Source organism: Anomalospiza imberbis, chromosome 1 (assembly GCF_031753505.1).
Source record: "Anomalospiza imberbis isolate Cuckoo-Finch-1a 21T00152 chromosome 1, ASM3175350v1, whole genome shotgun sequence".
Lineage (NCBI taxonomy): Eukaryota > Metazoa > Chordata > Aves > Passeriformes > Viduidae > Anomalospiza > Anomalospiza imberbis.
In genome coordinates, this window is record NC_089681.1 from 97,752,833 (window position 1) to 98,188,708 (window position 435,876).

The following is a 435,876-nucleotide window of genomic DNA, read 5'->3' on the forward strand; positions in this document are numbered from 1 at the left end:
ACGTCCAACTCCCGGCCCTACATGGGACCATCCTTGAGAATCACACCATATGCCTGAGAGCAATGGCCAAAAGCTTCTTGAACTCAGACAGGTGTGATGCTGTAACCACTCCCTGAAGAGACTCTTCCAGTGCCCAGCCATCCTCTGCTTCAAAACCTTTTTCCTGCTATCCCACCTAAACCTCCCCTGACTCAGCTGCATGCCATTTCTTCCAGTCCTGTCCTTGTAGACCTCATTTGAATACTTTCTAATACCTTCATGTCTTTTTTCATTGTGGCACCCAAAACTGCCCCCAGCACTCAAGGTGAGGCTGCCCCAGAGCAGAGCAGAGCAGAGCAGAGCAGAGCAGAGCAGAACATCGCCCCCCTTGCCGAGCTGGCAATGCTGTGCCTGATGCACTCCAGGAGAGGATTGGCCCTCCTGACTGCTGACTCACATTCAGCTTGCCATTGGCCAGAAGCCTGGGTCCCTTTCTGCGGTGCTTCTCTCCAGCCTCTTGCTCCCTAGTCTATACACAGCCCAGGATTGGCCAGTCCCAGGTGCTGAATCCAGCACTTGCCCTTGTTCAACTTCATCTGCTTGGTGATTGTCCATCTCTCTTCTTTGTCAAGATCTCTCTGCAGGGCTTCTCTGCCCTCAAGGCAATTAGTTCCCAGCTCCTCCTGATTTAGTGTCTTTGGCAAACTCACTTAATAGTCCTTCAAGTCCCATGTCCAGCTTGTTAGAAAGATGTTGAAGAGAAATGGCCCAAGGATGATACTATCTAGCTGTGGCCACGCGGCAGATGTGGCCAGGGTGGCCGCCTTCCAAGAGCATCTCCCTTGACCAAGGCGGATAGCCCAAACGAGCAGCAGATGCTTGCATAGGCAGATGGTGTATAGCAGGCTGACCAGAGAAGACAGGAAAGGCTCTCTGTGTAGGCTTCCAACCACTGTTTATTAACAGGAGGGCTGAAGGGACAGCGAGGAGCAGGGGTCAGAGCCCAGAAGTCAGAGCCTCCAACAGGGGAGGGTCCAAGGTATTGAACTGACCAGGGCTAGGTGGGGTGAAACAACTCGAGGGCCAGTGGGAGGAGGGATAAGGGCAGGCACAAAAGTGGGCTAAAGGAAAAATAACCAATGGCTAGACAGAGGGGGAGCAACATATAACAAGGACCAATGGGAAAGTATGAAACTGTGAACATTCTGGAACTGGGGAAGGGACTAGAAGTGATGTCACAACATCAAGAACAAAGAACCATGGAAAAAAAACGCCTAGTTGTCTCTCTAACCTAAAGTCTTGTATCCTCCCAAGGCATTCCTGCCCCTCCTTCCTCCGTATGAGATACTACATCTAGCCACTGAAATGAGGGCTCCATACTTCTTCTTGTTCCTCAGTGCAGAAATCAAAACAAATGTCTTCTTATTTCTTTCTTTTACAGCTATGCAGACATCTCTGCTTATGTTCATGCTTTTAATCCCAACAGCAGCTACATGACATTTACACACACATCAGCAGCACACTTTCCCTACTGTTACTAGACTTAACAATTTTGCAATCTGTGAATCAGTAACCTTTGCAACTAAATTCAGACCTTCAACATTTCTCAAAGAAAGAAGAAAATGTCCACAGAAGAAAACTTTGCTGCATACTCTGTAAGACTACAGAATACATGATCATGAGTTAGCATCACAATCATTGAAGAACAGACCCTATACATTAGCAGGGAAAAAATTCAAAGAAGAGCTATTTTATGCAGCAACATAGCTGACAAACAAAAAATCTAGCTTCTTCCAAACTGTTCCCTGCAGTATACAGGTGTCGCTACCGAGTATGAAAGTGTCACGGACTCCAAGAAGGCTGCTTTGCACAACTGCAACTTCAATGCGAGAGTCTTCTCTTTATAGACTGTTCTGACACATTCTACCTGATTGGCTAATTAGCAAAAACACTTTTCTCACACACAATCCTTGAGAAGAACAGAAAAACAAAGCATAGAAAAACACCAGCTGCAGGTTGTTTACAATAACAAGCTATCATCCTTTCTCTACAACTCCCTAAAAGACTCCCGAGTCCGCTGTGAGAAAACTTACCGTGTTTTCTCGCTCTCTGACCAGGCTGTCATCTCCACATAAATGTACTTGTAAAAATAGAGAAGATAGAAGATGTGGTTTTGAAAGGCTCTATCCTTGCTAGGCCAAATTGGATCTCATCCTGTAGATGAAAGATCAAGGAGCTCAAAGTGGAGATAGGGAGACATGTCCAGATAACAAGATATAGCAAAGCATTTCTAAAGATAATGAGGGATTCTGGTGGACTGGGCAGTTAGGTTAAATCTGCCACACTCATTCACTTTCGGGGACTGAATTGTGGAGTGCTAAACCATATCTGCTGCTGTTTAAAGTAAAAGAGACCCATCCAAATTGTATGGTTAGTGTGAACACTCATTCTCTATTGTGAAACACTTCATAAGATATTACACAGTCATAGGAACAAAATTAAATAAAGCCATTAAACCCTCTTGGGATGGGAAAATATGTTCCAAATTTTTTTCCTCAGTTTTCTTTATTTTTTTTTTTTTTTCCTCCCACAGCATCTAAATCGTCATTTCGACCATTCTGGAATGCTTCCAACAGATGAACCCAGCATAGTATTTTTATTACAGGCTCTTGCCCCTTACATGCTTCTTTACAGTTTTGTAATATACTTCACAGTCATTAGAGTTTTTTTATCTCTTTTCCCAGAGACAATTTTAAAGGACTACTTAACCCCTAAAAATCATAATTTCTCTGGTGTCTCAAAGCTTTTTAAGAAAGTTGTTTTGGTTTGTTTGTTTGGTTTTGTTTTGTTTTTTAATACTGCAGCACTCCTAATGGCTTCAGACCCACTACAAGTAGAAGTTCCAAATCAATCTTATCATAAAGAGACTGTTAAAGCTAATGAACTGCCAGTTTTGGTATTTGTATGTTTCTAAATCCTTTTAATGTCAAGGTTGCCTTCCTGAATCCTCAGCTGAATTAGAAAATATTGTGTGTATAAAACAGACCCAGTTCAATTGCTTCTGCAAATTCACCTTGCTTGTTATACAGGATTGTACTTCATGAAATCTTGTTTCATTCAAACATTAAAAGTATAGATTTGACATCATATGTGACCCTTTCATCTGTCTGAACTGTATTTCCTTGTGTGAGTTTCTCAGTTGCTTCAAATAAGGACAGATTCTTTTCAATTCACATAGCATGTTGTCTGAAGATCTCCTGTCTGCTTTCTTCACTGGCTTGAATGGGAAGACGTGAATGTTATCTTTTATAGTCTGAATATCTGAAGGTTCTCTTTTCTAGTCTACTTTTACCTACCAGTGTGCTTATATCTACTAGGACCAATTTCAGCTTGAAAGAACATATCAGAAAATCTCATGACTAAAATGGCCAAAAAGAATTCATAAGACTAAGATTTAGTGTTGCTGAAGCTAGAGGCAGAAATATTGAAATCCTCCAGCCTCCTTTTTAGTACCTCATTTGTATTCCAAAATCAGTGCAAAATCTTGTCCTTTAAGATCCAGCTGTCAGCCAGCTGAACTAGCTGAGTTTATAGCAACAGGGTGACATTAGTACGGCTCACGTGATGCTGCACACAGAAGTCCTCAGTGTGCAGCTCTAGCATACAGTAATGCCATGCAGTTGGACAATGCCAGTGCTGACTTTGGATCACCAGAAGAGTAGTACTATAGAGATTTGATGGAGAGGTCTCTGGAGGAAGTGGCCTGAAGAAGACAGCAGAAATCCCATCTGTGTGTTTGTACAAAGAATTGAAATGCCATTTCCAGAAAAAGATCTTCAAATGGATCTAGCTTTTTCTGCAGATGATTTCTAAATGATATGCATTCCATGGAGAGTTTCACTGAGCATCTGAAATACAGCTGCATTGAAGTGGATTGAATCAAGGTTGGGCAGCAGTGAAATTAAGGTTTTCAGGAATACCTGACATCCAAGTCCTGCAGAAATTTATACCTTTTGATGACCAGATGCTTTTTAAAATAATGGCTGACCATTTAGCTACCTAATATTTTTAATCTGAAATACAAAGGAAATCTTAAACTGTGAGAGAAAACTCACATCTTTTATGGCTTGAATATTTTTCTTAGTTTATTTCCTGTTTTCCAATTCATTTCTACAAATCATATTATTAGGTAATGAGAACTCATGCTGTATAAAAATATTGAATGCTATACTTCCAAGTTAGGACTATTTTTTTCCTGGAACTGTTTAAAAAAAAAAAAGCAAAATCTGGATTCTTTCTTCCCCACACTCATCCTTCTATGAAAAGAATTGAAATCTTCTATTTTGACCTTACATGGTGCAATTCTATTCAGAAATTCAAGGCTCTATTATAAGATCGTTTCCATTGTTTTCTGGCTATTCTAACTTCCCGGAACCACTCTTTGCAGTTCCATATTTTTTACAGTAAGGCATCACAGGGGTCTGTGAGAAGTTTGAATGTGAAGGAGAACTAACATGCAAAATACATGTGACATACTTGACATATTTCACTTCAGAAAGTTACAGTATGCTTCAACGGGACGAAATATGAAAAAAATCAACTTAACACAAGATTTCTAAATATTGAAAATCTATGACCTGAACTGTGAGTCAGTTTGCAGGACTCTGTGGAACTGCAAAGGTGAAGTCCAAGGAATAGAGCAGAAGGTGTATTGGGCAGGGGTACAGAAGATAGCTTTGAAGGGTGCTGTAAGCAAGATTGCATCCTATAAAGATAGCAGCTGCTTCTGCTGGTGCCAACATAGAAAATTTGTGCCACCAGCCTAGTTTTCTGGAGACATTTGACCTGTACATTCTTGAGGGTTTGCAGATGTGAATGACTCTGTCCTTGGATCCTTTTTTTCTTTTGAATGTGTATGACCTGATCTGCTATTGTGTACTGTACCATATTGTTTTCTAAACAGACATGTCTCAACTCTTTGAAAGCAGTAGTTGGAAGTTAGGTTGCAATCATGAGTTGGCTGTCAAAATAATTAATTTTCTGGCTGAAGCAAAAGAGCAATAGAAAAATTCAATCCACTTCTATGATAGAGATTCATTTTGAATGGACAAGGTCATTTGCATTAGTGGTTGTACTGCATGTGCAAGAAATATGACTTGCTTGGTTTCTAATGATGACAATAGTCCTCTTTGTATTACTACAAGAATTGAATCTATCATCATTATTTTCCTATTATTATTGTGCTGTAAAGGAAAAATAGTTTTGCATGAAGCAAGGAGTAAAATGCACGTATTTAACATCATTCTTGCAGGTAGTCCTCAATTCTGAAAATACCTCCCAGAAGCTGCATCAAATGGGAAAGCTAGACAGATGGCAGAATGCAGAACCTGCATTGCATTTAGGATTGAGTACAAAATAAAACCCAAGAAATTCTTAATGGATGCTTCCTAAGTACAAAGGCGCCATAAATTCAAGTTGAAAAATAGTCAATGTGAAACTTGTTCGATGAATCAAAAAATGCTGCTAATCAAGAGACTACCGTGCCAAGTGTGCTACAAGGCATTTTTGTAGTTAACATAATTTCCAGCATGAAAAAATACTCTTTTTCTTGTCGATTGTTTAAGAGTGCACAACAGTTTGAAAAAAAGCGCTTTTCTTTTTCTACTGGTAAGAACTGTGTATCATTAGAAGAGATACTGTCAACAGGTTTTTGAAAACAATGCTATTTTCAAGGTTAATTCTATTCATAAATACTTCACATGAAAAAATTGGATCTGCTGTTAATCCTGAAGACTCTTAAAGGATGTCTTTGTTGCAGTCTCTTCTCATTACTAGAGGAGTTCAGTCTTACCTGCAATCAAATGCTTTTTGATGTTCCTGATGCATGGCCTAGACATCCTTCTCCATGACCATCATGATTTCCATAGCAAGTGATGAGAATTTCTGTTCATGATTGGTGAAATTAAGTATAACATTGATGTAAAGTCAGTTGGAAGTTTTTTTCTCCAAAGAAATCTCTTCCTTCCTAATGAAAACCATTGCCAATAGCACACCTACTCCGTTTTTCAGGAGGTGAAATAATACACCTGCACTGTACAATTGCCGCCTTTTTTTTCACCAGAAGAAGAAAACTGTTGTTTTCTTCTTCTTCTATCACTTTAGACTTACTTGATTCCAATTAGCTTTCAACCTTTGAATTTCTATTTCTAGCTAATTACTTTCACAGTGTGCTATAGCATATGTATTCCAAAAGGCCATTTGCACATCTTCAAATGGCTTACTTCTATGATATTAAGAAATGGTTGTACTTCTATTAAGAAACCATCAAGATGCAGTCATATTTTATCTTATACCAAATTAAAAAGAACCCCAAGGATGAAAAATGATACCAGCAGAAGATGGCTGTAAGACTGTTGCAGGAGTTTTTTTCCAGAACCATGTGCAGTTCTTCCCAATTTTATTTTTCCCACTGATTGCTTCATACAGGAATATTTTTACACAGTCTTCTAATAGTGGCATGTTACTACTGGGGTAGGGTATTGCCCTGCCAGCATTGAAATTGACTCTATTGTAGTTGTGTTCAAATTTGCTGATGGGACAAGGATATTTTGCTCAACACACTTTAGCAAGCAAGAGAGCCTCTTAGTCTTTAGATGCTAGGAGTCCCAGAAAAAGATGAATGAGGTGATGATGTGCCTTGTGTTCTGAAGAGAGATCAAAAATGTCTTTCTGGGGTCACCCCCGTCTTGGTACAGAAAGTGCACAGAAGGGTTGGAAGCAGCACTTTAACCCTCATTGCATTCACTAGTAAATGTGAGACAGAACTTGCCCCAAGGTTTGTGCAAGAAGACTCTTTTGCTGCAACTGTTAACCAGACAATATCTATGGGAAAATTGGCAGTGGCAGCAAGCAAGCCCTTCCTGGGAAATGGACTGAAATTGTGCCGAAGTTATTCCCATTCCCTGTTGCTAAGCTCTGCTCTCTAGCTGTCAGATATGGTTGGGACCATGTTGAAATCATTTGAAACAATGGACTGATGCTGCAATATTGAGTCAACATAGGTGGTCTTTTCCATAGGTGTCATGGAAAACTATTTCTATTGGTAAAAATGAGTTGAATATCAAAAAAGAACAGCATGGTAGAAAAAAAATGACATCAATAGAATGAAGATGCCCAGAGTTCTTCTTTTTAAGTTACACAGAGTGAATATTTTCTAAAGAAGGTTATGAAACTTATGAAGAAGTAGGAGTACATTCCATATGACTGGTGCACAAGTTCATCTTTCCAACTTAGAAAAAACATATAATTAAAAGACAAATTTTCTTCCTTGTGGAAAAGTAGCCCATTAGTAATTTGATCAAAGGTAGGATTCTATTAAGTATTCCTACAAGACAGTAGTAGTACTAGGAAAAGCCTTTTGGCGTGTATTTAACTCCAGGAAACTGGAGAAAGCAGAAGAGTGTCTTTCCCTGCTGCAAGCTGTACTTCCTATTTGCTATTGCTGCTTGAACATTGTCGAAAGAAAACTTGTCCAAAGAAGACTACTGTATAGAAGCAACTGTAAATATCCATTCAGTTTCTGCCAATTTTAACTAGAAAGTATGAGACACACACCCTAGTTGAATAGTCTAGTGCATAGATGGAGTATACCATCACTAATAAAGGGGCACTCTGGATAAAGGAGCAAATGCAGATTAATTTCAGGGAATGAAGTGATTGGAGAGCTAAGTGCAGACACTCAACTTGACAAGAAATGACATCCAGTAATCCCAACCAGAACCATATAGAACTTCATTTTGAAATGGGTGGCATTTATGGTCCTCTCTTCCTCCTATATGAAGGATCTGTGTTCTGAATTAATATTCAAAATAGTATGGCTAAAAACCTTAGATGTCTTTTTAATTTTTTTTCTCCAGAAACAAGTCTTAAAACCTCTTTAAAACTGACCTTTTCCCTTAAGATGACATTTTTTAAAATAGCATCTTGTCATTTAACAGTGTATTCCAAACATCATTTACAAATTTAGACTATAAGTAACACTCTTCCTAGTCATCTTTCTTTTTTTACAGCTCATTGCTAACATTGGCAGCAAAGAAGAGAACAGACCACAGCCCTTTCTGGACCATCTTTGTCTTCAGGGGCCTGTGGCCCTGAGTGGGCGGCCGCCTCCAAAAAATCCCAACAACCAAGGATGTGTCCCAGACCCAACCTGCCCCCACCTCAAACTTGTGCTGCCCTGACAGTCCCAAGCGCACTTTGCAAACTGACAAACCCCTATCTTACCAAGAAATTGGATTTGCTGCACATTTCAAGGACACAGCTCTTTCCTGGGCAACCTGCAAACTGCTGTCAGATGGAAGTGCTCTCTGCCCTCTCCTGCCCAGCTCTTCGTAGCAGAGGGCATATTCCAGCCTGGCGAAGGCAAAAAAACCTCGAGAGATGTCACAGTGCATAAGTGGAGCACAGATGCTGACGAGCAGCAAAGCTGAAAAGCCTGGATCAGCTTCAGTAGTGTGCAATTCACAGAAGGCGAAAAATTTAGCAGCAAAGCAGCGGGCTTCTGTGTGCAGTGAAGGCAATTGCAAAAATCAGGCAGCTGCTCCTTCCCAAGCGCAGTCAGCTGCCTATGTTCTTGTTTCTTTACAAACTCACCGCTGCCCTTCTTTTCTGCATCTGCCATCTTGTTCTCTGTATCTCAGAGCCTCAGGGGATGAGCAAGAATTTACAAGGAGGGACGCATCAGGACTAAGTAAAAACCCAGGAAACTTGTCCTGGAACGCTTTCCATTCACATGCTAAGAGTGAATTCAACAGGCAGGAGAGTGGCAGCCACCGTCCTCAAGCAGTCTGCAAGCTTCGCACACAAGCCCGCTTCTTTGCAGCTTCGTTCTTCATCATTTGTTTTCTCTAAACTACCCAAAGGTTACCTGCCTTCCCCCCCACCACACCGACATTCTGGGACTAAGATGCAAATAAGAAAACCCCCTGGGATCATGGGAGTATTTTTTGGGGATAAAGACACCCCTAAATAAAGAACTAAACACAGTAGAGGGGGATAGACAAATGCCCTAGCCGAGGAAGAGGGAAACACAACCCGTGATTGACTTTTGTCTGTCACCACCACCTTAAAGCAACTAGACTAGAGTGGGCTGGGGCAAGTGGAGACAGAAGAGCCAGAGCCCCCTGGGGCTGCCAGCAGGGAAGGAGTGGGGACAGCTGTTGTTCTGGACTTCAGCAACAGACTCTGCATGCCACACCTCCTCACCCTTTGGCCACTGGTTGTGCCACAGGGAAGAAGAAGGGACAGCTGCTGCTCTGGACTTCAGTGACAGACCCTGCATGCCTCCTTCCTTTCGGCCACCTGGGAGAGCTACAACAACAGGGGCAAGCTCCATTTGGGACCCCTGCCCAGCTGATCTTTTTAATAAAGAGCTGAACAATAATAAAGGCATTAGCCCGGTTCATTTCAATTGCTATGGATCAATATCCATGAGTCTTATTTTGAAAGACAGGTGTCTGCCAAGGAAGGTGGGAATCTCCCTTGGAATAGAAAATGTGACCCTTTTGTTATAAACGGGAACACACTCCCAGTATTTAACTGATTTCAGCATTTTTTATAAGGTCTAAGGCTTAGGAGGCCCACAGGTCAAGCAGGGACGTTCCCATCGAGGATGCTGCAGAGCCTGCGCTGGATCTTCTTCCTTTTTTGAGCAGTGATGTTCCCAATGTTGCAGGTGGAGCGGCACAGTCTCACTGGCTCAGATGCCCCCTTTTTATACTGTTTTTTGTTCCTTTGGATTGGTGGGGGGGAACGCAGGTTACCTTTGGGTAGTTTAGAGAAAACAAACAGAGAAATTAACTAATTAACATTTCAATATCGGTAGCCAGCAGTCATTCCAGTGTTGCCATGGGAACTAGGAAGGCCCTGCCCACCTCTCTGGGGAACACCTGGAAACTTTGTTCATTACAGCAATTTAAAAAAAATCTTCCTATAACATTTTCTAAACATAAATCACATTATTCTAGTGCTTACCTTGTTTCTGAAAGACTTAAAAATACCCCAAATGCAGAAATAAACCAACACACACACAAAAAAAATTACCAAAACACTGAAAATCTAGAATATCGATAACATTCTGTTTTCAAATGTTTGGTCAATTAAATAATCTGTGTTAAAATGGAAGTTTTCTAAAAAAGGTTGAATTTACTTTGTTGTCTAGATTTTTTTGGAAAACATTGGAATACAAATTTTTTAGTTAGCTCTAGCTCTACCCACAGCTATTCAACAGGCAGCCTAGTTCTTTTCCTGCTGAGGATGCAATGGATTGGAACTGAATGGAAACTCATGCAGTTCTACTGCTAGAGAGCACCAATCCCCACCAAAATGCATATATAATGTAAATAATTCCTACTGTATCCTACAGATTTTTCCAGTGCTAAAGTAAATGAGGTAAAAGGAAAAACTAAATCTCACTCATTCTGCAGTACCTACCGCTACTTGCAACTTTGTAGTCTATAAGCAGCTGTGAAATGTGCATATGCCCACAAAAAACAGCCAAGAATTTTGAATGCCTGTTTTTGTCCACAACTTGGTGAATGTTATAAGTATGCAAAAACTGTACATGGAAAGTCTGACAATAGACCCTCTACACTCCAATAAATTTTATGGAAGATTCAAAAGATTTTGTAGAGATATTCTAATAATTTCTGAGTTAAAAAACTGGTGGAGAGAAGATCACATACAAAAGGTCACCTAAAAAAATTCATCTTTTGTGCTTCTTTTCTTCTTGAAATTTTAAAAACCATATCAATGCTGGGATTGAAAACTTATTTAATATGTATTTGTGGCTTTATCTGATAAAGAATGTATCTTTAGTAGAAATTAAACTCTTAATAAAAGGTGATGGAGGACAAGACTGAAAGTGTAATAGGTAAGAGAAGCCTCTTTGTTCATCATTAAACAGGAACTCAAACAAAGGAGGGGGCTTTTGTGAATAGAAGGAAACCACAACGTAGAAACTAGAGGGTATGCCGACTCCTTACGTTGATTGTACAACTAGCGTCGGGAGGTGTGTAACCATATATGGAAAGATGGTTACAGGGTCATAAACCCCCCCGCAAGGAAGGGGAGGAGAGCCTTCATCCAGATGACCACCAGAGAGCAGAAGGCGACCCCCTAGCAACTGGAGGCGCACGCACAGAGTACTCCCGGAAAAGCCACAAACGCAGAAGAAGAGAGAGAATAAAAGACCGTGGGAAAAGGGAAATAGTGTGAGCTGTTGGCAGAGCACTGACTCCGCGGCTACACCCAGCGCTGTTTGCTTGTCATTGCTTGCTGTAATCAATAAATTTCCTAGTGAACCTCTAAAGGATCGGACAAATTATTTACCCTAACTTATAACAATTTTGATACCGTGACTTGGATAAGGACCATCTGCTGGAAACTCCTTACAGGGAGGCGCCCTCGCTGCTGCTTTAGCAATGAGCCCCCCGTAGGAATTTTTCTTCCAAAACCCTTACCGACGAACCCAAATTCAATGGCAAGCAAAGAATAGCCAGCAACCCCTTAATCTTTGTGCACGAAGTTCCAGGCAAAGACACAGGATTGTGTAAGTATATCTCGGAAGTCCCAAGGGACTTCCGGGGCCCCTGCTTAAAAGAAGCAGGGGACCGCTCAGTCGGGGTTGGGATCCTGGAGTGTGACGAGTGAGATGTCTCTGTGAGACGAGGCGAGTGTAGACCTCATAGTAGTGCGATTCACACACCCAGCAATGGGCTGGGCCACGAATTGGGGGAAACGTTGAGATGGGTGTGTGAGGACACTCTGGAAGATGGGACAGAGGAAAAGCAAGCCCTCTGGTCCCATGGGTGGGGGAACCCCTGTAAAGCTTCCCCAAATCCCTCCAGATAGCCCCTTAGGATTAATGATCAAACACTGGGATGCCTTCCCTTCTTGGAAAGGAAAAGATAAGGTAAAAATGATACATTACTGTATGGAAGTTTGGGGGGGGGAAGCAAATAAGGGGACATCACCTGTACTGGCCAGTTTTTGGTTCGTTCAAAGACTGGATATGCCAGGCTTTAAATATTTGTATAAATTCTAAAGAACCCTTTAACCTAGAAGAGAGTGAATATGCCTCCCTTTGGATAGTCGGAGAGACCCGCACTAGACTATTTGCACTCAGTACTAGGGAGAAGACGAAAAGATCAAAAGAGGATCCAGACCTACCCGACTCCACTCCTCTGCCCTACATACCGCCACCCCCTCCACCACCTCCCTCACCTCCTTCTCCCTCTCACTCCCCTCCCCGAAACCTTTACCCACCCTTACCCATTCCTGAATCATCCGTCCCGATACCAGATGACTCGGAGGGAGAGGCCCAGAATATCGAGCTCAAAGGAGACAACCGGCGGATAACCAGAAGTCAGGTCAGAAAGAGGCGGGAGGAGATGGGATTATTCCCACTTCAGGAGGCAGGGATGGGCATGGTTCCTAATCCTAACGCAGGCCAACCGGGACAACCCGCCCAGATTCTAGGGGTCGGATATGTGTCTGTACCCTTAAACTTGGGAGATGTAAGAGAATTCAAGAAGGAGATGGGGCACCTTTTAGAGGACCCCCTTGGGGTTGCTGAGAGGCTGGATCAATTCTTAGGCCCCAATATTTATACATGGGATGAGATACAATCCATTTTAGGTATCTTATTTACTTCAGAAGAGAGGAGAATGATCAGGGAAGTGGGAACGAGAATATGGGATGATGAGCATCAACAAGGCCCCCTTGCTGACATCAAGTGGCCCATGCAACGTCCTGACTGGAATAATCAGGACCCTCAACACAGAGCTCACATGGCAGATTTACAAAACATCATTGTACAGGGGATACAGAGAGCTGTCCCTCGAGGACAGAATATCCAAAAGGCTTTCTGTGAACAACAGAAAAAAGATGAGGACCCCACAGAGTGTTTAGAAAGACTGAGGAAGACCTTTCAATTATACTCAGGAGTAGATCCCGACACTCTGGTGGGGGAAGCCCTACTAAAGACCCAGTTCGTGGCAAACTTGTGGGCAGACATTAGAAAAAAGCTGGAAAAGTTGGAGGACTGGCAAGGAAGAGGCCTGGACGAATTATTGCGAGAGGCACAAAAGGTTTATGTAAGGAGAGAGGATGAGACCCATAAGAAACAAGTCAGGATGATGGTAGCTGCGGTCCGAAAAGGACAGAAAACTGCCCCATTCCCGACCCAAAGGAGGGCGGCTACGTGAGGAGACAGACAAATCCCGAGACGGAATGAGAATATTGAAGGAAAGAAGGAAGGGAGGGGAGTAACTTGTTTTTACTGTGGGAGGAGAGGTCATATGAAACGGGAATGTCAACAAAGGATAGCTGATGAGAAATAATTCCATGAGGACTAGGGGTGTCAGGGGCTCTATTTGCTAGGGACAAAGGAAAGAACGGAGCCCCTGGTAAAAATTAAGTTAGGTCCCCAGCAACAAGAATATGAGTTCCTTGTGGACTCGAGGGCAGAGAGATCAACTGTCCAAACCCTCCCCCAAGGGTGCAGAATATCATCTGACACGGTGCAGGTAGCTGGGGTTAAGGGAGAGCCCTTTGGAGTACCTGTAATAAAAGATGTTTTTCTTGAAACTCATTCTAAGGTAGGAATTGGCTCATTTCTATTGGTTCCAGAAGCAGATTACAACCTTTTGGGACGGGATTTAATGATAGAATTAGGAACTGGGGTAGACATAATAGAAAATATATTGAGTGTCAAGTTGTGTCCCTTAAGGGCTACTGATGAAGCAAAAATAAATCCTGAAGTTTGGTATACCCCTGACACAGTGGGAAGGTTGGATATTGAACCTTTTGAGGTAACCATTAGGAATCCCGAGATCCCCGTGAGGATCAAACAGTATCCCTTGTCTAACGAAGGGAGACGGGGATTAAAACCGGAGATAGATCGGCTTTTAAAGCAGGGGTTGCTCGAACCTTGTATGTCCCCCTTTAACACCCCCATTTTACCAGTAAAGAAACCCAATGGCAGTTACCAATTGGTGCATGATCTGAGAGAAATAAATAAGAGAACTATCGAAAGATTCCCTGTGGTTGCCAACCCCTATACACTTTTAAGCCAACTGGGCCCTGAAAATCAGTGGTATAGCGTAATAGATCTGAAGGATGCCTTTTGGGCTTGCCCCCTTAAGGAAAATTGTAGAGATTATTTTACCTTTGAATGGGAAAATTGTAGAGATTATTTTGCCTTTGAATGGGAAGATCCGGACACCTATAGGAAACAACAACTGAGGTGGACCGTGCTCCCTCAGGGATTTACTGAGTCCCCTAATTTGGACAAGCCTTAGAACAAATCCTGAAGGACTATACATTGGGGGAAAGAACAACTCTAGTACAGTATGTAGATGATTTGCTAATTGCAGGGACAGAAGAAGAAGCAGTAAGACAGGAGAGTATCAAGTTGCTAAACTTTCTTAGTTTGAAGGGGTTGAAAGTATCAAAATCTAAACTACAATTTGTAGAAGAAGAGGTAAAGTATTTAGGACACAGACTGACTAAAGGAACCAAGAAACTGGACCCCAAAAGAGTCCAGGGGATCCTTTCCCTTCAGCCTCCAAAAACCAAAAGACAAGTAAGACAATTATTGGGACTTCTAGGATATTGCAGGCAATGGATAGAAAATTTTCGTAGGAAAGTCAAATTCCTTTATGATAAGCTGACTAAAGATGGGTTGTTGAAATGGTCCCCAGAGGATGAAGAGCGATTGAAAGCCCTCAAAACCAAATTAGCAAATACCCCTGTCCTCAGCCTCTCAGACCTCAAAAGACCCTTTTTCTTATTTGTTGATGTAGGTGAGGGTACGGCACACGGAGTCCTGGCCCAAGACTGGGCTGGAAGTAAAAAACCTGTAGCTTACTTATCCAAACTTTTAGATCCAGTCAGTCGAGGATGGCTTACCTGTCTACAGGTAATAGTGGCAGCAGCTCTCTTAGTGGAGGAAACAGCTAAAATCACCTTTGGGGGAGAACTGAGAGTCATGTCCCCCAATAATATAAGGGGGGTGTTACAACAAAAAGCAGAAAAATGGATTACTAGAGGCTAGACTCCTAAAGTATGAGGGTATCTTGATATCATCTCCTAAATTAAAAATAGAGACTACTAACTTACAGAATCCTGCTCAATTTCTATATGGGGAACCTGCCCCTGAACTTGTTCACGATTGCATTCAACAAATAGAAGAACAGACTAAGATTTGATTAGATCTAGAAGAAGAAGAATTGGAGCTCGGAGATCGGTTATTTGTGGACGGATCATCTCGAGTTGTAGAAGGGAAAAGAAAATCTGGATATGCCATAGTAAACGAGAAAACCTTGGAGGTGTTAGAATCAGGTCCCTTGAGTCCTAGTTGGTCCGCCCAGGCATGCGAGCTGTATGCAGTACTCAGAGCATTAAACTTACTAAAAGGGAAAGAAGGAACTATTTATACAGAATCTAAGTATGCCTGTGGAATAGTGCATACCTTTGGGAAAATTTAGGAAGAAAGGGGGTTAATGAATTCACAAGGGAAAGGGTTGATTCACGTGGAGCTAATAAAAGAGATCCTGCAGGCCCTGCGGTATCCAAAGAGAATAGCAGTGGTGCATGTACGAGGACATCAGACAGGGATGGGAATTACAATAAGGGGAAACAACTTAGCAGACCAAGAAGAAAAAAGGGCAGCACTGTTGACACTGACATACAAACCAGTACATACGAAAAGGGAAGACTGCCCCACCTGTGGGCAAGACCTAGAAACAGCACCTTGTTGGGCATGCTGGAAGATGCATGGAGTAGACTCCATATGATGTGCTTGTGAAAATTCTAAGAAAAAGCATTGCTGGTTTCATGGTGCAAAATATATTTTAACATTTACCACACAAGAAAAAGAAAGGTTAGACCAAATGGGGGTGCGGGAAAAAGAGGAAGGTAAATGGATACTACCAGATGGCCAAGAAGTGCTTCCAAAGGCAACGGCTTTAAGAATATTGCAAGTAATACATAATAAAACCCATTAGGGAACTCAGGCACTAACTGATCATTTTGCCATCAAGTACATGTGCATTGGGGTATATAATTTGGCTAAACAAGTGACACAGCAATGTTTAACCTGCCAGAGGGTAAATAAACAACAGCACAGGGAGAGAGTAATGGGAGGGAGAGAATTAGCTCGAAGATCCTTTTCACATGTACAAGTGGACTTCACCAAATTACCGAAGGTAGGAAGGTATAAACACCTATTAATAACGGTAGACCACTTGAACCATTATGTAGACGGATTAATAGAAGTAATAGACTCAGACCATGGTCTTCACTTTGCCTCTAAGGTAGCAAAGGAAGTCTTTGCTGCCTTAGGTACTCAATGGAAGTACCACACTCCCTGGCACCCACAGAGTTCTGGAAGAGTAGAGCGAATGAATGGAGAAATTAAGAAACAATTAACTAAGCTAATGATAGAAACTAAGATGTCATGGTGAAATGTTTACCCCTAGCTCTATTAAATTCACACTCAACCTCGGATGGATGTAGGAATTTCTCCTTTTGAAATGTTTTATGGCATGCCTTATGATCTGGAAGCCCCTGTGGATCATCCCTGTATAGAAAATTCACAAATTAATAATTACCTTACACAAATTATGAACAGAAGAAAAGAATTAAGAGAAAAGGGACTCCTGGTCCAATGACCACCATTAGACTTGGCAATACATAAAATTAAGCCAGGAGACAAGGTATTTATAAGATCATGGAAAGAGAACTCCTTGACACCCCGTTGGGAAGGTCTGTATGCTGTTTTGCTTACCACAGAGACTGCAATACGAACTGCGGAAAAAGGGTGGACCCATGCAAGTTGTGTGAAAGGACCGGTTGCTCCAGATAATTGGAGGATAACCAGCCAGCCGGGGGACACCAAGGTGACTCTGAGGAAAGACTGATGGACTCAATACCAGTAATACAGATTAACCACGCAGGAAATCATACAGGATATACTTATCCTCTCATTAAAGATTATATAGTTATTTGTGAGAAACCAGGTTGTAAATGTTATAATTTTGTATGCTTCATCTGTAAAGTTTGCCAAGAACGGTGGTGGGTCCACTGCCAGAAGGGAAGACCCCTACTGGAGTCTGTAAAGAGTGCTATCAGGCAGAGAGGAAACTGACAGAGGTAACGCTTGAGCTAGGGGAATTGGCCGGGGAGTGGATACGATTTCAAACCGAGATGTGGTGGGAGATATACTCAAAAGGGGTGCATCCAGAAAACTTCTGCTTTCACCCCAACGAGCCCACTCCCTTTGTTGCCCAAATCATAAAAGGTGCTGTCGGATAGAAGTGAAAAGGATTCCGTGCAATCCAATACAAGTAAGAGATAAAAATTGGGAACAGTATAAAATCAGGCTGGAGCACGAGGCTGGGTGTATTGGAGAGTACCGTTGCTGCCGAGAAGATGGTCTATCCCGCGGCTCGAAGCACCCGAGTCGGCGGGCGAGGCAGAAGGGAAAGAACCAGACCCCCTCTGAGTGGAATAATGCTAAAATGCTCCAATTATTGCCAGCTGAATACTGATCCCCCTTTACAAAGGAGCTTAACCGATATTAAGGCACCCAGAGGGCAACAACCCCAAAAGGGAAGGATAGGATGTTACTGATTCGATCCAATATGGCCAGGACTCCACCCTCATTGGCAAATTATGGGAATAATCATGCTCTGTATTTTGAAACCAGGGGAGGGTTCCCAAACCTCACACCAACCTTTTAGATGGACACTGACTTGAATAGATGGTGTAGAAATTCAAGAGAGAATAACCTCCGGACCCTCCAGCTTCAACCCAAGACTATGTGAACTAGCCCCCATAGAACCCTGTTTAGACAAGAAGGGATTTTACATGTGTCCAGCCTTGAACCCCGGCAGGGGATACTGTAATTACCCTGGAGAATTTTTCTGTGGATACTGGGGTTGCAAAACGATAGCCCTAGCTTGGCATGTAATCAGAGAGGATAAATTTCTTAGAGTATCCTGGGGACCCTACACCTGCAAACCCCCTAGACGAGATTCAAGCGGAGGAATAGTTGAACCAGGGAACTGTCAATATATATATATATCTAAACATAACCTACCCATCAGATTCTGGATGGATCATGGGCCGAACATGGGGAATTAGGTATTGGGAACCCGGTAAAGATAGAGGCAACATGTTTGTAGTAAAGAAAGGGGTAGTACCCCAGGATCCACAACCTGTAGGCCCGAACCCCGTGGTAGCTGAGGAGGGAAAAGGAATCTACACCGAAGAAAATAGAAATCTGACTGATTTAGAGGATGGGGAAGATAATCACACCATGAGTAACCCAACATGGGTGTCACCAACAGGAAACCCTCAAATGAGCACCCTCTGGAAGTTGATAGAGGGAGCCTATCAAGTTCTTAACAAATCAAACCCCTCCCTTACGGAACACTGTTGGCTCTGTTTTGATGTCCGACCTCCATATTATGAAGCTATAGGAATATTCAAAAAAGCTAGGCGAATGAATGGTAGCAACCTCCCTCAATGTAATTGGAAGGAAAGCCAGACACAAGGAATAACTGTCTCTGGTCACAGGGAAGGGACAATGTATAGGGAGAGTTCCTACAAACATCAATACCTCTGTGCCACAATTGCTAAAGCTAAATGGGAAGAATGCTCCAGCTAAATGGTTAATCCCAGCAAAACACACAAAATGGATATGTTCAAAAGGAGGGCTAAGCCTGTGCATTTCCTTAGAAATATTTAATGAGACCTTGGACTACTGTATTCAAGTGGCAATAATTCCCAAAATCATATACCGTTCTAATGACGATGTATATGATTACCAAACCACCTCAGTGCACCACCTACAAAAACGGGAACCACTAACAGCATTTACAGTAGCCACACTAATGCTTTAGGGAGGTACTGGTATAGGCATCAGGGTAGCTTCACTGGTAAAGCAGACCAAGGAATTCAATGACTTAAGAATTGCTGTAGATGAAGACCTCACTAAAACTGAACAGTCAATTTCGGCGTTAGAAAAATCTGTAAGGTCCTTATCTGAAGTTGTTCTACAAAACAGACGGGGGTTGGATTTATTATTTTTGCAACAAGGAGGCCTATGTGCCGCCCTCAGAGAGGAATGTTGTGTTTATGCTGACCGTACGGGAGTAGTCAGAGATTCAATGGCAAAACTAAGAGAAGGCCTGGAGAAACGAAAAAGGGAAAGGGGAGCCCAACAAAGCTGGTATGAAACTTGTTTTTACAGTTCTCCATGGCTGACTACTCTATTATCCACCATTGCAGGCCCCCTGATTTTATTAATATTAGGAATCATCTTTGGCCCCTCTATCTTTAATAAAATCCTCAATATAGTGAAGGGAAGATTAGAAGCTGCACACCTAATGCTGATTAGAGCTAAATATGAACCCATACCTGAGGATCTTGAGGCTAATGAAACCTTAGCCCTCAACCTATAGGAATTAAAATGATTTGATGAACAAAATAAAGAAAAAGAAAAGGGGGGACTGTAATAGGTAAGAGAAGCCTCTTTGTTCATCATTAAACAGGAACTCAAACAAAGGAGGGGGCTTTTGTGAAGAGAAGGAAACCGCAACGTAGAAACTAGAGGGTATGCCGACTCCTTACGTTGATTGTGCAACTAGGGTCAGGAGGTGTGTAACCATATATGGAAAGATTTTTACAGGGTCATAAACCCCCAAGAAGGAAGAGGAGGAGAGCCTTCATCCAGATGTCCACCAGAGAGCAGAAGGCAACCCCCTAGCAACTGGAGGTGCACGCGCAGAGTACTCCTGGAAAAGCCACAAACGTGGAAGAAGAGAGAGAATAAAAGACTGTGGGAAAAGGGAAATAGTGTGAGCCATTGGCAGAGCACTGACTCCACGGCTACACCCAGCGCTGTTTGCTTGTCATTGCTTGCTGTAATCAATAAATTTCCTAGTGAACCACTAAAGGATCGGACAAATTATTTACCCTAACTTATAACAAAAGGGCTTTGCAGAAGGTCCTGTATGCACATCTAATAATTGTTTTGAAAAGCAAAACAAATTAAAAAAGCAAGATTTGCTCCCTACATTACAAAAGCGGTTTACACTTATTTTCCAGTGTAGACACAAAAAGTTGATTTTCCACCTGTCACAGGGGAGTATTATAATGTAGCAATGGGGAACAAAGACACATGGACCTCCTTGTGCATACAAGGAAATCACTTTATTTTAGAAAATACCTCCCTTATCTACCTTTAGCTTCCACCGGACATAACTACAACTTAACAGAAGAGGGGCATCTATTGGCTGCTCAACTGCAATGCTGCTGTCCATGCGTCTCACCACCCAATCAGCTTCCCACTCGCATGCTGTCCATGTGTCTCTCCCCACAACTGCCTCTCACCGTCCAACTGACTTCTAACTGCCCAGCCTGCTGCTGTGCCCTCATACAGGGCTTTCTGGTAAACAGAACCATTATCACCTTTTAACAAACACAACCCCGTATCCCACATTATAACACCCTTTTTGTGGGGAAGGGTGAACAAGCAATTGGTAACAATACAGAGAATCTCCAAAAGAGGATCTACTACAGCTGTGGAGGAAAAATTAAAAATAAAGTATGTTCAATTGTGTCAAATGAATTGCTGAGTGATGGTATCTGAACTGAGGAGATGGAAACTACTGGAAAGGAAGGACACAAAATGGGAACGACAGAAACAATTTGATGAGGTTGTCAGAATTTCTTAAAATGCTCTTAAATAAAGGAGTCTTCATCAGTAAACCAAACTATCAGTTAGATTAGCACCTGGAAGTTATTCCTTCCACAAAGGGAGGGTGGCAGGGATGAGAGAGAGAGAGAGAGAGAGAAGAATAGGGAAGACACAGAAGGGAAAATACAGATTGACATCAGGAATTAAGTTACGCAATGATCCTAAATGTGTGCCAACACTATTACATTCTTAATCAGAAAGTGCAATAATCATGAAACAGAAGATTCATGGGGAAATTAGAAATGCTAAAGTGTGGGACCAAAAAAACAGATATTCAGAACTGCACAAATAGAAAACATTGCAGAGGTAAATATATTTTTTCTCTCATAGAAGTTGTTACAGTGACAAAATCTTTTAAAACTGTACACATATTATTGTAGGAAGTTGACATTGTTCAAAGTATTCCATTTAACTGATTTACAGATTCATCCTAGAAATAATTTCTTAGGTGACAATCTGAAAAGGACTAAGTAAGAGTCCATGCATGGAACACATTAATTGTGCTAAATAGTTTAGAGAGAGATTTCCAGAGAAATGGGAGACAGTAAATCAGCAAGTTCAATTACATATGATAAGGGATCTGTATTAACCTACTGTATAAAACAACAATAGAAAAAGAAGAAAAAAAATTCAAAGGCAGATCCAGTGATATTTCATTCACTTAATTTTTGCTGAAAGTCATTATTAATAGAGCAAGCTTCATACTAGCTTCAGTAATAATTTAATCAAGGCATATCCATAACTAATTGATTATTTTGTAACTGCAGCCATTTCATAGCAAAAGTTCAAACCTAACTTTCATTTTCTGGCTTCTAACTGAAGATTTACTGAAATGAAACTGCATATAACATGTTTAGCAATTCATTAAAAATGCTGAACTCAGAATTGCTACTGTGCCATCCTGTACCACTGCCTGTTTTAACGACGCTATACACTGCTATTCAGTCAAGTAAACAATTGCTCTTTCAATTGACAAAAATGCATGCCTGCTCTCAAGGAGATATGCATTTTACTGCATCATTAAAGAAAAATGTGCAGTCTGTGATAACAAAAGACTAGCAGTATGAAAAGATCAACATTTCTTTGTAGAAGAAAGTACAAATGATCTGAAAAAATTTCTCTTTAACAGCAATACATTAATAGAGATCCCATAAAGACCTGGGACATGCCACATTTCAGAAAGCTCTACACAAACCCTCTACTCAAGAATGAATAAAAGACTCCTCCCACCAGCTAGGGCAAACCAAAACAGCCCAAGATGTTTTTAATGATGATTCTCCACAAAGCCCAGAAAATCAGCAGGTGAGTCCTTCTGCAAGAAAAAATTTCAAATAAAAATGAAGGTCTTAAGCCAGTACTTATTTTGGGCTTTTCCATAGATGGTCCATGAGAAACTTTTTACTTCACCTTCCTCCAGTGAGATCTATTACTACAGAAATAAATGTGATGTTAAAAATAAGGATGGTGAGGCTATACTGTATAATCAGATGAGGAAAAAGACTGAGTGCAGATTTTCTCACACAGATAATTATAAAATACTAATGAAACACAAGAAATATGTTATACACCTGCTTTAGTAGAATTAATTCACTTGCATATTCTTTTTTCTTTACTTTGTGTACATCCACTCGAGCTTATTTTAGTAAGACATTTGAACTCTGTCTGGTGGATGTTTTTGAGTCTTACCACTATGCTTGTCATTTTAACAGTACCTTTTCATTTCCATGTGATTTCCAACATACAAAATGCCATCTCCTCTAATTATCTCTACACTCTTAAGACACCCTGCACTTAACTACAGAGGTGTTGGAAAGCAAATTACTACCAGTGTGATCCCAAGTCTATCTCACAGCAGAATCTCACCAATTTTCATGACTGTTTGTGTTTAAATCGCAATATATGTGATGGCACAGTAATTTCTTTTTTACTTGTATTTTATCCTTAGGGATTATGCTGGCTACTTGTATTTAAATTTTGATATTACAGAAGTCTGGTCGTGTTTAGGCCAGTCTAAGCGAAGATGACAATGTCTGCAAACGATTTTTACTCATAAACCGTGTCTGGCACCCTGGCACCCATCCAGTAAGTCTTCCGAAACGCTCTTGCGCCATGGGCAAGCAGTGGGAGCTGGGCACACAAACGAGCACGGCGACTCCCCGCGGCCCGGCCGCGGCTGATGCAGGCGAGGCGCGCTGCTCTTCTTTAGCGACGGCCACGGTCTCCTGGAGCTCTCTCATGGCCTTCCCCTGGGGAAGGCCGATCCATAAAAACAAGCCCTAGCTAAACCCGGGAACGAAGCACAAAGCAGGCGGTGTCAGACCTACCTCTACCCACCACAGCACTGAGTAAGCCAGCCTGCCCGATGATAAGGGGGGCGAGGCGGAGAGCGTGCACTGCAGTACGACACACTACAGAGAACGACCACCCCCCTCCCTTCGCTGCCTGCTGAGGAAAAGAGAAGCGGGGCGATAGGAGGGCGCTGCTCCTTCGGATCGCTCCCTCGTCTTCCTTAGGCTGAAAGACCGCCACAGGGAGCAGTCACGCACCGTGGCCCGGAACTCGCGGAGCCCATCAGCAAGGGCGGCAGCCAGGACCACGGCAGTGGAACGGGGCGGGGCGCGGCACCGCCCACCACCGTTCACCGCGGGCTCCGCAGCCGAGCCTGCTCTGCGCACGCGGGTGTACCGCCCTCTCGCCCTTTCCTCCGCAGCGCCTGCGCACTTCGCCCCCTGGCCTGTGTGGGGCCGGGCAAGTGCGGTGGCTGCTGTGCTTTGGCTGTCGGGCGGGCGCTCGCTCTCTCTCCCTCTGCTCAGCCTCGGCCCCTTCTTCCTTCCGCAGGGCCCTGCAGGCGGTTTGAAATTTACCGCAGTCTCTCACTCGAGTTCTCGATGAGGCCGTAAGCGCCTGGCGCTGAAGGGGAGGAGGCAAGAGTGCGGGGCGGGGAAGAGAAGGGCGGCTTGGAGCGGAGCAGCTTGTCTGCCTGCAGCTCTGGTTCCCCCAGCCCCTCACGGGGAACGGGTGGTAGGGGACGGTGGAGAGGGTTAAGTGATGTAGCAGTTCCCTTGTCGCGGCCCGTGGATGGTCCGTGTCTGACGGGCACTGTGGTTGCCCTGGGGCGGCTTTTGCCAGTGTTCCCCTATCTTTGGGCGTAGAGAGTGAGGCAAGGAAGTAGCCTGAAGTGATTCCGGGATCTACGAGCCCCTCACACCCCTGGAAGCGGTGGAGGGAAGAGTGAAACAATTCCCCCCTCCCTCCTGAAGCGTCCCGATTCTGCGGCAGGCTGGCCCGCAGGTAAGGCTCTCTGGGGCCCAGGCAGGGTAAGGGCGAGGGCCGGGAGGAGGAAGAGTGTCATAGACACAAAACTCGGGCGACGAAACGGGGCGGGAACCCGGTTCTTCAGGTTTGGAGGAGCGGCTCAGCCGGAACTCGTTGGTCAGGTCGGCGAGCAGAAGGAGAAGCTTGGGGCGGCAGTGTGCGGCCCCTTCCGTGTGGCCGCGGTTGGCTTGGTGTGTGTGGGCGGACCAGGGGAAGCCGAGCCCGGCCTGGCCCGAGCCCTTCCGGCGGGCTGCTGCTGCTCGCCGGGCGCGATCCCTCCTCCTGATCCTTGGGAAGCTGCCGTGTGCCCCTTGGGGGCTGAGTGGAAACGGCGGAATGAGGGAAAAAGGAATATGTGGTGAAATCACAGCTGTGTGTATTTCGGTGCCTTTCTCTCTCCTGCTTCCTCGGATCACGTTACAACGGCTTCGCTGTTCCCGGAACAGTAGGGCGTGCCTCCTATGCAGCGAGCTGCGCTGGGAGTCGGTCACTCTTGCTGATACTTAGTCGTTTGGTTTTTTAAAATTTATTTTGGAGCACACTGTTTTATTTTTGGTATACCCTATTGCGATAATTGTAAAGATGTTGTTGAGGATGTGAAAGGAGCCTGAAAACAGCTCCGGACTGGGATCTGCTCAATGTATTTTAGGTGATTTTCAGTTTGAATCCTAGCGTGACTCTTTGAAGGGCAGTGTTATGTATTTCACTGATAATAAAAATATTTTGTAGATGAAATAGTGCTGTGTTGACTTTATGTTATATACTCAGTGATTTTCTCATTTTAGAGAGACCTACAGGCATTCTTTGCTTGAAATGAGGAAGGTTTAGGATCAATTTTCTCCCTTCAAAATGTCATTATTAGGGTGAAACATCTTTAGAGATGTGGGGCGGGAGGTTTGCTACAAAGTGTAATATTAAATCAATATTTAATCAATTATTAAATCAATCTGAGCTCTTTAAACGTTTATTGTGTCTTGATTGTGGAATGATGTAATTAAATGTATTGTGGCCCAGAAACAGTTACCCTCTTAAGATACATCTGCTTCCTCGGTTAATGTAATTGCTTAGTGATGATGTAAGAATACATAAAAGATTCTTTAGCAGTACAAAATTGTTTGCTGAACATGACATAATTTTCCTATTGTTTACTTTTACTTGGGTTTGGAGGTATTTAGCTTATTGTGAAGTCAGTCTTACCTGAACTGAATTCTTGGCTGTAAGTGGAAACCTGTGAATAGAAGATGGCTAGAAGATGGCTGTGTGAAACGTGTCAGGTGTAGCTTGTTGACCTAAACACCAGTATTTCTTGTGAATTGACTCCAGAGAAGCTTTTTTTGTTTTTTAAGACTCATTCTCTCAGAAGTTGGCATAGTACTTTAATACATGTAAACTTTCAGAAAGTGCTGGTTAGACTCTGTGTAGTGGGGATCTGTAGAGCTTATTAAGGTCTAGATTTCACATAGCACACAAGTTGGCATGTGCATATACAAAAAAACCACCTAGATCAGTATCATACACAATTGAATAGCTTTGGTATATAATGTAAGCAGAGGATAAAAAAATAACTAATAGATTTGATACTGTGTTGTTTTTTGTAAGATCCTAATGTGAAGATGTATGGTGATAGTAATGTATCAGTCCAGTAGCATTACAAAAAATGCTATAACTACTTTCTGAGAAAGTAATTCAACTTTATTGTCTTAATATCTGGAAACTAGACAACATGTAATTGTAGGAAAAGGACAGTTTGTGTTAATGCATTACATGCCCTGCAAGATAGTTTATGTAAGTAACACTGTCTGCTTGTGAAGGTGATATTAAAGTTCACATTTCCTTGAGCTAAGCTAGCAGTATTTAGATCTGCTTTAAGGGAAGAGGTGAAGGGGTATTTACAAAAGACAGGTCAGGTGGACATAGGTGTTTCTAAGCCTACCAACTTCACTACCATAGCAGAGAACTAGTCAGCAGGAATGATGTCAGCTGATAGTTTCCTTCAACTGCTGTTTCTTCTAAGGGGTACCCAGGACAATTTTTTTCCCTTGCTGCAGTAGCTTTTCTTCATAGTACTGTAACTGTAGCACGAGTAGGAAAGAGTGTAGGAGTGTATTAAATTGGTGGGGGAAAAATATTTTAAATAGTTGCAGCTTGTTACAGAATATGGGTTGTTACCGTGGGGCACTCAATTTAATTAAAAAAAAAGTGGAGCTTCAATATAGCAGCAGTATTTGGTTTTTTAATGAGCAATGAATCATTCTTTTGCAAAATGACAGAAAGAGTACTAATTTTGAAAAAGCTGACAGTATAAAAATGATGGTTGCTTCATTTTAGAGTAAACATTTCTGGAAGATCCTTGTGGGTTTTTTATTATGCATTTTCATATTTTTTTGTAGTGCTCAGTTTAGTACTGTCATCCCCTTATGTTTTCAAGTTCCATTTGAATACTTAGTTTGTTCCTGGATCTTCAGCATTTATAGTAGCACTGATTTTAGAAAAGTCAATCTGTGTTAGGCTGCTTTTCTGAAAGTTATATATACTTTATATTGTGCCCTGAGAGATCCTCTGGTGAGTCACCATTATAAGAGCTTTCCAGATGCTGCCTGTAACTGATGATAATATTGTGTATGTAATGTACTTTTTGCAGTAATGGTATCTCCAGTTGCAGCTGTTGGCAACTTACTGGCGGAGAACTCAAACTTCATAAAACAAGTTGCCACAACTTGAAATTGCAAGACGTTGTTTTGGAATTTTGGTGATTTGTCAAGACTGGTGAAGGTCACCAAAGATAGCTTGGTAGGTCTGGAGGTGTCTCGTAGTTCTGCAGGGCTGTAGGGTGCCTTTAGTGCATTGACTTGTCTTGCAATGTTTTATGTGTGCCAATGCTAGTCAGGCACTGTTAGACTTTAGGGATTCATCAAGCACTTGTAGACTCTTGCAAGCTCCATAATGGCTTTTTGATTGTTTTAACTGGGGACTTTCTCTTGGTCTCTGACTTCATAACACCAACAAACTGAGGGATTTCAACTCCGTCTAAAGAATTGTAATTCTATTGCTAAATACCATGAACTCATAAGAAATTGTATTTCTCAGATTTTAAAACAGCAAGTAAACTGCAAATATACTGCATTAAGGGGGTGAATTGTGCAGTTGTCTAAAGAGTAAGTTTTTTTCCTGAAAAGGCTGATATAAGCTTGTCCACTCAGAGCAGAGACTTTGTGCTAACAGTCTTTGAAGTGGGCCATGATCAGAAATTAACAAGTTCTTAAAACAGAAGTGCTTCATGAGCTGGAATAACTTTGCCTCCAATATAGTGGTAAGCACTGTAATCATTTGGCAGATTGCAGTTATGTGCTTTTCTCAGTCTTTGCATTTTCCCTTTAATGTTAGCCTCTTTCATTCATAGTAGCAACTCTATTTTGGTAATAGTTCTTGTTTCGGTTAATATTCTGGACACGGTTATTCTGAATGAACATTCCAAATGAATCCTTAAAATTATTGCTTTAAAACTCAGTCTAATTCTTTTTCAGTGCATTAAAACCTAATGTATTTTTCTGTCTTCCTACATGCCCCTTTGTTGGGACATGGTCACTCTGTGATCATGCAGCCCTTTTTCTTGCATGGGTGGTTTTGGACCTATGAGCAAACATTAATTGCAAAGAGTACCCTTGTATGGAGTCTTTCTTCTGAAGAAGACTCTTGTATCTGTCTTGCATAATTTAAAATTTTTCTATGTCTATTTGCTTTGTCTCCTTTAAAGTTTACTTGTACAAAGACTGAAGATCGAGCAGACAAGATTGTGGTTGCTAATATGATTATGCTCCTTCTCAGTTATGAATGCAACCGTCGTAGTACTAATACTTTTGCATTCACATTCTGTTTCTAAAATACATTAGTTCTAGAGCAGTGCCATTCTTTGTTGTTGAATCAGTTATACAGAGATGGTGTCTACACAGGTGAATTTTACTGATCTTGTAGTCTTGCTTGAAAGAAAAACGGGGAGTTTTGGTCTGTTATTTATAGCCTGTTCGCACTAAGGTATCTGGATCCTATGTATGTAATGTCAAGTATGCTGGCGTACACCCAGGCATTTAAAACAGGTGGTGCCATTTAAGGTAGTGAGTGATAGGCGCTGAACTTGTAGCTTATTTTTGTTCTCTAAGACAAGGCAGACTTTTTTCAAGGAAGCAAAAAACAAAAAAGAAGAACCCTTAGTCAGAAGGTAATATGAAGAAGACTTGCAAATATGAAGAAGACAGCAAAGACTTGTGGAAGAGCTAAAATGTATATATGCCTGAAATGAAGACAAATGAGAGGGCATTTGAAGGATTTTGTCACAGGTCTTCTGTTTTGTTTGGGGACTTCAGACACTTCTGTGTTTTGGAATGAAATGCAATAGGATGTGGATGTCACTTCATCAGTTGTGTAATACAATGTGTTACCGTGCCTATAGAATTAGGCATGAAATAGACGTGTCTCAAGAATTTTTAACTGTAAATGCAGCAGATATTATAGTGTTCTTTCCTTTTGTATCTGTCTTTCTAAACCATAAAAGACAATAGCAAACTCTTCTTTGTCTGGTTTTGTTTTGCTGTTCTTTTTAGTTATTTTTTATGAAAATTCTAGTGTGACAGCATGTATTAAATTCTTTATCCCATACTGCAGCAAAATTCTTTATCCCATTGAATCATTAAAACAGAAAATCACGGATAAAGACTCTCTAACTAGTTAAAGTTAGAAAGTGATATGTTTATTATGCCGGCGGGTGGCACAGGGGGGATCGTTCCTGAAATGTGTGACCGCATCGCACAAGGATTATTTATTGCCTTCTGTTTATTTCCCAAAATAATACATATGCATAACCCCAGCACCTCCCATCCTCACTTTTTGTTAAAATGAGGTTATTAGTCCTTCGCACATGGCAGTTCTTCTCTTGAATTGGGTCGGTGGTCTTGAATTGGGTCAGTAGTCCCAGGGATGAAGTCAGGAAGGTCTTTGCCAGGTCTCTGTGACCCTCTGGCACGATCCAAGGCCCCCTGCTTCATGATGGATTAACATAGAGTCCAGGTGCTGGGCATTGTTCTACTGATTTCAGTATGTTCCTATAATGGTTCACTTGCTCCACTTCCTTATATAAATGAGTTCATAATATAACAATTAGCTTTAGCTTAAGCATCTAATAATCATTAACCTATTGTTGGTGTATCTGACTTCAATATGAATTGGTTCTAACTCTCAGCTAAAATCTTAAATTTTTAAAATCATGATTCACCATGCAGGAAAATAATTTTTGTGTAATCAGAAAGTTATTGAAGAGAAACATCTGAAAAGTATTTCTACATTTATGTGAAGTATTGATATCTTATATTTTCCTGAGAAGTAACATAATGATATTTATAGTATTAGACTAATGAGCATATTAGCAATATGTTTAGGTTTCTGTAGTACTGAACTTTATAACAAGAAATTAAATATTCTGACATACATGAGCCTAATTAAAAGTTAAATGGAATGGAAGGAATTGTGACAAGACCCTTGAAGAAATATTAAAACATCTAATTAAAGAAAGCTTATATTGAGGTTTAGTTTCAAAATTGAGAACAATAATAAGTGTAGAACCATATATTTTCTTTTAGGAAGATTCTTTGGAGGTCACCATTTGTCCAAAGTATTGTCAATTAGAAAAGGTTTTTCAGAGCCTTGTCTAGTTAATTTTTTAAATGTCCATCTTCAGGGATGGACATTTCACAGCCTCTCTAGGCTGGTGTTTAACTGTTCTGTTCTTCAACTCCAGGGTCCCCTAGTTGCACATGATTTCTGCGGGAGATGTGGACACCCTAGAGTTGTGTGCATCTGTACTGTTAATCTAATACGTGCTGTGCTATGTCCTAATGCATATGCCAGTGAGACAATACCTAACAAGCTCACATTCACACACTTAAGGTGTATACTGACCCTCCCTGTACTGACCACCTGCTAGCTGGAGTGCAGGATCTTTCATTCACTAGGAGGGATGCTGTATTGGTTTAGCCTGGACAGATATCATGCAGTCAGTGAGATGACTTCTGACATCATCAAACTGGGGTTTGACGGATGCTGTTATCCCTCCAAAGTTACTACTACTGTCACTGTTGATTTTGGTCTTATTTTCAAGAAGATTCCTTTACTTCAAACAAGTTCTTCTGTCTAATTTCCTAGTTTCTGTTTAATGTAACTGACAAGCCTCTTGCTCTGTAACATGACCAGGCTTGGGCCTGTACCCTGTCAGACAGTTTTGCTTGATTCATGCACACAGATTCCCATCTTCACATTTGTTATTATCCAGACCATTCTGCCAAGGGTGGGCCTGGGCAAGCACCCATCACTCTCACCTGTGTCACTAAACAGTAGCCCTAAAGTTTTCTTAGTCTTTCTTCTGTTCCTGATGTCCTTAGAATGGCCTTTCTCTTTGTCCTTATCAGCCTTTGCTAGTTTTGGCTTCAGTTGAGCTTTGATGTTCTTAATTCCTCCTTGTAGGCGAAAGCAACATCTCTGTGTACCTTCTGGGTAATCTGTCCTGTTCCCTCTTGTGTTTGGGCTCAGTCAGGAGTTCTGTGCTTGTTCTAGGTGAGAAGCGTGGTAGATTGCTGGTAGGGATGCCACACTTGCCTTCCTCCACAGTGACTGAGACGAAGTGTATTTTCCTCATTTAAATCATCAGCATCTAATTTTTATGAAATTACTACTCTGTAAATTAGTACTTCCTGTAAACTGAACATAACTATACTAAAATTAGCTATATTTTAGCTATAAACCACTACATTCCCCAAATCAGTCTGCCAGCTAAGAGCATTTCACTGAGTTAACAAACCAGAGTTTGTTGTCTATTAGAAATGATGTGTTGTTTAAAGGATGTCAACAAATGCAGTTCAAGTCCATGGTATGTGCAGTTATGCTGCAGTTTTTACTTATGTGGTAAATACGTTTTAAAGAAATATGGCCTTTAATTTGTCAATTAAAATAATTTCATGCTTTGTGACTTTTAGTAGATAGATTGTATTTCTGTTCTTATAAGAACCTATTTATTGTAACAAACATTTAATGATTTTTCTTGTGGCTAGTGTATAACGTTGTTAAAGCCTTCTGTAGTAGGGGTAGTATTATTTTGTGTTCATGTAACTTCTAGTTTGGGCCCTGTCTGCTTTTAATATTTGAAGTCAGCCAATAAGAATTACTGAAAAAAGATGCAGATTTTTTGAGACATTCAGAATGTGGACAGCAACTTGTAGTTCTGAGCTTAAACCTTTGCCAAGGAGATCTCCAAACTGTTTGTGCATATATTTGTCTAAATTTTCTTGAGTACAAGACGTAAGTTTACTTGCTTGTTTTCAAGACTAAAAATACAGACTCTTACCAAATGGATTAACAGTGGCAATATTGAGCAGATGAAGAGTAGTAAAATTTGAAGCAGAGTAAAAAAAAAAAAATTGCTTGCAAGGAAAAGAAAGGAGTAATAGTATAAAGTTATTAAAGGAAGGGTGATGAAAAGGTGTAGAAGCTAAAATATAAGAGAAAAAAAAAGTCTCATGATGCTACTTGGTGTCTTTCAGTGGCAGAAAATATTTTGGCTTTGTGATTGCTGTGTAAAAGTAATAAAGTAAATACTCCGCTTGTACAAAAATAGCTGTCACTTTGGGGTTTTTTCCTCCTTCCCTTTTGACTAAACTATAATCAATTCCTGAGTCTTTGCTAGTTAGATCCAGTAAGAAAGGTAGTTCTTGTACCAGTTCAGTTTCAAAAGGATAGCCAATACTAGTTACCTTTTAGATCTCTTCTTCCTATAGTAAAAATAGAAATTTTTATTATAACTAAGATGTTTTCTCAAACCATATGTAGGTTACTTACCTTGTCAAATAGCTGGACTACCACCAAATTCTAGTCTGATATTTGAGAGGACCAGGATGTCTGGAAGTAGGTTTCTTTAGGATATTTGAAAAAAACTTATGTAGTTGTGTTTTTTGAGGGTTTTTTTTTTGTGTGTGTGTGTGCAACATTTTTTAGATTTTGTCTACATGGGCTGTGTTTTGTTTTGTTGGTCATTTTTATATACTTGCCATTTATAAGAGATTTCTGGAGGAAAAGTAAGGGTATCTTATGTATTCTGGGTATATGATGGTAGTATGTTTCTCTGTTCACTTCCCAGTTTGAGAATCTTGTTAGGCAAAAGAGTGGGGCTTTTTGCATAAAGGTATCTATTTCTGCTATAGTAAAACTTCTGCTTTTGATGGCAGTAGTTCAGTTGCATGAGAACTGCTGCGTTAAAATGTAAGTAAGTCACATCTACCTACTTGGATGCTTAGTAAAGTTTGTCTGCTGAGTCTCTCCTGTGTTGAGGAGAACTCTAATGATCATGTAAATTTAATTCTTGAGCACTTTGTTGTCCATAGGGTTTTTTTTTTTTCACATCTGTAGCTTAAATGGATATATCTTTTTAGGAGTTACATAAATTGACAGAGAACCAAGGTATCCTTTTTGAGCCAGGAGCAGTTTCCAGTTGTGCCTGACTTTGAAGCTGTAGGTAAATTGATGGGTTCTGTTCAGTAGAAAAATTCTGTATGTGCACCTTGAAGGATGCAGTGATGTTCTGTAGTGCTGCCACAAGCTTTTTTGATAAAGTTTTACGATTACATGCCAATTGCATGTAGATGTCTTGAGTATTATGTAGCTAAAGATTGGAAAACTTAGGGCATTTTGGTGTGTAGATTGGTTAATTGTTTTTAATTCCAGATCTTAATTAAAATTGAGCTTTGTCCTGTCTGTGTTTTCAAGTACAGATTCAGAGAATAAAAATGGGAACTCCTGGATCAGGACGGAAGAGAACTCCAGTGAAAGACAGATTTTCTGCAGAAGATGAAGCTCTAAGCAACATTGCCAGAGAGGTTTGCTAATTTTAAAGTGTCTTGAATTCCGAAATAGGGATGAAAGTAATCTCATTATCCAATAAAAGTTAATTTTTTGTAGATGTGCATAAAAAAGTGTAATTAGCCAAAAATATGACAATTAATATAAGCTAAGAGAATTATTGATCAAAAAAATCACATTAACTGAAATGTCAACATAGTGAGATATTGACTGTATGACTAGTGTAACCTCATAGATTTACACTTAAGCCTAGCAGCTATTTCTACAGATACTTACATGCTTAAAGATAAATGAAAAATCCAGGTGCTATCTCAAGTGTAAAACTAAAAACCATACACATTTATCCTATTACAGTGTGTCATATTCTTAAGATGGTAAGTATACTGTATTAATATTGAATCGGTAGTAGTCGCTATTAAAATATATTTGTAATAGAATCTGTTTTAAATGTGAGAAGTCACATTTCTTTCCAAATAAGCCTAATATGAACACTGTACCAGGAATTCCACCACCTAAAAAACAGACAGGTGGAGATAACCAGCAAAAAGTACAATTAACAAGAAGTTGATACAAAGGGGAATTTTGTCCCATGGGATTTAGGCAGTTGGAATTTAAAGTCTAAGAGATGTCTGTTTGGACCAGAGTTTCTCTAGGTGGAAATGCTGTGACTAGGGAACAAAAGCCTTAATACTGTTTATATACAAGTGAATCCAGGTTCTTTGGGGCTACATTATCTATAAAGCTGCTTGCCCTAGTTGATAAATGAGTGCAAAACGCAGATGCTATTTGGCCTTGTAATGTAAATAGTTGTCTGTATATGTGTATGTAAGACAAAGTAGGTAGGCGATAGGTCTCTGAAGAGAAAGCTTATTTATGTGCTTTCAAGTGTATCCATCATAGACTGTAGGCAAAAGATATGCCTTGTCAATAAAAAAAAAAAAAATGGTTGGTAACATGAGAAAGTCATGTTCTCAGTCACGTTCTACTTCTAATGGAAGGTCTCACTTTGTCAGCCAAGTCCTGTGTGGGACTTTGGATCATGTATGCTCTCACTCATCAAGTTCCATCTCTCATTTTTTAGCAAAAACAGTGAGTAAAAAAGAAAGAATATGGCCTTAAATTTCTTTGAGTATATGCATGCTTCCATTACATCAACTTGTCATTTAACCTAGAAAAGGATCTCAATAGTAACATGTAATGCATATTATCTTGCTTAAAATTACTGTTGGGCTTAGTTCTCTTACATCCCCTCTTTTTAGAAGACATTACTTGCTAGAATGGAATTGAATCACATAATCCATGTGTCTTCTGTGGAAAATCTTTCTAAAGGTGTTCTAGGTATTAAGAGATGGTAAACAGAATATGCAGAAACAAAAGACTGCACTCAGGATGATCTGTGTGGTGAAACTGCATAGAAGTGCTTTGGGATTGAAAGCAGTCACAAAATGGCACTGGGAAGTATTGGAATTTGTAATACAAAGAACTATAGTAAAGTGACTCTAATGTAGTGTATGAGATTTCAAGGTGTTTTTTCTCTAAAAGTTCAGATTTCAGAAAGTGCTATTCTTATTCTTTGTTACCATTTTTAATTTGAAAAAATTGTCATTTCCTTGTTGTATGGCATGTGGGGAAAAAAAGAATATCTTCCTTTTAGTGCCAATAAACATTGCTTTCTAGGAAATTTGGGTTAAGAATTCTTTGGCACTGATCCAATAAGTTCATTTCCGTATAGTCATTTTTCTGCACTGGTTGAATGTGATCTCATTTTATATGAAAATACTTAATGGAAGATAAGGGCACTGTTGTAAGCATCTAAGGTGCCTGGTCAGATTGCTTCCTCTTTGATATTTCTTCAATTTTTTTCCATCTTTCCTTTGCATAAGAAAACTTTTTTGTTCTGTTGGCTGTCCCCTCCCCTTTATTTTTTGTATTTAACTTCTGTTATGTAGAGAGCTCTTCCATATCATTTTCTTGGTGTGGGACTATGCATTGAGACAAGCATTTTTACAGTGTCTCTATGTTACACACAAATATGCTAAAACATCAACAGTAGAGTGAATTTCTGCCTTATTCCAAGAACTTTTGAGTTGCTAAACCTCTTTCTAAGGGACCTACTTTTTATACTATGATGTATTATTTTTCCTGGCATTGAATTTCCTTGCTCACTGGAACTAAGGAAGAGTAAAGGTGATGTACATATCCAGGGACAGGGATCTATCTGTGCATCCTTTCCTGGAAGCAATGCACTCTCCCTATTTCACCATGTCTGAAGTGAGATTATTTGCAGTTGATCAGTTTGGCAGTCTTAACCTGGTACAACAGTTTATCATGCTGTGGCAGTTTTAGTTTGAACACCAATTTTGTGGGGGGGTTTTGGTTCGCCAATTTGACATTTCTCGGCCAACACGCTAATTAATGTGGTGGATTTAATGCTCGGTAAACGCCAGTGCACTTACTAGAATATACTTATTTCCTTGTGAGATAGGATTAGGAGGAAGGCAAAGCAGGCTCAAAACTTTAGAAGGGTATAAAAAACACTTATATTAACAGAAACTAAAACAATAATAATAAAACCTTTGGAACACTTCTTCTCCCCTCCCTAACGCTTTCTTTTTCTTTCCTACTGATAATGTAAAGAGACAAAACTTAAAACACACATGCTTTTTTAAAAGCTGCAGGAGCAGGTGTAGATATATTGTCCATGTGTTCCCTGCAAGGAAATAACGGAACTGTGGGTGTAAAAGCACCTAACTTCATTAAAAAGGAGTAGTGGCAACTGTATTCGAAGTATAGCAAGATTAATTAGAAGTCAGCTTATCTCTTAAAAAAAAAAAAAGCCTATCTCCTGAAAATATAGAGTTCCTTTATATGACCTTTTGGTTCTTTCTTTAGCTTTTTCAATGGATTCTGAAATTGTTAGCTTTCTAAGATTGACAAAGAATAAGTCACCTGGTGTAGAAGACAGTTTCATGTATCTTGTGCAAAGTTTGAGCTTCCCAAAGTACAGGTAATGATTGTCTAGTGTAATTTCAGGCTCCTGGCAACATTATATTCTCATTTGTTAAACAAAAAGATTTAACTGCTTGAAAATTCCCACATAACTATATAAATGAAAATTGAGGTTCATATTCTCAAGGTTATGTTCACAATCTACACAGTTGATACGATCTCAAGATGTTTTCCCTGTGTGTTTGTTGTGGGGATTCTCTCCTTATTAAATTCTTTTGCGGGCAGAATATCATTGGCTGAGTTGTGCATCCCTGCTTTACTTGTCTTTGTATTTGCAGACAAATTATTAATTTTAAATATTTAGCAGTAGCCTGTCATCACCATCTTTTGGGGTTACATGAGACCTCTTTCTCCAAAACCAGTTTGATTATGTGAGAACAGAGGTTTCAGTGACTTCTGTGTTCTTGCATTGCCTGTGGTTCATGCTCAGATCAATAAATATCATGGCAGCAAGTGATAAGAGTCTGACACATGTTATCTTACTATCCTCAACCTGCTAAACATGAGTTTGAAGGGACAATCAGGATTTACCATTCATAGCCTTGTTTTGGATGTTACCATCAGCAGCTCTTCCATTCTTCAGGGCTGTGTAACTAGGTGACAGAGAACTAGAGGTTGTGGACAAGCAGCATTGCAACAGTGTTCACTGGGTTTCTGCCTTGTAGAATATTCTCTCTGTGTTTTGGTTTGATGGATTTTTTCTCAGGAGCTGTTCTCATGACTATTTTCACTATATAGCAAGAGCATGAAAAACTCTTTAGGTGTTTTCTCATGGGAAAGAATAAAGATTCATTTTGATTTAAAATTCACTCTGTAGTAGCTCAACTGTGAGTAGAGTGCAGTTGTTCTTACTTTAATAGAGATGTAATGTTACTGAATTGCCATGATAGAAAAAGATGAATATTTTTAAATGTTTGAGGGATATGTCATGAATTTAGAAACAGTTAAGAACAGTCTTTTTCATATGAATTTCTTTAAAGTTTAGTATGTGTTTTTCTCTTCATGTAGGTTCAGCTTCTTTTAAGAAAACAAGCAAAGTCCCAAAGAATTCCATCCTCATGGATATTATCTTTGTAGATGCTAGGTGATTTATTATTTTGTTGTGGTAAGATGTCACTAAATATTTTTCAGTTGGCTGTTTCTACCTTAGTATTAATTCAATGCCTTGTTTGCTTTTGTTTTAATAGTGGTTAAGGATATTTTATAGGATATAAGATATTCTAGAGATTTAATAATATATATGTGAGTCTGTAAAATAAATGGAAAAAATGAGACATCAGAAATAAAGACTCTTAAATGTTTAAGTCATGTTAAAACGTAGAATTCTATTGTTTGTAGGCAACTGGGGCAGAGACATGAGAAATAAGTGGAGAAGAGATTTCTGAGGAGCCATAAGAAATACTTCTGGCACATTAGTGATGGTGTTGCCTTGATTTCATGAGACAGTATGGAGATTTTGGCAAAAAGCATGGGAATGAGAATACAGAAGAATTGAGCAGCAGAAGGAATCATAAAATGGTTTGAATTGAGAGGGACCTTAGAGATCATCCAATTCCAAACCCCTGCCATTGGGGGTTGGAACTGGGCACAGAATCCTTTGTTTGCTTGATGAAAGGTGAAATTAAGTTGCTATATGTAGTTATCTATTAACAGTTATGGTGAACATTATTTAAATGTTTGCCTTGATGCTTAGCCAGAGCTGGCAGGGTGTCCTAGTGCCGTTCCATGTACCTGTGGCAGACAGGGATCAGCGGTTCCTGCAGGGGCAGTCTGTGCCCTTACCTCTGCCATCTGATGGAAGAATTCAATGCTCTTTGATTGGGCCTCCTGCATTGGAAACTGCAGGACTGCATATCCCTTGGCAGAGAGAGAAACGAGTTCTGTGTTATATGTATACATCAGCACATGATGACAAAATAATTCTAATTTTTTCAGAGGTGAATAACGTTTTAGGATAGCCTATATCTTAACCTTATGAAGCTTTTATGCTGAATCCAAGCTAATTAAAAAATCACCTTCTCCAGGGTATAAAAATGAAAAATAAAATACTGTTGCTTTCTAGTGAATTCCTTCTTGCAGGCAAGGGAAGGAAAAAGATGCCTATCTGCATTATGGAGATAGATGTTATGCTTCTCCTTGCTCAACATGGAGGGAAGCCTCTATCATATAAATTCAATGTTATATATAAATACTGCTTACCTAGGAAAAAACATGGTTGTTGCTTTGAAGAGACTAAGAAAAATACATCAGAAAGGAGAGACTCCAGACTCAATCTTTACAAAGGCATTCAAGTTAAAGTCTCATCTTTCTTTGCTTCTTTCTTTCTTTCCAAAAATATTTTTGATTTAACTGAAGAACTACATGTTATCCCTGAAAGTTGAGCTAAAAGTTTTCAAAAGATTGCGGTAGAATAAATATTTAAAAGATGAAAAAATTGAAGAAGTAGAGATGGCTTTCTAAATGACTATAAATAGCTTACAATAATTGTTTTTTAGGTGAAAATCAGGCAACTGACTGTGTCACCTCCTGGAAGAAGAACATTGTCTTGCTACCTCTGTATATGCATATACCTCTGTATATGCAATAAAATAAACCAAAGTGAATACTGCTGTAAGGTACTGCTTAACTGTTGGAAACAGCCAGGATAATAATCTTCTAGAATGAAATGCTTTTTATGTAGGTACAAGGAAACACTGGGCATTTTTTTGTTCATGTAATGGTTTTTGGTATCTGTTTTGAAATGAGGAATTCCAGAACTCAGTGGTAAACAGATTGCTTTGTTTTGTTACTTAGACCAGAGCTAATACCCAAAGAAATACAGGATTGGTTTAAAAACACAAATTTGTCCCAGAGTAGAAGGTAAATATGAATAGTATGAGTGTGTTCATACACAAAAGAGAATTTAGAGATTTAGTTATAAATCAATAATTTATTAATTAGCCTTTTTTTCTTACCCAAGTAAATTCTCAAGGACCTCTTCCTTGTTTTCCTACCCAATATTTTTTGTTACAAAGACCTCCTCTGTAGTCTTCTATGTCCTTTTTTGATCAATTCTCTGAATAAATTCCATGCTGAATTATTGTGTCTTTACCTTATGGCTGTTTGCCCTCCAGATTTTATAACATTCTTTCCATTTAAGCCACTAGTGTAATTGTACCAGGTTTAAATACCTCATATCTTCTTTGCAGTTAAAGTCTTCAAGAAAATTCAGCTATCCCATTTCTTTTTATAAGTTGAAAGTTCCCTTAGGAAGCTTCTGAAATAGTGTCAGAGTTGCTAGATCTTGGACAATACACAGTTGAATTTTTACTTCAGAAAAATAGAAACTTGGTATATCACTTTATAATAAGCTGTACTTCAGTTAGATAATATTGCAGTGGATATTTATCAGAATATATTTTATTAATGTGTGTCTGGTCTAAAGACTGTATAGAGAATAATGACCAGTGAAACTGAAATCAAGACTGTAGTGGCCAGTCTCTCCTTTTCTAAGACTGGACTTCATTTAATGCAGGCTGTAGAAAGCAATCTGTATTGGCTCCCAAGCTACTATAAGCAATGAATAGGGATGTATTTGGTATGCTCTCTCATGTAAAATACTAGTTGTATTGAAAAGCATGATAACATTACTGCCTCTACTTTTGCCGGTTTATTAAAAAAAAAAAAAACCCAAAACGAGTAGTCTAGTGTTTCTGTTCTGCTCCAATAGTCCAAACTTTATCCAAAGCTATTGTGGCTCTACATTTTCCTTAGCAGACATTTAAAGATTTTATTTCAATGCAGCTGATGAAGTTTTTGTTAAGGATTTGTTGGTGGTAATTTGTTTCACAACTTTTATGGGCTTTTTCAGTAAGGCAGCAGAGTGAATAGCAGCACCCAGGAAGAAAACAATGTCCTTTTGAATTATGGTTTTTTCTCTATTATTGTTAATTTTGAATTTCAATAACATAGCTATGAAGACTTGTGTGACTGTTACATCAATGGCATGAGGCCTGTGCTCTAACAGATCTGATGAGAATTAAGAATTACTTGGTATTATGGCCTTATGGCCTTTCTAATGGTACTGCAACTTGTCTCTTGCTCTGAAGTGTGGTGAAGGAAGCCTGAGAGCTGTCCTTTTAATTAACTTGCCAAGACTTTTGTCTTTTTTTAGATTGTGTCCTTTTTACAGGAATCAAGTTGCTCGGGTTAAAAATTAATGTAATATTCAGCCATTTAAAAAAAATCTGAAAAGATAAGATTTTTTTCTGGAACCCATTTTATGACAAATGTTTGTAAATTCACTTGTGTTTTATCAAGGGTTTAGTAAATGATAAGAAATGGAGCTTCCCTTTTACTGTAGGAATTTAAAGTTAGATCTCTAGGTGTACGACTAGGAGAGAGTGGTGAAATGTGAATTGATTTTTACCATGAATCAGTAAACCAATGAACTTTGAATCTTAACAGTATTATCTTTGTATTAAATTTGTAACTTAACAGTAAAGCTTTGCCAGAGCATAAAGGCCAAATGCATATATCTGCTATTTTATAGACAAAGCTAAACCCAAATTTATCAGCTCTTTGAGTCCTTTTTCTTTCTGTGCTGCATACCTGTCGTGTGACAGTTTATATGCAACAGTGCAATAATGGGCTACAAATGGAAGTACTTCCTCTTGCATGACAATTTCCTTGCTTTTCTTGTGTGTTATCATCAGGTAGAAAGAAGAGTAGTTTTATGCTGCTTTGAAAAAAGATTTCATTATGGCAGTCAAGAGTGTTGACACAGCCTTGAAATTTTTTTATCTGCATATGCAAAATTCAGAAAAAATAAGTCTCCATTAGTCATTTGGAGTTAAGACAAACTATTTTGAATAATAAAGCTATAGTAAGTCTGCCTTCTGTCCTGTCATTGTTTGATATTTTTGTGCCTGTAGTTTAATCATAATTTGAAGTTAAACTCCCAAGTTATATACCTGTTTCATTTTTCTGAAGCACAGTATAACAGTTTTATAGGTTTTTAATGTCTTACATAAACATTTGCTGTGACAGTGGCAAAAGCAAGGAACACGCTGTCCTTAATCCAAAGTAAAAATCCACTGGGTTTTTACATTTTAAGTACTTCTATAATTGATTGGTTGTTAGGAGTTCTGAGTTTTTAGCTGCTGCGTATTCTCAAAAAGCTTTTAATTAACATTACAGAGACAACTGGAATCTTTGGTGGAAAACCTGTCTTCAGTGGTTTAATATTTAAAGAATTTGAGAGAATTTTTGTCAACTCATGATTCAAACATGAAAAAACAGAGCTTGTGCTTTCTTCAAACTTCAGCTATATGGCAAAATGTATTCCCTCATATTCCCAGGGCTGTTTAATACTTTTATCAATGACACTGTCAGTGGGATTGAGTGTACCCTCAGCAAGTTTGCAGATCTGTGAAGCAGAGTGGTGCAGTTGGCACAGCGGAAAGATGGGATGCCATCCAGGGCCACCTGGACAAATTTGGGCCCATGAGAACCTCTTGAAGTTCAACAAGTCCAAGTACAACATACTGCATGTCAGTCAGGGCAATCTAAGATGTGAGTCCAGACTGGGAGAAGAAGTTGTTGATGGCCACAAAGATGCTCAGAGGCTGGAGCACCTCACCTATGAAGACAGGCTGAGAGAGCTGGAGAAGAGATGTGTTTGGGGAGACCTCACTGTGACCTTCCAGTACCTGAAACAGGCTTACAAAAAATGGGGAGAGTGAGTTTTTTTACACAGGCAGATAGCATTAGGACATAGGGGAATGTATGGTTTTAAACTAAAAGAGAGTAGGTTTAAATTAGATGTTAGGAGGAAAGTTTTACGAGGGGAGTGTTGAGTTCCTGGCCATTGGAACAGGTTGGCCAGAGAAGTTGTGGATGTCCCATCCCTGGAACTGTTCAAGGCTAGGTTGGATGGAGAGCTGAGCAGCCTGGTTTCATTGATGGCACCTGATCTGGGCATTGGAACTAGATGATCTTTATGGTCCCTACACACCCAAGCTATTCTATGACTTTTTAAATTATCATCTAATTCCTTTGGCTAGCAACACTATCTTTAAAGAGTTAGGTGCATATTATTTTTGAAATTTCATTCTTTATTACTTCCATATTATGATGTTAAAATACTAATGTGTGCTTGTGAAGAGATTTGATAACTCAAACAATTATTCAAAAAACTTTTTTTAAACTTTAATTATTTTCTATCTACTTGCAGGCAGAAGCCAGACTTGCAGCAAAACGGGCAGCTCGAGCAGAAGCAAGAGATATACGTATGAGAGAGCTGGAGCGACAGCAAAAAGAGGTAGTGTAACTCACCAGGAATTACTGCAAACCTTTGCAAAAATTCGTAATGTGTCTTATTTCTGCATTTCCATAAGATTTTGCCTTTTAGTGTAATTCAGTTTTGTAACTATTTTCAGCATTAGAATTGGATTATACTGAAAGATTCACAGTAAATACCTGTTGTCAAGATCTTTCTTTTTTAAAAAAATCATTTAAATGGGGTAATATTTACACATACAGTTGTGTGTTGCTCCACACATTTCTCCTAAAAAAAGTTTGCATTTCTTGAGAAAAAAAAATCCTAGAAACTAGGTTTTCAGCAGTCCGGTTAGCAATCTGGTTATTGCATGGTTATTGCATTTAATTCAGGTTTTGACATTGCATGTAAAACATTGATAATTTATTATTTATCATGATTGCATTCAAATCCATGTAATGCTCATACTTGGTTGTTGTGGGGCTTTTTCCTGTGGTAATAAGCAAAATATGCAGAACATTTTTTGCCTCAATTTTATATGGTACTCATTGTACCACAGTTTGAGTTTTTGAATTGCTATAGATATCTGCTATTATTTTGAAGATTACATGGTAATTAATGTAGATCTTTCTGTGTTTCCAATTTGGGAATCCAGTCTTGTGTGGTAACTATAATTTATATTTTAAATGTTTTGTTTGGTTTTCTTTTTACATTCTGTAGTTTTCTCAGCATTCATATGATAGAAAATGGGCTCATATCCAGAAATGGATGGTAGGCTAAAATCACCTGTTGTGCATGTTTTTGCCACTCAGAGAACTAACACAGGATTTTGGATGAAGTAATTTACTAATGGTTTGCTGTGTGTTATTTCAAAGTGTCTAATTATGTATAAGATATATATATATATATATATATATACACACTCAGACATATAAATGATATATGTATGTGGTTCAATTATGTATGTACATAGTCCAACCCTCCCCTGACTGACTGTTCCCTTGGGTCCTGTCAGTGGTCACCACAGCAGTTCCTGCCTCTACTTCCCCTTGTGAGGATGTTAAGTACTGCAATGAGAACTCCCCTCCATCTCCTCCAGGCTGAACTGACAGGGTGACCTCAGCTGCTCCTTGTTCAGCTTCCCCTCCAGCCCCTTCACTATCTTGGTGGTCCTTTTCAGGGGGTTCTGTAATAGTTTTGTATCTTTCTTGTATTGTGCACCCAAAACTGCACACAGGACTCGAGGTGAGGCTGCAGCAGTGCAGAGCAGAGCGGGACAACCTGCTGAGTTGCATTCAACTTGCCATCAACCAGGACCCCGTGGTGCTGCTCTCCAGTGTCTTGTTCCCCAGTCTGTATGTCCTAGGTTGACCCGTCCCAAGTGCAGAATCCAGCACTTGCCGTTGTTAAACTTCATATGTGTTGGAGATTAGGATTTTTTCAATTTTTTTCTTTCCTAGGGAATTTCTCTCCCATTTGTTGCCTAAGAGAATGGAACAATGGATACTTGAGAGAAACAAAGGATGTGGCCAAGATGGGGGGAAGGGGGGCGCAGCTGGCTGCAGTCTCTTAGCTTGGGGGCTTTCTCTTAGGAAGTGCAGAGATACTGTAAGAGTTTGGCTGGGGGGTGAGGGGCTGGGTTTGTCCCTTGCTGTCTCTCACTCTCGGGGGTGGAGGGGGGAGACGGGCTGCTGCTGCAAGGAGAATTCATTGTCAACGCAGAGTTCTGTCGTGTGCTGTTTTTCCTTACCATGGGCGAGCCTTTGCTAGTAAGAGCAGCTGTTGAACTGAGACCTTTTCAACACCCAATCTCACTGGATTTTCCCTGCAGCACCATCTACTGGGGTGCTGCAGGGGAAAACCCGGGACCCTGACCCCCTCTCCCTTCTGGAGGGAGTGTCTCCTGGGTGCTTGTGGCAGCTGCTTGCAGAAAGCTGTCTGCTGCTGCCCAGTGCTGCTGTTTTCTGCTGCTGCTTCTTGCTTTTTGCTACACTTTAACCCGATATCCCCTGCCTCTGCCTGCCGGGATCCCCTGTGGCTCCTGGCATGGCTCTGGAGTTTTGCTACACTTTTTACCACCCCAGGTGTGCCTGCCTTCCAGCCTGCTGCTCCAAGGTTCCTGCTACAGTCTGTTTCATCATCCAGAGGGGCACTAGGACCAGCTGCCTCCCATGAGTTTGTAAAGGAAGCTCCTTTCTATCTCCTCCTGGCTGTGCCACCATTACCCATCTGGAGAGAGGCAGCTGGGCTCACGCCACAGCACTGCCTCCAGGTGCAGGGGACTCATTGCGCTTGCCCTGCCCAGCCAGGCGCCAACAGCGCCCCTGCTGGCTGTGACTGTAACTGCACCAGAGGCAAAAGTGCCTGCAGCTGAGAGGAGGCTGTTACTGGGTTTCTGGTTCTGTTTGTTATCGCTCCCACTATTATTGTTTGTTTGCCTTGTTTTATGGCAACGCTATGGTTGGTGCTTGCCCATCTCTCTGGTTTACCAAGGTCTTGCTGTGGGGCCTCCCTGCCCTCGAGCTCCTCCCATTTGATGTCATTGGCAAACTTAACTATTCCTTGAGTTCTGCATCCAAGTAATTTATGAGGAGACCTGGGCCTAAGATGAGCCTGTGTAACCCTACCAATGATCTGATGCCAGTTTGATGTCACTGCATTAACTACAACCCTTTGTGCCTGATTGGGAGCCAGTTGCTCATTCATCACATAACAAACATGGTTATTCAGCTCTGTGCAGGCCACTTTGTCTAGAAGGATTGTGTGTGAGACAGTATCAAAAGCTTTGCTGAAGTCAAAGATACAAAGATACAAAGAAAAAAGATACAATCTACCAACTCTCCTAGGTCACTTAGGTAGATTACCCTGTTGTATAACGAGATGAGGTTTGGCAAGCAGGAGTTTCCCCTCATGAGGCCATACTGGCTGTGACCAATGACTGAATTTCCCCCAGGTGTCTTTCAGTATCTCCCAGAAGAGAATTTTTCATGATTTTACCCAGCACTGGAGTGAGACTGACTTAATTGCAAAGTTTATTTAGACATTTCTTTAGAATTTTTTTCAGGGGTTCCTTTCACAAAATTCATGTGCTTCTTAAAAGGTTATATGGGAGATGTCAGGGGTTTTTCTGGCTTTTGGGAAAGTGTTCACTGTGGGAATGTTTTGAATCACCAAGATTTAAGTAATACATGCTGTGACTAGCCATCATTTCAAATAGTTAAAACTACAATGGCAGTTAATATCTGTTGAGAAATCCTAGGACTGTCATTAGAATTTTATTTGCAAAACGGTATTCACTTGTTATTGTCTCTTTGCCTATCTGAAAATTGTTTGTACCTTAGTTGTCATGTTCTCAAGATCAGCATAGTTTCTGTATTTCTCGGTAGAATGTACCTTTGAAGATTTTTTTGCTTGAGATCAAGGGTTTCCAAAACACAGTATTTGCGAGGAATCTCACTCAAAATGAATGCCACTCAACTGAATGCCACCTTCCTTTTGCAGTCCTAAGGGGTACATCTGCTGCAGGAGATTTCTAAACAGATGTGCATTCCTTTCCTGGACTGGGAGATGTAACCTCTGTATTGGATAATATGCATAATTCAAACTTGAACTTTTAGAAATCAAGCTTGAGAGATACCAGCAGCACCTGTTTGCAATACGTACTGTAGTACATAATCCTTTGACCTAAATATGCTGAACATTTAGCACAGACTTTCTATTTACTGATGGAATGTCAGGAAGAGACTTGTTACCCACTAAATAAGAGGAATAAGTAGCAAATTTTCTTCTTGCCTGCTGCAGATGTTACTAAGAGGTACTTGTCCATTTAGACTAGAGATACAAAGAATATTTAAAATTGGCAGTGATTTAACAATATTGTGTTGAAAAGTTAAATAGCACGAACATTCATTTTAAACCTCAAAACAAATAGTATAGAGCGGAGAACTAAAATGTCATTATGAAATGAACCTACATTCCCAACCCCATGGCAATTTTCTGGCAGAGTTTTAAATAGGGCTATTGAATACTGAATAGTTGTGAAATAGTTTTAAATATGCAGTGAAAATGCAGATGATAACCATGTGACCATAAGCAATAAGAAATCTAATCTTTATATATCCATCTGTAATCTGGAGGCAAAGCCTTTAATTGCATAAATAACTGGCTTACAATCTTTAGAATAGTTAAATATATTGAAAATTGTAGGAAACAAGTAACTTAAGGAAGAATTCCTACTTTTAGAACTGTGTTGTAGCCTCCAAATGGGACAGTTTTAAAATTAAGGCTATTCTTAACATGTTTTCATACTGTAACAATTTGAGATGCTTATGGCATGTGAAATATGTTTTGGTTTTAAATTAGTTGTGGTTTTTGTCTTGTTTCTTTCACATATTCTCTTGTGTGAACCAAAATTAATATTCTCTCATCTTTAAACAGAATAAAAGATACTAAGGTGCCTTAGCTAGTTGTCATAGTTGTCATCACTCAGATTTTATGAGTTTGGTTTTTTATTTTCACTGTCACTGTATAGCAAAACTAGCTGTAGAACTTAAAACTGGTCAATTTGCTTAAGAAGCTTTGTTTTTCTAATAGAGAAGAAAACGCAAAATATATATGAGGCAACTGAGAATAATAATTTCTCTTAGGACTCAAATAACTTTGTAAATTACTTAAAATCTGAATACAGTAATTATATGGTATATTTCTTATTAGTGTACTTGTAATTTTCTTGCGGCTTTTACCCACTATGGCCTCAAGCAGCTGGAAAGCCCAGCTAGAGCTGACCTTGCAGAGACCGTAACTGCCACGTGGACGGGCACTCCAGGGCTATGGCGTTTGCCTCCCTGCTAGTGCTGAGCTCTCTGGCGTGGTACGCAGCTTTGGTAGCTTCACGCTGAGAGGAAACGAAGAGATGAGAGAGGCACATTTTGCCTGTGAACCTGAGAACATTTATTTCCTGCATGGTCACAGCGGTGGTCGGAGCAGCCGTTCCCAGCACAGTGCAAGGCAAAATGGCGCCGGGACAAAGAAAGCATTGGGTTAAATAGAGGGCGGGGGGATGGGGGTGGAAAACCCCCTCGCCCAATGGGGACAGACAACAGGGGAGTGACATAGAACATAACAACCTATGGGAACATAACAGAGGTGGGTACAGGGTTCTGGGACAAATAGCATTGCAAAGACTGATACAGAACCTTCAAGAAGAATCAGGGAGTGGCTACAAGATTGACATGTAAGAGCTCCTGTGGTAGACAGCTTGGAGTAAACCACTGTGAGGGAAAATAGGGGTACAGAGAACCAACCTAACTAATATTTATTAAAAGCCCTAACTAAACCAACCCAACCTACAACACTCTATTTTTCCTTTTATTTCTTAATTTAAATAGTTTTGTGTTTTTTTTTTCCTGCATTAATATATTAATCATAAGAAAAGCTAACTGACTACTGAACACTAATTATTAATTGTATGAACCTGCTTTACTTATATTCCCTAATGTGATATCTTGCCATACTTACTCAAATCTGGTGAAATGAGCTCTTCTGACTTGAATGAGTTTACTTGCCACCATGGATTATTCAAAATGACACATAGCATTAAAAGTCCTCCCTTTGACTTTCTGGTATTGTGTCAGGGGTTTTTTCCCTTCCTTATGAAATAACTCTGCATTTCTTCTTTCTCAGGAAGATGCAGAGAGGGCCAGATACTCCCACCAGTCCAGTCGACATTCACATTTGGTTTGTGTTCAAACTGTATAGTTTTTCTTTTTGATCATAGCCTTCAGAAACCAAACCAAAGGAAAAAATGGTTTGGATTCTGGTTTCTTTTTCTAATGGAGAGGATGAAGCTTCAAGTCTCATAAGTATTTGCAGTTTTAGTAATTTTAATTCACATATAATGTTTAAGTTCATCTGGTGTTTTATTTCCGTCAATGTTAAAAAGGTAGCTTATTTTTATGTTTCAATCTTCCAGTCTTTTCTTGCACTTAGAGCATTACTGTGTGTCTGTAGTATTTGTGAAAGAAAAGGTATCAGTACCTTAAGATACAATGTGAAGAAGAGTTTGGTATGATGCAAGATTCTCTTTCTTGGAAAAGCTGAAAATATATTATTCATTAATGGCAGAATATTTAGTCGAATGATGTAAGGTATCCCAAAGACTGCTAACAGAAATATTTTTTGTATAAGCTCTTTTATATCATCTTTAGGCCATATATGTATTGCTGAAGAACAATTTTATTTAGGGTATTGTGGCATCTCTCTGTGTTTTCCCGGTCCCCGGGCAGCTCCGGCACCTAGAGCAGTGCCACCTCCCTCCGGGACCTGGGATCACTGCGTGTTTCTGGACTCGGCTCCGTGCCGCAGTCTGGGTGGGGGTGCCAGCGGATTCTCGCCACTGCGAGCGAGAGACACCAGTAAAGAGTGAAGGAACATCCGTATTTCCCCAAGTGTGGAAGGCTGAAAGTTTTATTGCTGTGGGGAGCTGTGCAGAGGCACCGTGACCTGCTCTCAGCTTGCGCGTGAGGAAACGGCCTCGGGCACTCCGAGATGCGGAATTATATCGGGGAGAGAGCGAGGAGAGCAGGGACCCTCCTGCCCAATGGGGGCAGGCGCTGTGGCGATGATATGGACCATGGCACCCAACACGGACAAGACTGGGGCGGACCCCGGGCTCTGGGGCAGATGGGGGATGGGAATTTGGAGTGACTCTAACAGCCAGGGACCCGGAGTGAACAGCCACAGGGGGGAACATACACAGGGGGTGCGTGGGGGTACACAGAACATGGCTAGCTAACAGATCAGAACCCCTAACCTAAACCCCAAACTGCGATGCAACAGGGTATGTTAACATTTTCCTGGTCTTGGATCTGCCTAGAAATCAGTTGGTCATTGATCTGGGTATAGAGGCCTGGAAAGGGACAAATTACTGAAATAAAAGGGCTGGTTTCATGTATTTTGGAAGTTGGAATGAGCTGTTTCTTTGGGTGACTTTAAAAAACGGTGATTGTCACTTGTTAAGAGGTCTTTGCAATTAAATGTAGTTTTTGATTACCTGAATTTTGTGTAATGTCATGCAAGTCCTAATGTTAAGTACTTCTGCAATTTTCCATACAGGTAATTTTACCAAATAATTTTGAACAGTAAATGCTTTATCAAGAAAACATGTAAAATATGCTATGTGCATAAAACTTGTGAGCTGGTATAGATTTGCTCAGATCTGCTTTTGTCTTGGCTGACATAGCAAATATGCTAAGATGGAGATTAAGTAATTGGCTGTTGTCTAAACAAGAGGGTTTGAATTGGGCAGATAACTAAGCTCATTTTTGGAGGGCTTACTTAGAATTTCTTTGACTGCCTTGGTTATTTTCTGTCATTCAGTGAAGAGTAATAGAATTAAATTTTAAAAATTATTTCATATCTTGATATATTTTTATAATTTCATTCTCAAGTCTTCTTCAGATGTCAGCGCATCGCACAGGAGCAGAGCAAGTACCTCCAAAAGAAGAGCTCTTGTGGTGTGTAACTTGGAATGAGCACACTTTTTACTTAGTGTAATGTGTTCACATTGTAGTGTTTTTTGTGTCTACTTACTAAAGCAGTAGTTTGGTGAAAGCATACTTGCAGAAGATGGTATTAATGGGACTGCTGCAATGATTGATGTAATCAAGTACTTTGTGATGTCAAATGTGAGAGCTGAAAGAAAGAACACTTCCAGATGTGAAGGGAATTAATCTCTTCAGTCACTCTCTCACAGTGTCCCCAAGAGAGAAGTAAAATAAAATGGAAAAGGTTGTCCATCAGCCTTGATAGGTGCAAACATGTTCTTGAAAGTTACAACAAAAAACATTTTCTCTTTTATGTTGTGATTTTAGAACAACAGACAAGGCTGAAATACAGAAATTTTGCCTTTTTAGTAATGCGTATTTCTTTGTATTTGTGGTATTCCTAGTTTAGAAAGTTAAAGCTTTTTTAGTAAACTGTTAAGCTGTTAATAGTTATAAAAAGTATAAGTTAAGTATAAGTGAGTGATCTGTCTTCATTCTCTGATAACGTTGCTTATTGGAGGTAGTAATTAGAGACAGAAATTGTTTAAAAAAAATAAATAGTTAAGTTGATTAAAACTGATCCAGTGACTTATGGGTCCTGTAGGTAATACTATTAGTAAAACAAAAAGGGACCATAGTCTGTAAATTATATCTACAATATTAAAATGTCATTTAATATATTGTTAATACTGGATGTATCGGAACTATTGAGATAATATGAATACAGTATGAAATAATATTAGCTAAATTGGGGCTATGTTAACATATAAACAAATATAAAATCTAAATCTGGGGAATTTCTGGTGTTAATTTGATGTCTAGAAGAAATTTTCAGATGTAACAATAGACAAAAATATTTTTCCTTGAAATCCTCTCATTACTCCTTATTTTGAAAATTATACTGGACAATACTCCAGCGTGTTACTACTATATAATGTAATATTTTCAAACTACCTTCAGTTTCTTTTTTCTGTTGTGTTACAAGTAGGCTTAGGTTGACATTAAATTAAATTTTGTATTATGCATTGCCTACAGTCAAAATGCCGATGAAATTTCTAAAAACTGGAAAAAAACAAGCTTGCTGTGAAAATTTAAGTTTTCTAAGTTGAAAAAAAAGAAGTATAAACTTCACAAATTTTGCTGTTACTGAGTGACAAGAAACAGGACGCTTGCTAAACTATTATTACGAAGCTGTTTTTGTTTGTATTCTTAAGAGTTGCCAACTCTGGTAGACTCCTATTCTCTTTACACATAGCCGGCTCTTTCATCACACTGTTCCTTCTTTTTCACCCATTTGCTCCGCCCAGAAACACTTAATTCCTCTGTTCCCACCTTTAATTCCTCCAGCATCACAAAATACTATTTCCCCTTCCTCCTGTAAAGTCCTTCATGCCCTGTACCCCATAGGAAGTGACCTTCCTGAGCCTAAGGTGCCATGGAAGGTCATTGCATCATGGTGAGTTGCACAGCTCAACAATGGGGCTGATGTTCCATTAGAGTGTTTTGCCTGTGTGGAGATAAGCCTTTTGTTACATAACCTTGTAAATACTGTCCCAGTTTAATGAAATCTACCATGTAAGAGTTGGCTTAATTATTTAAAATTCTATTACTAAAATCACATTAAATATTTCACATAGCATAGTGCTGTCCAAAATTATCTCACTTTTCATAAATTGGGATGCTGTTGGGGAAACAGATTAATTTTTATTAAGTGGTCCAGCCTCAGGAAGCACTTCAGATCGGGATAAATGGATATTCCTTCATGTTTAAATTTTCATTATTAGTAGAATTTGTTTTCTTGTAAGTCTTTTTAGTCAATCTTTGAAATAAATGCAATTTAGTTTTTTTTAACATTGTGATTTTACTTCATTAAATTTTCTTTTACTTTAATATGACGACACTAAGGATAGATCTGCAAGATATTTGGTCCCTGTATGTTAATACTTTGCATGTCTTTGAGGGAAGACTGTTTTTGTGCTTTGTATCTAAGATGTAATGGTACTAAATAGTCACTTTAAATTCTTGACTTTAAAAAGTATATAAATTTGTACTATCACATGTTCAGATCTAGAATAGTTTTATAATTATAACACTTTCTGTAGCCTACATGTATACTTTTTTTTCAGGGAGACAAGGCACCTGTCTTACAGCAAGCACTTTCTAGTATTTAGTTGTTATTTCTAAACTTTGTAGCAAAGTGTCATACAGATTAGACTTGGAGGACATCCTTGGGGGGAAAAAGTGTGTACGCATCTATTTGTATTCTCCATTACTACATAGAAATTTTAATTTAATCTAATGGAAAGTTATTTCAGTCTGGAGAATAAGCGGCTGGTTTGTATATATTTACTTAAAAGACAGGTATCATATTTTTATGAAGTGATAGTAGATGGCATCACATTCTCAGTGGTATTATGCCACATAAAATCTGTGTTTCTTAAGAAGAGGCAAGAATCAAGTACCACCAAAAGGAATATTTAAGCAGCTTAAAAAGCTGTATTTGTTTAAATAGCAGTGTTATCTGAATTAGCTAGCAGATACGCAAGCACAATATAGTGCTTAAATTAGTCTGTATTGTTAAGCTTTTTTAGTTTGTTTATTGGTTTAAATTCTTCTGTAAAATGTGAGCACTAGCATTAAGCCAAGCCTATATTAATAAGAATAGGGTTGATTATAGTATCACTTGCCAGATCTTTTTAACACAGTGATAGAAGCGTGGCCTATTTTTTTCTAATTAGGTAGTTAGAATTTCCTGTGTTGTTTCTGTTTTAGGTGATAAAACCCTTAAGTCCTTATGTCTGTCTTCTTTATATTTTAAGATTGAAGATGCTGTTATATAGTGATATTATTTCTCTAAATTTCATTCTTAGAGTCATGCTTACAATTAATCTCAAAGTTCAAAGGAGAAAGCTCTTTATTCCCATAAAGGTTTATCGGGTAGTTTTCTAGTATAATATTCCTTATAAATGTACTAAGTGTGTAGCATCATGGATAAATTTGTTAGCTTCCTCACATTTGCATTCTGTCCTTCTCACTCCCCAAAATGCTTTGATTCATAATGTTATCCAATGTAAAAAATATAAAGTAAATAATTGTACTAATTATTAGCAAGTCTTGTCACTTATCTTTTTCATGTATTTCTTGTTGCACTTGTCAAGCTTTTGGAATTTTTATTTTATTATGGAGGAAAAATACCAAAATTATTTACTATTTTGTTTGAGCATGACATTAGAAATACAGTTAATGCTGATATACAAAGTACATAGTAGTTTTGAGGCTTTTATTATTTACTTGGTTAAGAAAGTTACATGGATTTGGGGTCAACATTAGGGAAAACTTTACAGCATTCTGCACAAGGTGTAAGCTTGGGAACACTTGGGTAATGTTAAGATAAAACTTTCATTTGCAAGATCTACAGATGCAACCTTTGTTTTCTCTCTTCTTTCCTTCCTCACCCCTCAGAGTGGAATTTACTATGATCAAAGAAACTATAGCAGCCTTGGATATAGTAAACCAGTTCCTTCCTACCATGTTTGGGTCTGTCTCCTCTTTCTCTATTAATTTAATTATTTATATAAAATACATATATGTGGTTTTGCTTACTTATGCCATATGACACTAACTTATCTCTCTATGACACTTGAAATTATTACATTTAAAAGTGGTAACAGTTGTATTTTTTGCTTGTAAGGGTTGTGTTTGATAAAATTAATGTGTAACATGCAGATTACTCTGTTCTGCATGTGAGGTTTTAAATTTAAAGTAACTTGTTTCATGATTCTGTATGATATACAGCAAGCAAGTGGCAGCTGTGATAGTTGCTGTTTCAAATTCTTGTCTTTTAAAAACAACAAAAAAAAGTCTTACATGTTTAGCACCATTGCAGTACTTTTTTCCATCTTAATATAAATTATAAAATACTGATAAATTATTAGATGAGTAATGTCTTCCAGCACTTGCAGCTGTGGTCATGGCCAGGTTTAAATAACTAGCTAGAGAAAACTGACATGTTATTTGAGAACTACTTAATTTCTTCACTCTCTTCTACAAATCTACTTGAAAAAATACTAGATTGGTTTAATAATGTTTAAATTGATTTCAAAGATAACAAGTTTTTCTGGAGGCTTTTCCACCCTTCCTGAAAGTTTCTGCCTACTATAGATAGATTAAAATTTAGTATTTAAATTTTTAGGACTTCTGTGGAATATAGAACATAAATTAAAAAATTTATGTATGCATAAAAAGTATTTCTGACTTGTTCTGTTTTTCACATTATAGTCATCTTCTCTATACAGTGATCCAGTGGCACCAGCTAGGAGTTACAGGGTTAGTACCATGTAAAACAATATCTTACTTATCTTTAGATGTTTGAATGGCCCAATATAAATGTAAAATTACACTTTTCTTCTTAGGTGTCTCCTTTAAACACTGGTTTGATAAGAAGTCTCAGTTTATTTTGTAAGCACCATATGCATGGTTGCCTTAAATGTGTATTATATGGCCATGAGGCTCAACAGTATTACATGTGCATTTCTGGGATATTTTTAGAGTTGCATTTTCTGTGTATGATTTTCTGGAGGCATTCAGTTTAATTTTTTAATGTTGTTAAATTGCCTCTTAAAAGTATTTTAGTAGTTGCTGTTTCACTGCTCTTTTTACAGACAAGCATAAAGCTGGTGAATGCAACAATGATGTTGAAAAACACTGGGTTTATTAAGTTAATTCAAGCATACTAAATAACAGTTGCATGTATAATACTAAAAACTGTATTTTAAAAAAAGCATTTGGATGGAAATCAGGAGATTACAAGGTAAATACACCTTGAATACTTAAATAGGATGCCATATTAAAATTTAATAAACATTAAAAAATGCAGTAGCATGAAAACCTAATCTGCATCTTTACGAAATCAAGAATATCTAGTAGTGCCACAAGAATGGCTGAGGTAGCTCTGCAAAAAGTTATCTTTAAAAACTGGCATGAACATCTGAAACTTTATGCCTTTTGCTGCTGTAGTATTTCAAATCCATCTTACACTGCCATTTAGAGACATGCTAAACCTATGTAAAAAATCATCAAATATTATATAGTATTTTTAATTAGTTAGTGAGATCTTCTTTTGCACTTGGATTACAAATAGATGATTTACCTTTTTTGGCTTTGTGTATGTTCTCAAGAAAATGTTAGATTCCGTGGGAGAACAATACAGTAAAGACTGTTATTACGTATAACTCTGATACGTATATAATTCTAATTTCTGCTGGAGGTTTCTTCACAGGGAGGGACAAAGCAGCATAAAACAGTAATTTTTTTTCTTTTAAAGTTGAGTTTCTCAGAGCTGCTTTTATTATCCACTGCATAAATAGATTTCAACTTTGCACCTTTAAACATAACTTTTTCTGGAGAATGAGCATGAGTGACTGTAAAATAAAACCACTAAGTGTACAGCATAGCTTCAGTTCCCAGGGTGTGTTAAAATTTCTGCAGGCCTTAGAGCAGTTAAAACCAAATTGCAATTTAATTGTTTAATTTAATTATGCAACTAGTTAAGATTTGATTTTTTTTAAACTATTTGACTGTTTTTTAAGGGAATTCTTAAAGACACATGGAAATAGATGTGCCTTGTAGTAACAGTAAATGCTGCTCAGAATCTTAAATAATTTTTTACACAAAAAGTATGCTACTAAGTGGAAACACATAGATTGGATAAGAAAGTATGTGACTTCATAGGAATTGCAGCATATGAGTGTGGCATGATAATGGCTAAGACTGGCTATATGTGGTGCTTCATTCCTTCTTTCTCAGGCCTCATTGTGTGGTGATGGATGACATAACTCAAATAGTTCTTGCACTCTAGTGTAATAGGCCTCTGGTTGTTTCTTTCATTATCTTTGTTTTCTGCAGACAAAAATCTATGAAAGTTGTGAAAGTGTCCTTCATAACTTTTCTTTAGCCATCTGAATACAGTTATTCTTCAAGAGCAAGCTCACTCCAAAGTAGTCCTGTGGTGAGCATTCCTATGCATGATTTGATGAATGCTTTGATATTAACACATCAGCAGTTATGAGTATGACCACTTGGGATTGTTTCACTGACCAACACACAGATTTGATTTTTCCATTCTGCATAAGAAGTTTTGATTTGTCAGAGATGTGATTTTTAGCAAGATGTAAATTTTTAGCAGTAAGACAGTAAACTGTAGAAGGAATTTGTTTTTCTAAATATCTTTTTAAGGTTTGTAATAAACAACTAGTTTAGTTGTACTTTAGTTGAAGTATAGCACATTGTTGGGTTTCCACCCTATGTCATTGCGGGAGCAAGCACATGAAACACACTAAAGTACATGTGGAAAAGTCTTTCTTTTGGGGAAGAGGATTAATGGAAACTGTTATATCATGCATTAAAGTTTGCTTATTTTTATGATAACCAGTATCCAAAATGAGAGAAATTGGTTTCTGGGTCTGTACTGTATTAAAAGTGTCATTCTAAACTTGACTCTTTGTACTGCAAAGTGGTTTTATTTTGCTTCTGCTGCAGAACAATTGTCTTAAGTTTCATTTGTATAGCTGCTCATTTGTCATGCCACACAAAACAAAACAAGATATTGGTGTTCTGGTATGGGCTAAATTGAAACATTCAGTCCTTTTTTAAATTTCTCACATATTAACAGTGTTATATGTATTAAACAAATAAAACCACATTTGTCAGAAACTAATGTTTTTCGCTACAAGAGATATCAGAGTGAATTTTTGAGGGTGTAGGAAAAAGGTAATTTTGCTGTTGCTTTATGAAGTTCTAAAATGTAACAGGTATTGACATATATATGTAGTCTCTTGCATTGTGAAAATGCTACTTGTCTCCTTAGATTTTCTTAACACTGAGATAATTTTTTAAAAGTATATACTTTAAGATATATAGGAATATATATGTATATCAGATCTCACTATGTATATGTTATACCAATAATCCCAAGGTATATTTACTCACACTAGTGAATGCTTAATAGAGTTCAAAGCATTTGTTTAATAAAATAATCCTGAAAAGTTGATGATGTAAAAATCTTATTAATAATTTAACATTCATTTCCTACTGTTTCTGTGGCTTGTATTTTGGTTTTACTCTGGATAAGTCAGCTTAATTCTCCCTGAAAATCAGAAGAGCCAAGTAGGAGAGATCTAAACGGTAGAAAACACTTTGAGAAACTATATGATGCTTCTCCATCTTAAAGTGTATCAGTGTTGATGAACCCATTGGGAAAGATACTAGGACTACAAAAAGTATAGAAGGAGGGACAGCAAGGTTTATTAGGTATATGGACTTCTCAGCAGCAAAGAGAAGTGGATTTTGAATGGTAGACCAGTACTGTCATAGATTATAGACTGAGTTGTTCTTTTGCTGCAATCATAATAAATAAGAAGAATTCTCTTCAGTATCTCTATACTTTGTGAAATGCAAGTGCAATAGGAAAGTTTAGCCAAATTTCCAACTATCAAAATTTACCTAGCTAGCTACATTTAATGAAAATTAAGATACTAGTTTGAATATAGATGTAGGTGAAAAATAGCTGGAAAATTTCTTGTCAGAGAAATAGAACATAACATAGCAGTGGCAACAAATACAAATTCTGTAGTCCTAAAATAGCATAGTCTGAGATAGGTGTTCATCAGTAAACTGGTTTTTGTATACCAGTTATATATGTAACTTTTAGACATCTTACTAGCTTTTAATCACATACATCAAATATAAAGAATTTTTTTTAATGGTGAGAATTGGGTAATGACAATATATTTTCAAACTGTTCATAGAAGGATTTTTTATCCTATAATCACTTTCACCATGAACATTGTATTTAGTTTTAACTTTCTGCCTTTTGAAGTAGAATGTTATCAATAAACTTATGATAAACCCACTATTCCCATTTAATATTGTGTTTTACATGCATAATGTTTCTCAGTTGAATATTTCACTTGAATTCCCATGGCAGATGTAATTGCATTTAGATCTATTTTGCCTTTTTTAACAAGAAATGTGTAGCACTAGCATTTTTCCCCACCTTTTTAGGTGCCCGACTGATATATATCTTTGGGAAGGAACTTTGCCTTCTAGTGTAAGATGTCTTAAACTTAGGAATGAGGAGATGCCCAAATTATAGCTGGCACTATGGGGTTTGTGTTGATTTGAAAAAAGACAACACTTGTAGAGAAAAATATTTTTTATTGATCAGTTTATATAATCTTTTATGATCTGCAAACTTTGTAAAATTTTTGTAGTTTGTTTTTGACCCTAAATTAATACTAAACCCTTTGGTATCTGCTTTTATGGTTTTTTTATATTACTCTAATTGAGGATGATAAATCAATAAAAAATGTTCATTGTTTTTAGTGCAATAATGGAGATTTAAGGTAGGAGTTTTTGGTTTTTAATAAACTTTTATTCATTCAGTGGTGTCATCTTCAGTTCTCTTTCACATTCTCCTTATCTTTTGAAGTCCTCTGATTTTTCTGATCAAAGTGAAACTACTGCTGATTATTTCAGTCGTTCGAGCCACAGGGGAAGCATTGTTTCGAATGCAGATTATGGCCAAGTTTTGAATAGTGTGAGTGTAATGCTTTTATTTACACTGTGGTGAATACAGCAAAACTATGGATTTTCTTTTCATACTCTGAAAGAGTAAATACTGTTAAAGCATTCTAAATTACTTGAATGGAAATGGGTTTGTTGTGGAGTTGGGGCTTGTTTTCATATAAAAATGTACTGAGTGAATTTTTAAAAAGCATGCTCTGTATTTTAAAGGAGATTTTCCCTGTTGCTAGAAGCATGTGACAAGTGTAACACTTCACAATTTTGTGTGTGTGTGTGATAAGCTTAACAATCTTTTAAAGACCCAAATATTTTACATTTTTTTCTTATGGAAATTAACCGTGCTAGGGAGATTTTTGTGTACTTTTGGAACACTATTACTTCTCGTGACCAAAATACTTAGAACTGTGCCTGCATTAGTGCATTTTAGTGTTTCTTCATCCCATATGAGATTTTTTCAGAATCCATTACTGAAGCACTCCTTGCTGGCTGTGCACTTGTACAGAATCCCATGTGAATCAACAGATCACGTTACAGGAAAATTATCGTGATGGTTTTCCTGTGCAGCTCCCTTTAGGCTGAATATTGTTTATACCAAACCTAGCCACCTTCTCTTTCTTGCTGCTGTAACTTCCAAAAATTCTTGTTACTTGCAGGCAAAACTTTTGTGTTTAATAGCATGGAGTAAAAGGCAAATTTCTGTTCTTAGGTATATCTTTTGAAATAGCATTTAGGGTTTGCACATGTAGTAGGTAGGCAGAGAGGCTGAAAGCACTGTGTTTATTTAATTGAGCAAAAGGAATGGTATGTGGTGATCAGCAGTGTGTAATTGCTTGTGTAAGTGAGAGCCGAAGTCTTTGTACCCTTGCCAAGCAGTGCAACAAGGGCCAGCAACCTCACACTGTGGTGGTTTAGGAGTTCAGACCACACACTCCAAGAAGCTCCACAAGAACATTATTGTTGCAGTCTGTCAGGTTACAGCAAGGCTGCAGAGCCTCTGTGTTGACAGGAGCTGGTGACACTTTGCTAGATCAAACCACAGCTGTTGGCCTGTGGTTCTCCTTTGAATGGGAGACTGAGAGCTAGACTACTCTTGCAACCACTTTCTGTGACTTTGCATTTAGGTGATAATTTAATACAGTGCTGTATAAGTTTAATGCTTTAACGTTACAGTGCTGTATAAGTTGGAATAATTCATGTTATTTATCATTTATACATTCTCAAATGATGAGAGACTAATTATTTCTCCAGCTTAAGCTTTAGCGCTTTTTTCCCCATAATAAAGCTGACTTTCTGAAATTAATGCTCTGCTAAAAGAAATGTGGAGGCTGAGACTGAGTTATGTTGCCTTCTCAGTTGCTTGTGTTATCATCATTATTTATTATTAGATTTGAAATTTATAATTTTATTTAGGTTAGTCTAAATGTATCCTTCAGACCAATTGGATTCTTCATATCATTCTATCATCATGCTGGTGACAAATATTTGCAATCTGTAATTTCAGTACATCATTGGAGGTGGTGAATTTGTCATGAAGGAGCAATATTGCTTTTATAGAAACCACAATAGGAGGAAAAAGAAAAGTCTTATAAAGTAGTGTTTGTTTCTTCTGTGATTGCAATAGACTTCCAAAACTATTTTCCTTGGCATAGAGAAAAACAAGCGTTCTTTGAGAAGCAAGATATGTAAGATACCATACTAAATACATGTCTAATCCCACCTATTTTGATTCATAGAAATGTAGAAAATGTGGATATCTACAATACAATTTTGCAATAGCAGTTTCCTAAGTAAGAAGGGAGTGTGGTAGTTCTTTTCTTTAGTCTTCAGTAGATAAAATATGAATTGAAATTATTTTGTAGATTGCTTTACTTAGTACACTTCAGTTATAGGCTTTTACCTGAACCAGTTTTATTGTGATGTAATGACAGGTGACACTAAAGAGATTGAATGTACAGATGTGTTTTCTATTAACTAGGGCATTCACCCTGCTGTCACTGACTGCCTTAAGTGTACCTGCATGAAGCTTTGCATCTGTTATGCCATCTAGTATTGTAGTGATTACTCTTGAAATTTAAATATTACTTGAAATATGTATTTAAATATACTTGAAATTTAAAAGAATAAACATGTTTTGTTGCTCAGTACTGGTAATGACATTTTTAAAAAGTAAGGTTTCTGGCTTTTTTCTTTACAAGCTTTTTTCTTTACATTTATTTTGCAATTGAGGTAAAAACTATTTTTTAAGCTAAATATTATTTTTCCTGTGTGGATCTATGCTAACACCTGGAAATTTTAAAATGGTTTCATTTAAAAAATATTTCTTTGTCTCTTTGAACAAAAGATGCTCATTTGGTAGTTCCTTATTACAAAAGGTAATCATGTTCCCTATTCTCTTTCAGCTGGAAGAAAAGAGTGAAAAATCACATTCAGAAATATTTTCAAGGGTAAGAGTTTTTAATTTTATAAACTCTTCTAGAATTACTTACAGTCAGTGTTCATTCACAAATTCGCAAGTGTTGAAATAATTCAAAAAGTATACATTCTGTGTATTCTTTGTATTTGTCAGGGTTAGCTTGCAAAAATATTTTTAGATACACTCTTTTATTTTCCAGAATTAATGGTTTATGCCTTTTATTTCTTGAGGGAAAAAATTTAGACTTTAGTTTACTTTTGGCCAGTAATAATTTTCTATGCAATTTATTTTTCATGTGAGAAATACTTACCAGGAAAGGCTAAAATTTAGGAGGCTAAGGCTATAAAAATCTGTATGATAGATTCTCATTGTAGGCTTTCTTCTGAATCCTGAAAGACCGAAATTGTAATAGTTAGTAATATTGTAAATGTCTACAGTATTTCAGCACTGTTATCCATCTTATGAATATCTTCTGGATAGATGACTCAAAATTCTTATGTTCTGATACACTAAGTCATCAACAAGAAACCAACATTTTATCAAGAAGAAGCACAGGTGCTGGAAAATACTCAATGGAAAATACTGTCTGTAAGCTAATACTAAGAAAAACAAGAGAGAAAACCATGCTGTGACTTTGAAGAAATTTATAAAGAGTATTATCAAGTATACCAGAAATATGATTCCTGACACAATGTTTTTCCCTTTTTTAAGCCCTCATCTCGCAATTCAGTAAGTGCAGCTCCTCAGAGTGGCAACTCATCTAGGAGAGGAAGTGGAGATGCAAATAGTTTGGTGGATCCTGATGCCTCCCTCAGTGAATTACGGGTGAACTGCATTTTTAGAGAATTTGGAGCTAGTTTAAATAGGAAGATTGTTTTTTAATACAGAATTTCTATTATAATAAGAAAATGCTATGAGGATGTAATTTTCAATCATTAAGTATTTTTTCACTTTCTTGGTATTTTATCTTGGTTTGTGTTCATAATTATGGTTTAAGAGTTTAGCTTATTAAGATAAGATTTTGTTTATGTTGAATTTCAAACAATTCTGTGCTATCTGTGATGTCTTGGAGTTAGGGTTTTAAACAAAACCTTAATTTCCATCAAGTTGGTGTGAATTAATTTTAATTTCTGGGAATTATTGCAGGCTTTGTCATTTGACAGAAGTGCATGTAAACATTTTAATGCTTTTTCAACTTTAAATTATTTCCCCATACTTCTTATGCAATGGTTCCTTCCTATGTCCTGCAGGATATCTATGATCTTAAGGACCAGATACATGATGTAGAAGGGAGATACATGCAGGGACTTAAAGAATTAAAGGTATCAGGGCTCCTCCCAAGCATGTATTCTGAATGGGTGTTTTGCATAATGGAGTTATCACCAGTTTCACTAACGTATAGTGGCTTTGCTAACAATTTTTAAAATTTCTTTAAAGTATGTATCTAACTTTTAATGCATGAAGAGCATCAGCTTAAAACGTATATGAGATTGCATGTTTATTATTTGATTACAGTTAGAAGAGTTGATACTTTTTGATGTTTTTATATGTATAGGTGTTTTCTGATAAGATAATGAGGTGTTCAGTTTATATTTTTAGAGGTTTGTTAGCAAATAAACAGATATATAAAATAATTACTAGGTATTAAATGAGGAACAAAGAAATGGGAGATAATTATGGCAAAGAACTTAAGAATTAGTCCTCCAGGTTTCAGCAAATACTTAATATTATGAAGCAAAACCAAAATAATAATTTTGAAGGATGTGCTGCAATTAATTTTGGCAGGCATATTGCTTGCAGGAGAAAATGAATTTTGTTTTAATTTTTTGCCATTAAAAAAAATCATTTATGCTGGTTTATATTCCCATTATTTTCTCTAAATCACAGATTGGTTTTTTCAGCACTAGGCTAATGAGTGCTAAGGAAACTTTCCTGTCTGGCAATCCTGCATCCACTGTGGTAGTCACATTCCTACCACCTCAGACTTTCACTGCTGGGAGCAAAACCCTCTAGTGAGTCACCAAGTGAGTCAGTGGGTGCTGCACTAGACTGGCTACACACACCATTCTTACACTGTCAGTCAAGGTTTCCTTACAGGCTCAGCCACAGGTTTCCCATAACAGAGTCTCAGATATCTGATTTCTCTAAGTAGTTTAATCATGGAAGAGTCACGCAAAACTAGATTGAGATCAAGCTGGGTTCTGCCAATGAGGGACCCCGAACCAAGGAATACGTGGGCTTTTGTATGTACAGTCCATGCACACGGGGGTGTGGGGTCTTCCTGCTGAGCCATTGGCTCCCCTTGTATCTCTGAGTGGCCACTTACCTGGCTGGTGCCAAAGGTTCCCATGCACATTGTTGTGCAAAGGGTCAGTGCCCGATCACTGCTCTTGCTGGAAACTCCAGCCATTTCCACCTACCAAGGGTGCAATCTGCAGTTTGTACTGCAGCAGCACACTGACCTAACTACCTGTACTAGGTGTAGTCTTCTACAGGAGATTTGTCTGTATTTTTACTTGTTAAAATTAGTATATATGCCTTTCTTTTATACATTTTCACACAATTAGCAGTGCAGTAAATTTAAAATAATCATCCTTTTCACTGTTTTGTATTGAAGGGATACAGAATTCAAAAAATTATGGGGCTTACAAATCTTTTCCAGAACATTTGTTCTGTTCTCTTTTCTATTGTCTAATTGTGAATGGTTTCATGTAAAAATAAAGAGAACTTTTCATATGTTTTATATCCATATAAATGAATGCTTCTTGTATTAGAGCATGTAACAGTGATTTATTTATCAGCGTACTTGAATTTCTTCAATTTAACAATATATTAGATTATATAGTAAGGGGAAAATATGTAATACGAGCTGTTTAGTGTTGCAAAAGTTATTTCCTCTTTGAAGTATAACTTTACCTTTAAAGGAAATGTTAAACCTGATAGCAATATGTTCAGATGAAGGATGTTTTGGTTTAGTTACATTGGCATATGAATATTAAAAGCATTTCAAAGAGTAGTAGATTACAAGATTATTAGACATAGACATATGAGACATAAATCAAGGGTAATGTGAGACTGCTTCATATTTTCAGAATGGATCTAACGCTCGCTCTTTATGTGTTTGCCAGCATCTCATGATTACTCTTCTGACTCGTGGTTAATGGATTATTATTTAATGTAATCCATTACAGTTACCAAAGAGCACAGTGTGCAATAGTAAGATGTTCATCTATGCTTGGCTTTCAGAATTGAACTGCATTTTATGTTGTTGCTAATACTGAATAATATGTTCAGAGATTCTTTTGGGAAGTTTTTTTTTTTTTTTTTTTTAATTAGGAAGGTACTGCCTTTTTCTTAACTTGTACTTGATCAGTTTAATCTTGTGTATGTTATAGAAGAGTTACCAGGATAATTGCTTTACACTGCATTTAAATGTTGGGGTTTTTGGTTGGTTGGTTGGGTTTTTTTCCAGTGTTGGACTAATACGATTTGTAATCACACTACCTTCTGACCTCCCTGGTTGCCCTTATGCTTCTAAAAGTGTGGGTTTTACCTGACTACAAATATACTGGGTGTCAGGATAAATTCTAATGTTGCTAGTTCTGGTTTAGTTAGGTCTTCAAATCTTTTTGCTGTCTCAGTTTGATTCAGTTTTGTTGCTTCTTTATGTATTTCTTTGCAGCAGCTGGAAAGGAATTCTGTTTCTTTCCTCAAAATTTTTCTTTTATGCTGTTAACAGTGCACTCTCTTGATGTCTGTTGGCTTGAATCATCTTGTTCTAGCTGAGCAAGCTAATTTTTATAGCACTTTACTGATAAAGTTGTGGGTGGTATTTCTTCACAGCTTTAGGTTATATGCAGAGCCTTATGTGTTTTCATTACATCCCATTCCCACTGCTTCATCCTTAAAAATCCTACAGCCTCCTTCAAGTGTTTCAGAAATTATTTCAAATCAAACTGGAAGACTCCCTGAAGCTGCATGGAATTCTTGAACCGTGCGGAACATGTGTAATACTTGAAAAGAAGACAGTTGCAAAGAAGCCATTGCAATGTTTCCGTTTTTTTAACCCAACAGAGACTTAGACATAATTTAGCTTCTCTCTCAGAAGCAGTTTTCACTCTTTAGCATCCAAATCAATCTATTCTGCTTTTGTAACTGCAGATTCATTCTCTCCTGCCATTATTTTTTTAATTAATGACATTCTAATACAATGTTTTAAACCCCAACCTTGTCTTTTAAGCCCTCCAGTCTTGTCTTTTAAGATTGGAGTCCTGGAACACGTGGCATACAGTAAGAGGCTGAGACAATGGGCTTTGATAAATCTTGGAGTAGTGGTTGGCAATATTGTTGCTGTTTTTTAGCATGTCTGAGAGGAGGCAGTGGAGAGTAGAGGACAGACTTCTTTGCAAGGGAAAGACAAAACAGACAAAAGTTGAGTTGTAAGAGCAGAAAATCCAATTAGAACTCAAGAAAAAAGAGTTTTCACTAGGAAAGCAAACACTGGTGTAGGTCATCCAGCAAGTTTGACCATCTGCAGTCTAGATTTCTGGAGATACTTAAAATGGAGATGAGCTGTGAGCAGCCTGATCTCAGTTGACCCTCTTTAGTTAGGAGACTGGACCAGCTGGATATCTGCCGAACTAAATTACTACATGACCCCAGTCACAACATTCACAAAAATAATCAAATTGGACTTCTTCCCTAGCCGCTTTTTTTTTTGTTAAATTTCATAATTCCCTGTAAAATTACTATAGCATTCATTATAATCCTAATACTTCTTTTTTTCTACTCTAAACTGGATTATTCTTTGAAAGTCTTTAGGTTTGCTAGCTCTAGCATTTTGTTTTGCCAATCTTTACAAGATTTGTTGTATTTACAGCATCACGAAAAGACATGCTTTCTCTGGTTTTAATCTTCAGAATTACTTGCATGCACTTATGTTTATATTTTTTCTTTTTTTTCTTCTTATCCTGAGTCATCTTTGCTGTTTGCTTCTACTTCCTAGACTATAATGGCACTTGTCTTATATTTTCACTTGTCTTACTGTCTCTTCTGATTTGTAATTATTTTTTCTGGGGTTTCAAAAAATTGTATTTCTCCAGCAAAAATTTCTGGAATTCAGTGAAATAAATACATGTGATTATGATAAAATTATAAAAGATAAAATACATACTCTGAGGACAGCTTTTCCAAACTGGAGATATACAACATGGAATAGTGCGTGGAATAGTGTTTGGAGATAGGGAATTTTTTAACTTTCTTATAGCAGAATATTGAACTGTGACTTGGTCCTTCTAAAGAGAAGACATGATGATAATTCCAAAACAAAAATGATTGCATAATTTTCCTGTTTAATAGATAGCGATCTTAAGTATTTTCTTAGAAAACTTAGATTGCTGCCACCTTCTCTCTTAATATATTTAGTTTTAGTGTTCTATTTTCGGGAAACCCAAGCTTCATGCCCTTCCTGTGCTAGTGGTTCTACTATCGAAATATAAATATTTAAAAATGGAGATAGTGCTACTTATGCCTTCAAGGAACAGGTTACATGAAGTACAAGGAGATTTGTAGTAGGGCAGAGATCTACTTTGTCCAGGGATTGGCTTAATAGTTCTTTTTCAATTCTAAAATTAGGACTCAGAAAATCAGTCGTTATTATTTTTAAATCATAGAATGTTAAAGGGTTGGAATGGACTTTAAAGATCTTGTAGTCTCAACCCCTATATAATGCATATTGAAATAAAGGCATGCTTAAAAGTGCCTGGAGTTATAGTTTTTTAAGTATTTAAATGGTTGACATTTGTTACAACTCTGACAAAAAACCCAAATATAGCCAAAATCAGGGTAAAATGGTAAATGGGGGAGATTTGTCTAAGAGGCATGTACGCCTTTAGGCAGAGAACCAAGTTACATGCTTTTTTAAAAGAAAATTTAGTAAGTTAACCAAAGATAAAATACCTGTTTAAATAGCAAATCCTTTTTACTGGAATAATATGGCTATCTTAAAGTCTTGAATCGAAGGTCATAGGGCACTACTTAAATAACGAGCATCAAGTTAAAGCTACTCTTGGAATTATTTTTGTGGTCTCTTTTGCTGATTTAATTGTCCGCATTCTCTCTGTTAGATTTGTTGCCTCATTCTGTTTTGTCATGCATGCCTTGAGAACAATGATATTACTACTAGATGCATGGTATTCACTAGAATGTGAAGCTGTGATATTACTACTGTATCCCTGTGAGTTGCTGTGAATATAGCAGAGTAGAAAATGCAAGTGGAATATTATCTTCTATTTTTCACGCTTTTGTAATGATAACTTTTCATTGTTGTGTGTGACCGAAGTTGAATAATGGAACTAAACTGTTACTTGGTATCTCTAAAGAATATATTTCAGCTGCATAATTTTAATGTCTAACATCTCATACTTTAACATTATGGTGGTATTTTAACATTATAACAGTGTATCAAAAAGTTAAACTAATGTGGACTTTTCTGCTATCTGTAGGATTCGCTAGCTGAAGTTGAAGAGAAGTACAAGAAAGCTATGGTTTCCAATGCTCAACTAGACAACGAGAAAAACAACTTGATTTACCAAGTGGATACTCTAAAGGATGTTATTGAGGAGAAAGAGGAACAGATAGCAGAGTTCTGTAGGGAGAATGAAGAGAAGTCAAAGGTATTTTTTTTCTATTTATAAAGTACAGAAGTCTGGACTACTTAGTAAGAACAGTTGAAAATACTCAGAGTAGCTTTACTTGTTAGTATGGGGCTTAAGTCTTTATGGCATTTTTTCTCACTACAGTTTATTAAATAAAATCTGTGTAGTAAGTGTCTGGACAACTTATTTAGACCACTTCAGTGGTTTTTTAACTGCTTGGTAGGTATAATTTCTCAAATCCTTGCAGTAATTTCTTACATAACTCAAAATAAATATAAATAATTGTTTTATTTAATACAGGAATTGGAAAGACAGAAACACAACTGCAGTGTTTTGCAGCATAAGTTGGATGAACTTAAAGAGGGCCTTCGACAGAGAGATGAATTGATAGAGGTATGCTCGTATGACTGTAGGATAGAACCTGTGCAAGTAAATATGGTGCGAGATTTGAATGGGAATCATACACAAAACAGGATTAAATACTGTCTTGCATTTTTAAGAAATAATTTATCTTGTTTTAGTGGCTAGAATTTAAGCTACTGATCCTCCTAAATTTATGAAGCTGAAGATGTCTCTGCAAGGGTTTCAAATGTATTACATATTGTAAAGCCTTTAATTCTTGTGAGAATTGTGGTTCTCTTATGAATGTTCCTAGTACCTTTTCTTTGTTGTGAGGGTGGAATTAATATTTGTGTGGCCAAAATAATTTTCCATAGCTAAAAGTTCTGATGCATGGATAATACTAAATGTTAATCTGTGCCTTTCCAAAAAGTTTCCATTTCAGTTATTTCAGATTTTTATGAGTATCAACAATTGAAGTTTGCCATACTGAATATTTGTTTGCTTACCAGTCAAGCATAATACACAGCAACACTGGTCAGCATGTTATTGGGCCACAGTCATGTTGCTGGGTGTGCAGTGTGTTCTTTTCCCCTCTCACCCAGTTATTTTTCTCCTTTTTGTTTTTGTTTCTGGAAATAAACCCACCCACCGTGAAATCCCAGAGCTATTATCAGTCTACATTTTAAAATAGTCCACAAAGATATATATATATATGAATGTATATTGTCATCAGTATATGGATGTCCATTTCCCAATTATTTTAGTTGGACATTGCAGTTCAATTATTGCATAATTTTCCCACTGTCTCTTATTGCAGTAAAAATTGATTATCTTCAAGTGTATAGGCCATAGTCCCCTACTGTCATTTTCAAAAGCTGTGTAATAGTTCATTGATGCTTTATTTCTTCACTATATTCTTGTGCTCTCTAAGTGGTAGTACTGTAATTTGAAATGGTTTCTGAAAAGTCCCAGTTCTGTTTTAGAAGTATTATGCTTCATGAACTGCAGTTGATATGATTTAATAGCAGAAGAAAAGGATTAAGATTATCCTATTATTATCCAGCATTTTGAGTTAGCGTAAATGCTGACAAGCAAAAGCCCTAAAAAGTTCCCTTGTGGCTCTGTTGCTTGCTCTAAATTATCTTTGACTTCACTGAGAATTAAAAAACAGCTTTGCACATTCTTGTTTGGGGTTTTGGTAGGGTTTAAGTATATGAACCAAGAATATACAGTAGATTTTTCTGGAGTGTTTACTTTGGTAGAATGTAGCCTGTGTCAAATAGTCACTAATACATCCAGTCCCTTTGAAGATTTGACCCATATTTACCACCTATTGTGTCTTTTCTCCATCTTTTAACACTAATAGAAAATCTAGCTGAAGCCACGTAGCTTTTTGCAGAAAGGCATTGTTTTCTGTTCCCAGATGTAAAATCAAGTTCACTCCTTAAGAAGGAAAAGAGTTGTCTCTAGCCCTTAAAATTCTTATGTCATCTTCATAGCTAAGCATTTAATTATATTTGCAGGGGAAGCAACAAAATATAGTGATAGTCAGCTAAAAAAGTAGGACTACACTTGATACATATTCAAATAGTATCAGAAAGCAGTCAGCAGTTGTCTTTTGCTTCCTGGATGTTTGATTCAAATTCCCTTCTTTATACTTTCAAGAAGATTATTTTATTTTGTAAAAAATTAATAAAACCAATTGTTAACATTAATATTCACTTACAAAGGGGACTTGAAGGTATCTGGAAAGTACAGGAGGGTAATTGTTTCTATCCACAGATTGCAGTGGGAACAGTCACTAAAGAAAAGTAACTCTAGCTGCAGTAAGTTTTCCAAACAGCAGTGATTGAATAGAATTAAATACCATTCTCTTGCATGAATTAATGAGAAATATAATACATTAAACTGCACACTTTCTGTAACTTCATACTCATAAACTCTTCGGTTGACTTTTATTACTTAGTTTCCTTTATCTATTTTAATGTTTGGGATTTTTTTTCCATTTCCTTACTTCTCTTTCCTCTTTTATTCTTCCCTCATCCTATTTACCACAGGCGAATCAACGTATGCAGGAGACTATAGACTCCATAACCAAAGAAGTGTTTGATCTCCAGGAGACAAATAATTGGAAAGATAAAAAAATAGGGGTATGAATGAAATATGGGAGGAAAGCTATTTTTTTAAATTTAGAAGTAGATGGATGCCCTCTGCACCCCAGGGAATTCTGTGTACTCCAAAGAAATTAAAGCCACTCCCAATTTAAATAAATAAAATGTTTTCCCGTCTTTCTCTTCTTCAGAAAATGAGCCACACTTTACTTGCAGAATGATAAGTAGTTCTAATTAAATCTGTAATATGAACTGTTACACATAAAAATTTACAATTTTTTTTGCAAATTTTTTGATGGTATGCCTAGTGGTAAAATATATGATCTTGAATTGACTTCTACAACCAATTTGTGCATTCCTGCACTTCTGATTCTTGAATAATTGGTTAGCTCGGATGCAACACTGAGCCAAGCCAGTTTTGTGATATGACACATGAAATACTTCAGGTATTGAGGGTCATAATTGAAACAATAGTTGTAGGTGACCTTTGGAGGAGCATCCCTAAGGTTCCTGTATACGAAGGAGGTTGGTACAGAAAGAACTGTGCTGATACTGTGCAGCTAATGTAGGTCAATACAGGGTTTGTCATTTTTGCTTCTGAGCAGGCAGAAGTCATAGAACTGAGTCAGCCTGACCATCAGTGATGAGTACATGTCTCTGAACTTGTAGCTGTTCTGGGACACAAGTAAATTGCCTGGTGGCAATAGGGAGTTAATTGGAAAATCTTTAAACAGGAATTGTCTGCCTCTTGACAGCTCAAGGGTCATTTCTCTCTACCTGAATTTTATACCATATTTCACTATATGCAGATTTCTTTGAAAATTGTTTTATTTACTGGAGTTCCAGTCACCTTGAAAAGTTGCCTTGTAACTGGTGGTGGCCAGTTCAGAAACAATGCTGTCTTACTTTTTTCATGTTTCAGTCTTTCTCTTTCATCATAAAAAAAAAATCAACATCCTAAAGTTTTCTGAACATTCTTCTGAAAGCTTTTTATCTTTAATTTACCCTATCCTTTCCATACTTATTTCTCACATTTGTATATTGGACTGTCTCAATTTGTGCAATATTTTTGTGCTCTTTCAAATACATTGCCAGAATCAGTACAAGTATATCCTATATTCAAATATACCTACCAGCCAGCAGACAAGAAAGAGATATATTTTCCTTTAGCCAAAATTGTCCTGATAGTTTGTGTTCTTGTAAACACCATAACTGGTTATTTTTCTAGTTAGGTTTTTTTTTTTTAAATTCTGAGAATTGACCGCTCTTAGAGAATAAAATGTAAAAATGCTGCTATTTTCTTTCTCATAACTATAAATACTTACATACTTTTCTTAGCTCACAATTTTTGAGCCTTTCTCCCTCGTACTGCTAATTTTTACTCTATTCCAGCTTTGGAAGTCTCTGCAAAGCTTCACAATGTAGTTTATAACTAAAATCGTAACCAAATTTTACATTTTATATGAGACATTTTAGCTGTTTCAGACAAAGAAAGGGAGGCAAACAGAACAAAATAGCAAAAGTTTGTTTTACACCAGCCTTCTTATGTTGTCTCATTTCTACAGTTCTTGAAATTTTTGGTTATATTTGATCTTAAATTCTATCACTTTGAGGACGCTGAGTTACAGCGTTGGGTTATATTCCTAAAATACACAGTTACTCTACTGTTTAGTGGCTCCAAATTTTCATTTAGTAATGGCAACTCTGAGTTTGGTATAAAAGTTACAAAGGCTTTTGGAATATTTAGAAAATAGGATTCCAAACATCTCTGGATTCTGGCATATTATCAGATTTTACTCATATAAGTATGGTAAAATCTGTCTGCAGAATTTTGTTGTCCTGATTTCTGTTTTCTGCCCCAACAGAAGAATTGCAGAGGTAGATTATGTGCAAAATCCATGTCATATTAAATTAAACCCTGAGTGTACAAACAGTAGGATTTTTACTGGTTTTGAATAATGATTACTTAGATCTACATAGGTAGAAATAGTTATATCAGGTTCACTTCCTCCCCCATCAGAATTTTCTGATTTCTAACACTTGTGTTATTAGGGGGTAAGGATAGAAAATATGTTTGGGGAAGGTCAGCATCATCACAGGACACTTTCAAGTACACACAATCGGTGTCTGTGATTCTGGGCCGCTGTGTCAATTCTCTCAAGTGGTGAGCTTACTTCCCCTTCCATCTCTTCCACTGTTCTTTAAAAATTAAAAATATATATGTGTCTATTGAGTAGAGCACAAAATTATGTAATGATTAAGGTTCTTCATTCTATTTATCATGTAGTTAGAGATCTAGTGTGTGCTAGGAAATAAAAGGACATCTTATAAATTTTAAGATTAAGATGTCAGCTACTGTTTTCACACATGTTGAATTGCCTTCATTTTATATGTTACATTTACATGTGAATAAATCAAATGCAACAGCACTTGTCAACATTTTCTGTTGAAACTGAGTAATGCTTTAAAATATTGCTCTAGTATAAAGATTCTAGATTATTATTAGATTTTAGCATGCTGAAGTTATGTGAGGCAAGTACAGTACAAACGTATACACCTTCATTTTTTTCATTATATCAGTCCATTCCTACACATTCATGCATAGCATAAGGTTTAGTTGGATCATTTTCTTGGCCAAAATGTGTGTATACTTTTGCACTTGCTGTATGGTGAGGATTATTTTTAATGCATGCAGTATTGTATGCTGCCCAGTCAAGTAAAAGTGTCCAACTAACTGCCAGGTAGCCTCTCCAGCTTAGCTAGGCAAACCTATCTGCACCCATATTGCCCTTCTAGCCGACATACTTTTTTGTGCTAAAACAGTGCTACTAGTGTTTGTTGCTTTTTTTCCCTCTAAAACTGATTGCTTTGGGTTTAGTAAATGGTGTTGTAACCCTTAAGCAACTAGTAAGTAAACTAGTATTCGTGAGTGGATACATTCAAGGTCTTCCATGACGTATGATTTCCTACTTCTGTACCTTAAAAAAAAAACCAGAGAAATTAGTTCAATAGATGTAATGTTCCAGGATCTTTGCCATTTGAATTTCAGCAGATTTTACTTCTTGCTGCAGAGTGCCTGTATGAAGAAGAATCACTTACTCTTTTGGTACTCAATTTAGTTTATCAGAATTTACCAAAGGATAGAATTCACTGAATAAAAAAACCTCTCAAAAAATCTAAGACTTGTCTGGAAAAAACATCATGACAAATGTAACATGAAGTTAGATATGCAACTTGTAGAAGGCAGTTATCAGAGATGTATGTTACTACATATTTAAAAAGCACTTTTAATTTCTTTACTTGTATTGAGTTATTTGTATTTACTTGTAGAAAATTCTTCTTCTGTCATATGCTTTTTCTCTGTGCCATTCTTTTTCTTGCTATCTGCCTGAGCCCAGGCCCTAGAAAGACAGAAAGATTACTTTGACTGCATTAAGAATGAGCGAGATGAGCTCAGAGAGGAATTGGCTGACCTGAAGGAAACAATGAAGAGAGGACAGGTATGTTGGTAGTAGTTACTTTACAGTAACAAATCCAGGAATGGGGCATGAAATCAAGGTCAGTAAAAAGGAGGAAGAATGGTTACTGTTCTTGTGCACTCTGAAAACCTGACCTTAGGGTAGGATAAATGGTCCATATCATTGTAACTGTTTCAATGAACCTAAAAGGCTCTTTAAAGATTTATCTGTTGAGTTATATTTTAGCACTTCTGTTGTATGACCAGTTTATTTTTTGTTTTGCATTTTTAGAAACATGGATTAGTTATAATTCCAGATGGCACACCAAATGGTGATCTAAACCATGAATCAGTGGTTGGTACAATAACAGTTGTATCACAGGAAGCTGCTCAGGTCTTGGAATCTGCAGGAGAAGGACCACTAGGTAAAAGTATCCTAGCATACTTTATAGAGTTTTTGAGGGCTTTGTTTCCTCTCATTCACAGTGGGTGTGACTTACATTTGCATATGCAAACACCTGTGATGTTTCTGGAATATATGCTTACACAACTTTCATGATTGATTTTAATTTTTTGTTTGTTCTGAGTGAAAAGGCAGATGTATCTTTTGAGTAAGAAAAAATAATATGTGCTTAGATGTTTGAAACTGATTAGTTCTCTTGGTCCAGTTCCTGTTTTAATACTAACAGAAAACATCTTGCTTAAAAGCGTTGTCTTTTGGATTAGTATGTTTTCCATTGTGTTTCATGAAAATAATTCTTTAGAAGTATACATAATCAGTGAAAGAACATCAAGTGCAGTGTTCCATCACATTCATTAGAAAAAGAAGTTTTAAAAGTATTCAAAAAATGACAGGGACAACAGAGACACTAATTGGGGGTTTTGAGGTTAAGTTACTTTAACTTGCTTTTATCCTTAGGTTGAGCAAATTATTGTATTCAAGGTCAATCCACTGTAAAACTGTTAACATGTAGAAAAAAAAATCTCTATATAATTGAATTATACTTGTACATAATATATGTTACATATATTTGTATTGACAGAAATTAGACTTGATACATATTTCTGCTGTGGCTCCCTCACAGGGGAATACAAATGTTATTATGCTTAATTTCTGTCAAAGTTACAATTTCTAAGGGAGCTGCTCTAGTCTTAGCACAGTGTTGCTTGATTGTAGTAATGGCTTGTAGTCATTGCTGATCTTGTGACTTAGTAGAGATATTGCTGCATTCCTGTGGGTCCCTTTCCAGGTTCTTTTTTTGTCATTTGGGAATGCTTTTTGCAAACTTTCTAAACATATGGGGAAGGTTAGTGGCTTCCCTGAAGAGATGACATACTTCAAATAAGACAGGGAAAAGTATACACAATCAGAAGAAACTTTTGTTGGAAATGGCTGTTCTAGATATTGGGACAAAACTGTTTTAGTATTAAGAAAAATTCATCAGTTGTTAATTTGCTTTAAAGATTTACTAAACTCTGAGGTCTTGCTTTTAGAATTGTTATACTAATAAACAGTGTGAATTAAGTATTTTTCCCTTTTTTCTGCTATTAACTGAAGGTTATTGTGTTATTAGTGAAATATCAAGGTTTTGTGGTGCCAATACTATTAGCTTTGATGAATATTTCATTTGGAATGGAACAAAAAGTTATGAAAAACATATTCTTAGTTACAGATTTCTCTGATTTTTAATTGGGTTCTTTGGTTTTAGATATCAGGCTACGAAAACTGGCTGGAGAAAAGGAGGAATTACTGTCCCAGGTAAAATAAGTTAATCATTTCAGAAGTAGACCTTTGTGTATCATTTTGCAGCCTATTTATATATAAGTAATAAACGTTAAGCACAAAGGTGCTTAATCAGATATATAAGCAATTAAGCAAACTAAAATACTCAAGTTTTTACCTCACTGACTATCAGGAATTGGCAGTTCCTCTTGCTAGTGTCCTTATCCATGGGATTTTGATCTTGGTTGGTAAAGAAACTTCATTTCACTAACTGGTTAGCTGAAATCTAACTTGTTCCTGACTTTACTATTAGTGCATATCCTTAAAGCTCTTTCTTTTATTTTGTCTTATGCAGAAATATTAAAGTCAGTACAATTACACTGTCATAAGCTCAAGTGGCATTTTCTTCAAAATTGCTGAGTGATACTATTTCATTGATCATTTTGGTAACTCAGAGAGAAAATTAATATTATTAAAATAATTGTGTTTAAATAGAGCTGTTTTTAGAAGAAAGGACTCAAGCAAACATATAGCCATTGAGCAATTGTTAAGAATACAATTCTTGACTTTTTAGTTGAAGACATTGCAAATTTAAACCATTGTTGTCAACATTTGGGTTTGCTGTGAATGAACCTTAATTATAGTACAGATACTTTTTTGGACTGCCAATAATTTACAATATTAGATATATATAAATGCGTAAGTACATATTTATCACTGTATAATTTTAAAATTACTGATCATATATTTGATTTGTATCATGAATGGGGGTTTTGCAGGTTAACTCACATACTGCTAATCTGTAGAACAATATTTTTATAAGAGTGTCCAAAAAGTAGCTCCTACTTCTTTCATAATGTCCATACGCAGGGCACATAGCTGAGAAATCTATGTTCCCTGAGTACTGGAAAAACCGAGAGACACTGCTGTAGCATGAAGTGGAACTACTAAAGACTAATGTGCACTACAGACTTGCCTAGGACCATTGTTTCCAGGTGGAGTATGAGAGAGGACCCTTTAAAAAAGCCGTGGATTATTGTCTGTAAACCCACTAGGATAGTGTTCGATATCTTTGTGTGTGTTTGGAGTGGGAAAGATACACAGTAGAAGAAATCCATAAACGGAGTTTAATGCGGTCTCCTCTTCCGAAAAGTGAGCTGTGTTAGTTACAAGGTGCTCCTGCACTGTGCAGATATCCCTGCAGTACTGGCCAAACCGGTGGGCTTGGGTTGTGCGTTGACATGCAGAGGGCACTTGCCCAGTGATGGGGATGGGAGCCTACAGTCACTCAGGGAGTGGCTCCCCTGCATCACTCTGTTATTCTTGCTTACAGAACCTTCTCAGCCAGTGGCATCTCAGGACTACTCTGCCTTTTTACCATTGAACATTTAGGTACAGAACTACTGGACTTCTGGGAGTCTTTCTTTCATAAAGAAACACTTCCTTTTTCAGGTTAGAAAACTGAAGATGCAGTTAGAAGAAGAACGACAGAAATACTCTAAAAGTGATAGCACAAATCCAGATACAATAGACTTGGAGAATGGCTCTGACTTGCAGCTAATTGAAATGCAAAGTAGGTATATGGTTACTGTTCAGATTTTTTCTTCTTGCAGAGAGGACTTCCAATTCTTGTTGTGCACTAGTAGTATTGTGAGTGACTATTTTGTTGAACAGATAGGTTTTTGTTGGTATATGTCTTTGCATGGACTTCTCACTGTAGAATACCTTAAAAATCTGCCTCTTTCGATGTTGAAGAACAACATTCTGGGAAGTTAGTTTTCAGTTGATAATCTTGCCTAGAGTGGGTGCCACTATTTTGATACAATTTTTAGACAATAGAATTTCAGATAAGATTTTTTTTAAATACATATTCTATGGGATGATTTTGTTCAGTCTTTGATATAGAAACCTAATCTAGAAGACTACTGTCCCAAAGCAAAACATGAAAATGTATTTAACTTAATATTTAGTGTTGCCTCATAGAAGCATAAGATGCTTTTCATTTCAAGCAAGCTATTCAGCTGAAAACTTATTTGTTTGACAGACTGCCATTTAATATGTTTATGTTAATGAACATGAACAAAGCACTGGCAATGTGAGGGCTCAAATGTAACACCAAAGTAATTTGCAAAACTCTTTAGAGTTTGTCAGTCAGGTTCAAGCCTTGTGATCCTTATTCAAATTTTATTACAGATGTCTAAGCTGAATGCTGCTGGTATTATGTTTATTGTGGTCTGGCATTTTGCAGTGTGTGTTGATTATTATATTGATTCTGTTCTCTAAGGAATTAGTTTGCTGATCTAAATTTATGTTTTAAAAGGTGTGTATCTCATTGGTGCACCTGAGATTTAATGCACATTTTATAGAGACAGTAGTTGTGTTCTCTAAATAAAATAAAATTATTTCCGTTCCATACTCTTGTAGATTGCTGAAAGAACATTTACTTCTTTGTGATCCTGGGTATGGGCTTCTCAATAAAATGGTATTTTTAATGAATTCTAATTAAAAGGGAAACTGCTACTTTAGAGGGTTGCTTTGACTAACATATTCATGTCAATTTTTGTCTAGGAGATGCCAACAGACAAATTAGTGAATACAAATTTAAGCTTTCAAAAGCTGAACAAGATATCACTACTTTGGAACAAAATGTAAGTGTCTTTTTTCATGTTTCTTATTACACTGCACACTTTTGCAATACTTTTTTCAACAAAAACTATGAAAGCATATTTTGTAATTTGATTTACTGTTTGATATTTAGTTTGCATAGAATGACACCACATTTTTCATATTTCCTGCAATTAAATACCTGTGCCCTGCAATTAAATACCTGTGCACAGCCTAACAGTAAGAGAAAACCTTATGGTGATGAGCTATAAAACCATGTTATTGACTTAAAAAGTGTGATTGTTTTCATAGATGTATAACTCTCAACTTCAGAGAGTACCTTTGTACCTTCCACAATACAACTTTCTTATGAGTAATTAGGTTACATAAATTGGTTTTCTTGAACTAGTAACTTCAGTTCTTCTTTACAATCTGCCATACTTTTGTATTTTAGGAACTTAATTACAGCTTATTACCTAAAAAATTAAATGAAATATTGTAATTTAAATCACAGATGCATATCTTATGACAAAATTCAGTCTACTACCCTATCATGTGGATTTAGGGTTAGCAGGGAGCTGTACACAGAACAATCCATCCAGTGGTTTTTAACGTCTGCAGGTTGCAGTCAGGATTTGTCTCAAGTCCTCTCCTTACTTCTGAACTCTGTGCTTGGGCTCAAGACCTCTTTCATCATGTCCTGATAACAGTTACAGTCTGCTTTCTACTTTGCATCTTTTCATGCAGTTTATGCTTTTCAACTTTCCACTTTCATTTTTAAACTCATGTGTTTCCAATTCTTGATTTTTTTCTATCCCAGCTCTTCTCTCTGCTTAGTTCTTTAACTTTCTGTGTCTCCTCAGCTGTGTCCTTGGAAGAGCAGCTGGTGGCAGGTGAACTCCAGGTGGACCACCTGAGTATGTTCCTTTTGTCTTGTTTGGGTTTACAGATTGGACGACTTGAGGGACAGGTTGCAAGGTATAAAAATGCAGCAGAAAATGCAGAAAAAGTAGAAGATGAACTCAAAGCTGAAAAAAGGAAGCTTCAGCGAGAGGTAACTGACTTGTTTTTTTTTTCCAGCTGAATGTTCCTTTCTGTCTTGAGCTGCTCTGTCTTTTGCCTCCAAGCTCTGATTTTTTGTAATCTTCGATTACATCTTTTAATTGTTTTTTAAGATGACTTTCAAGTCTCAATATGACATTCAGAAGACATCTAGCACGTTAAAGTAATGTTAACTACTATTCAGTGCTGTACTTCCTTGAAAGGAAGCATCTAAGTGGTATTTTTTTTCTAAATGTGATAACTTGTAATATTTTAGAGTAATCTTTCTACAAAATATTGCTAGAGAAATGAATGGTCCCTATGCCAAGTGACAGCCTGGGAGTTTTCCAACTTGGATCTCACAGGATTCTGGGAAGAAGCTGTATTTAACTGAGCTGTTGATCATTCTTGCTTAAGAGCTGCTGCATCCACTAATGTGATGCCTGCTACCTGTGATGGGAATACTCTGTATCTGTATGCAAGTAATAATGGTGGAGAGTACTTTACCTTGTTCTAGGTAAATTGCTTTAATGTAATGGGGGGTTGCAGGCACCTAGTTCTTTTAGAAGGAATACACTTCATGTGTCAGTTGCTTCGTAATTATTTTAAAGAGTTTAATTCTGTTTCATCTGCCTGCAATAATGGAAGTTTTATCTTAACTTCTGTGGCACTCTTACGAAACATAATACTTTTATTCCTCTTACCAAGCTTGAGAGCAGCACAAAGTCCAAATAAACTAAAGTGATAATAACTTTTTTCCATTTTATAGTTAAGAACAGCACTGGATAAGATAGAAGAAATGGAGATGACCAATAGCCATTTAATGAAAAGGCTGGAGAAGATGAAGGCAAATAGGACTGCGCTTTTATCTCAACAGTGAAATGGAAATTGAAAATACAATGCACTGCTCCTTGAATAACTAGTCCCTAGCTTGTTTATAAATACAGACTTTCAGTGGCGCAAACTATTTGAACACTGAGCTGTTCACTGGTGGTTTAGTTGCATAATTAAATGACATACTTTTTGTAATTTATGAGAGGATGAAATGTAATTTGAATTCTGATGTGAATGGCAGCAATTTTTCAATAGTGTTTGATTCTAGAGTCAAAGATGGAGCACAATGCTGTATGTTTTTACAACTGTGGAATCAAGTTTACTCACAATCTCTTTTGGCTGCTTTAATGATGCTTGATGCTCAGAGACAGCTGCATGAATTCAAGACACTGTTATGAAACTAACATATACTTGCCTAAGACATCACAAAACACAAGTGCCTTTTATCTGGTGCAATTTAGTCTTCATTGTTGAAATAACCTTTGAAACCAGAAAGCATTTTATTTTAAGATACATTTGGGGTATTCCCCAAACTTTATACATTTTGAAAATACATTTTTTAAAATATTCAAATTTATAAGAAAAAATAGGGACTGTATATAAAGATCGGCTTCTTTTGCATGGGCACATATGACTTCTATGTAATTTTGTCAAATACTAGCCCCTGATACTCTTAGCATTAGGAGTGCAAATTTAAAAACTGAAGTTGTACGCCATCAAATTGTGGCATCTGCTTAAGTGTGAATTGAAATTTTATGGGGGGAAGAAGGGAGTGAGAAATGTGGCTAAGGAGTTTATTAAATGGACACTTTACTGACCAAAACTGGATGTTTTGTGTTTTGCTTTGAATACGGAGATGCTAACAGGACAGAGCAAAATCTGTAGAATAGCAAGATCTGATCTTCATATTCTTAACAAGTATTTTTCTGCCTTTGAAAGAGTGAGTTTGAATTGTTTTTTCTTAACCTAGTCTGCTACTCTTTGACAGTACTGCCTTGGAGCGGAAGAGCTGCACAAGGAAGAAAGTTTTTTCTGGAATGGTGCGGTTTTTTTGTCTGTAGCATACTCCCTGTAGACAGTGAATACTGTTAAGAACTTTGACTCTGAGCTGGCACATCACAATTAGGAGATCAGTAGCACCTGCAGTGGCAATACTGAAGTGTTTGAAGTGGCACTGCCTCTGTGTTGAACTTTTCATGAGGCCAGTGGGAGCCTTGGTCTGAGAGGAATCATACTTTTGGACTTGTAGCAGGTATTTTCTGCTTTGAAATTGCTACTCTTCTGGGAGTATTTCTCAAAGCAAGGCAGGTTTCAGGACCTTTGCAATCCTGAGAGTACCTCTGCTTCACCAGAACTATTTTCAAACAACAGCCATCTTGACAGTGCAAAACTAAAGCTTTCTGTCTCTGGATGTCTCCTGAACTTGGAAAATAAAATTCCTTCCCTGTTGAGATACCTTGTAAGTAGCAGGTCTGCTTAGGCCTGTTTATTAAATAGGAGACACACTTTGGTGATCACATAGATCATTGTCTGTGCTGTTAACTCTTCGCTTTTTGTTGTGTACTTATGCAGTAGAAACTCTTAAGTCTTGGTTAGTTCTTAATCATAGGTATTCTGAAGATAAACTGATAATTTGGAGGTTTCAGTATGTACAAAACTCTGCTAAAACCTATTTAGGATGTGGTAGGGAACCTTTCTTTTTCTTGACTTCCTCTAAACCACCCCATTGAAGCTGGACATTTTATGGCACAGGGAAAACTGCAGCTTCAATATGAAACCATGAGAGTCAGGTAAGGACTTTTTCTGGGGATGAGGTAAAGCATCAGTACATTCTTTCTTAAAATTAAGATTTCTAGTTGTTGCATCTTGGTTTGGGGTTTAGGTTGGGGGTTCTGATCTGTTAGCTAGCCGTGTTCTGTGTACCCCTGCGCACCCCTCGTGTTTCTTTCCCCCCCCACCCCCCGTGGCTGTTCAGTCCGGGTCCCTGACTGTTGGAGCTTCCGCTGTCAACTCCTGTGACCACTCCCCATCCTGACAGGAGGGTTCGGTGCCCGTCACTCAGATCTCCCAGCCCCCGACCGCCCCAGAGCCCGGGGTCTGCCCTGGTCACGTCCCCGTTGGGCACCGTGGTCCACGTCATCGCCACGGCACCTGCCCCCATTGGGTGGGAGGGCCCCTGCTCTCCTCACCCCGTCCCTGATATAATCACACACCTCAGAGTGCTCGCGGCTGTTTTTCTCACGTGCCAGCTGGGAGCGGGTTGTGGCGCCTCTGCGCAGCTCCCTGTGACAATAAAGGACTTTCAGCCTTCCACACTTGGGGAATCCGGACGTCCTCATCCGTCTTGAAGGAGGTGTACCTGCCAGAGTGGCACTGGCAGTGAATCCATTCTGCAGACAGTCACAAAACCTCCTGATGCAGTCCAGGCCCCAGCTAGAATCTTCCTTCAGAAAACAAATAACAAATGCATGAAAGTAAATTAAAACTGAAAACCTGGAAACATGATACAAGGTAAAATGTTATCACTGTATCACAGGACTGAGGAAGACTGAACCATTTTCTTCAAGGAATAAATCTCCCCACAGCTGGGGAAAAAACTTGCCTTTGCCTTTCCCAGCCCTTCTGCAAGGGCCTGCAAAGCAAACCTGCTGGCACATGGATTCAGAACTCCTGCCTCTGCTACCCCCAGGGGTAGAGGTTTTTGTCAGGCTCCCTCCAGCTCATGCTGGGTGGGTGGTGAAAGCTGTCAGTATGGCCAGGAACTAGCTCCCCTTCCACAACATTCATGCCCTCCCCTACAAAAAAAAAAAAAAAAAAAAAAAAACAAAAAAAAAACAAACCTGAAACCTGGCAACTGGCTGAAAAAATAATCCCGCCACACCATAGCAAAGCTGGGAACCACCAGTGCCCAACCAGGCTGGACTATGCAACGCCTGGGACCAGGAGCATTCCCTCTCTCACTAGATGTAGACTCAACCTTGATTTTAACTGGGTGTAGACTGTCCTCAAGGAAGGTGCTGTAACCACCATCAGCTTTGCTCCACAGGTGACCAAGCCAAGGGTGGTTGTGCCACAGGATGCCAGAGTTTTACTCCAGGTTGCAGGAAGACCATGAAGTCAGGGATCTGCAGTGGGGATGCTTCCCCTTTTCTGATCCATGGAAACTTTACTGGACTGCCATGGCTTCTCAAATACCATGGAGAGTGCTTAGCCACTTCTGCAGTTTCCCCCAGGACTAGCAGAAGCATCTTCTCAGCTGTGAAGCCTACACTGTGCTGTGCTTGCAGAGAAAGAGTCTGATTTTCTTGGCTTCTTAATGCCATGAGATGTGTAGAGCTGTTACTTGCTGGATCCTGCTGTGCAGAGGGGTGGATCTTTGCCATCTCTTGGAGAAGGTGTATGTCCTGCAGCCAAGAATAGCTGAAAACATCTTCCAGTGATGGCCTGTCCAAGGGACAAATGGATAAACACCATTTGACAAGGTGCTGGCACTCTGGGGAGGGAAATCAAAAAGCTGCTGGACAATGGTCTCCTCTTTTCAACAGTCTGCAGTGCCCAGACTGTGCCCAAACCTTCCAATCTGTTTTGGAGAGCAGGAGGGTAGAACATGTGCCAGCTCCTCCAGCTAACCATGAGAAATCAATCTCCTCTGTAGCTGCAAGAACAGGATGCTCATATACCACCTGTAATCTCCCAACAGTGTCATTCCTCCTGTGATTCAAACCAGGTACCAGCTCAAGACACCTATGGCAGGAAGAAGATAATGGCCGAGAATAATGTCCTTATCTCTGTTTAAGGGATGGAACCTGCAGACCATGTCATAGAGCAGAATGCCCAGGGACCAGATCATCACTGGATGTCCATGGTAGCAGAGGAAGATTATCCTCCCCTCAGGTGGGCTGTACACCTGCTTTCCTGTGAGATACAGATGGAACTCATCAGGTGCACACTGCCCTTGCCTGGCATCCCTGAGGATGCAGGGACTGCACTGGTGGAATACAGTGTCACCTGCTGCCTTCTTGCTGGCACCCAACTCTTGTTAACAAACTTCAGGTTGTAAAAGAAAGCCCCTGATGCTGAAAGAGGGCAGAGTGAGCCCCAAGAAGAAGGGGCTCACGTTATGCAAGGAAAACACCCATGCAGGAGTAGGGAAAACACTTTTATCTGCCCCCACTCCTGCACTGGTCAAGAAAAATATCATAGGCCAAGGCAGAAGAAGGGGGTAGAGCATCACAAGCCCTTCCATGCTTGCAAATGAAAGTTGCCAGAACAAAGGTTTTGCAAACAGGCCTCTGCTACCCTCCACGGGTTGTTTTTGTTGGGCTGGTTCCCCCCACATCAGTTCCAGAGGGCTCCCATTCTACAAAATCCATCCTCACCCCCCCCTCCATGAAAAAAAAAAAAAAACTTGAAGAATTACTCTCACCCCAGAAAAAGCTGCCCTTTTGTGCCCAACCAGGCCCTGGCTGGGGTGTGGGCTCACCTGAAAACTAGGTGCATAGCATATCCTTTAGATTTGTTTTGCAACTGAAGTCGATCAGCTTCACCTCACTGGTAGCCAGGTGGAGGATGATGTTCTCATCCTTGATGTTGAAGTGCAGGCCTCCATGGCTGGTGTGGGGAGAGCCATTAGGGTTACAGGCTTGTAGTTTCCAGGATTGTCCTTCCAGCCCTTGTTGTAGATAGGCGTCATATTTGCCAGCTTCTTGTCACCTGGGACCTCCCTAGTTATCCAGGACTTCTATAAATGATTGACATTGGCTTGGTGAGGTCTTCCACCAGCTCCCTCAGTGTCATGGTGGGCAGTTGTCCAGAGTGCCATGACCTTCCCAAAGAAGCATCTTGAAAAAGACACCTCAGTGGCACAGGCACATCTATACTCATGCCAAGTGATTTTAGCTCTTCTGTGATCCAGGCAACACAGAAGAAGAGACAGGATCTTTGTGTGGGGTTCCAAGGAGAGCTTTATTCAGCCTCTTCCTCAAAGGGATCCAGGGACAAAGACCCAGTCAGGCAGGGAAAGCAAGGGTTTGTATATGGATTTTGAGAGGTGAGGCATAACACCAGGGCCAATGGGATGAGGGCACAGCAACGGAGAAGGCCAATGGGATACATTGAATCTGCATGTTGCAGCAAGGCATGCTGGGAGAAGCCTTTTTCCTCACCCTAACAACAGTGGTTATTGCTTGAGGGGTTTTCCCTCCAGGGGAGTGTGGTGGACTCTTTCCTTGTTGGCCCACCAGCCTCCGCAGTACCCTTGAGTGAATCTCATCCAGCTCCATAGACTCACAAATGCCTAAGTGGCATAGCAGGTCACTGACCATTACCTCCTGAATTACAAGAGATTTATTCTGCTCCTGCCCTGCTTCTGTTCCTGTCTTCCACCTTGAAGGGCAGGGTACCTGGAGAACAATGGATCTTGCTATTAAAGACTGAGAGAAAAAAGGTATTAAGTATCTCATCCTTTTTAACTATGTTTCCTCCTACATCCAATAAGGGAGGGAGATTCTCCTTAGCCCTTCTTTGTTGCTGGTGTATTTGTGAAAACATCTTTTGTAGTCTTTTATGACAAGCCAGATAAAGTTCTACTTGGGCTTTGACCCTTCTAATTTTCTTCCTGTATCCTTGTACTCTTCATGAGTTGTTGAGCCATCTTCATGAGTTCCAGCCAATGCTCTTTTTTAAGCCAGGCCAGTATTTTTTTTCATGGCTTATCTTTCAGTACATGGGGAATAGCCTGGTCTTGTGCCTTTAAGGTTCCCCTCTGGAAAAATGCTCAGCCTTTCTGGACCCCTTTGCTTTCTCAGGAGTGCCTTCCAATAGACTATGGCTACCAGTGTCCCAAACTGGCTGAAGTCTGCCCTCCAGAAGTCCAAAGTAGCATTTCTGCTGATCCCTTTCCTTACTTCTCCAAGTAAGAAAAACTGTATATAATTTTATGATCACTGTGCACAAGGTGGTCTCCAGCTGTCACATCACCCACCAGTCCTTCACTGTTTTCAAACAGCAGGACCAGCAGAGACTTATCCAGTTGGCTCACTTATCATCTTCTTGTAGAAAGAATGTTTGTTATTTTTCATTTTAGAAATGTCTCATATAATGATGATTGACCAATAGAGATGGACTTTCCTATCATGTTTGAAGTGGTACTTTCATTGCTTTTAAGGGATTTGGAGTGTCTAGGACCAGTTGATTCTGAATTTTTTTGTGTCTCTCAGGTCTACTTTATATCAGGATTGGTGTTTTCTGTTGAAGCTGGTAGTAAATGCATTAGGAAGTACAATGGAGAGCTGATGGTGAATCGTATATAGTTTCAGGAGTTGCTTTAAGTGTACTCTGCCAGGCTCTATAGTCCAGTCTGGGCATAGGGCAGCCAGTGCACTCTTTTCCTCCTCTGTTGTATCTGTGTAAGCACCTGTGTGTAAGGCTCTAATAAAAGGATTATACAGTGGTTCGTGTACCCTGGGTTAAGTGCATGGGAGAAACACCAACCAGATATTCTCAAAAGGTCAAAACAAGACATAAGTTTACTGGCAAACTGTAAAAAGTCAGGGAATTTTGGCAAAAGATTTAGTACAACATCCAATCAACATTAAACACTGCTCAAAGCATTAATTTGGCCCATTCAATTTAGCAGATTTTAAACCCGTTCAATGTTAAGTTACTGAAAATATTTCAAGAAGAGGGAATTAGAAAGAACAAAGACAGGAAATATATAGAAAAGCACACATATGAAAGATACAGAAAAGCCAACTCCTGCGTTCCAGCAGCATTCAGATACAAATTCCAAGAGGAAGGTAGGATCAAAGGGTGCACTAGCCTCATTTTAAACCTTAAATACCCCTTGGCCTTCCTGGTCCTTTCCCACAGGTGGAACTTCTGGTCATTTGACCACTCAGAAGCTGGGTTAAGCAAGAGTGGAGCAGTGCCTCCTGTGTGCTGATGACTGGCAGACACTGTGGAGCTAGGATACAGGCTCTAGGGGTGGGTGGTGGGGGTTAGTTCACTATCTTACCAGGGCAAGGTCTAACCTACCCTGCCTTCCCCTGCCATGCATCCCGAAATACCTTGAGTCATCAATCTTTTAGGTGTATTAGCTAGCCTGTCAGCTCTGATTTGGCTATCCGGCAGGAGCAGAAAATCAGTTGTCACAGTGACAAATGTGGTTTGAGAAACAATCTGGATTCTGCCTTGATTTGGTGCTGGTATGGCTTGCTGTGAAGACTGGAAGAGATGCTCTGCTTTGAGGCATGGACAAGGGGGTATTTTAAGGGTAGAGCCTTGCAGCAGAGAGCTTCCCTGCTTTGTTCTAATGAGCTTGATGCAGTTGTCCCTGATAAAATGTAACTTCAAAACACCAAGGAAGTACCCTCTATTTGTAATTTGACACTGTTAATACTGCAGTAGGTGATGTGTTAGAGGAATATCTATTAAACTGTTTTAAGGATGTGTAGCACTGCCTGGTTTTTATTTGACTGCTACTTTTTGAAGTGGCTTCTTCCATTGTGAGGACATGAAGAGACAAGTGCATCCCAGGGTTATGGTGGCAGAGGAAAGATTCACAGCCTTACCTGTCCCATGTGAAGAAGCATGAGACTACTTCCTTTCTGCAGTTTGTAAACAGAAGTCACTCTTATGCTTGGTTTGTTCATGTTAGACTCTGCAGTGCAGTGCTTGCTGAATGTTTTCTTATGTTCCTCCACAATACAACATTAGGACTATTGACCTAAAACTTACAGGCTTACCCTGAGAATCAGTAATTCCAGTGGGGGGTGTAAACCTGTCTGTAGTATCAAAAGGATGTAAACAGGGTGAGCTCTTTCCTGTTAGTGGGTAAAATACACATTTAGCAAAGAGCACTGTACTCATAGAAAATAATGATTTAAAAAATATTGTTGTGGGTTTTTGTCTATGGCAGGAGGTCATTGGTGGTTTCGGAGAGAATATTGATAACCTTGCAGAAGATATTTCATTTAAGGAGCTAGTGATCTTGAACAGACCATGTCTACTCTATTGCACCTTTTACTTGAAGCCTGAGGAGCACATAGTATTCTTCATACAGTCTCTAATGTCTTAGGGAAAGGTAAGCTCCATGTGGATTGTGAAAAACGCCAATCACTTGGATTTTTAAAATTTTAAAAGTTTAATAATAATAAAATAGTTATAAAAATAGTAATACAATTAGAGTAATACAAATTTAGAGTTAGGAGAATTACAAGACAATAAAAATCAAAGAATTATGGACGTCCGGATGCTCTCGGGCACTTAAGCCCGATAAGCATGCTTTGTGAACAAAGGAATAACCTTTAAAAGCAATAGCCTGTTGCATATTCATATATCTCATACATGATGCATAAATTCCTTGCAAATTAAGAACTTTTCTGTTTTTTGTTAACTTCTTCCCCTTAATCCTGGTGGTTCCATAAAGACGGAGAGAAGGTGGAAGAATGTTTGTCTTTTCCGATAAGGAGGCAGTAATTCTTTATGGGCTCCATCACTGCCATCTCTGTGCGAAGAGTTTCTTGATTATCTCATCTCTTGCTTGAGCTAGTAAAAAACCCCCACATACATAGTTTCTATTTTAACTACAAAACTACATTTACCATACTATTAAAATGTTAATACAGCACTTCTAATCAGTATAACATAATACATATAGTATTCAATTTAATATTTACAAGAAGTCAATCATAAAATATGCATTTTTCACAATCCCTCCTCTTATTCTTTATAAATCATTTGGCTTGAGCAATATTTCTTATCCAATTGCATTCTTTGGACTGTGTTGGTAATCAAATAAAACATGGGATTAAACAAAGAAGAAACATCAGAACAGTTGTAAAACATCAAAGGAAGAATCCTAATTTCTTCCACTATCCCATCCTCAATACATTACCCCATCAGTTAGTTTTTAACATTGTTTTCCCACTTTCGGACCGGTATCTGGGTTATTTCTTTCTCATATTCTTTGTTTTTTTCCAGGATGACTTTCCCATTGTCATATATTTTCAACAATTTGATATATTAAACTTTCCACAAACACCCCCTTCTTTAGCCAATAAATAGTCTAAAGCCAACCTATTCTGATACACTAGAGTTTTTGTTGGGCTTTGCTGATTTGATATTAATTCCAATGCCTGAGCGGCTTTGTTTGTTATCTTCTCTATGACTGCTTTTTTGGTGAAAGCACTGTTTCCACCAGGAGGCCTTATTAAACTGGCAATCAAAACCAGATCACTGATTATGTTTTACTAAAATACATATTTCTCCTTTTGAGTCATAAGCTTTTTAGTCTACAGTATTCCCAGGGATCATGCCACTGCATAAAATTTCAAGAATCTCCACGCAGGAAAGACTGACTGTACCTGGAGCTTCAGCATCCTGACCAGTAAGTAGGTTATTTAATTAATGACCTGTACTACGGTAACCCAAGTTTTTCCCCTTCCATTTTCTGTGTCAAAAACAGACCTTAATTTGCAGTACACTGGTTCTGCACAGCATTATACTCTTCATTGTCCTGATGCCTTGTCACCCCAAGGCAGAGCTTTAATATCCTTACACCAAGACACTGCACGGTTTCTTGATATTTTATCAAGTTCTAACTCCTCTTGAGGAAGCTTTTAACATCTATCTTGCTGGTATCTCGAAAGGTAAAAGACAATTGAGAGAAAGAAACAGGAATAACAGAGGTCTGGTATGGCTTATACCCCCACCTCGACTGAGATTGGGTGGTAACAGTTTAGAAAAACCCAAATGAACCAAGGAAGGTACAAAGAATAACATCTAACTGATAAATAAGGCAAAGCATACATCACTGGTTTTAAGCACTGCCTGAATAAGCCCTGAGATGCCGGCAATGTCATGTCACAAATGCTACAGAAAATATTACATGGAAAGAAACTGCAGGACATAAGCTGTTCACATTTTTAAGATGAGGTGCAGCCTTTTGCTGTGGGTGTAGCAGTCAAACTTGAAGATTCAGAAAGTTTTGAAAAACTGTATGTTAATTTTGAAAATGTTCTCCTTTTGTTCCTATATATGTGACTGTACTTGAAGGTAGGAATGTTTCCGATTCTCCCTCCTTCTACTTCTTTTCTTACCTATCCACACACATGAGTTGAACAAACTGTTGTCCATTGCAGCTGAACCAGGTTAATCTTCTATGTGAATTCAGGTATTATGCCTCATATTCCATGTGGTGGCGAGGGGCCTGTGACCACAATTGTTCTGACTTTGAGAAGCTGCTGCTTGGGCCTCAGTAACAGCTTGAGCACTTTCTTTCTGCTAGTCTGCTGTAGCTGTGAAGTAAAAAGTGCTGGTCCATTCACCCTTTATGGGTATGAGAAATGAAATTACATTAAAGTATATGAAAGGTTAGAGACTTAGAGACTTCATATTAAATGTGAAGGGATGAGGTATGTAATCTTGGTTGCTGAGTAATCATTCTCCTAGTAGCAAGTTCAAAATTGTTCTGGAAGAAGTTCATTCTTACTGTTATTTTACAATTTGAGCCTCAAAATGATTGCTAGTTATGCTATTATAGAAGGGGAAAGGAAAAATCTCCCTAAAGTTACTAATTCATCAAGCTATGTTCCTGCAAGGCAGCGCCTCATGCAGGAGCTGTCTCTGGACACATAGTCCTGTGACCGTCTAAGCTTTTTTGGGGGAGGCCTCTGAGCACTTTATCACAGCAGAGACCTGTATCTTTTTGTAGTGAGTTTTGGTTCTGTGTAGAGATAATTTCCTCATTTTGGGAAATGCTTCATTTATTTCAGGATTATCTTGCCTAATGCGTTCACTTTTCCACAAATGGCAAAGCTCCAACTGGCAAAAGAATGAAATTTTATTTAGAAGCTGAAGCTTCTGATTTGAAATCTTCTGGTGCTCATTTGGAACAGTGGGTCACCTTTCCTTTTGAGCCCCCCTATTTTCACATATTTGAGCCCCCCACCACGTATTTGTTGGTTTGAATGTAATTTTTATTCATTTACACTTCTGTAAAAGAAAATATTTGGGAGAAGTTTTTGGGATTTGCTAGTGGAGCTGCTAGGAGAGTTTATTAATTAGAAAACAGACAGAATGATTCCCATATGCTGTAGTATCTCACAACGAGGCATCTTCTTGACATATGTGTATTAGGTTGCCTCCCTGGTGGTATGAAAATACTTGTCTGAAATGTATTCTGTGGTTCCTGAGATTAATCTCAGGAACGAGGGTGGTACTGGACATTGTGTTCTCATGTACCTTATGAGGAAACTGGTAATGCAAAGAAGTAAAAGTTATCTGTTGTAAAACTATATTTAATGACAGTTTGGACTCATTAGTTAAAACTTGACAAGTACTTGTTAATTGTCATTTGATTTATTTCCCTCTAACTATCTACAGGTGCAGAGATACAATTGCTTAGACTATTTCTCAGAGGTTTTTTGTTTTCTCATCACTTTCTAAGTGTATGTTGCTTCTCTAGCAGTTTCAGAAATCCCAAACTGAATAGTCTACAATTTGAATCTCTCTTAAAATTTATTAGTGTTGGTACCTAGTATCAACAGATATTAGCTGTTGGCAGACTGCAATCATCCTTATGTAGATCTTTCTCTTTTACATGTGAGAAGAATGCATGAGAGGGTTTCTGTATCACCTGTTGTAGGTTGTTTTGATTGTTGGGAATTCATTATTCTCAAGCATGTGTAAGTAATTGTACCACATAGGACACAAAATTACTCTAACATGATAAAGAATATGCAAATACCTTTGCACAAATAAATTAATTTGTGCTGATGACTTCTGTGTACTCTCATGGCAAAAGTTGATTGTGTTCTATTTTTTCTTCTTTTTTGGAAGCACCAGATTGCCTGTAACCGTTTTTGTAGTATTTGCTTTAATTCTGCAACTCTATAACAGTAGAGCAGCTGTAGTAGTGCTCATACTTGTAGAAGCTTGAAATCGCTGAGAATCAGTTGTGTTAGATAAGTACTTGAGAAGTCATGTCTTTCAAGTTTTAGCAAAGTCCCAACAAGGGAAGTTTACATTTAATAGATAACATCTAACTCTGTCCTGCACTTAGGATTGCAAGTTCTGCAGACATCCTGCAGCACCCGAGTTAGTGGGGTAGCAATAGTCCCTATGTATCACAAGCATGCAGTTCGATCAGGATGTATCAAACAGTGAGTTTCACTGTGGTATTCACAAGTAACTTAGTCATGTGGTTTTTTGTAACTCTTTATTTGTATAAAAAGGAAATGGTTTAGAAGCCTACTGTGTTAAAAGGCTGTGGTCTAACTGTCCTCAGCTAATCACCATTCTCATCACAGCCCACCTCCTCTGAACCAGTTGTGACTGGTTCAGTTTATAGGGTTTTTCCACTACATAACCAAACCTTCCTGTAAACAAATGCCCCAGCACCCAAAAGCCTTAAAAATCGACTTTTCCTCTAATTTGAGCTAAATAAATAAGAATTAAAATCTTAGTAGGAGCAGTTTATGTTTGTATAAACAAACTTAAAGGACATGTGAGCTGTTGGAAGGTGTAAAACCTGCAAGCAAGCATTTGAAAAACCCCTGAAACTGAGAAGTGATAGTTTAGGGTTCCATGTAGGCGAGGGGTTTGCTGTGTTTTCTCTGTTTTTCTGAACTGCATGGACAGCATCTTTCAGTTTTGTGTAGGAGACACAAAGAGTGGATTCGGGGATTATATAGTGAGAGATCTTGGTTCCTTAATGCAGTCAAATATTTGTCTAGCAGAGACAGGGGAGATCTATGTAATATCCAGGTAAAATCTGTGATGCTACTGAAATCTACAGTTACTGCATTCCAAAAATACCTTTGTAGCTGTTTTTTTTTTCATTTTGATTGGAACCAAACCTTAATAAATAATAGCATGAGATCCCAGGTATTTCTCAGAGTTTAACTGAAGACTACAAATCACAACTTTCTTCATATTGAAGAGCAACATGACATTGAAGGCCGTAATTAGTTGCTTTGGCGTCAATATTCAGATTTTAACATAGCTTGTAAGGTATGCCATTAGTAAAATAGCTGTGGTTGTTAGAACTCAGCCTCGTATGTTTTCTTTCCCTTACAGTTGCATGAGCCCTGGAAGGTAGTCCTGTTGTAACAACATTTTCCCTTGGTATGGCTTAGCTGTTTTACAAAGATTAGCTTTCTGTTTTATAACAGAAAAGATGTAGCAAACTAGTATTTATTGTTCCATGTAAAAGTGTTCCTATTAACACATTGAAATGCAGAAAAGTGATGTTTTAAGGACCTTTGATTTCCTGAGAAATTTATATGAACACAGAAATTAATCAGGTTTTCTAGACATCTTTGTACAGGCTGTGGAAATGCTGGAGAACAAACACAGGCCTCATAAAGACAGCTGGAGGAAAGCTTTTATTGCCATCATCATTACAGACACAGTGAATGTAAATGCTGCAGGGTATATCTCCAAAACCTAGGGCAGTGTTTAGCCCAAAACCAAGCAAGTGATTTATCCCAATATGTCTACTTCCTATTGTTCCATATAAATTTGAAAGGAATTGATGTGTGGAACTGGGAGATTAAGAGTTTGAAGTCTCTGAGGATTTTTCTTCCTTTGTGAAAATTAGAGTTTCATATTTGCAGTTTTGCTCAGTTTTAAAAAGGTGCATTTACACAAGATGATGCTCGTGATCATTGTGATATTTTTCTTTTTTTTTTAATAACAATGTGCAGATTTTCAGACTGTGTCGCTGGTGGATTTCTTAAATTTCTGCACGTGTGCTCCTTAGAATTGCTTTTATTCTCATCTGACATCATTCAAAATTCTTTTGTTCACTTTTTAAAGTTTTGTTTAATTGTCTCTTACAGTATACCACTTCAGAATAACTAATTCCTGATTTGTTGGATACATGAGAGTTGCAACAAGTCACTGAAAGTAAAAATTAACCGAACTGTGAATTTACTGCACAGGAATGCTCCTAATTAAGCCTTAAATACAGTGACAAAACACATCTCTGCTTTATATGTCAAAAGCCCTGTTATACCCCAAGCTTCTGGATGCATAGCTTTTTCTGACATGGCTACCTTCCTCATTTTGCAATATGGATTTGGATTAAAATGCATTATTCCTATTGCCTATTCAATATTCAGAAAAAAAATGAGAAAACCAAACTGATATAGAAACACTAGCAGTAAAGAAAAATAAGCCTTTATGCATTAATACCAGAAAATTATTTTGGAATTTTTTTTTTTTTTTTGCTGTTACATCTAACACCGAGAGCAGGAGATTCTATATGGATAAGCATATGGCAAAGTAAATTGAAGATCAATTTGTAGCCCTTTCTTAAAACAGTATTTATGCTTTCTTTCCTTGGTGCTTGGTTAAAACCCACATTCTGTAGATGAAGAAGAGTATGATAATATTGTACATGGAGCTCTTCAGAAGGAGGATGATATATATTAAATATGCTGTCCTGTGCATTAACTGATCTGTAACAAATAGAAGACAGAAAAGTCTTGTTTAATGTCAACATTGTATAGCATCCTAAAAAATGGATAGAAATGGAACAATGCAGTCAGTTTACTGCTGCAATTACATTGACACCAGTGCACAGCATAAACACATACAAAATCTGTTCTGTTCTTTAAATGAGTCTGCACTGCTAATGAGTTCCAGACCTAGTGGTCTTCTTAGCACTAAACCGACTATCAGTGTCACTGGGTTATTCTTCCTTGTAAAGACAAGAGCACACCTGTAGTGCTTCCAGCACTTAGTACGATGTTTGATTAAATCTTTTTATCTTGTATTTAATGAAGATGACTGTTTATGATTCTTCCTAAATACCATTCAAGACAAAAAAAAAATATTTGTCTGAAGTTCTGGGCAATTGCTCGGCTGATGTAGCATCAGCTGAAGTGTTTAACTACTCCAAGTGTTTAAAAACTTGGTGGTGCTTAATGCAGGCTAATAATCTAGTAGCCCAAACAGCATCTGTAGCATCTTAATAAAGCTACCTGATAAAGGTAAGAGAGCCCCATATAAGAAGTTAGTTCAGAGTAGTGGTGAAAGGTTTTTGAGTTGCTGACCCCAGACTTGAAAGATTTCCTGCATACTACTAAGAAAGATAATTTTTGTGATATTCAGATCATATGTAGCAATATCTAACTCTTGCATGACATGAGTCACTTTTCCATCTTTTAACACATTAAATTACCTCTATTAAAAACTGTTCTGCAGTCCTCTTCCTGAGGAGCAGTCTTCACAGAATCTAGTGGAAAGAGAGTTTAAATGCCTCAGTTAAGCTTTTCTTTAATTTTAACAAACATTAATTGAGAAATAAGGGAAAAAAGAGGCTGTACAGGAACAAGTAATGGGAAAATGGGAAATAAATATTAAATAAAAAAACAGAGCCTTAAGATAAGTCTGCAAAGCAGATATTCACAAGATATTCATTTGCAGAGAAAATTTGAAGAGGAGAAATGCTTGAGAAAGTGGCTGGATATTTGTTGCCATAAGTGGGAGAAGTGTCTTTGCCCTTTCAGAAATGTGTTCATTAAGCTGTTCCTTGGCAAAGTCTCTTTTATTTGGAACAGGAGTCAGTTTGACTACCTGACCTTGTCAGCAAAGAAGCTGAAGTCCATTTGCCTTCACAACTTACTGCTACCAGAAATGCAGAATAATTTACGTTGGAAGAGACTTCAGTTAATATGTTAATATGTTAGTGGTTGTTCAACAGAAAAGAATAATATTGAGGAGTGTATGATGTTAACTTTCCCTACTGGGAATCTTGGTGCTGGTTGTTTCCTCTAAAATACATCCTTTTTGTTCTTGAAGTAGCAAATTGGAGTTTGTTCTTGGTTATGTTGATTGTATGCATTAACAGAAACATTAAAGACATTTATATTGCATCTCTAAATACATCCTCCATCTAGATAAGCTTGAAGTATATTTTTGTCAGTATATATTTTGAAGGTTGAAATGTAATTGTTGTTTATGGCCATGCTCTCATTGAAGTTAGGTTAATTTATAGTAAGTTAAACAGAGATGGGTATGGAGAGAAGATTAATCTAAACCAATTTAGACCACTTTTCTTATAGATTATTTAAACAATTTTCATTGAGTATAAGTTAATTTTTCTTTAGAGTTGCATTGTCTTTCAGATTTGGCTTTGCATAATCAATCTTCCCACAATTAAAAACAAAATCTTATTTTTATACATGGCTATTAGCTTACTGTTTTTGGATTTTGGGTAAGTAATATTTTTAAACTTGTTCTCAGTAACCTCATTTTTAACTTCTTAGTTTTTTTATAATAGTGACTAATGTCAGGGGATGTCAGAGGGACTTAGACCTGTAAGCTATGAGAGGTAATACTGTTTTCAGAAACTTCAGTAATATGGAAAGTAACATATATGTTTCAGTGCAGATCTGTTGGACCTGTGCTAGTTTATACCTGATGAGGTTCACTACTTTAAAATTATTATTTTTCTGTTGCAATGGAATACTTACTTGGGGACCATAACACAGGCAGAGTGTTTACTTTTCCTGGGAAAGCTTTTGGTAGTTTCTCCAGCTGTGTACTTTAGCTAATGTGCCTAGGAGCACAGATGTCTTCATCAATAATAAAAAGCATTATTACTCTAATTTTATTGTAAAGAAAAATGATGTTTGTAATAGAACACCAAATTACATTTTTAACATACGGAATATACCTGGTGTTGCCAGTAAAATATTTTTCTCTTCATGCTCGTATTTGCAGTAGTATTTCTTGTCTTCACTCTCTGCTGGCACAGTTAACCAACTGGCAATTGAATATTCATCCTCTTGTGTGGACTGCCAAGTGTCACCTTTTACTACGTTGTCTGTTACTTCCTTTCCATCTTTAGTCCACGTCACCCTAATAACTTCTGGGTAGAATTTCTCAATAAGGCAAACATACACTATCTGATTTTCATGGTTTTTCTTCAGGATTTCAGAGTTTGCTGGAGGAGAACTTCCTTTTTCTGGATGGGTTATTGATGAAGAAAATTAACAAAACAGAGAGTTGGAAGATCAGTAGTGTACAGATAATAAATACACTGCCAAAAATACAAATTCTGAAGAGCAACAAAATAAATGCCTTATTAATAAATATTAATACGCTTGTAACAAATGTAAATGCTCTTTTGAGAAACATTAAGAAACTGAAATACTGTTGAATATGTCAATAGCTGTTAATGTCACTTGAAACTGAGTTAGAAATCTTCAGGTGGCTACACAAGTGCCTATATCCCACAACCTTCCAAGCAGTACTGCTGTCAGAAAGTGTATTTGACTGTTCAAGTCTCTGACAATTATTAAATAATAGTAATATTTCATGAACAAGCTTCATGTATTCAATAAGAGGAATTTATTACTGCTTTACAATATTTATGCAAAAACAAGTACATAAAAATTTTGTCCACAGAATATTAAACATAGACCACCTACCTTTAAAATCTTAGCACTCTTAGGACCCCAGCATAAGTCCCCACTGCTATATAATGAACATCTGCTATATCTATTAATTTTTTAAAAGCCAATATTAATTTTGTGATATTTCTTAGGGCGTGAGGGAAGGGAAGAAGACAATGACTGCTTTGTTTTTAAGGCATTCCATGTATTTGCCTGGTGAAGATTTTTATCAAGACGGGAAAATGGAATCACAAAATGCCCTAGACACCAAAGGTTGACAATGCTATTCTGCCATACTAGATCTGTTTAAATGATTGAATTAACACATGTGAAAATGAAAAACCAAAACTAAACTGAAGCAGAAGAACATGCTATAGCAGGATAACATTGTCACATCTAAACAGCATATCTAGCCAGAGTTGTCTGCATAGATGTTGTGCTTTGGGAAACATGCTCAGTATGAATATAGATTAATATATTTTAAAATAAAAGTGAGCTGTTTCCCCAAGCTTTTTTGACATAATCTCCATTTTATTTGCCTCTCTGGATTAAGCCTGGATGCTCTCTGGATTAGGAGGAGACAAAATCATCCAGATTTTGTCCACACTGAGATGACGTTTTAATATTATTTCAGTGGATAGTAAATCTAAGGGTCTGATGTAGATAAACGTAAACTTCTGCAGTGAATGCATAGGCAGTGCTCACAGCCAATCATTTCTGCCTATGCTTTAACTGCAATTGAAGGCTGAATACAGTTTTCAAAACTGACTTTTGTTGCATAGAAAGTACTGCTTAAGACTATTTTTTAAAGCAGCAGAGACATTTTAGGTGTTCCCTTATCCCACTTTTTCTCTTGAATTCCTATGTAAGTCTCTGCCACTGAATTTGAGCAAGTAGATGCATGGGATTTAAGTTGTGGTCTGACTTATTGGTGCAGTTTTAATGCATTAGGAGAAAATACATTACTATAAAATGAATTTTTGCCAAAAAGCTTTCACTTTTCTTTGAATGATCTGCTGTTCTAGAGAAATCTTCTATATTGCATTCTCCCTGAAACACCTTACTGATTCTTTGAAGTATTTCAATCTTGGTGTTTAAAGAGAAAGATTACCTGTCTACCTTCAAAAGGGTGTCTACCTTCCGTATATTAAGAATTTCCTTCATTTTAGAGCTGTCATTAAAATGACAATGTGGACTGAGTTATCTTGTACCAGAAATAAAGTTGCTGTCAACTTTATAGTTCTAACATTAATTTAGGAGTTAATTTTATCTTCTTTATGCATCAGTCCTCCCAAGGATGAAAAATTAAAGTAATTTCCAAAGTTATCTATTTGTTCCAGAGTCATATATATGTTCACAAGATCATGAAGTAGCTCTTGTCTGAGTGATATGGCACTCTTCAAAGCTTCATGAATTTTTAGAGGTTTCTTTTAGATTTTCAGTTTAGTAAGTTGTTCTAGATAATTTCAGTACATATAATAGCTTAGTTTGACATTATTTTCTTAGGATATCAAGTCTAAATGGAGAGGCAAGAGTGATTCTTCCAACTGCTACTTCATCCTGCTCATTTTAGAGACTTCTGTTATGATGGAATAATTTCCACCTCTGGAATTGCCAATGTCATTCCATTTACTGTAAAAACACCCTAGGTGTGTAGCTTACATGAAGCACCTAAATCATACCACAATACTGAGGAAACACATTGCTTGAATAATTGCAGCTGTGTGCATGCATTGAAGTGTTGCATGTACATATACGGGTAAATGGATGGCAGTGGAGAACTGAAAGAGTTAAGTTTTGCATCTATCTGTCTATCTATCTATTTTTTTTTTATGTGAGAAAAAAAAATTGTATGCATGTTTCTGAAAAAAAAAGGGTGAAAACTTGTAGAATTTGCTGTAGGTTTTTATGTATTTTCAGGCTGATCTACAAAGTCTTTGAAGTCAGCAAGATAGTTTACACTGGCTTTTCTAGGCAAATTATCTGATTCTTTCTGAAGAATTTTCAAGTATTGAACTTGCACTCCTCTGTCAGTTTTGATTCAGCTAAACATTGAAAAATGTTGTGGTTTACCTTGTTAAACAGTTTTCTAAGGCAGGTTTTAAAAGATATAAAGATCTTACTTTTACATATAAAATATAGGTATGACCAGATATTTCTTAAGCTAACTTTTGTCTTTTCTCTCATGTAACAATGCAGCAAGGCTGTAAAACATTGTTCAAATGAAATCCTGGAGTTAGGTTCATAACCAATGAGCTATTAAAAAAATAAGTTAAAAATATATGTTTATATAGATTAGCTGTCAAAAGTTTTCTTAATGAAACTCCTCTACAGTTTCTTTATCAGTGTCTATAAGTGAGATTTATAAATAAAGTCACTGTGTTCTTAAACTGAAATTTTAATTTGCGCTACTTGGATGAGTCTACAAAATGGAGTAATTTTGTACTGACATTCAAAGCTCCTCTGTTCTACTCCAAGGCAGTGGGACCTGAGGGCACTCAGCACACTCAGCTCATAAACTGCATTCTTGTCCTACTTGACAGTGACTTCAGGGATTATAACTGGTAACAATATAGTATAGTCCTGACCTATGGTGAGCCTTTCCTGATACCTTAAAGAGCTGTCAGCCTTCTTTCCAAAGCTTTCCCACTGCAAAACTTTCAAAAACATAAGACTGTGAAAAAATTTACTGGAGACAATGAGTTTTGTGCCAGAACCAAATACCAAATTCCCTCCCACACTGGTATATTCCTTTACAGAAACTGCCGTCTGAAGGATGGGATGACATACAAAGGGACCTGGCCAAGCTCAAGAAGTGGGTCCATGGGAATTCCATGACGTTTAACAAAACCAAGTGCTCCACCTGGGTTGGGGCAACCCCTGGTATCAACACAGGCTGAGGGATGAACAGATTGAGAGCAGCCCTGCTGAGAAGGACCTGGGGGAGTTGGTGGAAGCGAGGCTGGACATGACCCAGCCATGTACACTTGCAGTCCAGAAAGCCAAATGTGTCCTGGGCTGCACCAAAAACAACATGATCAGCAGGGCAAGGGAGGGGATTCTGCTCCTATACTTTGCTCTGATGAGACCCCTCCTGGAGTGCTGAGTCCAGCTCTGGGGTCCCCAGCACAGGACAGATATTGACCTGTTGGAGCAAGTCCAGAGGAGGCCAATACATTGATCAGACCTCTCCTATGAGGAAAGGCTGAGAGAACTGGTATTGTTCAGCCTGGAGAAGATAAGGCTTTGTGTCGCCTAATTGCTCCCTTCCAGTACCTGGAGGGAGCCTACAAGAAAGATGGAGAGAGAGTTTTTTACAACGCCATGTAGCGACAGGACAAGGGGGAATGGCTTCACACTCAAAGAGAGTAGTGTAAGATTAGATCTTAGGAAGAAATTCTTTACTGTGAGGGTGGTGAGGCACTGTAACAGAGAATCCAGAAAAGTTGTGGATGCCCCATCCCTGGAGCTCTGAGCAACCTCATCTAGTGGAAACTGCCTGGCCACAGCACTGGGGTTTAAACTAAATGATCTTTACAGTCTCTTTCAACCCAAGCCATTCTATGATTCTATGATTTTGGCCAGAAAAGTACCAGATTTAACAACTATAATATGAACAAAAAGATTCTCTCAATTTGGCTTTGTGAATGCAGAATATTTGGATTCAATCTTAGTTAATGCTGCTATTCACAAAGACCCTTATCTTAAATTCTGGTTTCCTCCATTGCTTAATGATTTTAAGTTCTTAAATGTGAAGTAACTACAACCATTTTACTCTATTAATGAGTCAAAACCTTGGGCTCATAAAGACAAAATCCTACAGAATTACAGTGATGATTGAAAATAATTTACTTTAAACTGTATATACGAAAAGCATGGCAACTGCCTGATTAGGTAGGTAAGGATTTCCACTAAAAACAACACGCTTATCATGCCACAGATATTTCCAGTGAATTATAGGTATGATTTACTTAGTCCTTCTGGCATAAATCATTAAACCAATCTTTGCTTGATATGTTAATATAGGTTTATGTATTAACCAGGCTTAAAACACTTGGTAGCAGTAATTCCTCTGCCTTGTGTTTGTTTAGTTGTTCACTTCAGGATTATGGCATTTAAAGCACATGTGGGAAATGGGAAAAAATATTTTTGTCTGCTACTTTCCAATAATATAAATGTCTCTGCAAGAAAGGCAAAAAAAGGATCACTTCTTCATTAAGCAATTATTACACAGTAATTCACCATAATTAATACTGAATAATTAATTAATTTGTTAAGCAGTTATTAAGTAATGAGAAGAACACTTGGAGGTACTAATTTATTTCTAATGCCAAAGTGTTGTGTATGTGACAAAATACTTATGAACAAGTTATTTAATTTTTTCTAGCCTAATCCAAAAAGATTTTTTGCAATGTCCATTGCATACTGCTCTTTGTATCTGTATTAGAAAGAGGTTTTCTTTTTTCATGCTTAATTCTCAGCTGCTTGATTCCCTGCTCATTCCTTCAGTACAGCTGGAGGAAAGAATGTGGTCTCTGAAAATTATTACAGACCATTTTGCACCAGATTTCTAGGAGAACTATGATCAAAAGTGGCTTGAAATAGGTTCTTTCTAGGCATGTTTGTGATCCTAAACCACTGCATTACAAATACCACAAGGATGAATGTAGGAATGGTGAGCTGGGAAAGAAAATCCTGTACAAGGAATGGTGCTGACTGAGGCTCTAAGTGGGCTGAGTGACCTCTGAGATAGTATAATACTCATCTATAATACTACTGCTGCAAGCTCCTATAGCTTATTCTATGAACAATATACATACAACTTACCTGAGACAATGAGTCTTGTACCTGAGCCAAACACCTTGTTGTAATAACCAATCACAGTGAATAAAGCCTTTACAATATCAGTGCGACTCAGTTGTGTTTGCATGGGTACATAGTATTCATTAAAGAAAATCAGATTTGCTGTATAATCAATTTTTGGACACTAGGGAAGTAAAAAAGGAGCAGTCACCTAAAATAAACTAAAGTTTAAAAAAATGGAAAAAATGTGGAATTTTTGGAGGGCATATAAGTTGTTAAATGAACAGAGTTCATCTCAACTAATTTGAGTTTTCTGAAAGTTTAGGTGGACCGCACAGATGGAGCACCTTGGCACCATCTCTGCTTTCTGGAAACAGGCAGCATCACCCTCAGATTTATTTGATGAGATGTTGATAATGTAATTTGCTCCTTATACACCCCCATAAGATCAGACCCAGAGCTGGTGAACATTATGTAGAGATCTGAGGAGCATGAGACTATTGACCAATATTTTTATTACCAGTAACATAAAGCAAAACTGAACTGATTGGAATTAAAATTCCCACTAACAAGATACACCATTTTCAGCTGGTCAAAATTAGACAAACTATTTTCATCTCAGATGCTTACCTGAGCCAAATTACAGGCAAGTATCACAGCACCTAGGGTTTACTTGAAGCAAAATATTTTGAATAGTACTAATAACTGATAATAAGCAGTTTCTGCAAAAGCTAGGAAGAGAGAGCAGCCGTTCAACTCTGCCTATCTTAAAACATGCAACTTACTGTTCTGGGCATATCTCAGATAACTCTCATTTTCATTCATAGTCAGATACAGTCCGAAAGAAAAATGTTTAGCTTTTCAAAGATCATGTATAACACAGAGGTTGGACATAGTATTTTTAGAATGCATTAGGAACATCACTAAGGTCAAATGTGCATACTTAGGGATAAAAACATTTTTCTGTTCTCCAAATGCTGTCTTTGCCATATTTAAATTCATTTTTACATAGAAAATCATAATGGGATAAGTTATAGGTCTCTTCTGCAATAGCTGTTGTTTCCCCCATTTCATGCATAAATACAGAACAATTACATCGGTTTCTGCAAATGCAAATGGAAGTGCTGTTTAAGGGGGAAATCCTGCAAAGTATTCAGAACAGTTAGAATTAGAGAGAATCAAAATAGCAGAGCACTTCATGGCAGCCAATATCTAGCTGTATTAAAAAGCATCTCAGAAGTAACCAGGTTTTATACATTTTGTACTTACTTGAAACTTGAAACTTACTTGAAACTTGAAAAGTTCAGTTCCACTTCCAAATATTTTGATGTCAGGATCCCATAGTCTGATAATGCTTATCAGTATCTCCTGCACTGCACTTTTCTTGCATAGGCTACAGAAAAAGTCTCTCTGGCTTAGAGGCTGATGATAAATCTGACTGAGTGCTATAGCCGAATTTTCAACATTGACTAGAGTGCTATTTTTAGAAATACCTTAATTTTTGTAGAAAGTAAAAAGTTCTGAAAATTTTTTTGTCAGAGGCATGGATAGAAAACATTTTAAATTTCTCTGTAATTCTCCCCAGCAGTTTGCAATTTGAGTTAATTATAGCTACCTTGATAATGTCATGTAGTTTCTGAGTAACATACTGTAGGCACTGCTATATGCTTTATACTGAAAACAGCATTCATCCTTTTGATTGCATAGCTTTACCACAATTAAAAATAATACAAATACAAAAGTAAACCAGTTGCTTTCAGTAGGGTCAGGAACTAGAAATATATTACACTCAGAGAATTTTTCTTCCCAATCAATTTAGACAAGACCACTTCTGTCAATAAGGAACATTTTCATTTCTCACATGCTGTTCTGGGAGTTAACTTTCAAGCAGTTCACTTTTGTTTCCTAGAACAGGATGAAACCATCCCAATATTTAAATCTACCTACCCAATTGGGGCACCATGCACTGTTCACAAACAAAATATGATTTATCAGGGAGAAAATAATTTTCCTCACAGTCTTTCATTCCTGATTGTCTGAGAACTTGAATGATTATTTGAAAATCTGTTCAATTATAATGGTACTTACCAGAGACAATTAGCTTTGTTCCCATGCCAAAGTACTTGATCCAGGTGCTCCACACTATGTTTTGACTTTACAACAAGCCAGCATGCTTTCTTGATATACCATTGATGAAGAAAATCCCAATTTTTCCCAATCATTCATGGGAGTCTGCATGAAGACCTGGTCCTTGGCTGCTGGGAGGTCATCAGGAATTTCAGATGTGCATCTGGATATTCAGCTGATAGCTAATGTCCTTCAGAGAAAATATCTTTCCTGAAGTGTTACAAATTTGTTAGATAACCCCTCCACTTAATGTCTTAGAACTGGATTATGGATTTTCTTTGATTTTAGACAGTAAATAAGAACACAGAGTTTTGCATGTAAAAAAAACACGTACCTTCAGGTGAAAATCTTGCTCTTTACCAAAGGTGTACACCTGCAATTACATGATATCAAGTTCTACTAGCATGGAGTCAATTTTTCATTGTCAGAACACAGAAGAGAGAAAGGAGGGAGAACCAGCACCAAAAGCATTGTGAAAGTGTCTGTGTGCTGCATGTTCCCCCAAGTTAGTGGTTATTGTCTGCCCATCTCTTGGAGTCATTCCAGGCTTTGCTACAGCAACTCACTGGCAGCTTTTTATCTAATAACTGGTGGGAAAAGAAGGCTTTTCCTCGCACAGGTTTTTTAATAAACCAGCCCAAGATAACATCAGAGGAGTCATTACTACTGTCAATCAAGCAGCCTGCATGCTTAGTTTGGCCTTTAAAATAAACTGAATTAGAATACTTCTGGGATCTCTTGTAGCATACTGACTGCAAAATTATGTTGAGAATTATTATTTGTGGTGAGAGAGAGGAACTAGAAAGTGAAGGTCTTTCAGCTGAAGTAGCTGTAAAAAACCCCAGTGGTCTACTTTGAAGTCTTCTGAACAGAAACATCCTAATCACAACCACAAATCAAGGGCAGGAGTGATGTAGACAGAATGATGCTGACTGGTGTTTTTCCTGCCATGCCCTTAGACATGCAGTGAAGGAAACCACCTATCTCGGTTCTGGCCAGACAGGGTTAATTTTTGCAGTAGACAGGAGAGTGCATGGCTAGGACACAGAAGTTACTCTACATCACCTCACCTTATTGCTAGATGTGGGGGAAGGAAGTATCTTCTGAGGGAAAAGGGGTTCCTTCTGGTCAAGTGCATGTGACAGAGTGAGCAGTTGGGTAATGCTGGTTCTGGGCTGGAGGGAGCAGTCAGCTAATGCCAGTTTCAAGCAACCATGTGGGAATGGTATTGTATGCTGCACACTTAATTGTTAGCATTGTTGCTGCTATTGTTTGGTTTTTATCTCATTGCTGTTTCCGGTAAATAGTTCTTATCTCAACCCATGATTTTTGCCTTCTGTGCCTTCAATTCTACCCTCAAGCCCTCCACAATAGAGTAGGGGAAGCAAGCAAGCATAACATGATTTGAAGAGTTTCAGTGGGAGCACTACACTGGAAAATACCATTCCTAAACCATGAAAGCCTTGCTTGGTGTCCAAACTGAGTATGAAATGTTGAGATAACAACAGGTCTGTCCAGAGATGGTTAAAAACAAATTTGATCCAGGCATTTATTATATAAAGCATGGAGCCACTGGTTATAATTTTGCTTGATCTGATTACATGGCTGTAGTACCTAACCATGTATATATTCCTTTGTGTGCTCCTTGCATAGCTCTTTTTCAGAGCAGGGAGAAGGATCAGGGTTGCTTTGTTGATGTATTAGGGGATATTAGCTAATGACATTACAACATCAAAGTCAGTGAGGAACATTTGGGATGTGTATTCAGTGTTGCTCTCCTACCCTTACCTTGGCCACAGCCTTTGGGGTTCTATTAATAATCATAGCTGTGGGAATCCTTAAAATCAGAGGGTTTTGGGAAAGCTGCAAAAGGCAGGCCTCAGACATAGCAGAACTGCGATCAGAGCTAAGCAGTAGCCATAAGATTTGTCAGCAGGAAAATTATATAAGAAGTAGAAAAGTAAGGACAAATAGAACAATGGTCTGTGTATTAACACTTGTCTAGAATAACTCCCTAAGCTACAGAAAAGTATATCTATAGCAAGATATTGGGAAGTTCTAAGCTTAATAATGGAGCTCTGTGCATTGTAACTTAAGACTTCCAAGCAGATATTGTATTTGAAATAAGCAAGCATTGTTTTAACAAGGTAGGTAGGTGTGCTCATAGTGGTTGGATAGAACTACTGTCAATATGCTTTTGCATTGTGTGATTGGTCAAAAAACTTTTAAAGTAAGTTGTAACATTAAGTTCTTGGTCCGCTGCCAGGGATGTGAGCTTTTGCCATCTTCCCATTGTCATAACCATGTAATGAGAGTGATGCTGGAAAATAAACAGCTTGAGACGCGTTCCTCAGGAGTCCCGTCCTGTTTGTGATTTGTACATAGACCCCCGGCTGGCAATAATAGCCAGTCTGTGGAAGGAACAGGAGAGGACGATTTTCCCAAGATTTTCACCCCCTTTTCCTGCTTCAGGCCTGTTACAACAGCTTTTGAGAATTTTGAATTTCTTTTGGATGTTAAAAAAAGTGTATTCTTGTTGCAAAGTCTGCCAGATCTCAATGTGTCCCACACCATGTTTAGAGTCAGGACAGAGATATATAGGGGGGTTATTCAGAGATCTAACTTGAGAGTGAATAGTCATGAGTGCCGTGAAAGGTAGGAGATAATGGGCCAGATTCGAAGGATTACTCTGCTAAAATGTTCTGGAAGTTCACCCCTGAACAGCTACAGTTTTGGGGTTGAGCGAGATGAAGGTTTTGCTCTTAGATTGTGGGAGAAATCCCCTTAGTTATGGTGAGCAAAAACTCACCCCCATTGTCCCCTGGGAGTTAATATATAAAATGATTGGTAGAAAGTTCTTTGTTCCTCTTGTTGTTATTGGTTGCTATTTGCTGCATTGATTTTAATATTCCTAACCCTAGTTTGTGATTGGTACCCTGTCCCTCAGATTCCACCCCTAACCTATCCCATATATATATCACTGATCCTACCCCGACCCTCGCCTTTTTAGCGCACCCTATACCCTGTTTGCGGTCTCTGCTCCTTGTTTATTTTGCTGATTAAAACTATGTTTGATTTTTAGGTCTAAAACTAAATCATTCCCGTCTCTATTTATTTGCCATGTGGACTTTCTCTGAATAGTCCTGAGGTGACACTCGCACATACTGTCTGGGTCTGGTGTGTCACAATGCAGGACACTGGCAGAGGTGTAACTTACTGCAATGTGCCCTGCCTACTCTTTACCGGACACAGTTCAATACCAGACAGCACCCTCATGGAGAAGAGGAGGAAAACAGACCACAGGCACTGTGACCACTCAAACTGCAGCTGAATGAGAGGAACAAGCCATGCTAGTACAGAAGAAGAAATCCAAGACAAAATCAGTTTGTTTAGTTAGAGATGAAGAATAGGGCCCTGTAGTTGTTTGTTAATTTTAGATTTTGCTATTTTTGAGATTTTCAGGTTTATACACTAAGGAGTGTGGTGGGTTTAGTGTTGGCTAATCACTAATGCACTCACTTGTGAGATAGGATTCAGAGAAAAGCAAAGCAGGCTGAAAACTTTAAAAGGGTATAAAGAAAAATTTAGTAATTAAAAGAAAGAGTAATAAGAGTCAGAACAAAACATTCAGAACACCTCTCTTCCTCTCACAACATCTTTTTTCTTGCTGACAGCGCAAAGAAACAAAATTTAAAATTTCAGTCAGTTTACTACCTCTAGAATAGTCTTTCTTTAGTTTACTTAGGGAGAGAAGTCCCTCTTGTTAATGCTATGGAGACTTCTCTACAAGAAAAACAGTTCTCTCGTGGCTGTCATGAATAGCAGCCACTCAGGGAAATTTGTAATTGTGAACTCTCTCTCATCTTTTATAAGCTTTTTTCACAGTTGTGTTTATGGCTATGTTAATTTATGGGGTATTGTTTTAAAGTGTTTAAAGGTAAAATGTCTCATTATCTATCTCTAAAATCATCTTTATCTTTAGAAACAGAGATCTTCTTTTCTTCTTCAGGGCACAGGACTACTCTTCTCTCCTTCTCTGTTCAAACTTCTCATGGGATCATAGCTATTTTAACATCTGTTTACTTTAGTATGGAAGCTTTTGCTTAATATCTACAATTTGAACACTTTCATCTCTATATACATTTATGTGTTATAGGGGAAAAGGGTCTTTCTCTATAGCTTTATAGGAGGATTTCAGCCCCAAGATTAAGGCATCTTCTCATCCCTCCCATCTGGGACTTGATTTCCTCTTCATTAACTTTAGTGTTTTTATGTTGCTCTTTTACATACTTGCATCTTATTCTTTGTTTTTACTTGAGAGAGGATTAAAGCACTGAAAGAATTAATATCTCACTTCAAGTTTGTATATAGTCACCTAAACTACGACTTGAAGGTGTCTTCGTTTGAAAAGACAAGTGTCTGCTAAGGAAGGCAGGAGCCTTCTCTGAAATGGAAAATGTAAACCCCCTCCCTCCAAATTGTTATAATTTTGAAATTAAGGGGGCTCTCAGGCAAAAGTATGGGAGTAGGAATAACAGTTCTTTATTAGGTGTTATAAGTTAGGGTAAATAATTTGTCCAATCTTTAGAGATTGATTAGAAAATTTATTGATTACAGCAAGCAATGACAAGCAAACAGCACTGGGTGTAGCCGGGGAGTCAGTGCTCCACCAACGGCTCACACTGTTTCCCTTTTCCCATGGTCCTTTATTCTCTCTCTTCTTCCACATTTGTGGCTTTTCCGGGAGTATTCTGCATGTGCGCCTCCAGTTGCTGGGGGTTGCCTTCTGCTCTCTGGTGGTCATCTGGATGAAGGCTCTCCTCTTCTTCCTCGTTGGGGGTTTATGACCCTGTAACGATCTTTCCATACATGTTTACACACCTCCTGACCCTAGTTGTACAATCAACTTAAGGGTCTGCATATCCTCCGGTTTCCTGTTATTCACAAAAGCCTCCTCCTTTCTTTGAGTTCCTGTTTAATGATGAACAAAGAGGCTTCTCTTACCTATTAATTTAGGGATGAAAATAAAAATAAAGTAAACAATGCAGTAATACAAAACAACACTGAGAGAGTCAGAATACAACCTGACACCTTGTTGGTCAGGGTGTTGGTAGCAGTCCAATTGAAATGGTGGCTGCAGTCTTCCCACAGTGACAGGTGTGGTTCTGTTGAAGCAGTGAGCCTGTAGAAGGGTATAGTCTTCCTTTGAAGATCCAGTGGTGGTGTAGATGGGCCTGGTCTTCCCCTGGGAATCCAGTGGAGAAGACAGCTGCTCCTCTGGGAATCCAGTGGAAAAGCCTGACTGTGGTCTTCCAGAGCTCTGATTATAACCAGTAAGGAGTGCTTGGCTCTTCCCTCTGGGCAGAGCTTCTCACATTGGGATGATGTAATTTTATCAGTCATGCTGTGGCACTCAATGGCCCATTAACAGAAGATATCTCCCTGGAGGGAAGATGGGTTGTGGAAGAGATAAAGAAAACTGCCCAAGTAACAGAAGATAACTGCCCCATCACATAGGAATAGACTACACCCTCCATTTCCAACCTAAGACAGAAGGGCAGCTAAAATTTAATCAGTCAGTCTAAAACTCAGCAGCAACACGTTAAAAAGGGAGGGAGTGGGTATATAGTTTCTCTTTCCCCCTGCCCAATAGTTATAGTAGTAGAATCTTATCTGAGCTGTCTTGGCCTGGGCTGCTCCTGAAAGTTAACAGACTCAGCTCAGCTCCAGGCTAGTAGCAAGATGTTAGAAATCTCAACCATCGCCTGACCCCAGCACTCCCTCCCCTGCTCAGCAGCCGATAAAAACCCAGCGAGTGCCCTGGGGGGAGGCCAGGGCTGCCTGGCCTGGCCTAGCTAAGACAGGGGCCAGGGCATGTTACCTCTTTACTGACCAGAAGAGAAAGAAAGTTTTTCCAAATTTTTTTGTCTTTAACATGTGTTTTTCACAGAGGTGTGTACAGCTTCCCAGTAGTTCTGTAGACTGCCAGTTACACAAAAGCTTTTACATCACATCTGTAGATGCTTCTCATGCAAAACCACTACAGGCCCTCACAACAGGAGGAAGAGGCAAGGCCAGACATAAACACCTAATCCCTACCCCAGGTGAGCTGTGAGATATGTGAAAAGATTTCAGCTCCCAGTCAGAAGAGCCCCATGTGACCTGCCTGCTCTGATGCTGGGAAATCGTGGTCCACAGCCTAAAAGTAGATGGTAGCGAAGCCAAGCAGCTGAGATCCTTGTTCTGGGATCTGAGCATTGGCAAGGAGATTGGGAAGAGGACAGAAACTTTCAGCCTCTGGAAGTGACTCCTGTCAAGTGGAAGGGAAAGGATTCTTTCATTCTCTCAAAGATGATCCAATAGGGTACCCAAGTCAGTGGAATACCATGGGAAAAGGTATCCTGTACCTGAGCGAATTAGCTGTGCTGAAAGTAATCTTTAGGGATTCAAATAACAAGCAGTCCCTTGTCCAGTGTATACAATGTATGTGGCAGAAGTTTGTACAGAGCTTGCCATCATCATACACTAATCCTTTGAAATCCTTTTCATTGATGTCAATGAAAGAAGAAGAAACTGCTTCAGGTGATCACCCAACTCTGACAATGTGTTCATCTTTTTTCCTCCCTACCAACCTAACCCTTGGCTGTTGAAACATTGTCCAAGACTCCGGACAGACTCAAAAGATTCAAGCATGTTAGAGAGGATATGTCTGATGTTCTGCCAGTATGGACCAGTCTCTTCTACTGGGATCATGCACCCCCCTGCTCGAGAGAGAGGTATATACCATGAGATAACCTAGAGGTGGTTTTACTTGTATGACTACAGAGAGAACATGAGGAAGCACCTCTGCCCTAGCAGCACAAGTATATGAGTGTGCTGGTTTAAAAACACAGCTGGAAAATTAAACCCCATTTAAGCTTCTCTTTCCCCCCCAACCCCCTCTTAGTGAGAGACTAAAAGCAGAGATTCTGAGTAGAGAACCATTTACTTGAGAAAAAAACATGAATTAAATAAGAAAAATGAACAGTAACTATATTAAAGTACACAAAACAAAGGTGATTTGCATACAGAAGGTTATTCACCAGCCAAGACCTTGCACAACCTGAGACAAGAAAGTGAGACCTGGCCCCTCCTCCTGTGCGCTGGACCATACAGCACCTGGGAAGCTAGCTAGGTAGTCTGAATGGGAGCTATGCTGCTGAAAACTGCTGGCTCCATCAGTTGCAGCAGTGGTCCCAATGCAGGGGTCCCTTTCCCCAGGGCAGTAGTTATTCCAGTAGTGGTCGTGGTGGACACTGCAGCTTGCATTGAGGTTCTTGGCAGCTGCAGAATTAACAGCAACAGTAGCAGCAGCTCTGGCAGTAGCAGCATTTACCCCTTTTGAGTTTCCGATGGCCATATGTTTAAGGGAACAGTTTATTCTTTCCCATGGCTGAGGTGAGACTGACTGCTTCCACCTTCTGATGGCTCAGCCTTTTCTGCTGCAACCAAACTCCAGCCATGATGTGAATGGTATAGAATTAAATAGTGTTAGAAACTCCACCCCTCTTTTTTAGCTCTGTACCCAGGACAGCCTATGCAGGAAATTCTTCAAGGATAAATGCCCCTCCACTTTACACTGGGCAAATCCTCATACAAAATAGGAGGGCTGATGTTACTTCTGGTCTTCTTGAAGGGACCTCCAGCTCATGTTTACAAGAACTGAGAAATGAATACTATGACCAGAACTCTAGAGGGGACTCCAGCCAGGTGGAGAAAAGGGACAATCAGATCTATTGGACTGTATGAATCTGATGGCCTGGCGCAAGAGTGTAAGGCTTTAGTTGGCACTGGCACACAATGTACCCTGATGCCATCGAGATCTATCTTTATTACTGGGGTGATAGGGGGATCCCAACAGCTGACAGTACTGGAAGATGAGCTGAGCCTGACTGGGAACAAAATGCAAAAAGACCCCATTCTAATTGGCCCAGAGGCCCTGTGTGTCCTTGGCATAGATTACCTTGGGAGAGGGTATTTCGAGGACCCAAGAGGGCATTGTTGGGCTTTTGGGATAGCTGCTGTGGAGACAGAGGAAATTAGACAGCTGAACACCTTGCCTGGTCTCTCAAAGGACCGTTCTGCTGTGGGACTGATGAAGGTCAAAGAACAACAGGTACCGATCACTGCCACAACAGTTCATCATCAACAATAGTGCACCAACCAGGACTCCGTGACCCTCATCCATGAGATGATACATGAACTGGAGAGCCAGGGAGTGGTCAGTGAGACTTGATCACCCTTTAATAGCCCCATATGGCCAGTGTGTAAGTCCAGTGGAGAATGGAGACTGACAGTGGACTATCATGGCCTGGATGAAGTCACACCACCACTGAGTGCTGCTGTGAAGGACATGCTGGACCTTCAGTGAAAACTGGAGTCCAAGGCAGCAAAGTGGTGCCACCATGGACATTGCTAATATGTTTTGTAGCAGTCAGAGGCCCTGCAAGGCCTCCCTGGCGGTCACTTGCCTAAGATAAGAAATGCCTGCTCATGCCCCTCTTCCGCCCTCGGACCCTTGTTATCTCTCTGTAAGACTATAGGTCATATTCACCTCAACCCTGGCCACTGGACAATTTCCAACACCCCTGTACCCTATATAAACCCCCATTTCTGTTCAGTTCAGCAGAAGAGCTGTCACTGTACTCTTCACAGGAGCTGCCAATTAAAAGACTCCGCTGTGGAACTGCATACAGCCTTCTCTCTCTCTCTCTAATCCCTGCATCTGCTGAGGCACTTGTGAGCAAAGAGCCGAAACCACTAAGAGCTGAATTCACCAAAGAGCTGAAATCACTTCAGAGCTGCATGCTAAGCTTGCCCGCGGCTGGGGAGCTAGCCTGAGGGACCTGGACAGTCTGTGCCTATCAGCCCAGTGCTATCCGGGACACCTACAGCAGAGGTAGCCGGGGGTCGGACGGACCCCTGAGCCACAGGCTGCATTAATGTTTTTCTCCATTCCTTTAGCAGCAAAGTGAAGGCCACTGTTTGCTTTCACCTGGAGGGGTGTCCAGTACACATGGAATGGACTGCCTCAGGTGTGGAAACAGTCCCACTATTTGCCATGGACTGATCCAGACTGTATTGGAAAAGAATGAGGCTACAGAATACTTGCAATACATTGGTGACATTATTGTGTGGGGCAACACAGCAAAGGAAGTTTAAACCAAAGAGGAGGAAGAGGCCCTACCATATAATCAAGCTACCAGAAAATGAAAAGTGATACCTTCTCTTTACTGGTGGCTCCTGCTGTATTGTAGGGATACAATGAAAATGGAAAGCCAGTATATATGGAGTCCTACATGATGAGTCACAGAAGCTATTGAGGCACAAGGTGGAGCAAGTCTATTGCACAGCTGAAAGCTGTCTAGCTGGGTTTTGAAATGGCCTGTGCTCTACCTCTACACTGAATCATGGATGATAGCAAATGCTCTGCAGAGGTGGATGGAGAGATGCAAAAAGAACAACTGGCAGTGCAGAGGTAAATGCAAGGCATCACTGGCCAGGTACAGAAGCTGGTTGGAGAAGTACATCATGTAGATGCACAAGTGCCCAAGAGTTGGCCACAACAGCAAACAGGTGGAATGGGCTGCCAAAATTAAAGTGTCTGAGACGGATCTTGACTGGCAATGATGAATTGCTAACTGGGCCCATGGCACCTCAGGTCATCAGGGAAGAGATACAACAAACAGATGTGTTCTTGATCAAGGGGTGGACCTAATAATGGACATTGTCTTCCAGATTATCCACAACTGGGAACTGTGTGCTGCAATCAAGCAGGCTAAGAGGGTAAAGCCTCTGTAGTATGGGGAACCATGACTGAAATATAAATATGGAGAAGTCTGGCAAATTGCTTGCATCACACTCCTGCAAACCCACCAAGGCAATTGCTACATTCAAGCAACCACTGGATGGCTGGAGACTTACCCTGTGCCTCACAGCACTGACAAGACCACCATCTTGGGCCTTGAAAAGCAAGTTTTATGGCAACGTGGCATCCCAAAAAGAAATGAGTCAGACAATGGGACTCATTCTAAAATTGGCCTCATAGACAGCTGGGCCAGAGAACACAGTATTATTGAGTGGGTGTATCATATTGTCTTTCATGCACCAGCCTCTGGGAATATCAAAGCCTCCACATATCAGAGAAGGGGATACAGTCTCCATGGTGCATATAAGGAATATATGTTAGAGTAGACAGTTCGGATTAGTCCTGCCTCAAGCAAAGGGAAAGCCATCCATGGGATTGTTTTTGGTGAAGGACCTGGGTGCATGTGGTGGGTAAATCAGAGGGATGGGGAAATGCAATTTGTTCCTCAAGGGGATTTGATTTTTTGGTAATAAGTCTGTAATGTTGAATTGTATAGTATCAGTTGCTGAATGACACTGCCACTGTATGCCATAAACCACCATGGACGATGAGCATGGACTGCCCCAGATTCACCAGTCGTGATCTCTTGATGCAGCTTGCAACCACCCAACAGCACACCAGCCCTCCTGCCCTGGAAGACACCTAGGACAGATAGAACCCACAGTCATGGACTAAATGAACTCAACAGATATCTTGGAGGGATGGCCATTGACTATAGAAATTATATTCATGCTTTTTTGTTTATATAGATATGTGTATATATACATAGCTGGAAGGTGTAGGATCTGAGTATGATGTACATAGTATAGAATCAGGAACGGATAATGTCCTGGTTTCGGCCAAGACAGAGTTAATTTTTGCAGCAGCAGGGACACCTGTATTCTACAACACCTTGTGTCACTGCTGGGGGCAGGGGAAAAGGGGGTCTCTTTTGGTTGGGGTAGCATGGCAGTTGGTTCATGTTTTACATGGCTCTCTGTGGTGAGTTTATGTGCATGAATCATTTGCCCCTTTCTTGTACACTGTTGTTAGTATTGTTGCTGTTACTGTTCCTTTTCTTACCGCATTGCTGTTTCCAGTAAATTGTTCTCATGTCAAATACCTCTTACTTTTGTGCCTTCAGTTCTCCTCTCTAGCTCACTGCAGGTGGTAGGGGGAAGGCGAAGTGGGAGGGAGGGAGCAACACAAGGTTTGGAGTGATTCAGTGGGAACACTAAATTGGGAAATACCATTCCTAAACCATGACAATCCTATTTGTTTTAACATGAAATGGACAAAGAAGATGGTTATAGGCAGCGTATCATCAGCTCTGGTAGGTAAGAGATTGCAAATCTCTAATTTGAACTGGTCTGTGTGGAATTTTGTGGTAACTGAATTAGGGTAGACATGGCTTACAGTTTTTCCAACAGCTTACAGTTGCTTACATGTACAGCAGGGAATATTACATGTGAAACTTTTTCTCAAAAGTGCTAGGCAGTGGCAAGCATATAATTCCCATCACCAAGGTACTTCATTCAGCACACTGTATTTCTTTTCTGCCTACTCTTTCCTATGGGAGAAAAGTGGCCAGACTAGAAGATTACTGCTTCTCTGTTTGCTCCCCTAAAGACCATCAGAATTATGTCATGGCTGTGTAAAAGCACCAAAGGAGCAGGTAAGTATCCAGTATTTATGTGTTAAGTTTTAATGCAGTGAAGACTTCCTTTGCCCTTAAAATAGTAGATGTATGTTGAAGACAGAACTGCTAATGATAAACCAGACTTTGAGAAGGACATTTGTGCGGGATTACTCACTATTTTGGGGTAGCAGGAAAAGGTTGGGCCTTTCAGCAGTTCACTCAGATGCAGTGAGAAGACTGGTGGAGTGGCCCAGTTACAACCTTGTGGTTCAGATGTTGCAGGTGGGTTTTTTTGCCTTGATGATCTTTACATTTCTATCACAGTGAGGATGCCAGTAGGCACAGTAGTAAGTAGCAGCATCATCTGGAATTACATCTTTTATTGTAAGAACACACCGCTTCTGGGTAGAACTTCTTTCAACCATGTATCTGTTTGCTTGAAAGCCACTTTCAACGGTAACCTTGCCTCCTGAAACAAACAGAAACCTCTCTGGAGCTTCACCCTCCTTTTGCTTGTACCAGTGTATGACGATGCCATCAAAATTTGCCTCTAATGTTTGAATTTCACATGTCATCCGTGCACTTTTTTGGAACTTGATGATGGATATAGGACTCTGCATGGGAATTTCCTGTGCAAATCCATCTAGGAAAGAGAAAAGGACAAATTATGTAATTAGCTGGAATTCAGGGATTTGGAAAGATGTCTGTTATGGATGCAAAGCCATGGGTGCCTGTGAGGAAAGGTAGGAAAAGAAGGAAGTACTTACAAGACCAGGAGGCTGTGGCCACAAGCACTACCAGCAGCAGCATGTTTGCTTGTCACGCTTTGCACTCATTGAGATTCAAAGGAGGATGAAAGGGACTCCAAATGGGAACCGTGTTGTATGAAAGGAGGAAGTGGCTCTCTTGAATGGTCTTCAGTGATGAACCTTCTGTGTGCAAGCAGATGGGGTGTTTTTGCAGAAAACCCTCTCCGGGCTGCCAAATATTAAAATTGGTAAAAAGGCTGTAGTCCTGTCTGCTTTTCAAGTAAATATGGAAAATACTGATAAAATCCAAGGATTATGGCCCTATAAAATTCAGTCAAAGTGACTGAGAAAAGGTTGCAACCAAGAGCATGTCCAGATATGTATGGTGGAGTGAAGGTTTCAGCCTGGAGGTTACCCTGGAGGGCAGTGAGTGCATACCTTACCTGAGGGGTGCAGAGCGGGGCACAGTGTCAGAGCAGGTGAGGACTGCCTTTTACTGCTTCAGCTTAGTTACCTAGATGCAAGGTGCAGAAGTGCCCAGGGTGGCCCCGTGCTGGTACTGCCCTCCACCAAAGGTGAAGACCATCAACCTACAGTGACTTCAGTGACTGCAGAAGCTCGACTGATGGGACTTGCCTTTGCTTTGCTGTGGTTTAGGCTGTGGGAGGAAATGCACAGCCACAGGATTTCAGTTTCATAGCTTAGCTGAGATGCAAACACTTCTTGGAAAAAAGGCTGGAAAATAAAAGAGAACAGCTGTTGTCAACAGCCATTGCAGAGAGACATCTTGATGAGTGGGTTTGATGCTTTGGGGTCTCCCCTGTGACTGGTAAGCCCAGGCTGTTGGTCGATGGGAGTGAAGATGAGTTGCTTCATTCTCCCTCCTGCTGGCAGTTGACCACATGCAGCACGCTGGTGGCAATCGTTACTACGTGGTTTGGAAAGGTGCATGTGAATGCAGAGCTCTGAGGAGGGTCAGGTAAGGAGAGACAACTGCCTCTGTGTGGTGACAATGGAAATAATCCCCCTCTTCCCGATAAATAAATGTGGGAAGGCCTGTTTAATTTTCCATCAGGTCACCCTGAGGTGAAGGGAGGGAGAGTCAAGGAAGAGATCACATATCCCAGTAGTATCCTGCATGGGCAACTATAATCAGAGTGAAAACTGCATTGCCTATGTTGAGGACCTGAAATCAGGCTGCTGTTGCCAAAAAGTACCATATATGAAACAGTAGCAGTACATTGCTATTCTTCTGATCACAAAGCAGAAATCTGTCAGGCACCTGATTCCAGAGGAAGAGTAAAGGAATATGTCAGTGACTGGATCGCACATGATTAAATGTCTAATTTGCAGACACTGTCTAGGTTTTGTACTGTAAGCTTTCTAACACAGTAAGTCTCCAAGTAGGAATAATTACTGGCCAAATATGACAGTGTCTATGCCGAGAAGACACATGCAGTGGCTGGAATATTGTTTTACAAAAGACCTTTCCAGGTTCAAATTATTACTAGATAGACTTGTCACTGATGAAATAGCCAAAATCTATTCTGCAAAGAGCTTTGTTATCTAAAGTTATCTAAATAACTTCCTCCTTGTACATCAATACTGACTAATCCTGATCACCTTCTTCACCTTCCTGTCTGTAAATGGTTTCCAGGATGAGTGGCTCCATCACCTCCTCTAACCTGACTGTAGTTCCCTAGGTCTTCCTTTTTCTCTTTCTTGAAAATAAGAGTGACTTATAGTAAGAGTGACTTCTTGAAAATAAGAGTGATTTGATTTCTTCTAGTCTTCAGGAACTTGTGCAGATTGTGCACAAGTTGTGCACAAGGTTGTGACCTTCCAAATGTAAGTAAGTGTCTTTGCAAAGACATTGGCCAGACCCTCAGCAGTTGGGGGTACGTTGCATCCGGCACCATGGACTTAGGTGTGTGCAGTTTAAGTGCTCACTAGCCTGATCCTCCTCCACCAAAAGCTACATCTTTCTTGCTCCAAACTTTCCATCTGGTCTCAGGGGCCTGGGATACCTGAAGGCCATTTTATGGGTAAATGCTGAGGCAAAGGAAATACTGAGTACCTCAGGTTTTTCCATGTCATACATCACCAGTTTCCCTGCCCCATCCAGCAGCTTTCCCTAGTGTTTTGCTGCTGCTGTATTTGTAGAATCCTTTCTTGTTCCCCTTTACCTCATTTGCCAAATTCAATTCTAGCTGGTTTATTGCTTTCTTAAACCCATTCCTGCATGGTTGAACAGCAGCTCCATACTCTTCCTAGATCATCTACCCCTGATTCTACCTCTTTTATACTTCATTTTAATGCCTGATTAAAGTCAGCAGCTTTTTGCTCACTCTTGATATACTCCTGCTGCCTCTACTTGGTTTTCTAGGTGTCAGACTGGACCTTTCTTGAACTTGGAGAAAATTCTGGGGGCTCAAGTAGCATTCCTGGACACTTCTCTCCAGGGCTGTATTCAATGTGATGCTTCCAAGCAGATCTCTGAAGAACCTTAAAGTCTGCTCTCTTGAAGTCCAGGGCTGAGGTCCTGCCTTTTGCCCTTCTGCCTTCTCTCAGGAGTCTGAACACCACTGGCTCATAGACACTGCAGCCACGGCTGCCCTTACCTTTCCATCCCCAACAAGGTACCTATTGGCTGCCCAAACACCCATTTCAGGAAGTTGCTGCCAACTTACTCTTGAAACCTCCTAGACCGGTTGTGAGAAATTCTCAGATCCCACAATACAACAACAAAAGGCAGGCTGACTGAAGTTAACATCGGAAGTCACATGTACTACAACCTATTTTTCAAATAGCTGAGGAAGACAGAAACATCCATAGTAAGATATTATATACTCAAATCACATAGAAACTTTAGCGAAAAATGTTCAGAGTCTGTAGAACTATAAATCCATCACTGTGGAGGTATTTGTGCTCATTTTTAAAAGATACTGAACACATGCACTCCAATTCAGAAAATGTAAGATATAAGAATATCTCAGTGTTTTGACACTTTTGAGCTTTCAGGAAAATGCCAGCTTTCCTGGGACCAGTCTTTGATTGTAGAATCTGATTTCTAAAACTCAGTACACTTAACCCAAAGGCACTGAGAGTCTTTGCTTCTCTGCGGCATAGCTTGTGACTGAGGATTTCAATTTATGTCTTGGACATATCAAATGAGGAACTGCAATGATAAAATTAGGTTTTCTGTGCTGTTGTAGGACTTTTTAGTGACTGAGACGCAAAGGAAGGCAAAAGAAAAATATGAAGGAGGATGTGCAAGATCAGCTGGTCTTCCCCCCTTCTTTCCTATTCCTGTTTTTTTTTTTTTCCAAGAGAAAATACTGAGGGATGAAGAAATGTTGCTTTGCTTGCTAGAATTCTAACAGAGAAGAGAAATCTATAACTCACACACAGAGACTGTGTTTACTGTCAGGTGTGTGCTTTCAGTAAAATCTAGCCTTCATTTTAGGAGCAATGTTTCATATATTTATCTTAAAGTGACAGGAAGGCTTCACTTTCTGGATGTTGCAGATAAATCTGAGCACTGAAATGATATACTCATTGTCAAGATCCGATATTTAACACTTGTCATAAGACGTTGTTTTTCCTCTCCTGCTACAGAAACTCATGAAAGGGGTGGAATAAGGAACTATTTGAATTTTTAGCAGAGTTCACAACTTGCAGTTCAGAGCAAAAAAAGCCTTTTTGTAAGGCTTATCTTTGCCAAACTAATGCTGTGGTAAAGCCAGTATGCACAATAATAAATGCCAGAATCCCTTGGGGTTAAAGAATTTATCACGAGATTATATACAAATGGAGTAGGATCATTCTGAACTTGAAATCTATTTCTATCATTGTTGTCCTCAAAAGCAGGTGCCCCTGCAGACTCATACAGTATCCTCTTTGGCGGCTCTCCGGGAAGCTGCCTGTACCAGTGTACAATGTTTTTGTCCCCCAGTTGACATGACATTCTGGCAGACGTGCCCTTCATCTGCTTCTGCATCTCTGGGGTTTGCACTGGCACTGACTGCATGTCTACACCTGGAAATGAAAGCAGAGAAATTGCATGAGGGGAGAAACTCCTGGAGTTTTCAACAAGGCTTATGTTCACTGTAGACAGGAAGGAGAGAGAAGAGGAAAAAGGTCTTACAGGACAAAAATGAAGTTGCAAGAATGATTGGAAACAGCAACATATTGCCGTGCAGATTAGACCTGAAAATGAAATAAACAGAAATGTTATAAAGCCCTTCAGGTGGACAAAGCATCAAATGACTGGGAGGAGGAAATTACTCATTCAGCACATCCAATGGTTGTTCTTCAACACACTACCACAGAGGGTGTTAAATTTACTGACAAGCTAAACCATGGGCAGGAACGGCATAGAAAAGACAAAAAATACTCGATCTGAAAAACTTCTTCATCTATCTACTACTCGACTTATATCAGACTTACCTACTGAGCACACTCAAGTTGTTCAGCCTAGCCCTTCCCAAGGATGTTGTCCTCAGAGACCTCAAAGCTGCCCCAGAAGAATGTTCCACCTTTCCTTAGAACTTTGGAGAATCATAGAATAATAGAATGCTTTGGGTTGTGAGGAACTTTAAAGATCGTTGCACTTACACTTCCACCCCATGTGCAGGGATGTCACCCTCTAGGTCAGGTTGCTTAGGGCCCCATCCATCCTCGCCTTGAACACATCACAAGGGATGGAGCATCTAGATCTTCTCTGGGTAGTCTGTTCTAGTGCCTCACGACTCTCAGAGTAAAGAATTTCTCCCTAACATCTATACGAAAGCTCTTGCAGTTTAAAATTCTTCCCCCTTCTTCTATCACCATCTACCCATGTAAAGGTTTGTTTTTAGTAAGTGTCCTTTAGATACTGGATGGCTTCAATAACATTTCCCCTAAGCATTTTTGTGTCCAGGCAGAACAGCCCCAACTAAGCCTTAACTAGGCTTAAGTCTTAACTAACCTCAGCCAAGGTCCAATACTGGGTCCAGTATTGTTTAACTTGTTCATCAATGACTTGGGGGAAGGGGCAGATGCCTCCTCAGGTCACTGATAGCATGAAGCTGGGAGGAGTGGCTGATACCCCAGAGGGCTGTGCAGCCCCTCAGGGGGATCTTGACAATATGGAGAGATGGTCAGGCTACTTCCCACCTGAGGGCATCTGCCTACAACAGCGCGGCAAATGGTCATAATTGTACAATGTTGCTTTAAGTAGGCGTGGAATTTATGAGGCTGGTGGAGGATAACATAAGCTGTGCTCTGTGCTGCCCTTACATCTGGCTCGAGCAAGGTCTTACAACCAAAGGATGCCTGGGGCGAAGTGGAGGGTCTCACAACCCTGTGTTATTTCAGTAAGGCACAGAGAAGCACCTGTGCCTATGTACCACCCCTTGTCCTCACCCTCCCTTCACCCTGAAAGGTGAGCCATGTTGTAAATCTGGTCTGATGAGAAAAAAAGGCACACAAAAACTCTCTGGAAAAGATCAGAAAACAAAGGCTGCCTCAGACATTGGAGAGGGACCAAACTGTTTATTTTACCTTTTATGTTAATAAATTCTAACCAAAAGTAAGTAAAACTCTAATTGACACATTTAACTTTCATGCTTCTTGGAATGCAAATGAGGAAGAAAATGTAATATATGTATGACCAAAGTTACCAGACCCCATCTACAGCATGTGATTTTTCCATCTCATTGGAAAGGGCCAAATATTTATAGTATAAAAGGGGACTTTTGGAGCAGTGTTGGGGGTTGGGATTTTCTTTCCTTTTCTTTCCTTGTTATTTGTGGATTTTTTTTCCCCCATTGAGTTGCTAAGAAGCATTGATGGCTGGGTGCTTGAGAGGTGGGGAGGGGGAACTTCTCTGTTTTTTTGGTGAGTTTCTCTCGGCGGGACAGAAATACCAAAAGAAAATAGGCAGGTAAAAGGACAGGTAAAGGGACAGGGGTGGGGGCAGCTGGGAACTCTCTGTCGCTCTGAGTTTTGGAGGAGAATAGTTGGACCTGCAGCTTGGGAGACGGAATTTGCTGCCATAACCCAGCTAGGAGACGCCTTTCTTCTGCTGCTGGGCCCACACCCCCTGCCCTGCTGGGATATCCCGCAGTTTCCAGCTACCACAGCAACAGAGCTCCTGATACGTCTCATCCACTACCCCAGGATTTCTAATCATTGCTGCCGTCCCAGCTTGCTGCTTCCAAGAGTCCTGCTGGGGCACCGGGATCAACTTCCCCAGGGGGTTTTGTGAAGCAAAGCCTCTCTTCCATCCAGCCGCGGGGGAATCATCGCGCCTGCCCTGCCCACCGGGAGCCAACAGCGCCCCCTGCCGGCTGTGACCGTAACTACACCAAAGGGGAAAGTGCCGCAGCCAAAAGGCTGTCACTGGGTTCTGGGTTCTGTTTGTTATTAATGCTGTAGTTGTTGTTGTTTTGTTTGCCTTGTTATACATACTAGTAAAGAACTGTTATTCCTATTCCCATATCTTTGCCTCAGAGTCCCTTAAATTCAAAATTATAATAATTTGGAGGGAGGGGGTTTCCATTCTCCATTCCAAGGGAGGCTCCTGCCTTCCCTAGCAGACACCTGTCTTTCAAATCATGACAGGCAGAAAGAGGTGGAGGGGCAGAAAAAAGTTTTGTCTGCTTCAGATTGGTCGATGGACTGTGTCTCTCCTCTCTCCCCTCTCCTGAGGGGAAGGATTTTGGTTAGCTTTGCACCTCCAACTGCATAGGAATAGGCCTAGGAATACTTAATTACATTTTTCTATCTATGTATCTTAGAAAAAACAGGCAGCTGTTAATTTCACTGTGTGTCAAGAATTACAGATACAGAAAATGCTGTGTAAACATTTGACTGCACTGACTAGCCATGACACATTTCTTTTGAGGATCTTTGCATTTCTGTTGCATGAAATAAGGAGCTCCTCTGGCAGAAGTGTCTTGCCAGCAGCGAGGTTGTTGGACCTCTGTGCAAGTGCCTGCCTTCCTTGATAAAGGGCTTGTAGCACCAAATAGGAAAAATACAGCTGGTGGCTCTATTACAAGACAGCCTCAGTGGCTGTGGCAAAACCAGAGTGAAGCATGCATTTCTACCAGACAATTATTTGCTGCCCCTCGCTTTTTCTTGTACTTTCCATTATTTCAAAGGCTGAAAATGTGTCCCACAAAGACTTTATAGCAAATGGTCCCCTGGGCAGCAGCCATCATACATCATGCTCTTCCCTGAGAAAAAATTCACATTTTCTGACCCAAAAGAGAGACTCGTCTGGATCTTTTTTTAGGCCTTTGTCAATAGCACTGTACACAGATAAATCTCATGTTACAACTCGTACAGAAAGTTAATATTCTTCTGTTGTCCTTGTGATAAATACATGAGTTTGTGTCAGGTCCTGTAGTGCAGATATATTTACAATGAAATAGCAAAAAAATAACTCACATGGACAGGGGGTTCTGAATACCCTTGCCACATGAATTTCACTGCAGCTCTCCTCAGAACAGTGCTGTATCATCATTTTTATATGTTCCCAGGTTTAATCTGCAGCTTGTCCTTGTAAATAGTCTTCAAAATTCTTTCTTGGAATATTCTTTTCAGGTGTTGCCCAGTGTAATATCCTTGCCTATGAAAGTCATTGTCATCATAATCATTAAGCTGGAAGTTACTACTGATAAGTATCTTCACCATCACCTGTATTTGAAGCCTCTCAGGCTAGATCTTAAGTGCAAATATCCTTCTCCCATGCTCCTTCCCCAATATTTCTTCATTTTTGCTTTCTCAGACTGTATTTGGGAAAGTACTTATATTGTTCAGAGATTATCTATGTTACTATATAATTTAGCTGCAATGCCATCACCCACAGGAGTGCTCATTTTCTCCAGCACAGAGCAGTATGCCACCTAAGTTGTAGCACATCTTTGTTTTTCTCCTTGTCTGATATTCATGTAAACATACTCAGCATAAACATGTTGGGGTGTTTTAGAGGTAGGAAAGTACAATTATAATTCTCTGTGTTTGACAGAAAGCCTGCCCCTCAGGGCACAGGCAGCTTTCTACACCAGGCTGCCTGTCACCTGTTAGTTCTGTGGAAATGCCGGTAGGCACAGTAGTAAGTACCTACATCATTGGAGTTAATGTCATTGATTGTGAAAGTGTGGATGTTTGTACCTTTCTTTGAAGAAGAATACTTGTTGCTATAGGAATTATCATCATAAGAAACTGCACTGGGTCCAACATACAGAATCCATTCTGGAGCTTTGGTGGGTACGTACGTGGTGGTACCAATGTATATATACATTCTGGAAGTCAGAAATATCCTCGGCTATACAGTCCATTGATGTAGTTGTCTTGTGCCCTCTGGTAATGGATACTTCTCTCTGCTTCAGAAGCACTTGTGCTTGTCCATCTAGAAAGAAAGAGAGAAAACAGAATAAATACTCTTAGCTTGCTATTCATTCACACACATAAACATGGGATGCTTCCTTCCACTGCCCTGCGTCATGGTGACAAATGGAACCTACAAGACCGGGCTGCAGCCAGGCCCAGGAGAGGAAGCAGCAGCATCCTGAGTGCATTTTCTTCTGTCTGCCCTCAGGAGGAAGTTTACAGCACTCCCAGCAGGGGCGGAGCGCAGCAACTGAGGAAAGGAAATTACTCACTTGGGCCTTTGGAGGGGTTGTCCTGGCAGGTGTTGTCTGAGATAAAGCAGCCTGATTGAACCCTGATAAATTAAGTCAGATTATAGCTTTACACAAGCGGCCCAAACCTCTCCCTCCCTCCCTCCCTCCCTCCCTCTCCAATTTCCTTAACTCATGTACAAAGTCATTTTGTAGTCTGAAGCAAATTTTACCACTGCTTTTAGACTAGTTGAAAGTTTCTAAACAATGCCTGGACATTTCCTTGGTCTTTTGGACCAAGGAAATAAGACTTTTCCTCAGGTTGGCTGCCAATAAAACATAAAACTCAAATAATGGACCTAAATGAATTGGAGTGATGTGAAATTACTGCTCATGACACAGATCGAATATTGAAGACTAGGAGAATACACAGCAGACATTTGGGAACTCAAAATCAGGATTGTTGAGTTTGTGACTGTTTCTTGTCACAGGTAAGGTGAGATGCTACACCTCAGAGTAGGTTCTCCAAATGCTGGAAAGAATCACAATGCAAATAAATGCAAATGCTCTATAGCCCCCATAGGCCTAGTTTAAAATACAGACAATTAGGTAAAGCAAAATACAGAAATTATTTTGTGCAATTCAAAGTAAATTTTCAGACAGAAGGTCACTCAGTGGAAAGAAAATTAAATCAATTCCCCTTTTCCTGTTATTGTCATGTCATTTTACTTATGTGAGCCAGCTTTTAATTTTTTTTCAAGCATTTTTACATAGATCCATTTACTGTTGTCCTACAGTTGTCCCAGGAATCTGATCTTTCAATCTCTTGTGAAATGCAACTGGTGCCCCAGTGCTCAGTGTGCTCTGAAGACCCCATACTGGAGATTGGCAATACTGGGTCCTTTGGGATAGGAACACAGTGGTCCTGTGACTTATCTATATGTTGTTTGTCCATAAACAGAAAGAGCTGAAATAACTCGAAGGAATGTCTTTCTGTTTGCAAAAATAAGGACATCTATTCTATAGCTGCAATCTTGCTTTGTACGATGAGAAGCCCCACTGAAGTAAATTAGGACACTTGTGTTTTAACATAAATGAAAATTTGAGCAGTTCCAAGAAGAAAACAAAGAAAAAATAAAACCAGATTCTCAAGTGACAAAGAAGTATAAAATGGGTATATTGCATCTGCAGTCTTGACTGATGCTTCAAGTTTATTTTCACTTATAACCTTCTATTCTGCCACACAATTGACATCTATTCTAAAGATGTAGCTTGAAGGGTAGTGAAAATAGAAAGATTTTGCCTGCTTTTAGCAGGACCCCGCTTTTAGCCAAACCTGTCATCTTATAAACCTACTCAGAGGCAATCCATTTTGACCCAAAAAATGCCCTTTTTGTTGGCAAAGTGTAATAACAGGTCTGCTGGTACTGGCTGTAGTGTACGTCTGCAAAGTTCAGCAGCATCTTTTGTGTCTGGTTGTCTGTGCAATCTGATTCAAAGCTTTTGGGAAAAGTAGGGTGGCAGTGTTCCATTGTGTTGTCAAACACTTTAGGTTCTTGGAAAGTAGAGCATGTCTTTGTGCAGGTCCCTTGTGGCTTTCTACTACTGTGCATCCCAACTAGCACAATAGTAGGTGGCAGAGTCTTGCAGTGTTACTTTGCTGACTGTCAGGGTGCAGACAGATTTGCTGGGATCCTTCTCAACAGTAATCTTCCCCTCATCAGACTGGTTTTCAAGGAAAAACCTGGAGAACATGTAGGCAAAACGTTTGGGAGCTGCTTCTTTTGGTACCAGTGAATAAAAACGTTGCTAACATCAGGACTGGAGACACGGCAATTGATTAGCACTGTTTTGCCTTCTGGCTTGGTGATGGATGTAGGAGTTTGCTGCAAGTCTTGTGCAGAGCCACCTGTGGCAATAAAAGAGAAAAAAATAGAGAAGCTATGAGAACATGCCCTTTTCCACTGGTGACTGTGCAGGCAGCAGGATGAGCAGGGCACATACAAGTACACGAAAAAACAGTTGCCAGGAAGAAAGTTCTCAGCAACCACATTATCACTGCTCTTCTTAGGGCTTCCTTACAGGGTCAGCCTCAAGAGGGGATGAAGCAGATCTGAATGGCCGAAAACTATCCAATGAGGTTGTGCCACCTACAGGTTAAATAATGATGCATGAGCAATTTCCTTTTGGTTAACTCTCAAACAGAAGGGAAAAAACCCAAACAAACAGACAACCTCTCCCTCTGCCCCAAACCCAAACATCACTCATCTCCAAAACCTGCCCTTGTAAGAAAAGAGCTCACTACTGAGAAAAACTTTTTTTTTTTCCTTCTTTTTTATTTCCACAGGGAATTTGCCTGGAAATTCCCTGAGAAATTCCTGAGTTGAGTCACGTTTTTTTTCTTTGCTTGTTGTACTGTGAGCCCTGCTCTCCAAGATATATTTGCCAGATAAGGTACTAGACAGAGATCAGCTTAATTTCTTACCTCTCCTACAGACCGAGGCTCTGTAGGATGATTTTTCACCCCATGACGATACCTCCAAAATGTTTCTTTTAACAATTTGTCCTATTTATTTATTTTGAACATTGAACATAAAATAGGATCCTGTAATACAGCTTCTACCAGAAATCCCTCTTCCTACAGTCATCATTTGGAATTATCCAGTACAGCAAAATAATCCCAGTGTTTTCAAACTTTTATTGATGACTCCAATAATTAAAATATTACAAATATGCATCAAAAGTATGCCCGACCAGCAAACATCTTCCATTACCTGGCCTTACAGCTGCTGATTTTGACATTACTCAGTAGGTGGGATTTCTCTCTGCCTATCAAGGCCACTGTCTTCATAGTCAGGCTTTTCCCATGGTCTTGTTACCCTTACAAATTTTAGCAGGCTGAAATATAAGTTTAGCTCTCTAGCTTAAATGGAGATATTTTGTCCTATAAACTTGTATGACATTTCATCAGTAGTAAAATACTCATTTTCATGTTCTTATGTCTTGAAATCAGCAAGAGACCCCTTTTTAAAACATGCTTTTTATGCATCTAGTGTAGTTTACTATCTGATTGTTTAATCAAAATAGTGATTAAAACTATTCAACAGTGATTGGTCCTTGCGAAGCCAAATCCTGCACATGGGTCTAAGTATTTTTGTATCAGCTGGCATTAATCAAACAGACCAGAAAAAAAAAAAAAAAAGTCTGTACTGAGATCTGAAAACCTGCTGATGAACAGCTGTCTTACATGGCTATCTCCCATCTCCACTGCTTCCTCATCCAGATTTTTTTATTTGATAAATATACCACAGCTTAGCATCTTCTCCCAGCTGCTTATTAATTGTGTGGCTTACCTCACATAATTTAACAGCCTCAGAGGGAGAAGTCAACAACCTAGGGAGGGACAGACAGCATACTTGTATAGTAGTTAATGAGATACCTCTTATTAACTCTCGTAAAGACTGCACTTGTATTGAATTGCTGTGGAGTAGCAAAAGGGGGCTGCAGCAGACAGTGTTATGTGGCTCCTAGAATGGCCCCTTGGAAATCACAGGTATATGCAGTCCCTTCTGTCTCCTGTCCAGGTCTTCAACTGAAGATAGTTTGGGAAAGACTCTCAGTTAGAGGTGGGTTTCTCTCATAAGGATTCCCCAGCATTTACTTTGCCCTTCCCAATTCACAACTGGACATAATTTTATTTTTCTATTTCTCTGGGTTTTGCATCTTAAAGTTGCTTATCCTGGGGTAAAAATTGGAAGCTACAATGGGACATGTAAACTCAGCAATTTCATCCAGAATTCCCTCTTTCCTCTCTGTCATCTAGGATTGCTTTTCTCCCTTCTTCCTTTCCCCCATCTTGGATGTCCCCAGTTCCCTATCAAGCCCTTCCTGACATTTCTGGCTGCTGTTTTCCCATGTTTAGAGAAAGAATGTCTCCATGCAAAAAGTTCATATCATTTTTTGATCATTCTTCTGTGAACACATTGCAGCTGTAGTAAATGACAGAGGTTGAGGGAATGGTTGTGGGTGCAGTCCCACATCATGCAGTGAGTGATAACACTTGCTGAGCTGGTTGTCCAACTCATGCACCAGCAGCATGCAGGCATCTGTGTGGGTAGATACTTCTTTTAGAGGAAATATATGATTCCAATTAATATCAGACCCAGAAAGGGTGATACAGACCAATCTCTGTGTATATAGAGAGGGTACCAGGTGACACTTGGTACCAGTGGATGTAGGTGAACTCTGACCACCAGTTACTTTGCAGATAAACTTGACAGTGTCCTCTGGGAGTGGCTGGGCTCTGTGATGGAGACTGGCTCCTAGTAAAGGGCTGGTAAAGGGCCCAGAACACACCTGAAGGGAAAGCATAGAGAATGCAGCAGTGATGAGGTTGCATTAAGAAATCCCCATCACTAGCTTCAAGGAGGTATCCTCAAATAACAGGGAGCCTGTCCATGAGGAAGAGAGTCTGACAGAGAGTGCAGCACAATATAAGGAGGAAGAGAAATGCAAAAGCTATTCTCCACCTTTTGGCTTATATTGCACACGTGTCTCAACCATCACACAGGGTAATCGAAGTATTTGTGCACAAGTTATCTGCCAAGTGTAATCTGAACTTGAGACTTGGGAAATAGGACATTGCTGATATTAAAATGTACAAGTAGGCTGGGTGACAATGGAAGTGTGATATAAAACCGAGAAGAAATATATTCTGACACCCTTAAGAACAGCTAATAAATACCATATACTTACAAGACCAGAGACAAGATTGGAAGGTTTTAAAGAAGCCAGTAAATTTTATCTACTTCTGCAGTGGCTCCTCAGAAAAGGAAGTTCAGAGATACTGGGATCAACATCTCTGGTTTGAACTGTGATGAGATAAAAACCCCCCAGATATATACCTTCCCCATTCAAAAAAATCAAATTAATTGGTGAAGAGACAAGTGATTTTTTAATCATGGTAGCCTATTTTCCTGTTAAAAAAGAGGCACAGAGGCGTATGTTGATGTGAAAGCTTGATGTCATTCACAAGTGCTGCCTGTGCCTGGAAGACTCTAACCAGAACAAATCACTATGCTGCTGTTCTGCCTGTTAGGCACCTGCATCTTTCTCTGCTTTGCCTCTCTGTGCCAGGGTATGGCTGTTTCTGAGCCCCATCATGCTCCTCTGGGTAATAACAGAGAATTGACTGAGGGACAAGTTTTTGAAAGCTGCAGAGCACCCACAGAGGTCTTACTGGGCAGACATGTTCTTTATTCTCCTGGCATCCAGCCAGAAAACTTCCCCAGATCCAAACCGGCTACATGTACCTTTGTATGAGCACCTCCTCCTCCCTGTCCTCTGCTTGTTGTGCTGCCCGAGATTGAGTGCTCAGACATCCATGTGTTTAGACAGCCAGCCTAGGCATTTTCTAACATACTTAACATAGTTAACATGCTTGCAGGTTAGTCTGATATTGTGTGATGACATAACAGTGGTAAGGCGTTCAGTGTGTCAGGAGGTGAGTAGGAGATCACAAATAAATTAGGAACAATGTCCTTATATCCTGGGAGCAATACTTTGTGCCCAGGGTCTTCTCTTTTTCCACAATACCATTTCACTTCTTCCTCCGCATACTTCCCCTCATCATGGGCAGGGAGAGAACAGCTCCAGGTGGCTAATACTGACATCTTAAGTTTTGGCTTTCATATTTTTCAGACTCTGTGCTGCCTAGGGGTGTAGCTCTGAGCATCATATTAAGTGTTAGTAGGTTCTCTTCACAGGGTAGTTAGACAAAACAATCCTTTTTCAGCTTGAGACCAAGGACAACCGTTACAAGCTTCAGGCCAAAAGGTATAAACAACAGGGAACTGAAGAAGAGGCAAACAAGGAGGATGGGACTTTGTAAAGCAAAGCTATAACTGGACAATTAGCTCCAATATGCAAATGGACCAAAGCTTATAAAAGTGTGAGACCTTGTGACTGGTCGTCCGTTTTGTGACCATTTTGGATCCATCTTGGGTATAGCCCTCACCAGGCTCTTGTACTAGCCAAGGTGTAAGGACATAATCAGTGAACATATCTGTTGTGTTTTAGTGTGCAGTGATACAGTTTTGACAAATCAGGGGGTTTTTACAATTTCACAGTAAAACAATGGTAGAGGAGGGTCATACACACTATGTAGCTGTGGTCTTATGAGACCATGTATAGAATAGGGATGTTTCTCCAGACATCTCCCTCTTTCTGAGGAAGGGCTTAATGATCTGGCTCTTTCCTCCCTGATCCTGCTGGACACACCATTCCTGACACAGGCCAGGATGCTGTTGGCCTTCTTGGCCACCTGGGCACACTGCTGGCTCATGTTCAGCCGGCTGTCGACCAGTACCCCCAGGTCCCTTTCTGCCTGTACACTGTCCAGCCACACCATCCCCAGCCTATATAATGTTACAGGGGGTTATTGTGGCCAAAATGCAGGACTTGGCACTTGGACTTATTAAACTTCATCCTGTTAGACTCTGCCCATCCATCCAACTGTTCCATCTCTCTCTGCAGAGCCATCCTACCTTCCAAAAGATCGACACATGCTCCCAGCTTAGTGTCATCTGCAAATTTACCAATGGAAGACTCAATCCCTTCATCCATGTCATCAATAAAAATATTGAACAGAACTGGCCCCAGCACAGACCCCTGAGGGACAGCACTGGTGACTGGCCACCAGCTGGATGCAGCACCGTTCACCACCATTCTCTGGGCCTGGCCATCCAGCCAGTTCCTAACCTATCAAAGAGTGCTCTTGTCCAAGCCGTGGGCTGCCAGCTTTTCCAGGAGTATGCTGTGGGAGACAGTGTCAAAGGCCTTGCTGAAGTCCAGGTACACAACATCCTGGCAGGTCACCTGGTCATAAAACGAGATCAAATTGGTGAACATGTCCATGAAAAACCTGGTGAAAGAGCCCTGCTGGAACTTGACCTCAGTCCCCTCTCCCTCTCTGCCTACTCTCAGGTCAGTAGCAAAATCTTGGACTTGCAGCGGCAGAGAAGGCTGCAGTGAGCTCATCTGGGCTTGATGATGCCCAGCCTGAAACTTCTCTTCAAAGTGCCACACTTGAAAAAAAGAGTAATTCTGCACCCTTTCCCTAGTCTTCATCTGTTTTGCTTATTGACTGGGAGCATAACTCCCTAGAGGTAGGGATGGTTTCACAGAGATTACTTCTGAAGCACCAAACAGAGACAGATATAACCATGACAGCAAACACAATAACTGAATTAACTTTCTCCTAAATGTTCCTTTTATGACATGGGGGATTTTGTTTAAGATAGTTGGTCCTGTTTTGTTTGGAGAGCAGTGTGGTTCCTGCCTGGAGTACTACTAATGAGATTGTATCTAGTAGGCTAATGAGAAAGGGTCAGATTGAACACTAAGAAAACCCTATTTTCATTGAATGATAAAATCAATAGCAGAGCAAAGTTTGGACCTTTTCAGGACTAAAGCAAAATATCTGATATATCTGATTAATGCAGGCACTACTTACTCAGTTGGATGTAGGAAAAATATTATTACACCTTAAAGCATATGAAAAGGTGTACCAAAAGCGTATGCACATATCTCTAGCCACATTCATACTTACAGGGAAAGATATCCTGTGTTAACCTGGGCACATTAACAGCCATAAGCAATCATGACTATAGTATGACTGCCAGCTTCTCCATCAGCACTGAAATAAAAGATATTTAATTCTATCCTCTTCAAAGAGAGCACAAACCTCTGCAGTCTTCAAACATTCAAACTGGATGAAAGAAAATACTCAGTTTGGAAATCTGTCATGTTTCATGTTAATACACTATCAGAGCATTTGCTAAGGTGTCAACCCCTGCATCTACCGCCAGAGTCATTGTATTTTGTGACCATTTGGTAATGGACTCAAAGCAACTGACCACAAAAATAAATCTTTCAGTAGTTTCACAGGGTGTGAGGGTCTACTCAAAAGGTCATTTCTAAAGAGTAAAATCTTTGAATAGATTAAGAAAAATTATGTAAAGCAGATGTTGTTTTCATCCGATTATTCCTGATGATAACATAATTACATTAAAATTCAAACTCATTCCCTTGCCATTTTATTAGGGAGAGTTTGAAGTCTGTCAAAAAATGTTACGAAGCTGCAAATCACTAAACCTGCTAAGCTCTGCTCCAAGTGTTTAACACTGGAAACCAAGTTACTTCATCTGTCCATTCTGTCCATTCTTTACTATGCTGATAGAACTTGCTGCCTACTGCCTACCAATATTTCCATGGTTGATGCAGACCAAAGAGAACTCCTGCCAGACCTGACAACCTTAAGGGAAGCCATCTGGAAATAAGTTTCTAGAATTTCATCTTCCCACCAGTCTCAGCATCACTGCTGTTCTTAGCTTGGAGAGGCCAGGATGGCTGTCAGGACAGCAGGACTGAGGCTCCAGCATGGAGGTTGTGAGCTAGAAGGAAATAGGGGTACATGGTCATGGAGCTGCCACAATGAGACTGCTGATAATAGGATGATGATAGCCTTTGCTGAGCAGAAGACTTGCACAGGCATCCAGAGAGGCATCCCTTTGGGAACAAGCCCCTAAGGATATTTTTGGGGGGGTCTCTGCTGGTTTGTTTGCCCCCTCTTGACCTTTCCATCTGTTGTACAAAATGCATCCTTTGTATAAAGTGCCCTTGGGCACTTAAGCATATTTTAAATATTCCTAGGACCTTCTGCAATGGTAGGACATGTTACATAATCCTGAAGGATATCTTTTCTTGGTTGTTTAAAAATACTTTCCTGCAATTAATAATTTAGCTATTTACTTAACCACAGGCAGATTATAAAATTATTGTAAGCAGAAGTAGCATGTAAAATTATTTTTCCTCTTAAATCAACATTATCACTTTGAATTGAACCAGCTGAACAACTTATTATTTGGTGCAGATTTACCATGTTTGGTATACAACATGTTTTAACATGTATGAAATTCAAAGATATGTTGCTCTAATGACTTGAGCTGCAGCTTGATAAAGAAGTTTTCTGTCTTTGTTTGCCTGCAGATTGAAGTAGCCAGTTAGCATGCATAAAACTGATTTTTTTTCTGGTATGGCCCTGAATTTTCTGTGTGTGGCTGCAGACATTAGCCAACTTTAGATAATGAGAGATATTAATGAAACAAACTCATAGTTGAAGACTGAGCCAAATGACAGTTTATTTGGCCAATGCAAATTCTAGCATCTACTACCCTCTGTTGGGTATAAAAGAGTAAAACTCTCAGAAGCTCTTTGTGAGCAGCTGTGCAATCCACAGGCATGGATGGATGCCAAGAATTCCTACTCTGAGATTTTTAAGCAAAACTATTCAACATCTATCTTTTAAATATGCTTGAGTTCTTTTTAGGTGAACAGTAGTGTGATATTCTTTCTTGGGCTAGGAGATACCTAAAGATCCTCAGCATTTGCACAGCCTGTCAGGTGAAACATCTTACATGCCCTTCAAATGCAGGGCTCTGAATCTCTGCCAAAGACTATGGACAACCTCCACTTTTGTGTGTATCTCTATGACACCGTGGGAGTTACAGAACCATGACAGGTCTGTCAGATTCTAGCCACTCAGAGAATTTTGCATAACCTTGTGTAGTGGAGGCTGGCTGGATGCCAGGTACTCACCAAATCTCGTCTCCCACTCCCCTCCACAAACTGGACAGGGGAGAAAAAATTTAACAAAATTTATCAAATTTATCTCATGGCTTGAGATAACAACCAGGAGAAATCACTCACTAAACAGGGCAATGGACAAAACAGACTCAACATAAAAATTTGGATTAAATTTATTACAAAATAAAATCAGATCAGGATAATGAGAAGTAAAATAAAACCTTAAAATCATCTTTCCCCTACACTCCCTCCTTTCCCACTCTACCTCCTTCCCCAGCAGGACAGTAAGACAGAGAATAGGGATTACGGTCAGTTCATCACCTGTGGTTTCATCCACTGCTCAGGGAGAGGAGTCCTTCCTGTGCTCTGCAGTGGGGTCCCTCCCACAGGAGACAGTTCTCTAAGAACTTCTCCAGCATGAATCCATCTCATGAGCAGCAGCTCCCTGTGAACTGCTGCAATTTGAGCCCATCCCACAGACAACAGTCCTTGGCAAGTTTCTGGAGCATGGGTCACTCTTCCACAGGGTGCAGTTCTTGAAGGACAGGCTACTCCAGAGTGGGCTTCTCTTTCCATGGGTCTCCCACAGGGTCACAGCCTCCTCTCAGGCATCCACCTGCTCTGGCAAGGGTTCCTCCACAGGCTGCAGGTGGATTTCTCCTTCCCCTTGGTCCTCCATGAGCTGCAGGGGCACAGCTGCTTCACCATGGTCTTCACCACAGTATGCAGTAGAATCCCAGTTTTGGTGCCTGGAGCATCTCCTCCCCCTCATTCTCCACTGACATTCTCCACTTGGTGTCTGCAGAGTTCTTCCTTTCCCATATTGTCACCCCACTCTTCTCTGGCCACAATTACACCTGTGCAATAACTTTTCTTCTTTCTTCTTAAATCAGTTATTACAGAGGCATTACCACCATTTCCAACTGCCCCAGCCTTGACCAGCAGCATGTCCCTCTTTGGAGCCATCAGGGATTGGTTCTACTGAACAAGAAGGAAGCTTCCAGCAGCTTCTCACAGAAGCCTAAAGGCCCCACTACCAAAAACCAGGCCAAGCAACCCCAGTACACCTAATCATCTGGCAATTATATGTTAACCTGCAGTTAATTCTTCAAAATTACCTATTTGTTCTTTTTTCATTCACTGACATGATTCACACAGCCAGATTCTTCCTTTCATTGCAGGTCAATATGTTTAATTTAAAAAACTTTAATGCAGAAATGTTGACTTTCTTATGAATTAAGTTTGGAAATCTGTACTATCTTAACCTTCTCCTTTGCATCATGTACCTTGGAAATGTAATAATATAACTACTTACCTTTCCAGTGCTTTGATGTTCTTGGTCCAATTATACCTTGTACCTCAAGCAGGCTGTCTAGGCAAATATAAAGGCACTATTAGTGACCGGGGGTTTATCTGGTTCACACCAATGCTCATGCTCTGGTAGCACCAAAAGAAACCCCAGCCTCTTTTCTCCTCTGAAACCAGGCTGAGGACATAGAGGACTTTGCATTTGTGGACTGTTTTCAGCAGATATGAGTACCATCAGCTCCTGAATACTCAAGTTTTGGTGGCTACATAGTAATTTGTTGTTAACTGTGTTGCATTTAGTGCCTGTGGCTGGATAAAAAGCTTGCATACACACAGTGGTACTTCTGCTACTATCTGGGTATTTTCTTTCACAAAAGTTTCCTTTAACTGCTATTAAGCATCTGAATATGCAGCACAACCCTCTTATGGATAATTTCAGCTTTTGCAAATTAATGCTAATTAAGAGGTCTTCCTGTTGGTTACAGGAGAAACCATTTGGAAAGTGCTGCATTTTTCCCTGTGTGATGCTTCTGTGCTGATTAAACAGGCCAGACTGAAAAGAGGGAAAGATATGGTTGAGATGCTGGCAGAGACAAGGTGCACAAAGCATCAGAACTGAAATCACATGGATGAAGACTGTTGGGACAAAAGGGTTAAAAGTCAAAGAATGGTGAATATGGTAGATTTGCTCAAGTGAACTTGCAGCTGGGAAAAGATAGATCTTTTAAATCTGCTTTAAAAACTGACAATAAAATATGATTTTGTACTTCAAACAGCAAATTGTGGTGGTTTTGAGGCTACTGTAGTACTTATGCTTGCTACTTGCTTATGCTCTGCCTGCACATAGCAGAGGGAACAACCTTGTAAAGTGTTCTTTCAGCCAAAGGTTGCTCCTTCCCAACCCCATCCATCTAAACTACCCATCACAGTGGCTTTCTTTTGATGCCTTTCTTTCTGTGTCAGCAAGACACTACAAAATTTTTCTTAAGAATGAGCTTAATGAGACTTTGATTTATTTGACATCTCTCTGACATTAGGGCATCAGTAATCAGAGCATCCTGGAATTGAACACCATGCTATTTCAGTAGGACTGTACTCCTCAGCCTCCCCTCCTTCTTCTGTGGCAGGGACAGATGCACCTAGTGGAAGAGATGAAGCAAGATAGGGAGAGGAGGAGGAGAGAAAGAACAGAAGTGTTGCTCAGCTTATACAGTTTTCATTATTCATGAAAGGTTAGAAACCAGATAGATGAGCTGCAAATACACAATTTATTTGTTCACTCACACAACATATTCCTCTATCTTCAGTTACTTTGTCTTTCTTTAAAGACCACACCATGAATAATCAGTCTGTGGGATCAAGAGATTGGATCCTTAAATCTTTCAAGTGTTTATTTTATGTAGAATTATAAATTACACCTGCTCAAAAAGGTTAGCAGTATATGTTCCCTTAGGCATAAATAAGCCTTTAGAGAAACCAAGAAACAATTTTGTGCTTTACAGTCACTCTGAAAGCACAAAAATCAGTAATTTGCCAAATGCAACACTGTTTGTAAAAAAAAAAAAAAAAATCCAAGAAAAGGGAGAAATCATTTTGGGCTAATATAATTTCAGATGGAGTGTAACTCCAGTTAATGCAGTGTAACACAAGTTTATCATGCATGTAACAGCAGTACATAGTGGAAAGTATTTCACTTGCTTGTCCTAGAATAAAGTTTTATAGATCACAGAGAAATACACTTACTGCACAGGACTCACCTCATGAGCTGCAGACATAAGAGTGTATCATCCTAGTATACGGAATTTTGCAAACAGTAATTTTCCCCATCCTTTCTGCAAGACACTTGTGGCTTCGGGTTGTGTATGTGAGATGTGAAGACATATTCAATGTCAGAATGATATGCCATATACCCAGTAACCTGCAGCATTTAAATGACACATCATGAGCAATACCACGGCTTTTGGAACTTTACCGGTACATCTTGTTGCCAGCAAATAAGGACAGTACCATGAAAGCTCTTTCCTGTAGGCCAGAGACCTTTCCTATCTATGTACAACCTTAAGTGTACTTGAAAACCCTCTGTTAATCTGTCACATTGTGCTGTACCAAAGAGATTAGAAGAGTCAAGACCAAGGGTGTTTGACTCTGATGTCAATACTTCTAAAACCAAGAGGGCCCCTAATAATAGTAACTGCATACTATGGACACCTGGTAAAAGAATACATTTGGCTGATCATACTAATGCTTTGGGCTAATCATAATGACCTTAGGGTTAGGACTGTCACACATAACGATCTCACTTGATAGTAAGTCCCTTTCAAAGAGGTGGTGACGTGGTGTCCACAGGGAAACTGAAGTTCCATTCGACAGTGCTGGGCTTTTCCAGTGATATGTAGAGCAGCCATTACTGAAATGCAAGTGTTGAGGTGCAGTCAAGCAAGAAACTAGCCTGGAGTTTATCACAAGTATCACTGTAAACCAAGTGTGATAGGTTATTATGACCACCTCAAAATGGCGTGCTGAAGTCTGGAATTTATCGTAACAAGAAAACCAAAAGTAAGTTTTGTCCTTGGAGAGATTCTTGGCCCTAGATCAAACTTGTTGAAGGAATGAACAGAAAACCAGAGTGCTTTCCTGTATGCTCCTTAGACTCACTGGATATTTCAAATCCAAAATCCTAGCTATCACAACAGAGCCATCCAGGTTCTTCAAAAAACACAGCTGTCATTGAACTTACCTTTGAAACCTACTGAGAGAGACCCTGAAAAACAGAAAAATCAACTCTCCTCTTCTTCAAGAGGCACAAACCCCCTATTTCATCAACTGAGATTTAGCAAATTAGGAATGGAGTGGAAACAGATATTGTTTGCATACGAGATGACAAATGTTTAATGAAAAATAACTGCATTCCTAGGAAAATATAGATGTTCCTAAATATTTTCAGCTTCCATGCCTCGGCAAACACAATGGAGCAGATTTATAGAAAACTTACATTCCACATGAAAAAAAGTGGACAATTAATAAGAGACAGAGATCTTCAGCTGAGTGATGGTTAAATACAGATAAGCTCCCTTGCTCACTGGACAGGTATTAGCTGGTGGTCAGAGTCAGGAACTTGAAGAGCAGCAGAGAGACATGCTAAGCTGGGGTTCAGACCTTTTGGAACTCTGGCCACAACTCAGGTTGAGAACAAGAATTTAGAGTTGCACCTGTTATGCTGTATTCCTTTGGAAAAATTAAGATTAGATTATATAATACAGTGTATAAATTATATGGACTTCTTACAAAACTTAAAAAGCACCACAGAAAAAACAACTTCTTTGGACCAAAGGTTTATTTTTAATGACACAGCACTGGAAAACATAAGTTACAGATGACTTTCTGATACAGGATATATATATCTTACTTTAAAAGGTTCTGTGAAGGTATGCTGCATAAATACATATAGTGAAAATATATTGTGTTTATTTATTCTCAGAGATTAGTTCAGTTTCTTTTTGAAAATGTATTCAGCCAATTAAATAAAAAAGTATAGATCAGCATCATAGCAACTCCCCCCTCAAGGTTATCTCATTGTAACTACGGCAGCTGGAAGAGGAGACCGAGCCATGCCTTCTCAAAGGTTAGCGGCTTTGAACATGATGTTATTCATCATCTAAGAATGAAAATTTCACATTACAAACACAGATATTGTATCATGTTTTGGCAATGGAGTTTTGCTTTGAACAAAACTGTTACCTGTAATGCCAGACAATGAAAAAGCAATGCATGTACTGGATGATACTACACAGCCAAAGAGCTACAATGAAGTTGTGAAAATGCATATAGCCATATGCACTTATATATACACATATAAGTTCTTGTGTATATATATTATGCATGTCCAAAAATAACACTGAAAAATGTTGCAGTAGTTAACTATCTTTTTAACACATGGAACTTGTAATAGTTTGACCTTATAACTACAGGATAATTAATTAAATTTTCTGCAGTGCAACAGAATACAATACACTTAGTGCAGAGAAGTTAAGGTTTTGGTATTGAGGAAGCTAATTTCAGATTTCATGGGAAAGGATCAAATACAGGATCACCATAGCTCTGACGAAGCACAAACAAACCTGTCGCCACATACTCGTGAACAAATAAGGACATTTCATTTATATCTGATTTTTTTCCCCACGTACCGCTTCAGAAATTACAGCGTAACTGTTTGCATTCATGCTCATTTGATACGTTTCAACTAGCTTTGTCTGGCACCAGTCTGTAAACCATTAACAGCTTAAACAAAAAGGTGGGCTCCTGTGTTTCAAAGAGGTTAAAAACCTAGTGACTGAGTTTCATACTACATTTGTCTGCCTGGGAGAACTACTCCAGATGGCGTGTGAAGTTCTCTGGGAAAAGTCCTTTATAACTATTTGCATCTCTGTACTGAAGCCACTCGGATTCCTTAATGCCAGTCAACCAGCCAGCCTCCTGCAAAGAAAAGGACAGAGTCTCTTAAATTTCAGGTCTCCTCCCATTCCTCACTATGAGCTTCAGACCTGAAGATGTTTCATAATAACATGGCTAAAGGATTTGGTGTTTTGGTTAAAAAGCTGCCTCTAATTTTGCACAGACCATTTTCTCTGTTCTACCAGACTACAATTTTGTGAGACCATGTGACTGCAAGCACAACGACACAGCCTTTAGCCCATCTAACTCCTGGCTGAACTTAATATTCTAGGTGGGGGAAGAATAGTTCTGAATCCTAATTTTTTTTCCTCTGAGATATTTTTTCTCTCATTCATGTATCAACAGTCAGAAGAAAGAACAGTTCTTGCAGTCTCAGGAGTTACTATCTCTAGAAAATATGTAATTCTTTTTCAAAAAACTCCCGGAAACCTAAGCCAGGGCTTGACAAGCAAAATATCAACAAATCACCAGCTGTCCAAGCAAACAAAGGAGAGATTTCTTATTGGAAAGTACTGGATTCTCTCAAGTGTGATAAATTCTACCTAGAATAAAATCATTTGGTATTTTTAAAAATGACCAATCTACTCTCATCTCACTAAGAAACTCTGTATCTTTTTCCTTTATAGAAAAGGAACTGAAGCAAAGCCATGGCAAACAGAACTTCTAATGTTGCCATATTATTACTGTACAGACAGTACATATTCAGATAGAACAGCCTGAACAGATAATCACATACACCATCAAGTCATGATTGTGGGTGGCTGTGTGTGCTAGTGGGGGCTCTCTGCCCCCAAATAAGCATCATTAAAGCAGATCCATCTTATCTGTGACATTGACAGGGTACGTTTAAGTGAGGCATGTGGAATATCTAAGAGATAGACGAACTGCAGCTCCTTAGCATAGGCAGTATAGACTGTAGAAAGGAATACACAGTTTTGCTGGATAATAACTTCAACACAAGTCTAATGGAAAAAGCCACTGGGTGGAACCAGTTTGCTTCATATGGAGGTTGATGTTACCAGGTGTATTGGAATTACATCTTTAGACAGGTCATTTTTGAAGGAGAATAAAGAATAACAAAGATAAGCCTCTATAGAAATCAACAAAGTACCTGGCAAAAGGCAAAAGTATTGAGCTTTATGGTGATGTTAAACATGAAGGGGAAATATGTAATGTGCAATAAATATATGAAAAGAATGGCTTCAGAAACATGAATACATAAAGGTTTATTTTCTCCATCATTGCACACAATTTACTACAATTAATGCTATTGGGAATTTCAGTGCACACCAGAAGAGTAATTACACTTCATGGACTCACCAAGCATTATCATGTATTTAATACCTAATATCCCAGAAAAAACAGACTACAGTCAGAGAGCATATTTTGCTAACCTTAGAGTAGTGTCCTATTCTGCAAACACTGACAGTGAAATCAATTGAATTGCCCATGAGGTAAGACAGCATAATTTGAGTAGGGATAATAGATTTCATTCCAATAAAAAGAGTTATGTACCTGCTGTAGTGTAAATATTTTTTCTGAAATAAGTAAAAAAACACCACTCACAAAAGCCAAGAATTCATATCTTGAATTAAAGAAAGCACAGCTAAGAGGACTGATAACTACTTAGAACAGCATCAACCAGCAAAACCATTTCAAACACAGTTCTCAGGACTCATATGTGCTTAGGGCATTAGTATTTAGGTCTATTTTAAGATATATTCTTCTTTCAGAGCAGTGCTCTTAGCTACCTGATCAGGCAGGATCCAATCCCCCACTTCTCTACCCCCCAAAAAATTGCGAGACTTCTTACCAACACTAGAGGCAGTAAAAGATGCCCATGGGGTGGCTGATGCTAATACTGTATAGTACAGTCTTCTCTCTTAAAGCAGTGGCCAAAATCAAAATACTTCACTGCAATTCAATTTAACATATAGAATGCATTTATTAAAAAATTCACCTGAAATGCAGTGTTAGAACAAGATTAGATGCCTTCAATTAAATTAAAATATTGTTTAATTCAGATTCAGGCTTCTAAGGGGCAAAGTTATCTTTATCAGAGGCACCTAACACAGAGCAGCATCTCTATACCTTTCAGCTATAGGACACCACAATTTGTCTGCATTCTCAGTGCTCTCTGTGGCTGAATCTGCATTATTTCTATAAATCACACAAAAAACCGGATCATTTAGGGAGCATGTAATCAATTCTATTGGAATGTTGACAACATGATATAGAACAATGTAACAGAGTTTGTAGGTCATCCTTTGCATGAAATCTTTGTGTACCTGTGTGTCAGTATAAAATACAATGTAGCACAAATAAGCCCTACAAAATATGCAGAGGTCAGATCCTGCTAATTACATGTATCTGTGACTTCAGGTATAGTCAACTGTGCCATTTAGTCTCAAATGAAACTACATACAAAGGCATAAGTAAAATCTTTGTGTTTTCTTATAGTAACATAATTTTGAATACACATTCCCATCAACTATAATCAGTAAGAAAAAATGTTGAGATAAAGAAAAATGTCAACAAAAGCAAGAACCACATTTTTACCTGATCAGCTGTGGTCTCAGAAGGAATCACTAGTACAATATCTCCTCGTTTTAAATTAAGCTCATCACTGTTAGCTGCCTCGAAATCATGCAGAACTTCAACCTAAAGAAAAAAACACCACAGATATAGATGTGACCTAAATGAAGACATTTTCTCAACAAAATTACTTGTTAAATCTGGACTGAAAAATAATTAGTCTTTATGCAAACATATGCTATAGACAAGTATATTCAAATTATCATAGAATCATGGAATGCTAACAGGTTGTAATGGATCTTAAAGATCATCTAGTCCCAACCTCCCCTGCCATGGGCAGGAACACTTTCCCCTACACCAGGTTGTTCAAGGCCTTATCCAACCTGGCTTTGAACACTGCCGGGGCTGGGGCATCCACAACTTCCCTGGGCAACCTGTTCCACTGTCTCTCCACCCTCACAGTAAAAATTTCTTCCTAATATCTAATCCAAATTTTCCCTCTTTCAATTTGTACCCATTACTCCTTGTCCTACAAGGAACTACAGTTCCTGATGAAGAGTCCATCTCCAGCTTCCCTATAGGTCCCCTTCAGATACTGGAAGGTTGCCATGAGGTCTGCATGGAACCATTTCTTCTCCAGGCTGAACAGCCCCAATTTTCTCAGCCTGTGGCGCTGTTCCAGTCCTCTTATCAACCTTGGCCCTCCTCTGAATTTGTTTCAAAAAATCCATGTCCTTCTTATGCTGGGGACACCAGAACTGTATGCAGCAGTCCAGGTGGGATCTCACAAGAATAGAACCACCTCCTTTGATCTGGCATAAATTGATAATAAAGGCATTGATTCATGTCAGTTTTTCATGCATTTCCTTAGAAGCAGGGACAACTTAAGGATAGTTTCCTTTTTCTGAGACTATCAGAAGAAACTTAAGATCCTTCCCCAAGATTACAAGATCTCAAGGACAGATGATAATGCAACATTCCACAAGTCCTGCCTGTTGGACAGACCTGCCACTCTCATTTTTCCCATGTAAGGAACTTCCTTCCATTCCCCATTATCATGAGATCTGCGAGAGGGGTGGCAGGATTTTACAAATAAAATTGAGAAATACTCTCAGGAACTTTATATTCTCTCATTCCCTTGTTGTGGCCACTGTTGTATTACTCTTCTTGTGAATATCTATAAAAATTTGAGTCAGATATATAGTACCCATTGCAACAGATGATCAAATAGGTGAGTAATGGGAACCCTAATTAATGATTGCCTTGGAAGGAACTCCCACTTACCAGCAGATGGGTATGCCAAAGATATCTGCCTTTCAAAGTGGTGAGCATTCAAACATTGGCAAGATCAGCATGTCATTGTAAACAGATCATTTTAAGTGAATGGTTTTAACTCCTTAAAAGATAGCTAGTCTAATTTTCTCAAAGCACAGACAGCTCCACAATAAGTCTGCAATTATGAAAGAAAGAGGCATTGGGAACCAGATTGCAAGCATATATTCTGCTTCTCCTTCTCTATGTCTGACCCTAGAGAGTGGGATGAAAAGCAAAAGATGAACTATGTCAGCATGTTTGAGTTGCATGATAGCATTTACCTTTACCCTATTGTTATCCACAAAGTTTGCAGAAAATATTGAGCAATGAGAATAGACCAAAAAGAACGGCATACTTAGAGGATGCTATGGGATTAATTAGTCTGAACTACGCAAATTATAGTAGGAAGTATGTAAAGTTCATCCATCCTCAAGGAGCTTTTTTGCTGCTCAGTGATTCTAAATGAAAAGTATTTTCAAAGAACCTTGTGAACCAGGAAACCCTGGTGGTTTTGCCAGCCAAGGAAAGAATTTTTCTTATGCCTCATTAAATTTTTCTGTTTGATTACCCTAATAGTTTATATTATTACTAAAGTTACTGAATGACATTTTGGCTTCATTACCATTAATTGTAGCCATGTGTTTCAATAGAATTAGTACTTCCACTACATATTTTCAGGCCAGAAAAAAAGCCATTTTTTAATGATCATAGAATGGTTCGGGTTTGCAAGGGACCTTAGAGATCAAATATATTGTTAGCATATCAGATATATAATTAGCATATATCAATAATATTACTGATTACCTCTGTGGCAGTGCAGTTTTATTCAATATACTAATTTTCAGCAGTCATTTGGTGAGATTCAAGGGTTCTTGTACTTCAATGAATCTTATAGTTACATAAAGATATGCACAGCAACAAGCATGCAGAAAACATATCTTCTCAGACTTTATTTATGAAGCAACAACACAATATTACACTTGTAGTTTCACATATTTGTGCATGCATGTGGCTGATAAACTAAGAATACTTTGCCCTCAACAAATCATGACACTACCTTTGCAGACAAGACACATCCACAGAAGCTAGGGATATCTAAAAGAAGAATGCAGAAGCAGACCTTATAGAGAAAACCAGGTGGCAGTGCTGAAGCTGCATCTTCTGCTGGAACAGGCTGATCCTGAGAAAGTATAGCCTGGATTTCTTCAGCAGGCTTCTGATCATTTCCAGATTGGGAAGTTTCACTGAGAGAAGTATCAGTGACCTGAGCGCCCATCTCTGTTGTGGCATCTCTGGACTCATTCATGATGACTTCATGTTCTCCCTCCCCCTCGTTGTTTGATGCTGGATCTATTACTACAGAAGGGATGCTGCTGACCTTTTCCTGGGGAAGAAAAAAACAAAAAACAAACCCAGCACAGAAAAGAAATAGAAAACTATTTAGTACTTTATTTCAATTAGGAAAACACTATTGTTTGTTTATTGCATAGGGCATATATGGGGATGAGAATTAATTTTTTTCTCAACCATGAATTCTTAAGACAGAAAACAGTATTTGTGCAAGAATGTCACGGAATAATCCCCCCCCGTTATCACTGCCCCCCTTAGTCCTCCTAAACCTACTTTACACGTTATTGCACTAAATAATAAAAATTCCTTGTAGGTAGCTTGGGCTTAATTTTCAGTGCTCCTGGAAATTACTAGACCTTTTTCCTTCACTCCACTCTCTAGTTTCAGTAGGTTTGAGTGAAGCCAGTAGTTTCAGTAGTCACTGTATTGTTTTTATTTGGAAATTGCAGTCAGCAGGATAATAGTGATAGAAGGTGATGAAAGGAGGAAATATGACCTATTTATTTGACTGAAGGGATCTCTCCTCATTTACAACAATGTAACTGGGAACAGAGAAAGCAAAAAAATCTAAGTAGCATCTGAACAGTCATAGATCCCAGTAAAAAAAGCATTTAACAAAACTTGTTGTAGCACCCAACCTGAAAAAAACATGCTCACTGATCCTCTTCCAGACCATCTTATCCTGGAGCACAGATGAAATAGAATATGCAATGAAATCAGGTGGCAACTGGCTGCCTAGCTACAGGGTCTGCTCTAGCAGGTATTTGCCAGCTCCTCAGAGGTTGCAGAGGAAAAGGCAGCACGCCAGATATGGATACATGGCTTGACTGCCATGACTTACAGGAAACAAAGTAATGCTATTGATAGGATGTGGTGCCAGGATATAAGAGAAATCCAATTGTTTCTCTGCCTATTTCTCCAGAAAGCCCTGTTATGTGATAAATGTTATCTCCACAGAGGAGCACAAAGAGACAATAGTGGGGGATAGCCCAAACAACATACTGTCCATGCTGCTCATAGGGCCATGAGAGGGCCATCAAGTCCCATCTCCACAAGCCTAGGGGAGTACAGAGACACAAAGGCAGGCACAACCCAAAGTAAGAACTTAGAAGAAAGGATAACCTGTGTGAGACTTTCCTAGGGCCATCCCAAGAGAACATCAATCTTGCTACTGGTTGAACCTAGGAGCACAGAACTGCAGTAGCCTTGCCTCTCTCGGGCTGCTTAATCTGTCCTGATTCCCCTAACATACTCTCTCATGCACTGACATGAGTTACCTGAGACATATCAGCCTCTTTTTCTTCTCCCTGAGGTTTGTCACTTTCAGCAACATCCTCCTGCTCAGTGGTGGCAGCTCCTGCTGCCACAGCTGCACTGTCTTCTGATGCTGCAGTCCTCTCACCAACAGGTACCAGCTAAAAACAACAGAAGAGAGGGACCTTTCAGAATATGAGTTACAGATACTTGCTGGAGAGAACATGGGCCAGCCTCTGCACTGTGACCTCCCTGTGTGATGCTGACCTATGGTCTTGAGTTCACTAGTGTTCCTCTTAATTTATGGAGAAGAGCAGTGCTGGGGACAAGCTTGCTCAGAAAAACTGATTAAAAGGTGGGAGAGAGACATTTATGAAACCTCACCAGGCAACATTTAGCAGAGTCCTCAGGTGTTATGAGTAACTGTTTGTCAAAGCTGTTTTCCTTCCCTTGTGTTCCAGCTGTATTGAGGAAGAAATTTACCACTGGTTTCTGCAGAGGAGGAGGAACTTGCAAACTGTCTAGAGGCCCCCAGGACCCTGCTAATGGAATCTGCTCTTGGGAAGAGCCTTCAAGTCTTCTCTAGCTAGTTACCTACCTCACCACAGACCTTGCCTGGCTTCAAGAATCTTGTAATCTTAGTTACACATTCCTTTCTAACAGAGAGACTTACAAATCAGGTCATGTCAGAAGTAAATATATTCTATGTCTGGGAAAGTATAAGAAAAAAATTAACCACAAAGATCTATAGTTATGTCACTATAAAAGATACATAAAAACCTATTCAGTCTGTCTGTGACTGAATAATTTCTGATTAGTCTGTGTTGAAATGTTAATGCATTATTTATTCTGACTCATGAAAAGTGCATAGAAAAGTACCTGCCTACTACTAGATCAATGTTTAATCCTTCATCAGCAGAAAGTGTTACTTGTTATTGTGGGTAACTCAAAAGGTTATTGTATTCCCTATCTATCTGCTCCCCAAATTGTTACTGTCTCTTTAAGACCCTGCAGTTGGAAAAACTGGGGCAGGATGCTATCATGGGTATTATTACAGTCTGCTCTAGCAGGCAGTTTGTCCCCTCTTGCTGTGTGGTTTTTGCTTTGCTAGCTGCTAGATCTTTGCTTAAGCAGAGGCATCTCCCTTTTTGGGTTCTTTTCTCATATTTTTGTCTTCTCCCTTGTCTTGGAGAGACTGAAGCTGGAGGCTTTAAACTGCCTTGGGATGAATTCTGCAGGTGCGCATCTTGCAGTCGAGGTATCTTGCTGACAGTAGCAGAGCAGCCCCGGCTCTGGCCCAGGCTGTTGTCAGCCATGAGTGGCCCCGGCCCAACTGCTCTGCCTGGCCCTGCCTGCCCTGCTGTCTCCTGCTGTGATGAGGGCACTGACCCCAGAGGGGCTGTCAGGTCTTCATCTACCACTGGAATTGCTCCATGAGCTCCTGCCTTCCTGGGAGGGATCAGACACCATCTTGTCCCTTTGTCTTTGCCATGCAGTTGCCCCTGTTGGGTGCTATCTCAGGAAAGGGTGTTTGTTGGCATTCTGGATCTTTCTTTGTTCTCGCGGGTTCTTAAGATTTAGCTATTTTGTATCTAGCAGTTATTTACTGTTAGCTTTTGCCTGTTGCTGTTTCATTTATTAGTAAACTCTTATTTTGTACTTGTATCTACTGGTATTTGTTCCTTAGTGGTGGAAAGGCATTGGTTGAATCTGTAAAGGGAGGTAACTCATTCCAGAGTGTTCTCCTTTTAAACTGTCTTAAACCAAGGCACTTGTAATTTATGCATCCCCCTAACACTTGCATTTCTATATACTGCTTATGGTAGCATATTGCAATGAATATTGCAATATGTTTGCATATGTTTGCAAACCTTAAGGTTTGGACTGTTGAAGGTAAATGACAAAACTCATTGTTTCAATCTACTTAACTTCAAGACAGAATTTTTACCTTTCAGAAGATGGCTCAAGGATAAAGAAAAAACACTGAAGGAAAACTCTTCGAGGTACCAATGTCAAGCCACAGTTAGCAGTAATCTCTCTGATCTCCAGTGAACAGTCTGATGCTATTTATTTCCTCAGTTTGATCTTTCCCCTCTGGATGAAGCTAACTTCACTACCTGAACTCAGCACTGGATGAAGCTAACTTCACTACCTCAACTCAGCAACTGTTCAAGGGCACTGTTCAGGCATTGTTTTTTAGCAACATTAAATATTCACCACTATTCCTATTTACTGCTATTAATTGATATGATAAAGAAATCCTCCCTGAATCCATGAAGACAGAAAATATTGTATGGATTTCTAGAAATCACTGGGGAACTTTAATTTAAACTGAAACTGCTGCTGCTGAAGCACTCTCTATTGTAAGAGGAAATAACATCAACAGACAAGGTCAGATGTTGACATTTTCTCCTATAAAGCATGCAAGTCTGCCACTCATATAGTATTACCAATTTTAGCAGTCTTGATCCAAGAAGATACATAAATAAATGATGAATGTTACCTGGAAGAGGCTAGTAGGAAAGAGTGGGTGCATATCAGATTGATATGACACCATGCATTTCTAAGAGCACGCTGCAGAAATTGGTCTTGCTGTCTATTCTGATTCTTTTCTGCTTATTGGATTTGTATAGATCATTCTATTTTACTAAGGAGGAGAATACTAATTAACATGAATTGGCTCACAAATGCCCCACAGTAAAAGGGTGACACCCTCAGAGCATGCAGTCAGGAGTCACTAAATGTATACCACAGTTCACAATCACAATCATTTTTCTTGTGTCTTAAGAGTACAAAACCAATAAAAGCTAAATGATTAAAAAAAGCTTTTAAAAAAAGGCATATGAGGTAGCACAGAATGAACCTCATTATCAGCCTCAAATATCTGATTAGTACAGAAAAGAAAAAAAAAAGGGCAGGAGGTTGAATTTATAACCAGCTGTGTTGAACCACATCCTTACAGATACAGATACTTGTATTACCTTACTTCACATGGAAAACCAATCCTACACATCTCTTTTATATAGGCAATTAATAATATTAGACAGTGTAATAGTATTCCAAATTAGCTATCTCTAGCAATATTATTGAAATCTGGACAGCTGTCCCATTACATCAAGCACACAGGGACAAAAGAAAGGATCATCCAGTATCATGAGGGGTGTGATAGAACCACTCAACTATTTTAATTGCACAGATGTGAATTTTTCTTTAGCCAGGACGCAGCTTATCCATTCAGTTATACTCTCATTAACATTACTGCCAGCTTAACACAATGCCAGAGATTCAGCAATAGCAATAATGAGCCTAGGAAGAGGAAAAGGGGTATCAAGCCTGTTGCTGGGGTCTGCCAGAGGTGCTCCCTCTGATACACTCATTGTCTAGAGGTGAAGTTCTTGCCCCATGGCTGGATTTAGAACAGGAATAGGTAATTTTTATGACAGTGGGTTATAATCACAGCTAAGCTATCTAATGTCAAGAGCGACCAATCATCAAGCTTTAGGGAATGTATCAGTTGCAAAGTCTTGGAAAATTCTGAAGTACTATTGAATAATTTGTTATGCAAATTACAGAGTATCTAAGGGACCACACTCCATTAGCAGTCAAATACTGGCTTAGGAAATAACTTAATCTCTTATGGCAGCTCTTCTGCATACTGTTTTAGACAGCTGTTTTAAACAGAATACGGGCAAATTCACTCTCAGATAGGAGAGTGAACAAGTAGTATTAGAATAAAGGGGGAAGATTTCAAAGACTTAGCCTTGGTGCTAGCACAACCGTGAGGCATTTCTTGCGTATTTCTTCTTGAACCAGACTTGTTGGGAGTGACAAGACAATGCTCGAGGAACAACACAACACTCTCTTGCACTGAGTCCACACCAAGCTGGGTTTGATCTACCACTCCCACTCTGCACTTTCTTTCAATGCAATTCCACTGGCTTCCATGTGGATGTGGCAGTGGCATGTGTGGTGAGGAATACAGCACCAGTGAGTCCCAAATTCACTTTCAAGTGACACTGGTATGCCCTACAGCCACAGATATATCCTTGGCTCTAGCAGGCCTAATGCAGTTTTACAGCAGGACAATGAACCTAAGCCTGGACAGCTGAATTTAGCAAGTTCTGAAACCAGTTCATTACCTTTTTGTATATATCATGGCACCAAAATGAGTAACAAAAAAAGCAGGTTGCTAGCACCTTGTGATACAAATCCTCAGTGATTATTAACGAGAAGTTATTTCCCAGTCCCTATTTCTATTCCTGAGTTTAATATGCAGCCAATCCTCTTGTGCTGCCTTCTGTGCATGTTTGAACACATTGCAGTTTCACTTCAGAATACAAGGATTCAGAGTAAGTACTTTTATCACTCCTAAAGAAATATAAGCAATATGCAATCATTCAAGTTCACATATGCACGGCCTGAAGTATGTCACTGAGGATTTAATTTGCTTTGTAATTTGATTTTAACAGTATCTAATAATGCCAGACTATGCTTTAGCAAACCAACTCATAACATGATTATTTACAAGTATCTGTTATAGCTCAGGGCATATTGTGCTAGGAAAAATAAATGATTAATCATGGGGTTTTTTATAAAGAAATTTACAGAAAGGCTAGGCAAACAAATATACAGAAATTTGTAAAAGCTACTGGGAATCTATGCAGCGTATTTCCAAATGTCAATAGAAACAGCATTATACCTCCTTTAGCCAGGGAGCTGCTTTGTTTGCTGCCCTGAAATATTTATCACTCTATACTGCTGCAACAGGCAGTTTCTGAGATAAATCCCGCATTGAATGAGAGGTGATATGTTAGAATATATGCCATGGGTGCAGATATATCTGTGCAGTGTTAGACTTAGATACCACAGCTAGGTCACAGTTGCATGGTATTGGCCTGCCAATTGATGACATGCATATGACAAATTTTTTGCAATGGTTGAAAATATTAAAGCACAACCATACTCAAGTCTATTCATATGTACCTCGCTTTCCTTCTCAGCAACTCCAGTTGTCTCCTTATCTCCTGCCTCAACATTCTCCTGTATAAAAAGGAAATATGGTCATCACCTTACACATGCTGAAGCAATGGCTGCAGAGAAATTGGTATTAATAAAGCTAATGGAAGCATGCCATGTATGGGATGCAATGGCTAAATGAGCTAGTATATACTATTGAGCAGTATATACTATTGCCCCATATAATCTGAAATAGAATTACTTATGTGCTAAAACAAACCCTTTACATATGTTATCATCATCACATTGGAATTATTAAGGACAATTTGACTTACTTTTACTACTAGCATTCTTGTAACAGCACCAGCTTTGAAGAATTGTTTAGTAAGCAACCTTGCAGTTTCCACCAAGCTCAAATTTCTCCCACCGGGTGACTCAAACTGTTTCCATTATCACCTGCTGCTGCTCCTGTAATTCACCAGGGCCTCAGTGTAAACTTCATAAATTACTACTTCCACTCATGTTGGACCGCAGCTCATTTAAAGATCACCCCCAAAAGATGTGGGTCACAAAGTTTGGGTTTTTTTTTTTTTTGTTGTTGTTTGTTTGGTTTTTTTTTCCAAATCACCTTACTTTGGGTCCATATTCAGTGGTACATGCAGCAGGTGCCTGACATTAAAAAAGTCAGACATCAGTGGTTTTCCAAATCTGACACCCATTTAGGTGTTCAAAGAATTGAATGCACTGACCAGTACCAAGCTCCTCCCAAACAGTACTTGTTACTTGTTACCAGCACCAGGTCCTTTAATACAAAAGGTCAACAGTCAAAACCACTAAAATTCAGGTTTGGTATGGAATAGTTGGAAGTGCTTTTTGAGCTGTTAAGGTTTGACTCTCTGCAGACATGGCTGTTTCTGAAGACACTCTGCTAAGCAAAACCAAGTCAAAGCCCCGTTATGGAAATAAATTTTGCTAATAAATTTTGACACAGCTAGGTCAGATTTTTCTACAGAGATGTAAGGGTGAAGAGAAGTTACGCAAGGATACTTGGGGGTATGGTATATTGGAGTACCTTCTTTGGCAGTCAGAAGCCAGGAAACCTCACATACTCTGGCTCCAGCTACCTGCCTTCACACACACAACTGTCACACCAAAATTCCTTAAAGTTTCAGCTGAAATGGTTGCATATTTCTTTTTTAATAAAAGAATGGTGAGTTACATGCAAACTTCATATCACTCTTTTTTTTTTCTACTCTAACCTAGCACTGCTTGCAGTCAGTTGTAAGTCCTAAACATGCCCAGACGTCAGGACAGGGCAGCTGCTGACAGTAATGTTGCCAAAGAAACCTCTTACTGCCCTATCCTGGTTAAAACTGCAATGTTATATAACCTTTTAAAAAATGATCAATTCATTTTTTTTAAGTTGCCAATCATCTGCTATGTGGTCTTCAATTTTATAGTAAGTTTGAGGAGGCTGTAGAGAGTCTTAAATAGAAAAAAACAAATATCAGCAGCAAAATATAAGTATTTCACACTCTAGTAATGTATGTATGCACAGAGCCATCCAGAGTAATTTTTTTTGTAGAGCAGAGCAAATTGTTGCCCATAAAAGCATTATGTCCAACTTCAAGTCAGTACACATATGACTTCCCTACTTGTGCTATTAAATAGTGCTGAATTTCTGCCAGCAGCTGTATTTACAATTTGCCTTCAGAAATTAGTATAATCTTGCACTTCAAAGTTGGGAACGTATCGGCTTTTTTCATTTTCTTAGTAATTCCCTGGCAATATTCTCTGGTAAGAATCCCATCAGTCTAGCTTTGGGTATCTTTGCAGAATGATTTAATATATACATATGCATATTTTTAAATAAGAACTGTTTTTTTATTAACTTGTCGTGGTTTGACATGGAAGTGATTTTTTCAGGAAGCTGGGTCAAACCAATCAGTGGTCAAGTTTGGATATTGGCACCTGAAGTGACCACTGAAGATAGGGATATGCCTCTGAGAACACAGGGGGTTAAAAGCAAGAACTCCCAAGAGCTCGCTCTCTTTGGTTCCGGTCAAGGTGCTGTGCAGACCTCCCCTGCCCAGCCATGGGGCTGGGTGGGGGAGGGGGAGCCATGAGGCCTGGTCGAGGTGAGCTGAGGGGTAGAAGGACTGGAACCGAGCCAGCTCCTGTGGACGGAAGGGTGGAGAGAAGCGGAGATGTCTTTGTCATCCCCCCCACAGAGGGAAGAGACAGAAAGTCCGGACGGCACCTGTAACTTTGCTGGCGCGGAGGAGAAGGAGGGGGGGGGAAGGCGCCCAGCCTTGGCCTTGGGAATTGGCTGCTGGGCAGAGATATCAGCCGTCCAGGGAGTCTGAGCTTTTAACCCTTTCCTGAGAAATGAGGGCTTTGTAAAATATTACTCCTCCTTGATTTGAAGTAGAAGAGAGACAGTCTGGGATCCAAGATGATGGAAGAAGAAATTCTTGAGTTGGAAGGAGATGATGGAGTGGCTTGTGGCTGGACTTTTCTTGTTAGCCATAGACTGAACCAAATTCTCCTAACAGAAGATGCACTTAGGGGGGTGCGTTGGTGGGTCAAGAGACTTGTTTCAGTGATTACCAGCAGAGGAGTGGAGAGAACAGAGGAGAGTTGGAGAAGGTGTGGAGAAGCCCTCTATCTTCAAGGAAGAAGAAGAGAAGAAGAAGACCTCTGTTCTTGAACCCTCAGCCCCAGGGGAAAATGGGGGGGACTGTAGTCCCAAAATGAGAAACTGAACTGTTGTCTCTTTTGGTCCACGGCAAAGCATCCTTAAAGGAGCCCTATGAGCAGTCTGTCCATGCACGGTGGTGAGAGCACTGTGACATGGAAAGGAGAGTGTCACCATGGCAGATTTTCTCCGGGCGGTTGCCATGTGTGACATGGAAACACAAGGGTAGCAATTGTGTTTCCTGGGGGGTCTGTGGCACAGGAGAGACTCCTGTCTCCCTTGAAGGACTGCGTATTTGAATATCTGAAGGGTAGCAACTTGATCAGGATCCTGGGTGTTGTCTCACTGTTGAGTTTGTTTAGAAATTAGGTGGGAGGAGGGGGGGGTGTTTTGGAAAGTCTTCATCCAGGATATAGTGTTCGTAGTTTTTATAGTAGTAGTAGTTAAATAAAATTTTCTTTGTTACTAAGTTTGGGCCTGCTCTGCTCTGTTCCTGATCACATCTCACAGCAATTATTTAGAAAAGTATATTTTCATGGGGGCGCTGGCATCGCGCCAGTGTCAAACCATGACATAACTAAAAGCATAATTTTGGTTGGAAAGGTGAAAGTAAGGAAAGCTTCTTTTATTTCACAAAGCTTGAGCTTTCCTGTAGCTGATTTGACTATTGTGTACTAGTCAATTTAGTAGCATTTTGCTTTTCTGATTAGCTGGAAGTTGGGATTTTGTGGATAATGGAGTTTGAGAAGAGAGGCATGATAAACTGTATCACTTTTAAAGCAAGAAACCATTGTAAAAAGGATGACTGGAATAACATTAGGAAAATTACACCCTGGTTCCAGAGAGAAAAATCTTCTTCTGGAGACTTCAACAGAAAGACACTACTCTCCAACAGTTCTCTCCTGTAAAAGAGAGCCATATATTTTCAATGGCTTTATGCTCCCATTCTTCACCTGCACTTAGCTTCACACTCAGAATCTGGGCACAGCTGACTGTCTGTATCTAATCATTGTATTGTTCTCCCAAACTACACATTCCACCATTTGGGCACTGCGAATAGTACCTAAAATAGGACTGAACCCTAATTAGATACACTTGGTTGCAGGCTGTTCCCTGGCCTCTGCTGTACTCACTCTGTCTGCAAAGAGCTTATCAGGAGGCAGCTTCATGTATGCTTATATACTACTCTGAAAAACACAGTATTTAGCTGAGCTCTGACTGCTTTAATGGGAGAACAGCAGAGTCCAGGCAGGCATCAGACCCAAAGTACTGAGAAGCTCTTTCCAAACTAATAAGTGCAGTGGAAGTAGAAAAGTTGATCTTCAAGTACTATGTCTCACAAGCAGGAAAAGAAGAAAGGGAAATAGCAACATTTCATAAGCATTCATTCTATTATGATGTCCTCATGACATCTTTGCTTGAATGTGAAAAAACCAATGTGGTTAGAGGGGCAGTATTACTTGAAAAAGAAATAAGCCAGTGGTTAAGGCATTATATCCTTCAGACTATCCTTTAGATTTATAACTGCCTTTGGGGATGTTTTAGAAACAGAAAAACAACTCTTTCTGTGTGGAGAATTCCATGCATAAACTGTTTACCATGGTTAAATTCTTTTCTGATGGCACACTGGTCATCCTGTCCCTTTAATTACTATTTTATCCCCCCCCCAAAAAAAAAAGATCAACTGTTGAGAGCCCCTAATAAAAACTTAATTTGTTCTATGGCACTGGAGATCTGAAGGACCAAGACAAAGATATGTAGAGATCCTAGGCAACAATTCTGATGAGCTCTTCTAATGAAGTTTTGCCAATCTTGATCAGACAGACTATGAAACAGCAAGTAATTGAATCCAAAATGCCCATATGGGCAAGTAGTATCATATCCCCTGGACCACTCTATGCATAATTTAAATGAACACCCTACCAGAAAATTTACTGTCAAGTTCCTATAAGAAGGGTTGCCATAAATTTTCTGGGTTAATGGGATGTGACTGGAAACTTACCACAGAAAAACTCAACTGAGGACTGGCTATCACTCAAAACTGGAAGCAACTAAACTCGATAAAAGATTCCCAATTAAGTACTATCTATTAATATTTTACAATTCTACTTTTAAAGGAAACTGTCACTCATAAAGCAAATGAATGTAGAAGTGCTGCTGGGAAATGACATGTTATCATCTTTTGCAATTCAGTGTACTTTTCCTTAGCTTTGAACATATTTGTCATTAATCCTTATCTTCAAAACTCCTCTTTGCAAGTCTTGGAAAACTCTCTCTGAAATAAAAACCTTTCAAAAACAAATGCACTCACTCCATTTCAGGCAGTTTTAAAATCAACACTTTGCTTTTTTCCCCAAATTAGTAAGGATAACATAATTTTGAATTAGCAACAAAACACCAAGAACAAGCCTAATGTTTAACTTCTATTTAATGCCTACCCTCCTCCTCTTGGATTGCTCTTAAAATGTCTGTCTCTTGCATTGTTTATCTCTGCTTCTCTTCCAATAGCTCTGCACTTCTGTGACTCAGCCAGAGCAACTGACAACACACCATGGGCCCACAACTCCTCAGCAGCAAAATGGATCAACTGAAAAAAGGTCATGCTAGCCAGCAAGCAAATGCATGGTGCTGTTTAATTAGTGCTTAAGATGTGCAACAGGCTTCAGAGCATTGCTTTGTCTTAGTGTAGGACAAAAATGTTTCCTTTTGGAAAAATGGGGAACTTCTTTTTTTTTTCAAAATCAAACCACTTTTCTGGCTTCATTAATATCTGTTCTTCCACATTATTGCCTGCCATGCACTCATGGGAAGAGAAGAGCTCCAGATCAATGAGCAATTTTCCATTCCTTCTCTCTCCACCTTCCCTCCCACTTTCTTTATTCCAAACCATCACATTTACATGAGGTATTTTTATCAACAGTCTGACAAAACAATGTGCCTCAGATAGGTAATTTCATTTTTTGCCTTCCTAAAGAGCTGATAATATGAACTGAAAACACACAGAAGGGGAGAGCCTGGTCTACACAGACCACGAAGCTTTCTTCATCTAGTTATGTTAGAAAGGGGTGATCCTGAAATAATTTCCTCCAGTGTGAACCATGGAACCAAGCAAAAGTAAACTAAAATATGAAACAAATAGTAAAAGTTCATGCAAGTGCAATCAGAACTGAACCTAAATGTAGTTCTGGGGAAGACATTGTGACCGCTTCCCTCCTTAAGTCCAATGCTGCTAGGCATCCCCAGAGAATGGGTAAGGTTGGACAGAGCCAGGTACTATCTGCCCTTTCCCCCATAGTCCTGCAGAACAGCCCATCTAGTCCTGCCCAACTTTCCTCACACAATAAATAATTTTTCCTCTGTTAGGAAGAGCTCAGTAGCTTGGTAACTGATAATTAGATATCTATCCATGCTCTCTGCTGCTATATTTATAGGTGCATCTACAGATACTTCCACTTTCTTCAGCTAATTTGCATCTCATTAGCTTAATATTGATATCCATATGGCAGTGTATCAAGCACTTACTGAAAACCACCTAATTTTATGGTTATTTGGGTATCATCATCCCTGCTTAGCAGCAGAAGACACACAGGGTCTCCCCCAAATCCAAATGCAGCTCAGCAAGCTTAAACCTTCTCTTCTAAGAACACTTACAACACCAAACTATGCTTGATAGACAAAAAGCAGAGTTTTATATCTTCCACCAGCTTCTGTGGCAAAGGAACTGACACACAAAACAACCCCTTTTTTCCATCCAGTTTTTCAGTAGTAATCTTCATATTCTACTAGCAACTCATTAGAGCCTTTGAACATGTTACTGTCTTCAGGAAAGCATGAAAGATGTCAGACTACAAAAACAGATGTAGTTTTCCTCCAGGGTTTCTTAGCCTGTGGGTATCATCCACCACCAAGACATTCTGATACTAGTGTGTACGAGAGGAACTTCAGTTGGATAAAAAGAATATACACTGAGATACCTGTATAAAAAGGGATGATAGTCAGCAGGAAAACTCCACGCCTACTGTCTCATACCACCTCTTAATTTGCAGTGATATTGGATGCTTTGCATTGTTCCTCATGCAGATCTGTAATTTCTTCTTCATTTCCTGAATTCTGACATGTAAAAAGTCTCTCAGCTGGTGTTCGGTGTCCTGTCTTTGGATCACAACTGGCTTCTAAAACTGTGAGCCTTGTAGACCTACTACAGTAACTTTTTAATGGAATTTTCCTGCTCTAGTAAGGACCATACAAGATGTACATTAGCTTAATGCTTGAAATGAAATGAGAAACTTGCTAATAACGTCATTTAAAAATGGCATCAATTCTTTCCCATTCTGAAGTTCATCTGGCATCAAACAACTTGTGAAACCACAACCACTCAGCCAAACTTGAGTCTAAGATGCCCAAAGTAAGAGGAATGACATTTTAGGGCTGAAAGGGGCACATGCTGGAGAGGCATGCTGTGACACAGCGGGCAGCAGAGAAACTAGCCATAGAGGATGACAGTGGAAAGGATGGCTGAAATGCAGCAAGCACATTCACCATAACAAAAAGTGGTTCTGATGAGGCCCGGGAGGTGGCATGGAGGACAGATCACTCACCACAGCCTGCTCTGCTGGCTCAGCAGGGACGTCCTCCTTTTCCACAACAGCAGCAGCAACAGGGGTTTCCTCAACCTTAGGTTCCCCAGGTGGAGTTTCTTCAGCCTCAGTCTTTTGTTATTGATTTTTAAGCAGATAGTGGAAAAATTGTTGAGGAGCATATGATGTTGGGGAGGAAGAGGGAGAAAGGGAACTGTGCCTGGCACAGTGTTGCTTCAGGCTCAGTCTTGACAGGCTTTGTCCCCAGTAAAAGACAGCATGTAAAGGGCATTTTCATCATCAATGTTCTCTATGTAAAATGAGTCAGTCCTACATGCCTCCCTCACAAGGAAAGCTTCCTGAGTTACAGTGAGAGGTAATGGAAGTGGGGGAGAAAGCACTCAGTTTGCTCAAAAATGCTCCAGAAACTGCTGGCAAGGCCAGAAATTGAAACACTCACCCATGTGTACCAAACCCTGGTCTTCAAACATGAGACGTAAAAATTACCTCCTCCTCCCTGGTTCTGTCTGCTCTCAGACAATATACCCTCCTCCAGTGAGGGTAAGAAGCAATGTCATTTTAAAAGGAACTAAAAGCCACAACTTACCAAAGGCTCTTCCACATTCTCATTTGATTGCACTGTAAATGCAGAGATATCCTAGACACAGAAATAAAAAACAATAATGTAAAAATATTTGAGACAGTTTATTTGCAGGTGTCCATCAAAGACCTGACTTTTTAATGGTTTATTCAGGTACAATCACTAAGTACATTTACATAGAATAAGATGGCAAATAAACTTAACTAAAAATTATTTTTCTATTATTTAATTATTTAATTATCTAACTATTAATATTAAAACTTTTTTTTCAGTTTTATAGTCAATGTTTCTTAACCAACATTTTTTATCTCACTAAAGGTAGCAAATACATGTGATTCACATCCTTCATTAAATACGTGTGATTCACAAGGACTTCATTTAAGGTGCAATGCACTTCTAAGTTGTGGAACTTTGAATCCTTTTTGTAGATTACACATGGCTGTGCTTGGAGAGTACACCAGCTCTAAGGTACTTTCCTCTTGATCATGGGCTTTTATTTTAATAATAAATATAGCAATTACAAATATAAAATTTGACCTATATTAAGTAAAAAAATAGAGGTGTTTCCCAACATCTCACTCACTCAAACCAATTAATTTGCAAAATATTGCTGGGCCAAATTATTTTCCTACCACAGAGAAGAGAGAAAATATGTATTTTCTCCAGATAAACATTTTGCCTTAATTATTAGATCCTTGTGCTTTTCCCCTTCTGTCTGGATCCTTTACTACACTAAATGTCCTGGAACAGAACAGGTAATCATTGGGAGACTCACTTTCATCTTTGTATAAGCTGAGCCTTTTTGAGTACTTTTAAAATTTGGTGTACAGGGTGTGCTGTGGTTGAGCCAGTCTCTAAGAGAATGCTGGAAAATAAGGCCCCAGGTAATTCACCTGAAATTTGGGATCTTTGACACAGCCCTGGAATCTGAAAGCTGGACACGGTGTTTTTATGTGCTGTATCTCTGTGATGCATACCACACACTCACCATCAGCACCAAAGCAGATAAATAACTTAGGTCAAACTTTGAGAGTAAAATGTATCTTAACGGAAAATTAAGAAAAAAAATAAAACTCACTACGCATTTACACACAGAGTTACTGAAAATAGGTGAAACTGAAAATGTGCTTTACAGGACTTTGCGATTGTGAGAAAAATAATCCACAAAAGAGCACAATAAAAAAGCTAGACCAGCCATTTTAGGAGAAAATAGCTGTACCACTAAGGTAGTCAGATCTTTTTGCTTTACACTCAGTCAGGCCAAGAGTCCTAAGGGTACTAGAATCTTTCTAGCAACATCTAAGAGTTTCTGACAACAGACAAGGTCTGGATTTGAGACAATATCCTGTTTCAATGTAGCTTGTCTGTAGAACAGATTTCCTGAATTTGTATAGCCAGTTCTAGTGCCTTCCTAGTAGCACAGAAAAAAATTATCTCAAAACCTGTTTATTTCTTACCTGTGCAAATCCATTAAATGCTATGGTGGATGCCTAAGTAGAAGTGAAGATCAGAACAAATTATCATTTGTTTACTAAATCCAAAAATGAGTTAAAACATTTTTATTTTGCAAAATAAATGTAGGCCAGACATAAAAAAAAAAGGAACAAAAAAGAAAAAAAGAGAGGAAAAAATAAAATGAAGGGTAAGGCAGCAAGAAATTTTTACAACAGTGGTATCTGATAACAAACATCACAGGCTTAAAGGAAACAACAAAAAGAAAAAGTAGAGTACCTTAAATATTTTTAAAAAACAATAATTAAAAAAAGACCAGGTGCATTTAAAGATCTACAGATAAAACACAAAAGCTGCCAGACACAATGTGTCTTCACAGTTCAATGCTTCATTCACCATTTTGAAAGGCATTTTTGTCAGCCTGCTTGAAGGGCTGAAGGGCACCATACCATGAAGAATTGCATGGCAATCTTTCAAAAAAAGAATAGCATGGACTTAGGAAGGGCAGTAGGAAACACACAAATGGAGTGTTTTTAAACAACAAGCTTATGCATGGCCTAAGGAACTCTTTGTCTAGACTACGCTACACACTGGGGTAGGTACCTCTTCTTTATCAGCCTCAATTTCCTGGTACAACAATCCATATCTCCGGTTAGCAATTTCATCTTCAGATAAATCTGAGTTGTTGGTTTCATTGTCTTTAGGACTAGTTGAACTCTCGGTGCTAGCATTTCTGGAATTTCCCATTTGAAACAGAGATAAGGGTCTAGCTAGCTCCTTGCTCGGTCCAGGATTGCTAATGCCTGCCTGCTCCCCAGGCAAACCTTGTTTTACTAGCGTCTCCTGAATTATGTGGCCTGTGCTTGCACCTACTTCCCCCCAGCTGTTCTCCGTAGATCCTAGGTCTTTTGTAGACCATTTATTACTAATGCCTAACCAAACATTTTCCATGTCACCTTCCTCTGAGTTTTGCTGCTTGGGGAAAAAGGGCCAATTATCCAGTCCATTGGCTTGGCTATCTGACAGACTAGAAAAACCCCAAGAATCATTAGTAACTGTTGGATCCCAGTTTGCCAGCCAGGGCTCTGTTTCCAAGGCTTCAGGGACACCACTGCTAATCACTTCAGTGACTGCTGTTGCTGTCCTACCTGTCACTTGGTTATCTGCATTATCTAGGCAAGGATTATCACAGCTTGTGCTAACAGCATCAGCTGCCTTGGGCAGCAGTGCCCACTGTTCTTCAGCAGCAGCTTGACCTTTAGTACCAGTACTACCATTTGGGAGGTGGCTGATGCTATTATCTTCAGTTCCTTTACCAGACTCTTCTGCATTCAATAATTCAGCATCACATAGATCACTTCCAGTATCTGAAGGGTACTTTCCTGTGTGGTCAGTTATCTCTAGGTCAACATGTGCCCTCATGTTTATACACTCCATGGATGTACTCTGTCCAGTACCACTGTCAGTTTGATCTAAGGCCTCCTCAAATGTATTTTCACAGCCCTCATCCCAGATATCAGGGACCCTCTCAGGCTCAGAGCCAGTGCCTTCTATAGTCTTACAGTTGTACGCCCCTATTTTGTCCCCACTTTCCAGACCTGTGCTCAATGATGGTATTTCTCTGTATGTCTCCTCAATGACATTGACCTGTTTGAATTCTTCTTCTGTAGAGTTTTCTAGGGTAGCACCACTAGCTCTCCCAGTATCCCCATAATTATCTTCAAACTCAAGTAAATTTTCTACCTCTGTGCTGACTAAAATTTCAAGATCTGATTTTGCTAAACCGTTATGAAATTCTGCCTCACTGTTTCCTTTGGTTTCACAACCTTGCTCTTCCAGTTCCTCTGTACCTTCTACCTCCTTATAGTTAGCTCCAGTCTCTACCTTTTCACTTGGCTTGACACCTGCCCACTCGTCTTCCTCACGCTCTTCCTCTGCCTTCTGCACATCACATGGGAGTGGTTCATCCAACAAGCTATCAGTTCCCAGGATAGGTGCCTCAAAACTGGTTACGTTCTCTAAAGGCTGATTGATCACCACATCTTTCCACACGACACTTTTGGCATCCAACTGGTCCTCCAGTGAAGTCCTCTGGTTTTCGCTTACAGAAGCTGACCCTGGTGCAGCATCCTCCTGCTCACCTACTGTAGGCCAAACATTAGCAGGCAGAGTACCCGTGGATTCGCTTGAGGTTTGCTCTACCCTGGGGAAAAGCAAAGAACTGCCTGCAGTAATTTCCTGGCTGATACTAGGTGTGCTAACATCTGGGCCCCAGTTGAGTGAACCTAGATCAGTTTGAGATCTGTTAGTATCTTCTGATGACCCACTGTTTGGGGTTTCCTCCATGATCAGGTTACACAGGGAAAGACTTTTTGAAGAATCAGGCTTTAAGCAGACAGAAAAGCAAAGAAAAAACATAAGATGAAATAGATAAAGGCGGACTTGATGAGAAAACACAACATTTATATTTTACAAGAGCAATTTTAATCTAAAGAATGAAGTGACTACATTAAGCAATTTCAGGAAAAGCTATGTGATTTGCAACATCTGAAGGCAATAAATTGCAATGCAAAAGAGCAACACTGATACACAAAACCAGAAAACTATGTATATTACACCGCAGTGATTAAAGAAGTCTCTAGAGAGGTTGTGATTTTGGGAGGAAGTTTGCTTACCGGCTGTGCCAATTCGCTGCTTGTCTGTATAGAACGAAGTCATACAAATAAAACACAGAGAAGAATAATATTATTTACTTTGATACAGCAGTAGTTCATTAATTAGCAGCTCTCTAATCAGCTGCAGTTACCAAATCAGAGTGGGGAAGGAGTGGCGGATCCTTTCCCACCACTCCACCCAAGACTAATTCCAGGCCTGTGAATTTCAAACCTCTGAATTACATTATAAAAGAAGTTCTTAATGTATGTTGACTATTGATCACGTCTTGCTTTCCCCTGTGAGTCACTGACATTTTGGTTTCTAATGTTTAGCTATGAAGTACACTAGCATTTTTAAAAAATAGAGCAAAGATGAAAAAAATGATAATACAGGATAAATACATAACATTAAAAAGCTATAAATAAAACTATGCAAAAAGAAGATATTGATAAAGCTATCTAATCTAAGTTTAGAGCAATTCTCAACATTTCTGGGTTATTTCATGTGGTCCAGATATTTGCAGCCTTGAAAGTTTGGCTAGCCTACATACATGACTGTTTTTATCAAGCTTTATTTAACCTCACTCAATATAAGGACATATGCATTTAATATACATCATGTGTGGAATGTGAAAAAAACTGCTGTGAATCTGAGTACATGACAAGCATTCACAGATTTCTGTGCTGGCTGAAGCTACAAAAGGTCAAGCAAGAACATATGAGGCTCCATGTCAAGTCTACCCAGCTAACTCCATTACATACAGTCAAAAGAAAGCTCACAAAAATGGGTTGTTTTCTTCTTGCAGATTATTTTATCTGATTTGGCACCAGGAGGAAGAAGGAAGGATTCATGCAGTTTCCTATAGCAGCGGTTTCTTTTGTGAATAACTTCATTTCACTGTATTGCCCACAAAGACAAGCTAAATTCTGTCTTTACTCCTAATTTTGAGAAAATGGTTGTCTGTCAGGTTAATGGATACCTTCAGGTATTTAAAACAAGTGACTTATATCCATTATTACGTTCCAATAGCTGTACTTTGGGTATATTAAAAACAAGACACTTAGCTGTAGTGATTGTGAAACGTTTAGCCTAGATTTCTGACATCATTTAGGTTTTGTAGGCTAAACAACAGAGATTATTTTTTGTTGTTAGATTTAAAAGATACCCAGTGGCTTCATATACTTGAAAGAGTTTTTTCATGGTCTGTGAATTCTTTATCTCGGCTTTTGGTAAAAGAATTGTAAATCCAAGTTTAAGTTACAAAATCAGAGAAATCACAGAAATACTATTATGTATGTCAGGCTTACCGTCCACAGATCCCATGGCAATGTCTGGAAAAAGTAGTGAAAAAAAGAGCTTGTCAGAAAAATACCATTCCTGTACTGTATGTCCAACATGCTACATAACAATGCCCATTAAGTAAGAAGAGATAACTTATTTATATGCCTGCTTATAGTACATACATTATTTTATACATTAGCACATGTCCATGTGTGTATGTCTCTGTATGTATCTGCATAATACTTTTGGTTATAAAGGATGGGAAGTATGCAATGCATTTTGGTATTTCCCACTACAAAGTAGTTGTTGCTTTCCAGCAAACTCGCATTGCTGTGTGCATGAGTAAGGTTCAGAGCTGGGGACTGAGTGACTTTCAATAGGTATACAAGCCTCTGCAAGGTGTCAGCTTTAAAGAGCTTACAAAGTTGGGGTTTTCTAGCCAGTTAAAAATGACACAGCTATCCACTGACAATAAGTGGGCTTCCTCACAACACTGACACTAGAAAGGAAAATGGCATACTATTTGGGAAAGGAAATAAGAAAGTTGACCAATATTTTCTTTTTCTTGTCCAGTTTGTTAATTAATGCTAGTGACCTTTCAACAGAAGAGCTAAACAGACGAATGAAAAGCAGCAGACTTCATGCCAAATATTTACAGCCTACCACATGAGACAGAACTCTGCTGGTTCATACCAAAAGAGAAGAGAACCAGACAGGTCTAGAAAGGTCCCTGCTAATGCAGCCATAGAAACAGAAAAGCAATTGAAGGAAGGACAGACCAGGGCTCACCTACTGTGGTTGGATCCCCCTGGCAGAGCAGTGGAGGGAGGTAATTTATTAAATTAACAACAGACAAGTCATGCCAAGCCTTCCAAGGCATCATGCACAGATGACTACTCCTGTCTTCACATCACTACTTCAGCTGTTTGCTGAATGGAAAATATCCATGACTGAAGCAAAAACTATACACATATGGAAATACCATTTAAGGCTCTCTTCTTAATCTCCCTGCAAGCACAGGGCTCTGCAGCCACAGGTTTCATTTTCTCTATACTGCCATAGTAATGACCCTGTCAACTCCAGTGAGAAAAAGACCCAGACTTCAGGGCTGTCTTCCCTTCTAAAATTACGGTGTTCTGACTCATCCACAGCTCTTGTAGTTGTGGGTCATCCTTTCTCATATGGCTTTGTTCTGCAGAAAGGTGAAAGGAGTGAGTAAAGGCGCTCAGTGAATGCTTCCTATGCCCCTAAATTAAAAGTTACTATGTAACTTTTTTAACACAAATTTTCTACACATAATTATTTTCTGTATTTCATGGTATAGTTGAATATAAAATAACCTTTTCACTAAAGTAATAAACTTTTCTACAATCTGTACAATATGATGTCAGAACAAATATGTTTTGTCATAAAAGTTAAGTATCTTTTGTTTCATGATCCCATTGCTCTAATCAGCATTATTATAAAACAAGCTGAAAGACTAGTTAGCAAAATCCCACTTAGTCTTTTCTGTCACTGCTGAATGCTATGGAATGTCACTTGCCTTCCCCTTCCTTTTCTCTGTTTAGAGGGAGAAAAAACATAACAAGTAAAATGCACAAAGCTTCTGCTAGAATGGAACACTTCACATAGCAAATCTCAATGAGAAAATTCAGCTAATGTTCAGAGTGTTGATAGTGTATCATTTTGCTGAGAGCACATACCCTGCCAGAGATCACTACAAATCTCATTACATAACTAGGGCTTCACACTGAATATGAAATTAATTAACTGAGGTAGAGATCAGCAGAGAATCAGGACCATCTCAGCCTTAAAGCTTCTTGTCTTTTCACTCCTTTCCCAGTGCTGCATTTCTGAACAGCTGATAAGTCTTCTCATGTCTCACAGAACAAGCCAGATTAATGATAGGTCTTGCTAACAGTGTACTAACATTATTTCTTTGTGTACAAAACTGGGATACAGACATGCTGGCCATGAGATCTTCCCTACTTTGCTACTTGCCCTCTGGGTAGTGAGGGTGAATGGGTAGTGAGGGTGAATTCTAGATTTTAAAATAGCATGTCCTGTAGGATAAGCCAACGAATATCAGCAACTTGATATATTAGCATTTTCCTTTTTTTAATTTTTTTTTCATATTGGTACAAAAAACTACCATTACAAATATTACTACTGAATGTAGACTTTCAATAACACAACATTCTACAAGAAAACACCCTATTCCATACTCTAATTTTCCTTGAGGATAGGTCTAAAGTAGATTAATAGCAAAAACACTCAGATCATACCACTGCTTGATACATAAACTCTATCACAGTAAAGAATCTGCATGCTGACTCCATGAGACCTAGGTCCTCTAAGGCATCTTTCCAGACATGAAGAATCAAAGGTCAGGAAAGCTGTCAGAAAAACAAGCACTGGAGAATAATAATATTTACACTAACAGTTATTCTAACAATAGAAAATAAGAGCATGCTAAAGTCAAGGCCAAGGTACCAGCAACCATTCTCATCAGCAGACATCTTATTTTATCACCTAACAAGTTCCTCTCCCTTCCAATACATCATCAAGTACATGACTACTGACAAGGAAGACAGAAGGCTGACTTGTGCTTCTCAGGAAGATAAAGTTTTTCAGATACTTCTTGTTAATACATGAGGCAAACCCTTTCTACCAAACACAGTATATTGCATTCATATGCTTTGACTATGTCATGGCAAACAGATACCTGAGACATGGGTGAATGACTAACTCCTGTTGATACAGCTTCTGGCTTGAAAGGGTCGAAGTCCAAATCCAGTAACGATTCCTCTTTCTTAGCTTCAGGTACTTCATTCTTTTAGAAGAGAAATATAACTCATGAAAAACTTGTCTTTTAAAAGCTGACCCGAGCAGTAAAATATTAAAATAATAAAGAAAAAAACCAAAACATCCCACAGATTTATTAGCTGTGGTGCACACCAGAAGGGGCGTAAGTTCTGAAGATTTTCCTGAGCTTTAGTATAAGTTTTACTTTTATGAGATTCACTCTTATGATGTCTTTGGTTTCTCTGTAGTAGAGCTTTGTCTTTTCAGGCTAAACAGTCACAGCCCTATGAAAGAAGTGCTGAGTGCATCACTTGATGGTGAAGGCCCTTTTAAAGTGCTTTGAAACACACATTAAAGTTATAAACTACATAAATGACACCCAGTGTCCATACATTTGAAGAAGTTAGTCTCTCCCCAAACACAAACATTAGTAAAACGCCAATACAGAAGGATCTAAATGCATTTGAACTAAGTTTTAATTCTGAACATGTATACCAATTTACAATTAATGCTGTCTTTAGCTCTAAACTTTAGCAAACATCTGATAGTACGGCACTGGAAGGTTGTCCAGTAAGGTTGCGTACTGGAAGGCTGCCAAGTAAGGTTGCCCAGAGTAGTCATGGATGTTCCATCCCTAAAAGTGTTCAAAGCCACGCTGGATGGGACTTTGAGCAACCTGGTCAAGTGAGAGCTATCCCTGTCCATGGCATGGATCTTTAGGATGGATGATCTTTAAAGTCTCTTTCAACCAAAACCATTTTATGATTCTATGAGATGCTCTTATTAAACTGGATTACACGGTAGAGGTGTTTTTGGTTTGCAATAAATTAGCCAAGGCTTCTGAGGTCACTATAAAAACATATACACATATATATGTTCAATGGGCTACAGGTCTTTTTCTGCTATAAATTAATCTGAAAAAACGATTTGAATTAGTGTGAAACTATTGCTGAGATTTAATTATCATTAAATGAAAATTATCTAGGCAAGCATCATGGTCTTCCTAACAAGTACTGCCTGCTGCTAGTTGTTCAGTTAAAACGTGAGAGAGCCTGTATGACTGGGCAAATTTATTGCAATGTGGCATGTATAAATCCAGCAAAACTAGGAGATAATAATAATTATGACAATGATAGTAAAATAAATGAGCAAAGATTTCTATTATTAAAACATTTAGGAGTATAAACGTTCCAAGTTACTGTTACTATTGCTAAACAGATGTTCAAAGTTAGGTAATTAATGGCTTCCATTATACCACAAAACACCTTAACTCTCTGTGTCACCTGCAAGCATGTTCAAAAGAGCTCCTCAGCTCCTGTGTTAGGAAGGACAGAGTGGCCTAGAACTCTTCAGTCTGTAAGAGGTGCTAGGGGTGATGTGAGAAGGGGTGACGTCTCTAACAGTGTGAGAGGCACAGGGGTTTGGCTACTTCCTGATTCTTCAGGGAGGCAGGAAAGCACTTGGCAGCAAAGCTGATGGGGGGAAAATGTAAAATAAAGAAGTGGTGCTGCCCCATGCGGCACAGGGTGCAGCTGGGGACCTTCTTGGCTTCCTGTAGTGTGAATGTGAAAAATGTACACATGCTGAAAGACTGAATAAATTTGTGGCAAAGTAGTCTGCTGAGGCTTACTAAATAGGTAGAAATTATGTTGAGGAAGCCCCAGAGCAGCAAATGAATGGAGGCTAAGAGACTCTAGTAGAAGAGGGTGCCAGGAGTACCAACATTCTTGACTTATCTTCTTTCTTTGGCCTTCTGGCATCACTGGTGATGACAGATAACTGGTCTGATACACGGAAGCCTGTGTTATAGTCTCACAGTTTAAAAAGTCAAATCCACCACTCCCACCAGTAACCAACATTACATTCATTCTCTGATGCCTTCCATTGAGTGTATTTAGATTTCATCACACATGGTCTTGAGGCACTAATACTCATATGGTCATACAACTTGATGAAACAACAGCATTTGCTGGCATATAATCATAATTGGATGGAGACAGAAAAGATGTCTCCTTTCACTGAGGTTTGAGAATGAAGGTGCTACCTTTGGGGACTGAATCAAATTACCAGGAGTCTTACTTTGGCCATAGACCAGATAAGGTATTGGAAGTGACAGGGTATTGATCACAGATAGCAAAAGTTACCCGTGCCCCTCAGACCAAAATGAAGAGAACACTGAACTTTAGTGACAAAGGCACAAATAAACATACAGAGTACCTAAGATACCTCATTACAGGGAGATGCAGGAGAAACAGCAACCTCAGGAAATCCCTCAATAAGGGACAAAGCTATGACAAGAAGGTCTGCCAAATATCCTGTATTTATTCCACCACAGCATGATGAAGCATGAATAAATTAAACATCTGAAAGAGGCAACTGTGGCAGAAGCAAGGCTGTACCTCTCAGAGGTATGTACAAGGAATGAAGAAGGCACAAGAAACGTTCAAGGACTACCAGAACTCTTACTCTCTCTCTGTACTCAGTCTGTACAAGCCTTAAAATAGCCTTAGCAGTTATGGACCATTCACTTCAGAGCTGTCAGGCACACTCAGACACATTATGTATCTGTAGGGGGCATATAAAGGCCTACAATGTCCAAGTTAGTAACTGGACAGTAGGGAGAAATGTGATGTGAAGAAAAGAAGAAATAAAGCAAGGAACACACATTTTTGAATGATCCTTTCATCTGGTGACCCAGACATTTCATCTTCTCACCTCCTTCTTTTACTAGGCAGTAATTAAATCCATTTTTGACAATGAATAACCTGTATGTGTAAGACACTGTTGAATCAGTGCACAAATATTTAACAGCATCAAGCAGAACTGTCTTTCACCATCTAGCACTAATGCAGCAAATGCATCAGTATTGCTTAGTAAAGAAGGAGGAACAACAACAGGAACAACAACAACAACAATTACAGGACATTTGTGTTTCAAGGAACAAAAGTTTGGCCTGTTTGTAATCCTCTCCAAAACACTGCACCAAAGCAGCAAAGCTCTACTCATCAGTCTGTTGGTTTTGTGCCTCTGCATGAGCAGTGTCTGGGATACCAGTGGTGGTCCCTTGGGAAGTCCTGTACCATTGGCAGGCTCTGCAGGCCTAACAGCTTTCTCCATACTGCTCAACAAGGGCTTTGGGAGTATAGGAGGAGCCCTAAACATCAAGAGAAATAAGTCCATATTTCCTGTGGATTTCATACTATATATTTTCTTTAACTGATTCACATACACAAGGATACAAAATCTATACGTCACATTATTTGGGTATGTCTCTACATACCCACAGATCTCAGATATAGTAAAGATGCTTTAGTGATGCGGGTGGGTTTTGTGGAGGGAGAAGTGCAGATGATTGGTGAGAAGGTGGCCAGGGAATAGCTTAGGATACTCCCTGGGCATTGACTGTGGAAGAGGGAAGGGCATAAATCACTCACTAAAGGGAGATCCTTTTTCCTTGAGAGATAAGGAAAAGATTTCAGTTCTCATAAGCATGCCCACTTTTATTATGCCATTGCATTTCTATGCCAATCTCTTACAGAAAGGTTATATGGATTCTGGAAATGTGACACTAATTTATAGCCTTGTTCTGGTGTAATCTCTTAATGGAAAAGCAAACCAGTTTCATTTCTGCTTCCCTGGATGGCCTGACGTATGCATGTTAGCTGGATACAGTATTTAATGCAAGGGGCCACATCTAGCACAGGTTACACCAACTCTATCCAGTGATTTCAAGGCTCATGCTCCTGGAGTAATTAATCCCTATGAAGTCAGGGTACAGTGATGCGAAAGATCTGTCATCCCCCTTCAGAAAGAGTGCCTACCAGCAGCTGCATTCTGGGAGTAGCCTTTAATTGTTTAATTGCATGGAGACTTAACTATAAATAGATTATCTTAGATCAACTCTCAGCATGTAATGCAACCTTGATGCATTTAAATCTCAAACATGACTGTGTCACAGTATTTTCAGTCACACCTCTCAGGAAATTGCTCTTTTTTTCAATATGCTAGCAGTGTTAGCACTTTTGAGTGATTATGTGTGACCTATTCAAAGGCAAAACACCATATGTGTAACTCTTTCAAGATAGCAGAAAGTGGCAATTGTGCCTCTGCCTTGTACTTTCGCCCTCCTCTTCCCTCCCCATGAAGATCAGCCTCTGGGGCACTATCTTGGAGAACTTAGGGTGATTACACGGTTGGACCTCTACACAATACACTGAAGCTTACCTGTGATGGGGTCGTCACATTGATTTCTGGGACAAAGTTGTCGTCAAATAAGTTAATGATGTTCTCCTGTTGCAACTCCTTTGTGGGTGTGAGTTTAGGCAGTGGTGGGACTGGCGGACCTTTCCTCAGCTAGGCAGACAGCAAAAATGTCACAGACTAGTTCAGGGATAAAAGAAAATCTTTAAGCTAGACCTAAACAAATTGTCTTAGGTTTTTACTTTGGCTGTTTCACCCCAAATAAGCCTTGGGAATAAGCTATTTATTGAATGGAACTGTTTAGCTGTTCACCACCAAGTACTTGGAAATAAACTTTATGGGAAGAGCAAAACAAACCTATGTTTCAAAGTCATTAAAACTCAAGGTTTCAGATTTGATGCAAAAGCAACTCTTGGTTGTTTTTTTATTCCCTGCTGCGACAGGCACACAGCGCAAAACGCCAGCTCTTCTATGCGACGCATAGCTGGAAGGGTGATACTGCACAGAAACAATGCCTCTGCAGCTTTTGGCTTATTCAGTTCATTTGTATTTAGCTTTGGGATTTTGTCACTGCCCACCTGTTGCTAGCTTTAGAGTGTACTTAATGCTAAGACCATATCATCTCTGGGACCTATAGCACTTCAAAGGTGCTTAGTTCATTATATTCCTCCGGCTCTCCAGAGATTCACATAACTATGACAAACGAATTGCTTGTAATAATACCAAATAGTATTGGATAGTTTTTAAATCTATCAAAAACCCAAGAAAATAAACCCATTAAAAAAATCCTCAGGTGATATAGTGTTCTAATACAATTGGCACCAATGAGGCTGAATCCTACCAGATGAATACTCAGGCAGGGAGTTGTCACATTTTGGGAGACCAGAGAAAATAAGCATGCTCACTAGATGCAAAATTAATTTTCTTCTGATGTGCAGGCAGCACAGAAGCAGCAATCAGCACAGAAGCTATCCCAATTCCAAAAACATCCAGAACATCAACACAAGTCTTTGATATGCACATGAAGTATCATATACAACTCATGCTACAGATGGAACTGATGAATGAAACCAATTCTTATTTTACCAACACCAGGGGGAATATAAATTACTCCATTAATTATAACAGTGTCAAACTTCCCAAACAGTGTTGAGAACAACCAATAATACTTTAATTATCAGTAATTAGCAGAGCTGTATTTTAGCTAGCTTTATTTTTCATTGTTTTAGAGATTGGCCAGATCAGTGATACTCACTGGCTAATTTTTCCCAAGGTAAGCATAAATTTGAAGATGAATGAAGAGCAGAAATATATAATATACAAAAATTCACAAGGAGGTTTAGAAATAGGCTTTTCAAACTATCATTGCTGGTATATGGGCTTCTAGAGACAATGCAACTTTTTAAGAAGTGTTTTGCTTTCTCACTGCAAGCCCCACCAATTCACCAGGCACCCAACATTTCTTCATTCCCCTAATATAAAAACCATTTTCTATTCATGTTGTGACACAGGGATGAACAAGTGATGAACAGAACAGATTGCAACAGAACCAGTAGCCTCCCTGCCACTACTCAGTCACAACCTAGATGAAAAATACACCACATACATCATCTCAGCTATCTTTCACTGCACAATACATCAGGTCCCACTGCTAGGTATCTCCTTACCTGTGTAGGTGACTTAGGTCGGGCTGGTGCCGGCGACGCTGGTGCCAGCATATGATTGGGACTAGCAGTAGGGCTAGGTAGGGGAGAGACCTCCTCTGGTGGTGATGGTGTTTTTGCAAAGCGGAGTGGACCCGAATCACTAGACAGAAGCAAAGGAATGGCAAGAACATATATATCTTGCTGACTTATTACCTTGAAAATTGGATGCAACAGTTGAACTGCATCCCTGATATAATGTCAGTGACCAAAAAGAGAGTACACACTGGAGATGAACAAAGCCATTATATCGTGAATAAAACTAAAACTGCAATTAAAGACAATTAAAATTCAGTGTCAAAGGAAGTTTTAATTTTGAATGATCTTGATTTTTGGAAGATTTGTTTACCTGATCATTGTAACTTGAAGAAAACAAGAGTACCTGCATTTTTTCAGATTCTATACTTGAAATACCATTTCACTTATAAATTTATAACTATTATAAAATGTGAAATGGATTTACTGTCGTCATTTCACACACTTCTCAGAAAAGAACACTCTGAATACAAAAAAAACCCACAGGAAGGCATAACAATGAATACTGCAAGTAATTTTAAAAGCTCAGCAAGTACAGAAAGGTTTCAATAAAACAAAACACAGCCAAGATTATTATAAAGATATCACTATTTAGAAGGACAAATTGCAACAATTATAAACAAGCAGCAGTCTAGTGACTTCAACAGAGTTATGCTGATACTAAGAAAAGATCTGATGAGGTCGTAGAAAGCAGCTACACTTCCCATGAAAGGACCTGGTGCAAACACAGAAAATATTCAGCTACCTAGATATGCTGAAAGCTTACAATGAGGAAGGCTATGAACTACAGTACTCAACAACCACAATACACAGTAGAAGCGACTCCTATACATCCTCAGGGAGAGCAGAAGCACTACCTGATTGAGACCACAGCATACATATGATCCTAATGCTAACACAAGAAAAACTGTTCTTTGGAAGGACAAACTTAGCTCACACTCACCACCTCTTTCTGTGGAAATATTAAAAGAGAAAAAATAAGCAGTCATTAAGAAATTTATGTTCCAGGGTACAGTATTTGCCTTCAGGACAGAGTATTCAGTACCACACAAATTCTTAAGATGTTATTTTTATGCAGTTATTTAAAAGAAAGATTAGATATTGCACTTGTCTGGTATCAACTTCTCATGCATGTAAAATGGAAAGCTGTTTTATCTCATGAAGACTCACGAGTCTTTTAGAGTATCATCACTAATAAGGGAAGTCAAAATCTATCCAGATTTTCACACAAGGCTCTGCAAACAGTACAGCAAGACAGTAACAAAGTAACTGACAGTAACAAAGCTTTTTTTAAGTAAGTTCATATTACATTAAATGCCATCTAATAATTTGCAGCAAAAATAATTTTGTTGCATATTTTTTTTTCTCCCAATGATGGAATTAATAATTCAGTGGGAACAAGCATGTGCATGTTGGACATGGTCTAAAAGACACAGGTGGATAAAATACCTGTTGTTTACAAAATGCACTTGAAATCTTCCAACACTACATTATTTTACATCACATAAAAGTGTTTTACAAATCCTTTATGGAAACATAGTCCAGACTGTGAGTCCATTCTAAATGGGCCAAAGTTAACAGCTCAAAGGCAATATGTAATATATGAGCATGGATTATCACCAAAATAATCTAGTGATGTACTTATAAAGTAGTTCTGAAATTTGCATTACATCAGAAGTTTCAGATTTCATTCTTTGTTCTTTGTTCCTCCAAAGTGAGATTAAAACAAATGGAGGAATGTGGGGTCTGTCGTTGTCAGGCCTCACTCCCTGACTGGGGTGGCCCGGAAAGGTGGAAAAGTCTCTCCTCCAACTTGAGCTCCCAAAAAAAGTCTCAGTAGTCTTCAGTCGTCCGGTCTCAAGGTAGTTTATTGTAAGTAATCTAAATGATTTCTTCCTGAACTGCTGCGGTCCATTCAGCAGTCGGGCAAAGGCACACTCCGGCGCCCAGGGGGCTGGTGCCTTCTTTTATATCATACATTACGTATTAGATGTTTATAGTTTTTCCCCAATGCCCATCACCTATATTGAATAGTGACTTTCTACTCTAAACCAATCTGTGAGTGCCAACATCACCAAGAACACAGAGGTTAGGAAGAAGAAAGAAAGAGGACAGGGCACACCCAAACTTCTGACCCCCATGTACAAAACTCAGACCCCTCTGTACAAGGCCTAAAACGCCCCTGTACAGCACTCAAAAACTCTTCCTCTCACTTTGTGCCTACTTCTACTATAATATCTAAACTTCTGTGATTTCGTGTTCTTCCTGCAAGGTTGGTAAATTGTTCCATGGATCAGGTTCAAAGCCACAGGGGTCTGCGGCTGCATGCCAGGGTTTCAAATGCTTCTGACCTGGGCCCAGAACATCCAAGAGTGTCCAAGGGACATTCTGGGCTCCTACAGAGGAATATCTTTCATATTTTTGAGGCAGATGTTATGTTGTTTGGTTAGTCTTAATTGTTGCTTATCTACCTCTATCTTGAGGGCAAATTAGCAGTTAGCTACGTGAGGAACCACTTTAATTTTTATTTATGTCTCAACATTATCTGGCTTTCGTGTTATAAAGCTATTTTCTGATATTGGGTGGAAAATTTCTACATGGGCCAAGTCCTAACACGTGCAGAAACTGGCTAGCACACATGAGGGGGTAGAGACGGCTGACATTACAGTCCCTAAGTAGGCAACCCTTTTAGAGAATGGAGACTTTGCCTGACAGACAACCAGGGCACACAAACCTTCCACGACTGGGCTGCAAGAGACTCTGCAGGCGGGGAAACCCCTGCTGTCCAGGGCAAATTCCCCTGACTAGCCAATGGTCGTCCTATAAGGGGCGGACTATTGGAGAAGCCTAAGCACATAAAAGCGTCTAACCGCGGTCCAACCACACTCCGCTGTCTCAGTTTCTGAGCCGAGGGGCTCGTCTAGAGGTTTGCCTCGGTCGGCCTCTGCTCCCTGCGGTCCTGCTTTTTCCCTGACTGTCTGCCCTGTCCTCATCTGTTCCGTCTACTCTTCTAAGCTTCGCCGCTTCCCCGCAGCAGCCTGCCCGCAGCTCCGTCCCAGCGCCGGCTCCCCGCGCATCCCGCCGCCCCTCGACGCGGAACCGTCCTGGCTGCGGCCATGGAAGCCGCGCTCTCGCGAGAGCTGCGCAGCCTCCCCCCGACTGGGAGCGCATGCGCCACCTGCCGACGGATGCTGGCGGTGCACCCCTGGATTTTGGTGGTAACATTCTGAGGCAGGCCTCGTTTCTCTCTCTCCGTCTTTCTTTTCCCTTCTCTGCTTAACTTTCTAGCCCTCTGCAGTAGGGACACATATCCTTCTTTATCATTAAATATGTCTCAGATATAATATTTGCCTCTTTTTTGCTTCATTTTGTCCAAGAAATCCATTAAAAAGAATCCCCTGCGGTTTCCTTTAGAGTGGGATGTGAAAAGCTATATAACATTGTTCAGATTGCTTCTGACTAGCTGGGATTAAATGGAAATTCAGGCTTTATATAGTAACTCTGAATATCATTGTGTCTTTATAAGTCTCGCTGTTTTACATTTCAACCTTTTCGACACATCAGTATTAGAAATAAAATTATGGCAGAAAGGCTACATTTGTTGAAAGTGAAAAATCAGAAATACTGTACTGGCATCCACTGACCTTTAGAAAGCACCATCTGATTTTAAACTCCTTTTGGTTTTCTGCTTTAAAACAAGATTTTGCTTCAAAGTCTTTAAAAGTACCGTATTTTGTGACATTCTCTTTATTTCAGCTTTTTTTGCTTTATGATGTAACCTCAGATCTTTACTTTTCTGCATAAGTAGAAGAGATAAAAGCTGACATTCAATGTCTGGGATTCTGACCTAATAATAGGAGCTAAAAACATATCTCAATATTTAAGGCTTTAAACAGTTACAAGAGTTAGCAACATAGCTGTAAACTAAGCATCTAAGAATAAATGAGCTATTCTCTTCGATGGTGCCAATTGATGTAACAATCTACAGTGATCTTGGCTAAATTGAAACAGCCTTCATTCTTTTTCTTTGTTTTTGAAAGGACTTTCTAGAAAAATAGTCAGTGAAGAAGGAAGCTTTGCATATTTACTCCTGATGAGAAGAACCTAATCCCAGATACCTTCATCTACCATCCTGAACAAATAATGCCTGTTACCATGTGTAGGTGTTACACATGGTATTTACATTGATCGTACATTTACATATGATTACTACATATGCTGAAACCCACAAAGCCTACAGCAATGCAATTCATTAAAAAGGCAGTAAATTCACCTTGGTGCCCCTTGAATGGTGAAGGCCTTGTCTGCATGCTGATCCCCCAACTTTGTCATCACTTCATATAGTTTGTGACATAACTGTGAAAACAAAACAGTTGTCTGAGTTTATGTGAACAACTACAGTCATGATTAAAAAGACATGATTAAAAAGATAAATCTGGTTTGAGAAATGATAACTTGATAACTTCATGTTACAGTATAAAACCTTCCAAAAATTCTCAGTGCCATGTATAGCAAAAGCCTAAACAGAAACCCATCAAAATCCATAGAATCAAAGATAATAGCAGTTCTTAAAAAACATGAGCTCTTTTTTAGTGAACAAGTTCATAAGTATGTCTGACTGCTATGTAAGCTCTGATGAAGGAGGTCATCTGAAGTTTAAAGCAACGTGGGCAGCCAAGAAGATCTGTGTTTTCCCCTGAAAAATCTAATCCAAATTTTCACAGAGCTTCAGTAAAGTGAGTTTTCAAAAAAAATTTTAGTTCCAGTTTGATATAGATAATATGCTACTATTTAGCCAGCTACACTCAAAAGATCCTCAGTGAGACTGCTTGATTTGCCAAACAGTCACAAATACAAAATTGCATTGCTGACAATGCATATAGCAGACTTGAAGGGAATGTTTGACATGGTTTTTTTTCGACCGATTAAAGCAAAGAGGTGCCTAACAACTGGACACAGCAAAAATACTGACAGCAACAGTAAAATGTCAAAAGAGAAAGTGAATTTAATGCTACTACTGATAATGTACTGCAATCCAAAATTGTAGGGGCTGCTTCTTCCTTAAGGAGAAAACAAATATGGCACATAGAAATGAATATTATGATTATAGCACAAATCTCGATCTATGGCAAATTCTCAGGTGTGCCTCTGCTAGATTTTTACTATAAGGTATTTTTTAGCTGTCATGCATATCATAATCCATTATACATGAGATAGTCAGTTTTACTCACTAAAGCTATTTCCTTGTGAAACTTGGCTTCAAGGCTGGATACATTTTTGAAGGTGTTCACATAGAAGCCAATTCGTCTACAAAGGATGGCACAAAGAAAAGAAAAAGAGAATAAAAGGTATGTGTGGGAGGAGCACAAAAGGCAGATTTTTTAACTGTTTTCTGGACTACAAACAACATTCTTGACTATTACTCTCAGCAAAGCAAATGATGGAATGTCAAAATTTCAGACTAATTTGTTCATGATTATTTCCATTAGAGTTAAGATATGTATTTCCCACCATCCAGTCAACCAAGATGAGACTACTTCACATCAGATGTCTTCAGCTTTTTTTAAAGAAGAGTGGAAAAAGATGGTCTCAACTACAGCACAAGCACAGGGAAGGTCAGATGCTCTGGGCTTCCATCTCCTGCCAGACAGCCATTTCTTGAAAGCAGAAAGGTACCATTTCAGCACTGTGAGCCCCTGTGCCCAAATCTTATCACAGCATCAAGGTGATGCAGTTGCATCTTGGGTCAGCTTTAATGTATAGAGCTCAGTACAACCCAAGTGTGGGCATCCCAAGCTCAGCTCTGAAACACATGCACATGTATATAAAAGAAAATAATTTAATATAGACTAGACATTTCTGTGCATGTAGTCAAGAATGTGCTTACTTGGGGTGAATTATTACATACTTATCCATTTCAAAAGTAGAAGCTGTTTTCTTAGGTTTTGTTTTATTCTTTTTCCTATTTAAAACTTCCATGTATAATTTCTCCCAACTTTGATTAACAAGAATTATCTTTGGAATAAGAATAAGCCTGCAAAAATGTCAACTCAATAGATAATTTTCTTCCTGAAGAATTTTAATAACTAAAATAAATTACTCTGAAAGCAATTGCTTAGTAAATTATGCATATTGCTCAAATTAAATTCTACCTCTCCCTGAGACTAGCTACTGCTTTATATACAAAATTTACTGAAGTAAAAGGGCCCTCACTCTAAGTCATTCATATGCAGTTTTAATTTTAGTAGGTCCATAAAACAAATATCCCTAAGTGCTAAGAAGATTTACACTGAAATAGGCAGAAACGCAGCTGGGAAATCCTCTGAAATCTAATAGGATTAAATTTAGAAGGCATAGAAGACAAATGATACTTCACATTTTCATTCCAGATTATCAATTGTTAAAGAACATAACACATTAATGAGATGCTTATTTTTCTACTGCTTTTGTTCTCCCGTTCATATTGTCTGCATTTTCTGTATAAACACAATTCATAATTAAACATCTTGACTGAATGACCTATGCGATCAAATCATTTAACATCACAACATAATCAGTGAAAAACTATAAAATGTGTCTTCTGGTGTAGTTACAATAAAAAAGAACCTATAAGTATACCCAAATCACCACAGACTACTCTGTGCTTTAACATAATTATTTACTCACTAAATGGAAACCTTTTTGCACCTTAGAATGAAGATATACTACTGAATCTTAAGTGCCAACATACATTGAAAAAAATAAGCATTAATACGCTTACATTACATATATTTTTGTAGCACTTGCATACATTTTATTATTTCAGAAAGGTAATGGATGAAATCTTCAAGAATCCAGCAATCCATTTTCTGTCAGCTCATTAAAATCCCCTGATTGCCTTTCCTTACTCCCCATTTAAGGCCTTGCATACAATATCTCTCTAGGCTTACCGTGACCACAGAGATGGCAACTCTTCTTGTAAGTCAGTGTTAAACTCTTCGAACACTTTCTGTGCCTTTTGAAATTCTTCTTCTGCCTAAACCAAAATGAAACAGATGACTTCTAAAATCACTATGACATAAAAAATCCAAAATTATTTTTCTGTTGTTTTTTTGGTGGGTCTTTTATAATTTTTATTAACGAAGGATGTTACTCAGTCTCACACCATGGAGGCCAATACAGGATTTGCTGTCCCCTCAGTCTCATCAAGAGAGCAAGTTAGGTCCGAAACAGGACTCAGTGAAAGAGGCTGAGCCTGCCTATCACATGAACCAAAGTACTCAGAACACATTTATGCTTAGAGACACCATTATTTCTAAGGATGTAAAAGGAAATTTTATGCTCTGTACAGAAAAAAATACCACCCAGTCTCCCCAAGTCTTCTGCCAGCATGTTTCTGATTGTGCTACCTTGGTGATTCTGCCCTCATCTTTTCTTTTTGAGCTCTGCAGGGCTTCTAGATGATGCCTTGCACTGTCGTAGTCCACTAGCTTTCTACTTCGTTTTGCAATGCGAGTCTGTAAAGGGGTAGAAATGAAAGTAAATATGAGGAGTAGTTTTAAGAAAGCCATTTTATTCATGTTGTCAATTTAATTTTGGACATATTTTTATTCTCCCTTCTCTGTTGTTCCTATCTGAATTTTTATATCATGTAGGAGGAACATGGAAATGGTAAAAATTACAAACTAATCACATTATTTTAAATAAGGAATCAATTTACAAATAGTTTGGAATAGGTTTTCATGGGTATAGGGCTTAGAGTTGAGGTACCAGTGTTACTTAAGACCAGTCACATTCTCTAGAATCAGTGAACATGTTAAACTCATGGTAACACTATCTTATCCCCTTATAGATAGTGTTAAAATTCAGCAATTAATACATTTTTTCTAGAGTTGGAAAAATGCTAATATATACTTCTCTGTATAGTTGTTCTGACACATACCTAAAATACTGGAGTTCAAGATATAGATATAGATATACTTTGATATAGACTTTACAAAGCTATGTAATCCCCATGCTGAGAGGGCATAATCACAGCTTGATTTAAAAGTCAGTTTAGGACTGTATATCACTAATGTTGGTATTCTTAGATTATTTTTTCTTTAGTCCTTGATGTAAATTATAAAGGGGATGACTGTGTGTTACCTGCTCAGTTATAAACCCTCACAGAAAAAATGCAGTTATGCCCATATATTCATATTCAAAGTATCTCCTCTCATCTATAGTGCTTCTTTATCCTCACACATTTCATTTAGCAGTCATTTCTCTGGACTGTACACTAGATGGGCATGTGGAAGAGGCTAGAATCGGTATAACACTCTCTTGTAATGTGCATTACAAAATCTTTTTATAACTAATTAAAAGACAGGAACCATGGCTTAGATAAAAGAAAGATACTCATGGATGCATCTAGCCAATAACAGAAAGCCTGCTTTCCATGTAATTTGTCTGGCAGTAATGTGTTCTTATTGAAGTTGGTTAAAATTATCTCATACCAAAGAAACAGGAGCAGAAAAAAACATAAAAGTTGCCTCTACAAAGGCTAATTTACTTCCATGTAAATACTACTTCCATACTACTGCATGAAAAAATATTTTTGTTCACTTGGAAAATCAGTCCTGCCTAATGTCAGGAATTTACTTATAGAACAATATATTGTACATTACAGGAGAGCATGATTTTCACCTCCCACCCTTTTTCATTTCTTTTTGCTTGTAATCTCATTTTCAATTTATTTTGCAACTCAACAGAACATTAAAACTTGCTCTTTTTAGAAAATCATTACTTTGATATCAGGAAATTGTCCTAGATATGTGTCCAGCGTTAACAATGACCCATCCACCAGTTTTTGATGGAAGTCTTCCCAAAGTTCATCACATTTCTGAAAAGGCAGAAAGGAGAAAAATTTACTTAGTAGTTTAATGGCACTCTAAACATAGGAGAAATACAAATGTAATTGGCAAAGATTCATCTTTCTGAAGTTTTAAAATGTTCTTTATGAAAATAAATCAGAGCATAAACATAAGGTGAATGAAAAGGAATACCTTGATATTGCAAGTTTAATTCACAACAAACTAAGATTAAACTTAGTATTTAGTTTGTGTTTTCATTATTTCAAATAGTAACTGCTATGTGAAAATAAGGATGTCCTGGATTCAAGGTGCTCCTCGAGGTTTCAGGTCCCTGAGGGTCAGAAACACAGAATCTGAACCTGGCGTAGCTCTTGTGTCTAAGTCTGTTCACTGATGATGGACCTTGCTTACAGAGAAAGGAAGTACAACAAAAAATTGAAGAGAAAATAAAGGGAAAGGTCTTTCCATCTCATTCTTTTAGTACCATTAAGGTACATTTGATGGAATAGTGGATGCAGACAAGAACTCTACCTTGTGCTGCTGGAGAACTGGAATGACAAATGGGAAACATCTCAACATCAGCTGGCAAAATAAACAAAATCTGCACACTGCCACCCTCCTCTGCCCTGAAGGTACAGTGCTTTTCCTCAGTCCCCTCTGGAGCTCAGGGCTAGTCACCAGGAGAAACCCCCTGTAGTTTTCTGATTTTCATGAACATATTAATGCAGCTCATGTGACAAGGACTCAGTGGGTAAGATTCCTTATTAGAAGCAAATCCTGTTACACAGACATAGTGCTTGAGGTCCTGGATTCTCCACTGAACAAATCATTAGCACATGTTGAACATCCTGATTCCCCCTTTCTTTGCACATTTCAAAAATCACTTAACATCCTTCCCTTTGATGGGAGGGAGGTTGATGGATGTAAGCACTGCTCTGCAGGGCTGTTATCCTCACTGACCAGGCTGGAAAACGGTCACATCATATCACAGTACAAGCTGGATTGTACTGGGCAATTAATTTGTCTATAAATAAGAAACCCAGCCAGTTCTGTAAACTGGTCCCTGGGCTGACAGATAGGAACCTCAACCAATTATGTTCCATCCTCAACTGTAGACATCTCACTGCTCTGGGAGCTGGGCGGTATCAAAGATCAGACCAATGAGCTATCCAGACTGGGTTTTCCAGGCCCCCTTTATAAAGAGTTCATGCAATAAACTCTCTCTATTGCCACATGGACATCGGAGTGTGTGTTGTCCCTGTCTCCGACCACTGACCCCACAAAACACGTGGCTGTCCTGTGTAATAGAAAACTATTCCCAAGTGTTTATTTTATTATAACTTACTATACGGCATATTATAAATGCTGTGGGATGCCAGCCTTCGGTTCATTCATTTCCTACTGTAACAGAGTCCCTAATGAATGATTAGAATCTATTAAACATGTTTAAAAGAAATACCTAATTTATTAACACAGCATTTAATCACAGTGGTCTGCAAAGCATCACAGCATTAGATCATAGCAAACAACTGCCAGTCTTGTGTGTTTGCCTTTGTATCTTGCTGATAAGTATTTTGAACAAATTAAAATAATGGAGATTCTGAACGCTAATGGACTGAAACAACATTGCTGAAGGATTCTTTAAACCATCATCTTTCCTACTATACAGAATAAGGTCTTTTAAGTGGATCCCTTTTAGAACAGATATATAATTATTTTTTACTTTAGGCTGAGTTAATAGAATTACAGAATCACAGAATCAACTAGGTTGGAAAAGATCTTTGAGATCATCAAGTCCAACCTGTGACCTAACATCACCTTATGAATTATAACATGGCACTAAGTACCACATCCAGTCTTTTCTTAAATACCTCCTGAGATGGTAACACTACCACCTCCCCGGGCAGGTGATTCCAATGCCAAATCACTCCTGTGAAAAAATTCTTAATGTCCAGCCTAAACTTCCCCTGACATAGTTTAAGGCTGTGTCCTCTTGTCCTGTTCCTGGTTTCTTATGAGAAAAGACTGACCCCCACTTGGCTACAGCCTCCTTTCAGGCAGTTGTAGAGAGTGAAAAGATCTCCCCTAAGCCTCTTTTTCTCCAGGCTAAACAACCTAAGCTCCCTCTGCTGCTCCTCATAGGACTTTTGTTCCAGACCCTTCACCAGCCTTGTTGCCCTTCTCTGGACATGCTCCAGCATCTCAGCGTCCTTTCAAAACTGAGGGGCCCAGACCTGGACACAGTACTCAAGTTGTGGCTTCTCCAGTGCTGAGTACAGGGGAAGAATCACTCCCCTGGTCCTGCTGGCCACACTATTGCTGATACAGGCCAGGATGCCACTGGCTTTCTTGGCCACATGGGCACATGGGCATGCTGCTGGCTCATGTTCAGGCTTCTGCCAATCAGTACGCTCAGGTCCCTTTCTGCCTGGCCTCTGTCCAGCCTCTCTGTCCTGAGCCTGTAGTGCAGGTTGTTGTGGCCAAAGTGCACTTGGTCTTATTAAACCTCATATTGTTGGATTCAGCCCATTGATCCAGCCCATCCAGGATGCTCCTGCAGAGCTCTCCTACCCTCCAGCAGATTGACACTGGCACCCAACTTGGTGTCATCTGCAAATCTGCTAACAGTAGACTCAATCCCTTCATCCAGATCATCAATATAGATCTTAAACAGGACTGGGCCCATACACAGATCCCTGGGGGACACCACTAGTGACGGGCCACCAACTGGAAACAGCACCATTCACCACCACTCTCTGAGCCCAGCCATCCAGCCAGTTCTTAACCCAGTGAAGAGCGCACTTGTCCAAGCCATGGGCTGCCAGCTTTTCCAGGATTATTCCATGGGACATGGTGTCAAAGGTTTTGCTCAGTCCAGGTAGACAACATCGACAGCCTTCCCTTCATCCACCAGGTGGGTCACCTGGTCATAAAAAGAGATCAGGTTGGCTAGGCAGGACCTGCCTCTCCTAAATTCATCTGGCTGGGTCTGATCCCCAGACCATCCCTGTAGGTGCTGTGTGGTCACACTCAAGATGATCTGTTCCATAACTGTGCCAGGCATCGATGTCAGGTTGAGAGATCTGTAGATTACTGGATCCTCCTTTCAGTCCTTGCGGATGGGTATCACATTGGCTAGCTTCCAGTCATCTGGGAGCTCCTGAATAACCAAGACTGATGATAAATGATGAAAAACAGCTTAGTGAGCTCTTCTGCCAGCTCCCTCATCACTCAGGATGGATCCCATGTGGTCTCACAGGCTCCTGAACATTGAAATGGCTCATCAGGTCACTAACTGCTTCCATCTGGATTATAGGGGATCTATTCTGCTCCCTGTCCCAATCTACTAGCTCAAGAGGCCATCTGTCCGGAGGATGACCTGTCTTATTGTTAACAGTTGCGGCAAAGAAGGTGTTAAATACCTCAGCCTTTTCATCATCTTTGGTAACTATAAAGAATGAAGTTTTTCTTGGTCCTTCTTTTGTTAATAATATATTTATAAAACCACTTTTTATTATCCTTTATAGAAGTGGCCAGGTTAAGCTCTAACTGAGCTTTTGCCACTCTAACTGATGCATAAATCTACCTTTGTGATTATGTACCAAAAAAATTCAGGAGATTTTGAAATATTGTCCGTAATTCTCTTATTAAGAACACACACCTAGAATTTATCTTTACATCTAATAAAGCTTAAGAGCTCAAGTAATTTTGATGCTTTCATACTCAACTACAAATTTCTGACAGTAAAATCTAATAGTCTACAGATAAAAGATAAGGCGTTACAGCAAGATGCAGCATGAGATTTTCCTGCTGTTTAACATAAACAATATAAAAAAACCTAAATCAATCAAATAATGTATCTTAAATTAGTCAGTTTGGAAGTCGGGTGCTTTTAAAATCAAAACCCTTTGCAGCAGGGAAGTGTAGGAGAAGGCAACCATAGAGAAGAAAAGCAATCTGTACACGGCTCTGTATTCAGGTTTACTGTTAACTATATTATCAAGGAGGCCTTGCAAACTGAATGCCAGGTGATTAAAAGCTTCATTGACAACGATTTGCACTTTCTTGTCACCACCATCACATTTGCTGACAGACTTCCTCCAGAACTGAGGCTCTTTAAGCAGGCAATTCAGAGCACCTCAAGTTAAATTCCTGCTGTGTTGTCTAGAAAAGCCTATTCTTCTCTTATCACAGTAAAAAGTAAAAATAAATAGTGTTTTGAACTCTTATTTGCCTTTAAATTCCATATTCTTCTCAGAGAGAGGTGAGTGTCTCATAAGATATCCTGTTTATTACCACTGGCTCAATAGTTGTTACATAGCACAAAAGGATAAGCAGCTTTGATAATTTTTAACATTCTTTTGCGCTGAGAATCCTGACTATAAAACTGCAAGTAAGATACCTTTGTACAAACTTGTAAGTCAAATGCTGTCAGGCCCAATTTTGCTGATGTTATCTGAGTGGGAGCTTTTATCAGCTAGTTCATACAACAGACACTGCAAGTGCTGCATCTGGCCAGCAGGAGCTGCATTTCACAAGATCCATAATTTATATGCTGAGAAAACAGGATTTAACATGACATGAAGGACTAAGGTCAATTTTGGATGCACACTTCTTCAAAACAGCTCAGATTAATCCATTTGCATCCAAAATACTTTTTCCCTCTTTCCATACATCTTACCTCTCCAATCATTTTCACATCTTCACGTCCATACCAGTCTGGCTCATACACTTCATGGAGAGACTCTGTAAGCTTCTTTGAGGCATCTTGCATTCCTGTAGTTAGACAGAAAGAGGAACATGTAAGTGCAAACTACAAGAAGTAGTTGCTAAATATCCTTATTTTCAGACACATCTACCCACTATGCTATTCTCTCTGGCCAATTTAGAAAAGAGATACCTGAACTTGCGGAGAGCGCTGTAATGGATGTGGTTTTATGAAGAATCTTGTATGGTCACCCAGTAGGTTTAGAGGTTTGTGGAGCCCAGTGCCTATTTAGGTTTGCAACAGGGTGGTGCCTGCAGAGGATTGTGTGAAGCCAAACTGATCAGTCACTTCTGGAGCTATTGCTACCACAGGTGGAACAAGAACAGGGACTATTGATGCTTATCACTCTGGTTTAAATGTAAAATAGCTTCAATGACATTATGAGAAAGGGCCTAAATCTATCTTCAGTGAGATCAGTTTGACCCCAATGAAAAAATAAACACCCTCAGTGAAGGCATTGGGGTTTGCATTTTGGTACAGCATGAATCCATTCGATTCTGAATATGGTTCCGAATCCAGTGAAACCAAACTCTTCTCACCTAACATTCTAAGAGTTCAGAATAAGTAATTTTAAAATGACAACTTTTATTTCAACTTCTTTGCAAAATCTCAATGCTTGAATTTCTTATTTAGCATTAACTTTTTTTTTTCTTAAAAAAGCACTTTTTTTTTCTTGAAAATATTTCTAAGTATGATCTTTAGATTTTACTGCTCAGTGAATGAATTTAGGAATAACATCAATATTTTTGTTATCTGCACAGAAACATTCACAAATGTAAAAGGAAAACTGATTTGAAACTTGAAAGTGTAGAAGACCAGACTTGATCTAGTCAGTTGACATTCCATCATGCACACCCAAAAATACATGCTGTAAATATGAGAGGAAAATAAATACAGGGATGCACGCTCCCTAATAAGAAAATAGTAGTCTATGGAATGGATAGGATAGGAAAACAGATACTGAAAAAGCTGAAAGTACATGCTTGTTCTCAGTCCTTGAGTACAAAAGAGAGAATGGCATGGGGGAGAATAAGTACAAAGGAAATACTGGTGTTTAGAGGGTACAAGCTTTCACTCTTAAATCAAAAGGTACTGAGCCAAAACAGAATATCTGATCTCTTCAGAAATTGTCTTGGGGGTGGCTTTGTCATTCAGAGCTCATCTTACACTATTAGGACAGCACAAGAATTAGTAAGTATTTCTTCCTTTTCTCCTTCATGGTTAATTCTTAGGATAATGTATCTCCAGCTAAAAAAGTGTTCTCCTGAATAAAAAGGATTTTTTTTTGCCTTAGAAGACACCAAATTACAATAAAATACAGATGATCTTCATGTATATTTTCAGGCAGGACTCATTTAAAATCTTTAATGTTGCTGCAAATTAATCAACTCAAGAGATAAGGCAAAACCAACAGAGAATCTCTTTGCTTAAGAAGAGATTCTCTCCAATCAGGGTGAACGTACAAACTAGGTGGGTTTGTTCATCCCTGCTCACACTTGATCCTTTCTGATACCTGAACTTCTGCCCTTAAGCACTCTGAGTGGTAAACCTGTGGCAGAGGTTCCTGGGGCAGGCAGGCTAGCATAGCTGCTAGATAATCCCTCCTGCAGCTTGCACTCAGCTTGGTCACAGACAATGTTGACACCTTTTCCTAGGCTTTCTTAAGTACTAAAGGACTCAGGCATATATCTGTTTAAGAGAATAAGTAAAACACACCTAATGTGCCATGCTTGAGTTATATCAAAACTGCACCAACTTTTACACTTTTTTCTGTTCTGAGGATTGGACATTCTGCCACATTACTGTAAAAAACATCAGTCAAATCCAGCTGCAGTGAAAGGCAAGTGGGCAGTAAAGTATTTGGCTTTTTCAGTCGGGGGCTTCAATCTGAAATTTCCAGGCTAATATCCATCCTACTCCCTCTGACTGCATCTATACCAGGTTTACTGCAATACACCAAATGAGTGAAAAGGTAAATACCAATCCAGTGAATTTCCATTCTTTTTCATACCTCTGGACATAAACTTACAGTGTCCAATGATTTTTTGTTTGGCAGGTTTTCACATAATTATTCCTTACACACTAATACCTTTTATATGTTATTCAGCACTAAATTTAAGAGGATTAGTATCTTAGTCATAGACTGCAGGCTCTTTCTCTTGTCTGTTTTTAACTGCTATCACTGAGAAAGATAAATTGTTAAAAGCAAGTCATTAAAGTACTAAGAAATATGAAAAGTACTAAGAAATGTGAAGAGAATTATTACTGCTGATGAACAGTTCGAAATTTATATTTAGTATCAATTGTTTCATTCAGTAGTACTTGTTGGTAATTGGGTCCTTTATTTAATAGCTAATAGTGCCAAAATATTTGAATCACTTAAGAAAAATGTTGCTAAATAATCCAGTTACTGAAAATTGAGCTTCTCAGATGAAATGATCCCTATTTCTAAGGGAAAAAGTCCCTGTCCCTGGAGCCTCCAAAAAATTCTAGAGGCCTCCTTGTGACAGGGAACCTGGGGGTGGCAGTGCAAAGACATTCCCATTAAGCACACCAGAGAAGGGGGAGGGTAGGCGACTCTTTACCATCACAGTTCCAATATACTCAAGCTCCCGTGGAGAATGAGACAGACCTGGAACAGCATGTTGGCTGTAAAACTCATATACTGTGGGGTCTCCTCACTCCCCTACAGGGTAACCTAGCCTGAATGATGGAGAAATTTCCATTTTCCTGATGGGGTGAGACATCTTGGTCTGGCTCTTAATATTACTTATGTGGTTCTTCAGGGAAATGACCTGCCCTGCCATAAGGGTTGTATTTTTTATTGCTAGCAATCCACTGGAGTTTCCACTGGAATAAGTCAATAATTTCATTATTAATGAATAAATTTTGCAGAAAGATGATTAATACTTTTATGGATTTTAAGAAATTACGTGACTGATTTTAAGGTTTCTGTGTCTGAAGGATATGGGCAGTTCTGTCAGCCACAGACTGACAACTAGGCAGCAGAACTGCTTACAAATCTGAAAAATCTCCCCTCCCCTTCCTGTACACAAGTTACTCTTTATCACTACATTGGTGCTTTCATTTCCTCATGCAGGACTACTTTTTACCTCTGTCACTTTGCCACCTGCATGAAGATCCATGTTTATTCTTCCCCATCTGCACTGGTACTTGCAAAGAGCTTGGGGTAGAAAATGGGTGACTGATTTAGGGTTTCTATAACAATTGGGCCCATAAAACCATTCAAGTTCCTTACAGCTCTCAAAAGCTGAAAAATAAATAATGAAGTATAAAACCCAGGTACATACTGTCAAGGAGACTGGAAGACACACAAGACTGAGGCATGAGATGATTAAAGCTATGGGGGATAGCATGCAGTCTCATCAGTACGAACACCACTGATACACAGCAGACATTAAACTATCATGCAAGTGAAATAAAATGGCACATAAAAGCCATTCACTATTTCAACAGCTTTATGGCATGGTTCATTTGAGTCCTTGAATAACCAACAAGAAAGATCAAGGTCCAGATAAGACTAAGAAGCATCAGTGACCAAGAGAAGGAGTCTGAATACAGCAAAAATTCTTTTAAGAATGTGTGATACTAAACCTCAAATTGTGAAGTATATTAAAATGAAGGGACATAGGGTCATAGTAAGGCTTAATTTACTCTTCCTTGCTTAAATCCCCACCTGTAGTATTGTGTCTACATCTGGAGTCCACAGCACAAGAAAGATGTGGACCTGTTAGAACAGGTCCAGAGAAGGCCACAAAGATGTTCTGAGAAATGAAAAACCTCTCCTACAAAGGCAGACTGAGACAGCTGGGATTGTTCAGCCTGAAGATAAGGCTCTGAGGAGACCTCCTTTTTGCTTGACAGTACTTAAGGGAAGCTTATTGAAAAAGAGGGAGAGCAACTTTTTACACAGGTAGACAGTGGTAGGACAAAGGGGAATGAATGGTTTGAAACTAGAAGAGGAGAGGTTTAGATTAGATGTTAGGAGGAAATTCTTTACTCAGAGGGTAGTGAAACGCTGGAACAGGTAGCCCAAAGGAGTGGATGCCCCATCCTTGGAAGTGTTCAAGGCCAGGTTGGATGGGGCTCTGAATAACCTGGTCTAGTGAGTGGCATCCCTGACTATGGCAGGGGGATTTGAACTAGATAATCTGTAAGGTCCCTTCCAGCCCAAACCATTTTATGATTCTATGAAATCATGCCTGGATTTGTACTTCCTACTTCCAGCATCAAGCCACTCAGAAGTCATGGAGCAAAATGAAACTTATTACTGAAGTTAAAATCCCAAAAACCTTTCAAATGAATTGCTCCTCTCATACATCCAAGAGCATTAGGATATCAAATGCATTATTTTCCAATAATTCCAATATATGCGGTTATATGCTTGACCCTTTTTCCTGCAAAATGAACCCCTGATGACAGCATGGCTCCAAGTCTCTGACATCTTTGGTGCAAAAATCCCACTCAAGTGCCTAAATATGAGGGTAATCATGTTTTTGTGCATCGATACCTCAAAAGTCTTTTAATGATAGCACTCATTCAAAGAATTGCAACAAAGACACTGTAGCAGGTGCTTCAGTCATCCAAAATCTGGTCTTTGGCACTACTGACCTAGTCATCTTTGAGGGAGCCTCAGCCAGAGCTGTGTATTGTGCTCTACTGTCTCAGGTTGTGTGCTCACTCCACAGCAGCAATGTGTACCAATATGTTTGCCAAGGATGCCCACTGCTGGCTTGTTGTCTTTGACATTTTTAAGGCTCTCATGAATGCTTTTGACTGTATCTTTTTTAAGACATGTAGATAATAAGGTGCTATCTTTTCCTCCTGAGTGAGAAAGTCAGTCCAAATTACTGAAAGGCAGCAACAAGAAAATGATTCTTAACAGAAAAACATAGCTAAAAAGGCAAAACTTAATGGAAAATTTTACACAAACAAAGATAAACACAAAATTTGGTGAAAAAAGTAGTCCATTAGAGAGTAGAAGAGCAAAAAGACCATTAGTGTAGAGTACTAGGAAAAGAAGAGAACGATGAAGAAAGAAGATGAAACAGAGAGGAGTGCTGTTATCACCAATACAGAAATCAAGGCAGCATGTAAACAGTCAGCTTACGTGACAGATAAGACATCTAGCAAACAAACAGCATCATCCTACTGCTTCTGAATAACCACCATACAATGTGTGTGGGGAAGAGTGAAAACTCTGAAAGCAAAATTAGCATTCAGTGTGTTCCCCCAAAAACTGATGCTATAATTTCCTCTAAGAACAAAAGACATTAGCACAAATTTGTCTAGTATGGAATTTTCCTTCAGCAGCCCATCCAGAAAAGAATAGATGGTCAAAGACAGTAAGCTAATGCTTTGCTTCCCGTTTTATAATTCGCATCAAAAAGAGCTTTCTTACCTGCCCATGAACAGGTGATGATGTTACCATGACAGTGATTTCCAGGGATGTTAATACTCATTTGCAAAATTTTCCCTACTGGCCTGGAGCCAGGTTAAAAATACACACACACACATATACATATTTATCATATATTTATATTTATCTCAAGAAGCTGCTGTCTCTCAATCAGTCATCAACTCTCATTCCGTTCCCTTTAGCCTCCAACTCCTCCAAAGAGTGGTGACATGAGAAAGAGAACACTTTGCATACAGTGCTCTGTTGAGTGTCTAGTAGGATTTGAATGACTGTTTGTCTCTGATATTTAAGCACTGGTTAGTGACTTCTGTTACTTAGATTTTCAATGCAGCATCAACAGACATCACATTTGACTTTTAAACTTTAAAAAAACGGATTAAGCAGCCAGAAATAGATGAGAAACTGCATTATCACAGGAAGCGTGGTTTTGGAGGAAGCTCATCATCCAACTAGCAGTAACCTGCAAATGTTATATTTGTGGAGATCAAGCAATCCCTTGCCTTGCATGAAGTACTTAATATTCTAGCATTTGCAAAGATGAATAACAAGGTGTGTAGACTTTGTGGGTGCTGAAAATGCATGCAACATGAGAATCTGGGCAGCAGAGGATGCACATAAACGACAGTTGAGGATGCAAGATTGTTCATACATGAGTTAACATTGAAGGTGCAGAATGACTAGCATCAGGTTAAAGACATTCTTACTTGTATTTGTCTTTGTATACTTTAAACAAGCGTACTTGTCTCAATTTTTAAAAAAAAATTGCTTTATGAAAGCAAGATATGAAACTTAAAAATCACCTTTAATGGCTGCTAAATATCCTCTCAGTTCTCTCTGGAGTCTGGAACCCTCTGCCTGAAAAAGAAGAAAAAAAAAAGCATGGAAGTGAAAGCACATGTCAGTTATGTTTAATGCCTTGAAACATGCATGCAGTATGTCTAACAACAACTAAAAGCAATTTCAGGACTGATCTGATTAACACTGTAACAGTGTCACATGTTGCAAGCATGCACAGATTCATATAAAAAGAGGGCCTGGCAAGGGAGGCTTGCATGGTGTACTCTCTGGGCTACAATTTCTGGGTTTATTTTATCAATCATCTGTACAGGGAAGAACTCCACAAAAAGAAAGATATTTTACAGCTAAGGTGCGGTTCAAGTCAGATGGGCCTATGGCTAATCTGAAACACAAAGAAGTATAATCAAAACCGGTGAACTTCCGCTGCAAACCACTCAAATGAGGCCAGTCTAGACCTGAAGAAAATTCTACCCTTACACAAGTTGTTTACTATATTTGTAAACAATTTCCCAAGTACATTTTAGAATAAGCAAGCAAATAACTATTAAAATATAATAACTTTAGTTACTTTGCTTTGCTTGATTAGTGCATCTTGCAGTCTACTGTGAAATCTCGACTCTTTCTTTGGCAAATATATCAAAATTCCCTTTCTTTCTCTTATAGCAACAACCTTCTCAGAACAGAGGAAACAATGGATTTTGAAACTTTACCTCTGACTGTACCACAAGTTGGACTTCACAGTTCCTAGGATTTGCAAAGAAACCTGTGCTACGCACATACTTATTGCTAAAAAGATGCTGTCCAGGACACCTTCAATTGCCTGAAAATTTTTGAAACAGTCCACATTTGCAAGTTTCCAATATTTTTCAAGTAATTTATTTAAGCAGTTGGAAACTACAGGACTATCAGCTTGCAGTCACATTTTCTCACATACAGCTACACCATATGGAAAAATCAGCAGCAAAATATGACTGACGACTTCAAAATATGACTGCTTTGGAGTTTCATATTTTCCATGAGAAAAACAGAATCTAAAGGGTGCATGTGAATAATGTGAATATTTTAGAAGGCAGAAGGTATAAGCTGTTATAACTCAACTCAAAGGATGTCTGATGGCATTAGAGGATTTGCCATCAGCAGCTTCAATGCTCAGAGCATTCAGACACAGAGGATCATAAAAAATTCAGTTTGATAGGGGCGATCTGATACTTAAAATCCATCATAGCTGCAGCCATGTTAAATCAAAATTGTGGTTCTGAAAAAATACTTGCCTCACCAGTACATAGAATACAATGCAGATCACACCTACCAAACTCACTTCTCCCAGCTTCTTGAAGGGAACTATAGGGCTTTAGAATGGGATCATCACAGCCCCCACCCCCATCTCTCAAACTGTAGTGCACTATAAGAAGAGAGCAACTGATTAACCTCCTGGAAATATGAAAGAATTTGGATGGTAAAAATGCCTGTGTGGGCCTAGAAAGCAGATTTAATTCACTTTATGGACTCAACAAAGAGAAGCTTGCTTTTACACTAATTTGATCTGAAACAAGTCACGTACAGCTCTCAAATCCATTAATCAGCTGAAGTCCAAGCACAGGAATAGACCCACCAGGGTGGTATCTGAAAAGCTGCTGGGTAACAGCAGATGTGAAGGAGCAGCCAGCACACCAACCATTCTCTGGTTTGGGACCATATTTGATGCTCCAAGGAAAGGCAACCTCTTCCCCTGCTTTGGAATCAAAGCTGCATATCAAAACAAGTGCAGGGTGAGTATCAGTGGATACTCACATAGGAAAGGAGATTATACCCAGGAGCAAATTTCTTGATCTTATGTCTGAAGAGGAGGATCAGCAAATACTTGGCAGAAACTAGATGGAAGTTGCCCTTTCATTCATGCCAGTCTCCTCCTGGGAGTTTCCCTTTTACTGTGAGAAGTCACATGAAGGCACAGAAGTTATCTTTTAATTTCATACCTTCTTTGGCCTGAGCTATTGTGGTAAAAATGGAAGGTACAGAACCTTGGTTCTTCATCATGGTCCAGCTGAATAGGTGACCATATAGTAACAACTTTACTTAGTTATTAAAAAATCTCAGGTGTTTCAGGAGCAGCAAACCACAGTTGGAAGGGTGAGAGCATCCTTAGATGATTTCATGTTCCGTTTTATTCATACACATGATGTTTTGTCACTAGGACTAAGCAGCACACCACAAATGTCAGGGAAACACATTGTTCAAACACTGTGTTTATAACTATAATGCTGTGCAGCTATACAACTCCTACCCTAAACCACTATTAGATCTGTTGTGCTTGGTTAGCATTGTGCATCATCAGGAACTGCTGTTCAGAGAAATGTGTGAGAAAAAGTCAAAGTAGTAAAATATGATGTAAATATTTTGCCATACATGCTGTTATGAGTTCTGACACTTCATTCAAAATAATAATTTTAATATGGATCTCCCTCAGTCTAGGTTATTAACAGGCCGCAAACACCTGAAATATCTAAACATGATAGAGACATATGACTTTTCCCTCATTATCAATTGTTGTGTGATGTGACACTGAAAAATCCATGAGCAAGGGCCAGCTCCTACTGAATCTCAGAGATATTCTCTCAGTTTCACTGGCCACAAAATCAAATCCTTTTAAAAATACCAGAAAAAAATTAGCATCAAAAGCCCTCAGCCCTGTGAATTCTGAAAAATGTGCATCTGGGTAAACTCAGTATTAGTGAAGACAGATATACTTTTGTCACTTAACAGACAAATGAAAATTCATAAGATGAAAATACTGCATTGCTGACTATGCACATCTTGCAAACTGTTACATACGGGTGTTAAAAAGTACTTTTTAAAAGATTGTCATGTATTTAATGTTGTCCCTTTACAGTGTTTACTGGTACACTCCTACTTTCTAGTCTATCAAATGAAAACATCCAGTGGCTCTGAAACCACTGCTCCAAGTATCTTCATTTAAGCCATGAATTTTGTTAAATGAGATGCAGCTTCTTGAGAGAGAATGAAAGGTAGCTGTCCTTTCACCAATGTTGTATCCCTCTGAAATGAAATTTCCCAAGACAGCACTGATGCTTCCTTTATAATTTCATAATTCCTTTCATTTATTCTACATAAGTCAGCAAAATGAGTCAGAGTTTTATAAGATGTAAGAAACTGCAGAGGAAAGTCTTAATAGCAAACTTCTTACAACCAGTTTGTTTGATAACACTATGCATGTTCTACCAGACTCCAGCACCAAAAATCAGTGCTCTTAGCTCACCTGATCAAACTCAGTACACAAATCACCAAAAATCTAGTAAATAATCCTGTTTCCATAAGGGAGGCATGCCAACGACTCAAACCAGCATCCATTTTTGGGAAAGTCAACACAGCTCTTCACAACAATGTCCCAGAAAATAGTTTGTTGCTTTAAACAATGTAGACTATCACCTTTCTACTCTCTGGTCTCATCATATAGTCAGTATTATATAGCTGGTAAAGACACATGCACTCAGTGAGATAAGAAGGTTCAGTGTTTAAGGATCTAGCAATTTACAGTCACAGGCCTTACATACCCTGAGAGCAGCATTAGGCCTTTTCAGTACTACTGATTCTTGGGTATGTTTAGTTTCAGCTTTCTATTAAATTTGTAGCATTTAAGCATATCTTAGCACTAGAAGTAAGAAAAAGAGCCACAGCATTGCTGACTGTGAGACTGACAAGACCTAATAAAAGTTAATGATGAAAACTAAAACCCCATCATTTCCATCTAACCAGCTTTTACTTCCTGATGGATTAGAAAATCTGTTGCATCCACTCAGAAATTAAAGACCACCTTGCCTCCACAAAAGTTGTAATTGGATATCCTATTTGCCAGGAATCATGAATTTAGAGCTTTCCCATCAGAACAGAAGAGTTTGATTTTTCTATCATGTCATAAACAGGATGTAAACACAATAAATCTTTCAAGGAAAGGTCAGCACATGAATGACATACAAAACCCAAATATATCACTCCAATTTAGTGAGAGGCAAGAGCATTGAAAATATTGAAACTGGAGCACAGGGTAATTAATAACAAATATAATAATAATAACAACAACAACAACAATTAAAAATTACAATTGTTAATGCAGCTCTAATTATTACCGGAATTTCATCATCCCATTGCTAAAACATCAGAGAAATGGCTGAAAAGAAAACATTTGCTGTATCACTTGGAAGATATTCTTTATTGTATTGTGCTGTTACTTGTCACAGTGTTGAGCAGTGCTGTCTCTTTGTTCATAAACACTTTAGGTACTATTTACTGCTAGGTCTTTTACAAAACTATGTAGTATAAATGAAAATAACTATTAAATTAAGATAAGCTTAACATAATAAAAGGCTACTTGGACAAATCTGTAATTCAATATAAAATCTATCTTCTTTCCAGAGTACTCTATTTTACCATTTATCAATGTCTTGGCTTAAAAGACAGGTGTCTGCTAAGGAAGGCGGGAACCTGCCTTGGAATGGAGAATATGACCTCCTTACCTCCAAATTACTATAATTTTGAAATTAAGGGGCTTTCAGGCAAAGATATAAGAAAAGGAATAACAGTTCTTTACTAGTATGTATATGGATAACAAGGCAACAGTGGGAGCCAGAACCAGAAACCCAGTAACAGCCTTCACTTGGCTGCGGCACTTTCCCCTTTGGTGTAGTTATGGTCACAGCTGGCAGGGGCACTGGTGGCGCCTGGCCGGGCAGGGCAGGTGCGATGATTCCCCCGCAGCTGCAGGGGCGCTGTGGCGTGAGTTTCGGCCACCACTCTCCATGCAGTATTGGCAGATACAGCCAGCAAAAAAGGATGGAGAATGGTCGTTCCTTACAAACTCACAGGGGCAGCCAGTCCCAGTGCCCCCTCTGGATAGCAAAAAGAGATGTAGCAGGGACTTTGGAAGCAGCAAGCTGGAACAGTAGGGACAAGCAAGATCCAAGAGTGGTAAATGAGATGTATCAGAAGCTCAGCAGCTGTAGCTGGATCTGCAGGGTGTCCCACCAGGCAAGGGGGTATGGGGCCACAGCAGAAGAAGCAGGACAGGGCTGGGATCCAGTGGCGGCAGCGAACTCCAGCCCCCACCAGTAAGCAGCAACTCGAGGGTCCTCCTCCGGAGTTGAGAGGCTGAGACAGCTAGGAGCTGCACCCAGCCCCATTTTCCCCAGCCCAATTCTTGCGGTATCTCTGTTCCTCCAAGACAAACCTCCCAGCTAAAAGAGTGGCCAGTTGCACCCTTCCTGTGGCAACTTCTTTTGTCTCTCTTAAGTATCAGTCATTATGGTTTCTTAGTGAGAGACAGGACAAAATTCCGTGAGAGAAAGAAACAAAAGGAAAAATCCTAAACCCCAACAATCAGGTTCCTTATAGTCCCTAGAATTGTCTCCCGTATTCTGGAATCTTTTTCTTTAAAAAATGGATTTTCTTTTTTCTTTTTAAGCTCTAAGAGATTTGTGTTTTGAAATATTTATCTAGTGCATCACTTGAAAAAATTGGGTTTGCAACCTTCTCTGGAAACACCGAGGTTTTAGGCATAACGGTATCTTCCAGGAGAGCACCAAATTTGTGTCCCAGCCACTAAGAAGGCTCAAAAACAAGAATTTTGTTGATCTAGTTATTAAGTAGCATGTTGAATTGAAGTAAACTGCATCAAATGAAACAGGCTTCTCAGATGATTTACACTAATCCAAAAAAAACATCAACTCTAAAGGCAAGAACCAGGGAGCTCTGCCTTGTGTCAGTAGCGATGCCCATTAGGCAGCTGTCTCTGTGCCTTCAGAAACACTAAACCAACCATTTTACTGAACCACTTGTTTTTGTTTCAGATGAGGACTGAACAGAAAAATATGTGGCACTCACCTTAAGTGAAATTCCGACCTCCCCTCACAACTAAATCTCCCTCTCCCTAACCATTCTAACCTTCACAGTTACTATCTTCACATCATCCTTTAAGTATACTCATGGCCTCAAAGTAGGGCCCAGAATAACGGTTTTAATTAAAAATTGGGGTCTGCAGAGGAAGGAAGAATCTACAAGTCTATAGCTAAAAGTAATGTATACACATTTCATGTCAAGCTAAACTTTCTGAACATCTGCTTGTGCCTCTCTTTATGCCTATAGCTGCATACCCATAACTACATTTGTACATAATGTACATAAGCTATGTATGTATTAACAGATCAGGCAGAAAACTGTCCAGAACTGTTTGCTGTGAACAGCATCATGTTCAATCCACGTCTTAGATCTCTGAGCTGGGCTGTTAACTATCCTCATGGTCAGTTATCCCAAAGGGGTCCTGAAGAAACATATACAGGTCTCCTTTAAAAATAGCCAGAAATAACTTTGAACATTCAGCTGCACTGGGAAGAAAACAGTAAAATCACTAAAGCTGCAGAGGCATAATAGTTTATATCCAAGGGGCAGTCAAAACTCACACAATGTGACAATGGTTTGGACTCTGAATTTGGAGCAATCAATGGTCAGAATCGAGAAAGAAAAACATTGCATCAGCTGCTCTCTCTTTTTTTACTGAGGAATCAGTTGAAATACATCTGGGCTGTCCAGGCAGAGATAATTTTGTAGCATAAAACAGAGGGCCTCACCTTCCTGAATATCTTGCATGATTGGAAATTAATGAGGTTGAGATGAGATTTAACAGTACACTATATTTCTTCTTTTCTTGGGAAAAATGGCCCTTAAGACATAAGATAATTACTAAATACACATTTCAGGATAGAATGGAATCAGCAGAGAAATCCCTCCCATAGTCTCAAAATACAATGTACCTTTCTATGGATTTTATATATACATTGTATAGAGTGTATTTGACTTAGAGATCATCCAGTATCTGAAGTACACTTCCGCTTTACCGCAAATGCTTGTCAGACTCAGTCCCACTGAATGTAAAGACTTATTGGCTCACAGAACAAAGCCCTCTCCCTCTAGTCTAGATTGTGTTTTTCTATGTCTGGTTTACTTTGGAATGCCAGAGACACTTGGTATAACTTTTATTTAGCAAAGGAGTCTCATATAGACAGAACTGTACTGAACACATAATAGTTGCATCTTAGTAAGTACCAAGAATCACCGGCACTTTAATAGTATTAGATTCTACAGACAACCAAGAAAATTTGAGTATCAGCTAAGGAGAAGGAGTGTCACCCATTCCAAGTAATTTTAAAGTTCACTTTTTGTTTACTACATGGATTCTTTAATCAATCTCAACACCACGTACAAGACCTGTAAAATCAGGGGGGTCTAAATGGGGGACATAAGATAGGTTTAAAGATGGTCATGTAGATATATGAGATAATTACTAATTCCTAGAGCAAATAAGATTTTGCAAAACGCAGACTGAATTTAATGTTATTATTTGTAATACATATTGAAGCTCCCTTTCTTAATCATGTCCTTCATCCAACTCTAGATTAAGACATTTATCACTGTCTACATGAGTTGAGTGTCTCTCCTTGTCACAGAACCAACGCAGATGTCTTAAGAGCAACCTGTGAAGTCAGGAGAGCAATTAAGAAAATCCAGTAATCAAAACCATTCACTCCAGTAGAATTATTTAGTGCTGTTTGTGATACATCCACAAACAGCAAACACAGCTGGTCCTTAGAGACCTACCAACTTTGCTGAACAGCAGCTGGAAGCCTGGGAGGACACACTAGGGCCTTGAAAGTGGCAACAGATGCCAACATTTAGACAACTAACCTAGAACCCTTACAACAGTTGGCAGAGTTGTACCAGGAACCACAAGTGACCCCAGTGGAGGCTATGTAATCACTGATGGGTGCCATCCTGCAGGGTCTGGGACAGGTGGGCAAAAACAGGGACTGGTAAGAGGTTTCACTGACAACCCACAACCTGGTGAATCCAGGTCCAGGATTTGTCTGAGAGATCCAGATGGGAGCAGCAGGAGATGCAGCTGAAACATGGGTTCCCTAGGCATGGGAATGAGTCTATGGTGTAACTTATGCCAAGGGCTGAGCTACAATGGGACCCCTGGGTCCACGTGCAGGATTAGTGGACCCAGACAGGGCTGATCAGACACATTAAGGCCCACAGATGTCCCTGGGAAACTGATGGGTTTTTGCCTTGCTCTCCCAGACCCTGCCGCCCAAGTTCAGTACAAGCATCAAGGGAATACCCAACTCCTGGAAACACAGACCCACATTCAGGTGTTGCAATCTGGAACTGGATCACTCTCTAGGCACAAGGTTCAGCTGCCAAAAGACATGTGTCTGTTGCAGCTGGAGATGCCACACAGTAGTCAAGATAGCAGGTATTATATGGGACTGTGGTCAAAGCTGTATGTCTTTTTTCTGGAGCAATGTCTGGGGGCCAGGCAGGACACTGTGAGGCACATCTGGTACCTATATGTAGGTGATGAATCCCATCTTGGGTATCTTTATTCATGAGTAAGTTTTAAAAAGTCAGCGGCATAGCTGATGCAAAAAGAGCACTTCAAAAAATGTTAATTGTTTCACAAACCAACTTTTAGTCAATGTCATGACACAGCTGTAAGGCAGCCAAGCATACTTGTGTGAAAGAAGATTTTGACAGGATAAACCTTTTCAGGAACCATAACAATTACACCCAATGAGCAGCTCTTACTACTAGGTGCACATTAAGTAAAACAGTCTACAGAAGCAGGACTGCAACAACAGTAAAAAAAGGCTCTTCTTTTTCACCTAATTCTATAAACTATCAACAACAGCCTTTGACATTTTTCTTTTTTTCTGACAACATGCCATGGGAAGCTGCTTTTGTAGTAGCAACTATTATATCTCCTGTGTGTACATATACATGTACATAATACTTATGGGTTTAAGAACTAAAATATATTTTAACTGTTGTATGTAAAGTAAAAGAAGTCTTATAACTACATGGAGAAAAATAAAGTGAGGCAAATATGCATATACATGAAATAGAATATTGCTCTCTTAGAACAATAAAGTGTGACTTAATGATTGTGAGTCATTAAAATATACATGGGGATAAAGGTAATTGCTACTGTACTCCCTGTAAAAAAAGAACATGTAAGATGCAATTGCTTGAAAAACAGAATACAGATGGAATTTCTGGTAAGTCCTGAATGGCCATTGATGATAATTTCACAATAGAAATGAGAGACTTATGCAGAAATTCTCTTTTTTCCCCCCTCATTCTGAACTTCAGAGTCGATTAAGAGGCTGAGATATTTACAATTAGCTGTGCAGAGATAAATGCTTAAATCTCATTAAATTTCTTACAATAAAATGAAAATCTGTGTCATACTGTCCTATATGAGTTTTTATGTTCCACAAGCTTTGATTTAGAGTGGGAATTTTCAGTTTACAGTTTAAGTGGATGATGAAAACCAGCTGTATTCATTGTTTAAAACCTAAATGTTTTTCTGTTGTCATCAGCTGCAGAAGCTTAATGGTTTTGATAGACTAAGTCCTGGGGCTCTGCAAAGCAACTGTGCTCTGTTCTCTTTGGACATGGGATGACTCAGTTTCTCCATGGTGACTCATCTGGTTAATTCAACTCTGGGTTGTCAAGTCCAGAAGAGACTCTTATCCAGCTGTATTCAGAAAGAGATGGGAACGGATGACTGGGGAATCTAAATGACCATTTTCTCCAGATAGATCTGCTGCACTGCATTGGTTTTCCACGGCCTGGTTTTTGGCAGCCAGAGGTGACTTCTGTGAGAAGCTGCTAGAAGCTTCCACTATGTCCTGCAGAGCCAATCCCTGATGGCTCTGAAGATGGACATGCTGCTGGCCAAAGCTGGGCCAATTAGAGATGTTGGTAATGTCTCTGTGATAACATATTTAAGAAGAAAAACAAAACAAAGTGTTGTTGCAGTTAGTAGAAGAGGAGGAGGTGATAATATGTGAGGGAAACAACATGGAAACACCAAGGTCAGTGGAGAAGGAAGGGCAGGAGGTGCTCGAGGTGCCAGAGCCAGGATTCCTCCACAGACCATGGTGAAGACCATGGTGAAGCAGCTGTGCCCCTGCAGCTCATGGTGGATGCAGAGATCCACTTGCACCTCTTGGGGGAGGTGCTCACACTGGAGTGGGTAGATGCCCTGGATGAGGCTGTGATCCAGTGGGAGACCCAGTGGAGAGAGGGGGCCCCTGCTTCCACACTGGAGCAGCCTGTCCTTGGAGGACTGCACCCCGTGGAAGAATGATTCACATTTCAAGAGTTTTGGGAGGACTGTTTGTCCATGGGGAGAAGTCAAGTTGCAGCAGTTTTGGCAGGACTGCTGCTCATGAGATTTGGAGCCATGCTGAAGAAGTTCATGGAGAACTGTCTCCCATGAGAAGGGACCCCATGGTGTAGCAGGGGAAGGACTCTCCCTGAGTAGTGGAGGAAAACCTCAGGTGACAAACTGACCAAAACCCTCAGAACCCTGTCTCCCTGTGCTGTCAGTGGGAACGAGGGAGGGGCTGGGAAAAAAGGTGTTTTAAGGGCTTATTTTACATCTCATTATCCTCCTCTGACAGTAATAAATTCACTTTGTACCTTTAAGCTCAGTCCGTTTTGCCCTTGGAATGTTTTCTCCCAGTCCTTATCTCAACACATGAAGCCTTCATTAAATTTTTCTTTCCTCTGCCCAGCTGTGGCAAGGGAGGGTGAGTGACTGGATTTTGTGGGTGCCTGGTCTTTGGCCAGTATCAAGCCATGACATGCATGTATCCTTACACATAGCCTTCTTCTGAGTTTGGTACAGACCCACCATCTAATCTACTGTTCAGGCAAAGATTTCAGGTTTTCAGTTTTCTTTTTCCTGGATAATGAGCACTATGCTCTTTCCTTTATCCTTTCAGTGGGCTGAACTGGGAGTCCTCATTTATTATATTTGGAGAGTAGTAATAAAAAGATCATTCTATACTTAAGGTTAGTTGACCTCTCAAGGGTTGCATGCTCAGTAATGCAGACAAACAAGATAGACCATTTTCATAGCTTTCAGCTTACCAGGATCCCCAGGGCACACACAGCACCAGCTGCAACAAAGAACTTGCAGAGAGAGATAGAAATTAAGTGACAGTGTTCCTCAGAATGAACTGATGGTAGGTGAGGTGGCCAGGAGCAGACAAATCATTGGTAGGTGAGATTGCAAGAAACAAAGTAAAGCTTGGACCTCCTTGCAAACTTCCTCTGCCATGGCCTTGTTAGGTCAGTGACCATCACAGAGACAAATAATCCTGGAGAAAACTGAAAAAGATGGCACAGCCTCTAACAGGGTTGGTTGTTCTTGCAAGCCTCCTGAATGGCCCACAGCAACAGTTTGGTGAACCTCAGCACATCCACCAGATTGCCTTTTTATACTTTATATCTAGAATTTGACTTTTCTTTGTCTAAAGCCTCTAGAGTTGCAGAATGAACATGAAAGCAGGACTGAATGTAAACCAAGAAGAGATGGCTGCCTAAGTTCTCAGAAGACATCAGTTCTGCATGGCATTGATCAGTAAGAGTGATAATTCAGATGCACATTGTAATGCTTCACACCTTTGCATTGCTGTTAAATTGTAGATCAGAGCATGGAAGAAACTTAGAATATTGAAACTATTTATATGCTTCTTATTGGTGAACATGGCAGAAACAGTGCTTTGCAGCATTTTCCCCATTGCATTTGAAGAATTGAGCACAACAGCACTTCTTGAAAGCACAGTAAGCATGAGTGACTAGTTCAGAAATACAGAGTCTCCCTCATTTGGTGTGTCAGTGCGTGCACCTAGCCTAAGCTGCATGTGACTGTCATGACAGTTGTAGTAGTTCCCTTTGCAGTCACCCTCCCTGCCCAATTCTCTCTCTGGTCCCAACTCACATTCGCATTTAGGATTTAGCATCATGTAGTTCCTGCAGAGTCCTTTACTGTTTATTACTGCCTCTATGTACATCAAAGAACGAGGAAATAAAAAGAAAGTAATGCTAATATCCTCCTTGGATCTAAGCAACATTTTCAGCTTAAAATCACCATTACAGAAAATTATTGGCAAAGGACTGAAAAAACCCAATACTTGAGATATCATTTTGCTTAAAAAGATTTTTTTTCCTCTTTCCCCTCTTTTTTGTCTCAAAATTTTGAACGAAAAGAGAAAAGTACCACAAATTCAGTTTCTTCATGAGGATGCTCCATTTGCTCCTACACTGAAGAAACCCCTCAGAGGCGTACCTTATTTCTACAAACACAGTTACTAGCTGTGCCAACAGCTGGAATACAAACAACAAGGATAAGCAGCAACATCAAATAATCAAAAGGTCAAGTCAAGAAGAGTTGCAAAAATGGAAAGGGAAGAAAAGGGAAAATATAGTATCTCTGGAGGGTTTCAAAACTTCTATTAAGCCCCGCCATCTTCCTGACCTCAAGAAATTTGAGGAAGGAACTACCCTTCTCAGAGAAACAGATTCTTTTACTTCCCAGTATTCTTCTCTTTGGTGAAGAGGAAAGCTCAATAGCTTTTGAAACCTCCCTCTCAGGAAAATAAAGGTGAAGTGACAATAAGATGCAAAAGAGTTAAAAAGCATTCTAGCAGTTATGATGCAGGCTTTGTGTTTACATGGAAAGGAGGAAAGTGCGTTTGGTAGAATAGGACTGATTCAGAGCAGAAACTGCAAACACTGACATGAGCCAAATTTTATTGTGTAAAATGTGTGGGAGTAATTCTCACTCTCCAATTCCTTTCTATAGGAGCTCTAAATAACAGCTCACAAAGATGACAGATATGTCAGTTCATACTTATGTAACAAGACTATTTTCTTGGTGGTATTAGTACAGTTCATGGGAGGTATTAATTTGTGGCAGAAAGGTACTACATAATAAATTGCAATTCATCACCTCAGAGCCAAAAAACCTGTCCAACGAAGCAACAAGTAATTATTGGGGTTAGAATTTAGGCTTGCAGTGGGAGTAGATTATAAACTCCTTGGAGCACCTTTGGTTTTCTGTGTTGTGTTTATAACACTAAGAGTAATTGAGCATTGCTGCTTAGCTATGCTTCATCAGCACTGCCACCACAGACTTCAGCACCCATGGGGAACTTCACAACACATACGCAGTCCGAAACTATTCATCTGCTCACTCTTATAAAACCAGTATTATTATATAGCACTGATGAAAGTAATCCACAGAATGAAACCATGTAAATACTTCTCTGTCTTTGTAACAAGGCGACCACAAAGCTGCATTTAGTTGATAATTACTGGTGAAAATGTACTGTCACTCTGATCTCAAGCAGTTCAAGCATGATATGACAAAAAATGTCCTTTTATTTTCAGCCTAAATTTTAGCGCTCTGCATGCACAAATGCAACTGTTATCTGTGTTTGAAAATTACAGAACAAAATCTTGTACCCACCAAAAAATAAAATCTTACCTGTTCCCCTGCAACACCTTCAAAACCAGCAAGTTAAATATATTGCGTTCTTAAGACACAATTAAAGAAAATGAAAAAAGTAACTGACCTCTTGCCGTTTGAAATTTTGAACATATTCTTCAAACTGTTCATCTTTAGTTTCATCTGCTTTTCCTAGTTTTTGAAGAACCTGTAGTGAAAGGAATAAGGAGTAATTTAATATTTATGACACAAATCAAAACATCTGCTTCTTTCAACACTTCTGTTTTTGCAGTTAGACATAAATAGCATTTTACTTTTGGGAATGTTTTGTGTTCTACAATTTCCAAAATTCACACAAGAAACTGTTTTGTCAAAAAAAAAAAAAAAAAAGGAGAATGGGGTATGGGTGTGTGGGTGTGTGTGTAAATATACTTCCAAGTATGGAGTCCTTGGGGGAATGGTTCTTGTTTTTTCAAAGCAAGAAAGAGTGAGAGAATTCTGCTAGCACTACAAATTGTCCTCCAGTTCAGACAAAGGGAAAAAAAAAAAAACCTCATCAGGTTTTTCTTCTCATTACATTGAACAGTATTAACATCATTCTTATCTGCATAATGTTCAAGATAAAGTCATAAAAATTAAAGAACTGTAAGGCTGGTGCTTATTTAAAACATAGTGTTCATTTTGCTCCCCTCGTTAATTCATAAGTAGATCGTCATCCACTAGATAATAAGCTTGCTACAATAATTCAGCAATAAGGGCTATTCAATCACCAATCTCAAAAGTAATTTGATAGAGCTACACTTTGCACTGTATTTAACCACAATAAATGCATTCTATTATTAAATCCCATTGCTATCCATTCATTATAATACTGAAGACTTAAACATAGCTGCAAATAGGCTTCACCCTACTGGTAAGCAATCCCCAAATCTTTAGAGAGTACTTGCTTGTAGGAATGAACCATCCCACAGATTGATGTTCAGATTGCTCTCCCATTACAGATTGACCAAACTATCTATTTGCACAGTTAATAACAAAACCAAAAAAATTAAAACAAAACCAAAACAAAACCCAGAAGCCCCACAAAACTGAAACAGTAGCACTTAGCAGATGCTATGAATAAACATATAAACATTATAACCTATTCTTCTCAAAACAAAGAATGTACAGCTCCAGTACAACCATATTCTTTCTTGGACCACTTTCTTCTCCCAAGTCCAGCCAGCCTCACAGCACAAAATCAGGCTGCACAAAGGGTGATGAGCATTGCTACTGTGGAAACCAGAGGTCAAGGTAATCATGAAGGTGATGCAATGCTACCTGTGGACATGGCATATGAAAGGAAGTTTTGACATAATTACAGCAGAAAGATTGAAAGAATGATATCAGAGAAGAAAAAAAGATATAGACTAGCCTTTTGCTGCCAATAGCTGTGTTTATTTTCAGGCATATGTGGGCATTTTTAGTTGCTTTGAAGACAGTTACCTAGTCCCAAAAACCTCATACACTCTCATCACCAACCTCTTCATAAAATATTAATAAGTATCATAGAGAATTATAAAGAGAAATCATTTAACATTTTGAATCATCACAGGCCTTCACACTGCTCCTTGTCACCAATGAGCCAAATGGGCTGCCCCTAACTGTGGCACAGCTTTGATCCGTACCAGGGGGCTTTCTGAAAATCCAACATGTTCTTTTCAAAGAGGTGGCTGCCAGGTAAGTCTCCTGACCATGGCAATGCATTCAAACCACATTTGAAGCAAGAAGCATGTTAAATGTAGTATGAGCATTCATAACATACATAACAAACTACAGCATCAAAAGTTGTCATGATAGACTCTTTTTTTTCCACATCAGTGGCACACATCCACATTTTCAAATGTGCACTCAGGCCCCATAGTGCAAGGCTCAGAAGGGAACAACCTCCTGTAGTAGCTCCCTCCTATGGTTTGGGGTTTTTTTATCCTATCTCCAACTTTCCATTTAATATACAGATATTTCGCTGAACCAAGATGCAGTGTTACAATTTAGCCTCTACAAACACCAACCCTAATCTTAATACAAATAATTTATAACATAGTTTCTCAATTTTCCCGATCCAAATCAAAACTATATATATGTCATATGGTTGGATCTAAAAGTTCCAAGCCAGAGACTAAAGAAACTTACTCTCATGGAAGTACTGCAGCTCATGCCATGTACATAGATAATTGGGGTTCGCTTACTCTTTTGCTAAAAGCAATCCTAATCCCATCCCCACAATTCCATATAGAGACAGTGGAGCAGACTGGGGCTAAAAGAAACTATTCCTCACAGGTTCTTTTAGATCCCACCCATATAACTCCATGGACTAATGAACGTGTAGCTCAGCCTTTTACAACCAACCTATTCACAAGTTTACATTGGTAGTCTAAACAGAAAAGCGGCCAGGTTGACAGTTGTAGAAACTGACCTACCTTTCAGCTCTTGTTTGTGCACGTCTGTCTCAAAGTGGAAGTCACTTGTCAATAGAAGTCTATAGTTTATAGTTTATTTTTGCTCAGTTAGGTCAGCACCTATAGGGTGCTTTTGGGGTAGGGCTAAAGCCACCTGAAGGCCTGTATGCCTTACATGTGGGTTACTCTAACTTCACCACCCCCACCTCATGGACAGGCTGAAATAAATTTTAAACATCTTGTTCATCTTGTTCTGTGGAATATCTGGGTTAAAGTCAGGGTTTGGTCTATGGCTAAGGTTAGGAAATGGCAAGTAGCACTAGGTTTAGAACGACAGAAAACAGACTTGAAACACACAGGTCACTGGAAAGCATCTGATCGTTCTGAATGGTAAAATGAAGGCTGTGCTCAGAAGCAGCAAGTGCTTAACCTCCTCCTTAAGTCTCAGTTTGACCACCCTTCTAGACAAGAATTAACTTTAGTAAGAGGAATAGCTCAGTTTATTTATTGGTGGTCCATGTGGACAGGAGAAGGGTAGATGGACTGTGTTTCACAGAAGAATTGGAGGGCTCTGCAACATGCTAAAGAATGGAAATCTGGACTGATAAGTGGCTAATACTTTACTTTATGCCCAAGTGGTAAGTAATCCATATTATGGATTTGAATTCAGGTTATGAGGGAAAAAAAACAAAAACAAAAACAGAGGAATCAAAGATCTTGAACATGTGGTGGCATGAAGGGCTTGAATGAGTCCAGAATTTAGTGAAGGCAAGTGGCTAGCTTTTTTTTTTTTTTTGTAGTATACCCATACAGAGAAATAAAATTTGAGGTTAAGTTTGAGAACATCTATCAATGTGTATGAACAGTCTGTATCGTTTACAATCAAAGAAATTTTAAAAATTACAGAAATGGACACTAACTGAATATCAGTAAATGTTCTATATTTAAGTTTGTAATCTTCTGAAGACTGTATAAAATAGTTGATGAATATGTTCATCCCAATAAAATAAAACAGGATAAAAGATACCTCATTTGTAATTAAATTAACTCAGCTACCACTAAGCTTCCTCTTAAAATGACAGAAAAATATTTTTTAAAAAAGTATCTAAAATGAGTATCAGTGTTCATCCAGCATGTTGCTAAGAATATATGAACTAAACAGTTAAGTCCAATTAGCACTGAGAATGAAGTAAAAGCTAAATTTAATACAATGTTAAATTTAGATACGGTCAAGTAAAACCATGTACAGAGGAACTACCAGGAAATGGGGTACTGACATAACATATTCTACACTAAGACACAAAATTAGAGTAAGAACATCAATCATGTCTGATGTAATTTATAAATGTCATCAAGAGTACTTCCATTTGCATCTTCAAAAAAACTTTCAGATGATGCAAGATTAAACAATATGCCTTTAGTCTTCTAAGTGTCTTTATTTGTCATATGATACATTCAGTTTTATGGGAATCTTAAATTCAACTGAGCAATTTTAGAATAATTGTAATGTGAATGTTGTTAAGTGCTTGCAACATACTGAAGAAACTAATATAGTAAAATAAACTACAGGTTAGCTTCAGAGAGCTTGATTACACTGAAAACTCTTGTCTTGAGGCAAGAAGGAGAGTTTTACTGCTTACTGAGACTACCACCCTGAGAGGCCTAACCATCGTCTCCTAAAAAGGTTTTTAATACTATGGCAATTCAAGGAAAGGAAAAAAAAAAAAAAAAAAGAAGAAAAAAACCCAATGCTGAAACTGATTCTTTGATGTAAGCTGTGGCCACCCAGGAGCTGCCTCAAGGGCAGATCAGCTTCCTGCAGGGCAGCAGCAGGGTGGACAGGAACTGACATCATCAGACATCCAAGATACATCACCCCCAGGCACACATCAGTATTCTTGAAGAACAACCAACATGTTTAAAACCACTCAGGGCAGAAAGATATGACTGCTCAGACAAGGTTACTTAGGAGAAGACTACATCAGAAATTCACAGGACCATTAAAATATTAAAAAGTTAAGTTAAGCTAATTTGCCAAAAGTAGTGTAATTTAGGGTATAACAGAATAACCCCAGAAAAGCAAGACAAACACTTATGAGAGTTCAAAACCATTTTCATAGACTCTCTGTCCAAATTTTTTTGAGAACAGTAAAGTGCTCTGGATCTCAAGAAATGCACACTCATGCATCTATAACAGTGTTCCACAACAGTTTTACAACACCATTCCACAAATTTTTTTTTTTTTTTTTTTTTTTTACCTAATACCATACTCTTCTACAACCTGTAAAAGAAATACTAGGGCTGCATGACTAATACATGCAGTTTTCCAGAGGAGTTTCTCTGGGTACTTCTGGGCTGAAATTGGTTAAAATGAAAACCAGCCATGGAGGAGAAATAATTTTAGAGTTATCTTTGTGCAAAACATCATATGGATATCAGCAAATGCTCATAAAATTTAAAGAAGCATTTGGCCAATATAAAATAGAAGCTTTGAAAAAGCTTCTTATGATACACAACTGTGCTTATCTGGCATTTAAAAAACCAGAAACACAATGGTTAAGTTTGAAGTAAGCACGACTGTATTTTAACTTAACCAACTATGTATTATATGTCAACCAATAAAGCAAAAATACATGGCCCTGTTATAAACAACTATGTAGTTATTATCTTCTGCTATTATTAGCTTTTGTAAATTATTTTGCTATAGTACAGTTTGTAATCTCTTTTCAACTGCATTTGATACAGTATAATTTGTCAGCCTTTTATGGTTAATACCCTAATCCCTGTGTAGATTGTATATCTTAGTGTGATAAATATACATTATAGTTTAAGCTTTTGCAAAATATAAAAATAGAGGACATGTACTGTGTATTATAACATTAACTTTTTCAGAAGCAATTGTAGTTGTGAAATAATAACTAATGACTTTATTTTTGTAACTAACTGACAATAGTGAAAATAGCTAATGTTGATTGAAGGTATTTGTAAAAATAGCTAGAACGTCTGTATAATAAAATAACATTGAAAAAAACAGGCAAATAACAGCCAAAGAGCAAAAAAGGAATCTACCACTGACCCTCTGGCTATCAGTAACTGTCAAACCACAGACCAGCGGGCCTCGTGAGGAAATAAAATACAAGACTCTCAAAATCATATCTGCATTGTGGCATGTACTCTAAGAAGATAAGGTTGGGGGTCAAACTAAGATACAGAATTCTCAGAACATGTAAACTCAAAGAAATGTTTGAATATGTATAATCTTCATTAATATGCATTTGATCAATGCAATAAGAAAGTATATAAGAAGAGTTGTTATAGTTAACAGTGTGCTTCTGGCAGCTTGCTGAGCACCCCAACACTGGACACTGTCCCTTTTATCCCTTATTAAACTTTTAAAAATTTTAAAGAGTGAGCCTTGTTTCTCACAGACCCAAGCTTACCAGAGCCTGATGGTAATTTAAGACAGACAAAAAACTCCACCCCACCAATCATCTTGCCACAAGCCAGCCATTTCCTCCTACCAAAAAACCCCACACAAGCACCACAAACACCTCCATGTTTAAAAAGACAATTATTTTCATTTGATGAGATGCTATACAAAGTGTCCAATATCACAAAACTACAAAACAGTGTCAAAGTAGAAATGTTAAGCGTGGTCCATGATACCCAGCTGGTATTTGAAAAGTATAGGAGCAAAGTTTAAGAAACCCTGTTTGCTCCAGAAATAAAAGCTAGCTAGGAAGATAACATAGAAGCATTAACCCCAGTATAGGAATAATTTCAATACTTATATACTGACTTCCACTCAAGCATGACAGCAAGGTGTTTAGCACAGGAAACAGAATACTCAGGAGTCATTGAAGCCACACAAGATTCCCACCTCCTCACAATTAGCACATGGGATGCTGAAGTGAAAGCAGGGAGAATCATTACAAAGATGCTGCTTAGCTGTTCTGCTGCAAAGAGGGGCAGGAAGAGACAGTGCAGTAGATTACAGATATGTAAGTATTAAGCTAATGGACCTATTTGTTTAGTCCAGCTAATAGAAAGCCTCCTATCCAAAGAGGTAATGTTCATATCTAACTACTCAAGATCTAGTTGGGTGGCATTTCATAAGAAAACCAGTCTTTTTCTGTCATGATGACGAAGTCTATATTCTTCTGCCTCCATTTCATTTCAAGCACTGAAATCTCAAAATATGGTCAATAAAAGAAAATGGGCTTTAAGATCTTTTTCAATACTGTTACATTGTAGGATTAAAAATTGGATGGATTTTCATTATTAGAAAAATAATAAGATTTTTTAAAAACCTGTTATTTTTTTCCCTAGTGCTGAACACACCCAGTAATTATAAATTACCATTTTATGACAGAGTTAAGATTCCTGTGTCTGAAATAGCATAGTGTATTGTGCAGTTTCAGTTCTGCTATGAATATTTTTATCTCAGCATAACTTTAATGCAACAGGCTCAATGGCTTTTCTTCTCTAAGTGGTTGACTGAATTTCATACTCTCCATACTATACAATTGTGGATATTCTCAGTTCAGTCAGAGAGAAAAAGAGAAGGTTTTCTAACCAGGCGAGAGTCTGGGAGACAGTTGGGAAAGAATGTAAATAATTCTCTCATCTATCTTGTTGTTCACATTGTTTACAGATATGTTCTGCCACCATGCATCATTCACTACAAACCAATGGTGTGAGATGTTTTTACTCTAAGACCAATGAAATTAGTCCGCACGATGTTCTCTATATATAGAGCGGTGCATTTGAAATAAATCAGAGTTCATCCTCTTTGCCTTTGCCTTGGAGTCTTCTCGTTACCGTCCTGCTCTACAGCGACATACAGTCACATGCTTTCCAAAAACACAGCCTTGCCCTTGTACTACTGCTGCTATTTCATGAATGCATTCCTGCAAAAACAACAGCTGACAGTGAAATGTTTGCTGAACCCTCTGCTCTACTAATATCTGCTGCAAGGTTGTGGAAAAAAATCCCTTTGCCATTGACAGACTCTCAAAAGCCTGAAAACCTGATTAATACAGAACACTGAGCATTTTCCTATGAAATTTTTACCAAAGAAAATGCAGAAAGACACTACAGTAAAGCTCTTCAATTATAATCAATCACTTTGTGAGGTGCTGGTTTCTGTTACTAATCTTATAATATGACTGAACTTAGCTCAGATTTCCAGATCAGCTTTAGACCATCTGTGGAAACCGGTTCCTTTTTCTGTGCACACTGGCACTACTAATGACACACAGAACAACTGAATATTCATCCAGTTACAGAAAATCTTCACCATCCTGTAATTTATGTATTTATTACTGCACTGGTAATGGTTCCACAGACTCTCCTAGATCTTCTCTTACACTGGGCACAATAATGCTAATTTGTCCACCATTTACAGTTGAGCTTTATTGTTCAGGTTTGACACAGTGGATCATATCCTAGAAGAAAGGCCATCACAGTAAACTGCATTTGGGAATGTATCATTTAGTGGCATAATGCAGCTCCACAATTGCTATCCTAATGTATAACATAGGCAATTTCTGCTGTACAAAGTCAAAGAGAAGTCGTATCCTGAACTGCATGAATGCATGAAATATGGCCCAAGTAATGGAAGAGGGAAGCTGCTAGGTACCAGGCACTCTCCAGTATGGAAGACCATAAAGACAACTCTACAGATCAGAAAAATTGTCCATGTAACATGAATCTAACCCCTAACGAACCTCTCTCCAAACCCACTCAAAAGAAGATGACTAGAGAAGATAAAACTGAAGATAAAACTCTCACTAAAACTGAATTTCAATGAATTATTGATGTTGTCTCTTCATATTTTATAGACCCAGTGGATTTTTCTCATGGATGGACTGTCCTGCTGTTTGTGAAGTTCTGATATGGTATTCACTGCTTAAAGAAGCAAGAAGGTATACTTCTCTTACAAATGCTTTTCTTTTGTTAATTTTTTGTAAGCTTTTGCTTGCTGGTGTTTTGAGTATTGTAAAATACCATGATGCATTGGAACAGTTTGCTTAAAAAATGAGAAGAGTACTGAATAATACCCAGACAAGCATAAACCACTATGATAAGCTACATTCTCATAATCAAAGTTTCAGAGGGAAATGCAGCCTAAATGACAAATGTGAACATTATGCAATGAGGGATGATCATAGTAACCTTTCTGCAAATCACAGAATCTAATTTTTCATCATTGCCCAGATAATGTAAAAATTCTCTAAAGAGATCCACAAAATAAACAAGATTATGATTATTTTTGGAATTAAGCCACAGACTTCTACCTTAGTCCTTGATCATTTGGTTAAAACCAGAAAAGAACTTTACAGAGGACACTGACCTGCATATTGCAGTGTACCACAATATTTTCTTTGCAACATCCAGCAAACTTCTTTTACTGGAAGTATGCACCTTTGCAAAATTTAACACAATAACAGATGGTTACTGTTCAGCATTAAATGTGACTCTAAGAGGTCCAGCAGTAAAACTTATCTGGGCAGCAGAAATACAAGGAGACTGAAGGATGAGATTTTAAGTTTACAAAGGCCTCATTTTGCTTATGAGAAGGGAAGGACTACTAGCAGCTATGTCAGTATACTGCTAGGGATTTCTGCTTTTCTCTTAAGAACTTCACAAGACGTAATGCTATAAAGTCCCACATGATAAGGTGGCTCATCAGATACTCTCTGTCTGTATTCTGAACAGTGCTTATCCCCAGTGATGTGAAAGCCTGGTACAGCATCAAACAATAAAGAAGCTGTTCCCTAGACTGTGTGTCTGAGGCTAGCCTATATAACAGAGGACAGCATCAAGGTAGAGATGCTGGAATGGTGCATGGCAGGTGATTTTCATAGACTGTAGCTTAAACAGGAAAACAAAATAGAAAGAAACAATAAACAACAGATCAAGATATATTAGAGAAAAAAAGAGTGATAAATCAAAGAAGGAATTAAGTGGGAGTGAAACAATTACAAGAGAATAGAGACCAAGCTAAAAACAAAGAATCAACATTGAGAAATCACTGGTTAGATTCATTGGCCTTCCCATGGTCATCTCAGATCATGCAGGATGTCTCAAACACCTCTGTGCAGGTGGCAAACATGACATGGGAAGGCAGCTTGAGGCAAGGCAGGATAAAACTCAAGCAGCCTGTGTGTGGGCTGCTGAAGTGAACTATTAATAGCATAGCAACACCTACGCTCCTCAAACTTTTGAGTTTTCTGTTTCCTCACAAAATTGCTTAATACAATAATAGTGCATTTTTTGATCACTTTAACATTGGGAAAAAAAAAATACAGAAAAGGCAAGTAACTTCTACACCAAGTTCAGAGAATGATAATCATATGCCAACATCTGATTATTCTAGACTAGCATCTTAACCTCTGGACCATCCTCCTGTGAATAGCAGTAAAGAAATCTGCTGTGTTCAGAATATTTGCACTAGAGCTATACAGAAGAGAAAGAATGAGACAAAAAGGAATCTCAAAGAACTTCAAAGACAATCTCTTTGCCCTTCTCTGGCTTATGTTACTTTCATACTTCTTGAAAAGATTGATTACTTCTTTTGATTCAACAAGGTTGAAATTTAACTGTCTGAATAATTAGCAGTGATATCCTTGGCTGAATTTCTGTGTCCTTTACTGCATCCCAAATAAAGCAAAATATTACTCTGCTGAATTAAAAAAAAAAAAAAAGAAAAATCCTCTCAATCTGTTGTTTCTGCCTGTACTACTGCCTGTAGCTGAAAAGTAACTGGATAGCTTTCTAAAAGTGACCAGTGTGTCTCAGCCTTTGGGGTACTAGCTGTGCAATCAGATTCACACTCTCCTCATTACTTCTTATTTTGCTCCCTCTTACCAGTTTCTCCACTTTCTTACTATGCTTTGGTTTGTCCTCAACCCTTACTGTTGAGCAGACACTTTCCTTAAAATTGCTTCCTCCAAAAAACATCAACAATAGAAGAAATATTTTATTTACTGCCTTTGATAGTGTTTCAGTTTGTTCACGTGACAATTTCATTTACCTGATCTACTAACTTTTGAGCTGCAAGCTTTTCAAAGCAAGAGACTATCTGAACTTCTGCCCTTATAGCACTAAAGACAAGGGGACCATCCTCTCAAGTTGTTTGAAGATCCTACCAAAAAACATTAATTATAATTTGACTTCTGATGGCAATATTTACCTGGTGACCAGCTAGTTCTTTTGCTGTCTATTTACTTGATACTTCTAGTGCTTAGGAATGAAGGAAAAAAAGGCTTAAGCAGCCACTTGATAAACTTTCTTCCACCATATTTCCAAGGAATAAAAAACACAGAATAAAACACAAAACAATTGCCATTGACAAAACTTCAATTTGAAACTTTTCAAATTAGATCTGAATTGTTATTTAAAAATTAAGTAATTGCCTATACAGAATTTCTTAAAAATATGCTTCTGAGATCTTGTCAGAGGAACATAAAAATCAACTACAAAAACATTTAGCACAAAAACCTTTTTAAGCTGGAAGTAGCCACAATGCAATAAACAATTCATTCTCCTGTACAGAAGGGCCACTAAGGCTCATCCTTGAGCAAGTCAACTAAGACAATTTATTGTACCAAAGTCCTCTGCAGTGATACCTAACAGACAGTGTGGTAATTCTAAATTAATTTTTTTTCTGAGCAAAGAAGATGTATATATAAGTTTCTAATTTATCTGTAGCTACCACAGTTACATTTCTTAATCAAACATTTAAATTCTACCCAGAAAAAGACAACTTTGTCCTTTACATACTGTCTCTTTGAATTTATCACAGCAATATATGGTGCTCTTGGCTGTTGGCAGTTAAAAAAAAAAATCAAACTAAAAGTTTTTCAGTCACATGGCCAAATAAAAAGATCTCCTTCTATAATTCAATATAACAAACCTTTAAGTGCACATGGGTCCTCCCACTGTTTAGTTCTACAGGACATATATAGCGCAGTCTTGTTTATTCAGCTCTGATTATACAATTTCAGTGGATAACAGAATTTAAGGAAACTAGGCTTTCACTTTCAATAGTGATGCTTTTCAGGCTATTTCTCCTTATATTCCCACTGCTGTATCTGATTTTCTCAGTTCCAAGATAAGTGAAAATATTTCCTATTGTCCTTGGTTAAAATAAAACAGCCCATTTTAAATAAAATAGATGGATTTTGGTATTAAGTAGGTAAAAAAAAAACATTCCTGGCAAAATACGTCCTTTCAGTAGAATGATATGAAGTTGGAAGGTCTTATTTGATAGCATTATAGGTATCTCTTGACTACTTCTCATCACAGAAGGCACACAGAGGTAATTTATGAAGGACAACAATTTCTTCATTGTAGAGGAAGAACCAGATAAAATTTTTAAAGAAATTTTCAGAGTTGCTGGGAAAAAAATTATAAAATATATATTTTTATTTGATATAATACATTTTTCTAATGGTTACTTGTAAGACTATAATTAAACACAATATTACATTTCCATCAGTAACTATGCAGAAATGATGCCAACTAGAGACAAGATTGCAGCCATTCATGACATGGGTAAATTAACAGAACTCATTTCTCATCTCACAGTGTCAAAGAGCTAACAGGCTAATTTATTTTTCTTGCACTTACATCACTATTTCTACAAGACAGGCTACTAGTGTTTTTGTGTCTTATCAGTTTGGCTTCTGAATTAGTCCATATCCTCAAAGTAGCAATACAGTCGCCTGATCTTGACTGCCTCCTCCAGTCTGATCTGTGAGATTTCTACTGATACTTCTTGGAAAGGAATTGGCTGAGGCTAGAAAGAGACATCCGCATTTGATCCAGCATGCACTGAAGACGCTGTACACTCAGAGGCTCTTTCATGTCCAGCAAGGATGGGATTTCTCTCTGCAGACTCATGTCAACCTTCATAACAGAACTGATATAATGGAGCACAGGAGAAACAAAACCAAATGTTTCCAGCATGGTTTGGTAGCTTGCCAACAACATATTTCACCACCTGTTAAGACAATCTCATGTCATGCCACACATAGCAATGCAGTAAATGAAGATAACTTTGTCTAGTGCTTTGCAAAACATTTTCCAGATTGATGCTGATCTGTGGAGGAATTTACTGTTTCTTGACAGATCATGAAAATATAGCACATTAAAAATCGGTGATGTGCCTGACATGGCAAAAGTTGCTGATGTGGTACTTTTTACCACTGAGATGCTTGAAAACTCCCTCCTCTTTCCTCATCTGAAGGAACTGATGGAACACTTCCAGATAAATTCAGTCTTCTCTAGATGGAATGATAAATAAGTATTTTTCAAAAAATTTAGCTCCCAAAAGTATGAAAATTTAGATAGAACAAATATACTTCGTTCAGAAAATCTAACAACTTGGGAAACCTTTGAAGCCAGCCAGGTATGTCTTCCTTTTTTAAAAATAGCTTTGTCAGAAATGCATTGATCCAAAAGAGATTTATTTCAGACTTACTGGAAGAATTTGTGAAGGCATAGTCTCCTAACAATCACAAATTTCCCAAGATCATCTCCGTAAAGAAATAATTAAACTGGCATAATATGGCTAGCATTATGTGCTAGCCAGATATTTCTGAAGAAAGTTACCATATTTTCTTCTCATTGCTTTTCAGAATTATTCAGCATTTTTGCATAACTGAAGGCCAAACATTGCAGTGTTAAAGTATTCTAAGGATGCTCAGCTAACATAGTGTATTTCTACTTTTCTTGTTAAATTCTATTAAGGATAAGTTTACCTGTTTTCGGGAGTTTATGTGTATCATTTCTTCATGCTGACCCCAGGTCGTGGACTTTTAGTTACCAAAAAGGAAAAAAGCACTGAACTGATGCTGAGATCATCAAGGACTACCAGCAGTGGTGGTGCCAGTGCTCCAGCTTTGACATTTAAGACACTGTAGACAAGTAGGACTTCATCCTCTCCCATGGAGCTTGCAGAATGAAACTCCAGAATTAGCCTTCAGAGCTGCTGAATGTGGAAGCATTGCTCAGATCAGCAGCGTGCACAGTACATAAAGGGTCCCCTTTTCAGAAAAGTCTTTTCATTGCTGAGGCAACATCAGTTCCCTTCTACTCAACATGCTGATGTGAAAACAACCCATGAAAGAGCTCTCTAACAGTCACACTTTCCAGGCAAAAAGAGTTTCAGAAAAGGAGCCTATCTGCCAATGATGGAAAATAAATGGTAGGAGGAATGCTGTTTTACTGCAAGAGAAGCAATGTTCTTCTGAGGATACTGTTCATCTGAAGCAACATTCTGATGCCTTTTAATGGTCCTTATTATGACAAACAGTAAGTCAGAGGAATATACCACAGTGAGAGCAAGATGGACAAGGAGAAAAATTCAGGTTCTGGACAAAAAACATTTTAAATACAGAAAGAGGACTAGGACAGGTAAGAAAAAATATCACAAATTCAGTTAGGTGTAAGGAAATTTGGAAAACATGACTTCCATAATTGAGAGAAAATAAAATAACAGTGGGATGCTGTGGCCTTACACCCTGTTAGTGTAGTCACCAAGGCATGCTGGACAGCAGCAGCAAAGACAAGCCTTAGTGACCCTTATCAACAAGTCTGGTACTGCAAATCCTGTTATGCTCTTCAGAAGCAAACTCTGTCCACTGACACTGAAGCTATGTGTCAATGAACAGCTCAATAGAAATCTCTCATCACACATAAGATGGAAGGAAATTGGCACATGCTAGAGACTATGAAAGCCACTGGGAATATGGTACATAATGAATTCAGCTGCGGGGAAGAGAACACTAAGTAGATAGTCATTTGCACATTAAGTGTCATGGAACAGCATGGGAATGTGGCAAAAAATTCTAATCTTTCTCTTGTTCTTGTGTCCTACATCCACTGGCAAAAAATAGGAAAAAATTATCACCATTCTTTTTAAAAGAGTGTTGTCATTCCTGCCTTCAGTCAATGCTTTTCTATACTAGCCAAATGCTCTGACTTCAACTTTCCATTGTGGCCAAGTTTACTAATGTTCAGCTCTTTTCTTGGTTTTTGTCTAGACTCTTTCCAGCTTCTCTTACAATAATATGCCTAAAACTGCTTGACACATTTTAAAATCAGTGGTTGAAAGAAATGTGCTAAGCACTGAAAATCAGCTTACATGTGAAAATGGATAAGAAAATGCTGCCTGACCTGAAAAAAAAGATTAAACTACAGCAGTTTGATATTCAGGACTAAATCCTATGAGAAACCACTGCACATGTCTAATGAAAAATTTACACATTCCTCAGTGTCTCATTCATTTGGAGCTCAAATATACAGTCAGTCTAAACACTCCTATCCACCATGATCACCAGATTAAATAACTATTGTCCAAGAACCTTTAAAAATCACTTCAGGATTGGATTATAACACCTTGATTTCTGGAGGAGAAAACTGAGGTACAGGAATTGATTAAGCAGCTGTGCCAGCCTTTAATTAATCATACAATACACCAAAGGGATAGCTTTAATGTAGATGTTGTGCATCAACACTGTGCCTAAACAACTACTGAGCAACAAAAAGAACTAAAAAAGAAAATATAACAAATACATAAAAAGGTCCACATCTCATTTATTTCACTCAAGTAATTAGATTTGTGGATCTGAATGTGTGAGAAAGAGAAGCAGGATTCGTTTCTTTATCACTCCTGAAAGTATACTGATACATATGGCAACTATTACTTAATATTATCTATAATACCTACTTAAACTGTCATATTTCATGTAGCAAAAAGTTAAAATTTAAAGATACTGGTTCAAAAACAACTTAATCAAAGCTTACTGGAAATTCTCTGAGTGTAACGACTGATTTTTTTTTCCTTTGGCTCTGAAACTTTCAGCTGTGTAAAATAGCTCCTGCAGCATGTAATTTCTGAACAAAGACATGTTTTAAGTGATTTTTAATAAATGCTTTTATAAAAGATGCTTTTCACATAATGAACTCTAATGACTTTAAAAGGCAAGTAGAACTGTAGGCATTTATAAATATAAATTTAATTTCTGGCAGCTACTAAAAGATTAGAAAGGCACCACAGTAATAACATTTTGTTCATTTATATAAATATAAATGAGTCTTTCTAGGAATACAGAAGTACCCCACAGGTACTGAAGACTGTTAGGAGCATTAGGAAACTCATTATGTTTTCAGGTGACTTTAAAAACATACAGGTTTTATTATTTTAACATATAGATACATTGTTTCTGACTAACAAAGATGACTGACTTCATGCATTGTAAGACCAAAGAAGCTGGTTTAATAAAATAACTGAAGTTGCAGGGATAAATTGTCTGTCTGGAGGTATTTATCTCAGGTAGCTTCCGGATTCTCTTGACTAACCGTGTAGAGAGAAGCGGTGTTTAGGCCTCAGCCCATGTACAGCAGAATCAAAGTCTGCCAGTCTTGTAGGAGGGGCATCTAGAAAATCAAGTCTTACACCAAAGGCTTCATAGTATTCACACTCAGGGTGAATATTCTGATTATCAGATGCCTTATGCTCTTTCACGTTCAGAGGAAAAAGAACAACTTTATACAAAAGGAAGGAAACTTCCTTCCAAAACTGGCCAAATATAAACTGAAACAAGATCAGAGCCATTGATCACAGGACCATAGCATATTCTTTGCCAAATCCTATCTATGTGAGGAAAAAAGGCCCTCCAGGTATTTGCAGTGATAGAGTTGCTTACTCTGGTGGCAGTTTACACTCTTAAGATCATGGATCAGAGATCTCAAAAACTTGTCAGACAAGCTCTTTCCTCATGAGGTAAAGGTGCAAAGTTGCTAGTGTTGGATTGATTTTCTCCAAATCCCTGCCTTGCTCATGAAATGAAACTATTGCAGCAGTATTCTGACACCCAGTTTCCTTCAAAATGAGCAGCATGTGCTGCCTTTCTGCAAAGACTGCATCTTTTCTTCTCAGCAGAACAGCAGGTACTTTAGATAGCTAAAAGTTTGCAAACTTTAGAATGTGGCCATTACACAGACTTCTTGTCACAGGAACAGTTTGAGTATTAAACTGTGAACTTTTATACTTTACAGCAAGTCCCTGTTCTAGATCAAGCTGCTAGGATCACCCCTGCTCTGACCTTGCATGTGGGATGTCCTCTGTAATCAAAAGGCTATAAATCTGCAAGGACTGGACTGCTGCAAAGGATGGTTATAAGATCTTCAGAAGGGACAGGTGAGGAAGGAGAGGTGGGTAGCTCTGTAGATTAGGGAGAGTTTTGACTGGATAGAGATCAAGGATAGTGAGGGTAATATTGAGTGTCCCTGGGTAAGAATCAGGGAGAAGTCCAGTAAGGCAGACGTCCTGAGGGGAGTCTGTTATAGACCACCCAACCAGGATGAAGGGGCAGATGAAACATTTTATAAACAGCTGGCTGAGGTTTCACTATCACTAGTTCTTTTGGGAGGTTGCAAAAGGTTCCTGGATTGTGCGGAAGATAACTTCCTGGCACAGCCTGGTAAGTGAACCTAACAAGGGGTGGTGCTCTGTTAAACCAGAGAAGATGGCTGGTGACAAATGTGATGGTTGGAGGTGTCTTGGGCACAGTGGCTATGAAATGATGCTTTTTCATTCTCTGTGAAATAAAGAAAGGGTCAACAAAACCTCTGCCTCAGTCTTCCAGAGGGCAGACTTCAGCCTGTTCAGGACACTGGTTCTGAGATTCCCAAGTGAAACAGCCTTTAAAAACAAAGGGAACCAGGAAGGTTGGACATAAGAAAAACTTTGTAGAGGTACAGGAGTGTGGCAAGCAGCAAGCCATCCCTATGTGCCAAAAGGCAAGCTCTCAGGGAAGACTGGCCTGCCTAAATAGGGAGCTTTTGCTGGAACTCAGGAAAAAAAAAGGACAAAAGGGCAGGCAAGTTAGGAAGACTACAAGGATGTCATTAGGTCATGCAGAGAGGAGATTAAAAAGCTAAAATCTCAGCTAGAATTCAATCTGGCCGCTGCTGTGAAAGATTTAAAAAGTATTTTTTAAAAATACATTAGCAACACAGTGATGACCAAGAAAAATCTCCATCCTTTACTGCATACAAAGTGAAATATTGTAATCAAGGATAAGGCTGAGGCACTTAATGCCTCCTTTGCCTCAGTCTCCAATGGAAAGATGGGTTATCAACCAACTCCCTGAGCTGGTAGACAGGGACAGGAGCAGACTGCCTGTAATCCAGGAGGAATTAGTAAAGTGACCTACTGTGCCACTTAGACACTCAGAAGTCTACAGGGCTGGATGAAATCCACCTGAAGATACTGAAGGAGCTGACAGAAGAGCTTGCCAAGACAGTCTCCATCCTTTGTCATCAGTCCTGGTTAACCAGGGAGGTTCCAGATTTTTGGAGGTTAACCAATGTGATGCCTACCTACAAGAAGGGTCTGAAGGAGGATCCAGAAAACTACAGGCCTGTCAGCCTGACCTTGGTGTCTGGGAAGGTTATGGAACAGATCTTGAATGCAATCACACCACACATGCAGGAAACGGGGAAGCAGGCCCAGTTTAGCACAGGCATAGGAAAGGCAGGTCCTACCTTACCAACCTGATCTCCTTTTATGACCAGGTGACCTGACTGGTGGATGAAGAGAAGGCTGTGGGTGGACCTGGACTACAGCAAAGCCTTTGATACTGTCTTCCACAGCATTCTTCTGGAGAAGCTGGCAGCCCGGGGCTTGGACACGTGCACTCTTTGGTGGGTGAAGAACTGGCTGGATGGCTGGGCCCAGAGAGATGTGGTGAATGGTGTTGGATCCAGCTGTTGGCCACTCACTAGCAGGGCTCCTGAAGACTCAGTATTTAGGCCAATCCTGTTTATCAATGACTTGGATGAGGGGATTGAGTGCACCATCTGTAAGTTTGCAGATAACACTAAGCTGGGCAGCAGTGTTGATCTGCTGATCTGCAGAGGGAGATGCCATTCCATGGACAGGCTGGATAGAGGAGGCAAATTCAGCAATATGAACTTCAACAAGGCCAAGTAATGGGTCCTGCACTTGGGTCACAACAACCCCCTACAGCACTACAGGCTGGGGACAGTGACTGATAAGCTCCCTGATGGGAAAGGACTTGGGAGATGCTGATTGACAGCAACTGAACATGAGCCAGCAGAGTGCCCAGGTGGTCAAGAAGACCAATGACATCCTGAACTGTATCAGCAACAGTGTGGCTACCAGGACCAGGGTAGTGATAGTCCCCCTGTACTTGGAACTGGTGAGGCTGCATGTCGAGTACTGTGTCCAGTTCTGGGCCGCTCACTTCAAGAAAGACATTGAGATGCCGGAGAGAGTCCAGAGAAAGGCAATGGAGCTGATGAAGAGTCTAGAGAGTAAGTCATATGAGGAGCGGCTGAGGGAGTTGGGGTTGTTTGGCCTGGAGAAAAGAGACTGACACTTCTACAATGCTAAGAACTCCATTTGTACTGAAATCTGAGCTCTGACATTAAGGAAATGTAACTTCAGGAAGTACCACACAAAAGCCTTATCTGACTCCATGAATAAATTAAAATGTGGGAAAAGCTTTATTTAATACACATTATAAACTGAAGGAATCAGCTGTTAGTAAATGTAATTTTAGAGATGTAATTTCCTAATTCTTAATAATAATCACAGAGCTAGGAGACAGAGAATTTACATTGACTCATGATCGAATTTGTTGTGATATGAAATAGAAACACACATTAAAATCTGATCCTTCTTTTAGACTTTATGCTGCTGAGTGATAAAACTTTACAAGATATTTATATCAGAACTCCAGGTCTATTTATGCCCCCTCCACTGTAATTTCAATGTGACTCACACTAATATAATCTATGCAATGCTCTTGACAGCTATGATTCCTATAGGCCTTCAGGCAAATCAGTGAAAATAAGGGCAGGTGATTATGTGAGATATTCACAAATTGTGACAGTATTAAGGCAATTAAAGCTGAAAACATGCATCCTAAAGGAAAGGTTGCCTGAATAATGACACTATTTCTCTAAGCATAGTCCTTGCCAAGTTACTCCCATGCTCCTCTTTATAAAAGCCCAGGGTTACACGCGAAAAGCTCACAGAATGCAAAGTAGTAAAATGACAGATTTATTACTTGTAGCTTTGTGTCTTTTTATAACTTTTATCCTTTGGTTTTCCTTGTGAGAGGAATTTTATGAACAAGATACCTACTAAGGTTGATAACTACAATGGAAATTCTGGACACTGCAAGAAATCATGTTAGCTGCTCAGTACATGCCATTGCTTCCTCAAATTTAAATTAATCTCAGCATCTCAGCAGGTTGTTAGGAGGCAATCAGAGATGTCTCTCTATAGAAGTAGTGAAACTAAATCTTGATAATCTTAGGTTCACAGCATATTTTTCACAGCAGTAAGAATAAAATGGTTCAAGTAGTTCTGTTCTACCTTTCTTAACTTTGTCCTTCTCTTCCTGCCCTCAGCCACTGTCAGTAGTACTGTGGACTGTGATACATTTGCCACATCCTTCAAAAGGAAGTTGCATTTCAGTAGTGCCTGAAATGGTGTCTCCATAAAGCACTGCAGTCCTCACAGACAGTAAAACAATATAAATGCAATGCTAGTGATTAATGTCAAACTGTGTAATTAAGTGCAAGTACCTGTGATTAACAGGGCTGCAAATACGAGTCCTAATGCTTTCTCTTCCCATAACTAAGTTGTTTCTAAATCTGCTTTAAATTTAGGATGAGATGACATTATTTAAGTAAGTTTTGCAGATTCAAAGTAGCATGCTGATAGAGAACCTCTCATTCTAACCTTCCGCTACTTATACTCTTGTTTCAGAATAAATTTGCATCTGTGAATGCCTGAAGATCTCTTTCAGTGTCACAGTGGCAGACTTCTGGGAAAAATCACTGTACATGGATTACAAAACTGGTCTAAATATAAACATTTCAGGGTCATGTTTGGGTAAGAAAAAAATAGACAGTTTTACCACAGTGATACTGTGGTAATATTCCTTATGAATATGGACAAGGAATGTTTTTCCTTACCAGCTACGAAAGCAGCATTTGAAAGTATATAAAATCTATTAAAAATCAGACCAGAGCAATAATTTCAACCCCTTGAAAAAGATGGGGAAGAATCCAGCTTGAGTGTTCAGAAATCATATAAATAGACAGACTTGTACTGCTCAAAGCAGTACCCTTCTAAAAACCAGTTATCCCTAACAGGAGTCAAGCTTGGCCAACCAAAACAATTTTTTTTTTGTCTTAAAACCACTTCCTACATCCACCAGGCTTTCCACAGAGAGACAAAACACTAGACAGTTTCACTAAAAGGTTATGTTGCTGCTGCAGGCAACACTGGGCACCACTCTGGGCTCTGCATTCATATGACGTAAGTCAGAGGCAGCTTTGCTGAGCACAAATCACTGTCGATTCAGCGCCTTACGTAATGGCATCAAGTGACCTTCCCATCACTACCTGCTCCCCTCACCCTGCTGAGCAGGACCCCTCATCACAGCACGCATAGTCAAGTATTAATAGCCCATAGAAAATCCATAGAAAGGATCACTGGAATGCAGAGAGATCCCAGGAGCTGCTGCCTCCCCCCCATGCCCCTCCCCCATTTTCCCCTTTTTTTGTACTTTCGTGTCTTTTTTCTTTTCTCTTTTCTCTCATTTTTTTCCTTTTCTTTTTTTCTCACTGCTTCTTTTGGGAAAAGAAATGTGTTAATAAGAACAGTTTACTGTAGAATTTGGGTTCCAAAATCAAGCACTCTACATCCAGAGCACCTAGACTAAATTACCTGTCTCAGATTCAGCCTAAGCATGGTCCCCAGATGGACACTTTCTTGTGAGAAGTGGCTCTTGTGCTATCCTGCATCCTGTAGGATGGCTCTTGTGCTGTTCAGGAGCAGTTGGGAAGTGCTAGGCATATTCTAGGATATGATAACCGCTAGGAAATCTACTAGTCTCTGGTCAGAGAATATTTTTCCAACAATTCCACACCTCTCCTTCCTAGTACGCAGTGCACGCTCAACACTATTATGCTTTGGAGTTCTTGTCAATATATACCCTTTCAGAAGGAAAAAAGTAATTAAGAATATTTTTATTCATAGTAGTGAGTCTGTCCATTCTAACAAAGAAAAAAACCAAACAAAAACAAAACTCCCAAGCCAAACCAAACCAAAAAAAAACAAACAAAAAAAAGAAGAAAAAAAAAAAAAAAAAACAAAAACAAAGCAGAAGAAAAGAAAACACACAAAAAGGAAAAAGCCCTCTGAGGAATACCATTTAAACTTAAAACACAAAATCCCAGCAAATGCCTTTTTAGCATAGAGTGGACCCTGCAAAACTTCACCTCCACATCAGGACAACTTGGAAAGCCATCACTATTACATTTAAGGGATACCATAAGGGAATCAATCAAGTAATCAAAAAGATTAGGTATATGAATGCAACTCTGCCTACATAGTAATTTAGAGAAGAATTTGAAGCAGCAGTGGGGGAATTTACCCTCTTACAGGATAGAAAATCCAGGAAGGAGTGGAGAGATTATTAAGTGAAAGAATGAAATACGTTTTCCGCAACATGTCATAAAATGTTGAGCTTTAACTTTCCATCACTTTACCTCATCTAATTTCTGCTCAAATAACCATGCAATCACTGCCAGATAATTTCAATGCAATTATTTATCCTGTGAATAGATTTTACGTTATAAAAAGATGCCAGTAGAGTAAAGACACCAACAGAAAGAGATGAGGACTGAAACAAAATTAGACACTTACATGGCCACAGTTCTGTGACCTGAAGTTGAGTCACATTAATAAATATTTAAACATTAAACTGCAAGGTAGCATGATGTCTAGTTACCAACAGAAAAACCTGACCTTCAGATAAACTGGAACCCTTCACCTATCCAAAAGGTGTAAATGTTTTGCCAGTTTTCTCTGTTGCAAGGTAAACTAATACTCAAAAGGATTTTTCTAACAGTTTCAATCCAGAACATACTTCAGTAAGACTTACTATAGATAACTAGCTATGAAGAAAGTGAATAGTCTGTGAACAGAGATTTTTCACAAGGTTTAATCTGAAATAACATAGCCATTCTAAACATTCACCTTCAAGAAACTTATTATCTGAGGAATTTTCTTCCCTTTTCACCCTATCATTCCAAATCACAAAACTGGAAACTCATACACAGCTTTCAAATAGTTAAAGAACCTTAGCAATAGCTGTGATTTGAAAGGTAATGAACATTCAGCTCTTCAGAGTTCACTTTTTACCTTGCTAATTTAAAGGAAATAGATATTCCTCAAGAGAGTCACAAGACGTCCAGTCAGGAGAATACATTGTATCCTATACACAGCAAAGGATAGGGCAGGAAAAACTCTATCTTGCCCCTTGTTCACCAACAGCACTGTCATTTCTTCCAAGCTTACAGGACCTAGATCTCCTTTTGCAGCCAGAGTTCCTCCTTTCTCTTTTTGCAAGGTACTATAGTGTACGTGGATCAGATATAAATATGCTGCTACATATCAAGCAAATTACAGTCTTAAAAAAAACCTTAAGCCAAAGGATATAACGACTTTCATTAAGTGGGAGAGACACGATTGATATGGTACTGTCCTGAAGCACCAACTCACACTGCTTTATCAATGTGTATTATAATCTTTTTCTGTTGGATTCAGAGTGCTAGATCTTTGTATGCTGCATAGAGGTGATTACAGTGACATATATAAATCTTAACTTTCATTTGAGGTGAGAGCTGAGTAATTCAGGGATGACATTCTTTTGAGAACAACAAATCTGTTCAGTCAACCAATATAATATAGTTTAGCAATCTATAAAAAACTGAGCAAGAATCTATACTGAAGAATAATCAGGATTCCCCTATTCAATGCTGGATATGATTTTCTTTCCTATCTACCAAGTTTGCACCTTTCAAGTCCACTTTTATTTAAATCAACCTTTTAGTCAATAAGTGCAGCTTCCATGTGATTAAAACACATTGTAATAAAGGACTTTCTTACTCAGAACAATTTCCAATGCCTTTCAAGAAGCACGTCTAATGTTGGCCTTTAAAATACAATCATTATACCTCATTGTTAGAATTGTTGTGCCAATAGGGAACTGCATTGTATTTTACATTAAAATTCCCCATAGACTTCAAAAGATAAATTCTGGGTTATGGGTGTTTCCCGCCTCTCATTGGGTCTCACAGGGGGCTCCCCTGATGGGAGAAACCCTCCTGTAGCAGTTCTGTGCCAGGAAAGAGAGACTCACGGGACTTTTTTGGTCTTCAGCTTGTTTATTTTTATCTTATCAAAAGCTTCAGCACGCTGTCTGCACCAGACTTTGCACGCAGGAAAAACACCACAAAATGGCTACAAGATGTACAGCTTCAAGGCGTTTTAAAGCTGTTTCATCCAATTAACGCTTAAAATGTGTTTTATTTCTACTTTTCTACCAACAACTCATTCCTTGTCTGTCCATGTAACCTAAGACTACGGCTTTCCTTGACCAATCACCCTGTGCCTCCAACACTGCAGAAGGTGGAGTAGATGAAGAAGAAGAAGCCTGAGACAATGCCCAAAATCCTCCACCTTGCTTCCCATCTATGTCCATACTAAAAATCCCAAAACCTAAATTTCTCACAGTGACAAACTACACTATTCTTTATTATCTATTTCACACTCTGGTAGACTCTAGTCTATCTCGAAGTCTTGGAAGCTTTCTCCATGGGCGAAGGTCAAAGTCAGTGCTTCTCTGGGGGTCAGGACCCCTCAGAGCAGACAGAGAAATATTCCCTGCACCCTGTGTTCCAACACTGGTTGAAAAGTCTATGTTATCACCAATAAGTATGACAACAAGAACTTAATTCCTATAGTTTGGGTTGTGTATATCAACATGTTAGTACTGGAAAGTTTTGGTGCTTTTGTTTTCCTGTTTGGTTTTGCCTTTTTTTATATTGTAAATTGAGACAGTTTCCCCTTGAGAAATATGATTAAAGACTTCGAAAGAATTTGTAGAATTTATTTCTTGTTCAGATTAGTTCAAATTGATGAGCTTTTCACATGTAGAGGGAAAAAACAGATACAGGAGAATGTTACTGGAAAACTGAAAACACATCTGGACATACAGTGAGACTGGGTAATTTACAGGACTGTTCTTGTAGACCCCAGGTTAGAAGGGTCTTCTGATACATCTCTAGTGGTTGAGCTGGTATCAGAATAGTGTATCTTAATTTTCTTTATCTTTTCTTTAGATAATCACTTCCCAGATGATAATGTAGTCTCTGATAGGAAGGTGTTGTCACTTTCGTAAGTCGAATGTACTCTTGAAAAGGAAATTTTGTTGGACTGAAGCATCTGCTCGGTTGTTTTTCTTTCTTGAAAAATAAGAGGGCTTTTTGTAAATAAACATATTTTCCACAACCATGCTCACCTAGTGTTTGCTGCTCTAGTTCAGCTTCTTTGCACCAAGCTGTTCTGCTGACTCACCGTGTCCCTGGGCAAGGTGAATCTCCTCACTGCCAGCTCAGGAAAAGGCTGAGTATGGAAATGGAAATTTACTCACTGTCACTGTTTATGGAATTTGTGGGAAGGAGGATACTGTCAGGAAGAAAATTTATGAGCAGCTGAGCTTAGCTGGAAGTCCTTGCTGAAGGTTACCTGCATCTCAATTACATTTAATAAAGCATAGGGGAGCACAAATACAGACATATATTGAGAGCCTTCATGCACAAAGGTGTACCAGTGACTCACAGGGTGAAATATTCACAATGATTTTTCTCAAGAACATATGAGCATTTTCTTCCTGAAAAGTGGTACTGGCTGTACTGCTAGCAATATACAGCATTCAATTTATACTCATCTGTAAACGGAGCCCTTGGTTTTCTTACAAAATAAATCCCCTGATTTCTGCCATTGGAAAGACCAGATTGCTGCAGAAAACTACAATTAAAAATATATATTTTTAATTGCTTATAATTTGATATTTAAATTATCCTGCTGTCAAATGTCTAAAGCTGTTGTTTGACTTAGAGGATTGGAAGCTGTTGCAGCAAAGGAAGGGGGCAGATATAACAGCTAAATGAATAGTAGATGGCCGATCAAAAAGCATACCTATAAGGGTGCACAGAGACACCAGACTTGGGTGGGTTTTTATAACTTTGCTGGAGCCGAAGCACCATCCTGACTAATGAAATCCCTCTCCAGCTCTGGTAGGCATGCTACGTGGCTATACAGCTATCAGAGACATAGTTTTGGTATCACTGCACTGACTTTATTTTACTACACAGGCACACTTGGTTACAAATTTGGTTAAATGCTAGCAATGGAAGTACTTATAGAAAGGAGTGGCAACTGTAAAAATAAAGGCAACTGTAACAAGATACAAAAAAATCCTTTGGAAATTAATATTTTCTGTTACAACAGGCTTTAAGGAAACTATGCTAACTGGGGTTTTAGCAAAGTAACCTTTGCTAACTCAGAAAATTATTTTTTAAGGAGCCCTTAACAATACAGCACACTAATTGTTCCTGCGAATCATGACTTTATTTGTTTGAAGTCTTATTGACAACAAACAGGTAGTATACAAGGTTACATCAGGATTTTCTGTACTCTTATAAATAACTCCTATGCAAGAGTGAAATACTGCATCAAGCTCCTAAAGTATATCATGTGAGAAAAAACTGACACTAGTCAGCATTTCTCAGAGAAAGCAACTGTCACCCTCCCAAATTAAACATGCATACAGATATTAATCAGTCATGGGCAAGGGATGTATAGTTCTGCTCTCTGCCTCTTTCTCTCATAGATGAACAATGTGATGACTGGCTCCCACAGTTAAGAGATAGATATTATGTGTATGTCAAGAGAAGTTTTGTAGATGTATAGTGATGCTATTGTAATATGTCCTCCCATAGTCCTCTTTCCCCTGCCCCTTGTAATAGCCTTGGTAGTCAGAGCATTTGGGGAGGGCTGGCTTGTTACTAGGAGGCACAGCATAACAACACCTGACCTCCAATCAAGATGTAAGAAAATAATCTCCACCAATGGACAGCAGAGAAGGAGTTGACTGACAAAACTTTGGGAGGAGCTAAGGCTATAAAAGGCAGCGCCTCCATTTTCTAAACGAGCACATGGCTGCTGGTCCGGGAGACTCCCAGTGTTGTAATTTTTCTTTATTCAGTCTTTTGTTGTAGTTTTTGTTAAGGTTTAATAAACCTTTGAAATTTTAAAAGTGAGTGTTGTTTCTTACAGGTTTTCACTTTTATTCTTCGTTTTACCCTTTTATTTTGTAGAAGCATTTCCAAGATTTCTGTTTCTGTGCTCTATCCTTTGTCTGACGCTTCTTCCTTTCTCTCCAAAGTTATTTTCTCAGCTTCTTTTCCTTTTACCAACTTTGAATCACCTCTTCTTTTAGGATAAGTGCTCTTGACCTCCAACTAAAAATCTCTACTGCAATCTACCTTGGTACTACCTCTTAGATCCACTGCTTCAATTAAACAAAAGCTCCTCCCATGACCAGAGACGTAACTTTTTAGCTCTTAATTACACATCCAGCTCAATAAATGTCTCTTTCCAGTTTAATTACAGTATATTTTTTCCCACTGGTAATTTAATAAATATTTAAAAGCTGCATGACTAGTTAAACTATTTATTTTTAAAATTGCTTTTTAAAAAATTATTGTCTGTTTATAGCAAGCAAGGGGCCATGGAATAGAACAGAGAGATATTCAATATGGAGGTTAGCAAACCTGAATGAAAAATAACTGAAAATCTTTTTTAAAAGTGCACTAGAGCAATAACTACCTTGCAATCCATTCTAAAACACAAAAGATTAAGAAAATCAGATTAAATTCAGAAATACACATTATTTCCACATTAATAATTCCTTCAGCTGTAACTAGATACGCGCTTATGCTTTGATATAATCTCCTGCTACACGGAGGCCTCCCTGTGCAATTACAGCAGCCCTAGCCAGCCTTTCATGAACTGAGTATCACTCCCATACTGATGCAAGAGTTAAACAGTTTCATATTACTAAGGCCTCTCTTGGGAATAAGTCACAGGAGGCTTGCATCTTTTCAGGAACAGCCTGGCACTGTTTGATCCAGTAAACTTTAAGGAGCAAATCTGGCTTTAGTGCTTTTCTCGCTGTGCATCTCTTACCACACAGTGGAACAACAAAGGTTTTTGGGAAGGACAATGAAGATAACTCTAAAAGAAAAAGCTTCAGCGTCAATCTACCCCCAGGAACGATCAACACATTTGATTATTAACAGAATCAAATAATAACTGCCTGATCTGGGAATTGCATAACAAACATTCTTTTATCCAAGAATGGCTTTGCATTATTTTTCATTTTCTGCACCATTCCTCTTTTTTTTTTCCCTCCTTTGAAGTAGAGGCTATGAAAAAAGAATCAGAGCTTCAGGCTCTTTATCTGAACTTAGCAGACCTCAGAATGATCAAGGCACAATGCTTTAAATCCTTGGTAGCAATATACAGCTTGTGTTCTTCATTAACAATTTATGAAGCAATAATTGCTAATTAATCACATGAAATGTTTATTAGCAGCATATAAATCAGTCAGGAGGAGTTTAGAAAAAGTAAATCATAATAAATTTTAAAAAATGTTCCATTTAACTTATCTCAGTTTTCCTGGCTTATCTCAACATTTTACTATCTCACTGCTAAGTAGCCTAAGTTGATTCTCAAAAAGCATTTATTCCTTTAAATATAACCTCAAACCCAAGTAAACACAGAGGAATATTCAAACCTATTTAAAACAGAATTTAAAAATACTGCAGTTTGATACATTAGTCTCTCACATGCTATATTCTTATAAATATTTTTCATGTAATTACATCTAGGGCGCAAGTGATCAGCTTTTCTGAGAAACGCAGGTATGGTTTCCTGGCAAGTTTTCTTCCTTCATGTAAGCTAAAATTTAACAACAAACCCAACAGGAACACAGCATGGTGAGAAGAGTGCAGCAGCCCCATCCTGCGCAGTCACTGCGGCTGCCAGCAGCACCCGGCTGAGGCGGGGGCGCGGAGTTTGGGGCAGCCTGGCCAGCTGCTTCGCTTTGGCTGTCGACAGGAAGGCCAAGTTCTAGCCAGTCCTCGATCAGTTCTATCCCCTAACTGAGCTCCAGCCACTGGAGAGTGCCAGTCGCATTTGCTGATGGAATTGCTACTGCAATGGTCACCTGCAAAGGTTGCAGTCTTGGAAGGGAGGGATACTCCATTTTAAGTTTCTTTTCATTCCTGTGATGTTTGGGAGATTTAAATTTAGCAGTTTTGAATCCAGCAATTATTAACTGTTATTTTTTTGCCTGCTGCTGTTTCTGCTGCTTAAAGTGTTACTCTTTTCACTTATATCTACTGGGATTTTGTTTCCCCTTTTTGGTGGAAAGGGATTGGTTTGAAACACAGGGGGAGAACTCACTGTAGAGTGTTTGTTCCCCTTGGACTCTCTTAAACCAAGACAACATCAGAATCCAAAGTTTTGAGGCGGCATGGAAGAGAGGGTATGGAAGACAGACTTGTGACTCAAATTTATATACTTTCAGATAATAGTTCTGCTTTCTAGGAATTTATGGAGGACGTGAGACAACACTCTAAAATGTAAGCTTTTTCTCATAAGTGATGGATTATACTAAGCAGACTACATGGGCAGCTGTGTAACTCCACTTTGATGTACTTTAGCAAACCTAGAGATCCAGAAGCATGGGATCTCATTGCCATAGCACAGCAGGTTCCCAGCCATTGGTAAAGAGAGCTGGATACCACTATGCAATGCTGCAGAGCACACAGCAGATATCCCCAGATGGCCTAGTTTACATGCTCTTCCAGTGCAGATGCTTCCTCCAAAGAAACCTAGAGATAAAATCACTGCTTTATCTTAAAACTCATTGAACAATGTGTTAAGTGCCTTAGGAAAAACAATCAAACTGAAATGCAATCCCAAGCAGGTATTAGGAACACATTTCTGAAATAGCAGGCTTGGACTCCAGTGTTTGGTAGACACACACTAGCAAGGACCACTTTGGATATGTGAGGATATTGAAGAAAGACTACCATGAAATCATTTGAATACAATTTTACAAATTGTATTTCCAGCCTACTAGAAATGCTTTGACACATACAGAACCATAGATGTTTTTAAGCTTCTGGAAAAAAACTGATGACAAGGTGCAGATAATTCAGCTGGGATGCCAGGTGGAAAGAACACGCAAAATGAGGAGATTGATTGTAGAAGGTGATACTTTCCTCTTCTGTTTAACTCCACCAACTGTAGTCTTTGTGTTTTACACCTCTGATTTCAGGCGCAGGAGAACTGCAGTGCTCCAGACAGAGCCATACTGCTCAGTCAGCATTCACTGGAGGCTCAGTGCTGATTCAGGAGTGCGTATCTGTACATTAAATGCATCCCACCAATGAATTGTTATTTCTCCTTGCTTTCTATTGGAGTCCAAATAATTTTGTTTAAAAACATAAAGAAAATCCACATGAATCAAATCAATAAAGACCTGGGCATTTGAAAAGAGGCATAAAAAATCTTCAAACTAGTGGAAAATGAAATAACAAATATCATTACAGATAGTTGTTTCAAGATTATAAGATTTTATTCATATGAACTCTTTCAATTTGGGCACTTTCAATTTGACTCACTTCCCTAAGACATTTACAAGAAGGGAGAGAAAGTGGTAAGTACTGTAAACTACAGTGAAAATTAACACTTCAGAAAATATATATACAGTAATGTAAGACTCACAGTGTTTTTATACAAACCACTGCTTAAGGCATAGTTGTTCCAGTTATGTTTACTATTTCCTGACTTCTATCATGGCACTTTTATTCAACTCCTTTTCCCATTCAGGAGGAGGTCAATAGGGTTACAGGAATGCTGGGAAAATATAAGTAACAGGGAGCTGTGAAATAAACCTCGTTTGTAAGGGGCCTGACTTAGCAAGACCATATTGGGGTCAGCAAGCAAGCACACCTAGTCCTTAAGTAAGCTGGTACTGGGATAACTTGCTAGTTTAATGTCTAGAGCATGTTTTCTATTTAAGATCACAGACATTTAATAGCTTTCAGCATGGGGTTATCAGCTGGATAGAGTGGTCCCCCATAACCACATCACACCAGTGTGCTTTAGTAAAGCAGCATAGATACATCAGAGCAACATGAGACTCATTACAGGCATGTATTTAGTATTGCATCACACACTTTTCCTCAGCTTATTCCATGGTCTTCATTCCATGGTCTTTACAACAAAGACAGTATTTATTCAATAAACACCTCACTCCTCTGGCTGTGTCTATAGCTTAGGCATTTAGGTTCATCCTGTTCCTGATGCCCACACACTTCTCTCTGGGAATTACACATTCACTGAAATTAAAATATGTTCCCTGGATTCAGACATCTTAATCAAATCTTGAGAGCAAAGCTGTGAGCAATCAACACATAAAATCATTCCAGCCTTGGCAGAAGACAATAGTGCTCAATTCAATAAATAATTCATGCTCAAAATAAATAATTAAGGGCTATATTGTGCTTTGAGACAGAGTCCTATTCTTGGAGTAGCTCACAGATAAACCACCAAGCCTGGCATCTTCTGCAGCCTCCAAGGACTGTCAGAGCAGGGCAAGCTGATACCAGGCTTGAAGAAGTCCTTTTCTCCTCATTATTGTTGTGAAAGCTAGAATCTCACCTACAGTCCAGACACTGCAAACAGCCATTAGAAGTATCACACTGTTCTGTGAAAAAGAAACCAAGTGTATGCCACCTGCAAACTACTGAGGCTAGTTGTAACTGAAGATAGCACTTCTAGAAAACAACATCTTAAGGTTGGAAATTTCCATTCGGATCCTCCCACTTCCCCCCTGAATAAATCTTGGCATCATTATTATGCCACGTCACAAGAGATCAAGGTGTGTTACATGTTCTCTAGCTTTGTATGTGACAAGTAGTGAGAGATACTGATATTGCTCAACTGAGCAAAATTTAGGGAGAAATAAGTGTTTTATTACAGTCTGTCTCTAAATGACAAAAGTATTATAAATGACAGGGTATGTTATACTATTGTTTTATCCCTCTCCCCTCTACAGGAGCAAGGGAAGATACAGCCTCCTTGTGGATGCTCAAAAATCCAGTCTAGCAAGAAAGGATTAGCAGTCTTGCATCCAAGGAAGAAAAGAGTTCAGCAAAAGTCAAAGAACTTAAAAAATATTATTTTTTTTCCCTCCAGGCATTAGCAATTCCAATGGCTCACATTTTGCCTAAAACTAACAAACATTTAATTTTGTTCATAAACTAATTCATGCCAGCATTCAGATTCAAGATTGTGCAAGATAAATATTTAAACTGGCTTTTGCCACTTGCAATATTGTAAAACGGACCTTCATTAGCAAACCATGACAGTGGTTTAGAGAATGAAAAATCTGAAGTTTAAGAAGATAGAGAAATCCCCTTTTCATTATTATGGGATTTTTCTCTATTTTCTATATTAAATCCATCAAATGCACAAAACGGTTCATGCTATGAATGAACTCAAATTTTATTTCAGCCTCAAACTAATGAGATTTAATTCCTTCCCATTTAAAATCACCTCAGTCAATTCAGTCCTTAAGCCAAAACTTATGGACCAAAATGCTAACTTTTTGTGAAGAATAATTTTATGTATTGAGTTCCCATGGGTTGAATGGACACTGAGCTCTCTTCTGACAGACACATTAGCTTGTAAAAAGTGTACAATCAAGGTGCCAGATCTTGGGGAGGATAGGTCTGTCATTTTTATTCTGGTTTAAAAATTGCTTCTGTAAGAAAACCAGAAGAGTTCTGAGAAAGCACCATAACCAGGAATACTGTTTATTAAATGAAGATAGTCTGAAACTCATTATGACAGAAGACACAATTTTTACAGTGCTCCTAAGGTAGTAAAGAGCCTGTGCAACTGTGCCTCTTAGAAACAGCAAAGAATCAACACTCAACATAGAGAAACTCCCTTACCTTACTAGGCGAGCCAAATTGGGTTTCTCTTTATGGCCAGATTTATCTGTCCAGCTACAAGCCAGCTGTGCTATGACAAATAGAGCAATTCCTTTTTCAGTCAAGGTCTTTTGCACAAGTGGACTCACTGGACTCCTGGGTGGTGCAAATGAAGGTTTTCTTGCAGGCTGAACTTTGGCATAATCCATCACAATACAGACCAATCAATTGGAACAAGAAACACAAGCCCACTGGAAAGGAAGGTTCAGTATTTCCGGTGACTGTGAGACCCTAGAGGTCAAATAACTTCACCAAGAAAATGTTTTCACATGGATTAAAAGCTACAATGCAGCTTTAATCCTACCTACAATGAGGATGCATTTCTTCAGGCTTTGCCATTACCACATTACACACTATTAAGTAATAATTAATACATAATTTGATTTTTCTCCCCTGGCTATATGTAAGTATAATTACACATATGTATATATATGTGTGTGTGTATGTTTATGTATATATGTGTATATAAACATCTGAGGTATGTGCAGAACTGGGGAGCACGGCTACCATCTGTGGCATTATGATAGAACACACTTCTGTGCCTGAACTAAATGTTTTCTTTTGTCCTATTGAAACCATTTTGCTTTTTCTCCTGCTTGGTCAAAAGCTGTATTCTCAGGCAATCTTCCCTTCCCAGGGAAAACTACTTATATTTTAATGAAATTTTCAGACATTGTATCTGGTGTTGCATAGCTCACTTTTGTTTCATGTCATCTAGGTGGCTCAGAGATTGCAGGTATGTTGCTTTGAAGAAAATAAAATAGCAGGCTGCCAGAGCACATTTATCTTACCTACGACTTTGTCTCACAACACCTGTTCCAACAGAGAACAGTACTGATATTTCAAGAAAAATAATGAAGCAAGTAAAAAAATTATTCTCTTAAATAAAACATACAATCACAGAGAATTCAAAGATTTTGACCCACTTCCCAAATCTTGTCCTGAACTGAGGCAGAGTCCAGTGATATCTGCTATCCTTCATGTATGTCCACTAGCCTGATTTTCTTGCCACTGGCAAATATGAAGAATTAGATTTTTGCTGCTAATACACTTTTTATACTTTATATTATGTAGTGGGTGACAGCATTTAGAGAGACTCACTTTGGAAGAGGTTCTGATCTACCTTCCTATATGGAACCTTGATCCATCATCTTGACAGACTGTAAGAAAGGTTTCATCTTCTAAATTAAATAGTATAAAGCTGTGAAAAGTCTTATATTTAAATTATCCTTATTGCTCTCTAAGTTTTCTTTTCAGTTAAAGATTAATTTGTACCTCAAAACGTATGGAATTATAGAGCTCAAGACATCATTTTTTCCATATTTCTGCACTGAAACAGGAAACACACATACCCATACCAACTCTGACACCTTGGCCAGGCTTGTTCTATAAAACAAAAGTAAATAAAACACAATCTAAATATTTCATTACTCAGTAGCTCATTTCATTGTTATCAGTAAGGCAATATTTTTTTCCTAATAAGCAGCCAGAATCTTTCTTCACAGTAAGCTGTTTACACCTTGTCCTACAGCCAGTTGAAGATCTGGTTGTAGATCTTCAACTGGCTGTTGATCTTCAACTGGTTGTTCATCTTCAGCTGTAGAGTTGAAGATCACCACCATCTTTAAAAGCAAGCAAAAGCAAGTAGTTTCACACTTGAGACTTACCATATCTGTACTTGGTATTTTCTGTTCTAAGACAACTCAATATCCTCAACTCTTTACTATGTATAATTTTTCTTTCTGAACCTTTGTGTACGTCTTCTGTGTATTTTCAAAGAATTGTTGCCAAAAGCTATACAAAGGACAACAGATGAGATGTCAATATCTCTGGCTTGAATAATTTATCTCCTATATTTCCACAAACATTTCTCCACTAGCTTTTGGACATGACAAAGTGAAATTCTTCCTTGATATCACCTTGTACTGTTGTTGGCTTTGGTTCATTTTTACTGAATTTGACTTTGTTGGTTCTGTTTGTAAGATTAGTTTGGACTCTCATCCCATCCTCCATTCTGCTTTGGGAAACCTGCACCAGTGTGAAGTCAGTCAAACAGATTGCTTATTCCATCAAGGACTGATAGCTGCAGGGCCAAGCTGGCATGATGTTGATATTAGCCAGATGTTAGCCAGAGACAGATCTATCTGCATCTTATCAGAAGTGACAATGTTTGCATTGTCAAAAGCTTTTCTTTACACAAATGTCCTCTTAGATTCTGCTTGCTCTCCCCTCCTTATAAAACAATGGTTTTCTGATATCCCTGAGTGTACCCTCCTCCCTGTAACGCAGCTGATGTTTTCTTTACAGTTCAGTAACCAACACTCATTCTTTTAGGCCTCCATTTCACAGGTACAGGATGTAAATATTGTTTCTTTCATTGAGCTTTTGTATTTACAACAAACACGAATTCTTGGTCAGTTGTTTTGAGATATGTTCAGTACTTCTATACATAGGTGGCTTTCAAAGATACTGAAGCAATATTCAGACTCTGTTCTCCTATACCACCCCACCTATCCCTTGTAACTCATAACTTGAGGCAATTTAAAGTCATCTTCTGAGTATTCATGCCAAAAGTGCTCTAGAATAAACATACGTATTTGCCCAAGATACCATATACCATATCTAAACTATATGCTGTCCAGCCCAGCATACATTAAGACCTTTGTTTGATTCATAATGTTGCAACTCAGCATTTGGTTAATTTTTATTTTTTTTCCTGCTTGAGACTCCCTATTCATAGCTACATTTTTTTATTAACTTCCCTCAAGGCTGTACCTTGGCTCCTCTATAGGGCAGCTGTGATGGGCAAGCCTCCTGTCTGAACATTACTCAGAACCCTTTCCTAAGCCAAGTGCCCTGAAGTTTCATTGGAAGTGACAGAAAACAGTAAAGACTGAGGAGTGAATCAAATTGCAAAGGAAACATAGAAAAAAAAATTTTAAACATGTAAGACAAATAATCAATAGGGGCAGAATGGCAGACCTTGTTTCACAAAATTACATAAGAAAGCAAAGAAAGGAGAGTTACCTGTATTTTGAAGTTGGCCTTTGTTGAGCATTTACTACTTTCCTAACAATATCTCTTACTTGAAAAGATCAGCAGCCTTTACCTGAAACTTTCTGACTTAAAAGGGAAAAATAATATTTTTGTTAGTTTTGAAAACAGATGTTATTCTGGACTTATATCAATTATGCTGCTGAAGTATTTTCTTTAATGCATAGAAGTTAAATGGAAAATTAACTTTCAGTAGAAATGTTTAATTGAAGTTAGAAAAATTAAATACCTGACTTTATGCTGGAGACTCAGGCTTTTTAAATAAGGGTTAGAGTTAGGCTCACAGAACAGTGAGAAGTAAAATTAGTTTGTAGATTTTGCTGTCAATTAGTAGCATAATGAATATAATTTCAGGACAGGATGAAATTAATTGAAAAAAATATTCTCGATTCTTTATGCATTAAGGGGACCTTTTCAGTTGAAAACACAGTTTGTTCTCAAATTAGAAAAGAGTTTCAGTGGGAAAAGGTGTACCACCCATAATAATTTTGTACTCCTCACAATATATACCACAGGAACTACTTGCAAAATATTCAATTTATTTTGTCACTGTGCTGTGATTTGAAATTGCAATTAAAAATAAAAAAAATTTGCAGATCTCAAAATATGACCTGCAGAATGCTAGAAAAATAGGGCTTGGAACTGAGGGGGGAAAGAAGTGGTAACAAAGATGGAAGTCTTTTTAAAGTTGGTGACATCTGAAGACTTCCTGACATGTGTGTCCTGTAAGGGCAAAATTGCTGACACTAGCTTTTTATCATGTGAGCTGTGTAGGGTTAACAATTTTCTGTTGCCTCTTTTGTTCTGTCCACAGAGAAAAACATTGAAGAATGAAGAATGCATGCAAGCACACAATATCAAAGGCATTTTTTGATTGTCACTGGAATCAACCTGAGCTCTTCATATGAAACTTCACTGAAGGATTGATGGCATTACTCAAGAGAGGAATAAAAAACACTGTTTTTTGAGCTGCCCTAGCCTTAAGGGTCTTGCGCCCACTCTTTCCCATCCCCATGTATTTTGAGGGTGAAGAAAAAACAGAAGATAAATATGACATGCCCAAGAAAAACCAGTTATATGCTAAGTACTCTTTTATGCTTTGATCAAAGGGACAAAAACATATATTGCATCCTCTTAATATTTCCAAATATTCCAGCAGTTTTAACAAATCTTTGAAGCTGTTTCAAAGATAATGTATAGACATTTCATTTGCTAACATCCTGAAGGCAAAAGGATGCCACAGACTACTTAAATGCAGATCTCCAGATGTCCATGCTGCAGCAGAAGAGAGCTTTACCAGTAGATTTACAGTTGGTCTCCATTTTAGCATTCAATATGTTAACTGCATATGAAACACTAAAAAGAACAGAAATTGCAAAGTACATGCTGCTTGCAAAGTCAGTAAAAAAATATTAGGTAAAGAACATATGGAGGTCTGTCATGTGCTTTAGAGTATCTGTTTGGTCAGGAAAATAAAGTAAACGAAAATAAAATAAAATAAAAGTAAAATAGAACCGAGAGCAAAATACACTGCAAAAGCATGAATATATTAAACATCTAGACATATAAATAGTTAAAAATCTATCAAGGTTTATTAAACATGAAGCCATACTATCTGTCAAAAGGGAAAAGTGAAAGGGGAAGCACAAGCCTTCTAATGCCCTTGGCATGTGTCTGCTCTAGCATCAAGATTGTCTTAAAGACACACATATTGTGAGCCATAAAGTCTTGGTTCAGCCAAACTCTTCGGTTTGCACTTAGCTTTAAACTCATCTGATGTGAGCATAGATGGTTTTGGTTTTTTTTAGTATTTTAATTTATTATTTTTAATTTGAAGCAAGGCACCTCTTATTAAGGCGATGCTTGGGATCCATATAAGAAACCAGACCAATATGAATTTTTGCTGCCTCAGATTCATCATTGATCATGGACTGGAGCCCTTCCTGAGAAGGGAGACTTTCCAGAGAAGACTTCTCTATAAGAGACTACAGGTATAACAACAGCAGCTAGAGTCCTCTGTATAACAGTTTTAGGTAACACTCTCTCCTTAGACAGTTGAAGTTACATGCAATCTACTGCCATATTGTAAAATATAATCAGTCAAGTACCTTGGCAACTGCATTAAATATTGTAAATGCCTCGTCAGCAAAGAAGCCAATGAAGAGATGGCCCAGTGCCCACATGGCTAAGATGAAAATAATGCAAGTAGTAGTAGCTACACATGAAAGATGGATAAAAATGTTTCCAAAGTCTTTACTCAGATTTGACTTTGTGAATTACTCTGAAACAATTAAATTTTTTGTTTAAATGCCTAGTTTTTGCATTTCCTTTTTTTTCACCTGATGCTTTTAGAATCAGAAACAGTGCTTGTTCCAAATAAGTGAACATCTTAGTCTCTCAAGGCAGCATGATTCTTAGAAATCAGGTAGGCAGGTCATATGTATAATGCTGTATTTACCTGTGTGATGTTTAAATAAATTTTCAACAAGGCTCCACATGTCTGTGGGACTCTCCCAGAGCACAGAAGCTGCTGCAGCAAGAACATTACACTTAATGTAGGTAAAGTCACCAGCAGTCAGCCAGGTTTTCATCTATGTAAGACAACCAGCATATAGCCAATGAAGCCACCAGGCTGACATGAGCTTTCAGCATCTGAGAATATATCCCTGTATTTCCACTTCAGGTTGCACCATGTTACCTTCAAATTATTAATTTTGATATATAACATACACAGGAAATGTTTCCATAGCAGAAATCTAGCATCACAGCAGGTAAGGGCAAGATCTAAAGAAACAATCGTTCTTGGTCCAGAGTTCCCAGGAAGGAAAGTATGTGCTCCTGAGTTGAATACATCAATACAGTTTACAGTTATCAATCAGCCATACAGTACACATAGAAAAAAAATCTAGCCTAAAATTACTCCCACACAGTAAATGCTTCCAGGAAATTTCAAATAAAATGTAAAATATATCTAGTTCTCCATATAAAGTATGTTTGTGTGGAAAAGAAGTGTATGTAGCAGAGCCTTTTCTCCCTGCCATGAGAAACAGTAACATTTCCACCTGGTATATCATATGTGCAAGGATGTTACTTCTTCTTATTGGACTCTCCAGAAACCTTATGAGACCATACACATTGCAAAGCTGATAGTGCTGCAAATACATTTAAGTAATTCCTAAGTTTTCTAAATGTCCTGGAGTGACTTCATGATGTTCGTATCATCATTTTCTCACAAATTTGCCCTAAACCAGGACACTTAGTCAGTGTGCAAAGCAGGGTACCAGTATTTACTGACCCATTCCATATGGTCCCTCTACTAATTTGCCCTGCAGGCTGACTAATAAGGGGATCTGGGTCTGAATCCTGACCTTCTCCACAGAGGCATTGCTATTGACTTGCCTCTCAACAGAACTGTTCATTAAGCCATTAATAAAGAAAGACAAACTCAGGCCCTGATTAAGCAAAAGCTGTTGTTGAGATGAATTGACATGTTAAAAAACAAGCAAACAAACAGCCCAACAAAAAACCCAACAGAAAATAAAAGAAAAAAAAAAAAAAAAAAGGCAAACCCACAAGGAGTGATAGCTGAATTAATTTCCGTTGAGTCAAAATTATTCCAGAGAACTGGCATACCTGAGCCAAAAGCTGGCAAAGGGGCAGCACAGACACTGAATTTCATGTAGGCATTTCAGGGATCTTTCTCAGTAAGTCAGCCCAAAAACAATGAATGACAAAGAGGTACTGAGGTACCCAGTAACTTTTTCCCTCCTCCCTATTTGTCTCTCCTTACTCTAAGTTCTTCCAACCAAGGAAAACTGCTGCTGTTCTCCACTGCTGAGGATCATGCCCTGAAAATCATGTGCTCCCTTGCAAGGACAAAACTCAGAACTACAGTATAGACATGGGTCAATGGCAACAGTTCCCCTTTGCTGTTTGGAGTTCATGAACTTGCACTGAGAGTATTGTTGCTTCCACTTCTTGGCTACCCAGTGAAAGAAAGATATGGGAAAACTAGAAGGAAGACAGCAGAAGACCACTGAAATGCTCAGTAGGCTGGAGCAGAGCACTGGGCATGGGAATGGAGCTGGGCTTCTTCAGCCAGGAAAAGACAAAGATAAGGGAAGGAAACTTGCTTTCTATTTTCAAATACCTACTAGCCATTACAGAGAACCACCCAAGCCCTACTCAGAGGCTTACAAGAGAAAGGGATAGAGCAACAGTCATAAGCTGCAAAAAAGGAAATTTTGAGCTGATATAAGGGGATAAAACAAATCACCATGATATGGTGAAATGTTACAATAGACTCCTCAGAGAGGCTGGGCAACCTCCAACCTTGTAGATAGTGAAGACACAACTGGACACAGCCATTAGCAACCTACCCAAGCTTTGACATTGTCCCTGCTCTGCATTGGAGGTGTATGAGTCACCATGCACTTATCTCATCCAACATACTTTATTCTACATATATTCTACATACTATGTTATGAAATAAAGGATCACTTGCTTGTCTGAATTAAAATAAGAGGAAGAAGCAGAAATTGGAATAGAGCCTGTACAGTGATTGAGGAATGCACTGAGAAATGCTCATCAAGGGGAAAGGAGGAGAAACTAATTGATCTCATTTTTAAAAAGCTCATGTAAGGTCATTTTATTTTGTAATATTAAAAAAATCCAACATTACTTTTTTTTTCCTCAAATATGAAAAAAAAACAGCCTGGTACACTGTCCTTTATTGAATCTTGTGACAATGCTGGGATGTTTTGTGGGTTTTCTATTGCTTTTAATTCAACAAATAAACAGAAACGGTTTACATTTATTCTGAAAAAAAAAGCAAAGGAAGGGAAGAAAGACTGTCTTTTATGCTGGTAACTGTTTGGGTCTAGCCTATATATTTGCACACATTCAGCCATGACTCAAGGGAAGTGGAACAGGTAAAATAAGGTGTTGATGTGCACTAGAAGGAAAGGGAGCAATCAAACTGCATGGCCATTCTCAGTTAATGATTGGTACAAACAGGCAAGGAAAAATTAGTGAGATTAAAACCAGTGACAGACAGCCCCAGACTGATCTATTAAGCCTTCTGTATTTGTGCAAAGGTGGTTGTTGTAAGGGGAGCAAGAAAAAGGCTTGAACAAGTGAACCCCTGCAAAACATTGGCACAAGTCAGTGCCAGGCATCTCTCCTCAAGTGGATGCAGTAGTTTGCAGCTTTACTCAAATTTGCTGAAGGAGTTATAATTAGCTACAAAATTCAAAGTATCACCAAATTAAAAGTATTGATTTATGCAGGCCATGGGTAGGTGAAACAGAGAAGGTCAACCAAGAAATTTATGGTCCCAGAATAGATTTGCTGCTGGCATAGCTGGCAAACTCTCTCAAAGCAATGAGAAACCCCATCTTACAACTGCTTAAGATGCCATAATGTTTTCTTACATCCTCAAAGTAAAAGTTCCTCTTGCCTCAGAATATATGTATACACACTACTACACCTATAAGTGTGATTTTCACAAGTGTGTTTTTCAGAATGCTATGCAATGAGCTACAATTTAAATCCAGGTCCATGCAGAGCCAGTACAGAGCGTATATGTAGTATTAAATCTTGTGTTAGCACAATGGACTGGATTATATTTAATCTGAAGAGCCTCACCCTGCTACAAATAAAACTGGCACGAGTAGAATCAGATCTTTAAAAGCAGTATGTTACTACTATAACAATTTGATATCAAGTTCATCACAATTTGCAATAGGCATAAATCTTAAAATATTATGATGGATGTAATTAACATTTCTTAATACATGGCTCTGATCTGAATTCTTTAAAAATAAAAAGGTTTTGTAATGAAACAACTTAATACATTATAAAAGGCAAATAGAATAAATAGAGCCTTAGTGGAAAGCTGGTTGACACTGTTTTTTGCACATTTCTTCCTGCTATATGTAGATGGGAATAATCCGCATAGTTCCATATATCTCCACAACATCACTGACAGAGTAAAATACCTCTTAGTGTAAGTATGAATCACAAGCACACATATCAATGAAGGATCATGCCCCAAACTTATCAAATACAAATCAACCGCTGCCTTTTCTTTTGAGGGGTGAGGAAGGAAGAACTCTATCACTCCTATGTCCATCAGACCAAAAGACCAGTCATATTCCCAGATGAGAGTACAGACATCTTCTCATGTCTCTGATAAAATTAGCTACTGCAGATATCATGGACCAAGCAACAATACACACTCACATATCTAGGTTTAGAAAGCAAAGGTTTTGAAATTATTACGCTCTTTAGTATAGCTCAGGTTTACATAACATAAAGAGTAACTGGGTTTGATATTCTACAATAGACATACTCTTCTGAAAAATATGACACCCTAACTGTAAATCTTAACAATTTTGTCTTTTTTTTGAATACAGCTATAAAATATTTTATGTCAAACACATCAGTGTTGATTTTTATACATATGTGAACTACCAGTCTTCTCTTCCTTATTTTTTAGAATGTGGAAAGACACTAAGACACTTTCACTTTAATTTTAAACAGGTAGCCCCACTAAAAATAAAATTCTCATATGGAGACACTGGCCCTTGTTAACCATTCTGTCACTTTAGACCTGTATCAGTAGTATCTTGTGGATAGCATACACAGGTTCTTCATTGTGTAATAAATTATAACTGCTTTAAGACTGAGTTCTTTAATTCTCATAGCATCAAACAGTTATCCAGTCATCTGTTTGGGTTCATTAAATATGAACCCAATTAAATATACCCATTAAATATGGGTATATTAAATATGAATGTGCTTACTCTCCATATTGGTATAAAATTATGTGAAAGACTTTTTTTTTATCATAGTACCTATATAATATGTTAAAGGTCATTGTAGAAGATGTGAAATGTTTTACTAAAACTTTAGATAAGAGTTGTACTTTGTTGTGGGACTACCTACAAAGAAAAGTCCATGTGTGTCCCATCCAGGACAGAAAGAACCTCAAGCAAATGTGGTAAAAGCAGGGAACTTACCTAATGGCTTTTTATCTTAACCATATATTGCTTGTCTAACAGCTTCCCATTGCAACCAACATCCCTTGGCAGAGCAGTGTTCGGTTAGTTTCCCAATGATTCCAGTGACTCCTCTCTTTCACCTCAATGGACGCATGGTCTGACCATGTGTCAGTATCAAGTGTACGACTTTTATGTGTCCCTGATTTGTAACTGTTAGCAATGTTGTTGAGGAAGGAAAAGTTGTGCATCAAACTAGACTGGCCCTAAAGTCTGTGCACAAAAGCATTAGGTTAGGGATAAGAAAATTATGTGCTCTCAACAACTTACTTTGCTAATACCATAAAGACCAGACTAACTGTGTTCAGTGTGCAGATCTTGGTGAACACAAGTGTAACCTACTCACCTGCAGTGCACAGAGATAGGCGTCTGCTCAGGCATGGCACTTTTCATGCTTCATGGGGTCTTCCACCAAATGAAGGCTTGGAGAACTCCTGTTTCACTAGGGGAGACACTGGATGGAGATAAGATGCAGACTTTCCCTGAGGAAAGTCTGGGCATGCTTTCCCTGAGGAACCTAAATCTGTACTCTTTGTGTCTCCCCAGAGTCATGATTTCTAGATAACTTAAGGGTATAATGTGGAAACTTTCCAAATCACAATTGAATAGGTGCCAGCAGCACAAAAAGGCATGTTCATGAATAAGGAATGGACTTACCAAAAACTTGAAATTAAATGAGAAAGGCAGTGAGAACTGAGCTCTGTTGAAAGTCCTAGAGCTAAAAACCTTGGATGAAACTTATTCTAACACTTCTATTGATAGTACAGCAAGTAATTTTGGTGTGATTGGAAACATCCTGTTCACTACTGGTAGAGCTAAAGCTGGTTTAGATGTAGACATAACCTGTTGGTATGTGATGGTATACATATCTTAGGGTGGAAATGAGTTTGTGACACTTTTAGAAAGCCTTTCTGCAACCCTTTGCTATTTTCACTTTTTTTCACAAGACTTAACAAAAAAAGACAGAGATCCATCACAATCCACCAGAGGTGGTCTTGGCTTTTTTCACTCAGCATCTAATGATAACACCTCCTCTGAAGGACTGAAAACACCCTGTGCTTCAGAGTGATAGAGGAGGAATAGCAAGTGCTTGGCATTTGAGACTGACTTCAAACTGCCTTCTTTTTTGGAGACATTCAATGTGCAAAAAATTCCAAGATGCATTAATATGTAATAAAATTTGCTTGATTGGTGACTGCTTATATGCAAGTAAGGAATCTTTCTGTATAAAAGAGTGTAAAAATTATCCTTCTTTGACTCAGAGGAGGGAAAAGTCTGAGTCAGGTTGATATGACTACTTCAAATTCTGATAACAGATGCTACTGAGCAATCCAACACCAGTATTAATCACATACTTCAAGGCAAGCCTTTCGTAGGATGGGCTACTGATGGGCATTAACAAAACAATATTGGTGTAAGTACTTTGAGACAAACTGGAAATGGGATACTAGAGGGAAAAAAATATTTAATGCTCACAAAAACAGGGCCTTCAGAGAAGAGACTTGGCAATCTCAATACTGCACAGTGCCTCTTCTAAAATAAATTTTTTCATGGGGTATATTTTTTAAATTTCTTTTCCAGATAAACACTGCCTGCAGAAAACAGCCCTCACTACAGAAACCTATAGAACCTTTTCTCAGCATGATCCGAGATGAAATGCTGAGAAAAGCACACTGTACTCAAGTTTGCATTCGTCCTGCAGTCTGTAAGCATGTGTTCTTGACCCAAAGTATTTTTCAGTCCATATCTGAACCATATTTGATGGAGCTTGTTCCTCTCCATCCTCCTTCAGAAAGTGCTAAGTCGTTACTTTTGGTGGAGTGACTTGTTTAGGAGTTAAGTTGCCAATCAAATGGCATGTGTGTGTGTGCCATCTAAGGGTTGCCTGAATTTCTTCCTGATTTGCTTCTCAGCTTGGCTGTCAAATCAATGTAGATTCTCAGCCAGCCTCTGAAATACTGTTTATTTTTACCCTAATATGAAACTTTGCATAAGAGATGGCGGCACTATTCTTACAACAACTATGTTCTTGAATTGATACTACAGGAAAACATGATGCCAGGGTGGTGTAAAGAATAAAACCCTGTTCAGCTCTGCAAAATATCAGTGAAGTTCATCTTCTCTGAAACAGGCTTTTCAGACCCTGGAAGCACAAATCTCATATGAGGTATTTCTTTTAGTACAAGAATAGGGAGCAGGAGTAAGCTGAAAAGCCCTGGGATATAAACAGCACCTTGACTTCACTGAATCTGGAGTGATAGCACTGCTGGGCTTAACCCTAAGGCTACAAGTTGGGTCAAATTCCTGTGAACTCAGCTGGAGCTCCTGATAAAAACAAAGCTTATAAATGTAGCCCACTGCAGGCTCCTTCAGCTTGCATATTTGCAGTTCTCAGAGTGCCTGTCTAATTACTGTCTTAATTACTCAGCAATTTGGCTCTCCGTTTCACCTTCCTTGTCTTTTAGTTTTTCTTCAGATACTTAGCACTGCCTGTGTGAGGTACTGTCACTTTATTCCCAGCTTTCCCCTCACACAGGGAGGACCTTCTTCAGCCCTGCAGACCCTAAGGGAAATAGAGCCCTGTTCCAGCAGCACCATCTGTCCCTCCTCTCATGCACAACAGGAGACAAATAAAACAAAATGAACATTCAGTATTTTTTCCTAGCCTACGTTTGGAGGCTGAGTATTGATTTTTAAACAATCTGAAGTGTGCAACTGGGTTCACCCATGAAGTAACAGAATTCAAATAATTTTCTAAATGGCTTTGCTGGTTATGTCTGCAACGTGTTTGGTGAGATGTACAAGAGAAAGGGAAAGAGCAAGCAGTAAGGAAAGGATGACAGAAGAAGAGAAAGAGAGAGAGAGATAAGAAGGAAAAGGGAAATTTAACAAACATGAAGATACATCTTTCCTGATACTAACTCTGCCTGCACATTTTGGCTGAGAATTAAACAGAATTATGTTTAGAGATGTACTACCAATAAAATCACATTTTGGCAGTTTGCAAGACTGTCGCATCATAAGGAGTATATTCATTTCTTTACTAATTAATCCAGAAGCCACTGAAGAATAGAGAAGGAGGTCTGTGCTATTTTTTAAAATCAAAGAAATTTCCTTGCACTGTTAGATTTCCCCATTTCTTTAAATCCAAATTCCATATTTCCAATTCATATCACATCTTCAAAAGCACTGCTTGTTTTTGGCCTTGAGCTAACCATGGACATTAACCTTATTCTGTTGTGCTTGTTTTCCACTCGCTGCTTCACATAGTATGAATCCACTTCTTTACCATTTCCTGAACGTGTCCTGCAGTGACCATGCTATGGTAGCAGCAGTCAACCCGAAGGCAAAGGCCTGTCTTCAGTTACTACTGTGCACTTTTCTCCTGATAAGTTTCTCTCCTGAGCAAGATAAACCATGGGAATGCCTGCGCTAAGCCTGCCCCAGACCAATCTGCCTCTAGACTGACCCATGCTATTGTGCCTCTCTTCAGGCCTCAGTATACCTATGAACTTTTGCTTTCTTCTGTGTTCTGCCTTTCATCCACAGCCTCTGTCTCCCCTGTGATAAGAATTTTGTTAGTACAGATTTGAAAAACATGAGGCAATCAATTAAATTATTTCCCTTCTGATGACCCTCATTAACCACTCCTTATGATTTTTATAGGAGTAAAATTTGTCCTATAGTTAAAGTTACTGGCAACATTATTTTGAAAAAAAATATTTCATACTTCCAGATCCACTTCAGCAGTGTCTCCACTGTACTTAAAAGGTTCATTCAAACTGCAGAGGGTGGCTTTATCAGTGTGAAAAGATAACACCCACAAAAACTAACACGGATTTAGGTTGCAATAGCAAGTCGAACAAAAGGAAGTCTAGTTTAAATATAAGCAACAGCATTCACACACAGATCTGCGCAGGTTTAAAAGGAATATAATATTTTAATTTATTCCTCTGCATTCCTATACATGCATTTTATATGAAAAATCAGGGTAATTTTTCAGATCTCAAAGACTGATTATTCTCCACAGGAAATAGACTGCCTACATTTAATCAAGCTGCTTCTCTTATGCAGTGTTTCATCTCCTTCCACTTCATGCTAAATATGTATTAACCCTTGTACATGTGAGTCCTTTAACTGGGCTTTGGTGAGCCATAAAGCATGAATCATCAGTATAAATAACTGTTCTCATGGCATTACAGACCACCACCTACCTCTGCTACATACTGCTAACCCCCTATACTTCTGTAAAGACACAACTAAATGCTTACTAATGATCATAATCTAGAAAGAAAATTCAGATTATCTGTGTTCTTTAGCAACTTTTATTTTCTCAAACCTCTGCTTCATTAAAAATAAAACATCAGCCTAACTCCTAGCATGATCTTCAATTTATCCTGGGAAAAGCAGGATAGTCAGTGTCTTTCAAGCATGTGCAGGCTCATGTGTACATATTCTCCTCTTTCATATCATAGTTAAAGAGGATAGACTGCAGTTCATAGACTGTAGCATTGGCCTCTGTATCAGTACAAATCACAGATTTAGCAATATTGTGGGTACAAAGAAGTGGGGTTAGAAAGTGAGAAAGCTGAGACTTCAAGGGAGCATCAAAGGAATTAATCTGCTACAGAAGCAGGGAGAACAAAGCAGAGGATCTTATCTGGGGGTAAGTAGGAGCTTTTTGTCAGGAAAGAAGTGGTAAGAAAAAGAAGGCACAACAGTAAGTAGTAGTAGCAGGGCACTGGGAGTTTGAGTTCAGAGCCTTGAAGTGTGGTACAGTCTCTAACTTTTTTGTGACCCTGCCCACTGGAAGGCCTCTGAGCATTCCCACTACCCTATCAACATTTTGAGAAATTTTCTATACAGAATTTGACCAGAAAGTGCTTGTCCACACCATTATTAACTTGTAATTAGTTTTGTCCCCAATTCTGCAGAATCTCACATGTGCTAATGTCCTACAGATAATGAAGAATAATTATTGAGACAACAGAAAGAAAGGCAGAGCCACCAGGAAGAGGAACAGGGTATTTCCTGCTTAGCTTTCTCATAGCACAATCAGAAATGTGTTCCATGTGTCTTTATGGCAGCCTAAGTTTTACCATGCCCTCTTAAACAGATTAATAAACTCCAATTAGCAGAGACTCAACATGACCAAACACAACACAATTGCTTTCCTGAGTTGGTCATTGGTTTATCATTCTGACAACTACTGACTAACTAGCTACTCATTACGTCTGGAATAAATGATTTTGTGTTCAAGAAAAGCAAAGATTCAGTGTCGCGCAGCACTGATGCTGATGCCACAGAACATTTAGGGAAGAGTGACCCAGCACTTGAAACACTTTGGATTGGAGGCTCCTAGCAGCTGAGTTTGCAGCAGAGCTCTATGAACTAAACGAAACAACTGCTCCCTAGAGAAAATACCCTCTGTAGTGAAGCAGCACAGCACCTTCTTCTATTCCTCCCCACACACTGGAGTCCCTGAGGAGAGTGAGAGTACTGGCATAGCAGGCAGTGACTGCTGCCTGGTCAGGGTTTGGGTGGGGGTGAATCCCCCTGTGGATATTTTAGGCAAGTGAAAAATCCCCCTGCCAACTTCAGGTGAGTTCAGGGAGCTACAATCCTATTCATATAGGCAATTGTAAAAAATGTGCTAAAGGGTATTTTTCACCCTTTATTTTTGTTTTCTCCCAAGGTCAGTATACTGTCCATCATCCCACACTGGCTTGACAAGCCATTTAGAGGGGCTCCCCACAGCCCTGACAGGTGTGTTGCAGGAAAGGTGAGCACAGGCATGCTTCTCCCCCCTCCATGTTCACCCCCACCTTATACCTAGCCTGCTTTTCTCTGCCATTTATCTCCACTGAAATATCCTGCTATGACAGATGCTGGGTAGTTCTCTTCACTGTTCCTCCTAGCCAGTGCATAAAACTTGGGCCACTGAGGTGAAAAGCGACTTGTATTCTCCTTTCCTGCCCATATCTACTGCTTTCTCACCCTTTGGGGAATACTTGAACCTGAAGATAGAAAAATATCATCTGCACAGTTTAGACCATACTATCCACATGAGAAATTATTGACTTGTTATTGGTTTTGTTTATAAACTCAGAAATTAAGAATTAGCTCTTCAGAGGTGGAGTTGCCTCATCATTGTGTGTGCTTGTGCCAGCAGGGCCCCAAATGTCGAGGCCTATTATAATACTGTGATGGCATCATTTATAATATTATATAAATAATAAATATTATAATAAATTTTATAATATCTGTGTGGCCAACATTTTAAATCATTAGACAGTAGTTTGCTGTTATGAACCTGAGGTGCTAGAACCATGTCATCACACTGCAAGCAGGTCAGCACAGCTATAATAGATGTAACACGCCTTTCACAATTATATTCTTCCACATACTTGTTTCCTGCCTCAGAGTAGACATTATTAGCTACAGAACAGAACTTGTACAGAACCACAAAACAGTTTAAGTTTCAGATAAAACCACATATATTACTGACTTAGAAGTTAAACATCAAAAACACATTAGCTTGATTTTCAGAAGCTACACAGAAATGCCCAGGAACAAACTTTACTGAAACCGAGTTTCAGGGTGTCAAAGCCTGGAAGAGACCTCTTGGAGAGGTGGTCAATGAACCCATGTCTGTGAGTGTTGAAAATGCATTTGGCCAGTGCTCTTAAAGCCATGCTTTCACTTTTGGTCAGCCCTGAAGTGGTCAGGTAGTGGGACTGGATGATTATTGTAGGTCTGTTTAAATTGAACTATTTTTTTCTACTCAAATCTATCTTCTCCTACCTGCTCCTTTCCCTACCACTACACACTGGGGAAATCTCTGAAGACAATTCTTCCCAGCCCTGCACCAGCAGAAGGAAGTGAATACCCATAACCATCTCCCAGCCTAGGCCCTGGCTCTGTCACCTTGTGGGAATGAGGTGTGTATCTTCTGAGAGGGGTCAGGGCTGTGGAACATCTCAAGATAAAGGGACCATCTGCACAAATTTGCAAAAAAAGCAAGTGTCATGTGTTTTTTTTAAACTCATCAGTGTTCAACTGAGATAGGTTTTCACAGGATGGCAAACCACCACATCACTTACACCAGCGAGGCTCAAAGATCAATCCTTCAGTCTGGTGCAGGATGTGCTTCTCATCTAAATGGCTGCAAATGTCTCAAGAGCTGAGCAATACCTGTTGATCTTCTGGTGGAGTATTCCTCACTTTGTATTCATTTTTAGAATTGTCTGAGCTGTTTCCCTTGCAAAACCACGCTAAAACACAAGAGCCTGAGGACAGCAGCATTCCCTCAGAGGGAAGGTCCATCTAGCCCAATACTCTGTCTCCAAAATGTCCAACCACCAGTGTCTGAAGAAGAGCACAGGAGCACTGAAGTTTAGTCCTGACAGGGTCCTGGTGGTGCTCACAGGCCTCAGTGGCTGGGACTGGCCTCCTCTGGGTCCCCAGCTCCACCACCTCCTGCCAAGGGCCCAGGGAATGTGTCCCACCTCTCCCTGGGACCTCTGTCCCTGCCTGAGCCCTGCTGTGGGTGTGCCCATCTCTGCCCCTGTCTCCTGGGTGAGCCTGCGACCTGCACTGCAGAGCTGCTCTGGGGTGGAGCCCTCAGACCTGGGTGGGACCTTGTCATGCAGAGCTCTGTGTTTAACAGGGCCTAACTGCTCTGTCCTGCACTCAGCTTGAGTCAAATGATAGTGAGATTGTTATTTGTCTGACACATCAGGGGGTTTTGAGGTCCAAAAAAACACACTCGAGGACACATAACACACAGGTTATAACTGGAAGCAGGACATTATTTCATTTTTTATTTTTCTCCATCTGTTTCAGAGCTGATGCTCACAAGCACTAACACAACATGCATGTGTAGCCAGGAGCAGGCTGATGCATTTCTTACTTGAAAATACATCCTTTGTAATCTGGAAAAGGCAAATGATGGAGCTACAGAAAGCAGCAGCAGGCATATAGGTCAGAAGAAAAGATGTGTGGTACCATGTATGGCACATATCAATGATGGGCACAATCTTGCCTTCCAAAACTTGCTTCATTGCTGTCCTTCCCAGCCAGGGCAGGGATGCATGAAAAGCTCTCTCGTGTCTGCCCTGTGCTTGTGTTGCAGGCAGGAAAACTGAAAAGTGTCAGGTCTGGATGGGGAAGCAAGCCTGGAACCCTTCCAAGCACACACTGTTTTGAACAAGCAAGAACCCCTGGGAAAATGGAGCCAAGGGAAGAGCAGAGCTCAGCCCCACTCCAAGTTTGCAATGGGCAAGAGAGCCAGAGAGAGCCAGAGAGAGCCAGGGTACAAGTGGTGCCTTGGAGTTGTGAGGGCAGCAGGCAAGAATGGAGTCGCAGGGCCCAGAGGAGCCCTGACAGGGGGCTGTGCCCAGTGCTACAGGAGGACAAGAAGCAAACCCCAGGCCACCCTTGAGGCCCACCATGGGAGTCTGGAAAGCTTCTTGCCCACAGCTGCAGGGTATGACAGGCCGTCTTCATGGGGCATGAGCAGCAGGCAGCAACCCAGCCAAAAGGGACCGAAGGAGTGTTGAACAGTGGTCATGCTCAGTGCTGCAGAAGAATGCAACCCCATCTCTTCCTCCTTCCTCCCATGAACCAGTGCCAATCTGACCCAAGGGAAAATTCCCTCCTGATGCCATTGCTGGTAATCAGCTATTTCCTAAGCATGTGAGCAAGGCCTCACTCCTCATCCCACAATCTGGTCATGCCCTCCAGGATATGCCTAAGCCCTGTTCTCCCTTAACCTGGAGCCATCTCGGGGCTTCCAAGAATGGCCAAATGTCCTCAGCCTGATCAACCTGAGGGTCAAAGAATCCTGGCAGGGCACTAGTGGATGTTACAAAGCCCTAGGACCCCTGACAACGTCTCTGCATGCCAGTTTTTCCAGCAGCTGCCCCTGGCTCTACCAGGGGTTGAGGACAGAGCTGTGCAGTGCTCCTCAAGAAGGTGCTCACTTGAACTTACAAGTGCTGTCCAGCTGAAAAGGCCAAACAGCTTCAGGCACCTACAGGGCTTGGTGGTTCTTTTCCTCTGAAGGGCTTGCATCTGTTCCCCAAAGGCTGAGTGCCACTGGCAACTGGCCTTGCCTCCAGTTTTCTGCCCCTAGCCTCCTCCAAGTAATTCCACTGTCTCCTCAAGGACTTCCTTTTGGATGTCTGTGGGCTGGCTCCAGGCCAGCTTTGACAGTGGGACATGGGAGGATGCTCCCTTTTATCCTGCCCCTCCAAGGCACTGCTGCATTGCAGGGTGATGACACTGTGACATGAGGATGTCCCCTATGCACAGCCTTGCCTGTCACAGACCAGCCATCACCCCTCCACCCAGCATTCTTTGGATGAAGGCCACCCGTAAGAGCTGTGTCTTCTCTGTGATGGAACTAATATGCATGTTGCTGCCTTGGGTTGTCCAATTCTCAGAGGAAAATGACTGCAGGAACACCAACTTTCCATTTATGGACATTGAAAGGGACCAATTGTTATCAGCTGAATATTAATAAGCCCATTGGGCTGATGGGATTCACCCCAGAGTACTGTGTGTAACTGTAGCACACATTACAACACGACCACTCTTAACCACCTACAAAAGGTCTTAGGAGGCCCCACCAACTAAAAATTAGCCCAGGTTACACCAGTTTCCAAGAAAGGCAAGAGAGAAGACTAAGGAAACTACAGACATGTTAATCTAACCTAAGTACACCACAGTCAGCCTTCTCCCACTGGATTCCCAGAGGAAGACCAGATCCATCTACACTACCACTGGACATTCAGAGGAAAACTACACCCTTCTACCTGATCACTGCTTCAACAGAACCACGTCTGTCACTCCAGGAGGACTGCAGCCACCATTTAATCAGACTACTACCACCACCCTTGACTGACAGGGTGCCAGGTTCTATACTAACTATATTAGTGTTTTTGTACTACTGCATTTTCTTTTAATTTTCCTATTAAATTGTAGTTCTGACTTGGGATCTCCCAAGTTTGCTTTCAAACCAGCACAGGGTTATAGAAGAGAGGACAAGGAGATAACTAGTGTTGCACACTGGGTTATCAGCTTAAATGGAATTTTCCAGAGAAACCTGGGGATACAAATTCAGCCTTTTCATTCAAGTAGCCTTTTTCTTAGAATTGATTCAGTCAGCCTTGGTTACCAAAACATCTATTTTGCTTTCATTTTAAACATATTGGCATTTTACTAATTTTTATGGCTGGGATGTAGTCTCTTAAATCAATCTGGTCCTTTTAAAACTTGAATCCAGTTTGTTCAGCTGACTTTTGGCAGATTTTAACAGATGCTGCAAGCCCAGCATGTCCACACTTCCTGCATTTTGGGGCAAAAGTAATTGAAGAAATGTGGTGACCGAAGGATTTTAATAGATGGCACACTCATTTTTCAAAATCTGGGTGCCAGGGCACATATGCTACCACATAAAGCACCATCACCTGGATGATGTGAAAAATAGAGTGGCCAATTATTATTTCCATATAACTCTCAGATTAACACTTCTAATGCAAGACTGAGATCTGCCCAATATGAGATTTTACAGTTATTTAGCTTTTGTCATATAAATAGTGACTAGAGACACAAACTACTATACAAGTAGAATTTCTCCTAGACAGCAAGGAACTGAAGATAATGGTGACATTATTAGAAAAATAGTTTACATAAGTGAATCAGAGAATCACAGAATAAACTGAGTTCGAAGAGACCCACAAGGATTGAGTCCAACTCTCAGGTCTGCACAGGACCATCCCCAAGAGTCATATCATGTGCCCAAGAGCATTGTCCAAACACTGAGTGAACTCTGTTAGGCTTGGTGCTGTGACTACTTCCCTGGGGAGCTTGCTTCAGTGCCCAACCACCACCGTCTGGGGAAGAACCCTTTTCTAATATCCAATCTACACCTCCCCTGACATAACTTCAGATCATTCCATCAGGTCTTGTCACTCGTCACCACAAGAGAGAAGATCAGTGTCTGCCCTTCTCTCTCTCATGAATAAGTTGTAGACTACTATGAGATCTCTCCTCAATCTCCTCTTCTCCAAGCTGAAGAGACCAAGTGACCTCAGCCACTCCTCATACTTGAAGCTTCCCCTCAAGGCCTTTCACGACCTTTGTTAACTCTCTTTTAGGGTGCACTCTAATAGATTAATATCTTATATTGTGGCACCCAAAACTGCACACAGGACTCAAGGTGAGGCTGCAGCAGTACAGAGCAGAGGGGACAATCCCCTCCCTTTCCTGTCTGATGATGTTGAGCCTGATGTACCCAGGACACACTTGGCTCTCCTGGCTGCCAGAGCACTGCTGACTCACATTCAACTTCCTGTCAACCAGGACTCCCAGGTCCCTTTCCTCTGGGCTGCTTTCCAGCTTCTTGTCCTCCAGTCTGTCTCATCCCAGGTGCAGAATCTGGCACTTTCTCTTGCTGAACTTCATATGGTTGGTGATTGCCCAGCCCTCTGATTTGTCAAGTTCTCTCTTCAGGGCCTCTCTGCCTTCAAGGGAGTCAACAACTCCTCCCAGTTTTCTATCATCTGCAAACTTGCTTAGTATCCCTTACTGCATCCAAGTAATTTGTGAAGATATTGAAGATCACTGGGATGAGGATGAAGCCATGAGGAACCCCACTAGTGACAGCTCACCAGTCTGCCACTCCATTGACTGTAACCCTTTGATAGCAACCTGTGGGACAGTTGCTCACCCACTGCACAATGTGTTTATCCAGCTGTGGGCTGGACAATTTTATCCAGCAGGATCCTGTGAAAGACAGTATCAAAAGCTTTACTGAAATCCAAAATGAAGGTCTATGTTTTAGAGCCACTCCGTATTTTTAATACATATGTTGCATCAATAAATAATAGAAAGCAGTGCAAAAATGCTTTATAAAAACATTGATCTATAAGAACACATTCAGTAAACTGAAGGTGTGCAAATCCAATATAAGCATCAGGATAAAAACAACTCAACGTATTTAAAATCTCTTTAAGCCAGTGTGATATTACACACCTGTCACAATGCCATCCTATTCACACCATCAAGAAACAGACAAATCAACATTTTCAACTCCTAGACAAAATTTACTTGTTTTTATCAAGTACCCAAAACAAACAAAACTCAAACATTCCCATTTGGGGCCTGTTTTGTACTTTTTTTTTTGAGTAAAGTTTCAGCAAAAATAATGAAGGATTTTATGTTGTATAGACATACACTAACTCAAAGCTAACCAGAAATGTAGACATGAAAGAGTACACATGCACAGCTCATGCAATAACAACACATGGGCCAGGAAGGAGGACGCAAGTATACAGAGCTACATGGTACTGTGATCTACTCTGTGTCAGACCACTGGTACTATGACTGTGTAAGGCCACTAACATCTTGTAAATAACCCTGTAAATAAGCAACTTTTAGACCACTGACATAAGAAATTACCACCACAGATACTTTAAGGAAGCCAAAATTGCCAGATGCCTGATACAGGAAAATCATACCAGACAAATTTCCTCCTTGTTAGCATGGTTGATCACCAAAGTGGAGGTAGAGCAGACCATCTGTCAGAACCCAACAGCATATTTGATTTGCACCCAAGAGACTCAAGGCATCTGTCCTGGGGTTGGTGCATGAACACTATTTGAGAAGTACGGGCTATCTCAGGTATGCACATTAATGTGTTCTCTCTAGTATGCCCACACATTTCTGTGAGGAAGACCCCCACATTGGAACAGACACAGCTTGAAGCAGTACGTGTGATTACGACTTGTACCAGTGCTTTTCCAGATGGTTATTCATAACCATACTGACAAAGGCACAAGGAAACAAACAGTACTTTTAGGCTTTGACTCCAACTATGAACTCAAGTCAACTCACACCATAAAGTCATCAGATCTCTTCAAACTATTAAAGAGGATTTACATGCTTTACCTGAAAACAGTTGCAGTCCACACCTGCAAGAATGGAAACGCATCATGACTTTGGTGTTGAAGTCTAGTACTTTATAACCTGGTGAGCTAGACAGGAGTATTTGAAAGGAAAAATTAATCACTAGTCCGTGACAGCCTCAACTATTAGATTCTTAAATAATAATGCAATTATGTATAAGACATATTAATTGTTGCATTTTTTTCTACTGCTGGAGCTCCACAGAATTCAATGTGTGGCCAAAAAGAAAGTGCAGATTTATAGGCAGTGAAGTATAAGAAATATGCTCACAAAATAATCTTTCTTAATTTGCAAAAGCGCTATTCCCTAAATTGCGTAACAATACAGGATATATGCTAGAGGGGTATAAAGGTTTTATTAACTCTCAAAAGAGATGACTTGAAACACGTACTGACAACTGTGTCTGCAAAATTCATGCTGGCAACAGCTTTATTGCAAACTGTACTAACAGCAGACACAGCTGCTACATATAGTCATACACAAATGCTTTTCTGTTGGGCCTAATATCTGTATCTGTGATCCTGTTTTGAGACACCCAACAGTTACACAGGAGCTATTTGTGCAGAACATTTATACCTATCAGCTTTCATTAAAGAAGATGAACAAAACAAACAGCGGCCCATAAGGCCCTCGTCTTTGGTAAGGAACTCCTGCAAATTCTCCCCCACTTCGCCCGTTCCAGGCTACGATAACGCTAGAATCGGCACCGACTTTCCTAGGCAGCACAAGCTGTGAACTGCAGAACATTTCGACCAGCCTCATGACATCCCAAGAAGCTCCCCAAAACCGCAGCAGCCCCTGAAGAAGGCGCGGGCTGCGCCAGCATCCCGGCCCCCGCGGGCTCCTGTCATCACACGCAGCGGTGTCTTTCACGCCGCGGCTGCAACGAGGCGGATCGCCGCAGCCGGAGATGAGCCGGCGAGGATATTAAAGGAAAGGCAATCCTCTTAGGAGGGCTGGCGGCGGGCGGTGAGGCGAGGCGAGGCGAGGCGAACCCAACCCGCGTTCCCCGCACGGGCCGGGGCAGCAACGCGACCACGCCGGGTGCGGAGCGGTGCCACCCCCGCGGGCAGCCCCGCGCCACCTCAGGGGCGAGGGAGCAGCGGCTGCTTGGGGCCTGCGGCAGGTGCCGCCGGCAGCGCCCGTAGCGCCGCGTCCCCGCGGGGAGCGAGCGGCCGGCGGGGGGCAGGGGCAGCGCGGGCGCGGTGAAATGGGTCAGTTACGTAAAAGAGCCGGCGGCCCCGGCCCCCCGCCCGGCGCCCCCGCGGGCAAGCAGAAGGGAAGCTGCAGCGGCGGGCGGTGGGGGCGAGCAGAGCCGCATCCTCTCGCGGACCCTGGGCACCGCCGCCGCACTCTTCTTCCCCCTCCGCCCCTTCCCAGCTGTACCCCCGCCCCGGAGCGCACCTTCTCCTGGGCGCGGTTGAGGCGTTTCTGGACGTTTTTGGCGAAGATGCCGGTCTTCATGTCCGCCATGGCTGGTGGCGGGGATTGGGAGGGTGGGGAGGGAAGGCGGGCGAGGCAGAGCCCGGTAGCTACGAGCGGCAGCGGCGAGGCAGGAATGGAGGGATGGAGAGGAGAAGGAGGAGGAAGAGGAGGAGGAGGGCTTTAAAGACACAGCAGGGAGAGGCGTGGCCACCGCCGCCGCCTCAGGTGAGCCGCGGGACCCCCGCCTTCGTCCGTCCCCGGCTGTCGGGACCCCGCGGGGCGGGTAGCGTTGTCATCTGGAGATGAGGCAATTCCTCTAGATAATAAAACACATCAAGAGAGATAATGGGGATGATGATTTCTAGAAGCACAGCTGATGGCTGCGTCCACTACTGGCGCAAGCCTCCTTGTACAGCCGGAGAGCCTTAGGCGGCTACTTACTACCCTAGAAGTTTCCACCAAGTCAGAGTCACTCCAGGTCCAAGCTCCTTTAACACTTTTCATAGGTTTGGTGGCTGCTGCATCTCGTGCAGTAGATGGGTGCGGCCGTAGAGGGACCTGCATCCCCCAGCTCGGCCTGGACTGGGCTTCCTGGCACAGCCATCAGCTGTTCTGGGGTTACCATGCCTGTGCTGCTGAATGTGCTACACTTGACTTGCCATTCTCCTGCTCTTGACATCCTCCTCCCATCCATTTCTCACTCCTGTCTCAGTGTAGCAACTAACAGCAGTAAACTGTTTCCAGGCTGGTTTCGTGTTTTTGATCTTATTTCTGAAATTACAACTTCTAGTCAAAACTGAAGGGCAGTCATAACAAAAATCTCTGTCCTAACACTCAAGCCCCGCAAAATCTTCTAGGGATCATGCAGCAGCAGTCACTCAAGGTTGGCAAAGTCATCCTTCCTAGATACCAAGCCCCAGATTCACTCCTGGCATTTATTTCTGTTGTTTCGCCAAGTGTGGAGTTCCCTGATATGGAGAGGAGAAATCCAGCAGCAAAAATAGCAAAGCAAGATGAAGCAAAACACTGGAACGCAACTCTCTTAGCATGAGCCTCTATCCTTCTAGGATACAGGAAGGGAACTGTCCTATTATCATAATACTTTTCATTGATTTTTCAAAACACAGATCAGAAGGTCTTCTACCTGCCAAAATGAAATGTCTCATACATTTAGTAAGTCCAGCTGTGTTTCCCGAGACTATGTATTTCTGAAATCTGCTCCGTCCCACATGTGCCTGACACATCTTCCTGTACTTCAGTGAAGAAGCTGATTTAACATGCCAGCTGCAGCAGTAGTAATGTTTAGTAAGAGTAGGTACTTACCTAATTCTCAGGTAAATATTATTTAGAAAGAAAAAAGTAATCACACAAAAAACCCCAAACTCAAAACTAATGCAGAAAACCAAAGAAAACATATCACAGCAACCAAGGAAATTATTTTGTCTAAAAGATTACGGTAGTGTCTTACAATGCTATTAAACTGGTGAAAGATCAAAACAAAATCTCAGTGTGCATAGGGCTCCCAAATTCTTTGAAGTATTTCTTCACATCTTCAGAGTATCTCTTTCTGGCCAGTTTGGCTTCTGATTCCACCACTTTAAGAACGATTTAAAAAACATCATGAAAAGAGGTGTTCTTAACTGATTACTCATGTACTTTCTTCACCAAAGGGTAACAAAGGTAGGAAGTATTAGCAGAACAGAGTGCATTTTGTTGTCTTTGGGCTAGGAGAAGGAGGACACTCTCTTGTGCCTTTTAGATCCTTGTTGTCTGATATAGTAGTAGAACCCTCATCACCAAGTACAAAAATGCTTTTTCATGCCAGTGGGTGAGGAAAATGAAGATGTGTTTTTAGTCACACAGCTGGTCTCTTCCTTCTCAGTCAGTTGACCTGCACTGGCTTTGCCCCATTTAATAGCCTTTGACAACAGCCAATGCTTTTTCACTGGCTGGTTTATCAATGTGTGTGTTGCTCTCCATCAACTAGATTTTGGAAAGTAATTATCAGCAAATTATCAGACTCTCCATACTCTGTCTGTTGCATATAACATTTATTGTAATTAATACTTCAGAGAAAATTTCTCCATTAAGATGTGTTTCAAAGCAATTTTTTCTCTGTGTATTGCTCATGCTTTAATCTGAAATAGGTGATATTTAAAAATTAATAGTCCTTTATTACAATTTACCCCATATTCTCCCTATTATCTTGTTATTGTTTATTTGGTGTTATTTTAAAATGAGATTTCACTTTAGTTTCCCTCCTGAATAGGAGTCCTTCATAGAAAAATGCTCCTAAGGGAGTCGTGATTTTTCAACATAAAATCTTTAAAAGGGAAGGGAGACAGTAAATATTAGTACAACTGCTATGTCACCACTTTTTCCAGCTGTTGATCCCTATTCAACCAAAATACTAGTGAGAAAAATAAGAAATCTGGATAATTTCTGGCTCATCAACAACATGGTTTCTCATCACATATTTTGTCACCATAGACCTCACATTAGAGGTAGAAATAAGATGGGACACTTCTTTCTTCAAGCAACAAGCCTAACCCTTCCTCACAGCACAGTCAGCAGACTCTTGCCAGCAGACTGACTGTCCTCACAACAAACCCTCCTCTCAACTGGCTAACCCACTCTTTTATAACACCCACCCATACTGACCATAGCTGTGACTTAAGGGCAAGGCTGTTCCTTCTCTTTGGTAATTAGTACAGCTGCAACTCATCAGGGGCAAAGTTGCTTGCAATCCATTCTCCTGCAACATTTTGGCTATTCTGATCACTCTTCATTTATGTAAAGCAGTAAAATTTAAAGATAATGGTCCATAGGAGTCAATTTTACAATATTGATGCTAGAAAAAATTGGCAGGTATCTTGCAGCCATCTCCATTGCCATAATAATTAAAATACAGATATCAACTGCTACAGAGTAACAAGAGACTTGCACCTTTACAAATAATAGCATATGGACACTCACAATTCACACTACAGACATGGCACATAAAAGATATCCTCATTATAAGCACACCACTTTAATATTCAGTGAAGTGGAAAATTGGTGCAGGAAATGAAACTGCAGGGCAGCCTGAGAGTTGAAATTGCACTGTAGTGTGGATTTGGGGAGGCAGAATGTATGGACAAAAATACAAGGCAAGATGGGACTAATAGAATAGCAAACATGGGAAAACAATACAAGAAAATGAAAGGTTTCAGGTGTACAGGACTTGAATTTTAAACTTTTTTTACATGTGATAACTTGGTACTATACTTGTGGTTTAGGTCAGCATGTAATGGGCAGCAAAAGACTGTCTAAATTATCTGGGCAGTTTCTGTAAGTCTTGCTGACTTTTGGATGTGAGTCAGAAGGTGAAGAGCTGTCTGTCTCACTGAAAAGGAAAGTAAGGAACACAGTGGAAAACATGCATCAAAAGAAAAATGTTTTCATAAAATAAATGGAGTTCTAAATCCTGTAAAAATCTAGGAAAATTTTAATAAGCCTCCTGAATTAAAACCCATACATGTTCTGTATTTTAATATTTAGACCTTTATTTTTAATTAAAATTCTTCTTATTGAAGACAAATACAGATTTATTTTTTTTTACATTTTCTTTCATTACTATACCTTCAGATCAACACCTATCATCCATTAAAGTGCTAATATATGTTGAACTGGTACTTACATTCTGGCACAGAACACCAGTTCCATCACAGGGAAGCATTTTATCTGAAAGATGCCCTTTGATTTCAGCTTCAGTATTTGAATCTGAAATGTTCATTATTTGAATCTGTATCTGGATTCACAGAGCTACATACAGGTGTTCAGCAATGGCCTCACTTTGTTACCCTGGAAAGTCTGTCCTGCTGACTTCAATCAGCAAATTTCTGGCTTGACACCCCAGGCTCTGAAGCTACATAAAATGAGCTTTACATGGGAAAGTATGACTAATGAAGGGCTGCAGAGCTTGCCCACAGAACAAGCACCAGTGATATTTCCATAAGAAATTAATTCCTGAATAGCACTCACACGACATGGATGTCCATGCTGGACTTCTAGGGGAGGAGGTTATATTTCTTCCCTCCTCCAAATCCACTTCCCTGAAATCACAGGAATTAGATAAAACTTCAAATAGGAAAAAAAAAAAAACTTCTGGAGAGAGGATTCCTGGAACTACTGCTGCCTTCGGGTGAATCTTTTCAGGTTTGAGGCAGTGCCAGTAGATAAGAAGACACGACAAGAAATCCAAAATCCTTTAGGATTGGCAGGTGGGGTTAGGAGGAGTGAATAACTAAATATCACTTAGTTAATACTAGCCTATTTTGCTTTTTACAAGGTTGGTGTGACGTGTTAATAAAATACAAACTTAAGGAAAAGACTAGGGTGATAAGAAAGACAAGATTTTTTGAGATCCAAGAATGAGTTTCAGCACGGACAGAGCTGCAGGGATCCACAGTTCCCTCCCTCCCTCAGCAAGGATAACTAGCAATTTGGACCTGTTGCAAAGGGACCTGTGCAAAGAAATTGGCTTTCTATTCATCATTTAGATGGCAACAGTGCCTCGATAGGTTGTGTATACAGTACTCATTCCAGCATTAGGAATTAATGCTGATCAAGATACTTGTGCTCTGATTGGCCTCCTCCTGATGCTCTTTGTGATTAAAAGTACACCGAGCTGCAGTGAAGATGAATTTTGGAGAATTATACTGATAACATGAGCTGTCCCACCTAAATAGGAAAGACTCCCACCACACAATAAGTACCAATCGCTTTTAGCCAAAATTCAGTCTCCCTTAGTCTATCTGAGGTCAGCATCAAAAGATCATTGAAAATTGCTTTTGAAAAATCTGAACTTAAATGTGCTTGGCACATTTTGTCTTCTCAGTCAGAAGGACACAGGCCAGAACCAGAAATATCTTCCTTTTTAACTGTCAGGTAAAAAGGACAGAAAGGCTTTCTGTAGAACATCCTTTGGATCTTTCCTGAAAGAAAAGTCCGTCTCAGTTAAAAAGTTTACTTGTCCACATGCAATTTTCCATACCCATCTTTTTCTCTTTCCTATCAAATATATTTACAAAATTCCTAGTATTTACAGTATTAGCTAGAAATGCACACCTTTTTGTTTGCATAACAATAACAATTAATATTGTAACAGTTAGTCTCTCTCTTTTTTCATTCTTCTTTAAAGCCATTCCAGCACAATCTTGCCTTTTTTTGGCGGGGAATGCCTCACCAGTGGTGAGTTTCTTTCTCAGGTTAGACACTTGTGAAGGGGTCTTGGCATGCATGGCACCAATATGATTCCCTAAGCTACTCTTTGCTCATGAATTGGCTGCTAATGGCATTATGCACACATCACATAGCCTAATCTAGCCTCTGTGCTTTTTTTCCTAGTGCTAATACACATTTACACAGTGCCATTGCTTCCACCACTTATATGTGCTAGAAGGAGGGATGTAGCAAAAAGATGTGCAGTCCTAATCATGAAATTTTTAAAATTTGAAGAAAAGTGACTAGCCGTATCTATTCTGTGTGTGCCCCTAATTTAGAAAGGTCATGAAAAGATAATATATACATGCAAAATAATGAATACATTTATGCCATCATGAAGGTCATACAATTTTTTTTTTCTTCAAGAAGACATACATGAAAACTACTGTGAGTTGATTGTGCTGGTTCTGAATCTGACATGTCATTTTCTAAATATCAGGAAATTTTTCTTCCTAGTCCCTTGAAGCTAGACTATGGAGGTTGGAGGCCTCCCCTCCTGCAGCAGTTCTTCTTGCCTTGACACTCACCGCTTTCAAGGAAACAATAACTAGAGCAAGCAGGGATCTGCTTGCATGGATACAGAAGATGGCTTGCAAAAGCAGCACTGCCCAACTCTTGCTACTAGTCCTAGATGCATCAGGCATGTCCCAAAAAGTCATGATCTGCAGGGAATAATGTGACTTCTGGCTACAGGAGAGGCACTTTCATCGTGAATACCATATAACATAGCAAAGAGTTAATCCAAACTTCAGAAAGGCACCCCTGGAGTGCCTGTTGGAGACTCTGTCAAGTTGTAGGTTCTGCTGCTTTAAATTATGTAGTCAAAAGTCAGGTTTTAAACCTATGCATTCTCCAAAGATGACCCCAGCTGTTAATTATCAAGGATCCTTATTCAACTGTCCCCACCCTTCTTAGTACATGATTTGTTCCTAATTGAGCTAGATTTGTCTTGACTTCTCTTACAACAATCCATAAATTTTTTGAAGGAATCCCAAACTGAATTTGATGCCTGTCTTCTGCATGAGGACTTTGGGAATGCCTGCACTTTCTTTATCAAAATTAGGAACAGCAGCACACTGAAAAGTTGAAGCATATATTTCTCTTTACATAAAGAAAATCTTTCATTTACAATGGCTCCAGCTATATTATTATTATTAATTCCAGTGGTGTCCTAGACAAATGCTGTGAGAAATAGTCCTTGGAATCAGTTAAAATAGTCTTACCTGTAAGTGGCCTGACTTGCTTAAGATTCTTATTTAGCTGTGGCTAGTGTATTTATTCCTCAGTATATATGAAAAGTTGTATTCCACGTCTGTCTTTTTCTGGTGGGTTTTTTGTGTGTGGGTTTTTTCAAATTGTTTGTTTTGTTTTGTTCTTTTCCCCCAGAAAGATTTCTGCAGCATTTAAAAGAGCTACAAACAAATAGCAGGGATTGGAGGCAAAATAGTCTTTGCATCGAGATTACAGCAGAACTTTCTTTGGTCCTCCCCCAGTCTCCATTTCTGATCTGTTTCACCTTATTGTAAATGTATGCATGACAATAAACACTCATCCAGCAACTGTTTCTAGAAGGAAATTTGAGCTATTTCTATCATTAGATGAAAAGACACTTTGGATGCTTACAGTTGCTATAACAGTCACTATAGGAACCAAACTCTTCCTAGTCCTTGGCATGCGAGACTGATTTTTCTCACAGTGTGGGGAAAAGAAGTCTTTAGCTAATAATCTTATACTAGTCTTATTTTAGAGGCATCTTTTTGCAGCTTCTTGTAGCTTTTATCAGAGGCAGCCTAGGTAAAAATAAAAATTGAATTTCAACACCTTCTCTCTTCCTTTTCCCTTCTTCAAAACAGTGTTGAGAAATGTTCACACATCGCTACTCTTCTCTGTTGTATCTCAGAAATGAGACAGCTAACTACACAATAAGATCTCCTGACTGTAGGTCTCAAAAATGTGCTTTCAGAAGGAAAGCCTTTGGTAAATCTTAACTACCAATGAATTAATAACTTTGACATATCAATTTTTTTTTAACTGCAAATGCCTTTAGATGAATGCATCTTGTGTAATCACTAATGAATGCATTGCTTTGTAGAGAGAGGTCATGGACTTCATATACTACTCTGTAGTTCCTGAACACCTGTAAAACAGGGAAACTAAAAATAAAATTTGACATGCCAAGGAAAATGAGGATCGAGGTTAGAAAGCAGACTGAAGGTTCAGGCAGCTCTTCTTGGTGCTATTCTAGAATAAGGGATTTCTGTAGATGGGGTAAGGATTTGCAGAAAACACATGAGTTGAACCTGCTGGAATATTTTTCACTGTGCCCAGGTTTCTCTTCCCCTCAGTGTAGCTTTGTTCAAACCCAGTATTTTCAAGTACCATCCTACTTTTCTTTCGAAGCAAAAGATCTAATCATTTCTCCTTCAATGTCAAAGGAAGAATTTTTGATCAAGGTTAGTGGAATAGTAGATGCGCAATAAATTTAAGAGTGTTAGTAGACTGACTGCAGGTGTCAATAGTATCACTACATCAGAGCTGACATGCACCAGCTGACATGCACCTTAACAAGGAGAACAAAAGGACTGCTGAGAAATGGTGCAGAGGCATGGGTCAAAGCAGTGATACACACAAAACTAACTGTTGCAGTATAGTTTGTATTCTACCCATGAAAAAGTCTTTGAAGCCTTCACCTGTTCTGTATATCAAGGGAGAAACAAGTTTCTTCTGATCTTTCTCTACATGTCTGCCAAAAAACCCCTTCCTCCTGTTAGCTAGTATCTGCTAAAATAAAATCCAAAAGCAAGCTTAAAAGTTAAGGGTATGTTTGAAAAGGAAGAAGAGAAGACTACTTGGGAAATCTGTTTTCTCATTACATCACCTCAGACTTGGTGTAAAGTTGACTTTGTGTTACTCCATCTTGCTGGCAGCAAAGAGAACTGAACTGAACTGTCTGGAGCTCCATTTTGCAGGTAGAGGTCAAGGTCTGTGACTGAACCTGCCATGAGACCTGTGTTGAGGTGCTCATGGGAAGAAATCCATAGCATGACCAGGCACTTCTTCCCTTCAGTTTAAACCCTGGGGCAGAAATAGGATTAAAAACTTGGAGGAAATATTTTAAGAATGTCTTAAGAATTCATGGGAAGGTTAAGGATACCAATTTTCTTCATGAGGACTAAAGCTGTTAACCATTCATATTGAGTTTCCCCCAAAATGATCCCTCCACCCCTTGTCAAATAGACTTGGAAGGCCAACATACTAATTTCTGAGCATGTAAAACTTCAGCTCTAAAACTCAAGAAATTCCAACCTGATTGCATATTTTGGTCTATTTGTAGGATTTCCCTGGTACTGTGCAGAAGTGAGATCTACCTAATGCCAGAAGACTCCCTCATAGTCTTCACCATAGCCCTGCAGAGAGCTATGCCGGGGCATGGGTTGCTTCAAAGCTGTTTATGAGCTCTGTCAGGGCAGCCCTATGTGCGCAGGCACCTAGTGAAAATCCAGGAATGGCTGTTGCCACAGACTGCAGAATAACTGCCCTCCAGACTGCCGCTTGCAATGCTTTCATGGGATTTGAGAGACAAGGCTTTAAGCAAGTCCCAGATCTCATACTGACCTTTGCAGGATAGATGCTCCAAATGCTAGACTATTACTAGACAAGTGGGTGGTAGCAATCTCACCTCCTGCTCTTCTTAAGAAGAAAAATAATGATTTAAGGCATCAGTCCTGGTTTCACAAAGACACCTACCTACACCCATGTTCACATGAGAAAAACATCCCAGTCTTCAGAATTTCCTAGCAACTGGCAGAAGTGTGTCCACAGTCAGAGTTTCTCTGAGGAGCCTGTTTTCAATCCTCATTCCCAGAATGGGCCTTGCATGACCTGAAGGCTGAATATGATGAAGTTCAGCTGCACAATCTGGGCTCAGGCTTTTGAGATGTGAAGAGACATTGTGAGAAAGCACATTGGCTAGAGATATGCAAAATAAAGCATAAGGCAAAGACAACTTCATTGAGCCTAGAGTAAGGCAGCAAATAAGGAAATTTCACTGGGAAAATTGTGACCTGGAAAGATATTAAATAGAAGGGAAAAACAAGGACTCAAAAGCAAAGTGAAGGTTCAGCCCCTCACAAGGAGGAATGGAGGCCTGTCCTTGACCTGCTAAGATTCATCCAGTGCTTTACTGGAGTGATAGCTCAGCAACTCCCTAGTCAATCAGACAATGGTGAACTGTTTTGCTATTTGTCCTCTGTGTTTGGGATATTCTGTGTAAACCCTGCTATTAGTTTCCATCTGCTTATGGTAAAAGCTGCCTGAACCAAGTGAGGGAGTTTGGGCTGCATAGTTATTGGGTCTTTTCTCCCTCTTCCACACATCAGGGCTCAGGAAAGTTCAGAAACTATCTCAGTCTATCTAGACCAAGCTTTGCAATGCAGTGTAGGATTTGCAGGACTGAGCTGCTGAGGTTTTATTTGCATCTGGGCCTAATGAAAGGTGAGGGCAACATATGGAGATGCAGGATTTTTTGGGGAGAAATGGAACATGATAAAGATGAGCAGAAGTAGACTGAAGCAGATTGATGTAATGTAAATTTGAAAAGATATTTTAAGTCATGCTTTATATTATATGACTCATCAATATATTGCTCAACATGTAGAATTTACATGACACATTTCCACATGCTTTGAGATATAACTCAAACCTTGATCCAAAAATGCTACCAATTCCAGGGCTCTAAATTTAGCCTCTGGATGTCAGAAGGGCAGTAACATGGTATAGTTTATCATTTAGCACAGACCAACAAAATCTCTCTGCTGACATAATCTTTTGCAACATCATTACTTTGAGAAACTCCCCTTTGTAAAGAGTTTGGAGAAGGTTAACAGCATTCAACCAGAGAGAGGGAGAAGTTGTCTATGCTATTATTGAAGCATATCACAATGCAATTGAACATGATCTGCTTTCTGTATTGATTATAATTTTTCTAAATGAGATATACAGTCTACAGTATTAATATTGTTTTAGAAAAAAATTAAAATGAGAGGAAAATAACTTTCCCAAAAGCTTTCCCAGGGAGTGAAAATTACAGGTTCACATAAGTGTTAAGAGTGTCAAACCTACTGCCTGATTCCCAAAACCAAATCAATGCCCTATTAATGTTGGTCTCTTTTGTAATCTGAAATGATCAAGAGGCGGCCCTTGGTAGACAACCAGGTGGAATTGTTTACACTTTTCATGGATTTTTAATTTCAGTCATAGGGAACTACAAAATGTTGAAGTTCTGGGGCTTCAAGGCCTGTCCCAGTTGCTATCAAAGTAAATTAAAACTTCTGTTTATCTTGAATATGCTTTGGTTTAGGATCTCATTCTCTGAGGCAGAGGATGCATCTATCCATGTGTTTTGGCTCTGTGCAACACAACTCCACTTTATTTTAACACAGGCTTTGCTACTACCCAACCTTAATGCAGTTGCCTTTACAAATGTGATGAACAGCTTTGCTTTGAAGTTTCTCTGCATCTGGTACTTTAAATTTGTCTTTAATGTGAGTTTAAAGACACATCTTTTTCTTAGTGAAACAGTGTCACTAAGTAAAAATCAAACATGCTCCTTTTGAAATGGAAGAAGTACAAACCTAATCCCTCTAATGGTATCATATCCTACAGGGAACAAAATTAAAGCACAAGGCCAGGGTTTAAGATTGTTGAGAAAATCAAATTCCTTTTGTAAGCCTTTACACAAATTGTTAAGGGTGGGTCTCATCTCCCCTCCTTGCAGCCCTCTGAATAGAAATTAGACTCTATTTAGACAAATGGATGGGCAGACACTCCTAAAGCAAATGACAGCAATTGCCTATGGCATATGTGCGTGAACTTTAAAGCTAACATTTTTAAATGGTGAGTGAAAGTCATCACCAAGAAAAGTCACCAATTCAAAGTAAAAGGCAGGTAGATGCTGCTTAGTGCCTGAGAGACCAAAGGATGAAAGGCAAGAAAGAGGAGAGGCTGGGATGCATATCAGATGAGGCTATGGTATCTAGTTCAGTCAGCACAGTTCAGGCAGATGGCCACAATGAATATTTAAATAAATGTAGCAGGTGAACTGTAATGGAAGCAGAAGTAAGGCTGATGTCAACATGAAACCATACAAATTTTGTAGAAGACCAGCAGTTCAGAAGTTTTAAATTTTTAACATATTTTTCATTGTCCCAGGATCTCCAACATAGTTTTGATACCAGGATTTTTACATTGGTGATCCATCACATGTGTTACACCACTGCATTTATAAATTCCAGATACTTTGTGCATCCCTTGTAAGGTAGTCATAGAAGCAGTCCCAATATATTACTATAATATCTTAATAAATCAGGTCATAACTATAAATAAATCAGATTATGACTATACTGGAACATCAGAAATGAGAGGAACATGCTAGGAACAGCCCTGATTAATCCTGAGAGATGCTGCGCATGACTTACCACAGAAAAAGGAAAGGCAGCTGACCGAGAACTGGTATGATGTCAGAACAGACAAGACAACAAAAGGCAGCAAGCTGATCACCAGTGTTATTTTTCCTATCCCTACAGAGATCCTTCTAAAGTGCATAATTAACTTCATTAGGAAAATCTTACCAGTCTTTGGTAATTCATCTGCCTATGGAGAAACTGAAAAGTTGAATGATCAGAAAGATTTTATTAGTTACCTAAAATTGTCTGAAATTGATCTGTTTGCTGACTGAGGTTTACTGGCAATGAGACTCTTGGAACTACCTTGTCAATAATCCAGTGATTTTTTTGAGTATTGTGCAGATGAGAACACAAGGCATGTGCCGATAAGAACTACTGATGTGAATATATTTAGTGCATTGTAGCACTGGTCAGCAGATAACAGAGGAGAGGATTTGAATGACGGGATAAACTAGAGAAAACAAGTTCACTTTGGAACACACCCTTTGCTCTGGAAAGAGCATGTTATACATACCTTAATGCTAGTAGCTGAAACTGCAGAAGTCAGAAGTATCATTTGAGGGAGGATCTCCACATCTGAACATTTGGTTTCAACCTGAATTGTACTGAGCACTGAGAAATATAAGATAAAACTAAAACCCTGGAAACAATGACAATGCCTGTACAATGCTTTTTTCCTGCCCATTTCTGCTTTAATTGAGAAGATAAAAGGTAACTAAATGAAAAAATGGATTTATGTGTGAATAAAAAAAATATAATATGAAAGATGTATCATGAGAATATTTTTATACTTTTTTTTTCCTCAAAGGTGCTCTCTAAGATATTCAAGTGAAACTGATTTAATTTGTAAATCAGGACTATTTCTGCACTCCAGCAGAATACTCACTGGCAGCTTGAGGTGTAAGTGTATTGCAGACACAAAGAGGCAATCTTATAAACAGATTAACACAACATTAAGAGGAGGTGCTATAGCTGCTTATACACTAACCTTTTGCTTCTTAAAATACATAACTGAGAAAAGCAATCAAATATATTTTGAGTAAGACAGTATAGCTTTTTTCTGTTGTTTTTCATAGTTAAATTAAGCTTAAATGTTGTATTGAAAATAAGGATGAAAGCTTGAATATGAAAATTACTGCAGTGAATTTAACTGTTGCCTTATTGAGGTTCTGCTTTCATAATTCTTGCTTTACGCAGTCCATCCAGAGTCCAGAAGAATGGAGTCCAGAAGAATAACAAATTGCAGACGTAAAACTCAATACATCTGAGGGATCACATCTATAAAACCAAAATTAACTATATTATCACATAAGGTATGAATCTACCCTTACCATTTTTTCCTAAAAACATTATAAATCTACCAAACCAAGTTTCCACACAGTTCTGGCTGAGTTTTGTTATCTTGTCCTCATAGGTGGAGAATACAACCACAGATTGTCACTCATCTGTGTTAGTCTTGTGGTTTAGGCTATTCTTCAATCATGCCCGTTCACAGTGCTTCAGTTCATGCCTCGAGCAGTCACAACATGTAAAATGGATTCCTTTTGTATGTAACTAAACCAGAAAATGTGCTTCCAGAATTGACTTTTTTTTGCTCCAGTTGACTGCGCACAGCCCAAATGACCAAACTAGACTGATTCTAAAGCAAGACAGTATCTGTAAGGCAGACACTGAATCCTCAGCTCTATGTGCTTTGCTCCACTCACACTATGCTGCTCTCTGATGCCAGCCTAACTGTTCTCTGTTTTTCAGTATTAAGAAATCACTCCAAAATATGGATTTCTGGCACCTCACTCTGGTATGGTTGCTCCAAGGTCAGAGTACAAGACAGAGATTTTGCTTTCACCCCAGTAATGTTCTGTGTTATATATTTTTACCCACATTTTTATAACATTTAAAAAAAAATTATTTTTTTAGTTGATTCCTGATTTTAGATTTACAGTTCAGTCACATGATGGAAAGAAACTGAACACATAAACAAGGTTGCGAAGAGTTATATTAACTTCTTAGAAAAAAGCACATGAAGAGGACCTAAGGCCTATGTACTGGCTGGACCTTCTACATTTTTCATGCATTTATTTTAATCCAAACAGCAAGCCATCATTTATGAGGTCATCTTGACCTTATGTGTGTATCAAGCTGATGCCAAATTGATTTTTGGCTTTTTGCTTTTATATTCTCTATATTCTTTACACATATATTTGTAGTTCTGTAGCCTGTTACTGTATTCATAGCTAGCCCCAGTACTTTTCCCTACCCTGACAGGCAGGAAGACAAAATACATTTTAGAAGCTCCAAGCTGGGGGTTCCAAGGCACCTATCCTGTCTTGGTTCTTCCTGGGAGCCAAGGTTGAAACCAGCTTTTTGAGACACATTTTCATAAACTAAGTTCAGTTCCTATCTAAGGGGGGAGGATTTAGAAAAGGGTTGAACCATGTGGGAATTACCTCACCACTTATGTCTCTAATCGGGGATTTTTGTCAATTATGCAAATTTGCTAAGCTTTTAAAACTATATTCACCCCATGCAGGGGTGAGCATTTTCGGTATTTGCCCCTGGAGCCTCCAATAAAAGCCAGTCTTTGTATTACCTCCTATTTTAATATTATCTCAAAAGTGTCTTGTTTCATTTCTAGGACTCTAAGGCATCAAAGCTGTTTTGGTGTCCAGGGTTCTCAGAATTAGCATCAGCTAATTTTCCTTTCACCATCCTTCTGAAACTTAACCATATCATTTAGTGAGTTATATTGGCCATTTGAAGTGAAGCAGGAATTGAACAGTTGACTTCTCAGCACTGCAGCTATATTAGGTATGGGCTTCTGTTGTACCACCCAGTAGTCTGAGGAGCTGAAAGTGTTGCATCTCTCTCAATGAGAGATTTTGGCTGAATTAAATAATTAATTCTATTTGCTCCCAATTCAATGACATTTCTCATGCCAATGAAAGATTAACAACAGTGGAGCAATGTTGGCTGTCTCAGAAGGACTGCAATGCTCTCTTCTAGTGCACCACCTCCACCCTCTATGCATAAAACCAAGTAGCAGCCAGCCAGATGCCTGCTACAATGAGATGCAGTGGGACGGCAGGAAAGAAATAAACCCAGGGACAAATCTTGGCATGACAGAAATAAGGATCCAAATTTTCTACACTGAGTAAATGAAATGAGGATTGTGCTTCACTTCTCCTTCATGCTTAGAGTAGAAATGCTAAATTGCTTTTACTGGCTCCTTCATTGGTGAGAGTTTAGCACACTGGCACAGCTGGTACCAAATGAAGCAGATCAAACAGCTTAAGGTAGGGGACCTGGTGCACAGGCAAGGCTGGCATGTGTCCCTTAAGCGAGCTGTCATTGCAGTAACGGAGGCAGCATCTGACATCATGGTGGGGGGAGCCTGCTGCCGTGAGCTCATGCAGAGCATGTCAGAGACACACACAAATGCTGGTTTTCTGCTGACACACCAGCCTGACACCAGTCATTACCACAGAGTCCCTGTGGACTTCATGCCTGAACACAGGACACTCCTCTCTATGTAGAAATCACTGAGGTTCCACTGACGAGTTATTTCAGATCACCTTCATGCTTCTTCAAAGCATTTTAATTGACTTCAAATCAACATCAAAATAGATCTGCTACCTTAGAACAAATTTGAATGGAAAAATGTTCCCTCTGATTCATTGACCTCAAACACTCTTTCATTACAGAGACCATGGGAAAAGTGACTGTACCTGATGAATGCTTATCAGAAGTCATGAATGCAACTTTGAATGAAGCCATCATAATTCCAGTTTAATTTCTCTTTAGGTTGTGAAGTTGTCTTCAAGTTAGCTTCACATTATTTGTGTGAAGTAGTAGTGGAGATAAACACTTCCAAGAAAAGGGCTATAGTCTGAGTAACTAAATACTGTAGCTGTCCTGTGCCCACAGCAATTTCAGCTGCACAGCTACTACTTTATTGCAAACACAACATGATAAAATGTGAGACAATTACTCATTTTTAAGAACATTTCACTTAAACTGATTTTTAAAAAAAAACACAACTTATTTATTGTGGCTCCCACCCATTGTTCTCACCAGAAACAGATAAATCTGTTTGTAACATGTCATCCAGTGGACATCTTGCTAAATGTGATTTTATGGCTATCAGACACCAAGATATCTAAATGAGGAACCTTGCCAATCTAACTGGATTTAAATTCTACTGGGATCTGACTAAAAGCAAGGGCAGAAAAATCCTACCAACAATTCAAGTGCCCTCTGCTGCTCCTGCCACTTCCTAGCCCTTAACTAGACTACTACATCTCCACCTCTGGCAACTCCTTCAGGCTGGAGGGGTATCAGCCTCCACTCAGCACATTTCTGACTCCTGCACCATGACTGGTCCTAAGCGCAATCAAGGAGCAGATGCCACTGGCAGCCTTGTCCATTCACATTACAGACTCCTGGGTGAATGTCACAGTCAGAACTTATCAGAACCCCTAAGACCTGCTCTATTGCAAAAACATTTATGATCCCCATTTATGGAAGGCTTTAAAGGCTAAATTTAGGTTGCTCCCACTATGACTCATTAACTTCTCTTAGAACTTCTCACATACTCTATTCTCTTCTACATTTGATGCCTCAGACACTTCAGATATCCTGTTTTCTGCATAATTTTTTATTACAATAAAATAATGCACACATTGTCTTGAACAGAAAAAAACATAATCTATGGATATTTCTCATTCCAAAAGTAAACCAATTTTTCATGACACAGTAGAATAAGTAGACAGTCCCAAAAGTATATAATTAAAGAGTCATTCTCTACATAAGGTACTTATTTTCTTACTAGTCTTGTTTAAGTTGTTTTGAAAGTACAGCAGTTGATTTACAGCAAGTATTTGGCAAATATACACTTGAGGGGGAAGCTTGCCAGGGAGGAAGAGACCCTGATGTTATGTCTAGCATTTACAAACAGGGGTAAAAGTTATACTGCCTGAATAAGAGGCCAGAACTGTACAACAGGAGGTGGGAAACTAGCTTCTCAGAGAGATTTTTCCTCATTTAGATAATCACCCTTGTTCAGCATTAGGTAAGAATTTTTCTGCAAGTAGTTTTCCAAACTGCTGTCAAATAGCATAGGCAAGGACCAGGGCAACCAACATGCAGAGATGGCACTGTATTTCTAAGGTGACTGCAGACATACAGTACTTGAATGCTAAATCACATCATTTCAGAAGCAGGAAATCCACTGTGATGTTTTTATTCAAGAATTTATTTGCAATTCCAGCTCCCTTGAATTACAGTCAGGAACTCTACTCAGCAAGCAGAAAATCACTGTGGTAGTCTACGCAATAGCAAAAAATAAAACAGTGCGTGCTTAAAAGACTCCAGCTGAATAAACATTAAGCCTAAGTGATTTTAATGGAAAGTGATTAAATTTCCTATAATGAAAATTTGCCAGACCAACCTGTGCATTCTATACAGAATACTGACAACCTCCACCCAATTATCAGCCAAAATGTATGGAAATTATTATGGAAAATATGCATCCAAAAATGGGGAAGCAACTCATTTTGTCTTTGCTCTTGCTCCATAACACAAGATCAGTGACAGAAACTGAACTTATGTTCCAACACACAATACCCAATGTGTTCAATGTTTCCTGTAGTGCAGCTTTAGAAAACATACCTTTGTCTATAGAACAACTTCTTGAAGTATTAACTGACCCACTGAATCATGTCAGGGTGGGCAGCAGACTCTTGCCCAATTGCCACACACAGTTGATTCCATATATCACTGATCCAGTAGAACAATTAACTCCTCCTTTTACAAAGTCAACCTTTATCATGATGCTGTCCACTTTAACTGAGCTCTCAGCAGGACTAAATAGCCTCATGCTTAGCAGGCACCTCTAGCTCCCCACTCTCTTGGGCCCCCTAAAATCTTCAGTGTAGTCCAACATTTTCAGCAAGCCTATCACACAGCATTGAGGGTTTAAAATAATAAAACAGGGAAAGATGAGAAAAATCATATGAAGACTCACTTTAGACTGTCACAGGATGAATGGGAGCTTTAAACAAGCCCTGCCTTAGGCTCAGATTTTGACAACAGTTTAAATTCAATAAATTACTTGGGCAAGTTCTAAGGATGGCAGATCAGGTCTATTTATAAAAATTAATTATTTACAAAACAGACAAGAGATAACAGATTAAGATCTTGATCAGAATTACTTACTACAGAGTATAAAAGTAAAGAACTACTAGTAGATTAGAGCATAACATATAATGCTGCACTATATCAAGGTACCTATAGTAAAGCTACCAAAATAAATAGTATTGATTAGGAGTCAAATGTAACTTACCACTGAAATGACAGTAATGTACACAGATTCCTTCACTTAACCCCTGGAAAGTAACTGCAAAACAGGCACCCCTACTCATGGGGAAAGCTCCATACATTTCCAGGAAAGTGTATAGAAGATTTCTGCTTTATGAAAGTTTGGTGTGGCTTTTGTAGTTTGTAAAGTAAGTGTCTGTCAGTCAAAAATCCAACCTATCTTGCCAGATCTCACTTCAACAGTAAGATGTTTATTGGCAGCTGGGAGACCAGTATTAACCCCAAGGCATGAAAATAACTCTCTACAAGCCAGCTTGTCCTTTTTAAGTTACCCGACTGGTTAACAACATACGTTCTTGTGGGGGGGGGGGGGGGTGAGATGTCCTGCTTACAAGCCAAAATAGTTTTCTCTGTTTAGATATGACAAACCAATTTATACTTACTTGATCCATCACAAATCCTTTCAGTTACCTTTATTGGTCAAGAACTCATACAGAACTGGTGTATCAGAGAAAAAATAGCTCTTAAGTTTATTTTAAGTTTACCTTAGAAGCACAAGGACTTTGGCATCTGAAGTAAGCAATTGAAACTGATTAAGTGCTACTCAGTGCTACTCTGTACTTTTCTGATAGGCTCTGCAACTTTACAGTTAATTCTTATGCAAAATTCTTCTTCAGAAGAAAAGCTCTTGGGTAGCTGAATATTCTAGACTCTAATATCAGATGTTTTCTATGATGTAAAGGCTTCCTTAGTTCGAAGAAGAGTGTATCAAAGTCAAGTCTGCACATTTCCTGCTGAATCTTAATGAGCAAATTTAGACTTCAGAAACATGAAAAGGGTAGTCCCTGAAGCCCAAATGAAAGAAGCTTTGAATTTAGAGAATATTTTTATTCGATATGCATACTGTGATTTAAAATTACTTGCAAAACGCAAAGAATATGCCAGGCTATAATGCAGTATGATTGCTGATGATGGCAGAGTAGCACAGAATGCTCAAATGCTTTAGAGAATTTATGGCCAAGCTGAAGTGAAAAAATAGACCTTCCTGAAATTATCATATAACTGTAATCTACAGGACACTTTTCCATATACAGGTATAGAAGTGTTTGACTTTCTCCTCCTGTAAGCTGACAGCTTATTGCATTATTAGGATAGAACATAGAAAAGCTGCTTAAAGCTACTGAAGAAGGGGGGTTTAAAAAAGTTTTTAAACTTTTACAGGTATGGCATGCAATAACTCAAACATCATGGTGAAATGACCCTTGAAATTATTGGAACATTTCATTTATGAGGAATCAAAGCAGCTTTCCTGATCAGTGTAGTGAAGAATGGATAAAGGAACGATATACCTGAGAATATGTAGTAGCTGCTGAAAACAAACAGCTGCAAAGCCAGGCATGAATTCTTATCGGTGAAGCTTGATGTATGCAGACTATTCCCTGCACTACAAACTTCCTACCCTTCTGTTATTCCTATGTTCATTAAAAATTTGCACAATTTTTTTCCCTCAACTGTCTGTATTAACACAAAAGATTAGTGTGCTTTTGAAAGATCTATTCTTTTAATGACTGTTTTGCCTATGTAATCATGCAGAGTAAATCCTAGCATTTCTAAACACATAAATTTTTATTCCAGTATTATACAGATCTGCACAATGGACAACAAAAATCATTCTTCAGATTGCTAGACCAAATGCCCAGAGGATTTTAAAAGAATATTATGAATATACATAAACTAGAAACCCAAGTTTCCACAGTAGAAATTATTTTAAGGTGTACTTACAAGGGAATAAGATATAGAAGAAGGTATAGTATTAGAGGTACTGCATTTTCCAGTTTTACAGATAGACTGCAGTATATACCATTGTTTTAGAACTTAGCATGTTAGTACGTTAACTTGTTCAAACAGTGCAATTTGATGGCAAAACAATATATTTTTACTTTCAAACTCAAGTTATTAAAAAGCAGAAAAAGAACTTGGGAGTTCTGATTACTTTTCTTAAGGAAAATATGCTTATATTGAATTTAGTCAGCATATATTATAGACAGATTACATTACCGTGAAGACATTCTCAAAGATCACTTCCTTTGGATCAACAAAACAGAATGCAGTTCAAATGAAAAATATCATTTTGTTAACATCCAATTGACTTATTTAACTTAGCTGTTAAATTGCTAAGGCCAGAAGAAACTTCTAGAGATCTTACCTTTGAAAGGTCAGATATATTTTTTCCCCTTGCACTTAAATGAAACCATGCACTTCAACCACACATAAAATAAGTGTAAAGACCTACTGCTGACTTTTAAAAATAAAGTTTCTGGATGAGTTGAACATGAGAAAAGCTCACTTTAAACTACTGCATTGTGAAGATGAAATGAGAAATAAACCAGTTCCAATGAACTATGAACATGTAACCAAGGCAAATTGCCAATGTATGGAATTCACAGTTAACAAATTTGTTAACTGAAGATGTAAGCTGGCACACAACTTCAAGTTCTGAAGCAATTCCACTGAAAGGAGTCAGACTCCTATGGGTCTCAAGGTAAACAGCTCCCTAATAGACTAAATCAGGACTGAAGTAGTCTGGCGAGCTGAATTCATGGCATTACATTTTTCTTTACAATATCCAACCATAAGCCTGATGTGATTCCAAACTGTAAAGCACATTAACTGATAGCAAACACAAATCTCTAAATTGCGTGGGTTTTTTATTCCCATTTGATTTATTTTTTTTCTGTTCCAAAATGAAGTAACAAGCTGGGCAAAGGAACCATGACATATGAATTGCGTAACAAAGACTTACCAGGAAAAGATTTTCACGTTTTCTCATTACCCAAAATATTCAATAAACAGGATAAACTACAGGAACTACTTTTAAATCACAATCAAAATTATATACAGAAATGGAAAATTACAGTGGCTCTGCATGGTCCTAAGAGATTTGGTGTCACTGACTGACATGGAGAACTAGGCCACTGCTATTTCTTCATCTCCAGGACTGCACTTCCTGGCCCCCTGTGTTTGGCACTGCATATATTGCAGAACTGGACAGAAGATACCTAAATCAAAAAAGAAAACAGGAATCTCTCAGAGAAATGTAGCCACATCAGAATGTGTGAAGATGAATGAAAAGTGCTAATGCCCTTCTCAACATTACTGCTCACAGTCAGACTGTTCCCAATCAACATAGTCATGGATAGGCAAGGGAAGACAATATAGAAAACCATAGTAAGGCAGGCTGTTCTGGAGTCAGAGGGCAGCACAACTCACCACTCACTCCAAGGGTATTACCACCACCTGCCAGAAGAGTAATGTCAAACTTCCTCTACACCAAAAATGAAAAGTACACAGTGAAAAACATCACTGATTATCTTCATATATAAAGATGAGAATAAGTCACTTGGTCAGCTCCAATAACCACTGGATGCTTTAGCCACAGCTCTTTCTTTGGGTACTGCTCCACAGATTTCCAACAATTGAGATCAGGGCCCAAATACTGTCATTTGACATCAAAGATGTGTTCATTGTTACTCTGTGTTTAGCTCTGTCTGCATTTTGTGCATGCACTATTTTAATTTCAGTATGTCACCGATAACCAAATATCAGTAACATGACTGATCACCAAAGGCCACATAATACAATGTAACACAGGGGAAATTTGGCTCTGTTACATGCATACATCCTGTATTTATACATTTTGTCTATGAATATATATAATATAATATCTATGTAACATTTAAAAATCCCACCTAACCAGTCACCTACCCCAGAAAATTGAGAATGCTAGACAAATTTTAAATTATTTCTCACAATAAAATTCGTGGCAAATATTGAAGAAATATTTACTAATTGTTGGGCTTTCTTGTACAAATGATCTAATCATTCAGCTTTCCCTAACATATTTAAGTATCCATGTTATACCATATGGCTACAAGCACTTTGTTTACTTAGAGATGAAGTGATTCATTAAAGCTATTTTTTCACTACATGTTAATTTTCAGAGATAGATATAGAATCTTAAAGACTTACATTTAATTTTCTATGTGATTTTGTTACCATTTGAATGCTTTTGTTCCTAAATTTAAACCCTGTTATATCTAGAAGTTATTTTTTTGCTTTGCATTAATTGAACAAACAAACCAAGCTCCCAAACAACTTACAAAGAAAAAAATGTTTTGACCATAAGGATGATTACAAAGATATTTAAATATTCACTCTGAAATGACTGGTTTTTGTCTCCCAGGTCAGAATCATTTAATATGGTTCACTTGAGAAAATATCTTTATTCTCATCTTTGAGTATGTTTAGTTATAGTAAAAGCTGGATTTTAGACAGCTGTATTCCCTTCATGTCTCAGAGCTGCATTACATGTTCAGATTGCACAAAGTGATAAAATACTGTTCAAATAGCAGTGATTTCTTTCTACATTGGATGAACTTTAGTTGCAGTATCCTTAAACTCCCTTTCCTTGGTCACATACTACTATGTGGTATCATCACAAGTTATTACTGTAATCATGCAATTCCTTATAGACCCATGCCCTTGCCCAGAGCTGACAAAAGAAAATGAGTGACTTTATCTTTGGCAAAGGTGTCAGACATATTAAGCTAATTCCTTACTGTGTTGGATACAGGTAGGCACTCTCTGTGAAACATGTGTCTGCAGTGGAACACTACCACACTGAAGGACTTGGATGCATCTGGGAAACAGAGAAAGAAATTAATTTCAACAGGGCAATGAAACAAATGATTTAGTGGCTACAGCAATATATGCCCACATTCTATTATACACAGAGAAACTTCAAGTAACATCTCTCAAAATAATTTCCAAATTATGCTGGCTCATTCATAGCAACCATTAGGAGTGATGGTTTCAGGAAATGTGTGCTGTTGATGGAGTTACAAAAAAACTTTTTTCTGTGGCTTAGATACTGTACACCTTTCTATCAGGAATTTTTCACCTCAATATATGCTACATGCTAAATTTGATTTATTACCATCAAATAATGCAGCTGCTTTGAAGAAAAGTTAGCAGAAAAATTCTTGCACAGTGTGAAGAGAACCAGAACACTGAGCAGTTCTAGAGCCTACACTGCATGCCATGATCCTGAAATTTGGCAACAAGATGCCGAGGTGCATGATGTGAGTTTTCATTCCCACATGAATATTTAGCCAATTTAGAACCCTAAATATAACATCTACATACCTCAAGAATAACCATCTCACTCACGAGCATCATTCGCATTCTACTTTGGCTCTTTTTTCCTCAAGACACATACTTCCAAGCACTAGCACATTCAACTCTGCCAGATTCTCCGTGTCTGTATATTGCTCCACATGATCCCAGTATAGTTGTTTTTATTTATTTATTTAAGCGAAAAATGGTAGAAACCAGATAAATTTTAAGTGATTCTATCAGGCTATTAACACTTAGAAAACAAACAAATGTCTGTACATATGCTTCGTATTATATATTCTTGCTTTAACAGGCCACGACAGATATTCTCTTAGTAAAACTATTTCTTTTTAAGATACCCAACAACTACATTGATATTTCTGGACTACAGTTGCCTTGAAGAATGTACATCTCTGAAATAACATCCTGAATTTCTAGTTTAACAACTAACTTTAGAAGGTGTTCTAAAGCTAGTCGGTTTTAAGATGTTGCAAATGTGGCACCCATGACTGAAGCCAAGAACTCACCACCATTAAGACAAAAAATACATTCCATAAAATTTTACAATTACAAGTTCAGTGTGAATAATCCAACAGAGGTGGACAAGATTTGGTGGCTTAGGTTTGTGGTTCTAATAATCTTTGAGAATATGTATGTTGATGGAATGAAAAGTTGCCTTGAATTCCATGCATTCAAAACAGAAAATAAGGAAGTCAAAGTTGAATAAGAAAGAATATTTGGGTTTACTGCAACAAAAAATGTTCAATTAGACTCCACTTCCATGTCAGAATTCAAAAGCAAGCTTTGCATAGGAGATTGAAATTTATACAGCAATCACCAAGGGATATTACACATTTTTATGAATAAAAGCAAACAGTAGTTCCTCTTAAAATACTACTAAAAAAAATTACAACCTCTTTTTTTTTTCCTAGAAAAGCATCTTACCTGAAGGAAGTATTGGAGACAGACATGATTCACAGATATTCTCCTCTGAAAAACAAAAGAAAATTAAGCTTTGTTAACAAACTCCATGTTTACTTTTTTATAAAGCAAGCATGAACATACTGCTATTACAGAAATGGAGCTTGGTCCTAAAGCATTTACTTAAGATGCCTAACAGAATCTGTTAAAAATTGAAGAGCAATACTGAGGTAGCATTCTATTAACAACACAATAAATATTTAGGTCTGATGATGGTAGAACTGCAGGATTGAGGCTGTTTAGGATCAGTGCTGAAGAGACAAAAGGCAGACTGAAACAAGGAGCATGGAATGAGTGACTGTTAACTCTGCAGCATTTTGGAGCAGAAGCTCTGGTACTCTGTCCTGTCAGCTTTTGTCTCTTGCTATTAACACTCAGCTGGTGTGAATTACAGTGCTGCTCACATGCATCATTAGCACCTTGCAAAATATTTTCAACTGTTTCTGACAATCTTCTTGTATCTTTTGCTTTGGTTGCAGATTATTACCATCTGACTGTCCATGTTGGCACTAAACAGCATTTTCACCTTTACAGACAAACTGCAGGACAGAATACATTACTGGCTATGCAGAGAGTGATCAAGAGAAACAGCTGCATTCTGGGTCTTGTAGTTTTTGAGTAGTTCCTTTGCAAAGGGGAAAAGCATCAAGTATCCTACTACACTCTACAGATACAGTAAAAAATGTAGGCTTTTAGACAGCTTCCAAAGCAGAGTCAGGAGGTATATAAACAGTCTATATAAAATAGTCTTTAAAATCTTGAAAGTCATCATGTTTCCTCTGTACCCACCATCTACTAGAACACCCTTCATCTGAGTTCGATGCATTTTTTTCAATAAAGAAAGAGAATCGGCAACGAGTATCTTTTTGCAACCTTCCCGCAGCAAGATCTGTTGGTGCAAAGAACATAAAAGACAGTGGTTGTTTAACAGATGGGCATATCAACTATCTTGACAAGTCACCATTCTGTTTTTGCTGCCAAAGTAAGTGCAAGGAATGTTTAAAACTTTTCAAGGTATTATAAAGGAGGCAAAGGAGTAACCTTTTGTTGCCATCAACTCTACCAAAATGAAAAGTCCACAAAAAAACCCCAAAACCCCACAAAAAAAAGCAAACATCAAGAAATAGAATTCTTTACAAAGATACTATTATCATAATTATGAATGTCTGTCTGTGAGATGGTGTTAACAAATTACAACAAAGAAGAATTTTTACAGTGCCCCTCAGTATTAATTTCCAAACCATTTCAAAATTCTTCTTCCTGTATCTTTCACGTCTTCTTCAGAAAAGATATTTGATAATCATAAGACCTTCATAAACACTGTAATTCAAAATATATTTTGTTCACACATACACCCTGCTGAGGAGTCATTTAATAAGCAGTATTAAATGTCCATGCAACTAACCAGCGGTCCCTAGTTCATTCCTCTTCAGCAAAAATCTCAGCTCCCTTTTAAATTATTTGGTATTTTTTAATCGATTGACATGTCATTGCCTGAAATGGTTTTGAAACACAGAAGCAAGGGCATAACAATTATACAGAACCTTATTTCACAATACTTAATGGAGCAAGTATGGAAAGATGACAAACCCCATTAAATATTTTGGAATTTTTTCTTCCTCCTCCCAAACTGATCTTTGGAAATTTGTTCTCCAAGACAACAATTCCTTTGAAAACTGCTTTCCAAAGATACTCACAGTCAATTATAATGTGACCAACCCTACTAAAAGATGGGTATAAAGAAGCAATATTCATTCCTTTCTCCTGATCATTTGTATTACAGGAGATACCGAGCATTCTAAGACAGTGCAAAATACAGCTAATGCAAATACCTAAGAAGAAATAGAATAATAGACTTTACAGCCAAGTGGACACTGTCCAAAACTCTACATTTTCATATACATATTCTGAAGTAATAAAAGCATACTTCTAAGAATGATACGCAGATAAGACTGTAAATCCGAAGTACATTAAAAAAAATTAACACTGTGAGCATTTCAAATTGGGCATATCAACAGGTGAATGACACTTTTCCAGTATTGGAGACATTGAGCTATAAAACATTTCAGAGCACCAGCAACTAAATGCAGATCTACAGGGCAAGCACTGAGAAAATGAATCATTTTTATCTGTTGATAATCTCAGGAACAATCTGGCTACATCTTTCCCTTGCCAACTTTATCCAAAGGCAACAAAGAATGTAAAATTTTGTTCTAAATAAAGAAAAATGTTGCTAGGTTTGAAAAACATACAAGAAATTTTTAGCAAGGACAACTGAATGAGACTGTGTCAAGTCCAACTCCCAGCCCTGCAGAGGACAGCACCAAGAATCATACCAAGTGCCTCTGAACATTGTCTAAATGTTTCTTGAACTCTGACAACTCTGGTGCTGTGACCATGTTAAATTAAAGAAGCAGAACAAAGATACAATGTGAATATGGAAGCGTGTCCTAGCATTTCTTAATTGAAATACAGTGTGGTAATAGAAAAAATTCATTAAAAAGAAATAATAATGAAGAGGGAAAACAATAGACATCACTAGCTCACTGGAAAACCTTCAATTCTGTTTGATGCCTTAAAACCCAGGAGTAACAGAAATATCTGATAAAACATATATTTTAAGAAATATGCACTTTCTCCCATTATTTAAACAGCACTAAGATTTTTTCCATACCACATTTAATGACTGTCAGACCTTATTTTGCTAGAAATGGAATACAATAGGCAGCCATTATTATATAAAAGGAAAAATCACAATGCAGAATGTAAAATGTCTATTCTCATGGTAATAAACTCTCAACACTTCTGTAGAAATTTATTTGAAGTCCTCAAAAATGGGTAATAGTTACAGAAAGCAAAGGAAAGGGAATTCGAGTCAAGAGAGGGAGAGCTTCATAAAAGGGGAGAGAAATAGGTAACTGTGAACCCTAAAGTTTAGTTGAACTAGTTAAAACTGACAATGAGCATAAATCTGTGATGAAGCCACTTTCCAAGAAGAAACAGAACTGAGGATGAAACTGAATTTTATTTATCCTTTAAAAGCATGTAATTGTGAGCATAAGCATGACAGCCTCATGCACCTACAGAAAGAAGTTTTAGGCAGAAATAATGCATTTCATTAAATTAATGAAAATTGATAAAACCAAAACAATGCTTTAGAAACCTAGAGAATTCTGATTCATTTTCACTTAAAAAAAGCATTAGGAATGTGTAATTTCTAATAAGTAAGCAGTTTTCTCTTTAAGATAACCTGTCTAATTTATCTACAAATTTATGACAGCAAAAAAGTAGATTTCAGAAGCAGTAAAAAAGCTTTGATAAATGCTCCTATTAAAATTCAAAGAACTATAACTTTGTCCTTGTCTCCATAACTTTGTTGTTTGTGAGTGTTACTGTGTATAAACACTAAAATCAGCATTCAGCAGTAGATAAACTTTTATCATTACAATCAGGGTCATTTGATTAGGTACTATGGTTTTAATACATTAACTCAAACAATGTCAAAGACAAAACACCAAAATAAATTATCTTCATGGCTTAAAAAACAAACAAACAAACAAAAAAACCTTCAAGGTTTAATCCCAATTCTCAATTCAAAAAAACACTTAAATATTTCCCTGCTTAAGGGAATAGTTAGGAGTGTGCTCAGTTTTAAGCTCATGGCAGAATTGCAGAAGAAAGTCATACATGATCTATGTTTTATTTTTGCCCAAAACAATATCTAATTCTGCTTTTAGTGCTATGCTTGGTTGGTTGGTAGTGACCAGATTTCAAAGGTTAACCACAAAGCTGAGGTGAGCTTAGAGTAGCAATATAGAGCAGTGGCAGCATTTCATCTAGTGGTGGCAATTTTTTAAAGTAAAGCCATCAGTCTGCAATCTACCAACATTATTGAAAATTATTCAAGGAAGAGTTCATATAAAAAAAATTACAACAAAATTTGCATTAGTACAGTTTCTTGTTGGATTCTCTAATGCATACTGTGAGTGACACATACTTTGGTAGCCACTCAGTTTGATTTACTTGGTTTTGCTGGGATGGAAAGGACTGTTCTCAAAAAGACAAAGTCTGTCAAAGGAACTGCTTTTAACTCCTACCCATATTTCACATCACACCTAAGTAAAGTTTACTGGTATGGAAACTCAAAAGCATAATACGAAATTTGCATTTGCATGCTTACAAAGGCATAAAACAATCTTATCAGGGCTTGAAAAAGGAGCCCACAATTAAACAATAAAATGGCATAGCAGTAACATCTTTTGGGAAGCCATCATTATGAAAAGACCAGCACAGTTTTTGTGTTAGGCAGTGACCTGCAAGTCAAGCAGCAGGTTCTCTTTCCACTTGAACTCCTCCTTCATGGATCCTAGCATAAGATTCTTTTTGCCTTTAAAAATTAGAATAATAAAACTTATATGCATACAGAGCTCGAGATCCAAAAAGATGAAGATACAGAAAATCCAGTGAAATTTGTATTTCTAAGTGAGTTCGAAATGTCTAGTATGCTTAATGCTACACATCAAGAAGTCTCTACCAAAAGCCAGAGTTGTGCCAGGCCAGAATAAAGGTCAGTGACTTCTCAGCATGAACCTACACAACACGTGCAGAGGTATGACCAGGAATCATACAAACACACTGAAGACTAGCCTTAAAACAGCTAATGAGGCAGCAATAACAAAAATAGTCCTGTAAAATTTGAGTCCCTCTATAAAACTGGCTACGTTGGTAAGTGTGCAAGACCAGCAATAAGATCTCTAAATTTCAATGTAGATATATGATCTGTTCATAAATAGTGCACTTCATGTTGCCAGTAACACTTAAGGAACAGACTTATTTTAAACTATAACTTACATTTCTCTAATGAAATATTGCCATTTTTTGGGCTATACTTTTTTCTATCAGAAAAGAAAGGCAAGCACAAATCACATTAAGTGTCTCTAATTTCTATTATCCCTATGAAATCTAAATTTTAGCCCTAGAGCTATCCAACTCTACTTCAAAATCAATTAATTTGAAATCCATGAATCATTTCAATGCTAACAGTAAATAATTTTAGATATCATTCTCAAGATTAAACATATGCTTTTAATCCAAAAGTAATTCTGTTTAAAGGTATTTCAAGAAAAAACTGCATTTCCATCGCCCAAATATGACCATACTGATGTCATCAGCTTTGTCTGAAGCCACACAATGTACTCTGTATATATGTAAAGCTGAAGCTATGCTTACAGCACTTTCTCTGTCTGCCTGCAAGCACAACAAATATTACATTTTGACTTCATGAGAATGCAGGAATAGGAGGATCAGTGGTGGTACTGACAGCAGCAAGATTAACATGCAGCTGTTGAAATGTATTATGGTATTTAGCTAGTATCATTTTGGAAGGGTAGTAACTTTGGACTTCACCCGATGAAGTCAAAACCTGAAGTAATGTTAAAACATGCATTATATGCAAACATGTATCTATTTACAAGTGTCAGGAGATGAAGAAATGTAAAATGCTTCTTTGAAATAGCCAAAGTCATAATCTGAAGTTCACAATAAAAAAAACAATGGAAAAGCCTTAGAAAGGCTTGAACCCTGCCCTGAAGGGAGATATGGGTTTTTGTTGGCCTAGCAAGATACCAGTCATGACCTTAATGTAACCATTGAGTCCATCTATTTCCTCAAAATGTTGAAAAGACGAATAGCAGATGGGGAACAAGTATTTGAGGCTCAGAAAATCGGAGTTTCAGCGGCCTACTGAGCTACGTTTTCTTGGACTCTGCATAGTCACACTGGAGGCATCTGTATCTTTCAGTAGAGTGATGCAGAACAGCATAACAGATAATTCAAGTTTGGGACTCCTTTTGTAGCAGGGAGATTTAAAATATGCACTGCAACACACTCTGCTGTCTACTTACAGGGAACACTGAAAGTTATGCTTCTTGTAAGTTCTTACAAAATAGGTGTCAGAACCAACAGGGGGACTGCACATACCTGTATAATTATGCTGGGGTAAGAACGTCCATAATCCAGTTAACAGTCAATTAAAAAAAATGCATAAACAGCAACACAGGCACAGAATATTCTGAGTTGGAAGCAGCACTGAGTCCAACTCTAAAGTGAATGGTCCATAATCTACAACCTCGGCATTATCTGCATCACGCTCTAACCAACTGATTTTGCATCACTGACATGAATTACATTTTGAAAGTTCATCTTCCTTCAGTTAGTATGACACTTAACATATGGCTCTAACACCTGATGAATGTTTCAGTGAGGGCATGTTGCATTCTGCCTCCATTCTGCCTCTGCATTCATGTGAAACAGAATGAGAAATACTGGTCATGAAACTTTCCAATACTGGACAGTTGGGCAGTGTAAAACAGGCTGAATCACTCAAGATGCTTCCAGTTCTACTTACCCACCAGGCTTATGACAGTATGGAAGACATTTAGAAGGGCTAGAAGCCATCAAGAAATCTTGGCAAATTTCCACTATTTCTATAATAGTTTTGTATTGGCCCACAGTGTCCATGACCAATGACTGAACAAATCACGATAGCAATTTCTTGTACTGTTCATTGACAAAGATGGTTTGCTGTCTCCCTGAAAATTAGTATCCCATGAAGAATGCAACATCTACCTGCAAGTTGTAGTCCTGAAGAATTTTCACTAGTGAGTCTCTCAAATTAGGAATCTCCATGCCTTCCTTAATGCGGTGGATCAAAAGAATAGGATCAACATGGGTTCCAATATTGTTCAACAAACCAGTAATAAAAGCTGTGAAAACCAAGAGACAAAGAAATTAAGAAAAATAATCCAGCAAAATAGCTGATTAAAGGATACTTTGGTGACAAGCTACTTGACAGTTTTCTACTAAGTGAAAACACTAAGTCTCTGTTACAGTCTTTGTATGTTTCTTGCAGCTGCATTTACTTGAATACAAGCCTTTGGGAAGGTGTGGAAGATACAGTCTGGCAGCTTACAGAACTTCTAGTATATTCAGCAAAGTGGTAACTGAGTCTCCAGCACAAACTCACAAGTAAATAATGCATTTTGATTCAATAAAAAGAGCACTCAAATAGTGTTTAACTATTAATAACTACTTTATGTGGTAATTCCATTTCCAGTTCCAGGATTTAAAAACAAACTTTCAAGCACCTAACCTGATTTCAGTGTGTTTCTAAACATTGGTGAGAGTGACATGATAGAAGTCTTTTGCTCTTTGAAGAGCACCTGGCTAAAAAACCCACTAGAATGATGACTCAATGCCATGTTTTTTCTTCAACCCCCACAACTAAGGAATATCAATAGAGCTGCTCTGCATATAGGCAGAAACCGTTACATAGAGTTACTGAGAGAATTCTGTAGGCTTTGAATCCCTTTTGCTCTAAAGGTATCATTGACTGTAGCATCACTTTTAGTGATGCATTCAAGTATGGGTAATTTGAGAATGCCATTCTTCTTGAGGTTTAACATATTCTGGTCACTTCTTCCTTTCAAAATTAGCAACCAAGGGATGAAAAGATACATATTCTGACACTAATTCTACAAGACTCTCAATCCCCCAGAAAAGAGGTCCCAAGAGAGACTTTACAGTCTTGATTTAAAGCCCCAGAAGAGGATGCAAAAACTAATGGAGTAGATAGTTAAGAAAATTCTCTGTTTTCTTAGTCATTTGAACTTCTTTGAATCTGCCTCCTTGACAAAACCGATACTTATGTTTCTGAGTCCATCTAACCTTTTAACTTGGAGTAGCTATTAATATAATGAATGAAAGGCAAAATGCACTCATTATTACCAATCTTACCTTTGTAACACAGAAACAAAATAAATTAGTTTTTTTACTGAGGGAAGAAAGGTGTAGGCTTTTCATTTTCAGAATCTTGAAGGGAAGCAGATAGCATGCAAAATCCTCATCAAACCTGCAGAATGTGTTTTGAGGCTGTCTAAAAATAAAGTCTCATTCTGCTAAACTAAAAGCACTACTGTCCCCTTGATTTGTCATTAAGGACAGAATTATGCAGAGCTCATTCAATGTTAAGCCTCCAAGTATTCATTGTGTAGCACACCCTCACACTGCCTTACTGCAAGTTTTTATGCACAGTAGGACAGAACAAACTAGAACACCTCCCTGACCATACAAAAACACCTTCTCTAACATACTCGTGAGTAATTCAATCCTTTATTTGCAATAGCATTCCACACACGCAAGCTTCCCAGAAACGATCCCACTTACGTGGTTTGTCAATAGAATATAAAATGAGATCTTCCCAAAGTTCTCCATCATCTTGTTCCTTGGCAAATTCAATAGCTTTATCTACATCTTGCAATTCTTCCATTATCATCTTCAAGGCACTGCGGCTATTACCCATTCTGCCTGGAAGGAAAAATATGAGACTATAAATGCTAATTGCTCATCAGTGTTCAGTGCTCTTTCAATAAGAATTTTGTAAGTGTGAAGTTGACTCAAACTAATTCAACTAAGGCCAAATCTAGTCAATTCAGATGTAGGAATGCAAATCAGTATAATATGAACAAGTGCTTGGAGCAGGTTGCTGGATTGGGACCTGGGGGCTTTCTCAAGGATGTGTTAGGTCATATTTAGGGTTCTGAACTGCAGCAACATCTAACATGAGGGGGATTGTGTGTATGTGTACAGATGCAAACTATAACATGAAATACCAGCTTCAAGGGCCCACATGAGCCCTCTTAATTCGCAGTAAATATAGCACAGCTTACACCCGTGAAAAATAAGAGGAAACAGGAAGAAGTAGCAGAAATTATGAACTATTTTTAAAATAAATTCATTAGTAAATCCTGTTCTCCACTGAACTGAAATGGTCCACAAAATATTCTTTTTACTGAACCAGAGATTGTTTAAAAAATGTTTACTATTCTGTTCATGACTAATACATAAACATACATATAAGTCTTCCAATGCCTCTCATTCAGTGTTAGATTTCTTGGCCAGCTGAAGGAGTTAATTTACAACTAATAAGCAAATCTTTCATCTCAGCAAAATATAATACCAAGCTTCTGAGATGTATTCAGAATAAACTATTTGTTTAATTTCTCTTCTCTTTTCAAAAGCAACAGTATTACTCTTCTCTTGGAGATTGTATCAGAAATACCTCCCCATCCAACTTGTTCCCTGTAACCTTTGCAACACTTCCAGAAACTCAGAAGAACATCAGATAAAAAACATAGTAACACAATATAGGAAGTTAAGACATCATATCGATCCAGTACTTTATTTCTAAATCATGTTATTTGGTTTAGATATTAGATAATATATCTTCACACCATAAACTTTATTACAAGTTTAAAAGTGTTGTAATTGATCACAGTTATTTATTCTGAGTTACTTACTTAGAAGATAGACTGTCTCTTCTACAAAGTTTCTCTGCTGGCAGATCTCAAGAGCCTTGAATGTAAGGGAAGAGAAGAGAGAAGAGAATATAAGGAAACCATGCAAAATGAAATTTTATTGATCACAAATGCTGCGAGAAGCTTGAAGTGATTTTTCCACAAAGTTACATTATTCATTTTGACAGAAATGCGGCTCCCTTAATAAGCACTGCCAAGTACTCTGGCCCTAATTAAGAAGAGAAACTCTGTGACATCCATGACTCTCTTTAAAATTCTGAGACTGAATAAATCTGGGGACAGAACAGGTATTTCAGTCTGGACTATGTTAATCTCTGCCTTTAATTCTACCAGTAACTTCTTTATTCTACCTCCAAAAGTTGGTTAATACAAAACATTAAGGTTATCTGCTATCAAGACTTGCTTCCTGTGGGTCGACTTATGTAGTCTCTAGTGATGGAAGTCTGCTTGACATTCATTAATAACACAAGGCTGAAAATCTCCTCAGGGTAACCAGAAGGGTTTCAGAAGAGAGAGTGTCCTCCAAATTTTGTACCAAGAAGACAATGCAAAATAACAAATATGAAAGAATGTGGAGGAAGCATTTCTTGTAAATTTGGTTTAAAGACCTGAGGACTAAGTATCTTTAGCAGCTACAGAATCTGTGTGTAGTTGGAAACCAGCACAATTAAAAAAACTACCAAACTGATTACCAATGGGTTTGTAGTAACAGGAAATCAGCAGGGCTGATATGCTATAAACAATGCCATGAATGTTTCCATGAATTTGGAAACAGAAAGCAAACTCAAGATTCATAGCATTCCTGTAAAGACAACTGTTCACCAACCTTCACACTTTGAAATCAAAATTTTAAATACATAAAGTATAGCTAAAATCAAAGATAAGGTAGGAATTGACTTTTCCTTCCAATTCTCATTATTTCAGATGGGTTACTATGAAGATTACAGGTACGGACAACAAATTTTGGGCTAGGGGTAAGTGAATTACCAAGTAGATACTTCAGGTGAATGAAGGTATGAATAATACTAATAAATTACATACACAGCTGACAGCCCTCTTTTTCCTCTCCACTTAAAAGGTAAACTACAAAGCACCAGGTATTCAGTAGTTCTAGATACTGCCATTTCCTGACTGTCATGCTCCCTCTAGAGGAAAACAGGGAACATTCCTACTTCTCTTTCAGCTCATTTTCAAAATGTTTGCTAAACTACACTTGACTAAAAATGGCTTACTTCTAGAGAGCACAAATTATTTCTTCTTGATGAGCTTATAATTTCATTAGAGCAATAATAAGAGTGGATTTTTCAAACAGAAATTGCTTTTTGCAATTTAAACACTGTGTTGGAACTTGCTTACCAGGAACTGAAAATAGCAGTAACTGGGAAATTCTTAGTCCCCTTTTCAATTTCTTAGAACAAAGATCTGTATGTCACATGAAGTGTTATTATACAGCATGCATGGTAAGAAGTATAATTACAGAATTAATAGTATCTTTTTGTCTCTTCCTCAGCTTCTTACTGAAAGATGTTAACATTTTAACATTAAGGTAAGAATTACACATTTTTTCTGACATTTTTCTCTCTTGACTTTGGTGATTATTGCACCACACCTTCAGAAGCTGATGGGTCTCTCAACTATTCTTGCTCATAGCCCATATCTTCAGCAAAGCAGTGCCAGCAATGAGCATCAGTTTCACACAGCACTTTTCTGCACCACCTGCCACTAAAGATTGGAGGCTGGATGTGCAATAACTAAAATTAATTTGCCTCAAAAAAAATGCAGTTAAGATTTTATACATAAAACCATGATCACATGAATAATACATAAGGCAGAAACTAAGAATCAGAAAGTTAAAAACAAGTAAGCCCATCTTGTAGATCAAAGTTTCTGGCTGGAAACCTCTCAGGCTCACTGCCTAAACCAGTTTCAGGTAGTGGTTTCAGCAAATCCCAATTCTCTAATCCTAAGAATGTATTTTCCAGTAGACAAAAGCATGCAAAACAAGAGAGGTACCAGGAACAGTACTAGTTTTCTTGGGAATGTTAACTGTGTAAAATACAACATTCAATGTTACACATGAAAACTACTCCACTGTGTCATCATTATAGCTGCATATGGATAGGCACCCTTTCACAAGGTCTGCTCTGCTCAGCCATTAACAGCAACAAATACAGATAATATAATACTGAGCCATCCAAACTGGAAAACTTAGAATTTCCACTTGTTTTGCATTAATTCAAGCAGGGAAACAACTCAAGATTGGCCTTACCTTTATGCATTTTGTAATTTGACAAGAAAGAGCAAGGAAGGAAAATAGAAAAAATATAAAAATATTAGAAGATGGAAACCTGGTACTCTGTAAAACCCCAAGTGTATTAAGCAAAGTACAAAGACAAAACACTTTTAGCCCTGTTAGTTCAGTGAAGTATATTGTGTATATTATTCAACAGAAACTTATGGCCTTACAATAAAAAGATAGAATAACTACAGTTACAGCTACTGTTTTTTCAAGATCTAACACAAACGGCTCCTAGATTTGGCAAAATGATTGTCAATTTCTTGAACTCATAACCTACTGTTCAGTCAGGCTAAGCACTGATGAGTAGTATGTTGTAGCTAGAACTGTAGTCAGAACTTCTGCATTAAAAATACCCATCAATCCCTGTGAGCTGAGAGAGGAAAGCCTCAGGTGTCATCAGCTCTGCAAACCAAACTGCAAGTGATGATCACAAACTCAAAGGATCCCTCATATTGGCAGCAGAGGGCAGTACCAGACACGGCTTGAAATTCACAAGACTACAAGCTACAGCCCAGGACCTTGATAAAAATCAAGGACCTATGCTTAGATTTTTGGGGCTTACCTTCTCCAGTGGGCAGTGTGTACTGTCTCTGAGAAATGGAAGTAAGTTTGGTCGATCATATTCAGCATAAAGGCTGATCTGTTTCTCATGATATCGTTGGCCTTTATGGTGGTCTCTTTTGAAAAGCTTGTGTAAATACTAGGAATCAAAAAAGAATCAGAATTCAAACTCACTTATTCAATATTATTAATAGAATAACAGAAACTCCTGAGTTGGAAGGGAACCACATAGATAATCAAATTCCAGCTCCTGACCCTGCACAGGACAGCCCCAGGAACCACACCATGTTCCTGAGAGCATTGTTCAAATGCTTCTTGAACTCAGATAGGCTTGATGCTGTGACCACTTCCCCGGAGTGGAAGCCTTCCTGTGCCCAGCCACTCTAGTGGGCAAAGCTTTTCCTAGTATCTAACCTAAACCTCCCCGACACAGCTTCATGCTGTTCCATTGGGTCCTGTCACAGGTCATCAGAGAAGAGATTAGTGCCTGCTGATGCTTCCCTGGTGAAGGTGCAAATAGCTACAAGGATTCCCCTCAGTCTCCTCTTCTCCAGGCTGAACAAAACCAAGTGACCTCAGCTGCTCTTTGTATGGCTTCCCCTCTAGACCATTCACTATCTTCCTTGCCTTCCTCTGTATACATCCCTTCTGTAAACTGACAGTCTGTCAGTTGCCTTTGCAAAGCTCTTGGGATGTGGACTGCACTTTTCATAGATCTGCTTCCATAATCAGATCTCTAACCCATAAATCACCTCTTCACCAGATGAACACCTGAGCTCTATCTGTAACCAGCAGCAAGTTAAACTTCCCTCTCTAATACAGCCCAAGTCCACAGTCACATATTATTTACTCCACTGACAGGATGTTCAAACCAAAGAGGAGCATTTGGAATAGCAGTATGGAGCCACAGCCTTACAGTGATACTGTAATTCTGTACAAACAAGAACAATTTGACAGTGTATGGAAGTTACAGCTCCAGAAAAACTAGGAATTCACTTTCTCTATGGATCAGCAAAACATATTTTACGGCTGCAGCCACCAACCAATCCCATTTTTAGGAAGGGAAAAAGAAGAATAAAAGCAAGAAGTAATTGACCAGAAAAGACAAGTACCTACAATTCTATAAGGAGATGTTAATAAGCCTGTAGTATGTTATCAAATTCTCACAGGTACACATTTGAAGATCATTTAACTACTGTGAAGATGCTATGGCCATGATAAATAGGAAATTGGCAGAAGTAGCCCCTTTGTCTCTGATCATTTATGACATTTCAGTGTCAGGTGCACTTTGACAAGATAAAAAACCTTTAAAAGATATGTCTCGCCAAGATTTTACTCAGCTCAACTTGAAATCAACAGAATACAGGAATACTTACCACATGCTGCAACTCAGGCCTGTTTTCTAATTCTTCAACAACTCTGTCAATCTGAAAGAAAACAAACCTGTGATAAACATCACATTTACAAGACTGGAAAAAGGACACAGAGTAAAAGCTAGCATTGGACTGCCATGCCATGAACTTGTTATACTCACAGAAATTTTATCTTCATTATCCAAAAGCATGTCTACTGCTTTCTACAACAGAGAAAGAGAACTCAAGTAGGTAACAGGTACACATATTTTCTTTCATTCTATATATTATTATTATGCTTATTCACTGATGGGTGTCAGATGGACAGAACTACTCTTTTCAGCAACAGAAATTCAGAAAGCAATTTACATGACACCTGCATATGCATCGGAGTATTCTTCGAGAATACTTCTCCTAAGTTCCCTCACTAATACCAGTAAATGCTGTGCACCTACACTGCAGGTGAAGTATGCCCACTGAATCATCATCAGTCACAAAAAGCCACTGCCAAACGATGTAGAAATACCATTTGTTCCATCTCAAAAGAGAACTGTAGGGTGATGACTATGTAAGAAACACACAATTCAACCTGCCTCACAACTGGATTCCGCCAAACTACCTGCAGACCAATGCCATTAATTAGGTAGACAAGACCATGTAAGCCAAGTGGCCACCAGGATTCAAGTTCTGCTTCCTCTTTCAAAAGCAAACTTTTGCTTCGCTTTCAAAAAATACCAAACCACACATTCCTGATATGACTTATTCTATTGGATTAAAAAAAAATATATACTGTTTTTTTCTCCATGTAGTTTAGAATGGGCATACTAAAGATGATCACCAACAGTAGAGATCCGTATTTTAGCTACAGTGCTTAAACAACTATTGCACTGAAAAAGAGATCTACTTGGTTATCTTCCCAGTGATTACACCAAAATTCATTTGCTCAGATTTAACAGACAGCTGGAAAGAAGGAAGATATAACTCAGCATGGAATAAACACTTCCTGTTTTTTGGAATTTAGGATAATAACCTTGTAAACTTTCAGAAGCAGATTACTTTTCTGTGGTGAAAGGGAAATGGCAAGTACATTTAATATATGCCTAAATAAATCCACTATCTCCTTTCTTTGGCTTATTAATACCATTAATTGATTCAAAATACAGAAAGAATAACATGGTGAATTGATACACTGTGTGAAATGACATTCAGTGTCGTGACTTGAGGATCACAACAATGTCCTCAAATAATGTGGACACTCTTTTCACTGAGAGTGACAAATGCAAATGGAAAGGAAACACAAATGGAAATATAAAGGAAAAAAGTAATCCTTGGGTCAATTATTTTGCAATCTAGGCAAACAATCTTACTTGTCTCAGAATGTATCCAGATGCAACAAACACACTCTCTGCCTCATCATCATCTATAGATAATTTATTTTTAATCTGTTAAATTGTATCTAGAGGAAAGTGAATATAAAATCATTAGGATCGCTATACCTCTGAATCAAAATCCATGAGCAGAACAATTTTGTCTCTGATAGAACTGAAGAGATTGTGCTTGTGGATCAACTGGAAGACATCTTTGTGCCTCAGAGTTAGGTAGATTTCTAGGGCTTTGCCATAGCGCTGATCGTAAGTGTACCTGATAATAATAGGATTATAATACACGTGATGTTACATACTTAAGTGCAGAAAAATCACTTATGAGAGAAAATATAAACATACTCTAGTATGTAAAACGTTAGGATACTACTTGATTTTATAAATATCTAAACAGACCTGTGATTCATTTTTGTAAATGGAAATAAACATCAAGCAACGTTAATTTCACCTCTGTTTATATTGGCCTTCATTTGTGTTCGGACCTGCAGTTTTCTGCATTTTCATTCTCCATTTTCAACTCACAGGGGAAGACACACAAAATGCTAGTCTTTCAATTCTTGGAAACCAATTGGAACACTCTTCAGAGCTAAAAAAACATTGTTCTCTTATAATTTTCTGGCAGATTGCAACATAGCAATAGACAGTATCTCTTCCTTCTTCAAAGAAGCAGTAAGAAAATAACACAGTGATCAGGCTGAGAAAAATCAAATAGCTTTATCCCTGTACAAAGTGACCAAGAACCAGATTAGTTTTGGCACATTTTCCAGTCACATATTTCCATCCATGCAGTAAACCTAAATACACTACTTCTTAAATAGTGGGCAAAACTCCCCACCATTTTATTTTTACATGGGTAATTCTGAAATGCACACTTCAGAAAAGAGGTTTCCTCTGACAGCATGAAAAGGAATGCTAGTTATTTACTTTGGAAAAAGGAGTTGGAAATCCAATCTCATGCTTTACAATTTGCTTTCATACTCAATGTGAATATTACAAGGAAGGGTAAAGGATTGCTAAGCTGTGCAATCAGCAGAGTGGAGAGGAGAGAAAGCCAACACTCTGTAGACTGCAGCAAAGAATATTTCTTTTAAGAGAGCTGAGCAAATATGGATAAACTGCAGTACACTATTTTAAGTGTACTTTTCGTAACAGGAATTTAAAACTATACTCACAGTTCTGCAAGTGTTTGTAGCAAAGTCCTGTTCTGTGGATCTTTCTTCAGGTGATCCACTACAGCTTGAACTATGATTGTGTTGTTGTACAGATCTCCAGGCCACTCTTTTATTAGGGTTGCAAACCCCTAAAAGTATAAGAGATTGTAACAGAAATAGAAAGAATGGCCTAAGGAGCATTTCAAAACATCAGCGCTTCAGCTAAGCCTCTGAGATGATACCTGCTGTCCTTAACCTTTAAGGAACTTTCACATGCCCACAGACATGTACAGTGCAGAACACAGATTTTTCCTTCTTAGGGCAATGTTATTGCAATTCATGAAGCTGACTCTCTTTCATGTGCTGTAGGCTTTGTGCATCACCTTAACCACTTATGCTACATTAAAAAAACTAAAAATAACAGTCTAATAAATAATATCACAGTATTTGCATGCTCTGAAGAACATTCTATTTATTATCTTAAAATTAAAATTCAACTTTTAAATATTGTCATTATTGTGGAACTGTCCACTGATAATCTGTTTGAATACATCAGAAAATTTGCTGTCAGAATTCTTCACTGCTAAGGGTATTTGGCTGGCAATAACTATGAGACATATTGATGTGGACACATCAGGCTGAAGTACCTCATAGTCACTTTCCAAAAATTCATGCAGGACCATTTCGTAGATCAGAGGTTTCAAAACTGGATCTCGTCTTGGCAAGTAACGACTAATTGCCTATAGGAACAAACAGAACAAAGTGTCAGATGGTGAATGGCATGTAACATTCTGGTACACTGATAGAAAAAAAAAATTGTTGTGAAACAAAAGATCAAGGCTATACGCAAAACATGGCCCCTGGTAATCACTGGAAACCTTATAAACTCATACGTGTAAGCAGCACCCAGTAGTTACTTACTTTAGGATTATACACACGGGAATTTTATAACTCATTTGAAAGAGCAGGGGGCAAGATACTAATTAGGAGAATCAGCCATTGTCCTTAAGAGACCAGTAGTCGTTTAGAAAACAAAACCCATAAAAGACCCCTCAAAACAAGAATGTTTTCAAAATCCATTTTGTTAAGTCTTGGCCTTGTAAAAAGGTATAAGGATTCATTTAGCTGAAAAACGTGCTGTAGTGGATTGACCCTGACTGGACACCAGGTACCCAACAAAGTCACTCTCACACTTCCCTCCACAACTGGACAGAGGAGAAAAAATATAATGAAGGGTTCATGGGTTAAAATAAGATCCAGGAGGGATCACTCACCAAATACCATCATAGCAAAACAGACTCACATTTGGGATAGTAATTGAATTTATTAATAAGCAAACCAGAGCAGGATAAGAAGTAATAATAATAAGAAATAATCTTAAAAACACCTTGCCCCATCCATTCCTCCTTCTTGGACTCTACCTCCTTCACCCCAGAAACACAGGAAGACAGGGAATGGGGACCGACTGACAGGGAATGATTGTCAGCTCATCACATGTTGCTTCTCTTGCTGCTCAGGTAGAGGAGGCCTTCCCCTTCTCCAGCATGGGGTCCCTCCCACAGGAGACAGCTCTCCACAAACGTCCTTAACATAAATCCATCCCGTGGGCAACAGTTCCCCATGATTGCTGCAATGTGGGTCACTCTTCCATTGGATGCAGTCCTTCAGGCACAATCTGCTCCAGCATGGGCTCCTACACAGGCTGCAGGTGGATCTCTGCATTCCCTTGGTCCTGCACGGGCTGCAGGGACACAGCTGCTTCATGGTCTTCACCATGGCCTGCAGAAGAATCTCAGCTCTGGTGGCTGGAGCACCTCCTCCTCCTCCTTCTCCACTGACCTTTGTGTCTGCAGAATTGTCTCCTTTCTCATATTATCACTCAGTTCTTCTCTGGTCACAGTTACAACTGTGCAATAACTTTTTTTCTTTGTTTTTAAATCTGTTATCACAGGGGTGTTCCTATCATTCCTGATTGGTTTGATCTTGGCCAGCAGTAGGTCCATCCTGGAGCTGGCTGGCATTGGTTCTGATGGACATGGGGGAAGCTTCTGCCAGCTTCTCACAGAAGCCACTACTGTAGCACTCCCACTACCAGAACCTGATCACACAAGCACAATATATGTGTAATTTTGAATTATGACTTACTTTGGGGTCACCAGATTCTATGAAGGGCTAGTTTTACATACCCAATTGAAAATTAATTTGAAAATATATCTCTCCATGAAAAAGGTGAAGGCATGTGATCTGTTACTGTATAGAAGGGTGTAAGGAATTGCATTCCAGCAAGCAAGAGATGAGAAGCTGCCAGAATAAATCAGTTCATACCCTGGAATTTCAGCACAGCATCTAATTAGCACTACTATTCCATGCGACTAGAGGCCAAGATTATTTCCACCTGCCAAAATAAATCCCACTGCTACCAGCTATCTGGGGATTGTAGGGTTTGTAACTGAGGGATCAACACCAGTGAAATTCTTCCAAACACTCAGAGATGTTGCCTGTTGCCCACTATTGGTGCATGGTACAATAGTATTTTATTACTGAAGTTGCTTGAACAAAGCAGGAGAAAAAACATCTCACTACATTTTAGACCTCTCACTGTGCTGTTTGGACTTGGCCAGTTTTAGAAATGTAGTGCTGCCAACATCAGCTCCCACCAGCTGTCACAGGATTTATCAGTTAACTCAGGGTACAGTCTTGATGGCTGCTCTGGAGTATCATATTCCTGACCCCTTCATAAAAAGTCTCTTTTGACCATAAAGAAAGCAAGCTGGACATTAATGGGAGACTCAAAGGCAGAAGACAATCTCCAATGGCTGTTTTCACTCCCACTTTCTACCTTCCTGCAACCTCCTAAATCAACAACCTCCCCCAACAGACTGGTGCAACTCTTGGCTGCAGTTTGGCCACACAGCAAGCTCTGGAGAGGTGTAGTTTCCTTGTTGTGTGTAAGTCAGGCTGCTTTATGAAGGAAATGTCTCCTGCCCCATGTCCCATTGCTTTGAAGAAAACACACAGCTACCTCCTGCAGTTTAACCACCATGCTCAGGAAAGCATACAAGAAGCATGCAAGAAGCATTCAAGTTATTTTTAAGCCTTGAAACAAAGGTGACCCATGCTGGAGGTTACAAACTCTTCCTATTTTATTTTTAAGCTGCAGTTAGGGAGCAAGGTCAGACAAAAAAGCTTGTGAATCAGACTGCCTTTGTACCAGTTCTTGAACTATGTGGTAAAGTGACTTAAAATAAAAAAGGGATACTATACAGAGAAATATTTTCTTCCTTTGTTTCTTTTCAAGATTTGCTTTCAGACTTTTCATCAATAAATGTAAGGATGAGGTATACACAAGAAAACCCATATAAAAGTTGACATGAGAGAGCCTAAACCATCTCACCAATAAGCCAGAACAACAATTATTTATTCCTCAAAGGATATCTAAGAGATGAAACAGCCTGTCAGGATAGTGCTGCTCTGTGCTATGCCCACTACAGGTGAAGTCTTTCAAATGTCTTCCATCCAATATTTTGGTTAAAGTACTGCTGCTGCTAGCTGATCATCCTGCACCATTGCTGAATGTCACTGTTTGTCACAGCAAACAGAATGGAGCATATCTCTCATGTCACAACAGCCAGCACTCACAGAGTATGAAACCTTCCTTTGAACCCATCTACTTTCCTCAGCTGCTTGAGCTGAGACATTAGATTTTATACTGAAGTGACTTGAGAACAAGTGATGCCATTTGGGTTTTGCCTTTTTTTCTTTTATATGTTCTCTGTATTCTTCACACATATATTTGTAACTCTGTCACCTACTGTATTATTGATTAGTTTTCCCAGTATTTTTCCATGGTCTTTCCTTAAGCAAAAAGACAAAACAAATTCCAGAGCTCCAAGTCCCAGGAAGTGCAAGGCCCTCTTGGTTCTTCCTGGGAACCAAGGCCAAGAACAACTCTTCGAGATACATTCTCATGGACAAAGTACAACTAGTGCTGAAAGGAGGGGCTCCAGAGAAGAAGCTTGACCTGGGGGGGAATTGCATCACCACTTGTCCTAATTGGTGCTTTTTATCAATTATGCTCATTTCCTAAAACCTATAAACATGTACTCATCCCTTCAGGGGTGGGCTTTTGTGGACATCTTTCCATAACTGCTCCTGAAGGCCTTCAAATAAAGATTCTCTTTTATATTACCTCCTTACTAAAATTATGTCAAGTTTCATTTCCAGGTTGGGCAAAAGGCAACACAAGCACATAACTCCCTCAAGCCACCACTACTGGAGCAGGAGAGGAACAGATCACTGCAAGGCTCTAGAATCTTGAAACTGACACAACTAGGTTTCATAGAGGACATTCACTGAAGACGAGAGACATCAAGATATCAAAATGCAACCTTTGGTAGTCAAACAGGACGGCTTAATACAGAGCACTCAAAAACCCCCTAAAATCACAAACAAACAAAATTCACCTCATAGAATCTGACACTGGGGTATCACTACTGCACAGGAAGGAAATTTCAAGCCTTTAGTTTACTGTCACCTCAGTTATTGGCAAATTATGCTAGATTTGAAACATCAGATTTCAGACAACAACTTATAAGCAGTGCAAATTCGTCCAAGACAATTCTGTTTTGAAATAAACAGAATTTTTCAGAATCTCCACATCTCAAATTCTCACAGAATTTTCACATCTCAAACAGTGTCCTCATCAGGGCTGAAAGCCATTATAGGCCAGTTACAATATGCTGTTTATTATCTGCTAGTCATGTAAATAGGTAAAAATTCTACACAAGTGATCCCAAGCATTACAAGAACCCCTTCATTCAGATCTGGCTTAATTTAGTTTATCCTTTATGATACTCAGACATCTTTAGAAATCTGGGAAAAGTTATATGCAATTGAAATAGTGAAATAAGGCAGGCATTTTCTAGAACTGCAACTTGAAGCTGAATAATGTAATGGACTGCATCTCATGTATTTCTGAGAGTTCCTAGGCCTAAGCTCTCAGAAGAAAAAAGATATTCTAAAGGCTAAAAATGGCCAACTGTTTAGAAAGGTGGTAATTGAGCAGAGATGTTTTTGCAACAAACCTGCAGATATTTTTATATTTGACAGTCTGCTGGATGATTTAAGTGCAGACAAGACAAACATCCCTTCCAGACATCTGCAGCTAAAAACCAAAATGAACCGAAAAGAAGAAGCAGTGTATGAACAATTCACCTGTAACTGCATTAAAGTCCTTTATTGGACTGAAATAAAGAAACAGAAACATAGGATTTCATCTTCCAAAGTAGTAAAGAGTGCACCAAACCACAAAGATGTCATACTAAAGGCAAGGCTGTTTTTGCACTGGAGTGGCCCTGAAATCGAAGACAGACATTTCTGAAATTCTAATGCTGAAGCACTTTTGGTCTTTGTCGGAACACAGAATGTCCCTTGGACACTCTTGGATGTTCCGGGCCCAGGTCAGAAGCATCTGAGACCCTGGAATGCAGCCACAGACCCCTGTGGCTTTGAACCTGATCCATAGAACAATTTACCAACTTTGCAGGAAGAACAAGAAATCACAAAAGTTTAGATATTGTAGTAGACGTAGTCACAAAGTGAGAGGAAGAGTTTTTGAGTGCTGTACAGGGGGGTTTTAGGCCTTGTACAGAGGGGTCTGAGTTTTGTACATGGGGGTCAGAAGTTCTAAGATGGAGGGACTTGGGCGGGCCCTGTCCTTTTTCCTTCTTCTTCCTAACCTCCATGTTCTTGGTGATGTTGGCACTCACAGATTGGTTTAGAGTAGAAAGTCACTATTCAATATAGGTGATGGGCATTGGGGAAAAACTATAAACATCTAATACGTAATGTATGATATAAAAGAAGGCACCAGCCCCCTGGGCGCCGGAGTGTGCCTTTGCCCGACTGCTGAATGGACCGCAGCAGCTCAGGGAGAAAATCTTTTAGATAACATACAATAAACTACCTTGAGACCAGACAACATAAGACTACTGAGTCTTTCTTTGGAGACATGGGTTGGAGGAGAGACTTTTCCACCTTTTTGGCTCACCCCAACCAGGGGTGAGTTCCTACACCTGGCGTCCCTGGAGAGCGGTGGTGAGAAGCCAATTAGCCAGACAACCTCCAGCTTTCCCGGCCACCCCAACCAAGGGGTGAGGTCCGACAACACAACAACGTTCCCTCAACTGGCATTCCTGGCGGGCTCTGAAAAGAAGCTAATTTATTAGACACCTCCAACCTCCACTCGGGGAAAAGGCTCCAAACAGAGAGGGAGCGGAGAGCTCAAGACAAAACACCCTGACCTTCACCAAGACAAATCATCTCGAGAGCAGCCTGGAGAAGAGAAAAACCAGAAGCGCGCGCCTGATATCTCCCGCCTGTCACCTGCTGGACGATGACCAGGAACATCTCCGGACTGACCTCGTGCTGACTCAGCTTTTGGTGAGAACAGTCTGAATTAAGAACATGGTGGGGGCATACTCCCAGGAGCAGGTCCAAATTTTTTCAGCCCTACAGGGGGTGGTATCCACACATCCTGTGGAAATGGCTCCAAGAGAGCTGAGAGTACTGCTGCTGTGGGTGCGCTGTAATTATCCGCACACAGAGACAAACCTCTTGTTTGAGTCAACCTTTTGGCAACAGGTCAACAGCAAAAGAAATAAGATCGCCACGAAGCTTTTACCATCAGCAAGAATAATGTTAGAATCAGTTTCTCAACGCGGCAAGGGGTCTGTCATTTTACAGCAGACAGCTCAAACTCCTGGAGGAGCGCCAGGGGAAGAACTGCCTAGCCAGCAGCATGGGGCAGCTCTCTTCACCACAGACCCAGGGAAGCAGGATTGCATCCTGGGGAAAAACAAGGGGAAAATTTTCTATCATGCCCGGAATCCCCGGGTTCCCACAGTTCCTCAGATTCCCCTGAGCCCCCAGAATCTCTAGGGTCCTCCGACGTAAAATCCCCTCAGTCGACCGTAGATCAGCCAGGAACCACGCTTACAGCGGAACAGGCTGAAGCGGCAGCGGCGGGGGAGGATGCAGGGAGTGCAGAGCCCAGGGAGGAGGCGCAGTCTTCTCTCGCGGCAGCAGCGGCGGACAGCTTACAGCAGCCCGTGGCGCCGGTGGGAGCGGGGGGCACCGTGAGGGCGAAGGGAACCGCGGAGGAAACGGGGGGCGCGAGCGCGGCGGTTGTACGTCCTGAGGGGACCGTGACGCGCGCCATGGCGAGAACCCACACAGCTGCTGAGGCGGCCGCCCGGCAGGCACAGGGGGAGGGCTCCCAGATCGCAGCGGCGGCGCTGGCCAGGCAGCCGACCGAGACAGAGCGGAGAACCACAGCAAATGCTCGTCTCTCGGTGCTGGCAACGCGCATGCCCACGACGGTGAAGCGAAACCCAGAAGCTGGGGCGGGGATGGGCACTTCACGTTGCAGATGCGGCATGGACGGAAACGGGGCGGAAACTACGTGCTCGCATTGTGGGCGCAGGCACACAGTCAGGAAAGGCTTGTCCCTAGGAGGGGCAGAGCGGGGCGGAAACATCAGAGCCGGAGTGGGATCGGGAAGGTGGCGACGTCAGATTCAGGGAGGACAGGGACACTTCCGAAACCGCGGCTGTGCCGGGGCCAGTAGGCGGGAGGCGCAGTCAGGAGCGGGACGGGAGCGTCCACATCCCCGTGATGACGCACAGAGGTGGGGCGTGTCCAGGGTGCAAACATCTGCCAGGGCACCGCCCCCCCGTTCCCACGGCAACTGAGACACACACAGCCAGCCCACAACCAATCGCAGTCAGTTTTAGAGATAGCAGAGTTAAAACAATTGTTACAGCAAGAGTCGAGATCCCAGACTGCAGGATTTGCAAATGTGAATCAATCATTAGAAGAGATACTCAGAGATTTGTTAGAGATACAAACAGAAGAGCAGACGTTACAGCCTTTTGCAATGCCGACCTCAGCCGGTCATGAGGCATTGCCACCCAATGGTGGGACTGTAACATTGCAGCACCTTTTTCCAGTCTCATAGAAAGATAAGTCTAGGATGAAGAAGAAGAGAACCACATCTTCACAACAGCAGGAACCTCCGCTGATTCCAGAACGGCATGGGACTCAGGACACTCCTGCCGAGGCGCAGCAACAGGATGATACTGTACATATCACCGCTTCAGAGGGTGTTCCAATCTGGACAATTCTAGGATCAAGGTCTGCCAAACCTTCAAGTCAGGGAGAGTCAATTTCAGTATCAAAAGGGGTTGTCAAGTTTCCTTTATGGTACTTGGGCACAACCTTGGGGTCGCATCCAGAGCTGTTGGCTCATTTTCCGCAAGTTCTTCAAATAATGCAGGACAGTCGTGTTTTCCTCCACAGCAGATGCTTCATCCTCATCCGCAAGCACTCAGCCTTCATCTTTACAGATGCCACAGATGCCGTGGATGTCGGTGAGTTCTGCTGCACTAAGGCGGCAGTCACAACAGATGTCTTCATTGTACAGGCAAGTACCCATCGGATTTCCAGATTTACCGAATGTAAAAATAGATTGGCAGGACATCTGAGCGGAATTGGAAAAGGAGAAAGGTTTGTTGCAGGGCTAGGGAAACATCATGATGCCAGTGAGCTACGACGCTCAGGGCCAAATCCCGAGGTGGGGACACCTGGACCGTGGCGCGAATAAGGACCTAGCCAAGGCCATCCGAGACAATGGGTTGTCATCACCGTACTTCAAGCAGATGTTGAAGAGCATTTTTGGTATGTACGATTTAACACCCTATGATCTTAAATATCTCGCTACATCAGTTCTTACAGATGCCCAAGCTCTCATGTGGCAAAAGGCATGGAGGAGATCCCTGGAGAAGCTGAGAGCCAGATACCAGGGTGGACCAAATGCGAACCTCACCATGGTGCAGCTTGCTGGTGATCCTCCCGAAGACGACCCGATTCAACAAGCAGTGAGACTTCCATGGAACGTGCTCAGCGACATCAAATAAGCGGCACGGAGAGCAATTCTACAGAATGCTCCAGCGGGAGTCCAGGACAGCATTTACACGGAGATCAAGCAGGGTCTTTTGGAACCATTCTCCTCATTCGTGGATCGTCTTTCCCAAGCAGTGGAACAACAGGTGGCAGACGAGAGGGCGAAACCAGATTTGGTCAAAAGCCTTGCGTTTTCCAATGCCAATCCGGAACGCAGGCAAATCATCAGCATGATGCCGCACCAAGCCACTTTGGCAGACATGATAGAGGCATGCAGCAAGGTGGGGACACCACAGCATGTTGCATCCCTCATGGAGGAGTGGTTGGAAGAGCGAATTGACAAGTGTGTCAGGGAAGCTCTTGCAAACATTCAGAGGGATCACTTTTAAAGCACACAGACAATGACATTTTATAATAATATCTATCATGCATGAGAACAATCTTAGAGAGCAGAGAACACAAACACTTTGTTATACACATCAGAATCTTTAAATGGCTCTATCTCAGAGTTCACTCCGCCAACTGTCAGACACTTCACAAACAGCACACAATCAAAACTAGGGGGTTCTCTCTAGTTCTCTCTAGAATTCTTTAGTTTTGATCCGAAATCCAGAGACAGGACAAATCGAAAGCCCATTTACATTAATCACTTGGGGCAAGGGTTTTATTTGTGTCTTCACAGGGTGAGGACCGAAGTGGGTGTCAGCAAGGCACATGAAACCTCATCGGATGCAGACGCAAGCGAACGTGGATCCAAGAAACAAAGAGACAAGCACACAGACGAAAGCAGACGACAACACTGTGGACATCTCACCAGACAACAATTGACAACTCAGAGACTTGGGGTTTTTCTTGGGACTCAAGTGTCATTCGGGTGTTCCTGCACTGCAAGGTCTCTCACGGGGAGTGAGGACATGGGCATGGGGTTTCAGATAGTGTTCATGTGCTTCATTCTCTTTCCTGTTGCCTTGAGCAATAGGACAGATTTTCCCATGAGACAACCAAAGGGAAATGTGTGGGAGACTTTGGCAAAGGCAGCGGGTCTGGACAGCATTTGTCTGACCCATTCAACACTGGGGAAACCATTCTCAACATGTCTGGTAGGTGTGCCGGTGAAGGAATGGCCAATTCCAAAAAAATATCCCTCCAAAGGTTCTGAAGACCTTTTCAGATCCTGTGGAAGGATGGCATGTTTGGACACAGTTCCTTCCTGTGACTCATTTTGAACCTCAGGAATTGGACATCTTTGCGTCAACAAGAATGAAGTTCTGCATCATGTTTGATCCATTGAGAGTGACAGAGACAGATAACCACACAATAGATGTCACTCCAAACCAGCTCTTTTTATAGAAATGAATCATCCTGGTGCAATTATACCAAGATGATGAGCAAACCATCCCTCCAAAGTCCAGCCATTTTACCAAAAGGTATGTTCTTGATTTGTGGGGACAGAATCTGGCCTGCTATCCCTGCAAAAATCAAGGGCAGTCCATGCAGCATTGGAGAACTCTCATTGATAACACCCAATTTGAAAAAATTTGAGGGAACAGGCACACAGAGAAATCAGATCCATTGAACAATACAGTCCAAATTGTGATGATGAAGTTTATACTTGGAACAAGGCTTGGAGAATTGCAGTAGCAATTTTCTCACGCCAAGCAGCATTGGGCCTTGACACAATTGGACCACATGGCGTGTTGGTTGAACAAACATACTCATGCCATTTCCTCTACACTGAGTGACATGTTAACAGACATCGACAGTGCAAGGCAAGCAACACTTCAGAAAGGGTGGCAATTGATTATATGCTGCTGTCACATGGGCACGGGTGTGAAGAATTTGAGGGAATGTGTTGCATGAACTTGTCCGATCACTCGAAATCTATCCATGAAAACACAAAACGAATGCAAAACAGCATCAGCAAATTGCAAAAAGTTACAGGATCCTGGTGGGATGATTTCATCAACCTTTTTAGTCTCTCACCATTGTGGAGGGAGCTTTTGAAAATAGCATTTTATATTCTGATAGGATTTCTAGTTCTTCTGCTTGTTTTGCCATGCATTTTTTTATGCATTCAGCAAGCCATGGACAAAGTAGCAAAGCAAGTTTTCTTGGTGCAAACAGGAGGGGGAGATGTCGGAACACAGAATGTCCCTTGGACACTCTTGGATGTTCCGGGCCCAGGTCAGAAGCATCTGAGACCCTGGAATGCAGCCACAGACCCCTGTGGCTTTGAACCTGATCCATGGAACAATTTACCAACTTTGCAGGAAGAACAAGAAATCACAAAAGTTTAGATATTGTAGTAGAAGTAGTCACAAAGTGAGAGGAAGAGTTTTTGAGTGCTGTACAGGGGTGTTTTAGGCCTTGTACAGAGGGGTCTGAGTTTTGTACATGGGGGTCAGAAGTTCTAAGATGGAGGGACTTGGGCGGGCCCTGTCCTTTTTCCTTCTTCTTCCTAACCTCCATGTTCTTGGTGATGTTGGCACTCACAGATTGGTTTAGAGTAGAAAGTCACTATTCAATATAGGTGATGGGCATTGGGGAAAAACTATAAACATCTAATACGTAATGTATGATATAAAAGAAGGCACCAGCCCCCTGGGCGCCGGAGTGTGCCTTTGCCCGACTGCTGAATGGACCGCAGCAGCTCAGGGAGAAAATCTTTTAGATAACATACAATAAACTACCTTGAGACCAGACAACATAAGACTACTGAGTCTTTCTTTGGAGACATGGGTTGGAGGAGAGACTTTTCCACCTTTTTGGCTCACCCCAACCAGGGGTGAGTTCCTACACCTGGCGTCCCTGGAGAGCGGTGGTGAGAAGCCAATTAGCCAGATGACCTCCAGCTTTCCCGGCCACCCCAACCAGGGGGTGAGGTCCGACAACACAACAACGTTCCTGCAGGTCTTTGAACAGAATTAAATAGCTGAAAACCAGCAAGGGACTGCATGCTGTGAGATCTTAATAGTATGTCCTTTTTGGCTCATTGAGTTTGAATAGGAAGACATAAAATACAGAAGTAAATGTACACATGTTACCAAGGGGAATGTGCATAAAGTTTTCAATTGGTTTAGCAGTGACAGTACTAGGCTTTATGTCCTGTGCAATTTATTAACTGAGACTCTCACATTAAATGTGTACTGTTGTAGTATCTGGCTTGTGACTAGGGAAAACACCAGGCAGCGCAGACTGTTCCTCTTTCTCATCACCATTTCTAGCATACAGCATAGGTCTTCATTGCTGCTTTGCAATTCTTTGACACCTAAAGTTGTGTAACTGTTGCAATGGACCTGGATTTGCCAGAATGACTGGCACCCACATAGTGTATTTTCCTTAATACGTGAGGTAGTATTTTTAGGACCTATTGGAAATGGATGAAAAGTAAATGGGAAAGATGTATTTAACTGTGAGCATCTTAGCAAGTAAAAGCTTTGGGGGTGGGTCTTTCATGTTGGAGACTGCCAACAAGTTAAATATGTAGCACTATGCCTCCAATCTTGTTTTAAGTCATTTACACATCAATTGGAAAGACAGCTGTCTAGAAACAAACAGAGATTTGGGGCAGCAATACCAGAACAAGACCATTAAATGTGATGCTTTAGATACTTGGTCAATACAAACAGTAAGTACAACATACAAATTACTTGAGTGCAGACACAGAAATTAACTTACTTTAAGCTGACCTATTTCTTTAAACTTGTAAACTTCAAATTCCCAGAGTTCTGTGTTTTTGCCAAGGGTCTTCTGGCACTTTCTGGAAGGAAAACAAAGGAGATGAGAACAAAAGTAGGTACAGAAAGTAATACAAATGTGACAGCCTTATTAGAAGGATTCCTTTCTTCTTCTCCTTATCATGACACTTGTAAAAGTGACTTATTTTGGCAACTACCACTTTAAGTAGAGTATGCCAGGTTCTCCTCCTTTCAAACCTTAAAATTTTGTTGCATCCAAGAGGACTAACTGCTTATTATGTATTCACCATTAATTTTAGGGTCATATTAGCTTTCAAAGAATCATGGCATGGTTTGGATTGGAAGGGAGCTTCCAATCTAGTTGAAATCCACACACCATAGGCAAATATGCCACCCTCTTGGTCAGCTTTATGAGTGAAGTCTTTATATCTCAGCTGAGAAAAATGGAACACTTTAAAAGATATGCTTACGCTTATATGTACATGAAAACAAAAACCTCGGGTAATTTCTAATCCTTACTTTAGATTCCCATATTTGACATTTTTGTTTATACCTATGCAAAACAAATTATTTTCTGATGGTCTTATGTGCAATGACACACTGATAAACTGAGTTTATCAAGATCCAAAGAAGATCTTAGTTTTGAAAATCTAGTGTGACTTTGAAAAATCAAGGCTTACTTTCAAAAATATATGCCTCAATTCCAGTTAAAATTTGCAGCAACTTTTAGGTCACTGCAGGCAAAAAAAATATATGGCACTGCAAAGCACCTCTACGTTTTGAAACTTCAGAAATTCCAGAACACACAGAAAATCAACATCTGCAAATACTTCAGAATCAATAATTTATTTTTGCTTTTTCCCCACACAGACACACTTCAGCCAGCAAAGAAGATCTTTAATACTAGGTTACCGAGCAGCCAGGTCATACTCTCCTTTCTCCATCAGGTGATTTATATAGGCTAAGCCAATGTCCTAGAGGGAATAAAAACAGAGTTAGTTATAAAAGTTTGGAAGTGAACTACCGGACTACCACAAGAACTACTGCAACAGTAGTGCATATAGCTGGAAATTCAAGGCTCTAAGTGCCTCCTCGGATTCTTCTTTACAAGCAGGGCCCACAGAACAGTCAATACAAAATACTTGCATAGACTGCTCACAGGTTCAACTAAATGTGCTCTTTTAAATAATTCTCATAACCTCACTGATGCTGAGAAGACTACCACCTCTAATTATTAAGGATTGTTTGAACTGTATAGCTGATCTTGCTGTGCTTGAATTAGTTCAAAAAGAAAACCAGCAGTCATTGTATAAGACATGCTCTTTGTCAACACAGTTTGCAGAGGAGGGCAAAAAGTTGGTTGAGAATATAAATCTTAATGCTGCTCAATAAAGTACAGGAATTACTGAGAACTTAGCAAGATTATTAGTTATTACATACCAAATTTCCCCAAATTTCCAAAGTTCATCTCACAGGTCAGTTGTAAAATGTTTCTAGTATGCATTTAATATAAATTAAAATTTTGGCATGAGCCTCCTAATGTAATCTCAACACTCATGTCCGTTTTGACATAACCCAGTGTACTCATTGCATAACTTAAGAATCACATCACTAAAAAAAGCACATTGTTTCTAGGAAGAAAAAAAAAAGAGGAGAAAAGAAAAAAACCAAAGCTGTACAATGAAAAAGAAGTCCTTGTTTCTTAAAAAAAATTAAACATTTGCATCTTCTGAGACACAACATTTCTTTGATCAATATCAAGGACAGTATTGACCATATAGCAGAATATGAACAGGGGTATGCAACAACTTCAACTGGTCAATGTTCTACAAAGTTAGAAAACAAATGCACATACACAAGATTTTAGGATTTCATTATGCTATAGGAACCACCTTCGTATTTTCAATTTCAGCATTCTCAAGAAAGAGGCTGAAAGAAATCTTCATTCTCCTGTGGACTAGCTTCCCAGTGAGCAGAGAAGATGTATAAGGAAAATAGATGTAGATCTGGTTGTTTAGGATCTCTGTGCTCTGCTCAAGAGGTGCAGAGGAGCAGTGATAATTACTTCCATCTAAAAAATCCCCAAGTTTACCAGTCTCGTCAGGTATCCTGAGTGTGGTGTCACTAGGCAGTGAGAGCATGAGCTGTTTCACCACTAATCCTTCACTTAGGGCTTGATGTCAACATTTTGTTTCCTCAACACATTCTGTTGGCTTTTGCTTTAGAGACCAAACTCTAAAAAACTGCTTGTATTTCACTGTATTTATTAATTTATTGCAGAGCAAATTTCTGCAAAGCAAAAGAAAAGCTATGGGGATTTTTAGTTTGGTGTTTGTCCATTTGGGTTTCTTTTTTTCCTCCTAATGCATTGCCATGACCCCCTTTAACAATTCTTTACATCTTTTGCAAGGGTCACAGAGTAGCTTTGTTAAATGCAAACTCTGTGATAGGTAATGGCATGCCATTTAAATCTTGATTCAACTTCTGAACTACACAAGAATAAAAGTTTTTAAGACATACTGATATACAGCATGCTTATAACACCAGTAATCTGGCCAAAAAATTAAACACATCTTGAACACTTTGTACAGATTACAATTTAAAGCAGCATCAGTATTAGTGAATTTAAACAAAAGCAAACAAACAAAAGCTAAAATTAGTGACACTTTTGTGTCTATTACACCATTCCCCCTTTTGTTTTAAACACTGATACCCTTTGTTGCTCTGTGAAAGGGACTATAAACATGGGAAATAACGGTATGTGAGAAAAGGAGCATCTCAAACTTTTTACACAGTCCTGTCACATGTACAAGGTACAAGTTAAAATGAAATTTGTCACTGCTGCCTGCAATCTCTAATAGTGAAATACTGTGTGTTACTTCAAACAACAGTGAATTTAATACAAAAGTGAAAGCAAATAAAACCCCCCATCAGAGTCAGAGAAATGGAATTATCTTTCTTTCAATGCCAATAGCACCTTCCTAAAATCCAGACCCTTTCATGTTTCATGGACTAACACACCTGTTCTGCAGCTGAAACCAAGAAATTGGATGCCAGTTAGAGTATGCCTAACAGTTATTGCCTGGTGTTATAAAAAACAGGGACTATATTTGTTGCATCTTACACCATTCTAAAAGAAAGAAGATATTTTATTTTGAATAGAAATTTTGAGACTTACCAAAATCTTGTGCTTTTTTATGGTTTTCTGACTGATCTCAGCTGCCATCAAAGCTTCCTGTATTCAAAAAGGAGAAAAGAGATACCAGACAAATGCACAAACTTTCAATGCAGAAAGCTCTAGAACTGTATAAATCAACTGTTTTTCAGAGTGGGGTGTTGGAAACACTAGAATTTTTAATTCCATGGTTGGATGAACAGCTTTGAATTCATACTCAAACAAAAGCAGTCAAGCAAAGAGCAAACTACTCTTGTTTCCATCTGGGTTCACTCCACATTATTATATTAAGATCAAATCACAACAAAACACACAATGCAATCACATTTGATCATTTTCAAAAGAGACCACTTCACTACCAAAACCTGTGAAAAAATCAACAGGAAAAGGGACAAATGGGGGAAGGCTACCTTCCAGTTGCCCAGCCCAAATGTCTTCTTCAGTCAGAATGATTTATATTTAAGTGTCATTTGCTGTTCTTCTACTTCTTCTATTATTTTCAAATGTATAGAAAAAAAGTTGGCACTTTTACAAATAAAAAATGAAACCTTTAAGATATATTGTAACAGGCCTGTCTACTAACTTGAATGGCTTTCATAAAGGCACACACAGAGCTGTCAAATGCAAATTACTGGTGTCTTCAGGGATCAAATGCTGTGATTTACATATATTGCAAAACTGCACTCATCATACAAGTTTGCTATTCCAATGCAAAAGCATCCACAAGGATTTAAACAAACCTGCATGAGAAATATCATTATTATATTAGCAAAAGCAATACATGCTGAATGGCTTTTCCACATTTTTTTTCTTATTATGGTCATACAACAAACATAAATTAGAATTTGCAAGTTAACTTTATGCATCATAACAAATGTTCTAAGTCAATAAATGCAGGATATTAGAATTCAGACCACTGTGTGCATGTTCATATGGTATGACAGAAGTTATTGTTTTAGGTGTTTAGATATACATACTCAAACACCAATATTTACGCAACCAAATGGTGAGCTGTTCTTTTCCCAAGAGAGCTGTATACCCTTGTCTTTTAATATTGGATCAGCTTTATTGTGAGCAACAATACTTTCAGCATGTGCAGCTACAGTTTAAGCCCATAGTATTTTACTGTTAAAAGCACAGCTCATTAATTAACTCTTCTGCCGTTCCAAAGCCAAAACCCACCTTTAATAATTTTCAGTGTCAGCTAATACATTTCATAACTGATGATGAGAGCAGTATTTTCAGCATCTAATTCAGCTACCTCACTTGGTGAAATTCTAATTAGCTGTTTCAGTAGTGAGACTATGTAAGAGATGGAGTAATGTATAGTTAACTCCCATCCTTTACAAGCATTTAGTCAATGACTATAGGAAAAGAAACAGTCCAATCCAAATGACCTAGCAAAGTCCATCATCCTACTCCAATTTCCAAGCAAGGAAAGTCTGAAGGAAAGAATGATGTAAAAATTACTTCATATTTCTTCTTTTCAAGAAGCCAGTCAATGTGATCATCTTGGTCCCGCTCTTTGGCCACAACCACATCTCTTGGGCTGATGATATAAAAAAGTGATTCACCCTCCGAATACTCTGCAAATGCATACACAGTTTTATTATTATTATTATTATTATTATATTTTCTTTAAGTTAAGTTCTGATTTTTAGCATACCCTTGAGGGGAATTTACAAAGAGGAGATGCAAGGAAGACAGCAAGGCTACTCCTGCAGGACACACTAGTTTGGATGCTGTATTCTCCAATAAATTAAAACTGGTTTAAATGGCAAAATATATTTCAAAAAAACACAACTACTTATTGCAAGTTCTGATTCATCCAATATGTGTAAACTTTATGATGGTTCAGAACCCATTATTATACTTTTAGAGGACTATTACACTACACAGCCTGCAATAAACTTATTCTTCCCATCAAGGTCAAGGCCATCAAAAGCATAAATGATAGATGCCATAACCCCTGGGGACACAGTACATCATTACAGCAATGCATTTACAATGCTGCGAGTTAAGGCTATATGTATATTGCATTTTCTTATGCCATAAGCCTTTATTTTTGAGTAAGCTCAAAGAAAAAAGTACTAAAAGGTCAAATCAAATGCAGAAGATGACTGCTCTGAATAGTTATCATTAGACAGAACCATGAAGAAACACGAATACTTTGTAGGTACAGAACAGAAAACCACTCACTGTCCAGATCAGTTTCTATAAACACATACAAATACACTCCTGAAGTGATAAGCAATTCATAAAATAATGCTTGTCTTAAAACCACACAAAACATTTAGATTTTTCAGGTAAACTAGAATATTCATAAAGCATAAAAGTACAGCTGTGGACATCAATGTTCTGCTTTGGAAGATCTATAAAGAAACCCCAATTCTACTGATACCAGCATTGATGTTTTTGAGGTCAGGAGGAGATGTACTATATTTCTAGTGGCTTAAGGGCATAGATGTACACAAAGAGGTTTGCCAAGCCTATGATTTGAAGCATGCTGCCAGAGGAGATACTTAAAATTCAGATTAATGTATTTTAAAAGCCAGAAGAAATGCTTCTGTATAACACAGGCTACATAATCTTCACCAAGGAATTCTCCATCAGCTTTGCCATGCATTTTTCTGAGCTACAACGTATAGATCAGAATACTATCCCATATTTAAAAGATGGCATATATTATGCCAGGGCTTAATGTCCTTTCCTGTTACATACACCTATCCTCTACGTGGAGCTTGCCAAAATCCAGTTCCAATTAATTCCATTTAACCATTTGAGGTTTGTAATAAAACTGGCAGCTTTGTCAGTACAGGGAAGCTAAATATCAGTGGGCCCCCTTTAAGGTGACCCATGTACATCGTATGGTTGAAATGATACTTATTCAATCTTTCCCTCTAAAGCATCTTTTCCAGACATTGTGCCACTAGTTTCATTATTCCTGAAGCCCTTTGTGTAAAAAGAGCTCCTATGGATCAGATGTTGAATAAATCTCCTTCAAAGATATTGCCTTCAAAAATACTGGACATTAAATGAGGTGGATATACTTCTGCCTTCTCCAGTAGGTCTGACCTAATAGATGGCATAAAAAATCATGATGTTTAAATACACACATTTGTTTTCTTTCATATGATTGGTTCTTGTGGATTTCCACTTTGCCCTTCAGTGTCATAAGCAGTTACAGCTATTCATGGAGATGACAAAAAATGACATAAAAATGAAAATCAAGGCTAAGTACACTCAAATCTGTTTTTAAGCAAGGTATGAAAACAAAACACAACAATATTGAGAACACCTACCTAAATGATAATCACGACATTCATTTTCCTGAAATCCACGTACTGTTAGTGCATCAGAAGAGATCTCTTCACAGGACTCAGGCAGGGGTTGTACAATATCGAGTCTAGGCCTTGCACAACACTCCACTTCCTAGAAAAATGACACCTTAGTCACTTCCTACATGATTTACCTTAGCAATACCAACTGGTGGTCATCTACAAACAAGGCTGAAATTCAACAGCTGCAAACATTCATAAAGATTCAGTACTTTGCACTGGCTACTCAGCTGCAAATCATACAAGTTGCAAAGCTGTGCTCCACAGAGTAATTGCATCTGGAACTCAAAGGAAAGTTACTCCAAGTAATCCAAGTTACTCTTTGATTGCTTTCCTTGAAGGAGATCAGTCTGGAGGAGGAGGTATGGATAAGACATAGGTCCAATCCTACCCTGAGTTTGCTCACTACTTTTCTGCTTGTGGTCACAGAAATTTTCAGGGCTATCACAGATGACTATCAATTGCTTCATTCAACAAGCAACAGAACAGACCCAGCTAGGCTCATGCCCTGAAGGACAGAGCTCTGTGAGCCTAGTATTCTGGTATTAATTTTTTTTTTTTTTTAAGCTGGTGTTTTATTTTAGGCAACCAGCAGCAGCAGGGAAAAATTAATCTGAGAATAATACAAAACCTTTGCTGTTCTGATGAACTCAGAGTAAAATGAACTTTCAAGTGCAATGTAGGTGGTTATGGTAAGATGACATAATGGATTTTCACATTCTGTCCAAGTGAAACTGCTGTCTTCAAATAGCTGCATTTTTAATTGAGTCAAGGTCCAAGACAATCCTATATTTTCTACTTCAGGCTGTGAATTACAGCAAAATATAGAATAAAAGAGCAAGAACATATAGAAAGTGGATTTAAACAGCTCTAACCTACCCATTAGTAGCACCACTTGGGTCTTTTCTCAATTTAAATGTTCCAGGAAAAAAATATCCAAGACAAAAAAACTTTCAAAGCAAGTTCAATTGTGATCTAATTTGTAATAAGTAAGATGCTGTCATTTGCAAGCTGTGAAATCAAGTGTAGGAAGACAAGTTTTCCTTGCAACTGTACAATTGTACTTCTGTTCCTTCTACAGCTACTCAGAGAACTGAGAAGTTAGTGAAGTCCAGCATTTGGAGTTTGTTTAAAAGGCTAATTAAAGGCAAATACATGAGAAAAACTTTTTCCTATGTTCAATTACCATTATATCACCTGAAATTCCCTTTTCATCTTTCTTTCCTAAAGCAATTAAAATGACTTTAACCTTTAGCAGTCACTACCTCGTTTACACTAGCTCCTTTCCTTACTACTTTTTCATTAACAGTGGCATTCCAATTTCTTTGCTCCCTGGCATTTCAACCCACCTCTTCCTCCCCCTTCCTTATCCCATTTGTCTGCTTTCTTGTCTTTCACTGACTCTCCCACACTGTGCTGTCTCTTTTGGGAAACATCGCTCTGACATTATTTTTATCCTTAATATAAATAAATAAATAATAATCTGACATCCTGAAGTAGAAGTAGAAGCTAACCCCACTGATTTCAGAAGGCTCATGCATTTGTTTGAACCTAGAGCATTTCATTGCCTAGCAACTTGTGCACCCAGTTTCTTAAGGTTACTATGGTGATGATTGTCTAACACAGACATGCTTATCAAAGAGATGATCAAGAGCATCTGCCATCCTCACACTGCAGCTTCAAGGATTTCCTCCACTGCATTGCCTTTTATTTGGCAATATGAAATCAATGTTGGAGACAGACATTTGTCCATGCACAGTAAAAATGGCTGATGTGAATTCTAATTTCTACCTCTCCACACGTGGATCTGGGTGTACGCAACTAAAGATCTTAGAAGAACAGGAGACAATGACGCCACTCGCTCACAATCATTAATTCCACCCCACAGTCACTTTTATGCAGTGTCAGCAAGCTCCTCTTACGGCCAAAAAAGATTCGTTATTTCTTCTAGTGCAGAAACATCAGGAAGAAAGAGAGAAAAGGAGAGAAGGGCGGGGAGGTGGGGGAAGAAAGGAAGGAAAAAGGAGAAAGAAGGACTAGCTAGAGACCTTCTCTGCATTCTGCAAGGAAAAAAGGAACCCAAACATGATTCCTGAAAGGGAAGCACATTAGTCTTCAATGTCACCTCCACTGACCTTGTTTTATGGATCAGAGACATTTCAAGCACTATTTACTACCAGCAGACTACAAATTTTTTCTCAGATAATCATATTTGTATGACTAGTTTAAGGCCCAACTCACAGGCCAAATTAATGTTGTGAAGAAACTCTGAGATAAAAAAAAATACCGTTTTTTCGGAGATCTCCTTTACATATGAAAGTATAACAAGCTGGTCACAGAGAGGTGCAAGTCCACTGATGTAGAATTCGGTGTCAAATTGGAAAACTGAAATACAGGAAAGAAAAACAGACTTAAAAACATGAACGTGTATGAACTACTACCTAAGAAAAACTCACTGATTTTCAGAGACAATCAACAGCATACAGCACCACTTCAGAGAACTGAAGACTCAACACATATAACAAACCCAGAGATCTCCCAGTTGGATCAGATGAAGATCTACATTTAACAAATTAAATTACATTAAAGCTTGCAAAAGGAAATGTTTGTACTCCAGGATATGTTAGAGAAGAAACATTTGAAATGAAGGTGCAGTCTGATTTTCAGTAATTACATTGAAAAAGGAAGCAAAACAAAAATCAAACTCAATAAAACAAGCAATTAGTAGTACAACTTCATTAGTTTGCATATTCACTGCATGTTCATATGGCCATAAAAGAATTGCACCTGCTACATCTATTGGTATATAGTAAAACACTAAGATCATTATTTATTTATCATCACTTTAAACATCACAGAATAATTTACAGATACACTCATTACAAGGAAAACACAGTTAATAGTATCTTGTTCATAAAAATGAAAACATAATTTTCTGAAATTGGTCTTGAAATCGAGATAATTACATGAGATTATTTCAAGAAAGAGAAAGAAAAATAGAGTGCTGAACTGTATTTACTAAAAGACTTAATAAATGAGACCTCTGCCATAGAAACAGCTCTTTGTTTTTATTCTGCTGGATTTACAATGCACCACTTTTTGCGAGCTCCTCTCTCATGGGGACAAAAACAAGAATCATCCAAGTGTTTACAATTAGCAAACCTTGTAACTATAAGCCTTTAAAAAAGCATCAGATACTTCATTATTTTCTCCAAAACATGGTTTTAGGAGAATCTAAGCATACATAAGAAACAAATAGTTTCCTTCCTTACTGTTTAGGATATTACATTACTAATATATATATATATATATTTACTAAAATTTACTAGCGAGGCAAACAGAAGATACAGCATAATGACATCAAAACTAAAGCTGATTTTTTTAGCTAAGATAATAAGAAGGAATAGGAGAAATAATTCTCCTCCCACAAAAGGAGAAAAAATACAATGAAACAGAGTATATATTTGACACCTGCCTCTCAACGAATAACCAAGCACTGTTTTTCTTTCAATGACTGCTGATACTTTGGCATCACTGAAGGACCACACTACAGCACAAGGGTAGAGCACTCAATCCATTCACAGCGAAGAGGTTCAAATGTGTAACCATGTACATAATTATCTTTTTCTAGCCTACAAGACTGATGAGATTACTTTGACTGTATCACATATTGCTCTCAGTGATGATTTTAAACAAATCAGTTCAAAACCAACTACATACCTTATTCTCAGTTTAAAATCTAGTATTTAGCATTTTAAATTAATATAGAAGGCAGGAGAAAAAAACATGGAAAATAAGAAACAAAGTGAAATCCATATTACTATCAAAGAAACTTTAAATTCAGCTTTCTAGAAGGGCCAGGAGAAGGCTCTCAAAGGCATATAAAATACTGTGGTTTGTATTTGAAGAGGAAAACAGCAAGGTGAATTATAATTTATAATGATTATAGAAACAGCTTTAAAATCCATGTGTTTCTTTGTCTTATACTAGAACTTAAGTCCCTTTTGCCAGTGAAAATGCTTGTAATGCCCAGTGTAATGGTGTATTTAAGATCAAGCAGAAGTACTGATCTGTGAAACACAAATAAACAAACAAGTAAAAATTACCACTTCAAGTTTTGTTTTTGAGTAGAATATAGTTTCCTTGGTTTCACTATCAGCTTTCTCTTAGCTCATCTTTCTCAAGAGGCGTTGTTGAAACACAATGCTCTAGCTCTGCAGCTACAGCCTTGAACAAAGAATAACTGGCATAGACAGTGCTTCTTGACCTGACAAAAACCTTTGATGCTGCTAATCAAAAAAGTCTTACTGAAAAAAGAAGATGGAAGTTACAGCTGCACAGAACAATAGGTTAAATTGACTTTCTCTCTGGACACTGTGTTGTGATCAAGGAGGAAAAGAAATCCAACATAAAGGCAATACAGGAATGCTGTTAATTTGAAAAGGATCCAAAATAATTAAAACAAATGTAGTAGTGAAGTAAATAGAAATGACTGAGGTATGGCCATGTGTCATACATGTTTATGCCTGTCATAAGAGAAGACAGAAGATAGGCTGACAGTGGATCTACTACATGTTCAGCATCTATGTACTGATGTCAAATAAATTACCTGGAAGCAAAATGAAGAAACCTGTAAATATTTTTTTTGCTGCTCATTAAATGAAATGTATGAAATACAGAAATGAAACTATATATGCTACAATATTTACCTAAACTGTATAAAGCCACTTTCTCTGGGATTTAAAGATCCACACATATGCAACATACTGAAACTAAAAGGAGTCTATATTGTTCAGTCAAACCTCTAAAAGTAGCCCCTGCTTTATCACAGCAGATTTTGAAGAGTAAAACTTTGGTTACAGTCAGAGGGTTTTACCTCTGATTTCACCTAAAAGCACTGGTGGTGGAGATACCATATTGAGAACTCTTAAGGGTATGATGCACTGTGACCTATAACAATGAATACAAATTTTGCAGATGTTTTTTGTGAGCTAGGTAATTTATGCAAACCAAAACAGAATACAAAATGGCATGATTTGATTAGATATTATCTTGTGCATGGAGTTGCACTTGACGTAAAATATAACTTTTTTCTTTTCCCAACAGTATGTGAATTCAGTTCCAACTAGAGGACAAGAAAAGGCCCCACATAAGTATCACTTAAGCTACAAAGCCAATTTTCTTAAAAACGTTTTTTCCATTGAATCAAGATTAACCAACAGGAAAAATATTCAGTCTTGAAGAATTTTGGGGCTTAGAAATTATGAGGTTTGATGACAAAGGAGTCAAAATCTTGAAGAATTTTGACTCATTTTATGAAGCAATTTATAAATTATAGGATTGGCTTGTGGCAAAACAGATGAACAAAATTCTAAGCAGAATCAACTATATAACTAGTTTTGGGTTTTTTTCTTCTTTTTTTTGGCTTCTCAGCATATAGCAGACTTGTTTCAATGAAATGTTTGCATAAATCACCCTATGAACTAAATTTCTTGATTGTCACATTCATCAATTAAGCCTTACATTCCGTCTACATAAAGAGAAATATGGCAGTACATTAGACCCCATTCATCTCACTTTACAAACAAAAAAAATAAATATTCAATATTCCCATGTATTCAGATTGAAATGTGCAATCTCAAAGCATGACGCTAACTTGCCATGCAGGTGTGAAGCTACTCCTGAGTAAAACACACAGATGTGTTGTTACAAGCATAGCCTTGAAAAATGTAATTTTTAAAGCAGAAATCTGCTTTGTGGGAAATTTGGTAGAATGGAAAGGGAGATAAGTATTCAAGAGACATTGCTGCCTGCCTGGTACCGGGAATTAAGCTGAGATTCCTCAGATAAAATCTAGACAAAAATAAATTGAATATAAATTCTCTAATAAACTTGAAGTCTTTTACATACTTCTGGTGTTAATCTCTATTTTCTGCTATCATTAACAACCTGAGTAACTGAGGCAGAGATAAAGTACTTCTCCATAAAAGTATATAAAATCCTGACAAGGCCAAGATTACCTATTTTCCTTTGAAAATGCATTATATTAACTGGAAAGTCTAAATAGTTATTTAGCAAGGAGCCTTCTCATGGATTCCAGTTGAGGAAGGGTTCTCTGTTCAGACCAGAAGCTGTGCAGCATTACAGCTTTTGTGCATGCTTCAGGAGTGAGCACAGAGGTCAAGCACTCTTTAAGAAGGATCACAATGGCATTTAGTCCACGTTAAGCCTGTAATTCAATACCAATACTTTCTAATCAATACACTACTTCACAGCAGTTGCTGACAGAGCTAAACTGATAGGATCTGCTCAGCTAACATATGTTTAAACCTAAATAGAAATACTCACTTGGAGTTTATCTTTGACACTGAATGAAGACTCACAGAGGTAATGAACTGTAGCAAAAACAATTGCAAGATTACTGAAGAAAAGCACCACTAATATACTGAAAGATGTAAATTAAATTAGCAATGCCACATGGATCTCAGTGCATGAGACCTGTATAATTAATCTATTTTTTATTACAGATAATCACAGCATTATCTTCTTTAAGATAAAACAGCTAGAACAGTTCAGTGGTGTAACTTTCATACATTGTGGGGTTTAGCATCACAGCAGATACTGTAATTATTTCCCACCTTAGAGTAAGTATAGCTAATTCTTGAGACAGAAACAGAAGATGAGAAGGTACTTTGTTAAACAGGATCCTGTGCACATAAATTGCAATGCAGGAAATACTGTTTCCTTATTCACTGGACTGCAAAGTACTGAAGAAACACTTATTATCTACTAATGCCATCACAGTTTTCTATGACACCACCATGGAACTCAGAGGCCCTCAGAATGGCTTTAAAACAGCATAAACCTGAAACTGTTGACACAACAGGACACTGTTTTATAAGAGACTCAATTTGTATCACCCTGATAACCAAAGAAGCAACTATGAAGTTTCCTGTTCCACTTCTGGTTTTCCTTCCAGGTGAAAAATTGTAAAAGCGGGAAGAAAAAAAATTAAAAAACACCATACCTCTAAACATGACAAAAGTAATACTGTTTTAAGGGTTTTGCTTTCCCTTTTGTTGACAAGATCTTATGAGTCAAAATATCTGCAAGATACTCAGTTGTCCTTGCATTGAAGGATTATATTCTTGCCTTGTATAAATTCTTTACTTTATACAAATATATCAGCTTATGCATCCACTTTGGATATTAGTGGTCTTGCAAAAAAAAACTACACTGGTTGCAGGTCTGATATAAGATCAGACTTTCCAGCTATACCTTTGAAAAGTAATGATGAAATAAAATTGAAATAGATGTTATGGCATGATATACTGCAGTCAAGAAGACTTTCAATATAACTATATGAAAGACTATTAATTTATACCGAGACATGAACAAACAATGTCTCTTTTCCGTCCCAATCCACCCACGTTCTAGAGTGCTGTGGATGGCATTTAGCAGAGCAATTTCAGTGCTTTGACTTGAAAACAGAAAATAAAATCTCAAGCACATCATTAACAGGTGAAGTGAGATAAAATACCAGTCCTCTATACTACAGAGAAAACCACAGGCCAGAAATTTTAAGATGAAAAAGTTACTTCCACGTAAATCTTTATCCTTCATGTCTGCACCTAAATAGCCCAGTGACAACTTTTTATGTTTTTTAATCAAGTTCCAATAGACAGTCACCTAATACTAGCACCATCCATACAAGCACATTACAGCTGAAATAGAAGCTACCTCTGTTTACTTGTCAGTATGTGACCAAACCCATTTAGTTTTTTTCTAAAAGCTACTTACAGGTACAGAAAATATTATATACAAGATCTGAGGCTAAAACTCATGACCAAACTTTTCCTTGATAAAATTATTGTGAATATCCTAGAATTCTGCAGTTAAATAGTCTGTTTGCACTATGTGATCCTAAACAACAAATAGCTTTCAGGTCTCAGTTAATTCTCAGACAATCACCAATCTCTCAGTATTCAGACTCCCTGCAGAGCTTAACAAGTCTCCTAGATGATTTTCAGAAGCTATTTTAGAACAGTCCTATCCTGAAATCAGAAAACAGGGCATACACACATGTATGCCATATACCATTCCAAACTGACATGATTCAGGATCTTGCTTGAACACCCTATCTACAATCTCAAGTTACTACAGTCAAGGGACCATCAAAGCCTACAAACTGTTGCCCACTGTGGTCTGCAGAGTCAGAGGGCCTGTTTATCTTCCCAGCACTATCTGTTCCTAGATACTTCTTTTCCCCAGCAGACAGTTCTAGGGACAGGTGTGACTTTTGTTTACATCCCCACTTCCCTTCCAAATTTTCTTTGAATTCCATTTTACTTTGCCAAGAACTTTTCCAATAATCAGTAATAATAAAAATTTATTCACATCAGGTTAGCTAGAAAAATAAGAAGGCAAACAAAAATATAAAATTCAGAAGCCAAGAAAGGAAACAAAAATTAATTAAAATCAATTTCCTAGCACTACACCAGAGATTTTTATGGGGGAAAAAAAAAAGAGAAAAATGTTATGAGTAGTGTAGTCAAACAACATATAATCAAATAAAGTAGTATCTATTTTCTCTTTACTGCGACATTCACCATCAATCATTTAACCAAGATGAAAACTCAAGTTCTCTAAAGGAATCTGTATGAAGGGAAAGTTAAGGCATCCACTGTTCACACAAGTATCTCTGATATTAGATGATCACAGAACTTAAGGTTCTCCAGAAAAAAACCCTCACACCTAGGCAAGAGGGCATTATGACAACCTCAGCAACTAAAAATGAGGAGACATTTATGTTACAACTACATGCTGCCTCCAAAGTGTAACAGTTTTGTTTTGGCTAGAATGTAGAAGACTTTTAAAGCTTTTTGGAAAGGAGCGAATTCATACAACCATACCTATTTCCACATAGCGGTTTGGTAGGTCACGCATTTCACTGGCATGCCGTTCTTTTACTGAGCAAATCTAGGAAAGGAGATTTGAATTGTTACAAAAAGGAAGCTGTAATTCCTAAAATAACACTAACTTTGCCTCAATAAGAAAGGCAATTTCTGGAAATTCTCGGACATGTATTTCTTTATTTTGGAAAACACAAGTTGTGAAACAGTAATGATGCATCAGTAAAGAAAACCACACAGGAAAGAAGTGGCTGTAGTTCACAGCCTTATAAATATGCTGGAGAGAAGAGGACCACATAAAAGAAATGTGAAAATACATGCCCATTATGGTTTCTTCGAAGAAGCATTTATTTATGAATTTGGTTTTGGTGTCTTCTCACACTTTGTGTCTCATTACCTTTCAAGATATCTGATTCTTATTCAGTAAGTTTGCTATTACTCCTCCCAGTTACAACAGGCGAGTATGTACATACAAAGAAATACAAATAACCAAATGTTGTGAAGCACAGGCAAATAGAAGGGGGAAGACAGATGCCAAACTTAGGACAAACCTCCTCATTTATAAAACTCTAAGCTTAACGCTCCAAAAGCTTTTTACATGTCACCTACCTCACTCCACCCTCCCTTTCCATCCATTCCTATCTGGCACTTTTAATTTCCCACTGAGCAGTGATGCAGCAGTCTGTTATTAGAAAACAGCTAACAGGTTTGTAACAAACTCATGTAGTGTGCTGGTCTGAGCAAATGATAATCAGTCTGCATCACACAAGTTTGAAATGCCAGTTTCTTGTTGAAAGATAACAAAACCCTAAGCAGTCTGTCCTTACACCCATCCATGTTTCCCCCATGGTTGACCAAAATCCTGTGGCTGTTTTAAGAGATGTAACCTCCTCAGCCCCCAAATCAATCCCCTCAAAAAATACCTCACGGTAAATTGTTCTTCCTTAATGCTAATCCACAGAAATTAATTCAACAGCACACTAAAAGCTTTCAAAAGATGAAATCTCTCCAAGGAGTAAAATGTCCCTGAGGATTACAATCACTGCATGCTCTCACACAGAGATCTGTCTGCCACTGGCTGCCTATCACTCCTCCTCCTCATGAGGGTCAGTCCAATGACATTCCTAAGGTAGCAAGAGTTCTGAAAACTGGTCAAACCAAATTCTATTTTTTTCGATTGTCTTTACTTTTCAGAAACAATCCTCTGTTTGTCTGTGATAACAGCAAGCATTTATTACAAAGACAGGTAATTGTACCTTTACTGAATTTCCCCAGCCAATAATCAGCGTTAAATTATCCTTCCAGCAAAGGCTGCAGGGATACATATCTGGGCGAAGGCTTATGTCATCTCGAGGCACATTGGTAATTCTTTGCTTGGAGATCATGTCAAGTATCTTCACGCCCTGAAAGTTTAAAAACAAGAGAACTTTATTCAGTATGACAAACTCCTACTCACCATTTTGTATGCTAAGGCAGTCAGAGCAGTTTATAGCATAAATTTCAGAGCAGGGCTGAGTGTGCCACCAGAAAAAACTGTTGATACAAAACCCATCTAACCCAGGAGGTGACAAAAGGAGTAAAGGGATCAGAGTAATTTAGATGTTTTAAATTCACATGCCAAATAAAGACATTATAAGTGAATGAGTGACAGACTAGCAATTCCAGTCATGAACCAGTTTGGCTTATTGGGCTGGTGCTACTCCTGGAGAAATAAAAAGAATCCCAGCTTTTTCACAACAGTCCCTGTAGAGACACAGAAATTTCCACCTTGGAAAAAGAAAAGCAACAGCTCATTAAGATAAATGAATTCAGTCTCAAGATATGCATTTCAACCCTTACATTAAAAGAGAAAACCAAGCATATTTAAACAATGCTTGGTTTTGTATGCTGTGATTTTTTTACTCCCTCCTCAGGAAATCTCCTAAACTAATAGAACAAGAAGTTAAAAACCAGAAAGACTTAAATCTTACTACTTTGTCTCCAAGGATGATTTTCAGTAACCCATACCACACCTTCTGTTTTTCTACATGGCAGCAAATCTTATATGGGATAGACCAGCTCCTGTTTGAAGTAGCTTTCAAACTAATAGTGTAGGATTTTCTTTGGTTGTAAGTGTTGAGAGACAGTTGTTTACTATAATAAGTTTTACATAAGAGTAAGTTATTTAGAGTTATAGTATTGTGTTATATAGTACGTTGCTTGCTTAGGTTTACTTGCTTAGCATAAATAGCTGGATTTTTTTTGAAGTCTTGGGTGGTAAGCTCTGAACTTACATCTAGATATGCTTTTGGCTGGTAATTAATTATTCATTTTCTTTATAGTAGTTGGTACAGTGCTGAATTATAGATTTACTGTAAGAATAATGTTGATGACTCACTGATGTTTTAGTTGTTGCTATGTAATCTCCCATGCTCTGCCTGTGAGCAGGTGCACAACAAGTGAGCAAGGAATCAAAAGGGCCCCTGTTGGCTTTTTGGAGCTGCCCACTGAAAAAGGACTCCAGTCCTTGAAATTAAAGTGTGGGGTGGTGTGTATGTAACTCCTTGAATGGTGTGAGAATGCTTGAGCTTTTAGCTTCTCCTCTAACAGGTATGCTATTTGCATAATGAATTGAAAGGACATCCACAGTCAACTTCCCATCATGCAGGAGCTAAAACCTGTCCAAATGGGAGTCCAGCAGCCAAATGCCTCTAAGGATTTGTCCTTCAGATGTCTCAGTTTGTAAAACTTGCACTACTAGCCATGGAGGAAGAAGAAGAAGAGGGCATAGCAGAAAACACAGGTTAGCTATGTATCTGAAAAGCAAAATTAGACCTTGCCTAAATATAAAAACAAGGTAGCCATACACACACAGTAAGAAGCAAGGCTATAAACATTTTCTCTGATTGGGGAAAAAAAAAAGTGTAACACAAAACCTTGCTAGAGAATGGAGTTTGAAAAGTTAAAGGGGAACAGAAAGGGCAATAACCAAATATATTATTCTTTTGGAGGGCAAGTGTCATTTCATTTTTCTTTGAATGATAGGCCCTGACCATGGCTTTTTGTCTCTGACAGATGGCTCTCAATGTTTTATTAGTACTCTGCGTTCTGTTGTGGCACATCATCTCTAGGGATAGCTCTTGTCCTATCCATCCCAGCAGATACCTAGAATATGTATTTTAATTGTATGGATCTGAAAAGAACAAAACCTTCAAATAACCAAGTGTTATGTCAGCCAAGCCCTCAATGAAGCTTCTATTTGAATGGAGTTATCAAAGGGAAGCAAATAAACAAAGGTCCACCTTTAACAATTTCATAGCAAACTGGTTTTGAAATATAAAAAAGAACAATGGCTTTAAAATATTTTAATAAAAGCCTCCCTTTATGATGGAAAAACGATAGAAAAAAAAGCTAGTGTTTCAGATGTAGTTTCATCACATTTAAAAAATACTTTGGAATTTAGACATGATACACATTAAAAACATATCTCTCACTGCTAAGCTGCAAAACATAGAGCTTGACCCATCAATTAGATATACACTGATAGGTGAAATGTAAAACTCAGAATGAATGCAATGGCTTCCTTTAAAATTACACTTAGAACAAAAGGAGCCTATTTTCGTCTAACTTTTTTCTAGTAGCCTAACAAAATGAGAAATTATTACTGTATTTTTTTTATAATCTGCAACATTGAAAGTGCATATGACAATGTCATTTCAGTACAAATTACAAAATCCAGACAGTTTATTTTTTTTTCAGGGAGTGGAAAGGAATGGAGATGTTCTATTATTTATATAAAGAATTACACAGGCATTACTTCTTCAATTTGCTTCAATAAATTGCACTAATCAAAATTCTAATTAATAATTGTGTACATTAGTGACCACCACAGTAGAATGTAGAGCTACTTTCCTAATTTCTTCAGAAGTGGCAATCATATTGGAGAATCCTGACTAACCTGCAGAAAACAACAGAAGAAATTTCTAGAAATAAATCACATATAAACCACTATCCTTCAATGCCTTATATACACAATTCTACAAATTCACAGTTTTTCAACTAAATATTCTGGCAATTAGCATTGAAAAATTTCAATAATCAGTGTAACACAGAGATATTTTTGTACATGTAATGGAGGTGAAAAATACTTACCATATTATTAGCCCAAGCAATTAAGTGCCCTCTCCATTTTATATTTCTTATATTTCCTTCCCCTTCATGTAAAACTGAAGGCTTCCATCTATTCATCCAACCTCTTTCATATAACAGCAACTATGAAGAAGTGCAACAATAAATATTTCTTTGACACAGTACGGTATGCAGATATGGAAGTTATTTTTTCTTCATTATCTCTTACTCTGGATTTAAGAGCAATGAAAAATACATACCTATCAGAAAACAAAAGCAAAAACAATCAAACATTTTGCTATAATATATTTACATCAAGCATCTTGTATATTACAGAATTCCTGTTAAATTTTAAAAATATTAATAAGAAGGCCTTTCATCAAGTTTCTGCAAAGAACAGTATAATTATTTACCTTTTAGTGATAAAGAAATTAAGGTATTTCAGAACCTAAGTCTACAGCATTAGTGACAACATTTCAGAAAATTGTTAAAGAAATCAGGTTACCTCACTGATCTCGACATCCACGGATCTTGTTATAGGTTCCTTCCCTCCAAAAAAACAGGTAGTCAAAGAAAATTAAAAGATCCCCAAGCCTGTGACCTTCTGCTTGGCTCCACATGGAACTATACAGCCTTCCACAGGGGTCTAGAGATGCTGTGGTTTAGTCCCACATCTGCAAACTGTACTATACCACAAGTGCTTCTGATTGTAAAACCTTTGTGACTGGTAATCTCAAGTTCTGCAACTAAGGAAGGTATTTTAGAATATCTAAAAGCATAAGAGATGTTATGAGATGCTTTTCAGCAGCAAAGAAAAACCCAACTACATGCAGAAATTCTGCACAGAAAGACAGCCCATATCAGTTGGTTGAAGCATGGTGCTAATAATGCCAAGGTTGCAGGTTCGATCCATTCACTTAAGAGCTGGACTCAATGATCCTTGTGGGTCCCTTCCAAATCAGAACATTCTGATTCTGTATGTCTCATTAAGTTATTTAATAGGATTACAGGGAGTCATTCTGAGAGAAGTGCAGACTTGGAGGGATACCTAAGTAAGAAGCTGAAGCATCTACTGAGATCATACTCTAAGGTACCACTCCTGCTAACTTTTGCATGAGTACACCCACTGCCATGGTTTGACACTGGCACAATGTCAGCGCCCCCATGAAAATGCACCTTCCCAAATAATTGCTGTGAGATGTGATCAGGAACAGAGCAGAACAGGCCCAAGCTTAATAACAAAGGAAAAACTTTATTAAACTACTACTGCTATAAAAAACACAGACACTAAATCCAGGATGAAGACCCTCCAAAACACTCCTCCTCCTCCCAACCAACTTCTAAACAAAACCACAGTGAGACACCACCCAGGATTCCTGATCAAGTTGCTACTGTTCAGATAATCAATACTCAGTCCCTCAAAGGAAAGAGAGGTCTCTCTTGCACCACAGACTCCACCAGGAAACACAATTGCCACCCTTGTGTTTCCATGTCACACATGACAACCACCCGGAGAAAATCTGCCATGGTGACACTCTCCTTTCCATGTCACAGTGCTCTCACCACCATGCATGGACAGACTGCTCATAGGGCTCCTTTAAGGATGCTTTGCCACGGACTAAAAGAGACAACAGTTCAGCATCTCCTCTTGGGACTACAGTCCCTCCCCATTTTCCCCCTGGGGCTGAGGGTCCAAGAACCGAGATCATCTTCTTCCTGAAGACAGAGGGCGTCGCCATTCCCTCCTCAGCTTTTCTCTGTTCTCTCCATTCCTGTGCTGGCAGTTGCTGAAGCAGGTCTCTTTGGTTCACCACTGCATCCCCCTAAAATGCAGTCTCTGTTGCAGGAGAATTTGGTTTAGTCTATGGCTAGCAAGAAAAGTCCAGCCACAAGCCACTCCATCATCTCCTTCCACCCAAAAATTTCCTCTTCCAGCATCCCAGATCCCAGACTGTCTCTCTTCTACTTCAAATCAAGGAGGAGTAATATTTTACAAAGCCTTTATTTCTCAGGAAAGGGTTAAAAGTTCAGACTCCCTGGACAGCTGAAATCTCTGCTCAGAATTCCAACTTCCCCACTGGGCATCTTCCCTCCCCTTCTCCTTCTTCTCTGACGGCAAATTTACAGGTGCCATCGGACTCTCTGTCTCTTCCCTCTGGTGGAGGGGGGAGGGAACAAAGACATGTCCGCTTCTCTCCACCTATCTATCTACAGGAGCTGGCTTGGTTCCAGTGTTTCAGCCCCCTTGGCTCACCTCGACCAGGCCACATGGCTTCCCCTCCCCCAGCCAGCCCATGGTTGGGCAAGAGAAGTCTGCACAGCACTCTGACTGGAACCAAAGAGGCACTCCCCTGGGAGTTCTTGCTTTTAATCCCCTGTGTTCTCAGAGGCATGTCCATACCTTCAGTGGCCACTCCATGTGCCAATATCCAAACCTGACCACTAATTGGTTTGACCCAACTTCCTGAAAAAATTCACTTCCATGTCAAACCACGACACCCACATACAATCATATGCCCAGCCTGAACCCGAGCTCACACCTCACATTGGAAGATGTGAAATAGCTGTCTGCAAGGATTTCTACCATGCTAAAATGCAAATGGAGTACTCTTCTTGCTAATATTTCCTGTCTAAGATCCAGCTGTATGCATGTTTTTATATATGGTTTCCCACCACTTGTATTTGGATAAATACATCAAATGTTAAGACACTAGTTGTTTAAAATACGATCTTTAAACAAAATACAAGATTTTAACGGCAATTATCAGACTGCCTGTCCCCTAAAGCCACCAGATGGCACCAGAAGACAAGTATTTTCTCCAAGAGTTTAAAGCAAGCACTAGGTAGGGTAGTCTATTGAGAAATTTTTGTGTGAATTATACTGCAGACATCAAACTTTTAATTCAAGCAAAGTGATTTTGTGTCCTTCACATAGGTCAAATGAAGGCCAAACTTTTAGACAGCACAGATTTTTTTTCCCACATATGAAAAAGCTACTGAGTAACTCTCACAGAACATGTTATTTTACAGCTACCAGGGCAAGCCACTGAAAGCAGTGTAACATCTACACCCACAAGTCAGTGCTATATGGAGGGATTTCCATTAGAAGACTAGTAGGTAGTTGTTAAGCACAGGAGCAGCCCACAGCCCAAATGAATGATCTCCACTCAGATGCTAAAGATGCTATTAAAAACTAAGTGCTGATTATCCAGACTTGAAAATTACTTTTTTCCTACGGAGAAGTTGGAGAGAAGAACAACTGCTGCTTGGATGATTCTTTCAATACCACCCAATAAAGACAGCAGCAAAATACATGCTATTTGCATTGAGACTTACTGGACAAAGCTCCGAAAACTGATGTGGATGATGTGAAAGGTTAAACCTAGCTGATGTCAATTATATTAATTGTACTTGGAATTTTTTCTGCTTGTGACTGAATTGTGATTTAAATTTAATTTTTTATACTCAAAATCCAGAGCAAACTTGGTATGACACTTTGCATCTTTTTTGTTATTCATGGTTTGTGAACATCATGCTTTTTTGTGACTCTGAGTAACAAGCTGCAAGGAAAAGTAAGTGATCTGAGAAAGAACTGGTGAACAGAGAAGATAATTTGAAAAATCTCGCTTCCATCTACGCTCAACCCTAAGAACACAAACTTTCAGATCAAGGCAGTACAAGACAACAGCCTGGTATCACCTAAAATAAGGATGGAAATTGAATCACTGAAACACCCTATCATTCCCCTCTTCAGATCAGCAACTGAAACAGGTCAAACACTGATGCCAAAGGGTACTTTACACTGTCACTTAAAAAAAGAAAGCAATCTCAAAACGTGTTTAACTAAAATATCTTCAGTGCAATTATCTGTGTGCTGTTGATATACATACTGTGATTTATTTATTATTTCTCAGAGCAATGACACCTGGAAATTGAATTTGTGAACACAGAACTTTTCCAAGTGTTTTGGAACTTTTGTCTACTGAAAGCATCTCTCTCAAAATAAGCAGCATAATTTTTTTCTTAGTCTTCCTTTCTGTCTCCACATTGAAATGTTGATCATACTAACAGGTAATTTAAAGCGACAAAAGACTTGTCAAAAGAAATTTACGGTTTCTGGAGGAACTCTACCTACCACCTCCCTCACTTTTTGGTAGGGGAAAAATATTTTCAGACTTTATTTGCCAGAAATCCTATATTATGGTAGTCAGCGTTCACAGTACTTAGATTTCAACAGCAGCCAAAATCCCACTTTCTTGGCTTCTCTGCAAGAGAGTTTGTTCTCCCTGTTTTTCATTTGCTCTCATAAAACTTTCTAGTCCTTTGTTACATACAGTACAGTTGTGCTTAGAACACTCTTCCAGTGTATCTTGCATACACTGCAATTTGACAATACACCTAAAATAAAATAACCTTTAGCTTCAAGGTCCCCACCCACACTGTTTCACAGCACATTGCAATCTTCTGTTAGCTCATTAATTATTTTGCGAGTCTTCTTAACTGCTTATGATTGCCCACCAGATCATTAAGAAAAATGACACACTGAAATGTTTGAGACAAGAGGATGGAGCAGGACACTTTGGTTTTAAAAAAGAGGTGGATTAGTGAATACATGAATACATATTTTGGATTACTGAATACATTTCTCCATATCTTTCACTAACAGGAGATTAATCTACACCAAAAAGAGCTCAAAACTCTATTTTAGAGCGCATTCACAAAAGAGAATAGATGGACTTAATGGAGCCTGTCATGCAATTAGCATTAACACTAATTACATGTAATCCTGGTCTTAAACTATGTACAGGAATTCCCAATTCTCTGAACAAAGAGGTGAATGATTGCAACTTTGGAGGGATCAACGTGGTGAAGTAATTCAATTTAATTTATTCTCACTACCAATTACTAGTTTCAATATACTGAAATAAAAGATGTCTGTTCTCACAGAAATGTCAAAGGAAACACACTTTTAATGATGCCTAGCATCATTACTTTGTTTCAACACAGCGCCTTATGTGTAAAGATTTGAAGAAGTTTTAGTGAAGTGAAGAAAAAAAGGCTTAAGTCTTCAATTTGTAACTGAAGAGCCACTTTTCCGTTCCCTACTACAGAACTCTTGGATCAGTTTTTATTTCCGAAAATGAAAATTAGGAAAAAAGTCCCTGTAATTTCCTTGTCCTGTTCTTTGTCTAAGTGTGAAGATGAGCTTACCTTTGGCATTTGTCCTGTATTTTGGTGCCTTTGTCACCACTGTCACCTCAGTGAGGCAAGACCACAAAAATCTAAAATGCTATTTCCATGGTTACAAGTGATCACTACAGCTATTTATTGTTTTCAGCATAAAACAAATATTTACAGGCACAGCCAAGATTAACATATACCAAAGAGTAACACAGAACAGCATACCGCAAGAAGACTTACTGTTTAATAGTTCATCCCTAGGAAAACAATAAAAAATTATACTTTGTATTTGAAACAGACAAAGGGACTTGAATGAGCTCAAACAAGGCAGAGAATAATGTAAGCCTGAAGCTTTCAGCTGAAGATGAGCTTTCAAGATTTCGTCATAAAATGTTGTGTAGGGAGCTGGGGTGTGAACAGAGAGGAGGGCAGCAAGTGCAGTCAAGGGAAATCAAGCAAGGAGGCAGAGGCACACAGCAGCATCGGGAGGTATGTGATGGCAGCAGTGAGAAATTAAACAGGAGCTACTGCTGTAGTTCATGGTCAGAGAAGCTAGAAATTTTGAGATGTTTAATACAAACAAATGCCACAGGACTTTTATTAGGCTTCACTTTTAATAACTCAACTGCCACATTCCAGCTGTTGCCTATTCACAAAAAGCTACAGAATTAACACCCCGAAAAGCAAATCCTGCCGTCTTGCAGGCAGAGAGACACATTTCATACACTTAGATCCTCTTCACTTGCCACCTCAGGCAATGAAAAAAGAGTTCTACACAGACATTTGTAAAACACACAACTATAGATTACATGCACATACGACTATGATCCATTTGCTTAACACAAACCAAATTTATTACAGCACAAGGAGAATTTTTGTTTTAGCGATAAAGAAGAAACACTTATCCAAATACCCATAAAGAGGAAATGTAAGCAAAAAAAATATGCTTATTAAGCAAACAGGACATGCTACATACCAAAGTCTCATCTGCTCAATAATATGGGATATATCTGGGCATTATGCATTGCAGCAAGGAAATAACAGACAAGCAGTATTATGGTTTGCTTGCTGCTACAGTTTGTTTCCTACTTATGGTAAATTATCCAATGCATGGACAGAAATTGCCACAGTATTTACTCCTTCTTCACTCAAATCAGACCTCTGAGTATTTACTGAGTGACATTTTATAGCTTACAAAGCAATCTGCCTTTCTTGTCTGGTACTCTTCTACCCAACATAATGCCAAACAGCTGACTATCTGCTTTCTAAAAATGGTCTGTGCTGCAAACAGCATCCTGACAATTTAATAATTTGTCAAAGTACTTCAGTTATTATGAAGTACATATCATAGGGTTCAGAGGTAAGGTCATCTACTTACTCACCATACAAAGTGCATCTGCTGACACTAAAAAGCAACAATTAAAAAAAAATCTTAGACATTCCTTGGCAGACTTGACTTTAACATACAAATTCCACTACCCCTAACAGCAGTCACAGATCCTCAACAATGCTTTTCTCTTCCCACTTGTGCACTGTTTGCAATCACCATGCTTTCTCTGTGTTTATTGTTGCTCCACCTGGAGTGGAAAGGAATTTAGATTTTCTTGTTTTGCATTTAAGGCAAGACCTACCATGGGTCCAGAGTTCTGACACTAAAATAGATTTTTTTGTTTGTTTTTTGTTTTTTGTTTTTTTAAAATGAGAAATTTCCTCCAGGTAACACTAAGTTCTCTCTGCTTTTATAAAAGAAAAAAGTGTCTAATGTTTAAACATAAGCATTGATATGTTTAAATGTTAATTCTGGGAGGATAAATGAGACAAACATGATCAGACACATCTGTATTTGAAAACCAGTTCTTATAGTGTATCTTCTGCAGCAAAAGAAACACAGACATTATTAAAAAGGTGTTTATATATATTTCCAACAAATATATATAAAAAAACCCATTAATATATTATGTAGCTATAGACACAGATAGATATAGAGAGATGAGACTGTTGACAGTCACAGGGTAAATCTGCAATTTTATTTTGGTTCCGTAGCCCTTAAAATGTTTCAGATTGGATATGCAAATCAATACTTATTATACAAAATGTATATCCTAGGCAAATGAGGAGAACCAGTCCTTTATGCTACAGAATATTCTCCTTCTATACTTCAGAATACATTTGCTTAATTTGTGCTGGGTCCCCACTACCATGCTAGGTAGAGAAGACTCAACAAAACCCTTCATTAGCACACATCCAGCAGAGTGACTCAATCTCTTCAGAGGACTCACTCTCCTAAGAGTTTCACTACAAAAACCTTAATATCTAGTTATTGACGTTAATAGGGATGATGTCCCTGCCAAGAGAGGAATCTCAACTTGTCCTGCTCTCCTTAAGTTATCTTTACATAAGTCAAGGTAGCTGATACCTTGACTTTGCATCTGAAATAATCTTCAGTCTTCTTTCTTTGTTAGTTCTGTCTGCTTAACCCTCATGACGTAACAGATACTTGGACTCCACAGAAAAATTTATTCAGTTGATGTTTTAGGAAAGACCAGCACTCTAAGAGTTAAATCAAGAACACCTTGTTTTCATCTTTACCACCCTCATTTAGTTGGCTTTTACCCTATTATTTTTTGAGATTAGAGTCTTTTTAAAAGGTAGAAGGTTACAGCCTTCAATAGCACAGTATTTGTTTTTTCCCTTGCTCTGAAGCTCTATTGTCTGCTCTGGACAGAAATGCCCTATTATTTACAATATACAGTATTATTCAGGGTTACCATCATCTGCCAAATCAGCACAATGGCCCTGTGGTTAATTGTAGAGATGAGGAAGGGAATAGGGAAGCACCTCCTTTTAGTATGCACCTATTGCTTCTCACTGCAATAGTGCCAATTTCCACCGTACCTGTCTTATTTCTAGGCACAGATAATATTAATTCACTTAGGAAAATGGGTGAAGTAAGCTTTACCAACACAACAAAATATTATCTCAAGTTTAACGGAAGTTATTTTCGTTTAAAAACTAATATTTTAATAAGCAAATAATGTAATTAGTTATGAACTATTTTATTATGAACAATTTGTTCATAATACGTTTTAGAGAAAAGCTTCTCTATATGCCTACTTAAGCACAGTTAAGCAACCATATAAAGATATGCACAGTAGAGTCAAGCTTACAACAATTCACAATGATTACCCCTGTTACTCCAGGGAGCACTACTCTTAAGTCAGCTTTAGGTCCGGCTGAGCTTCTTAGATGTAGCAAATCCCAGCACTACACAGCAATTCACCCAAGTTCCAGACATCCACCTGTGTAGGGAACTGAGGACCTGCACTGTGCATCCCTGAAGCATGTCACTAGGGTCTTTTCCCCACTTCTGTCTCTTGAACATTTCCAGGATGCCCTGAGTGGATCTTTGAACTGAAAAATGTATTTTTTACACATTTAATATTGTTATGAAGAATATTTTTCTAAAAAAATAATAGCAAAGCAAACAAAAAACCCCACTCCACTTTAAAAATGCTTACATACATTATGTCACCATTTCCAGAAAGCAAAAACAAAAACAGACCCAGCAAGCCTTTGGATTAAGTGTTCACATGATACATACTATGTTTTTTAATGCAGCTCAGGCAAGGAGGTGCATTAAGAAACATAATATGTATCATGTATATATGTATGTGTATATGTATCAGGCATTAGAGCTTTAAGCAAAGCTTTTCATTTACCTTTGTTCCAAAATGAAGATGCTCTTACTGTTACTCTTACCTTGGTGTGTATGAGGACAACACGCAACACGCTTTCCACCACTGCCAGCTATCAGGGATGAAGTCACTGTATACATGCAAAGGCTAAAAGTGCACAGACCTCAGGAGCCTCAGAAGGACCTGTCCCCCTCCCTGAAGGAGCTCACTTTGGTTGCTTAACTTTGCTTAAGTACGCACAATCCCCTAGACACAGGGAGAGAGTGGTGAGGTCCACAGCCTGAGGCTGTATGTTTCAGCCTGCTTCTCCTCACTCTTGTGTTAGCTGCCTGTTGCCTGCTGCCTCCATACTAAGCCTTGGCTTTATGGTTAAGGAGAGGTGTAAATGTTAAAAAAAAGCCCTTTATTACTAGGTGGAATTTAGCTTCCTGAATTTTCAAAAGGCATTTTGTTGTTGCTTTTATAGAAACACATATGCTCCTTTTGGAGGAAAGGCTTCTACTACAAGGCTGGAGGCTTTATTTGTTGGTTTTCTGTACCAATAAAATCAAATTACAGGTGTCAAGTGACATTTGTTTCAATGCTAAATACCTTATGTTAAGATGTCAATTAAAGTTTTTCTGAGGAGGAAAGTTCCTCAGCAAAGCATGAATGTATTAAGAATGAGTATAGCATTCCCCAGAGGACAGAATATAAAACAACCTGTCAAGTAATCAAAGATAACCAAAGAGAATGTGTTAACTCCCTGATGTTTTTTTCTGTTCGGCATCAGGTGAATGCAAGATCTTTTACCAACTGACGGAGCCCTGTTCTATTAATTCCTTGCTTCTCTCCTTACATGCCCCTTTTATCAGCACTAAAAAGCTTCACAAACTGGTGGCTGACACAGACACACACTGACTATGCATTATTTTAAGGACAACACCAACTTCTACCAGCCAGAAAACTCTGTCAAGCACACACGCCACTTAAATAAATAAAGCACAGCTATGCTTTGAAACATATTACTGAACTGTTGGTGAAAATTAAGATGTATTCAGCACTAGAAGCCTGTAGTTTTTGCGTGCTGGTAAGAGAGAGCAACGGCATTTGGTTTGATGCATCTGTGAGGATTGTTCAACCTTAATTCTTAACAGAAGGCAACAGAAAATTCCATGAATTCAAGAAACTGCTCCAAATACAACTTTTCATATTTTGACTGAAAATACGCAAACTGATAAAAGATACTTGTAGGACCTGGAAAAAGCTGCAATCTGGAAGCCAGAATTGTATCCTACACTAATAAGACACTTAATGCACATTTAAAACACCAACTGAATCCAAACAGAAGACTACCTAGAGATATAAGTGCTTGGAATGGGGTGAGCTGTACTATACCAAGAATTCCCCATAGTTTATTTAAAAAAAAACAACAAAAACCCTCACCATGGACAAGAGCTGATGAAGATATTTGGGTTTATTTCCTTAAAATAAAACACCAAACAAACAAAACCCCACCCCAAAAAATCACCCACAGATAACCCAAGATCAACATGCTTTGTAAAAGATCAGTTTCAAGGTCTAACTTCAACAAATTAAAACGGAGAAAATCTGGCCCAGGACATTTAAATTACTTGTTTTTCAGGCTATCTAGACAGAATGGTATTTCTACTCTGAAACTCAACTTGTTGCGACATGTTTTTAACATAAAAATTGCACTTTCTCTCCTGTTGAATTCACTTTTAATTAACAATGCTTTAGAATACAATGCTTAAAGAGAAGGAAAAAGCAGAAGTTTTTGTTCTAGGTGTTAGAAGTCACATACATATGCTTCTGAGCTATATCAAAGGGCTATTTAAAGGTAGTCAAAGTTCATTATGAATGCTTACCTTTTTTCCTCCTGTTACAAATTGTTTGAAGTGGGATCTTACAAACTGAGGATGAACAGCAACAATCTGGGGATGGTGGGGGAAGAGGGAAAAAGAGAAGTGTGGCTTAAATAAGAGTTTGCATGAAGAACCACATCACTTTTTAAACTAGATAACCCTTTGTCAATTATCAAGTATTACAGCTGAGTTCTTTCTCTGAAGTAAAGCCTAGTTTTTTCAGAAACTTGGTTGTTTTTCTTAGAAGATAATTCTTCATATTATATGCTGCATGACAAGCATAACACTGAGAGCCATGTTACACTGAATAGCTAATTTTCTGTATAGCTGGCTGCAGGATTAGGACCAATCAGAACAGGACTGCTATGAGCAAGAGTTACCCCAATTAAATCTGTCTGGGGCCTGCCTGAAGGGCACAGATACCTCAGCCCTGTCAGAGGACAACATTGTGTAGCATCTTACACAGTTTCTTTGCCTTATGTGTTACAATGTCAAGTGTGGAGATCGAGCTGTATGAGCAGTAAAGACCCTATGAGGCAAGTGAGTCACATCTGGCAGGTGTGAAAACTTAATGATCTCATTCCTTTCCCCCACACCCTAAAGAACAGCTGCAACATGGAAGACTCCAAGCCGCAACATGCAAATATTTGCCCACATCGCCTTTCCTCCTACAAGAAATGTTTATTGTTAAAAACTTCTAGATTTTCCCATATGACTAGTAGACATCCTTTTTCTAACAGTCAGGCAGACACACTTCTCTAAAGCAGAGTTAAATTCAGTTTCTTCCTTCAGATAGGGTACATCAATATCATTGCCCATTGCCTCATTTTGAGGCAGGTTTAATGGATATGAACTGGTTGCAAAATACTGACCTCCCATTTAGCAGAACCCTCAGAATTTGTATCACAAATCTACAAACAAATATGCTGAGATGGGTAATACCTGAAACAGGACAATTTCTCTTTCACTTTCCTTTTGTATTTGAAAACCTCAATAATACTTCATACAAAACAGGGATTGGCTTTCTTTCTACCTAACCAGATCAAAAGCTTTTATATTGAGATAGAAAACTATTTCTTAGTGACTTGAATAACACTGTAAGGAAGTGGTATTCCTATCTCTCATTTATATTGAATGTGACCTTTCTGTTATTAAAGACAACACCACCACAATTACTAAAGATTAAAACAAGCACTTACTTTAATAGGACAGTCAAACATTTCATGAAACTCTTCTGCTGAATATAATCCAAAGACTTGTACCTGAAAAAGTATATTGAAAAACCAAAAATATTTACCTAATTTACACTGAACAATTAAAACTGAAAGTCAAAACCTAATAACTAGAAGATTAATTTGAATGCTAACAGTGACACCTTATTTCCTAAAGGAAGACACAATTAACAATTCAGAGCCAATTGATACGGCTTGGTCTTCTACTATGACATATCTCTAATATTTACAGCAGTACAGAAGTACTTTTATGAATATTTTTACTCCTTTTTTTTTTTGTTACAATCACAGTAAAAACAATAAGTTCCTTTTGCTTTAGGCTGATCAAATCTGTTTAACAGATATCAACCTAACTATGGTAAGAACAACAGAATAACATTCAGGAGAAAATAAATTAAAAAATTATTCCTTTCTGAGAAAGAATGGCAGGATTTTTTTTCCCCTTCTAGAAATACAGGGTTTACATAAGAAAAGAAATTTGTGACAATAAAGCAAAACCAGCTTGAAATCCAAGTTCCATATATTTCTAGGCATCCTCTCCTCCTCCCAAGTGCATACAGTGCTATTTTTTTATTCCATGATCACTGGAAATGTCTTTCTCTGAAGATTCCTCCCTTCTCATTCATATTGAGGAATCAGTATATTAAGAGTCAGCAAAGGAGTTACAACCGTAGGCAATCATAATATCTATCAGAATCAATCCATCTGAAGAAGAATTTAAAAAAAAAAGTTTCTACTGTCAAGAGAATTAACAGAATTTAAAAATGTTTCCTTGTCTTTAGTTCAGAACAAGTATAGAGATATCAAATGTTGATGAAATATTATTAGATAATATGACGACAGAATAAGGTACCTCCAGATTATTTTAAGTAAAACCCTCTTTTGGACTCATGTCTCCTCATTCAATAAACAATATTCCCTTTTATTACTCTCAGATGAGACAGTTGACCACCCAGTTCCTGCAGAATTTAGGAATAAAATGGGGCTGAAGACTTATGGCCAGGAATTAGTAACTGATTTACTAATTATGCTTTCCAGAAAGAATAATAAATTGTTTGCTTTTTCATTATGCTTTTAAGAGGTTTCCACCCACTGTCAGAAGTTGTTGAAACAAACTCATCCAAGAAGGGATGGACACTACTGGAGGAAGGGAGAAAAAAGAGCATCCCATGGAGTGATCAGTGAGGAAATGTATCTGACAGCAATTCTACTTAAGAATGCTCTCAGATAGGCTCTCATTATTTTGTGGAAAATTTTCTGGAAAAGGTAATCCCTTCAGTAACTCTACTCTGCATGTTCAGCATTGGACTCAAAAATTCTAAAAGACCTTTTAACCATATTTCTTTCTTTCCATCATGATTCCTTCAGGGGGAAAATAAAAAACTAATAGTAACGAGAAAATAGAAATCCTTTTAGAGAAAGACCTGAAGAATAAAGCCAGTAAATATCAGTAATGGGCCACAAAAAGTGAGGCTTAATTGCTCTAAAAAGATCAATTTAGAGCCCAAGAACACCCAAAATTCCTGGAGCCCAAGAACACCCAAAATTCCTGCAGACAGTCAAGAGACAGAGTAAAAATATTACATTTCAGAGAAACTACAACAGGAACTAAGCCATCAGCAAGGAACTAGGAGATCCTTAGAGTGGCTCAAAGTTCAGCAGTCTCAGTGAAGTTAAAAACATCTCCAACCACCTCATTTTCTTTTCAAGCTTGTCTCCTGGATACATCTCCTAAGCATCATTATCAGCTCAGTCCATTACTCATTAGCGAATATACTGCCTCTAACAACACACTTTAAAAATACTTCTGTATGCACTGTGTAGGACTGAGCTACTGCTCCAATAGATTAGAAAAATCAATATTTGGAGATTGTGAGATGTATCACAAAGCTGTGATTATGTAAGCCAGCCAAAGGCTTGTATTTGAATTGGACCTGGCTGTAAGCCTCGAAAACCTTTGGGCTGATGTCTAAAGGATTTTGCTTTCTGGGTTTTTGTTTTCATTAGTTGGCACACCATATTTAATACAATAGCCTACACAAAGTAAGAAACAGAGGAAAGAGAAAATAAGACAGAAAAAAGAAAGGAGAAAAAAAAAAGAAAATACATGGTTAAAACATAACACTGCATATTCAGTGACAGCAGAATCCTCAAAAATTACAAAACAGCCCTCTCAAAAGTAATTAATCAAAATTAGCAACAGTGCCTTCAACATTTTCCTAATACATCACTGAATACAACAATATGATATTTCTTTTGGAGTATGACAACAACATGGAGTGAGCTAAGAGGAAAAAACAATTCCACAAAAAATACATGTTGTCACTCTAGGGACGTCATGTAACAGTTCTTAATGTCTCATATTCTTCAGAGAGAAAGTGATTCTTTTGCTATTACAAACCTATATTTGATTTATCTATTTCTGCTTTCCATGCCCACTCTGTTCACGATGCTCTTAGGCAGCTGGAAAAACGATTTTACAATTCCACTACATTTTGCTAGTCCTGTCTGATTTTAAATATCCAGAAGTCACCACTCCAGTGCATCCAGACTTAGCTGCTTCCTTGCTTCCACATGTGGAAAAAGTAAGCAACCTTCAGTGATCAAAAGGCAGGAAAACAAGCCATTAGTTTCTTGAAAAATTATCAATGTAATATCAATGTAATTCACAGATATTCTTAATATCAATGTTGTCACAGGCATTAGAGATGACACTAAAATATGCAAGTACATGGCTTTTCAATATACTTTGTATTTCTTCATATAAAGAAAGTTACAAGCCAGAATAAAAGTGCCAATTACACTCTTCTTATGTAATGACATGGAAGCTGTAGCAAAATCAGGAGTCATATCGAGGTTTTTCAAGATAGTATACAAAACTACATACAAAACTAACACAAAAAAACAATCTAAAAATCTCCACAATTCTGAGGATGCCAGCCTGCTCCCTGTTCTATTTATTTGAGCACCAAAATTCTCTTATACCCCAACATTTCAATACCCAGCAGCTAGACTAGAGGGTTGGTGTTGGTTATGATTTCTGCTCCTTTCCATGCCAGTGGTGATCAGCTGCAGCTGACTTCATTAGAAAGGAAGGTTTTCAAAGAATCAAATGTGTAGTACATAAAAGCTGCAAGTGGCTCCCAAAGCATTTGTTGGACATGCATGACATACATGCGACAGGTTTTGACACTGGGTCTGTATGCTGACTGTCAAGAAGAGGGTTAGAAAATTGAACTGTGCTTCTGTGCTCTTCCCCCAGTCTATAAAGCTAGATTAAATCTAGTTTGAGAGTCAGAAAAAAAAAAGTAGTAAAATAAAATATATCGGCCAGCAGAACAGAGACGAGGAGGAAGATGTTCTCATCATAAGGCCTTCCTGCAAGAAAATAAATGGTTTCCATCTCTATCATATTGGATCCACTTTGATATGTGAAAATGCACTATGCTTATAGCAAAAGAGAACATATCTTCATTAACTGGTATAGTATACTTGCAGCTGACTCAAAATTCCCAGGCCTCTTCATTACATCCGCTTTTTTGTTTAAGACTGATTTAAGAAAACTGTTTTACTGTTCTGCTTTACTGGATTTTCCCCTTTGTTTTTTTTTAAAGGGATTTCACCACTTTTACATATTTAATCAAGTTAATGAAGACATTGTAACTACTTGTACAAGTATTTTAACTGCTTACAATATCAACACTCCCACTGTTGTAAGGAAAGAGCTATAAGGAATGAAAGTAACACTTTTGTTATGACCGGAATCTGTAAGTGCTACATTATTTGGCTGGGAATCTGCCATTTTCTTATATAGTAGCACAATATAAAACTATTTATTTTAATCAATTTTAGGGGTGGATTATTTCACAGACACGTGTCTTTCTAGATCATATGGAAAATCAAACTTCTAAAATACCCAGATCTTTTAAATCTCCAGATGAGTTTTTCACAAGTGTAGAATATGGTGAAGTATCAATGTCCCTGGACTCTATGAATGCAAATATGCTGAATATTTTACCTGTGATACTCCATCCCTGTGGCCATGGGACTGTATTTTAGACTGCCTTACATAGTATGTAATGTCACACACTGGATCCACAACTGCTATTTCACTAAATGAAGACAGAGTCACTATTTAAAGTATTGAAGTATTTTCAAACAGAGCCACACCAGAGTAGTGATTATGGGTTTTTCAGTATTTCTGAAATTAAATAAGTATATTTAATATTAGTTTAGTAAACGAAAAAAATATGTATGGCTTGCAGTCTCACTGCAGCATAGCGGATCACTGACAGTCATCCACAGTCACATCTGAGGACCCCTTACAGGTGAGTGCTTGCTCCCCAACACCATAGGAAAACAAACCAACAATGCTAGCTCAACATTTTCATTAGCTTGCGCAATTACTCATCCTTGCCTTATCTTGCTTAGACAAATACAATACACTTGTGGTGTTTCACACAGGATGTAAAATTCTATAACCACTTTAAATAGGCACTAGTATCCTAATTACTGTGCCAAGATACTGACACCAAGATATCTTTCAGAAATAAAAGGCCTGGATACACAAACTGGCTGCCTGCCTGTTGAGGAAAAAAACAACTCTATTTGTAATGAAAAAACCCATATGCATACAGTCTAAAGGAGTTGTTTCCCCATTTTTCCTATTGCACATTCTAGCTGTATCTTAATTTAAAGAACTTCAACTGAATGCAACATTAAGATTACCAACACTCCTCCTCCCCCACGTCTACTGTGTAAGAAATGTTCTCATGAGAAGTAAATTGGATATTGAGAAATCATTTAAATTACTTTTAATGCATTCCATTTGTATATGGGCACTATATTAAAAAAGAAGCTTAAATACACTCTGTGCATTAGAATTTTATCATTGCAAACCAACATTAGAAAATACTGTCATCCACTGAAAAAACAAAAAGACATTCTTTTAACTGGAAAATCAATCACCAAAACCACTAAATGTCACAGCTCAACATTCCCAAGAAGCACTGATAATTGTTACTTATACACTACACAAATGATATATGTCCTCAGTCAAGGAAGTAGGTGTCAGTTTTTTTGGAAACTGTACATATATTGATTTTACATTTATTTAATGTGGCTGTTGTAAGACACTTCGTTCTTCTGTTAAACTATGATTGTTTATCAAAAGATTCTGTAATTCAAGAGAAACATTCATAAAGTGTGTGAAAATGAAAACCACCAGCCCACAGAAATCATGTCCACAAAATCCAATTTTGTGGATTTATAGCAGAAAGGCATTAAACTACTGTCTTGCAGGAACAGCAGAGTAGTCAATGAAGTATAACTGGCACAGCAGTAATGATTGAGTTGATGTGTCCTCCTGTCACAGCTGTTAATCAGCTTAATAGCAGTTACATTATTGACATTCTTGTAATTACTTTTCCTATAGCGTATTTGTGCAAAATATATTTGACTTTAATTTTGAGTAATCAAAGGTGAGTTCAGTTCTCAAAAGGTACGGTCAAATTAGTGGTGCGCAATGCAGGAATCAATTCCACAGGTTATCACAATTATCCTAGTGTAATACTAGGACTACCTGCTATCTCAGCAAATATATAAAGAGATTTGTTGTACCTTCCCATCTTCTGAGCAAACACCCATGTGTTCTCCACTTTCATCCAAGCTGATCTGATTTATCTTCACTGGACTCTAGAGAAAGAGGACAAGGAAAAAATACTTTTAAAGTTACATCACCAATGACATGCTTTAACATTCCATGCACTTTGAAAGATTAACATGTTAACGACAGAGTAATGTTTAGTTGCATGAATCAAAAAATCCTCTCAGAATATATATTTCTATGACAAAGCCAAAAGACAGCCTTCTTTCCAGCCTTCTGCCTAACTCCAAAATTTTGACTTTCCTTTTACATTTACCTCAGGATGCTGGAACTCCCATGAAGTGCCAGGCTGCCAGATCTTAAGCATCCGTGTCTGCACACCATGGCTATTAGTGCCTGCCATCAAAATTTTGGATAAAATATGGTGACCACACAGGCATCAGGGCAACTGGGAATTTTTCTAGTTTGGTCTGATGGCTAGGCTTGTAATTATTTGTTTCTTCAAATATTCATTCTCTTACTTTCATTTTTGGCTCTAATACTGTTCTTAGAAGTGAGTATTAGAAGGTCTTGAAGTGCAACATAAGTTTACTTGTTCTTAGACAAATATGGAGAAAAGCCTGAAAATCATCCCAATTTAATAAATTTTCTCTTCCTTATCCAAATATACTTTTGGCAGGGTTAGACAGAATCTGCTACCATTGACTTATCTTAAACAGCTACCCATACCTGAGGTATGGAAGACTAATTTACAACATCATTTGGATAACCTGATGCATATCCTCTTGCATACAAAACCCAATTCAATTATATTCACATACCAAGAAACTTCTTATGTACCATGATCCTGATTTCACCCTCTGTAACAAATAACTCATCATTTCAAGAATCACTGATGGATCTTCACACACGTAAGTCTCTCACACTTTTAAGAACCACTTTTCTTATTCTCATAAAATATTTAATGGATTGAACCACAACTTAGACAATTCCTGTAGTTCTGAGCATGATAAAAGAAATCCATCCTATGTTTGTGTAAAAATAAAGTGTCACTGGAAGAGCACTGGAGTTGTGGGATCACATTAGATGCTACACAACTGTGTCTGAAGTATCACAGGTCCTTATATATGCTATGGCAGTCGGAATTGCATTAAAAGTACATAATAAGTATATAAAAACACACTGTCCACATGGGCTATTCTACAGCAGATAAACCGAGGTGTTTTCACACCCTTTGGAAAGTTTTTTTTCCCCATAATCTTTCACACACACAACAAATTCCAACTCAGAGAAAGGAAGCTTCCTTCTCATCCACTTTGAAAAGAGCATATGCCCAAATCATATTTTCTAGAAGCTTTTTTATAATCAAGGTTGATTGAACAACTGAACCCTACCATAGCTGCCTGATGAGTTGGGAAAATTATACTGCCCATTTGCTTTCCTGCTTTCTTGTGTGCAGAATATGTAACTCTTGGTCTCACCACAAAATGGCACCTGGAAATACTGCAATTACTGCCTATCACAAAGTGGTCTTTCTATGGTGTGTTGTTTGCAAAGAAGTTCACTGGGAATTTAAACCAATTTTCTTTGACTTACGTATTCCAGAAGTATTTTCGTTTGCCACAGACTGGTTATGCTGAGTTGCTACATTTCAAGATCAGACACCCGTGCATGACTAGCAGTGCAGGCAGCTGGTGCACATCCCACAGCTGTGTTCCTCCTGTCATATTTAGGGGGTACCAGCACAGGAGTACAGCTCAAGTCCATCAACCTGATGGTGTAGCCACCATCCTTGTAAAAGCCCTGTTCTCAGATATTACACACAGAATCGGCTAATTCCAAGACAGGAGGATGCTGAGTAAGGCAAGATGTATCAGTTGTCAGTCTGACTTTCTAGACAATCTTCACAAACAGCATATACTTTTATTCCTGCCTTGCCTTGAAAAATGCCTTTCTACATTTCTGGTTTGTTCATCAAGGTGCCAGAGAAGGCTTTGCCTCTGTCTAGGGGGTGGCATGGGGAAAAAGCTAGCATGTCTGCACTATTCCCTCTACAACCAGGAACACCTCTGGCCTTCTGAAATGACAAGCATAGAAAGTTTAACTGAGTTTATCATGGAAGTGGCATGGGTTTTTTGGTTCTGGGCTGCATCTAAGTTGCCATTGCCACAACTTTCTCACTAAGTTTCTTCTCTTCGTTTATTATTTTGCAATTGCAAAGACAAAATGTCTGTCTTCAGTAGTGCTGTCTTGGCACAGGATCATACACTAAGGTACAGCATTCAACTGGTCATGTTCTTCTCATTACTCCAGCAACTACATCCACCATCAAGCTGACATCACAGCAACAGCAGATCTGGCAGCACTTCAGTGTGATGGGCCTTGTTGGAGATGCAACTGCAACAAAACCCAAAATAAAATGACACAAAACAGGACACACCAGAGGAGCTGATGGCTCAATCCTACAGTCCACACTATTCCTATTTTCCTGTCAAATGGCTTTAATAAAGCTCGATTCTGAAAAAATGAAATGTAGAAAATAGGTAAAGTGGACTACATAAGCTATCTTCACATAAACGTTGAAGATGAGGATCAGGATGATGGAATTAATCTGTTGTGATCTGGTTTGAAAGCCATATGGCAATACTTTGGAGATTAAATGTGTGATTGTACTCAGGTAATTAACAGTGCTCAGCAAAGCAAAACCTCTCCTGCAGGATACTAAGGATAACAGGAAGGGCTTCTACAGGTATGTGGCAAGCAAAAGAAAGACTAGGGGTAATGTGGGAAGAAAATAGGAGACCTGGCTACCCTGGACAAAGAGGAGGCTGCGGTTCTCAATGACTTCTGTGCCTCTGTCTTCACTGGCAAGTGTTCCAGCCATGCCACCCAAGTCAAGAAAAGCAGATGCAGGGACTGGGAGGATGAAGATCCTGAGCCCCCTGTAGGAGAGGATCAGGTTCAAGACCATCTAAGGAACCTGAATGTGCACAAGTCTATGGGACCCAATGAGGTTCATCTGTGGGTCCTGTGGGAGTTGGCAGATGAAGTTGCCAAACCACTATCCATTGTTTTTGAAAAATTGTGTCAGGTGAAGTCCTTGATGACTGGAAAAAGGGAAATATAATCCTCATTTTTAAAAAGGGAAAAGTAGAAGACATGGGGAACTACTGACCAGTCAGTTTCACCTCTGTGCCAGGCAAGGTCACACAGCAAATTCTACGGGAAACTGTGCTAAGCTACCTGGCCAACAAAGAGGTGACTGGCAACAGCTAAAATGGTTTTACAAGGAGAAAATCATGCCTAACAAATTTGATGACCTTCTATGACAGGGCTGCAGTGTTGGTGGACAGGGGCAGAGCAACTGACATTGTCTACCTGGGCTAAATGCAAAGTGTTTCACACTCCTGCATGACTTCCTTGTCTCCAGACTTCAGAGACAGGGATTTGATGGATGAACCACTTGGTGGATACAGAACTGGCTGGATGGCCACACACACAGAGTTTTGGTCAATGGGTCATTGTCCACATGGAGACCAGTGATGAGTGGTGTCCCTCAGGTGTCCATACTGGGCCCGATACTGTTCAACATCTTTGTTGGTGACATGGACAGTGGGACCAAGTGCACTCTCAGCAAGTTCACTGATGACACCAGTCTGTGTGGTGCAGTTGACACAGTGGAGGGAAGGGATAATGGCATCCAGAGGGACCTTGACAGACGTGGGCTGAAGCAAACCTCATAAAGTTCAACAAAGCAAAGTGCAAGGTCCTACACTATTGGGATACACAAGACAGATGATGGACTTTGGATCTGGTTAGCATAAGAGATTTGATAACTACCAATCCTGGTAGTAAAACATTACTAGTCTTCCTCGAATAAGTATATAAGCAGTTGTACTTCACAATAAATTTGGATTCTTTGACCATTTCATGGAGTCTCCGTCTCTCTTCATTGCCAACACTACACCTGGGTCACTGCAATCCAGACACACCAATGGGTTGGGCAGAGAAGTGATTGAGAGCAGCCCTAGTAAGAAAGACTTGGGGCTGACAGGTGATGAAAAACTCCACACGAGCCAGCTGTGTGTGTTCATAGCTCAGAAAGTCAATCAAGTCCTGAGCTGCATCACAAGGAATGTGGCCAGCAGGTCAAAGGAGGTGATTCTGCCCCTCTACTCTGCTCATGTGAGATGCCAACTGGAATGCTGCATTCAGTTCTGGTGTCTCCAACATCAGGAGGACATGAAACTGTTGAAGCAAGTCCAGAGGAGGGTCATGAAGTTTGTAAGAGGACTGAAGTACCTCCTTTATGAAGACAGGCTGAAAAAGCAGAGGCTGTTCAGCCTGGAGAAAAGAAGTTTGCATGGAGACCTCATGGCCAATTTCCAGTATCTGAAAGGGACCTACAAGAAAGTTTGGAGAGGGACTTTTCATCAGGAACTGCAATAATAGGACAAGGAGTAATGAGTACAAATGAAAAAGGGGAAATTTAGGTTAGATATTAGGAAGAAATTATAGACTGTGAGTGTGGTGAGACACTGAACAGGTTGCCCAGAGAGGTTGTGGATATCCCAACCCTGATACTGTTCAAAGCTAGGCTGAACAAGGCCTTGAGCAACTTCGTCCAGGGGGAGGTGTCCCTGCCCATGTCAGGGGAGATTAGGACTACGTAATCTTTACATTCTAACCATTTAACATTCTGTGATTCTAAGATTCTAGGATGTTGTCAATGGAAAAAAAGGATGATTCCAGAGTATTTGCATTTTTCCCACATTCAAAATAGCACACAGTAATTCCAGACTTGTTCTATTTCTAAACAGAAATTCAATGATACAGTATTTCATAATAGCATGTATAAGTAGCAATTTGTTATAAATGCCTTCTGCACGCCCAACACCTACATCAGTTGCTATTAACTTTTTCTTTCTCCTATTATTTTTTCCTTTTTGTCTGCACCATACACAGTTGACAATCAGGGAAAATAACTAAATTCAACTAAAAGAGACCTGCTCATTTCCACAAACCTCTAGCTAAGTTTCGACAGGAAATGATATACACAAGACAAAGCAAACAGAGAGCAAATTTTTTTCTGTACTCACGTTAAACTAGCACATTGACTATTACCCTGTTTGCTGACTTTACAAGTCAGAACTTTCTGTGGAGGTCAGAAAATTATGATAGATCATGATAGTCCAGGCTGAATTTTACATGCATTTTAAAATAAAGTTTCAGGAAGAACTCTAATACCAGACTCTTCTTGTTCAGAGTTAAATAACTGTCAAGCCTATGATTTCCAGAACTATGTTCCACTGGAAATCTGTTTGAGAATTAAGATCTCAACTTATCCAGGAAATAAGAAAGAAAAGACCACAGATAATATTGGTAAATATAATATATAAACCAAAGTGTACCTTCCAGAATTAGCTCTAATTCTTCTTTTCATAACCATCATTTGTCTAAATATAATTCTGTGCCAGTCAGCAAAGCTACTTACTATTTCAATTTTAATTGCATTAAATTAATTTAATTAAATTGCATCAAAATTAATTGCATTTCATTGCATCCAACACCCTGTAGATAATTTTGATATTTTAGAATGGAGGAACATAAGTAATATTGTGGGTCACCCCCTCCCACCTTGCTTTTAATTTTTGTGTTTTATTAAATGTTATAAACTCAGGCATGAAGTTACAACTGCCTTTCCCTTGTGTTTTTTTTAAAGCTTTGTCCAGCTAACCCACTGATGAGTTTATTTGTCTGACAAAAGACAACAGGCTTTGGTTTTACAGTAAAGGAATAAATGCCCCTCCTGCACAATCCACCTTTACATGTCTACAAAAGATGAAGAATCACTCAAGGTTAGAGAAGACAAAAGTAGTCACTAACTCATCATAATTTGAAGGACTGATTATTTAATACAGTTGGAACCACGATACACACTGGGGTTTGGTCACTTGACTGTTGTAAAGGTATTTTAAATGGGTGTTGGAAAAAAACTCTAACATGTAAAAGAATCTAAAATTTAGAAGACATAATAGAGATTATATAATCTTAAACCTCATGTAATAAAACCACAGGCATCTGTATATAAAATGCTGAAAAAGCTACTATTTGTTATTTTATTAGCACTACATTGGGTAATCTTTTTTTTACCTAATCAGGATCCCTAGCATTAGGCCAATCAAGTAAAAAAACACGACTACTTTGTGATCAGAATGATACTTCCAGTACTGTATAAGTGATAATTATACACACTAAATATCTCAAGCAATATAATTCAAATTTCACAATGAGGTGGATCCTGTTAGTTAGAAATGGAAATACACTTAAATGATTTACCTGGGAACAGCTTCAGAATTTCATACACTGTTGAAGTACCAGCAAAGAAGGAAGAAATACCTTCAGCTGAATTTCTATTAGCTGCAGTTTTCCTTCTGATGGAGACATGTTTGGAATTCTGGACAACATAAGTAAGTTTGACTGTTCAAAATCAATAAGTCAAGATGACACTATAGAACAAAAAAACCCTGCTACCTTAATGGACGAAAGAGAAGTTTAGGTAGCAGGAGAGAAAGCTAGCAGACATCTAGCAGATAAAGATCTAAATGCAGATTTTTGCAAAATCCTAAATTTAAAGCAAAGGAAAATCAAATATCTAGCAGCAAATGCACCTCATGTGATAATCAATTACCTAATGTAAAATGCTTGAAATAAATGCTCTTACTATGGATTAAGTCAGCTCTTCAATTAGGAGTAAATTCACGGCCACTCAGAAAGCTTCTTTTGTGTTCTTTGTGGCAACTCCTTCTCCCCTGACACTCATCATCAACCCACCTTATACAATCAGTCCCCCAACGGTGAACCTGAGAAATCAATCTGCTAATGTATAATTTGTAAAGCTCCCCCGACTAACAAATGGATAATTGATTCTTTCACAAATGCTGCATCCCAATGGATTTGAAGTGAATGAACATGAAACATAAGACTGGATTTCACTCCAATTCTGTGAGAAATGCAGTATTTACAAGCTAGAAATCTAAACATTTTAATAGCTGTCTGTGACTTCATGCCTTTTAGCCATGGTTTGCAGGCAAACCACATGCACTTTAGGAGTGTGAAAAGCAAAGCAGTGTTCAATCATACTTACAGCAAAGCTCATTTTACTTCAAGAGGTTCCCATCACTTCTACAACCCCCTTAATCAGTGCTTTCATCCACTCTTTTTTTTTCATAAACTTTTCCTAAATTAATTTAAACATAATTATTTATCTGTGAGGAACCAATTTAACTTTGATTTATCTCAATACTGATTGTCAGAGGCACATGGGGGAGGGGTTGCACATCTGACACATGCAGGAGGCAACTTGAAGAAGCCTTGTCTCTGGGAGGACTTCACCTGGCAACACAGGACTTCACCTCCTCCCATGGGACAGTCAGTAGAAGACACTGAACTCCCCAGAGAGGCTTCTCCAATCAGACGATGAAAGGTCTCCACCAAAGGACTGCCATGGAAGGTTGGACTGGCCAATGGTCTCCTGCCAGCAGGCAGATTTTGGGAAGAGCCAGAGAGCATAAAAAGTAACTGCACCACGAGCTGTGGGGGGCTTTGAAGACTATGCTTTTTTGCTTTTGGAGGCTTATAGGTTTTATGCTTTTTGTGAACTTGTCTTTTGGCCAGGGGCTTTTGAGACTTGCTTTTTACCTTCGGCTTCAGCCTGCTGAGGGGCCTGCTGCTGCTCGCTGCTGTGCCTTTGCTGGCTTGCTCGCTCACTCCTTTGCCCTGGCCCCAGCCTGCCTTTTGGCTCTCCTGCCCTCGCTGGCTCTTGGTCATCCTCGCGCCTGTCCTGCCTCCCTGTGTCCCTGACCATGGCCCTGCCGCTTCGCCCGCGCATCCTTGCCTGAGCTACTTGCGTTCAACCCGGCTGCTCCGATCCAGCCCCGCATTGCGATGCTCGCCCCGACCCTCTCCAGGGTCCTGAACCTCCGGTCGGAGCGCCTGCTCTGCGCGTCTGGTGCCGTCGTCGCGGGAGCCGCGCCTGTGAAGTGGCGCCTCCTCGAGAGTCGCGCAGGCGCGTTAAGAGCCAGCCCGTCCACGGGCAGGCAGCGTGCACACCGCCCGCCGCCTGGACACCGGCGGCACTTCCCCATGACTCGCAGGTGGCAACGCCCTCTTTTCCTCTCTGTCTCCTCTCCCTCTCTCCCCTCTTCCCCACTCCTTCACTCCTTTTCCATTTTCCTTACTTCTGTCTTTTCCAGCCCTCTTTCATTTGGGCAACTCCTTTTTTTTTTTTTTTTTTTTTTTTTTTTTCTTACCAATAAAAAGTTCTCAGATACAATGTTTGCCTTATTTGGCTTAATTTAGTTCCTGACCATCCATTTCTAAAAGAACTCCTTGCAGTTTCTCTCAGGGGGACACGACACTGTGCATACACATACACATATATACTGAAGGGAGAAAAACACCTAAGAGTCTTTTCTGCTACATAAGTATCGTCTGGATCTGCATAATGATTATGTAGCTCTTCTCCATACTATGGCAAATTGTATGTACACAGTTGCATTGTAATAAAAAACCTGCCTCCTAAATGTGTCTACTTTTCACTTATTCATGTTTCATCTGCATGCCATTCACATAAATAAGCATGTAAGGCTCCAATGTACAGCAATATTATTGATCAACCCATGGTTTTATAAGTTAGCCTACTGGAGGATGGACAACCATTATTATATTTGTATTATTTCTACCATGGTGGAGGTATTCAAGTGTAAAATACTGATTTGCAAACAGAAACCACCTCAGTTATTGCCATAACTAAGCTAAGATCCTCACAAAATACAAACCTTTCTCAATGTAGGATGACGAACTTGCTTTGAAAAGCATCCCAAATCCTCAGCAACAGCTATGCACAACTGTATTATATTTTGTGTGTCTCATCTCTTTTGACTTCAAAACACTCATACCCAGAGATCTCTTGTACTGAGGAACTGTCTTTAAAAAGAAACTGAACCCATGCACTTTTATTGCCCCAAATGCTGCAGTGTCGCACTGACTCACATGTATTTCACATATTTGTAGAATTTCATTCATGCAATACAGGCAAAAGCAACTCAAAACACAAATTTTGATGCTGTACCATGATTTACCCATAAAAAGACAGAAGTACACACATACCTGAGAAACAAATACATATGTGTATGTATTTACACATTGCTGAGAAACAAAGCACAGTAGCACAAAGGTCTAAATTGAAAATGCAGCTGTAGGAGTTAAAGATGTTCACCATTGCCTGCAACCAAGTAGCATACTCCATATTAACAATACCTGAAGTTTCATTTGCTGAAAATTTACTAATATCCACACCAAAGATGTTTAGTTCAACAATATTAGCAGCAAAATTCTGGTAAGTGAGAAGTCTTGCTCCATTGCATTTCTTGTAACACTCTTGAATCTGTCATTCTCCAAATGAAAAATGGGAGATTATGTTGGTTAGAAGAAAAGGAAAAGAGGGAAGGCTCGGGGGAGTGACAAGATCTGGGACACAGAACAGTAACAACATTAACTTTTATCTTGTCTGCAGGAAGGCAGACCTTAGCTACAAAAAAGAAAGATCTCAAAAGCTTGTCTAAAACTAAAGGAATATAAGGACAAGAAGTCTCTCATATATAGTCTAAGACAGTAAGAAAGAACAAAAAGTCTATAGTGATTTCAATATTTTCCACATCAGTGAATCCCTTAACCTTGTTTGTCAACTGCAGGGACTAAGAAGGAAGAAACCATCCAAGGGAAAAAAAAATATTAACAAGGGATCTCCCTAAATCTCTAGCAGTTACTAGATAATCAGAATACTTGTTTAGGATTGATGGAACTATTACCAAAACCAAATCTATACTGAAAGCCTAGACTACTTCCTAGCAGAATTGAATTGTTATCTAATTCCCGATGGATCCAAAGAAAAATCTCTATTAAAACACTGCTGTGTAAGGAGATATCCTCCTGGGAACTCTGTACAAAAGTACACAAACTCCCATTTCCTTCTCCCCCCAGGTCCCCTTTGCCATTCTCTGTATAACTGTAGGGCTCTTAACAATGTTACATCCTAAGCCTTCCCCTACTTCCTTGCTGCTATCTGTGTATTAAAGCCATATGAGAATATGAAGCAATATTCCCAATCACACAGACATGGAGAAGGCTGAAGTACAGGGGGAGGGCTGAGGAAAGTCTGCTGGTGATAGATATACCTTCCCTGGAAAACCCAACACGCCCTGGGGAGAAAGACTATTCCAGGCAATGTGGACATTCACCTCACCAATTTTTGTAACTGCTTTCTTTTCAGAATAGTTTGCCAAACACAATGAACTTGTGAGAATTCATCTTTAAAAATAAACTTTCAAGAGAGGCTACTGAATTATTAAAATGGGCTTTGAAGAACAGTCCCCAAAACACATCTAAAACTCTGAGGATGTAACTTAAGGGACACTTTCACTGCTTGTTTCTAACAGAATACCACCACCACTGTCATTAATATATTCAACAGAATTTTTGTAGAATTCCATCCTTGAAGTGGAAAGTATGAGATTTGACTCCATTTCTTGATAAACCACATTTCAGAATCGTGACTAATGAAAAAGACCAAGCAGGTAATACAGTGAAAGCTCTTGTCAGGAGAGGTTCTCTTTTTAGAGATTATTTTATTGGTGCTTCCACCAAACAACTTTTGAAGAAGCAAAGGGGCTGTTGACAATTCTGCTCAGGGCTCATGCACTGTTGTGCCAACATAATTTCCAGGAAGGTTTCCTGAAAAGCCATGATGCTCATCCCACCCTCTGACCTAACACAAGATAGAGGACATCACCCAATGCAGCCTGGAAACCCTGTTTCTCCACACATTCCAAACAAGGCCATTATTTCCTTCACAGTTCTCTTTTTTTTCTGTAAGCTCCTACAATGGAAAACTTCAGTAAGTACTTTTTCCAACTATTTTAGCTTGTCAACCACTCTGCTACAAACAATGATCCAAACCCAGTGGCTACTGAAAACAGTGAAAAGATCTCCACTGATGGAATCAGAGAGATGTAGAAATATTATAAGGAAATGAATTCCCTTTCCAGGCTGAAAACAACATAAGTAGTCATATTCCTGGCATAGTTAAATTTTACACTGGGTTATCAATGCTCAAACTCAGCCAGCACCTACACCTGCAGTATCATTTTCCATGTAAACTTTCAGTTATCAACACTGATGCAAATTGGCCTAAGTCAGAGCTACATGCAATAATAAACACATTTTCTGATTACTGAAAGCATTGTATTCTCTTTGGACACCAACTCTGGAACTTTCTTTATTTGCAATTATAAACATCTGGCAAAGTCTCATAAGTCCACCAGAGATACTCAGTTAATGTTGGGTGTCTGATTCTTGTCAGGATCCTAAAAACATATGCAAACCATAAAGACAGAGGGAGATAGAGAGTACTCACACAAGTATAAACTGTGTATTATGAACTGCACTGTAATTTACTGTAAGCAATATATTGTATGCCATATCCTCATTGTGACAGTACAATAGGGAAGGCTAAATATGAAGATTAATTGATCCTGTGCAAGTTGCTCAATGCATTTACATACAAAGAGGCTCTATTTCAATACCAGTGAAGTGTACATTTGATTGCATATCATAAACTTTATTTAAAGTAGATCAAAAAAGCAAACAGATTCATTCACTCCATCTTTACACTGCTCACATTTCAAAGCTCCTATCCATAAAACTGCCAAGACCTTCAACAACTAGACTTCAATTAGCAGCCAGTTTAGGATTACAGTGGTGAACCTTCCAACACCAAAATACCAATTTCTGACATTTTTTTATACCTTTCTTTCTCTGTGTGACACTGAGTGAAACTAACTTTTTCAACAGCATCACAGTGGAGATGGCCACTTGACAGTAGATACTTTTATCAGCAGCCATTCTGAGGGTATCAACACCAGACACTGGTCAAATCTGGACTGCACATGTTTAATATTCCATCACAAGTGCAATAAAGTACTATACACACTGGCACGTCTTTTAAAACAAGTAAGTCTCATCCTTCAGAAAGGAATCTTGATTAGAATTTTAAATTCATTATCAATAATATCTTCCCCATAGAAAAAACGACTTGGCTTTCCCTTCATGTTTTGCTCATCATATTATGCCCCTGTTATGTCATTATCTATTTTTAACAGTGCTGTATTTTTATTGTTAATGGAAACAAAGGGCTGTAGCTCTATCATTAATGTCAACTTGTATAAAAAACATTGTCCTCCAGAATTCAGTCTTTCTAACCAGGAAAACATTTTCTAATGTAAATAATATTTTATTAATGCCTGAAGTCTTAATAATTCTGACAGGCAAACTACTATTATTCTATATATGCACATAAGTGCCTGCATTCCCTATGGACAAAAATGCCATCCAGGTATAATACCCCATTTGAAAGGAAAACAGCCCTAGGAATCAGCAATACACTAGCTCACAATCAAACCTCTCCAAATCTCCCTATACTTTTAAGTGTTATTAGGTTTTAGAAAATGCATATCTCAGTTATCAGTCTTCCATGAAAACACTTAATTAGTGCTACCTGAAACTAGCTGTTTCATTGGTGCCAATAAAACTCTAGAGCTATTTGGCACAGTGGTCCACTTTCTAAATAGTCCTGAGATGTTATACACATTCAAACAGAAAATATTACTACACTTGGATGGTGAAAGAGTTAAAAGGGAAAAAACCCAAACTGTTTTGATGATTTTGATGTATCTCAATAATATCACAAATAATTTTGTTCAAAACTGTTTGAAAGTGACACATGTAAATTCACTTGGCAGAATTACAGTAAGGTCCTCTGTTTGATCCTCCATAGAAATAAGAGGCAACAAGGTCTGGTGAAAAAAATAAAACAGATCAGAAACTTTGCCCTTTCAAATGCTGTAAGGAATACTACAGTAGTAATGTCCTTAATGTCCTTCATGTTTAGCATTCTCCCCTTTTAAAATATCTTCACCCTAGATTATTCAATGCTTCAGGTTTTTTTTTTGAAAAAAACATGCAGAATATGACAGCACCCTACCAAGTCAAGAGAAAGTGAACTATTCTCTATGTCTAGATGCTTCTGACAGAACAGTATGCAATCACAGTCCTTTACCTCATTAAAAGGTGACATAAGAGATTTCTACTGAAATCAGTGACACTAAAGAGGGTTGCTAAGGTACCTTAAATGTAATACATTTAGAGCTGGTCATGAAATGCAACTGACAAACAGGGGATACCCAGACTGAGGTAAAGTGATTGATACCGGAGAACAAAAAAAGAGACTTCTTCCAATGCTTCTATGTTAAAACAAAAGAGGAAAACAATACGCATTTGAAGGGTAATGAAGTTCTAGAAGAAACATTTCTTCTAAAGATGGGGCTGTAATCCTTCTTAAAAAAGGTACATGGGCAACAAAGTTGCTAGTCAAGAGGTCAAAAGAGAAGGCAGAAACAATTGCTATTCCAGAATCAGCTGATAAAGTACATGGGCTTTATACTTCAACAGAAATTAATTATATTGACAGAATACATGTTACTGTCTGCTGCAGTACAAGCACATATCTGACTTGTATGAGCTAGCAACATTCAAGAAATAAATGACTGCACCATACAAGACTTTCTGTAACTGAACTCATACCTCCAGCTAATCTTTTTACATTATTCTGCACTAAGCTACAGTTATTGAAACTACAAGCTTGAAAGAATAATTGAATGAAACGGTGACACTTGCCTCAGTTTTGAGCTGTAAAAATTAATCATAAGTGATTCTAAAATTGTTTAGAACTCCCACATTTTATCCATATTCCATGCAACATTTCTATTAATAACAAATACCTTCCATATCCCTTTGATCTTTTTGGTTAACTAAAAATTTAAGCAGTACTCCTTTCAAAGGAAAGTCAGATACAATGGTACAAAGATGATGTGTATAACATGTACAAGAAGTTTTTTTTCTTATTTCAGTTTTGTCAGACAAGAAGATTTTCTAGATCTATAGAATAATGGTCATGACACCCCAATTTCTGCCAGTCTAGGCAAGATACCACAGGTACAACACAACTCCTGCCAAAGATAGTTCCTAATCTTCAATAGCTCCACAGTTCCCATTGGAAACAGTTCATGTCACAAGCAACCTAAGCACAGCAGCAGAATAAACATATAAAACATACTTTCCAAGCCTTTATACCACAAAGCCAGACTCAAAACCCATCTGAATTATTCCCACAACTACTGTAAAAACCTTTGGATTTCCAAATCCTTTGCAGTTAAAATGAAAAGACAAATAGACAGAAGCAGAAGTGATATTAAATTGGGTGTAGACACTCAAGACTTAAGACAAAAATCCCAAAAGATGACATTTGTATCATTTTTTTCCATTTGAAAGAGTTAGCAGTTGGCATAAAGCATTTAAGACATAAAAATATAACACCTATTTGGGTGGGATGTCCCAGGGTTGAGAAGTAAACCTGTCCCTTGCATAGACACTTGCTTCTCTCAAAACCATAATTTTTATTTTGGTTTCTGGAACTATCACTTAAATTAGCCCACTTGGTTTTGTAAACAAAACAGGATTTCAGCTTCAAATTTAACAGGCACAGTAACACCATGCAAATCCTAACACAGAGCTACCCAGATCTTTAAAGTCTGTTGCCTCACTTCCTAAGTTTTCCTACATAGTCTGACACTAACAACTAAAATGATGTAGTTAAAGGTAGTAAACAGGGATTTTTAAGCAGCTTGTCAAAGTAAGTGACATTTATATCATCTTAGTCTCAAACTCTCATGCAAAGTTCCATCCAAAGCAACTTCATTATACAATGAAAAGCTAAGTTACCTTCCCCATTGAAAGATGTTGCTGATGATCTCCTGCAGCAGTTAGTCGGTTTTGTATCGTTACTAGCAGCATCACTTGCTGCTTAAGAACAGCTGTTTCTTTGTTAGAAATATTTTTTCTTGTTAACAATTGAACTCTTGCCAGGAGGCAACAAGTCAACTGAAACTTCTGGTGTTTTCTTTGCAACCTGCTGAGTTATCAGCAAAACCAACAGGCCACAGACTGACCTTCAAGCAAGGTCTTGGTCCAGAGATTGGTGAGTGCTGTAAGTTCAATACACCCAAGGGCAATAATACCACCACAGTAGGAACTCCCTTTCAAGCCTTCAAGGTAGCAGAGATGACATAGTGGTTTTGGAGTACTATCACTCCAATAAAAAACCAGTCATTAAATAGCTAGTGCTACGCAATGTGAGACAATCACAAAAAAAAAAAAACCAAACCACAAGGCAAGGAAAGAAATACATTGTAAAAAGATATGCTGTGAGGAGGTTTCTTTCTGAAACTAGCAGTCTTCAATAGCTCATAAAAGCTGTTGCATGCTAAAAGGACTTCAATTTCTTTGTATTAAGAAAAGCTTTAAAACACTATTTACATCATTTTCTAGACTCATGCATCACTACTGAAACACCATCAATGCATTAAACATTTAAATCCTTGTTACTTATAAAATAGGTAATCTTTTCCCTTCTAACAGACTATCACTGGCACCATCCAAGACTTCTTACCACTTTTGCTTTAAGGTTGATGTTTATGAGAAGACCAGAATGGGGACAGGTTTTCTTGCCCTTTGAAAGCTTTTTGATTTGTTATGTAACTAAACATGTTTGTACAGCTTTCTTCATATCTACAAATCCTTAATCCACAGGATGTCAGTTCAGGCAATAATTATATGAATAAATTGTAGACAGTCTAAGAAGGAAAGAAAGATGGAGAGACATTTGGAATTAACATGCTGTGAATCAGTCCTGCATCATCCTTTGTCAGAGGAATTAGCAGGCTTTTCTTCCCTCTTCTTGTTGCCTTTTAGTAATAATTTTCAGTGTATTTGACACATTTCATCTCACTCAATGCACTGAACCCTAATACAAGAGAACAGCAGTTTGTCAAACATACATTACTGAGGATGTATACCAGTTAATCTTAGGCAGATGACATTGTCAAAGACAAGCCACCCTGGCAAGAACTACAGAAATGCTAGGCAGAGAAGAGAGGGACAACAAGTGCACAAACACAACTGCTGAGATACCAAGCAACACAGAAGGCCAAAGCCTCCCAATTCCTGTCTCAATTCCCCCCAAACCACAATTACCTTACAACAGTTTCAAAGCACACGTTTCCACTGCTGTTGACAAGAGGAGTTGGAAGCCTGAAAAGACTAGTCGTCCACTTGGCACAGGATTCAGCATTAGATACTTGAAGAGCTGGATGAGAGTAAGACTTCCTTCTGAAAATAATTTTTAGTTTTTTACATGAATTTCACTGAAGCCTCTCTGAATATTTATGGGTCAAAATGGAGTAGACACTACAGTATTTGTGATTCAGGATAACCACATTGATTTGCTGCTATGGATATCAAGAAGTGCAGTCCTAAAAGGTTTTTTAAACAATAAACAAAGAAGTGTGTTACAATAGCAGAACTTCTAGGAATGCCAAGCTTTATATTTTCGTGTTTCTTACAGCTGTTTTTAGCTCAAATTAAAATGACAAATGCATTCGCTCTTCAAAAGGAGTGCTGCCATTCAAAACTTGGCCATTTTGGAAATAATGCAACACACTGGTGAATTTTCTCCCTCATTTTGCTGCAAATCCTCTGATATCAGTACCTTTTCAATTTTTTACAATTTGGCTCAAATGCAGATGCAAGTCATTATGGAAAATAAAGGATTAATTATAAAAGCAAAATTCTTATTTCTTCAATTTCCAAGCCCATTTATATTTCTTTAACATGGCTTCCTGAAATTAGGAAAGAAAAACAGGAATCAAGAGGACTATGAGAGCAGTAATGGTATTTTCTAAGTATATTTAATATGAACCTGCCATTATAATGATTTTTTTTAATGGTTAAAAAAAAACCCTCTTGCATAATTCTGGTTTATTTTACACACTAACAGTATTTGGATCTAGTAGCTTTTAAAGTTTCCCATGTATGGTTTGTTTTTGCTAATTACACATCTAACAGATGTATAGAAAAATAATTATTTTTTTCATGTCCCAGCTTTTTTTTTCAAAAAAACCAAAAACCAAAACAACCCCCTGAAAAATAAAGACTCCAGTGAAGTACAGTTCCTTGAATTATGTCACACAAAGGGCATCACATTGCTATCCTTACTATCAATTTCTGCAATGCCACAAGACAGAAAACATCTGCTGAAAAGGTCCTTTCAAAAGGAAAAATACATAAAAGACTCTCCCCAGGTACACTGTTTACTGCAAACAATTAAAATATTTCAGTGGTAATACTGCTATTTTACTCAGAAAAAATTCTGTATTTATTTCCAATAATCAGTAACAACAGGTACTTCCTCTATTAACAACTTCAAGATAGAGCTGTATAAGCCATTTCACCAATGAAAAAGGTTCTGAGACAGAATTTGCTCTTTTTGGATCAGAGAAAAAGAACAAGAAAAAACACCACTAGTGATAACAGTCTTTGCCAGCACATTTACAAGAAATGCTATGTCCCTGTGTGACTTCAGGAAGTAATTCCCTTTCTTTTCAAGAAAGGGTTAGGTTTTATTTGGGATTTTAAACATGACAATAATTTAATGCAAATTCCCAGGAGAGACAATAAAGAGGCATTAGTAGGAGAGAACTGAAGGAACACCGCCACTGAATGTTTTGATAGTGATGCCTCTAGTCTGAAATCCAGCATCTTGAGAAGTTCGGGTTTGAAGGAAAATATTTTGGCATAACAATAATTAACAGAATAAACTGTCTAAGGGTTCAGCAGCTGACATTATTAATTCAGAAAACTTCTCAGCTTAAGCACCCATGTACATCATACAGCTGCTTTCTTCTCACATAAGCAAAGCCTGTTCTGTTCTGCAACAGTTAGTAGTTCCTTGAAAAAGATTTCCTTTTAAGACAAGTGGTGCTAGAGAAAAATCGTTCTTCTTCAAACTAGAAAAAAGAGGGAAAAAAAGAAAAAAGAAGCACCATTGCCACCTAATCCATGATATAATCTATTGCACTGGAGACATGTACATTACAAATTACAAAAAGAGATATAGACATTAGGAATAGAATCCAAGACACATTTATTTTTCCTATTCTCCAGCTCAAAAAGCAGCTTGTACTCTAACAATAGTTTCAAAAGAAATCACTGCCATCTTTACAAGAGACACAAAATCATCCTGAAGCAGGCTAAGTTTGGAAAAGTAACATCTTTGAGCAGAAAATAACTTTATGGTCCAACACTAACTTCATAAGAAACCACCCTCCCAGCAGGCACTGGTAGGATTTCTTAGCAAAGAAAAACAAAGAAAATAACAGCAAATTTGGGAGGGTGGGTATAAAGAGAATGCAGGGATTTTGTTTTATAGACTTTGGAAGGTAACAGGTCCCCTTGTTCCTTTCTCTACACCTAGGCAGTTCCCTAAGTCTTTACAGAAGGAAGATTTAATCTCTTGGAACCAGTGTGGGGGAACAAGGCATTGGTGGTGGACAGAAGAAGATTGTTCTACAACTACAATTTTCCAAGCACCTTACACTGAATGAAACAAATACAAGTTTAGGACAGTTAATGCCAGACTCAATACAAAATCTCCACTTCATCTGAGTCAATCTCTGACTCTGTCTTCTAATGCAGCGATGAAGAGAATAATTCAGGTACATTTAATCTGACCTGCCTCAAATAGAGAATTTCTCCTACTTCCCAGAGAAACTCTATCAAGAAGTATGCATGCAAAGTAATCAGAACTGCAAGGGAGACACCAAAAGCTTTTCCTCTTCTGAAATGCAGTCAGCATTCCCAGATGCAGGGCTGATGATCATACAAAATTAAAAGAAATAGAAGCACATAATTAGTTTGACTTTAATAAATTCCCAGTAAGGTCATTGTCAATCTGACCAAAATTAAATCTACAAATTCCTTCAAGAGCTGTGCCTTAAGTTTGTACTTAAGTTTATGCCCTAGTCCCTTGCAAAATTCATAATTAGATTTTTCAAAAATATAAACAAATGCTTGACCCCTTCCATGCAGCTGTGTCAGCTTTAGAACATATATTCTCTTTGCAAACATGTCCACATCTTGTGATGGTTTCTATGGCTAATGCTCACACTGCTGTGAAAAACCAGTGTTTGGCTACTAGAATTTTTGATGACCTGAGGAGAAAATTATTTCTAGTTCTTTTCTTTCCACTCCCCAAGAAAGTCAGGGAATTTGAAACTAATGAACTAATATCCACAATAAAAAGGAACATTTAATACTCCAGAACACAGCTTTAAATTTAGCATTTTATTCCTCTGATACCACGAACCACAATAAGGAAAAAGGCTTCTTCTTTTCCTTCAATCAATACAATCCCTTAATAATTCAAATTTCAAAACATTTACATAAAATATTAGCATTATTTATTTGTAATTGATAAACTGAGCCAGAAAGGCAATCAGTTTTCAATTACTTGTGGCAAGCAGACAGGGTGATAGTGCACAAACTAATAACTGACAGTAGTCACCTAATGAACAGGTTCATGCCTTATTGAAGTAATGAGCTTCCGGGTTCCATTTTTAATAGCCACTTGCAATCATAAATATTTATTTCCTCTTCTGCTTCATGAAGAAGTTTACTATATATAACCTGAGATGTGCTCACCACAAAGCCATCCAGCATAACTTCTTTTTGCAAGACCATACACTGTTTTTTATGTTATGGAATGCATTAGTGTAGTTGCAGGTGTAACAAGAGTGTTAACTAACTTATCGCAACAGGAGTGTTAACTGGTACATTGCAGCAGTTTTACATCCCGGTAAATGGGTTTTGAATAATATCATACTTACAACATCAAACTTCTGTGTGATGTTCCCCTGGACATCAAGTAAATAAACTTTGCCATAATGTGTTCCCAGTGCCAAAAACTGTGAAAGAAAGAGATTGATTACATAAACACAAACACACCACAAGAAATACTACAATGCTAAATGAACTCCAGGATTAGCAACACTGGGGAAAAGAAAAAAGCCCACCACTTTCTATATAGAAAGGTTATTTTAACTGCACCCAAATAATAAAACAGGGCTTCAAATCCATATAACTGTGATAGTGCAAGTTAGCTGTCAGAATGAGTCATGAGGACCCTCATCCACTGACAACTAATGGTGTGTCTGCAGTCTGTATACACCAGCTGATGGACTGTGGCAGCAAATTAAAAATGCAGCATGGGAGCAAGAACGAACAGAGATCTGAAATAGTTCCTAGATCCTTTTTGCAGCTTTGTTTCAATCCTAATGTTTCCTTTGAGCTTTATTTTTAATTCTCCTTCATTATTAAAATAAATACAAAGTGTTCAAACACAGCAAAAGGCCAACTGTAAGCCACTGGTAAAATACAGTTGAATTATGGAAGGTCTATGATAGTGCACTTAACCACACAGATTAACTCCTGGGTTTGCTTTCCTTCACATAATAACATTCCTAAATAGAATACTCCCAAGACAAATCATTTCCTTGGAAATCTCAGGAGTTTAATTCTAAAAAATAGTAGCAAGATAAAGAAATCTCAACATAAATCCATACTATCACAAACTTATTTTGATACAAACAAGAAGGAAACTGATTCAGAGAGATCTGCTGTTAATTGAACCCTGTGAACTACACCTAAACAGAAGAGATAGAATTTCAGTACTACTTTATTTATGACAGAGGTTTCTTTTATTTTCCCCTTCCCCCACCCTCCCACTTTCAGCATTACTGAAATAGTCTAGGCTACTCAATTCCCTGTATTTCACTGCATGTGAGCATGCTTCATTGCAACCTATAATGAAATGCTCAAATTTACAGGCACTGCTAAGCGTGTCAGTCAGGCAGCACAATCTTTAAAAAATAACCTTACAGAAAGTCAAGGTTTAAAAGGATTTATCAAAATGGAATTGCTTAAAATGAAATTTCTGTTCAGGCACTTAAAATATGAAGCTACATTAAAAGGAGGCAAGAAAGGGAAAGAAGGGGTTCATTAGAAATTCATTCCCTGCAATGTCTTTCACTCCTGCAAGGTTGCCTTTTTTCAGGAAGAAAAAAGTCCCCCGGGTAAAAAAATCAATACTGGTTAATAAAACATCAGGTGTGCAGACATAACTAGGTATGACTATTCCACTGCACAGGCCTGCTTGAATGCACCAGGTGCCATGACGATTAGTCATCCGGTGCAGACAGCAAGCCTGGTGAAAATATGATGCTTTAGCAGCAAAAATGAAAAAAAAAATTCTGGGGGGAAATTAGTCTGAATGCAGAAGCCGGATCTCAGGATTCCCAGCAAAGTTAAACTGCTTTAGTCAGAATCATATTTTACATATTACTGTATAATTTTTGTAATGATAGCATTTAGCAGGGCTTTTTCTATTCATTCAGGGAAAAAAATCCCGAAAAAAACAACCAGAATGAAACAGAAATACTGTTGCAAAACCTATAACCCAGCTCCTTTCTCTGTTGCAAGAGACCTATTCCTAAAAGACTGCAGTACCTGGCTTCTAACAATATTGATTCTTCTCATAAGTAGTGTATCTAGTTTGCTGGAAAACTGAAAGTGCTGAGATACTTCAGCAGTTTTCCTGTGTTGTCACGCTTTGTGACCCTGTAGCAAAAGCTGTATCTGTGCACATCCTTATAGAAAAATCCTGTTAAACTCTTGGCTTTCAAAATTTACCTGAGATGCAGGAATAAAAGGTAACAGAAACAGGCCACAGACAAAGAGGAAATGCTTGCCAATTTTCCAAATATCTGTGTAATTCTATGTTGTCAAAAACATTTTAAAAAGACTTATTGTTTTCATTCACACAGTTAAAATACAAGCTTCATCTTAAGAGCCTCTTGAGCCATAGCAACAGTCCTCAGAGGAAAAGAAACACAGCACAAGTCAATCTAAAAATATAGCCAAAAAATAAAGATAGATCCCTCAACAGTAACTGTTAAGGAGATACTACTGGCTATGAAAAATTATACATTCAGAAAATAGCTACTATGTTTTACATACTAATAGTTGACAAATCGTTAACTCACACTTTCAGATGCACTTCAGAATGCCTCAATATTCTAAAATGTTTTTCAGCATGTATAAAAGAGCAAAAAACTTATAAAACACAAAACCAATTGTTTAAGTCACTAAAGAAGCATATGAAGTTTATACCTTCTAAGAACAAAATATTAATGATTTTTAAAATTTGTTTGCTTTGCATCGTCTATTACATTATCCTTATCCTCCCTCTCATACATCAAAATCTCTAGCATGTGCAGTTCCTCTCTTTGTTTTTAACATACTGAATCAGGGAAGGGGGACAGGGAAGTGTTAGTACGACACCCCCCAAAAGTAAAGCCAAAGCAAACAAAAAATACATTAATTGCTTTCTTCTATACTGTACTAACATGTCTTCTACAGCCAAATATATGCTAAGCTCCTGGCATGATCAAGTTGGTCTTTACTGACACAGCTGTACAAATAAGCACAGAATATACCAACTTCCTTTCTGAATAAATAAAAGTTAGGACTGTATTCTGATTGCAGTTCTTAATACTGTTCATAATTAAATCCGAGTAAGCATTTTTCTATTAGCTTATGTAAACATCTAACAAATCACTGCATCTTGAATTCCCACCTCACTTCCTCATTGAGAAAATGTGTTCCCCACTGAAAAAATGCTTGATACAAACAAGAAGGGAGTTGATTCTGAGAGATCTGCTGTTAATTGAACCAAGTGAACTACTTGTTTTATCACTGAGAAAATGTGGATTTCTCAATCCAGGTTAATGATGAATTTTGTTTACATTGCTGCTACCTTGCAGTGCAACTCTAGATTTGGCATCACTTCTACACAGAAATATACTGATGTATTATAAGCACAGATAAATATATAAAACCGAGCAGAAGTGCTATCTCAGTGACAAAGCCACATAATACCTTTTCATGCACTGTCATGCAGCTGGCTGCATCCTTCTGGAGAATTTCAGTCACTCCATTAGAAAGCCGTTCATACTTGAGCTTAGGTTCTTCTTCACTCTCATCTTCCTAAATTTTCAGGAGTGTAAGGAAAAGGGAGCAAGAGAGAAAAAACAACAAAAATACTTAAAAGTTTATTTTAGATAAAAACAAATTAAAAGATATCCCAAAACGATCACACAGCAACAGGCGAAGATGGATCACTGCGATCTCCTCACAGCAGCCATTACAATCAAAAGCCAAACTTTCACAGTTTAATCATCTGAAGGGGTTTGGGCTGTGCTTTTTTGTTACTGGTTTTTCTTTTTACTCCAAAGTTCTGAGTGCAAAGTCTGTATAGCAGCATGTCAATTTAGCTGTAGGAGGCACTTACTTGATATCTAAAAAGCAGGAAAAATTGTGCACATGTACTTTGTTACCTAAAGTTAGTCAATTTAACAGTAAAATACAAAAAGGATGGATATGATAATGATTCATATATATAATATATATGAATCATATATAATGAATGATAAAATAAAGTGTGCCACTGTAGCCACAATGAACTGAAAGCTGAAGCTTGCACATTACAAGAAACTTCACGACCTTTACAAGATGCTGCACCTCTGCAGGAAGCATAGAGGCAAAATGCTGTGAACAAAAATAAGAAGAATCCAGTAGGAATAAGTTAATTGTATAAAATCCACCAATGGGATTATGGTAAAAAAATACTATAAATATATTTTCTGGGAAGAGGATCTGGACTTATTATATTCCTATGAATTACCTTATCTTCTGCATGTTAGGATCTTTTTCTGGTAAATACTGAAGCATTTCTCTCTTTTCAAGCATGTTAGGTATAATCACCCAAACACTACTTAAATGCAAGGAAAGATCATGGGACAAAGAGTGAAGAGAAAGGAAACCAAGCTAAAAAAAAAAAAAAGCAAAAAAAAAAAAACCAAACAAAAAAAAACAAAAAAAACAAAACAAAAAAAAAAAAACCAAACCAAAAAAACCCCAAAAAAACCAAGCAGCAAATGTATTGCTCAAAGAAGACCCAACATGCTTATCTCTTAGGAAAAGAAAATCCTAGTTGCAAAATAGCTCTCTGGTCATAAGCATCTATCTACAACAGACAGTTTACAGAATTACAATGCCAGAGAGATTCCACAGGCTTCGATAAGTCTCAGTTAATCTTACACATACATGCACAGACATACACAAACCCTTATATAGCTCTTGGTCCTCACTGGGAAACAGTATACCTGCAATAATATTCTCCTACACTTGCTATTGACTGTAATGAATATATCAACACTGAGTAGGTTTCCCACATAAAACATATGTTTCATTCTTAAGCAACCAGAATGTTGCTTAATGTGCAGTGCCCTAGTTAAAGAAGTGCCTTGACTTCCCACCAACCACTGCCTTCCAATTCCTAAAAATGCAGTGTCAGCCTACAGCAGAACTGTATTTGCGCAACACTTTCTTGTAGACATGATACAAAAACTAAATTTGAAAGAGAGACATGTTAACAGGTTAATAAAATGCATTTTGTTTAAATTGTTTTTGGAGTACTAACGCCCGTCTTTCCCAAGTTAAGTAGTACGGCCATTTACTATGTGTGCTACCATCATATACGGTAACATGTACATAACCTCATACAAAACACAAAAAAGCCATATAAACATATGGAAACACACAGTATTTAGTCCCATGCTTACAGAAATATGCTGCAAAGAGAGTCTGTTTTAAAATGTTACATGAGAGCTTTATGACAGAATACAAATGAGATTAATACAGGGGTGTCAGCAGTGCATGACGTAGGAGTATGAAGTGGGATGTCAAAATGTCCACTAAGAAACAATTTTATTCAGTAAATCTACCACTGAACAAAGTTGTTACCAGACAGAATGACAATGTCAAATTACAGGTCTGTATATAAATCAGTCAAATTCCTCATGCCTACAGATCGTTAATAAATGGCTACAAGGTAGAGGGAGGAGGTAAAGTCAATGTAAAAAGCATACATTTGATGGAAGGAGACTGTAAGGAAGTATGTATCCATTTAAAAACAATTAATACATTACTGCATTTTATACATTGCTTACAAAGATTACACTTGAAATGCATGGGCAATCATTGAATAAATTCATAAAAGTAAAAACTGAACTCCAGCCATCTAGTTTTTATAAGATCCCACATGTTGCTGGGGCCAGGACATCCAATGTGCAACCAACATGAAGTTAATTCTAGTCTCTGGAGTAGTTTGCATAAAATCATTCATCCATGGACCATTAGATAAAGTTACTGTAAATAAGTTTTGCCTGTCTTATTTATGAGTGAAAACTAAGTAATTTTTTCTGCACATGCATAAACAAAAAATATATACTTTCAAAGGGTTCTGCCAGGCTTCAAAGTAAGTAAATCAAATGAAAACTCCCAAATATTAGGCATGATGATGTACCTATTTCACACTTTCTTGACAGGTATCTTCTTTATTAAATAAAAGTCAAACTAAAAGGTGAATTGAAATGAGGTTGGGGCACTTTACTGTAACCAAAATGAAATAAAAAGGTGATTTTCAAAATTCAAGACTACTGCTTCAGACTCTGATATATTAAATGCATTTGATGATCTCTTATTTAGAGTATCAGGGTTTAATAATTTTAAAGGCATTTTTCTACCAGGAAAAGCTTTTATGCAGTTTGAACTACTAAAGTAAACACAAGCCAGTGTTAATAAAAGCAAATCAATAATTTTTGTTAAATTTTAATAATCTTGAAAACCCACAAATTAAACCATGCTTGAGTTGAGATGTCAGTTAGCTGTGTTTCTATGACAACCTAGAGGAATAGTACAAGTCCTGACTTGCAGCAAAGCTAAGATATAAACAAAGTGAAATTTACCCCATATAAGAGAACTCACAGCTTTCCTTTTTTAAGGAAAAGATAATAAAAAAATCAATTGCTGAACTTACATGTATTTTTAATAACTGTATGACACTTTTAAATAACCCTCCTAGAGGATTCTAAAAATTTGCAAATAAATTTTGTAACACCGCTTTTTGTACCACCACTTAATACTACTTCAATATTTAATGCCTAAAATTATCCGAAATAACCATACTAAATTTTAAGATTCTTGACAAATGTTTTAAGAGAAAAATAAATATTTACTGCACAAAATGTGTAAAGCACACTTTGTAAAGCACACATGGCAGCCTTAAATTCTGAAAAGCAAGGAGACCCACAGAGATGTCAGGAGGAAGGTACCTTTGTGATGTTGTAAAATAAATAATGACCATTTTTCAACAAGAGGAATACTAACCTGAAACTCATACTCCATTTGATTTTCCACTTGCCTTTTAAAGCTAAAGCTAGCAGTCATTTTGCTAAATTATGCTGTAAAGAACAGGCATCCATAAATATTTCCCATTGAAAGCACATTTCCAATTGAATGAAATACTCTCATTGGCCCCTAAGACTAATACAAACTCCTTCCTACTGAGCGCTCTTCCAGTTGTCATTGCTGAACACTCCTGAACTGAAAACAAATTCCTTCTCACTCACCCAGCACCTATGCAATACCAACTCTTCTTCTGGAACAGATTTACAAAACTAACAAGAGCTACCAATGTGCAACAAGCTCTCAACAGGCCAGTGCCACTGCACGGGATTCTCACCAGCCTTTCTGAACTCAGGTTCACAACCTTCTTCAGATATTCTGCCCCATCTTTCCTAGCTTTGCCTAAAGGAACTGCTGTGCTAGAACCATGAGTAGGAAAAACAAAAACAAAAACAAAAAACAAACAAACAAAAAAAAACAAAAACAAAAACAAAAAAAACCTGAAATCAGTCCTTGTGAAGAAAATTTCCAGAAGGAACCTGTGGACAGTTCCCAGAGTTATTCCATTAGCCCACATTTGCTCCTGCAGCAGAGGATCTGCCCACAGGACAGTCTATCACATGAACTACATGCTCTATTGATTAGAGATACTCTAATTATGTTACAGGTACTGACAGCAAAAGTGTCATCCTTCTCACCCAATTTGCCCTCAAAGTTTTTCAAAGCCTTAATGGAAATAAACATTGCATATGTTACAAGGCAAGTGTCCTTCCCCTTTGCTGTGCATCTTCTGTCTGGTCCCAGACAGAATTGCAATTACTCTAAATGTCCATTCCAGCCTTCTTTATGCCTGCAAGTTTTGATCCTGCAAAGCATTTAAACGCCAATACAAAGATAGCTGAAGTCCATCACTGAAGCAATTTCAAAAAGTACACAAACCCTACTCCAACAAGGCCCGAGTGTCATAGGCCTTCTTAAAAGGCGATGTCTGAAAAAAAAAATGAACAAAATAAACAAAAACCCTACAGTTAATTTTCTTTTTTTACATGCCTTCTTTCAAGCTTACATTGATTTCAGAGAGTCTAAGAAAAATGGTCAATTACTTAATTTCCTCCTGGCCAGGACAGGGTAAATTTTTACAGTAGTGAGGGGAGGCATAGCTAGGACACAGAGGCTATTCTACACCATCTCATGCTGTTGCCAGGTGTGGGGAGGGAAGGGGTTCCTTCTGGTCGATCAGAGGATGGGTTGAGTAATGCTGGTTCCAACCCAGAGTAGCCTGTGAGTATGGGTATTTTTGCATATGAATCACTATCTCTCTTTTGTACACTTTAGTTATTAGTACTGTCGCTGTTACTCGTTATTTTCTTATCTCATTGTTCTTTCCAGTAAATTGTTCTTAGGTCAACCCATCATCTTTCTCTTTTGTGCCTCCTACTCTCCTCTCCAGCCCACCACAGGGAAAGGGGAGGAGAGGAACAAGAAAGAAGCATGTGGTTGTAGAGTCTCAGCGGGAGCACTAAAGTGAGGAGTACCATTCCTAAATCGTAACACCCCCTAGCTTACTGGGTCATTCAAAGTGCTCTGCCTCTGTGTGTCTGAATATTTAATGTTTAGGACACATCATAAAATCTCATTAAAAAAACCAAAAACCAAAACCAAACCAAAAAACTTCATTCTGCTGTAGAAAGCGCAACCCCAATACTACAGCAAAAAGGTGAGAAGAGACTACTACTTAGCAATTTGTGAGAGTAACTTTGATATTTAATACAGGTCAGACCTTCAGAAACCATATCAGCACTTATATTTATTTAAATAGTCATCACTATCACACAGAAGAAAAAAATTAAACCAACTAGCTAGAGCTCCAGAATTACTAGTTTACACACTATGTGAAAATCTCAAGTAGAACCAAAGAAACCAACTCAAATCATTTTTTAATTAAAATAAAACTTCAAAGAACATTTTAAGTTATGCAAAAATGAATAAACACATCCTTATTGCTCCACTGGAGGCATCTTCACTTCTTATAGAAATTCAATGACAAATATAAAAAGAAAAAGAAACCAACATAAAAAGACCTCAAGCCCCAAAATGAAGTCTCCAGGGATAGTTACTTATTTCTCTTGTATATGTGCAGAAGCTCAAAGTGCAGCAAAATACCCAGCAGAACACAGTTGCTGACATAATTTATTACTTTTCTTGTTTTTGACATCTTGATTTGATCCAAGGAATAACCATCTCCAACTCCTAATTTTTTAAACAGAAATTATGTCTTAATCAGGGCATTGACTGATTGTCTCAACTTTAGTTTTGAGGGCCTGTGAGGCCTGCTGGAAATGAGCTTTCATTTATAAATCCCCTATTTGACATGGGAGCAAAGAGTACTTAGCCAAGTGCCTGGTGTGTGGCTGAGAAGCGGAATGGATGACTTCTAGCCAGATTGCTATGAAAGGCACATCATCAGTGGGGTTTTACACCACCATCTGACCCCCTGGCTGTCTGTAAACCCTCTTTTATCACCAGAATTGCTTGGAAGGGCAGGATTGCACCCAGGATGATTGTGCAAACCTTATTTTGAACGAGGAAGCCCAACGAGAATCTTACAAACTTAAGGTTAACCGCCACCAGATTTCCACAACAAGTACTACCCAAAAAAAGATACAGATAAAGCTTTCGATTTGAACCTTCACAGCATTTCTATATCTGGGAACTGCAGCAAATGTGTCATACTGCCTCCTTTGGCCCAATAAAGAAATTATTACTATTTTCAGCCTTTATCCTTTCCAGTTCAGCTCTCAGACCTTTGTTAGGACTCAACTAATCTCCATTCATTCAAGGTAAAGAGATAAAGCTTTACACATGAACCCGATTTTACACTTGCTGAACCCCATTCCCCAAAATCTATAGGGAAAATATCTAACACAAAGTCCCTCAGATAAGCAGGTTCACTTATCTGTCATCTCTAGTTTTCTCTAGAAAACACATTATATTTAGGCTAAATGTGGCTCAAACAAGCTGGTAATCCAGATAACCAGACAGAAGCCTCTATATTCTCAGTATCACCCTGCAAATATCCATTTACATAATTTCTCACTTCTTTCTTTACCATATTTCACACCAAAACATCTTCTAATAGCTGTATGCTAAAAAACTAAGACTTACCATACTTTTCTTGTATCTCGTGGCAGTAATTAAGCCTGACAAACCATACAGTTTCTTCACCCTGGAAATAATGCTTCAGTTTACACACCTTAGGTCAGCTAGGACAATGAGCAAATTCTTCAGCTTTGCTGATTTGGACAACAAGGCAAGATGTAGGCAGATCAACTCTCCACTACAGCTTTGTAGGACTTGGTCTGCTGACAGGGTTACTCTCAGATTTGGGACACAAATGGAAAAGGAAAACAGTGACTCTGCGCCACTACAATATTATGAAGGTTAAATTATTGAAGGACTGCCTTCACAGTACCAGTCAAACCCACCTATAATCCAACTATCCAAAACATATAAATGGCCTGGCTCCCAATCTAAATCTAACACTTAACCTCCACTTCTAAGACTGCAGAGTCTTGAAGGCTCACAAGTCTTCTCCAGGCCCCCCTCTTACAAATCTCTTCTGCTCCATCTCCTTGTAACCCTCAGATGGACCTTTGCTGATACTCTAACTTCCCTCAAACACTTTATCAAGCCCTCTCAGTCTAGACTACAAGTTCAGTTTCAACACTTTTCTGTGTGCCTGCCAGGAACCCCATCTTCTCCCTCTCCAAAACTACCATGTCCTCAGTTGGAAGTTCACTTCCAGCCAGGCAATCTCATGGCATAGGTTTCCTATACAGGGTTTTTAATAACTGCTTATAGCCTGACATGAAACAGCTGTTCACAGGACACCAGAATCCAGCATGAACAGCTCACCAAATATGCTACAGGTGGTTCTTGGAAAAGGCAGGCCACAGCTCCCATCCCAGCAGCACTCCCACACCAACTCAGAGGCATTCAGAGGACAGAGATCAAGACTGACCACTGAGTAAATGGATTTGGCAATGCAGACAATTACCATCCTGTATTTCCATGACCTCTTCCCATATCTTAAAAGCACAGATGTTCTTATAATACATGGAAGGAAAAGGAATGTTATTTACTAATTCAGGGTTGACATATGCAAATGCTCATTTGCAATACAAGGGAATACGGCAAATGAATAAAAATATCTAGCAAAAAAACCTACTGCAGGGAAAATATCACATGGTAGCAACACATGACTTAACCCATGCAGGAGGGTTAATAAATGTAGAAAATATTAAGCAGCAAGCTGTAACAAATTGCTAACATCTGTTGATAAATTTAAGGAAGTAACATCATCATGTCACAACACAGTTGGGAGATCCCTTTGACTTCCACCCCAGACCATGTCAAAGTCCCTTTACTATCTGGTAAAACCAATGAACAGGTAATTTTGTTTGTTTTTTGAGAATACAAAGATGAAGAAAAACTCCTAATCTTTGCTTAATAAATGCTTACCCTGCTCACAACTTTAAGTACAATAACAACTGGGTTATACCTGTGATGAGGTAAATTTGCCTTCTCCCCCTCTTCCTTGTTATATTCCTATTTCACAGTCACAAAACAGTTGGTCTTCATAAATCCTACTATTGCCTTATGACTGCAGGCATCAGAATATAACTTGTACTTTAGAGATGAGTGGTAGAAGTTTTGAACACTACACACTAAATTGGCATATTATCTATTTGATATCAGAAGGAACCCAGGAATATTTCTGGACATTTGTCCGCTTCCTTCTACTCTTAAAGCAAACATATTCAACTTCAAGTAATCTCACCAACTATTAACTGCAAAATGTGTGCATATCAGTAGAGTCTTATTTTTCCTTAGCATCACTTGAAGTCCATTGTAACATCAGGCTTCTTTGGTGTTTGCCTCTGATGCCGCCACTTTTGAAAGAAACTGCACACAAAACAACCTATTGTCTGCCATTCTGACATGGAAGTCAGGAAAAAACCCTAGCCCAAATCCTGTTTCTTCTCACACCAACTGGAATCCATGTTATAGTTAAGAAATAACTTAAATAATCATTATTTCTGAAAAAATAGCTGGAAATTCACAACAAAGATTTAAATTTATTTATTTTCATTGTTGCAAAACCTCTAGAAGATTGGTACTCTGTACAATCAAGAAACACATAAAGTATAATTTAGAATCTAATTTGGTCCTTAAAGAGATAGCACCTGGTGCTGGTTTTGCAATAATTGATTTTTGGCAAAGAGGGAGAAAATCAGCCGTGGAAGTGATTCTGTGCAAGGAACTGCCAGAGGCTTCCTCCGTGCCTGGCAAAACCAAACACTGGCTAGCTTGTAAAACTGGCACATTGCTAAGCCAATTAGAAAAGCTGGAAACGCCTCTATGGCAACACATTCAAGAATGAAAGAGAAAAAAAAAAAAAAAAAAAAAAAAAAAAAAAAGCAGGAAGCTCTCTTACTCACTGCTCTGTACAGAGGAGTAGGGGGCCAGGTGGGGCCCCTTTCCTGAGGGGGCTGCTGGATCCCGGGGTGGCTGCAGCTCTCTCGGCATGACTCGTAATAGACTTTATTTACTTGGACACTTTTAATCAGCCATGCTGCAGACAAGAAAGACAAAAGCAGCGGCAGCAGCATTTCTTTTTTTAGTGTCCTGAATGAAGAAAAGGCATGGAGTGGAGCCGCCAGTCGGCACAGCTTGCACAGTGCCGGCAGAGATCATTTGATATACAGTAAGGTGTTAATAACTGTTCCTAAGTTAAAGTGCCATAGTAAAGGTTTAAGTACTTTGTAATTGTTTAATAAGAATTAAGTGTCCTTTAGCCAAAGGTGTTAACTTAAGTATTTTTTTAATTAGAGTATTATTAAGTCTTTACCATCAGACATAAGTAAAAACATACAAATGCCAAAAGAAGTTAGCCCTCAAAAGCCAAAGACTGTAAGCTGATGAGGGCTTTAGCCCGATCAAAGAAATAGAGGAGGGATTTGTAATGAACAAAGTTTCCAGGTGTTCCCCAGAGAGGCGGGCAGGGCCTTCCTAGTTCCCATGGCAACACTGCTGGCTACCGATATTGATTTGTTAATTAGTTAATTGCTCTGTTTGTTTTCTCTAAACTACCCAAAGGTAACTTGCCCCCCCCCCCCCCCCCACTACACTGACATTCTGGGACTAAAATGCAAGTAAGAAAACCCCCTGGGATCACGGGAGTAATTTTTGGGGATAAAGACACCCCTAAATAAAGAACTAAACACAGTAGAGGGGGATAGACAAATGCCCTAGCCGAGGAAGAGGGGAAACACAATACCTGATGGACTTTTGTCTGTCACCATAACCTAAAAGCAACTAGACTAAAGTGGGCTGGGGCAAGTGGAGCCAAAGTGACAGAGTCCCCTAGGGCTGCCAGCAGGGAAGGAGTGGGGACAGCTGTTGTTCTGCGCTTCAGCAACAGACTCTGCATGCCACATCTCCTCACCCTTTGGTTAACGATTGTGCCACAGGGAAGAAGAAGGGACAGCTGCTGCTCTGGACTTCAGTGACAGACCCTGTACGGCTACCTGGGAGAGCTATAACAACAGGCAAGCTCCGTTTGGGACCCCTGCCCAGCTGATCTTTTTCATACAGACCTGAACATTAATAAAGGCATAGCCCTCTTCATTTCACTGTGCATTGGAGGCATTTACAGAAGTGACTTTCTAAGAGAAGCTGCTAGCAGTTTCCTCCGTGTCTGACAAAAAAAAATCGGTAATTAGTTTTAAGAATCGACACTCTGTTAAACCACTGAGAAAGCTAGACACGCCTGTGTGAATACACATGTTAAAAGATGAAAAAAAATCCCAAGAAGTTCTCTCTTGCTTCCGGCCCTGAGCAGGTTATAAGGCCGGCCCGGCCCCCCATGTCAGCTGGGCCAGGCCGGGTGGGCTTTGCCGCAGGGCCAGGCCCCATCAGCTGCTGGGCAGGGGGAGGGGAGGCCATCGGCCCCCGGCGGGCTGCAGCCGAGCCCTAGCCTGGCTGCTGAGATCCTAGCGCTCCCCCCAGCCCAGCCCAGCTCCAGCCGCAAGCTACCAAGCCTGGCCGGGGTCACATGACCATCTGCAGGCCCCAGGCAAGATACTAGCTCTTTCAGTGCGCAGGTAAGACTTGCAGACCTCCAGTCCTCCCTCCAGTGAGAAAAAAGGACAGAGTGAGAGCATACAGAAGAACATGAAGACACCAAAGTCAGTGAAGAAAGAGTGAAGTCCCAGGTGGGAGGGATGAAAAAATGCCTTGATTTTGAGACTGAAATCCTCTTGTGAAACTACGGAGAAGAATGTAATTGATACATCAGACTCTTTTTCCCTGTAACTCATTGCAAGTACGGGGAGATTATGTGCTCAAATTGTAGATATGAGCAAAGGCCTCTATGCTAAAGTAAGCAAATGCTGAAGTAGCTGTCATCCCAACGAGAAGTTTGAACAGAGAGAAAAAAGTGATGAAGACTCTCTGCCCCGGGGAAAGAAGAACTCTGTTCGGAAGACGATCTCAAAGATAGATAAAGAGAACCTTTGCTCTTGAACAGCTCATCCTTAAAACAATACCTCTTAAGTTGACATGGCCCATAAAGGCAGCTGTGGGGAAAGCTGTGAAATGTGGAAGGGACTTCACAATTGCAGATTTCCATGCGGCTGCTATTTGTGGAAGTTAAAAGCCATCAGAGAACTCTTTTCTTGTAGAAAAGTCTCCATAAATTAACAAGAGGGACTTCTCTCCCTAAGTGAACTGAAGAAAGACTATTATAGAAGTGATAAACTGACTAAATTGTTTCTGTACTTTGTTAGCGAGAAAGAAAAGGTTGTAGGGGGGAGGAAAAGTGTCCTAAAAGTTTTATTCTTATTCTTATTATTCTTTCTTTTCATTACTGTTAATAAAGTTTTCTTTATACTCTTTTCAAGTTTTGAGCCTACTTTGCCTTCCTCCTAATCTATCTCAGAACAAGAAATAAGTAAGTATATTCTAGTGAGTGCACTGGTATTTAACGAGCGCTAAAACTGACCACACCTACAAACACCAGTTCTCTCCTGAGTCAGAGAAAAGGAAAAAGTGAAGACACATGAGAACAGTACGACAATGCTAAGGTAGGTGAAAAAGAGGAAGGGAGAGGAGGAGGTGCTCCAAGCGTTAGAGCTAAGATTCTTCTGCAAGCTGTGGTGAGGACTATAATACAACAGTTTCCCCATAATTAATGAAGTATATGGGGGGAAAGGTGTTCTAAAAGTTTATTTTATTTCTCATTACCCTGTTTTGCCCTTAAAGTGTTTGCTTCTAATTCTTCTCTGACCACATGAGCTTTCTTTTTCCCTCCTCTGCTTAACAATAGCTAAAGAAAATGAAGAAATGATTTTCATAGGTGCACTGGTCTTTGGCCAGCGTCAACCCATCACACACCTCAAACTCATTTACTAAAGCTCCTCAAGTAGACGTTCCCATATTTGTTTTTTAAAAAGAAAAAACAAATGTTCTGTGTTCTAAAGTAATGCAAACACAGTTTTCCTGACTGGCCATTTCCAGTTCTTACCTGGCATTCCTTCAGAATAAAAAATATCCAGAACCAAGCAGAAGAAAGCACTCTGTCCCCCACTATTTTGGATGATATATCCACTTCTGCTGAAGAATCAAGTGCCACAGAGCAAACAAGGACAATTATCGTAATAGGCTGTGTAACTATTACCAAGTGCAACTTCATCATTACTGTTTCTCCATCCCTAGGATATGGTTTCCAGACTTCTGCTCCTACATCAGTGATAAAGCGACTACCTATGCTATTTTCAGAATTAGGATCCTACCTCAATTTCTCTCAATGCAATGAAATCTCTAACATTAACGGCATACCAAGAAAAACTTAGACTAAGGCCTTTAACCAGGCTGCTTGATAGTACCAAGACTGGAATACAGTTTCATTGCAAGTTGTTGTTTTATTTACTGTGCTGAATTTAAATCCTGAGCACTTTACCAGACCCTCTGGAAACTCACTGAGAGAACATAAACCTCTTTGCCTCCATTACTTTAATATAAAAAAGTTGTTCCTACAGAAAAATTTTAACAAAGCAGAAAAAAACCACTGGTTTAAGAATGACAATAGCATTTCATCTTGAAGTCACTGGTTCAAAAGCAGGTAGAGCAATAATGAATAAAAGCTAGAAACCTATTAAAGTTTTCAACTTCTACAAGAATTAATTTCAGTTCTGCAACTGTTGGTACACAAGAAAACAAAAAGGCACAAAGACTGAAATTTTTAAATTATGACAGCATGTTTGTGACTTATGCTGCTAAAAATATGTTCCCCTAATTCTATGGTGAAATGTAATGTTAGTTCTGTGAAAAACATGAATAACCTCTGGTCTCATTCCTTTACAACTGTTCATAAGGCACATCACCAACACTTTTCCAATACCTAGCTGTAAAATTGGTAAATATGGATTAGGATGGTAAAATTTCACACAGCAGCTTTCTGTTCTCCCCATGCATTTTCCACAGGGATTTATTTAATACCCTGGAAAAATGCAGATATACACCAGGAGCATGGAATTAAGATGATATGGCTGCCTGTGAATATGTCTCAAAATGGGCTGCATTTACAGTATGAAATGGCACACAGATGAAAGACAAAACAGAAAGCATTTTATTTCTTCGCAGAACTGTTGTGACATGCAGAATATTAGACTATATTTGCACAACACCAATTGAAGATTTACTCCTACAGGTTTGAAGGAGCTGGGCACCAGCCAAGTTTCCAAGCATAAGTAACACAGAGATGACATACTTGCACATGACCAATCCTCATAAATGGTGTGTTAAAAAAGAATAGTAGTAGAAAGTCCATATAATACAATTTGGTTTCATTGCAACTACCTCAATTTATTTTGCTGATAGTTTTGTGCATGACAAAGAACACCTGAAACTTCCAAATCCACTTCAGTGTTCAAAAACATAGGATAAGTCCATCCATACCAAGTGCACTATACAGAGGCAGCACAGGATAGGCTGCTTTATCTTCCATGTCCAAATCCAATTCCAGCACAGAAAAATCTAAACTCAGTTCAAATATCAATGAAGCCACACATTTCTACTTTTATTGTCCTTTTGCTGAGCAAGGAACTTGGGGAAACATTTGTTTCCCCTATGAACACTACTCAAGCAACCCGGTTGCCATCTTGTGATCTACTGCGTATGAAAAGCTTACAGCACAGTTTTGTGAATAGCAGTTTTTGAAGCTCACCTACCCACCACTGGGGAAGAGCTGAATTTCACCGTTACTTTCTTTTTGCAGCCAGGAGCGTTATTCCATACAAAGAAATACATTTAATGTTTTGGGAAAGCCACGTTTGCATACTCTGCTAACAAAGTAGCTTTGCAATTGCATTTAATTTATGTAGGAAGCACAGCAGCATTTTTACTTTTTATGTATTCTACAACACACAGAGAGAACAGGCACTTCTGGTTAATATTAATAGCTCATTAAATTAAGTATTTAATTTTCATTCAAAACCAGAACATCTTAAAAGAATATTGCAATAATTCATTTTTTTCCTGCAAGTCAATCCTCTAATAATGTTTATTATAATGTTAGTTACTAGTCACTGCAAACTTGTTTTTCAAATTAATGTAGGAAAGTATTCCATTTAAACTTCAATAAATAATTTACTATGCTCATCCTACTGACTCAAATTGATAAATTATTTGCATGATACATTTCCTCATCAATAAGGAGAACTTTGTACTTGGAATTTATGTAACTTTTCCTTCCATGCTCCCCAACAGGCCAATTTAATTTAAAGCCATACAGAGGTAAGCAATCTCTCTTCAGACATCCCAAATATGTGAAACAGAATATATTTTTTGTGCATTTTCCTCCCATTTTACATTAAAAAAAATAATCTAGGGTACAACTATTCAGTAATAAGGAAAAGTGGTATGATTAAAATAGTAACTTTGGAAAAGGTCAAACAGTAGACAAAGAAAAGGGAACTCAGACTAAGGTACAGTAGCTACATCTACTTTTCAACCATCCATTTTTCTTGCAATGGTGATGCCCCTTCAAATGCTACTATCCACAGAACAGCTTACCTCTTCCAGCCCAGTGCTCCACACCCCATGTTAAGAAAACATTTTGATGGAAACACAATATGACAAGGAGCCTTTTTCACCATATGCTTTATTTACTTGAAATGATTTAATTGCTTTGACCTAATCCAGACCCAACCTACAAGACTAAAAATTGGAGTGCACTGAAAAGAGAAATAAAATATCAGGCTTTTTAGTTGCCTCTTTTTAAGGCTTACATTTTTCCTAGCTGTGTTCCTGCTCTGATCAGTTTTCAAAACCCTAAAGAACAAAACTACTACTAGTTTCTGTATCAGAGAGGGAGGGATATTTCTAAACCATCAGAAATAGTTTGAGCACTAGATTAACCAGGAATTTCTACAAACTCTCATGGAATTTATTAATATAGCGTTTAAATAACTTATTAAGAAACTAAATGAACAAACATGTCCCTTTCACAGGGTAACAGTGATCATAACAGCAAAATATGTTAAGAAGGAGACATATAAAATAGAAGTGCTAGAATGAAAATATATGCAATACTGATGACTAACACATTCATGTATCTAACAAATAAGCAATAATACAGATATCTGTGTATCAGTGTGCCTTTTTAAAAAGTACACTGATATCAGTGTACCTTTTTAAAAAATACTATTCTAATACCTCTTTGCAGAACATGAACATCTGCACCCACATGGCTTTTTTTTGTAGTTTAACAAGCGAACAATTGCAAAATAAATTTCTGCTGTAGTGCAGTGTCGTGGTTTGACATGGAAGTGAATTTTTTCAGGAAGTTGGGTTAAACTAATCAGTGGTCAGGTTTGGATATTGGCACCTGGAGTGACCACTGAAAGTATGGACACACCTCTGAGAACACAAGGGGTTAAAAGCAAGAACTCCCAGGGGATCTGCCTCTTTAGTTCTGGTCAGAGTGCTGTGCAGACCTCCCCCACCCAGCCACAGGCTGGGTGGGGGAGGGGAAGCCATGCACCCAAGTTAAGGTAGGCCAAGGGAGCTGAAAGACTGGAACTAAGCCAGCTCCTGTGGACGGAAGGGTGGAGAGAAGCAGAGATGCTTTTCCCTCCCTCCCCCAGCGGGAAGGAGACAGAGAGTCCAATGGCACCTGTAAATTTGTCATCGGAGAAGAAGGAGAAGGGGGGGGGGAAGATGCCCAGTGGGGGAGTTGGAATTCTGAGCAGAGATTTCAGCTGTCCGGGGAGTCTGAACTTTTAACTTTATCCTGGAAAATGAAGGCTTTGTAAAATATTACTCCTCCTTAATTTATAAAAGAAGAGAGACAGTCCGGGACCTGAGATGTCAGAAGAAGAAATTTTTAGGTGGGAGGAAATAATAGAGTGACTTTTAGCTAAACTTTCTTGCTAGCCATAGACTGAACCAAATTCTCCTGCAATAGAAACTGCATTTTAGGAGGACGCAGTAGTGAACTAAAGAAACTTGCTTCAGCAACTATCAGCACAGGAATGGAGAGAACAGAGGAAAGCTGAGGAGGGAATGGTGATGCCTTCTGTCTTCAGGAAGAAGATTATCTCTTTTCTTAGACCCTCAGCCTCAGGGGGAAAATAGGGAGGGACTGTAGTCCCAAGATGAGATGCTGAACTGTTGTCTCTTTTAGTCCATGGCAAAGCATCCTTAAAGGAGCCCTATGAGCAGTCTGTCCATGCATAGTGTGAGAGCACTGTGACATGGAAAGGAGAGTGTCACACTGGCAGATTTTCTCCGGGTAGTTGCCATGTGTGACATGGAAACACAAGGGTGGCAGTTGTGTTTCCTGGGGGAATCTGTGGTGCAAAAAAGACTTCTCTCTCCTTTAAGAAATTAAGTATTGATTATCTAAAGTGTAGCAACTTAATCAGGAATCCTGGGTGGTGTCTCACTGTAGTTTTGTTTGGAAATTAGGTAAGAGGAGGAAGAGTGTTTTAGAAAGTCTTCATACTAGATTTAGTGTCTGTGTCTTTTATAGTAGTAATAGTTTAATAAAGTTTTTTTTATTTTGTTATTAAGTTTAGGCCTGCTCTGCTCTGTTCCTGATCACATCTCACAGCAATTATTTGGGAAGGTGCATTTTCATAAGGGTGCTGGCATTGTGCCAGCATCAAACCATGACATGCAGCATCAAAAAAAGAAACAAAACCACAGTGACATTCCTTACATAATCAAGGATCTTTTCTTGGGACATAGCACTCATTTATAATTCCAGGGACAATTGTTCTTGAAAGGGTGCTTCCTGTAAAAAAGTCACATGCTGGATCAGTACAATCTGCTCATAACCCCTGAAGAAAATTAGAATGGAGGAGAAAATTTTAAGCCTTTTATTATTTGCTAATTAGCTGGCAAAACATAACTATCTGTCTGACAGAAAACAGCTCAACTGAGAAAAGTAAGATTTTACAGCAACAGATGCATTGAAGGGAAGAAAAATAATTTGAAAATAAATTCAGATTCAGGCTGTACATAATTTCTGGAGTTTTTTTATTTTTCCTCCACAGTCTCCAAATAGCCAATAGTCTGATTACTTTGCTATCTACGTTTTAGATCTCATCAAATGTGACAGTCCAAACATTTAGCTTCAGGTGCTGTAGAATAAAATTAAATAAGCCAATGAAACCACATTGAAATTAAGACTTTTCAGCCAAACAAACCTGCTCAGATCCACCCTCAAATCTAGCTGCATATTTGATGATTAGACGAGGCTGGGATAAGTATTGAAAATATACTTCAGAAAAAAAAATATTAAAACCCCAAAAACCTATCAAAAAACACCAAAACCAAATGTCTAAAGCCAAACATACAAAAAGAAAACACATTTGTCTCAAGACTGAGTAAAATTACTTCACAAAATAAGGAGGTTTTCCCCTAAGAATTAAAGGACTATTAGATAAACGGTTTCCTCATTGTAGCATGGCATAACATATTGCAGTCTGACTACGGGAAAAGAAAAAGCATGTAATACCCCAAATCAGATATAAGAACATGTTAGGAAAGTGCCAACTGTACTGTAGTTACCAGGAAACAATTTATTTCTTCACTGTGCTACAAGTTCTACAAATTTTACCACTAACTACAGCTATCTTGGTATTGAAAGAAAGGTCTACTTAACATCTGAACAAATGCACCATCCCTGTTAATTGATACCTTTGCATTTTACGCATTCTGACTTAAATAGCTGAGAAGCATTTTACACCAGGGCAGCCTTAGGAACTCAATTTCCTATGGAGCCATTGCTGGAACCAAATTATATTGATGAGCTTTCAGATGACATACATTCAAGACAGTCAATTTTTGCAGACTCCCACATTTGAGGCCTACTACTAAGCTCTACCACCAAGTCTGTGCAAATAAGCATCCTGGCAATTGTTAAAGAGCCTGAAGGCCTGTCCTTCAAACCAAGTAGGTAGTGTAATGAACAAAGTTTCCAGGTGTTCCCCAGAGACGGGGGCAGGGCCTTCCTAGTTCCCATGGCAACACTGGAATGGCTGCTGGCTCTAGCCCAGTACCTATATTGAAATGTTAATTAGCTAATTGCTCTGTTTGTTTTCTCTAAACTACCTGGAGATAACCAGCATCCCACTCCCCCCCACGCTGCCATTCTGGGACTAAAATGCAAATAAGAAACCCTTGGGACCATGGGAGTATTTTTTAGGGGATAAAAACACCCCTAAATAAAGAACTAAACACATTAGGGGGGCCTAGACAAATGCCCTAGCTGAGGAACAGGGAAACACATCCCCTGATTGACTTTTACCCACCACCATCACCTAAAAAACACTTGAGTAGGCTGGGAGAAGGGGGAGATATAAAGAGTGCAGTGGTGCTGCCACCAGGGAAGAAGCGGGGACAGCTGGTGTTCTGGACTGCAGCAACAGACTCTGCATGACACGCCTCCTCATCCGTTGGACACGCCTCCTCATCCGTTGGACACCGGTTGTGCCACAGGGAAGAAGAAGGGACAGCTGCTGCTCTGGACTTCAGTGACAGACTCTGCAACGGGGCGCAAGCTCTGTTCAGGCCCCCTGCCCAGCAGATCTTTTTCATAAAGAGCTGAACATTAATAAAGGCATAGCCCTGTTCATTTCAGGTAGCAAAACAGCGCTAGAATTTTATTTGCTACAAGATGCTAAAGAATGATAGTAAGAGAGTTGCTGCATGAAACTGAATTAATGTATGTTTGATTCTTTGCTAAAATAATGGCACAGAAGGGTAAAAACATCAGAAAAAATCCATACTTTGTTTACACATCCAATTCAGACAGGGGCATAATTTACTCAAAATCAGAAATTTTAATATTGCATTCTTCCATAACAGAAAACACATCTATAATCTAAGTTGGATACATGTCATGTGCCCTCTGGAATAATTAGCAATAATATTCAATTTTATATGAATAATTTAAATTAATTGCAAGAGTAATTGTATATGTAAAAATTTTTAGTACTATGGTAAGATGTCTATGAAGTCCATGCCATAAATATATTTTTAATTGCTAAAACTAAACACAGGCAGCAAGAATCAGAGTCTCTGATTCTAGAACCACCACCATAAAATACATCCCTGATTATTCAAACTCTGGGCCATTCAAAAAAAATAATGGCAATTTTATGATCACAAGAGCTAGGAGTGAAACCACCAGTTTGATCTTGGCTCTGACCATACTTCAAATAATATAAGCAAGCACTGAGAACATTTACACTTTGTGCTTTTACCATTTTGGTTTTACATGAACAATCTTTAGAAATAGTCTAATTAGTTTAATTCCATTAACTATTTTCTGATTATTATAGATGGGTAATGTGATAGTTGGCTCTCACAATTAAGGGATGACTATTATGTGTAAGTTAAGAGAACTTTTATTGATGTATAGTTATGTTATTGTGATTTGTTGTTTAGATGTCCTCTGTTCTCCCCATAGTCCCCTTTCTCTCCCCGTACTGTTGCCAAAGGACAGCCTTGGTAGCTGGGACATGTGGAAGGAGGGCCTGTACCTGTGCCCCCTGCATGGGACATTTGGGAGGAGGGAAGGCTTGTTACTAGGAGGTGTGGCACGACAACACCTGACCTCCAATCAAGTTGCAAGAAAGTGATCTCCACCAATAAATGGCAAAGAAGAGTTAACTGACAGACTTTAAGAGGGCACAGGGTTGCATAACACAACCCCAGGGGTGTAAAACGTGAAGCAGCGATTTTGTAGTCCAGCTTGTGGCTGCCGGGTCACCTACTCCAAGCGCACTGTCCTTTTTCCTTGTTCACTCATTAGCTATATTTTGTTAAGGTTTTAATAAAGCTTTGAAATTTTTAAAAGTGAGGAGTCATTTGTCATACTGATTATTAAGATACTAAAGGCTGCACTTAATACTCAAAGACGGCTAATGCAAAGCATTTTCACAGACATTAGAATGACAACTGTTCTTTAGATCCAATATCTACATTCTCAATACATAAATTTCCTTTTCACTTCTCTCTGCATGTGAAATTAAAATTAAGAATAGATGTCAGCTCTAGCATAGGTCTAATTGAAATTTTAGGACTTTAAATTTTATGAAAGATGCACGATGACTTAAAGGAAAAAATAGTAAACCCCCACCAACCTGGCAACCCATTTATGATTAATTCTGATGTAAATACTGATTTGCTAAAGCCGAAATCTTGAAAGGCCAATAAAAGTGCCATTTTTCATTGCAATAGGCTTTAAGAAAAAAAATCACCTCAGCAGGTAAGTATCTGTGTTCACTATCCTGTGAATGTCAAGTCTTGAGAGGATACTATTCTATTAAGTACTGAGTCATTGCCCAGTGATTGTTTATCTCCACATCACAAAGCACTATTCAGAATGAAAGCATTTCACACTGGACAAAAAAAGTCTGGCCCGGGCAGCTGTTCCACAGAGCAATGTTAAAGGGCCAAAAACCCCTGGTTCTCCCCAGTATTGCCATTCAGTGCCACTGAAGACAACCACTCAATGGCAGAAAGAAAAAAATATATCTCATAAGAAACAAAGCCACCTTCCACTGCAAAAACATTTTTTTTCAGAATCCACCAGTACAGTCTCTGCAGTATCCACTGCCATAGAAATTAGGATTTCTGTCTGCTTAGTGCTTAAACCCAGATCTCAAGCATGGAGATTTGTCCCTTGGTAAAAAACAAAATCTTCCTAAGAACTTTATTTATAATGTTACTGTTCAGGGACAAACTCTTGAACTCTCTCTAGCTTCCTTCTTCTCTTCACCCCCAGCCCTCTTTTCCCATCACCTACAGCAGTGTAGGCAGACCTCTCCAGAAAATGAGACAATTTTTGACAAAACATCATCTTAAGAACAGAGAGTCTACAGGACATGATTAAGTTGAGACTGTGAAGCTATTAAAACAACAAAGTAATTACCTGAATGTAGTATTACTGCATATATAATTATACTTACAAATTTCCATTTTATCAAACCAGAAGCAAATGCACTTCAATTTATCTCTTAACATAATTCATTTTACAATAATGGGGCAATTTTTTTTTAATATAAAGAGGCTTCTAATAGCAATTCACAGCTTCTTTTTAATAATTTAAGCCCAGATTAACAATCCTTGGTACATAATAGTGGCCAAACTTCTAAAAACAACCAGTGAAATAGTACTTTTCACTCCATATTGACAAAAAATTAGCACTGACCACACTGACACAAATTCGATCGTGAAACATTTTAAGAAGGGTTACCTCAGATTCATCTGTTGATTCCTCGTAAGACCTGGTTTCCTGAAAAGGACACATAAAACAAAGGGGTAAATAGCTAAGTATACACATAACTGAGCAGTATTTCCCTTTAAGAAGTACTTTTAAACCCTTACTAAGAAATGAAAGACAAAGAAGAACCAACTCGAAGTTCAGAGTTTCCATCCTTATCCTTCATACTCAGTTTGTGCTTGCACTTGCATTTGAGTGTCACAGTGATACTCAGGAGCAGCAGGGACTCTGTTGTCAGTTACCCTAAAAGGGAGAGTGACTGGGACATGAGAGAATCTGTCCCTGTGATTATCTTCCAGAAGCAGTAGTAAATTTTGCCAAGAAACTGCACATACCTTGACCTCATGGCAGAACAGCATTCTCAAGTTATCCGCAAACCAGTTTTGCTATTCAACTATTCAGCTGTTAATAGTCTTATTTTAAACTTAAATAATTTCAAACCATTTTCCATAGAAGTCCAGCATTCAATGACTTTCTCCTTCCCATCTGATGTTAATTCAAGACGTGGCTTTCTCCTGCCTTTGAAACAACTGTACCTTTAAAACATCTCTCTGGCAAGATGATTCTTTCTACCCTAGAAAAAAATTTTTTTAAGTCAACTCCTGCTCATCTCTTGTCCGCCCACTCAGAAAATCTGCTGATGCAATGCCTCCTCAAAGAAGTCAGCAAAATGAAGATTTACTTAACGCATTTATCTTTATCAATAGTAATAAAGGATTACAACTAATAGACCGGCAGTGAATGTAAGCATTTTAGCAATAAAATACGATGTAAACAAAGAACAAGCAAGAGAGAAAGCAGCATTTCAAATCTTATGAAGGGAGTCTTTGAAGAGTAAGATTAATAGGTACAGAATTCCACCAGACAAGACCAAAAAAAAAAAAATACACCCTTAACAACAGCTTAGAGAAAAATGGAAAAGGGAGAAAATTTAATGCACTGACAACCACTGTAATTTTTTGTTTCTCACATTTATCTATTTTCTGTGTTTATATAATGCACTGATTGTGACCTGTACACCAAAAGCAAAGGCTTCCTTTTCATTAGTGGAGGCTCATGTTGATGCCCATAATGACCATCGCAGCAAATGGCAGAGAAGCAAAGCAGCACTTATACCTGCTACTGGAAGCTTCATGCAAGGTGTTACCACTATTACTTGCATCCATTTCCTCCATTTTACTCACTACAGATAGACCCACTTCTAAAATACACATCCCATAGAAGGGTTATCAGTGTGGTCTATATTTGTGTCACAAATTGGGAAATTGAAAGTAAAAAGTATATGGGAATCTAGGGAAGATGTAGTAAAATCCTGGCACCCTTTGAAGTTTAGGTTCAACTTTGCAAGCCCAACTGTTTGTCTGTCAGTCTCCCAGTCTCTCTCTCTCTCCCTATTACAATCTCTCTCATAACAGATCCAACGTAACTTCTCAAAATGTTCTTAAGTAGGCTTTCCAGTATGATAGGTATAGGGTTTTCTCTTCCCCTAGTTTTACAAACATCAAATGTAACCCACTAAGTGTTTAGGCCCATAACATAAACCTGACAGAAGGTGAAAGACACAAAACTTGAGTTTTATAGAAACACATGCACAACACACACACAGCCCTTTCCGTAGAGGTGTGCATGCTACCCAAAGGAAATAAACTGAAATGAGTAAAGTAACTCTCCTATCATAGTCCAAAGAGTGTCAAACACAGGCTAGTTTAATCTATTGTATTGTTAGAGAAGACTTGTCTGAGTTTGTTTCATCCTTCTATAACAGATAAGAGAAGCCTCTTTGTTCATCATTTAACAGGAACTCAGGCAAAGGAAGAGGCTTTTGTGAATAACAGGAAACCCGAGGATATGCTGACTCCTTGATTGTACAACTAGGGTCGGGAAGTGTGTAAACATATATGGAAAGACTGTTACAGGGTCATAAACCCCCAGCGAGGAAGAGGAGGAGAGCCTTCATCCAGATGACCACCAGAGAGCAGAAGGCGACCCCCAGCAACTGGAGGGGCATGCGCAGAGTATTCCCAGAAAAGCCACAAACACGGAAGAAGGGGGAAAATAAAAGACCGTGGGAAAAGAGAAGCGGTGTGAGCCGTTGGCAGAGCACTGACTCCCCGGCTGCACCCAGCGCTGTTTGCTTGTCATTGCTTGCTGTAATCAATAAATTTTCTAATCAATCTCTAAAGGATCAGACAAATTATTTACTTTAACCTATAACACTTCCAAAGGCTGCCACAGTTAAAAACTCACCAATCCTGGGGGAAAAAAAGCCTCCTCCAATGAAGCCAAGCCCTCCCAACAAAACTGTCAGCAGGGAAGGTGGAAACCAGATGCCAGTCTCTAACTTTGGCCAGTTACCTTGAAATAATTCTAAGACTCTCTCAGGCATCCATGACTGACAAATATTGAACAGCTCAGCTGTCTGTTCGAATACTGGCTCAGCAAAGAAGCATTTAGAAAGTACCTGAAAGGGTACTTTTTTTTTTTTTTTTTTTTTTTTTTTTTTCCCGTGGGAAAGGGAAAGAGCAACCTAGAGACGGAGAGCTTTAGAACACCGATTAAGGGAACAGCACCAAAATCCTCAGGTTTTGTCTCAGAAAAAAATTCCCTTGTTGAAATGAACTTGGTCATGTCTCCTGTGTCCCTCGGTAGAGAGACAGCTCTTGGCTCCACAGCGGCGTCAGACGCTCTTATAAACCCACCCTCCCGGCCAGACCCAGGTTCCGCTGCCTCCATCTTCCCTCCCCCGCCCCGATGCAGCGAGGCTGTCCCCGCCGGCCCCGCACCACTCAGGGCTGCCTGCCGGCCTCCGCCCCGTGATACAGGCACTGTCCCACTGTCCCACTGTCCCTCCGCCCCTCCACTCCCATGTGCGCCCGCCCCAGTCCCGCGCTTCCGCCGTCCCGCTCTAAGCCCCGCTCCTCGGCGCTGCGGCCACAGTGCAGTAACAGTCTCTACCTTCTCCCCGGCTTCCGCCATGGCGCAGCCAGGCAGGCAGCTGTCATGTGAGTGGCAGGAAGCCGGCGAGGCGGAGGCACTCTGGGAAATGTAGTTTCGGCGGGAAGCAAGCGTTTCCTTCTCCTCCCCGCTTTTTTCCTTCCTTAGCCCAGCTGCGGTGTGGTGGCGATGCCGTACAAAACGGAGGGCACACGCAAGGCTGGGCCCAACGGCACACCCCAGCCAAGTTCCCTCTCCACCCTCCTTAGCTGCGAGACGCCTTTTTAAGCTGAAATCCACCGATTCAGGGAGACCAGCATGATCTCCCAGCTCCGTGGTATACCCAGCTGTGATGAGAGCCACTGCAGTGCTTTATGAGCTGGCGCCTGATTAGCGAGGGTTCGGGTGTAGCTGAAGGCAAAAAGCATTGACAGCCTGCCTGCTGCCACTGTTGTGTACAGCACTGCCAGTGCTCCCGGACCAGACCCTTTCATCCATCAGAGTAGCACCTGGTCGAGCCCTGCTCCGGTTGCCATTTTATCCTCCGGTTTCCATTAGATCCTACATGTAGCAGCTGTGGTCCTCTTTGTACTTTTTACTTAATCATCAGTATTGAAATGGCCCATACTAGTGTCAGGAGAAGGATTTGCGAAAGCCTAAATGTATTCTACAATTCTAGAAGCTGCTACATCTTGATTTTTTAAAGCATAAAATAAGACTTGAATGTCTTGCTTGCACACAAGCGGCTTTCTTTATGTGTTGAAAACATAATCAAAACTAAAAAGCAATAAGCAGAACTTTTTACAGTTTGGATTTTGCCTTTGGAGCTATTTAAAATCTAAGGTGGAGCTACAGTGTTATGTAGCCTGACATTTAAAGACTTTCTTGAATTACAGTAAATTATTTTCAAACCCTTCAGGAATAACATTGTCCTCAGTCTTTTCTTTCTTCCTCTGACCCTCCCTTCTGCATCTATCTTTCTTTTGCTCGCTTTCCTTGTCTTTGCTTTCAGGCAGTCTTTACTGAAATATACCTACTTGTGCTGTGTAGAACACACAAAAATGATGAAAAAATGTGAAGCACAGTAAACAACATAAAGCCATTTATTAAAGATAAACAAGGGCTATTATAAGGGAGAGGTAGTAAGGGATCCTACTAAAAAACTTATAGTTGAATATAAAAAGCATCTTGTAGAGAAGGATCAAGTCTGAAATTGAAAATTTATTATGCTATGAGAAAATGTCATAGATCTGTAGATTAGCAAGCCAGATGGGAATAGTACTGTTATTTAATCTGAGCTCCTCCCTAACATGGGCCATGAGAATTACCTGAATTAATTCTTCTTTGTACCATTTTTTAAAAAAGAAAACTTACCTTGACTTAACATTTCCAGCTACATAAAACTCCCTGCATTTCCCTGGTAAATAATTTCAAGAGCAGTTAAGCTCACTGCTAGAAAAATCAAGAATACAAAAGAAATAGAGCAGTGGTCCATCTGTCTTGGTCTTCCACAGTGGTGATAGGATGCAGTCGTAGGAGAGCATATACCTCTGAGCTTCACTCCCTTGTCTTATCCTAGCCTCTACTGCCATGGAATTAGGGATGTCAGAAGACACATCCCTGACTGCTCCTTCTCATCTCTGTTAACAAACCTGCTGTTGATGATGCTCTTTTGGACTTGCTAACACACTATGTACCTCCAAAATCTTTTGAGACAATGAAACCCAAAATCTGTTTGCCTTACACTTAAAGTTCTTTCTTTTTTTTTCCTGTTTTAAACTGCTCTGCTATGGTTCTCTACCAGTTCTGATAAGCATGCTTTCAGTCTAACAATGCAGGACTTGGTACATACTGGGTTTTTCTTATCCCTATGGCAAATTTAAATTTTTCTTACCTCAGCTTTGAACTCCTCCATTATGTCCACCATGGAATCATCTGTCACCAAGTTCTGAAAGTTCTGTATTCAAAGATTTCTCAAAGATTTTTCAGAGTTCCCCATGTAACTACTTCTAGTCTAACATGAAATAGTTCTGTAGTTATTTGTTAAGTTAAATAGAAAGATGCATTGGTTGTTTCACAAAAGATATTTTACACCCTACAAATAGTTTTTTTGTGACTGCTGTTTGCTATACCACAAATTTGTTGCCATCTCTGTTAACTTGTGCTTGGTGGGACATGGCTCTATTAGTTTAAACTAATGAAACATACTCCTTTTATATTTATGTTATTATTGCGAACAACTCTACCATTTTCAGATGGCATTACACTTAAAGGGTTCTTTCTCCTTCCTGATAATTAAAACACTCCTTGTCTTTACATCTTCTAACCTTGACCTATTTTCTTTTCCTTTTTTTTTCTTTTTTTGGTGCTCCCTCTGTTTTTTTTTTTTTATGATTCATTTATGTTACTGCGCCTGATTTTTTTTCTCTTTGAAACAAAATATAAAGATGAAAGTCTATAGGTATATATAAACCTAAAATGGATGGTTGCATGTTTTCCTCAAGGATATTTTATGTTTTGTTGTCTTGTTTTAGAGTCCTTGTTATTCTTTTAAGAGTTCCCACTTCCCATTTATATGGTCTCCCAGCTGGTATTATTTAGTTTCATCCTTTTAAAGCAGCATTAGCATTTTTTTCAGTTAGAGTCACATTCCATTGTCAAACATAAATGTAATTTGAGTAATTAGCATTCTCATCAAAGAAAGCACTCAGATTTGATCTAATTTAAAACTGACACATAATGATTAGAGCAGTCTTAGGATATTGTTTGGTCAAGAGTTTCAAGAGCAATCTTAAATTTAATCTCCATGTTCATATTAAAATTTGTTGGGTTTTAGCAATTTTATTTCCTTCCTGTGTATTGACAATGCTGTCTATAAGTGAGACTGGTTCTTAAAGAAATAGAGATATTAGGTAGGACCCCAAATCTTGACTCTAGGATTTTATAGTTTTATCAACATTTCTGCAATTTGAAATGGAAAATCCAGTATCCTAACTTCTAGAACTTCAGTCTAGGATTAGGTAGTTCTTATACATTATCTGTCTTATGATGGGACATTAATAGAACTGTTTTGCATGGTCATTAAGATCAACTGGGATAATGGAGTCCTTGTCATTACTGAATTATCAAAAAATTTCCATCAATATTCTTGTTACAGGTTGCACCAGCAAGAGAATCTCCATTCCCAAGGTAATTGCTACAGACTATCTTGAGGCATTACTTTCTTCTGAATTTACAATTTTAAGTACCTGGAATTATGTGAAGATAGTTGTTCTGTCAGGTATGTGTTTTGCAATATGCAGAGATTTTTCATGTCCAGGGAGGAGACACAAAGAAGCATGCAAAGGCACAAAGCCTTCTGGGGTAGCACCAGAGACCTCTGTCTGATAATGTATTAACTTATTTCAGCAAATTCAGATGTCAGGCTATTGAAGTATGTTATCCAAAGGCTGTGGATTTAAAAAATGTTGTACAATCCACCAACCTCTGACACGGAAACAAAACTAATGAATTTTAACAGTCCTGCTAAAGTCCCTAGTAAAGAAGTGATTCACCTCCAGAAGTTTTAAAGTATTATTTCATAAAAATAGGCCACATAGCTTTTAACAGTGTTCCTACACAACATTCTTACACCATGTGGTTATAGTATAAAAATGTGAATAAGATAATCACTCTCAACAATGGATGTGGATAAGTACAGCTGCCACATGGCAATAATAGGATATCCTTCCAAAAAGCCATTGGTTTTTAATTTGAAATATGTTTTTTTTTCTATTCTTCTCATACTTAGCTGCCAAGGAGGCATTTTGTGGGTAATAACACTTTTATGTGGTGTTTGGTTGGATATCAAAGGGCTCTCTACCTATCACACGCTAAGTATGCTTTGCAGCAGCAGAATGCCATTCCTCACCTTTCCACGCTATTTAAGTAGATTTTTATAGTATTGTGATAAGATGTAGCCTCAGTTTCATCTTTGTCTGGATTGCTGTCAGTAGTGATAGTGACAGGTCACCAGCAACAGTGTTCTCCAGTGTTCACTGACAACCTAGGAAATTCCCATAGTACTTGAAAACTGTTATCTGTTTTGTTCATGTAACACCAATGAGGACCAAATTCCCATTTTTCAAGTGAAAAAACGGAAGCAATTTAAGCAATTTTAAAAGCAAATATCTTTTGTGGGAGTTGGCTAACCTGAGACAACCATTGACTTAAAGCTGTGGGAGAAACCTTTTTAGTTCAGGTGAGAAGAACAGGATTATAGGAATTGTTATGTTAATAAGGTTGCTCCATATATAGTTATGTTTCTAGTTCCCATTCTTGGTTGGTTAGTGTGTTGCATATAAGGTAATGTTGTTGGCTCTTGTTCCTGATTGGTCCCCTGCCCTCAAATAATTCCCTATATATTGTTGTATATACATTTTCGAATCCTTTAGAGCTAGCCCCATACTGTGTGTGCCTTCTGTCGATTATTATTTTATCCATTAAAGTTCTTTTGTTTTCAGGCAACCCAATTGACCATCCCTATTTCTTTTGCCACACTACTCCTGGCCAGTCCAGTTCCAAGGCCACAGCTGCCAGACCACAAGAAGTGGAGCCCAGGGACCCTCATATTGAGGGGCCTGTTGGGATCAGATTGGCAAGGAAGCCAACTGGTAGGCCATTCCTTTCCACTGGTGGAGCTTTGGAAGCAAAGTCAGGCCTGACAATATTCAGCAAGTTTCAACGACCAACGAGAGTTGACTTGTGGACACCAGCAATGGAGAGCAGATGAGTGGAAATGGGGGACATTTACCCATCATCTTATTTTAACTGAGAGTGCATATATCCCATCCCAATCCAAAGTCCCGAAGATAGGTTCAGGAATGTCCACTGTAGAGAGGGACATATATGGACGTTTTAAGTTCATGTTAACAGCTCACGGGAAGAAGATTGGAAAACGAGAGAAAAAGGCCATTGTGAAGTGGGTCTTCCGTAATATCCCAACACTGCAGACACCAGTATCTGTTCTGTGGACTTCTGAGACTCGATGGGAATAAACTTTTATGACCTAGAAACCAAAAGAGATTCCATGGCACCATGCATGCTCCCCACCTTCTGTGCAATTTTAAAAATGCTGAAAACAGAAAAGAAGTGCCATGACCCCAGCTCTAACACCACCTTCCAACCTGAGGCTGTTTCCAAACCCTCTAACCCTGGGAGTGGGACACGAAATCAGAGCCTGTCACAGATGCAGGATCCTGTGCAGACTACAACTCCCCCCATTTTGTGTCCTCCTCCTTCTTACCCCTCAGACTGCCCTGGAGTAGGATACAGAGTAGAAAACACCACCACACATAGCTGAAGCTTTAGTAATTCCACTTACTCTGCTACCCTGTGTCCCCCTCACCCTCCTCCACTCGGGGCTCAAGACAGAGATGGCCATGCCATCTTGGACCCCTCCTGCTCCGTCCTACCCATTCCTGCACTTTTTCCTTGTCCCCCCTTCTCTACTGTACCAACTAACTGCCATTTTAACATTGACTGCCGTTGTATTAACACTGTCCACTAACTACCATTTTCCCAGGCCACCTAATCAAGTTGTCAGTCCTCCCCTCGACTCCAGACCACACCCTTTCTGCCTCGGGCCACACCCCTTCTGGGGGAACTGGAGCCACATCCATCATGGTTCCAGAAGTACCATCTACCAACATGGTGGTGCCCATGTAGTCTGTGCCAAAGCCCATACCAGAGGCTAAGCACCACTACCACCGCTTCATCAGTAATAAAAAAGTTGTGCTTATATCTGGTTATTCTTCCTCCTCAGAAAATCTCAGCCCTTCTGTATCTGGTGACACCAAGGATCCGTGGGAGAGGATCCGGAAGACTGCGGTAAAGGAGGGGCATTAGGAGATAATTTTCAAATTTATTGTTGCTCCAGTACGCTATTGAAGGAGGGCAAACACAAACCCAATTTATGAGCCATTGGCCTATGGTGAAGTGGAAGAACTCTGTAAGGCCGCTAGAGAGCATGGGAAGGGATCACCTTACTTCAACACCATAATTTGGGCTACTTTCACCGCACATGTCCTAACACCCCATGATACGTGGTACATAATGACCATGCTGTTATTCCTTACAGAATACACCCTTTGGGAAGGAGAGTGGACTATGCTAGGGACCAAGCATGGGCTAATTTTACTTTAGACCACCTCACAGGAGAAGGAGCACACACCCAACCCAATGACCAAGCTGCGTGCCTCCCTAGACCTGTCCAAAATTATATCAAGGATGTGGCTAGAAAGGCCCTTATGCAGATGCTCAATAGTAGCACCCCTAACCTGGACTTTGTTGCCATCGGACAAAGGCCTAATAAGCCCTACATGAAATTTATTGATAGACTCAGAGTCACACTCGAAAGACAAATTTTGCTAGAAAGGGCCAAAGAAGAGCTACTCAGAAAACTAGCTGTCTCCAATGCCAACCCAGAGTGCAAAAGGGTTCTACGTTCTTTACCATCTGAGCCAGAACCTACTTTGACACAAATGATAGAGGCTTGCAATTGCCTTGGAATACCAGAACACTCAGCCACTTTACAAGCACAAGTGGTAGGACAAGGAATTGCAGAAGCTTTAGCCACAATGCGAGTCATCCCTCAAAGGTAGCAGCAACAGAACCCAAAGCCTTGTTTTGGATGTGGCAAAAAGTGATCTGTCATAAAGGACTACCCCTAGCGAGAAGCAAAACTCAGTCTTAGGACCTGTAGATGCAAAAGAGATTATCAAAGCATTAACCAATTCCACACAAAACAGGGAAGTTGTAGCAGGCCACCACCAGGAAAATTCCAGCGGAGCACAGGATAGCCCCGTGCAAGGACACAAATAATCCAGCCATCAATGCCCACCATTATAGAAGGGCAAGTAGCCCAAATCTTCTGTGCACCATTTTAGGACTTGCAGCAGCCTTGCCTATAGGTGCTAGGCTGCGTTTGGCAAGCGCCAAGCCAGTAATGTTGACAGATTACTCAGCGCACTCCATCTCCACTAGACAGCTTGAGCCTAAAGATCAACCATGGGAACTGTTAATGTTGGGGAACTACAGGTCAAAGACTGAGAGATTTTTTTTGTTTTGCCACCGGTACTATCAGTAATATTGCAACAGAAGATTACAGTATTAGCTATGTATCCTAATCCATACATACTTTATTCCCTAAGGACTACTAATTACACAAGCAATCTTACTCCCTAAGCAAAACATTGACAGCACACCAAAATCCCTAGTAATGTGGACTCAAGTAATAGGCTAAGGCAGACCTCAATTAACTTGCACTTTGGAATTTGACAATGAGAAAATTATATTAACAAGGCTAGTAAACGCCGGTGCAGACATGACAGTTATCTCAAGATCCAAGTGGCCCCTGGAGTGGACTGTCACAAAGCCCCACTCCAGCAATAACACTAGACTGTGCTACCACAAAGTATGAAGAATTCTCCAACCATCTGCCAGTGGTTTGTGGCCAGAGTGTTAGATCCATTCCACAAGAAACACCCACAGACCATCATCTACCATTATATAGATGACATCCTCATTGCAAAAAAAAAGCAGTTCAGCCCTAGACATTGTACCAAGAGCTACCACCACAGCTGTCCAATGGGCAGGGCTGACCATTGCTGATGAACAAATACAGCAAATGCCACCTTAGATGTACTTAAGGTTTCAAATGCTTTCCCAGACTATGCAATCACAACGGCTACAACTGAATGAAAATCCACAGACACTCCCTGACTTACAAAAACTACTTGGAACCATCAACTGGGCTAGATCCCGGCTTGGAATTACTAATGAAGATTTGGCCCTGCTGTTTGTCCTACTGAAAGGAGGCCCAGCACTGAATTCACCCAGATGTCTAACTGATGAGGCAAAAAATGTTTTAGGCAAAATGTCTCAAGCCATTCAAACTCGGCAAGCACATCAGATGAATCCTGATTTACCATTTTTGTTAGCTATTCTGGGGAAAGAACCTCAACTTCATGCTCTAATTTTACAGTGAAATTCTAAATCACTTGATCCTTTGTTAATTTTAGAATGGGCTTTCCTACACCATCAGCCAGGGAAAATCATAATGACAAAACCAGAAATGATGGCTCACCTTGTCATAAGAGCTAGGCCATGTTTAAATTCTCTTTCAGGGAAAGGTTTTTTCATTATATTTTTCCAGTAACTACTCTATATTTTGAATAGTTATTACAGCAATCAGAACATTTACAAATCGCACTTGAAAATTTCACCAGAGAAATTTCAGTTCACTACCCTGTAGGAATTCCCTTTTTGTCCCCTCTGATCACACGGTGGGAATCCTACATGGACACAGGTAAAAGATGAAAGGCGCTCTTCTCCTCGGGACCAAATCCTGTTTATTATCAGAAGCCACCTCAGATCCAGGCAACAACTCAGGGGGCAACAGAGTCTGAGGCGTCTGGTGATGTCCAAGAGAGAGAGAGAGAGCACGAGTGTGTCCTCCCTGGGGGGTTTTGAGCCCAGGGAAAAATGGGTGGGGCAGTACCGAGGGGCCACATCCAATGGGACACAGGTGAGGAGAAGGGGAGGGGAGAGCAGGTCAGGGAGAGCCCATCACACTGGAGGCTTAGAGGAGGGAGGGGAAAGGTGTGTGGAATAGACCTATGTGACATAGTACAATATAAAAACTACTCAGTGTAAATTCCCAATCACCCAGTGCAAAACAACTAAATAACTATTTAGTGCATCACAACACTACCCTAAACACATATTGTTGCATTCCTCATTCAACTTAATTCCCAAAATGCTAAAAAATGATATACCTCTCAATACAATTACCCTCTTCACAGATGGATCTAGACAGTCTCATAAATCAGTTATAGTATGACAAGATCTTGTAAAACATAATTAGAAGTCAGATATTGAGACCGTGGAGGGGTCACCACAAATAGTTGAATTGGCAGCTGTTGTCAGAGCCTTGTCTAAATTCACAGATCCTTTTAATTTAATTGCTGATTCTGCTTATATTTTGGGAATCGTCAAAAGACCTAAAAATTCATTTCTGAAGTCAGTTAGTAATGATCAGTTATATTCTTTACTTAAAAATTGAATTCTCATTCTTTCTGAGAGACAGTATCCTTATTTTGTCATGCGTGTATGTTCACACACCTCATTACCAAGATTCCCAGCAGAAAGAAACACACACGCTGACACCCTTACAATGACTATACTAACCACACTTCCAAACATCTTTAAACAGGCACGACTCAGTCACTCATTCTTCCATCAAAATTCTCCTACACTAACACGCATGTTTTAACATCACCAAAGATCAAGCCAAAGCAATTATCACCATATGCCTCAATTGTCAAAAGTATTCCCTTCCCATCTGTCAGGGCAGGAGGAAATCCTTGAGAGCTACAGAGTCTCCAAATTTAGTAGAGTGATGTTACACACTACACATCTTTTGGACATTTTAAATATTTGCATGTTTCAATTGACACTTTCTCAGGAGCAATTTTTACCTCCACTCATGTTGGAGAAACAGCCATCAAACACTTTTTACAGGCCTTTTCAACTTTAGGCATCCCACAAGAAATTAAAACAGATAACAGATCTGCCTATGTTTCCCAGAAAACACAACAATTTTTTAAGCTGTAGAGAATCAAACACACTACAGGCATTCCACACTCCCCCACAGGCCAATCAATTATCAGGAAAGCCCATAGATCTCTCAAGCACCTACTGAACAACAGAAAGAGGAAATAGAGAATTATCCACCTTAGAAAAGCTTACTAAAGCTATATATATAGTTAACTTTCTAAACAACTCTTTTATAAAACCAAATGCACCAATTATCAGACATTTTTCCAACACAAGTGCAATTAAAAGAAAAAAACCCATTTTTCATCAAAGACCTAGAAACAAGCCAAATCTTGAGACCATTTCCAATGATTACTTAGGGGAAGAGATATACTTGTGTTTCCACAGATAAAAAAACCTCAGTAGATTCTGACTAAAAATGTCAAGCTGTACCTGCAGCAACTGCAAGAACACCAAGTCAACAAGCAAAGAGATCCCCAAAGATGACACAAAGAAAAACAAAACCCCAACGACCTAAAAATAGTAACCCTTAACCCCTAATGGTCTACTGTTACTAAAATTCTTAGTATTACCAAATTTCTTAGGCTCATTCGCAGATCGCCTGAGATCTATCAGACATGACCTGCAAAAAGGCTCCTATTCGCTACATCCATCCTAGTCAACAACATGTTCCTCGCTAAGACCTAGGAAGTCCCACAGCCGAAGCAAACCATTTAGATAATGCTAAACAATGTCACACAAAACCCCCATTATGGCTATCAATAACCAGTCCAGACAATCCCTTTTCCACCTGCTTAGAAAAGCTGCCTGTGGATGAGTAGCCGTTAACTAAGGAAGCCATCTGCAAATTGCATCTCTGCAATGCACCATTAATAACTGGGATTACTACGCCTAGGAACTACTTCATGCACCACTAGAACCTCAAAAATTAGAAACATTGGGTTCTGTTAATATAGATTTTTGTGTTAAATTTCATTATGTTGATAAAACAGAAGCAATACAGAAAACACAGAGTGGCACTGACATCCAACAAATAAGAAATGAGCAAAAAATTTGGTGGGATATTTCCCCCCATCATCCTATGTACAAAAATGAAAGCATGTGGTATAATTACACCTCATCCATCCTGTCTTGATCCAGTGATTCCCCATTACAATTACCATCTGAAACATTAGGGAAGCTTACTCTACTGACACTCAACCTCATAATGATTAGCAACAAAAAGATTAGGCAAAAAAAATTTGTTCATCAATTTAAAGCAGATTACAAAGACAAAAATAATGTTTAGTGCTTAAGACAGAGAATAGCAGCATCGGCATTAGTCCCTTGGAGTGCTGCAGCAAGAACTTTAAAAACGTTAGACACTCTTAGGTATTAGCTGAATAAGCATACCAATGCTACATCCAAAGCATTAAATGACCTACTAACTAATGTTGATAGCATCAAGCATGCTATCCTGCAAAATAAGGCCACCATAGACTTCCTGCTGCTAGCTCAAGGACACAGCTGCGAGGACTTTGAGGTATGCTCTGCATAAATCTGAAAGACCACAGCAAGTCAATTCACAAAAGCATCCAAATATTAAAAGAAAGGGTCAAGAAACTACAAGTTGAAGACAATAATGATTAGTTAAACAGACTGTTTAAAAGTTGGGATTTATTTGGCTAGTTGTTGCCTGTGGTCAAAGTTGTATTGTTAGTTATTGTGGTTGTTGTTATTGTGTTAATGTTGTTACCATGTTTAATAAGCTATTTGTTGAAGGTTTTTAGGAAGTCTTTAAGTTCCTTATTTTTAATAGAATAGAAAGGGGGAGATGTGGGAACCTGAGACAGCCATTGACTTAAAGGCATGGGTGAAACCTTTTTAATTCAGGTGAGAAGAATGGGATTATGCAAATTGTTATGTTAATAAGGTTACTCCTTATATAGTTATGTTTCTAGCTCCCATTCATGGTTGGTTGTTAGTATGTTGCATATAATGTAATGTTCTTGGTCCTTGTTCTTGATTGGTCCCCCTGCCCTCAAATTGTTCTCCATATATTGTTGTGTTTCCCCCATTTTCGGGTCCTTTAGAGCTAACTCCATTCTTTGTGCACCTTCTGTAGATTATTATTTTATCCATTTGTCATGGTTTGACACTGGCGCAATGCCAGCGCCTCCATGAAAATGTACTTTTTAAAATAATTGCTGTGAAATGTGATCAGGAACAGAGCAGAGCAGGCCCAAACTTAGTAACAAAGGAAAGAACTTTATTAAACTACTTCTACTATAAAAACTACAAACACTAAATCCTGGATGAAGACTTTCCAAAACACCCCTCTTCCTACCACTTAATTTCTAAACAAACTCAACAGAGAGACACCACCCAGGATCCTGATCAAGTTGCTACCCTTCAGATATTCAAATACGCAGTCCTTCAAGGGAGACAGGAGTCTCTCCTGTGCCACAGACCCCCCAGGAAACACAATTGCCACCCTTGTGTTTCCATGTCACACATGGCAACCGCCCGGAGAAAATCTGCCATGGTGACACTCTCCTTTCCATGTCACAGTGCTCTCACCACCGTGCATGGAGAGACTGCTCATAGGGCTCCTTTAAGGATGCTTTGCCGTGGACCAAAAGAGACAACAGTTCAGTTTCTCATTTTGGGACTACAGTCCCCCCCATTTTCCCCTGGGGCTGAGGGTTCAAGAACAGAGGTCTTCTTCTCCTCTTCTTCTTCCTTGAAGATAGAGGGCTTCTCCACACCTTCTCCAACTCTCTTCTGTTCTCTCTACTCCTCTGCTGGTAATCACTGAAACAAGTCTCTTGACCCACCAACACACCCCCCTAAGTGCATCTTCTGTTAGGAGAATTTGGTTCAGTCTATGGCTAACAAGAAAAGTCCAGCCACAAGCCACTCCATCATCTCCTTCCAACTCGAGAATTTCTTCTTCCATCATCTCGGATCCCAGACTGTCTCTCTTCTACTTCAAATCAAGGAGGAGTAATATTTTACAAAGCCTTCATTTCTCTTCAAAGGGTTAAAAGCTCAGACTCCCTGGACGGCTGATATCTCTGCCCAGCAGCCTATTCCCAAGGCCAAGGCTGGGCGCCTTCCCCCCCCCTCCTTCTCCTCCGCGCCGGCAAAGTTACAGGTGCCGTCCGGACTCTCTGTCTCTTTCCTCTTGGGGGGGGGAATGACAAAGACATCTCCGCTTCTCTCCACCCTTCCGTCCACAGGAACTGGCTCGGTTCCAGTCCTTCTACCCTTCGGCTCACCTCGACCAGGCCTCATGGCTCCCCCTCCCCCACCCAGCCCCATGGCTGGGCAGGGGAGGTCTGCACAGCACCTTGACCGGAACCAAAGAGAGCGAGCTCTTGGGAGTCCCTGCTTTTACCCCCTGTGTTCTCAGAGGCGTATCCCTATCTTCAGTGGTCACTTCAGGTGCCAATATCCAAACTTGACCACTGATTGGTTTGACTCAACTTCCTGAAAAAAATCACTTCCATGTCAAACCACGACACCATTTAAGTTCTTTTGTTTCCGGGCAACCTAACTGACTCATCCGTATTTCTTTTACCACACTACTCCTGGCCGGTCCAGTTCTGAGGTCCCAGCTGCCGGACCATGACAATCTATCTCCTGATTCCCAGCATTATGTTTTCACTACAGGACAGTTTTTCCACATTTGATGTCCTGCTTCAAGTATATCCTTTTTTCATTGAGCAAATACTGACTTTCTTCTCTTGCTTGCAAGCAGACTAGAAATTAACCTGGCTCTTTTTCGTTGCTTCATTGTCTGTGAATCACTTGAGAAGAGAATTTATTAATTAACTGCTGTTGCTCATCTAATGGGCAATCACAAGTGTCTTTTCTCATGCCATGTGTTAAGCAGCACCTATTAAGAATGCTTCTCCATGACAAAGTGTCAGGCTTTCCTTTTAAATATTTAATATAATGCAGACAGTCCAGCCCCCAACATTTAATGCAGATTATATGATTTAGAAGAAACAGGACAGGAGCACTCATAACTCTTGGTATTTATTTTATAGGCATCCAGCTCCTTATTATATTATATAGTCATTTATATTATAGTGATGACAAGAGCATACTACTTATTTTTGAACATAGTTGAGAAGATACAATTTCTAGCTGAAAAAACACACTTCTAAATCAACACAAGATCCTATTTGAATTCTGTCTAACCCTTGAAGTAGCTGGTATTAGTAAGAGATGGGGAGGATCAAAGGGTTATAGGAAAAGATGGAAGTGAGCTGCCACGACGAGAGTTGGTGGTGGCAGATACAGCACACTGAGATTTTGGAGGTTTGCTAATACATCTAGCACTACTTCTGAAGGATCAGTATAAAGATCTCCTCTGTCAAGTGATACATAACAAGTTAATTCAGACTTCAGTAATCTGGGGAGCAGAATTGTTGGAGTAATAAACCTAAGTATTATTTTCTAAGGCCATCTCTGTGAGAAAATTTGATTGAGATGGCAGAATGGGAAATGGGAGCTGGCTGTTATCCTGGGATGTGCCACAGAGTCACTAAATAGGAAGAGAATTGTTTCCCTGTTTATACATCACTTTCCCCTTCAATGAAATAGAAGTCATGAAATGTAGTGATTGTTGTGAGGTATTTTGATATCTATGATGAAATGTTCCAAAAATCTGAGGCTTACTCCAAAGCCCTTTGAAGTCCTCAGAAGGCCCTTGATTCAGCTATCTTAATTTGCATTTGCCTTAGTCTACAAGTCCCCCACCACACTCCTGAAATTTGGAAATATATCGCTGAATGCATTTCTCAAAGATGGAAAAATATATTCTCGAGTAATCATTATCATTATTTTTGACTATTTGACTATTCAGTTTGAATTTAGAAAACAGCAGAATGCTATATGCATTTGGATAATTTGTAATATTTTACAAGATCAAGGTGAAAACTTAGAAGACGGAGGAGGAAAAGCCCCAGCATGTTTCCCTGACACCAAAGAAAGAACTCTGACAGAAACAAGCTCTGGGCTTTTTTATCTTTCTTTTCTGAAGGTAGATGAAAAAGATCAGGAGAAACTATGTCTCATTAGAAGTGAATAAGTCTGTGGTAATCCATACTAAATTTACCAGGACGTATCTTCTAAGAAGGTATTAGATACCAAAGGGCAGGTAGTTACATTGGGAAAAAAAAAAAAAAGTTGATGCCTAATTTTTTTTCCATGTAATAAATGAAATGGCACAGACTTTCCAGAAGAATTTTAAATCTTTTAGTGTGATAGGTGGGGTGAGAGAAGATTGTAAGATGAATGCTCATTATTCAACAAAGCTCAAAAAAATGAAATGTGTGCTGTAAGAACATACTTTTTTACTTTTTTTCCTTTTTTTTTTTTTTTTTTTTTTTTGGAGACTTAAAAGCTTCTTCTTGCTAAAACAGAAACATTGCCTTTATGAAGAAAACATTTTTTCCTAATCAATATTTTTTTAACCTCTGGGTTATTACTTCCTCAAATATATTTTTTTTCTTCACAATTGGTCTATGTACTTTAATGAAAAATCCACAGAACAAACACATGCTATTGTTAACATTAAAACTTTCAAAGCCTGTTACCTGTGATAGGGCATTACTTGTCTTTAGTACATTTTTTTGTGATGTATCAGGTTCTTGGGTTGTATGTCTGTGTGTATATACGCATAATTGGGACTAAAAAGAACTAGCTGTTGGCAAAGCAGGAATATCCACAACCTGGTTAAAGACCCAGGAAACACACATTCTGTTCTTGCTATGCCATGTATTTTATATCTTCTATATTCCACTTGACTTCTTTAAACTTCAGTTCAGATAGCTGATAAATGAGGTTAATACCATAAGGGCGTTTATCTTTCTTGACCACTTCAGAAGCCTGGTGATTACTGGAAACATTAACATTTATTTTTATTTTTATTAAACTCCAGGTAATGTAAAATATTTTAACTTTTCAATTTTTTGTTTTTCTTCATTTTTAGAATAGAAATATGCAAATAATATAAAAAGTAATTTATATCTAAAAACCCTTATGCCAGCTAGTAATTCTCCAGAAGACTTTTCTCTGCCCAGACCATTATTTTGCATCACAAAACAGCTTAAATTCTCAGGAGTCCAAAACTGTGGTTTGTCTCCATCAGGACTTTGACTGTTGGATATCTGTTGGAATTAACACAATGCTATTTTTTTTTTTGATCCCAGATCTAAGACAAATCAACAGGTTAGAATGTATGCTTTCAAACAAGATGCAGACTATACATCAAAATAAAGCCTTAGATATTTTATTTCTTGAGCTTTGGCTAGAGCAGGATGATGAACACTGTGTTTGAAACTGCTGATGCTATTGAAACACTCTACAATAAAATATCCGTTGCTATTTTTTTTCCTTGATTACCAAGCTGAAAGCAAGATTTTATAATAAATGGCAAATCATGATTGCTTCCTTTTCTATGTCTGTCACCCATCTTATTTGGAGAAACTTGGACAACTGTTGCCTGATTTTTGGACTCAATTCCAGTATGCCTGTAAAATGTCAGTGTTCTCTCTCATCCTGTTTCCACATTACCAGTTCTTTGTGAACTCTGCCTTTCAGTCCTCTTACACAGTGCACTCTATCCCCCATGAGTTTGGGTGCATAATTTTAACTGAGCCTATATCACAAATTTACCACTCATGTAAAAGTAGAAGCCCAGTCCCCACATCATTCATAAATACTTTTAAATAGGAGTCATGTTCTTAACTGCACTGGACCCATTTATAATTAGTGATCAAGATAAATCCAGAAAACGAATTGTAGTACAATAAAGATGAATAAATAAGTAGGAATACATGATATAGTAATATAAAATATCATGAGACTGAACTTGATCCTGGATGTCCTTTCCTACCATACGAGTCAACAGGTTTTCTGTTGTTTTCTGGTTTTCTCCTGTTTAATTAAAAAAAAAAATCATGAATTTGGGAACTTATCCAAACTGAACAATCTTGCCTTAAAATATATGCCTAAATGAAACATTATTTTTTATGATATCTGAGATGATGGGGGAAGTCGCTGGCTCTGCAGGGAAGAATGTGTCATTTCAACTTTATATCTAAACTTCAGAACAAGTTGAGGCTGTTCAGACTAAGGACTAACCTTGTCTACTTCAAATTCTTGTTTCAAAATGGTTCTTCTGTAAGATTTCAGCACTTTTTCCTATGTTTAAGAACATTTTTCAATGCTATTAAAAAAGTACTAGAAACATTCCTATCAATTTCAACCAAAGTTGCATCAGAACAAAAGAGAAGAAAATATTCAGTGGATTGGTTTTTTAGAGCTTGAATAAATAATCTGGGAGGAATAAAGTATCTCTAGTGTTAATGTCAGGGACAGAACAACTTTGTTAGCTAAATGTACAGTATCATTCTTGTTCATGTTGTGTTGAACACTTCATTGGATTGAACAGAAGAAAACTGGCAATGACAGATCTTCTTTCCCAAATATATAATTAAATCTCTAGACAGGTAAATGGATGACAAAACAATTCATGTGATCTCAACAGATATCTTAGTGAACATTTTCCTCTTGAAATTTGCAGAACTGGTAATTTCAGAATCCTTCTTACCATGCTTTGCATGTCATGTGCCAGATTCACTTCTCTGCAATAATGACAACACATACTATGCACATCATGGGTAATGGCTCAAAGATTAGGTTTCTGGTTTTGTAATAAATATGGGTTGGGTAATGCAATGAAAAGCCCTTAACATTATGAAGATTTAAGGATCCCAGGGCAGTGTGTGGCACTACCCCTGCAAGTCCTGGCTTTTAATTAGCTGTGACACACTATTCCGCTTGTACTGCATCTGCTGAATACACATGGTTATGTTAGTCAGGTGGGCACTGGTTCTCTTGTAGCTATAGTCATGATGATTTAACAGATACGTAAAGATTGCTTTTTTTCCCTGTTTTTCGGCTGCATTCTTCTTGCTGCTATTTCTAGTATCTAACTGATCACAGCAATGCATAATAAACACCAGTATGATCTTTTGAAAGTTTTATTAAAACCACAAAATAATGTCTGCTAGTGAATGAATACCTAAGATACAAGCTTACTGAGATTAGCATCTGTTTTCTTCTAAGACCTTTCTTCCAAGCAAAACAATGTACCAAGTACCTTCCAAGGTCAAGTTTAATAGCAGGAAATCTCCAGATAACAGAGGTATGTAGGATAACCGGTACAGGCACATGCTGAATGAGAATCTGCAATGAGTGAACATCCACCTGCAGCATTTTCCTCTGAAGCATTAATACAAGACCACAGGAAGCTTCTGTTCTTTCAGCTTCTTAGGAATTATAGGCTGTTACTGTGTCTTGATGGTACATTAACCAGAGACTGAGCAATGCGGATGCATATGAAGAGCCCCTTTTTGACATGCTGAGCAGTTAAGGAACATTGCCACCTCACAGAGTCAGGCCTCATAGGGAGAGATCTTCACGGTTCCTCTAAATTTAGGTATTTTCTGAAATAGGTGTTATGGAGTAGCTATTCTAAAAAGCTCTATACCAATATCCTTTTATCCCCAGAACAAAACTGTATATGCAGAGGAGGCTGAGGAAAGGGGAGGGGGCTGCTTTCCAGCCCAAGAAAATCTTTGTGCTATAACCAAATATTCTTCAGTATTTATGTTCTGGTCTAAATATCCTAAGACTATATAGACAAATCCACAGTTTAGTAGAGCTTCCAGATGTGTTTAACTTTGCCTTGCTCAGAGCTGAAAAGCTCCTCCATCTACTGGTTGTCTGGAGCACTCAGTCTGCCTCTTTCTTACCTGAACTTCTGACACTTCCAACCCCTTCCCTCCACCCACTTCTAACTCAGGTCTAATAACTAGGCTCCAGAGTGAAATGCACCACATGTGTATCCTGGAGCACAGAGAAAGTCAGATGCAAAATGCTGGGAGGGTTTGTGCTTTTGCTGATGAAGGACTAGAATTTCTACCCTGTTCCTGTATCATGCTGTAGAATTATTTTTTCTACTTCTTAGTCATGTAGTAAGCCTGGCTCACAGCGGCCACAGGATGGAGGTTTGCTGACTTGCTGTCCTGCTTGTGGCCAGAGGGCAAACACGTGAGTGGCTGCCCCCGAGTCTCTGCCAAGACTGGTACGGATGGCAGTGATTGCTGCAGCGTGGGTAGCACAGCAGAGGCACAGAGCACGAGGAAACCAAGGCAGAGAAATAATGGAAGGACATTTGTCTGCCTCTCCAAGGACTTAATTCCTGAAGGGGGGCAAAACAAGTGCCAACTCTAAACATGAATGGACTGCTTCTAAAGGGTAGAGGGAACACGGGGAGGACACAACCTTTGAGCAATAGGAAGGCATTAGGGGAGGGATGCAGGGTAAGAGCTTCCCAATAAAACCCAACATGGGGAGGGAGCAAACCTTACAATCCAATTCTGCTTTGAGGAAGGGATGAAAGACAGGGAACACTCCAGAACCAAAGGAGTGTGCTATCTTTGATAGACAGGGGTGAGACAAGGGAACAAGGAAGGTATACAGGTGGATTGACGTGGATTGACGTATTTTGGCAGGGAAAACTGTGGTAAACAACTCAGGACTGAACCATTAGGGAAGCCAAATGGGGTGCATAGAACGAAACATTACAAACTTATAACAACGAATATTAAAACATATTACAGAAGAACAAACTGTAAAATAACAGACTACCACAATGTAGGACTGACAAGATGGGTCTTTTCTTTGTGTCTGATTTAAAGTCCAATGAAGTCAATAGAAAGAATTCCTATTTCGTTTCACTCTGACTAATGTTTTACATCAGTAGGTTGTTAATCTAAGTAAAACAAACTCTGAAAACAATTAAATTATAATTAATTTTCTGTGTTTGCGTGACTCCTTTCTGCTCTTCTTCTACTCAAAAATTCCAGATGCAGTGGGATGAGGTAAATCTTGAGAATTAAACTTTAGAACTCCATTCTTTTCTCCACCATTACAAAATGCAATTTAAACGTTCATGCATACAAATAGTACTACAGTTTACAGAAAGACACTTTTGAAATGTATGGCTCATTAGTTAATTTATAATAAAATTTTTTCTGGTGCTTTGTCACTTTGGTCTTTTGATATTTTAGATTGGACAGAAGGAGCAGCTCTGCAGCAATACTGACTAGCAGAGTCTCACTAGAGCAGCATTGCTGTGTAGATGAATTATGTAAAGAGATGGTAGCTAGTGGCAATTGAATTAAAATAACACTATTATAAATCTAGAGGCATTTCTACAGAACTCTTTACTCATAGACATCAGCAATTCATAGATAGATTCTTAAACTGAGGACTCTATTTTGCTGTTCAGTCACAACAAAATCAGACCACAGTCCTGGCAACTATAGGCAGCAGTCTGTGCTCCATCTGTTGTGCCCTACATCAAGCCAGCACTGTTGGCTTTTGTCAGCTGGTGAGGTGATGGCATCATATGTTGAATAAAGTATGCTTTGCTGAAACATAAGCCCTTACCACATTGCTCAGGAGGCAGAAGGACTATGTGAAATATTGTTCCCATAAGCCAGAGAAATGCTTTCTCTTCAGAAAAGTGGGAAATCCATATTCTTTCCCTGCAAGAATTTCTGAGCAAGCTTCATGAAACATAGGAACAAGGAGACCAAATATGAGTGGAAAAAAAGAGTAAAGCCAAATTTCTGATTTTGCAAATGAGAAGTGATTAAATCAAATTCACTATTATCTTATGAAAGAAACCTTGGTAGCCACTAAAACTAAGGCATTTTTAGACTTAAAACATAGCTATTGTTCACACAATGGAAAATATTAATTTTCTGAAGTGGCAATAAGAAATATTGAACCATTAGCAATTTGACTTCAGGCATCCATTTTATAATCCTTTTTTCACCTTGGAATACTCAATACTAATTGCAGAACTGGAGCAGTGTTGACAATGGCGATTTCTGCAACTTCTAACCTTCTACACATTCTGATTCTAGAATGTGTAAAAAACTAAAATAAGTCTGAAAGTTGCTGTTAAACTGTTACAGAGATAGTTGTTCTGTCTGGAAAAAGGGGATATTTAAATTTTTATTTTGCCATTTACCTTTTTCCTGATAAAAATAATTATCCTGGAAACATAGAAGCTTGTCATTTATAGATTGAAAAAAAATCAATCAAAAGAAAATTGTACAACAAATAAATTCATTAAAATAGATTTTACACTTAGTAAAGTTAAAGTCTTGCAATTGAAAATGAATATATTTCACTAATGCTATTAAGAATTAGAAAACAAAAGTTCTAATGATTTCACTTCAAGACTTCTGTGATTTTAATTTCATTACTGCTTTTGGCTTTTTTATTGCTACTTTAGCTGACTTTTTGCTAATGCTTAAGTACTGCAGACAAGAAAACAATACAAATTCAAAAGACATTATTTTACTGTCCTTGCTCTGTTGTGTTTTTGTATTAGCAAAATCTTCTCCAAACAACTGACATGAATAGATTGAAAGCTTTTAATTGGTTGAACATGGACTGTGATCACAAATACCACGTTTCAGTCCAGGTGTCTTGGATTGCATAGCTGCCATTTCTTTTAACCCTTTGGTAATGACAGTACTGGAACAGAAAATTTATACAAGATCATCTGTGTATCATCTGATGACAAGATAATTTCCTTTATTTACTACATTATCAAAGTTTGGGATTTTTTTTTTATATCACCCATAAAATTGTTTGAAGGTGGGCAACATCTTCTTGTTGCTTAAGTGATGCCAATGCTTTCTTCTTTGTCTTCCAAAGCATTTAATATTGCAAACAAAGCTTACCCCAGTCAATATTTTTTCTGAGCCACAGCAGTTAATTTCTTCTCCAGGAGAAGCTGAAGTGTTTGAAAATCTGTCTTTAGCAGCATGTCTTTCAGAGGACTAATATTAGCTGTGCTGTCAACACAGGTTACAGAAGCTGTAAAGGAAAGAGATTCCTCTCCCTGCCCCTTGGCCTACCTGTGAGTCCACCAGACCATATACAAGTTCTAAACAAACAGTTCTGTGCTTTGGTTCAAACCCTGAATATCTGCGTGTTTCTTGGCCTGCTATAAGATTGTTGGTATTCAAGGTACACAGTAACATGAGAATGGTTATACACAAGGCTCTTCATGAAGAGATCCTAGACCAGACTTTCATAGAATTTGCAAGCACTCAGTGAATTCAACTGCACTTATTTGAAAATCTGAAAGGAAAGGTGCAATATTTTATATTACCAGTTTCTAGAAATATGTTTTTTTATTTTTTTCTGATGATTCTGCTTAGCAATATATTTATTGTACTGGTAAGTCTGAAGCACAAACAAAACTGCAACTCCTAACAGTGTTCAAAATCACGAGCCAGAACTACAAGACAGGCTTAAATTTAAAAAATTGTATGTCCATATGATTATTTTCTCTCATTTTTTCAGACCATGCAGAAGAGTAAGGTCATAGTTTCTAGCTTTCTCTTCACATACCAGTATTTCAGTTTTAAGAGGAAATTTTAGTTTCTCAATGCAATAAAGTATCATGGAACTGAAATTATGAAAGGAAAGCAATGATTGCAAGGCTTCACAATTACCTTTCTCTGTAGGCCATTCTGCCTTCCTGAAGAATATAATAAATACTGTATTACATCATAGATGTTTTCAGAAGTGGTTGCTCCTGGGTGTTTAGCAAAGTAAAATGAAATAAGATAAATGTAAAGTGATACTCTTGACTTCTGTCATGGTTTGACACTGGCTAAAAGCCAGGTGCCCACAAAAAAAACTATTCACTCATTCTCCTTTCCTATAGTTGAGCAGAGGAGGGAGAAAGAAAAACTGAAGGGCTTATGAGTTGATATAAGGATTAGGAGAAAACACTAAAGGCAAAACATGCTTAAACTTAAAGGGTATAAAGAAAAAAAACTATTAACAGAACTAAAGAGGATAATGAGAACTAAAATAAACCTTTAGAACACCATGTTTCCCCCCTCCAGCCCCTCCCTCCTTCCTACCGACAGCGCAGGGAGACAGGGTGTGGGAGTTTTTCACTTGAAATCTTTCTTCCCTTTGCTTAGGGAGAGAAGTCTCTTCTGCTATGCTATGGGGTCTTTCCCAAGGGAGACAGTTCTCTGTGAACTTCCCCAGCGGGGTTTTAATTTTTCATGAGTAGCAGTCCTGCCCAACCTGCTGTAGCATGAGTCCCTCTCACGGGCAAAACAGTCTTCCCAAAACTGCACAGTGTGGGTCATTTTAGTTCATGGGGTGTAGTTTTTTAAGGATAAGCTGCTCTAGTTTGGAAGCAAGGGCTCTCTTATCTCTGGAAGCAAGGGTCTTCTCCCTCTGTTTGAGTTTCCCATTAGATTACAGCTTTTCAGTATCCACCCGCTCCAGCGTGAGCACCTTTTCGCATGGGCTGTGAGTGGATCTCTGCATCCCTCCATGCACTCTGTGTTCAAGTTGTCCCCATTATGCATGGTTTTGGTCTTCCCTTCTTAGTTTTGACAGGCCTAACTCATACCTTCTGCTTTAACTCATACCTCTGGAATCTGATCCTTAAGACTCTCTTACTTCATGAAAGCATTAATGTTTATTGGCAGTCAGTTGTATCCAGCATAATTCCTCAAAAATCAATCATCCCAAAAGCACAGGTGTTGCAACTTCAATCCCTTGTAAAGAATGTGATGAGTTGTGAAGGTATGATAACCAGAAAACTGTATTTTTTCACTAGAAAGTGGCTGCAGTTGCCTGCACATAGATTCTGAAGTGACCCTATTCTGTTATTTTTATACTGCCTCTTTTCCTTGTCCTCCAAAAATAGTTGGAAATAATGTCAGCTACCAAGGCAGTAGAAAACATCAATAACTACTTTACCTATCTCCTTGTCTCAGTGACTTGTGACAGAAGACTTGGGAGCCACTCAGTTGATACCCTAATGGAGATGCCTGTTAAAAATACAACGTCATCTAGTTGGTAGATAAAGAAGATAAAAGAGGAAGGTACAATGGAAAATATTACAGAAATCAAAATGCTTTAAAGAATACACATGAACTGAGGCAATAAGGGATGAAACTGAACATTTTCTGCAAGTCCCAGGCAGTTAGAGACTTGAATGCTTGACTGCAGTGCTTGTGCCACAGTTCTTCCAATTTTTTTTCTGTTTTCATTCAGCTTACAAGTGAACTTCTGATAGTGTTCTTCCTCTCATTCATATCTTTTTTATTAGACTGGAAAAATATATGTTAAAATAGGGGGAAAGAGAAGTTAATTTTGCTAGTTTTTAACATGACATTTTAAGGGACAGCTATATGATGGAGACAGAGGTAGCAGGGAAGTGATATTATTGTTATATTAGTCAGGGTCTCGAGAGTGTAAATGACTCTGTTTTCTCCTCATCAGGCCCCAAAAGCTGGGAGTATTATTTTGAGGAAATAATGTAAGGGAAATAACACCTATACCTGTCCCAAATATCTTCCATTCAGTTTTCAAGAGTAAGGCCTTTGTGTTGCTTGCTGGTCCTCTTGTCTGAACTGGACCTACACAGACATGAGATCCAGCAGACTCATTACACTCTGCATAGAAGTTCAGAAAGAGAAGTTTTCTCACAGAGGGCTTGTGAGACTCTAGAGAGTGTAGAGAAATTATGATAGCTTGTTATTATAAACAACCTGCAGGTGGTGTTTTTCCTACTTTCTGTTTTCCTGTTTTCTCAAGGATTGTTTATAAGAAAGCTGTTTTGTTAATTAGCCAATCAGGTGAAATGTATTGCTTGATTGACCAATCTGTTCTGTATGTATCAGAACAGTCTATAAAAAGAGAGAATTTTCATATTAACGCTGCTGCTATGCAAACCAGCCTTCTGGTGAGTCTGTGTTGTTTTTTACTCAATAGCGACATTCATTCTCTTTCTAGCTCCTATTTTTGTTAACCACCTTTATATCACTTGGGTTGCCTGCTCTTCTGAGTGTTCCAGCTGCAGGAACAGTGATTTTTCCATTTTTGGACAGTGAATTTGTAAGGGGACAGATGCATCAGTTGAATGCTGACACTAGACTGGAGTGGAATAGTCCATCTGGAATAGATCTAAAATGATCATCCAGTTATAGTCTAGCTGCCTGTTCCTTTCAAGGCTGATCAAATGCTAAAGCATGGTATTAAAGGTATTGTCCGAATGCATCTTCAACACTGATAGACATGGGGGGACCTCTTCAGAAGCCTGTTTCCAGGGTTTGACCACTCCAGGTAAAGAAATATTTCCTAATGTCAGGTCTATTGGGTCTGATGAGATTCATCCCATAGTAGTGAAGAAGCTAGCAGATGTCACAAAAGGACCCCTCTCATTTACCTACACAGTAGTCCTGGAAGTCTGGGGAGGCCCCCAGTGACTGGTAGCTAACAAACACTACTGGGGTCTGATGAGATTCATCCCATAGTAGTGAAGAAGCTAGCAGATGTCACAAAAGGACCCCTCTCATTTACCTACACAGTAGTCCTGGAAGTCTGGGGAGGCCCCCAGTGACTGGTAGCTAACAAACACTACTGGGGTCTGATGAGATTCATCCCATAGTAGTGAAGAAGCTAGCAGATGTCACAAAAGGACCGCTCTCATTTACCTACACAGTAGTCCTGGAAGTCTGGGGAGGCCCCCAGTGACTGGTAGCTAACAAACACTACTCCAATTTACAAGTCCTGGCAGAGTCTTGGGTGTGCTCACAGGCCTCAGTAGATGGAACTTGCCTCTCCCCATCTCCTCCAAGGATGGAACTTCCTCCATCTCCTGCCAAGGGCCCAGGGGATGAAGGCAGGACCTTCAGTGTCGGAACCCAAAATGCTTTTCCGACATTTTCAAATATTCCTATGAGTCAGAGACCCTGGCAGACAGCTGGAGACAGCTGTGATTTTGATTTTGAGCCATGGAATGAGTTACCAGCTCTGCAGGAAGAGCAAGAAGAGACAAAAATCGAGAATTTACAGTAGATAAAGGAGAAGTAGTTATAAGTTAGAGGAGAGTATTTTTACATTATGTTCATGGGGGTTTTGACCGATGTACGGGGGGGTCAGGATTGGTACAGGGGGGGTATGAAAAATCCAACATGGAGGATTTGGGGTGTGACTTGTCCTTTTCCTCCTTCTTCTTACCCTCCATCTTCTTGGTGATGTTGGCATCTTTTAATTGGGTTTTACTGAAAACACACTGTCCAACATAGGTGCTAAATATTGGCAGGAAATAGTAAACATGTAGTACGTAGCAGGTAGTATTTAATCTCTGTGCCTGCCCCTCGAGGTCAGATGCTCCCTTTCTGCCTTGCTGGACAGACCTCGGCAAGGGCACAGAGAGAATTGATAGATAAGAAATAGTAAACAACTGTTAAGAAGTCTGCGCCTTCTCTCGGCCAGCAGCCAAAGAGACAAGCTTCCTGATAATTTGAAATAAATCATCCAGAGACTGAATACTGTGGCTGCTGTGTCTTCCTTCGTCAGTGCAGGCCAGTGAAGGCCTTCTCCACCATCCTGGAGTCACCTCAGCACTAGAGGGACATCCGAGACTTCAGTCCCTGCCTGAGCCCTGCTATAGGTGTGCCTGTCTCTGCCCCTCTCTCCTGGGTGGGCCTGGGATCTGCACTGCAGAGAGCTGCTCTCTGGGGTGGAACCCTCAGACCTGGGTTGCAGCTTGTTATGCAGAACGCTGGGTTTAACGTGGCATAACTGGTCTGTTCTATTTCCTGTGCTCATCATGAATCAAGTAACAATGATCATTATATTCCAGAAATGTCAAGGGCTTTTCATCTCCAAAGACACATTTAAGGACACATAACACACAGGTTATAACTGGAAACAGGATATTATTTTAATTTTTTTTTTTCTGTCTGTTTTGGAATTGATGCTCAAAACCATTACCACAATGTGGATTTGTAGCCAGGGGCAGGCTGATATGTTCTTCAGTTTAGCTTTAAAACTCATCCTTTGTAGTCTGGATAAGGCAAGTGGCAGAGCTACAGAATATAGCAGCAGTAATACAGGCCAAGCAGCTTTTGTTTCCTGAAGGGTGAGAACACAAAGACTGACTGTACAAACCTCACACAAAAAAGAAAGCATATGTGGTACTGTGGAGTATTTTACAAATTATAACACACATTGATGACAAGCACAATTTTTGCCTTCCAAGACTTCCTTTGTTGCTGTGCTTCCTGGCCAGGAATGCATGGCCTGTGCTTGTGTTGCAGGCAGGAGAACTGAAGAATGGCAGCTTTGGATGGATGCAAGAACCCCGTGGAAAATGGAGCCAAGGGAAGAACAGAGCTCAGCCCCACTCCAAGTTTGCAATGGGTAAGAGAGACAGAGAGAGCCAGGGCACAAGTGGTGCCTTGGAGGTGTGAGGGCAATAGGCAAAAATGGAGTTGCAGGGCCGAGAGGAGCCCTGACAGGGGGCTGTGCTACAGGAGGACAAGAAGCAACCCCCGGGGCTACCCTTGTGGCCCACTCTGGGAGTCTGAAAGCTTCTCTTCCTCAGATGAGGGTCATGAGGAATGCCTTCAAGGAGCAAGACTGCCTGGTACCTGGCCAAAATGGCCAAAACAAGCCCAGGCAAGAGGTTGTGCTCAGTGTGGCAGAGGAAAGCAAAGAAACCCCAGGGATACTTGCAGCCCACTGTGGGGTAAAAAAAAGGCTTCCTCCCTCCAGATTCAGGGCATGACAGGCCATCTTCATGTAGCATGAGCAGCAGAGACGGCCAAAGGGACCAAAAATGTACAAGAAAGGGATCAGATGAGCCTTCAGCAGTGGTCATGTTCAATGCTTCAGAGGCATACAAAACTGCCTTGGAGGAAAATTCCTCCCTGACCCCAGCACTGGCCATCAGCTATTCTCAGACAATGTGAGAAAGACCTATCTACTCCTCCCACAGGCTGGCCCTGCCTTCCAGAATAGGCCTAAACCTTATTCTGCCCTACCCAGAGTCATCTCAGGGGCTTCTGAAACTGGCCACATGCCACCAGTCTGATCAACTTCAGGGGCACAAATCTTTGTGTGCCTGGCAGGGCACCAGTGGGTATTCCAACTACTGAGATCCTGCCAACATCTCAGCATCTCATGTCTTAAGGCTGCTGCCCCTCGGTTCCCAGGGGATAAAGACAGAGTGCTCTGCAACGTTCCTCAAGTGTTCCTCCAGAAGGCATTTCCTTGGTCTTACCACTTGGCTTGGTGCTCCTTCTCATCTTCTGAGAAGGTGGTGTCTGTTCCCTGAAGTCTGAGGCAGTATTTCCATCTATCCAATGGGCTTTGAATATGGCCCTACTAGGGGCTGGCCTTGCAGCAGAGAACCTTCAGCAACCTCATCTAGCCTCCCTCAGCCCCCATCAAGTAATTACAGTAGCTCCTTAAGGACTTTCTCTTGGATATCTTCAAACTGATGCTGGGCCAGCTCTGTGAAGGACATAGTGCAACTCCACCATGTGCAACTCCACTCACTGCAGCCCAGCTCCCCACACCTCTGTCCAGTGTTCTTCATAGAATCATTGAACCATAGAGTAGTTAAGGTTGGAAAAGACCTTTAAGATCATCAAGTCTAGCTATCAACCCAGCGCCACCACCATGTACCCCATAAAACCATGTCCTCATGTGTCATATCCACATGTTTTTTGAGTACTTCCAGGGATGGGAACATCTCCACTCTCTTGGGCAATCTGTTCCAATGTTTTAAAACCCTTTCAGTGCAAAAAAGTTTCCTAATATCTAATCTAAACCTGCCCTGGTGCAACTTGAGGTGATTTTCTCTCATCTTGTTACTTGTTAATTAGGAGAAGAGATTGACCGTCACCTGTCTATAACCTCCTTTCAGTTAGTTGTAGAGAGTGATAAGGTCCCTCTGAGCTTCCTTACTCCAGGCTAAGCAATCCCAGCTCCCTCAGCTGCTCCTCAATAGACTTGCGCTCCAAACCCTTCACCAGCTTTGTTGACCTTCTCTGGACTCACTCCAGTGCCTCAAAATCTTTCTTGTAGTGAGAGGCCCAAATCTGAACACAGTATTAGGCCTTCAGAGGAAGGCCTTTGGAGTGCTGGCCCTGAGGCTGTCCCTGTGTCCAAGAGTATGCCCCTGCCCTTGGTGGCTATATACTAGACACAGCTTCCAGGTACTCAAGACATGTCTTCCTCTGCTTGGCTTCCAAGGACCAATCTTGTGCTGGTACTCCTCTCTCAGGCCATGGGAGAATTCAACCCTGCAGCCCAGAGACTAGCCCTATCAGCCATCCCCTTCTGTGCCTGGGCTAATGTCTTTGAAGTCCCACAGTAAGGAAGACCGGGGACTTGATCTGTCTGGTTATAAACCCCTTTCCTGGGACATAAGGGGGCTCATTTCAGCAGCTGCGCATCAGGGGAAAGACAAAGTGTAGCCAGGGCCATAGGCTGAGTGGTCAGTGCCATAAGACCACCAGGGAAACAGATACTTTGAAAAACAAGTAAACAGAGGTGACTGGTGTGATAAAAAGGTTGGTCATTTTACACCCTGACCATTTGGATCTCTGCCCAAAGCACAGTCAGGCCAACATGACTTCCAAACTGTGAGAATGGCTCATTGTTGCTATTATAGTCAAATCCACTTGTCTCACTGAAACCAAAATGTGCAACTCCTCTGTTAAACACTGTAGCAGGGCATCTCTCATATTTTAGAACAATAAGCTGACTCTTTTTAACACATTATTGAAATTCTGTTTAGTCTTATTCTCAAGAAGAGAATTTCTGTCACGGACATCTTGTTTTTCACCAGAATCTGAGAGGCACAACAAGATATAGGGCAAAGAGCCCCGTGGACCAACTCCAAGAGGCAGAACCAAGGGTGGGTTACTGGGGCAAGTGATGTCCTATTGGATGTACCTGCTAGATATACTAATTAATGAATCTTATAAAAATGGTAAAAATCCTGAATCACATGTGTGTGTAGCCATATTTGTGCACCTGAAAGCTTTAATGAAGAAAGAATTGCTTTTTATCTTACCATTCTTAATATTGTTTGGAAAAATTTTGGTTTTTGATTATAGGCAACACTCGCCTTTCTGAGAGATATTTGCCTATGTCTATATGTGGAAAATGTTTTTACCTGAAGACATGTCAAGTCTCCTTTTTCTTTAAGATTTAGTAGTTGGAGTACTAAAAGATTAAGAGAGATATTATTATTGTAATTTTGCAGGTGCCAAAATTGGTGTGTACCTTCAGACTGTGTGAATAAGGGCATTTATACCAAAGACAGTCTTTTGGTTGTGGTGATGCCAGAGATGAAAGTTTTTGTTCCCTCTGCATGAACTTTGCAGGGATGTAAAGAGCATGTGTGATTTCACCACCATTTCCCACCAATGCATCAAGGGACACTTGCTAGTGCACTGTTTATGGTGACATTGTCTTTTTAAAAAAAGGTCCCAAATGGTTTTGTGTTCTTTACCATATTTTAACTTGCACTTCAATAACTCTCTTCCTCCTTTGGTCTTCATTCTTGATCCCTTTCTTGAAGATGGTGACAATTTTATCTGCCTTTGTATTGCTCCTCCCAGTCATCATTTTTCTTCTTTAGGCACTCTATGCCCAGAAATAATCTTAATCTTTGACTGCATTCATTACAGATGGAATTTGTCTTTTTAGAACATGAGGAATGTGAAATATCCATAGTGGTACAGGTGAGCTCTCACCAAGGCTTTTCACATTGGTTGCTTTTCTTGCCTGACACACAGGAATGCTTTTCCCTGTATCCCATTCATGGCTTATTGTCACCCTGTGATATCTACTCATGCCTCCTAGAGCATTTGCCTCCTCCAGTGTCCTCTGGAGACTGGAGCAGAAACTTGTGTCACTCCACCTGACATGGTGGTACCTATTTCTACCCTGCAGCTCCTCATGCAAGGAGTGTTTGTTGATGTCTCTTCTGTCAGAGCTTCAGCTGGTGGGGAGGATGGGGACTGTAGAACTATACCATGAGGTAGAGCTTTTCTTCCTCAGGGGTGCCATGAAATCCAGAATATGGGGTGGACAAGGAAACCTAAATTCTTGAACAATGTTTTTTTGCAATCTAAATTCAAAAGACCTGACCTTGAACTTCCCTGTTTCCTACACTTGATGACAGCAAAGTGTGAAGGGTGGAGCCCCCTTAATACATGTCTCAGACTCCACCCATGAGTAACCTGTTGGAGTCCAGCTCCAAGCAGTCACAACCAGATCCAGCCTCCGCTGGCCAGCTGAGCCATGGACGAGGTGTGTGTGTGGGCTCTGAACACAGGGCTGGTGGTGTCAGTTCAGCTCCTTTCAGAACTGGTGTCTGCCTCTTAAAAGATGAAATATTAATGGATGGCATTAACTGAGTTTCCATTGGGAAGTTTCATGGGAGAAAGTGCCCAGTCCAGACACTACAAGAGACCAAACCTTGGTGGGACAGTGAGATGCAGTTCATGTCCCTGCTGTCTGTGGTGATACACTTTACTCTCCTGGAGCATGAATAAAGCTTGCTGATGAACTTTTAAGTCAATTCTGCAGCTATGTAGTGAAAAGGAAGGTGGTTGCTGATATGGATAAGGAGGTAGCTGGATGGGTGGGCATCCAACACTAAAAGGCAACTGCCTCTCTTTAGAGGCCGTACATGCCTGGAGGAGAGATGTCAAGAAGGACTGAAGAATTTGCTTTTTATTCGCCCACTTGAAACCACTTGTGATTGTCAATTTGGTGAAATGACTAATGATATCATTCAGACACAAAGAAATTTATTTTCCTTTTTAATTATTGGATGAAAATATGAAAAACAGTCTTCTAGTATACGCATCATTATGAGTTTGCAAAACTGGTGCAATGAGTGCAGAAAGTTGCTAGAACATATCTGTTCACTTCAAGAATCTTTAAATATAGCTGCAGAAAATTGCCATCCTGGATGGACCACTCAGACCTAAGTCATAGCTTGTCTCCAGCCTTGACTCCTGGATGGACCTGAGACCCATGATACACCCCTTTCTCCAGGCCTGTTTCCAGCTGTATCTCTTGCTAGTCTCCCTGGCGAGCCCCTGGATCTGGCTCGTGCCCTCTATGTATCAGAGGCTCTTTTTGGAACAGGTTACTAGCTGCTGGCTCTGCCTGTCTGGACCAGGGCCTATGGGATAGTGCCCTGTTGATGAGGGCATGGGCCAGGGTCAGCCCAGCTCCTGGCCTGTGTCAGGGTCAGCAGCAGCTCCTGGCTTGCCTGCCTTCAATAAGCAGCAGGCACTTGCTGCTCCCTGGCAGTGTCCTTGCATAACTTAATTCTCAAACATTTTGCAATTGAGGGATTTCCTAAGCCAAAGGGTGTCAAAATATTCATCAACCCATCAACTGATTGCCCTCCATGAACTTATCCTGCCTCACTATGTAAGCTTCTGGTTAACGTATGGCCAAACTGTAGATGACAAACTGATCCTCAGCAGGTGAAAGAGCATAAAAGTCTGGCAAAGAGTCATAAACATCTTAAAGGAAAAATTACGAGCAAAACTTAAATATAGGTTTTTATATTAACTGCATTTATAATAAATGTCATCATTTATTAACTTTCCCCTGTGAATAAGCAAATAGCACAATTTACTGATAAGTGAAACAAACTCAGGAACAATTAGTACATGGTGGCGCTTTCAGTAACTCAAACCTATCACGTTTTCTCTCCTGATCCTGTGTAATATACAGCAGGATATAAAATCTGTAACCAAATTTTTAGAACTGACAATCAGAAGATCAAATATTTCTCACTGAGACATGTCCTAATGTAATGCCAGGAAGTACATCTCTGTATATAGTGTACCTTTATTTGGTACAGGAAATATTCAAATATCATATACAGTGCTTGGAGCAAGAGAAGCACTGGTATACCTGTACATAATTTTATTTAGGCTTTTTTTTTCCCATGGGAAACAGACATCTACTTAGGAGCTGGGAATCTGATGTGTATGTAGTGTGTAGGAAATGTGTGCTTTCACTGGCACTACACACCCCTTCTGTCACATCCACTTCCACTCATTTTCTTGTCTCTTATGATGCTGTCACTTCATTGTGTTGTGTTGAAGTGGAAGTAGCACCTATGCAAGATGAGCAATTTACAGCTCAAGTAAATGAAAGCAAATATACCAGTGAACAAGAAGTTAATCATCATCACACACACTGTGAAACCATCTGCTTTTCCCTGTTGGTCTGTGTGCTGGTTTAAAACCCAGTAGGAAAATTAAACCCACTCAAGCTGCCCCCTTTTCCCCATCCTATTCCAACACTGGAGAAAACACTTGGAGACATTTTAAGATGAAATCACAATTTACTGAAAAATTGCAATAGCCACAACCATATTAATAAAAGAGTGTACTCAGCTGGGCTCCACTCTGTGCCACCACTGCTCTCTCCCTTTTCTTTTTCTTGTAGCTGCATCTCAGGCTTGCTGGTGCTGTCTTTCAGCACCAAACCAGAAAACCTGCCACTCAGAGGAACAGGGAAGGGACTACTGGTGGCAGAAAGGGGCCAGTTCTGCCAGGCTGACCCTGTAAGCTGCACATCCTCTCCCTTGAGCTCAGTGAAAGATGACAATCCTTCCGTTTCTGGCCCTGGCTTCCTCCTGCTGAAACCACGCCCCTGCCATGATGTGGGTGGTATGGAATTAAACTCTGCTTGAAGCTCCACCCCTTTGCTCTATAACTATGACAGCGGGATAAGAGCATTACTGCTCTGAAGAGTAACATAGTTATTGAAATGACTCATTAATAAATGCGTATTACTCAATGAACAGAAAAATATGCCTTATTTTTTATGTTTCTTATGTCTTTGACATGTTTGGCGGCTGTAGCCTCCAAAGATTTTGGAAAAGTTTTGGGAAAAGATTATTCCATTCACAGTAAGAATCCTCTTTTTTTCATTCAGATTTCTTATTTGCCTCACTTGAATGACGTTAGTTCACCCAAATATGGTCTGTTCTTCACATGGTGTAAATCTCCCTTATTGTATATACTATATCCACATGGTGATAATCTCCATTATTATCCATAGTATATCAAATAAGGAGAGGTCTTAAAAAGCCCATTGCACCAGATACTGCAGAAGACACTATGAGACATGAAGAACGTGGTTTTATTAGAATGCTGGAGTTGGGAATGTACTTGGGAAGTATATTCTTAAACCTTACCCAGTCAATATCACCCTTTCTTGCTAATCCCGTCTCCCTCTCAACATGTTTTTCCTCCACAATTCCATTTCACCTGAGAAGTGTGAGTCCTCTGGTAAACTAGATTTCATCATCATTGGTGTAATCACCTCCCATCACTTAGTGTAGGAGTAGAGGAGGAAGGAGTAGAGGAGGAGTAGGTGGAGGAAACCACTATGTGGTTTACTATGGAGAAAGAATCCCATTCCCATTTCCTAGATTTGCCCTTTTATATAAATTCCAGTTGAAACAGAAAACTGAAAGATCTGTTGAACATTTGTCCTTCCTGAAATACAAAAATAAGTTTTCAATCAAACCAGCTTCTTAGATCTAGAAGGAAAGGGGGAGAATTTATTTCTACCTTCCCAAAGATACAAAGTGTTACAGCAAGTCCCTTTTCTCTAAAATAACAAGAAAAAGAAAGTATTTTGCAGATGTTTTCTTTAGAGAGTGAAGGAAAAGCACTGAGGGAAAGCTGTTCCACTGGCTGTACAGAAAGGAGTATAATGTAGATTATGCCTTGTTCTAGCAATTTAGGCACAGAAACATCTTTTCCTGAATTTCCTTTACATGATACAGGAACAGAAGGAAGTGTCATTCTTGAAGTGAGTGAGTATGTGCCAGTAGCTTGGTTTTTGAAAAATGGAGCTCTAGGCCAGTGGGAGGAAACCTAGAAATTATACATTAATGAATCTGGAGGAGGAGAAATTAGAAGGTTCAGAGGTTTTCTTAATAGCAGAATTCCCTCTGAAATATAAAAGTGATTGGCCAAAATGGGCTTGCAGAGGCAGGAACTGTAATCCATTACTGTATCTTAATACAGAACAATTATTTTGGAATTAGCAAATACAGCAGAAGCTTACTCATACAGAAACTTCACTCACATATCCATGAAAATCAAGATGCAGAATGCCATATAGTGTCTGGCAGAGATGGATAGAGAGAGTGAGAGAGGGAGGAAGAATCATTGACAGTTTAGAATTAGATTTGTTAATTTT

General features: G+C 39.0%; 4 protein-coding genes and 6 long non-coding RNA genes across 48 annotated transcripts; 3 read left to right on the plus strand and 7 right to left on the minus strand.

Annotated features, from left to right (window-relative positions):
* Positions 1–22,362: 22,362 nt before the first annotated feature.
* LOC137480259 (uncharacterized) lies at positions 22,363–23,362 on the minus strand. The gene is made up of 2 exons (XR_011002765.1): positions 23,131–23,362; positions 22,363–23,052 (listed from the first exon to the last, which is right to left on the minus strand). It is a non-coding gene; the product is annotated as an uncharacterized lncRNA (long non-coding RNA).
* Positions 23,363–23,580: 218 nt separating this feature from the next.
* LRRFIP2 (LRR binding FLII interacting protein 2) lies at positions 23,581–79,722 on the plus strand. Of its 34 annotated transcripts, none has more exons than XM_068201366.1 (24): positions 23,581–23,702; positions 23,959–24,097; positions 32,929–33,033; positions 42,240–42,326; positions 43,005–43,055; positions 47,967–48,020; positions 49,733–49,798; positions 53,291–53,365; positions 54,107–54,154; positions 55,782–55,835; positions 58,317–58,424; positions 60,811–60,855; positions 61,536–61,649; positions 62,075–62,146; positions 67,328–67,498; positions 67,781–67,873; positions 69,880–69,972; positions 73,332–73,433; positions 73,683–73,815; positions 75,100–75,149; positions 76,566–76,686; positions 77,682–77,761; positions 78,667–78,771; positions 79,528–79,722. In XM_068201366.1, the coding sequence occupies exons 3-24, from the start codon at positions 32,944–32,946 to the stop codon at positions 79,636–79,638; spliced, it is 1,923 nt and encodes a 640-aa protein (XP_068057467.1). In that variant the 5' UTR covers positions 23,581–23,702; positions 23,959–24,097; positions 32,929–32,943; the 3' UTR covers positions 79,639–79,722. The 34 variants fall into 34 exon arrangements, with proteins under 34 accessions (XP_068057467.1, XP_068057481.1, XP_068057473.1 ...); XM_068201372.1 differs by lacking the exon at positions 23,581–23,702 and adding an exon at positions 23,775–23,856; XM_068201380.1 differs by lacking the exons at positions 23,581–23,702; positions 23,959–24,097 and adding an exon at positions 23,706–23,730.
* A 13,235-nt stretch (positions 79,723–92,957) lies between these two features.
* On the minus strand, positions 92,958–116,708 carry TARP (TCR gamma alternate reading frame protein). Its single transcript, XM_068201537.1, has 6 exons — positions 116,223–116,708; positions 115,784–116,098; positions 101,828–101,872; positions 96,280–96,570; positions 94,783–94,836; positions 92,958–94,057 (listed from the first exon to the last, which is right to left on the minus strand). The coding sequence occupies exons 1-6, from the start codon at positions 116,263–116,265 to the stop codon at positions 93,924–93,926; spliced, it is 882 nt and encodes a 293-aa protein (XP_068057638.1). The 5' UTR covers positions 116,266–116,708; the 3' UTR covers positions 92,958–93,923.
* Positions 103,736–120,083, plus strand: LOC137480489 (uncharacterized). Its single transcript, XR_011002939.1, has 2 exons — positions 103,736–103,949; positions 119,947–120,083. It is a non-coding gene; the product is annotated as an uncharacterized lncRNA (long non-coding RNA).
* LOC137480484 (uncharacterized) lies at positions 120,021–120,563 on the minus strand. Its single transcript, XR_011002937.1, has 2 exons — positions 120,352–120,563; positions 120,021–120,242 (listed from the first exon to the last, which is right to left on the minus strand). It is a non-coding gene; the product is annotated as an uncharacterized lncRNA (long non-coding RNA).
* Positions 120,564–126,596: 6,033 nt separating this feature from the next.
* On the minus strand, positions 126,597–134,349 carry LOC137480495 (uncharacterized). The gene is made up of 3 exons (XR_011002940.1): positions 134,246–134,349; positions 133,180–133,858; positions 126,597–126,725 (listed from the first exon to the last, which is right to left on the minus strand). It is a non-coding gene; the product is annotated as an uncharacterized lncRNA (long non-coding RNA).
* Positions 134,350–135,612: 1,263 nt separating this feature from the next.
* On the plus strand, positions 135,613–139,647 carry LOC137480535 (uncharacterized). The gene is made up of 2 exons (XR_011002953.1): positions 135,613–135,642; positions 136,897–139,647. It is a non-coding gene; the product is annotated as an uncharacterized lncRNA (long non-coding RNA).
* AMPH (amphiphysin) lies at positions 139,086–264,007 on the minus strand. 2 transcript variants are annotated; one of them, XM_068201569.1, is made up of 23 exons: positions 263,819–264,007; positions 206,975–207,055; positions 193,478–193,532; positions 187,151–187,245; positions 182,403–182,498; positions 181,027–181,134; positions 180,568–180,653; positions 178,870–178,945; positions 177,912–177,994; positions 173,567–173,705; positions 171,924–172,052; positions 167,620–167,727; positions 164,921–164,944; positions 163,634–163,657; positions 161,562–163,343; positions 160,964–160,996; positions 159,513–159,563; positions 158,927–159,037; positions 151,658–151,714; positions 146,698–146,835; positions 145,191–145,454; positions 142,781–142,882; positions 139,086–140,242 (listed from the first exon to the last, which is right to left on the minus strand). In XM_068201569.1, exons 1-23 carry the CDS (start codon positions 263,885–263,887, stop codon positions 140,135–140,137), a joined length of 3,819 nt encoding a protein of 1,272 aa, XP_068057670.1. In that variant the 5' UTR covers positions 263,888–264,007; the 3' UTR covers positions 139,086–140,134. The 2 variants fall into 2 exon arrangements, with proteins under 2 accessions (XP_068057670.1, XP_068057679.1); XM_068201578.1 differs by lacking the exon at positions 161,562–163,343 and having other exon boundaries at positions 263,819–263,995.
* Positions 174,176–176,681, minus strand: LOC137480542 (uncharacterized). The gene is made up of 2 exons (XR_011002955.1): positions 176,645–176,681; positions 174,176–174,590 (listed from the first exon to the last, which is right to left on the minus strand). It is a non-coding gene; the product is annotated as an uncharacterized lncRNA (long non-coding RNA).
* A 16,768-nt stretch (positions 264,008–280,775) lies between the features above and the next one.
* Positions 280,776–401,236, minus strand: VPS41 (VPS41 subunit of HOPS complex). Of its 5 annotated transcripts, XM_068201591.1 has the most exons (29): positions 401,119–401,236; positions 398,137–398,175; positions 376,935–377,042; positions 373,826–373,903; positions 353,942–354,016; positions 348,290–348,352; positions 347,094–347,159; positions 336,374–336,493; positions 333,499–333,645; positions 332,243–332,309; positions 325,618–325,715; positions 323,295–323,424; positions 321,463–321,578; positions 319,996–320,052; positions 317,730–317,791; positions 316,798–316,879; positions 304,806–304,898; positions 304,180–304,307; positions 303,122–303,266; positions 301,808–301,849; positions 301,650–301,700; positions 300,275–300,412; positions 297,396–297,450; positions 296,263–296,403; positions 294,667–294,803; positions 288,829–288,928; positions 288,004–288,048; positions 286,503–286,582; positions 280,776–284,942 (listed from the first exon to the last, which is right to left on the minus strand). In XM_068201591.1, exons 1-29 carry the CDS (start codon positions 401,137–401,139, stop codon positions 284,862–284,864), a joined length of 2,565 nt encoding a protein of 854 aa, XP_068057692.1. In that variant the 5' UTR covers positions 401,140–401,236; the 3' UTR covers positions 280,776–284,861. The 5 variants fall into 5 exon arrangements, with proteins under 5 accessions (XP_068057692.1, XP_068057701.1, XP_068057708.1 ...); XM_068201600.1 differs by lacking the exons at positions 398,137–398,175; positions 401,119–401,236 and adding an exon at positions 377,559–377,606; XM_068201607.1 differs by lacking the exons at positions 373,826–373,903; positions 376,935–377,042 and having other exon boundaries at positions 401,119–401,154.
* Positions 401,237–435,876: the final 34,640 nt, after the last annotated feature.

Bases quoted from the DNA above. Each gene is read 5' to 3' on its own strand.
- VPS41 (XM_068201591.1), bottom strand. From the start codon at position 401,139: ATGGCGGAAGCCGGGGAGAAG. The intron at 398,176-401,118 runs GTAGAGACTGTT...TGTCCTTTTCAG, and splicing joins TGGCGGAAGCCGGGGAGAAG to GAAACCAGGTCTTACGAGGA. The intron at 286,583-288,003 runs GTAAGATGCTTT...TCTGTTTCCCAG, and splicing joins GTCTCCAATACTTCCTTCAG to ATGCATCCAAGTCCTTCAGT.
- AMPH (XM_068201569.1), bottom strand. From the start codon at position 263,887: ATGGCGGACATGAAGACCGGCATCTTCGCCAAAAACGTCCAGAAACGC. The intron at 163,658-164,920 runs GTAAGCCTGACA...CGTTCTATACAG, and splicing joins TGCCATGGGATCTGTGGACG to ACAAGCAGCGAATTGGCACA. The intron at 140,243-142,780 runs GTAAAAATGTGG...TTTTCTTTGCAG, and splicing joins CTGAGACCACAGCTGATCAG to GAGGCTGGCTGGTTGACTGG.
- LRRFIP2 (XM_068201366.1), top strand. From the start codon at position 32,944: ATGGGAACTCCTGGATCAGGACGGAAGAGAACTCCAGTGAAAGACAGA. The intron at 62,147-67,327 runs GTATCAGGGCTC...TGCTATCTGTAG, and splicing joins AGGGACTTAAAGAATTAAAG to GATTCGCTAGCTGAAGTTGA. The intron at 75,150-76,565 runs GTAAAATAAGTT...TTCCTTTTTCAG, and splicing joins AGGAGGAATTACTGTCCCAG to GTTAGAAAACTGAAGATGCA.
- TARP (XM_068201537.1), bottom strand. From the start codon at position 116,265: ATGCTGCTGCTGGTAGTGCTTGTGGCCACAGCCTCCTGGTCTT. The intron at 116,099-116,222 runs GTAAGTACTTCC...TCTCTTTCCTAG, and splicing joins GGCCACAGCCTCCTGGTCTT to ATGGATTTGCACAGGAAATT. The intron at 94,058-94,782 runs GTAATTTAATGT...TATTTGTTACAG, and splicing joins CAGAACAGTTTTTAATAGAG to ATCAGTTAATGCACAGGACA.